Source organism: Schistocerca gregaria, chromosome 3, assembly GCF_023897955.1.
Source record: "Schistocerca gregaria isolate iqSchGreg1 chromosome 3, iqSchGreg1.2, whole genome shotgun sequence".
Lineage (NCBI taxonomy): Eukaryota > Metazoa > Arthropoda > Insecta > Orthoptera > Acrididae > Schistocerca > Schistocerca gregaria.
Window position 1 is genome coordinate 807,597,414 of NC_064922.1, and position 576,716 is coordinate 808,174,129.

Genomic DNA, 576,716 nt, shown 5'->3' on the forward strand with positions numbered 1-576,716 from the left:
TGATGTTCATACAAGTGGTTCTCTTATCTCCAAAGGTCTCTTTAATTTTCCTGTAGGCAGTATCTATCTTACCCCTAGTGAGATAAGCCTCTACATCCTTACATTTGTCCTCTAGCCATCTCTGCTTAGCCATTTTGCACGTCCTGTTGATCTCATTTTTGAGACGTTTGTATTCCTTTTTGCATGCTTCATTTACTGCATTTTTATATTTTCTCCTTTCATCAATTAAATTCAATATTTCTTCTGTTACCCAAGGATTTCTACTACCCCTCGGCATTTTACCTACTTTATCCTCTGCTGCCTTCACTACTTCATCTCTCATAGCTACCCATTCTTCTTCTACTGTATTTTTCCCCCATACCTGTCAATTGTTCCCTCATGCTCTCCCTGAAACTCCGTAAAACCTCTGGTTCTTTCAGTTTATCCAGGTCCCATCTCCTTAAATTCCCACCTTTTTACAGTTTCTTCAGTTTTAATCTACAGTTCATAACCAATAGATTGTGGTCAGACTCCTCATCTGCCCCTAGAAATGTCTTACAATTTAAAACCTGCTTCCTAAATCTCTGTCTTACCATTATATAATCTATCTGATACCTTTTAGTATCTCCAGGGTTCTTCCGTGTATACAACCTTCTTTCATGATTCTTAAACCAAGTGTTAGCTATGATTAAGTTGTGCTCTGTGCAAAATTCTACCAGGCGGCTTTTTCTTTCATTTCTTAGCCCCAATCCATATTCACCTATACGTTTCCTTCTCTCCCTTTTCGTACACTCGAATTCCAGTCACCCATGACTGTTAAATTTTCGTCTCCCTTCACTATCTGAATAATTTCTTTTATTTCATCATACATTTCTTCGTCATCTACAGAGCTAGTTGGCATATAAACTTGTACTACTGTAGTAGATGTGGGCTTCATATCTATCTTGGCCACAACAATGTGTTCACTATGCTGTTTGTAGTAGCTTACCCGCATTCCTATTTTCCTATTCATTATTAAACCTACTCCTGCATTACCCCTATTTGATTTTGTGTTTATAGCCCTGTAGTCACCTGACCAGAAGTCTTGTTCCTCCTGCCACCGAACTTCACTAATTCTCACTATATGTAACTTTAACCTATCCATTTCCGTTTTTAAATTTTCAAACCTAGCTGCCCGATTAAGGGATCTGACATTCCATGCTCCAATCCGTAGAACGCCAGATTTCTTTCTCCTGATAATGACATCCTCTTGAGTATTCCCCGCCCGGAGATCCGAATGGGGGACTATTTTACCTCCGGAATATTTTACCCAAGAGGACGCCATCATCATTTAATCATACAGTGAAGCTGCATGCCCTCGGGAAAAATTATGGCTGTAGCTTCCCCTTGCTTTCAGCCGTTCGCAGTACCAGCACAGCAAGGCCGCTTTGGTTATTGTTACAAGACCAGATCAGTCAATCATGCAGACTGTTGCCCCTACAACTACTGAAAAGGCTGCTGCCCCTCTTCAGGAACCACACGTTTGTCTTGCCTCTCAACAGATACCCCTCCATTGTAGTTGTACCTACGGTACAGCTATCTGTATCCCTGAGGCACACAAGCCTCCCCACGAACAGCATGGTCCATGGTCCATGGTTCATGGGGGGGGGGGGGGGGGGGAGGACCTGAAGAGTATGGAAATTTATTATTATCTGCCAAGCACTTAAATGTGATTTGCAGAGTATCCATGTAGATGTAGATTATTATTTATTTAATGGATTATTCTCCTTTGTTATTATTATTTTAAAAATCTGCTTCCCCTTCCATGGTATTTGTTGTATAGTTTTCTTTCCTTTTTGATTAAAATATCAAGGAAAGAATGGCTCTGTATATGCCCTGATCTCTCTTGTACTTACAATACCTATGAGAGGTGTACAATGGTGGCTCCATAGTGGTCGCATAGTCTCCTTTGAGTATAGGTTCTCAAAATTTACCCAAGAGGGTCCTTGATTTCCTTTACACAACATTGTTGCCAGGAAATAAACTCGCAGGGCTTCCAGTCCCATCTAATAAATCTTTTGGGAACGTTAAAACAATGTAACACAGAGGATGGAATAACAGCATAGAAACGATAGATTGCTGCTCACTACCTAGAGGAGACACTGAGCTGCATATAGGCACATTAAAAATTCTACTGAAATATTAAAATTTCAGACAAAATAAAAAACACACACATTCAAAAAAGCACAACTTATACACACATGAGCCGATTGTGATTTCACCTGCTTCTGGCATGAGCACAATCTGCTCTGGTGTGGGTGGTCAGGATAAGTGGAAGCCTGAGGAGTGGATGGGGAGGCATAGCAGGGTAGGAGGGGTGAAGATGCTGTGCTGCCTTTAGGAGCCTGCAGGGACATAGTGGGAAGAGAATAAATCTGCTAGATGCAGTGTTGGTAGGATGTGCTGGTGGAGGGACAAGGCAGCAAAGTGTGTGTGTAAAGGGGGGGGGGGGGGGGGGGTACAGAGATGGGGAAAAGACTGTTAAGTGAATTGGTGCAATAGAAGGTGTGTTCAGTGTTGTTGGAGTGGGAGGAGGGAAGGGGATAGCTGGGTGGAGGACACGGACTACCAAAGGTCGATGCCTGGGGGGTTATAGGTACGAAGGAGATGTTGTAGGATGAGCTACTACCTACAGTTCAAAAATGTGGGTGTTGATAGGAAGAAAAAAAATGGTGCAGGTTGTGAAGTAGTCGTTGAAGTGAAGCACACTGTGTTGAATAGCATGCTCGGCAACTAGGTGGTCCAGTTGTTTCATGGTCGCAGTTTGTCAATGGCAATTCATGTGGACAACTTGTTAGTTATCATTCCCATGTACAAAGCAACACAATGGTTGCAATGTAGTTTGTATATCACATGGGTACATCCACATCCAGTCTTTGATGGGGTAGGAGATGCCAGGGACAGGACTGGAGTAGACACTAGTGGGGAATGTATGGAACAGGTCTTGCTTCTGGGTCTATTGCAGGGTATCACCACCTATGCCAGTCCTGTCAAGCCATCTCCTGTGAAAGCAGCCATGTGATCTGCAAACTAAGCCGTAACCACTGTGATGTCCGGAATTAAAAAAAAAGGGGGGTGGTAGTTTTTTTTTGTTTTAGTTTTGTTTTGTTGAAAGGAAAGAATAAAAAAAGGGTGAATAAAGGTGAAGGGAAGTGGTTCTATTTTTACTGGAATGAACTTATTGATGGACATCACAAAAATTTATTTTACCTATATATATTTTTTTTACTCATCGAAGAAGACAACACAACACATATAAAAGAAATCATCACACTAATATTATCCACAGAATGATCGTTTCACAAGACACTTTCTAGCTCGACTGACTCTTAAGACTGAACAAGACTCGACTGACTCTACTCTCTCTCTGGACCACAGCCTCTTCACGTCCCTCTGGACCAGAGATTTCAACTGTGATTAGCACGCCGATTATTTAATTAATCGTACAGCTGCTGGGCGCGCACTTGGCGCGTCATTTAAATGGTGTTAAACGCACACCGCGAGAGGCGTGGGCTAGCGGTGTCTTACAGGTATCGCCACACCACTGTGCTGCTTTGCACATGGGCGTGACAACTAGCAAGCTGTCTGTCCAGATGAATGGCCACCATCAAAGTGTGTCCAAGAGATAGCTGGACCACCCAGGTACTGAAAGGCAGCACAGTTTGTTTTCCCATCCCCTACCCATATGCAAATTGTTGTTCACTTCAGATAGTTGCAGTCTGTTCTGCAAAAGCTTAATATTTTAGCAGTCTTTTCATAGTGTTTGTGAATGTTGAGAACATTAGAGGTCCTATTATGTTTTCTTCTGGCACACCCAATGTTTTGTTTCTGTTGACCATTTACTCTCTAGTAAAATTGCATAGGTTGTGTTACTTAAATATTTCTTGGTGTGTGGCAGAGGGCACTTGTGGCATCACTTCATTTCCCACTTTCCTTGTTCCATTCACGAATGGTACATAGGAAGAATGACTGTTGATAAACCTCTGTATTGCCTCCAATTTGTCTGATTTTCTTGTGGCCATTTCACAAGATGTGTATGTGTATTACCTCTTGACAGTGACTAAACATGCTACTCTTCATTGGATCTCCTTAATCTTTCCTGTTGATTCAACCTGATAATGGTGCCAGCCTGAAGAACAGTGCTCAAGAATTTGTCTTACAAGTGTTTTGTAGGCTTACAAAACACTTGTAAGACAAATTCTTGAGCACTGTTCTTCTGAGGTTAATTGCAGCTCTTTAAGATTTTTTCACTGACTCCCAGCTTGGTATCAGCTTCTCCTACAATTAGTTTCATCTGGTCATTCCATTTTTTGTCACTCTTGATGGTTACTCATAGTTTCATGTGTGTTCCAACTTTCACTGATTTATTACCAATAGTGTAATCAGAAAGCAATGAGCATCTTTGTCTCTGTATGGGCACAGCATTATGTTTATTGACTATCAGTGTCAACTGCCAGTCCCTGAAGCAATCATTGATCCTCTGCAGATCTTCCCTCATTGTATATCCTCACCCTCCAAGGGGTAATGGCCCTGTGACACTTTGGATACACCAAAATTTACCTTTACTCGTATTGATTTCATCCCTTTAAGAACAATGTGTTGAGTTTTGTCTGCTAGGTGGTCCTCAGTTTGGTCACAAACATGGTCCCAAACCTGGTAGGCTTTTAGTTTGTTCACTAAACAACACTGTGGAACTTCATCAAATCCTTTCTAGGGATCAATGGACATGGCATCAACTTGTGGTGGGTATCTGTCTATGGTGCTGAATTTTCTGTATGAGCATAGTGAGAAGGTGGGTTTCGCAAGATCTCCGTTCACAGAATCCATGTTGATTTATGTAAAGAGACTTTATAATGTGTGAGTATAAAATATGTTCCATAATTCAACAAGAGATTGATCTCACCAGTATACACCATGAGAGGTGGTGCAGTGGTTAGCACACTGGACTCCCATTCGGGAGGACAACGGTCAAACACATGTCCGGCCATCCTGATTTTGGTTTTGTGTGATTTCCCTACATCACTACAGGCTAATGCCGGGATGGTTCGTTTGAAATGGCACAGCCAATTTCTTCCCAATCCTTCCCTGGTCCAAAGGGGCCAATGGACCTCACTATTTGGTTCCCTCTCCTCGAATGTACCAACCATCACCATTATACATATAAAAATATGTGCATCTTTCCAACCACACATTTTAAAAATATGAGTGATGTATTTTTTCACAATAACTCAATACACTCTGCTCCTCTAACAACTTACAGTAAACAGTTCTGATGATGTACAGTTTGAAGGGAGCAAGTTCTTTCACATAATTTAGTTGAATTTATCAGTTTTTACATTCATGAGATAATTGAAATTGGGAACTGTATTATGATCTTCCTCAGTTAAATAATTTTGGTAGACTGATTTCAGTGTACTGCCCTCCTCTCCATTGGCTTTTGCTTCTAGTTCAGTATTAGCTCGAAACTGTACAGACAATTTTAATCTGCTTACTGATTTTACATAAGACCAAAGTTTCTTTGGGGTCTTAGTCAGACTGGTTAGCAAAATTTTACTTTTAAGTGCATTGAATAATTCTCACATTTCTCTTCTTATGCTCCTTTTGGCTTTATTAATTTTTTGTTTTATAAGTCACTTGAATCTGCGAAGAAGCTCTCTCTGATTTCATAGTGTTTTTCTAACATAGCTATTAGTTAATGGTTGATCTTTTCCAACTGTACTTCATACGTGTCTATTACACAATGATTATGAAATTAACCAATTTGTACTGCATATCTTTGCCGTCAAAGGTCAATATTGACTACACATGCTCTCCAAATTGTTTCCTATCAACCTTGCTTATCTGTAAGGCGTATGACACTACTTGGAGACACAGTATTCTCATGCAGTTGCATCAATGGGGCTTTTCTGGCCAACTCCCCATCTTCTATCTATGGTAAGGAGTCTTGTAGAGTGCTCCTTATTTGTGGACGATTTTGCTGTTTTCTGCTGCTCCTTCAGTATTGCAACAGTGAGTCATTAGTTGCAATTTAACTGCAGAGGTTAGAGGAGTGGGCTGCAAAGATGAGTTTTCAGCTTTCTGCAGATAAGTGTGTGTTCATTTTATTTGTTCTCGTTGTATTTTTAATCTACCTGACTTGCATACGGCTGCCACAACTGAGAGATCTGAAAGCCAGAACCCTCAAGACACTGAACATCTTACAGTGCCTTAGCCACAGGACTTGGGGACCAGCAGGGCACATCTGCTCCAGTTTTCTAGGGTTTCTGTGCATTCATGGCTCAACTATGGGTGCACATTGTGTGGATCGGCAAGGCCTTCTCATTTGAAGATCATTGATGCTGAACACTTAGAGGGGATTAGGCTTGCCACTGGTGCTTCTAGAACCAGTCGCATACCCAGTCTGGGGAACCATCACTCACTATCTGACGGCAGCTCCTCATGTTGCATCAGGCACGCATGTTCCTTGCAGCTCTTGACTTTGCCCATATGTCATACTGTTGCTCGTCCTTCTCTGGAATGCCTTTCCTCCAACTGTCCACAAGCCACAATGCCATTGGGATCTGGTTGCAGTGTTTGATGGAGTCATTCAGTGTGGAGCAAGTACAACCACAAGTCCAGGATTTTAACTATCTGTTGCCCTTGTTACTGCATAGGCCTAGAGTGATTTTAGATTTGTGCAGTACAGGAAAGATTGTACTCCTGCTTCTGTTTTTAATGCGATATTTTCTGACATTCTGTCTCACTACTACATAGCTGTCTTCACAGACAGGTCCAAACAGGTGGCCTCAGTTGGTAGCTTTGTTGTTTTCCTGGATCATGTCCTCAAGGTCCAACTGCCAGAATGCTTTACCATCTTCAACACAGAATTGTATGCGGGCACAGGAGCAGATGAGATGTCCTTCCATCATAAAATTTCTTGTCTGTTCCGATTCTCTGAGTTCCCTTCACTCTATTCAACATTTGTACCCAGCAGATAAAGTAATCCAGAATACCCAGGACGTCCTTCTCCAACTTCAATGGCTGAGAAAGGAGATGTCTTCCTTCTGCGTACCAGGGCACATGGGTATTGCAGGGAATGAAAGGGAAGATCTAGTGGCCAAGGAGTCATGTCATACTCCTTAGTTATTTCAGTGTGCCATCCCCCAGCATACTATAGTCTCGTTGTTGAGATCCCGAGTCTTGTGCCGGAGGGACGAGGAGTGCCTGGAAGTGACAGGCAACAAGTTTCGTCTAGTGAAGCCCACAACGCAGCTATGGCATACCTCCTCCTAGCCACAGTATCAGAATGAGGTCCTTCACACTTGTCTCCACATAGGCCTCAGCTCTTTGATTGATGGCTTCTTGCTTTGGCAAGAGAAGCCTCCAAATGTGTGGTGCTTCTGGTGTACAGATTACTGTGCGCCACATTTTATTGGACTGTACTTTCTGTTCTGACCAGTGGTCCATGGCAGATTTGCCGATGGATCTCCCCCTATTTTAAGCATCTTTCAAATGAGTGTGGTTCAAGTTTTAAAATTCTGTGAATTGTCCAGTATTTTTCCCAAAATTTAAGGAGATTGTTTTAATGTGTTAATAGGCTGACTGGCTAACCCATGTTTCATGTAAGTGGTCAGCCACTTACATTTTCCTGTGCCTTTCTTTTAGCTCCTTTGTCAATTTACTTGTGTTTTAGTCTCATATGTAGCTAGTTTTACAATTTTGTCTTGTTTTAGCGCACGTGAGAGAGAGTGATTGTGCAGTCAATTCAAGTGCGTGAGATTTTATCCACATTTGTTTGTTTTAGTGAGTGTAAGGGCACTGATAACCTCGCCGTTGAGTGCCGTAAACTCCAGAAAAAAACACACACACACACACACACTCAGTGTTACTAAACAAATATATTTTGCTAACTTTATCAACATTCCTTGTAGCATCCTTATGATCACTGATGGCTTCATCTGTATTAACTGATTTTAAAAGTTTGGATCTGTTAGGATTAAGAAATTTAAAACATTGTCCTCATGAGTCTGTTGTCTAACTATTTGCTGGAAGTTAATATTCAGACAAGACATTCAGAACAGCTTAAGTCAATCCCTCTGGTACCAGGTTTAATCACATGACTCTCAGATCTAAAGCTGGAAAAATTAAAAACTCCCCCTGGACAAATCATTCTGCCTCTTGAGGTAAAATCAACCAATTATCAATGTCTGACCCACCTTTGAAGCTTACCTTATCTCAGATTATTTCATGTACAGATTCTGTAATAATTTTGCTATAGATTATCAATCTCTTTACAGCTGTAAATACTCAACAGCTGCGTCATTTTGCCTATGCTTGTGATACATATTGTCTCTGAAATTAGGATTTTTCTACTGTTCGCTAACTGTTAATAAATAATTTAAGGCTGTCCATCCATTGTCTTCCCATGAACGTTTTTGTTTCTTCTTTGAGCGCTACTATGAAATATTTTCCACATGATCTGCTTTTTAAATTACCAGATCCATTTCCATTATATTCAGCTTCTCATTATTGATGATCCTGTGTAAGCTCTCTATCTTCTAAGAGGAATGCTATTACTCAGTGCAATATTTTAGCACTTTATTTAAAATGTAATGGGATTTCAAAAAGTAAATTACACATTGTTATGGCATGACAGGTAACTTTTGGTCAGTGCTGCCATTATATTTCATCATAGTCACCAAGTGTCTGGAAACAATGAAAGGAACAATCTACCAACTGTTCAATTCCTCAATGATAAAAATCTGCTTTGTGGGTCATGGAGTCATTTGAAAACTGCTCTGTGAATGTCCTCATTGTTGGAAAATCTCTTTCATACCAGATGTTCTTTCAGCTCACTGAAAAGATAGTCTTCACATTGTCATCTGTGGTTGATACCACTGGCATTCCTTCCAGCATAACTACATCTGTGCAGAGAGGGTCAAATTATTGACATCATTTTATCATGACTGTATGTAAAACTATATTTTGTCCATACACTGCCAGAATTTCACAGTAAATTTGTGGTCAATTTAGAAGTTTCCTATCCTACATACTTCAGCTTCAAAGTACATTACCAATTGCCGCATCATTTCACTCGCATCTGTTAACTGTACCACAGTGGGAATATATCTGCAGGAAACCACATCATTTACTCTCTCCTGAAAATGTGCTTCTGTTGTTGCCCAGTAGTCTTAGTGTGGGGTGACATACGTAACTTGAACTCCTTCCATACCGTCATAGAATAATTACTGCTTTTCAATGTCCTAAAGATTTTTGTGATTTGAGAGAACAGGGCTGTTGGTACAGTTCACACTTCGTGACTAAGTAAGTGTAATGGATCTGCTTTTGATGGTCCATCATTTTTTCCATGTTTTTCAGCTACTGTTGTAATGTAGTAATGTAGTCATTGAATTTAATGGTTAACCATTTGAATCTGCTGTCATCTGTCCTGCAACTACTGTCACCAGTGAGTTGAACACTACAATTCTTTATCATTGTATTTGCATTGATCTCAAAATTTTGAATTTTCTGTCCATAGTGCAGTTTTTGATCATACAGTGAATAACTTCCAGTATTGCTCATAATGTGCATCCGTGTCTTGATTAGAGATACTTCATATATCTCTCTTCCTGGTACAAGATACTTTAGACCAGATGTTTGTCTCTTTTGGGCCACTGTCATATATTAATGTTTGAGTGACATTTCCACCATTTGACAGTACAAATGTCTTTATTTTATATTATTATCATCATGATTTCAGCCTTAATTCATTATCTGAACTACTCCACAAAACTAAGTCTTTGTTTAGCATTTTTAGCAAAAATCTCAAAAAGTAGAAGACCAATTTGCTTCGGATTTATAAATGATGCTCAAATGATTGGACAGACATAGACTACAATTTTTTTTTAAATCACTGTATTATGAAAGGATAGCTTCTACTCACCATATAGTGGAGATGCGGAGTCGCAGATAGGCACAACAAAAAGACCATACTCTGGCTTCAGCTGCCAGAGGCTGTGGTCATATGTGTGTGTGTGTGTGTGTGTGTGTGTGTGTGTGTGTGTGTGTGTATTTTTATGACAAAGGCCTTGTAGGCCGAAAACTTATTTTTTGACAGTCTTTTTGTTGTGCTTATCTGCAACTCAGCATTTCCTCTATATCCTGAGTAGTAAGTATCCTTTTCATAATATTGTTGCATTCCATCTTGGTTTTTCTGTTGTTTTATTTTTTTAAATAAAAGTTTTGTGTAAGTACATACATACTATTTACAAGGGCAATTTTAGTACCAAAATCACAAAACAGTCTAATAAATATTTGGATGGACGTAGGCTACACATTTCTTTAGTATGTATGGTATATAAGTGTATACATGCTACATGAAGTACTTGACTGATTTACTTCAAATTTTTACACGTTACTCTAATAAACTTTGAGCATAAGACACACGCAAGCACGTGTGCACTCACACTCACACACACACACACACACACACACACACACACACACACACACACACACAGACGCACGCGCACCTGCGCACTCACACTGTATAAGAAAAAAATGTTGGAAAGTTGTTTGTGTGTGTGTGTGTGTGTGTGTGTGTGTGTGTGTGTGTGTGTGTTGTTCAAAAAAGAGTTGAAAACTTTGAGAGGTGGTAGTACTCATTGAAACAAGGAAAGTAATTCCACCAAACATGGGTCTGAAAATGCATACTTTCTGCGATAGACAAGTGTTTACAAGGGGTGTTCCACATAGCATCCATTCATGACAATGCAATCGTCTGCCCTCGGGCACAAGGAATAAGACACCCTTTGAAGTATACCCAGTTGTTTCATACATGTTGAAGACACGACCTGATAGTGTTTGCACATTGTCGATTCCACCAATGGTCTAGGGTATTGAGGTCTGAGGAATGAGCAGGCCAGGGTGTGGAGCCCCTTGACCAATCCAGGGGTGCTGAAATACCTGCATCAGATGTTTGTGCACATTGAGACGAAAGAGTGCTGGTGCACCACCATCATTCATGAACTGCATTTGTATTTGTTGCTGCTATGGCATAACCTGCAACAAGTTATGCAATACATAAATGATGAAGTCCAGATAATGTACCCCAGCTAGTCTGTGTGGCTAACACTTATGGCCCTATTAATCTACCACCAAGAACAGCTGCCCATACATTGATTGAGAATCAGTGTTGCTTTCCAGAGTTGCTTGGGGATTGCAGTTCACAACACCATCTCTTGTTAACTCTACCTCATTGGTAAATAAAATGTTCAATATGACCAGTGGATCTGCGGCGCACTTCTGCAACAGCCATTGACTGAACCACCATCTGCCTCGATTATCCTGTGGCCTTGGAGTCTGAACACTGTTTAGATGATATATATGTACAGCAAATGTTCAATAAGTACTGCCCCCCCCCCCATCCCCCCTCCCCCCCACACACACACAGGTAATAGTAAGTCATGCCTCCTACTGCTGCTAATTGTCGCACACTGGTCTGAGGGGTTTCTTCCACTGAATGTAGCATATGCTCCTCCATGTCAGGCGTGTGGAATGTGCGGGGTCTTCCACTGTCAGGCTTCCGAGGTGCAAGGAGACCTATGTCCCTCAGGTGCAGGAAAAGTCTGCCAAACTGCTTATCACAGGGCACTCTGCACTATGGATATTTTTCAGCGTGGAGAGCATGGGCTTGCAGGCTACATCCATTTGTGCTAACGATAGCAGAATATCATATTCGCTATTTCACTTGTCAAGTAGTAGGCTTCCATTGTGAACAAGTGATGGAAGAGAGACAATGTAAATGTACTACCATTTGTACATACAAACAACACAATAACAGCAAACACGCAAGTGAATCCACATTTGTAAGAAAGTGAAACACCATTATACGCACCCAGGGTCGACAGTACTGTATGATAAAACACACAAATACAATGAAAACTAACGTAGCCTACAACACAACTCGAAACACACAACTGACTGTAGATCACCCAATGATAGGTAGAGTACTGTGAGTAAGACGCCATAATACCCTGCTGACACATTTGCCGGGGCACCAATAGAACGACTTTGCAAACATCTGCCGCTGAGCATCCCACAGCCCTTCGTTTAAACATGTGTTTACCTCGGAAAGTATGCTTTTCCGGACCCGTGTTTATTGGACTTATTGTTCTTGTTGAGTACTACCATGTCTCAAAGTATTTGATACATCCCCCCCCCCCCCCTCCCCAACAGACATAGGTGATATATTTTTAATGTACAGGGATAGGCAAAATAATGTGAAGACTTGTATTTACTTGGGAATGGTTTATTAATAAGGGGTAGGACCCCCATTTACCCGTAATACACATGCGATTCTTCTTGGAATACTGACATATAATGATTGTATAGTCTCCAGTGGTGTGTTATGGCATTCATTGATCAGAACCTCTTCTAACTCCTGTAGTGACAAGGGAGGCAGATATCTGCTCCAGAGTCTGGGCTCCAATATCCCACAAGGGTTCAATAATGTTCAAGTCCAAGGACTGTGGTAGTCAGGGAAGGTGCTGCAATTCAGTTGCATGCTCCTCATACCACGATTGTACTGTCCTGGCTGTGTGAATGGGTGCATTGTGTCCTGAAATATGGCATCATTGATGGGGAACAACATTTGAATCATGGGGTGCACATAATCATTGGCTGTAACATGGTCTTTGAGAGTAATGATGGGACCAGTGGAACACCATGCTATGGCTGCCCACACCATCACACTTCCACCTCCATGCTTAGCTGATGGAATCAATCAATCAGGATTGTAGGCTTCTTATGCCGTTCTCCAGGCTTAAACCCAGCCTGATGTTGGAAATAATGAAAACATTGACTCACTGGACCATGTGACATTTCTCCACTGATCAACCATCCAGAACTTGTGCTCCTGACACTATGTTTTATGCTTTTGGTTGTTGTCACTACTTGTTTCATTATAGCAGCACATCCATGAATATTTGCTTTATGGAGTTCTCAGTGACAGTATCGATAGATACTGGGTCTCAAAGATGGCCATTGAGCTCTGCAATCACTTTAGGCTCTGTAGTGTTGTTTTGTTTTGATACAATTTGTGTTAACATACAATGATCTCTATCATTTAATTTTGATTTGCACTTACTATTATGTTTACATGATGAAGCCTTTCCACGTTTTGTGTAACCGTCATGACTGTTCAAACAGTTGCTCTTGAAACATTCAAGAAGTTGGTTGTCTTGGTTACTGATGTTCCAGCTTATCAGCCCCCACAATCTGGCCTCTTTGGAACTCTTTTAGGTCTTTTTCACTTCAACCTTGGCCTCTGAATGCAGATATGAAGTGTGCAGTACTCGTAAACAACCTGCACTGATGCCTAGTCCATACTGAACACGCACAGTCCAGCATGACGCGTGCCTTCCCTGCGTTGTTGATTGTAAAACACAACCATCCCATTATTACCACTGTTCCAATTATTTTTCCTATCTCATGTGTATAATGTATAAATGGAAAACATTGTTACCAAGAATTTCAAAAAATTTTATCAAAATATCTTGAAAAGTACTTGACCAATTTACTTCAGATATTGACACAGTATTATAATGAACATTTGGATGGACACAGGCTGTATATTTCTAATGTATAGAATATGTAAATATATATTTAATACAGAAAATGGAAACATTATTAGCAAAAATCTCAGAAACTCTTTGATCAATAAACTTCAAACTTTACACAATACACTAATAAACAGACAGATGAAGGCTATATGTTTTTCAAACAATGTTGTATGGGTTTCCTTTTATAACTGAAAGAAAATGCTCTTATGTGCTGTGAAAATGTGCAGTTCTATTTCCTTTCTTGGAATCCATTTCAACTACAATAGCAAGTCACGTAAACCATTATACAAATTGCTTCACATACGTATATTCTTTATACTTACATCTAATTTCAAACAAAAATTGTATTAACGACAATGAACTGTTTTGTTTTCTTCCTTGCCATCAGTCTTACAGAAAACGGGAATGGTGTATTTGTTGCTTAGAATACCAAGACAAGATATGAATCATTTGAATCTTTGTGAACTGACACACTATTGGAAATACTACAATTGAATCTACTGTCCAGACAGATACAGCAGCTGGAGGCATCTGTAGTGTTGAGTTCAACACCGAAAAACAATTTTGTACATATTGATAACTTTCCCACCACCATCTCCTCTCGAGCTTTGTTCCCAAATCCATTCCGCCTCCCACCATCACTCCATGTTTATAGATGCCCAATCATTATATGGATTGTGCATTTAATAGCTTGTATTTTAATCCTTATATCTTTTCCATAACGTTTGGTTACAACACGTAATATATAAATGGTTAACTTTTGTAATTTTATGTACCATGTTTATGTATGACACGCAAACCCACTTCATAATATCATAAGAGAGATGGTTGTGTTTTGTAATTTTTGTAATCATTCTACATGCACTGATTTGTTGGTGTTTCTCAATTAAGCCAATATATGATGCAGAGTACATTTTTTGGATTGATGTTATGTTTATGTGCTGTAAGGATATTGCTTACACCTTGTATTCACAGATAACACATTTCTTCCAAAGATGTATGAGTGCATTTCAATTTTACGTACCTAAGATCTTTGCACAACCATGGAATATGCAACATAGACTTACAACCATGGAGGTAAAAATAAGAGGAGTTTTAATGACGTCACAAGCTTGAAGCCGACCCAAGTGAAGATCCGCCATGTTAGCTACCCCAAAACATTCGCTCCTGGTGGTTCGATTCCATGTTATCGTTTAGTGTTTTGGTAAAAAATGCCGGCTTTTCTTGCATACTGGTGTACTAATCGTTCTGATTGTAGGCAAAAGTTTAAACAAATCACATTTCATTCGTAAGTGGACTTATTTAAGCGCTATTTTCTTATATATATATATATATACTTGAAATTCTGATGCACTGTAAAGTTTTACAGTATGGTTTTATTTCTGCGATTTGACTTTAGATTTCCTATCAGTCCAACGCGAAGAGCTCTCTGGAGGTGAGCAATACACTTGGTTTCATTGTTTGGTTATTCCCAAGTAACTGAAAAGTCCTGACAAGAAATATCCTGGAAATGGGAACTAATGTTTTAAAATACAATAATTTAATATAAAGGTAATGTAACTACATGTAGTTAATGAAATCTTAAGTAAAATGTGTGGAACTCCTGTTACAGTGATTACATTATAAGTACTTAAAGGGTTACATATTTGTCAAAGCAAAGTTTCCTACCTAAGTCCAGGCATAGATCATTACATTAATCAATGTGTAGTCGTCGTCTTACTCTGTAAATTGCTATTATTTGCCACAGTAAATGTCATTTGGCAGGTACAATTTAAAAAAAAAGCAGATGTGTAAACTACAGTGGGCCTGACAATCTTAAATTCAGTTCTTCGTAATTTAACGAATCTTTCACTTCGTTGACATGACAGCTGGCTTGTTTCTATCATCCGTGGGACACCAAAGGACATAAGGTAAGTTTCTTTCAAACTTGAACATTTAAAATTTTCATTTCACTTGAAAATGCAACTAATACAAATCGGTGCCTCTAAACTATCAATCATTGCCTTTGGAGTTCTGGCTTTATCAATTGTTGACACAAACACAATGAAAGTGAATAGAAATTGATTACGAAACCACGCTTTTCATAGAACATGCTTCTCTTCTCGGTTATTCGAAGTGGGTAAACAAAAAGTAATTACAGTACTGATGCCAGAAGAGTCATATTTTCGTGTCGTGTTACTGTATCGAATACGCATTTAAGACCAGAAAAACGTTTGAAGTTGCGTTCCTTATGCTGTGTTGCTCATTAAAACAGTGTAACATTTACTATATAAAGCAAATATCGTGTGCAAGCGACAAAAATAACGAACAAGAAGCAATTGTAAACAGTCGTCTGCTAATGTTTTGAGGGATCTAAGATGGCGGCAGGTCCCGTCCACTGACTTCAAAACAACGTACAGCGTAAGTCTGTAGCGCCATCTCCCCTTATTCTTACCTCCATGCTTACAACCTGCACTGTTCATCTTTGACCACCAGTCAACTAGTAACTTCTATGACATAGGAGGGTAAGCCAATTATTATCCGCAACTTAGTTATATTTTTATTTATTTTGGTAGTACTGTCATTTTATGTTCATGACGACTGCTTTATTCATTTGCTGTTATATCTTTGCAATTTTAAAGTTGCTTGGTTAGTTTCATTATCACTGCCGTGCTAGTAATCATGGCTGCTCCACTGTCTATTTGCACCAAAGAAAAGCAACATTCAGTGATCCGTTTTTTTTTTTTTTAAGGTGTATCAGGGAACAAAATTTATCGAAAACTTACGGTACAGTACTGAAACAGTGTTTTGCCACAATGGAGTGTCTACGAATGGATTGAAAAATTCCAAAATGGTCACTCAGCTGTTACGCCTGGTGAAGGAGCCGGACGTCCATTTACCGCCACAAATGAAAAAACCATTGAGGATTCACGTGAAATGATTCCCTTAGACAGATAATTAACTATTGATGAAGTGTCACATCGTCTGCGACTTGTCGTCATGGTTCTGCCTAAGAAATCATCCACAAGATAGGTCCCAAAACAACTCACACAGTTACATAAACAAACGTGCTTGGGCATCTGCAAAAAGCATTTGGATCGCTGTGATAACGAAGAGGACAACTTCTTAAATAGGATCCTTACTGGTAATGAAACATGGGTCCATCATTACGAGCTGGAGAGTAAATGGCAGAGTTGGGAATGTAAACATCCAAATTCGCCATGCAAGAAAAAGTTCAAGACCTAACCGTGCACAGGAAAACTGATGCTTACGGCTTTTTGGGATGAATGAGGTCCAATATACTGAAACATTATGGGGAAATGGGCACAACAATAAACAGTGTACGTTCCAGTGAGATGCTTACTGCCAGGCAAAGCCTGCAATTTGAAGCAAACGCAAAGGATTGCTGTCAAAAGGTGGTGTGTTGTTGCACACCAATGCCCGTCCGCATACTGCTGCCCCCACTGCTGAAATGCTCTAGAAACTCAAATTTGAAGTACTAGCTCATCCTCCATATAGTCCCGATTTTGCACCTTCTGACTATCACTTGTTTAGTCCACTCAAACAGGCAGTAAGGGGCTGTCGATTTGTCTCTGATGAAGAAAGAAGCGGTGAATTCCTGGCTCACAGCTCAACCGAGAAACTTCTCTTATGAGGGAATCAGGAAGCCTGTACAACGATGGACCAAGAGCGTTGAAATACAGAGTGTCTCTGTCAAAAATTATGTTCTTGTAAGTTTCCTGTTATTGATTACAATAAAATTTTATAACTCCTTTGTGGATAATAATTGACTTACCCTCGTATTTTGAGACCATGTTCACTACTAATGTAATTATTGTATTGATGTTTATTCTGTGGCTTAATTGTTCTGTGGTTGGAAAATAAGTTTGCAAGTTGTCTGCCATATATTTTTGTGATTTTGTACTGACCGTAATCCAAAAAACCGCCTGTGGTTTGGAATCGAGTGCAAAGCAAGTGGAAGTTCTGAAAAATATTGGCACGTGCCGCCACAACTAACTTCTGCCGTCAAATATATGTAGCACTAAACTGGCATGCTTTGCAGGCACAAAGATAATCACTGGCGCCAAAACCTCTGCGTCAGTAAATGAATAAAATAAAAAAAAAGATGGAAGACGAGCTTTTTTCTCCGCTCCGAGTTTCGACTACTGCATTTTCATACATTACCTAACTAAGTAAATACAAATTCCATATTGTTCATCTTCGAATGTAGCAGCATTTCAATTTACTACGAAAATCTGACTGGCAAGTCTGTTTGGGATGTTTGTCAATATGGCCAACTCTACGTTCTGAATTTTTTCCTACCTGTGAGAAGAGATGGTTGCTAATAGGAATTTCTATGAATTGTGAATCACATGCAGTATTCTCTTCACCATAAGAATAATACGAATATAAACATTGTGCCATGTATTCTTTCGCGTTTGCTGCTATCTCATTTACATCCTGTCTGCCTATTAAACTACGAAACTAGTGTGAGACAACAGCAAACGCAGAAGAATATACATATCATGTAATGTTTATATTGGTATTATTCTTATGCCTAATAGTGATACAGTCAGAAATGAAGCACGGCAATCGACTAGATTTTTAAATCTAACATGACTCTAATTTCTGTGCAGAATACAATGCACAAAAGAATGTAGTGGTTAATAAAAAAAAGATAAAGAGAAGAAAATAAAAGGTTGAAAATGGTGAGAAGAAATGGTGAATATAAAGGTGGTTTTAAAATCGTAAATGACTGTGAAAAAGGGAAAGAATGAAAAGTAAATTGGACTTCGTGTTACAGAAAAGCTATCGGACTTCGTGATTCGGAAAGCTATTGTTGGGCTGGTCCTTGTGGCGTTTTTTAGCAAAAGAACAGAGAATAACAAAATGTAACTGACAGGGGAAATGGCGTTGCTTAGAGTTAATTCTTTACCATGTTAACATGTCTTCTTGTTTCGTGCGGCGTCCAGGTCTTCAAAAATCTCCTACTTCATTTCTGCGTGAAAAGTCTGCTCCGAAATCTTGCAATAAGTTTCAATGTCCAGGAATTTCTAATGTATATAAAACCGTCTTGATATTAAATGCAATTTATTTTAGTTGCTTTTCTCCATCCTCCAAATTTCATAACAACTTCCACAATGTCTACACATTAGTCTTAATCAGATCACGTCTGCATTAAGCTTCCGCTCTCGAGAGACAATAAAGAAACGGATAGAAAAACAAAGAAGAGTTACAGTTTGTGTATTTTCTCTGCTGTCGAGCGCTCATAACGCTGCGACGGCACAATTCATGTCTGAGGGAACGAGTGCAGCGCGGCGAAGTTCAAAGTCCCGCTACAAGAGGCGTCTACAAAGATTTACAAACGAAGAAAAATTTTAGCTAAACTCTCACTCATAACATCTTCTATCATATGCAGTCCATTATTTGGTTCTTGTTGATCATTATCAAAGAAAACAGCAGTGTAAGTAACAAGAAATAGCAGTCGCTTGCCGTTGTTTCGCTAATGAGACAATTCCTCTCTTCTTTATTTTATTTTATTTATTTATTTATTTATTTATTTATTTATTTATTTATTTCTTACACCATGGATCCAACTGTGAGAATTTCACATGGATGTAGTGTGTGCCAATTTTTACATTGTCAATGACAAGTACTTGTACACTATGTTTACAGGTAAAGAATATAAAGTTACTTAACCACTACAATGATCCATAACACAATATAATGGAATGAGAATTCTTAGATCTACAGATTACAGGTATAAAACAAAGTAAATTAAACCTGAAAAGGTCATATAACCCAGACTGTTAAATATAAGCAGTTAACACTAAAAGAGTTACATATGTGACAAGAATGTTCAGCTTAATGTTCAATTTATATGATAATACATCTTATTTTAAGGCCGTTTCTCACTGTGTTTCATAAACTCTTCCAAACTGTAAAATGACATGGCTAAAAGAAATTGCCTCAGAAGCTCCTTAAATGTAGATTTGTTGGCAATTTCACATTTGATTTCTGGAGGAAGAGCATTAAATATCTTTATACCAGAGGACTGTACACCCTTCTGCACAATCTTCAAATTTTTACCTTCAGTGTGGAAATCATGTTTCCTCCTTGTGTTATACTGATGGTATTCACTGTTACATTTGTATAAATCAGTGTTTTTACTTATGAAACACATAAGTGAGTATATATATTGAGAAGTAGTTGTAAGAATTCCCAGATTCCGGAATAGGCTTCTGCAGCTGCATCTAGGATCTACACCAGACATCACTCTTACAACACGCTTCTGAGCAATGAATATTTTCTTTGCAAGAGGTTGATTTCCCCAGAAAATAATTCCATATGCCATCAAAGAATGGAAGTAACCATAGTATGCAGCTTTTTTAATGCTTAAGTTTGCACTGTCAGAGATGATTCGCATTGCAAAAACTGAAGAGCTGAGTCTCTTGTAAAGATCTAAAATGTGATGGGACCAGTTTACTCTACAGTCAATCTTCACGCCTAGAAACTTTGTTACTTCCACTCTTTCTATGACCTGTGTGGCGTATTTAACAGTCATTTCTTCCTCAGTTTTGGCAGTTGGGGTGAACTGAATATAATTAGTCTTACTAAGGTTAAGTGAAAGACCATTTGCAGTAAACCATTTCATTAAATCTATAAGAATAGTATTAACAGACTCTTGAACATTTTCACATTTAAGACCATTAACCATTATGTTAGTATCACCTGCAAAGATGGTAAAATTGCACTGAATCATTGAAGAATAAGGTAAATCATTTATAAATAACAGGAACAGTAAAGGACCAAGAATAGAGCCCTGTGGAACTCCACAATTTATGTCTCTCCATTCCGATGAAATCATTCCACCACACAAATTGTCTGACTTATCTAAGACTACTTTCTGTTTCCTCTCTGTCAGGTATGACTGAAGCCAGTTATTTGCTACACCACTTATTCCTAGATGGTCTGCCTTCAGTAACAGTATTTGGTGGTTCACAGTGTCAAAGGCTTTACATAAATCACAAAATAACCCTGTTGTCACCATTTTCTCATTTAGAGATTCCAAAACCTTATCTATAAAAGCATATATTGCTTGTTCAGTTGACAGACCTTTCCGGAAACCAAACTGATGTTTGCTGAGAATATTGAATTTATGTAGGTGTTCTAAAATTCTAGAATACATGAGCTTTTCTAGTACTTTTGAAAACACAGTCAGGAGAGATATTGGTCTGAAATTTTTAATATCAGTTTTCTCCCCTTTCTTAAAGAGAGGCTTCACGATAGCATACTTTAGTCTATCAGGAACAATTCCTTGCTGCAAAGAGGCATTGAAAATATGACACAGTATATTGCTTACAGAAGTACAACACTGCTTTAACAATTTGCTAGAAATATTGTCTACTCCACAGGAGTTCTTGGTTTTCATGGAGGCAATTGTTCTTTCAATTTCTGATACTGTAACAGGTCTAATATGCATTTGGATGATTTTGTTAGGGAAAGCATTTCGCAAAAAGGTCAGGGCATCATTCACAGAACCCTTGCAGCCTATTTGCTCAGACACTGACAGGAAGTGTTTATTAAAGATTTCAGCTATGATCTCAGGATTTTGCACAAGATTCCCTTCATGTTTGATTATGAAGTTTTCTACAGCTCTTTTTTTATTGTTCCCTGTCTCCTTGTTAACTATTTGCCAGACAGTCTTCATTTTACTATTGGAGTTATCAATTTCTTTTACATAATACAGTGCTTTTGATGTCTGAATAACTTTCTTTAGGATTTTACAATACATGTTATAATGGCTGATTAATTCTCTGTCCCTTGACCCTCTGGTTGCAACATAAAGTTCTCTCTTATATTTACATGACACTCGAATACCCTTTGTGATCCATGGCTTCTTTAAGGACGAGGAAATATTGTTCCTAACAAACTTTTTAGGAAAAGCTTATTCAAAGTGGGATAGGAATTCATTTATGAATATGTTGAACTTTGTATCAACATCATCTACTCTGCGAACTGAATTCCAATCTTCATGCTGCAGCTTATGGTTAAAAAATTCCAGGGTCTCTTTGTTCATAAGTCTGATTGCCTTCCAGGATGGGACTGCTTTCTTGACAGGTCTGTAGTCATGTAGAGTGAGGAGCTGTCCATCATGGTCTGATATGCCATTTACTATTGCAGTGACAGTGAAGTTCTGGTATAAATTTACATCTAAAAATATATTGTCTATCAGAGATTGACAGTCAGGTGTGATCCTAGTAGGAAAGTCAACCACTGATGTAAGATTGTAGGAACTCAGCAAATTCTGGAGCTCTACTTTGTTGTTGCATTCCATTGCGAAGTTGACATTAAAGTCCCCAAGCAAGATAATGTCATTATTTTTAGAAAATAAGGTTGATAGTAACAATTCTAACTGAACCATAAAGACTGTGAAATTGGTTCCTGGTGCCCTGTACACTGTAACTACTATTAATTTGGAACTGTTTAATGTCACTTCTATTGCACACACTTCAAACTGCAATATTTCCTTACATCTACAGATCTAAAAGTTAAATTATTCTTAATGAAAATTACTACTCCACCTTTTCTCATGCTATCTCTACAGTAGTAGGTGGCAAGGCTATAACTGTCTATATGTAACATTTCAATTCCTTCTGTAATATGGTGTTCTGAGAGACATAAGATCTGAGCATTGTTCATAAAGTTTTTGTTATTTATGTTAACTTCTAATTGATCTAGTTTGCTTCTTATCCCCCTTATGTTTTGATGAAAAATGGAGAAGTTGTTTGGATTATTACCTATTTTGGTGGTTTCTTCTTTCTCGTGCCTGTGGTTAAAAAATCCTTCAGATGAGGAGGACACACAACTTTACGTTTACCTCCTGTTCTCTGTGACGATGTCGATTTTTCTTCAGTAGATGCTTCCTTCTTTACTGAAGATGATGAAACTGTTGACTTGCTTGTTGATTTACCTTGAGCTGATGCTGTCAATTCCCTTGAAGATGATGAAGCTATTGACTTGCTTGCAGGTGGGGATAACATTGCTGTTGCTGTAGGCTCCAGGGGTTGTACTGCTGTTGCAGCTGGTGTTTCTGCTGGCAGTGATATTTTTGACGAACTGCATGTAGGCAGGTGCACAAGTGGTGTTGCTGTAGGTTCACAGAGTGGAAATGCTGCCTTTTCTTCTTCTGCAGTACATGTAACCATTGAGTTATCTCTGTTTGGTGAAGAAACAGAATCATCTGAGCATCTAGGTACTGAAACTTCTGATCCATTCATTTTCTTCGTTTTTGTTATTGAGCATACTGGCAGAGGGATTACAGCACGACCTTCCACTGTGTTGCAGTTAATAGTATTTAACAATTGTTGTAAGCGGCAGTAGCGCGCACAAAAGCAAGCCATGCCGCGAGCGGCGACAGGTCGTAAACACGCATTATCAGAATGCGACAAACAATGCATGACACAGTACAATAACGCTTTTTCAGCTTAGAGTGATGTAAACACCTATAACAAAGAGAACGGCACTTTTCAGATCAAAGAAAAATAAGCAATCGATTCAAACGAGACGAAGCACGTGGAATAGGAAGGGTCCCTTGTAAATACGGACGGAGCGCCTGACGCATAACAATGGCTACCTGATAAAGCTTAATTGCTATGTTTACGACTCGAACCAAACTACTGTAACTGTATCATCATTCATTCGACCTAAATTGTATCTCATATTACAATGGACCAACTTTGTTTCGATTTGGAGGTGTAAAACTTTTCTCTCCCTATGAATTTCGAGCCCCAATTTTAGATTCGGGAAAATAGTTTCTCCCTTGATTTCGAGTCTCATTTTTCAGGTGCGTATTAGATTCGAGTAAATACGGTATATACACAGTGGGACACCCAGTGTAATGAAGCTTGATGATGACTTTACGTAACAAAGTCTAATTATACCCAACATGTAAGTAGTATTATTTCAATAACTTTTAATCTGACATTGGAATGGCATAATTATGTTAAATTGTGGTCTAGAAATAATTCAAAAGTGAAGATCGCTTAAATACTGTTTACTGGATAACCGGTTTCAACACACTTAAGGTGCCATCATTGGATCTGTGAAGATGACAGGTTTGAGGGAGGGCTTACACGAGTTACACTATGTACATTACTATTAGCACAGTACCACATACCTGAATGTAGCTTCCGTCTCTAATGACCTCGTTGTTGACGGGACGTTAAACACTAACTACCACCAACACCACCACCTGAATGTAGCTTAACATTTATAAACCATTTGGATATAACGATACATGAGGCAGACCAGCTGATATAAAATCATTGTCACAAAAAATAAAAACAACTGCTCTCATGGTCATTCTTTTCCATCAGATATGTAAAACCGAAGTCACAAGACTATTTGGTACATGACCGCTGCTCGACTAACAACGGTCGGCATCACACTGCCCTATTCCGCACCAGTTTACCTGCTGCAATTCTAGTGGTTCACAACTGGCCACTAGATAGCGCTGTCCAAGCAGTGCACACAGTCCCATGGTGTAACCACTCATTACTGCTACAATACAACTTTACTATTATTGTTAATCAAATACCCATGCGAAGAGCACTTTCGCATACACTTACTGTACATACTATACATGCTGTGCATACTATAAAGTATGTCCATTATAGAGTAAAAACATCTGAAGCAAAGGCATTATCCATATTAGCGCCATACAAATTATAATTTACCCTTATTCATATATGGAAGTCAGGAATTTACACATAGTAAGTTGTTTATAACATGACTTAAATACAATGTGTTGAGTGATTAAAAATATATGTTGGACTTTACCTGTCTGGGCACTATGGTCTTAGGTATTGTAAATGCTAAAAAAGTACTAACAAGCTATAAATGGCTCTCACCATCTATACGCTCATTATGAATGTAGTATGGACCGACTATGAAAACCTGCATAGGCACATGAAATTGAGGAAAACCAGGCCAGAAACAAACTGAGGGGGCACAGGAACAGGGGGGGGGGGGGGGGGATAGACATGTGCACCACAACGCACAGCCACTCCACATGTGCTCCCATCGGCATGGAACTCATTCAGCCCATTCAACTCACCGAATGGGGAGTAATGGAAAACATATCACTACAATACCAAGAAAAACCCCATATGTACAGTAAATGCCTGAGAAAGTGCTCTTCGCATGGGTATTTGATTAACAGTAATAGTAAAGTTGTACTGTAGTAGTAATGAGTGGTTATACTGTAGGACTGTGTGTGCACTGCTTGGACAGCGCTATCTAGTGATCGGTTGTGAACCACTAGAATCGCAGCAGGTAAACCACTGTGGAATTGGGCAGTGTGATGCTGACCATTGTTAGTCGAGCAGCAGTCATGTACCAAATAGTTTTATCTTGTGACATCGGTTTTACATATCTCATGGAAAAGAATGACCATGAGAGTAGTTGTTTCTATTTTTTGTGACAATGATTTTATATCAGCTGGTCTGCCTCATGTATCGTTATATCCAAATGGGCTATAAATGTTAAGCTACATTCAGGTATGTGGTACTGTGCTAATAGTAATGTATATAGTGTAACTCATGTAAGCCCTCCCTCAAACCTGTCATCTTCACAGATCCGATGATGGCACCTTTAGTGTGTTGAAACCCTTTAGTGTGTTGAAACCGGTTATCCAGTGAACTGTATTTAAGCGATCTTGGCTTTTGAATTATTTCTACAACAGAGTGATCACCACACTACGCACTATGTGTTCACTGCAAAATTGTGGTCTGTTTCACTTTCTGAGCATTTGTATAAACATTTCTTTCAGTGTTGTACTTAATAATTGCTTGAGGCCAAAATCGTAATAATAATATAAAGAAGTTTATACTGTTAAATGGCAGAAAAATCATCCAAAGATTTCTCTTTTTTTTATTGTAGTTATTAGTGTAAAGGAAAAATGGATTCGTAGGAATTCATAGTGTTGCAAGAAAACTCACCAGATAGTTTAGTCAATAGGCACATAAACAAGACTACATTGTTCCACTACTGCCTGTATTCCACCAATGACTTTATGTTACCATATTAACCCTTTGAGAGGCCCTGGGAGATATACTTACCAGTAACTGTATTTGTTTACTGCATTTATGGGAATATGTCGTACCACTTCTCTACACTCCTGGAATCTAGTGCCATTCTGTGCATCAGCTATATTTTCTGCCTGTTGTGAATTATATGTTTTGGGGTTGTGGGAAAATTCACACTGCCAAATAATGATGTTTTAAAGCGCATTGGGATAAATACTTACCCCACAATAGTTTCTCCATGTGACACAGGAAGTATAATTACCACAAAATTAATACTTCTTTTGTGGACTTTGGAAAATGTACTTATCATCAACTTAGTGGTTCTACAATGTTCATGGGAATACGTCTCACCAATTCTGGTTGTGCCTGACAGCTTGTGGTAGAGAACTGCACCAGATGTATAAAAACTACTGCAACAATCAGTTTTTGTTTCTCATGAGATCACTACTGTTGTCAGTTGCAAAGTTGGAAGACTGCTTCATTTCTGTAGTATATATTATTGTAACATATCAGCTTGTTTCTTTATTGTGTGCTAAATGAAGTTTCTGGGATTTTTTCACATTGTAGTGAAGTAAGTGTCGATCATTGACTAGTGATCGGGAGGATTCCAAAACAGAAACTGATAGACTTGCAGTTGATGAATTATTTTCATACACTTTGCAGGACAGTTATCTGTTTTGTTTCACAGCCTGATAACAACAATAGTGTAAACAGTGTGTGTGCCTGTGCACATTGAAATGATACCATAAATCAAGAAGAGTTATTGGCAGAAGAAGAACTGTCAGATGATACCGCTATTTCCAACTTGCTTCACAGTGATACGCAAGGAAAACCAGTTGGAGGTAGTTCATTGACAAAATGAAACACAGAAAAAACTTCCTTTTTATTAAGTGCTGACATATTAGATGATGTAGTTCAGCAGTCAAATCAGTATCTGGAGCAATCCAAAATCAAAACAGCATTCTGGTCAGACCTGAAGTGATGTGATGAATAACTGGAGAAATTTATCTGTAGACGAGTTACATGCTCGAATTCATATGAATAGCTTGACGGGGATCAGTGTGTTACCAGGAGTATTGCATTATTGTAGTTCTGAACCTGCTCTAGGTCAGCCCTATATATCAAATCCTATGACATGGAAATGTTTCAAAAATATATGTAAACTATTCATATAAATGACAACAGGATGAATCCTCCAAGAAGGCATTCAAATCGTGATAAACTTCGTAAGGTCAGACCACTTATAACCTTTGTGAACAACACAGTTTGTAAGCTATACACTGGCAGTAAGGTATTTACTGCAGATGGAAGAATGATAACTTCAAGGGACAGATACCACACAAGCAGTATATGCCTTTAAAACAAGGGTACAAAGTGTGGCATTTAGCTGATGCGAAGACAGGCTGTGTCACAAAATTTGATATTTACACAGGAAAATAGGATGATAGGTCTACAGAAAATTCTGTTGGAGTATGAGTAGTCATTAGCCTAACACAAAACCTGAATCATAGTGGCAGCATCAGGGGTGGCTTTTGAGGTAGTACCACTGTGCCGTGGCACCACTTGTATAAAAAAGAAAGAAAGAGAAATCTATGCGAATTGCACATAAAACATTTTTTTGGAGTATGTATTTTCTGATTTGAAGAGCCGTGTTTTTCCGCGTGTGCCCTCGCGGTAGTTTTCTGAAGCTTGGAGCCAACTGCAGATTGTCACTGTCTGCCCTCATAAGCACTGACTGAAGAACTCAGCCATCAGTTTCTATATGCTTCTTAAGGTGCAGATGAAGCCACAGCTGATCTGAGTCAGAGCTTTAAGTTTCTTCCGTCAGAGGGCAGTAAAGTGCAGAACATATAGAAGCACGATCTGCCATCTAGTGATCGTGTTAGAATACATTGAGGTGCAAATTTCTTGTAATCAAGTTTTACAATCTTTCTGCATGTTAATGCTAATGCAATCCTAAACACAAATCAATGTATAATTAAATCGAATACAGAAATAATACACTTAAATACTGTTATAAATAGCTATATATAATTTGAATATAATTATGCCCTCAGACTTTGAAACTAAGGGGCATTATTTCAATATTGGTATGTTTCACAACAGCAGAGCTACTGCTACAGAATGAAGAAACTAACATTTTCACCACCTGTTGAGTATATGTTTTCCAAACAACAGTGTAGTGTTTCTGTTTATACTTGTTACGTTCATGTAATACAGTTCTGTACAAACACATTGTAGTTATTTTGAGGTCAAACAATGGAAAATCCAGGATGGAATGTCACAATACCAGAGAAGGAAAGTTGCTACTCACCATGTAGCGGAGATGCTGAGTCGCAATAGGCACAATAAAAAGATTCACACACTTATAGCTTTTGGCCATTAAGGCCTTTGTCAGCAGTAGACACACACACACACACACACACACACACACACACACACACACACACACACACACGCACACGCACACACACTCACTCACATACACATACACATTCTCGCAAACGCAGCTTGTACACACGTCTGCAGTCTCAGAGAGCTGAAGCTACACTGCGAGCAGCAGCACCAGTGCATGATGGGAGTGGCAACAGGGTGGGGGTAAGGAGGAGGCTGGGGTGTTGAGGGGGAGGGATAGTATTGTGGAAGTGGTGGACAGTGAAGTGTTGCAGCTTAGACAGAGGGCAGGAGAGAAGGTGCGGAGGGGGGAGGGGGTTAGTGGAAAGGAGAGAAATAAAAATAAATTAAAAGACTGTGTGTGACAGTGAAATGATGGCTGTGTAGTGCTAGAATGGGAACAGGGAGGGAGCTGGATGGGTAAGGACAGTGACTAACGAAGGTTGAGGCCAGGAGGGTTACGGGAACATAGGATATATTGCAGGGAAAGATCCCACCTGTGGAATTCAGAAAAACTGGTGTTGGTGGGAATGATCCAGATGGCACAAGCTGTGAAGCAGTCATTGAGATGAGGTATATCATGTTTGGCAGCGTGTTCAGCTACAGGGTGTTCCACTTGTTTTTTGGCCACAGTTTGTCGGTGGCCGTTTATGTGGACAGACAGCTTGTCGGTTGCCATGCCTACATAGAATGCTGCACGTGGTTGCAGCTTAGCTCAGTTCACTCCTCCATCCAACTGTGATCCACTCCTACTGCCTACAAACTACCCCCTGTTAACTTTCCAGAATTTCTTATCCTCGAACCTTGCCTCACCATCATTCCCAAAATCCCTCATCATGCATACTAACCTTACATACGCAGAAAGAACCACAGTCCTCAATCTAAAAACTGATCCCGATCTTATAATCCTACCTGCAGACAAAGGCTCCACCACCATTGTTTTGAACCACAAGAATTACGTGGCAGAAGGACTCTGTCAGCTGTCAGATACTTCCACCTACAAACCATGCCACAGTGATCCCATTCCAGCAGGATCTCCAGTCACTAATCAAATCCTTAGGCCCATCCCAGAACCTCTCCTTGGAGTCCATCTCTCCCCTCATCCCTACCACTCCCCATACTGCTACCTTCTACATGTTTCCTAAAGTCCATAAACCCAACCACCCAGGACGCCCCATTGTGGCTGGTTACTGTGCACCCACTGAGAGAATCACTGTTCTCGTAGACCAACACCTTCAATCTATTACCCAGAACCTATCCTCCTATATAAAAGATACCAACCATTTCCTATACCGACTCTCCACAGTTCCTTTCCCTTTACCACACTGTGCCCTGCTTGTCACTATTGATGCCACCTCCCTGTACACTAACATCCCTAATGCCCATGGCCTTACTGACATCGGACAAAACCTTTCCAGACCCCTATGGATTCCAAACCAACAACCTCCTTCCTAGTCTCCATGACCAACTATATCCTCACCCACATTTACTTCTCCTTTGAAGGCATTACCTACAAACAAATCCATGGTACAGCTATGGGCACCCGCATGGGACCACCCTATGCTAACCTATTCATGGGCCATCTAGAGGAATCCTTCCTAAAAACCAAGAATCCTAAACACCTCACCTGGTTCAGATTTCACTGATGACATCTTTGCTATCTGGATTGAAGGTGAGGACACCTTATTCACATTCCTCCAGAACCACAAGAACTTCTCCCCCATTTGCTTCTCCTGGTCCTACTCAACCCAACAAGCCACCTTTCTAGATGTTGACCTCTGCCTCGGAGATGGCTACATGAGTATCACCATCCATATCAAACCTACTAACCACCAGCAATACCTCCACTTCGACAGCTGCCACCCATTTCATACCAAGAAGTCCCTTCCATACAGCCTAGTCACCCGTGGTCATCACATCTGCAGTGATGAGCAGTCCCTCTCTAAATATGCCGAGGGTCTCACTGAAGCCTTCACTGACTGTAATTACCCTCCCATCCTTGTACATAAACAAATCTCCCGTGCCTTATCTTCCCAGTCTCCCACCACCTCCCAAAGCCCCACAGTGTGGCCACAGAGGAGCATTCCCCTTGTAACTCAGTACCATACGAGACTGGAGTAACTGAATTACATTCTCCGCCAGGGGTTCGATTGCCTCTTGTTGTGCCATGAAATGAGAAATGTCCTACCCACTATCCTTCCCACCCCTCCTACCATGGTATTCCGCTGTCCACCGAACCTACACAATATACTCGTCCATCCTTACACAACCCCTGCTCCCAATCCCTTACCTCATGGCTCATACCCCTGTAATAGACCTAGATGTGAGACCTGTCCCATACGTCCTCCTACCACCACCTACTCCAGTCCGGTCACTTAACATCATGTAGCCCATCAAAGGCAGGGCTACCTGTGAAACCATTCTTGTGATTTACAAGCTAAGCTGCAACCACTGTGCAGTATTCTATGTAGGCATGGCAACCGTCAAGCCGTCTGTCCACATGAATGGCCACCGACAAACTGTGGCCAAAAAAACAAGTGGAACACCCTGTTGCTGAACACGCTGCCAGACATGATACCCCTCATCTCAATGACTGCTTCACAGTCTGTGCCATATGGGTCCTTCCCACCAACACCAGCTTTTCTGAATTCTGCAGGTGGGAACTTTCCCTGCAATACATCCTATGTTCCCGTTAGTCACTGTCCTCACCCATCCAGCCCCCTCCCTGTTCCCATTCCAGCACTACACAGCCGTCATTTCACCGTCACACCCAGTCTTTTAATTTATTTTTATTTCTCTCCTTTCTGCTACTTACCCCCTCCCCCTCTGCACCTTATCTTCTACCCTCTGTCTAAACTGAACTGGAACACTTCACCGTGTGCCACTCCCACCATACCATCCCTCCCCCTCCCTGCCCCAGCCTCCTCCTTACCCCCACCCAGTTGCCACTCCCATCATGCACTGGTGCTATTGCTCACAGTGTAGTTTCAGCTCTCTGAGACTGCAGACGTGGGTGTAAGTTGCGTTTGTGTGTGTGTGTGTGTGTGTGTGAGAGAGAGAGAGAGAGAGAGAGAGAGAGAGAGAGAGAGAGAGAGAGAGAGAGAGAGAGAGAGAGGGAGGGAGAGAGAGAGAGACTGCTGACAAAGGCCTTAATGGCCGAAAGCTGTGAGTGTGTGAATCTTTTTATTGTGCCATTCGCAACTCAGCATCTCTGCTATATGGTGAGTAGCAACTTTCCTTCTCTGGTATTGTTATTGTGAGGTCAGGTAACTGACCATATACAGCTGTGTGCAAAGAGTTATCTGTAAGGGAAAATTCACTTGGCTGTGAAAATAGCAAACATGAACAAAATAAATGAATTATTAAAAACACCATTTAGCGACAGGACTCTCAGTGAAATAATTCAGATAAAAAACACTAGGTAGGCCACTCCTGAATCTGAATCTACAGCAGTAAACACAAAATCAGTGCTGTAAGTTCAATCCAAAAATTTGTCAAAAGAATGAATGGATTTGTGGCTATGAAGAAGCCAATGCTGTTTTATGTTTTCCTTGTGTGCTATTTGGGGGGAGATGTTCATTGGTGTAAGACCGGAAAAACTGATATTGGGCATATATGGTCTAAAATGAAAATACATGAAATGTCAAAACGACACTTCAATAATGTGTTTAGTTTTTCATTTCTAGGCAAAACCAACATTCAGCAGAAATTAGATTCACAAGGTAGACAAACAGTTGTCAGTCATAATACACATGTAGAAAAGAATGGATATATATTGAATTTATTTGTAAACTGTATTCAGTTCTGTGGTCCTTTGGAAATGGCTCTCAGGGCCACAATGCTTCTGATGCTGCTCAAAATAAGGGGCTTTTTCATGAGTTAATTCAGTTCAGTGTGGAACTGGATAAAGATCATAAAGTTCATCTCAGTCAAGCATCAGTGTTCAGAATGAACTACTGCAATGCATGTTGGAAGTGTACCATGATGAAGTTTGTAAAGAAATAAAATGCACAAATTATGTTGCAATAATTGTGGATGGAACCATGGATCTGCCTTGTGAATTCCAATTACTTATTGTTTTGTGTTATGCTCTTGAAAGAAAACCTGTTGAAATATTTTGAAACTTTGTTTATCCAGAAAGTCAGAATGCTCAAAGCTAAGAGTATTCTGAAAGAAACTGAACCATTAATTGATGATGACAGAGCAAAACTAATAGCCCAGGGTTACGACAGTGGAAATGTTATGAGTGGCAAGTCGGATGGGGTTCAGAAATTAATTAAAGACAAATACTCAAATGCAAACTACACCCATTGTTATGTGCTCAGTTCAACCTTATTATGTCTGTGGCAGCCTCTGTTAATTGCAAAGTCCGCATATTTTTTGCTCATCTTTAAGGTATTTTTTTCTTTCTTTCTTTCTTTTTTTCCCCCCCAAAGAGATCAAAAGTGCTGCATAGCATTATTCAAAGAAGCTTGCCCTGTGTGTGTGTGCCACAAGATGGAATTACTATTTGTGAGTAGTAAAAGATGTTTTTGAAAATGGGGAAAATCTCATTACTGTTATGGAAGTCATTCAAACAAGTGAAAGCATAAAACTATATTCTACTACTGAAAAAGCTGGTTCATACAAAGACTGCGAGATAACAAATTCATTTTCTGGCAATCTTTCTATAAGATAATGCCTCATGCAGACGTACTTTTTAATCAGCTTCAGAAGAAGATAACTGAACTGACTAAAGCAAAGCAAGACAACCAGAACTTTGAAGCGGTAATGCAAAACATCAGAGATGACATTGACTCTATCCTTTAATGAGCTTAGTTTTGCAAAGACGAAGTGATAGCTGACCAGAAGGCATGGATTCTTGATGGGCACAAGCAAGAGACGGTTTGGAAGTGTGCAGTGCCATCCTTTCTGAAATAAAATTAGGTTTTCAGTTCACTGGACACCTCACTGCAGCCAGCTTATTTAATGTAAATCCGTTTGATAAATACATCAAAAATTTTTTAAAGAAATACCTTGAAATTACAAACATATATACATTTCTGGAAAAAAGAAAATTGAACCATGAGCTTCAAGTCTTCTATGCCAGGCCTCAGATGTGAGCAGTTTCTGGTGCAATTCCGCATCTTTCGCTGATTCTGGAGGATGAACTTTGTGATATATTCGATGCGACTATTAAAGTTTGAAACTGCTAATCATAATGCCTATCTTGACATCAGAAGCTGAGCGGTGCTTTTCAGTGCTCAAGAGAAGTAAAACAGTCCTATGAAACACCATGGAAGACTGAGTGCCTTAGGGATGCTATCCTGTGAGGTCATTCGTGTGTAAAATTGAAGATTTCTATTTGAAAGTGACAGATTTATTTGCCAACAAGAAGTAGCTACAAATGGATTCCCGGTACTGTTCCTGCTAATTATCAGTTATTATTTTGAAGCTATATTTCCAAAGTGATGGAGTTGCTAATTTTGGTGAGTACAACACTTTTAGTTTTAAATGTTGGTAATTTGACTAAATTTGTTTCACAAAATCCAGATTACAAGTTCGAATAATTTATACATGCTCTATTATTCCTAGTACTGGCACTCATGTTGTAGCGGACTCTTTTCTGGCAGTTGGCCGTGTATGTAAAACAAATGAGTAGTTTTGGCTGTCGAGGGTAGGAGAGTAGAGTGTGGGGGCAAGCCATGCCACCTCCTCACAGGGCTGGGAGCCTACATCCATGTTCTGTGCTCCTGGGAAGGCAGAACCGATGTAATAATGGACATATGGCTCACTGATTCCATCTGTTGTTGTGAGAGTCATATTCGAACCCTGTGACAGAACAAGATTTCTCTATGCACTCATTTCAAAATAAGAAAAGAAAACAAGCAGCAAGGACAATTCAAAGCAATGTGGAGCACATAAATCATACGGTACAGGCTAGAGCGCAATGTTAGCTGAGGTTGCCAGTGTCACTAACGTGGTAGTTCAGGCCCGATCTCCACCGGTATCTTAAGCAACTGAACATCAAAACACCCCCTACTTACAACTGCCATGTAAAAGTGACCACACATACCCTGCAAGCAGAAGAATGGTGCAGCTGATACGTGTGCCTGCGCATGCATTTGTCTGTGCAAGAGAGATTTTCGCAGTTAGTGTTACGTTTTATATCTCATGCAGACATGCAAAAAAGATAGCTAAAGCAACCGTTCTCTCTCTCTCTCTCTCTCTCTTTTATATGAAAGCTTGCTGTCATGTTTTCCAGGAATGTATCAAACTCTTACTGTGCATAAGAAGGGCACTGTTGTAATAAGTGTTTATTTCTGTTTCCCTTTACGGTTTGTTTGATATAGAATACCTCAGCGGCCGCCACTCGGCAACATGATAGCATTTGGCAACTTCACTACTGTCAGTCTAATGCAAATCCTGTGGAACAATGGCATCTATTCTATAGAGAGCAAACTGGAAAGGGCTGTCTTCAATTATGAAAGAGAAATGTATCATGAAAGAGAAGAATTTCACTTCCAATGCAAAAGTGGTATTGCAGCTATAAAATGGATGGACAACAACCATGTCTCCATTTTGACAACTTCAGACAACCATAGAGACACCACACTTGTCTCAAGGAAGATTAAGAATGGTGCTACCAACAGTATTAGTTGTCAAACATCTGTAGCAACATATAGTAACGTAATGGGAGACACTTTAATCAGCTGCGAGAACATCATACAATAGTTAGATGTTTTTGTAAGGAATGGCACTGGATCCTCTACTTCCTAGTAGATGTGCCAATTGTAAATGCATTTATGTTGTGCAGAATGAATAAATGACAAGGGGGATATGAAGATCAACTGAATTTTCATTTATGTTCCCTAAATGGATTGAAAGATGGCACACATCTCATACAAAGAAAGACCGTTTACTAACCTTTACAACCAAGAAGAACCCCATGCCACCTCTTGTTCAACTGGCAAAGGTAGATCATCGTGTGCCTGTTTAGGGGAAAATGTACATACAGCACTGGAAACATTCTCTAAAAGCTTGAGATAAAAGCTCCTGCAGAGTGCCTCTGTGTATTGAACCATGCTTCCACCAATTTAGTGGAAAATTTTTAAAAAATGTGAAAATCATTTGTGTGGTAAAGCTCACGTAATAAGCCTCCAGATCCCCAGAGGCTGACAGCTACTCCACTCCTGGATCTTTGCTCCCATTACCCTGCACTAGCTACAAATGTTCACTTCTGGCTGGCTGAGTGGCACACCACTTGGTGCAGCATCACCACCACTGGTGAAAGTTTATGGCACAGGTTGCGCTTGCTGTTTCAATCTGTAGCACCATGGGCTCCTCCCAGAACTATGGGTGGCTATATCTGCCACTGCTCCTGCCTTTACAAATTACTCTTCAGTCACATCTCTGGGATGACTCAACATAGTACTTATGCTTGATGCATTGCTGGAACTTGCTTGGATTACTGCTATTTGGACTCTGTGTATATTGCCTATGTAAGTCTTGTGCTTCACCAATAAAAAAAGTGCTAACTGTTGCATGCTGTCTTTTTATTATGTAATAATCACTACAATTTGAACATTGTTTGGGAAAGAAGTATGACTTGTTTACAGATACTATATTGTTAACATTGATTATAAACTACTTGTAAACATAAAATGTAAATAAATTTGAAATAAAATAAAATGGGAACACAAAATGCTATTTATTTATTTTATCATGTGTAATGGCAACACATAAGTGGGAAATCCCCTTATCATCATAGTTTTAACTGTTCACAAAAGTGCTGTGGGAGCTACTCATAACACTATAAATTTTGACCCTAACTCACAAAAATAATCAAAAAATAAATATAGTCAAATGATTGCAATGCTAATACGATATCAAAAAACTTAACTTTCCTTAGTTGCTACAAAAAATGCCCTTGCAAAAGGGTTAAGAAAGACTTAAGTTTCTGATTAACTGTGTGGAAAATTAATATAAGGAAAAGGACAGACTGCAAACCAGAAAGGTGACACATTGAGTTGCAGACAGGCACAAATAAGAAGACTGTTACAAATTTTCTTCAGGATAGAAAAAACACAGGCACATTTCACACTCACAAACGGACAAGAATACAACTGTGACACCGAGCGATGACTGGGCGCACGAAAGAGGAAGGTATAGCAGGGTAAGAGTGGGGGGAGAGAAGAGCACTGTCTTGGGGAGTGTGCAGAGCTAGGTGGAAGCATGAGAAGTCTGTCAGGTGCAGCATTGCTGTGGTTCAGGCAGGGGGAGAGTGGGAAATGATAAGTGGAGAAGCAGGGGAAAAGGGTAGGGGAAGGAGGGTGGATGCATTGGCAGAGGGCTGCACATAAAGAGGATGACAGAATTTGAGTACGGAGGAGGTGACTGGGGGGGCAGAAACTATTGGGTGGAGGGTGTGGGGACATTAGGTTACCATAGGTTGAGGGCAGGATAATTTCAGGAGTAGAGAATGTGTTGTAAGGATAACTCCCATCTGCATAGTTCAGCAAAGCTGTGGGGTGGAGTGGAGGATTCAGACGACCCAAGTTGTGAAGCAGCAATTGAATTCAATCATGTTTTGTTCAGCTGGATGTTGTGCCACAGGGTGGTGTACCATGCTCTAGGCTACAGTCTGGCAGAGGCTGTTCATCCTGCGGGCAGGTGGTTGGTAGTCATACCAATACAATCAGCTGCACTATAACTGCAGCAGAGCTGGTAAATGACATGGCTGCTTTCACAGGTGGTATGGCTGCTGAAGGGGTAGAATAAGCCTGTGACAAGACTGGAATAGGATGTGCTGGATGGTTGGATTGGGCACGACTTGCAACTGGGTCTTCAACAGGGAAGGAGTTGGCATTGAAAGTGGTATTAGGGATGGACTAGGATGTTGTGGGGGTTGGGTGGGCAATATAACAATCACATTAGGAGGGGTGGGAAGGATCTTGGATAGGATGTCCCTCATTTCATTCTGTCTACATGTTCCCCATAATACACAAATACAACAATCTTTGATGCCCAATTGCAGGTGGTCATTATGTCCCAACTGAGAGAATTTTGGCTCTCATTGACAAACACCTCCATCCAGGTGCCTGAAATCTAGCCTCCCACATCCAAAGATGCCATCCACTTTCTCCACCGATTCTCCACCTTCCTCACCACTTTAGCTCCTGGAACTCTATTTATCACTGTTGATGCCACTTCCCTGTACACTGACATTCAATTGCACATGTGGTCTTGCACTATTGAACACTAGCTTTCCCAATGCCCTTCATACTCCAAGCCCACTAGTGCATTCTTCGTACACTTTAATAACTTTATCCTGACACACATCTATTTCTCTTTTAAATGAAAGGTATACTAAAAAATCTGCGGTACAGCCATGGGCACTCACATAGCAGCCTCCTATGGCAACCTGCTTCTGGGTCATCTAGAGGAAACCTTCCTAGTCTCCCAAACCCATGATCTGGTCCAGGTTCATTGATACTTTCATGATCTGAACATAGGATCAAGACTCCTTATCCTCATTCCCTCCCATTCACTTCAACTGGTGCTCCTCTATGCAACATGGCACCTTCCTGTAATTTGACCTCCTCCTCCTCTCTGATGGCTCCATCCACACCTCTGGCTACATTAAACCCACCAACAGAACCCTGCATTTCGATAGCATCCGTTCCATGCCAAAAAATGCCTCCCATAAAGCTTGGCATATCTGAAGTGATAAGAACTCTTTTGTCTAGTATGGTGAAGATCTCACCAAGGCCTTCGCAGACAAGCATTATCCCTCAGACCTAACCCACAAACAGATCTCCTGTGCAATTTTGCCACACAACTCCAATCCTCCCACCATCCCAAGAACCAGGTGTAAAGGAGTGCTCTCATCAACAGCATGACTTCTGACTGGAACAACTGAACAAATCCTTCATCAAAGCTTTGATTACCTGTCATTATGCCCTGGAATGGCAGACATCCTACACAAGGTCCTTCCCACACATCCTAAAGTGGTGTTCTGTTGTCCACCCAACCTCCACAACATCATAGTTCATCCCCATGCCTATTCCAATCCCAAACCCTAGCCACAGGGATCATATTCCTGTGGAAGATTGAAGTGCAAGACCTGCCCAATCCACCCACATAGCACTTGCTATTCCAGTCCTGTCACAGGCTTTTTGTACCCCATCAGATGTTGTGTTGCCTGTGAAAGCAGCCATGTTGTATACCAATTGCACTGCAATCATTGCACAGCGTTTTATACTGGTATGACTAGGAACCAGCTGTCCACTAGGATGAATGGCCACTTTCAAACTCTGGCCAGCAGCATAGTAGACCACCCAGTGGCACAACGGATATATGAGAGGTTACCCACAAAACTCATTGGTGCGGGCAAAGCTTGTGCAGTGAAATTTTGTTTTCTGCTCAGTAAAAATGCTGCTGAAACTGTTTTCAACAATAAAACTGTTCATCCATTTGATGATGTGGGAAAAACTCAAAGAGTATGATTGGTTGGCTCAATTTAAAAATGGCTGATATGTTGATTGATGACAAACCTCATTCTGGACATCCACAAACTGCCCAAATCAATGAAAATATTGAAAAAATTAGAGAGCTTGTGCTCACAGACTGTGAACAGATAACTGATCTACTGAAACTTTCAGGCAGATTAAAACTGCATGCTGTACCAAGACTCTACCAGCAGTAGAGCACTTACCCATGAAAGGCAAAGGTCCCAAGTTCGAGTCTCGGTCTGGCACACAGTTTTAATCTGCCAGGAAGTTTCATATCTGTGCACACTCTGCTGTAGAGTGAAAATATCATTCTGGAACTGATCTACTGTCAGAGATTATTACATTATCTTGGAGCTCGATTCAGTGAATTTTAATGGTAGATTTGGGAATGAAAAGACTGGTTCTTCCACCACAGCAGTGCACCTGCACACACAGCCAACTCTGTTTGACAGTTTTTGGGTAAAAACGGCATGGTTCTGCTGCCCCACGTACCTTACTCACCTGACTTGGCTTCATGTGACTTTTTCTTGTTTCCACACATGGAAAGGAGCATGAGAGGACACCAATTTGACAACACTGAATAAGTCAAGAAAAAATGATGGAGGAGGTGCCAGCCATTTCTAAAGATGACTGCAAAAAAGTTTCGAACAGTGAAAACACTGCTGAGACACAAGTATTAGATGTAATGAAGAGTATTTTGGAGGGGATAAGATTGTTTTTGGAACAATTTGAAAATACAGAGCTTTTAAAAAATAATTCCAATGTTTTGAGTACACCTTTCTAACATGCTATATGCTTCACAATATGAGCCACCTGGATCTTCCTCTCCATTACCAAGTTTTCTGAACTATGCAGATGGGAGTTATCCCTACAACACCTTCTCTGCCCTCAAAATTATTGTAGCCTCAACCTTCGATAGCCTACTGTCCCAACACCCTCCACAACAGTTTCCATCCCTTCTGTCCTTTCACCTCCTCCCTGTTCATGTCCCCTCACCCTCTTTCTGTGACATTTTCTGCCAAGCCATACTCCTCCCCCCTCTCTTCTCCCCCTTCTATACCCACAGCCTCACGATGCTGTGCCTGGTAGTCTTCTGATCTCTCTATCTAGTGTGTGTGTGTGTGTGTGTGTGTGTGTGTGTGTGTGTGTGTGTGTGTGTGTGTGTGTGTGTGTATGTGTTCTTTCTGAAGAAGGCTTTGACTGAAAATCTGTGTAACAGCCTTTTTCTTTGTGCTTATCTGCAACTCAACATATCTTTACTGTGAATTACAATTTCTCCTTTTCCTAATATTGTTGATATTCCAATCTGGAATTTCTGATGTTTGATTTACTGTGCAGATTTGGTAAAAAGAACTTCCTATTGTCCACCCACTAAATTGTGACTGAATGGTATGACTGAGCCTGTATTTATAATTTTATGAAACTGTATTTATCCTTTCATAACTGAGTCTGATAGGGAGGGGTTGATTTATTACTGGCAGTTGACCAACAGACAAACTATTTACTATTAGGTTGGTTGGTTTTGGGGGAGGGGACCAAACAGCAAGGTCATCAGTCCTGTCGAATTAGGGAAGGATGAGGAAGGAAGTTGACTGTGTTCTTTCAAAGGAACCATCATGGCATTTGCCTGAAGCAATCAGGATGCCCAGATGTGGGGTTGAACCACCATCTTCCTGAATGTGAGTCCAGTGTGCTAACCAATGAGCCACTTCACTACAAGGCTCACATATTTTATGTGGAAGAAAATTGTATTTAAAAATTTCTGAAACTTCCTGGCAGATTAAAACTGTGTGCCCGACCGAGACTCGAACTCGGGACCTTTGCCTTTCGCGGGCAAGTGCTCTACCAACTGAGCTACCGAAGCATGACTCACGACCGGTACTCACAGCTTTACTACTGCCAGTATCCGTCTCCTTCCTTCCAAACTTTACAGAAGCTCTTCTGTGAAACATGCAGAACCAGGGTTCCAGCTTCCTATTAAATTAAAACACACCTGCCTCCATTCTGTAAGCTAAACTGGAACTCATTCAATCCTTTTCATTGATGCTGGTGGGTATAAATCTGGCGTGTTGTCTGAAAAATGAATCGTCATCATGAATATGTAGGAAGTACAGTACTTGGGATAGTAGTTACATATAATAACAACTACTAGGTCATCGCGATTCCATACAAATATATTTTATTGTCTTACAACATACAAAGCATGTTGTCACAAACATCAATCAGAAGCAAACTAACTGCAGGTCCAGAGAGGTTAGTTGAGCTACCTCAGGGAAGGAATCTTGTTTCAGGCAACTCCACAGAGTTATGTCTCCACAAATGCATTTACACACAGCATTTGATGAAAGCTTCCCCTCAGTGACTGAAGCAAGGACAAAGTTTAAGTGATATGCTTATCATGGTCCTATTCCTTCGAGGGTGTTAAGAGTGAATTTTGACCATTGGTACATACTTTACTTTTTTTTGTAAAGTATATAGCCCCAAATGTTCTCTCTCTCTCACTCTACCACCACCTTCTCCTCCCCCTCCCCCTTTCCTTCCCTACAAGAGCATTGGCATTACAATAATAATCTATCTGCAGCCAAAAAAATCTTATGTAATATTAAAACTCTGTGCAATATTAGATTGTAATTATTAATAAATCATGAGTTTTTTCTGCTTAGCATGTGAGTTTTAAATTTTCTGTTCTAAAAATCTAGGCACATATCTATGTTAATGTGTTTTAAGGGTATCATTATTGTAGGCAGTGAATAAGCATTGTTGGAAGCACACAAAGAAAGTAAGGTAGGTAGTAGCATTCACAATGTACAGAAGAGCTACAGCTTTTCATGTTCAGTAATTACAATGGAAAAAAGAATAAATTGTATGAAATGTTAACTGGTCTGTATGATGGAAGAGAGTCTGATCTGTCCAAGATGAGCCACTTTCCTACAATTCCACCTGTGAGTGCAACAGTACCTTCAGCTATACAACTCTGGCAGCAGACGTAGTCATGGAGAGGTGTTAAGCCATTAGACAAAGCGAGCTGGTGCATTAGTAAGACCCTGTCCTTGCATTTGGAAGGAGTGCAGTTCACACTCCTATCCAACCACCCAGATTTATGTTTGCCGTGGCTTCCCTGAATCACTTAAGGCAAATGCTGGGATGGGTCCATTAAAAAGAATGTGTTCCATTTCCATCCCCTATCCAAAATTGTGGTCCGCATCTAATGACCTCATCAACAGAGGAACATGAAATCCTAAACTTCCGTTCTTTTTGCTTACCATTAGGATTTGTAGAATTCTTCTATCACTGAGTATTTTTATGAATTACTCTTTTTTTCGGAATGTTAATGTTGAAAACTGAAAATTGGACAGACTTATACAACAAGGATTATTCCTTGTCATTGTTCTCTTCCATGTCACTTGGGTCCTATTATTAAAGTTTAGCATGTTTTCAGTATCAAAAGCAACAGAAGTTATGAAAAGCAGTGAGTACACATAATTTAAAAATTATTAAACTATTTGCCAAAATAACATATCCTGTACAGCACCAAGCCGGGTTTACTTATTGTGTGTTTCTTGTCACACACAAGTAAAATTCTTCTTTTCTGGTCTTATTCCATATCTTCACAGGAGCAGTATGTTATTCTGAATTTAGCAATGCTTGTGATAAAAGATGACTGGATGCCATCCTCCCACTCCCTCCCCTACCCCCACTGCCCCCCCCCCCCCCCCCCCACACACACACAGAGCAAAATTTGTTCACCCCATCTGTTTTCACCTAGTGTTATCCCATATGAAAGTGTGATAACATGTTTGAAATGTTAGCAAATCACATAACTGAGAAAGGATTTGGGCATCAGCCTGGTATTCACCTAGTTCGATGTGAGAAAGTGCCTAAAAATCAAATTCAGGCTGGCTGACACACCAGCCCTCATTGTCAATCTGCTGGGCAGATTTGATCCAGGCCTGCCATACCTCCCTGAGTCCTAACACAAACAGCTATATGGGTGGGTCTTAATCAATACTACAGTTGTATTTCCTTCTTTCTTTGATTTTTGTTTTATTTTTATTATTATTAACCAATAATGAGGTAATGTGAGGACATGAATATGAAGTGAGTTTTTTTCTATAACAACAAATCAGTGTTGGATTCCTTCATTTGGATCACCACCAAATGAGGGAACTGAAGTAGGTGCAATTTTTGTGCAATTTTTAGTGTGTGTGTATATATATAAATAATAGAGGGAAACATTCCACATGGGAAAAATACACTCCTGGAAATGGAAAAAAGAACACATTGACACCGGTGTGTCAGACCCACCATACTTACTCCGGACACTGCGAGAGGGCTGTACAATCAATGATCACACGCACGGCACAGCGGACACACCAGGAACCGCAGCAGTGTTGGCCATCGAATGGAGCTACCTACGCAGCGTGGACGTGAACCGTATGTGCAGTTGCCGGACTTTGAGCAAGGGCGTATAGTGGGCATGCACGAGGCCGGGTGGACGTACCGCCGAATTGCTCAACACGTGGGGCGTGAGGTCTCCACAGTACATCGATGTTGTCGCCAGTGGTCGGCAAAAGGTGCACGTGCCCGTCGACCTGGGACCGGACCGCAGCGACGCATGGATGCACGCCAAGACCTTAGGATCCTACGCAGTGCCGTAGGGGACCGCATCGCCACTTCCCAGCAAATTAGGGAACTGTTGCTCCTGAGGTATCGGCGAGGACCATTCGCAACCGTCTCCATGAAGCTGGGCTACGGTCCCACACACCGTTAGGCCGTCTTCCGCTCACGCCCCAACATCGTCCAGCCCGCCTCCAGTGGTGTCACGACAGGCATGAATGGAGGGATGAATGGAGACGTGTCGTCTTCAGCGATGAGAGTCGCTTCTGCCTTGGTGCCAATGATGGTCGTATGCGTGTTTGGCGCCGTGCAAGTGAGCACCACAATCAGGACTGCATACGACCGAGGCACACAGGGCCAACACCCGGCATCATAGTGTGGGGAGCGATCTCCTACACTGGCCGTACACCTCTGGTGATCGTCGAGAGGACACTGAATAGTGCACGGTACATCCAAACCGTCATCGAACCCATCGTTCTACCATTCCTAGACCGGCAAGGGAACTTGCTGTTAACAGGACAATGCACGTACGAATGTATCCCATGCCACCCAACGTGCTCTAGAAGGTGTAAGTCAACTACCCTGGCCAGCAAGATCTCCGGATGTGTCCCCCATTGAGCATGTTTGGGACTGGATGAAGCGTCGTCTCACGCGGTCTGCACATCCAGTACGAACGCTGGTCCAACTGAGCCGCCAGGTGGAAATGGCATGGCAAGCCGTTCCACAGGACTTCATCCAGCATCTCTACGATCGTCTCCATGGGAGAATAGCGGCCTGCATTGCTGCGAAAGGTGGATATACATTGTACTAGTGCCGACATTGTGCATGCTCTGTTGCCTGTGTCTATGTGCCTGTGGTTCTGTCAGTGTGATCATGTGATGTATCTGACCCCAGGAATGTGTCAATAAAGTTTCCCCTTCCTGGGACAATGAATTCACGGTGTTCTTATTTCAATTTCCAGGAGTGCATATCTAAAAGCAAAGATGATGTGACTTACCAAACGAAAGCACTGGCAGGTCGATAGACACACAAACAAACACGAACATACACACAAAATTCAAGCTTTCGCAACCAATGGTTGCTTCATCAGGAAAGAGGGAAGGAGAGGGAAAGACGAAAGGATGTGGATTTTAAGGGAGAGGGTAAGGAGTCATTCCAATCCCGGGAGTGGAAAGACTTACCTTAGGGGGAAAAAAGGACAGGTATACACTTGCACACACATCCATCCGCACATACACAGGCACAAGCAGACATTTGTAAAGGCAAAGAGTTTGGCCCAAACTCTTTGCCTTTACAAATGTCTGCTTGTGCCTGTGTATGTGCGGATGGATATGTGTGTGTGTGTGTGTGTGTGTGTGTGTGTGTGTGTGTGTGTGTATACCTGTCCTTTTTTCCCCCCTAGGGTAAGTCTTTCCACTCCCGGGATTGGAATGACTCCTTACCCTCTCCCTTGAAACCCACATCCTTTCGTCTTTCCCTCTCCTTCCCTCTTTCCTGATGAAGCAACCGTTGTTTGGGAAAGCTTGAATTTTGTGTGTATGTTTGTGTGTCTATCGACCTGTGCCAGCGCTTTACCTGAGTGAGTTCACAGAATAATTATAGCAAAAGCTGGTTTATTCACATTCATTAACTGAAGCTTATAAAATCTATATCATCAAACTGCAGACAATAAGGTGTAATTTTGGCTATGTTATTCTTTTATGACTGTCTCTATGCACTCAAGGCACTTTAAATAAATTTATTAGCTTGGTTTCATGCTGACAAGGTTGTCCAAATTATTGTGATGCTTCACAAACATCTTACATTTGTTACCATTATAAATGGTCATCACTGGACATATCTTCTTTATGCCAAACATTTGGTTAAAAATTGTTGTCCAAGTGTATGAACAATAGAAGATCAAACACAGAATTACTTAGCCACTTGTCTCTGACTGTAGAATGGCAATGGGACTTCATCAAATTTTATCTGGTAAATGATCACCCAATATCATTTGATGATGGTTACTCCATCAACCTGCTCTTTCTCAGTCTTACAGCATCATTTTCTGTTTACTCTTAAACTTGGAACTTTTTGATCTGTGCAGATGATGGTTTTCATGCCAATTACTAATGCAACGACACAATCAGCTTGAACGTAAACTGATTTTTCCTAATTTATGGGAAACATAATGTACTTCAGAACTTACACTGTAACACTTTTAGAGAAACACAACAATTTTATATAACAAGAACAATGAAGTCAGATTTCAAATTTGTCCACAGTTTATTATGATTACCTTTTTGCGTGGTTTTCCGGTTCGATACCCAAACTCTTCTACCTGAAATTGAAAGACACACATTTATTTATTTACTGGATACATGTTTCATAGATCCATTCAGTGATTAATTGCCCTGGATGTGGAATGTGCCAAAATTTTACCCATTGAAGATGCTAGTATAGTAATCTTACAAGTCAATAAATGCAGTTGTACAGTAAAAACACAGATACAGCAGTAACAAAAAGCCTTAACAACATTAGAAATGAGACAATAAATAGAGTTGTACAGAAATAACATAAATACAGTACTGACATAAGCAAACCAGCGTAATCATTAAATGATAATGACATACGTACAGTGCAGCCCCAGCAGCTGGAAACAGTAGCTGTGTGTATGAGAGTTGTGTGTGTGTGTGTGTGTGTGTGTGTGTGTGTGTGTGTGTGTGTGTGTGTGAGTTTCCTGTTTGAGAAGAAGGACTTTTTATCCAAAAGCTAAAATGTTTATCAGTCATCAATGTGCTTGTCTGCAACTACATCAAACTACTGTGAGGTGCATGGCAGAGTGTGAGTGCCTCCTCTATGGGGTGAGTAACAGTCTATCCTTTTTATATTGTTGGTAATGTGCAATAGACATGGAATGTGCTTTCTGTGTGTGGATGCAGTTTGGTATTGGTCAGTCATCTACAGGCTGCTGCCTCAGGGTGTGACGACAGTGGTACATTGCATGGGCCATCTTAAGCATCACTTGTTCTGTCCATGGGCTCTGTTGCTGAGGCACCTTCCATAATACTTGACACAGGTGAACTGCACTCACCTTAATGTGAGTGGCAGGTTGTAACTCATTTGCATCACTCAAAGATGAGGGCTGCGTGTTGACTGGCCTCACTCATTCATTGTTCAAGGGGACAAGAGGTCATTTCTTCATCATGGTCGAACAGCACAGGCAAATGGATGGTTTTGCTTGTTGTATGGAGCTTCAGTGTTATGCTATTATTGAGCCCCTTGTGGAAACAGCATCCCTGTCTTGCAAGAAGTCCAATGTGCACTCAGTATGTTTACCAGGGAGCATCATCTGAGATGTAAGGGCAACCCTGCCTTGTGGCTATTGAGGGTTGGGCTGCTGTCATCTGCACATTATGGCTCATGTCTACATTACTGATTCCTAACACTTGGGTTCTGAGGCCATCCTTAGTTCATGCGGGTAGCTAAAGGAAGTGGTGAAAACTATACCGGCCTTGTTCACAGGGTGCAAGCAGACATTGCAACTTTCAGTATTGTACCCAGAAATAGTTGATGTCATTTGGTTCAGAACCAAGTGGAAGATCTGAACCAGAGGCTCTGTAGATTCTGTGATGATTGTGACTGCATGTTTTTGGGCCTGTACTTTGGGTGGGGAACTTCACGATTCCCCTTGATGCAGTAGACAGAAGGAACAACTACTTACATGGCAGAGTACTTGTGGAGAACACGTGGAGGTCTCATAAGCTAGGTGATAGTTTGACATCCTCTGTTGAACACCCCCGGGTCGTTACTGCAAAGTCAGACATTCAGAGTGAAGACGCTTTGAATGTCAAGACCTAATGGCAGACTGCAAAACATTCATAAAAAAAAAAATCATTAAATTTACTACCATCCAGGAAAGTTATTACACTCAAGTTATACATGAAACCGATAGCTTGGTGAACCCAAAATACAAAGCTCCATAATATTTAATTAGGCAAGGAGTGTGCATTGAAAAAACATGCTAGACATAATAAAAGATGTAGTGTTTATTGTGACTGCCAAAAATAATAGATCTGTTGAGGTCAAAATTAAGTCTTTGGTGCCATAATTGCATTGTAAATTTGCATTTTAGTTTTCATAATTATCTCTTTCTTCCTTACTATTGTGTTATTTATCTGACAGTATGCTGAGACTGCTGTTTTAGTTCTATTTAGCACCTCTTGTTCTATTTTCCCATCACTACTTAATACACTGAGTTCTTAGTCCTGTCTGATCTATTTAGCAAGCCATATTACTTTGCTTTTATCTATGCTCACTATCAACCTTCCTCCTCGGTTCTTCATACTGTTCCACCAATACTACATTATTGCATAGAGCAACTTTTGCAGGTTGACTGGTCATAGTCTCCATATTGCAAGCTTTATTGTGTGGGTTTGCCTCTTGCATGTTTTTGTTGCTTTATGTAGAAAGATGTTAAAGAGTAAGTGGATGGGGCTTTCACTTTGCTTGATTCCTTTATTCAATGGGAATTCTCCTGGTCTTTCACCATGACTACGAACCACTCCTACTGGTTTTTGTATTGTTTATTTCATTGGTACACTGTTTACTGTCAGTGCTTCCCCCATGTACTATCTTGGCACAGAGTCAAATGCAGCTTTTAGATCAAGAAACTTGAGATAAAGGTCCCAGTTCTTGGAAAGTGCTCTTCTCCATGATTGTTCTTATAATGTAGATGTGGTTCTGTGTTTGCAATCCCAGCCTAAAAGCAGTCTGCTCCTCCTCCATATCCTCTTCCACCATCCTTATCAGTAACCTCTCCAATATAGGAATGTAGTCTTTATAGACTACTCATGATAGACAGATAGCTCTTTAGTTATCACAGTCATATCTGGTCCCCTTATTATGCAATGATATAAGTTGTTCTTTCATTTCTCTGGGATCCCATTCTCCTCCCACAATCTCTGGAATAGCTTATTAAGTACCTTTACCACTTCTTCTCCAGCATACTTTATTATTTCTGGAGCTATCCAATCAGAGCATTCAGTGTTTTCTATTCTAACTTAGTCAACTGCCATTTTTACCTCTTGTTCTTTTATAGCTCCTTTAGTTTCTTGGTCTTGTATTATTTCATATTGCCTGGCGATAATTCCTTCTTCTTGTATTCCCACAACTTCACACCTCAAACATTGCTGCTTTCTCTGATATTAGCTTACTTCCACTCTTAATGGTCCTTCTTTGCTTCCCATGTTTCCTTCTTGGTACTTTTGTGCTTTGCCAGAAGTTCCTTGTGTTGTTCTCTCAAGATTTCCTTTAACTTCCTTCACTCTCCTTTTACTTCATTCTTTCTTTTGCTACACTCCATCCTGCCTTCTTCCATATGAGATCATTCACCATCCACTTCACTTCCTCATTCTGCCAACTTGTTTTTTTTGTCTTTGTACCTACTTCTGTATTCCCACATTTGTCTTTTCTGACTTTAGTAATACTGATTTTATCATAACCCATATGATATTAATATCCTCAACCTTATTAGTTCTACTTTGCAGACTTGTTGTCACCAGATCTGCATACTGTATCTTTTTCTCTTCCATCTGAAATTCCTTCAGTTTAATCAACTTGAAATTTTTGGGTTTAGGTTTAGCTGGTTTCCTAAATGTTGTGTTTATCACCAGCAGTCTTGATCTGTAGCAAGTTCTGCTCCTCGTATAACCCTCCCATCCATGATATTATTCTGTGTACCTTAGGAATATATGAAGCAATCAATAACACTTTTAGCATTTCTATATTCTGCTTCATAGGTAATTTTGTGCGCTTGTTTGTGGGGGAAAAAGGAGTTACCTAGTAACAGCTGATTTTTCATACAGAATTCTATAAGATGCCTGCCACTGTTGTTTTCGGTCTCTTCCTCACCAAGACTGCCCATGCTTTCTTGTGATACTCTTTTTTCTGACCTGTTCTGCCATTTAAATCTGCTCCTATTAGTACTTCGTGTACACTGGCTCAATCTGTGTGTATTGTCAATTGTAGTTGTGTATTGAATTCTTCATTACCTAGTATACTGTACTCTTTAGCTGATGCACGTACTTGAATGTAGGACAGTTCCGTATATAATTCAAAGTTAAAAACCATTGATCTTGAACTGACTGGTTCCCATCCTCTCACTTTCATTTCAAGTTACTCATTGGTAATAATGCCTACTCCCTCTTTTACTCAACAGTCCATTCCAGCTCCAGAGTATTTTAAAATATAGCCCTTCTGGTATTTTAAAGTATATCCGTTCTGCTTCTTCTCATTCCACTACCTTTCCTCTTCACATCATTTAGTCGAAGAACATGTAGTTTATGGTCCATCACTTCTTTAATCAATTCCATCTCTTTACCAACAACCATCTTTATATGCAATGGTCTATATGTCATCTTCTATTTCCAGGCTGGTCATCATCACACAGATCTGTCTGGTCAAAGGCTACCATTATTTCTCTGAATAACTTACATCACTGCATGGGTGATCAGCCCAGTGTAGAGTTGTTTGTTGGCTCATCTGCCCTGTGGCCCAATTGGCTATCACGCTCCAGGTAGTCAGGGTTTGGGCTAGGCATTTTCCTTCTTCCTCATTTAAGTATGGTTTTCCTGCCAATTCTTGAGACAGTAATTGCAGTGGTTTCCCACTGGGCAATAGGGTTGCCATGTCTTATGCCAAGCACTGATGATTACTGAAGTTAATAAAACCATCAAGAAGGCTAAGAGATGTAAAGAATAGATAAGTAGCTGTTAGCATCCTATTTAGATACTGAGTGGACATCATTTAGTTCCAAAATGATGGACATAGAAAAACTGTGGATAAAGTTTTAATGGATTGTAAACTCTTGGGAGAAGTGTATGCTGAGTAAGCGGATTAAGGGTGCAAAAAACCCACTATAGTTTAATAATAAAATTTGAAAAATGCTGAGGAAACATAGATTGTTCTACTCATAGTCCAGAAGAACGCAGAAATATGTACAGGGAAAAGTTAGTAGAGAAAAAGTTTAATACCCAAAAGCATACAGCTTTCACCATCATACATCAATGAAAGACCTTCGTGAGAAACTGAAAAAAAACTGTATTCCTAAGTAAAATCACTAAGTGCATTACATGTTCTATTTAGGCTCTCTTTGACCAGTATGGTGTGGCAATAGAAGACAGCAAAAGGAAAGACGAAGTTTTTACTCCCATATGGAGAACAAACAAATAGACATCTCTGGTAATGAGAAGCAACTGAAAGAATTGGGAAACAAATAAGTCACCTGGTCTGGATGGAATCCAATCTTGGTTATACAGAGAGTACTGTTTAGTAATGACCCTTTACTTAGTTTGCATTTACCATGAATCTCGTACCCAGCATGAAGTCCCATGAGCCTCCAAAAAAGTACAAGTAACTCCCATACATATGGGGGTGAAAGAAAGCACCTGCAAAATTACAGACAAATATCCTAAGTGTCATATTGCTGAGAAACTGGGTGAATATGGTGAAGATTTGCATATTTCAATCGTTGATTTTAAGAAGGCCTATGATTGTATACATCGCAAGAGCCTGCTCAGCTGTTTAAGGGAGTTTGGCATGGCAGATAAAGTCATCAATCTGATAAAGATGTGTCTGAGCACAGCCTGTGCAAAGGTGAAGATGGGAAATCTCAAAACTGAGGAATTTGAAATTGTGACAGGACTCAGGCAAGGTCATTGAGTGACTATACGAGGATACCAGATGACTTTGACAGAAAGTCTTGTTGGTATGCTACATGACAGCTTGCACTATATGTAGAAAAATGTAAGATAGTGCAGATGAGGAGATATGGAGTGGAATGAGCACAAGTTCAGTGTAGGGAAGGTGAAGGTTGACTTTGGTTCATTTGGGGAATTCTAGGAAATTGTAGCTCATTTATAAAGAAGACTCCTGCAACCCATTCTCGAATGCAGCTCAATTTCTTTGGGATTCCTGCAAGGTCAGATTAAAGGAATAAAACATTGATGTAATTGAGAGGGATACTGCTAGATTTGTTGCGGGTAGGCTGGATCAACACATGAGTATTACAGAATTGCTTTATGAACTCAGATGGGAATCCCTGGAAGAATACTTTCTTTTCATGAAACACTAATGAGAAGTTGTAAAGAATGAGCATTTGTGATCGACTGCAGACCAATTCTACTGCTACCAACATACATCTCGCTTAAGTACTGTGAAGACAAGATAAGAGATTATTAGGGCTTGTATGGTGACATCTAGACGGTCATTTCTTCCTCAATCCATTTGCAAGTGGAACATGAATGGGAACGACTATCAGTAGTACAAGGTACCCTCTGCCATGCACAGTTTTGTGGCTCGTGTAGTATGCATGTAGCTAATAATAGTTTAGAAGAAGCATGAGTTGCTCAAGATGGTAAACTGTCGGGTAAATTTGCATTACAAGCTCATCAACAAAATAAAAAGAATAGTCCAACATACATACATTGTTTTGAAACAATGGAAAGTCCAGATTGGAATATCAACAATATTATGAAAAGGATAGATTGCTATTTGCTGTAAAGATGACACACTGAGTTGCAGACAGGCACACAACGAAGAGACAGTTATGTATAAGCTTTCAGTCAAAGCCTTCTTCAGAAAATAAAAATGAACATACATTCTCACAAGCAAGCATGCGCCCCCCCCCCCCCCCCAATCTCGCTACCCCCCCTCCTCCCCCCACCCCCTACCCCCACTCTATCACTATCTACAGCCAGTCAAGCTAGACTGACAGTCAGCTTTACTGTGATTAATGATGTATCCTTTGCATAGTATATTATTTTTACTTAGATGTGATAATATTTTGAATGTTTGATCTTCGTGAGAAGTGGATTGAACATTACGCTGCCAGTGTACTTTGTACTAATGATAGTCTTTTTATTACTATTTGTTGTATTATTATAATGGATATACTTCATGGTATTGGTTTCATGACTGTGGGTTTTTTATTGTTTCACAAAGGTTATGGTCTTTTGTAATGAAACAGATGAGAAGGAGTAAGTAGTTATAATAATTCCTGAACACTTTACAGCAGTAAGTCCTTCTATTTACTCTAGATTTGATTATAATTACTCTGTTTTTTGAACAAGGAATACCTTTTGTGAATAAGTAGAGTATCCCCAGAAAATAATGCCGTATGAGATGCTGCTGCCTCTGCTTCTGTCTATGGACAATACATTTCCACTGTACATTTAGTCTTGTCAGAGAACAAGGGCACTCTACATTTGTGGTTAAAAACTGAAGGCAGATTGCCAATACAAATCCGGAATAATGAGGGCAGAGGAGAGAACCTTGAGGGACTGCACAATAATAACTCACCAGTCTTATGCACAGTTGGAAGGAGATTTGCTGATGGCCCCTTAATGCTATAGCAAAAGGCATTCCCTAATAGTAGTTTATAATCAACATAGTTAAATGCTTTTGAAAAACCACAAAAGGTACCTACAGGCAAATAGCAATATATCAGAATATTATTGATATCACATTAGTACCACAGATGAGCCTGCATGCGAAAGGAAGTTTGCATCATGTGGGAGAGGAGAAGACATCTGACTAACTGAAAGTGTTTTTTGTGATAAAATTGTGTAAAAAGACAGTTACATTCTATTGCGAGTGTGAACACTAATAATCGGTGTCGTGCGCTTTGGTATTACATGCTGCTACAAATCACAGAATGAACAAAGATAATAAACTACTTCTGTCTGAGGTGTCAGAGGAGATGGATGTACTACAAACATATCAAAAAAGGAATCTTACATTGTTAATGGCAGACGTGTTGAAATTTTCAATTACTGAGATTTTGATGTTAAATTGTATGTAGAAAGAAGAGTAAGTTACAATTGTAAAAGGAAAATTTAGAATATAAACAACTAAGACAATGTTACCAAGTTTATTTAAAGACATAAAAGGTACCTTGGTGTTTCATTTCAGTGATAACTAAGCACAAAATTCTTATACTGGTATGACTCATGTAAACCAAATGGGCAGATGCATATTGGAAACTCAGGGGAGCTGCAGCTTACATGGTCAAATTCATTTTTGAAAGTAAATTTCTGAGAAGAAAAATAATAATTTTTCTACACATAATTCCTTGGGCTCAGATATCCAATGGACATTTGAGCTCTGTTAATGCACACAAACAGATGCCATGAGATTTATGTAAACATTGATCACATTTTTTGAATTCTGTATAAATCATCAGACAAGTCAACCAATCTGTGAAGAATGAGCTCAACCTACAGAGGCCTGATCATATAGTAGAATGGAGACCTAGTGCAGGACCACAGAAAGGAAGAAGTATACACTGAAGTAATGGTGAAACAGAAATTAAATAATAACAAGAAAGAGAAAGGTAAATAAAAAAGAACTGATCTAAAAATGAAATATAAGTTAATGATTTTCGATGTGTTTTGTGCATGTTAGGTATATATAATAACGCAGGTGCACTGTTTTTTGTGCAACCATCTTGTGGATACAAAGAGCAAATTACTGTGCAGTCAGGTACATCATAAACAAATTTCAGTTGCAGTGATCATCAGAAAAGCAGGCACATGCACACGAATTATTCTTCTGTACAATCTGAAATGCTTTAACATTTAAGCACTGAGTAGGAATAGTAGCCCCCCCCCCCCCCCCCCCACCATCAACCATGGACCTTGCCGTTGGTGGGGAGGCTTGCGAGCCTCAGGGATACAGATAGCCATACCGTAGGTACAACCGCAACGGAGGGGTATCTGTTGAGAGGCCAGACAAATGTGTGGTTCCTGAAGAGGGGCAGCAGCCTTTTCAGTAGTTGCAAGGGCAGCAGTCTGGATGATTGACTGATCTGGCCTTGTGACAATAACCAAAACAGCCTTGCTGTGCTGATACTACGAATGGCTGAAAGCAAGGGGAAACTATGGCCATAATTTTTCCCGAGGACATGCAGCTTCACTGTATGATTAAAAGATGATGGCGTCGTCTTGGGTAAAATATTCCGGAGGTAAAATAGTCCCCCATTCGAATCTCCGGGCGGGGACTACTCAAGAGGATGTCGTTATCAGGAGAAAGAAAACTGGCGTTCTACGGATCGGAGCGTGGAATGTCAGATACCTTAATCAGCCAGGTAGGTTAGAAAATTTTAAAAGGGAAATGGATAGCTTAAAGTTAAATGTAGTGGGAAGTAGTGAAGTTCGGTGGTAGGAGGAACAAGACTTCTGGTCAGGTGACTACAGGGATATAAACGCAGAATCAAATAGGGGTAATGCAGGCATACGTTTAATAATGAATAGGAAAATAGGAATGCGGGTAAGCTACTACAAACAGCATAGTGAACACATTATTGTGGCCAAGATAGATACAAAGCCCACACCTACAACAGTAGTACAAGCTTATATGCCAACTAGCTCTGCAGATGACGAAGAAATTGAAGAAATGTATGATGAAATAAAAGAAATTATTCAGATAGTGAAAGGACACGAAAATTTAATAGTCATGGTTGACTGGAATTTGAGTGTAGGAAAAGGGAGAGAAGGAAACGTAGTAGGTGAATATGGATTGGTGCTAAGAAATGAAAGAGGAAGCTGCCTGATGGAATTTTGCACAGAGCACAACTTAATCATAGCTAACACTTGGTTTAAGAATCATGAAATAAGGTTGTATACATGGAAGAACCCTGGAGATACTAAAAGGTATCATATAGATTATATAATCGTAAGACAAAGATTTAGGAACCACGTTTTAAATTGTAAGACATTTCCATGGGCAGATGTGGACTCTGACCACAATCTATTGCTTATGACCTGTAAATTAAAACAGAAGAAACTGCGAAAAGGTGGGAATTTAAGGAGATAGGACCTGAATAAACTGAAGGAACTAGAGGTTGTACAGAGTATCAGGGAGAGCATAAGGGAACAATTGCCAGGAATGGGGGAAAGAAATACAGTAGAAGAAGAATGGGTAGCTTTGAGGGATGAAGTAGTGAAGGCAGCAGAGGATCAAGTAGGTAAAAAGACGAGGGCTAGCACAAATCCTTGTGTGACAGAAGAAATATTGAATTTAATTGATGAAAGGAGAAAATATAAAAATGCAGTAAATGAAGCAGGCAAAAAGGAATACAGACGTCTCAAAAATGAGATCGACAGGAAGTGCAAAATGGCTAAGCAGGGATGGCTAGAGGACAAATGTAAGGACGTAGAGGCTTATCTCACTAGGGGTATGATAGATACTGCCTACAGGAATATTAAAGAGACCTTTGGAGATAAGAGAACCACTTGTATGAACATCAAGAGCTCAGATGGAAAACCAGTTCTAAGCAAAGAAGATAAAGCAGAAAGGTGGAAGGAGTATATAGAGGGTCTATACAAGGGCTATGTACTTGAGGACAATATTATATAAATGGAAGAGGATGTAGATGAAGATGAAATGTGAGATACAATACTGCGTGAAGAGTTTGACAGAGCACTGAAAGACCTGAGTCGAAACAAGGCCCCCGGAGTAGACAACATTCCATTGGAACTACTGACAGCCTTGGGAGAGCCAGTCCTGACAAAACTCTACCATCTGGTGAGCAAGATGTATGAAACAGGCAAAATACCCCCAGACCTCAAGAAGAATAATAATTCCAATCCCAAAGAAAGCAGGTGTTGACAGATGTGAAAATTATCGAACAATCAGTTTAATAAGCCACAGCTCCAAAATACTGACACAAATTCTTTACAGATGAATGGAAAAACCAGTAAAAGCCAACCTCGGGGAAAATCAGTTTGGATTCCGTAGAAACACTGGAACACGTGAGGCAATACTGACCTTACGACTTATCTTAGAAGAAAGATTAAAGAAAGGCAAACCCATATTTAGAGCATTTGTAGACTTTTTGACAATGTTGACTAGAATACTCCCTTTCAAATTCTAAAGGTGGCAGGGATAAAGTACAGCGAGTAAAAGGCTATTTACAATTTGTACAGAAACCAGATGGCAGTTATAAGAGTCGGGGGACATGAAAGGGAAGCAGTGGTTGGGAAGGGAGTAAGACAAGGTTGTAGCCTCTCCCCGATGTTATTCAATCTGTATATTGAGCAAGCAGTAGAGGAAACAAAAGAAAAATTCAGAGTAGGTATTAAAATCCATGGAGAAGAAATAAAAACTTTGAGGTTTGCCGATGATATTGTAATTCTGTCAGAGACAGCAAAGAACTTGGAAGAGCAGTTGAATGGAATGGACAGTGTCTTGAAAGGATGATGTAAGATGAACATCAACAAAAGCAAAATGAGGATAATGGAATGTAGTCGAATTAAGTCTGGTGATGTTGAGGGAATTAGATTAGGAAATGAGACACTTAAAGTAGTAAAGGAGTTTTGCTATTTGGGCAGAAAAATAACTGATGATAGTCAAAGTAGAGAGGATATAAAATGTAGACTGGCAATTGCAAGGAAAGTGTTTCTGAAGAAGAGAAATTTGTTAACATCGAGTATAGATTTAAGTGTCAGGAAGTCATTTCTGAAAGTATTTGTATGGAGTGTAGCCATGTATGGAAGTGAAACATGGACAATAAATAGTTTAGACAAGAAAAGAATAGAAGCTTTCGAAATGTGGTGCTACAGAAGAATGCTGAAGATTAGATGGGTAGATTACATAACTAATGAGGAGGAATTGAATAGAATTGGGGAGAAGAGGAGTATGAGTACACTACGCAGATTCAGAAGGATGTAGGCTGCTGTAGGTACTGGGAGATGAAGTAGCTTGCACAGGATAGAGTAGCATGGAGAGCTGCATCAAACCAGTCTCAGGACTGAAGGCCACAACAACAACAAGGAATAGTATATTTGGAATCTACAGTTTCCACAGAATTGTGTTATAAATCTTGTACTTCTTTCTGTGGATTAGATATTTATGTTTTATGGCTGAAAATTTTACAGTATTATCTAGGTACTAATTATTAGAAAGTGTATTGCTCATTAAATAAACAGATTAGTGAGGGACTCTTGCGGCTTATGGTACTAACTAGACCACAGTATAAAACGACAACAAAAGGTAAGGTAATGTACAGTCAATGGAAGCAACAGGAATAGGTGCTCAGCCATCCACAACTAGTCAAGGAGAGGTAGACCATTTGACCACTATTTTGCAGAAGTTATCACTTCTAATAAGTTGAAGGTATCTCAGCCAAACAAACAGAGATATCAACAAAACAAACAGAGATGCCATCTCAAGTCACAAGTATATGAACTCAAGTTTTTGAAGTAGTGCAAAAACAAGAAGAGATCTCTATGAAGCTAGCTGAACTTGGAAGAATGCAGGAGAGTTTCATGCAGGAAACAGAAGATAAATCAGGAAATTTCAGACATTAAGTCAAACTTAGTGCAAATCACAGAAACCAATGGACTTGTTTCAGGGAAAGAAAAGGCAAATAGAACAGAATTTCAATGAATATAAGCAGTTTCTTTCACGGGAAATATATACTTGGACTAGGACAAAAGAAAGACAAGTTATCCAGTGCATAAATAAAAGCCTATCTGAAGCAGTCATGAACTTGTATGTAAATAATTTACCTGATGAGAGCTTTGTAAAATATGAACTACAAGAAGTCAAAAAGCCAAATTGGTTCAGATTTCTTGGAGTGGAAAGCACAGCTATCAGAATTGATACAGAACCAGAGCAGATAAGTAGAAGAATTGCAGGGGGCTATAAAGGAAAGTGACACTGAATTACAGCTTACTGAGATTCATCGCACAGTTGAGAAATTAGTGAGGAGCGGTCACATCAGCTGATCAGCAACAATCAACATTTTGCACAAGCTATGAGGGTGGTTTGAAAAGTTCTCAGAATCACCATGAGAGGTTAGCACTAGTGCAATGAATTGTTCACGTGATATTCATTGTGCTGTTTTATGTAAACACATGTCACATCAGTGCTCTTGGTAGAAAGCTGTGGTGGTGATGCAGCTCTGTTGTTGTTACTGCATAGTGATTTACAAAGATGGAAAAAATTGAGATTTGAGCAGTGATTAAGTGCTTTGTAAAGAAGGATATGAAAGCAAAGAACATTCATGCCAATTTCCAGAATACACTGGGGGATTCTGCTCCTTCATTTTCAACTGTTTCGAAGTCGACAAATGAATTTAAATTTGGTCAGGAGAGCTTAGATGATGATCCATGCTGTGGTCAGCCAAGAAGTGTCACTACTCCAAAAGTCATTACAATAATGCATTAAATGGTCATGCAGGATTGCCAATTGAAAGTGCATGAAATTGCTCATGCATGCCAGATGTCATGTGCAAGGGTATATCACATTTCAAATGAAGAATTAGAAATGAAAAAAATTGTCTGCAAGATGGGTGCCGCAACTCTTAACGCACGCCTGCGCACATGTGCTGTCGCCATGGCAAAATTACATAAACTAAGTTATGACTTGTTGCCACACCAGGCTTACTCACCTGATATTGCTCTGTCAGACTTCCATCTCTTCCCAAAACGGATTTTTTTTGGGGGGACTGAAGATTGATTTCAAACGAAGAATTGATAGCCGGAGTTGACAACTTTTTTTGCAGACGTGAAGGAAAATCATTTTCGATATTGGATCAAGGCAGTGGAACATTATAGGACCAAGTGATTAATCTACTAGGAGAATACATTGAAAAATAAAAAAAAAGTTTCAGTGATGTAAGTACTTCTCTTCTATTCTCTTCCGAGAACTTTTCAAACCACCCTTAATCACCATCATCCACAAATATTTATTCAGCAAGGTCAATGGAAGAAAAGTCAATGAAACACAAACAGTTCTAACCATTGTTACTGGATGGAAATAAAATAAATTCATTCGTATTTATATCCAGTGCATTACTATGAGAATGGAATGCTAGAGAGGAAATCAGCTATGTTTCCTGATACTTACAAGTGACAGCACTCCGTGGGCAACAGATATCATACATTCATATGAAAATTGTGGTCAATGTGAGCATGCATGCCTCACAAAATGTTGGTCCAAAGAAATACAATAATGTCTTCAGAAAGAAGTGTTCAGTTCAGAACCATTTTCATTTAGGATCAGCGCATTAGGCTTGTACTTTGAGAAATGTCTAAGTAAAGCAAGATGATACATTTCCACATAGGGACATTTTACGAATGTTGAAATCCAATTTACATGTAAGAGAGAAACTGATTAAAGTTCAGAGGAGAATTTAGAAGACTTTCAGTTATTTATTCTATTGATTGTAAGAAGGTGTCAGGAACAGGTCAGTATCTAAGAGTCATTATGTACAGGGAAATGTGTGCAATGATAATAACTGGCAAATGAACCAACAGCTGTTCTTTGTTGTTGTGGTCTACAGTCCAGGGACTGGTTTGATGCAGCTCTCCATGCTACTCTGTCCTGTGCAAGCCTCTTCATCTCCGGATAACTACTGCAACTTCCATCCTTCTGAATCTGCTTGGTGTATTCATCTCTTGGTCTCCCTCTACGATGTTTACCATCCATGCTTCCCTCCAATACTAAATTAGTGATTCCTTGATGGATCAGAACATGTCCTACCAACTGATCTCTTCTTCTAGTCAAGTTGTGCCACAAATCCCTCTTCTCCCCAATTCTATTCAGTACCTCCTTGCTAGTTATGTGATTACCCATCTAATCTTCAACATTCTTCTGTAACACCACATTTCAAAAGCTTCCAATCTCTTCTTGTCTAAACTGTTTATCATCCACATTTCACTTCCATACATGGCTTCACTCCACACAAATACTTCCAGAAAAGGCTTCCTCACACTTAAATCTAATCTTGATTTTAAAAAAATTTCTCTTCTTCAGAAACTGTTCCCTTGCCGTAGCCAGTCTACATTTTATATCCTCTCTACTCCAACCATCATTAGGTATTTGCTCCCCAAATAGCAAAACTTATCTACTACTTTATGTGTCCTGGTTCCTAACCTAATTCCCTCAGCATCATCTGATTTAATTTGACTACATTCCATTATCCTCGTTTTGCTTTTGTTGAAGTTCATCTTAAATCCTCCTTTCGACACTGTCCATTTTGTTCAGCTGCTCTGCCAGGTCCTTTGCTGTCTCAGCAGAATTACAATATCATTGACAGGCCTCAAAGTTTTTATTTCTTCTCCATGGATTTTAATTCCTTCTGCAAATTTTTCTTTTTCTTTCCTTTGCTGCTTGCTCAATATACAGATTGAATAACATCGGGGATATACTACAATCCACAAATTGTAAATAGCCTTTCGCTAACTGTTTTTTACCCTTGCCAACTTTAGAATTTGAAAGAAAATATCAGAGTCCGCATTTTCAAAAGCTTTCTATAAGTCTACAAATGCTAGAAACATAGGTTTGCCTTTTCTTATCCTGTTTCCTAAGATACAGTGTAGGGGCAGTATTGTCTCACTTGTTCCAACATTTCTACAGAATCCAAACTGATTTTCCCCAAGGTTGGCTCCTACCACTTTTTTCATTTGTCTGTAAAGCATTAGTGTTAGCATTTTGCAACCATGGCTTATTAAACTGATAGTTCTGAAATTTTCACACCTGTCAACACCTGCTTTCTTTAAGACTGGAATTATTATATTATTCTTGAAGTTTGAGGGTATTTCGGCTGTCTCATACATCTTGCTCACCAGATGTAAGGGTTTTATCATGGCTGGCTCACCCAAGGCTATCAGTAGTTCTAATGGAATGTTGCCTACTCCCGGAGCCTTGTTTTGACTTAGTTCTTGCAGTGCTGTGTCAAACTTTTCACGCAGTATTCTATCTCCTATTTCATATTCATCTACATCCTCTTCCATACCGTAATATTGCCCTCAAGTACATTACCATTGTATAGACCCTCTATGTACTCCTTTGACCTTTCTACTTTCCCTTCTTTGCTTAGGACTGGTTTTCCATTTGAGCTCTTGATATTCATACAGGTGGTTCTCTATTCTCCAAAGGTCTGTTTAATTATACTGTAGGTTATATTTACTTTACCCCTAGTCATATGTGCTTTTACATCCTTACATTTGTTCTCTAGCCATCCCTGCTTAGGTATATTGCACTCCCTGTCAGTCTCATTTCTCAGGCATTTATATTCCTTTTCACCTGCTTCATTTTCTGCATTTTTATATCTTCTTCTTTCATCAGTTAAATTCAATATATCTTCTGTTACCCAAGGTTTTTTATTAGTTATCGCCTTTTTGCTTTCTTCACTATTTCATCTCTCAAAGCTACCCATTCTTCTTCTTCTTCTGTATTTCTTTTTCCTGTTCTTGTCAACTGTTCCCTAATTCTCTTTCTGAAATTCTCTTAAATATCTGGTTCTTTCAGTTTATCGAGGTCCCATCTATTTGAATTCCTGCCTTTTTGCAGCTTCTTCAGTTTTAATCTACAGTTCATAACCAATAAATTGTGGTCGGAACCCACATCTGCCACTAGTAATGTCTTACAATTTAAAACATGTTTTCTAAATCTCTTTCTTACCGATATACACTCCTGGAAATTGAAATAAGAACACCGTGAATTCATTGTCCCAGGAAGGGGAAACTTTATTGACACATTCCTGGGGTCAGATACATCACATGATCACACTGACAGAACCACAGGCACATAGACACAGGCAACAGAGCATGCACAATGTCGGCACTAGTACAGTGTATATCCACCTTTCGCAGCAATACAGACTGCTATTCTCCCATGGAGATGATCGTAGAGATGCTGGACGTAGTCCTGTGGAACGGCTTGCCATGCCATTTCCACCTGGTGCCTCAGTTGGACCAGGGTTCGTGCTGGACGTGCAGACCGCATGAGACGACGCTTCATCCAGTCCCAAACATGCTCAATGGGGGACAGATCCGGAGCTCTTGCTGGCCAGGGTAGTTGACTTACACCTTCTAGAGCATGTTGGGTGGCACGGGATACATGCGGACGTGCATTGTCCTGTTGGAACAGCAAGTTCTCTTGCCAGTCTAGGAATGGTAGAATGATGGGTTTGATGACGGTTTGGATGTACCGTGCACTATTCAGTGTCCCCTCGACGATCACCAGAGGTGTACGGCCAGTGTAGGAGATCGCTCCCCACACTATGATGCCGGGTGTTGGCCCTGTGTGCCTCGGTCGTATGCAGTCCTGATTGTGGCGCTCACCTGCACGGCGCCAAACACGCATACGATCATCATTGGCACCAAGGCAGAAGCGACTCTCATCGCTGAAGACGACACATCTCCATTCGTCCCTCCATTCACGCCTGTCGCTACACCACTGGAAGCGGGCTGCACGATGTTGGGGCGTGAGCGGAAGACGGCCTAACGGTGTGTGGGACCGTAGCCCAGCTTCATGGAGACGGTTGAGAATGGTCCTTGCCGATACCCCAGGAGCAACAGTGTCCCTAATTTCCTGGGAAGTGGTGGTGCGGTCCCCTACGGCACTGTGTAGGATCCTACGGTCTTGGCGTGCATCCGTGCATCGCTGCAGTCCGGTCCCGGGTCGACGGGCACGTGCACCTTCCGCCGACCACTGGCGACAACATCGATGTACTGTGGAGACCTCACGCCCCACGTGTTGAGCAATTCGGCGGTACGTCCACCCGGCCTCCCACATGCCCACTATACGCCCTCGCTCAAAGTCCATCAACTGCACATACGGTTCACGTCCACGCTGTCGCGGCATGCTACCCGTGTTAAAGACTGCGATGGAGCTCCGTACGCCACGGCAAACTGGCCGACACTGACGGCGGCGGTGCACAAATGCTGCGCAGCTGGCGCCATTCGACGGCCAACACCGCGGTTCCTGGTGTGTCCGCTGTGCCGTGCGTGTGATCATTGCTTGTACAGCCCTCTCGCAGTGTCCGGAGCAAGTATGGTGGGTCTGACACACCGGTGTCAACGTCTTCTTTTCTCCATTTCTGGGAGTGTATAATCTATCTGTCTCCAGGTCTCTTCCACGTATAAGTATTCTTTCATGATTCTTAAACCAAGTGTTCTAACCCCATTCCACATTCAGCTACTACTTTTTCTTTTCTTCCTTTTCCTACAATCAAATTCCAGCCCCCAATGATTATTAAATGTTTATCTCCCATAGCTATCTGAATAATTTCTTCATTCCTATTTTTTATTCATTATTAAACCTATTCCTGAATTACCATTATCTGATTCTGTACTTATAACCCTGTATTTACCTGATGAGAAGACTTCTACATCTGCATCTACTTGGTTCCTCTGCAATTCACATTTAAGTGCTTGGCAGAGGGTTCATCTACCATTCCACTCCAGAACAGCACGCGGGAAAAATGAAGACCTAAACCTTTCTGTTCGAGCTCTGATTTCTCTTATTTTATTTTGATGATCATTCCTACCTATGTATGTAGGGCTCAACAAAATATTTTCGCATTCGGAAGAGAAAGTTGGTGACTGAAATTTCGCCGTGACGAAAAACGCCTTTGCTTTAATGACTTCCATTCCAACTCACATATCACATCTGCCACACTCTCTCCCCAAAACGAGCTGCCCTTTTTTTGCACCCTATCGATGTCCTCCCTCAATCCCACCTGGTAAGGATCCCACACTGCGCAGCAATATTCTAACAGAGGACAAACGATTGTAATGTAAGCTGTCTCTTTTAGTGGACTTGTAGCATCTTCTAAGTGTCCTGCCAATGAAACGCAACCTTTGGCTCACCTTCCCTACAATATTATCATTGTGGTCTTTCCAACAGAAGTTGTTTGTAATTTTAACACCCAGGTACTTAGTTGAATTGACAGCCTTGAAAATATTACTATTTATCGAGTAATCAAATTCCAACAGATTTCTTTTGGAACTCATGCGGATCACCTCACACTTTTCATTATTTAGCATCAACTGCCACCTGCCACACCATATAGCAATCTTTTCTAAATTGCTTTGCAACTGATACTGGTCTTCGGATGACCTTACTAGACGGTAAATTATAGCATCATCTGCGAACAACCTAAGAGAACTGCTCAGATTGTCACCCAGGTCATCTATATAGATCAGGAACAGCAGAGGTCCCAGGATGCCTCCCTGGGGAACACCTGATTTCACTTCAGTTTTACTCGATGATTTGCAGTCTATTACTACGAACTGCGACCTTCCTGACAGGAAATGACGAATCCAGTTGCACAACTCAGACGATACGCTGTAGGCCCGCAGCTTGATTAGAAGTCGCTTGTGAGGAACGGTGTCAAAAGCTTTCCGGAAATCTAGAAATATGGAATCAACTTGAGATCCCCTGTCGATAGTGGCCATTACTTCGTGTGAATAAAGAGCTAGCTGCGTTGCACAAGACTAATGTTTTTTGAAGCCATGTTGATTACGTATCAATAGATTGTTCCCTTTGAGGTGATTCATAATGTTTGAATACAGTATATGCTCCAAAACCCTACTGCAAACCGACGTCAATGATATAGGTCTGTAGTTCGATGGATTACTCCTACTACCCTTCTTAAACACTGGTGCGACCTGCGCAATTTTCCAATCCTCCTGCTACCAAATTTCACTAATTCCCACTACATCTAACTTTAACCCATCCATTTCCCTTTTTTAAGTTTTCTAACCTGTCCGATTAAAGAATGTAACATTCCATGTTCCTATCCGTAGAACACCTGTTTTCTTTCTCCTGATAACAATGTCCTCCTGAGTAGTCCCTGCTCAGAGATCCGAATGGGGGACTATTTTACTTCCGGAATATTTTACCCAAGAGGATGCCATCATCATTTAACAATACAATTAAGCTGCACATCACCGGGAAAAATTACAGCTGTAGTTTCCCCTCACTATCAGCTGTTCGGAGTACTAGTGCAGCAAGACCGTTTTGGTTGATGTTACAAGGCTATATCAGTCAATCATCCATTTGTTGCCCATGCAACTACTTAAGAGGCTGCTGTCCCACTTCAGGAATCACTCATTTGTCTGGCCTCTCAACAGATACCTCTCTGTTGTGGTGGTACCTACAATATGGCTATCTATATCACTGAGGAATGGAATTCTCCCCACAAGTGGCAAGGTCCATGGTTTCCTGGGGGAATGCAACAGAAGTTGATGAAAATTGTGCTACGCACAATCTTATAATTATAACAACTACCAACTTCTCAGAAATATATCAAATGGAGAAAACCATCAGTTTACAATAAATCATAGTTGTCCAAACAGACGCTTCAAATCAAATAATAATTACCAGCAGTGGAATAACATGAATAATCATACTCCACAGCAGTTATTCATGAGAAACGATGAGATTGATTGGAAAGCATGTAATAAGTCAAATAGTCAAGGAGGCAGATAGGAATAATGGGCAGACAACATTAATTCGACTAACTACAGCCGTGCAGAAGTGATCATGGAGAGAAATAGGGGCTATGCTTTGAATGTCAATTTTTTGAGATTCAAGGAAGGGAAACATATGAGAGAGGAATTATGCTTGGACACCAGCAAATCACAGACTGTGCCTGTGTCATAAATAATAGCAGTAGTTGAAGATAAACCAGTAGTAATAAGTTTGGACATTGGAGCATTGGCAAATGTCTTATCAGAAACGTTATTAAAGATGGTTTTGTCGACAAAAGTTTTGCCTATACTGCCAGTTTAGAAGTGCAAAATTTATGAGGCTTTGGCACAGGATCATGGAGTATTCAAGTGCAGACAGAATTAAATATAAAGCTAGGACATGCAGCAATTAAATGCACATTCTTAGTCATAAAGAATTTGCAGGCTGACTATAGTTTTGAAGTAGAATGGATCTGTGAGAAGAGCACAAAATTAGACTTCTCAACAGGGAAGTAATATTCCAGATCAATGGAGCTATAAATTCAATAGATTTAGTAAGAAGAGCCAGTACACACGGCAAATATTGCTGAAGTGGATAGGTATATACAGTGCATGGAACAACATGATTAATCCACAAGTGTCAAGTAAATTCTATAGAATTAATAACTTTGGGTACACAAACACAACAAAAATTGTCTGTATTACAGCACCTAACTCTTAAACAGAAACAACAGTTTAACCATCTTCTGTCAGAATACTCCAGAGTTTTTGAGGAGAGATCAGGAAAAATAAAGGGGTATACATGTCATTTCGATGTTTTTCCCCATGAACAGTTTTTTCATAGTTTCTGTTCAGTCCCTTGGCACCAGCAACTGGAAGTCTGTGAAGAATGTTAAAATGGGATGTATCTGAGATTTCTACAACTCCATATTGTAGCACCCTAAACATGGAGGAAAGGTAAGATTATTTCTTGACGTGAGGGTCATAACTAAAATAAGTGCGGCCATGTGAACATATCAGGAGAATATAGATGAACTAATTCAAAAACTTCACATGTAACAAACATCAATCTCTGAGCCTCATACTGGCAGAGAAAACTGAATGATGAATCATGGAAATACAAAGCATTCATTTATGAAGTGTGGTGTTACCAAGTTAAGGTGGTTCCATTTGGACTAAATGTTAGTGCTGGGATATTTATTTCAGCTTTGGACTTCGTCCTAGGGCTAGAAATTTTATGAAGAGTGCTTGCAATGTTTAAGGATGTAGATATAATGGTAAACTTGCAGAAATCGGATTTTCCTATTGAGAACATCACATTTTTATGACCCCCGATAGATGCAATGTTTATTCTACCAGATAGAGAAGAGAGAAGAGCTGTGAAGAATTTTTTAATCCTGAGAATGCAAAAACAGTTTAAAGGATTTCTAGGGTTGACCTCATTTTTAGGTGGTTTCTACCCAATCAATTAATGAAAGCAGAGCCAGTATTGAATCTATTAAGGATAAATGTAATGTGACAATGGATGTCAGTCTGCTTTTGAAGCAATTAAGGATGCCTTGATGAATGCTAAGATTTTATTTCATCTGGACGCTTCATTGGAATTTAGTTTGGTTGTGTTTCATTTCATTTTTTACTGGTATTTTTAATCATTTGTTGTACAAAGTATACAGTATGATATTGGACAAGTCACTGTGATTTGCAGTACACACTTTTAAATCATACAAGAATATTTACATTGATTTAGGTTTAATATTATCACAACTGAAAATTCAGCTTTCATACATGATATTTAACAAAGTAGTTCAATCATTTTTTATGTAAAACTTTTGATTAATATTTCATTCATTCTTTTTTTAATATTGAGCAATAAGTGTTTATGGACAGCAGTTTTAAATATTTAAGCATTTTTTAATGTTTTAATGTTATTTAGGTAGCTTATTGTATAGTCTGTTTCCTGTTTGCAGTGGGCCATTCTGTTGTAGTGTTGTGTATGCATGCTGAACACATATATCCTGCTTTCTTCTTGTCTTATACAGATGAATTCTACAGTTAGCTGATACAAGATTGTTGCTATTTTCTAAGATTGTCCTAACAAATGTTATTACTTGTAAAATGTATAGACATGTTAGTGGGAGGATATGAGGTTCCTTAAATGAGGGCTTGCATTAGCTTCTTAATTCAGCATTTTCTATGGCTCTTACAATTCTCTTTTGGCATATGAAACAACTTTTGCTAGCAGAAGTGTTTTCCCAAAATGTTATGCCATATCTCAGTGAGGATTCTGCCTGGGCGAAGCATACATTTTTTAATGTCTCTTTCAGTGTGCAACCTTAAAGAAATTTGACTGTACAACAGATGGTGTTCAGTTTATTTGTAATGTATTTTGCATTTTGGACCCATCTTAGATTTTCTTGGATCCATATCCCAAAAATTTTTGCATAGCTTGCATTTTCAAGGTTTCTGGTAAATGACTCTATGTCTGGTGTTAGTGGACATTTATTTTGCATGGCATGAACATGCACTGTAACTGTTTTTTCTGTATTTATTACTAAATTGTTTCAAGATAACCAGTCTGCAATGTGGTGGTACACTGGTAATCTCATGCAGTAATTCTTCTCTGGTATTTCCTTTTATCATCACATTTGTGTCATCTGCAAATTTTATGTAATTATGGGATGGACAGGTCGCTTCCAAATCATTTACAAAGAGTAGAAACAGAATTGGTCTTAGAATGGAGGCTTGTGGGACACAGTACCTTTATCTTGTTTCTTTTTTGATGGCTAGCTCAACTAATTGCTCTCTATTTTGGAGATATGATTTTATCCATTCGTAGCCCAGGCCCCTAATAATTACAGATTCAAGTTTCCTAAACAAGGTGCTGTGATTGAGAACATCAAATGCTTTGGAGAAGTCTAGACATATGGCTGAGATAACCTCTTTTATGTCGATTGCATTTAAGGCTTCACTTAGGAATGCAAAAATAGCAGTCTCAGTAGATTTAGATTTCCAGAATCAATGTTGTGTATTTGAGAAGTAATTATTTTTTTCTATGAAACTGATTATTCTTCTATAATCAATTTTTTTCAGTTATATTGGAAAAACCAGATAGTAGCAAAATAGGCCTATAGTTTGGTACTTCTGTTTTGATCCCTTTCTTGAATATGGGATTTAATTCTGCTGTCTTCAGTTTTTCTAGGAACACCCCTTCTGATAGAGAACAGTTACAGATGTCAACAAGTAGTCTGGCTATGAGGGGAGCATATTTTTACAAGTTGTAATCAGAGATATTATCAATGCCAACAGAGAATTTAGGCTTCATTTCTTTGATTATAACAAGTATTTTCTTTTCGCTGGTGGGGTACAGAAAAATTGATTTATTATTTGTAGTACATCTGGTTCCTGAAGAAGGGCAGCAGCCTTTTCAATAGTTGCAGGGGCAACAGTCTGGATGATTGACTGATCTGACCTTGTAACACTAACCAATACGGCCTTGCTGTGCTGGTACTGCGAATGGCTGAAAGCAAGGGGGGAAATTACAGCCGCAATTTTTCCCGAGGGAATGCAGCTTTACTGTATGATTAAATGATGACGACTTCCTCTTGGGTAAAATATTCCAGAGGTGAAATAGTCACCCATTTGGATATCCGGGCAGGGACTACTCAAGAGGATGTCTTTATCGAGGGGGGGGGGGGGGGGGGGGGAACTGGCGTTCTACGGATCGGAGCGTGGAATGTAAGATCTCTTAATCGGACAGGTAGGTTAGACAATTTAAAAAGTGAAATGGATAGGTTAAAGTTAGATATAGTGTGAATTAGTGAAGTTTGGTGGCAGGAGGAACAAGACTTTTGGTCAGGTGAATACAGGGTTATAAATACAAAATAAAATAGGGGTAATGCAGGAGTAGGTTTAATAATGAATAGAAAAATAGGAGTGTGGGCGAACTACTACAAAAAGCATAGTGAACACATTATTGTGGCCAAGATAGGCATGCAGCCCACGCCTAATACAGTAGTACAAGTTTATATGCCAACTGGCTCTGCAGATGATGAAGAAATTGATGAAATGTATGATGAGATAAAAGAAATTATTCAGATAGTGAAGGGAGACAAAAATTTAATAGTCATGGGTGACTGGAATTCAAGAGTAGGAAAAGGGATAGTAGGAAACATAGTAGGTGAATATGGATTGGGGGTAAGAAATTAAAGAGGAAGCCATCTGGTAGAATTTTGCATTGAGCATAATTTCATAATAGCTAACACTTGGTTCAAGAATCATAAAAGAAGGTTGTATACATGGAACAATCCTGGAGATACTAGAAGGCATCAGATAGATTATATAATGGTAAGACAGAGATTTAGGAATCAGGTTTTAAATTGTAAGACATTTCCAGGGGCAGCTGTGGACTCTGACCACAATCTATTGGTTAGGAACTGTAGATTAAAACTGAAGAAACTGCAAAAAAGTGGGAAATTAAGGAGATAGGACCTGGATAAATTGACTAAATCAGAGGTTTTACATAGTTTCAGGGGGAAATAAATACAGTAGAAGAAGAATGAGTAGGTTTGAGGGAAGAAGTAGTGAAGGCAGCAGAGGATCAAGTAGGTAAAAAGATGAGGGCTATTAGAAGACCTGGGATAACAGAAGAAATATTGAATTTAATTGATGAAAGGAGAAAATATAAAAATGCAGTAAATCAAGCAGACAAAAAGGAATACAGACGTCTCAAAAGTGAGATTGACAGAAAGTGCAAAATGGCTAAGCAGCGATGGCTAGAACACAAATGTAAGGCTGTAGAGGCTTATCCCGCTAGGGGTAAGATAGATACTGCCTACAGGAATATTAAAGAGACCTTTGGAGATAAGAGAACCACTTGTATGAACATCAAGAGCTCAGATGGAAAACCAGTTCTAAGCAAAGAAGATAAAGCAGAAAGTGGAAGGAGTATATAGAGGGTCTAAACAAGGGCGATGTACTTGAGGACAATATTATGGAAATGGAAGAGGATGTAGGTGAAGATGAAATGGGAGATACGATACTGTGTGAAGAGTTTGATAGAGCACCGAAAGACGTGAGTCGAAACAAGGCCCCGGGAGTATACAACATTCCATTATAACTACGGATAGCCTTGGGAGAGCCAGTCCTGACAGATCTCTACCATCTGGTGAGCAAGATGTGTGAGACAGGCAAAATACCCTCAGACTTCAAGAAGAATATAATAATTCCAATCCCAAAGAAAGCAGGTGTTGACAGATGTGAAAATTACCAAACTATCAGTTTAATAAGTCACAGCTGCAAAATACTAACACAAATTCTTTACAGATGAATGGAAAAACTGGTAGAAGCCGACCTCAGGGAAGATCAGTTTGGATTCTGTAGAAATATTGAACACGTCAGGCAATACTGACTCTACAACTTATCTTAGAAGAAAGATTAAGGAAAGGCAAACCTACGTTTCTGGCATTTGTAGACTTATAGAAAGCTTTTGAAAAGCTGACTGGAATATTTTCTTTCAAATTCTAAAGTTGGCAGGGGTAAAAAACAGTTAGCGAAAGGCTATTTACAATTTGTGGGTTGTAGTCTATCCCCGATGTTATTCAAACTGTATATTGAGCAAGCAGTAAAGGAAAGAAAAGAAAAATTTGCAGAAGGAATTAAAATCCATGGAGAAGAAATAAAAACTTTGAGGTCTGTCAATGATATTGTAATTCTGCTGAGACAGCAAAGGGCCTGGCAGAGCAGCTGAACAAAATGGACAGTGTCGAAAGGAGGATTTAAGATGAACTTCAACAAAAGCAAAATGAGGATAATGGAATGTAGTCAAATTAAATCATATGATGCTGAGGGAATTAGATTATGAACCTGGACACTTAAAATAGTAGATAAGTTTTGCTATTTGGGGAACAAATACCTAATGATGATTGGAGTAGAGAGGATATAAAATGTAGACTGGCTACGGCAAGGGAAGAGTTTCTGAAGAAGAGAAATTTTTTTAAAAATCAAGTATAGATTTAAGTGTGAGGAGCCTTTTCTGAAAGTATTTGTGTGGAGTGAAGCCATGTATGGAAGTGAAATGTGGATGATAAACAGTTTAGACAAGAAGAGATTGGAAGCTTTTGAAATGTGGTCTTACAGAAGAATGTTGAAGATTAGATGGGTAATCACATAACTAGCAAGGAGGTACTGAATAGAATTGGGGAGAAGAGGGATTTGTGGCACAACTTGACTAGAAGAAGAGATCAGTTGGTAGGACATGTTCTGATCCATCAAGGAATCACTAATTTAGTATTGGAGGGAAGCATGGAAGAAGCATTGCTGGTGGTGATAAACACTCTCAAAGACTTCCAGAAAACGTTTAAGTAGTGGCAGTAGCTCTGGGACTGGTGTGATGTGTGGATGGGAACTATATCGATGGTGATGGTGACCATTAGTCCAAAAGTAATGTTTTCAACAGATGGCAGCATCAGTCCCAAAAATTTTGGATAGCTTCTCGTATCATATTAGTGTTTCTTCATGTTCTGTTGGAATACAAAAACACCAGTTCCCAAGCTGATTACTCATCCTATGGAACACTACCACATTCACTACTTTATAATACTGTTCATTACTGATTGGTTCCTCTTGTTGTAATTTTCTTCTTTCAGTGGAAATTATAAATCCAAATCTTGTGGGTTTGACGTGCTTCTAAATAGTTCTCAATAGTATTTCCACTACATTTTATCTTTCATTAACAACAACAGATCTGTCATTTGATCTGGTTCTAGGTCTATTGGTGATCTGTGTAAAGCATCCACAAAAGTATTCTCCCTGCCCTTAATATGAATTATGCAAAAGTTGTAGCTTGCAATTCCAATGTTCACATAACCAATCTACAGCTCAGGAGCTTGCATACCCATAGAAAACTTAGAGCTTGCATACCCATAGCAAACTTAGAGCTTGCATACCCATAGAAAACTTAGAGCTTAGTGGTCAATGTAGATGGTTGTCCTTGCTCCATACACTTGTCACACATGAGCATGCACATCAGACAAAGTGCTCGTAAATGCAATAGGACAGAATGTGAGTTTTCCATCAGCTGACCTTATTTGAAATTGGAATGTGCCTATCCAGTAGGTGGTTATTTCTGTAGAAAAATTCCTAAACATGGTGGCAGTTGTATAAGATTTCCAAATATAAAATTTCCTGTTGAAACAATGAAGGAAAAAGATGTAGAGTTATCAGGAGTTGCATCAGTGAACACTAAATTAGCCATTATTTGTTTATCATTGCTCCAACTGGTGATCTAAATACTTTCCTAAAAAGTTTGGAATATGCACTTAACAGACTAGCACAAAGAAACAAGAGTTTTTCTATGTAGTGCTTCTAATATTGACTTTGCAAAGGATGCCAAAGGAAAGAATGAATTACAAAATCTCTGGCAAACTTTTAGCATGAAATCTACCATAGAAACAGCAAATCATATCACAAAGACTTCATCTACTATCACTGGTCAGATATTTGTAAGTGCAGAAATGCACTATAAAAGATAAACACTAAGCACGGGCTTTGGGGATCACACAGCTCAAAAACTCTGAGTAGAGAAACTGAGATGCAGTTTAAGCAATGCTTAACAACCACCAATAGAAATGACATTAATGGAAATATAAATCACTTTCTCCATTACTTGAGTAAAGAAAAATGCAAAGAGATTTATAACAGCAAACACACAGATGGAAAATATAGTAACTTTATTAGCAATTTTTCTATTATTATGAATTGTGCTTCCCTCCAACACAGAGAAATATCTGTAAAAGGAAAAAGAATAAATAAATGGGTAATTTCTGGGGTTCTAGTACCCTCAAATAAAAAATGATTACTACACAGACTGTCCAAACAACTCTCATCACCAAGGGTCAAAACTTATTACAAAAACCTAAAAAACAGCTTCAAAAATGTTGCCAAACAAGCAAAAATAATGGCAAAGATACATACATAAAAAAATTCCACCAGCAAAATGAAAGCCATACTGAATACTGTATGGAAGGAAACTGCAGCAGAGCAGACAGATTTCCATAATATGAACAACCTAATGGAGAAGTACACTGTGATAACAGAACCTACAAAAACTGTAAATAAATTTAATTCCTACTTTACACATATAGCTGAACAGTGTAGTCCCAAAAATCAGTCCAGATGTGCTGTTGTTGCCGTTGTGGTCTTCAGTCCTGAGACTGTTTTCATGTTGCTCTCCATGCTACTCTATCCTGTGCAAGCTTCTTCATCTCCCAGTACCTACTGCAGCCTACATCCTTCTGAATCTGCTTAGAGTATTCATCTCTTGGTCTCCCTCTACGATTTTTACCCCCCACACTGCCCTCCAGTACTAAATTGGTGATCCCTTGATGCCTCAGAACATGTCCTACCAACCGATCCCTTCTTTTAGTCAAGTTGTGCCACAAATTCCTCTTCTCCCCAATCCTATTCAGTACCTCCTCATTAGTTATGTGATCTACCCATCTAATCTTCAGCATTCTTCTGTAGCACCACATTTCAAAAGCTTCTATTCTCTTCTTGTCCAAACTATTTGTCATCCATGTTTCACTTCCATACAAATACTTCCAGAATCGCATTCCTCACACTTAAATCTGTATCGATGTTAACAAATTTCTCTTCTTCAGAAATGCTTTCCTTGCCATTGTGAGTCTACATTTTATATCCTCTCTACTTCGACCATCATCAGTTATTTTGCTCCCCAAATAGCAAAACTCCTTACTAATTTAAGTGTCTCATTTCCTAATCTAATTCCCTCAGCATCGCATGACTTAATTTGGCTACATTCCATTATCCTCTTTTTGCTTCTGTTGATGTTCATCTTATATCCTCCTTTCAAGACACTGTCCATTCCGTTCAACTGCTCTTCCAATTCCTTTGCTGTCTCTGACAGAATTACAATGTCATCAGCGAACCTCAAAGTTTTTATTTCTTCTCCATGGATTTTAATACCTGCTCCGAATTTTTCTTTTGTGTCCTTTACTGCTTGCTGAATATATAGATTGAACATCAGGGAGAGGCTACAACCCTGTCTCACTCCCTTCCCAACCACTGCTTCCCTTTCATGTCCCTCGACTCTTATAACTGCCATCTGGTTTCTGCACAAATTGCAAATAGCCTTTTGTTCTCTGTATTTTACCCCTGCGACCTTCAGAATTTGGAAGAGAGTATTCCAGTCATCATTGTCAAAAGCTTTCTCTAAGTCTACAAATGCTAAAAATGTAGGTTTGCCTTTTCTTAATCTAGCTTCTCAAATAAGTCATAGGGTCAGTATTGCCTCGTGTGTTCTCATATTTCTACGAAATCCAAACTGATGTTCCCCGAGGTCGGTTTCTACCAGTTTTTCTATTTGTCTATAAAGAATACGCGTTAGTATTTTGGAGCCGTGACTGATAGTTCAGTAATTTTCACATCTGTCAATGCCTGCTGTCTTTGGGACTGGAATTATTATATTCTTCTTGAAGTCTGAGGGTGTTTTGCTTTTCTAATACTTTTTGCTCACCAGATGGTAGAGTTCTGTAAGGACTGGCTCTCCCAAGGCTGTCAGTAGTTCTAATGGAATGTTGTCTACTTTTGGGGCCTTGTTTCAACTTAGGTCTTTCAGTGTTCTATCAAACTCTTTACGCAGTATCATATTTCCCATTTCACCTTCATCTACATCCTCTTCCATATCTCAAGTACAACGCCCTTATATAGAACCCCTATATACTCCTTCCACATTTCTGCTTTCCTTCTTTGCTTAGAACTGGTTTTCCATCTGAGTTCTTGATATTCGTACAAGTGGGTCTCTTTTCTCCAAAGGTCTCTTTAATTTTACTGTAGGCAGTATCTATCTTACCCCTAGTGAGATAAGCCTCTACATCCTTACATTTGTCCTCTAGACAAGCCTGCTTAGCCATTTTGCACTTCCTGTCGATCTCGTTTTTGAGACGTTTGTATTCCTTTTTGCCTGCTTCATTTACTGCATTTTTATATTTTCTCCTTTCGCCAATTACGATCAATATTTCTTCTGTCACACACGGATTTGTGCTAGCCCTCCTCTTTTTACCTACTTGATCCTCTGCTGCCTTCACTACTTCATCCCTCAAAGCTACCCATTCTTCTTCTACTGTATTTCTTTCCCCAGTTCCTGTCAATTTTTCCTTTATGCTCTCCCTGAAACTCTGTGCAACCTCTGGTTTAGTCCTTAAATCCCCACATTTTTGCAGTTTCTTCAGTTTTAATCTACAGTTCATAACCAATAGATTGTGGTCAGAGTCCATATCTGCCCCTGGAAATGTCTTAGAATTTAAAACCTGGTTCCTAAATATCTGTCTTATCATTATATAATCTATCTGAAACCTGTAAGTATCTCCAGGGTTCTTCCGTGTATACAACCTTCTTTCATGATTCTTAAACCAAGTGTTAGCTATGAGTAAGTTGTGCTCTGTGCAAAATTCTACCAGGCGGCTTTTTCTTTCATTTCTTAGCCCCAATCCATATTCACCTACTACGTTTCCTTCTCTTCCTTTTCCTACTATCGAATTCCAATCACCCATGATTATTAAATTTTCATCTCCTTTCACTATCTGAATAATTTTTTATCTCATCATACATTTCTTCAATTTCTTCGTCATCTCCAGAGCTAGTTGGCATATAGACTTGACTACTGTCGTAGGCATGGGCTTCATGTCTGTCTTGGCCACAACAATGCGTTCACTGTGCTGTTACTAGTAGCTTACCCACATTCCTATTGTTTTATTCATTATTAAACTCTCCTGCATTGCCCCTATTTGATTTTGTATTTATAACCCTGATTCACTGACCAAAGGTATTGTTCCTCCTGCCACCGAACTTCACTAATTGCCACTATATCCAACTTCAACTTATCCATTTCCCTTTTTAAATTTCCCTGAATTTTCTAACCTACCAGCCCGATTAAGGGATCTGCCATTCCACCCTCCGATCCATAGAACGCCACTTTTTTTTCTCCTGATAACAACGTCCTCCTGAGTAGTCCCCGCCCGGAGATCCAAATGGGGGACTATTTTACCTCTGGAATATTTTAACCAAGAGGAAGCCATTATCATTTAACCATACAGTAAAGCTCCATGCACTCGGGAAAAATTACGGCCGTAGTTTCCCCTTGCTTTCAGCCATTCGCAGTACCAGCACAGCAAGGCCATTTTGGTTAGTGTTACAAGGCCAGATGAGCCAATCATCCAGACTGTTGCCCTTGCAACTACTGAAAAGGCTGCTGCCCCTGTTCAGGAACCATATATTTGTCTGGCCTCTCAACAGATACCCCTCCGGTTTGGTTGCACCTACGGTATGGCTACCTGTATTGCTGAGGAACGCAAACCTCCCCACCAACGGCAAGGTCTAAGTTTCATGGGGGAAGGAATGATTAAATAGGGAATTTGGTGAATGGGTATCAGAACACAATAAAGACATTATTCAAAAGCTGAGACAGAAATACACACTGTTGGTTCAGAGGTACTGTCAGAACCAGGTGCACCTGGTGAATCATTGCGGAATGAACTAGGTCACATTCAAAAACTTTCCCCAAAATAATAATATATCCAACACCAACGTGGGCTGGAATCAGACTGCTTCCGAGCCAAGACCACCAACTGGATGGTCACAAAATCGCAGAAATGAGACAGTGCAAACTGTGGAGTGCGTAGACAAGTGCCCTCCGCAAACTTTGGATGTGTCAAACTAACTGCGCTCTCATCGCACTCCCTGATCGTGACCACAGGATTTATTGGGGGCAACAGTACTGTTCATGTAGTGAACATGCTTTGTTACAATGATGATGCAGATATTTGGGAAGAAATATCAGGTGATCGAATATCTTGTAAAGATGTTTGGGTAGATTAGGTGCAAGCAGCTGTAAATGGGGTTGTCAGAGGTATTCCGTTTACAGTAATAATCGACACTGGTGCGAGTATGAGTGTGATGGCTACTCATTTTCTGAAAAGAATACAGGAAAACACAAAAGTACTGACATTGCCTGTACAGAATTGCGTTGTGTTGGGAGCTATTGGCACCCATACACCAAGGGTAGAAAAGCAAGTACTGGTCTTAATTGAATTCAAGAGCGGAGCTATGGTGTGCATATTCTTAATAGTGAAGGGATTGACCGTGCTTGTTAGGGATGGAGTTACTAAGATGGAGGAATGCGTATATCAGCCTCTAACGTGGAACCTACACCCTGACTATTAATGAGAGAGAGATAAAGTTAAATTTAATTCATACAAAGGCATGTCAAGTCAGTTCTCATACAGACCTGTGTATCCGAGTAGTTAGTGTAAATGTACTGGGGACAGTCATTCACTTACCCCACAACCAATCATATCCAGTGTTGGCATATGCAGATGATGATCTACCCGACGTAAGTAAAGTGCGTGCGCTAAGGCACGAGAATCTGAGTGTCTTAGCAAACAACAAAAGTTTGATCTTATGCATCTGTTAACCACGTATGTATGTGTCTTTTCTAAAAAGCCCAGTATTATCAAAGGATACGTATACCACATGAATGTTGTTCTCCATGATACTTATTGCAACAAGACCTACGCAATCCTGTGGGTCTGCAGGGAGGCCGTTAAACAAGAGTTACTAAAGATTGCTATTCTATGATGATTCATGAGATTTCGGCCTCTAAGTTTCACCTGTATATAGTAATTTTTAAGAAATATAAGCTGAACTCTGCTTGAGAAAGTAATTCTTAGATATCTAAATAGTACACAGATTTTAAATGCAATGATTTCTGTGTTTACTCTAGTGGATTACCATGATGTGTTTTTTTGTATTTGTATCCATGCTTTGTGTATATATTTGTGTACTCTTAGTTATGTTCTGAACACAATCCAGGTTATGAGTTACTGAGTATATGTTTAGCATGTGTCAGGTAAAATTAACATCAGTCGTACTGCCTTGTTGGTGTCCATGGTCGCAAGCCTTGCTATTTTTGCTGACTTTGGTCATAAAGGTTCAGCAGGTATGATGCCCTAACCTTTATTTCTGTTCACATATTTATTGGACCATGAGCCATTTGCTAGAGTTCAACTGAATGACTGATTCCAGATTTGGAAAATACAGCCGATTTTATGTCCATTTTTGTGGCTAAGAAGATACCAAGATAGAAAAACGACTATTTGTATCTGACTAACTTATACTTTTATGTAGCTGAAATCTAAGAAAATACTGTTGTCACGAACGAGAGGCTTATGTGCAAATGTTGTGCAGTTCCGATATACAAATAATGCGAGGACAGTCGTGTGACAAATAAATAATACATAGACACTCAGTGGAGTGAGCACAACTAGCAAACCCTTCGATGAAGCAAACTTTCTCACCGTCGTGTGGGACATATAAACACAGAACATTATGAAGTGAATAACTTAGTGGTGTTTACTCACCTCTATCAGGCTTTGTGAATCCTCTGGACACTGTAATCCTGTGATGCTGCAGGTAGTGCACGGTTCACAAACTACTATCTCCAAAATGAGAAACACGAGTGATGAATTAATTAGTGTGAGAATTCAAAAGTCACCTGCCCACGCGCGGTAACCAAAGGACACAATCTCTGCTATTGTCATGGTGTGTACATTATTGAACCTCAGAACTCTGCTGCAGCAGTTTTGAAAAAAGGTACTGTTAAGCCATAGAAGGATGCTCTAGTAGTGTGTGTGTGCGCCATTAATGTAATATAAAACTATGTTTCACTAACACTACTGCTCTGCAGAGCAACATGATGTATGTGTTTAGAGTTAAATGTTTTGAACAGTATTGTATACAGAGATGGTAGAGAGTGCATTGTACCAACCTACGAACAGCGTAAATAAACTGAGTTCATAGAACAACAGTTCATGACCGAAATGTTAATAAAACCTGAAACCACACCAGAATCTTAGTTCATAAAATATAGTTGGCACCATTGCATAGCCATAGCCATGTGTCTATTAAGCATTGATGCCATGAAAAAAATTTGTTCCATGATCCTTTGGAGTACTGGGCAACAGTTGGCAGAAAATTGGAATACAGCGGTGTGCGCCTGCACACTAACATTGAGGGTCCAGCCGTCCGATGTCAAACCTACCGCTTCCGCGGTGGGGGGGAGGGGGGAGGGGAGGGCAGCCTGCTGTCATTGATCAGAGCCGTCAGCTGATCACTTCCCTCCCCCACAGACACTCCACGCTCCACCACAGCCATGCGGAGGCAAACAAACATCAAGTCTACATTGAGACTGTATAATTTAGCAATTCCATAATGCAACTCCACCAGATGATCATGAGTCTACTTTGAGTTTATATCCATTCATTTTCTCCGACAATACCGATGCCATCCAGCACAACAAGACTTCGAATCTACTTTGATTTATATAAATTCCTTATATCTTGGACATTTTCCACAACTACCATCACAAGAAGACCTCGAGTGTATATTGTTTTATGTAAATTCCATAACTTTGCATGTTTTGGCGAAACCACCAACACTACAAGGACATTGAGTCTACATAGAGCTTAATACATTCACTCTTTCTTTGAACTTAAAAAGTTGACAAATTATCAAGACATTCAGTCTGTTTTGCCTTATACTATTTTATTGTCTGATGAATTCTGTTTTACGAAGCATCTCCAGCTAAATTATTGCACTATGGACAATTCGTTGTAAAGCTACTTTGTGTAAATCATTGCTTGTCTATGGAATTTGACCTTTTAAGAAACAATTGTTATTTGTTTACCTCCGTTATATATCAAGACGCTCGTATGGTTGTGTCATGAGTATATATGTGAATAACCTGTATTTACTGATTTTTTACTTCTTAAAATATTTGATGCATTGCATGAAATATCTGAATACTTAAATTGTCTATCCATTGTTGATTCATATGCAAATGCTTTGTACCTTGGCTTGACCCTAACATTAGTTGAAGACTTGAAGGTATTGGGTAGTTTGTATGCCTTCAAGCCTTCGAGGGGGCCACTGTAGTATTACTTTTTACTTAGTAGTATTTATTTTGCTTTTAAAGTTATTTCTGACATTTATGGAGCCAGAGATTTCATATTAACTTTGTCTTATAATTTCATCTGTGTGTACTTATCCATGTATCTGTTGATGTACAACCTCTGTTTAATTTCGTTAGTCATTTTTATGCCTAATTCTTTTGTCTAGCATGTGCTGGTTTTTGTTCTGTTCTGTTCCTCCTCTGATTAGGTACGGATGCATTGTCATGACTCTCTGTGTGAATCTTTGTTAAAATGTACCTATAGTGCTTATAATATAGTCAAAGTTAACTTTACTATGATTTTCGTTTCTAAATTTGAACCCTCCATGTCACCTTGCTATTAATATTTTATAATTTATGTTTTTCAGACGATCATGGCTGGAAAAGAGGTGCCAACGACCCATTGTTAGTGGACATACATGGCCGAACACTTCTCATGTTCAGTCATTAATTTCAAACTATGTATATTGCTCCATGACGCTGAGATCAGTGAGCTGATCATTTCATTTGCATCCTGCCACAGTTTTCATGCGAGTGACTCAAAGAAAGATTCGCCCTGCCGTCCACTAACAGTGACGCCATTGTGCGACCTACACCAGTCGGTCTCAATCCCCACTTCATTCAAATTATTGATGGTGGTCCAGGTTTTATTTTTTAATTTATACTAGGTGCTTCAGGTCGAACTCAGCATGGAGCGTTGCAGTTTCATCGCACTGCGCTGTCTGTATTGCGGGCGACAATATGCGCACAACTGCCATCGAATGGCACTTTCCTCCTTTATTAATTTGGAGTGCTAATTTACATTTTTGATCCCCCTTTAAGGCTAGGAAACTGTGCTGGACCCAGGACAATATATGGAAATATCCTGGTGTAGTCCTGTTTTGTAATAAAATATGAACTGTAAAGGACACGAAAATGTAAAAGGAAAAGGATAATTAACATACCATAATGGAAATGAACAAGCCATCTGAATCCAAGAATTCAGGCAATTATAGACCAATGATGCCTACTAATCTGTATTCTCGTAACTGTAACTGAACTTCAGTACTAATGCTCATTCAAAAATATGTTGCATGTATTACCTCAAGTCAACTTAAGAGTGGTGCCCAGTCATCCTCGATCCTGTCCATTCCACACCACACCAGCACTTAAGGGGTCTGACAATTCATGAATCCAAAACTGATACCCACACCTATTCTATTCAACATCCAGTCAACAACAAACAACGTGATTACCTTAATGCAGAAGAATTGAAATAAAAAGTTCAAATGTTATGAAAAGGAAGTTGCATCCACCATAGACTTTTACAATGTGATTGATTGTGTATATAATAATGTATTACTGTATATGTATGAGTCTAAAGTGTGCATACTGTTGTTTTTTTTAATTGGCAAGAGTGTCATGACACTGTTTTGTAATCCATAATAATTGTTACAACTGTTTCAAGTCACAAATGAATTATCATAACATGTAAAATAAGGTAAACAAGCCTATTTCACAGGTTTCATGGGGTTTTCCTCTGGAAATTGCTCCAAAATGGGTAGACTTGAAGGTTCAGTGGAAGCAGCTCCTGGAAGCACTAGCAGTTTAGAGAACTAATAAATAGTGCGAGTGTCAATAAATTTCTGACCCTTGCAAAAAAAGACAAACAGAAGATTAATGTCATTATTATTCAATGAGACTAACTATAACTGAAGTAAGATATTCTATGAACAATTATCTAAAGAACATCTAATGAGCAATAATAACTTTACAAATGTTGTCATGTATAACATTTGTGCTGACCATGAAAAGACTTATAGAGAAACTTTTGGAAGGTAGCAAAGTACTTAGGACAGCAAAAACTTCCCTCCCAATGGGGGCCTGGTTGGCTGCTGTAATACATCACAACACTGCATGTGAAAAGGAGTTTGCATTACATGGCAGAGGAAAAGACATGTCAAAACTACTTTTGCCTGAGATATCAGAGGAGACAGAGTTATTATAGATATGCAGAAAAGAAATCTTAAATTGTTAATAACACACATTGTAATTTTCAGTTACTGAGATTTTGATGTTAAATTATATATAAAACAAAGAATAAATTAATTGGATAGATTAAAAATCTACTCACCAAGTGAGGGCAGGACACACACATAAAAGACAGTTGTAATTAGACGAGCTTTCAGAACCAGTGGCTCCTTTTTCAGGCAGAAGAGTCAAAGGGGAAGGAAGAAGGCTGAAGGAATATGGCTGGAAAGGTTTAGGAAAAGGGGTAGATTTTGGGAAAGTCACCCAGAAACTTACTGCACGCGATCCCATGCTGTAAGTCTCCTCTGGCCTGCAGTTCTGGGTGACTTTCCCAAAATCTACCCCTTTTTTTAGATCTCTCCAGTCCTTTTCCTTTACCCCTCCTCCTTCCCCTTCAATCCTTCCACCTGAAGAACAAGCAACTGGCTCAAAATCTTGCCTAATCACAACCCTCTTTAATGTGTGTGCTCTGCTGCCACTTGATGAGTAGACTTTTTTATCCATCCAATTAAATTATTTTGTCAAAAATTGATTGTTTTCCATTGTTATATAAAAAGAAGGGTAACTTACAACTGTAAAAGGAAGATTTAAATTTTAAACAACTAAGACAATATAACGAAATTTATTTAAAGCAATAAAAGTTATGCTGGAGTTTCATTTTAGTGATCATAATGTATGAAATTCATGTATTAGCATAAGTCATATAAACTAAGTGGACAATTTGTATTGGAAACTTGGAAAGAACCTGCACCTTACATGATCAAATTCATCTTTGAAAGTAAATTTCTCAAAAGAGTAATAATTGTTCTACAAATGATTCTACACATCAGAGACTGATTGCTGCTCAGGCAGCTGACTATGTGTGGCGTGCACACAAGGTTTTTTGGGACAGGTGACTCTCCATCCAATCCAGATAACGATTACTGTAGGAAACCCAGAAGTATCATGGCAAGATCTAAAGAAATGCCTCCCATAGATGAGAGTATTGAAATCCCAGTTGTAAACTGTCAAAGCATTCGCAACAATGTACCAGAGTTTGAAGCGCTCATGGTTGGTTGGTTGGGACCAAGCAGCGAGGTCATCGATCCCATCGGATTAGGGAAGGATGGGATGGATAAAATTCCATCAGAATTTCTAAAATAATTGGGGGAAGTGGCAACAAAACGACTATTCAGGTTAGTGTGCAGAACGTATAAGTCACACATACCGTCTGACTTCTGGAAAAATATCATCCACACAATTCCGAAGACTGTAAGAGCTGACACGTTCAAGAATTATTGAACAATCAGCTTAACAGCTTCCAAGTTGCTGACAAGGATAATATACAGAAGAATGGGAAAGAAAATTGTGGATGTGTTATAAGTAGCAGAAATGAGAACAGTGAGTAACTTAACATCGGGTTTGATGGTCACAAAGTAGATGAAGTTAAGGAATGCTACTACCTAAGCAGCAAAATAATCAATGGTAGAAAAAGCAAGGAGGTCATCAAAAGCAGACTAGCACTGCAAAAAGGATATTCCTGGCCAAGTATAGTTTACTAGTATCAAACATATTCCTTAATTTGAGAAAGAAATTTCTTAGAATGTACATTTGGAGTACAGCAGCGAATAATAATATCAAAACATGGCCTGTGGGAGAACTGGAACAGAAGAGAATCAAAGCATTTGAAATATTGTGTTAGAGATGAATGTTGAGACTTAGGTGGACTGATAAGGTGAGGAATGAGGATGTTCTGTGCAGAATTGGAGAGGAAAGGAATATGTGGAAACTGAGGAGGAGAAGGATGATAAGACATCTGTTAAGACATCAGGAATGACTTCCATGGTACTACAGAGAGTTGCAGAGGGCAAAAACTGTAGAGGAAGTCAGAGATATGAATGCATTCAGAAAATAACTGAAGACCTGGATTGCAAGTGCTACTCCGAAAGGAAGAGGCTGGCAAAGGAGAGGACTTCATGGTGGGCTACATCAAACCAGTCAGGAGACTGATGACTCAAAAAAATATCACACATGACAAAAATGAGGTGACTTGGGTGAGAGGTCAGAAGGACGAACTTTGAACTCATTTGCTGATAGACTAAGTTATACAAATTGTACACACTAATGTTAAAACTGTGTTTGACAGGTTCTTTAGCAAATATATTGATGTGTGTTACACTTGTCCACTCCTAAGAAACACTAAGTTTAAATGTAAGCCTAAAACAAAGTTAGCAAACTGGTATACTAAAGAACTTGAAAACATTAGGGAACAAATGTTTTTGTTATGAAATGCATATAAAAAGAACTGTGAGAGTGATATAAACAGGCCGATATAGATTATAGGGAATATCTGAAGTATAAAGAGTTTCATAAAACTAAGCTGTTTAATGAGAGAAAATTAGCACATGAAAGATTTATAGAAACTGCACCAAACAAGTGCAAAGCGACATGGCCGATTATCACTCAAGAATGGTCCCATAACCACACATAGGAAGTTTCACTTGAACCAGACCAATTGAACAAGTTCTTTGTGTCTTCAGTGAAAGAAATTGGAAACAGAATAAACCAGGCCAACACATCTGCAAGTGAACTAATTGGTAAGCAGCTGTCAGTGAAACAGTCATCTCAGTGGAAAATTATCACATCCACTGATGTAATAAAAGCAGTAAAAAAATCCTCCAAACCGAAAACTGTGGATAATTACTGGTTTCCATCTACATTATCAAGAAAACTATTCATTTTATTTGTGAATCTCTAGCCTTAATTTTTAACAAATGTCTTCAGTTCGGAATTTTCCCAGCATCATTACAACTTTCAAAAGTTATATAAATTTTTTTAAAAAAGAGACAAAAATCTCCCCAAAAATTATCAACCAGTCTCCTTAGTTCCTGTAATTTCCAAAATATTTGAAACTCTTATATACAATCAATTAAGTGAAGAAGTTAACCTCCTTTTGAATGAACAGTTTGGTTTAAGTTGAGGGAAAAATACTACTTCAGTAGTTCTAGGCATTGTAAACCAGATAATCACTGAAGCTTCCTGGCAGATTAAAACCGTGTGCCAGACTGAAACTCGAACTCAGGACCTTTGCCTTTCATGGGCAAATGCTCTACCATAAGAGCTACCCAAGCATGACACATGTCCCATCCTCACAGCTTTACTTCTGCCAGTACTTCATCTCCTACCTTCCAAACTTCACAGAAGCTCTCCTGTGAAACTAGTAGAACTAGCACTCCTGGAAGAAAGGATATTGCAGAGATACGGCTTTGCCACAACCTGAGAGATGTTTCCAGAATGAAGTTTTCATGCTGCAACAGAGTGTGCACTGATGTGAAACTTGCTGGAAGATTAAAACAGTGTGCTGGACCAAGACTCCAAATTGGGACCTTCATTTCATGGGCAAGTGCTCTACCACCTGAGCTACCCAAGCACGACTCACAACCCATCCTCACAGCTTTACTTCCACCGGTACCTCATCTCCTACCTTCCAAACTTCACAGTAGCCCTCCTGCTTCTGCCTTTGATTGCATCCCTTATGAAATGTTTATTGAGAAACTTGAATTTTATGGAGTACAAACTATAGTACTAAAAATAATTGCTTCATACTTAAGCCACAGAAAACAATGTTTCAGTGAAAAAAGACACTTTCTAAGGAAAATGACAGAGACAGGGTGATCACATAGATCAGTGCTTGGACCATGCTTTTTCATAATTTCCATCAATGATTTGCCACATCATGTTCCTCAATCTGTGGTCTGTTATGCAGATGACACAATAATAATAACAACTCACCAGGACACATCAGCATTACAACAAATGTCACTGGAATCACTAGTAAAAAGGTTCTCCTCTAACAAACCACTGTGTAATCCTGACAAGACCCAGCATCTTCTGTTAGGAGTATCTGATGATATAGAAACTAGAACCATATAATTTTAGGATTCCATACTGACTCAAATTGAGCTGTGAGCAACACATAGGTCACGTTTGCAAAAGGATATCAACGGTAACCTACCTAGTAAGAATACTACCACAATATGTGGTTCGTTTAAAACTCACCAACACTGCTGAAGCCACTATAAGTCTCCTGAGCTGATAATCCTGTACTAAAATCAGACATATAAAATAAAAGTGATATCTTGAAACCCTTTCCAGAAGCTTGGGGCAAAACATTACTAGTGAGGATATCAACAGAACTGATACAATCAACAATCAATTAATAAATGCTCCCAAAGACCACTTGCTCAAAAGGTTGAAGGCCTTGGGAACCAGAGACAATGGTCATGTGTATGGTGTCTAATTCAGAAAAAGGCCTTTTGGGTGAAAGCATACTTGTTTAGCAGTCTTCTTTTGCTGTGCCTGTCTGTGACTCAACATCTAAGCTATATAGTGAGCAGCACTCTTTTCTTTTGATAATATTACCATTATTCCATCTTGGATTTTCCATTGGAAGATTGAAGTCATCTGTTCATGAGAGGACTAAGTGAGACATAATGTGTTATCCATGATAGTCTTGCAGCACAGCTGTATGCTGACAATATTGTATGCCTTGATTTGTTGCCCTTTGTGGCAAGCTATTTTGGGCTTACGTTTCAGCAGGATAATGCCCACCCATGGGGTTAGAGTTCCCAAATGGGACATAAATCAGTAGATGTGATGTGTCCTAATGCTTACCAAACCCTACCTTGATGAGCTAGGCTGCTGGATCTCTCCCCAATTGAGAAAATTTGGAGCATTATGGGCAGGACCCTCCAACAAGTTTGTGATTTTGACAATCTAACATGCCGATGGGATGGAATTTGCCATGGTATCCCTCAAGAGGGCACACAAAATGTCTGTCAATCAATGCCACACTGAATAACTGCTTGCATAAGGCCCAGAGGACCAACACACTACTGACTTGCTAAATTTGTGAAGCTCTTTATCTTTAAATCATCCAATTTTCCTGAAATTGTAATCATCTGTTTGTCTGTACCTGCACATGACACTACTCATTTCTGTCCCATTTGGATAATCCTTCATGGTGCATCCTTTTTTTGTCTTAGAGATTACATTAATTTGTTAGCGCAGGAATTTGGCCACAGGAACTATTAAAAGAAAAAAGAAAATGAGGATACTAAGTGAAGAAAAAAGAAAATGAAGATCCTAAGTGTTTGAATACTTGTTGCACTTCTAAAATGAACTAATGCTTAAGTTTTATTTTATTTGTTTCATTTTAACATGTAAAACAAATAGTACAACATTTACAATATGCAAAACACATATCTTGCTAACATTTTGATTTGTCTCCCAAACATAATCCAAGGCTGAAATGTCTAGGTGTGAAAAAATGTTTTATAGTTGGTGTACTTGAAGACAGAGCAAATGTAGGTATGTAAGTAAGAAAGTAATTACTGCAAATAAAACTGATCTAATACATAGGTATCACACTTATTGTGAGAAAATCGAAAACTTTTATCCCTAAATCAAACAATGGAAAATCCAGGATGGAATGTAACAATATTATGAAAAGGAAAGTTGTTCTCACCATGTAGCACAGATAATGAGTCGCAGATAGGCACAACAAAAAGACTGTTAGAAATAAAGCTTCCTGCCAACAAGGCCTTCATCAGAAATAGATCACACACACACACACACACACACTCAAACGCAACTCACACACACATGACTGCAGTCTCTGGCAACTGAAGGGGCTTCAGTTACCAGAGACTCCAATCGTGTGTTGTGTGTGTGTGTGTGTGTGTGTGTGTGTGTGTGTGTGTGTTGTCTATGCCTTTTAGTTGCGCCTTTCTGCAACTCAGCATCTCTGCTATATTATGAGTAGCAACTTTCCTCTTCATAATGCTTTTATCCCTAAAGTGCATATTTTTTACAGACAAATGGAAAAACTGGTGGAAGCCGTAATTGGGGACGATCAGTTTGGATTCCATAGAAATGTTGGGACACATGAGGCAATACTGACCCTATGACTTATCTTAGAAGAAAGATTAAGGAAAGGCAAACCTACATTTCTAACATTTGTAGTCTTAGAGAAAGCTTTTGACAATGTTGACTAGAATACTCTCTTACAAATTCTGAAAGTGGCAGGGGTAAAATATAGGGAGCGAAAGGCTATTTACAATTTGTACAGAAACCAGATGGCTGTTATAAGAGTCGAGGGACATGAAAGGGAAGCAGTGGTTGGGAAGGGAGTGAGACAGGGTTGTAGCCTCTCTCTGATGCTATTCAATCTGTATATTGAGCAAGCAGTAAAGGACACAAAAGAAAAATTTGGAGCAGGTATTAAAATCCCTGGAGAAGAAATAAAAACTTTGAGGTTCGCCGATGACATTGTAATTCTGTCAGAGACAGCAAAGGACTCGGAAAAGCAGTTGAACGGAATGGACAGTGTCTTGAAAGGAGGGTATAAGATGAACATCAATGAAAACAAAACGAGGAAAATGGAATGTAGTCGAATTAAGTAGGTTGATGCTGAGGGAATTAGACTAGGAAATGAGACACTTAAAGTAGTAAAGGAGTTTTGCTATTTGGGGAGCAAAATAACCGATGATGGTCGAAGTAGAGAGGATATAAAATGTAGACTGGCAATGGCAAGGAAAGCATTTCTGAAGAAGAGAAGTTTGTTAACATCGAGTATTGATTTAAGTGTCAGGAAGTCATTTCTGAAAGTATTTGTATGGAGTGTGGCCATGTGTGGAAGTGAAACATGGACAATAAATAGTTTAGACAAGAAGAGAACAGAAGCTTTCGAAATGTGGTGCTACGGAAGAATGCTGAAGATTAGATGGGTAGATCACATAACTAATGAGGAGGTATTGAATAGAATTGGGGAGAAGAGAAGTTTGTGGCACAAATTGACTTCAAGAAGGGATTGATTGGTAGGGCATATTCTTAGGCATCAAGGGATCACCAATATAGTATTGGAGGGCAGCGTGGAGGGTAAAAATCGTAGAGGGAGACCAAGAGACGAATACACTAAGCAGATTCAGAAGGATGTAGGCTGCAGTATGTACTGGGAGATGAAGAAGCTTGCACAAGGTAGAGTATCATGGAGAGCTGCATCAAACCAGTCTCAGGACAGAAGACCACACCAAAACCACAAACGTGCATATAAACATACTTTTGACTTCACAATCAGTCACACCTGCACTTGTAACCTACAAGAAGATCTAGTAGTTGACACCAGACTGCCTTCAATTGGAAAACCATGTCCATTGTATTTTGACTTTCAAAACTAATACAGGAATAAATATGATGTTGCACTGCATTTTCTGCAAAATTCACAAAATATTCTCAAGCCTGCAATTTACTTTTTTCTGCCATCAGTACACTATGCACAAATGATGTAGCTCAAACGAAATTACTAAATTTTCCTCATGTTTTTTGGCATTGCCCACCTACCAGATAGCACTTATGCTATTCACTGTGAAGGGAAGGGCACATCATTTATGACTTGGCCTATCACATTAGATATTTCACAAAGGTCCAAGCTTGCTGTCCTAAACTCTCAGAGTGCCACAGAATTGTGACACCAGAAGCATGTTTACATTACTGAGAGTCTACTGAGGCAAGTTTTACTAGAAGTGCAAGTAGCTCTTGTGTGTCTCAGGACATGCACTCTGACTTCCTGTGACTACTGCACAATAGATGTAAATGTGTGAAATGTGTTTTATTCATCTCATAACGAACACAATTTCAGACATATCTATGATGTACAGGATGCATGTCAAGGTTACAATTTGCCTATTTAAAATTTAGTCACACTTACAAAAATACTTTGTGGAGTGTTTACTTACTTGCAATTTGTCAAACTTACAGTATTTACATATACTATAACTATCATAGAGGGGTGTTTGAAAAGTCTATGCAGAAATAAAAACTACTTACGTGTTTGGGGTAAACCTTTTTTATTTTTCGACATTGTCTCCTTTTAGACTCATACACTACATCCAATGGTATTCTAATTTGTTGATCCCTTCCGAATAATAGGAATTGTCCAAGACTGCAAAATAGCTATTAGTTGCTGGAATCACCTCCTCATTTGAATGAAATTTTTGTCCCGCCAGCCACACTGCTTAGGTGTCTGCTGGTGCATTGTCATGATGGAAAAGGACTTTTTTGCAGTCTAATCACCAGCATTTTTCTTGTAGCTTGGTTTTCAAATGGTCCAATAATGATGAATAATATTCACCTGTAATAGTTTTACACTTGTCCAGATAGTTGATGAGGATTATCCCTTGCAAATGCCAAAAGACAGTCACCATAACCTTTCTGGCCTAAGGACTGGTCTTCGCCTTTTTTGGTGCAGATTATCCCTCAGGAACCCATTGTTCAGCTTGTTGTTTGGTATCAGGAGTATAGCAAAGTATCCATGTTTCATGCACAGTGATGAAACAATGCTTAAAGTCTTGTGGATTCTTCCTGAACAGCTGCTAACCATACTTGCAACACTTCACACGATTCCTTTTTTGGTCAAGTGTGAGCAACTGCGGAACCCATCTCGCGGATAGCTTTCTCATGTCCAAATGTTTATGCAAAATATTATGTACCCATTCATTTGAGATCCCGAAAGCACTAGCAATCTCACACACCTTAACTCTTCTGTCATCCATCACCATATCATGGATTTTATCAATGATTTCTGGAGTCTTAACCTCCACAGGGTGTCCAGAACGTTCAGCATCACTTGTGCCCATATGGCCACTCCAAAAATTTTGAAACCATTTATAAACTGCTCTAATCGAAGGTGCAGAGTCACCATAATGTTTATCAAGCTTCTCTTTAGTCTCCTGAGACATTTTGCCTTTCATAAAGTAATGTTTAATCACCTTATAAAATTCTTCTTTGTCCGTTTTGTGACAGTCACTCGACTTCCTTGATTCACACAAATGCCAAACACAAAGAAATAGACCAATATGGCTGAAACTTGGTGTACTTTCTTTCCAAAGATGCTACTAACTAAATATGACCTCGATATGCGCCGGTTGTGCCATCTCTCAGACTTTGGTCAGACTTGTCAAATGCCCCTTTAAATTTTTATTCAGTTTTTAGGGATACAGCTCAAAGTATTACTTTGTCCTTCATGAAATCTTCCATAAAGTAGGAGCATCGTTCAATTAGAAAATCATGTAACCTGCTTTTTAAAATATTTATCTTCATATTCATTATGTCACACCCTTTTATTGTGTTGTGAATTTTAGGAGTCTGAGCACGCAGTTTTAAGTGATGAGAGGTGAGCATAAAATTGACTTTATGTCTTGTGTCATATGAGTGTTCAAAATTATTTTTTAAAAATAGATCAGCTCTGCTACATAGGAAAAGAACCACCTCAAAGATGTATAAAGAGGAGAAAGTTAATATTTTTAGGTCTTTAAATAATGGTCGACATGATGCCCTTAGCTGTGCAGAGCACATTTTGCGAATGATTCTTTTTTGTAACTTTAAAATTCGTGTAACATTTCCCGAGTTTCCCCAAAAAATTATTCCATATCGAATAACCAATTCAAAGTAGCTATAATATGATATTTTCCTGGTGCCCATATCAGTGGCACAGGCTAAAATTTCCATTGCAAATGCAAGGCTGTTTAATTTATTTGCTAGATATTCTATATGAGAATTCCAACTCAAAGTTCTGTCTAAGTTTATTCCCAGAAACCTGACTGAGTCAAGTTCTTCCATTTTTTTGATTGTTGTGAGTGACACAGATTTCTTTGGTTTTTGAATGTTTGGTTTTAAAACTCATCATGCGGGTTTTTGAAATGTTTAGCCTTAAGCCATTTTGACTGAACCATGTTTCCAGGTTACTTAGCATATTCATGACACTTACCTGCTCCTTTCGCTGCCACCTGCACCAAAATACGAGTTTGCAAAGAAGACTATAATGGACTTGCCTGCTTGCCACAAGAATTAAAATCAAGATTCTCTATGAGGAGCACCTGGGGTAGTCCACCCCCTCACAACTCTGGCACCACCTTCATTTACTTGTGAACGAGCATACCATGCCTGACGCCATGCTGTGGGCTGTGGGGTCTGTCAAACTACATACTGATCTACAGATTCATCTGCTGCCACACTCGTTCAAGTCCATCGGCTCCCACCTGACCAGTTATATTTGCTACTGCAGCAACATCAGCTGGTTCATTCCACACCGTTAGTCAGTCCAGCTGCCCCCACATACTGACCTTTGGCCGGCAGAAGCAGGGCTTGCTCCGCCATCACCTCATCTGCTTTTCCTGGCAGCGTCGGCTCACTCTCTCCATTGTCCAAGCACTCCAGGATCACCCATGCACCATATACACCGGTCTATTTACCAGAACAAATCAACAAGGAGAAGCTGCCCCTGCTGTCACAGTCTCTACCTCCTCCTCACCCTGCTCACCCTTTCTGCTGGTACCACAAAGTGTTTGGTGATGCTGTCAAGAAGTGCAGGTTGCCATGCCAACACCCAAATGCCGACCGCATGAACTAAGAGATGCGGGAAACCTAACAGGCGTCCTGTTACATTACACTCTGTTCACTCATCTGCCCAGCTGAGTGGTCATCTCTATGTGACTGCGTTGCGTCAGGTCTAGCTTTTCTGGTTGACACTGTTGCTGATGTGTTGATCATACCTACTTCGATGGCTCCACCCACTTCTTCACAGATAAAGTCACTTCTATGAGCTGTCTACGCAACAACATTATCTACCTCAGGCTCAGTAAAGGTTATGATGACTCCATCTCCTTCTCTATGTTTCCCGTGGATGTTCTATTTTGCTGACATTGATGAACCAATCCTCGGTATGGATTTTTTGTCTCATTATGTACTATCTCTGAATGTCGTACAGGGTTCAGTGCTCCACCATCCTACAAACACTCACATACCGTGCACACACAGCTATGTCCAACACTCTGATTCTTCTGCAACATACGTTATCATATGTGAGTGCTCTGCCCTCATGGGCAACATTGTGACCTGCGTTACTGAGCTACTGTCACAATACAACTTGGCGATGCAACTCCGCCAGAACAATGAGAAGCTGAAACAACACACCACATCCACGTACAGCGGGCTTGTCACAGTTCGTACCTTGCTTCTGCAACTGCAGTCCACAGTGCCACCACCTAAACAAGATTGCTCTGCCGAGACTACCTCAAACTCTTACCAGGTTAGTCCACAAACTTTACTCACGTGTTCCAACCCCCTCGTTGTGCTTGCCTCATCCAGTGCCACGTGTTTCAAACAGTGCAGCTAATGACAGTTGCACGCATGTTGTGACCACGCCCACCTCTCAGACAGCTACTGCGCATGTTGATAAACATTCCCCCTCTCTCACTCACTAGCCACATGACCCAGCGGCCATTGTGGCCCCACGGCGACACCAGTGCTGCTCTCACTAACACTGGTTGTCCAGTACAAGGTTAACAGCAGACAGTTGCCACCCATTCCCTTTCACTTGGTGCTGCACGTGTATTCACCCCCTCCACATAAGCACACGCCGTGCTCCCATAAGACATGTGACTTTCATGCTACCTTTCCCCACTTGTGCTAACGGCTATGCCTCGTCGTGCCCTACTTGTCCGAAGACTCGGCACCAGGACATTAACCAATCTTATGTGCAGTTCTCAGTTTCTTCCATCACTGATGGAACCACACACAAGATAGTTACCTTCTATTAGGCATAAGGTCCAATGCCTCAAGTTGCATGCGGCCCAACAGCGGATTATGAACTTTTGACAGCAGGTGTTCTGCAACCTTCAGACAGCAACTGGTCTTCACCAATCCACCTCATCCCGAAACACAATGGATCTTTTCGAATGTGCAGTGATTATAGATGCTTAAATGTTTGTACCATCATGGACAATACCCAGTGCCGAACATCAATGACTTCACTCATATGTTAGTGGGCACCACAATTTTCAGTGTTATTGACTGCAAACCATCCTACCACCAGATTCCCATGGCGCTGGAAGACATTCCTAAGATGGCTCTTATCCGCCGCTTGGTTTGCTCCAATACGACTTCCTGGCCAAATTAACACAGCACAAACGTGTCAACGTTTCAGTGACTCCATCTTGCGACAGTTCGAGTTTTGCTTTGCTTATCTGGATGACATTCTCATCTTCAGCAGCTCAGTGGAGGAACATGAAAATCATCTGTCTATGGTCCTCCAGACCTTGAACTCCAATGGTGTTGAGGTCAACAAAGACAAGTTTCAGTTGCGCCAGGCGTCAGTCTCCTTCCTAGGTTACACCGTCTCCGCTGACGGAATAAAGCCTCCCAAATTTCGTGTGCAGGCTATCATGTCTCTGCCGCCCCCTGATACTTACAAAGAGCTATGCCCTTTCCTCGGCACCATCAATTACTATTGTCTCCATCAGCCTTCCGCTGCCACTGTTCAGGCACCCCTGACGGACGCGCTATCAGGCAAACAAACTTCCGGTATCAAACCCGCCTCTTGGACTGCTACGATGCTAGAGGCCTTCAAGGCTCTGAAGAGTTCTTTAGCTCACACTGTGACACTTGCCCACTCCGACCCCTCGGCTGAGTTATTCATCGCTACGGACACGAGCGACATTGCCGTGGGGGCAGTGTTGCAACAGCGCAAGGGCAACACAGTTTTTCCCCTTCATTTCTTCTCCAAGAGACTATCTACGCCTCAGAGAAAATATTCAGCATTCAATGCCGAGCTCCTTGCTGTTTACTAGGCAATCAAACATTTCCACCTCGATGTTGAGGGACGTTCGTTTTTCGTTCTCACTGATCACAAACCACTGGCAGAAGCGTTCTGCAACCCACCTGAGGACCCACCCCCTCGATGTTACCACCACTTTGACCTGGTTACTCAATTCACAATGGATGTCCATTACATAAAGGGTACAGATAATGTCACTGCAGATTTCTTCTTGTGGATCAGTGCTGTTTACCACATCACTAATCTTTCCAATTTGGCTTCCCTCCTAGCTTCTGATGAAGATTCTCAGGATCTCCTGCGAGCCCCACAAACATCACTTGTTTTCACAAAGGCTAAATTTCCTGGCGTTTCCGACGAGGTGTGGTGTGATTCTTCGACCACCACCTTACGCCCTTTGCTCCCACCGAGGCTGCGCTGACAGGTTTTCGACGCCCTGCATAATCTAGCCCACCTGGGCGTTCGAGCCACCACACGTCTCGTATCAGAATGTTTTGTTTGGAAGAATATCAAACGGGACTGTCAAACCTGGGCACACAGCTGTGTCACTCGCCAGCGCAACAAGATCAGCCACCACACCTCCCCGCCTCTGGGCAAGTCCGACATTCCCACAGGATGATTCCATCACATACATATTGACCTGATCAGGCCTCTTCCTCCTCCATAGATATATTTTATCAACTATTGACCATTTGCCTCACTGGGTTAAGGCTGTCCCTCTCCCTAACGTTACTGCTGAGATGGTAGCCAAGGCTTTCATTGGCTCGTGGATTGCTCATTTTGGGTGCCTGACCACTATCACCACCGATCAGGTTCGACAGTTCGAATCCTCCCTGTTTCACCATCCTCTGCAGTATCTGTGGTATTAAAAAAATACACACTACCACCTATCACCCACAAAGCAATGGGTTGGTGGAGAGATGGCACTGCACCCTCAAGACGGTCCTTCGATGGTTGGCAGCTCTTCCATGGGTACTACTTGTTCTATGCTCGACCACTGTGTGGCATCGATAGTTCGTATCGACCACAAAACTTAATATGTGTGAACTCTAAGCACTCTGTTGAGCCTCCATCTTAACTTTACTTTAGTCAGTTCTTTGTTATACTTCATTCTGCACGGATGCAGTGTCAAGTGTAAATGTACATGAACTACGACATATATGGGAATTAAGTTTTCTATATCCCAATTACCGATCCTGTTCCCATAAGGGCATTCTTCACAATAATGAGAAAGGCTATGAGGAGGTGTCTGATTGGGTGTTTACTTTAACTGAAGACATTGAAATATCTCAAACACTACTCATCGAATCAAAAAAGTTATAATTCCAATTTGGGAGGGTGACATCCAATGATGCCACACTCAAGCTGCCTCCCCAACTCATACACTGGTGGTGGGGGGCAACTTGGAAATCTTCTTTTACTGCAGATTATAATTCTATGGCAAAATCTATATATATTTTGTCTGAAGCACTGTCTTCATTTTGCCACAGATGGTGCTGTAATTGCAGGAACATAAATGGGTACACAATCACAATTTACAACATGCTGCTCAATGGCCCTTGAATATCCAATGGTACGTGAGACCCCCTCCATGCTGCAAGGGTAGGACAGGCCAGATTCCACAATTATATTGAAAATCCCATTCACAACATTGTATTCCTCTGACATATTGAACAGGGGCTACATGACACGCCACTGTGGCCATATAGAGAACTACGACCTATCATAAGCGGCAGCACACTGTGACAGGAGGTCACATATCATGCAGATGTAGAACAGATAGCAGCTCTAAACATTACAGCATTTGCACCGTGTTTATTGCCTGCCCACCTGTCAGTTGTATAGAGAACTGACATGCAAGTGGATGATAAATGTTGCAACTGCAGAAGAAAAAACTTTTTTAAAATAAAAAAAAGTCTTACACGCAATGTGTAAAACAGGTAATATGGAGCACTGTCATCCTCTTTTTTTTTCAAGTGCATAATGCTCACAATTATAAATTTACACCTGTTTGTCTATGGTTTATACACAGCACCATAGCTAAGGCTAATTTCAGTATACTGAAGCACAGATTAGCAAGAAGTGGATGTTCTCACAAAGTGAACTCACACAAAGTTTTCAACAAACTATCAGTCAATGTTCAGTGTATGCATCTAAAAATATTCTTACTTAAGTGGTACAGCTGACTATGAGATCACCCACTTTACAATATTTAAGAATTCTTTGCAGTGCCTGGTGAGGATATTAGCACTTTACAACTTTATTTTATTACTATGTACTGTGGTTATGTCTTGCTTAATTATCTCCTGTACACTCCACCCAATTGTTATACATGGAATTTATACCATATATAACTTATTGACACAAGCTCTTAGATATTTACCTACAGTTTATTTTATTATTGCTGTGCTTAATATGTATATTTTATTTTACTGATATTGTTGTTGTTGTTGTGGTCTTCAGTCCTGAGATTGGTTTGATGCAGCTCTCCATGCTACTCTATCCTGTGCAAGCTCTTTCATCTCCCAGTATCTACTGCAACCTACATCCTTCTGAATATGCTTAGTGTATTCATATCTTGGTCTCCCTCTATGATTTTTACCCTCCATGTCCTACCAACCGATATATTACTGATATTAGGTTATTTTATTATAATTGTATGTATAATTACATCTTGTATTATACTCCAATGGCGATATCTATTTCATATTTAAATGATCAATGGTGAATAAAAATTCTTGATTATGCACTTATTCTGTATTTTATTAAGCATCATGTTACTTCTGGTACAGAAAGTGATAACCAATAATGAACTTTATGTTATAGGAAAATGAAAGAAAGAGGAGGTGTTGTCCTCTATGCCATAACATCGTGATGTTCAGTGTAATTGATATACACAATTTTTGTCTAAAGCAACAGTATGAAGCATGTGCCATAGAATTCCATTTAAATTATTCTGCTTATTTATTGTGTCAGTGTACAGGGTACCTTAAGAAAATTTTAGTCTATTTTTAAAACAATTAGATTCCCTTCTAGTGTACATGTTTAAAAGTGGTAGAGACATGATAGTTCTTGGGGACTTCTTCTTCTTCTTCGGCATGGATGTGTGTGATGTCCTTAGTTAGTTAGGTTTCAATAGTTCTAAGTTCTACGGGACTGATGAACACTGCAGTTAAGTCCCATAGTGCTCAGAGTCATTTGAACCATCTTCTTCTTCATTCTCTTCCACAGAGTAAGTGATTTGCTGACATACCTTGGTCTTCCAATGTCTCTTTTTTACCATTTGGTCTATTCTTGTGATATTCTTCCTTTTTGCATTCTGTTCAGGTATGAAAGTCAACTTACTTTATTTTTGTTGATTCAATCTTCTGCTTTAAAAATATTCTGTTCTCTCTGCACTGAAATTTTTAAATTTATCCAGTTCTTTGCAGCCTTTCACAGAACTCAGGAATCTCACTTGTAATCCTTGTCTCTTACTAAGATGTGAAGCACTTAACACCCATACCTCTGAGTCATAAAGCCAAACTGGCACAACCACAACTTACTAATAAAATTTCATCCATACTTAATTTCTAATTTTTTTATTTCCCTCGCAATCTACTGTGGAAGTGGCATACACCAATAAACACCTTTCATGTCTATCAAAGGCAACGGCCTTGCCGCAGTGGGTACACCGGTTCCCGTCAGGTCACCGAAATTAAGCGCTGTTGGGTGTGGCCGGCACTTGGATGGGTGACCATCTGGGCCGCCATGAGCTGTTGCCATTTTTCGGGGTGCGCTCAACCTCGTGATGCCAATTGAGGAGCTACTCGACCGAATAGTAGCGGCTTCGGTCAAAGAAAACCATCATAACGACCGGGAGAGCGGTGTGCTGACCACACGCCCCTCCTATCTGCATCCTCATCTGAGGATGATACGGCGATCGGATGGACCCGATGGGCCACTTGTGGCCTGAAGATTTTTTGCATGTCTATGAAAAATTTGTAGTGACTGTTGGTGTGGTACTTTTAGCTGTACAATGGTGTTAGTCCAACAACAAAAACAGCTAGTATAGCTAGTATAAATAATTAATGGAAAATCTCATATAAAGATGTGAAACAAATACTAACAAAGAGATAGAGGGGCTGGCCAGTACTTACCTCAGCTCAGTACAGTCGATAGATACACAAAAAACAACCGAAAATTTACATTCCTAGCTTTCGGAATAAATGTTCCTTCATCAGGGAGGAGAGAGGGGAAACAAAAGGGAAGAAGGGAAAGTGCATTTAGTTACTCACAACCCAGGTTATGAAGCAACAGGGAAAGGAAAACAGGGAGGGTAGCAAGAATGGAGGCATGGTTGTCAGAGAGAAGCCAAAGATATTCTATTGTAAGTACTGTGCCAGCTTCAAACCAAAGAGGATGCATACAGAAGTAAAGAGGTATATAGTATAAAGATGTAGGTTGAAAAAATGCATGAATGGCTAAAGAGGAAAGGGAAAGAGGAGAAGACTGAAGAGTAAATGGGAGTGAGGTTGTTTAACGTAGGTTCAGTCCAGGGGGATGGTGGGATGAAAGGATGTGTTGGACTGCAAGTTCCCATCTCCTCAGTTCAGAGGGACTGGTGTTGGGTGGGAGAAGCCAAATGGCACATACGGTGTAGCAGGTTCCTAGGTCCCTAGAATTATGCTGGAGGGCATGCTCTGCTACTGGGTATTGGACATCTCCTAGGCGGACAGTTCGTCTGTGTCCGTTCATGCGCTCAGCCAGTTTAGTTGTTGTCATACCAATGTAAAAGCCCCGCTACTGGTAAAACATACACAATTCAAGGCAGGGCCACGTGTGAAACTACACATGTCATTTATCAGTTGACATGCCTGCACTGCACAGCCTTTTACATTGGTAGGACAACAACTAAACAGGCTGAGCACATGAACGGACACAGACGAACTGTCCGCCTAGGAGACGTCCAATACCCAGTAGCAGAGCATGCCCTCCAGCATAATTCTAGGTACCTAGGAACCTGCTACACTGTATGTGCCATTTGGCTTCTCCCACCCAACACCAGTCCCTCTGAACTGCGGAGATGGGAACTTGCACTCCAACACATCCTTTCATCCCGCCATCCCCTTGGACTGAACCTACGTTAAACAACCTCACTCTCATTTACTCTTCAGTCTTCTCCTCTTTCCCTTTCCTCTTTAGCCATTCATGCATCTTTTCAACCTACATCTTTATACTATATACCTCTTTACTTCTGTATGCATCCTCTTTGGTTTGAAGCTGGCACAGTACTTACAATAGAATATCTTTGGCTTCCCTCTGACAACCATGCCTCCATCCTTGCTACCCTCCCTGTTTCCCTTTCCCTGTTGCTTCATAACCTGGGTTGTGAGTAACTAAATGCACTTTCCCTTCTGCCCTTTCTTTCCCCTCTCTCCTCCCTGATGGAGGAACATTTATTCCGAAAGCTAGGAATGTAAATTTTCGGTTGTTTTTTGTGTATCTATCGGCTGTACTGAGCTGAGGTAAGTACTGGCCAGCCCCTCTATCTCTTTGTTAGTATAGCTAGTATTATCAATAAAAAGGAACTTGTAGAAGGTGTATTATTGGTTGATTCAATAGGAGAGTATTTCATAAAAACAGAAGATACTCAAACAGGTGGAGATGTAGATTTTGATTCAACTGCAGAAATGTCAACTATACAGACTACAAATGCCCAATAAACAGAAAAGAATGTCTCACATTATAAATGAGTTAGTAAAATGCATATATGATGAACTGAAACTTGCACTAGATTCTTGATGTGGAAATGTAACTGAAATCATCAGTTTAAAAAGGGAATTAGATGAACACAAACAACACTGTCAGCAGCCAACTAATGAAACAGCTAATCTTGTTACTCAACAAAAAACACTGTGAATGTTAAGGTGAAGCAAGACTGTGTAGCAAAACATAACAAAATTTATAAATTGTGACATGTGTTCAGACACAATAAGAGGCTCTCAAAACTAAGTTTAACAGTATACCACTGGCAACTGCAACAACACTGTGGAAGGATTTGTCCATGAAACATTAAAGCATGAAATGAACAGGTTTTTGGAACAAAGACGTTATGATTCTACAGTACCAGCATTACACCAGAGTGTTACCGGTTACTCGAATATGTATAAATCTCAAGAAATGAGTGCAGGAAATGGATGACACCTGGCTACTTTCATAGAGCAGTTTGATAATGCTTTTCCAACCACATATTTTGAAGGACAAAAGAATCAACATATGCACAAACAACTTAAAAGATGGAGCATATATAAGGGAAAGCAAAGCCTTAAAAATATGTAACAATTTCATAGAATTTGAGAAGGCATTTTTGTGTAAATATTGATTTGTTCCCAGCAGAAGATCAGAATTGACTTAATTTGCTGCCAGTATTCAGTTGTTTTCAATATCGCTGAGATAAAAACACAATCCCAGATGATCCGGTAAAAGATCAAGAGTTAATTCAATTGTTAACTAAAAGACTGCCATTCACTGTGTGTGAAAAAGTTGCTGTGATACTGTACCATTATTCTAAAGAGGTATCGTTAAAGCTTGATCACATGGAAATCTCCCCCTGTGGGTCCGGGAGTTAGAATAGGCCTGAGGTTTTCCTGCCTGTCATAATGCATTGTGCATTGAGATCTTTAGCCCACTTTCTCATTGACGCATTGCAGTCCCACTCATTCTCCATCTCTTGGGTGAGGACACTTTCTTGGGTGTGTTTTCCACCATGCACTATGCAGTGTTGCTTTCTGTGCTGATGATGACCACGGACTTCTTAACACCTCATATCCAGCATGGTAGCTGGTCTGTTGTGGTTGGGCTCCCACATTCCCTGTTGGTTGTAGCCCCCTGACAACACAGGGATCGCTCTGCTGATGGCTGCGCCATTAACTCCCCATGTATACCATAGAGTAGATGTCTATCTCTGTGGGGAATTGGGACTCCCGGCAATGGCCATTCTGCCAGGTCGCCCTTGCTGAGGCTGGGTGGCACCCATAGGGAGTGCCCCTGGTCAGAGCCAGTGGCATCAATGCAGATGACACGCCATGAAGCCTAGTACATCATCTATTGCTGATGGTCCACTGCCAGTAGTCTCCAAGCAGACAAAGTCTAACTTCAATGCCCAAGAAATATGACCCCAAATTGTTTCCCTCCCTGGCCACACCATGGGAGGAACACCAGGCTAAAGATGGCAGTGAAGCTATTCGTCTGGGTACCTCATATGTACGAGAGTTGATGAGGAACCTTTCATGTCCATGAAGCCTCAGTTTTTTGTGGAGCATTTGGAGGACAAGTTTGGGGAGGTGGAGGGCTTCTCCAAGATGTACTCTGGGTCAGTCTTGATAAAAACAGCATCCTCTGCCCAGTCGAGCTGTGCGCCAAATTAGAGCGGCTAGGTGTTCATTTGCCGAAAGTTTCTGAAGCAATTAAGGAGTATCGGTGAGCTCTACAGTCGGACCCTTCCCTGGAGTACCTCATAGTCTTTAAATGGCTCTGTACCCGCCAACTTATCACCATTGGGTGCCATACATCACCTTCCCAAGTTTGGGCAAAGATCAAATGTGTGTTTGGGTACCAGACCCCAACAGGTATTCCTGGTGTTAACAGAAATGGCGTGTTATCTACCAACGCCAACACAATTGCCAAGCACTTTGCTAAGCACTATGCTTGAGCCTCTGCTTCAGAAAATTATCCCCAGCCTTTTGCACTCTCACACGGTAGCCGGAAGGGAAAGACCTCTCGTTCACTGCACACTACAGTGAATCATGTAACACCCCATTTACAGAGTGGGAGCTCCTCAGTGCCCTTGCACATTGCCCCAACACAGCCCCTGGGCAAGATCACACCCAGAGTCAGATTATAAAACATCTCTCATCTGACTAGAAGTGACATCTCCTCATAATCTTCAACTGGATCTGGTGCAACAGCGTCTTTCCATCGCAGTGGTAGGAGAGCACCATCATTCCGGTGCATAAACTTGCTAAAAATCCGCTTAATGTGGATAGCTATTGGCCCACCAGCCTCACCAACATTCTTTGTAAGCTGCTGGAATGTATTGTGTCAGCAGTTGGTTGGGTCCTGGAGTCACGTGGCCTACTGGCTCCATATCAGGGCAGCTTCCACCAGTATTGTTCTACCACTGATAATCTTGTGTCCCTCAAGTCTGCCATTCAAACAGCCTTTTCCAGACGCCAACACCTGGTTGCTGTAATTTTCTGATTTACGAAAAGCATATGACACAATCGGGCGATATCATATCCTTGCCACATTATACGAGTGAGGTCTCCGAGGCCTGCTCCTGATTTTTATCCTAAATTTCCTATCGCTTCATATTTTGTGTGTCCAAGTTGGTGTCTCCCATTGTTCCCCCCACATCCAGGAGGATGGGGTCCTGCAGGGCTCTGCATTTAGTGTCTCTCTATTTTTAGTGGTCATTAATGGTCTAGCAACAGCTGTAAGGTCCTCCGTCTCACCTTCTCTGTATGCAGACGACTTCTAAATTTCATACTGCTCCACCAGCACTGGTATTGCTGAGCGGCGCCTACAGGGAGCCATCCTCAAGGTACAGTCATGGGCTCTATCCCATGGTTTCCAGTTTTCAGCCGAAAGGTCATGTGTTATGTACTTCTGTCACTGTCGTTCCGTTCATTCAGAACCAGAACTTTACCTTAATGATAAACAACTCACTGTAGTGGAGACATATCGATTCTTAGGACTCGTTTTCAATGACCAATTGACTTGAGTACTTCACCTTCATCAGCTTACGAGGAAGTGCTGGGAGCACTTCAATGCCGTCCACTGCCTGAGCTACACCAACTGGGGTGCAGATCACTCTACGCTGCTGCAGCTTTACATAGCACTTGTTCAATCGTGCCTTGACTATGGGAGTCTGGTTTATGGTTTGGCGGCACCCTCAGCATTGCATTTACTTGACCCAGTGCACCACTGTGGCATTCACCTAGTGATAGGAGCTTATAAGACGAGTCCGGTGACCAGCATCCTTGTGGAGTCCGTCCACTGCAGGTTAGGTGTGCACAACTGCTGGGCAGGCGGTACTTCATCTCCAGCTTAGGCGGCCCAGCATTCTTGTGGAGGCTGGAGTCCCTCCATTGCAGGTTAGGTGTGCACAACTGCTGGCCAGTTGGTGTTTCATCTCCAGCTTAGGCGGCCCAGGTCAGGGCTTCCAATTGCAGATCATGTCCAATTTCTTCTTTCTGAATTGGAGTCCTTGCCTTTACCACCTATTCTTGAAGTCCATTCATGTATACCTCCATGGTGTACACCTAGACAGCGGCTTCACCTGGACCTTTCATATGACCCTAAGGATTCAGTTAACCCCGTGGCTCTCCACTGCCAATTCCTCTCGATTCTTGACATGTACCGGAGTCACGTAGTGTTTAACACCGACGGCTCGATGGCTGATGGTCATGTCGGCTTTGCGTATGTCCATGGAGGACATATTGAACAGCATTCCTTGCCCAATGGCTGCAGTGTTTTTACTGCCGTGCTGGTGGCTGTATCTCGTGCTCTTGAGCACATCCATTCATGCCCTGGGGAGTCGTTTCTTCTGTGTACTGACTCCTTGAACAGCCTACAAGCTATTGACCAATGCTACCCTTGTCCTCCATTGGTAGCGACCATCCAGGAGTCCATCTATGCCTTGGAATGGTCCAGTTCTTCAGTGGTGTTTGTCTGGATCCCATGTCATGTCGGAATCGCAGGCAATAAACTTGCCAACAAGCTGGCCAAACAGGCTACACGAAAACCACTTATGGAGATTGGCTCATCTGCAACTGACCAGTGTTCAGTACCACACCACAAGGTTTTGTGGCTCTAGGAGATGAAATGGCATAAACAAACTGTGTGCCATTAAGGAGACTATGAATGTGTGGCAGTCCTCCATGCAGGCCTCTCACAGGGACTCTGTGATTCTCTGCTGGATCCACATTGGCAATGCTTGGGTGACACACAACTACCTCCTGCACCATGCTGACCCACCTCAGTGCTGGTGTGGTGCCTGGTGACAGTGGCCCATATCTTGGTGAGCTGCCCTTCTTTGGCTGCCCTGAGACAGACTCTTCGGTTACCAGACTTTTTGCCTTTAATTTTAGCTGACAATGCCGCATCAGCTAATTTAGTTTTACGTTTTATATGTGACTATATGTTTTATCATTCTATATAAGTTTTTGTGCATGTCCTTTGTCCCTTTGTGTTCTCCACACTAATGCTTGCTTTTAGAGTAGATATCTTAATGTGTCACAGAATGGCTGACTTTTCTGTTTTATTCACGTGGTTGGGCAGCCACAATCAGCTGCTCTCTTGTTTTTATACCTTCTACGTATTTATTGCTTCTCTCTGTGGTTTTCTTTTCCTGTTTTGTCCATGGTAGTGTTGGTTGTCCCTCTGTCATTCTTCTGGTTCTTCCTTTCTCCTGTTATTGTGCTGTACATCTCCTTTCTTTTCTTCTTTTCCTATTGTAATTGTTTTACTGGGAACAAGGGACCTATGAGCTTGCAGTTTGGTCTCCCCTCCCCCCCCCCCCCCTTCTGTTAAGCCAAACAACCAAAATGGAAGTCATCAATGATAAGTGCCGAATGCAAAAAGGGAACCTGAATAATGGACACAATCACAATGTAGCAGTGATGACAATACAATAATAATGATCAGCAGTGTAACTGGAACCAAAGGGAAGATGAAAGTTGTAGGCAGATAGATACTCATTCTGTGAATGAACAGCACTAACAATATGAAGAACATTATCAGCCACAGAATGACGAAAAACTCACAATACATCAACTGAAAGATCAAGTGCAATATTACCCACTAAACTGCGTTTAGTTTTGAACAAGACCTAACCGAAATCAATGAAACCACAGAATGGGTCAGAATGAGTTACCAATGCTATCTCTTTGGATAACGACCATTATTGCTGGAGTCTGAAGTAATTATGGACAATACCAGTTCAAATCTGTGGATTAAATTCAGAATGTACTTTTGACAGTGGCAGTCAATTGACCACAGTTTTGCAGAAATTGCATCAGCAATTATGCAGTACTGCAAGCTATCCAATTTTACAGTAAATATGTAATCATGAGTGAAGTTGGAAATAAAAGTAAAATTCCATCTTTATGGGTTGGTTTCTTGATTGGTAGTAATTGGCTTATGGAATATAAGAGTAAAGCAGTAGTTCAATTTTTCAAGATAGATGACAGTGTGTTTCAAAGAATGTGCATTGAAAAAAAAATGTTGACACTCTAAGCAGAAAATAAAACTATTAATGAGTGAAGCCCAAGTCAGTGGGGTTAATTATGTTAACAAGCAGTCACCCAGAACCGCAGGTCAGGGGAGACTTACCGTGCAGTAAATTCCCCTGACTCGTGGTTCTGGATGACTTTCCTGAAATCTACCCCTTTTCCTAGGCCCCTCCAGTCCTTTTCCTTCACTCCCTCTTCCTTCCCCTTCAACCCTTCAGCCTAAAAAGGGAGTCATTGGCTCCAAAATCTTGCCAATTACAACCTTCTTTTATGTGTGTGTTCTGCCACCACAAGGTGAGCAGATTTTTTATCTATCTAGTTAAATGAAATATTAAGCATCATGAGCCATTTACAAGCAGGTCTTAACCTAATCTGTCAGCAAAACATTAAGCTGCGGATTGAGAAATTAAAATAATTCTGGACAATAAATCTTGCACCATTAGATAGCAACTATTGCAATCTAATTTAAAACCAATCTGACTGATCAGTCAGATTGGTTTTAGATGTGTGTGCTGTTAACAAAATTATACTGTTAAAACAAGATCAGATAGAAAACATAGAATATTATTACAAAGAATCACAGATACCAAATATTTAACAAGTTTCAAGCTAACAGGCAGTTTTTGGCAGCTGCAACTTGTCCCAGCTAGCTGAAAATACACTACCTTCTATATAATGCAGATGCTATCTGTCCAGTGAAATGCCTTGTGGTCTGCATGTATCATCCTCAGCTTTTGTGTGCTTGCTCTATAAAGTTTTAGGTGTAAAGTTGTTGCAAAGAGTGATCACTTATGCTGTCAATATTTTGACTGGAAGCAAGATGTGGGTAGAACACTTGGATACTGTGAAAAAGTATTAGAAGCATTTACAAAATCAGAGGTTACTATCAATTTGGAGAAAACTGAGTTTGAGCAGAAACAAATAAAATTCTTGGGACCCATAACGCCAGATGGAATCATGCCAGATATAGAGAAACTGGAAGCTGTTATAGCGTTTACAACGCCAAAATGCTTTTTAGGATTCTGTGGATATTATAATCAATTCCTTGAAGATAACTGTCTTATTGAAGTTATTAAATAAAGCTGCAGTCTGAATATGGATGGAGGAACAACACTGCAATTCCAGTCTTACAAGTCAAAATTACCTCAAGATAAATTATTTCGCCATCTGATGTTATAAGAAAAATCATGGGAACTGACAGCAGCAATTATGCCATAGATATTGAGGTGTACTGATGTATGAAGTAAATGCCCAAATATAACACTGTAAATCTACATTTACAAGCTGCTCATTAAATCTATATGAAACGAAGTGAATAGTTATCAAACATGTAGCTCTAACAATTATCTGGGGATTTCAGGAATTTTGCTTTTACCTACTTGGAAGAAAACTATTATCTTCATGGGAGTTATGTACGTTTGTGTCCAAGTAAATACAATATGAAATCATGTGAGTATTGTATATGTAATAACATGCTTAAAAGAGTTTGTTCAACGTTAAATCATGTGATTTTCAAAAAATGTAGATTTCAGCTGAGCAACATAAAGGATATATGCATAACACAATACCCTACAAACCTGTCCATATGCTTTCAGATGATCTCTTTTGACCATTGCCAAGATCTAATGCAATGGTAATTTTATGCCAATAATGGTAATGCTGGAACTTTTCTCAAGGTACCTTCATCTTTATCCTTTGTGTAAACCTAACAGTCGCATAATACTCAAGAAATTACATTATATTCTGCATGTGATTAAACCAGACTACATTTTCAGTGACAATGTCTCATAGGTTAGATCAAAATTATGGAAGAGTTTCATGAAGAGTCATGGCATAAAGCAAATTTTAATTTGTACTTATCATCCAGCTTCAAATCCAATAGTACAAGTTATGTGAAAACTTGGAAGATTATTTTGTGCATACTGAGGAAAACATAGAAATGGTACACAAAACTTCAAGTCTTTGCTACAGTGCTGCACAGTTTAAATCATGACAGCATCAGTTGCCACCATGCATGTTTGGTGAATCAAAAGTCACATAGTAGTTCTGAACAATATGTGATATACCCACAAAAACTGAAATCTCATGTGGTGGAATCAACGAGTGTTAGATCACATGCACAAGAAAGCTAATGTTGCAAGCAGAGGCATTATAAATTAGTGAAGCCTTTAATATATGAAGTGAATGACTGGATTCTCATCAAACCCATATGAAGTCTTCTAAGGTTAAAGATCAAATCAAGAAATTTAATCATTACTATGTTGTCTGCTCAGAATCAAAAAGACAGCGAATCCTAGTTGTGTTGAACTGGAGGATATCAATTCAGGTAAATTTTATCAATTATAGCACATAGAAAATATTAAAATGTACCACAAAAGGACACTCCAAACTCGCATGTGTTGAGTTTCTCATTTAAATATACAGAGCTATGGAACTGAATTGCTTTTTATTGTATAGGATTCTTGTGTAAAGAACAAGAAAAATTTTGTGTGTGCTTTATTTTTCATCATACAGACATTGACTGGTCCAACGGAGATACTGTAGCACTACAGTTTATATGAATTACATTTTTTTTGTGTGTGAAAGTACTGAAACATATGTTTAGACAAAAAATTCCAAGAAAGAGCAACACATTTACATTACGCAATGACATGTGTTTTCTTGTCTAAATTGCTGTTGCTATCATTTGTCTATTTTGCATGTATCTGAATGAAACATTTGGCCAGAGAAGTGACATAGAAAATACCAAAATTGCTGCACTCAAGATACTTCACAGATTAGCTGTCAAAGCATTGCATCATAAACCAATGAAAATTTTACTTATATTATTGAACTCAGTATGCAGATTGTACAATGATAGTTAAAGCAAACTGCCTGTTCACAAGAAGTTGTTTACAAATGTTCGAGTGTATCAATTAAAACAAGTGCATCAATTAATAGTTTATGTACAGACTATATTAAGTGCTTTATAATGCTCAACTGCCATAATGTTTTCCATTTTTTCTGTTTATTCCTATAGTAACTATTGTAGGCATCAAGTACATCATAGATTTTTCTCTCTTACTTATGTTTGTTGACACTGAAGATTAATTTTGCTGTCTTTATGAGCATTTTGCTTTCTGCTTAAGATGTAAGCTTCATACCTACAAATACCATACAAAGTAAATGAGATGAAATATTTATTTATTTGTTTGGTCATGCAAGTAAGCACTTGCCACAAATATGTGTTGTATTTTTTTTCTGATGCAGAACATTTTCAATTTTATTATCGTTTGAATTTATGCTTGTCCTACATGATATTTCTCATTTGACAAATAGATTTATGAGCACGTTCCTTACAATTTCAACCTGTTTTACAAATATTTCTATGTTATTTACTTATATATATGTTCACTCATTTTGCTTGATATGTTAGGCCGTCTTACGACCTCTGATCATTCAACTAAATGTTGTGCGAGTATTTTCGGTTTGCAAATGACATTTTTATTAAATCAGACTACCTTTCTATGAAGACTATGTTTATTAACAGTTACTAGTAACAAATTTTCATGGACTTTATCCTGTCTATTGTTTTTTTATTAACTTTAATATTATTTGCATTAATATATATTATTCCATTTCTGTAGATTAGTAAACATGCCACCTGGGCTCCAGTGCCCTTATGTTCATTGCTAGTTATTTTACTTTACGCTAACATGATGACTCATTAGTATTTTAAAGTTTTTTGGATTCCTCATTCGCATTATACTCTTACATAAATATAATAAATTTAACTGACTCAATGAATATTATGTATACATTAATTACACTAAGGTAATTGTTATTTTATTCTTTTTTATTTTTATGGCCCTTTATCTCCCACCAAATTGTTCATAACTCCTTTTTTCTTTTATTCTGGGGCTGTGACATAACAGTTTGCAGTGTGGTAGTGCCTGCAAGTAGTATTGTTTAAATCTCACACAGTAGTGGCTGCCAAGTTTGCTTTCATGTCTGGATGCCTGTGCACTCATTATGTGTATCAGTTACATTAAAAATCGTATGACAGAGGCCACAATATTAATGGCATATTTGTGTCATATATTAAAATATGAAAGTTTGGGTTATTGATTGCTACATGTTAATAAATCAGCAGTTTGTGACTTCACACATTTTCCTTATCTTTGTGAACCATGTATGTATGTATGTATGTATGTATGTATGTATGTACGTATGTATTAAAGTGGGGACCTAGAAACAACAGAGATGCTTCGTCCCATCATAGCCCTCAGTGGTTCACAACCCCACAACAGGCCACAGCAGTCCACCCACTGTAGTGATGCAAGGGGTACCAAATTTGTCATGAAAGTCAGTAAATCACTCAACGGACAATATTTTTCAGTACGCTACAGGTATTTCGTTCATTCCAAGCAAGTGTCGATTTGTGCTATCATCATCCAAACACAAGTTGACTGTAATCTGAATCCACTTTAGCAAATTAATAGTTTATCTCAGGTGATAAATTTTATTGATTATGAAATACAAGTTCTTGAAGTTTATTCAGAGTCGGAAATGTTCAATTAGTAACTGCATGCCATAATGTATCTGTTTAATATAAAGGTATTTTGATTTTTGTATGCATTAAAAAAGTGTTAATTTATGTGTGACTTTTACTCTGAGACAGGTTATCACTTAGAACGTAAAAGTGCGTGTGTACAGTTCATTGACCTGTGTGGTGAAATATACTTTTTATTTTTTTATGATTTTCGACTCGGATGGAGACAAATCCAGTTCCAGTAAGACTTTACATGAGATCACATTAATACAAAAGAGTTGTTTAGCCCATTAGGGAAAACTGAAACTTGCACACTCGATTTGGTACACGTAACATGCCAGTGTGTGATCGAGCTGTCCTGTAAATCACATGCAATAGTTACAAATGCACTTGGACTTAATGCACTAAGTTAGAAGTTAATTTTGAGACAAGTACTGATTTTGACAAAAATGAACTGAAAGTTTATTTAAAATATCAAGGTTCAGTTTTAATTGAGACACGTATCACCATGTTGATTATGTTGCCTAGCAACACTTTAATGCAGCCTAATTAATTTATCAGAATGATTTGCAATGCAGTAAGTCCCATTACACACACAAAATGTTACACATGACCGCATGAGAGTATGAGAGTGTCCTTCTTTCCATCAATGCTAGTAAACCAGCAGTTTCAAAAGTTAAATCACCAACTTTTGTGTAACTTCATTGTATCGCTATGGAAATTATTATATCATGTCTCTTTATCAAGAGATCTCAAGAGATCTCAAGAAGCCAGAAAGACACCCCCCCCTCCCCCTGGGAATGTCTCATACCAGACCAGTGTAACCCCAAATGTTTGTGTGGTTGAATAATTATGGTGTACGCGTACATGGAATTGGTGGTTGCACTACAATCGCCAACAGAGTGTAGATGAAGCAGAATAAGGGGAACCAGCCCACATTTGCTGAGGTAGATGTAAAATTGCCTTAAGAACCATTCACAGGCTGCCCAGCTCACTGGACCTCAACACTAATCCGCCGGGCAGATTCATGTTGCGCACAGGCATGCCGTTCCACTCGGGAAGCAACGCGTTAGACTGCGTGGCTAACTGGATGGACTATTGTGAATCATTCCCAACTGTGACTCATAACCATCCTCTAACACAACAAGAAAGTTACTTTCTGACTTGGAATGTATTAACCAAATTAAATGTGTTTATCTGCTGCAACTGTGAGGATAGAATGAGCAAGAAAGTAAGGTCTGGGAACTTACACAGTGATCAGAGACAGCCGTTCTACAAGGATAGAAGGCATACAAACCTCAGCAGCAGAAGATCCACTCTCTACTCCACAAATGAACTCAATGGAGGAATCATCAGCAACAGCAGCAGCTAGTTCACAGAGAATGTACCTGAGACCAAGGAGGTCCATAATACCAAGCAAGAATTTTTTTATGATACTGTAACAGAATATAGAAGGCTTCAAGCAGCATATAAAGAATGTAGTCCAATCCTGTACATATCACTGTCATCACCCCAACAACAGCTCTCTCTTCCTCACAGGGAATTGCTGTCATTGTACATTCTAGGAAATAAATCTCAGTTGTAACAGAAGCAGCACCATGACCTACAGAATCATAATGATAACCTGTGCAGTTTTCATCAAAATGTCATGGAATTAAAGAACAAACTTGACCAACTTTCTATATTAATGATGCTGTTGCAGTAAACAGTACGCAGACATTATGTTTTACAGAACAGCACTTAAGAGAAAGGCTTGAGTCAGTGAAACTGCACAGATATAATATATCAGCATGTTGCAATGGAGACACAATGGAAAAGAGTGAAGTGGTAATTTATGTTAAAGGTAATTTAGTATTTAAGCCTATAGATGTAAATAATTTGTGGGCACAATTGACTACAAAAGATGAATTGTACACTTTAGATTATAGGCAAGTGAATGGTGTGCAAGTTTTTTTTTTTTTTTTTAATCTTTGTTGTCATGCTTTTTGAGCAGATGGTGGGTTCTTTGTTTATGACTGAGCTTAATGTGTTTCTCTTGGTGTGTCAGTTTTGTGTGGCAACTTCATTGAAGAAACCAATCAAGCTACCTTGGTGTAAAATTGTGTCCATGTACTTAATCCAGATTTTTGACTGAATTTTCACCATCCTGACAGTGCCTCACTCACATTCCACTGTGCTTATGTACCAGGAACAAAAAGACAAATCTGTTTCTCCCCTCCCCCCCTCCCTCCCCCCTCCCCATGTGGAATAAGGCCAACCAGGTTAAATGAGAAACATCCCAGTTTTTCTACCACTCTGCGCAAGAGCAATTGGGTTTCATATGCTGTCATGCTCTGATAAAATAACCAAATGCCATATGGACTCAATGCTCTTCATGTTTGTACACCATGGCATTCATTACCTAAATTGCCTTTATTTCTACCTGAACATCCACAAACTTGGTTTTGCTGTAACAGAGATTGTTCTGACTATCCACGACACTGTCGATGGTGCATCAAAGTTTTCCCCTTTGTTATGCAATATTGGTGACTATGTATCTTTCATAAGTGAGATGAACCAATCATCACCTCTGACCACATTCTAATTTTAAAACGCAAAAGTGGCCTTCCTGTAATGTTTGTTCAAATAACTAGAGCAACAAGTACAAGAGTGTATTCTGAGAAGCTAGATGGTAGGACACATTCCCAGTTCTGAAAGCATCTGTGAGAATTAATAGACACTACTCTAATGCCTGACAATGCACTGTGGGGTGCACGGTGAAGCAAATTACCTACTCTAACACAAATTTCCTTGATTTTAGGTGAGGACAAGATGCAAGAGAGCAAGCTGCAAATGGTCGACCAGACTTTTGCATTTCTACATCAGCACTACAAAGGGGCCAACAGTGACTTATAGTTGCAAGAGGAGGTTAGTGTTTAATGTCCAGCTGACAACATAGTCATTAGAAAAGAAGTATAAGCTCAGACTGGAGAAGAATAGAGAAGGAACTCAGCTGTGCCCTTTCAAAGGAACCATACCAGTTTTTGCCTTAAACAATGTAGGGAAATAATGAAAAACCTTAATCAAGATAACCAGACTTGGGTTTGTAACGTCATCCTCCTGAATGTGGGTCCAGTGAGCTAATGACTGTGCTACCTCACTTGGTACTTGGAGTGATAATGGCCGGCCATCATGCACCCTGTCACAGTGACTGGCAGCTAAAGTGGTACAAACACATCCAGAGGAACATAACAGTGCTGCTGAATGTAAAAAAAACATCCATCTCATAGGAATGCTAGCAATCAACTGTGTACGGATGACTGGTCTCTGGCCAAAATTATTCACGGTTTCAACTACTACGAACAGAGGGTATGCTGGTGTTGGTTCCATACACATCTTGGAGAAAACACTAGCAACTGTTCTACACTTCACTCATAACCAAATATTGGTTATGACCTCTAGTCATCACAGGTCATGGCACGATACAAGAACACCTATATCTTAAGTGTGTGAGCCAAACTCATTGACTTAGTTTCCAAGCACAGTGGCAGATTATATATTCTTGTCAAAAATACCTATCAGTATTTTCTAGTCAACTTGGGCTCTGAAATAAGCACCATGCAAAAGACAGCAGCTCAACTACATACACTATGTGATCAAAAGTATCCAGACACCCCCAAAAACATATGTTTTTCATATTAGGTGCATTGTGCTGCCATCTACTGCCAGGTAGTCCATATCAGCGACCTCAGTAGTCATTATACATCATGAGAGAGCAGAATGGGGTGCTCCGCAGAACTCATGGACTTCGAATGTGGTCAGGTGATTGGGTGTCAATTGTGTCATACATCTGTACGCGAGATTTCCACACTCCTAAACATTCCTAGGTCCGCTGTTTCCGATGTGATAGCAAAGTAGAAATGTGAAGGGACACATACAGCACTAAAGTGTACAAGCTGACCTCGTCTGTTGACTGACAGAGACTGCTGACAGGTAAAGAGGGTCATAATGTGTAATAGGCAGCCATCTACCCACATGATCACACAGGAATTACAAGCTGCTTCAGGATCCACTGCAAGTACTATGACAGTTAGGCAGGAGGTGAGAAAACGGATTTCATGGTTGAGTGGCTGCTGATACCCACACATCATACCAGTAAATGCCAAACAACGCCTCGCTGGGTGTAAGGAGCATAAGCATTGGATGACTGAACAGTAGAAAAATGTTGTGTGGGGTGATAAATAATGGTACACAGTGTGGCAATCTGATGGCATGGTGTGGGTATGGAGAATGCCCAGTGACGATCATCTGCCACTGTGTGTAGAGCCAACAGTAAAATTTGGAGGCCATGGTGTTGATGTGGTCATGTTTTTCATGGAGGTGGCTTGAACCCTTGTTGTTTTGTGTGGCACTATCACAGCACAGGCCTACATTAATGTTATAAGCACGTTCTTCCTTCGCACTGTTGAAGAGCAATTCAGGGATGCTGACTGCATCTTTCAACACAACTGAGCACCTGTCCATAATGCATGGCCTGTGGCAGAGTGGTTACATGACAATAACATTCTTGTAATGGACTGGTCTGCACAGAGTACTTAACTGAATACTACAGAACACATTTGGGATGTTTTGGAATGCCAACTTTGTACCAGGCCTCACCAAATGACATCAATACCTCTCCTCAGTGCACCACTCCATGAAGAATGGACTGCCATTCCAGAAGAAACCTTCCAGCACCTGATTGAGCCTATACCTGCGAGAATGGAAGCTGTCATCAAGGCTAAGTGTGGACCCACACCATATTGAATTCCAGCATAGAAAGTGCCACGCCAGGTGTCTAGATACTTTTGATCACATAGTGTACCTTGGATTCTCTATGACAGCTCATAGCAAACAAGATGCAATTACAGTACATGGTACTACCAATTGCACAGTTGATTTGTGTCTATGTACCCTGTTTACTTGGACATTTATTGTGGCTCTTGTCAATGAACCACTAATGGGTATGATCTTTTTACAACACTTCCACCTGTGTAACACTGACATATGGCAAACTGTCCAAGCAATAGCAGAGATTTAGTGCCTGGCACTGTTGGAAGATTGCTTGTACCTATGCCTCCAAACTTGACAGATTCGTACATGTCAACCATGAAAGAGCTGATGTGAAGGTGGTATATTGCAATTAAGTGGATGAAAACCTGGTTCTACATGAAACTGTCGGACAGCAGCAGTGAGTTGGAAAAGGTCAATTATTTGTATATTTTCCAGTACTGAATTATCTCCACCTTCAAACCCAAACTCAAAGAATTTTGCAAGACATAGAAAAACTACAGATATAATGAGCTACTTTAGTGGCTCTTCCAGAGAGGATAGATTTATTTACCTGGACAAGGGGCTAAGAAAGGCATTGTTGGAATTGGACGCTGTGGATACAGGGGCCTGAGAGGGTGTAAAAAGATACACAGGGATGCAGTTCAAGACATTCACAAATATACTGACCAGCTGGAATCCACAGTGACACTTGTTAGCTGGTGCTTCGGTATTCAGTGTCATTGACTCTGAAAATGGATACCTACAGATTCCAATTCCCCAGAGAATATACACAAAACTGCCACTATTATTCTTTTTCATCTGGTTTTCTTCCTCATTCCAACCATGGACTTCAAGTGGTAACTTCAGAATAAATTCATGGTCTGTGACGGTGACATTAGTGAATCACCACTTTATCGAGTGATATCAATGCTATTCCCATCTTCTTACAACACACTGGACTATGGAGAATACTGCCCGCAGAACCAAAACCTCTCCAGGATCCCTTGTCTTTCATAAGGCTCAACATCTGGTGCCCATCAAGTTACATGTGAGTAAAACAGCTATTGAAGCTTTATTAAATTCTGGTATTGTACAATCATTGGACAGTGTGTGGGTTTCTCCCACCCACCAGGTACCTAAAAAGGATGGCACGTACAGAATGAGTGGGGATTATCATGCACTGAACTCTCAAACGGTACCTGAAAGAAATCTGATTCCCAATATTCAAGACTTTGCCCACTCATTAGCTGGAGCTCCAATATTCAGTGTTATTGAATGTGAAAAGGCAACCTACAGATTTCAATGGCCCCAGAGGATATACCTGAAACTGCCATTAATACTCCTTTTCATCTGCATGCTATATGGGTTAAAATGATGGCCAAAAGTGGCAGCTTTTCATCAGTAGGATTCTCCGTAAACTACCTTTCTGGTTCCTGCATTCGAATGACATGCTGATTTTCTCCTCTTCTCCTGAACAACATGAAGAGCACTTCCACCTGAGAGCTAGCTGCAAATTGCTGACCAGATTTTTGTGATCCTGCATCAGCACCATGAAGAGGCCAACAGTGACTGACAGTGGCACTGGCCATCATGCACTCTGTCATAGTGACTAGCAGCTGAAGTGAGACAAATACATCTAGAGGAACAGGACAGTGCCACTGAATGTAAACAACTTCCATCTCACAGAAATGCTAGCAATCAGCTGTGCATGGCAGACTGGTCTCCAGCCAACATGATTCATGGTTTCAACTACCACCAACAGAGGACATGATGGTGTTGGTTCCATACACATCTCGGAGCAAATGCTAGCAACTGTTCTACACCTTACTCATAACCAAATACGAGTTGTGACCTCCTGTCATCACAGGTCATGGCATGATTGAAGAGCACCTACATCCTAAGTGCATGAGCCAAACTAATTGACTTTGTTTCCAAGCACAGATTATATGTTCTTGACAAAAATAAATATCAATATTTTATAGGTGGGTCATGCTCCGGGGTTACTTAAATTGTCCCCAATTCAAAGGCTTGCTGTCAGAAAGCTTAAGGGAGAAAAGGGGGCAACTCTTCCTCAGGAGACATCACAATGTAGTCTGGCTTCTTCCCCCGGAAAGTCAATCACTTGCAACTCCAATGCCAACATGGTATTAGTGATGAACAATTGGAACTCTTGGTCCTCCTGTTGTGCATGTGCCAGTTCTGAAAACTCAATAGGCTTCTCTACACTGCTGATGCATGAGAGACAGTCAGCCACTACATTATTGATCCCAGAAATGTACCTCAAATCTGTACTAAATTGGCTTACGAACTCTTCATGGTTGAACTGCTCGGGAAAGCAGTTGATACTATTCCTTTTGAATGCATAGATAAGTGATTTGTGATCCATGTATAGTGTGAATATCCTCGCTTCTATTTGTGGATGGAAGTGTTTAACTGCTTCATACATGGCCAGGAGTTTGCAGTCGTATGCACTCCAATTATGTTGAGACAGTGAGAATTTGCGGGAGAAATACGTGAGCACTTGCCACAAAACTTCTGACCATTGTTGGACCACACCAAAGGCTGTTTAACTCACATATACCACTAATGCCAAAAGTGTGTCCAGCTTAGGGTGCACAAGCTGAGCTGTTTTTCATGGCCTTGAAAGCAGAGCACATTGTTTCAGTCCACTGCACTAGAGTGCCACCTTGAACCTTGGGGCTAGAAAGAGCTGCATTCAATGGCTCTTGCAGTTCTGCTGCTTGGGTAAGCGTTGGTTGTAATGGTTTAGCATGGCTAAAAAATGGTGTAATTCATTAACTGTTGACAGTTGTGGTGTCTGCAAGATTGCTTCGACCTTCCCAGTTAGTTGTAGGAAGCCTATAGATGAAATAAAGTGGCCACGGAATGGCACCTCACACTGCCCAAAATCTAACTTGGCCATATTCAACACCAAACCAAACTGTTCTAGACGCTTAAATAGTTGTGGAATCTGTTGGTGATGTTGCTTCCTGGTGGCAGAAAACATAAGTATGTCATCCAGGTATGCGAAGCAAAATGGTAGTTTGCTCTCAAAGAGCCCAAATGGAGTGATTGTCACTGTCTTGGGAATGCCACAGATATCTGTGTATATACTTTGACACAGTCCAATATAATGAGTATTGTTGCGCTGTGCAGCGAATAATTAGTGTCATACAACAAATGCATTGCATATCAAGCATGCATCTTCTAGCACTGAGTGCACAATAGTTACTACACAGACACCAAACTCTTTCTTCCTTTGGGACAAGATGTAGTACAGGCAACCACAGGCTACTTAATGGCTGAATTATGGTCTCCTTAAGCACCATGTGGAATTCTGCTTTATCAATGACCAAATGATCAGGTGCCAATCTTCTGGGTCTACAAGACATCAGTGGACTGTCTGTGGTTTCTATATGGTGTACATTACTGTTTGCAACAGGCATATGCGTGTCTGGTGGCCGGGTCGAGATCAGAGATTTTCATAGCAGTGCAGCATACTCCTTGTCACATGCCTGTTTTAGCTTGGCAATAAGCACCAATGTGTTATAGTGAAAACCTGTTGCCATCAGTCCAGTAACGATGTTGACCCAGTTTGGCATTGTCTACATCTTGTAAAATATGGTAATGTGCCAGAGGATCAGCTACTATTACCCGCTCTGTAACACTAATGATGGTAATGTTCCAGAGGATCAGCTACTATTACCAGCTCTGTAACACTGATGATAGTAAAGTCCCATGTAAACCAACAGCACAGTCCCAAATTTAAGTATGTCTGCTTGTACCATATGTAGAGATGGATGAGTCATTTGCAGCAGACAAACAAAATGCAGTCAGCAGTCCAAATCCGGCTTCAACTTGGGCAAACCATAATGTTGGGTTGTTTGGATAGAATGGAAGTAAACAGACTGCTACTATGGACACTGTTGGTGTACCTGTATCATGCGTGTCATTTAAATTCCATAGTAGTCACTCACCCATCTTCATCAGCCCAGATTACACCTGGGTCACCACTTGCAACACAGTCACAGAACTGCCTGAGCCCCTGATTGAGACCCTCTACGCGGCTCTGCACCAAAGGACCACACTCAGTTCTATCGACAAAGCTGCAGATGGTGAGCTCAGTCTTAATCTTGGAAGCAAGACTGGTTGTCTTTACCAATTCCACTAGCTGCCCAAAACAAGAGAGAATCTCCTATGTTCCAAAGCAACACAAGTCATTGGTACCAACATGAGGCACCACCTGCATTTGGCTGCACCCTGTACTCTACATGGCATCCGGAAGGACCCTTTCCACACCCATAACAACTCCCGTTGGTGTGCACACGGAGTGGACACTGGCTTCCTTCCCCTCCTTGGCAGCCATGTTCCTAAGGGGCCCCATTATGCATCTAACGTTGAGGCCCCCAGTTATGATTCACATGTAAACAAGACAAAGATGGGTGCTACCTTTTGGACACATCTTTTTTAGATCTACATAACTTACACACACATGTATTCACACTGCTACATTGTCCAGTCTTACTACATTGTGCTCATACTGTAGCTTGACTGAGGTTAGATGTCATACCTGGTGGAGTGATGAGAGAAGAAAGGAGGTAGGGACTATGGGGGAAGGTTAGGAAGATGGACTGATGGCTGAAAGGAAAAGGCTGCAAGCACACAGTGTAGGAATGTGACACCAATGATCTTGTTCTGCCTGCATGCCAGGAGAGACATATGCAGTGCACTGCACAATGATGTGGAAGAGTGGATTGGAAGGAGGAAATAGAGCTGAAAAAGTGGGAGACTGTCGAGAGGAAGGTATGAGTGCATGACAAGTAATGTTGGGGTCATGGGGCAGACATGGAGATGGGTGTGGGTCATGAGCTAACCAAGACTGAGGTCAGTACAATTATGTGACTCAAGATTGTATTGCAACATAAGAATCTACATAATTCAGAGAAGCTGGTGATGTGGTGAAGGATTCAGATGATACAGGATATGAAGCAGCCAAACTTAGTTGTGTTCAGCAGCATGTTGTGCCACTGAATGGTGAACTCTTCTCTTGGCCACAGTTTGGGAGAGGCCATTCATTTCCTTGGACTCCAGGTTTATGGTCACACCCATATAAAATGTTGTGCAGAAAGTACAGCAGTGTTGGTGTATGATGTAACTGCTTTGACAGGTGGCTCCCCCTCTGCCAGTCTGTGATGGTCTTAAATAAGACTTTCAAAACACAGAGCAAAGAACTGCTCATCAAGGCAAATGCACCAATGTGGGTGACCATATTGACAGGCATTACCCACAAATGTAGTCCACAAACAAATTTCTCATGCCATTTCCACATGTGTTCCTGATTCTCTAATCACTCCTAGGTAAATACTGCAAAAAAACACTCCTTTTATCACCCAGTATCATTCCAAACAGGAACAACATAACCATGTCCTTGGCCAGGACTATGACTACTTATCATGGTGCCTGGAAATGAGGAACAATACATGCACAATCTTTCTCACCCCTTCCAAAGTGGGATTCTGCTGCTCACCTAATCTGTGTAATATCCTAGTACATTATTATGCTACATCTATTCCCAATGTTTTGCCAAATGGATTACATCCTGTGGAAAACTCAAGATGCAAGACCTGCCTGATACAGGCATGTCATACTAGTCTCAGGAAACAAGTCGAGACAACATACAGCACTTCTTATTAAATAAAACAGTAAACCAGTGAAAAACTGTTTTTAATAAACATTTTAAATACAAGAATGCACTTGTACAATCTGAGAAAACATGCAGCATTTCTTATTAAGTAAAACAGTAAACTAGTGAAAAACTGCAAATATCATCTGGGAGGTGGGGGGGGGGGGGCGGGGGGTTGGCAGCTGCTCCCCCCCCCCCCACCCCCCGCCTCTCGCTGGGTATGCCCATACCAACACATCTTACTCCAGTCCAATCAGTGTCTTTTCTTGTACCTATAAGAGGCACAACTACCTGTGACAGCGTCGTATCATACATCATCTATGCAGTAATTCCTGCACAGTATTTTATGTGGGATTGACCACTAACCAGTTGCCCACTTGAATGAAACACTATCACCAAAGTATGGGCAAGAGCTAAGCTAACCATTTTAACAATTCAATTAAAATCATCCAGAACTAATAAATTTGGCATGAAATCATTTCACATCACTATATGCCAGTGACAGAGTTGCCAACATTAAAGATAAATTTGTGGTACTTCATTTGACTGCATGGTGTTGGTACAGGATTTGTTTAAGTAATGTGACACTAATTCCTTCTTCAAGTTAAATTTGTTCAAAAAGGTGAAAACAAACAGTCAGCCTTTCATAAAAGCTTCTCATGGCAACTTCAAATCAAGTACTAACACACATGTGGTCCATGTCACAGATATTTTTACATTTCTTAAGCAATCACTACTTGTTGACTCTTTAGTACAAAGTCAGTAACAGCTGATTTTATTAAATAAAGAAAATCTTATAACAATTTTCATATTCATAACATTCATAATTCCATCTAAAATTATTACCATCGTAAACATTTATAAATCTGACATTGCTGATACAAACATGTGAACTACTTCTTGTATGACATTTCCTACTGAGATCATGCTTTGTTAGTAACCACACATATTCAGTAATCATTCATTAAATGAACACATTATTATATTTATATTATTTTTGTATGAAAAATGATATCTTTGTGTTTATGTAGACATCAGTACTCGCATATTTTTATTTCTAATTATTAACTTCTGCAATTATGAAACATAATTTGAAGGGAAACTGAATACCTCCTATGTGAAAATGTAAACTGTATACTCAAATCAATATCAAAATGCTAAAGTTCCAGAAGGACAAGTCTGGAGAGAAAAGAAATGGATGTATCAGCAGCTCCGCTAAACCTCATGTAAAGCATTAAACCCTAGCTGAGAGAGTTAAATTTCACCACCCGGTAACAGAACATGCTGATGAGCACAACACGCTCAATTTTAATGGCTGCTTCACAACCTGTACTATTTGGCTCCACACTCCACAATACCTGCTTCTCTGAATTAGGTAGATGGGAAATATCCTTGCAATCCATCCTGTTACTGCCCTAGACTTGATCTCCACTAGCCCCTGCCCCTACATTCACCCATCTCCACCCTAACTTCACTCATCCTACACTCACACCCTGGTCTCCATAGCCTCCCTTTTCCTCTGTTCTGTCTCCTTCTCCCAATCCACTCCTCCATGTTACTGAACACTACACATAACTCTGCCTGCCTGCAGCCACAGTGAGCTCACCAGAGCTCGCTGCTGCCTCTCTCTCCTAGTCATCAGCCATCCTTCCTCAACCCACTCTCATTCACAACCTCCTTTCTCCAGTCACCCATTCCACCGGAAATGACCCCTCACCACAACAGAGCCTAAGTGCTGACACAGTGTAGCCACATGGCACATGTGGCCATACAGGTGCATGTGTATGTATGCATATATGTATATGTACTTTGTAGATCTGAAGAAGGATTCATCTGAAAGGTAGCAACATCCTCCATCTTGTTTATGTGCTTATCAATGTCTCAGGACCTCAAATATTTGGTAAACTGTTACTTTACTCCTTAAATTATTTATTAGTTTACTTTACTTATATGAAGTATATACCCCTATGAAGTCGAATTGCAGAGTGTTCCTTAATGGGAAGTAGATGGAAAGGTATACAATGTAGCATTATTGTACCAAAGTGGCGAGTAAAATATGCCACCATAATACTGGGTAAATGACTCAGAAAATCATTCACTAGGAATACTATCTTTATCATGGTATTTATTTATGACGTTCTGGAAATACAGTTATTGTTATTAATACAGGTATGCATCATTGCGAAGAAAAAATTTCAATAAGAAACTTTGTTAACAAAATGTAAATAATTACAATTCCAAATTCTTTTCTTTAGATGAATCAGACAATAGTATATTTGAAACTGAAAAACATAGTATAGAAAAAGATTATATTTAACATTGTTATGGTACTTGATTTTTGTATGTCAAATGAGCCATCTACATCTACATCCACACAGATACTCCACATGCCACCATACAGTGTATGGTGGAAGTACCCTGTCCTCTACCAGTCATTTCCTTTCCTGTTACACTCGCAAATAGAGTGATGGAATAACGACTGTCTATATGCTTTCCCATGAGCCCTAATTTCTCGAATCTTATCTTCATGGTCCTTGCGCCCAGTGTATGTTGGCATGCAATTCAATTGTTTGGCAGTCAGCTTCAAATTCCAGTTCTCTAAATTTTCTCAATAGTGTTTCTTGAAAAGAATATTTCCTTCACTACAAGGATTCCCATTTTTGTTCCTGATGCATCTCCTTAACACTTACATGTTGTACAAACCTACCAGTAACAAATCTATCAGCCCATCTCTGAATTGCTTTGATGTCTTCCTTCAATTCAATGTGATACAGTTTCCATACAGTCATGCAGTACTCTAAAATAGGTTGCACCAACATCCTATACATGGTCTCCTATACAGGTAAACCACTCTTTCCTAAAATTTTTCCAATAAACTGAAGTTGACCATTTGCCTTCCCTACCTTCTCATATGCTCATTCATATCACTTTGCAGTGTTACAGCCAGATATTTAAACAACTTGTAGGTCAAGCAGGACACTAGTAATACTGCAACCAAACAATACAGATTTGTTCTTCCAACTCATCTGCATCAATTTACATTTTTACACATATAAAGCTAGTTGCCATTCATCACACAAACTAGTAATTTTGTTTAAGTCATCTCGTATCTCCCTACAGTCACTGAGCTCCGACACACCATGGCATCATCAGCAAACAACTGCAGACTGCTGCCCACCCTGTCTGCCAGATCATATATGTATATAGAGAACAACAGCAGTCCTATCACACTTCCCTGGGGCACTCCTCATGATACCCTTGTCTCTGATAAACATTCACCATTGAGGACAACATACTGGCTTCTATTACTTAAGAAGTCTTCAAGCGACTGCCATATATGTGAACTTATTCCACATGCTCACTCCTTCATTATAAGCCTGTAATGAGTCACCATACCAAATGCTCTTCAGAAATCTAGAAATATGAAATCTGCCTGTTGCCCTTCTTCCATAATTCACAGAATGTTATGTGAGAAAAGGGCAAGTAGAGTTTCACATGAGCAATGCTTTCTAAAACCATACTGATTCATGGACATAAGCTTCTCAGTCTCAAGGAAATTAATTATATTCAAACTGAGAATACGTTCAAGCATTCTGCAGCAAACCAAAGTGAGGGATATTGATCTGTAATTTTGCAGACTCGTTCTTTTGCCCTTCTTATATACTGGAGTCACCTGCACTTTTTTCCAGTTGCTTAGGACTTTGTGCTGACTGAGAGATTCATGATAAAAGCAAGCCAGGTAAGGGGCAAATGCCGTAGGGCACTCTTTGTAAAGATTTGAAAGCAAATAAATCACCAAGTTCAGATTCCATTTGGACTTGGTGATTTATTTGCTTTCAAATCTTTCAGTTGTTTCTCTAGACCAGCGATGCTTATTACCATGTCCTCCATATGGGAGTCTGTCCAGTGGTCAAATGACATATGTTTGTACAGTTCTCCTGTGTGAATGATTTCTTGAACATGAAATTTAAAACTTTGGCTTTCATTTTGCTATCTACAATTGCCACAGCAGACTGGTCAACAAAGGACTGAATGGAAGCCTTAGACCCACTTAGTGATTTTACATAGGCCATTTGCAGCAGAAAGGTAAAAACCATGTATCTCTTTTTGACACCCAAATTATATTTCCGAGTTTATTATATTTCAGAAATATTCTATGAAGATGAAAACAGCTATTAAATGAATCATTCCCATATGCACTTTTAAAGTAGCAGCGTTAGAGTAACACTCATTACTTTACCTTTAACAGTGTGTTGATTCCTTTCACTACTTTGCCAACAACAACACTATTTCCATCAAGAGCATGCAACTCCCTGAAAGTGATATTAAACTGTGAAGAGTTTTTTGTTGCAGAGATACTTGTCATTGAGAGAACACCTGCAATCAAAATGCCATATACAATTAATATGTTTAGGTGATATCAGTTAGCAAAATCAAGCAAATTATGTGTCTAATAAACTGACCAGCATTTGCTTCTCAGCGAGCAGACTTCATTAATATAATGACACATTTTTCTGAGCAGAAATTCTTAAATGTGTCACTGTTTTGCTTTTGTGCGGGTATCTCAACAGAGAAATGCTTTTGTAACTTCAAAAAGATAGTTCTGACACAACTAAACAAAAGCAAAAAAAAACTGAAACTTTGCCAAAGCCTGTGTTGTGAGGAACTTGAAATTATACATAAATAACAAAACTGCTATGGCAGAAATGCCATTCCTCCTGCACAAATGAAATTTTATCTTTGGGCAAATGTCATGGCTATCAGTAACAAAAAAAGTGTACATTACAGAAAGTATAGAAGATTACACCTCTACTGAAACATAGCTAAGCAGATTTACTCCATTTGCTATACAACTGCCCCTTAAATAACTATTTTTCCACTTGTCTATTGATTGCATGTATACACATAATGCATGTACCATGGAAACACAAAATAGTCAAATTATTATTTGTGTGATATTTTATGTAATCTTATTATCCACCTCACAATGTAAAATCTGCTAATTCAAATGGACCATTTAGTTTTGCTTAAAATCTTGATAATTAGGAGCAATCAGTAACTGAGAATGATTAGTCATGCTAGGTGATCAAGAAAATGTGATGAGCAATTAACTGTTTATTCACAAAAATCCCTAGCTCATTAATAAGCCCTGATTTCACTCTTTCCCATGACTAGTTTATTTTTTCTGAAAGCTCATTAACTAGGAAAATACCCATAATTAAATTGGCAGCCAAAATACTTTCCTTACTTGAGACCCTAAGCTTATTTATTTCCCATATTTGATGCTATACTTTTGTTATGCTAGCTTTTCCTGAATCAGGTAATGCATTTGTTTAGCCAAATAATTCACTAGTTAAGAAATTGTGTAAATTAGAGAAATTATGAACCTGGAAATTTTACAAGGAAATAGGTAAAGCACTGTGTAGGGATACAGTGCATCAGTCAAGTAATGCCTTGAACTTTAATCATTTTCTAATCATCTAACATACAGTTACACAAACAATGGAAAATCCAGAATATTATGAAAAGATAGTTGCTACTCAGCATCTCCACTATATGGTGAGCAGCAACCATCCTTTTAATAATACTGATACTGTAAAACAAGATTATTGTTGAGCTAGATAGGTTGACACTATTGCTAAATCCGACCCTAAGCTGAAATGTAATTATTAAATTCACAAAACATACATATACCTTTCTTTACATATTCTCTCTGGGCAGTGAATCCTCAGTCCATGCTTAGCTGTCCCCTGGGTAATTTCTCCAAGATGGAGTCTTATTAACATCTCGGTATAAAAGTTCATGCCTAGTTATCACAAACTGAACAACTATTTGCCAAAGTATGTATAAAAGTTGATACTAGTAGATATCTTTATGAACTCTTTTTGGTTAGTATTTATGCATGTGAGTGTGTCTGATATTTGTACTTTTACCTTTGCTCTATTAAAATTTTTTATGGCTCACTTGAACAACTGCATAATTGACTATTTTCTTATGGACTGTGATCTGTAGAAAGCTGATGTGTACATAAACTCAAGTGTTGAGGTTGTTTTGGAACTTCTAATGAATATTTTGCCATCCATAATGATCATAGCTTGTATGAGATAGCTTGGTAATTGTGATGTATAATCAGAAGTGCAAGGCAAACTGGTCACTGCTCAAATATCGTTGGAACAAATGAGCAAATAAGTCAACCTTAAATCCACAGTATTTCTTCTGTTATTGGTTAACTAAGTTAAAAATCAAAATAGTTTTCACTAAAAGAGTTTGAGTTTACAATGGTATTGAGGATAAACAGTCTGCATCTGCAATGAGATTAGTAGTATTACACTATCTGCCTACTGTCATCATTGTAAAATTTACAAGCTTAACACCTCATCTAGTTATAGGAGACAGGCAGCACCTTGAAGTAGGGAACTGCCTGTAGGGGTGATATATAGTAGGGTAATTTCAGAATGAACCTTTCACTCTGCAATGAAACTTCCTAACCCATAAAACTTTGTGCCAGACGAGAAATATTGTCGTTCATGGACAATGCTGTTACTAACAGTGCTACACAGACATCTTTTGACAGTAAGAGAGGTATACTAGCAGAGGTAGGACTGTGATGGCAATTTGTGAGTCATGCCTGGATGGCTCAGTCAGTAAGACAACTTACCAAGTAAAGCCAGGTCCTGGATTTCAAGCATGGTCAGACACAGTTTTCATCTGCTACGAAGTTTCAAGAGGGGACTCAGTATGCTCTGAATCTATTAAAGTAGATGTAAAGGCACCCTGAAGAGTAAGGCTCTGGTGAAGCCATACTAGGTGCAGCTGACCTGTTGTGGCCAAAATTTGCTTCAACAACAAAAAGCTCAAGCTGGCAACATGAAATTGGTATGGTGATATTTCACAGCTCTATGTTACACTTGCTACCAGAACCAAACAAAAACAAATTAGCAGGATAAGAACATTCAATATTCTACTGAAGACACATAAAAATGAAGGACTCATCAACTGCACAGAAATGATCTGACTCCTGCGTCCCGTGTTAAGAGAAATAAAATGGAAAAATTATGGGTAAATTGAATGTCAGATTGTACCATAAGATTTACTATTTTGGAAATGGATCCAATGTGAAGAAGAAAATAGGATTTTTATTACATAAAAACATAGATGCTTGCAATCGAATTGAGTTTGTTAGTGAAAGGATAATCAAGTTGCTTATGAGCTTGTGAAGCAACAGGTACAGCATGTTCCAAAGCTATACCAATCAAGATGACCAAAAGAATAAAAGGCAACTTCCTGAATAATGTGGACTGCAAAAAAATCTAGTATTAATGGGCAGTTTTAATGCACAAGTTAGTTCATGATAAACAAGATATGATCACACCCTGAGAAATTAAGAAGCAGAAATGCAGAGGCACAACATCTGTGGATCTGTGCATGTAAAACAGTGTGATGGTAGTCAAAACTTCGTACAAGGAAACAACTCCTATAAAATAATAATTGTAGCTGGAATTCTAAAGTCAGTCAGATACTTTTACATCAATATGTGTTGAAGGCAATGAATGACATAACTTCCAGTGAAAAACTGGATGGAGACTGTAGACTACTAGTACCAAATATTTTACAGGGAGACTTCCCACAGTCTATAATAAAAAAATCTCAGAAGTAAAAACTTGTCAAACTATTGAACCAAGTATAAAGCAAAACTACATAATGTGTTCATATGATATTGTTAAGAGAATAACTATAATCAATAGTTTGACCTGAGTGAACATGGAGGAAGAAGTTATTTAAAATAAAAAAGTGGAAGATCAACTTCCTTAAAATTAATTCAGTGCATAAATTGGATAAATCAAGCACCACTGGTTGTGGAAAATTCTGAACAGAATATGGAAAGGACATGGAATAGCTAATAATTGGAAGCAGGGAGTCATCATTACATTATTTAAAATAGGTGACAGGAAGAAGTGCACTTACTACAGAAATATGACTAGTATTCCATGGACTAAAACTCTCTGAGTCTGTCCTCCAGAAAAAACAAGAAAAGTTAATATATCTACACTGCAACAGGAAAAACTTGTTTTAGACCTCAAAGATCCTTGCCTGTCTACGTTGTTTATCCTCTCTTCTTTGGCCATCATCAGTTATTTTGCTGTCCAAATAGCAAAACTTATCTACTAGTTTAAGTGTCTAGTTTCCTAATCTAATTCCCTTAGCATCACTTTATTTGGCTTTTGTTGATGTTCATCTTATACCCTCCCTTCAAGACTCTTTAGCATCACTTTATTTGGCTTTTATTGATGTTTGTCTTATACCCTCCCTTCAAGACTCTGTCCATTCCATTCAACTGCTCTTCCAAGACCTTTGCTGCCTCTAACAGAATAACAATATCATTGGCAAACCTCAAAGTTTCTATTTCTTCTTCCTGAACTTTAATTCCTACTTCAAATTTTTTGTTGGCTTCTTTTACTGCTTATTCAATGTGCAGATTGAAGAACATCAGGGATAGGTTACAACCCTGTCTCACTCCCTTCTCTGTACAAGTTGTTTCTGTACAAGTTGTAAATAGCCTTTCACTCTCTGTATTTTACCCATGCTACTTTCAGAACTTCAAAGAGAGTATACCAGTCAACATCGTCAAAAGTTTTCTCTAAGTCTACAAATGCTGTAAATGTAAGTTTGCCTTAATCTATATTCTAAGATACGTCATAGTGTCAGTATTGCCTCATGTGTTCCTACATTTCTCTGGAATCCAAACTGATCTTCCCTGAGATTGGCTTCTACCAATTTTTCCATTCTTCTGTAAGGAATTCTTGTTAGTATTGGGCAAACATGACTTCTTAATCTGATAGTTCAGCATTTACACACTTGTGAGCAACTGCTCTCTTTGGAGTTGGAATTACTACATTCTTCTTTAAGTCTGAGGGTATTTCACCTGTCTCATACATCTTGCACACCACATGAAAGAGTTCTGGCATAGTGAGCTTTCCCAAGACTGACAGTAGGTCAGACAGAATATCGTCTACTCCCAGGGCCTTGTTTCAACTTCGAACTTTCAGAATTTCGTCAAATTCTTCTTGTAGTATCATATCTCCCATCTCATCTTCATCTACATCCACTTTCCTTTCTATAATATTGCCTTCAAGTTCATCACCCTTGTATAGACCCTCTATATACTCCTCTCACCTTTCAGCTTTCCCTTCCTTGCTTAGGGCTGGTTTTCCCTCTGAGCTCTTGATATTCATACAGCTGCTTCTCTTTTCCTTAAAGGCCACTTTAATTTTCCTGTAGGTGGTAGCTAAATTTTCCTGTAGGTGGTAGCTAAATTTCCCCTAGTGAAATATGCTTCTAAATCCTTACATTTGTGCTTTAGTCATTCCTGCTTAGCCATTTTGCACTCCTGTCAATCTGATCTTCAAAACATTTGTATTCTCTTTTGCCTGCTTGATTTGCTGCATTTTTACATTTTCTACTTCCATCAATTAAATTCAATATCTCTTGTGTTGTCCAAGGACTTCTACTAGGCTTTGTCTTTTTAACAATTTTATGCTCTGCTGCCTTCACTATTTCATCTCTTAAAGCTACCCATTCATCTTGTAATGTATTCCTTTCTCCTGTTCTAGGCAACCATTGCCTAATACTCCCTCTGAAACTCTCAGCAAACTCTGGTACTTTCAACTTTTCCAGGTCCCATCTCCTTAATTTCCTACCCTTTTCCAATTTCTTTAATTTTAATCTACAGTTCAAAACCAATAAATTGTGGTTAGAGAGCACATAAGCCACTGGAAATTTCTTACTGTTTAAAATATGGATCCTAAATCTCTGTCTCGCCACTATGTAGTCAATCTGAAACCTTCTGGTGTCTTATTTGAATAATTTCTTTTATCCCCTCATGTATTTCTTCAATCTGTTCATCATCTGTGGAGCTCGTAGGCATACCAACTTGTAATACTGTGGTAGGTATGGGCTTTGTGTCTATCTTGGATACAATAATGTGTTCACTCTGCTGTTCATAGTAGCTCACATACATTCCTATTTTATTATATATTATTATACCCAGTCCCATATTACCCTTGTTTGATTTTGTATCTATAACCCTTCATTCAGCAGGCCAGAAGTTGTGATCCTCCTTTTACTAAATTTAATTAATTCCAGCAGTATCTAAATTCAACCTATCCATTTCCATGTTTAAATTTTATAATCTATCTGCCCAACTAGGGATCTAACATTCCACACTCCAACCCATAGAATGCCAGTTTTGTTTCTTCTGATGATGACATCCTTGTCCAGAGATCCATATGGGGTACGATTTTACCTCTAAAATATTTGACCCAAGAGTGTGTCTGTATCATTTAACCATACAGTAGAGATGCATGCCCTTGGGAAAAATTATGGCTGTAGTTTTCCCTTGCTTTCAGTTGTTCACAGTACCATCTTACCAAGGTTGTTTTGGTTGATGTTACAAGGTGGATCAGTCAAGGCTGCTGTCCCTCTTCAGGAACCACATATTTGTCTGGCCTCTCAACAGATACCCCACCCTTGTGGTTGCACCTATGCTACAGCTATCTGTATAACTGAGGCACACAAGCCACCCCATCGGCAGGAAGATCCGTGGTCCATGGGGGGATTATATCTACTTTCATGTAATTAAATACATATCTGTGTGCCTGGAATTGGCAAGGTTCTCATACAAAGAATGTAGATTCAAATTGTAGGAACATTTCAACAATACAAAAGTGTTTAGTAAAGTATGTACAATAAAGATTAAAATAATAAAACACAACCACTGAATTTTACCTTTTCATTTCTTAAATAAAAAGTCCTCAATGAACATATCAATTTCTGTATAGAAGGTGCTAACCATGGCTGATTATACAATGCAATACAATAAAAAGATTATTTAACACATATAGCTAAGGGCGACCACATAGGCACTTCTACACTCTATCACAGCTAGAATAAGAGAGAGAGATTTGGAAGGGGGGGGGGGGGGATGGACAAGGAGAAAGAGAAAAGGGAAAGATGACATGAATTCACTCTGTACTGCTGAGAGGAAAAATAGACGAATATTGAAGCTAGCTGAAATTGGGCAGCGACAAAAGATTGACTTGGTATCTGTTTAGCTGTGGCCTACAAATTATTGTCTTTGGCCACTGCTAGATTCTATATATAGTTTATTCATAATAATGTTTGAGATGAAGCAGACACTACATCAACCCATTTTTTGTTTTCATAGAAACGTTAAAAAAGTTACTTAAACACTAGTAACACAAACTTCGATATTTGTCACGTTTGTTGTTCTATGTTTTTCACGGAGTCAGATCACAACAACACAAATATATCATGGAGTTTGAGAGGCCTCTCAGCTGTAGGTTTGTTACTTACTCATCATGACAAGTTGGGTAAGACATGTGCAACTAATGTAATAAAATCTTCAAGCTAATTGAGCTTTTCAAAGAAAAATATCAAAACATAATGTAATTAATTAATTATTCTAGTAGCACAATCAGTACGGATCTATGAAAATGATTTACAAAATTCTCTATTGGCTACAGAAATAGGATAAATGTTTCCTATAAATATATGCATTACAGAATTGTTTCAAGGTTTCTGTACAACGTTACAAGATTTTTTGAACTTTACACAGTGTTTGGCAACAGTTTCCTCAGCCAAAATTTATACTCATTAGAGTTCATACATCCCCATTGTCTTACAGTATAAGCACTCTAAAATGGATGAATCAGCAAACCAGTTAGATATTGATTTCAAATACTCAGTCCTACACAGCAGGTTGATGGCAAGTTGTCTCCAAAATCACGCGGACTTGGGAAGATGAACATGAAAGTGTTCAAAACAGATTGTACAACAGGCATTAGTAAGGAAAATATACTGCTCTTCCTGGGAGAGAATAGAATTAGTACAATTTTGTAACTGAGGACCTGGTGTGGACAAAGGTATCAAGAGGAACAAAATATACAAGAAGATTTAGTAAAACTCAAGACATTACAACTGCATCCTTGTGATATTTGATCATGAATCTTGTTAAAGGTCTTTAGTTCAAGTTTGCACTGTAATCACTAGAATTAGCACTGCCAGAAGCTGAGTCCAATGTCTTCCAATCTCTACAAAGATATACACACTCTCTCTCTGTTTTGAAATGTTGTCTTTATTCAATTCTTCAGGCTACCAGTGGTGCCATCTGGCACATCATTGCATATTGATAGGTTTGTGGCAGCCCATGAGCTGTGTGTCATGTATTGCTGAGAGATTGGCGATGTCAGGCAGTATGATTATCAAATGGGGCACTGCAGAGTGCTAACAAGCAAGTGTGGGCTGTATGTGGGGCAGGACGCACAGAAATGTGCGTGTAATAAGTGGGGCTACGGCAGTTAGCATTCTGTAAATGACACGGAAGTTTGCAGTGGTTACTGTGGATAAGTCTGTGGAGATTTTGTCAGTGCCTTCAGAGAGGAATGAGACCCATGTAGCATGAGCATGATGGTATGTTGCTTTTGATGGAACATAGCAAATGGAAGCAGCTTCCTGTTCTGTAGTTCAGATAGGCTGAGTCAAGGGGCTATTAAGTGGTAGGCCTACTGAAGTAATTCTGGATTGAAGGAAGTTTCCAGCTCTGAACTGACATTATTCTCTGCTTGTTGTCACTATGTTTTGCAGCAAAGTCGTGGGCAGTATAGTAGGTCCTTCCCTTGTGACCTCATAAGCAATACAGAACTCACATAATGGTACAGAAGTTATTGGTTGTCATTTGCCTATTGGATTGGTGCATATACTGTGTGGGGGTATGAACTCCACAGTACAGTGATGTGGGGATGTGGAATGCTAACCGTGTTATCAGACCTTACATGGATTTTTCTGTGACTTTCTGGGCACCATGAACTGCATCGTATAACATCTCTGTTTCAAATGAACCTTATACAGGGTGGCCCATTGATAGTGACTGGGCCAAATATCGCACAAAATAAGCATCAAATGAAAAAAACTACAAAGAATGAAACTTGTGTAGCTTGAAGGGGGAAACCAGATGGCGCTATGGTTGGCCTGCTAGATGGCGATGCCATAGGTCAAACAGATATCAACTGCGTTTTTTTAAATAGGAACCCCCATTTTTTGTTACATATTCGTGTAGTATGTAAAGAAATATGAGTGTTTTAGTTGGTCCACTTTTTTTCACTTTGTGATAGATGGCACTGTAATAGTCACAAACGTATAAGTACGTGGTATCATGTATCATTCCAATAGTGCAGACAGTATTTGCTTTGTGATACATTACCCATGTTAAAATGGACCACTTACCAATTGCGGAAAAGGTTGATATCATGTTGATGTATGGCTATTGTGATCAAAATGCCCAATGGGTGTGTGCTATGTATGCTGCTCGATGACATCATCCAAGTGTCCAGACTGTTTGCCAGATAGTTACATTATTTAAAAAAACAGGAAGCGTTCAGCCACATGTGAAATGTCAATCATGATCTGCAGCAAATGATGATGCCCAAGTAGGTGTTTTAGCTGCTGTTGAGGGTAATCCGCACATCAGTAGCAGACAAACTGTGCGAGAATCAGGAATCTCAAAAACGTTGGTGTTGAGAATGCCACATCAACATCGATTGCACCCGTACCATATTTCTATGCACCAGGAATTGCATGGCTGCAACTTTGAATGTCATGTACAGTTCTGCCACTGGGCACAAGAGAAATTACGGGACAATGACAGATTTTTTGCATGTGTTCTATTTAGCGACGAAGCATCAGTCACCAACAGTGGTAACATAAACCAGCATAATATGCACTATTGGACAACGGAAAATCCACTATGGCTGTGACAAGTGGAAAATCAGTGACCTTGGTGGGTTAATGTATGGTGCGGCATTATGGGAGGGAGGATAATTGGCCCCCATTTTATCGATGGCAATCTAAATGGCATGCTGATTTTCTATGTAATATTCTACCAATGTTACTACAAGATGTTTCACTGCATGACAGAATGGCGATGTACTTCCAACATGATGGACGTCTGGCACATAGCTCGCATGCGGTTGAAGTGGTACTGAATAGCATATTTCATGACAGGTGGATTGGTCATCGAAGCACCATACTATGGCCATCACGTTCACTGGATCTGACATCCCCAGATTTCTTTCTGTGGGGAAAGCTGAAGCTGAAGCATATTTGCTATCATGATCCACCAACAATGCCTGACTACATGCATCAGCGCATTGCCAATGCATGTGCGAACATTACGGAAGGTGAGCTACCTGCTGCTGAGAGGAATGTTGTTACACGTATTGCCAAATGCATTGGGGTTGACGGACATCATTTTGAGCAGTTATTGCATTAATGTGGTATTTATAGGTAATCATGCTGTAACAGCATGTGTTCTCAGAAATGATAAGTTCACAAAGGTACATGTATCACATTGGAACAACCAAAATAAAATGTTCAAATGTACCTATGTTCTGTATTTTAATTTAAAAAACCTACCTGTTACCAACTGTTGATCTATATGTTTGTGACTATTACAGCACCATCTATCACAAAGCGAAAAAAATGGCCCAACTCAAACATTCATATTTCTTTACATACTACAGGAATATGTAATATAAAATAGGGGTTCCTATTTTAAAAAATGCAGTTGATATCTGTTTGACCTACGGCATGCTGCAGGCCAACCATAGCGTCATCTGGTTTCCCTCTTCCAGCTACACAAGTTTTGTTCTTTGTAGTTTTTTCGTTTGATGCTTATTTCATGAGAAATTTGGCCTGGTCACAATCAATGGACCACCCTGTATAAGTTAACCATCACTTATCTTTGTGGAAAGTAAACAAAAAGGTCCAAACAAGTAATGGTGGTTAGATGAGTGAAAATGTACCACACTGATGACAAAAGGTGCAATTGCGTGAGCCACATCATCCATGTTTCAAAAGTTATTTAAATGATTTTTTGGTATCTTTGTGTCCTAAATTAATGTGCTTTTAAATTTATTAATGAGTGAATTAGATGGGACTATGGGAACAGGATACGAGTAGCAGTATATGGAATAAACTGTCCCCATTTATATCTGCACATACTTATATTTTGACATTGATCATACACGTTCACACAGTACAAGGTACAAGAACAGACTGAATTAACAGCAGTCTGAGACCCAAAGATTATGTTATGTTATTCATGGTCGATATGACCTATCAATGCCACACAGGCCACCCCCCATCCCCCACCCCCACCCCCACCCCTCTTGCTATGCAGTATGGAGTACCACAGGTCGTTGAGCCAGCAAGGACAGACGATGCGGCGGGCAGCATGAGAGCAGGCAGGCACAACGCCAGATGGCGGGATGTATGTGTGGCGGTGTGGGGGTACGTTACAGAGCAGGGTGACTGTGTGAGAGGATGTCTCTGTAGTCAATGAGGTAGCAGCAAAACCTGCACATGGGGTGGAGGTTGACGTATCTGAGAAACCAGCAAAAGGTGACAGGGAGGCGTTGGGTGAACAAATCGGCATGGTGGCCTGAGGAGAAACATTGTCGGACACCATGACTGGATGGAGATTAGAGTTGTTAGGAGAATCAGACTGAGTGAGCAGAGGGGCGTCAGGGACCATGAATGCTGCTTTGCGTCGGTGCAATGAAACAGTTTGCGGACTGTCTTTGATGATGATGTCAAAAGTTGTATCCCCCCGCCGGAGGACTTAAAAGGAGCCAAGATAAGGTGTTTGCAGAGGTTGTTGGACCGAATCATCTCTCAGCATTACATGGGAGCAAGTGCTGAAAGCAGTTGGCACTTAAGTGTCTGGCAGGGAGTACCTGATAGGTGGGTGCAGGCGTGTATGTTTGAAGTGAGTATGCATGCGACTTATGAAATCTGGGGATGGGGGGAGTTCTTTGGGTACCTGAGGCTGAATGAGTTCCCCTGGTAGGACGGGGTTCTCCCCGAAAACGAATTCTGAGATAGTTCCCTGTAAGTTGGGGTTGAAAGTTGAACGGAGGCCGGCAGCACCCAAGGAAATGCTTTGGACCAGAGGCGGTCATGACACCTGAGGGCCGTTTTTAGAGTGCACAGCCACCGTTCTACTATCCCATTGCTTTTTTGGTGATAGGCTGTGGTATGAATTATCTTTATGCCACAGACGTTGCATAAAATGGTGAACAGGGAACACTCAAACTGCCAACCCTGGTCACTGGTGATGGTGGTCAGACAACCGAACCTGAAAATGAGTATGTTGTCCACATATGCGAAGCAAAACTCGAACAGTCGTAAGATGGAGTCAATGAAACGCTGCCATGTTTTCACTGAGTTATTTAGGCCGAATGGCATGAAGTTGTATTCTAACAAACCAAGCAGCGTGATAATAGCTGTTTTAGGGATGTCTTCTGGTGCTATGGGCAACTGGTGGTAAGAATCTTTACAATCAATAACACTGAAGATTGGAGCGCTCAATAACATCTGTGATCGCTGAAAAGAACCACCATGTTTTGGATGAGGTAAAGCAGTGAAGACCAGTTGCTGCCTGATGGTTGCAGGATACCTGCCTCCAAAAATTCATTAATTTGCTTCCGGACCACTTGAAACTTAATAGGGTTAAGGTGTCTAACCTTGTGCCTAATAGGAGGACCAGCAAAGGTAACTATCTTGTGTGCCAGTCCTCCAATGATGGAAGAAACTGGGAACTGCACACCAGACTGGTCATTATCCTGATGCAAAGCTTTTGGATGAGTAGGGAACAATGGGGCATAGCCGTTAGTGCAAGTGGGAAAGGGCAGCCTGAAAGTCACATGTCTAGTTTGTGAGTGCGGCGTGCACTTGTTTGGAGAGGGTGGCTGCACTCACAGTGCGGAGCGGGTCAGAATGCTCGGCAACTCTCTGCTGTCAACCTTTCACTTGGTAATGGGTGTGGGCGAGGATGGCGCTGGCACCGTGCGTGGAACAGTGATGGCTGCTGAGTCATGTGGCTGGTGCGCGAGAGAGGGGGAATGTTCACCAACATGTGGGGTGGCTGCCTGCATGGTGGGCATGGTTGTATCACTCAGGCAACTGTCATTAGAAGCACTGTCTGAAACACATGGCACTGAACGTGGCGAGTGCATCAGGGTTGTGGAGGCTACCAGATGTCAACGCAATTAATGTTTTTGGACTAACCTGTCGAGTGTCCAAGCTCTGCTGAAGCTTGATTAGGTGGAGGAACTGTGGACTGCAGTTTCAGCAGTGAGGTATGAGCCGCGACGAGCTCCTTGTGAAGTGTGTGCCATCCATTCTTTCAGCTCATCATTTTCCGAGCAGAGTTGTGCTGCTCAGTCGTATTCTGATAGTAGGTTAGTGACGAAGGTCACAATGTTGCCCATGAGGGCAGAGCACTCGCATACTAACTCACATGTCATGAGAGAAACAGAGTGGGGAACATAAGTGCAGGAGCACCGTATGTGAGTGGTAGTGGGATGGTGTAGCACTAAGCCCTAAACCACGTTCAGAGAGAGTTTGTAATGGGATAAAAAATCCATACCGAGAATTGGTTCATCAATGTTGGCAATGTAGAAAGTCCACAGAAAATGCAGAGGAGGAGATAGGTGCACTGTAACTTTGGCAGAGCCTGAGGTTTGTATTGTTGATGTGTTGACAGCTCGTAGAAGTGACCTCGTTGGTGAAAAGATGGGGGGGAGCCATCGATGTAGGTATGATAGCCACGTCAGCTCCCATGTCGACTAGGAAAACAAGCCATGACGAGATGTCAGTCATGTAAAAACAACCGCTCGGCCAGGAGCACAAATGGACCGAGTGCAATGTATGAGGACACCTGTGATGTTTCTCACAAGACTTGGCATCTTTTAGGTCCTGCGGTCTGTGTTTTGAGTGCTGGCAAGGTAATCGGCACTTCTTAGCCTTATCGTCGAAAACCTATTGGTACCAGCAGTACAGATGATCTGGATGTGGTGGTGTCGGTGACTGTGGCAGTGGAGGAGGCTTGTCATTGTCGATTGCATGGGTGATTCTGGTGATTCTGGAATGCTCGGACAGTGGAGAGAGCGAGCAGATGCTGCCAGGTGATGCAGAAGGCGCTGGGGCAGAGCAAGTCCTGCCTCTGCCAGCAAACAGCTGGTAAGTGGGAGCAGTTGTGCCAACTAGCGGTGAGTGGTGAGCATACTGGCATGGTATTCACAAGTAGCTGAAGGCAGTGCCAGAGTTGTGATGGGGTTCGGTCCCCCAGGTCTTCCTCGTACAAGATCTTGATTATTAATTCTTTTGGTGAGCAGGCAAGTCATTCTATGATTGTCATCTTCACAAACTCATATTCTGGTGGAGGCGGTGGTGAGAGGAGGAGATCGCAAATTAAGTCTGAATGATCATGGAGGTGAGTGACGAGGCACAGGAATTTAGAGTTGTCATCGGGCACGTGATGCAACTCGAAAAGATGTTTGACAAGTGCAAACCATGACACTGGGTTGTCCTCGTATAAAGGTGGCAGCTTCGGCAGACGATCTGGGGGAGGGGACAAAGGCGGCTTCAGTGTCTCTTGGAAAACTGGGTGGTCCATGACGGGTGAGGCTATACAGCAGGCTGGCACGGTAGGCGTGGGTGTTTTTCTGGTGAAAACATCCATAGCGAAGGCGGGTGGCATTGTCCTTGATGTGTCACAAAAACACAACGCGGCTGACACAATCAGTACTGTGGGAACGAGTGGTTGCACGGTAGGCCTTGGGGGTCCCGTAAACTGGGCCGTAAGCTACAGGCACTGATTTGAATTGACCCACCCCAGAGATAACATGGAAGGCCAGCATGGCTGACACAGGCAGTGCTGTGGGAGAGGCGAGCAGCTGAGTGGCTGGAACCGGGGCCCCCTGCAAGTCAGTGGGGGGCGGCAGTATCAGTGACTTGTATGACCAAAGATTAAGTTCTCCGTGCATGTTGAAAACACGCTCCATGAGGTCACACTATAAGTGACTGGTGGAACTTGTGAGAAGTCACATCAGTGTGGTAAGACACCATTGGAAGGCGAAACAACGAATGATGCCCTTGAACCAACGTGGTTGAAAATTTGAGCAACTGGTTTGGGGGGTGAGCATGGAGAAATGTGCGCACTAAAATGTTCTTGATTAGTTTGCCAATGAGGCAAAACTGGAACCGGTCGTGGTTGATAGTGGCCGTGTGTGTTTTGCAATAATGGCGGTGCTGCACATGGCGTGACAGTAACTTTTGTTGTGACCCGTCGAGAGTCAAAGTACATGCGTGAATGTAGATCACTTTGAGCATTATATAATCAATCGGTAGGTACACAGTTCTGAATATTATGCACTTCACGCTTTACATGTTGGTGAGCACAGTACAGTGACAAGAAACCCAAGTCCATTGTTTGTGTTAGCAGTGTAGCACTCAACCGTTGTAGAGCAACAAAGTTTGAGGTTAACAAGGCTGGAGATCATGAATCACTGTAAACTAATGTAGAACCGGACATTGGCACAGGAATGAAGAGGTCCAGCGATCATTGTTGTGCTTCCAAATCTTCGAACAAAGCAGTAGGTGAGGTGGCCATGGTAGCGTGCACATAACCTGTTGATTTACAACACCCGGCATGAAAGTCACGGAAGACCCAGAAACTTCGGGGTCACCAGTATGGAAACAGGATATGAGTAGCGGTATACGGAAAAAACTATGCCTATTTATATATGCACACATGTATATTTCACCAATGATCACACACATGCACACAGTACAAGGTACAGGAACAGACTTAATTAACATGGCGGCTCCGATGAGCAATATGAGTGCCAAAGATTATGTTATTCATGGTTGATGTGACCTATCGACACCACAGGTGTTTTGAAATTTAGTAATCCTATTGTTGGTTTCAGATTTAGTAATGCTGTTACTGATATTAAGCGAAAATTTTCACGTAAGAGTTCAGGTGGACCTCTGCAGAAAATTGTAATACGGAGATGTGTGTACATAAAATGACTGGGAGTGCATGAAAAGTTTACACTAAAATCTCATTTGGGAGCCATATATATTCTGTGTTGTGGGGTTTGTAATGTAATGGACTACTGAAAAGTGCGATACCAGCCTTATAGTCGCCAAGTGCTCCAATTTCATTTCTATGATTTTTTTTAATATTATTGTATGTAGTATTTAATTTTGCCCAAATCCTTTTTATTATATTATTCTATAATGTGAACTTTATTTGTTTATTTCTGGAGAATATGTTGGCACCAGTGTGAGCCAAAGACATTCGTGTGTGAAAGGTAGACAGTCGGACATTGTTATGGTGACTGTTGGAGTGAATTAGTTGGACTGTTGTGGGGAGAGCGTGGTTCTTCGTGAGGTGGACTGTTGATGGGAGTACGGAAGGAAGTCTGTCGTCTTATATAGAGAGTATCTATAAATAGTATGTGATATGAAGATGGAAATTATTGTGAAAAAGTTAAATTAATAAAAATGAAGAATCAATAGTAAAACAAAAAGCGAGTACCAGTTTTCATTAGCACACAAAGACCCGGACCTAATATTAACAATGTTAGATGGATGGAACGCACCATGGTGAGAATCAAGACAACGAGACCAAATTCAGCATCTAAAGGTAAGGTATTTTAATTAGTTTTAGTATTCTGTGATGTATCATTCTTTTGTCTAAATATTAAGCTTAACATCGTCTGTTGTAGATACAGACCACCCAAGCTGGCGGGGTGTCGTCAATTGATCATCACAATCTCAGGGTTTGAAATAGCATTTAAATGAATTGAAAGTTTGTTGCTTGATATTTGATTTTCACCCCGGACGAAAGAGGGTACATTACAACTGGGGGCTCTCGTCCTTCGATTAAAAATGACCGTGACAGACGAGTTGGAACAAAATGAGCAGGGGGATAAAAAGTCTATCGAAAGTGTTCAAGCAAGTGCTAGTACAGAAATGGCAGGTAAAAAATCGGAAGGAAAGGTTGAAGAATTAGATATGTCCGCTATGTTGCAATTACTGTTAACACAGAATGCTGAACAATTCGATATTTTGAACAAACAGTTTAGTTGTTTGAATAAGCAATGTTCTGAACAATTAATAGTTTCTTGAATAATGTAATTACAGAAAACGTGAAAAGTATGGAAAAGAAAGTGTCTGATTTAGAAGAGAAGCTTTTAAAAGAAAATAGCCAATTGGCTAAGGAATTCTTTAATGAATGTTCAACTATCAGATCGGAAATGAAAGAGACAAAAACCAGTTTGGAGGAGCGAACAGGCGAAATTGAAGATAGGGTAGACAATGTGGAAGATAAACTCAATAAAGTCGAATTAACAATCAAACGGGAAGTGGAAGAAACAGCGAAGTATGTTGAATCATTTTCGAGTGAGAGAAAAATTAAAGATAGGGAAATGATTACCAGAATTGACTTACATACGAAAAATGTCGATGACAAATTGTCATTGTTCGAAAACAAGGTAATAGAAAAAGTGAAAATTATTGAACATAATGTAGATTCTTGTAACAATGTAATTAAAGACAATGAGGATGAGGTAGTTCGACTACAGAAACAATTAAATGAAATTCAGGATAATTTAGCTATGAAATCGGTAGCGACATCATTTAACGGATTTTGGCCAGGTACAAACGTGCGTAATTTTACGGGAGACGGAAAATTACACCCAGTTGATTTCATTATGAACTGTCGTGACAATTTTTCGTTCGAAATGAGTGACACTGCAAAGATCAAATTTGTTAAAAAATTCTTAGATGGAGAAGCATTGTCGTGGGCTAATCTAACTGCCAGTTCTGATTTAACCTACAGTCAATTCGAAAAAAGTTTTTTGAACAAATTTTTCTCAGCGTCTGTTCACGCCAAAATCAAAAGCGATTTTCTTAATGGGGCTAATTATAAAGAATGTGATGGTACAATGAGGGAATTTTCCGAGAAACAGCTAAGAAAGTTGGCGCATTTAGACAGACCTTTTGATGAACTAACGCAAATAGACGGTCTAAAAAGGAGGTTACCAAATAGAGTTCAGTGGGACTTGGTATGTGGGCCAGATGATTCAGTTGAACAATTTTTGAATTATGTGGAGAAATTGGATCGTGCATTAGATAGAATCAAAAGATTTAATGGGCATCATTATGAACAAAATCATGGAGGGTGGAACCAAAATTCTAATAATGGGAATAATGGTAGGCGAAATAATCATAATGGGAATAATCAGCAGGATCGTCAAGGTAATTTTCAGGGAGATTTCAATAGAGGAGAGAATAGCAACTGGCGTCAACATGAGAATAAGGGAGGTAATTATTATGATGGGAACAGAAATAGACAATGGGAAAATCCAGATAGAAGACAAGATGGGAATGGGCAAGGGCGGTTAAACTAAGAGCCGTCCCAATGAGGGCCTGTCAATTTGGGACGAACAGATATAATGCTAGAAATCAGGCTAAGTGGAATCAGAATAGGTATGGGCAAAATGATTACAGAAAAAGACATAGTAATAACACGACAAGAGTACCAGAAATTGGTAAGAGACCATTTGATAAACAGTTTTGGCAGCAAGTCAGTGAGAAGGCTATGAGCACAGATAATTCTAGACACATTAGTAATGAAGATTCAGAGGTTAGTGGGGAGATAATGAATAATTTGTTTAGGCAGGAAGAAAGTGATGTGAGGGGGGATGTAGGTGGTTGTTCCTATGTTAATAATAGTTATGATACCTTCGGAATAAATGCATTAATGTATTCTGATGAAATTGCAGTAAAACAAGATCTGAGTGATGTAAAAACTTCCGTGGGTGAGAATGTCAATCAAGTACTGAATAATAAGGTTGTAGAATTAGAAGAAGTAGAGTGTGTTGTTGATGTGAGAAGTCGTGCTGAAGTAGCTAAGGTTAGGGAAGTTGAGTCAAATGGTGAGATGTTAAATGATGCTGAGGAGGAGGCAGTTGATGATAGTGATGATATGGAATATAGAAGTGAGATAAGAGTATTTGTTGTGATTAAGAATGATGCAGATGTAGTTACGAAGGAGGGGGGTAATAGTGTTAGAGAAAATAATCATTAAGTACAAGAGGATCAGGCTGCAGTCATGTGGGTTAATACATCACCAGTAATTGAGGGGATAGACAGGGATGACATTAATATTGCGAATGAAGAGAAGGTAATTATTAACTTAGAAAACCAGGGACAAGAGTTCATTTGTAGATTGTGGGACACCTTTAATGAGGCTAATAAACATAATATGTTTCGGATACAATTGTTATCCATCTGCGAGAAGGTATATCCTATTTGGTGGGAAAAAGCAAAAAGAGGTACAAAATGTAAAGAACTGCGTATGATCACTGATAATAATAATGTATCTAATTATGTTTGTGTTGAGAATCCTAGTTAGCTTCTGCACAATGTGCAGACTGAAAATAGTTTAGCTTATGTCAAACAAAATGATGATCTGAATTTTAAAAGCGTAGAAGATGACTTGATGCATGAAGATGTTGGTGAGCAGAAGAGTGAAATTGTAGGAAGCCCATACATGCAAATTTGTATTAATGTTTGGACAGGTTATTGTTTGATTGATACTGGAAGCCCGATATCAGGAATCAGTGAAAAATTGAGGGATAGGATAAATAAAAACCATGAATTTGCAGAATTACCAGTAGTTGGGGTTAAAATTAGGGGAGCGACAGGAAGATTCATTAAACAGTAAAATGTCAAAGTCTTTTGTCTTTCAAAGTTGGAGATGTGGTCTTTGATCAGGGTTGTCTTGTCATTCCGGACTTGAGTGAGGACATAATTCTAGGTATGGATTGGATAGTAAAAGTGGATATGGGATTTAATTGGAAAAATAAAACTGTCAAATTTAGGGAACCAACAGATAAAAATAAGTTGTATACAGAGAGCTTCATTGAGAGGAATAGTAATAGTCATAATCAGATCAGGGGGGTGGATTATTTAGATGATGGGAGATGCACTGATCCTTTTGAAAAACAGACTTCTATTGATGACAAAGATTATCAAAGCATAGTAGAAAATAAGATTGCTGAAGCAGAGAGTTTAACTAGGGAACAACAATCTGATCTCATGGAACTTTTATGGGAATATTCTGATGTATTTAGTGACAGACCAGGCAGAGTGAAAGGGTATGAATGTAAACTTGTACTCAAACCGGATGATGCATTTTTCATTAAACCTTATGGGATTCCATTAAGCAGGAGGAAAGCTGTAGAGAGGGAGTTGGAAAAGATGCAGACTTGGGGGGTTATTCAGAGGTGTAATAGTGAATATAATAATCCTGTCATAGCCATTGCCAAGAAGGATAATAGTGTAAGACTTGTCCTAGATTCTAGGTTCCTCAATAAATTACACTCCTGGAAATGGAAAAAAGAACACATTGACACCGGTGTGTCAGACACACCATACTTGCTCCGGACACTGCGAGAGGGCTGTACAAGCTATGATCACACGCACAGCACAGTGGACACACCGTCGAATGGCACTAGCTGCGCAGCATTTGTGCACCGCCGCCGTCAGTGTCAGCCAGTTTGCCGTGGCATATGGAGCTCCATCGCAGTCTTTAACACTGGTAGCATGCCGCGACAGCGTGGACGTGAACCGTATGTGCAGTTGACACTGTTGCTCCTGGGGTATTGGCGAGGACCATTCGCAACCGTCTCCATGAAGCTGGGCTATGGTCCCGCACACCGTTAGGCCGTCTTCCGCTCACGCCCCAACATTGTGCAGCCCGCCTCCAGTGGTGTCGCGACAGGCGTGAATAGAGGGACGAATGGAGACGTGTTGTCTTCAGCGATGAGAGTCGCTTCTGCCTTGGTGCCAATGATGGTTGTATGCGTGTTTGGCGCCGTGCAGGTGAGCGCCACAATCAGGACTGCATATGACCGAGGCACACAGGGCCAACACCCGCACTCATGGTGTGGGGAGCGATCTCTTACACTGGCCGTACACCTCTGGTGATCGTCGAGGGGACACTGAATAGTGCACGGTACATCCAAACCGTCATCGAACCCATCGTTCTACCATTCCTAGACCGGCAAGGAAACTTGCTGTTCCAACAGGACAATGCACGTCCGCATGTATCCCGTGCCACCCAACGTGCTCTAGAAGGTGTAAGTCAACTACCCTGGCCAGCAAGATCTCCGGATCTGTCCCCCATTGAGCATGTTTGGGACTGGATGAAGCGTCGTCTCACGCGGTCTGCACGTCCAGCACGAACGCTGGTCCAACTGAGGCGCCAGGTGGAAATGGCATGGCAAGCCGTTCCACAGGACTACATCCAGCATCTCTGTGATCGTTTCCATGGGAGAATAACAGCCTGCATTGCTGCGAAAGGTGGATATACACTGTACTAGTGCCGACATTGTGCATGCTCTGTTGCCTGTGTCTATGTGCCTGTGGTTCTGTCAGTGTGATCATGTGATGTATCTGACCCCAGGAATGTGTCAATAAAGTTTCCCCTTCCTGGGGCAATGAATTCACGGTGTTCTTATTTCAATTTCCAGGAGTGTATTATGTAGGGAAACTGATCATCCTGAAAACATTGATAAATTACTACACAAGTTTGAACATGTAAAGTTTATGTCTAGCCTCGATCTGACCTCTGGATTTCATCAAATACCATTAGCAAGGGAATCTCAGAAATACACAGCATTCTTATATAATGGAAAATGTTATACCTTTAGTGTAGTACCATTTGGGCTGAATGTATTTGTTGCAGAGTTTATCAGAGCTTTAGAATATGTGTTGGGAAAGGAATTGTTACATAAATTAACTATATATGTAGATGATATTTTGGTATCCAGTAAAAGTTGGAAGAACACATAGGGTTACTTAAGGAAATTTGTGAGGAGTTTAGAAAAGGAGGAATGTCACTGAAGTTATCGAAATGTAAATTTGCAGTGAAACAATTAAAATTTTTGGGGCACATTATATCTGACAATGGAATTATGCCAGATGATGAGAAAATTGAAGCAATTCCAAAGTTCCCACCACCTAGGAATAAGAAACAGCTAAAGTCATTTCTCGGACTGTGTGGAATCTATAGGAAGTATTGTGCTACTCAGGCTCTTAATACACCTTGTGTAGGGAATTTGCTTAAAAAGAATACTATATGGGATTGGAATAAAGATTGTCAGATTGCTTTTGAAGAGATTAAACACCAGTTGGTAAATAGTAAAATCTTATGTAGGCCAGATTGTGGGTTGCCTTTCTGTATTATGACTGACAGTAGTAACTATGGTTTAGGAGCACACCTTTTCCAAGTGAGAAGTCAGAATGGGGCGGAAGAACATAGATCTATTGCTTTTGCCAGCAGGACATTGCAGAAACACGAGAGGCAGAACACCATTACAGAAAAGGAACTATTAGCCGTTCATTGGGCTTTCTCCAAATTTAAGAATTATTTATTGGGTCACGAGGTAATAGTCTTTTCAGATCATAAAGCACTATACTACTTACAAGAATGTAAATTATACCATAGTAGAATCATGAGATGGACACTTTTTCTTCAGCAGTTTAACTACACCGTCAAATATATTAAAGGTGATGAAAATTGCATAGCAGATGCTCTTTCAAGGCATCCTTTGGGAGAATCTATTGGTGACAATGGTGATGAAGGAGGGAATGAATTTAAAATTATGTATTTAAAAGGGATAAATGTGGAGAAAGATGTCGCGAAAATCTGCAGTGATATTAGACGGTTTCAGAATCATGATGAAGAGTGGAAACTGGTGAAAAGTTATATTGGAAAGAAGGGAAAAGAAAAAGTAGGGCAGTATTACAAAGTTCATAGAGGAATATTATTTCGGAGGATGAAGGAAGATAGTGAGGTATGGAAGTTATGTTGGCCATATGAATTTGTCAAATTACTTGTAAAATATACCCATGAAAGTTATGGTCATTGTGGGGCAGCAAAATGTATACAAAAGATTCAAGAAAACATTTACTTTTACAATATGGCGAGGACTGTGAGGAAAATCTTGTCCACTTGTGACTTGTGTCAGAGAGTCAAGGTAACCTATCAAACGAGTAGAGTATTTCCAAAACAGCAGCTTGATGTTGTAGCAATTGACTTGTATGGGCGACTGCCAACCACTAGAGGAGGGTTTATGTATGTTTTTGTAGTGGTGGACTTATTTTCCAAATTTATGCTACTAGCAAAAACATTATTTCATGTTTTATCCATGACTATTTTAAATGTGTAGGTGTACCCAAGGCAGTTCTTAGTGACAACGGATCACAGTTTACATCCAAAAGTTGGGAAACATTTATATATAGAGAGGAGATCAACCACATACTTATTTCAGCTTATCACCCATCCAGCAACCCAGCCGAAAGATAGATGCGTGAAATTGGGAGATTATTTAGGACTTACTGTCATACTGACCACAACACTTGGATACATTACATTAGCAAACTTGAAGATGTGATGAATAGCTTACAGCACAGTTAAACAGGATTCTCTCCACATGAGATTCCTTATGATAAAAAGCCACCAAATCTTATTAGTGAATTGATTGAGTTTCCAGCATGTAACAGCTTGTCAAAAGAAGAAAGAGAGGAGATTGTAAGGAACAACATGAAAAAGCAAGGGGAAATTAGGAAAAGTAGACATGATAAGAGGGGGAAAATGTGTGAGTTTAATGTGGGAGATTTAGTCCTAGTGAAAACAGTAGAAAAGTCAAAATCATTGTGTAGGGAACTTAAGAAATTCTTTGATATTTATATAGGACCATTTATGATATCTGAGAACCCACATCCAAATGGCTATAGGTTGATCTGTCCTGAATATAGAAAACTTTTTGGTCTACGTAACATCACGGAGTTGAAGAATTATAAAAGTCCAGGCTAAGTTTACAGTGTCACAATTTTGAAAACTTGAGACTCTGTCTTGAACTGTATCTGCATTTTGGTTTGTATATATTTATGGTTATTACAATGAATATCTTGTGCTCTTGCCTTGCATGATGAGTGCAAAATTTAAATGTTTCTTTATACTCATGTGATTTGAAAATATAGATTTTTAATCTTAGTATCACTTATATATGCTATACATTGTTTTTCTTGTTGAGGCATAACTCACAAAATATGAGTACTTAAGTATAGTAATTTGTACCATTGCCTGTTGTGAGGCTTATCTACTATTACCTCAAGTATATATGGATTTAATAGGATACCATACAATTTAGAGATGTACATTTTGATTTACTGATACCTAACATAAAAACACAATGATAGGACTGGAGAGAAGTAACAGTAGATGAGATTTTTCAGTGGTAAACTTTTATTTGTGAATCCTTTTTATGTAATATTTAAATTTCTTTATGCCTTGCATTATTACTTAGTCAAAATTCCGAAGGTGTGACGTTTTTTCTGTACCACTGAGACATCTCATTCGAAACTTACCTTGCCACTGACAATGTTGTGTCTGTAATACACAAACACTTAGGTAATTCTGTCAAGATTTGATTCTGAGATCTATGAAATGACTGTGAAAGCAGTCTATATATGATAAAACTGTACACTCTAAATGACATTAGAAATCTGGAATTAATCACTTACTGAAGATATACATTGAAACTGTAGATATCAAAATGCTGACTATTTCACTTACTTATGCACAAAGCTATGAAACTTTGGTTTTGTTGCGTGGTCAGCTCAGTATGGATTAATTAAATGGGGAGTAGACGTCATGTCTTATGACATAGGCAACTACACTAACCACAAATTTACACTTGTGAAGTGACTTATATGCTACGATATGGATATGTGACTGCAAGACGTTATGACCAGAGTAACCTGTCTTTACTACAAACTGTGTGAGTTGAAGTATGAGGATGAAAAACTGCAATTAATCTTGAGTGAACCAGCGTTCATACTCTAATAGTGATGGTGATCCTGTTTTGCCACAGTTGTGTATACTATGTGGTTCTCATGGAGACACATAGACACCATGCGCCTTGGTACTGGTTGGACTTCTGCATACTGTTTAGTCTTGCGTCCTGTGCATATGGCCAAGATTGATTGAAGGCTGAGTATTGGTGGCAGAAGGTGGATGATTCTGCAATATAATTAACTAATCTACATGTTTTATGTGACTAATGAACTGGGTATGGAGAGAGGACTACACACTGTACATAGATGTACACTTTACATGCTTACACATTGCCTATGCCATGAGTAGAGGAAATTTTCATATAGATGTATTCATATTTTCTTTGAATTTTAGGATTAGAAGTGTGTTTGCTCTGACCTGACCAAGCAATTGCTAGCTTCTGTTCTGATCAGTTGAGAAAACAACAACACTTTTATGTGGATGGAGCTCTGTATCTCCGCAGATTTATGTTTTACTGACTAACTCTGAAAGAAATTGATCTTGTATAGACACAGAATATGAGATAAGGGTAGGTTGGATGAGTGTCAACATGGAGTGGATTAGGATTAGAAAGAGGGTACATTACAGGTTGTTATTATTGGAATGAAATGTGGGATAAATTATATGTTTGGAAATAAGTGTTAGAGAATCTGTGTGGTGTTCCTTTCAGATTTAAGTGGATCTGAAGTATCATCAACTTTTGTGTCTTTCTTAATGGTTTATTGCCCATAAACTGTTCCTGCTCTAAAACCTAATTGTATTATGTTTTCTCTGATGGTTTTGTTATGTACGTTTTGGTAACATACCAGTGAAATGTAATATTCATTTTTTAATAAATTTCACTCTGTACTCATTTTCTGAGTTTAATTTGATTAGTCAAAGTTCCACAGCAGAGAGAGTAGCAAGTTGTAACATCCAATAAATCAGTGCACAGTGACAGTATTCTCAGTTTACATGTTAATTATAACTTTATGATGTTACAGAATAACATCAACAAATGTAAGAGACCTTACTTATCTGGGGAAAGAGGGGCTAATGTATGACTTATGGGGACAAGACATCCAGATTCAAGAGAATGACAGTGAGTTACAGCTAAGATTGCACCAAAATATGGAACTACCAGTGACTGTCATCTGGAAAGGTGTAGAACAGGTGGGTTTGGCTGCAACTGCAGTTAACGTTTCTCACAGAAGTTAATCAGGCAAGGAAGTTATTTACCGATTCAAGACCAATGTCTATACAAGTTGGTAAATTACAAGCTAAAGCAGAGCATTATGCAAAGAGAGTGGACAATTTGTTGGAATTACCTGCTGAACAGAGAGAGGCTTTACAAAAGCAAATTGCTGGATTGTGGGAATGGATTAATATCTCAGCATTGGCGGAGGGGCTGAGCACCACTTTGGAAACAAGTAGGCCACAAATATCAGAATATGTGGTGCAACCTATAATAAAACCGGTTATGGTGAGCTAAAGATATTAACCAATCTTGGATCATATGAAATGACCGATTCCCAAGTTGAAGACTCCAAACCCAGAAATCCACTACGATATAGCTATATGAAGAAGTGTAAACACCAACATATATAAACACTTAATGTCATTACAAAGATGCTTATGGACTTCCTAAAAAGATAAGTAGTGATAAACAATTATTTGTATTTGATTTATGAAATGTATGTTCCCAATATGATTTCCACAAATAGATCAATATGTGATAGTATTTTCTTTGCTACATGTTGTTAGAGGTAAATCTTTGTCTTTGTCTGAGTTAGTAGTATGAGTTGGAAGCATGAGTATAAAATACAAGATATGTGTGTTGTGTTAGGATCATGGTTGATGATGAGTAGTATTGTGAAGTGAAATGGCTGAAAGTCCACTAGTGTTCATAAGATATTATTTAACAAAATGAACCCAAGCATCCTGTACACCAGTATAAAAAGTTAAATTTTAGAATGAACTACAAACCTACAACACACAACAAAGAAGAAGAATAAAAGATGACTATTATGAAAACTGTTTATTCAAATTCTACCTTTGCTACCTCTCTCTGCAGTGTGTCACTACCTCAGCATGCCAAGTGCTGTAAAATGTGACCAGCTGCTCATATTATTAACTTACTTCAAAATGAATAAATCAGCTTTGGGCTACAAGAGGATGGTGACTGTCAGAAACCCCAAAGTAGTATGTATGCTAAATTACCTAACCTATTTATAGGTTATGTGGTAACATCATGTGATATAGTAGCAGCCATAAGCCATTTGCTGGATTTGTTAGTAAGATTTAAGATCAAATTGAAGCAATTGGGATATCACCACAGTAAGCATTGAAGATGCAGTTTCCAGCAATATATTCAGGAAGCAGTACAAGGGGGGAGGGGCATACCTTGAAGGAATTAAGAATAACCTCATGCACAGAAACACTAACACCAAGGGTTTTGGAGTTGTTAACCTATTCTACATACAGTTGCAAGCAGAGAGTAATCAGAAGGACCTCCTATTATGCAGACAAAGTAAAGAGAGTGCAAAGGCACTATGTTTACCATGTAGACAGAAGTAAAGCAACTGATTATACAAGGTTTAAGACCTGAAGATTAGCAGAGGGCAGTGTTCAGTACATCTCCAGTAATTTTTAGCAATTTAAATAAAATAATTGACTATGTACAAGCGATGACATATGTGGATGCTCAACAACAGGTCAAAGAGGAATGAAGCAGAAATGGCATGTGTAGGGGTTTATTTTGTGGAAATCAGGGACATGTAGGAATAACTGAAGTTCAACACAATATTGTAATACAAAAAGGAATATGCATTGCTTTAGATGTGACATAATGAGACACTTATGAGATTATAATTCATGGAGGCAAGTAAGGAAGAGGGAAGTAGGGGTATCCAGTGTTGGGGATGTTGCAGCAAGGTCATATGAAACGAGAATGCCTGGTATAGATACAAGATGGAGAGGAGAAATGACACAAGGAGAAGGGGATTGCATTAACAAATCTGAACTTTGGAGCTGTATTTAGAGGATATGTGGTATTATGCACACCGACAAGATCAAATTATCACTCAAATGTTGCAGTGTCAATGAAGAACTGGTATACATATTTTTAGATTCAGGTAGTCCAGTAGCTATAGCTATGGTTAGTGAACAATGGGTTCAAAGCAATAGTAACCATTGTAAACGGCCACCATTAAGTGAGGAAGGAGAAGTATACAGAGCAGCTAATGGTAGTTCAATGAATAAAAAGAGAAAAATATGTGGCTCAAACTTAGTATTGGACCGTACACTTTGGGGGGGGGGGGGAAGGAAATAAAGAAACGCACAATTTTTTTTGTGCAATCTTGGCTTTTGAATGTTTTTAATAATTAAAGCAGATCACCTTTCAACATTCTCACAATGACAAGATTCAATACGGTTGGAAGGTGATGATCAGGATCATGGCTGATTCACACTCCATGTATTATTGGATCAGATATTATAGCTAATGTGGGTTTTATCTCAGATTGGGCCAATTGGGAGGGAGGGAGGGGGGGGGTGAGGGTGAGGGGGGGGGGATTCTGTTTCAAATTTAAGTAAATCAGGAAGTTATTATTTTGTCAGTTACACAGAGTTAATGAGATTATGAAACAGGGTAAGGAGGGGGAAGATGAGGTAGGGAACCCAGAGATTTATTGAGTCACCTGCAAACTTAATTTGCAGATTATTAATTACCAAGTTGGGGAAGACATCATTGATAGAGTACAAGATCAAATTAACAGGCAATGTACTGGTGAATAGTTGTCATCTCCTCTGATGTAAATACTTATGCAATATATTGCTGAGATGTGAAATGTTGGAGAAGGATGTCGTCAGGCCGCCTAATTCACCATATGCAGCCCCAGTATTTCTAGTACCCAAGGCTTATGGACAGTGTCGACCTGTGGTAGAGTACCAGGATCTGAAAAAAAAAGGTTATAATTAGGTCAGTACCTCTGCTGGATATACATTCCAGTTTCATGTGGTTCATGGAAGCCATGATTTTCACATCATTAAATCTTAAACAAGCAATAACCGTATTCTGTAGGCAAATGAATCAAAACTGGTAATGACATTTTCTACCAGTCAGAATATCTATGAATGCAAACTTGTACCGTTTGGGATAGCCACAAGGGTGGCTGCTCCATTACAATCAATGGATAAAATTTTTGGAGACATAAAGTTTAGATATCTGTACCACTACCAAGACGATTTTGTCATTTATAATGCTGCCTCTGAGAGACATGTGGAGCATTTTAAGGACATTTTTACAAGGTGAGGGGAACTGGATTAACTGAGCCCCAAGAAATTGAAGATGGTGTGCAGTAGCAAGCGTTTCTTGGGGCACGCTGTGTCAGCTGACTGGTTAACTACTGGTATTGACCCCCACAGAGAGCAACCCATACCAGAATTCCCAACACCCACAAATGTAAAAGTCAATGTCCCTTTGTCAGAATGGTGATTTTTTTTTTTTTTAATTCATTGTTGATTTCACTCAAAAGGCCACTCTGCTAAATAGTCTAAGGTGCAAGACTTGTAAATTTAAGTGGGGGGAATCACAACAGGCATTCAAAAATATCAAGTAAGCACTGAGTACAGCTCCCACTTTGGCAATACCAGAATTTAATAGCCGATTTATACTTCAGATTGATGCATCCATGCAGGGTGTTGAAGTGGTTTTGCTCCAGGAAAGAGAAGTTCTAATACTATCTAGAGTGTGCCTGCTTTAAACTGTAGATGGATGACAAGGTGATGGTTGGGTGGTGGCCAAACCCCATAAAACAGAAAGTAGAGCGATGGCTGGTAATGATACTTGCATTTTCCTTGATGTAGTAAATATTGTAGGAAGTGACAACATTATTGCCGTTACCTTAAGTAGAATGTTTGATTCACAGAACCTCCAAGAGGAGCTGCAATTAGTTAACTTGATTTTAAATGATGTATCACAGTCATTTAAGAATATTGAGTAATATCAGACACAGGGGCAGAAATTGCAGAAATCATAAATAAGGTCAAGAAGGGAAAAATTTGGAAGTCATACATTATGAAAAAGAGTGTTATGTTGTTATGTTCACAGTGATAAACAGCCTAGCATAGTAGCCCTTAAGCTCTGGTTCCACATATTCTAAAATATATCCATGACTCACCACATGGGGCAGCAGGGAAACACACGGGACTATGTAAAACTTGTAATAAAATCCAGGAAAAACGTATCTAGAAAAATTTGGATACCAAAATAAGAAACCATATTGCAGCCTGCCAGATCTGCAAGCAGAGTTAGCTGGCTCAGAATACAAAATGGGAGTTAACTCACATTCAGGCCAGTGGACAGGATATTCCAAAAGATGTTTATTGACTCCATCAGAGCTCTCCCAAGAACCAAGAAATGGAATAAGTATATCTTAGTTTATATTGAAGCATATTCAAGATTTATGTGATTTATCCTGATGAAAGAGGCGAAGTTGCATGCAGTTATCCATGGCTTGAAGGACATTTTTGCTGTGTTTGGTCCAGTCGGTACATTGGTGACTAATAATTTACATCACATGCTTTTAAAATTTTTTGTAGGGATATGGGGATCAAGTACATTACCACTGCACCTTATTATCCTAATCCTCCAATGCTCAAAGTGTAAATCAGAACCTCACAGCTACACTAATTGCATACCACAACAAAGACAAGAACAGGTGGCATTGCTAATTTTCTTGGCTGATGCTGCCATTTAATACTGCTAAGCGCAAGATACAAGGGAACACTCCCACAAAATTAATGTTCAAATTCGAGATGATGATTCTGTTGTGCAACCTGTGGCCATTAGGTGGTCTGTAATATTGGGTAGGCAGTTGGCTGTACAATGGAAGAATGCCAAACAGAACATCGAGCAAGCAAATGCAGTTGAAACTGCAGTTGGCAGCAGCCAAACCCGCATAAAGTGGATGACAGGGTCTTGCCAAAAAAACTATACCAGAGGAAGCAAAGCAAGTGATAAGACATTGATGAAACTCTTGACCCATTTCAAGGTACTGTTTCAGGTCATTGATCTGTTGGATACTGCCATGTGGTTGAACTTGCTGATGTATGATTATGAACTTTATTCACTTTGTTGTTTTGAAACATATTTGCTGGTGTGTATCTTGTGTGGCTTGGATTCCTGGATCAGTGCCCACATTGTAAGATTAGGCCTTAATATTTTATCATTATTTTCTCCTTTCATGAGTCAACATATCCTTACATACTCTGGTTTATGTGGCTGATTGATTTTCTGCCATGTTCCTACTCATGACTGAGTATATTCTTCTTGTCTGTCCCCATCGCTGTGAGTTTTCAAGATAGCTGACTTGTCATAGACTTAGGTTCTGAATTTTTTCCTTCTCTTTTAATGATTTAGAAGATGTGACTTTATAGATGTAAACTTGCAATTTTTAATTCAAGTAATTTACATTGCCTTTGCATTTACTTATATATTTTAGTGTTGTAATGTTGTAGTGTTGACTTCGCAGCATTTGTCTTGTGACACAATGTTCACCAGATCTCAAAATCCGAATGCCATATCCTCATAAGTGTATAGATTATGACTTGTATAGTCGACATTTTTCTTATGTTTTCTGTAATATGTTATGTATCAGATATTTTTATACTGCTGTATTCTGTCTTTTTGCATGATTTTGTACACTGTTTGGCAAATCTTATAGTAGGTCACAAAGTATTGTAAACACACTGTTTCCATATTTTGTGAGAGAGTATTGTAAAGGGACGTCCTCCCCTAACATTACTTTTCCTCGACAGTAGTAGTTGATGCTATAAATATTTTTCAAATTTTGGACAGATCAATATTATCTTAGCTGTTTTTCTGAAAAATTTCATATAATTTTATATACAACATGTTATATTTGAAGCTAAAATTTATCAAAAGGAATTGCTTTACTTTCGTTATTATAATCAATATGTACTGGCTCTGTATGTACAGTTAAAATAGTTTTTTTGTAGAAACTTTTGAAATTACGAAATACTTGGCACACTTAAAATTTCTGTTATTAATTATGCAATCTAGTACTGTTTATTATGTTTATTTCTGGACCCATTTATAAAATAATAATCTAAACTAACAGAAATTCATTTGTCAAGAAAAATTGTAAACCATTTGGAGTACTGTTATTACTGCACAGTGTAGTAGTAGTAACCATGCCTCTGAAGTGATTGGATGTATTTTTGTATTTTGGATGAACAATGTAATTCTGGCTTTGCTAATGTAAAAATTCAAAAGACAATGTGATATAGTAAAATGTGACACAATAAATCATTTTAAAAACAAAAATTTTGCAAAGACATTCTTCAAAATTATTTAGATCAATTGAACCATGAGAACCTAAAATGTGAGAATTTCAGCTTCAAGAATCAGACCCCTGACATGAAGAACTGGAGCCAACTGTGTGAGAAAAGATAAGTAAAAATTTACTGTAAGTCTTACTCCTCTCAAATCCTCTGAAGGGACTTCACCATCAGGGACAGTAGTAACAACAAGAAAGGGAGGGGTAGATTACTCTCTGGGTGGTCAGTTGCTCAACAGGTGCTTGTCTCTTCACCCATACACATCTCCACAGACATCATATAACTCTGTCATCTGTGGCCTGTGGTGCACCACAGTTGCCTCAGCTCCTGTTTTGGATAGTGCTATTTTGCCATGCACAGTATACGTGAACCCCGGTGCAATATGAATAATTTACAGACATAGCCATTTCAGAAATACTTCCACCCTTGACCCACGAGCCAATGACCATGTCCTGTTGGATGTAACTCCATTTCCACATTAGGACAAGGATGAGTGCACTATTTTCTATGGCACTCTGACATACTTTATATACAATCCACTGTTAGTTCTTCCACTTGCAGTCTGTGTGTGATTGTTGTACATTCATGTTGAACATAGGTGATGGTCACATTGATGTGACTAGACTGTATGTGTATAGATAGACAAAAACACACACACACACACACACACACACACACACACACACACACACACATGCACATGCACACTGTCTGATGTAAACCAAGTAAACATAATGTTACTGAATTAAATGGCACTGAATTCCCTTCCTCAGTCTAATCAAATTGCAGAACCTGCAAGAGTTACAACACTATTCACCTATCTCTTGGAAGAATTGCAACACCTTTCACCTATCTACAGATACAACCTAAGAGAGAAAACAAGGCTAAATGGTTGCTGCATCAGCACAAAATGGGTAATATGCTTAGATGCATGATTTCAACAGTAATCAGAGAGCTGATCCTCTATGAGTGTTGAAAGCATTCTAGTCTACCCAGAAGATGAGCAAGGTAATACAGTGTATCATGACAATCCAGGAAAAATTAATTTCAAAATATTTAGCAACATGTGAATTTAAATCATGTGTACTGAGAAATATGACAGAGAGAACTGAGAAAATATTCTGCAATCACATGAATTAATAATGAACACATGTCCCCAATAAATGAAATTGCTACATCTACAGTGTAACTTGTCAAGAGATTGTATCTTAAGGAATAGATGCTAAGCTGTGGTGTGTTGGATTTAATCTAAACATGAATGAAATACCACACCTAGAATGGTATAAAGATACACATACATGAAACTGAAGTACACATATACAGACATAAACAGAATGAAATTTTGAAAAGAACTATGCACCAACATAAATAAAATGTGCACACATACACTAATCCCAATACATATGTGCAACTTATTCTTTACACAAATGAGGTATTGCATTTTATGTCACACTTCTTATTTTTCAGTTGTGAAGTATCTTCTCATCCTGATGTGGATATAAACCTTTACTTCTACTTGAGTCTGGATAGGCCAACAGGTAGGATACAACATTTTGTATTCTGGCTATTAAAAATGTAAAGTGTAAAGAATTGGCATTTGCAATTCCTTTTACTTAATAAAGAAGCTTATGGCTGCTGTATTAAAATTTGGTTGCCTACTTGTAAGACAAGTGTCAAAGACACTTTATGGTTAAAATATTGCCAGCACTGTTGCGTTTTGTCAGAAAATGTAGTAACTACAGCTTACCAAATTTCTCCTCCTAGGAGACTATTCCAATTAGTAGATATATGTCATAAGTTATTCATAACTTCCTCAAAGCTGAACAGATATAAAATAATATAAAATATGAAAACCATAAACTGTGTCTTTTATAACAATAAGTCCAAATGAACCTATTGAATTCACAGAATACACGAGTAACTGGATTGCTTTAAGGCTGGTGTTTTGAAATTACTACAGGTTTAATACCTGGTTCTTGCAAGAACTGCTTCCTTTCATGGCTTGTAAGTGTACTTCAATTGTCTGATAGAATGTATTTGGGTTTACAGAACTGGGGTATAAAATCATTAAATATACATTTGATGATGTCCATTGTGTCTGTACAAGTAGTGTACATCCTTACAACCTTGAAAAAAACATCATACAGAAGTGCTACATGTTTTACAGCTGGTCTACTTTATGACAAAGGACCACAGACATCAACTGATACAAACTGTAGTGGCTTTGTTGGTAGCATTGAGTGTAACGTGCCTATCATACAGACATTCTACAGCTTGGTCATCTAGTACATGAGATACAAGTGTAAAAGTCTTTGTATTTTCACGTATATCTTTCGAGAGTAACAGTATCCTCCTAGTTTCTTTGCATATTTCACCACAATGTACTGTCCACAAGCATTGTGGGTATGCCAGATAAGGTGTTCTTCAGCTAATATTGGAATGCAAACACAGCATGTATACTGTAGTTTATATATTATACTGGAAATGATGATGATACAATGGTGGCACTGACCTCAGAAAGTTGGAAGTATGTTACAAAATTCATTACAATTAGTTCCTGAGTCAATTTTCAGAATCTGGGTATTTCAGAAATACTCCCTGTATTTTACCCCTGACCCCTTCAGAATTTGAAAGAGAGTATTCCAGTCATCATTGTCAAAAGCTTTATCTAAGTCTAAAAATGCTAGAAATGTAGGTTTGCCTTTCTTTAATCTTTCTTCTAAGGTATGTATGACAGCTTTTTTGGAGTCACAAAGCCAAAGAGTACCCAATGCACAGCATATCAGCCACAGAATTCTGTCTGGTAAGTACCCACATCATCCTCTACTTTTTGAATCATTGTCTTCTGTGTTCATGAAGTTCCTTAAAATGTTCATCCATTCATCATCGATCAGCAATTTTTTTCTAATGACACCTCACTTATCACTTGACATAGCGCTACAGCATTTTCACGTGTACTTTTTCATATAGCACTTGCTTATAGCTTTTGTTGGTCACTCACACTTTTCTTGATTCTTGCACATTAATTTCCCATGAGTACAGTAAATATATCACACACAGTACAATAATTACAATAAAAATAATATATTCAACACCATTAAACATAGGTTTGTGTTCAGTAACAGTCACATAAAAATAATACTATAAATCTACATTTCTATCTTAAACAGGAAAGGACAAGTTTCCCCATCCCAATGGTCATATCTGTGCATCATCTCAACATTCTGTATCCCAGACTCATTTGCATATCTTATATTTAACTACAGAGCATAATCTTTCTACAAAGTTCAGTAACACTACATACCACACATATTAAAAAGAATAGAAAGACTTACTATTCACAAAGTAGAATAAAACTATTTCAAGGTGAAGTTACTTCATATTATCAACCAGGGCTTAGCTGATTGTCAGCACTTCAGTTATGCTGGCTATTCAGTATCTCGCTGCATCCATCTGGAGATTCAGTAGTATGTTTTGTTATTATGTGTTCTTGTGCATTGCCCTATAACGTGTGACATAAATATTTCCTTGTAACTTCTTTCAAACATGTCTGTCAGTACAGTATAAGTTCTCATATGCAAATATATTTTTCTTTTACAACTATTTATTTCTTTTTTATGTACTGATTCATCAAGCATAATGCCCAAAACAGCATTGATTTATGTGTGGGTTTCCTAGTGATAGTAACTGACTGTGCACAGAAAACTCCAACTGATTATGATTGGGCACTTTTGTTATGGCTCATATAATTGCAACAGACACATGAGAAACATAACAGATAATAACAACTCAAACATCTGCATCCTGAGTCCAAAGCACACTCAGACCAAAAAACACCGAGTACAAAGACAATTTACTCTGCACTTGCCAGGCAGCAGTTACCGGCAGTCTATGGTCACCACAGAGCAATTACATAGTCCACCATCCAGTGGGGAGGACAAACTAGTCAACCTGCATGCGTGAAGTGGACTGGCACAGAAGATGTCGGCGTTGAAGTACAGGTGGAGAGGGGGATGCAAATCTTGTGCATCCAATCAGTGCTGAATGTTGCAGCTATGCCAGCTGTGTCTACCCCATTAGGGGTGTGTGCAGAATGGTGATGTGTGACATGAATGTGGACTTGTGCAAAGTGCTCCTACGCGAAGGATGAAGATGGAACCCTCATGGAGCTGTAAGCTCATCACGTGGACACCCAGAGGCGATGACTGAGATTCAAATTTCATTGACAGTGGACGTAAGGGTCTATTAGGGGGGACGGAGGGTGGGGGGTGGGGGGAAGGGTTGGGAAATAATTTAGTTCAGAGGAAGCACTGGGACAGTCTGTGGGGGCATTGGGTGCCAACACTTGTGATGGGGTAACGTCATACGCAACACGTGGTTGGGCCTGAGTTTGTGGATAGTCACATGCAGTGCATAAGTGAAGTGAGGGTAGAATATCATCACACACAACAACTGAGCTACCCGAAGGTGTAGGCTTGAAGCACATATGATCAAGGGGGGGCGCAGGGGAGTGGGTGCTATGTGTAAGATTGGACCCGTCGCATGCTGGAGGAGCATTCAACACGAGAGGTTGTGGTACAGATTTCTCGATATGGAGGCTGGTTTCACACATTGAAGAGAAACTGTCTGCCAACAGCCAATGATGAGAATGTCCATAGTACTGTCCATGTGAGCCAATACTTGGTGCAGACCAGAGTAAGGTGGTTGTAATGCCACTTTGACTGCGTCATGCCACAGGATAACATACTTGCAAGAGTCCAGAGCTGAATGCAGAAAAATTCAATGATGGATGTGTGGTCATGGAGGGGTCACACAAATTGCAGCTAGGTGTGACCGGCCACACTCGACTAGAATGGGGAGGTTGGATAGGTTGACGGTTGCTTCATTGTTGATGAACTCTTTGGGGAGAATTAGGGTCCTACCATACAGGAGCTCTGCAAGTGAAGCCTGGAGATCTGTCTTATAAGCCATGTGGATTCCTAACATAACCCAGGGAAGGATGTCGGACCACTCACCACATGGTATGTGAAGTCTGCTATCAGAGTCCTGTGCAAAGGCTCGATCAGTCCATTGCTCTGTGGGTGGTAAGCCATAGTGCAGAATCTATCCGCCCCACAAAGTGGGCAGCCAAATCGAGCTATCCAGGAGGATAAAAATGCTCATGCTACAGAATCTGCTGTAATGTCCTGCAGAGATATCTCCTCCACCCAAAGTGTAATGCAGTTGATGAAACACAGGATATACCTAAAACTATCAGACGTGGGTAACGGTCCTACGAGGTCCAGAAGCACATGCCACAAGTGCCCTTTCAGGATGTCAAATTTACCTAGAGATTGATGTGTGTGCCTGCTGACTTTGCTGTGCTGGCACTGTATACAAGCATGAGACCAAGTATGAAAATCCCTCTTCACACCTGGCCACACAAAGTGTTCTGTAACAAGGTGTGTGGTAGCCTTAACACCAGAATGTGAAAGGTTATGTAACGAGCAAATACTTGGTGACATAGCACGGACATAACAATAGATGGGCAGTGCCCATGAACGTATCGCACCATAGTGGCCTAACCGAGCCCAGTAGATTGCAGGAAACAATCTGGAGAGAAGTAGTGGTGTCCTGTCAGAAGTTGTGCAGTTCAGTATCATTGTCCTGTAAGCAGGCCAGTTCACTGAAATTAAGGGGGGATGAAATAGCATTGATACATGATAGGTAGTTGGCTACCATATTTTCTGAACATCAGATGTAATGGATGTCTGTTGTGTATTGGCAAATTAAGTCCATCTGCTAAAATCTATGTGGAGGAAGATCAACAGTGGGTTTACAGACAGCATCCATGAGGGGGCAGATCTGTGAAAATTGTTACATTCCTTCCTTTGATGTCTTTGAAGAAATAAGTTACAGCTTTGTACACTGTAAGCAATTTTCTATCAAATTCTGACCATTGTCATTGAGCCACAGGTAGATTTTTGGAAAAAGAAACAAAGCGGCTGAGTCGTGTCACCAATATGCTGTTAGAGTACTGCACCAATTGTGAAATCACTCACATCCACTGTAATAGAGATGTGGGCCTCTGGCAAAGGGTGGGCAAGAGTGACAGCATGTGGTAATGCTGATTAAGATCTTCAAAAGCTCTCACCATATTGTCAGACCACTGTACCTGGTGATTGCCAGAGGTTTGTTTACCAGCCAATGCATCAGTAAAGAGGGGCTTGAAAGGCTGCCACCATCGTAAAAGGTAGAAATTGATGGTTCCTAAGCACCAGCATAATTTGTGAAATGACACTGGGAGAGGTAGATCACAAATGCAGTCAACCCACTCTCGAAGTGGGCACATACCTCTGGAGGAGATGGTGCACCTCAGAAAAGTGACAGCAGTGCATTGAAGTTGTGACTTGTCATTATTTAACTCGACTCCATTGCGTGTCAATACAACACAGATAGAGCTCGTGTTCTCTATCAGAGGGAGAAAAATGAATTTATTATCAAGGTATTCATAACAACATGAACAGTTAAACAGAAGTGAGTCTATAAAACATTGGCAAGTCTAGGCTGCATTTTTGAGACCATAAAGCATGTAACAAAATTTGTAGAGGCCAAAGGTGTGATCAATGCTGTCTTTGGTATGTCACTCTTTTCCATGGGTATCTGTAAATATGTCTTGCAGCAGTCCAAGACACTGAAGATGTGTGCTCTACTAAGTACTTGCATGAAGTCTTGTATATGAGGCATAGGGTAATTGTCTAATGTGGTCTGCACATATTAGACAGATGACAAATTTGCACCCTTCCATTGGCAAGGTGAAGAAGATGTTGAGATTCATCAAACCATGCAACACTCTGCCACTGCACTGAAATCCGGTGCTGATGGTCATGTGCTCATTTTACTCATAGTGGTTGATGTCATGGTATTAATATTGGCACATGGATGGGTCATCAGCAGCAGAGGCCCAACGTTAGTAGTGTTCAGTGCACTGTGTGTTCAGACACACTTGTACTCTGCCCACTACTAATGTCTGATGTTATTCCCACCGCAGATTGCTTCCTGTCCAGTTTTACCAGTCTGCGCAGCTTACAACATCTGACTTCTGTAATGAGGGGTGGCCGCCTGACCTCACAACGTCTGGACATGGTTTCACCTTGGTCTTGCCACACGTTGAAGACACTCACCACAGCACTCCTCAAACACCTGACACGTCATGCACTTACCAAAACACTTGTGCTGAATCTCTAGGCCATCACAATCAGCCCTTAGTCAAACTCAGATATATTCTGCGCCTTCCACATTATACACACAGACAGCATGCTCGCTAATACTACATGCGCTGTACATGCGTCTGACTAGCAGCCATTCCTCACCAGGTGATGATGCTATTGCCTGGCGGGTTTATATTGATAGTAGGTCTGTGGTCACAATGTTCTGGCTGATGAATGTATTTGGTTCTGGATGACCCTGAAAGAAGAATACACCACAGAAACTCTGAATCTTTTCTTCAATGTTTTCTGGCAAAGTCCATGAAGGAACAAGAATTTTATTTATTGATCGAGTATCAAGACTGACACTTCTGTCAGGATTAGAAACTGTTAATGACAAACCAGAATGTGGGCTCCAGGAGGGTTCTAAAATTTTCCAAGATAGAATTTTCTTGATATCCTTAGTACCAGCCAACTGCTTGGCTCAGGGGACACTGAAGGGAGCATGACAACATGTTTACACTCATATCTACATATGGCTCTAGTTCGTTCTTCAAAAACTACTTCAAATTCTTGCAAAACATCCATAAACTCAGTGTTGCGAAGATAATCAGATTCATTAACTCTCTGCACAGTGCCTTGTTGCACATCAAGAGGTTTTGATGTGGTTTATTATCAGTGAGCTCATCAATGTATTATATTTTTACTGTTTGGCAAAAGTGCCCATGGACCACATCACAGTCAATCAGACTGGCAATGATGTCATCGGGACCTACACGCCAATGTAGGTGGACAGTACAGAGGCCAATCCAAGTGTCCCTCTTGCCTAAAAGGTCCATTCCTACAAACATTCGGTTGTCAAACCATCGACTATCAGGAATGAGTGCTCTAATTTCATTTCCTGTATTTCGGTTTGTAACTGGGCCTGCCAAATCACTGGTCTAGATCTAGTACTAACTGCTCCCAAGATCCAGCATGTATTCGCTGGAAATGTTGGTACCTTAGTTTGCTGACAAATTCTTTTAGAGAAACCCGCCAACAAGGAACATAATTGAATGCCCCTGTCCAGGATAACAGTTATGGGTAATGCAGACTGTACTTCAGATTCAATGACCTGGCTGGCTTGTTGGGTGAAACCAGGTCACAGTTAATTTTATGATCTAGTTTTAGGTTCAGGATGAAGCTTCTAGTATTTTTATGTCCTGACTCTCATCAGAGATGATTATGATTTTGGTTACTACATTTCCAGAAAAAAAATAGTATACCGGGAAAAACAGTATTGACTGTGATGCAACATGTCATATGACACCTGGGAAATACTAGATGTAGTGATAATGGTTTCACTGTCATCTGCCAACAAATAGTGTAGTGGCATAGCTACTAGAGCATCATCTGTGGCTGCCCTATAATAGGAAATGGTCACAGCCAGAAGGCTCAGTGTGATACAAACATGTGAAGCAAGCAGGCAACCATATCATGGAGACGTACTCGGATTTCCTACAACCAACTGAGCGAGTTTGAAATGGGTCAAATTGTGGCCTTCCAAGTGGTGGGATGGTCCTCTTGGAGAATTACCACACAAGTTGGACATGCTGTGTCAGTTGTGCAATGTTGATGTATCAGTAGTCATGTGAACATTCTCGCACCCGTAGATGAGGTGCACGTTCACGCAGCACAGATGCCTTCCAGAATCATTGTGTTGTAAGGGCAGCAGTGGCAGATCATACAACTACCACAGCAAAGATAAGAGGGCTTGTGAGCCCAGACATGTCAGGATGAACTGTTGCAAACCGGCTATTAGCAGTGGGACTATGAGCACTCACATCTCTAGCCTGTCTTTCACCCATGTGACAGTATTGACAGGCATGGTCTGACTGGTACCATCAGAGGATGCCTTGAAAGATTTGAATGGTATGCCATGGTCTTCAGTGATGAAAGCATACTCTGCCAGCATGCAAGTGATGGTTGTTTGCATGTATGACTTAGACCTGGTGGGCACTGTCTCATAAAATACATACTGGCTGCACACCATGCTTTATGGTTTGGGGTATCTCAGAATCAACTGTGCTATTGTCCTGTAAATATAATCATTTCGTGTATTCCATATGTGCTGTTGCAAAAATAAATCTTGAGTGGATTGGAAACCTCTAAAAGGAAGTACTAGTTTCTTTCTGGCAGTGTATTTCAATGATCTTGATAACTGAGAGAGTAAAGACCATTACATCTATTTCTCTATGGATTACTCTCCAGTCTAGGAGGACAGCTATCATCTTGCCAGTTGGTAAAAGTGTTACTGGTATGAAACATGTGGTGCAGGCTACAAGAGTATGAATGAGATTGTGTGTTTGAAGAATGCCAGTCACAGCTGCATCAGTTGTCAGCTCTCTGTTACAGTCTTTTGGGTCACTGTTATGTGATCTGTTATTGTAACCAGAATTATCAAATTGCATTTGTTGTGCAACATACATTCTCATGAATTAGGTCAGTATTATCAATGAAAGACAAGATGCTATCAGTACTGTCTTCTGTTACTAACCTGCAATGGAAGTTTATCCTTGAGTATTCTTATGACATTTCTGTCAGGTATTGTCTCATTCCTGTATTTCATTTCTGTGAAGTACTTTTCAAAATACTTCAACTTACCGCATTTCTTGCTATATGTCTCGAGATTGAAAACTCATTCTCTTAGCCTTTATTGGGTGCCTTGTCACCAACACTTGGCAAGAAAGTCTTGTTCAAATTTGACAAGAGTATGGCATTATCCCACAGCTTCTGTGGCTCATAACGCCACTTCTCCCTGGATATGTCAGCTGGCAAAAGATACGCGTTGTTGCTCATTCTAGAGTGTTGGCAGTATGCCATGAAAAACCCTTACAAAAACAACAGGGAGAACTGATTTTGCATCTGGTAGGAATATGTTAAACTGCATACTCCACAGAATGCTCTCCTCTAATACTAAACTATGGGCTGTGTTCCAAGTCCGACACTATTGGTGCAGGCAGACATGTTTTTTGTCTATCTGCTCAATCCAGCTTGTGATATTGTTGCGCAGCACAAGCTGTTAGTGACACTGTATGTATCAACTGATGATGAATCAAGAGATTCATCATTGATGTTATGCACATGTTGCCTAAGTGAAGCAATTTCTTGTACTACTGAGCCATGCCAGGTCCTTATTTCTTTATTTACAGACCACTGAAGTCTGATAATGTATGTTATACATGCTCAGTAAAGTCATCAGATACTTGCCTTAAATCCTGAATTTTATTGTTCACCAACTCACCAATGCACCTTCTGTGTCTCCTCAGAAAGAGGAGAATTTCCACTCTATTTCTTCAAGGATTTTAGCTTCTTTTTGATGAGCTATCCACCACACATTTTACATCAATGCATTGTATGACGCTGTTTGTTGAGCTATGAACTGTTGCTATCCATATGCTAATTATTTAATTATTTTAGTTAGTTCCACGGACCTTATCCTTCTTCAGCTAGTTCCAGGAACCTTATCCTTCTTCCCCATTCACTCCACCTGGTCCTCATTTGCTGAACAAGCCACCTTCCTCAATACTGACAGTTACATCAGTACCTCTGTCCACACTGAACCTACTAACTAATAACAATATCTCCACTTTGACAGCTGTCACCCATGCCACACCAAAATCCCTTCCATACAGCCAAGTCATCAGCTGTCATAGCATCTATAGTGTTAAGCAGTTCCTCTCCAAATATACCAAACCTCCCACTGAGGCCTTTATAGATGGAAATTACCTGCCCTGCCTGGTCCAGAAACATTGCCAGTGTCAGTGCCTTGTCTGCCCAATCACCTACCACTACCCACAGACTGACTGTCCAGCCACAAAGGATCATGCCCCTCATGAGTCAGTACTACCAGGATCGGGGTAACTGAATTACTTTCTCCATCTGAGTTTTGAGTACTTTTTGTTGTGCGTGAAATGAGAAATATCCTCTGCACCCTTTCACAGCAGTATTCAGTGACCCACCCAACCTACACAATAACCTTGTCCACTGCTATTCCATGTTTCTCCCAACCCTTTGCTCCATGGCTCATATCTCAGCAATATGTGTAGAAATGACATGTTCCATACATCCTCCCACTAACACCCATTCCAGTGCTATCATAGGTATCTTCTATCCATCAAAGACAGGACCACCTGTGAAAGCAGCAATGTGATCTACCATCTGTGCTGCATGAAAACTAACAAGCTGGCTGTGTGTATGAATGATCACCACAAAACTGTATTCAAGAGACAGCTGGGCCATTCAGTTTCTGAGCCTGCCTTACAACATGATGTGCTAGACTTCAACAATTATTTCACAGCCTGTGCCATCTAGATTCTTCCCACCAACACTAGATTTCCTGAACTGCACAACTGGCTCCTCCTGCAACATATCCTCCACTCCCATTACCCTCTTGGTCTCAGCCTTTGTCAGTCCTTGTCCTCCATGTGTCTGTCCTCTTTCCTACACTCATTCCATCCTTATATGTGCCTTCTGTCCCACCACTGCACCTTTGTAGTCCATACTCCTCTCTGCTATGTTGCTCCCACCTCCAACCCTTCTTAGCACAGCCTCCCAGTGTTGCATGTACCAGTTCTGCCTCCCCATCCCACACCTATTCTGTGCCTTCACTACTCCACTGTACATTCCAGCAGAGCTCTCTGCTTACATCAGATACAGTCACAATGAACTTTAGCACCCAGAGATGACAGTAGCCATATGTGTGAGTTGTGCTTGTAATAACAATACGGTAAAGATAAATTGCTACTCACGAGGAGGTGATGACTCACACAGACAGACATAATGAAAAATATTGTTAAAATATTAAAACTTATGGTCAAAGTTCTTCTTCTGCAGTACAATACAGACACATATTCACACAAGCACAACCCATACTCACATGACCTTTATCTCAGGACACTACAGCCCGACTGCAGTGTGCATTCTGTTGACATCTTGATGGGTGCCGTCTCATTTCTTCAAAGAATTTTCAGATGGTGGCGCTGTTCCTGCTTTAACTGTCGTGGCTGCTCTACTTCATGAACACATCTGAGCTTTCAATTTGAAATTCTTGTTGAGCTTTCAATTTGAAATTCTTGTTGTGTAGTCTGATCCTCTTTTTTCTCTTCTTCCTCATAACTTTATGTCACTGCTTGTAGTTCGAATCTCAAAGCCCAGCTGTTGTTGATTTATTGTAGGCACATGTCATATATGGGGTTCGAAGAGGGTTGTACTAGAGAAGACCCCTTGGAGGCTGCATGTGAATGTGCTCACAGAATGCTTGTGCTACCATGTACTGACTCACCACTGCTGGTTTGTCAGAGGATCCTTAGTGTTAGATCAGGGAAGAGGTGCAATTGATGGAGAGAATTCATTCTCTAAACCGGTTCATGAACATTTGCAACCAAAAACTGCCATGTAAACTTCTTGTGCAAACTGAGGTTCACAGTGTGTGTGGTGGTCCCAAATAGTTTGATATGAGTGTCATTTGCAGTGAGGGAGAATGTTCTGGTTACTTGCACCAAAGAACACCCATTTAGCAGTAGTGCATTTATTCACCTAAACACATGCAAGGCTCACAGAGAACTGAACATCGCAGAACAGCCCAAAAGACAATGCTCAGAGTCTAAAGACGATGCTTGGAGAGTCCAACGACGAACGCATATTGATGCTGGTGTCGACCTCATCGGCAGGCGCCACATAGCCTCCTCCTCATCCCCCCCCCCCCCCCCCCCACCATGCAGTACGGAGTACTCTTGAGAGGCTGGGGGGGAGGGGTGAATAAGGCATTGGCAGGGGTGGTCCATGGGAGCTGGACCACAGTCAGCTCGACAGCGTCGTCGGGGAGCTGTGTGGGTAGATGTCGTGAAGGAAGGTTCAGCCACTGAACCTGGAAGTCGTTGAAGCGATCCAGGCATCGTACTGAATGTGCTGGTTGTGTGGCAACAGGTAGGCCGGCGGTTTGCGGGATGTCTCCGGTGTTCAGATTGACATCGGGCGGGAGGGGAAAACATCTCACCAGGTGGCAGGGAATAGTGGAGGTTCTGTCATGAGCACTGGATGAAGAGAAACACAAGATGAACAGTGTATAATTGCGCAGTATTATTGAGATGTTGTGGATTATGTCTGGGGGCCAGGCACAAACACCTCGAGTGAGGGCACGTTCAAGATGGGGGGGCGTGAGAAACCTCGACAGGGCGAGGCAGGCGACGGTGGAGAGGTTGAAGGGACCAGTGAAGGGGCTGGCGGTGAGGGCGTGATCATAGGTAAGCTCAAAGTGGGGAGCATGTGGTCACTCGATGGAGTGCATGAGACCAGAGTAGAGGGCGAGGTCGGAGGAGAGCTCGACGATTGGAGCTGGAAGTCACTCAATGGAGTGTGTAAGTCCAATGTGGAGGGAGTGGTCAGAGCATCGTGAGCCACAACAGGGAGTGGCGTGGTCGTGGCCTGAGGAGGGGGTAGAAGAAGGCTCGACATGAGCAGGCTTAAGTCTGTTGAGAGAGATTGTAACAGCTGTATCTTTCATCTGGATGTCATAGCTGTTGGCTGAGTGCCGGCGAACTCAGTATGGGCCGGTATATGGAGGTTGGAGGGGAATGCGGACAGTGTCATCTCAGAGCATGATATACTCGCAATTGTCCAGAGATTTTGGGACGTGAACCTTAGAGTACAAATGGCTGCCAGGCGGAGGGATATGATTGATGAAGTGGCATCTGACGCGGTCTGCGAAGGAAGGTAAGTCAGACTGAGGGAGAGAAGCAGAAGGGCTCACAAGGTCGCCAGGGAGAACAATGTTCTGGCTATATACGAACTCGGCTCTTGTGCCTTTGAGGTCTTCCATATAGATCGCACGAATGCCGAGTAGCACAAGGGGAAGGGCCTCCGTCCACAGAGAGCTGCCTTGAGAGTGCGGTGCCAGCGCACAACTAGCCTGTTACTTTGCGGATGATATGCTGTGGTATAGATGCGCTGGATGCTGCAAATGTTACAAATCCCGTTGAACAGGACCGACTCAAATTGTCTGCCCTGGTCAGACATGATGATAGCTGGACATCTGAAATGCAATACCCCTGACTCAACAAAAGCTCGAGCAACAGTTTCTGCTGTAATATTGGGGAGGGGGACAGCCTCGACCCAGCGAGTTGTTCAGTCGATACACGAGAGAACATAGTGAAAGCCGTTAGAGGGGGAGGGAGGGCCGACAATGTCAATATGAATATGCTGGATACGCCCAGGAGGAATCAAAAAGGGGGGAGGGTGGGGGGAGGTGAAGTGTGCTTGTGTACTTTGCAGCATTGGCACACTACACAGGAGCGTGCTCAAGGCAGTCCTTGCTGACATTTCTACACACAAAGTGCTCCGCTACAAGGCAGGCGGTCGCACGAACAACAGGGTGGACTAAATTATGCAATGCATTGAAGACAGCTCGACAGAGCGTGGTTGGGATGAGGTGTCCTAACATGCCCGTACTGTCGTCGCACCAGATCTCACCAGAAATGCCAGGGAAGGTGGTGCGGATGAAGTGTAGTGAAGAAGTAGAGTCTGAAATCAGGTTTTGTGTTTTCTCATCAGCGGGGTGGAGGTTAGGCAGTTCACAGAGGTCTAACAGTGAATGGATGGCGTTGAATCATGAAAGGAAATCAGCAACTATATTGTCAGCACCCTTTATGTGTCTGACATTGGTGGTGAACTGAGATATGAAGTCCATGTATCTGAAGCGGTGAGGAGGCAGGTCAACTGGTGGGTTTGTAATGGCCGCAGCCAGGGTATGTGGTCTGTTAAAACATAGAAAGGATGTCCCTCAACATCAGTCTTAAAGTGCTTGATTTCTTCATAGACCGCGAGCAACTCCCTGTCAAACACGGAATATTTCCGTTGTGCATTGGTGAGCTTGCAAAAGAAGAACTGCAGAGGCAAAGTTTGTCTGTCGATTGTCTGGCTAAGGACAGCGCTGATGGCAGTATCGCTTGCGTTTGTGGTGATGAAAAGCTGCGCATTGGGATGAGGATGTGTGATGGTGCAAGCCTTGGCAAGAAGATATTTGAGGGCAGTGAAAGAGTCAGTCATAGCAGGGGTACATGGAATGGGCCAAAATCCAGAAGTGTTGGTGCCTGCCAAAGCATCCATCAGTGGAGTCTGAATCTCTGCAACCTGAGGTAGATGTCGACGATAATAATTAACTGTCCCCAGAAAGCGCCGAGCTCTTTGAATGACGAAGGGGGGCGGTGAAATGCCGTCGGCAAAGACCCGAAAACCAAGAAAAGTGACAGTGGGTTGATGTAGCTGCAATTTGTCTTGGTTGGTCTCGATGCCTGCTGCCGCGAGAGTGTTCATAACAGTTTGTACATGTCAAATGTTGTCCTCGATGGAGGAGCTGAACACAAGAATGTCATCAAGATATGCAAAGCAGAATTTTAGGTCGAGTAGCACTTCATTGATGAAGCGTTGCCAGGTCGGGGATGCATTTTTCAGGCCGAAGGGCTTGAATTGAAACTGAAATAATCCGATCGGGGTGGTGTCTTCAGGTACCATGGGGATCTGGTGGTAGGCCCGTTTCCAATCAATGACAGAGAATGTGCTGGCACCTGCGAGGGAACTGATAAAGTTGGCAATGTTGGGTATGGGATAGGTGCCCATGATTGTTCGTGCATTGAATCGACGGTAGTCTCCACACATGTGCCCGGACCCGTCATTCTTAGGTGTCATATGTATGGGCATAGACCAGCTACTGGCTGACGCCGGAGTTTAGCAGTTCAGAAATCTGATTTTTAAGGTTGGAGAATTGCTCAGGACAAAGTCGACATGGTTTACTGAAGATCGGTGGACCTGGTGTGAGGTGAAGCTTGTGAACCGTCCCGTTGGTGACGATGGAAATGTTGCCGGCAGCACGGGAGGCAGTTTGTATACAATGTGTGGCGGGAAGGGCAGGCGAGGTGTATTCATGGTGTTCGGACCCACTTGGCGGATCCGACAGTAGCCAAGGCGGCAAAGTGTCCCAAGAGTCAATGTGACAAGATGGCCCCCGGCCCAAAGCAGTGGCACCTTGGTCAGATGAGCTCGGTAGAGCTCGTGAGCCGTTAGTGTGTCCTTTGTCCAAGGGCATGGCCTGGGGTAGCATGGTTGAGGGGGAAATGCTTGGCGTGAGTGCACTGTTTGTGTTGGCAGTGGCAGTCACACAGCAGTGCACAGGAGCCGAAGTTGCATAGTTTGAGGTGCTGTCCGCGAGGGGCGGGGTAGGAGCTGTCAGTTCGGGAACACCTGATGCTTGTCGCGCATGAGCACTTGTGTCTGGCCGAGTGTCAAACCCTGCCATATTAGGAGGGTGTGGCCCTGCGGAACTGTCAGTAAACGTTATGGCACTCTTGATAGCACAGTTGCGAAGGGTAGTGGGAGGTAAACACTCGGAGGCTCAATTGCCGGGATTGCAAGCAGATTCGGTGCACTTACTGTAGTGTCTGTAATTCATTTACTGCATCAGAGAGCTGGAGCTGTGTTTTGTGGAGCCAGGGGGGGAGCTCGAAGTTTTCCGTGTGTAGGCGAGCAACGTGTTCAAGCTCGACAAGGCACTTGTGCGTGGTTTCTTGTAATGAGACAAGCATGTACAGATGAGATGAGCCCAGACCAATGTGTCATGGGGGGTGGGATTGCTTGATGGAGCAAAGGGGAAGTGAGTCTTGGATGGATGATGAAACACTGTGTTTCACACTAGGTCCGGTGAATGTTTGTGGTGTCACAAGAAGTGCGGAGAGTGAGACGACGTGGGAACTTGAACCCGAGCATTGTAGTTTAGTTGAATTTATGGCTTGCAGTGAGGTATGATGAGGGCAGATGTTCGACAACGCTAAGGATGTAGGCAGCAGTGAAACATCGGCACCTGTGTCCACTACGAAAAGGTATCCCTTCAAAATGTCTTTAATGTAATGTCCGGTCATTCCCAGACAGAATGGAGCACTGGGGGGTGCCAGTCAGGTTGTGTGCAGGAGGCGGCACCTGGACCTACCTGCGATTGGCGTTTTGGAAGTAGCAGGGTGGTCTGCAGTTCCGTGCCACCTCACCAAACCGTGTGTGGAAGTAACAGTATGGGTAGTGCGGTTGCATTTTCTGTGGGAAGTTCGTTGCCAGTAGCAGTGGCCGAGGTTCGGTGGCCACAGCAAGTTTGGTTGCAGGAAAGGACATGACCGTGTGTGGAGCCGGTGATGTCCCAGTTGCTTGTTTAGTGCTCTCCGGAGGGAGCAGAACTGTCGGCAAAGTACGGCCCCAGCCACGTCCGGCCGCAGGGCGATGAGCCTGAGCCTGAGACTTGTCAGGTAGGCAGTGGCTGGCGAAATAGAGCAGTGATGCATCATGTAGCTTGTCAGCAATTGTCATTCTTTGCTCAACAGGACCTTTGAGCCAGAGCAAAGCGAATGTGAGGCTGATAGTGTATCTGACCAGATGACGAGTAGTGCTGTGACAGAGAATAGATCAGCACTGACCAGGGCACATAACCATCTCCAGAGCTGGGAAGGTTTGTCATTGCCTAGTTGCTCGACATGGAGCACTTGCCATATTGCTGCCTCAGTTCAGCGTGCAAGCCAACGTAGAACTGTCTTTTTGGCTAAACTGTACCAGGTTGATGAGTCTGGGGCATTGATCAGGTCAGCAATCAAGTCCTCCTGGTCGTGCAGGTGGGTGATGAGGCACAGAAACCTGGTTGACTCATCGAGTTTGTAATGGTTGAACACTTTGTCCAAAATTTTGAACCAGGTTGTTGCTCTGTCGGGATTAAATGGCGGCAGCATCGGTAAGCATTGTAGAATGTTTGGAAGAACAGGTTGAGTTGAGTTCTTTGGGGCACTGCCTGAATCGAGCTGTTGTTGCTGTAGTATTCCAGGAGAATATGCCTCCAGGGGATGTGGCAACGATGGCTGTTCGGGTGGCAGCGTGAAGGTGACACATTGTGGTTGATCGCGATCCATCACGACGTGAAAGGCCGTCATGTATGGGACACCGTAATGTGTCGATTGGGGCTGCAGAAGCTCAACATGTCGCGGATGTGTTCAGATTGTTGCGTCGTGGAAGACCAATGTGGATGAGGCACCGAGACGTGCCGAGAACTGTAGCACAAGCTCGACTGGAGCCGGTGCAGGGGCGACAGGTGAGAAAAAGTTCATAGTTTGAGAGCGCGTATTAGTCCGCAGAAAGCTCGACATATGACCAGAGCCAGGGCCACCTGCGTTGCAGGGAGGCTGCGGAGGTGTGGGCTGTCCAGAAGCACAGTGTGGGAAATGATGTCGAACATGGGACAGGGTGTGTGAATGTTCACTGTTCATAGTCACTCCACTCAAAACGGTGTACGGATAAGGTGAATGTCGTGGCACAAAACACTGAGGCATAGTAGTGGGACTGAGGTGGGGGTCAGGGGGTCAGGCACAGATAACAAGTAATTGTTCCTGTTGCAGGACAAGGTATTGAAGTAGGAAGGCATGTGCTGATGCTGAACCAAGGCAGGTGCGGGCATGGTCGGATGCTGAGGAGGTTGACTTGTGGACGAAGCAGTTCCGGCCATGTGTCAGGTATCCGCATGGTACTGCATGGATTTCAGCACGGCAAATCGTTGTCCTGGCAGTAGTAGGTTGCCCAACGAAGCATTTGCACTGGTCCCGCACTGCACGGAGATCTGTGAGGTAACTGTACAGTTGATGAGGAAGGGCACATGTGACAGGAACAAAGGCATCTGATAGCCGGAGTCATGCACACTCCTAACCTCACTTATTGTTGCAGGCTCGAAAACGTCTGGCGAAATTGGCAGAATCATCGAGTGAGGGGCATTGTGTTGCAGTCCTGGCGTGTATACCTCGCCCGCAACACAATGCATGACGATCACCAAATTCGGCATTATTCGCTGGGCTGAAGTCATTGTTCAAATGCTGTGGTGATGTAATACACACGAAAATAACTGACACAGAGGTCGCGGACACAGTAAAATGGCAAAAATGGATGATGTTACAACTCGGGGTCACCAGTGAGGGGGAGTGTTCGGGTTGGTTACACCAAACAACACCCATTTAGCAGTAGTTCATTTATTCACCTAAACACATGAAATGCTCACAGAGAACTGAACATGGCAGAACAGCCCAAAGACAATGCTCAGTGTCCAAAGATGATGCTCGGAGTCCAACGACGAATGCATATCGATGCTGGTGTCAACCTCATCGGTGCCACAGCAGCAGGCAGTCTGATGGCAGACATCATATGTTCCATTTGTGGCTGTTTCTTGAGAATGGTTCTCACTTCAGAGCCAGCATCTATAACATGGTATAGATTTTTTGTTTTGTATAACTCATATAGTCTACCATCATCACTTGTAGATGGGACAAAACAGTTTCGTCCACTTACCTGAGCTGTAGCCTACTTCATTGTGCATTGTGATCTGGATCACCTAATGTGGATCACATCTTGTGGCAGAGTGACTGTATGACATGGAGCAGTTGCACACCAACCCACAGAAACATGAGTGAAACCAAAACAGTTGTGCACATGCCTTCTTGCTGCTGCAAGGTATGTTATTGTCTGCCATGAGTATGTCTGCTTGTGTCTGTGTATGTGCGGATGGATATGTGTGTGTGTGTGTGTGTGTGTGTGTGTGTGTGTGTGTGTGTGTGTGTGTGTGTGTGCGCGCGCGAGTGTACACCTGTCCCTTTTTTTCCCCTAAGGGAAGTCTTTCCGCTCCCGGGATTGGAATGACTCCTTACCCTCTCCCTTAAAACCCACATCCTTTCGTCTTTCCCTCTCCTTCCTGAAGAAGCAACCATCGGTTGCAAAAGCTAGTAATTCTGTGTGTGTGTTTGTGTGTTTTGTTCATGTGCCTGTCTGCCGGCGCTTTCTCGCTTGGTAAGTCTTGGAATCTTTGTTTTTAATATATTCCTACATGATCCCCTATTCAGTGCTAACATTGGTGCCTCTTCTGATGTTAAGCCTATTACTTCAAAATCATTCTTAACCAAATCCAGTTACCTTCTCCTTGGTCTGCCCCGACTCCTCCTACCCTCTACTGCTGAACCCATGAATCTCTTGGGTAACCTTGCTTCTCCCATGCGTGTAACATGACCCCACCATGTAAGCCTGTTCGCCCTGACTGCTACATCTATAGAGTTCATTGCCAGTTTTTCTTTGATTTCCTCATTGTGGATACCCTCCTGCCATTGTTCCCATCTACTAGTACCTGCAATCATCCTAGCTACTATCATATCCGTAACCTCAACCTTGTTGATAATGTAACCTGAATCCACCCAGCTTTCGCTCCCATACAACAAAGTTGGTTGAAAGATTGAACGGTGCACAGATAACTTAGTCTTGGTACTGACTTCCTTCTTGCAGAAGAGAGTAGATCATAGCTGAGCGCTCACTGCATTAGCTTTGCTACACCTCGCTTCCAGTTCTTTCACTATGTTGCCATCCTGTGAGAATATGCATCCTAAGTACTTGAAACCATCCACCTGTTCTAACTTTGTTCCTTCTATTTGGCACTCAATCCTTTTATATCTCTTTCCCACTGACATTACTTTCGCTTTGGAGATGATAATCTTCATACCATAGTCCTTACATTTCTGATCTAGCTCTGAAATATTACTTTGCAAACATTCAATCGAATCTGCCATCACAACTAAGTCATTGGCATATGCAAGACTGCTTATTTTGTGTTCACACATCTTAATCTCACCCAGCCAGTCTATTGTTTTCAACATATGACCCATAAATAATATGAACAGCAGTGGAGACAGGTTGCAGCCTTGTCTTACCCCTTAAACTACTCAGAACCATGAACTCAATTTACCGTCAACTCTAACTGGTGCCTGACTATCCATGTAAAGACCTTTAATTGCTTGCAACAATTTGCCTCCTATTCCATAATCTTGTAGAACAGACAATAACTTTCTCCTAGGAACCCGGTCATATGTCTTTCCTAAATCTATAAAGCATAGATACAATTCCCTGTTCCACTCATAACACTTCTCCTTTATTTGCTGTAAGCTAAAGATCTGCTCCTGACTACCTCTAAGAGGTCTAAACCCACACTGATTTTCATCCAATTTGTCCTCAACTAATACTCGCACTTTCCTTTCAACAATGCCTGAGAAGATTTTATCCACAACGCTGATCAAAGAGATACTTCTGTAGTTGTTACAATCTTTTCTGTTTCCATGTTTAAAGATTGGTGTGATTACTGCTTTTGTCCAGTCTGATGGAACCTGTCCCGACTCCCAGGCCATTTCAATTATCCTGTGTAGCCATTTAAGACCTGACATTCCACTGTATTTGTCAGTCATCAGAAATAATTTGTGTTCCTTCAGGTTGAATTCAGGTGAAATCATTGCTGAGTGTTTCAGAGATCATAATTTAATTAATCAGAGCATCCATAATGTGCTGTTTGAGCATAACAGGCAGGTTGATCAATTCATGGAAGTGTCTCCACAACTGAGATGGTGTGCTGCTGCCCAATGTTTCATCATAAATTACTTTTTGTAGCTGTTACTCTAGTGTCTTGGTAATTTTGTGGAGAAACACTGCCTTTGCAGTACTGAATTTGCCTTCATTGATAGTTCCTCCCATTATGTTGCTAATGATGTGGGCGTGATACTCTATATTACTTAGAAGGGTCATGAACACGGAAATATCATTGATGATTCTAGAACTGTACAGAATGAATTCAATGACTGTGAACCATGCTGCTGCATGCCCTGGTTGGTAGGTTGGTAGTTTAGCATGAGAACTCAGTTGCATATGTACTCCATAGAAGTTCTGTTAGAGATGTGCTGGAATGTTCGATCTGAGGTCAACAGCAGGCAAGATTTTATGGATTGTGCACAGTGCAGATGGAAAACAGAGAGTCTTCTCACATGGCCCAGCTGGCTGGGTTCCACACTGGATTATGAATGGAGTTGACTGGATCTTTCCTGAGACAGATCGATTCATAAGATTACATGAGATGTTGTCATGCAGACATGAATTACAGCCCAAATATTGTCCTGTTGATGTGAGGAAAGATTTGTCTTATTACCAAGGAGGTCAAAATGCGTTACATGTTGTCCATGCACATGATCAGCTTTGTTGCTGTCAATAGTAAGACATGATAGAATGTCACTTTTGTGTTCCACACAAATGGGTGGCTGATCGGGGTGGAACAAAACATTACGTGATTCACATTGAAAGTCATAATTCAGTCCAAAATATTCAAAAAGATGGCAAATGGGGAATGACTTCATTGTTGAAGATAACACTATATCATAACGTACACTCGTTATGACAAAATGGATGATGCTGTTAGTTGCAGGGTCACCACTATAGGAATTCTGCTGTGAGTGGCTTGCGGAATGAAGCCATAAGCCAGTGAATGAAGCTGACATGAATTTTATTACTAATAACAGAGCGTACAGGAAGACTGTGTGTACACATAAATATTGAACTGAAGACAGCTAGAGTGTCAAAGATATTTCTCTCTGCATGATGATTAATCTCATGTAAATTTCAAAGAGTTTTATTTATACGCTAATTCGCATAATCAATAGTGAGGCCCCCACACAAACTGTAATACAATTCTCAAGTTCACAAAATATAAATACACCAGTTTATAAATATTTCTTTCCTCTCAAAAATCCTCAGTCTGCCCCCAAAATGCATATGGTAACTTGTTTGTGTCAATCAGTGAATAACATTTATTTCAGTCACATCTTTCTGTGAACATCATGGTCATGTTTGTATTAGTGTCATACATCTGGAAATCTGGCATGTTAACTGGCTGTGTAAACTATACTGATTTTCTGATATTATTCTGTCAGAACTTGATTGTGGAAGTGCACTGCAGATAATCTGCCACTGTCATACTAAACCACAGGATGTCGAAAGTGCCTGCATGTGAACAACAGTTTGGATGAAATCTGAAACTACTCATCCCACTGACATTAGTGGCAATAAATGTGGAAAAAGTCAAATTAATGAAATTTACAATTAAACCAGATTACAGCAATTTGATGAACTTCCATAAATGAGGCACCAAGGGCAAACAAGAAATCACAGTAGATAGGTTTCATTGTCTGGATGACTGACATTGTCTTGCTACATTGGTTCTGCAAATGGCTGAAAGCAAGGGCTGCTGTATTGCTTAATGATGATGGTATTCTTCTGGGGTAAAATGCTCCAGAGGTAAAACATTTCCCATTTGGATCTATGGGCTCACGAGGATCTATGCTCTCACAAGCATGCTGTAATGGGGAGAAACAGAACTATCATTTTGTGGGTCAGAGTACATGAAATACTAACTTCAGACTGGAATATTAATAATAAGGATAGGTTAGCCAACAACTATGACAGCATATTTATTGCAGTAAAGAATTCAGTGATATCTACTGAGGTTATCATGTATTCTGAATGTGAATTAATCTGGATGACGCTTAACATCAAAGGTCATTGAAAAATGGTAATTGGATGCTTTTATAGACTTACATTAGATTAGATTCAATTGCCATTCCATAGACCCAAAAATGAGATGATTCTCATGGATGTGGAACATGTCAAAAAGTATAACATAAAAAACATGAAACGTTTGAATATACTCACTACACTGACCATTTGTTAGGAGATTCTCAAAATGGGTGAGTACATTACATGAAACTGAAACTGCTAATATTTACAGAATTAATACATTGTCAGAATGAAACACTGTTACACACTTTTAATAAATTTATCATACACAAAATACCTAATCTTGTCTGTTGTGATCAAGTGATGTCAAAACTTAAATCTAACAGATATTTTTACTCAAGCTGGTCTAACTGTCCCTGTTAAGATATTCATCTGTAGAGTAGGAGTCGTCTCTCAAAAAGTTTTTCAAACTCTGTTTAAACCACACTTTATCTGAAACCAAGTTTTTAATGGTTGATGACAATTTATTGAAAATGTGTGTTTCAGAATATTGGACCCCTTTTTGGATCAATGTAAGTGATTTAGGTCTTTATGTAGATTGTTCTTATTCCTAATATTGATACTATGTATTGAGCTATTGGTTGGAAATAAAGATATATTACTTTCAACAAATTTAATTAAGACATAAATATACTGAGAAGCAGTGGTTAGAATACAAAGTTCCTTGAACAGGTTTCTACATGATGTTCTTGAATTTACACCACAAATGATTCTTACTGCATGCTTTTGGACACTAAAAGCTTTTGTTCAGTTTGACGAGTTCCCCCAGAATATGACCCCATATGACAGAATGAAAGTAAGAAAAGTATGCAAGTTTTTTTATGTTTATATCTCCTGCACTGACATCATTCTCACTGCAAATACAAACTTGTTTAGCCACTTCACAAATTTTATGGTATGCCCTTTCCAACTGAATCTATTATCAAGTTGTAATCCCAGAAATTTAGCACTGTCAACCAATTCAATCTGCATGTCTCCATATGTTATACACATGCTGGAAGGAAATATCTTACAGGCTCTGGACTGCATATAGAGGATCTTTTCAAAGTTTAATGACAGTGAATTGGCTTTAAACCATTTGATAATGTCAGTTAAAATTTGATTAGCAGCTATTTCTAAATCTTTACTTGACTTGCTACTTATTTCAATGTTTGTATCATCTGCAAACAAAACAAACTTAGCATCTGACAATGTAACAGACAAGAGGTCATTAATGTACACAAGAAAAAGCAGCAGACCCAAGATGGAACTTGAGGAACACCAGCCTGTCTGAGGAGTTGTAATCAAGATTACATCAGACGGCTACTTGCAGAATACCATGAATAAGTTTCCTGATATGTTGTTGTAATAGAGGGCGGCTTTAACTTATATTTAGTACTGCAGATGAACATGTGGAGCCTAAATAGAAATAATTCAAAAGCATTGTCCGGTATCCCTTACACAAGTACGTTCCAAGTAAGGCTCATTGTGGTTTGGTAGACAGTTGTAAAATTATTCTGTAAACAAAGAGAGCTTCATCACAGATTCAAAGTGACTGAAAAACATACACTGATCACCCAGAACATTATGACCATTGACACACTACTGATATATACCCATTCAGGAGATAAGCAGCATTACCTGGAGAAGAGTGGCTGCAAGTCAGACACACACACATACACTCAGTGCATGTAATATCAGTGAGCTTGCTGTTTGTGAGTAGAATGGGGAAGGTACATGAACTATCTGAGCCTGGCTGATGGCAGATTGTGATGGTCTCGAGGCTCAGCATGAGCATTTTGGAAAGTGCACACTTTGGGTGTTCAAGGCGTGCTGTGATGAGTGTCTTTAACACATGGTGAAACCAAGATGAAACCATGTCCAGACATTGAACATCATATACTGGGCAGACTTAAAACAGAATGGGCGACAAACTGTGGCAGAACCAGCATCAGACTTTAATGTTGAGCAGAGTACAAGTGTGTCTGAACACATGGTGCACTAAACACTACTGATGATGGGCCTCACAGTTGATGACTCATGCACGAGTCAGCATTAACAACATGACATTGGCAACTACAAATGAAACAAGCACATAATGATCTGCACTGGATGTTTTTCAGTGGCACAGTGTTGCATGGTCTGCTGAATCCTGATACCTCCTTCATCTTGCCGATCGGAAGGTGCATATCCACTGTCTTCCAGGGGAAAAGCTCCTTGACACCTGTACTGTTTGATGAAGACAAGCTGGTGGCAGTTCCATTATGCTTTGGGAACATTGACGTTGGCTTTCATGGGTCCAGTGGAGCCTGTGGAAGGCACCATGATGGCCATGAAGTATCATACCCTGGTGGCATAACTTGTACACCTCTTGATGATGATCACAATTCCTGATAGCAGTGGCATTTTTCAACAAGGTAATGCACCATATCACAAGGTCAGGTGAGTGATGGGGTGGTTCAAGGACACAGTGGGGAGTTCCAGTTGATGTACGGGCCCCCCAACTCACCAGATGTGAACCCGATCAATCACATCTGGGATGTGACTGAATGTGGCATTAGAGATCATTGTCCTTCTCCCCAGAATTGGCAAGAATTAGGTGACTTGCATTTATAGATGTGGTGTCAACTCCCTCCAGTGATCTACCAAGGCTACATTGCTTCCATGCCATGATGTGTCATCATTACTATCCAAGCCAAAGGCAGACATATTGGCTATTAGGTAGGTGGTGATAATGTTCTGACTGATCGGTGTAAGCTGAAGATAGTGAAAAATGAACATAAGGAGAGCAATGAGAGAAGCATTCAATGACATCAAAAGTAAAATTTTGTCAACCAACCTGACTGAAAATAGTATTTAATGACATCAAAAGTAAAATTTTGTCAACCAACCTGACTGAAAAGAGTAAGCAGTTCGAAATTATCTATTCAGTCACCCAGTGATGTAATGGTGCCGAAATGGAAAATGACTGGGAGAAGGCCAAAATATTGAATTCAATCTTCCAAAATTGCTCCACTGCAAAAAATCACTATACAGTACCTAATTTCAATCATCATACAGGAGTCAAAATGGCAGAGATTGAGATTCCCGACTGTGGAATAAAAAAGCGACTGTAATTACATATTAGTGGAAAAGTGACACGAGTAGGTGAGATACCTGTAAGATTCTACAGAGACTGTGCAAAAGGACTTGCTCCTCTTCTAGCAACAGTTTACTGTAGTTCACTGGAGCAACACAGGGTACCTAGGACAGGAAAAGTGTCATTTTCATTTCCAAGAAGGGGCACAGGACAGTCGCACATAATTATAGGTCCATATCATTGATGTCAGTCTGCTGTAGAATTATGAAACTTGTTTGATGCTAAAAAATTATGACATTTTAGGAGAATGAAAATCTCATCTATAAAAATCAACATGGATTCCACAAACAGGGATCCAATGAAACTCAGCTCATTCTGTTCATCCATGAGATCCATAGAACTTTAGACAATGACACTCAAGTTGATACCCTGTTCCTTGCCTTGAGGAAGTCATTTGATACTAACCTGTGCTGCCATGTAGCGCACAGAATATGAGCTTACCAGGTATTGGACCACGTCTGCGAATGGGTTTAAGACTTCCTTACAGATAGAACACCACACATCACTCTTAATGGAGCAAAATCAACACACGCTGGTAATTCTTGGGTATCCTAAGGAAGTGTGAGAGGATAATTGCTGTTTATAGTGCTTGTAAATGGCTTAGTAGAAAGCATCAGACGCTCTTCAAAACTGTTTATAGATGATGCAGTTGTCTATAAGAAAGTAGCAACGCCACAAGACAGTGCCAATTTGCACAGTGTTGCACAGGGGATTGATGAGTGGTGCATTGTCTGGCAGCTGACCAAGAACATCACTAAATGTATTGTATTGCATCATATACATGAAAAGAAATCCACTGCTGTACAACTACAGTATTGATGATAACTTGCTGGAAACAATATCTACCATAAAATATCTAGGAGTAACTATCCAGAGTATAACAGGACAAATTCGGAAAAATAAATCCACAGGCTCCCAAAATATCATATACCATGGACATTGAGACATTATGTTCTCTGTGACTTTTTTGTTATGTTTTTAACTGAAAACATTTGATAAGGCAAAAACAAGAACCAACAAAAGTACCTAATTGGCAAAGCAATTTTGTATCTAATGCCTACTTTACTTTGTGTGACAATGATGTACTTTAATCAACTGAACGTCCCTGTTCTATATATCACGGGAGATTTACCGCACGGAAGAGAAGGAAAGACTGATTGTTGGGGACTGCATTGGACAAGACTTGAAACTGATTGCATCATGTTTAAGCAGTAATCTCTGTCTTACATATTACTCTGTCTTCCAACTTTAAGCTCTCAGGTTTTCAAATCTCATCCGATGCAGTCCCCAACACTCAGTCTTTCCTTCACATCCCATGCAGTATGTCTCCCCTGACCAGCAGTCCTGGGTGACTATCCTTAAATCTACTCCTTTTCCTAGACATCTCCAGTCCTTTCCCTCCACCACTGTTCCTTACCTTTCACCCCTTCTGCCTGAAGAAGGAGTCTCTGTCTCTGAAAGCTTGCCTAATTACAACCCTCTTAAATGTATATGTTCTGCTGCCGCTCGGTGAGTGATTTTTTACCTATCCAATTTTGTTGTGTTTTAATTTATTACATTTTGTTACTGTTATGACTTTTTCACCTTAAAAGCCCACTACAGACTCCATTGATTGGATCCCTCTTTTTATTTTACATCGTACTATTATCACTGAAGAATATTTGTACACCTACAGTAGCAACATCTGGTAAGCTTGGGACACAAACATTCTGTGGTTACTGTAAGGCAATTTGTTTTGAACAGTAGCACTGCTGACAAGATGATTCTTGTGTGTGGTCTTCAGTCTTGAGACTGGTTTGATACAGCTCTCCATGCTACTCTATCCTGTGCAAGCTTCTTTATCTCGCAGTATCTACTGCCACCTACATCCTTCTGAATCTGTTTAGTGTATTCATCTCTTGGCCTCTTTCTACGATTTTTACCCTCCACGCTGCCCTCCAATACTAAATTGGTGATCCCTTGATGCCTCAGAATATGCCCTACCAACCGATCCCTTCTTCTGGTCAAGTTGTGGCACAAACTTCTCTTCTCTCCAATTCTATTCAATACCTCCTCATTAGTTATGTGGTCTACCCATCTAATCTTCAGCATTCTTCTGTAGCAACACATTTTGAAAGCTTCTATTCTCTTCTTGTATAAACCATTTATTGTCCACGTTTCACTTCCATACACTACACTCCATACAAATACTTTCAGAAAAGACTTCCTGACACTTGAATCTATACTCGATGTTAACAAATTTCTCTTCTTCAGCAACGCTTTCCTTGCCATTGCAGAAAGATGGAAGGAGCATATAGAGGGTCTATACAAGGGGGATGTTCTGGAGGACAATATTATAGAAATGGAAGAGAATGTAGATGAAGATGAAATAGGAGATATGATACTGTGTTGAGAGCTTGACAGAGCACTGAAGTTGAAACAAGGCCTCGAGAGTAGACATCATTCCATTAGAACTACTGAAAGCCTTGGGAGAGCCAGGCCTAAGAAAACTTTATCATTTAGTGAGCAAGATGTATGAGACAGGTCAAATACCCTCAGACTTCAAGAAGAATATAATAATTCCAATCCCAAAGAAAGCAGGTGTTGACATATGTGAAAATTACTGAACTATTGGTTTAATAAGCCACGGCTGCAAAATACTAACATGAATCCTATACAGACGAATGGAAAAACTGGTAGAAGCCAACCTTGGGGAAGATCAGTTTGGATTCCATAGAAATGTTGGAACAGGTGAGGCAATACTGACCCTACGACTTTAGAAAATAGATTAAGGAAACGCAAACCTATATTTCTAGCATTTGTAGACTTAGAGAAAGATTTGGACAGTATATTGACTGGAATACTCTCTTTCAAATTCTGAAGGTGGAAGGGGTAAAATACAGGGAGCGAAAGGCTATTTACAATTTGTACAGAAACCAGATGGCATTTATAAGGGTCGAGGTTCATGAAAGGGAAGCAGTGGTTGGGAAGGGAGTGAGACAGGGTGTAGCCTATCCCTGATGTTATTCAATCTGTATATTGAGCAAGCACTAAAGGAAACAAAAGAAAAATTCGGAGTAGAAATTAAAATCCATGGAGTAGAAATAAAAACTTTGAGGTTCGCCGATGACATTGTAATTCTGTCAGAGACAGCAAAGGACCTGGAAGAGTAGGGGCATGGAATAGACAGTGTCTTAAAAGGAGGATATAAGATGTACATCAACAAAAGCAAAATGAGGATAATGGACTATAGTCGAATTAAATTGGGTGATGCTGTGGGAATTAGATTAGGAAATGAGACACTTAAAGTTGTAAAGTAGTTTTTCTATTTGGGGAGCAAAATAACTGATGATGGTCGAAGTAGAGAGGATATAAAATGTAGACTAGCAACGACAAGGAAAGCGTTCCTGAAGAAGAGAAATTGGTTAACATAGAGTATAGATTTAAGTGTCAGGAAGTCGTTTCTGAAAGTATTTGTATGGAGTGTAGCCATGTAAGTATTTGTATGGAGTGTAGCCATGTATGGAAGTGAAATGTGGATGATAAATAGTTTAGAGAAGAAGAGAATAGAAGCTTTCAAAATGTGTTGCTACAGAAGAATGCTGAAGATTAGATGCATAGATCACATAACTAATGAGGTGGTACTGAATAGAATTAGGGAGAAGAGAAATTTGTGGCGCATCTTGAGTAGAAGAAGGGATTGGTTGGTAGGGCATATTCTGAGGCATCAAGGGATCACCAATTTAGTATTGAAGGGCAGCGTGGAGGGTAAAAATCATAGAGGGAGACCAAGAGATGAATACACTAAACAGATTCAGAAGGATGTAGGTTGCAGTAAGTACTGAGAGATGAAGAAGCTTGCACAGGGTAGAGTAGCATGGAGAGCTGCATCAAACCAGTCTCTGGACTGAAAACCACAACAACGACAGGTTGTTTGTAGTAGCTTACCCAGATTCCTATTTTCCTATTCATTATTAAACCTACTCTTGCATTACCCTTATTTGATTTTGTATTTATATCCCTGTGTTCACATGACCAGAAGTCTTGTTCCTCCTGTCACCGAACGTCACTAATTCCTACTATATCTGACTTTAACCTGTCCAGTTAACTTTTTAAATTTTCTAACCTACCTGCCTGATTAAGGGATCTGACATTCCACACTCCGATCTGTAGAATGCCTGTTTTTTCCTCCCGATAAAAACGTCCTCTGGAGTAGTCCCCGCCCAGATATCTGAATGGGGGGACTATTTTACCTCCGGAATATTTTACCCAAGAGGACACCATCATCATTTAACCATACAGTAAAGCTGCATGCCCTCAGGAAAAATTACAGCTGTAGTTTCCCCTTGCTTTCAACCATTTGCAGTACCGGCACAGCAAGGCCATTTTGGTTAGTGTTACAAGGCCAGATCAGTCAATCATCCAGACTGTTGCCCCTGCAACTACTGAAAACGCAGCTGCCCCTCTTCAGGAACCACATTTTTGTCTGGCCTCTCAACAGATACCCCTCCATTGTGGTTGCACCTACGGTACGGCTATCTGTATTACTAAGGTACGAAAGCCTCCCCACCAACGGCAAGGTCTATGGTTCATGATTCTTGTATATTCTATAATTTATATATGTGTGAGGATGCTGGCATTGTTTTGTGTTTAGCATTTGACAATGCCACTTTGACTCCAGTATATTAGGCACGGTTTTTTTAAATTTTATTTATTTATTTTTTATAAAACTGGTATGTCTTGTGAAATTTAAAGCACACAAGTTTTTATGTGTATGTCAGTAATACTTGTAATCATTGCCTATTTTATTGTTTTAAGCTGTAGATAATCCACTAGTTGTATTTGTGTTTTCCCCAAATTTTCCTTCAGATCTGAAGATGGTCATTGCTGACCAAAACTGGTAGTCCAAGGACCTACAAGTCTGTGACCATTGATGGGAAATAAAAGAAATTTATTCTACATTTGTGGTCACTGGTCCAAATTTGCGACCATGTCACAGTTTGTGAAGCATTTGATACTCCCAATAGAGGTACTCAAAGTACCCTCTGCCACACACCGTCAGGTTGAATGTGGAGTATGGATGTAGATGTAGACTTACTTCTTCTTGTAACCCTTGTCTCTTGGTGCCTTACCTGTTTGCTGATGCTGTTATATAACAGACTAATTACATTTGAATTAAACATGATTTAATGAGGTGTAATGTTATTAACATTTCCTATCCTAACCTTGTTTTTGATTGTATTTTTCAAGACTATAATCAGAAGCGAAAATGACACAGTGATGCTACTGATCAGCAGCCATTCCTGTTGCCTTAAATGCATTCTGCTTGATCAATAAAAGTACTTGTATTTCTTCAGAATCTGGTATTCAAACTCCAATCCATTGAAGAAGTATCGTTCTTATATGCTAATACTTGCAATGAATTACAGACATTACCCTCCACAGTTTTGCATCACTTTATTAGTAGTGAACCAGCAATTAGAGATTGTGCAGATCCAAAAAAAAATCATTCTTGTCATTAAGGTAATTCCATATTCTCTCCTTCCTTGCTAATCATATGCAACAAATAACATTTAATCATTTACACTAGAGGGAGGAGGAATTATAATGGTGAGACCTCCACATGACTTGCAAGTGTCTTACACTGTTTCTTTATGTTTAATGTCCAATACACTAATGGAAAAGTAAAAATTATTATGATGGAAATGAGGGGAACTGCTCCATGGAAGGAAAGTAGGAGGATATTTTCTTTTTTTTTTTAAAAAAAAAAGTAAAAGAAAAAAAGAAGAAAAGTAACAGGAATCGTGATTAAGAAGTGCATCACACCAATATGGACTTCAGAATTATTTTTTATCTTAAAGTGTGTGCAACTCCGGACATTGAGATCTTTGTCCATTACAAATAAAAAACATTAGCCATATGCAAAATAAATTTGACCACACAACAATTTTTTGGTCACAAGATGGCCACTCTACTAATATGTCTAATGTAACGGTAAACACTCATCATGTTGCTATGTGAACATTTCTTAATTGTAGAAATAGATAAAAAATAGTAAATGTTGAGCACTGTTACTACATAAATACTTTTTCAAATCATATTTTATTCAAAATTCCTTTAAATGTTTGTTGCTTAAACTTTGTGCTACTGCCAAAATGCGAAAAAAAACACAAAAATGGCTATGAACAAAGTGAATTCACTGTTGCAGAAGTTGAAACTTTTCGCAATTGAGTACATGATCTAGGATTGTGCTTTGAATGTGATGAAAATGTTTCAATTGATAATCTTATGACAAGGAAAGTTGCTACTCACCATATAGCAGAAATGCAGATAGGCACAACAAAAAGATTTTCATTGTTACATTCCATACTGGATTTTCCATTGTTCAATTGATAGTCTGTTATGTGAAGTTGATACTGAACTAGAGAATCCTATATGTAATGTTAAGTGTTCAGCATGAAAACGCTTGATGTGAACATTCAAATGGACAATACTTTACGTGAAATGAATATACAAACAATTGATCAAACAACTGATCCAATAACTGCAGTATTGATCCAAAATTTTAAAGCAATGGAAGACAATGTAACAGCACAATTACAGAAGAAAACTGCACAACAACACAAAATATCACATTTTTATTAAAAATGAAATTCCTCCAGCTCTACTTAAGATTTTTTATTTACTTCACTACTAGTTTCTGCTTTGCGTTTAATGCCAACTTCAGGCCCGTACACTTTGCTGAAATCAGTTGTGTGTAGCTCAGTCTAGAAGTCTGCGGTGAGATCAACATGTGGTCCACATGGTGTTGATCTCACTGCAGACTTCTAGACTGAGCCACAAACAACTGATTTCAGCAAAGTGTACGGGCCTGAAGATGGCATTGTTGCAATGCCGAAACTAGTAGTGAAGTAAATAAAAAACCTTAAGTACAGTTAGAGGAATTTCATTTTTAATAACAATTATACCAGCTGTGTTCCACCTTCATCCAATTTAAATGTGGATGTATGGAGAGAATATATCACAAGCTTACAAAACAATCCAATACATTACAGAAACAACACATTAATTATGAAAACAATCCAATGATTTACAAAATTGAACCCTAATTTTAATAATTTGTCAGTACAGTATAATACTTTAGCATACAATGTTCCACTGTTAAAGAAGACTTATCATTGTCTCCCAGATGCCATACAGACTCTGTCTCAAGATCACATACAGCTAAAAGGAATCGTGATGAAGTTAGAAAACAAAGTAGCTACTTTTGTGTAATAACACGGTGTTAAAGTACAAAGGTGATTTAATGATTAGTGTAAACACATTCTTGATTACTTTTCAGAATGTATTTTACACAAAGATGTTGAAATTAAGGATACATTAAATTCAGAGTTAGAGTGAGTTGAAAGTGAAACACTCACAGCTGCTACATCTGGGAAAGACAATTTTGGCAAACTGATAAAGTTGAAATTGGCAAAAACAAAAGACACTTGAAGAAAATATTTGTAAGAATGATGTGACCAGGTAACTGCAAAAATTATGACTGTACAACAGGAATTGGTCTGCAGTTAGGGGCATAGTGAAGGGTACCCCACAACCTACTGGTAAAGAATGCAATAGACAAACGGTAATGGGATGAATTATGGTGATTTACTGCCAAACCATATATCACACAAAGTTAGAGTACTGCCTGCATTATCCTTGACGCTGCTAGAAGAAAGCTCAATTAAGCATAGACAATTCCAGTTTTTCTTTTTTTTTTCTGGATAAACTTACACTGCATCCTGTTCTGTTCATAAGTGCTTTCAAGGATATGCTATCCTAATGCTGGACTGAATACTGAAATATGTTTCACCACTGGATACATACAAGGTGTTGGAGCCCTTTGGGTTATGGACATGGCAGAACTTTGTCAAATTACAAATAGTTCGAAACAGCATGTCTATCTAAATATTGGTCAAGATGCCATCAGAATAAACTTAGAAAACAAGTATTCAATTTGGAGCCTCTCCATACTAAACAGGGTAATCTCTGCAGATACTTTGAGAAACACTTAAACAAAACTTATTATTGGGCTAAGGTTATTTCACATGAACACTTGTCAAGGATTTTGAAGGTGAAGTTACCTGTAGATATTCATTAAAGGTTAATCAGTACATGTACCAGATGGGGACTTAGAATTATTTTATGTCAATACTACATTCAATAGACCTGATATGAAAGGACATAACTGTCAATAATGGTAGCAGTAATGGCCACAATAATACACCACCACTAAATCAACTCCATGTGCAGAACAGCAGCTCACCTCAGCCAAATGACGATCACACTGCTCATGTGACATCACCTATAATGCCACTTCGGTTTGCCTTGCAGTGTAATGATTACCCTATGCCAAATCTGAATAATAATAGCAGTAGAAAATACAATAAACAGCATCATCCTGGTTACCAAGGTAACAGGGGTGAACAGTTTTTTTTTGGGAATAATGGCAAGAGTTACTGGACTTCATGTAATGTGAATCAGAACTGAAGAAATGTATGTAATATTCACCTATCAAATAATCTGATATACAATGGTCCATCTCATTACAACTGGCAAAATCAAGGCCCATTGGTAAATATCATTGAAGTGACCAATGTGTCACAGCCAATAAACAATAACAAAGTTCCAACAAAGTAATTACAACCTCATTAAGTTCTCTACTGATGGTCATTTCATATGGTGGGGACAACTGAGGCAATCACATCAACCTGTTAAAGTATAATGAAGGAACTGATATAAAAGATGAATTAACTGTGGATCAAGATAAATATTCTAATAACCTGCAGGTATCAGTCCAGTCTGCAACCAAAGAAATAAGCAAGGTGCCAGCTTACTCGGTGGAAAACTGCTGTATAACTGGAGCTAAATTGCAACAAGTCAAGTGGCAGATACAAGTAGATGTCATGATAGGAAATGGAGTTATGTTATGCCTGTTCCTAATTTTGAAGAAACTTGTTGTTGTTGTTGTTGTTGTTGTGGTCTTCAGTCCAGAGACTGGTTTGATGCAGCTCTCCATGCTACTCTATCCTGTGCAAGCTTCTTCATCTCCCAGTACCTACTGCAACCTACATACTTCCGAATCTGCTTAGTGTATTCATCTCTTGGTCTCCCTCTATGATTTTTACGCTATGCACTGCCCTCTGATAGTAAATTGGAGATCCCTTGATGCCTCAGAACATGTCCTGCCAACCGGTCCCTTCTTCTGGTCAAGTTGTGCCACAAACTTCTCTTCTCCCCAATCCTATTCAATACCTCCACATTAGTTATGTGATCTACCCATCTAATCTTCAGTATTCTTCTGTAGCACCACATTTTGAAAGCTTCTATTCTTTTCTTGTCCAAACTATTTATCATCCATGTTTTACTTCCATACATGGCTAAACTCCATACAAATACTTTCAGAAACGACTTCCTGACACTTAGATCTATACTCAATGTTAACAAATTTCTCTTCTTCTTTCCTTGCCATTGCCAGTCTACATTTTATATCCTCTCTACTTCGACCATCATCAATTATTTTGCTCCCCAAATAGCAAAACTCCTTTACTACTTTAAGTGTCTCATTTCCTAATCTAATTCCTTCAGCATCACCAGACTTAATCCGGCTACATTCCATTAGCCTCGTTTTGCTTTTGTTGATGTTCATGTTATATCCTCCTTTCAAGACATTGTCCATTCCATTCAACTGTTCTTCCAAGTCCTTTGCTGTCTCTGACAGAATTACAATGTCATTGGCGAACCTCAAAGTTTTTATATCTTCTCCATGGATTTTAATACCTACTCTGAATTTTTCTTTTGTTTCCTTCACTGCTTGCTCAATATACAAATTGAATAACATCGGGGAGAGGCTACAACCCTGTCTTACTCCCTTCCCAACCACTGCTTCCCTTTCATGTCCCTCGACTCTTATAACTGCCATCTGGTTTCTGTACAAATTGTAAATAGCCTTCCGCTCTCTGTATTTTACCCCTGCCACCTTTAGAATTTGAAAGAGAGTATTCCAGTCAACATTGTCAAAAGCTTTCTCTAAGTCTACAAATGCTAGGAACGTAGGTTTGCCTTTCCTTAATCTTTCTTCTAAGATAAGTCGTAAGGTCAGTATTGCCTCATGTGTTCCAGTATTTCTAGGGAATCCGAACTGATCTTCCCCGAGGTCGGCTTCTACTAGTTTTTCCATTCGTCTGTAAAGAATTCGTGTTAGTATTTTGCAGCTGTGACTTATTAAACTGATAGTTCCATAATTTTCACATCTGTCAACACCTGCTTTCTTTGGGATTGGAATTATTATATTCTTCTTGAAGTCTGAGGATATTTTGCCTGCCTGAAGAATCTTTGGTGCACAAAAAACAGTGACCCAAGAAAAGTAAACTGAAGAATCTTATAGTTTACTTTTCTTGGGTCACTGTTTTTCGTGCACCAAAGATAAAGATATCACAGATGTCTTAATGCAAAGCCCAGTTGCATATGGCAAATATTACCAGGGTACTAAGGTAAAATTCTTGTAAACAAAGAGTACACCTGTGCATAATTATTCAGGTCTCTATAGTAAGAATAACTATGAAAAAGCTAACATCAGTGATAAAGTAAAGGACTCTATCTATTTCAGTTCAGAACAACAACAAACTGTAAGAAACATAGCTGCAAAGTACTTATAAGTATTTGATGAGGAATCAGGTGTAATGAATATGTATGTGTACCATATGGACATGAAGCCACATGAAAAGTTTTGCCGAAAACCTCTCGATCCAATGGGTGAAATGAAAAGCCGTTGCTGGAGAAATAAAATGAATGCTTTGCTGGAATGTCACTGAACCATGTCACTCCCCATACTGTAGTCCACTGTTAGCGGTAGAGAACCTAATTGCCAAACTTGTTTAGTCCTGGATGCACATGCTATTAACAAAATAATTGTGGCAGTTCGTACAAAGCCTGAAGGTTTAGATGAACTGTTGAAGAAATTCCATGGTGTGACATTGACAGCTAGAATTGATCTTAGACATTGATACTGGCAGGTGTTATTTTCCAATGGATCTAGAAAATATATGACTCTTATTGATGCTTGTAGAGCCTACCAATTTTGGGTACTACCCCTTGGGACTCAGTGTAGGTTCAGAGCGTCCATTGCTGCCCTAGACACAGTTCTGGGACACAGCCTTCCAGATAAGGTGGCTCCGTATGTGGACGTCTTAACTGTTACTGCTATATGGGAGGAACGTCTTGATATTGATAGGAAATTATGTAAATTTTCACAGGCTGGAATGACAGCCACCCTCAAAAAGTCAAAGTTCAGTAGGGAGGAAATTAAATTGTTATGACATATTCTCTCACCCTCAGAAATAACACCTGATCCTTACAAAATAACTCCAATAAAGAATTCCCCAGCTCCTAAGACAAAGCAACATCTAAAAACAATCATTGGTCTATGTTCATTGTTTCATCATTTTGTATCAGATCAATTGCTGTTACATTCACTAAAGAAAAATGCAATGTGGTGTGGGACAAATGAATATCAGTGAGATTTTGATAACATAAAAAATGCCATGGTAACTTCTGAAATCTTGTGTCATCAAAAATGAATTTCAACTTCTGTATTGCCATGATTGCATTTTTTCTGGACTAGGAGTCTGCCTATTTCAAACCTGTAAAGGACAATAAGGCTGAAGCAAACATGATTCATTTTGCAAGAAGAACACTTTCAGAATGCAAGTGTACATATTCAGCTACTGGATTGGCACTTTAGCTGTAATATGGGCATTCAAGAAGTTTAACTATTACACTTAATGACATACATGTCAAGGTGTTTCACAATCACCAGGCACTGATCTTTTTACTAACTTGAAATTACTTCATGCTTGAATTGCAAGATGGACAGCTTTTCCTCAAGAATACAGTTTTGAGATAATGCATCTAAAAGGCAAGGATAATGTAGTAGCAGACACCATGCCATGTCTACCACGAGATCTGACTGATGTTGCCGACTTTCACAGCAAATTATTTATTACCAAATTCTCTAAATGAAAGAGTCACATTATAGGCAATATCACTTACATAAGTGTCTAACGTCACCATGCTATCCTGGATAGTACGAAGTCAAGACACTACTCACAAAAGATTCATCCAAACAACTTATACAATACTACAAAATACAAAACAAAGTATATTTTTTACAGATGGAACACTCAGAATAATAACTGGTACATGTGTACACCTGATGCTTGCAGGAACACTTTAGTTTGGGATTCACATTATGTTTAGGGGCATTACAATTCATCAAAACATGTAAGATAACTGAACCTTTATAGTTATTTCCTAAAATGCAGAGATATGTAGAACAGACGTTAATAACTTGCCAGCTCTGTCAGGGAGCAAAATCCACAAACAAGTGCTTTGACACAGAACTTCACCCTACATTATCAACTCAGACTTAGTAATCTACATCAGTCAATGTTGCTGGGCCAGGTGGTGTTAAATACTTATTAGGTCTTCATAATCTTTTCTTGAAAGATATTGAACTGTAAGTAATAAAGATGAAAACAGCACCTGCCATCATCAGATGAATTCTTAAGGATTGCACACAAACAGTTAGTAAGCCTGTCACATTCCTAACATATAATGCTTCAAACTTTACATGCAAGAAATGGAAAGATTTCCTATATGACAGTAACATCAAACACATTTTGAAAGCAAGATTTCATCTGAAAGATATCCCAGCTAAACACACCTTCAGAAAATTTAATTATTTTGTATGAACATATGCACTGGATGAAATTCACTGAAACATTTGAGTGCATAGTAAACAAATTACTGGTTTATACACCCCATATACTCCCTCGGCTCTCATAATGAGGGGATGCACTGATTTCAATTACTGAATAGGATAAAATTTGAAAGAATGCCTAGAGCAAAAAATTAGGGAGTGCACAAGAACACTCTGCTCTAAAAACCATGCTGAATACAAAAATTCTACTCTATAGAAAATTAATAATAAGATTTTAAAAGGAATCCGCATGTGTAGTAGTGATGATTGCATTCCTCTGAGTTGAGAAATTGTAAAAGGTATAAATCTTTCATTAGTAACTTCCGAAAAAAAAAAAAAAAAATGTAAAGGCCAAATGTCTGCTTGTGTCTGTGTATGTGCGGATGGATATGTGAGTGTATACCTGTCCTTTTTTCCCCCTAAGGTAAATCTTTCTGCTCCTGGGATTGGAATGACTCCTTACCCTCTCCCTTAAAACCCACATCCTTTCGTCTTTCCCTCTCCTTCCCTCTTTCCTGATGACCTGATGAAGCAACCGTTGGTTGTGAAAGCTTGAATTTTGTATGTATGTTTGTGTTTGTTTGTGTGTCTATCAACCTGCCAGCACTTTCGTTTGATAAGTCACATCTTCTTTGTATATATATATATATATATATATATATATATATATATATATATATATATATATATATATATATATATATATATATATATATATATATATATATCCCGATCTAACCAGTTGTGTGTCTGAATAATATTAATATGATGTACCAATTTGTATATGGCAAATGCTGCATAAAACTCTGAACTATTTTGCATAAAATTTGCAAGGAAATGTTTTTCTATGTAAATAGTTAAACCAGGAAGAAAAAAACTGTCTAAGTCGATTGTAAGGGGATGTACTTTGTCCACAGTACCATATGTTCATGCATGGCACTGATGATTGGATTTGCATGTATTTTTGCATATGCATGGGATAATTATTCTGCTCTGTGCAGATTAGCCACATTTGAGAATGAGTAAGAACCTACTGTTCAAACTTTAAGTTACGATGAGTCCATATGGTGGTAAATCTTTGAAAATACATCTGCTCAATCTAAAAATTAACTCACTGAAAAAGAAGGGTTCTTTATACAATGTAAATTTTTTCATAAGTAACAACAAGAAAACGTAATGATAGATGAGGAACTAGTTTACTTCTTGTACATATAATGAAAAGACTTTTAGTTAGAATAAGACTAATGCTATCTGTGGGGACTGATTTCAAGTATATTCGTGTGACATTAATGATAAGATGGTAAAGCAAAAACAAGAGTTGGAACTGTTGTGACTTCTGTTTGTACACTTAAAAAACAAACACTTGCAGCTGGAATAAGGGTGTTGACATACTGAGTACAGTGTAAGTGAAATCCAGTGTCTGGCATGTGTTGCATAGTAGAATTGAACAGTTTTGTTGATGTCAGTACTGTAAAGAAGTCAAAACTTCACTTACCTGTGCTCAAAACTATGAGTTGCTTATTGCCTCTGATAGTTCAGTGAACAGAAGAAGGATGTCCTTACATTGTCTGAAGAGGAATCCTACACAAGAACAGACATGAACATTGTAGCCACTGTAATGTATGCCAACAGCCTTAACTGCACAAGTGCCCAGTGAGAATTCCAATCCCACAAGAGGAATTTGATTGTTGATGCTGTGTTACATAGGTGGCAGCATTAAAACATGTTCAAATGATTTGACTGGAGTTTATATGAAAATAAGTCTAATGAGGATGCATATTGTGCCTATTATGAACTTTGCTGAAATGTGAAACTGACTGAACGCACACAGGGGGCCATTATGAATAAGGAACTAATGAATTCTGCTACAAAATAAAACAAAAAGACTGTTATAGAAAACAAACTCTAAACTGATATCCCCATAGCAGTAATAAAAAAACATGGTTCTTTTAATTCCATTCGTATGTAATATGTATATAACTTGTAACAAAAACTTGCCCTTAGCAAGTAAGTACTTTACCAACTGAGCTACCCAAGCACAACTCACAACCTGTCTTTACAGCTTTACTTCCACCAGTACCTCATCTCCTACCTTCCAAACTTCACAGAAGCTCTCAACTGTGAAACTTGTAGAACTAGCACACCTGGAAGAAAGGATATTGTAGAGACATGACTTAGCCACAGCCTGGGAGCTGTCTCCAGGATGATATTTTCGCTCCGCATTAGACAGTGCACTGATATGAAACTTCCTGGCAGATTAAAACTGTGTGCCAGACCAAGACTCAAACTCAGGACCTTTCCCTTTCATAGGAAAGTTCTCTGCCAACTGATCTACCCAAGCACGAGTCACGAGCTGTCCTCACAGCTTTACTTCTGCCCGTACCGCATCTCCTACCTTCCAAACCTTGATAGCGCACTTGCCCATGAAAGACAAAGGTCCCGAGTTTGAGTCTCAATCTGATACACACTTTAAATCTGCCAGAAAGTTTCATATCAGTGCACACTCCACTGCATAGTGAAAATTTCATTCTGTAATCTGTTTATGATTCTATGTAACTGCTTAGTGACAACAATGCTGAGACTACTTCAAATGACAATCAAACAGGTGTTTATGTGTATCTACTACATAAAACCTCTGCTCAGAGTATGAAAGAAGTCATGGACCTTATGAAAGATGAAAAGAAAAAAATCTTTTACATGTGTCAACATATATGTATATACAAAATGTAATCTATAAAATGTAATGTATATTAAACCACACAATTTATGACTACTGATGAAGTGTGATAGCAATAGACCATGAAAGTAATGAGCTCTTCTACATAAGTGTATGTGCTGAGTGGTGATTAGTTGAACAGCATCATTGAGGCAACTACAACAAACTGTGTCAATGCCATTCAAGAGGGCTGTATGATAGGACAGTAAAAATTGAGAAAAATAAATCCAGAGTGTGCCCCAGTATCAGGTACTATTGAAATTATTGCACTATATTCTGTGCAACTTTTTTGTGTGTTCTTGTGCAAAAACATGCAATATTCCCAACTTACTTCTCCTTGTATCAACTTTTCTCTTGCTGCCTTATCTGTTTGCACAGATAACAGAAAGTGACTCATTTGTATAACTTAGAATATTTATTTTCGATTTAAACATGATGTAATGGGGTGTAGTGTTATTAACATTTCCTGTCCTAACTTTGTTTCTGAATGTATTTTTCAGATCTGTAATTGGGGCGAAAACAACTTTGATGTTACTAATACAGTAGTGCTATTGAGTGTCAATCATAGCTGTGGCCTTAAATACATATGGCATGATCAATAAAAGAACTTGCATTTTTTTTCTGAATTTGGGTTTCAAAGTCTGATCCATTTAAAGTATTGCTCTTCTACACTAATACTACTGTGGTGTCAATAGGTCACATCAACCACGTAAAGCATGATCTTTGAAATCCAACTGCTCTGACGGGCCTTCATGTTAATGTTCCAGTCAGCCTTTGTACCTTGTACAAGGTACACGTGTATCTTTCTTTGTGTTGAAATATATGTATATATAGACATTATGGGAACAGTCTGTTGTGTATACTGTTGCCTGTATTCCCATTTTCCCATATTCGTGACCCCCATGTTTCTACGTCTTCTGCAACTTCAAGGCTGGCTGTGTGGAATCAACAGGTTTAATGTTCAGTGAAATGGCTGCCTCATCCAACATTTTATACGAGGATTTGGAGGGTCAGCAACTACTACCGGGCCACTCCAATCCCCTGCCAACAGTTGTTTCGCTGCTAACGGACAGTGATTAATGATCTTCAATTAATTTAACCTCAAACTTTGCAGCTGTGCAATGGCCCAGTGTTACACTGTTACCTCAAACAATGGACTCATGTTTCATGTTGCCGGACTGTGCATGCCAACATGTGAAAGCTGAAGTGACCGATTTCCAGAATCATGTAACAATCGATCGCTCGTGTAGTGTTCAAAGGGACCCAAAGTCACACACATGCTTTGATCCTCTATGTGCTGCAATGTCAGTTACAGAAGTGCCATGTGCAATGCCACCATTCGTGCAAAACGCACACGCAGTTTACTGCTATCAAGCTATGCCAGTTTTGCCTTCCTCACAATTTAATAATGGACATTTTTATACATCCAGTTCGCCAGGCTCACCCACCAGATCTGTCACCCAGTTTCTCAACCACATGTGTTCAAGCACACCTAACGGTGCTGCACCATCCAGGAACATTGTACCACAACAATGTGATCACCAGCAGGTTTCACCTGTGATTTATGGTCCTGCATTTCCGATGTGCACAGAAAACTCTTGCTGTTGCCATGCCAAGTACCGAACCACCTGACCCCCCTCCTCCTACCTTCATTCCCATGCTACCGACAGTGCCTGCCATGTCACGGCTTCCACAACTCATCAGGGACATTGCAACCAGCCGTTTTTCAGGACATGTTTGCTAGTAACATGCCCACACCAGTAGTGCTGGGTTACAGCAGGACAGCCTATCCTACCACGTGACAGCAGGGCCTTCCAAGATACACCAAAGCCAACCCCCCCCCCCCCCCCCCTTACTCCGACCTGGCCGTCTGACGAAGCTACCTCCTTTATAAAAGGACAACCCCGTTTCATGGTTCGCGCTTGTGGAGCACCTTTCCGAGTTATGTCAGGTGACCAACGACAACTCTAAATTTCTATGTCTTGTCATGCACCTCCATGACCACTCAGATTTAATTTTTGACTTCTTCCTTTTGCCACCACTGACACCAAAATAAGCATTCGCCAAGAAGACAATATTGGACCGACTTGCCTGCTCACCACAGGAATTAATAATCAAGATCCTGTATGAGGAATACCTGGGGGACCACACTCCATCACAACTTTGCCATCACCTTTGGTTACTTGTGAGTAAACACATGATGCTGGATGTTACCCTGTGGGCGGTATGGTCTACCAAGTTACCTACTGACCTGCAGATACACCAGTTACCACAGTCCTTCGAGTCTATAGGCTCTCACCTTTGCATTGCAGATCAGCTGTATACACTACTGTGACAAAAACAACCAGCACACCTCTCACTGCTGTTTGGCACTACGCCGCCTGTTTACCGGCCGTCTGCGGGCAGAGGCAGGGCTTGTTCTGCCTCCACACCTTCTATGCCACCGGGCAGTACTCATTTGCTCTCTTCTCTTTCTGAGCACTCAAGAATTGCACATGCACCAAACGTCCCAGTTTTTCATTCCGGAACAGATCAATGAAGAAAAACCTCCTCCGCTGTCACAATCACCACCACCACGACATCTGGCTCATCCATACTGTTGGTACCACAAGATTTTTGGGGATGAAGCCAAGAAGTGCAGATAACCTTGCCAGCACCCAAACGCTGACTGCAGGTTCTGAAAGATGGCGAGTCCTGTGGGGCACTTCACAGGCGTCCTCAAACATTGCACTCTGTCCACTCGTCCTCTCGGCCGACATTTTGTCGCGGCTTGTTTTTCTAATCAACACAGGCGCTGACATGTCCGTCATACCTACATCATTGGCTCCTTCTGTTTTTTTACCAACGAAGTTGCTTCTATGCACTGTCAGCGCATCAACATTACAAATTGTCGGCTTTGCTAAAGTTATGGTGCATCTATCTCCTTCTCTACATTTCCCATAGACTTTTTACATCACCGACATTGACGAACCAATTCTTGGTATGGATTTCTTGTCCCATTACAAACTGCTGTTGGCTGTGACACATTGGTCACTTCAATGATATTTACCAATGGGCCTTGATTTTGCCAGTTGTAATGAGATGGACCATTGTACATCAGATTATTTGATGGGTGAATATTACATACATTTCTTCAGTTATGATTCACATTACATGAAGTCCAGTAACTCTTGCCATTATTCCCAAAAAAACTGTTCACCCCTGTTACCTTGGTAACCAGGATGATGCTGTTTATTGTATTTTCTACTGCTATTATTATTCAGATTTGGCATAGGGTGATCATTACACTGCAAGGCATACCCAAGTGACATTGGAGGTGATGTCACATGAGCAGTGTGATCGTCATTTGGCTGAGGTGAGCTGCTGTTCTGCACATGGAGTTGATTTAGTGGTGGTGTATTATTGTGGCCATTACTGCTACCATTATTGGCAGTTATGTCCTTTCATATCAGGTCTGTTGAATGTAGTTATTGTTGTTGTGGTCTTCAGTCCTGAGACTGGTTTGATGCAGCTCTCCATGCTACTCTATCCTGTGCAAGCTTCTTCATCTCCCAGTACCTACTGCAACCTACATCCTTCTGAATCTGCTTAGTGTATTCATCTCTTGGTCTCCCTCTACGATTTTTACCCTCCACACTGCCCTCCAATACTAAATTGGTGATCCCTTGATGCCTCAGAACATGTCCTACCAACCGATCCCTTCTTCTGGTCAAGTTGTGCCACAAACTTCTCTTCTCCCCAATCCTATTCAATACTTCCTCATTAGTTATGTGATCTACCCATCTAATCTTCAGCATTCTTCTGTAGCACCACATTTCAAAAGCTTCTATTCTCTTCTTGTCCAAACTATTTATCATCCATGTTTCACTACCATAGATGGCTACACTCCATACAAATACTTTCAGAAATGACTTCCTGACACTTAGATCTATACTCGATGTTAACAAATTTCTCTTCTTCTTTCCTTGCCATTGCCAGTCTACATTTTATATCCTCTCTACTTCGACCATCATCAGTTATTTTGCTCCCCAAATAGCAACACTCCTTTACTACTTTAAGTGTCTCATTTCCTAATCTAATTCTCTCAACATCGCCCGACTTAATTCGACTACATTCCATTATACTCGTTTTGCTTTTGTTGATGTTCATCTTATATCCTCCTTTCAAGACACTGTCCATTCCATTCAACTGCTCTTCCAAGTCCTTTGCTTTCTCTGACAGAATTACAATGTCATTGGCGAACCTCAAAGTTTTTATTTCTTCTCCATGGATTTTAATACCTACTCCGAATTTTTCTTTTGTTTCCTTCACTGCTTGCTCAATATACAGACTGAATAACATCAGGGAGAGACTACAACCCTGTCTTACTCCCTTCCCAACCACTGCTTCGCTTTCATGTCCCTCGACTCTTATAACTGCCATCTGGTTTCTGTACAAATTGTAAATAGCCTTTCGCTCCTTGTATTTTACCCCTGCCACCTTCAGAATTTGAAAGAGAGTATTCCAGTCAACATTGTCAAAAGCTTTGTCTAAGTCTACAAATGCTAGAAACGTAGGTTTGCCATTCCTTAATCTAGCTTCTAAGATAAGTTGTAGGGTCAGTATTGGCTCATGTGTTCCAACATTTCTACGGAATCCAAACTTATCTTCCCCGAGGTCAGCTTCTACCAGTTTTTCCATTCGTCTGTAAGGAATTCGCGTTAGTATTTTGCAACTGTGACTTATTAAACTGATAATTCGGTAATTTTCACATCTGTCAACACCTGCTTTCTTTGGGATTGTAATTATTATATTCTTCTTGAAGTCTAAGGGTATTTCACCTGTCTCATACATCTTGCTCACCAGATGGTAGAGTTTTGTCAGGACTGGCTCTCCCAAGGCCGTCAATAGTTCCAATGGAATGTTGTCTACTCCGGGGGCCTTGTTTCGACTCAGGTTAAACTCTTCATGCAGTATCATATCTCCCATTTCATCTTCATCTACATCCTCTTCCATTTCCATGATATTGTCCTCAAGTACATCACCCTTGTATAGACCCTCCATATACTCCTTCCACCTTTCTGCTTTTCCTTCTTTGCTTAGAACTGGGTTTCCATCTGAGCTCTTGATGTTCACACAAGTGGTTCTCTTATCTCTAAAGGTCTCTTTAATTTTCCTGTAGGCAGTATCTATCTTACCCCTAGTGACATAAGCCTTTACATCCTTACATTTGTCCTCTAGCCATTCCTGCTTAGCTATTTTGCACTTCCGGTCAATCACATTTTTGAGACGTCTGTATTCCTTTTTGTCTGCTTCATTTACTGGATTTTTATATTTTCTCTTTTCATCAATTAAATTCAATATTTCTTCTGTTACCCAAGGATTTCTACTAGCCCTCGTATTTTTACCTACTTGATCCTCTGCTGCCTTCACTACTTCATCCCTCAAAGCTACCCATTCTTCTTCTATTGTATTTCTTTCCCCCGTTCCTGTCAATTGCTCCCTTATGCTCTCCCTGAAACTATGTACAACCTCTGGTTCTTTTAGTTTATCCAGGTCTCATCTCCTTAAATTCCCACCTTTTTGCAGTTTCTTCAGTTTTAATCTACAGGTCATACCCAATATATTGTGATCAGAGACCACATCTGCCCCTGGAAATGTCTTACAATTTAAAACCTGGTTCCTAAATCTCTCTCTTACCATTATATAATCTATCTGAAACCTGTCAGTATCTCCAGTCTTCTTCCATGTACACAGCCTTCTTTTATGATTCTTGAACCAAGTGTTAGCTATGATTAAGTTGTGCTCTGTGCAAAATTCTACCAGGCGGCTTCCTGTTTCATTTCTTTGCCCCAGTCCATATTCACCTACTACGTTTCCTTCTCTCCCTTTTCCTACTACCGAATTCCAGTCACCCATGACTATTAAATTTTCATCTCCCTTCACTATCTGAATTATTTATTTTATTTGATCATACATTTCTTCAATTTCTTCATCATCTGCAGAGCTAGTTGGCATATAAACTTGTACTACTATAGTAGGTGTGGGCTTCGTATCTATCTTGGCCACAATAATGCGTTCACTATGCTGTTTGTAGTAGCTTACCCGCATTCCTATTTTCCTATTCATTATTAAACCTACTCCTGCATTACCCCTATTTGATTTTGTGTTTATAATCCTACAGTCACCTGACCAGAAGTCTTGTTCCTCCTGCCACCAAACTTAACTAAGTCCCACTATATTTAACTTTAACCTATCCATTTCCTTTTTAAATTTTCTAACCTACCTGCCCGATTAAGGGATCTGACATTCCACGCTCCAGTCCGTAGAACGCCAGTTTTCTATTTCCTGATAACGACATCCTCTTGAGTAGTCCCCGCCTGAAGATCTGAATGGGGAACTATTTTACCTCCAGAATATGTTACCCAAGAGGATGCCATCATCATTTAATCATACAGTAAAGCTGCATGCCCTCGGGAAAAATTATGGCCGTAGTTTCCCCTTGCTTTCAGCCGTTCCCAGTACCAGCACAGCAAGGCCGTTTTGGTTATTGTTAAAAGGCCAGATCAGTCAATCATCCAGACTGTTGCCCCTGCAACTACTGAAAAGGCTGCTGCCCCTCTTCAGGAACCACACGTTTGTCTGGCCTCTCAACAGATACCCCTCCGTTGTGGTTGCACCTACGGTACTGCTATCTGTATCGCTGAGGCAGGCAAGCCTCCCCACTAACAGCAAGGTCCATGGTTCATGGGAGGAGGATTGAATGTCAATACTACATACATTGAATGTAGTATTGACATAAAATAATTTGTAATTTGACAAAGTTCTGCCATGTCCATAACCCAAAGGGCTCCAACACCTTGTATGTATCCAGTGGTGAAACATATTTCAGTATTCAGTCCAGCATTGGGATAGCATATCCTTGAAAGCACTTATGAACAGAACAGGATGCAGTGTAAGTTTATCCAGAAAAAAAAAAGAAAAACTGGAATTGTCTGTGCTTAATTGAGCTTTCTTCTAGCAGCATCAAGGATAATGCAGGCAGTACTCTAACGTTGTGTGATATATGGTCTGGCAGTAAATCACCATAATTCATCCCATTACCATTTGTCTATTGCATTCTTTACCAGTAGGTTGTGGGGTACCCTTCACTATGCCCCTAACTGCAGACCAATTCCTGTTGTACAGTCATAATTTTTGCAGTTACCTGGTCACATCATTCTTACAAATATTTTCTTCAAGTGTCTTTTGTTTTTGCCAATTTCAACTTTATCAGTTTGCCAAAATTGTCTTTCCCAGATGTAGCAGCTGTGAGTGTTTCACTTTCAACGCACTCTAACTCTGAATTTAATGTATCCTTAATTTCAACATCTTTGTGTAAAATACATTCTGAAAAGTAATCAAGAATGTGTTTACACTAATCATTAAATCACCTTTGTACTTTAACACCGTGTTATTACACAAAAGTAGCTACTTTGTTTTCTAACTTCTTCATGATTCCTTTTAGCTGTATGTGATCTTGAGACAGAGTCTGTATGGCATCTGGGAGACAATGATAAGTCTTTTTTTACCTGCGTCATTTATGTAATGTCAGAGTACCACACAGTAGTACAACTCCATTGGCAAAGCAATGAGTTGAAACAATGCATTGCTCACACTTTCGGCGAGCTCTCTGTGGCTCATACCTCGCTGCTGCAACTGCAATTCACAGTTCATTCACCTGATTGACCTTCATCAGCAAACACCAGCATGGACATTCATCAGGTTAGTTCAAAAACATTCACTGCGTGTAATGATTCGCGTTCAGTGATCTCTGCACCTGCCACACGCCTGCTACATGCAGTGCCATATGTTTCAGACAGTGCTTCTAATGACAGTTGCGTGCGCAATGCGAACACACCCACCGCACGGGCAGCTGCCCTGCATGTTGGTAAACATTCCCCCTCTCTCGCGCATCAACCACATGATTCGGAGGCCATTACCAATCGCCGCGTGATGCCAATGCCTCTGTTGCCCGTGCCAGTTACTCAAGGTAAAGTTAACAACAGACAGTCGCTGTGCACCCCTATCCACTCCGTTCTGTGCACGAAGCTGACCTCTGCAAACAAGCCCACGCCACACTCGCGTAATAGGCATGTGACTTCATGCTGCCTTTTCCCACTTACGCCAACAGCTACACCTCGTCATGCCCCGCTCATCCCAAAGCTTCACGTAGTACATTACTCAGCCTCACATGCAGTTCTCAGCCTCTTCCGTAACCGACAGAACAACACACAAGATAATTACCACTGCTGGCCCTCCAATTAGGCACAAGGTTAGACGCCTCAACCCCATTAAGTTGTGTGCAGCCCAGTAGCAAATTAACGAACTTCTGGAGGTAGGCATTCTACAGCCATTGGACACAATTGGTCTTCACCAGTTCACCTCGTTACCAAACGTGATGGTTCTTTTCATATGTGCAGTGATTACAGACAATTAAACACTCGTACTGCCATGAACAATTACCCAGTGCCGAATGTAAATGATTTCACCCGTATGTTATCAGTGGGATGGACTGTAAATGTGCCTCTCACCAGATTCCCGTAGTGCCAGAAGACATTCCAAAGACTGCTATCATCAGACTGCTTGCTTTGTTCCAATACAACTTCATGCCATTCAGTTTAAACAATGCGACACAAACATGACAAAGTTTCACTGACTCAATTTAACGACAGTTTGAGTTCTGCTTTGCATACCTGGATTACATCCTCATTTTCAGCAAGTCGACTGAGGACCACAGAGATAATTTATCCCAGGTCCTCCGACCTTGAACTCTAATGGTGTTGAGGTCAACAAAGATAAATTCCAATTTCGCCAGTCTTCTGTGACATTTTTGTGTTACACAGTCTGCGCAGACAAAATACAACCTCCCAAACCCTGCGTGCAGGCTATCATGTCATTGCCATCCCCGGCTATGTACAAAGAACTCCGACATTTCCTGGGTACTATAAATTACTACCGCCAACATCTATCTTCTGCCACAACAGAAGTTGATGTACTGTGCCTGTCTGAACATCATATAACTACACAAATGGAAAATGGAAATATTAATGGGTATAAACTAGCAACTTATTTTTTTAGAGACAATATGGAGAAAGGAGGAGCTGCCATTTATGTTAAGGGGGAACATAGTTTTAAAAACATAGAAACCGCAAAATTCTGTGTAGAACAGCACATTGAAGTATGCGCTTGTGAGCTTAAATTGGACAGTGGTAAATTCATAATTGTGACTGTGTATAGGTCCCCACTTGGAAATTTTCAAATGTTTCTTAAAAACCTAGATCTCTTGCTGCGTTATCTGTCAGAAAAGGGAAAACACATTATCATTTGTGGAGATTTTAACGTAGATTTTCTTAAACACTCAAGCAAGAAGAACGACCTTGAACTATTACTTTGCTCTTACAATCTGACATCAGTCATTGATTTTCCTACTCGTATTGTACAAGACAGTAGCACCCTGATAGATAACATTTTCATAGACCAAGATAAATTAAAAGAAGTAAGCACCTAACCTATTAAGAACGGACTTTCTGATCACGATGCACAGCTACTTTCAATTCATGACTTTGCTCCATACAGTAATGTGAAAAAAAGAAACAATATAATACGCCCAATTAACCATATAACAATTCAACAATTTAAGGAAAGCTTGAAAAGGGTAGACGGGGAGGATGTTTATCGGGAACCTGATGCAAATGTTAAATTTAACTTATTCCATGATAAACTTGTGGGTATATTTGAAAACAGTTTTCCTAAGAAATTAGTGAATCATAATTCAAATAAACTTAATAAAAAACCATGGCTGACTAAAGGGATTAAAATTTCTTGTAGCCGGAAATGGGAACTATACCAAGACACTAACTAGAATAAGTCGAGATGAAGAAAAACTCAACCATTATAAGAAATATTGTAATATATTATGGAAAGTTATAAAAAAATCCAGAAGTATGTGTATCAAGTCTGAGATTAGCACCTCTGAGGACAAAGTTAAAACAATATGGAATATAGTTAAAAGGGAAACAGGGCAACCAAGGTCACAGGACAACAGTATTACTGTTAAGCACAATGAAAAGCTTATAAATGAAAAATCGCAGGTTGAAAATATTTTTAATAATCATTTTATAAATGTAGTGGAAAATATAGGCACCAGCTGCTCACCAGATAGGGCAGAAGTCTATATGAAAGAAGCATTCCCGGTGCAAACAAATGAAATTGAAATCCTACCCACCTCACCGTCTGAAATTAAGAAAATAATAAATTCACTTAAGAATAAAAACTCACATGGAACTGATGGTATCTCCAATAGAATACTAAAATTTTGTCCACACCTGATAAGTCGAGTTCTTAGCCAGATATGTAATAGCTCATTGACTCAGGGAATATTTCCTGACAGATTGAAATATGCCATAGTTAAACCCTTGTATAAAAAAGGCGACAAGACAGACGTCAACAATTATCGTCCTATTTCACTTCTGACATCCTTCTCAAAAGTGTTTGAAAAAGTAATGTACTCAAGAGTAACTTTATACATTAGTGGGAATAACGTTTTAACAAAATGTCAGTTCGGTTTTCAGAAAGGTGTTTCAACAGATAGTGCTATACACGCTTTCACTGATCAAATTTTAAATGCTCTGGATAGTAGAACATCACCAATTGGGATTTTCTGTGATCTCTCTAAGGATTTTGATTGTGTGGATCATGAAATCCTCTTAGATAAGCTGAAGTACTATGGAAATAATGGTTCAGTGCACAGATGGTTCACTTCATATTTAACTGGTAGAATGCAGAAGGTTGAAACAGTAAACCCACATAGTACACAAAGGGCATAAGATTATTCAGACTGGGGATGTATCAAGAATGTGGTACCACAGGGTTCTGTCTTGGGGCCTTTATTGTTTTTAATATATCTTAATGACTTGCCTAATTATATTCATGAAGATGCAAACTTGGTTCTCTTTGCAGATGACACAAGTATTGTAATCAAGCCTAAAAAGCAAGAATCAGCTGAGGAAAACGCAAATAATGTTTTTCAAAGAGTTATTAGGTGGTTTTTCGCAAATGGACTTTTATTGAACTTTGAAAAAACACTGTACATACAGTTCAGTACAGGGAAAGGCATAACACCGGAAATAAATATAGAGTGTGGGGGGAAAATCTTTAGCTAAAGCAGATTGTTCAAAATTTCTGGGTGTCTGTATTGATCAGAATTTAAACTGGAAGACACACATTGACAATCTACTGAAAGGATTGAGCTCAGCTACCTATGCTATTAGTGGCATTGCAAATTTTGGAGACAAGAACATCAGTAAGTTAGCTTACCATGCATATTTTCATCCATTGCTTTCTTACAGAATCATCTTTTGGGGCAATTCATCACTAAGAAAGAAGGTATTTATTGCACAAAAACGTGTTATCAGAATAATGTCTGGGGCTCATCCAAGATCATCTTGTAGACAATTATTTAAAGAATTAGGGATATTGCCAGTAGCTTCACAATATATATACAGCCTAATGAAATTTGTTGTTAGTAACCCAGATCACTTCAGAATTAATAGCACAGTCCACAGCTACAATACTAGGAGACAGGGTGACCTTCACTACCATTCATTGAATTTGACATTGGCACAAAACGGGGTGAATTATACTGCCACAAAGATTTTTGGTCAATTGCCAAACAATATCAAAAGTCTGACAGACAACCAATCGGCATTCAAAAGTAAGTTAAGGGAATTCCTGAATGACAACTCCTTCTACTCCACAGATGAATTTTTACACATAGGCCAAAGAAATACAGTAAGCATTAACAATTGTACCATATATAAGACTAACAATGATTATTTGGGATAAATGAATCTTGTGTACTTTGACACGTTCCACATCATTACGAAAGAATCGTGTTCATGATCCATGGAACAAGTAATATAACTAACTAACTAACCACTGCCGTGCAGGCCCCGCTGACAGACTCGCTGTCTGGCAAACAGACTTTGCGCCTTAACCATATGCTATGCTAGAGGCCTTCAGGGCTCTAAAGACAGCGTTAGCTCATGCTATCATACTGTTCCACCCCAATCCATCTGCTGAGCTGTTCATCACTATGGATGCCAGTGACATCATGGTCAGGGCAGCATTACAACAACACAAACGTGACATGGTTTCATCCCTTCATTTCTTCTCTAAAATACTGTCTACAGAACAGAAGAAATATTCTGCTTTTGATAGAGAACTTCTGGTGGTCATCATGGTTGGGGCAGTATTACAGCACCGCAAAGGTGACATGGTTTCACCCCTTCAGTTCTTCTCTAGAAAACTGTCTACAGCACAGAAGAAATATTCTGCTTTTGATAGAGAACTCCTGGCAGTACATGAAGCCATCAAACATTTTCGCCCTGACACTGAGGGCCATTCTATCTTCATCCTTACTGACCACAAACCACTGGCGGATGCCTCCTGCAACCCTCCTGATGACCCAACCTGCAGCGGTTCCGCCACTTTGATCTGGTCTCTCAATTTACTATGGATGTATGCTAAATCAAAGGCATGGAAAACATCCCCGCTGATTTCTTTTTGCAGATCAATAATGTCTCATGCATCGTCAATTTATCTGACCTTGCCACTCTCCAGGCCTCTGATGAGGAATCTCAAGCTCTTCTCACAAATCCTCAGAAATCGCTTGTGTTTACCAAAGCCAAGTTCCCCAGTGTTTCAGACAAAGCATGGTGCGACCCTTCTACTGGCACTCTGTGGCTGTTGCTCCCTCCCACATTGTGCCAACAAGCCTTCGACGCCTTGCATAATCTCGTCCACCCTGGCGTTCACGTCAACACATGCCTCGTCACCGACCATTTTTTTGGACAAATGTTAAGCAGGACTGTCAAACCTGGGCACACAGCTGCATTTCCTGCCAACTCAACAAAATCGGACGCCACAATTCCCCCCCCCCCCCCCCCCCCCCTCCCCGCTTGGCAAATTTGACATTCTGCAAAGACATTTTCATCATGTACATATTGACCTTATCGGCCCTCTGCCTCCATCACAGGGCCACAGATATATCCTCTCCACAATCGACTGCATGTCTCGCTGGGTGGAAGCTGTTCCTTTACTCAATATCACATCAGAAACCATGGTCTTGGGATTCATCTCATCATGGATCGCTAGGTTCGGTTGCCCGTCAACCATCACCACCAACTAGGGTCAACAGTTCGAGTCTGCACTTTTGACGTTTCTATGTAACCTTTGCAGTATCAAAAAAATTCATACAACAGCCTACCATCTGAAAAGCAACAGTTTAGTGGAACGATGGCACTGCACCCTTAAAACATCACTCAGGTGCCATGACTGCCTCTGGTCTGAGGGGATTCCTTGGCCTACCTGGGGAACTTATCCTGCCTCAAGCACCTGAGGATTTCCCTACCTCCCCAGAGTTTATTAGTAGAATGCACACCCACTTTAGACACGCACAGCTACACCCACCTGTCAGTCACTCCATGCCGGACATTAATGTGCCAACTCAACACATGCTCCCACATTATGCTCAGGGACGATTCGGTTAGACAACCCCTGCAACCACCACACCTGGGCCCCTTTGAAGTACTCTGGAGGGGCGAGACGAAGTTTGAGATTATGTTTAAAGATCGTCTGCGGACTGTTTCGCTACACAGGCTCAAGCCTGCTTTCATGGACTCATACACCCCTCTGCTGTCCCAGTCAGACCATCTGGATAAATTTTCCATTGCTGAGCCTCATAATGAGTTAGCTCATCCCATGGTAGGGTCTTCTCCTTCTGATGATTCGTCACTAGAGTTCCCGGGTTTGCCAAGCATGTCATCGTCAACCCCATGTGCAGGTTTTGATGACGTTTCATCTACTGGAGAGACTTCCTCCCCGACTTTCAACTTGTGCTGCAATGTACCAAATAACCACATCAACAATGTGTTGATTGTTGCTTTTGACGACCATGTGCTTGTGCTCTCTACAGACACTGCAGACTCGACACTCAACGAGGAACTAGATGTCAAGATAGTGGATAGCCTGTCCCTCCCCCAAGAATGCAATCCAGCAAGAGTTTGTGCATTCATCTCTTCGGATGGCTCGATCTGCATTAGGGGCAGGTGTGCTCGCATGCCACACCCCTCCACATACCTCCACTCCCGGGCCAGCTGACGCATCGTCTACCACCACTGGCTGTCTAATTACGATGTGGACCTGCAGCCCGTCACCGCACCTTCGCATGCTGCTCTGACTGAGATGGAGCTTCCAGTCATGCGCATGTCACCTTGCACTACTCACTCCGATGCCGACGTCCACACGACCTCCCCCCAGGCCTCACAGGCCGTACCCCGTACTGCAGGGAGGGTGGGGGGGTGGGGGGAGCAGTGTGGCGTCGATAGGTCACATCGACCACATAAAGCATGATCTTTGAACTGTTACTACTCCTACGAGCCGCCATGTTAATGTTCCAGTCAGCCTTTATACCTTGTATTAGTCATATCCTTCTAATAGATCCAGATGAAAGACATGCCCCATACATCCTCTGATCATCACCTACTCCATCTGGTCACAAGCATCACCTAGCCGATCAAAGGAAGGGCCACCTGTGAAATGAGTCTGTGATCTACAAGTTGTGTTCATACCATTGTGTTGCATTCAATATGGGTGTGACAACCAACAAGCTGTCTGTCTGCATGAAAGGCCACTGAAACTGTGGCCAAGAAACAGCTGGACCACCCAGTTGCTGAGTACGTTGCTGAACACAACATTCTTCATTTAAATGATTGCTTCAGAGCTTCTGCCATCTGGATGCTTCCTACCAGCACCAGCTTCTCTGAAGTGCCCAAGTGGGAACTCTCCCTACAATATATCCTACATTCCTGTAACCCTCCTGGCCTCAACCTTTGTTAGTTATTGTCCTTCATTCACCTATCCCCTTCCTTGTTGCCACTCCAGCACTACACACCTTTTCATTTCACCAACACACCCACAGTCTTTTTGCGTCTTTCCTTTTCTGCTCGCCCAGCCCTCCCCTTTCCTACCACCTGTCTAACAGCCTGACTGCACCCAGTTGCCCTACCCTCATTCTTTTTCGTTCTTGTATCCGCCCACATGAAACATTTTACCATCCTCCACCCCTACCTGTCCATCCCTCCCCTTTCTCACCCCGGCCTCCTCCTCACTCCCACCACCCACAAGATTGCTTCCCCCATCATGTGCAGCTGCTCATAGTCTGGCCTCAGTAGCCAGAGACAGTGTGTGATGTCCTCCTGCTTTATTTCTTCGTTGATAGTCCTCAGTGTTGACATACCACATTGTTATACTGGCTGAAAAATGGGAGGGGGGAGTGAAAGTTCCACCACTGGCCCTGTAAATGATGTAGCCAACAGCTACACAGTTGCGCTTCACAGTTCTTTACTTTCACTATTCACAATTCCCCAATATTACACAATTATATGGCCAATTCACTACTGGTAAATGTTGATCAGCCTCATTAATAGGTAGCAGGCAGACATCAGCATACTGCTACAATAGTTTGCTGTTGAACATCTATGAGCAGTAAAAGCCTAACCACACAGTTCACAGTCCTTGCAAAATAATACGGTATGTGTGGCACTATTTGTCAAACAAACTGAACTGATATTGTCAACCATTGTTTTAACACATGGTCTATTTGTGTTACACTTATTCCACTGTTAAGTTGATGAATTGTTGTTACTTGAAACAGTATGTAATTCCCCTTTGAAAATCAGCCATGGATGGACTGGCTGGGATTCAAAAATCGGGCCTTTATATACCTTCACAATAATAGGCACTGAAACTATACATTGTTTGGTGTTTAAGTTACAGAAATTATGGTTCAAACATAATTCATTCAGTTGACTGAATACATTGAAAAATTCCTGCTTTTTAACAATTTCACATAGGTTAGGCTGAATTATTTGTTTAAATAAAGAAATTAACAGATATAGTTATGCAAACAATGCTTTTGACAAACCTGGTAATTATTTTGGAATTAATTAAGGGCTGGCTATGCTGATGTATTTTCGAACAGAGCAAAATAAATACTTTAAGAATCCGAGTAGTTCTTCTTCCAAATGTTTGTAATTAGTACAGAATTTGTATTTGTTTATAAATCAGCATAGAATATAAGTCATGAAACAATTACTGATTTCACCCTTAACAAAAGGTATTAACTAGGAATCGTCAAAACAAATTAGAAATTAATTACATGCACAAAACTAAGCACAAAATTAGACCTGGTGCTACATTCCTTAAGACTGAGGGCCAACCTTTCTCTTTTATGGAAATGCAGATTATACTCATGCATCTTAATGGTAATTAGGCAAAAATGAAAATAAAATGAATTTAAGGAGGCAGATGGCAAAACAAAAGAGGAAGTAAAGAGATCTCATGTTGCTTCATCACAAGCAGAAATGTGTGTGTGTATGTTTATAATTCAGAAGAAGGACTTCTTTAACAGTGTGCCTATTTGCATGGTGAGTAGCAATCTATCCTCACCCCAGCCTCCTTCTTACCCCCACAACCCAGATTGCTTCACCCATCATGTTCAGCTGTGCATAGTCTGGCCTCAGCAGCCAGAGATAGTGGTAATGTGTGTGAGAGTTGTGTTTATGTGAATGTGTGAGTATATTTCTAATTTGGGAGAAGGCTTTATTTAACAGTCTTTTTGTTGTGCCTATCTGCAGCTCAAACTCTCCTACATGTATGGTGAGTAGCAAATCTATCCTTCTCATAATATTATCATTATTCCATCCTGGATTCTCCACTGTTTGAATGATTAATCTTGAAGTCTCATATCTAGCTGGACTGAAATGATATTCTGAAAACTTATGCCATTTAGGGTAGATCTAAATGATGCAGACTGGACATGAAACATGTTTTAATGGTGGTCCATGCCAATATATGAGGCACTACACCCTAATTGGTGGCCAGTTCCAGTTTTACAATTCACGGTTTATACAGGTAAATAAAATTGCATCTCCTCCTATTTAGCGCATAAAGAAGGAGAATCACCTGATTGTCAAGCAACTTTAGAGGTTTAGTTAAAATTCACATTGGCAGAATATGTACAAGGGACAGTTTCATTAATGTGACTACCACCAATGTTCAATGTCAACATCCAATAACCACTCACAAAGGCCTGGTGGCAATACTAGCAGTGGAGGGCAAATAAAGTGTGTCGAGGGTGGGAGGACACAGCAAATAGTGCAGTCATCATCATAATGTGGAAACAGAGTGATAAATCATTCTGGTGTCCAAAAGGGCATGATAACTGCCTTTTTGGCTAAGGGTGGAAGCATTTCCGAAGTGCCTAAGTTTGTAAACTGTACTCCAGACTGCCATGTCAGAAGAGGACATACCAAAGACAGTGATCTCTACGCCTTTTAGACTCTGAGTTTTTGTATGTGCATTACAGACTAAAAAGCTCCATACATATGTTTTGTTTAATGTACCATTTTCTTATGCCTACATACACAATGACCTTATATTCTCACCATCAGTGGAAGAGCATAAGGCTTACTTACAAAAAGTCCTCAGTCAGCTAGCTGCCCGTGGGGTCGCCATTAATGAAGACATTCATCAGCCACCACCTTGAGACCTCAGGCATCTGCATGACACCAGAGAAGACTGACCAGATATGACTCTTGCCACCTCCTTTCAGCTATCAAGAGTTACGCAGATTTTTGGGCATCATAAATTTCTACTGGAGATACATCCTGCATGCAGGTGAGACTCAACTTCCTCTGAGCAAAGTCCTGCATGGGAAGAATACTGTGGAAAAACACCACCATGAGTGGACATATCCTACGCATTCTGCCTTTAATAAAATCAAGGGTGACAACACTAGCTCATATATCTCCCAATGCCCACCATAGTGTAAAAAAGGGTATGAGTAACCTCACTATTCATGCCATGTTACAGCAGGAGATAGCTGACTTTCCTCAGCCCCTGTGGTTTTTCTCTTGTAAACATTCAGACATCAAGCATAAGTGGTCAACCTTTGTCCCTGAGCTACTCTTCACCTATGAGGCTGTTTGCTACTTTCAAGAAGAGATAGAGGGCAAACCTCTTACTGTTTATATGGATTGCCACCCCCCTGACTAACATGTTATGCATCATGTCTGAGAACCCCACCTCCTGGCATTTTCAATACTTTGGTTGCACTTTACAGTTTACGATTGATGTGTGTTATGTCAAAGGCACTGACAACATTGTCATGGAAAGAGTTGCCTCTCCCTCTGCTCAGCTTGATTACGACCAGATCACTGAGGTTCAAGACTCAGATCAAGACTTGCAAAGCCCCCTGTGTGACCCAGACACAGGCTTCAAACTTCAGCAATGCACTTTCCTTGGCTTCACCAAACCAGTTTGGTGCAATGTGTCCTATGACTGGGTCTGATTAGTCAACCCAAAACCTTGTTGTAAACAAATCTTTGATCTCATCCACAATCACACACACCTTAGGGCACAGCCCTCTGTACATTTAGTGGCAGAAAATTTTGTGTAGCCACACACGTGGAAAGACTGTGCCTCATGGAGCAGAGCTTGCATCCCGTGCCAACAGAGAAAAACAGACCATCATGCTCAGACCCCCTTAGCAAATTTCTGATCCCCAAGGGGAGGTTCCAACATGTGCACATGGACATAATAGGACCACTTCCAGTCTCAGAAGGACAATGTTACATTATTTCACTGATTTCTACAGTTATGCGGTGGGTCAGAGCCACACCTACTGCTGATATATCCACTGAAACTGTTGCCAAAGTTTTTGTCAACATGTGGATCACTCATTTCAGCTGCCTATGTCACTCACTATTGACCAAGGCAGACAATTTGAGTCCTCTCTATTCAATGAACTGTGTCATCTTTGCAGCTGTCACCACTTTCATACATCGCTCACCCACAGTCAAGCGGTCTCACTGAAAGATGGCACCACACATGAAAAGAAGTGCTAATGTGCTGCCCTGAATCATGGACAGAAGCCCTTCCCTGGGTATCGCTCAGCATCCACACTGCCTGTAAGGAAGACCACAATGCATCTTTAGCCAAGACCCTGTACAGTGAGACATTACATCTCCCCACTGACTTCGTTGTAGAAGCTACATGCCCCACCAATTATGACCTGCCAGATCTCATTGCCTGCATCAGAGACCACATACAGAAACAAAACCCTCATATACCTCCCTCCCCTCCCCCAATAACATCATGCAATGCCATGGGTCTTCATCCATAAGGAACTGTCCACCTGCTTGCATATGATGCTACACATTGATGCTGTGAGATCCGCTCTGCACCCGCCATATGCAGTCCCTCATAAAGTAATTATTCACAGCACTAACACATTCAACATCATGACCAGGGGCAAATAATCAATAGTACCTGTTAATAGACTGAAGCTGGCCTGGACAATTGCAGAACGGTCCCTGCAACTGCCATCTAGACCTGCACCTGAACACCTGTCTTCCACCACTTTCACACTGCAACCCAACCTCTCCAACTTTTTCCCTGAGGATATATCTGTGATGTTCCTCAACAAAAACCTAGTCATTTGCACACAGTATGAAGATAAGAGACCCAGGGACAGCACGATTTTGCACCATTACCACCACATCTCATGTACACCAGTTGACATGAACACAGCAGAATTGATGTCCTGACTTACTACCAAGGGATCCCTCACCATATTCACCCTGGTTTGTGCCACAGCTGTCCCAGTCACAGCTAACAATAGAACTACACCATCAGCCATTCCACACTCAACACCAACTGCCGTGGCTGCTACCAATGGCAGCGCACTGGTACTGGTTACTTCTCACTATGGATGTGCCCTTTGGCCCCTGCTCCCCTCAGGGACTATGAGATCTCTGCTATCACTGTAGCCATTGCCCCATCACAGATCAATGCTGTCACCTCACCTCCTTGTTGCTGCCTTGGGCAGTAGAGTAAACAATAGTGTCTCTGACAGGGGAATATGTATTCAATGTCTGACTGGTGTAGACCACAATGTAATTCTGTCCAGCAAATGAAGTGAGGATCATTCTACCACACTCCATGTATCATTTATTATGTATGCACTCCTGCTGGTACTGCATTTCCTACGCAGGTGATTGAAATTTCATAAGTTACTTTACTTTCATGAGTAGTAAAAATACCTCCTCGGCTACTTCTCTGCTGCACATTGTAATAAATTTAATTAGGTGCCACTTTTGAATACTTAGTCTCCCATTAAAACCAACAGCATCATTGTACTCATGAACATAAATATGAACAATCGAGCTATAAGTTTCAATAAAATTTTGTATAAATAACAATTTAGCATATTCCCATATGTGTGGTATATTACATGTGCCTCTGCATTAGATATAGAAGGAGAAAACATATCCAGATAGTTAAGGGCAATGGAAATTTAATTGATGGAAGACAGGAATTCAAAAATATGGAAAGGATGAAAAGGAAAAACATTACAACAATGGGGTGGAGGGGTGGGGGGAATAATGAAAAAGAAATCCATCCAGTATAATGTTGCACCAAGGTAATTGCTAACACTTGGTTTAAATTTTTTTTAAAAAGTGAAAGATAGTTATGTATGTGGAGGTGACCTGGAGAAAATGAAAAGTTTCAAGTGAATTATAAAATAGCAAGTCAGATTTTGAAATCAGATAATATTTCCAGGGGCAGATGTGGTATCTGACCATAATTTATTGCTATGAACTGTAGATTAAAACTAAAGAAACTGCAAAAAAGTTACAAAATTAAGGGGATGGGACTTGGATAACTTGAAAGATCCATAGATTGTAGAGAGTTTCAAAGGAAGTATTAGGCAATGATTGACCACAAAAGAAACAAGGAGCACAACAGAAGATGAATAGCAAAAGCAGCATCAAATAGGCAAATAGACAAACACCCAGTAGAAACCCTTGAATAATGTATGAGTTATTAAATCTACCTGACGAAAGGAGAAAATGTAAAATGCAGCAAATGAAGCAGGAAAAAGGGAATATGGATGTCTAAAAAGTGAGAGTAATAGGAAGTGCAAACCAACAAAGCAAGAATGGCTACGAGAGAAATGGAAGGCTGTAGAAGAATGCATGAATACAGGAATTATAGATGCAGCATACAGGAAAACTGAAGAGACATTTAGAGAAAAGTCTAGCATATGTATGACTGTTAACAAGTTCAAATGGCAAGCTCACATTAAGCAAAGAAGAGAAATCTGAAAGCTGCAAGTTATACTGAGAGGAACTAAATAAAGAAAACAAACCTGAAGACAATATTATAGAAAGGGAAGAGGAAGGAAATGAAGGTAGAAGATAGACTGAAGGCAGGCAAACCAATTTCCATAGCATTTATAGATTCAGAGAAAGCTCTTGACAATGTTGACTATTTTTGAAATTCTGAAGGTAATAGGGAGAAAAAATTACCTACAACTGTAGAAAGCAGATTGTGGCACCCACACTGAGAAATGCATGCCCTGTAGTTACAGCCAGCAGAAGCTAGTTGTGCCTGTAATCTGGCAGCGCACTAGCAGATTTACTGTTAGGCAAAATAGGCAACAGTGCGATGCACATGGGCATGCACAAGCCAAAGCACAGCTCAGTGCAAGCTGAGCAACGGAACAGTGTAGATGTGTCTCCAGGTGCACGATTCTGCGTGCTGTTGGCCATGTGGATCAAGCTTAACGTGAGCTCCCCACAAGATGTATGAGATTATTTAGACAGCACCATCTGTTCACCTGTCTCATTACATCACTACAATGAAGTACAAGGCACCCTGTGGGTTGGTAGACAGTTACTGGTTTTGTCCGCTATTGTGCCCATCATTTTCCCAACAGTTACGTGATCAGACCAGATGCTCAATCACTGAGGAATGTACACCCTCTGGGAACAGTGTTCAAGTACATTTATTCTGCAATGCCCATTACTGTGACCATGCAATCAGAAGAGCACAGACTTTCAACATTAGAAAATGTTTTCAATTAGTTGCTCATTTCTTTACCACAAATAAATGTAACATTGTGCATACATATCCTTTGTCAATTACCGTCACCATGTCTGACACCCTGCCCACAGTTCATGGGTGCAACAGTAAAACAGGCCCACTGCACCACTCACTTGTAAGCGGCGATCCCACATGTTCGACCCCACAATGATCTGCAGGCTATGCATGTGGTGATGAACTCTCATTGGCATGGATGATGTGGAACCATGAGTGGAGTAATGCTGATGTCATGTGCAAACAGTACTTTGTTAGCAAATGAACAATTATGTTCTCACCCACAGTCACACATGAAAAATATTTTAACTTTGAACTTTTTTTTTGTGCGTCTGTCGAGCACTGAATTATTTTTGTTTTCTGCCTTTCCTTGTGTGACTGACTGTGCAAAAGACTATAGAAGGCCTGCTAGAACACAGCAGAGGCTGGAGTGAAAGACAGCTCAGTGAAATTTCTGTGCACGTGCACAAAGCACCCCCCTTCCACACGCACACACACACACACACACACACACACACACACACACACACACACACACACACACACCGGTGAATTGTACTGCGGCAGGTGTGCCGACAAGCTCTGGATGGATGTTGGTCAAGCATTCTCCCTTTTGGCTCCTCAACCCACCTACGTGGTTCGGCCAAGTAGAGTCAGTCTTCCTAAGCAACAACATAACTTGTGACCTCGCCAAATTCGGGCACATCATGAACCAGCTTGACCAGAACTGGACCACCAAAGTTCAGGACATAATTACAACCAGCCAATACAATTCTCATATAAGAAGTTAAAAGAAGAGTTGATCCATCAGATGTCATCATCGCAAGAGCAATTAATGCATTAGTTGCAGTGCGAACTGGAATTTGGTTATAGGAGACATATCAATTCCTGCACCATCTGCAGAGCTTCACACAGTATGACATGGTTTCAGACTTGCTGTTAAATACAATCCAGGTGTGCAGCTTCCTAGAACAGCTACAAGTAGTCATAGCCATGTAAAATGATATACGGCTCGACACTGTTGTCGACTGGGCCAATCAGAAGCATGACACACTAACAACGTACTATGTACCACAGCCATGGCAGTCTTTGACTCCTTTCCCCCACCTCCATGACAGCATGCACCTCCCACACCCACTGACTCAGACACTGATCTGCACCATCTAATTCGTAACCTGACCACACAGGTGGCAACTCTAAGCACACAGATTGACTTGTTGGCACACTTGTGGACAGACGGCAACAGGCATCGTAGCATAAGCAGATCCAGCTACTGGTGATCTGGCTTGCATAACCAGCAACACAGTACTAGCTGTTCCAGCTGTATACTGAAGACATCAGATCAATTGCCAAATCGCTTCTGCTGGTACCACACCCGTTTTGAAAGTGATGCGATGAAGTGCTGGCCACCCTGCTATCACCCAAATACCAACGGGAACCATGCTCAGGTGCACCTAGCTGCATTGTCATATCGAAGCATCTCTTCTTGGCAGAATAGGCCAGTGGCGTCAGATACCTTGCAGACATGGGTTCTGACCTCTCAATTTCATGCAAGCCATGCTGAGGGGCTGCAGGACCACTGAAGCATAATCTCTTATAGCTGTGAATAATTTGACAATCAAAATGATTGGCATATACCAACAAAATTTGGATCTCAGACTATGCCGCAGACTTGCTTGGAACTTCACTGTGGCTGACATCAATGAGCCAATCCTGTGGGCAGATTTCTTCAGGCACTACACGCTGCTTCCCAGTATCATATGCACCCAAATGATACAAGCAACCACAAGTTTGAAGATAGCAGGACAGTAACGGCAGGTCACCAGTTAACTGCTCCAGACTGTACATGGACATCCTTGACAAATTTTGGGCACTCACTTGCCTACCTGGTGTTTGTAGGGATATGAAACATTCAATGGTCCACTACATTATAACTGATGATGCTTGTCCCACTACCAGACAGTGAAGCCCTTCAACAATGCCCATGCCCACTCCAGCCACTGATGCACAGATGCTGCCAGCTGTCACCATGCGTCAGCTTCCCCCCACCTCTCCTGGGCAGCCTGTCCAAACATTCAGGCCCAGCCCACCACATGCACACTGAGCACTCCCATCCTTGTGGACTGCATCACATGCCCCAGCTATTGTATCTGCTTCAAATTCATGTGCTGTGTAATAACAATGTCATGCCTTGTGACACTTGCCACGTGGGGTAGCCGTGCAGTCTAAGGCGCTTTGCCACAGCTCATGTGGCTCCCCCCCCCCCCCCCCCCCCCATCAGAGATTTGAATCCTCCCTTGGGGATGGGTGTGTGTTTTGTCCTTTTGAACTTACCACGAATTTCCTTGTGACACAGCCCATGTGTGGCCCAACCATCATATAGGGTTAGTATCTGCCCCCTGTGCTGGCACTTGCTGTAAAGACCCAGTATCCAGTGGACTGCATCATCAGCTATTCTCCAGTTATCACCTCCCATCTCACCAGCAGCTTGTCCGTAGCAGCTCCTAGACGTGCATTCATGTGCCTTTGCCTCCACTGCACCTGGTGTTGAGGCCAGATCAACTGCCACATTTGGGTTACAATGACACCACACTCACGTGGTTAAGATGCTTTCTGCTGTTCCCCTAGTTCTGCTGTCTTGAGCATAGAGGCCAAATTGAGTGCCACACCAAACTACCATGTTGGACTGTGTTGGCAAACTCAGTGAACTATGAACAGTGCTACTTTGTGAATGCTTTATTTCAGTACCTTCTGTGCAACTCATGAATGCTTTATTTCACTGTCTTCTGTGCAACACACAAACATTTTGCTTCATTATATTAACTGCCAACCAGACTATGCTTGTGTATTGGTGTCTTCTGAGACAAATCACATGTGGCTATGGGCTGTATTCAGCCTGCTCCTGCTGTCACTAGCAAACTGCATGTGGATATGCCCACTGCATGCACTGCCAGCCGATGCACTGATGACATTGGCCACTGCCCAATCACCATGGATTGGTCTGTCACCATGTGCTCCCGCTGACATGACCAGAAGGCACAAAAGTTCCAAATATGCTAGCCACATGGTAGTCACCACTACCTTGTCACAGTTCCCGAGCTCTGCTCTCCAAAGGGGTCTCTGTGTTGCAGTTGTGCAGAGAAATGCATCAGCCATAGTTGCAGCCAGCAAAAGATGGTGGTGCCCAGCATCCACTGGCACACCCACAGATTTACTATCAGGAAAAATCTTGGCAACAGTGCAACATGCACATGTGTGCACAACTCATAGCAGAGACCAGTGTGAGCTGAGCAATGGACCAGTGTAGACCTGTCTCCTGGTGTATGATTCTGCTTGCCACATAAAACGTGGGTTAAGCTTAATGTGAGCTCCCCACATCATGTATGGGATTATTTAGACAGTGCTGTCACTCTTGTTACATTGCAACTGGGAAGTACAAAACAGCCTCTGGGTCAGAAGACAGTTATCAGTTATGCCAGCACACACATACATCATTTTTCCTCTGGGTAATGTGGTCAGACCACATGGTGAATCATTGAGGAATGTACACTGTCCAGGAACAGTTCTGAACATATCTACTGTGCAATGTCCACTACTGCAATCATGCGATTGTGAGAGCGCAGGCTTCCTGCATTAGAAAATATGGTTAATTAGTTCTGTATTTCTTTGCCACAAATAAATGTATCACTGAGCAGACATACTCTTTGTCGATTACCATCGCAGTGTTCTACACCTTGATCACAGTGTGTGGATGTAGCAATAAAATCAGCCCACTGCACCACTAACCTGTAAGTGATAATCCCATACATGCCCGCTTCAAGATTACAGTTGTAAGAATTGAAGGGCATGGAAGGGAATTAGTACTTCAGAAAGAAATGAGACTATGTTGTAGACTCACCTAAATGTTATTCAGTCTGTACATTGAGCAAGCAGTAAAAGAAACTGAGAAGATATTTAGAAAAGGAATTAAATTTCATGTATAAGAAATAAAAACCATGAGGTTTTGACATCATAATTCCATCAGAAATAACAAAGACCTTGTAAAAGCAGTTGAACAGAATGGGTAGTGCCTTGAAAAGAGATTATAAGATGAATATCAGCCATAGTAAAACTTGGATAACAGAAAGTAGCCAAATTAAATCAAGTGATGCTGACAGAATTAGATTTGGAAATGAGGGAAAAAGCAGTAAATACGTTTGTTTGGTATTTATGAAAATAACTGACAGTCATAGAAACAATATAAAATGCAGCATTGCAATAGCAAGACAAACATTTTTCTAAAAGAAAAATTTGCTAACATCGAATATAAATTTAAGCGCTAGGAAATCTTTCCTGAAGGTATTTGAATGGAGTGTAGTCTTGTATTGAAGTGAAACATGGATAATAAGCATTTCAGATCAGAAGAGAATAGCAGATTTTTAAATGTGGTGCTACATATGAATGTTGAAAATTATATGGGTAGATCAAACAACTAATCACAATGTGCTGAATCAAATTGAGGAAAAACAAAATTTGTGTCAAGACTTGATAAAAGGACGAGGTTGGATGATAATACACATCCAAAGGCATCAATGAATCATATATTTTGTAATGGAAGGAAGTGTAGGGTGTAAAAACTGTAGAGGGAGAACTACACTTGAGTGTAGTAAGCAAATTCAAATGTATGTAGGTTGAAATAGTTGTGCAGAGATAAAGAGGGTTGCGAAGAATATCTTGTAGATATTGTTGATAAATAAAGAATGCTCAATGATATTGTTGGAGTAATTACTCACCTAATCCACCATGCTTAAGTATGTAGTTTTCCTTACTGAAAATCTCTCCAAATATTGTCATGCCTCCAGAGCCATTGTACTCAGTGATGTCACCTCCCTGGCACATTAAATGTGGTATTATTCGATGAAAAAAGCTTCCTTTATAGGTAAGTCCATTGTATCCTTTACAAAGACCGAGAAAGTTTGCAGCTGTTTTTGGAACATAATCTCCATAAAGTTCAAAAATAATGCGTCCCAGATGTATGTCATTTTCAATTTGGAGGTCAAAAAAACACCTGGAAGAAAGGAAAAATATACCATAATAAATACTATTTGAAATCCAAGCAATATACGCATCAAATGTATAAAATTTGAACAGTGAATTTTGATACATAATTTATGAGCACACTGGTCAAAAATTAGTCACCCCTGGAAGACCTCATGCTAACACCATGTAACTCTGCCATTTGTCTTGATAATAGTCTCAGTACACCAAGGAATAGGGACCACAGGGCTTTCAGGCATGTAAAATCCAGGTGAAGCCACTCATTGATGATTAGGTCCTGTAGAGCTAGCAAACTGCAGTAATAATTGCTTTGTGTCACCTATTGTTTGAAACAGACTAAGACTATTTCTATGGGATCAAGATTGGGTGATTTAGTTGGCCTCTCAAGGTTTGTCAAACCAGGAATGTATGTATTCAGTACTGTGAACTAGGCTGTTGTTATCTTGTAAGACAGAGGTGTCCACAACATACTCACCATGAAGATATTGTGAATTATCAGTGCACTTGATGTTTGCATAATTTGAAAAGAGCGAAATTGAGACTTGTCTGACCACACTACACACTTCCAGTCTGCTGCTGTGCCATTTCTGTATTGTTTGACCTAGGGAGAACACATGCAGCTTTATGTGCCATGTGAGCAATACCTGACTCCAATTAGCACATTCATGCAGATCAATTGACTAGACACAAGAACATGTGACATACGACCAAAGGCACAGTATTTGAAACACTCACTGTTAGCATCAATTCCATGAATTTGAATTTGGTTATCAATGACAAAGCATGACACTCATCTCCGGTCTTTTTATAAGCACTATTCTTACACTGCCTTTATGTGGCTGTGAATGGTGCACCATTCCTTGCAGACACTTAATATATGAAAAAATCATGCATGATACATGTTAAGTTCATTCAGCAGCATATTTAGATATCTCCTTTCACTATTCCATCACATAATGTTCATCCATCTTACTGCAGTGATTCTGTGCAACCAACTGGAAAATGCATACTGCTTTACTGCCATCACTTATGTCAGACGTTGAGAGTCGAATGACAGCCAGCTACCCATTCACATCATCTGCCACATTCCAAAGTGAGCAGTTTTCTCTTTCAAGGGGTGCTATAATATTTTGCCCAGTGACTTAACAAGAAAACTCCATATGCTACTGTTGGAGGAGTGGCATACGGAGCTCACAGATACCTCAGATGTTCTCAGTTTTACTAGAAATTATGTTTAGTACTAAGTAATGGAGGGTGGGGAAGAAATGGGTCAAACTTGCAATACCTTGCAATACAAGACCTGATGCTTTACGTCCTGGCTGATGGCACCTATCATATTGTAACAGTTTGCTACAAAATCCATACAGGTTATAAAAATGGATTTGTGTGTGTGTGTGTGTGTGGGGGGGGGGGGGGGGGGGGTTACCAAATATGAATTCTTTCTAGGGTACTAATGAAAGCAGAAGTGACAGATATTTTTGTATGGTCACCATGAAAGTGCGGGCATGGAGAGGCTCCACTTAATAGTTACAAAAATGTGGCTTCAGTTTAGAATGGCACTCCTCTTGTGAGGTTACAAGAAATACTGTAATAGTATAACTAATTTGCTGGATGTGGTAATGTTTACTGTGGAAGAACAGTTGGGGTGTAGCAAGCACAAATCAATATATTTATAGAGTCACCTTCTTGGCAAAGAGAGGAGGCAGCACATATAACAGTTTCACATTGAATTACTTAGTTACATAATTGCCTACGTCTCAGTGCATAACTTGGTACATATGTTAATAATGTAAGGTGTGTTTGTATTTCTAAACATTGGATTTGCTGGGTACCCGATCACTGAAATAGGAGTACTCCATAAACATAAGAGCTCTTCAAAATAGTTCAAAACTCAGATTTAAAGCATAGTAGTAGGGATAATATTTTGGACATTAAAGAACATGTTTTATATAAAAATAAATTTGTAAGGATCTTTGAGAACCTCTGCATAATAAGTTATTGTCTTTTATTGTGAATTTCATTCTAAACTGTTGTCAGTGTAAATCATTGTGAACGATCATGATTTAGACAAGCATTTGAATTCATTCACTGCTGCACTTAGGCTGGCTATTTACTCCATATAAGGCATGAATGCAACTGTGCACAACCGAACCCCTTTTGCAGACGAGTCATGATAAAAGGTTGTGTACAAGCCTGAGTGAAGTTGCACTCTCCAGCACTCCAACACTCGGCATTTCCCTCACAGCTCCTGCCTGTAGTAATCCCCACCATTATCGTACTCACCATGCATGCCCTGCCGATTTTGCATCTACTGGTCACGTTACTCTTTGTGCACTCTGTATGCAGTGATGCCAATTTGGATGTTATTCCCATAAATTTAGGCAGATCAGCTGTCTTAAGGGGGAACTTGGAGGGATAAGTGCTTCAGGGGGAAATGAAGGGGGAATATGCTCTGTGTGGAATGTTTAGGGGCTTCCCAAACCTGAATAATGCATATCAGTTAAAAATGATTGAACCCTAGCTAACACTAAAATATTTCATTCTTGATTTTTCATTACCAGTACTCCTTTATGACTGCTTCTATAATTTAAACTGTTATAGAATTGGAGATTACTCCGATTATAATTAGTTAGGAACACCAGAGAGATAGAGAGAGAGAGCGAGTGAGAGAGAGAGAAAGTATTGATCAGATGTGTTAGTAACAGTCGATCAATAAAAAGGAACGGTACAGGGAAGCTTGTGAACTGAAATTTGTAAAAGTTTTAATTGTAAGTAACACACAAATTTTCTTCTTAATGTCACCTGATGCACACTTCAGCCTTGTACATGGATTATGAATTTCATTCTATTGTACATGTTCTCAAGTTACAAAAATGTTCTGATATCCATGAGATGGGCAAGAAGTTTCTAGTAGAACTTTGTAGCGAACTTCAAAAGTGATTGCCAGAAAACATAGCAATTTTGCAAAGGATGGCTATACTTTCCTCTTCCACTACAACTTTCCAGCAGAAACCAGATATCCTTCCAGTTTCCTCCAGCCTTGGAAGTACAAACATAACCAGTAAAATAGATGACATCATCTCAGAATTGAATGCCCTGCCTAATAACCAGTGGTAAATGATTTATAAACCACCAGCTATTACTTAAATCCTGTACTCATTTCGAACCATCCTCCAAAACACAAAAAAAAGTTCAAGATATCCATGTATGACCACAAGCGAACAGAATTAAGTGAAGAAGAAGTAGAAGTTCTTGTTGACTTCAGAGGTTTCTAAAAACTACCGATTTCCCTTATGAGCTATGTAAGTACTTTAAAAAATTATTAAAATTGTTGTTGCATGAATAATGCACAGTTAGAATTTGGTGTGTACTTTTGGAGCTACAACAAATGATAACAAAAATATCTCAGATCTCTCAGAAAGAATGTAACCGTACAGTTCTCTCGAGATGTTCACTGTAGTCAAACATATATAATGTTTTGCTGAAATTTTTGCATTACTGGTGACATTGTTATCATAGTATCATTTCATGCCACACCAACATCACAATGTTTACTTGTGACACATCTTTCAAAAGACAAAACTTGAATTTCCAAAACCATGTCTCACTGCCATGTTTAAACATTAAGGTCTGAAGCACATTTGCTCCACGCTGCCCTCCAATGCTTAATTTGTGATCCCTTGATGTCTCAGAACATGTCCTGCCAACCGGTCCCTTCTTCTGGTCAAGTTGTGCCACAAACTTCTCTTCTCCCCAATCCTATTCAATACCTCCACATTAGTTATGTGATCTACCCATCTAATCTTCAGTATTCTTCTGTAGCACCACATTTTGAAAGCTTCTATTCTTTTCTTGTCCAAACTATTTATCATCCATGTTTTACTTCCATACATGGCTAAACTCCATACAAATACTTTCAGAAACGACTTCCTGACACTTACATCTATACTCGATGTTAACAAATTTCTCTTCTTCAGAAACGCTTTCCTTGCCATTGTCAGTCTACATTTTATATCCTCTCTGCTTTGACCAGCATCAGTTATTTTGCTCCCCAAATTGCAAAACTCATTTACTACTTTAAGTGTCTCATTTCCTAATCTAATTCCCTCAGCATCACCTGACTTAATTAGACTACATTCCATTATCCTCGTTTTGCTTTTGTTGATGTTCATCTTATTTCCTCCTTTCAAGACACTGTCCATTCCGTTCAACTGCCCTTCCAAGTCCTTTGCTGTCTCTGGCAGAATTAGCTGGCTGGGGTGGCCGAGCGGTTCTAGGCGCTACAGTCTGGAACCGCGCGATCGCTACGATCACAGGTTCGATTCCTGCCTCGGTCATGGATGTGTGTGATGTCCTTAGATTAGTTAGGTTTAAGTAGTTCTAAGTACTAAGGGACTGATGACCACAGCAGTTAAGTCCCATAGTGCTCAGAGCCATTTTTTTGACAGAATTACAATGTCATCGGCGTACCTCAAAATTTTTATTTCTTCTCCATGGATTATAATACCTACTCTGAATTTTTCTTTTGTTTCCTTTACTGCTTGCTCAATCTACAGATTGAATAACATTGGGGAGAGGCTACAACCCTGTCTCACACCCTTCCCAACCACTGCTTCCCTTTCATGCCCCTCGACTCCTATAACTGCCATCTGGTTTCTGTACAAATTATAAATAGCCTTTTGCTCCCTGTATTTTACAGCTGACACCTTCAGAATTTGAAAGATAGTATTCTAGTCAACATTGTCAAAAGCTTTCTCTAAGTCTACAAATGCTAGAAATGTAGGTTTGCCTTTCCTTAATCTATCTTCTAAGATAAGTTGCAGGGTCAGTGTTGCCTCATGTGTTCCAATATTTCTATGAAATCCAAACTGATCTTCACTGAGGTCGGCTTCTACTAGTTTTTCCATTCATCTGTAATGAATTCATGTTAGTATTTTGCATCCGTGACTTATTAAACTGATAGTTCGATAATTTTCACATCTGTCAACACCTGCTTTCTTTGGGATTGGAATTATTATATTCTTCTTGAAGTCTGAGGGTATTTTGCCTGTCTCATACATCTTGCTCACCAGATGGTAGAGTTTTGTCAGGACTGATTCTCCCAAAGCTGTCAGTAGTTCTAATGGAATGCTGACTACTCCGGGGGCATTGTTTTGACTCAGGTCTTTCAGTGTTCTGTCAAACTCTTCATGCACTATCATATCTCCCACTTCATCTTCATCTGCACCCTCTTCCATTTCCATAATATTGTCATCAAGTACTTTGCTCTTTTATAGACCCTCTATATACTCCGTCCACCTTTGTGCTTTCCCTTCTTTGCTTAGAACTGGGTTTCCATCTGAGATCTTGATATTCATGCAAATGGTTCTCTTATCTCCAAAGGTCTCTTTTATTTTCCTGTAGGCAGTATCTATCTTACCCCTAGTGAGATAAACCTCTACATCCTTACATTTGTCCTCTAGCCATCCCTGCTTAGCCATTTAGCACTTCCTGTCGATCTCATTTTTGAGAAGTTTGTATTCCTTTTTGCCTGCTTCATTTACTGCATTTTTATATTTTCTACTTTCGTCATTTAAATTCAATATTTTTTCTGTTACCCAAGGATTTCTACTAGTCCTCGTCTTTTTACCTACTTGATCCTCTGCTGCCTTCACTACTTCATCCCTCAAAGCTACCCATTCTTCTTCTACTGTATTTCTTTCCCCAATTACTGTCAACTGTTCCCTTATGCTCTCCCTAAAACTCTGTACAACCTCTGGTTCTTTCAGTTTATCCAGGTCCCATCTCCTTACATTCCCATCTTTTTGCAGTTTTTTCAGTTTCAATCTACAGTTCATAACCAATAGATTGTGGTGAGAGTCCACATCTGCCCCTGGAAATGTCTTACAATTTAAAACCTGGTTCCTAAATCTCTGGCTTACCATTATATAATCTATCTGAAACCTGTCAGTATCTCCAGGCTTCTTCCATGTATACAACCTTCTTTTATGATTCTTGAACCAAGTGTTAGCTGTGATTAAGTTATGCTCTGTGCAAAATTCTACGAGGCGGCTTACCCTTTCATTTCTTTGCCCCAGTCCATATTCACCTACTACATTTCCTTCTCTCCCTTTTCCTACTACTGAATTCCAGTCACCCATGACTATTAAATTTTCGTCTCCCTTCACTATCTGAATTATTTCTTTTATTTGATCATACATTTCATCAATTTCTTTGTTATCTGCAGAGCTAGTTGGCATATAAACTTGTACTACTGTAGTAGGTGTGAGCTTTGTGTCTATCTTGGCCACAATAATGTGTTCACTATGCTGTTTGTAGTAGCTTACCCGCACTCTTATTTTTTTATTCATTATTAAACCTACTCCTGCATTACCCCCATTTGATTTTGTATTTATAACCCTGTATTCGCCTGACCAAAAGTCTTGTCCCTCCTGCCACCGAACGTCATTAATTCTCACTATATCTAACTTTAACCTATCCATTTCCATTTTTAAATTTTCTGACCTATCTGCCTGATTAAGGGATCTGTCATTCCAGTTTTCTATCTCCTGATAACGACGTCCTCTTGAGTAGTCCCCGCCCGGAGATCCAAATGGGGGACTATTTTACCTCTGGAATATTTTACCCGAGAGGACGCCATCATCATTTAACCATACAGTAAAGCTCTGCATGCCCTCGGGAAAAATTACGGCTGGAGTTTGTCCTTGCTTTAAGCCGTTCGCAGTACCAGCACAGCAAGGCCGCTTTCGTTAGTGTTACAAGGCCAGATCAGTCAATCATCCAGACTGTTGCCCCTGCAACTATTGAAAAGGCTGCTGCCCCTCTTCAGGAACCACATGTTTGTCTTCCCTCTCAACAGATACCCCTCCGTTGTGGTTGCACCATGGTACGGCTATCTGTATCGTTGAGGCACACAAGCCTCCTCACCAACGGCAACGTCCATGGTTCATGGGGGAAAGCAGAGAAGATATGTTGAAAAAGAAAATTCAATGTTCATAGCACTTGTAGATATAGAGAAAACTTTTGGCAATGTTATGTGAAATACGCACTTTGAAATCCTTAAGGTAGCGGGGGTAAAACACAGGGAATGAAAGGTTATTTACAGCTTATCAAAAAACATTTGACATTTGTAAAAGTCAATAACTGAGAAGGGAATGAAACAGGGTTGCAATCTATACTCAATACTATTCAATCCACACAGTTAAGTAAACTGAAGAAAAGAACTGAAAAGGAATTAAAGTTCAGGTCTTAAATGGCTACACAAGATAACTGAAATGGCCTGGGAGTCGGCACAGGTTCCATCAGACTGGACAAAAGCGGTAATCACACCAATCTTTAAACATGGAAACAGAAAAGAATGTAACAACTACAGAGGTATCTCTTTAATCAGCGTTGTGGGTAAAATTTTCTCAGGTATTGTTGAAAGGAAAGTGCGGGTATTAGTTGAGGACCAATTGGATGAAAATCAGTGTGGGTTTAGGACTCTTAGAGGTTGTCAGAACCAGATCTTTAGCTTACGACAAATAATGGAGAAGTGTTATGAGTGGAACAGGGAATTGTATCTATGCTTTATAGATCTAGAAAAGGCATATGACTGGGTTCCTAGGAGGAAGTTATTGTCTGTTCTACGAGATTATGGAATAGGAGGCAAACTTTTGCAAGCAATTAAAGGTCTTTACATGGATAGTCAGGCAGCAGTTAGGGTTGACGGTAAATTGAATTCATGGTTCAGAGTAGTTCTAGGTGTTAGACAAGGCTGCAACCTGTCTCCACTGTTGTTCATATTATTTATGGATCATATGTTGAAAACAATAGAGTGGCTGGGTGAGATTAAGATATGTGAACACAAAATAAGCAGTCTTGCATATGCGGATGACTTAGTTGTGATGGCAGATTCGATTGAAAGTTTGCATAGTAATATTTCAGAGCTAGATCAGAAATGTAAGGACTGTGGTATGAAGATTAGCATCTGCAAAATGGAAGTAATGTCAGTGGGAAAGAAATATAAACGGATTGAGTGCCAAATAGGAGGAACAAAGTTAGAACAGGTGGACAGTTTCAAGTACTTAGGATGCATATTCTCACGGGATGGCAACATAGTGAAAGAACTGGAAGCAAGGTGTAGCAAAGCTAATGCAGTGAGTGCTCAGCTACAGTCTACTCTCTTCTGCAAGAAGGAAGTCAGTACCAAGACTAAGTTATCCGTGCACCGTTCAATCTTTCGACCAACTTTGTTGTATGGGAGCGAAATCTGGGTGGATTCAGGTTACCTTATCAACAAGGTTGAGGTTACGGATATGAAAGTAGCTAGGATGATTGCAGGTACTAGTAGATGGGAACAATGGGAGGAGGGTGTCCACAATGAGGAAATCAAAGAAAAACTGGGAATGAACTCTATAGATGTAGCAGTCAGGGCGAACAAGCTTAGATGGTGGGGTCATGTTACACGCATGGGAGAAGCAAGGTTACCCAAGAGACTCATGGGTTCAGCAGTAGAGGGTAGGAGGAGTCGGGGAAGACCAAGGAGAAGGTACCTGGATTCGGTTAAGAATGCTTTTGAAGTAATAGGTTTAACATCAGAAGAGGCACCAATGTTAGCACTGAATAGGGGATCATGGAGGAATTTTATAAGGGGGGCTATGCTCCAGACTGAATGCTGAAAGGGATAATCAGTCTTAAATGATGATGATGAGGAGGAGGAGGAGAAGAAATAAAAACTTGACAATGACATTGTAATTCTGTCATAGACAGCAAAAGACTTGCAAGAGCAGTTGAACACTGTCATGAAGGAAGAATATGAGATGAATGTCGATAAAAGCAAAACAAGGACAATGGAATGCAGTTGAATGAGGTGAAGCTGAGGAATTATATTAGGGAATGAGCAGCTTCTACTTGGGCAGTAAAATAATTGATGATGGCCAAGTAGAGGAACTGTAAAATGTAGACTAGCGAGCATTTCTGAAGAAGAGAAATTTGTTAACATCAAATATAAATTTAAGTGTTAGGAAGTATTGGCTTTTTGTCCCTAATATTGCTCAGTTGGTGGCTCCTTTAAATGATCTGCACTGAAAAGGGGTGCGTTTGGAGTGAGGACCTGCTCAAGAGGCCGTGTTTGAGCACATTACAATAGCTATAGCCAATCCTCCAGTTCTTGGAGGGTCTAATTTTAATAAGAAATTTATTGTTCAAACCGACACATCTAATACAGGAATTTCAGCAGTTCTCCTCCAGGAGTTCGAGGGTCAAATGCAGCCACTAGCATACGCATCTTTTCGCTTAACCAGCACCGAGCTTAAATATTCTATTTACGAATGTGAGGCGCTGGCCATCTTGTTCACGCTGGATAAGTACCCGTTTTATCTTGAACATAGAGTATTTGAGCTAGATACTAACAATCAAGACTTAAACTGGGTGCTAGCCAGGCCGCATAAAACTGGCCATATCACGAGGTGGGCAGTACACATTTTGGCATTTCAGTTCAAGGTTAAGCACATTAGAGGCACTGAGAATGTGCTCGCAGATGTCCTCAGCCATATCTTCAATGAAAAACCATCTAGTGAGGGTGCCCAAGAAGCTTTGGAAGGCAATCTTAGTTGTATTATGTTAGGCAGTATTCCTCATTTGTCTAGTGACATTGCTGAGCACCAGGATCAGGACCCCACTTGGGGACCCGTTAAGAAATGGCTTTTGGCTGGGGAGCATTTGGATGAATACATTATCAGGAAAGACATTTTGTGTAAAAGGGGGGGGGGGGGGGACGTACCAAGGGGATTAAGATCTGTCTACCAGGACCGACCCTAGTATGCCTGGTTGTCCTTTACTTCACAACTCGTTGATTGGCGGGCAGTTAGGAACCTATAAGACCTTGCAGAAGATTAAGGAGCATCTGACATGGCCGTCTACTGACTAAGACATTAGAGAAATGGTTTCTCAGTGTCAGTTGTTTCATGTGGCCAAACCAAATATCGCTCTTCAACAGGAGTTCCTTAGTTCTGAGTGTAAATCTTGCCCCATGGACAGACTATTTATCAATTATGTGGGGCCCTTACCTTGCACCAAAAGAGGTCATTGGTATGTATTAGTCATTATCAATGTGTTTTCGAAGTTTACCTGGCTTCTTCTGAGTCATAATGTGACTCCTGACACCACCATTGCATATTTAACTAACATATTTACTGTTTTCAGACCTCCTAAGCAAATCATTAGTGATAATGTGCCGGCCTTTCTTTTGGCTCCCTTCAAGGCCTTCTGTTTTCAAAGTGGTGTTAACCATGTAACTACCACTCCATATCATCTGCAGGGGTCCTTTGCGTAAAGGGTCAATCATAACCTTAAATCCACACTGATTATCTTTCATCAGAAGTCTCCCAGTACGTGGGATTCTAGTCTGCCTTGGCCTAGCTTTGCCTTCAATACCACCAGCCATGAGGCTTTGAAGGCTACTCTGGTTTCTTTGATGTTTGCTTATCCTGTTAATTCCTCCCTTTTGAACTTATGGGGGATTCAAGATCTAATTCCTGCGGAGATCACCCCTCAGGCCACCAAAGAAAACTGGAATTGTGCGAGGCACAATATTCTCTGGGCTCACAACAGACAAGCTGGTCATTGTAACCATAATTGACGACCCTTCAGGGGCAAGCCAGGAGGTCAGGTATCTCCATAATTTAGATGTGAGGGAGGTGCATGTTGGCAACTCGTTTTCTGGTTCTGTGTACAATTATGCAGATTTTAGACCCAGTTAATCTTGTGCTTAAGGACAACCATACCGGTAAGCAATACCAGGTGTATCTTAATCAAATTAAGTTTGGCTATGCCGCTAGTTGGGTCTCGTAACACCCCCCTCCCCAAGTTTTTCCTTGACAGGTGTCGAGGTTGAGCTGTGCTGTGGCTCGCGTTGGTGCTGTTTGTAGGTTTCTGCCCTCTGTTGCAGGCCAGACGTGTTGTTTAGTTGGCATGGTTGCAGTTGTTTCTCTTCTTCTTGTGCTGACTGGCGCCACTTGGTTTTGCAAGTGTTGCCTGTCCGCTAGGGGCACCAGTATCAGTTATTGGTAAGTAGTAACTGTTGCTCTATCTATGGGATGACGTCATTATTTTTCCAGGTCATGTGAGTGTGCAGTTTGGTTGGGAACTCAGGAGGAGCCAGGTCCTCGCAGTGCGAGAACACGCTGGGACAACTGGTGGCACGCATGGACTGCCTTATGGAAGGGCTGTGGTCACAATGGTGCACAACCTTGTCATAAACCGGATCCAGCAAGCTTTAAGAAGAGTGCATTTCAATCCAAGTAGAGTAGAGTCAGTCTTCCGTGTGGGTCCTGTAGTATGTATGTGATGTTGCGACAGATTATCATCGCACCGTCATATGTAGTTTGGTGGATCTGCATACCGCTGGTTACTGAACTGTGAATTAATAAAGCAGTGAAGATATTTGTTTCATTCTGCCAACCACTGTCAGAGTTGTCACAGTGAGTTCAGAGTTTGTTTGTGTGCCTAATGAATTTGATGTCACTCATTTGGTACTTGGTTTTGGCTCACTTTGCGATTGTTTCCACAATGACGTGTGGTTGCTGATTCTGGTTGGTTAAATTTCGGTTTTGCCTCACATGCAAATCAAGTGGGGTTTAGTCACTATTAGTTTGTCTGGTGTTCTGTACTGTGACTTGTTTGTTCAGATTTTCGGGTTGTGGAATCGGACAGAAATCTGGTTGCGGTTCTTTTCTTGTTCTGGGCACTCTAAACACAGTATTCTGGGGACATAACGCAGACTGCCTGTTCTGGCTTTGGCATATTGTTCCATAATTGCATTTGGTTTATCGGACGTCAGGTAGCTTCAGCAAGATTATCATTGGTCATTCATTAGACTGCCACTAGTCTGAGTTACCATCTTGTGAAGTGAATGCAACTCTTGGCTGCCTGACTCATCGCTTGTGAAAGTTTTGGTTGCTGGACCTTCTCAGAGGTCGATTCCTGGAGCACCGTCTGGATCAGTTGCTTGTTTTTTTTAACTAACTTTTGCTATTGTATTTGCTCTTTTCCAGCATATTCCATTTTTTTTATATTATTGCCATTCCTGGCATGTAAGGCCTTCAGCCATGACTGTGGTCATTTGCTTTAAAATCCTGTTTGGTTTTTGTATTTTAGCAGTAAGCCTTAAAACCTTATTTATTGCCATTCCTGGCGTCTGGTGCCTTCTGTGGTGTTTGTGGTGACTTGCCTTTAATAATTCAATACCTGTAATTTGTAAGTTGCAGCGAGTTTTAAACAATTCTTAATTTGTTGCCATTCCTGTTGTGTAAGGCCTTCTGTCCAGATCACAGTGGCTTGCTTTTAAAACATTATCTGTTGCCTCTGAATTTAATGGGGATTTGCTAAATTGTAACTCACTGAAAATGCTATTATTTACACTTGTTTATTGCTTCATTAATAATGTGTAGTATTTTTTAAATTTATTGTTGAGTCTGGAATTACTGATTTAAAATAAATTGTGTGTAACTGTAAAAGCTAACCAATAGTAACTCATTACGGCCCCATCCACAATCGTAACCAAATCCTGCCTTCCCTTGACCACCAGGTTTCACTAATTTTACTGGGAATGACCATAGGTGGACTTCATGTTCAGTTTAGTGTTTAATGTCTGCCTATTTTCTAGTCTCCTACCTCTGAAACTACTGTTACCATTATGCTGACCTCTGCCCCTATTTCTACTGTCTCATGGCTGGTGACTTTGCTTCCACATGTGCCCCATCTGTTCACATCTATATCACTTAATATTGGCTAAAACCATTGTCTGTCTAGCTTGCTGTCCAGTTAACATGTCAATTTCATGAGATTCTACTGTCAATCTGACAGCTGTGTACAAATCAATAAAAACTCTTGACATTTCTGAAGGCAGCCCTCTTAAAAATATGTCCAGTGCCCTCTGCTCAGCCTCCCATAAAATTACTTCATTCACCATAGCATACTGTACTTCATTCACCATAGCATTCTGCCCCAAACCATGTCTAAAACCATTGATTTTCCTTATTCTGTCCATAAATTCTTATGTTATTCCATATGCCTCTTTGTTTCCACACCCAACTGCTTTGCTTTGTATATAACTTTGTCACAACCCCTTTCTAAATTCCTCAAACATCCTAGCTCTCTTGAGAGCCCCTGTATAAGCTGCATAAGCTTTTGCTTCTCCCATTAATATTAATTCTGCTGCTGTCAAAGGGTCTGCATCAGGCCACCCTTCCATCTCTGCCAATTTCCTAAGACCCTCCACAAATGCTTTCACATCCTCAGTTGATTTACTAGTGAAAGGAGCAACTACAATTGTGGCTGCCTAACCGATATTTTGCTGTGGCAACTGCATTTCTACTGTGTAACTCTGTAGTAACTTATTTCTGACAATATACAATCTACCTCTCCTTCTCATACTCCTTGCCTGATCCAATACTTCATTTACTTCCAATGGTTCAACCATACACAACATCCATACCATTATGTTAGACTTGGTACTGACCCAAAGCGATTTTCTGGTGCCCTTAGGTACACAATTTTGTGAGTTGATCCACAGAGTGATTGTTCATGGTTTAAATGGTTTGTCATACTTGACCCACTCTGTAAAATCATCACACTGCCAAGGGTTTCTCCTAACTGAAACAGTTTCCTGTCAAACTCCACATCATCCTCCACCATGTACTGCTGAAGATCGATTTTGGCACAATGCTGACACAAGAAATCCAACCCCAGAATCACGTCACAGACTTCACTCACATGCGGCATTATCTCTACATATTGTCTGAACTGAACAATTTTCAGGCAAAATTCTGCATCCATATACCTGCACCGGTGAAACATTGCACTTGACAGTTCACCTTTTGTCAAGTTAGGTTGGCTATACTGTAATAGCGATGTTGCAACAGCATCCTCTATACACACAGCAGACGCCACAGTTTTCCATCCCGTCTTGTAAATGCAAGTGATTGAGCAATTACAGACTATATAAAAACTCATTTTTATGATGTAAATATAATAGAAAGAAACTTTCACATGGGAAAAATATATTTGAAACAAAGATTCCAAGACTTACCAAGCGGGAAAGTGCCGGTAGACAGGCACAATAAAATAACACACAAACACACACACAAAATTATGAGCTTTTGCAACCGGCGGTTGCTTCATCAGAAAAGAGGGAAGGAGAAGGAAAGATGAAAGGATGTGGGTTTTAAGGGAGAGGGTAAGGAGCCATTCCAATCCCGGGAGCAGAAAGACTTACCTTAGGGGGAAAAAGGATAGGTATATACTCTCTCTCGCGCGCGCGCGCACACACACACACACACACACACACACACACACACACACACACACACACACACACACACACACACACACATATCCATCCATACATATACAGACACAAGCAGACATATTTAAAGGACAAACTCATTTTTAGTTATACTAGAATGACAGTAAGTAAACAACCATATAATAATGCACATAAAAGCATAAAATGCACACCATTTCGATAACGGAGCAAAGAAATACAGAAAACAAGCATCTGATGACTGATACTTTAAAATCAATACTGGACATAGTTTACAAAATTAAATAATAACCAAGATTGCAATAAATAACCAATATTAGTAATTTTTCACTCATCAATTTACAGTGATAATGGCACAATTCCATACAGTTGACCATTGTCACTGTTGTCCGATTCATCGCCAAAACCGTCTTCATTGTCGTCATCAGCAAGACAAATCATTAACTGTTCATGACCACTGATAATGCCTTCTATTGTCTGTGCTGCTCGTATAAGCTTCTCGACGTTCTCAACTTTTTTCCTCCATGAAGCTGCATCCACAGTGACAAGAGCTTCACGCAACAGCTTTTCCACCTCTGTTATTGTAAAGGACTTATTGCTGTTCCTTACATACATTTTTATATCACTCCATACTAACTGAATAGGGTTGAAAATGGCAGTGATATGGTGGCAGCCTTATTACACTATGACCCTGCTCCTTGGCAATTTTGTCTACTACATATGTAGGTGTGGTAGGCTTATTTTCTTTAACAAGAGAATATAATAGAATCTTGTCATACTCATATCCGTTGCAATACTTTGAGCCTGTAACTACTGCACCATAACTTCTCTCCAATCATTTGTGGTTGGGGCTTTGCTCAGTATCACCGAACGATATAGAGCATTGTCCATTAAAATTTTTGTAGGGACAGAAAATTGTTTTAAAAGGTTCCTGAACCACTCAACAAATTGTGTGTGATCCATATCTTCATGGTAATCACCAGTCTTTTTTATCTAAAAACTAAAAGTGCATCAGGGGCAAAACCACTGGAGGAGCCTGCATGGACCACAGTCAATCTAGCTCCTCTTCCTGTCGGCTGATGTCCGCTACTGCTGGGTGTGTTATCCGTCCAGCATTTACTGACAGCTTCCCCAGCATTAGCCCATGTTTTGTCTAGCCAAATTATGGAATGAATGTCTCTGCCCACAGCTTCGAGCTGTAACAATATGTGTCCTTTCTAACAGTGCTTTGCGTCCATCTAGCATTTTGAAATGGAAAGCCATATTTTTAGCACAATTTTTAGTGATGTTTTACCACCCCTGAAGAGTTCACTTTCTTTAAGAAGACCAATAACTTAGCTACAGTTGGATACTCTTTCCTGCTGTAGTAATCATAAACAGGCCTGCGAATTGCATCAGTCTGGAAAGAATCTAAATCTGTGATAGGACTAGGCTGCTTTTTCTCCTTTCTCAGGGTCATTAAAAATGTATTATTTGATCCAAACAGCTCGGAATCATTACGGCTCACTTCAGTATCTTCCAAGTTTTGTAGTAATACTCCCTTACTTACTACAGTTCTTGCACTAATTCCAAGAGTTTTCGATGTACGTTCCACCACTTTATCAGCAGGAATTGATGGCTGCCCATGAATTCTTATGTAGTTTTTCTCCTGCTCATAAAACTCACGAGTTCTGCATAGTAACTCCAGTGCCTGGCTGTTTAGTGGCATCCCTCAATGCAAAGGATTGCCACTAGGTGAATGAAGTCTTTTCCGTGGCATTTTCCAAGTATGTAAACTCACAATGTAACAAAAGTCACAATGATATAGAACACAGTACAACAAAAACACATGGTAAACAACATACAATTCATGTTGTTTACACATTCACTAAACAAAGCCGGCAACGAGGGAACTTTGACGTCACAGCACTTGAGTAATAGCAGTGCTCACTGCCATGTGATTGGCTGGCGCCCCATGCTGAATGCCTAGCGCCTCTAGTTCTTCACTTGTTATGCTGTGAACTTCATACACAAACATCAAGTGCAATGTTTCAGTGGCCCGGGTATAGATCACAATGGTGTGACATCTCTAACACCCACTCCATACAATCTATAACATGGTGAGTTTCCATTGCTTATCTTCCTCCAGATCTCCACTGGCAGCTGACAAATGTAACCCTGTATCCAATAATATCACACAGTTCTTCTTCTCTACTACTCCTCTTACCATACAATCTACCTCTGTATATGACTATGTAGCAGATAAGTTTACTGGTAAAGCCAGTAGGTGGACCTCAGGTTCCTGCTAACCTTATGTGTGGTTCTTTCCCAGTTCCCTACCATTATCATTACACCGACCACTGGCTTTACTTCCACTATCCTGTGGCTGGCAACATTGCTTCCACACGTGCTCTGTCTGTCCACATCTATAACATATTATACTGACTGAAAACACTGTCTGTCTAGTTTACAATCCAGTTGATATGTGAATTTCACTACATTGTACTGCCAATCTAATCATAATCATAAATCAGCCAGAACCGTTGTCTGTACTCTCCATCAAACTTTCTTATTCTAACCACTAATTCTTCTGCTGTGTCTGCATGCTTCTTTGTTACTGTGCCCAACTGTTTACTAGAATTCCTAGTATTTCTTTTCTTTTCTTTGGGCTAACCATTTTCTAAATTTCTCAAATGTTCCTACTCCCTTGAGAACCTCTGTGTGACCCAAACAAGCTTTTGATTTGCTAGTTAAATTGAATTGTGCTACCATCTATAGTTCTGTGTTAGACGAGCCCTCCAGCTCTGCCATATTCATAAGATCCTCGACAGATGCCTGCACATTCACAGTTGATTTACTGGAGTGAGAAACAACTAAACTTGCAGCTGCAACATCTGTAGTTTGCTGTATCAACTGTTTTTCTACCAGACTATGTAGCTCCATATTAAGTTCTGTCAACTGTGCTAAGCATTTGACAATATACGAACTGCCTCTGGCTCTGACACTCCTTGCACTCTTCACTCTGTCAAAGGCTTGCCACTCTCAACATTCATTTTCAAACACCAATAATTAGTAGTCACACAAAAAATACATTAATTTAATTCTTGTGTCTAATCATTAACCATGATTCTTAGCACTGTCTGGCCATATGCCCATAACACTTATACAGGAAACACACTACTGGCACTGATTCTGTACATGATGCTGGATGACCTGAGTTACAGTGCCTACATCTGACAGCTACTAGACCATTGTGAAACCCCCCCCCCCCCCCTTTCCTTCTAAAGCACACCACATCTACTGGCTCCTTACTTTTAACTAAATTCACCTTACAAAGGGCATGGCATTCAAGCTCCTTTTCCATGACCAAGTCAATTTAACAACAACTATTAAAATTAGTGACCTATTGTACCACAGGCCATAACCAAGTCAATTTAACAACAACTATTAAAATCAGTGACCCATTGTACCATAGGCCATAAGTTCAGAGGTTATGCTGAAAAGGCGAAATCAGTACTCTGAGGCCGGTGAAGCAGAGTGGAGCCAGAGAGATGCAGGGAGATGCTGTGTGTTAGAGAGGTGCAGGGAGATGCCGTGTGGTGCTAGACAGACAGCCAGAAGTTCCAAAGTATCTTTATAATGGCACCCCTCTATGGTTCAATACAGGCAACAGCAGCATGACCGGGGCATCCACTGGCTTTCTGTGTGTGTCATCCAGCAATGCTGACAGAGTGCGACATCAGCCAAATGGCAGCACATGATGCAACTGCCTCTGTCAGCAATTACTCCAATCTCAGTGCCAGCTATGGTTGTGAGTGTGCTTGTGTGACTCATGCCCTCAGCACTGTCCAGCAGGTGGTGGGGAGGTGATGTAACAGCCATGACCCACTGCTGCAAGATGGCCAGCAAACTGCTTCCCATGTCAGGTGCTGGCCTGGTGAGACAGTAGCTCCAGCTCCCATGGTTTCAGGGAGGACTGCCCTGACATGGAGTCGAGCTGTGGTCCATGAACAGCAATCCAGATTGCACCCCAAGCACCCCAGCTCCATGACTGTAGAGATGTGATACTAACACAAGTACTTTAGTACAAAATGGATAGATATTTGTATGCTTTCTGGCTGTGCTTGCATGGGTTTTGCTGCGCCTTGCAACATGTATGCATGTAGCCACTATATAGAGTTTCTGCCTTGTTCCACTTAGATACTTCTGTGTCCACTGCTTCCACACCTCATCTGGCCACCTCACCTTGTAATGTTGCAATGGCTGTCATGTGTTTTGTAAGGCATAACATCTGTGTTTGCCTGTAACTGGTGCTGCTGCAATCTACTTCCTTCTCTGCACATTTCTCACCAAATAGGTTTGGAACACTACAGTAGTAAGATGTATAATCTTACATCAAAAGTTTAACACAATAAGTCAAGTATTAAAGTTAGCAGTTGTGCATCACATGAGGCAGTGTAACTCACAGCATGCATATTACACTGACTAATCAGACTATATTCATCCAATAGTTGAGAATGAGAGCACCAATTGACGTCCAGCAAGCTTCACCATAACTCCAAACATTTTTAGAACTTTTTTTTCTCTGACATCCCCCACAAAAAACGAAAGGAAAGTAGTTTACATGTCACTACATTTTTGCTGTTCATGGAGTAAACATACAGCATTTGGCATGACATTTTAATTTACTGCTTCTTTACTAACTCTATCCACAATGCAGTTTTGTGGACAGCATACAAATATGCCACTTACCTGCAAAATAATAATTCAGAAGATATGATGGCATAAACATTACTGGTTAGTACTGACCAGCCAGTCAGGTGCCAGCCTCTGGTCATGAACCATGAGGAGAGTAGCGTGTTTCTTTTTTTCTGTATGCTTTTATAGTTTAATTCTTAAATTCTTTGCATATTTTTGTATTTAAAAGGTGTAGTTCAAGTTCTAGTAACTGTGTAGTGCCGATTTACACTGTCTGTGGTGCTGTTGATGCTGATTTGAATAGCCAGTAACCACTGTAGATAGCTCAGTTAAGCACCAGCAACCAGTCATGAACCACCAGGAGAGTAATGCTTTACCTTTTTAGTTTTTTGCTGTGTGTTTTTATAGTTGCATTCTTAAATTCCTTTCATGTTTGTGCAGTAGGATGAATAGGTTGTGTGCATGCTGTGTGCACATACAGGAGGAGCTGGCTGTAGTTTGCAAATAGCTGAAAACATTGTTGCCTGTAGTCAGCCATCAGCAGGCTGCTGGTTTGGGGTGTAGCACTAGGAGATAAACTGATAAGTCAGGAGTAGCTTGTTTCACCCACAGGCACTGCTGCTGAAGAAATTCACAGTGTACCCTGTGTGAGGGATCCATGCTCACAGCAAGGGGAGTGGCACATTGTTCACATTAATTAAACTGAAGAGTGAGTATGGGTCACCCAAGGGCCATCACTGATTCATCCTATGAGTGGATAAATGGTCGCTCTTTCAGCAAGGTCTGAGCAGGTATGCAGCAGAGGGGTTTACTAATTACAGGGAGTATTATGGAGTCCTGTAGAGAAATAGCATTGAGGGCTACAAACAAGGTCAATGTGTGCTCATTATGTCTGCTGGGGAGTCCCATCAAAGATGTGGATGCTTGTGGCTGTTGAGGATGCAGGATGGAGTCATCTTCAATTCGTGGTGCATGTCAGCACCAATGACACTTGTTTGTATTCTGACGCCATCCTCAGTTCATGTGTATGGCCGGCAGAAGTAAAGAAGACTGCTGGCCCCACTTGTAGGATAAAATCAGACATCAAAATTTATAGAATCATTATAGCATCATACCCAGAACTGATTGAGGTCCTTTGGTTTCTGGGTTAGTGGAGGGTCTCAGAGGTTCCATCAATTCTGTGACTATCTTGACTGTAGATTTCTGGATCTGCATTGTGGGATGGAGGACTGTAGGGCACCCCTTGATATGTCAGGAGTGCACTACACAAAGAGGGGAAGCAGCTATCCAGGTAACAGAGTACTTGTAGAGTGCATTATTTTTTTAGGAAGCATGATAGTTTGAGGTCTTCTGATGAATACTCACTAGTCAATACACAGCAAATTTAGACTCTTTGAAATCTCAAAATTTTAACAGTAAATTGCTAAAGCAATTGTAACAGAGTTCCCGAATTTACTGCATTCCTGGAAAGCTGTCATGATCATGTTACACTTGGAAATGAGATTTACACACATCAAAAACGGTTTTGCATCACCTCAGGTCCAAGATTTCTGGAACCTGTACAGAAAATTGGAATAGAGATGAACTTGCAATAGAGATCAACATTGCTCTTGAAAACCACACATTCCATGTTGTACCACCACACAGTGAGACCTTCTGAGGTGGTGCTCCAGATTGCTGTACGCACTGGTACCTCTAATACCCAGTAGCACATCCTCTTACAATGATGCATGCCTGTAATTGTCATGGCATACTATTCACAAGTTCATCAAGGAACTGTTGGTCCAACTCCTCAATGGCGATTTGATCCCTCATAATGGTTGGTGGGTCATGTTGTCCATAAACAGCCCTTTTCAATCTATCCCAGGCATGTACAATAGGGTTCATGTCTGGAGAACATGCTGGCCACTCTAGTCAAGCAGTGTCATAATCCTGAAGCAAGTCATTCAGAACATGTGCACGATGGGAGTGTGAATTGTCATCCATGAAGATGAATGTCTCGCCAATATGCTGCTCATATGGTTGCACTATCGGTCGGAGGAAGGCAATCATGTATCATACAGCCATTACAGCACCTTTCATGACCACCAGCAGAGTATGTCATCCTAGAAATAGCGGACCACCTTACAGATGGCCAAAAGCTCTTTATTGAAAGTTGATCACTTCTTCTGAGTTTTGGTCAACTTTTGAGAGAAGAAACATAGCAGTGCCTGTGTTATACTGACAATCTCTTATTGTAATACTGTGCCAATCGTGTGGTCACAGGCATCTGTGGTGATCACAAGATGTGTGTGTGTGATGAGGGTGACAGCCTGTGTGACACTGGATTTAATCCTATCGAAGGAATTTGCATTTCAGGCGTCTATATTAGGTGTCACTTGCTGATGGTGTCCTTGCCATGCAGCAGCTCAGTATAGGGCAAGGGCATGGGGCGTATCCCTGAAGCATCAACAAAATGCTCAACAAAGGTAACATATGATTGCTCTAATTGGTATTTATTGTTATTAATTATGACACCATGTGCCACTAACTTGTCCAATGCAGTGTGGAAATGAATCTCATGTTCATCGGGAGTCTGCAAAAAAATTATCACTTCATCTAAGTAAGCATAGCAGAAGTACATGTTAAATAAGAGGCCATCAATAAACTTCTGCAAGCTCCGGGCCACATTTTTTTAAACCATATGACATACACAAAAGCTTGAAAGACTGAATGGCATGATTTTTATAGTTTTTGGTGTATCATCATCACCAGGCCCTTTTACAGTCAACAACACTCATATGGCACCAGAAAGTTCATGTTAGAAGTCTTATATGTCTGGCACAGGGTTACTGTCTATTCCAGTGTGGGCATTGAGGTCCGATAATCACCACACAATTGCCAGGTATTATCCTTTTTTAGGATGAGCATGACAGGAGAAGCCCAGGCACTGTTGGATGGCTGTACAATACCAGTACACAAGACTTCATCCACAGAAGTTTTTGTCACTTTGAGTTTGAGATAGAAGGTGGGGGCAATGGCAGACCAATGGGCCAAGGGTGATATTGTTGTGATGAACTGTCCCATCACAGACGATACAAATAGTTAATGGCCTGATAGCCAGCAGCCAGATAGGCTGGCATGATGTGGGGGCTGAGGACACAGCAGTAGGTGTTATCATAAAACCATTGTCAATGGACATCCCTGTTATGGAGACACTGTCAGTAACACTGTGTGTTGTCAGGCAAACAAGATTAGGTAATGACACTTGACTGACTTGTTTTGAGGATGAAGTAATGTCTTCATCATTGGGCAGTGGGTGTAGATGTTGCAGAACAGTGAGTTGCTGTTGAGTCATATGAAGCTTGCTAGACGTCTCGGCAATGCTTGAGTGGAGAAGGTCATTGATTGCTTGCATATCATTCATTGCTTGCATATCCGAGTTTTAATGCTGGAGTTCAGAGTGCATGGCAGAACTCATGTGGGGCTCATCCAGAAATGTCTGACATTTCAAGATAAGATCAAGAGTTGTCTCTGACTGCAAAGTGAGAGACAGCAGCATATAGCATGTCACTGACAGCAAGGGAATCGCTGATCTTGCTGATGATCAACCATTGGCCTTCGTGGTGCAAGAGCAGAGCACAGTTCACGTCTGGCAGTAAACGGTAGTGACTGAGGAAGTCAGCTGCTAAGATGGGGTTCACCATAAACATCAGGGAATAGGTGCATGGTTGCCGATATTGAGAGTGATGAAGATGGTGCCAACCATCGGTATCATGGAGTCATGCACAATTGCATGGGCAGAGGTGAAAGTGTAGTGGAAGCAACAGATGGTGGAATCATGCTGATGTTGGCTCCAGTGTTGACTAGAAGGTAAGCGTTCAGTTGTACATCATACGTAAAGAGGCGAGAGCCACCCAGTTGCAGATGAGACCTGCAGACACTGTAACGAAGTGAGGATTTGCTCTGATTTGAAGAGGGCAAGTGACCTGGTGTGTCGGTATCAGGCCATGAGATCAGTTTGGGTATGAGCAAGGCTGTCTCCAATGTACTGCGTGAGAGCCAAAGCAAGTGTGGAACCAGCAGAGGCAGTGTGTGCAGGTGGGCATAGTACCTGGTTGACTTGCACTGTTAAGACTGGCAGGCATGGGTTTGTGACTGAGAGGAGGCAGACAGGATGTAGTCTGCACTATAGGACTTTGTTTATGTCTGTCACCCAGGAGATCGTGCAGCGCAATAGCAAGTGCTGGCTTGGCAAGATTTGGTGAGTCCCAGTACGCATTGGGTAGGTGGTGTCTGCACAATAGGAAGTGTGTAGTAGTGACCAGGAGCACAGGTGGGTCACTGGCTAGGCTCGGCTGGGGTCATGTGTTGTTGGCAGTGTAGGTGAGGATGCTCTCAGCTGTAGCATGGTCATGACGAGAATTAATGAATGAGTGGTGTTGTGCGAGTGCTTACATTCTGTCAGCACGTGTAGTTTGAAATCTAGTAGGGTATCCTCATATGTGAGCATCACCTTTTGAATGCTTTTCAGCAGTTTTAACAGCCAGAAAGTACACATGGCATGATCCAGGAGTAGGCTCATATCAACTTTCAGGTGAAGCTTGCACCACAACATGGAAGGCATACTGTGACTGAGTTAGGGTTCACTTATCATTACATGAAGTTGTTGATCTGGTGAGCGGGATAGGTGTTGAACAGAAGTGCCTTGACAGTCACGTACTTGTGTGTACATCAAGCAGAAAGTCACTAATGAGTCAGTGTGGTTGAGAAGTACTGCAAATTTGTCTTTGTTCTCAGTGACACCTGCAGACTGCAGTATGTACTCACTAAGTGCAAACCACAGCATATGCGAGTCCACATTTAACAGAGGGAGTTGCAGATGAGGACATGTAGAATGGTAAGAGCCATGGTTATGTGAGGCTCGCACCATCATGAGGTGGGTGTTGCTCAGTGCAGTAGATATGGCAGGAGTGGAAGTGCCGCGGAGCAGCGTGTTGGTAAGCGGTGAAGAGATATGCAGTGTGGCAGGTGTGGAAGCATTGGGGAATGGCATGTGGTAAAGCATTGAAGAGAAATGTGGAATGGTAGGTGTGGAAGCGATGGGATGGAGCATGTCGTGATAAGATGGAGGAATGTGTGGCACATTAGATGCGAGCTGAGCATGAAGGTTGGTATGACTGGCAATGAGAGCTCTAAGATGCTGTGACTACATGATATTCTCGCAAGGTAATGAATCTTGTAAGACAGTTGTGCCAAATCCAGGGATTACACATGCATGGAGGAATTGCAGAGAGTGCATGTGGTCCACAGCAGTGGTAGCTGCATGTGAAGTGGGGCGGGTGGCAGAGATGTGACATCAGTCCAGATGACATAGTGCCAGTCACAACATGGATGACAAAGGTGAGTGTTGCATGATGACATAGTCCAGGCTAGGTAGTTTGCTATGAAGTCCAGGAAGATCACTTGAACCCACATTATTTTGTCCAGGAGGTGGTAATTAGTTGTAAGGTTGGAAATGGTTTGAGAATTGTTTAGTAGGGGCCATTGTTGACCAACTTTCATGGCACATTGGTGTGCGACAGTATAGCTTTGCAAAACACTGGGAATATTAATGCATGTAGATTGTCTGGCACTAAAGGAGTGTCCATAGGAAAAAGTGTCATTATTTCCCACGTGGAAGCTCAGAGCACTATTTGTACTAACAAAAAGGGCAGCAGGAAGCCACTGTTCAACTGGAATCACATTCATTGTTGTACAAGAATTGCTAGACAAATAGTCCACCAGCATAATTATGATGCTGTCACTGGTAAGATCACACCAAGAATTCAACACATTTCATTGGCCAGTTTGGTATGAAGTGGGGTGAGTCTAGTATGGTAGATGTGGAATCAATGGAAGCATTGTCACTGGTTGACTACACTTTGCCAAACTGGACACTTCACTCAGGTTTTGGCAAAACTGTACCAGACTGAAGAATGGAAAGTTCGTGGAACTCACAGGTACTGACGAAGAGGTGAGACTGATATCCCTCGGAGCAGGAAATGGTTGAGCTGTAGGTAACTGTGATATTTTAGGACAACAGATAGGCATGGGAGATTTTGCATTTAAAATGTGGTGTGAGTGAAATTTCAAGATCATCACTGTAGGAAGTATAGTACTTGGAGTAGTATTTATATGTAATAAAAATAACAGGTCATACGAGTCATTACAAATATATTTTACTGTCCAACAAGGTACAAAGTATGTTGTCACAAACATCAATCAGAGTGAACTAACAACAGTTCCAGAGAGGTCACCTGAGCTGCCTCAGGGCAGCACTATTGGTCTGGGTGACTCCATAGAGCTACATCCCCACAAATTTAGAGATAAAGCAACAACTGTAACATCCAAAGTTTGGATGCTGTTACATGTTTTGTGAAAGGCACAACAAACTATCAAATTAAATATTTTTGATAACCAGATATGTCCTATGATTCTTGTCAAGTGTTACAATGTTCTTTGCACATCAAAAAAGTCTGCAGAAACACATCAGAAATTGAAAAAATGCAATGTTTATGTCAAGTGCCAGAATGTTATTTTCCAAACACACGCACATCCATCAATTTATGTGTAAAATATGATGGTGGACTGTCAAACTATGTTCCCCAATACTATTTTCATGCATAAATAGTTACAAACCACACAAGACTAAACAATAACATGATAAACAGGCATCTCATGGTTTATGTTGGGCCTAAATGAGGCAATGTAACAAAATTAACCTAAGCAAGCCTATAATGGGAGAACAACATGTTGACTGGAATACTATGCTAGCACCCAAGCACACAAACAAATTTGCAGTCTGAATTACTGCCAGCTACTGGAAGAAAGCAATTAATTTGATTTTTAGGCCTGTCCTTGGTGTAAGATGCAATATGCCCTCAGATTAAGTATTTACACATTTTGCCAGGGTTGTCCCTGTATATAGAGATTGGCAATTCTCACACCTCATGGACTTGTTATATTGCTGGTAAGGCAGACCGTCTATCAGAGAGTATCCAAGAGAAAAGAGGAGTCAGTTATTGTGCAGTGACTGGGAAGTGTGGTTGTTGATGCCCTTGCGCTGGAAGTGCAGCCTGCAGCTGGTTGGGTGGGTGATACTGGAGCTATGGGTTGCCTGTGTGTGTTGTGGCAGCCACCAGTCCAGTGGACCATAAGAAGGAAGAGCATCAATGTAGACAATGTGGAATTAGCCATGCTCTTCCAACACTCCATGTTAATGGTACTGTTATTTGTTGACATTCTGCAAGGAAAGGTAGTGAGTTATAGTGAGTTCACTGGAGAGCATTTGGGCACTGTGAAGTTCTGTCAGTGTTGCTTGTGAGAGGCATTATTTGATAACTAGGTTTGAAAGTCAACTTAACTCATGTTATCTGACTGTTCTATAATCACATCAAGCTGTATACTGTTTGTTATTACCATAACTAGATGAAGAACTGAACCGCTTTGATAATAATATAGTGTCCATGGCTGTCAAATAAGTTTTTGTTGCTTACTAAGACCACTTGTATTTTTCAGAATGCTTTGGGATGTGAAGGGACCAACTTGTCTGAGAAACAGTGAGCTAGTTTATCAGTTGAAAAGATGTGTGGCACAAACCAAAGGGAAAGTGCAGGGACTGACTGACCAAGTATGCCAGCATAGTAAATTACCAGTAACATATAAGGAGCATTCAAAAAGAAATGAGCCAGAGGCATAAGTACAGAAACCAGTCCCTGTATGTTAGAAGTATTGACCGTGGCTGTTGAGACACTTGTCCCGCTATGAGACAAGGCAGCGAATGGCTGTATCATAACATTTCCAGGGCTGCGATGTTAACCAGTTCCACACATACAGCTGACCATTATTGTTGTCTGAGGTGAATCGTTTGCCCCTCAGAGCCTTTTTAAGGGAACCAAAAATGGTGTAATCACAGGGGGAGAGGTCCAGACTGTATGGAGGGTGGCAGAGAATCTCCCATTTGAATTTTGTGTTGGCCATATGAGGCTTTGTATTGTCGTGAAGCAGAATGACCCCAAGGGTGAGACTGCCTAGTAATTTTGATTTGATCACTTGGCAAAGGGTGGTCAAGGTTTGCGAGTAATGCTTGACATTCACTGTTGTACCATGCTGCAGGAAGTGAATCAGAAGGGGGTCATTTTTGGTCCCCTGATAAAGGTTCTAAGGGGCAAATGATTCGTCTTGGACGACGATATCCAGCTGTAAGTGCGGAACTGGTTAACATCTCAGTCCTGGGAATTTTATGAGACAACCATTCCCCAACCTGTGTCACAGTGGAACAAGTGTCTCAACAGCCAGGGTCAACATTTCTAACATACAGGTATTGGTTTATGTAATTATGTCTCTGGCTTGTTTGTTTTTGAACGCCCCTTATATAAAGTGACTGACCCCAATGAGGTAAGCTTGGCAGCAGCTGCTATAGGTGATGCATTGGTAGAGACCATTGACCTCACCCAGGATGGGAGTAGTTTGACACCTAGTCAGATACATAGATTACAGGTAAAATTTGATTGTTATCAGTATAGAATGACTGACTTGGTCAGTGTAGAGAAGCAACAGGCTACAGAGTTATTGGTTTGTGGTAACACTCTTTGAGAGTGTTTTTAGAACAATGACAATACGCTAACTGATCTGTTCACAGAAAGTAATTTGCTGACACATAGTAATAAGCGAGGATGAACGGTTCTGGATACTATGTTTGCTGAGTTACAGAATCATTTACAGGACATGTTGAATCAGTGTGCCAATATGGTGGTACATTCAGTGGATCACATAGTCAAACTCCTCTTTTTTAAGATAGAATTTCAACATAGAACCCATGGCATGCAATTAACTGATTTAGATGCCTTGAAGTTCATGGTTATAATGATAAAAAACTAGCTCAGTAAGGAAATATTGCAGGCCATCCACTTTGTAATAATTTAGAAGTAGAAAAACTAGGCCCATTCCAGCTCAAGCACGACGGGAAGCAATTAACTATCAGTATGATAGGGGGCAAAGCCTTTTGGAACCCTTAATAGATTACGAAGGCTGGGTTAAAGGAGTGTAGCAGCAGCAGGTTTATATTAAATAAAATGACAAGTAGTAAGCCACCTGTTGTATGGTTTGAATTGAAGAAGAGACAAAGAGCTATATTTTGTCAGGTGCCTAGAACATTTCTGCAGTTGGATGAATTAATAAGGCAGGTTCAGCCAAGGGAATTACTTGAACACCACAGGGGAGACAGTGCTGTGGGTAACTTAGTCAGTGAAATTAAGCAGATGGGAAACAGAAGGTTTCAGGGAGGCTCACATCCTGGAAATAATGGGAAATGAGGCTAACCCGGATACAGAAATTTTAAATCTAAGGTGCTGGAACCACAATGAAGCAGGTCACATTAAGAGGGATTGTATGTAGTTATAGCAAATATTGGTCCAAGAGCAGGGTAAACAAATTAGTGCCATTAACCATGGACCTGTTAGGCTTTTACTGTTTGTTTGCATGCATTGAATATTGAACCTGTTTGTGCATTGTTGGATTTAGGTAGTATTATTTCAGCCATTAATTATGAGTGATTGCTGAAGGGCCACAGAATTTGTAAAGTGGAAAGGCTGGTAATGGAAAAGGCACAGAATAAGACTACAAACAACTCTAATTTAATTGTAAAGGGAAGTGTTCTATAGTGGGGGCTTCTCATGGAAAATGAGGTTGATTGTTGTAGAAAATTTAGCAGCAGATTGTATTCTTGGAGCTGATTTTATTGGCAAGGTCGGTCTTATGGTACTGATATTTGTGAATTCTGCAAGGAGCAGTAGTTAGATACAGCGAGTTCACTGGAGAACATTTGGCCAGTGTGAAGTTCTGTCAGCATTGCTTGTGAGATGCTTTATTTGCTAACTAGTTCTGAAAGTCAAGTTAACATGTTATCTGACTGTCCTCTAATGTACATCATGCTGTATGCTGTTTGTTATTATCGTAACTAGAAGAAGATCTGTACCTCTTTGATAATAATATTTGTCATTTCTGTGAATTAATAATAGCCTGTACTAGGTTACTGTTGATTATGCAATTGAGTTTGAAGTTGCCACATACTAAAGATCTACCTCATGTGAGAACCAGTGCAGCATGACAGTTTTCAGTTAACCAGGAAAGCTATATCTGGCATATACCCCACTACTTGAAAGTTTGGTATAGACATGTGTATTACAAAAGTTACTGTGCATCTAAAAGCTCATATGATAATGATGATTCTGAAGTTGGGATTTAATCTGATGATCAGAAAATGTTTTAAGCTTCACCTTAATCTGGTTTTTAACTTCTGTGTATTATGTTATGGTTGTAAAGATATTTAATTATAAGCAGTTTTCTTAGTAAGTTGTCATTAAAGATTACTGGCATGTTTTCTGCTAAGAGTATAAGGGCAATAGTATTCACCATTAGTACCAAGTTTGTTGGTGTAATTGAATAATATTTTGGGGGAGCAATGTTAAGGAACTTACTCAATATTTCCAGATTCATGCCATTATGACATATTAAGATTATAATCTTGAATCTCAAAAAACCATATCTGTTACAGGAAATTAGTTACATCTGTGATATGCCATATTCCATATGGAACCATGGAGAAATGTAACTGTCACTGGCAGCTGTCCTCTGACACTGAGCATGTAGAACTAATTGTCTCACTAAAATATTCCAGTTTAAGATATCTGCAGGGGATATTGTATTGAAGGACAGTTATTTATGTTTGCTCAGCGGATCTGAGTCCCGGAAACTGATTGTGGTACAGAAATTGTCAGTGTTAAAAATGGGAAATAAGGTGTAGCCCCAAGCTCAGTCAACTGCCCCATTCATTATATTTGTGGCGGTTATCAACTGCAAGAGTTGACCACCTCATCTTTGAGAACGAACTTCTTTGAAAACTGTTGATCGCAGTGTGTTCCGAACTCTGGATTCGAGCAGATGTGTTTATACAGACATGATCAAAATAAAGTTAATTCATTATAAATGAGCGAATACTTAATGTTGGGTTCAATATTACCGTACATAACATCCCGACCCCCACACTGGTGACCTGATGCTCACGAACACTGCTTACAATGCCAGACATATGTACTGGAACATCGCCATGGGCAAACAATGCAGCAACCCTTTGTTTGATCTCTATATCCATCGACTTTGCATCATGCCACATCTGGATGCAGTGTATAGGAAGTGTAATTAGTGTGTAAATTCCTGACTCTTGTGTGAATCATGCTTTATGCTAACTTTCGTCACCTTCTCACGCATCAACATTGCAACCGAGGTGCACACGTCATCTGTCGAAACCCCCTCAACGCATCAGTAATTTCACTTCCGGACAGTGCAGTGCTCCTTCGCTGATAAATTTGGACAATTTTGACTTGCTTTTGTGTGATAATTACAGTGACATTAGTCAGTGCAGTGCTTCGACACCCGACAATCGTGCCAAACATTGGACTGCAACGAACGGGGACTATGTTGAAAATCCCAGTTCGCACGAACTCCGAACTAAGGCTAAATTGCATGCCTGCTCGAATTCACAAATGCCCATCATGGCTACCACGTCTTCTGTGCCACGTGCAAATTTGTTCGCCACGGTTTCCGCGCAGCCCGTCTTCCAGAGTTCGAATGTTCATGCCAACTTTTCCACCGCTTCTCCGCGCTTGTCCTTCATTTGCAGCATTCAACTACCAACATTTCTCTCAGACCAACTTCCAATGTTGTTCATGAGCACGGAGTATATATTCTCCTCTTATGGCATTACCAACGAAAGTGAAAAATTCCTCGTACTCCTCAGGCACCTAAAGAACTATCATTATATATTTACGGACATTATATGTGACAATTTGAGTGAAAAGTTCACCAGAGCAAAAGCCGCTTTAATTCAGTGCCTGTCACCAACATCACAGGAACAATTTCATCAAGGACATCTTACCGATCAATGACAATGCACCAATTACACCAACGACAATGCCAGCTGTTTCTCAGTGCAACACTGGACGTGCAACACCTCCCTCTATGCAGCACCCAAGCCACACTGACTCTGCTCAACCACTACCGACAGTGACATCACGACCGCCACCTGCTGGCTCACTGACCTCGACCCAGTCAAAACAAACAGCTGCACAACGTACAATCCCACCACGGCTACCGCACCCACATCTTGTCAACAATCCGCCAACACTACACATGCTTACCGCCTGGTCGTCCACTACTCGATCACGCCTGCAACTTGTTCACCCACCCCAGAAGACGATTTCAGCCGTATCAATGCTTCATACAGCAGTGAATGTGTTCTCACTCCACCGCCACAGAGTACCTAGTTTCACATTAGTAATCACACACACAATCTCTTCTACTCGAACTGTTACATCAACACTGTGCCACCAACCTTGTCTTGTATGCCAGGTTACTCTTTGATAGAGACAGATTCTGATTTTGACCCCATCTTACTCAGTGATACACAGCAGACTGCTTCATGACATACATTTTCGGCTGGCGACAACTACGTGAGCAAATTGCGACATACAACTTGTTTGTACAAGATCAGTTACACGTGTTGCAGCCGACACCGACCGAGCACAATATGCAACGAGATACATTTTCACCTGAACAACTGTGACAGCTACGTGAGCAAATTGCGACATACAACTTGTTGGTACAAGATCAGTTACACATGTTGCAGCCGACACCAACCGAGCACGACATAAAACAAGATGCTCCTGTCATTGTTCCACCTCCGACTGCTGACAATCCTACGCCATTACTACCAGCTACAACTAATACCCTGACGATCATACTACATGGATCTATGTCCCGGATGTCACAACTGTCATCATCATGCCGCCTCAAGTGGAAATTCTACGTTACTTACGTGATACAATCAACTTATTTATGCCACTGCCACCTTTCCTTGGTAGTTCCAGACACTTCAATTCTGTACCACGGCATAACCAGCTGCATTCCAGTGCTGCTTGCTTTGCCACCCTCTTCAGTACCTCCACAATGTATGACCAACACATCTGCTGTTTCTGCTTCAACGAGTGAGCATCTTTCTGCTCTGACACACGACCGTGCAGCAGTTTCGTGCGAGCAGCTTGCAGCCTTACGACTTGACTGCAGCGCTAACAGCGACAGCACACACGCAGCTCCATTTCCATCAAACTGTGCTGCCTCTCCGTCATGGACCAGCAGTTCATCCACCAATTCGACTTCTTCACGTTCACATTACGTCTCATTGCCTTCCTGCTCCGACCATGGATTTGCCGACCACGTCCGCCTTCCACCATCACTCGCCGTCGCCATGCCTCATGCACAGAGCTCATGGCCATGACCCCCAACCTTCAATCATGGCTGTTTCGCACATCAAAACACCGACACTGTCAACTCCACTTGCCATCTACTGCTGTAACACATCCACCATCCACGGACTCTGAGGTGACGCTTCCGTCTACACTGAAGTCATCCACCGCCAAGGTCAGTCAAGTGCAGCTTGCTGTTTTCTCCCCTGCTGCGACATCAAGCGCCTCTGTAACTCCGTCATTACCGTGAGTGCTGCTCATCCGGCATCTCTTATGCAACTTGTTAAGCCACAGCATGCTTGCTCTTTTATGTAATACGGCCAATAACAAACTGTTACCGGGCACATTGCACTTACCACGGTACTTGCTGCCAAATACTTTGGCAATACATCGCATCACATCTTTGACGCACTCCGTACCTTTGATCGATCAAAACCCTGCTGTGCCACTCAGCCTTGGCATGCCGCCACCTTCTGCTTCCACCGTGCCATCAGTAGCATGGCACGATCAACCTGTGGACACCTTCCACGCCTCCTTCCCTCCACTGGTCATGCCTACCAAGACATCGAGAAACGGTCTGATCGTACCTCACACTAGCGCCTGCCATGACACGATCGGTCACGTGCATCTGCGCCATCAGCCGGCCGGGTGCACACACGCCTCACATCATCCTTACCGTGCTCTGCACTACTGGTGGGGGGTCTGTGGTGGTTATCGACTGCAAGAGTTGACTGCCTCATCTTTGAGAATGAACTTCTTTGAAAACTGTTGGTCACAGTGTGTTCCAAACGCTGGATTGAGCGGATGTGTTTGTACTGACATGTACAAAATAAAGTTAATTCATTATAAACAAGTGAATACATAATGTTGGGTTCGATATTGGCATATGTAACATCCCGATCCCCACATATTAAAGGCCCAGTTATACCACTATAACAATTACATTGTTTTATCATGCTTGTTAAATGTTAGGAGGATATCTCCGCATCTAAAATATATAATAGGTGTTGAAATTTCCATCAACTGTAGTTTTGATAAGTTTTTCAGTAATGATGCATCTTAGCAAGCACAACAAGTGGCAAGAAGACAATGCTTCCTGTTCTACACTAGAAAATTAATTGGTGATATTGACTGGTTGTTATTACTTTTTATTACAAATGTTTGAGCCTAGTGGAGGTACTGTGTAATAATAACTTTTGAGAAAGGTTGCAATATTGCTGATATTTGATTTATGGGCATAAGGCTAAACCACTGTGTGGTTTCCTATTGCTAATTTATCTGTACTGCCTAGGTGACAATCACTCTTGTGTTCTCTGATGCAGGTGTTAATGCTTCTTTTTGTAGTTCCATTGTACATTTGGCTTCAAGTGCATGGGATCTTATGTTCTCCTGGTGTGGAAAGAGGTGGGCATAGGTCCTTAGCTGTGTTCAAATATTCGCAGTCCTTTCTTGTTAGTTTAAACGCCATTTCAGTATCACGTTTTCTGAATACTTCGCTTCTGTGATCTGTGGTAGTGATATTCCACTTAAGACCAATTACTAGCTCCGTTGATTTTCAAACATAAGGAACAGCCAAACACTTAGTCGCTCTCCTACAGAAATTTACAGGAAAAGCTGACACTTATTTTAAAGATTCCAGGCATTTTATTGAAAAATTAAAATCCTTCAGGCTGATTCCAAGTGATATGGTCAATTTCGATTTTCTATCACTGTTTACTATGGTTCCTCTTCATGAGGTGATGTCACAGTTGAAAACTGTTTTTGCAAAGGATGTGGTAGTTTTCCTAATGGATTGTCTCAAATCAACTTACTTTCAATAGGACAACAAATTCCGTGAGAAAATGGATGGTGCAGCTACAGGGAACCTACTTGGCATAGTGACAGTGAATTTTTATATGGAAAACTTTGAAGTAGCTGCCCTTCAGATAATGAAGAAGAAATCCTTATGTTGGCTTCAGTACACAGATAATATCTTTGTTATAAGGCTTCGTGGACAAAAAGAAGTCTCTCAATTTTTAAAATTTTTGAATAATATTAATTCTAATATAAAATTCACCATGGAAAAAGAGAAAGACAGTCAGATTTATTTCTGGATGTACAGGTAGTTAGAAAATGTGATGGAACTTTACGACATAAAGTCTACAGAAAGCCTACACAAAAATTGCAATCGCCATGCCAAGCAGTAAAGAGGTGTGATCAGAATGTTAGTTAACCAGGTTCAAAGAATATGTGAACTGCTGTACTTGGAGGATCAGTTCAATCATTTAAAAAGCCATTTCGTCAGAAGGAATGGCTACTCTGACAAGAGATAAAGAGGGTGCTACACCCTGAGAGGTCTAGAGTTTTTAATGAAAAAGAACTAACGACAGGGAATGTCTTCCTTCCATTCGTAAAAACTGTCAAAGATTGCATCAGCATAGTACTCAGAAAAAAGGTACTGATTTGCCATTCAAACCAAGAAGAAAGGTGCATAAATATCTGAACACTGTCAAGAAACTATGCTCACTGCTTGCCACAACTGGAGTCAGCACACTGATCAGTCATAACATTATGATCACTGACCTACTATCGATATAAACCCATTCACAAGATAGCAACAGCACCTGGTGGGGAATAACTGCTAGACATACCCATGCATGGAGCACATAGTATCAGTGAGCGTGCTCTCCATGTGTAGAATGGTGAAGGCATGCTATCTATCTGTGTTTGACTGAGCACAGGTTGTGATGGCCCAGAGACTTGGCACAAGCATTTCAAACAGTGAATGACTTGTTGGGTACTATAGGAGTACTGTGGTGAGTGTCTTCAACAAATGGCAAAACCAGGTCCAGATGTCATGGGGTCGGGCGGCCAGCTCTCATTACAGATGCTGGACATCATAGCCTGGGCGCACTGGTAAAACAGGACAGGCGGTGAATTGAACTGTAGTAGAACTAACATCAGACTTCAATGGGCAAAGTACTTGTGTGTCTAAAACACAGTGCACCAAACCCAGCTGACATCCCATGCAAGTGCCAATATTAACACTGCATCAGTAACTGCTGCATGGTCTGATGTATTCCAATACCATTTTCATCATGCTGATAGGAGGGCATGAATCCATCATCTCCCGGGGGAAAATCTCCTTGACACCTGTACTGCAGAATGGAGAAAAGTTGGCAATGACTCCATTATGCTCTGGAGAATGTTCACAGGAGCATCCATGGGTCCAGTGGAGCTAGTGCAAGGCACCATGATGGCCAAGGAGTATCATAGACTAGCTGCAGACCATGTACATCCCTTCATGGCAATCATGTTTCAGTGAGGCAGGGCATTTCTCTACAAGATAATACACAGTGTCACAAGGTCAGGGCTGTGATGGACTGGTTTAAGGAACACCGTGGTGAGTTCCAGCTGATGTGCTGCCCTGACCCCCCCCCCCCCCCCCCCCCTCAACTTGGCAAACCTGAACCCAATCAAACACATGTGTCAGAGCGCATCGCTCCCCTTCCCAGAGTTTTTGGGTATTAGGTGACTTGTGGGTGCAGATGTGGTGCCAAGGCTTCCATCCCATGATGCAATGCTGCTGTTATCCATGCCAAAGGTGGTCATACCGGCCATTAGGTAGGTGGTCATAATATTCTGGCTGATCAATGTTAACTCCCATACACTTGCAGTTAAGTGAACAAGGGAACTAAAAAAGAAGCATTAACACCTGCCTCAGGAACCACAAGAGCAATTGTCACCTGTGCAAGACAGCTAAATAAGCAGCAACAGATTCCACACTAGGAAACCAAAAAATTTGTTTCTTTAGCACTGTGGTTTTAGCAAGATCTAAATTATTACTACACTAGCATGTACAGAGAGACCGTAGAAATTCAAAAGCACAAAAACAATTTCAGCAGAAGAAAAGAAGGATGTAAACTAGACAAGTTGTGGATAATAGTGCTACATAAACAGCACTGAATCTTCCTCTCTACAAGATCCATAGAATATGTTGGTATGACTCTGTGATCTTAGGCAGTGGTCTGATGACATTACTGGTTGACCATTGTATAGATACATATCAGGGTTGCCCGGAAAGTCACACACCACTTTTTTTTTTACCGAAAAATAATGCTACAAATTCGAAATGTTACGTATGTAGTATTTGAAGTCCCCTGAGTGAGTGCACCAAGTTCCCATCTCTTCTGACAGATAGCGTAGCTGCAGGACAGTTTAAAAATGGTGTCTGTAGATGATGTACATTACAAGCAATATACTGTCATTGAATTTCTCACTGCAGAGAATGAAACTGTGGGGAATATTCACAAATGCTTGTGCAAAGTCTATGGAGCACATGCTCTCGACAGAAGTACAGTTAATCACTGGGCACAGAGAGTGAGATCATCAAAAGGTGGTTCAGTGGAGTTCCATGATTTGCATGTGCTGGGGAGACAATCCATGGCTGTCACATCTGCTATGTTGCAGTGAGCTGATGTTGTCATACACAAGGACAGATGCATTATGACACAGTTGTTGGCACTGCCTCTGTCAATCACACAGTGAAGCACTGGCTCCACCACCAGGACAAGGATTGGCAGCGACAAGGCATACACGCCCTTGTTTCATGTTGGAGGAAGGTCATAGAATGGGATGGAGATTACATGGAAAAATAGGGTGTGCAGATAAATCATCATTACTTTGTGTATGTAATTCTCATTATGTTCAATAAAAAATTGTTGAAGAAAAAAAATGTGGTGCAATACTTTCTGGGCAACCATCATATAAACAGTTTGGCATGCTGAAAGTGTTTTGAATCTCTAACAGCTTTCTGAGTCATTAAAGCCCCTGATGAAGCCTGCAGCACTGGAAGGTGCAATATAACAAAGAGAATTATGCATTGAACCATAGCCTTATGCCCATAAATCAAATATCAGTAACATCACAAATACCAGCCATAAAAGTATACTGTGTAAAGGTTGCAATATTTTCCAATGAACTATGGTGCCAAGGGTCTCTAAAAAGCTTACAGACTGAATTCCCCATAAGCAGATTCTAAATCAAATCAAAATATAATCAAAATACGTGATGTTAAAATACACGGGCCAAATACAAAGGAACTGTTGAAACATCATTTTAAGAAGGAAGGAGGAATTTTGTCAAAATCTTTATTGTGCTGTAAAACTTGAACTGCATATTTGCATAATACGCAAGATAAGCTCAGTTGCCTGAGACTGCAGTTATGTGTTTGAGTTGCATTAGCATGTGTGTGTGTGTGTGTGTGTGTGTGTGTGTGTGTGTGTGTACGTGTGAGTGTTTGTATGTGTTTGTGTGTGTGTCTTTGTGAATGCCTGCGTGCGCACGTGTGTGTGTCTGTTGTTTATTTTTGACAAAGGCCTTACTGGCCAAAAGCTTCATCTGTGACAGTCGTTTTGTTGCACCTATCTGTGACTCAGCATCTCTGAACTCCACTGTATGGTGAGTAGCAACTTTCCTTTCCATAATATTGTTGCATTCCATCCATTGTTCAAAATACTAAATTTTCACATACCATGCAACATGCCTAAAATGGTGGTGGAACAAGACAAAGATATGAAAGGTCTATATCTCAAAAAGAGTACCATCTTTGGCACCAAACTGAAGTTATTTATCTTACTAAGCAACAATTTTGAACAGAACCCCCTGCCCCCCACACCACCACTTTACACAGACAATTACATACACACAATCATGCCCATGTTATTTACCATAATATGCAGTATAATTACAGAGCCCTGATTGCAAATGAAAATTCAAACTCTGTACCAAAATAAAATTGTACTACTTCTCAAAATATGCAAGACTTTGAGGACAAAAGACCCTTGGCACTATTGTCATAATTTAAGAATTCCATTAAGATTTTTTTTAAAAATATGTATGGCTTGCATATTGATCTACTGATGAAATCTTATAGGTTAAACATAACTTGCTAATGACCAAAGTCTGATTTTTGTACCACACTTTGCAAGCAACTAAATTGTGTCTATAACTTATTGAAATAACATAGTTCACTATTGGAACTACTGAAGTAAATTGTAAGTTAGTAGGTAAGCATAATATGACCTAAAGAAGCAAAAATTTGTTCTATAACACTGAAAACACATGTGAGGACCACCACTAATTTAACTTACAACTTAAAGTGCAATTGTTGATGAGCATTACCAACGTAAACAATGTTATTCCCACATCTAAATTCATTAAGAACTTGTCTTTAAAGTTGATGTCAAAGTCAGTCAAGCATTACAGTGACTGATGTGAGGATATTAACTTCATCATACAGTTAAAATCACTGTCAACTTCAGCTGTCACACAGTGGAAGCTACACGATCCTTTAATGAAATAGTTTACTGAACAGTAGTAATATATATTCGTATAATTTCTGGGCAACCTGTTAAAGTTACAGGACAAGCTGTTATAGTTCTGGGGCAAGTTGTTATGTGACACGTTACTGAAGTTGAATGGCAAACTGATACAGTTGTAGGGCAAGTTGGTACCATTGTGGAGCAAGTTTTTACAGTTATGGGGAAGTTGATACAGTTTTGGTGGCAAGTTGATACAGTTTATGTGAGCAGACAATATCAAAAGATTATGAACAGTATTTCCATATCTGATTCATCACAATTATCAGTAAGTTTCATACCTCTAATTTACATAACATAACAAATTTCCTCTCTGTCTCTGTCTCTCTCTCTCTCTCTCTCTCTCTCTCTCTCTACCTCCCCCCCCCCCCCCTCTGTCCCTCCCTCCCTACCTTTGTAACACTTTCTTTAATGAGGAAAAACATTATAACATATTACAGAGGGAGTGAAAGAATTCTGTATGGGCACTTTCCCAGCAATAGGGGCAGCAGAGGAGATAAGACTCCTTGACCAGTGTGGCAGTGGCTGCGAGTTAATGTCTTGAGAGGAGAGCAGTGTGCTCTGAGTGTTAGTCATGTACAGATGCACATTTGGTTGTATCACTGTAAATAATAAAGGGAATTTACATGAAACTATGCTTATTAGTAGTTGGCTGTATCCTTTCCTTGGGTAAAATCTGCATTGGTGACCCACAATGGCAACATGCAGCAAATTTAAACCTTCAGCATTCTGCAAACTGCCTACTGCACATCACCAATGGAACCATTCTGCAGCTAGAGCACACAGGAATTTTGTGGCAAGAAAATGACTTTCATTTGGATGCATTCAGTTTCACATGTTCAATGATTGCCACTTGTGAAACAAGAAAATGACAAGTTTCAGTGCAGTGCTGTCAGTCTTGACAATGATACTTACACTATCAAACAATGGATACCTATGGACTGTCTGCTGGGTGACTTTGTTCACAATTGTAAGCCACCTTGATACCTTCAAGATATAGTGTGAAAGATTGCTGTAAATGCAAATTATGGAATTATCTCTAACGTTGTCCTGCCTATCATGCCACATAAGGATGTGATCAACCCATTAATACCACACCACATAGTCCAACCGGTTGGGCAATTTACTGATATCCCATCTCATTTACAACCATGCCATGTCCAGGAATTGAGAGCTTGTCCATCATGCCTCTCCAGACAGTGACTTGTGCTCTAGCACAGCTATACACTAGTTGCATGTCTGTACACTTTAGTTCACACATTACGTTGCTTCTATTCGATCCAGACAGAAAAACGATGTCGTTCATTATCACTGAATGCAAACTTGCCACCCATGGTATTCCTGACAAAAGCAAAACATTCATTGCATTACTATGGCACCTACACAGAAATGCAGACATTGTCAGTGCCTTCATTCTGGCACCCCAAATAACAACAAATATGATGGTGCAGACTCAGCACTAATCTAAGGACTTTCCAAGATGCCAGAGCATCAATTAAAACAAGTCATATACAACGGACATCAGGATATCTTCACAACTTTGGTGCCAGCTATGTATTCTTATGGACATTAATCTCATTCCTGATCACATGCTTTGGACTCTGTAGGTCATCAAACTTCTGCCTCAAGAGCAACACAGAATGATTTTTCAGAAGTGCAAATCAATTAAGCAGAAGTTCATATGGTTGGATAGGACTGCAACAATGACAAAGTCTCAATGAACCTGACAATGATGCCCTACACAGGGACATAAAGTAGCTAGTCTGCACCAAACAGCAACAAGCAGCAGAGCCTACCTGTCCATACCCACCCACCACCCAGTGTGACATCAACCCTCCCCAGGAGCAGTGACGTCCAGACAGTACAAAAAAACATTCACACGGCTGGTGACAATGCCTCAGGTGCAGATGCAATGTCAAGGCCATAGCTCTGCTGTTTTCATGCATCATTTGGTGATGCAGCACAGAACTGTAATCAAGTGTGTGATCATCCAAATTGGAAGCACAATCCACAATAGGCACACTGGATCATAGTGCATAATTTTGTGACACATCAGCAAAATGTCTTGTATGCTGCCTTCTCATTAGGATGGCAGACTCTACATCCTTGATTACATTTGAGACCAATATTTCCTCATTTTTACATGTATTTGGAAGTAAGTACTTCACCTTCTGAATGCTTACCACTGATGATGGACATACCTATCATTCAACTCTGAGCGGTGAATGTTTCCAATATTTCTGTCTGATGATTCTCAGCATGCAACTCAGATCTCGAATTTGAGGAGACATTTAAATCAAATTTTGTCATTGCGGTCATTAAGGAGCTTGTACTCATGGCTGATTATCTCTGCCACTTTCATCTCCCTCTGGATTTAACAGGTGACACACTCCAATATCAGGAGAGCAGACGGTCCATCCCCAGTGTCACTGGTTCCATGCCTTCACTGCCACAGCAGGCTTCCACATACCTCTTCTCAAAAAGGAGTCAACATGGCGATACATACGAACAATGGCAACAATACCTGAAAGACTGCATAACATTATTGTCTTAACTCTTGACACGAGATTAGAGACCTTGCACCTACATAGTATCATATGACAAAAAATTCACACAGTTATAGACGAACTTTCTATTACATGTTCCGACTTGGATAATGTTATTGTAGAATAGTCTCAGCATTCTGAGTTCACTAACTTCAACAAGGGAATACTTGCAGACCATAATCTGGCAGAGACAACTATGATGGCAATATACACAGCAACACCTGCACACATGCAACTCAGGTTAGTGTGGTGCCCTCTGTTCATGTTCCTTCCACATCAACTGGGGAAGAGCATGAAATACATCTCAAACAATACTCTTAAGGATCTGGTGTCATCATCACTGATGATGACAAATGTCACCTTTGCTCAAAATAACCAATTTCTGAAATAACTGATTCTCAGTTTTTTATTGCTACTACATCCAACAATAAATGTAGACTTCAAACAAAGTTGAAAAATTCTAATGAAGGTAAAGGAATAGCAGATTGTGATCTATATGGGGTTGAGGTTGTGGGAGAAATCTGCCTCATTGTCTCCAGCAAAGATGGCAATGGTGAAGGATATGGGTGCAGTGGTGGTAGAGCGAAAGATCACTGGTTCATGACTTCCCTGCATCATCACTTGTGGATGGTATCAATTTTCCACCCTGAGGAAACTACAAAATTAAGAGTTTAATTATCATCCCAAGTTTATAGTGCTCAATAATTGCTCATTTGTTAAAAAAAGTTTGATTTTAAAACAAAATATTTTAACACTGATGCTATGACTAATTTCTCATCATCATCATCTTCGTTTCACTCTATCCAACAACTGGTTCATTTGGGGTATCAATGGTACCTCGCCACTTTACTCTGTCTTACCACCATTCTTCTTCCACAATTTGGTTCCATAGCAGGTCTCTCCTCCTTAAACTCATCTTTATTGCATCAATCCATCTTGTTCTCAGTCTTCCTCTTGGCCTCTTGCCCTCAATCTTGAATTCCATCATTCTTCTTGGTATTCTTCACTCTCCCATCCTCTTCACATGCCCAAACCATTTTAATCTATTCTTTTCAATTTTCTCAGTCAACTTCTCTGCTCCAATTTCCTTATAAAATCTTCATTTTCCACTCTGTCTCTCCTTGTCATCCCTATCATCTTCTCAGAAACTACATTTCACAGGATTGTATCCTGCACTCCTCTCTTCTAGTCATAGTCCAAGTCTCTGAGCTGCAAATTAGTATGGGTGTGAACCAAGTCTTGTATAGCACCATCTTGCACCTCATTGGCACTTCCCTTCCCCACACCAAGCTCCTCACACACTAGTACAGTGTACTATTCTGTTGTATTCTTTTGCTAATTTCTGTTTCCAAACGAGCATTCCCCATTTATACACTTCCCAAATATTTAAAGTTGTCCACCATTTCAATATCCCATCCCTTAATATGAATTTGTCCCTTGCCCTCTCTATCCCCTCTTGTTACCACCATGGTCTTGCTTTTCTCCACACTAAATTTCATTCCATATTTCTCGACGTTATCACTTAGGATGTTTATTTGTTTTTGTACCTCCTTACTGCTTATTCTCCACACAACAATATCATCAGCAAATAGTAATAGCTTCATCCCCCTTCCTCTATGGGCTTCTTTCATCTCTTTGACTATTTCATCCATCACCATTATAAATAGTAGTGGTGATATCACACTTCCTTGTCTTAAACCATTCAGTTCTTACAACTGGTGTCTGTATGCAACTACAGCTTTTTTCATACATTGCCTGGATGACTTCAAGTGTTTGTTTTCCAGCTCCCTTTCTCTTCAAGGGTGTCCAAACCTTTTCCCTGGGAATACTGTCATATACTTTCACTAGGTTGAGAAATGTCATCACCAGATCTTTCCCATACTCCCAATGTCTTTCCATCAACTGTCTCACACTAAAGATTGGGTCCACTGTTGATCTACCATGACGAAAGCCATACTGCTCCTCTTCTAACTGCCCTTCCATGTTTTCTCTCACTCTTCTTTCCAGTATCCTTTCCATTATTTTTGCAACTTGGGATATGAGTGTGATCCCTCGAAAGTTGCCACATACTTTCCTGTCACCCTTCTTGAAAACTGGGATTATTATTCACTTTCCCCATTCTTCAGGTACACATTTTTGGGTCCAAATGCAACTTATTAGTCTATACAGCCACGGTAGCCCAAGTGGTCCAGCTGCCTTTACCATCTCCACAGTAATTTCATCAATCCCAGGTGCCTTTCCTGTTCTCATTTTTCTCAGAGCTAGTTCCACTTCTAACATTGTTATATCCTCTTCTTCTTCCAAACCACTGCCCCCCTGCCATACTTCTATTCCCTTTCCATTGCCATTCTTCGCATTTAGTAGTTTATCAAAGTACTCTTTCCATCTTTTCCTTATCTCCTCTGGTTGCATTAATAGCTCTCAGCTTTACCATTTCACTAGCTTTGTGTATGTTTTTTCTTCCATCATACTCTTTGTAATTCCATATAGCATCCTCTTATCACTAATAACATCTTTTTCCAACTCTCGGGTGAATTTCTCCTAGCTTTTCCTCTATTCTTCTGCTACCATTTTCTTACACTTGTTTATACTATCCTGATATTTCCTTTTACTTTCAGCTGTTTGGTCTCTGTTCCATTCATGCCAGGCTTTCTTCTTTTCTTTTACTGCCTCCTTCACCCTCTTGTTCCACCATGGTGTCTCCTTTTCCTTTGCCATTCTGGACACTCTGCCTCAGGTCTTCTCAGCAGAGGTTAGAAACGCTTCTTTGAACTTACCCCATTCCTCTCCCACAATGCCAAACTCAGTGTTAGGGATTTTATGCTTCAGTAACTCCTTAAAGTTTTCTTGTACCATGCCATCCTTTAGTTTCCACACCTTTAATTTCTATGCCAGTTTTTCCCAGTTGTTTAATAAAAAAATGAAAAATACTGTAATCACTGAGATGAAACAAATACAAAAGAAACAGATATTCAAAATCAAAATATGGGTATTGGTTTCAGGCAGTTGGTTTTTTTCCATACCTGCTGTACAGTTACAAGAGACCACAGAGCTCCCTGCTCTCATAAAATGAGTTAAACAACACATAGCATGGCTCAGAATATCACCACCACAGGGGCATAGCCCACCAAAATTTCTGCGCATATAGCACTGGCCAATTGTGACTACATCATGTTAAGAGATGATGTACACTGCAACTGCCTTATTCTGTCCCATATAAAGCCATCACTTGGAGTACCAATACTGTTAATATATTACCATATTTGCCCATGGGAAGCACACCACTGTGCCTGTCAACTGCCTTAAACCTGCATGGTTCCTGTGCGCTGCTGCTCACACTGATGACGTGGAAGCTACATACACCAATACCACCATGTACATCACTTCAGAACATGATAGTGCATTACTGACTCTGAAAAGTGACAAGAACTTCATGGTACAACTTGATGTCAGTGGTTCCTGTAGGATGGCATCCTGGTCAGGCTGCTAGATTAACTCATGCTGGGCACTGTTTTATGTAGCGGCCACATTGTCACGATGGAAAATGGCAAAAATTTGAAGAATTGAGCGCTCCATGACTGCCATTGTGGGTAGATTGTAGTACAGGCCAGTATTTATGACTACCATAAATTACAATTTCAGCATGTACATCTACATAATCTTTATCCGTCAACATAAATACATGCAACTGGCTCAGACTAAGACTAAGACTGCACTGCTAACTCACTCTCTCTGTCTCTGTCTCTCTCTCTCTCTCTCTCTCTCTCTCTCTCTCTCACTCTCTCTCAGCACAGTACAAAGATCATTCTCTTCTCATGGTGAAGGGTCTCTGGAGACAGCCTCTAGATCGTACTCCCACAGGTGAAACATTACTGAAAAACTTGTAAAAACATCTTGTAATGACAGTTCATTGTATGAACCACAGATAATACAGCACCAGGTTGAAATGATGACATCATTTATATATTCTAGATATTTAGATACCCTTGTAAACTTTTACAAGCAAAGACAGCTTACTTGTTTGTGTGCTCGTGTACTTCACATTGTATTGTAGCCAACACATATTTTCTGTAGTTTTAAGGCTTGATTAGGTTTGTTTTGCTACTTTGCCTTAATTTGGCCCAACTTGAAATGTTGCTGTCTGCTTAGCATATTATTTTTCTAGCTACATGTGATTAGGCATGAAAATAACATTGAGGCACTTACCTTAATAGCCAAACCCGACGTTTTAGACATCATTTTGACAGACGTTTGTGCAAGTGTGGAAAATAGCATTTTGACAATTGACACATATTTTGCATATATTATGTTGCTAAAGTATTTGCAGACATATTAGGTGTGGAAAAAACATCATGACACTTGACATGCACCGCAGAACTATTTAAACGTGGAATATATTTAATCTGATGTAAATAACATTATCATAATTGACATCGACATTACATTTTTTGTAATAGTGATGTAGTTCTGGAGACATTTTAGGCTTGGAAAGAACATTGTGACACTTGAAAGGGATCAAAGAATAATTTAGATATGAAAAATAATTATTTTGAGGCTCTGCTGTGTCTTACATCATCTAAGGTAGAAACCACCAGAGACAGAGCACCTCGTGTTCCTGCTCTTAATAAGTCAAGTACATCGTTTTTTTAATATATATTTGTACAAGCTTCCACCAGGAGTGACTTATTAACAGATACCTGTGTAGTTACTAGATTATTTTTGTAATTTCTTGCATGTTTGAGTGCTTACTAGGCACAAGCTTTTATTTTAATAACAGCATAGTGTACAGTACCCCCACTGTTATCAATCCTTGTATCATATAGGCTCTTGTTTCTTTTGGTTAGTGTAGCTTAGTGCCATTTAGACCATTAGGGAGGGAGCACGTTGAATTCTGCTGCTAATAAGCTGAGTATACCATTTGTTTGTTGCATATTTTTATGAGCTCCAAACAGGATTTACTGCAGTAATGGATAAGAACTGTGATTGCTGTGCACAAATGTGAGTTTAGTTGGTGACCCTTTGCTCACAGCTCCAGGCTGTGTTGGCTTCCGTCATACAGCTTGAGGCTGCTGTCAAGGGGCATCACTTTGGGGGTCGGACGTGGGGATGCAAGGGACGTTGAGCACATCCCATATGTCCCTCGATTGGTCCACTGCTGTGGCCGCCCTGGGTACTGCCTGCACTGTGGTTGAACCCTCACCTGTGGTCAAGTGGGAGATCATTCCAAAGTTTTACATAAGCTCAAAATATAGCATGTACTTCAATGCCAGATGCTTTTAATAATTTCCATAATGAAACTCTGTCTCGAAGCCTGACAGAAAACCCAAATAAACCACACCAGTGGCAAGACGCAATCAACACCTCCACTACATGATAACAACAGTGAAGTCACTGATGACAGTGCTACTAAAGCAGAGTTATTAAACGTAGTTTTCCAAAACTCCTTCACCAAAGAAGTTGAAGTAAATATTCCTGGATTCCAATCAAGAACAACTACCAAGATGAGAAACATAGAAGTTGATATCCTCGGTGTCACAAAGCAGCTTAAATCACTTAATAAAGGCAAGGCTCCTGGTCCAGATTGTATACCAGTCAGGTTCCTCTCAGAGTATGCTGATACAATAGCTCCATATTTAGCAATTATATACAACTGCTCACTCACAGAAAGATCAGTACCTAAAGACTGGAAAATTGCTCAAGTTAGACCAATACCCAAAAAGGGAAGTAGGAGTAATACATTGAATTACAGGCCCATATCACTAATGTTGATTTGCAGTAGGGTTTTGGAATATATACTGTATTCGAACATTATGAAGTACCTTGAAAAAACCAATTTATTGGCACTTAAGTCAGCACAGATGCAGAAAATATTGTTCTTGCACAACACAACTAGCTCTTTGTACTCATGAAGTAATGAGTGCTATCAACGGGGGATGTCAAATTGATTCCATATTTTTAGCTTTCCAGAAGTCTTTTGACACCGTTCCTCACAAGCGTCTTCTAACCAAACTGTGTACCTATCGAATATTGCCTCAGTTGTGCTTCTGGATTCATGATTTCCTGTCAGAAAGGTCACAGTTCATAGTAATAGATGGAAAGTCATAAAGTAAAACAGAAGTAATATCCGGCATTCCCCAAGGAAGCATTATAGGCCCTCTATTGTTCCTGACCTATATTAACAATATAGGAGACAATCTTAGTAGCTGTCTTAGACTGTTTGTAGATGATGCTGTCATTTACCATCTTACAAAGTCATCAGATGACCAAAATAAATTGCAAAATGATTTAGATAAGATACCTGTATGGTGCAAAAAGTGGAAATTGACCATGAATAAAGAAAAGTGTGAAGTTATTCACATGAGTACTAAAAGAAATCCACTAAATTTTGATTATGTGATAAGTCACACAAATCTGAAGGCTGGAAATTCAACTGAATACTTAGGGATTACAATTGCAGGTAACCTAAATTGGACTGATCACATAGATAATGTTGTGAATAGAGCAAAACCAAAGACTGCGATTCATTGGCAAAACATATAGATGTAGATGAAGATGTAGATAGAAATTGAACTTTGCACAGCTACTTGTGCTGCTTGGCCTGTAAATAAATAGTACACACATTGTGTTTGGTTGTACATGCATTTTTGTTTGCATGTGTGTGTGTGACAGATAGAGATATCTGTTGATGTACTGTGGATGTGGGAATACAATCTTTATGTAATTTTTTAGATAAATACTTTTGTAGCTGGTGACTGATAATACTTCTGCTTAATTTGATTTCACTTACTGATTGTTGGTGTGGAGTAGAATAGTACTGTGGCAGACCAACTACTAAATAAAGAGTTGACGAGATTTTTTTGAGTGCAGGGCTTTCAAATTTGAATCTAATATTTGTTCCTAGGTACATGAGCATGTTGTACCTTGGAACATGTTTGCATTTGGTAATAACCTTAATTTTCCAGTGCAATATTTGTAATTACCGAAAAGGACTCCAGCATATAAAATGTGAATGCCATCATTTAAAAATGGAATAAGAAACTATATTAAGCTTCTATTATATCTTCATCTACATACACACTCTGAAAGCCACCGCATAGTGCACGGTGGAGGGTACCATGTACTATTAGTCATTTCCTTTCCTGCTCTAATCGCTAATGGGGCAAGGAAGAAACACTTGTTTACATCTGGCACAAGGCCTAATTTCTGTGATCTAATCTTCGTGGCCCTTATGCAGAATGTACTTTTGTGCAATAGAATCATTCTGGAGTCGGCTTTAAATGCTCGTTCTCTTAATTTTCTCAATAGTGTTCCTCAAAAAGAATGTCGTCTTCTCTACAGGGATTATTGTTTGAGTTTCCAAAGCATCTCCATAAAACTTACATGTTTTAGGAATATACCAGTAAAAAACCTAGCAGCACACCTCTGAATTGATTCTCCATGTTCCTTGTGTGGATCCCAGACACTCAAGCAGCACTCAAGAATAGTCTGTAGCAATGTCCTATATGCAGTCTCTTTCACAAATGAACCATGCTTTCCTAACATTCTCCCGATAAACTATAGACAACCATTTGCTTTCCCATAGTCCTTATATGCTCATTCCATTTCATATTTAAATGACTGTGTTCAGCAGCACAGTGGTATTGCTGTATTTGAACACTTTGGGTTTGTTTTTCCTACTCATCTACATTAACTCACACACTCAACAAGTTTTTGATGAAGGCTAGCCATAGAGGGCTATGTACTGGGTTCTAGTATTTAAGAAGTTTTCGAGCCACTCACATATATGGGGATCCATTCCATATGCTCTATCTTTCGTTAAAAATTTGCAGTGGGGAATCATGTCAAAAATATGGAATCAGACTGCTGCCCTTCCTCCACAATTCAGAGTAATCATGTGAGAAAATGGTAATATTAATTTTGATCCATTGATGCTTTCTAAAACCATCCCGATTTGTAGGCAGAAGCTTTTCCTTTTCAAGGAAATTTATAATATTCAAACTGAGAATTTGTTCCAGAATTCTGTAACAAACCAATGTTAGTGATGTTAATGTATAGTTTTGCACATCGGTTCTTTTAACCTCCTTATATACAGAACTCATGCTTTCTTCCAGCCGCATGAGACTCTGTGCTGGACTAGAGATTCACAATAAATGCAAGCTAAGTAGAGTGCCCTTTTTAAAACAGAACTGGGATTACTTCCAGACTTGGCGACTTCTTTGTTATCAGCTCTTTCAGTTATTTCTCTACATCAGAGATGTCTAATACTATGTTGTCCATTTGGGAGCCTGTGTAATGATCAAATGATGACATGTTTGTATGACTCTCCAAAATGAACAATTTCTTAAACTTTCCTTTTGTTATCTTCTGCTGCCACACCAGAGTGGTCAATGATGACTGGATAGGAGCCTTAGACCCACTTAGTGATTTTGTATAAGACGAGAATTTTCTTGACTTCTCAGCCATATCTTTCATTAAGGTTGATGATTGTTAGTTGTTGTATGCATTTCTCATAGATCTTTCTATAAAGGTATGAATCTCTACTAACCTTTGACTATCATCATCTGCTTATTCTCTTTTGAGCCAATAGTGCAACAGTCTTTGCTTTTTCAGTATTTTTCAAATTTCATTGTTACACAACTGTCTTTTCTGTCCTTAATCCACATACTAGGCACATACTTCTCCAAAGCACGATTTATAATCCACTGTAACTTAGACCATAATTCTTCTACATCCATCATACTGTAACTAAATGATACCAATTCATTGTCTAAGTGAGATGCTGACAACTGCTTGTCCACTCTTTGTAGCCTTCTCTGCTGATTTACTAACTTTAGTAACTATAGTCACTATCATGACCTCATGATCACTAATCCCCATTTGTATACTGACACCGTTGATAACATCAGATATGTTTGTAGTTACAAGGTCTAAAACATTTGCATTCTGGTGGGGGGAGGGGGTGGGGGGGTTGAACTCGCTGCTCGAGACAGCTTTGCAAAATGTGTTCAAAGGAACTTCGCAAGACTTTCTGTTATAGCCCCTTGCAGTGAATCGATGGACATCACAGTCTATACGCAATAGGATGAACTTGCCTCCAACTTGTATTGCATATTCTGGGTATTGCATATTTCTTTGAATGACTCTAAAACTGTTGCAGTGGAATCAGGTGGTTGGTAAAAGCATCCAAAAATTAACTTGAATCCTCCTGGGTCTTTTATACATGAGCAGATAACTTCAATTCACATTCAAATTTGACCTCAATAGAGACTTCTCTTTTTTGTCAATGGCAATGAACACTCCCCCTTCTATGGCTTGTAGTCTGTTTTTGTGATAAAAGTTACATGACTTGCTAAATATCTCAGATAAAATTTGGACAGTGTCTTTGCTCTGAATGTGGTCTGGCAAGTGCTCATCAGAGTACCCCAAACTGCCTGCTAGCCTAGCGTAGCAAGAGTGAAGAGTACCAAACTATAGTTTAGCAAGGCATGGTTGAAAAGTACTGACACAAATAATTTACAGAAGAATGGAAAAATCTGTATAGGCTGACCTCGGGGATGACCAGTTTGGATTCCAGAGAAATTCTGGAGAACGAGAGGCAATACTCCTGCTATGACATATCTTTGAAGGTTAGTATTTGTAGGTTAGAGAACACTTTTGACCCTGTCAACTACAATCCTCTCTTTTAAGTTCTGAAGATAGCATAAGTTGAATACAGTGAGTGAAAGGTTATATACAACTTGTAAAGAAACCAGACAGCATTTGCAAGAGTCAAAGAACAGGAAAGGGAAGCAGTGGTTGAGAAGGGAATAAGACATGACTGTAGACTTTCTCTGATGTTATTCAACTTGCACATTGAGCAAGCAATAAAGGATAAAAAATTGGTGAAGGAACTAAAGTTCTAGGAGAAGAGATAAAAACTAGAGGTTTTTCATTGATGTTGTAGTTCTGTCACAGCCAGCGAAGGACTTGGAACTGCAGTTGAGTGGAAGGTACAATATCTTGAAAGGAGGATATATGATGAACATTAACAACAGCAAAATGAGAGTAATAGAATGTAGTCAGTTTAAATCAGACAATGCTGAGGGTAGTAATTTAGAAAATGAGACAGCGAAAGTAGTTGATGAGTTGTGCTATTTGGGTAGTGAAATAAAGGATGACGGCCAAAGTAGGGAGAATATATAATATGTAATCTGGCTATGACAAGCAGTGTTTTTCTGAAGAAGAGAAATATGTTAACACTGAATATACTGGGTGATCAAAAAGTCAGTATAAATTTGAAAACTGAATAAATCACGGAATAATGTAGATAGAGAAGTACAAATTGACACACATGCTCAGAATGACATGGGGTTTTATCGGGAAAAAAAAGTTCAAAAGATGTCTGACAGATGGTGCTTCATCTGATCAGAATAGCAATAATTAGTATAACAAAGCAAGACAAAGCAAAGCTGATGTTATTCACAGGAAATGCTCAATATGTCCACCATCATTCCTCAACAATAGCTGTACTCGAGGAATGATGTTGTGAACTGCACTGTAAAGCATGTCCGGAGTTATGGTGAGGCATTGGCATCAGATGTTGTCTTTCAGCATCCCTAGAGATGTCGGTCGATCATGATACACTTGCAACTTCAGGAAATCCCAAAGCCAATAACTTCACGGACTGAGGTCTGGGGACCTGGGAGGCCAAGCATGACGGAAGTGGCGATTGAGCACACGACCATCACCAAACGACACATGCAAGAGATCTTTCATGCATCTAGCAATATGGGGTGGAGCACCTGGTTCTAATAAAACTCATGTCATTCCAAGCATGTGTGTCAATTTTTAGCTCTCTATCTACATTATTCCGTGGTTTATTAAGTTTTCAAATTTATACTGACTTTTTGATCACCCGGTATATTTAAGTGTTAGGGAGTCTTTGCTGAAGAGAATTCTCTGGTGTGAAGCTTTGTATGGAAGTGAAGTGTTAACCATAAACAGGTAAGACAAGAGTAGAATGGAAGCTTTTGAAACGTGGTGCTACAGAAGAACGCTGTATCATAGATGGTTAGATCATGTAACTAATGAGGAGGAATGAAAACTAATTGCAAAGAAAATGGATTTGTGGCATAACTTTCTGAGACATCAAGGAATTGTCAATTTAGTGTTGGAGGATGTGTGGGGGTAATAATTGCAGAAGGAGACCATGAGATGAATACAACAAGCAGATTCACAAAGATATAGGTTGCAGTAATTATTTGGAGATGAAGAGGCTTGCACAGGATAGAGCAGCAGCTGCATCAAAGCAGTCTTTAGACTCAAGGACACAACAACAACAAAGGTTCCTGCAGCTGATGGTGTTAATAATTAGATCTGTATTATTTTGGCATGGGGAAGTGTGATCCAATTTTCATTCTACAGCTAGCTGAAAATTTTGTTTTCAGTCAGTCAATAAATAGGGGACAGAAAATGTTTAGTGTCACAATTGAATGGACCAAGTGACTTTCAAGCTTATAATGGAGCATTCATTTCTTAACAGTGTAGAGTATAGTCTGTAACAAACAATAATTTCTACTTCATAACCATACAAAAAAGTTTAATTGAGTAATTACAGAGTGTCAGTTGAGATAATGTGTTTAACACTGAACCATGAATTATAAAGTACAATCATAAGAGTTACATCACATGTAGAGATTAGAGGTGAACTTGATCAATATTATTCAGAAGTTGAATATTTTTTTGTGGAAGTATACATTTCTTACTTTGCCATGTAATTTATACTTGGTAACATTTTACATATGGACTAGTAATAGAGTATCAACAGAATGTCCAAAACCTTTGAACATCTGAGGATAATACAGGGTGCATCAACAAGAATCATCCGATTTGCCATATTTATATTTCTGAAACTAATAATCATATACAGTGGATTTTGTTTTTTGATGCATGGGACACTCAAAAAGATTTTTTTCATACATTTTCATTGATGTTCAATATGCCCCCCTTTATATGCATGGCATATCTCAATGCAGTATTCAAATTTTTCCCACACTGCAGCAAATATGCCTTGAGCTTCCACAGCTGCTGTTATGTGATGTCTCAGTTTGTTCTTGGCAACAGAGGTACATAAACAGAGTCTTTTATAAACTCCCACAAGAGATAATAGCAGCACGAAGTGTCCATGGGGTCTGAGGCGCCATGTCATGGATTGCGTGGCCCCTCCTACCAGAGGTTCGCGTCCTCCCTCGGGCATGGGTGTGTTGCTGTCCTTAGCATAAGTTAGTGTAATTTAGTGTAAGTAGTGCATAAGTCTAGGGGCCAATGACCTCAGCAGTTTGGTCCCTTAGGAATTTATGCACATTTGACCACACATCTGAACAAGAATTAATCACATAAAGTCAGGTCTGGTGACCTTGGAGGCCAGTAATGTAAGGCTGCATCATTTGGTCCAGTATGACTGATCCATCATTCAGTAATCTTTTGATTTAAAAGTTCCAGCATTTCCGGATGCCAGCGTGGTGGTGCCCCATTCTGATGGTAAATGAAGTCATTCGAATTGGTCTCCAACTCTGGGAAAACAAAGTTCCCAAGCATATTGAGATATGTGCTTCCTGTGACAGTGTTCTTGGCAAAGAAAAAGGGACCATACATCTTTTCCCATAAAATTGCACAAAACATTAAATTTTATAGAGTCCCTCTCATGTTGTATGACATCATGTGGTTGTTCTGTACCACATATTCTCACATTATTGTGGTTTACCCATTCTTTTAAATGGAATGTGCCTTGTCACTAAACACTAAGCATGGAAGAAAATTATTATCCTCCATCTTGCTAAGAACAAAATTATAGAACTCTGCACGTTGTTGTTTGTCACCTTCACAAAGAGCCTGCAGTAGCAGAATTTTGCATGGTTTCATGTCTAAACGTTAACGCAACACATGCCAGATGAACATCAAGGGCGTGTTGAGCTGCATGGTGAATGGGTTTCTGCAAACTCTTTGTGCAACTTTGGCAGATGCGTTTGACATCTGTGTCAGACACTTGGGGACAGCTCATTGATTTGCCATTACACAAACAAAGTGTTTCTTGGAATTGGTCAGGCTTTTGTCTAATGTTCTGGGCTGCAGGAGGATCCACACCATACCTAGTACAAAAGTCACGCTGAACAGTTATTACTGTCCTGCACTACACAAAACGTAGAATGCAAGATACTTTCTGTTGTCCTAACACCATTTTTACTAGCACTGAAGTGGGCACACACTGCTGCTACTTAGTGGGAACAAAGTAAAACTCGAGAGTTTGCTGTCTCCAACAGTTTGTTGTTCATGCACGCATCTTAAATAACATACAGTTATGATTTTTTGAGATCAGATGATTCTTTTTGATACACTCTATACATTGACAGAGGCATTAATAAAAACAATAAACTTTTAACTGTTTCTTGTTGTTTTCTTTTTTTGTATCAGGTCTGACTTTCTTCAAAAAACTTTACAAAATAAAAAATGGTAGCGAGTTTTAATGTCTTGACAGAATAAGGGATAACCTGGTTGAGAAAGGATAATATCGAGAAAATAGTGGGCAGTTGCTTTGCTTACCTGGGCCTCAGCTGGAAGTGTACTAATGGCTCTGGAATAGGTTTTTGAGGTGCACCTGTCATCCGACTTTCAGGGCCACCAATGAAGAGTATATCTTTCTCCTTTATCTTTGTCCACTCTACCGGACGTTTACACATGTGTTCCATTATTTCCTGTTTTCTCTTCCATTCTGTTTGTTGATCTTCACGCCTGTAGTATGCTACCTGTGTGTACACACAGTGGCGTGTAACATAGTAGTAAGAATTTAAACTCAAAACTTCAGGAAATCCACTGGTAAAATAGTATTCTACTTGCCGTTGTTCTGATTCTTCCAAAATAATAATCATTTTCTTTTGTTTTTGCCTCCTCATCCTTTCCACGTTTCCGTGCATGTTCCATTGTTTGTCTCTCTGCATATTGCTGAATCATAAAAGAGTTAAGTTCAACATTTTATGAAGATCTCTATAAACCAGACACATAAAAAAGTCCCAATCAAAACATTCAAGTTAACAGATAGCAGAAGGTCTCTTTACGGAGATGTACCTTTTTCTTTTTGACTGTTACTCAAAGATGTAAATGCCAAAGTGAAAAAATTAAAGCATATACAGTAAATGACTGAAGTAGTTAATCAGCAAGAAACATAAAATTATTAACCAGATAAAAAATACACATATTCCTGTTAACAGTAAACTGGTTTTTTTTCAATACTACTAATCTTTACACAAATATTCTCTTAATAGAAATAAGAAATTAATGCTGGTCAAAAGCCGTGCATTCATGTAACTATTACAGCACACTTTTTCATATAACTGGTTTTGCATTCAAGATGATACATACTCCCAGCCAGATGGTCTAGCATTAGAGAAGTGCATGCCAGTACCCTTGGCCAACATGTTCATTAATAATTAATCAAATTTTTGAGAAGTTTAAATGGACAGGAGACAAAGTTGTTTATTACAAAGGTTCCATAGATGACACATTAGTCCTGTTAAATGATACAGAAAAAGACAGAGCCAACATGCATTCAAAGCTAAATAGTATGCATGATAAAATAAAATTCACTGCTGAAATCTAAATAAATAACTGCATTAAATGCTTAGATTTAAAACAAAGAAAAAGGTCAGTGCAAAAAGTTTGGAATTTTTTGCTCACCAGCCACTGCAGACACATTAACCAGTATCAAAATACATACAGAAGAAATGGGTGAGCTGATTATTCTCTCCACCCCTAAATCTACCTGAAAACACCCACAACTTTTGCCTCATAATCACTTTAAGTCGAGTGAAAATCTGCTAGTAAATTGGTTTCCTTTCTCGTCTCAGGATACAGTATACACTCATTCAAAATGTGCCAAACTGAAAGTTCTACACCACAGATGTCATTATCAGATGGAATCTTGATGTCTGAGAGGAAAGGCTCTGTCATATTCATGTACAGGGTCGGCTTTAGGATTACTAATCCACAAGTGTAGCATTTTAGGCCTATTTATGAATTAACAGCCAACAGTGCAGCATTTGAAATTTATTATTACTATACTATATAACATTTTGCTATACAATTTGCAATGTAATGTATTGATGATATTAAACAAAGCAAAAAGAACTGAAAGCATTATGGTATTAAACACAAATTAATAACGCTATGAACACTTATATTTTTAAAAATGGGAATAAATCCAATTTTAAAAACAACATATCTAAGGAAACGTGCATGTTTGCAAATGCAAAATAACAAAAGCAGTTTAACAACAAAATAAATTTTACTCACATTTAGTGCAAATACTTTATTTTCTCAAACAATTATCCTTAAAATGAAAGTTTTGTATAATTTTATAGGCTTATTGGTTTGTGCCTACATTTCATACTAATGAAGCTACTGAGTAAATCAATCTAAATTACTTTATAAATTTCTTTATTCTATGTTTCTGGTTATTGTCATCATCAGATCAAAGGAATGAAACAGGCCTTTGGTATATAATATGAAGCTACAAAAGATTAAAACTTAAAAGTGAAAAAATATTTTTTAAGTTCTCTCACCAGAACATAGAACTTGCAAAACAATGTTCAGTGTCAGTATTAAAATGCTATCAACTAACAATCTGGTTCACAAAACTATACAAAGCTGTAAATTGTGGCTCCCAGGTGGGGCTATTGGGGAAGTCATAGTCTTTAAATTTTATTAATTTTATTTTTCTTTCTTTTTTTATCCACTTCACTTGTATAAAAATACATACAGTCCTTAAACTACAAACATTCAAAGTGAGGTAACAAAAAACATGATACAGGCGACTATAGTTGCATACAATTTAGATTTTCAGATGTGACAATCCATGTGCAGTTCATCTAAACTCTACAACCAGTATTCATTGAATTCACAATATGATAATGTCTATAAAACAGCTACTTTCTTTTCCTAGCTGTTATTGCATCCCCCTCGTGTCATATTGGTGGGGGACAGCTCGTGAACAATAAATTTACAATAGAGATAAAGACATGACAACAAGATGTAAGAATGCAAAATTAAAAGCATTTTTAAAATGTTTGAGACAATGGTTGAATGATGCTAGTTACAGAAAATACTTTATTGTTGTTCTTCGTTTGTTGAAAACTAAAATAAAAAACCTAACAAGCAAAGCTAAAAGGAAAAAATAAACAGATATTTGAAGCACCTTGAAATGGGCAATGATGTACATTAAAAAGGAGCACTGTACTTTCACTAAGAAGTTGAAGGACCTGCACTGGGTAAAATAGTTATGTGGCGATTAAACATAGGATATTCTAAGGGGGGAGGGGGGGATGTAATGATATGAGATCTATCTGTGGGTGGATAGAGGGAAGACAGAAAGGGAGAGGAGTTTGGTAGGTGGACTGGGATGGGTAAAGATTGAGAGAGAAGTAAGGAGAAGGAGAGGAGGAGCCCTGACATGGAGTGGGAAAGGAAATAATGGGGTGATTGGAACTCAGCTTTTAAAAGACAGTGGTGATAGAGGTGAAAGATGTGAGTGAGGACTGATGGAAATTTGATGATAAGGCATATGGGGGAACGTAAATGGCTGCAGAAGGCACAGTGGAGTGCATGAAGTTCAAGGATTTAGAGAGGCTGTTAGAACTTGGTTGAAGTGGATGTCTGGGCAACATTTGCATGGGAAAGGATACGTTAGATTAAGATTTTGTACATGTGAAGGATGTGAGAGGGGGCAAACCCCATGTTTTGCCAGTTATTTGTTTCAGTGGTTTTTGTCTATAGCGGGCCTTCTGTTGAATGGTTAGTAGATGGGAGATACAAGTTAGCTGGTAATCAATTATTGTTAGTCAGAGGTATTATAATGTGTTACAGGGTGGTGCATGAAATGTGTTACCATTTTGTTTCTGTATATAAACTTTATTGTCAATACAATCTGAAAGGAGCATATACTACAATGAAGAGCCGTCCATGGAGATTTGTTCTAACTCAGCACATGCTCAATATGTCCACCATTTCATTTCCTAACTTTCTTCAAACAAAGTTAGTGATTACCTTACAGCACAGTCTTCTGTAATTTCACTGCAAGCTTGAAGAATAAGTCTTCTGAGCTGGATGTTTTGGGAAAATTTTTTCCTTTAGGAACCCCCAAAGAAAAAAGTCACATGGATTGAGGTCTGAACTATTGGGGGCCCAATTTTGTCCATCACTGAAGTGACCTGGAAACCTGAGTGAAATGATCCACATGTTGAAATGCTCATGTAAAAACTCCAACACAGTGTTTGCAGTATGTGGCCTTGCTCCATCTTGCATGATCCACTGTGCGTTGAAAGGCAAGGCACTAGCAAGAAGCTGTGGAATGAAACTATTGCGAAGCATGCTCAAATAACACTCGCTGTTCACAGTTTCTTCAAAGAAAAAGGGTCCAATAAGTCGGTGAGTGGAAATTTCTGCCCACGCTGTAATCTCTGGAGCATAATGTCTTCATTCATGAAGCACTTGTGGGTTTTCAGTGCCCCCAAAGCATACATTTTGTCTGTACACTGATGCCACCACTGAAATTCTGCAGGGGACTTGCTGTGGATGTTAAAGTCAGCAGCAATAATATAGCTCAAAAAGGTATGGCTTATGAAGGTGAGGAAGGCGCAGGAAATGGGGTGATTAGATCATATGTAAAAGGTGGTACATGTCATGGTTGAAGTTTTTGAGAAGAGGACAAGTATAAGGTGTTCAATGGCAGTGTTGCGTGAGTGTTGTGGCTGAACAGCAATGAAAATGCGCCTTGTCTGAAAACCAAACATTGTTGAGAGTTTCATCCCTATCCTCCGCCCACTGAGCAAACAGTAGTCCCTGCTGCTTGTAGTGAGCTTCTGTGCACAGGTCATCTTGTATGGATACATATGGAGGTCACTTTTAAGAATGCATTGAACAGAGCATCTGGATATGCCCAGTTGTACTGCTGCCTTTCTATACAATTTCCTGGGACTTCTCTTTACAGCAACTCATGCCGCTTCAGTATTCTCTGGCAAACAAACAGGCTTAGGCCGAGGTCACTTCACTTCCAATACTGTTCCTTCTTGTACAAATTTACTGTACAACCTGTGGATGGTCTTCTTGTTAGGGACCCATAATGTGTTAAACTGTTGTCAAAAATGCCTCTGAGTCACAACATGGCTTTTCGTTTCATGAAAAAGTAACACAATTGCCGATTGTTGCTGTGTTGTCAGTCTTACATTGTCAGCCATTGCTGCTTACTAGTCTTCTAGCAGCAGTATCGTGAATTACACGTCATTTTGTAACTTATTTGTTTTTCCAAGCTCTGCTGGTACTGCTGTAGAGATCCCAGTGGGATGTCTAATGTGCGTCATAAATTATGAAAGAAAAAATTGGTAACACATTTCGTGCACCACCCTGTATTTAACTGGATAGGATGCCTGTAAATAGTAAGGTAGAAGTCATGGTAATAGAAGCTATGAGTGGTTTCTCCTATACTTGTTGCCCAAGTTTTGGAAGGTTTGAAGGTGATGGGTCATTGATTGAACAAGGTGGTGAACTGATTGAGGTGGTTTACTGGAGTGTAAGGTAGAGGGATGGGAAAGCAGTGTCATCAGCATACTGAAGGAGTTGGACTGCTGGACGTGGTTGGGATATATCTGCAGTGAAGAGGTGATAAAGTGGATGAGAGAAGATGGAACCTTGGGGCACACTTGCAGTACAATGAAAGGCATAGGAATTGGTATTGTTAATAGTAACAAAGGATGGACAATTAGATAGGAAGAATACATTAAGGTAGACATAGTCAACTGAAAACCTGTGAGTTTGGAGTTTGAAAAGGATATTGGAATGCTGAAAGCAAAGGGAAACTTCGGACGTAATTTTTCCCGAGGGCATGCAGCTTTACTGTATGGTTAAATGATGATAGTGTCCTCTTGGGTAAAATATTCCGCAGGTAAAATAGTCCCCCATTCGGATCTCCATGCGAAGACTACTCAGGAGGACGTCGTTATCAGGAGAAAGAAAACTGGTGTTCTACGGGTTGGAGCGTGGAATGTCAGATCCCTTAATTCGGCAGTTAGGTCAGAAAATTTAAAAAGCGAAATGGATAGCTTAAAGTTAGATATAGTGGGAATTAGTGAAGTTCAGTGGCAGGAGGAACAAGACTTTTGGTCAGGCGAATACAGGGTTATAAATACCAAATCAAATAGAGGTAATGCAGGAGTAGGTTTAATAATGAATAAAAAAATAGGAGTGCGGGTAAGCTACTACAAACAGCATAGTGAACACATTATTGTGGCCAGATAGACACGAAGCCCACACCTACCACAGTAATACAAGTTTATATGCCAACTAGCTCTGCAGATGACGAAGAAATTGAAGAAATGTATGATGAAATAAAAGAAATTATTCAGATAGTGAAGGGAGACAAAAATTTAATAGTCATGGGTGACTGGAATTTGGTATAAGGAAAAGGGAGAGAAGGAAACATAGTGGGTGAATATGGATTGGGGGGAAGGAATGAAAGAGGAAACCACCTGGTAGAATTTTGCACAGAGTACAACTTAATCATAGCTAACACTTGGTTCAAGAATCATAAAAAAAGATTGTATACATGGAAGAGCCCTGGAGATACTAAAAGGTATCAGATAGATTATATAATGGTAAGACAGAGATTTAGGAACCAGGTTTTAAATTGTAAGACATTTCCAGGGGCAGATGTGGACTCTGACCACAATCTATTGGTTATGAACTGTAGATTAAAACTGAAGAAACTGCAAAAAGGTGAGAATTTAAGGAGATGGGACCTAGATAAACTGACTAAACCAGAGGTTGTACAGAGTTACAAGGAGAGCATAAGGGAACAACTGACAGGAATGGGGGAAAGAAATGTAGTAGAAGACGATTGGGTAGCTTTGAGGGATGAAGTAGTGAAGGCAGCAGAGAATAAAGTAACTAAAAAGATGAGGGCTGCTAGAAATCCCTGGGTAACAGAAGAAATATTGAACTTAATTGATGAAAGGAGAAAATATAAAAATGCAGTAAATGAAGCAGGCAAAAAGGAATACAAACTTCTCAAAAATGAGATCGACAGGAAGTGCAAAATGGCTAAGCAGGGATGGCTAATGGACAAATATAAGGATGTAGAGGCTTGTCTCACCAGGGGTAAGATAGATGCTGCCTACAGGAAAATTAAAGAGACCTTTGGAGAAAAGAGAACCACTTGTATGAATATCAAGATCTCAGATGGAAACCCAGTTCTAAGCAAAGAAGGGAAAGCACAAAGGTGGACGGAGTATATAGAGGGTCTATAAAAGGGCAAAGTACTTGATGACAATATTATGGAAGTGGAAGAGGATGTAGATGAAGATGAAATGGGAGATATGATACTGTGTGAAGAGTTTGACAGAGCACTGAAAGATCTGAGTCAAAACAATGCCCCCAGAGTATACAGCATTCCATTAGAACTACTGACAGCTTTGGGAGAATCAGCCCTGATAAAACTCTACCATCTGGTGAGCAAGATATATGAGACAGGCGAAATACCCTCAGACTTCAAGAAAAATATAATAATTCCAATCCCAAAGAAATCAGGTGTTGACAGATATGGAAATTACTCAACTATCAGTTTAATAAGTCACGACTGCAAAATACTAATGCGAATTCTTTACAGATGAATGGAAAAACTAATAGAAGCCGACCTCAGGGAAGATCAGTTTGGATTCCATAGAAGTACTGGAGCATGTGAGGCAATACTGACCCTATGACTTATCTTAGAAGCTAGATTAAGGAAAGGCATACCTACGTTTCTAGCATTTGTAGACCTAGAGAAAGTGTTTACTGGCACACTCTCTTTCAAATTCTGAAGGTGACAGGGGTAAAATACAGGGAGCGAAAGGCTATTTACAATTTGTACAGAAACCAGATGATAGTTATAAGAGTCGAGAGAAATGAAAGGGAATCAGTGGTTGGGAAGGGAGTGAGACAGGGTTGTAGCCTCTACTGAATGTTATTCAATCTGTATATTGAGCAAGCAGTAAATGAAAGAAAAGAAAAATTCAGAGTAGGTATTAAAATCCATGGAGAAGAAATAAAAACTTTGAGGTTCACCGATGACAATGTAATTCTGTCAGAGACAGCAAAGGACTTGGAAGAGCAGTTGAACGGAATGGATAGTATCTTGAAAGGAGGATATAAGATGAAAATCAACAAAAGCAAAACGAGGATAATGGAATGTAATCAAATTAAGTTGGGTGATGCTGAGGGAATTAGATTAGGAAATGAGACACTTAAAGTAGTAAAGGAGTTTTGATATTTGGGGAGCAAAATAACTGATGATGGTCGAAGTAGAGAGGACATAAAATGTAGACTGGCAATGGCAAGGAAAGCATTTCTGAAGAAGAGAAATTTTTTAACATCGAGTATAGATTTAAGTGTCAGGAAGTCGTTTCTGAAAGTATCTCTATGGAGTGTAGCCATGTATGGAAGTGAAACATGGACGATAAATAGTTTGGACAAGAAGAGAATAGAAACTTTTGAAATGTGGTGCTACAGAAGAATGCTGAAGATTAGATGGGTAGATCACATAACTAATGATAAGGTATTGAATAGAACTGGGGAGATAAGGAGCTTGAGGCACAACTTGACTGGAAGAAGGGATCAGTTGGTAGGACATGTTCTGAGACATTGAGGGATCACCAATTTAGTATTGGAGGGCAGCGTGGAGGGTAAAAATCGTAGAGGGAGACCAAGAGATGAATACACTAAGCAGATTCAGAAGAATGTAGGTTGCAGTAGTTACTGGGAGATGAAGACGCATGCACAGGATAGAGTAGCATGGAGAGCTGCATCAAACCAGTCTCAGGACCGAAGACCACAATAACAACAACAACATGCGAATGCTTTAATTTTCCCTGAGGGCATGCAGCTTTACTGTACGGTTAAATGAAGATGGTGTTCTCTTGGGTAAAATGTTCCAGAGATAAAGTAGTCCCCAAGACAGACCTCTGGGTGGGGACTACTCAGGAGGACATTGTTATCAGGAGGAACAAAACTGGCATTCTACAAACTGGATCGTGGAATGTCAGATCCCTTAATTGGGCATGTAAGTCAGAAGATTTAAAAAGGGAAATAGATAGGTTAAAGTTACACACAGTAGGAATTAGTGAAGTTCTGTGATAGGAGGGACAGGACTTCTGGTCAAATACAGGGTTATAAATACAAAATCAAAGGAGTAATGCAGGAGTTGGTTTAATAATGAATAAAAAATAGCAACACAGATAAGCTTCTATGAACAGCACAGTGAATGCATTATTGTAGCCAAGATAGGCATGAAGTCCATGCCTACCGAAGAAGTAAGTTTATATGCCAACTAGGTCCACAAATTATGAAGAGAGAGATGAAATGTATCATGAGATAAAAGAAATTATTCAGACATTTAAGGCAAATGAAAATTTACATCATGAGGGACCGGAATTCGAAAGTAGAAAAGGAAGAGAAGGAAAATTATTAGGTGAATATGGACCGGGGATAAGGATCGAAAGAGGAAGCCACCTGGTAGAATTCTGCACAGAGTATAACTTAATCATAGCTAATACTTGGTTTACGAATCATGAAAGAAGGCTGTATATATGGGAGAGACCTGGAGACACTGGAAGGTTTCATATTGATTATATAATGGTAGGACAGAAATTGTGAAACTGAGTTTTAAATTGTAAGGCATTTCGAGAGGCAGATTTGGATTCTGATCTCAATTTATAGGTTATGAACTGTAGGTTAAAACTGAAGAAACTTCAAAAAGCTAGGAACTGAAAGAACCAGATTCTGTAGAGAGTTTCAGAGGGAGTGTTAGGGAATAATGGACAAGAACATAGGAAAGGACTACAGTAGAAGAAAAATGTGTAGCTTTGAGAGAAGAAATAGCGAAGGCAGCAGAAGATCAAGTAGGTAAAAATACAAGGCTAGTAGAAATCCTTGGGTAACACAAGGGATACTGAATTTAATTGGTGAGAAAATATAAAAATCCAGTAAATGAAGCAGGCAAAAAGGAATACACACATCTTAAAAATGAGATCAACAGGAAATGCAAAATGGCTAAGTAGGAATGGCTTGAGGACAAATGTAAGGATGTAAAATCATATATCACTAGGAGACGTTTGGAGAAAAGAGAACCACCTGTATGAACATCAAGAGCTGGGATGGAAAAACAGTCCTAAGCAAAGAAGGAAAAGCTGAAAGGTGGAAAGAGTATGTAGAGGGTCTATGCCACAGAAATAAACTTGAGGGCAATATTATGGAAATGGAAGAGGAGGTAGATGGAAGATAAAATGGGAGATATCGTACTGCATGAAGAATTTGACAGAATACTGAAAGACCTAAGTTGAAACAAGACCCCGGGAGCCGACAACATTTCCTTAGAACTACTGATAGCCTTGGGAGACCCAGCCATGACAAAATTCTTCCATATGGTGAGCAAGATGTATGAGATAAGTGGAATACCTTCAGTCTTCAAGAAGAATCTAATAATTTATATTCCAAAGAAAATTAGTGCTGACAGGTGTGAGAATTACTGAACTATCAGTTTAATAAGTCACAGTTGCAAAATACTAATGCAAATTGTGTGCAGATAAATGAAAAAGCTAGAAGAAGCTGACATCAGGGAAGATCAGTTTGGATTCTGTAGAAAAGTAGGAACACACCTGGCAATACTGATTCTATGGCTTATCTTAGAAGAGAATTTAAGGAAAGACAAATCTACATTATAGTATTTGTATACTTAGAGAAAGCTTTTGACAATGGAATAGTCTCTTCCAAATTTGAAGGTGGCACGGATAAAATACAGGGAGCGAAAGGCTATTTACAAGTTGTACAGAAACCAGATAGCCGTTATAAGAGTCTAGCAGCATGAAAGGGAAGAAGTTGCTCAGAAGGAAGTGAGACAGGGTTATAGGCTATCCCCAAAGTTATTCAATCTGTTTATTGAGCAAGCAGTAAAGGAAACAAAAGAAAAATTTGGAGTAGGAATTAAAAACCATGGAGAAGAAGTAAAAATGTTGGCGTTTGCTGATAACATTGTAGTTCTGTCAGAGACACCAAAGGACTTGGAAGAGCAGTTGAGTGGAATGAACAGTGTCTTGAAGCAAAACGAGGATATTTAAATGCAGTAGAATTAAATAAGTTGATGCTGAGGGAATCAGATTAGGAAATGAGACACTTAAAGTAGTAGATGAGTTTTGCTATTTCGGCAGCAGTATAACTGATATGGTTGAAGTAGAGAGATATAAAATGTAGACTGGCAGTGACAAGGAAAGCGTTTCTGAAGAAGATAAATTTGTTAACATCAAGTAGAGATTTAAGTCTGTCCTGTAAGTATCTGTTTGTACTGTAACCATGTATGGAAATGAAAAATGGTTGAAAAATAGTTTACACATGAAGAGAATAGAATCTTTTGAAATGTGGTGCTACAGAAGAATGCAGAGGATTAGATGGGTAGATCATGTGACTTATGAGGAGGTACTGAATAGAACTGGAGAGGAGGAATTTGTGGCACAGCTTGACTAGAAGAAGGGATCAGTTGGTGGGACACATTCTGCGGCATGAAGAGATCATCAATTTAGTATTAAAGGGAAGTGCGGAGGATAAAACTTGTAGAGGGAGACCAAGAGATGAATACACTAAGCAGATTCAGAGGGATGTAGGTCACAGTATTTATTTGGAGATGAAGAGGTTTGCACTGGATAGAGTAACATGAAGAGCTGCATCAAATCAGTCTTTGGACTGAGGACCACAACAACAAAAATGTTTATAGGCTTTCTCTCTATCAAGGGAGACAAAAATAAAGGACTTTTGGGTGTTGGGCTTATGAGAGATGTCATACTGGTTTACAAGAATGAGGTTATGTTCATCCAGGTGCTGTTTAATGCATCAGGAGAGGATGGATTCAGAAACCTTACTAAACACTGAGGTGAGACTGATGTGACAGTAAGAGGACATATCATCAGTGGGGTTTATGCAGTTAAGGAAAAGTACTATTTTTGAAGTTTTCCACAGTTCAGGATAATAACCTGGGGAGAGGACAGTGTTCTAAAGGGTGTCAAAGGTGAAAAGGAGCACTGTATTCATTTAGGTGTCAATAGGTATTGCAATCATGACTATATGAAGTGTTGCATTTTTGGTGAAGGCTTTTTTATTTTGTGGGTATATTTAATTCTGTCTGTGGTATATTTTTCATTAAGTGGAAGCTGGGAGCCAATGATGGGACAGTGGTATTTGTTTATTCGCAGAATGTGGGGAATAATGAGTAATCAAAATGAGGGTCATATGGAATGGAGAAGATGTCAAACACATAGAATACAAAATACTTGGTTTTGCTCATGTTGTTAGGTAGAGGATGGTTGTTATGGAGGAACATATAGTGCAGGACAAGATTACTGCCAGTGAGTTGATAGTCGATGGAATGCTTTCCAGTATTTGGAACAGTTAATGGTGAGTGTAGTGTTGCATCTGGTGCATGAATGGTGAGTGTAGTGTTGCATCTGGTGCATGTCATGTCAATCCCAGGTGTTATTTTTATATTTAATAAATTGATTATGTGTCTCCATACTTGCCAGTGGTGTAGGGGTGTATCCTGGTCATGAGTCCATAGGAAGGAGCGGTATGAAAGATGGGATTCTTTGAGGAGAAGTACGGATTGTTGGGTGGAGGGGGAAGCTGGGACGATGAGGATATACAGTCTTGGTAGGGATGTGGGCAGAAACTGTGTTTGACATTGTCTGCTGCCAGAAGAATGTGACATGAGGAATGTCACCAGGCTGCTGGAAGTTTTGTATGTGGCTTCCAAAGTGGATATTTATGGTCTTGGGTAACCCTTAGATGGATATTGAGATTGGGTGCATGAGGAAGAGTTTGTCTATAGAGGATGATGAATAGAATGGGTAGGTGGTCACTTCCAACTGGATCAGTGACTGCTACAGTGAGGAGTCTCTGGTTGTTGGGAGAAGCTAAGAGTATATATGGAGTGGTGTTACTTTCAGGATAGGTTTTCTGGAGGTTGAGGACAGTGTCCTGTTGGAGGGAGTCTGTACACTGATGCCACCACTGAAATTCTGCAGGGGACTTGCTGTGGATGTTAAAGTCAGCAGCAATAACATAGCTTGAAAAGGTGCTGTTGATGGTGAGGAAGGTGCAGGAAATGGGGTGATTAGATCATATGTAGAAGGCGGTGCATGTCATGGTTGAGGTTTTGGAGAAGAGGACAAAAATAAGGTGTTCAATGGCAGTGTTGCATAAGGGTTGTGGCTGAACAGCAATGTTCTTTTGGTGGCCAACTTCAACCCCACCTCCCGTCAGAAGAAGGGAATTACCTATGCGACTGAGGATACAGGTAGAGATTTGGATGATGTGAGGGGTTTGGGCGAAGGTCTCATTTAATAGAACGTCATGGATTTTGTATTGGACAAGGTATGCATAAATAGAGGTTTATTTGTTGGGAGGGAATGAATGTCATGGAATAGGATGTTGTAGTACTGCTGCCCCATGACAACTGATAGGAGTGGATGAGTGAGTGAAGTCTAGAGCAGGTGTAAACAATGGTGCCAGGACAGGTGACGACAAAGTGGACCTGCTTGGTTACTGAGATGAAAGACAAAGTGGGCACAAAGGGAGATTTTTTGGAGGGTGTGTGGACATTAGAATGGATGGATGTTCTGGTGGACAATCGTCATGAATTTTATGAAATCTTCGGTAGTGGCATATACATGGAGGGAACTGTTGGGATGAAAAGGTTTGTCAATGGAGCAGATCAGACCTGTATGTTCAGACTTGGTAGTTCTGTCTGTGTTTTGCACTTTGGACTGTAGGTGGGGTGAGAGTCACTGTAGGTATTACAGGTAGGAGGGGAAGTTACATTACAGCATTGTTTGAGGAAATGAGAGGCTTTACAGTGTGGATGGGTGGGTGAGTCTTTGCAGCCAGCTGTGTGGTTATAATTGAAGCAAAGATATTTTTGGCAGTGTTAAAACTGAGGAAGTAATTTAGCATATTCATGTTTGTGGCCACAAGCTAGGAGACACAAGATAATGCGGAGGATTTTGCAGAGGAGGTCAGTTAGGTAGTTGGGATTCTGGGACTCTAGTAAGACTGAGTCTTTGCTTGGGATGATATTCTGGATGTGGAGATTAGGGAGGTAATTTTTAGTGTCTACTGTGAGGGATTTAAGTTTGAAGAATTCTGGGTCTGAATTGGAGAGGATGGAGGCATGGATGGTGGGGGAATATGTTTCAAGGGTGAGGAGTTTTGTTCATGTATACACTGTGTCAGGTTGAGTTTGTGGTTTTTCTGGGTGCGGTGCTACAAAAACTGTTGGTCTTTTAGCATTTCTTAAGGTAGTTAGAGGAAAGGATTGTCATGGGATGCAAGGTGTCTGGATATGGTATTGTTGAGGCTTACCTATGAGATGTGCAGGTCCTTCAGGATGATTTGAGTCAGTTGGTGTGGTGTGACTTGTGATAGGAATGCTCATGAGATCAGGCATTGCTACTGTTGCTCGGAGGTTTGTTACTGTGAATGTGTGTGGCAGTGGTAAATGTAGTGGCAGGTGAGTCCTGGCTGAAAGAGAATTCATGTGGAGATGTGGGATGGAAGAGAGATGAGGGTTGCAGTTGTGGTGGGAAAGAACATTGTAGGTAGGGGAGGATAAACATAGAGTGGTGGGTGATAAGACATGCTTTATGTCATGACAGTGGGAGCAGGAGATTAGGAGTTATATATGATAGATATGGTGGGACAATCCTTGTTAGCAGATGGTCATGAGTGGGATTAAGAGGTGTTGGCGGCTACTGAAGCAGTGCCAAGGATGACAACAATGGGCTGTGGTGGAGTAGTGAATGATGGGGAAGTGCTCAGCAACAAAATGTCTTTGAGGTGACAGAGATTATAGCAGAAATGTCAGGGACAGTGAGGTACCAACAACAGCAGTAGACAAAGGTGGCTGTGTGTCTGTGTGGTGTTCCAGGACAGTATGTGCCTGGCTCACACCCCGCTTGCAACTAGGAAAGCGTCACCCAGCTCTTTGCTCGTCGGTGGATAGGACGTGAAGGCGGTATCAGTTGGTCTGCACATTCGTCTTACTTGATGGCATCACACTTCTTTCTCTGGGGTAACCTGAAAGATGATTTCTATGCAACGACAATGACAAGAACCCACAAGGTGAGATTAGGTAGCCCATTGCAGATGATGAGAAACATGTAAGGGAGTATACAGCACATGATGATTAACAAACACAGAAGAACTGTTGCAGACAAAACAAAGAAGACACACAAATTGTCTCGAAATTTGGTAGAAAATCCGAAGAAATTCTGGTCGTATGTAAAGTACACAAGCGGCAAGACGCAGTCAATACCTTCGCTGCGCAGTGCCGATGGTACTGTTATCGACGACTGTGCCGCTAAAGCGGAGTTATTGAACGCAGTTTTCCGAAATTCCTTCACCAGGGAAGACGAATGGAATATTCCAGAATTCGAAACACGAACATCTGCTAGCATGAGTTTCTTAGAAGTAGATACCTTAGGGGTTGCGAAGCAACTCAAATCGCTTGATACGGGCAAGTCTTCAGGTCCAGATTGTATACCGATTAGGTTCCTTTCAGATTACGCTGATACTATAGCTCCCTACTTAGCACTCATATACAACCGCTCGCTCACCGATAGATCTGTACCTACAGATTGGAAAATTGCGCAGGTCGCACCAGTGTTCAAGAAGGGTAGTAGGAGTAATCCATTTAACTACAGACCTATATCATTGACGTCGGTTTGCAGTAGGGTTTTGGAGCATATACTGTATTCAAACATTATGAATCACCTCGAAGGGAACGATCTATTGACACGTAATCAGCATGGCTTCAGAAAACATCGCTCTTGTGCAACGCAGCTAGCTCTTTATTTGCACGAAGTAATGGCTGCTATCGACAGGGGATCTCAAGTTGATTCCGTATTTCTAGATTTCCGGAAAGCTTTTGACACCGTTCCTCACAAGCGACTTCTAATCAAGCTGCGGAGCTATGGGGTATCGTCTCAGTTGTGCGACTGGATTCGTGATTTCCTGTCAGGAAGGTCGCAGTTCGTAGTAATAGACGGCAAATCATCGAGTAAAACTGAAGTGATATCAGGTGTTCCCCAGGGAAGCGTCCTGGGACCTCTACTGTTCCTGATCTATATAAATGACCTGGGTGACAATCTGAGCAGTTCTCTTAGGTTGTTCGCAGATGATGCTGTAATTTACCGTCTAGTAAGGTCATCCGAAGACCAGTATCAGCTGCAAAGCGATTTAGAAAAGATTGCTGTATGGTGTGTCAGGTGGCAGTTGACGCTAAATAACGAAAAGTGTGAGATGATCCACATGAGTTCCAAAAGAAATCCGTTGGAATTCGATTACTCGATAAATAGTACAATTCTCAAGGCTGTCAATTCAACTAAGTACCTGGGTGTTAAAATTATGAACAACTTCAGTTGGAAGGACCACATAGATAATATTGTCGGGAAGGCGAGCGTTTCATTGGCAGGACACTTAGAAGATGCAACAAGTCCACTAAAGAGACAGCTTACACTACACTCGTTCGTCCTCTGTTAGAATATTGCTGCGCGGTGTGGGATCCTTACCAGGTGGGATTGACGGAGGACATCGAGAGGGTGCAAAGAAGGGCAGCTCGTTTTGTATTATCGCGTTATAGGGGAGAGAGTGTGGCAGATATGATACACGAGTTGGGATGGAAGTCATTACAGCATAGACGTTTTTCGTCGCGGCGAGAGCTTTTTACGAAATTTCAATCACCAACTTTCTCTTCCGAATGCGAAAATATTTTGTTGAGCCCAACCTACATAGGTAGGAATGATCATCAAAATAAAATAAGAGAAATCAGAGCTCGAACAGAAAGGTTTAGGTGTTCGTTTTTCCCGCTCGCTGTTCGGGAGTGGAATACTAGAGAGATAGTATGATTGTGGTTCGATGAACCCTCTGCCAAGCACTTAAATGTGAATTGCAGAGTAGTCATGTAGATGTAGATGTAGATACCACTTGTGAAGCATAGGTGAATGGATCCTACCAATCTACACACCACAGGATGATTTCAATTTTGTTTAAAAATGCCTCAAAGTCATAACAATTCTTAACACTGAACTATTTTTGTAAAGTATAAGCTACTCTGATGTTCTTATTGCACCCTCTATTTATTTTGGAGAAGACATGTTGTTCACTGTAGGTCTAATTGGATGGCCATACTTATGTAACTAGATCTGTGAATGTAATTCCAGTAAAGACAGATTCATGATTTTCAGTCTATTTATGACCCTATCATCCTCAAATAAGAAGTTAGATGATTCAATCCTCTTTATTTTAATTCAGTCTAAACATTTAGCAAAGACCTCTCAGTCTTTATATTCCTTTAAACTTAATTGAAAAATCTGATGAAGGCAATAGCTGAAATGTCCTAAAAAGAAGTTTATGAAGCAATCTGTACGTCTTTATTCACAAAAAAAACTTCAGGAGCCATTGTTTTGAAAGTCTCAGCAATTTTGTTAACTGAAATGTCATACTCTTGTCTGGGTGCCAAAGGAGTGCAGGGTTTGATAGGTGAATGCTGGGTAACTCACCCTGACCACTGAAAAATTCAGCTGAATAAGCCTCTTAAGACTTTAATGATCATAAAAAGCCCTACAGCACAATATTAGGCTAAAGACAATTTGATTTTAAATTTCTGTGTATAGGCCTGTAAACTGCAGGTTACTTTGCATAAATATGGCCATGTGCAAAGGTGTGTTAACAAGACTTCATCAAGTCTACTAGGCTGGAAGAAATGCATCATGATTTTACAGTTGCTTATATTGGCCATAGTTTGTTATTGATAACTTTAAGCCACTCTTAGTTCCACAGACACGTTATGGACCCTGTCAACAATGACATCATGTCATGAAAAGGGCTAGCACAATGAATCACACTGTATAGGCCACTGTAAGGTACATGCCTTTTTGACTGCAGTATCTGTGGATTTATTTATTTATTTATTTAGTCCTTCAAATCCTATATGTATAGAATATATACAAGGATATTGGACGTGGTTAGGTATTTACAAGATAAAATACAGTTTGTATTGCAATCCTAAGGACTAGATATTGAAGTAATTTAGCAAAGATTCATACATAAAACAAACATTACAGGCAACATACAAAGTAGAATATTAATAATGCACCTTTATTTTTGTTGTTTGGCTTTTATATATTCTGTCAGACTGTAAAAGCAATGAGCAATTAAATATGCCTTTACTTGAGCCTTAAAATGACATAGTTTACCTATTGATTTAATATGGTTAGGTAGATTATTGAAAATCTTTATCCCAGTATGTAGTGTGCCTTTTTGGCACAATGATGTTCTCACCTGTTTCTATGAAGGTCAGATTTTTGCCTTGTATTGTGTGCATGTATATCTTCATTTTTTAATAAGATATCTGGCTGTCTATTGATATATTGCTTGATGAAAACTAATGTTTCGTAGATAAAAATGCAAGGAAGAGGAAGAACTGCCAGTTTTCTGAATACGGATCTGCATGATTTCGTATTGTTTACCCCTTCAATAATTCTGAGTATTCTCTTTTGCATCCTGAAAAGGTTAATATTTGTTGTTGTATTTCCCCAGAAGATTATGCCATATTTAATTACAGAATGCACGTAAGAGTAGTATGCATTTAACAGGCTGGCTTTGCTGCAACGGGTTTTTAAGACCCGTATCATGTAACAGGTTTTGCTTAATTTTCTTTGCAAATATTCAATGTGTACCTCCCATTTTGTGTTGTTCTGGAGCCAGAATCCCAGAAATTTAGTGCTGTCAACACTTTGAAGAACTCTGTTTCTAAGTTCTATTTCTATGTTTGAGTGGTGTCTTCCTTTTACATTATAGAAGTTCAGTGCTACTGTCTTTTCTTTGTTTATAATTAGCTTGTTGTAGCTGAACCACTGTTCTACACTGTTCATTGTTTGTATAGCAGAGTCTTTAAGTTTTTCTTCTCTTTTACCAATAATAAGGAAGCTTGTATCGTCTGCAAATTGGAGGGTAGTTTGGCAATACTTGTTGTACATAAGATCATTGACATAGAGGAGAAACAGAATGGGTCCTAATACTGATCCTTGAGGGACGCCATATTTCACATTTTCTTATCCTGAATAGTAGTAGCTGATTTTGTTATGGTCAGTATATTGTACTTCAACCACCTGTTTGCGACCATATAGGTATGTCTTGAGCCACTCATTGGATACACCTCTAATTCCTAATTGGTCAAGCTTCTGCAGTGGGGCATTATGGTCACTGACGCCAAAAGCTTTAGATAAATCAAGACATATGCCTGTCACAAATTCACTTGCATCTAGTTTAGTATAGATTTCATTAAGAAATTCAAATATTGCACTTTAAGTTGAATAGCTTTTCCTAAAGCCATGTTGTGAAGGAGAGAGAAGTTTATTTTTATTTAGGAAATCAGACAATCTCTTATAAAAAACTTTTTCTAAAATTTTTGAAAATACAGGCAGTAGGGCTATTGGTCTATAATTTGAGATACATTCTGGATTTCCTTTTTTGAACAGTGGTTTCAGTTTTGCTGTTTTGGAGCGTGAAGGGAAGGTTCCTGATGCCAGTGAGCTGTTGCACAAGTGTGTCAAGGGTTCAGCTAAGACAAGACAGCATTTTTTTATAGTTGCATCTGGTATTCCATCAATTCCACATCAATATTCTATTTTCAAGGTTTTTATATCTGATAAAATTTCTTCATTATTTCTACATCTACATCTACATCCATACTCTGCAAGCCAACTGACGGTGTGTGGCGGAGGGTACCCTGAGTACCTCTATCGGTTCTCCCATCTATTCTAGTCTTGTATTGTTCGTGGAAAGAAGGATTGTCGGTATGCTTCTGTGTGGGCTCTAATCTCTCTCATTTTGTCCTCATGGTCTCTTCGCGAGATATACGTAGAAGGAAGCAATATACTGCTGGACTCTTCGGTGGAGGTATGTTCTCGAAACTTTAACAAAAGCCCGTATCGAGCTACTGAGCGTCTCTCCTGCAGAGTCTTCCACTGGAGTTTATCTATCATCTCCGTAACGCTTTCGCGATTACTAAATGATCCTGTAACGAAGCGCGCTGCTCTCCGTTGGATCTTCTCTATGTCTTCTATCAACCCTATCTGGTACGGATCCCACACTGCTGAGCAGTGTTCAAGCAGTGGGCGAACAAGCGTACTGTAACCTACTTCCTGTGTTTTCGGATTGCATTTGCTTAGGATTCTTCCAATGAATCTTAGTCTGGCATCTGCTTTACCGACGATCAACTTTATATGATCATTCCATTTTAAATCACTCCTAATGCGTACTCCCAGATCATTTATGGAATTAAGTGCTTTCAGTTGCTGACCTGCTATTTTGTAGCTAAATGATATGGGATCTATCTTTCTATGTATTCATAGCACATTACACTTTTGTGCATTGAGATTGAATTGCCATTCCCTGCACCATGTGTCAATTTGCTGCAGATCCTCCTGCATTTCAGTACAATTTTCCATTGTTACAACCTCTCGATACACCACAGCATCATCTGCAAAAAGCCTCAGTGAACTTCTGATGTCACCCACAAGGACATTTATGTATACTGTGAATAGCAACGGTCCTATGACACTCCCCTGCGGCACACCTGAAAACACTCTTACTTCGGAAGACTTTTCTCCATTGAGAATGACATGCTGCGTTCTGTTATCTAGGAGCTCTTCAACCCAATCACACAATTGGTCTGATAGTCAATATACTCTTACCTTGTTCATTAAACGATTGTGGGGAGCTGTATCGAACGCCTTGCGGAAGTCAAGAAACACGGCATCTACCTGTGAACCCGTGTCTATGGCCCTCCGAGTCTCATGGACGAATAGCACGAGCTAGGTTTCACACGACCGTCTTTTTCGAAATCCATGCTGAGTCCTACAGAGTAGATTTCTAGTCTCCAGAAAAGTCATTATACTCGAACATAATGCGTGTTTCAAAATTCTACAACTGATCGACGTTAGAGATATAGGTCTATAGTTCTGCACATCTGTTTGACGTCCCTTCTTGAAAACGGGGATTACCTGTGCCCTTTTCCAATCCTTTGGAACGCTACGCTCTTCTAGAGACCTACGATACACCGTGCAAGAAGGGGGGCAAGTTCCCTCGAGTACCCTGTGTAAAATCGAACTGGTATCCCATCAGGTCCAGCGGCCTTTCCTCTTTTGAGCGATTTTAATTGTTTCTCTATCCCTTTGTGGGCGAAAGGAACAAAGATGCAGACACATTTCTCACACTATTGCGGAGGTGATATTTTGTTGTGTTCTTCCAGTCCACTCACCAACTGTTCACTTATGTTTGCAAAATATTTGTTGAAGGTCCCTGCAATATCTGTTGGGCAAGAAATCAGTTGTCCTTCATAACATAAGTTCATATTTTTATATTGTTTAGTTTCACTTGTTGTTTGATTTTTTATAACTTCCCATATAGCTTTAGATTTGTTTTTTGAATTTTCAATGTATTTGTCATTTGTCATTGTTTTAGCTTTGCTTACAACATTTTTGAGGATCCTCTTGTAATTCTTCAGGTACAAATGAAATTCAGGAGGCATGTTCTGTGTCTTTGCTATATTGTGTAATCTTCTTTTCTCTGCACAAGAGATTCTAATACCTGTTGTAATCCATTTGTTCCTTTTGAAGCTAGGTTGCCTTTTTTTTTTTAATGGAATTGCAGCTTCAAAGTATGACATGAAGATTTCCATGATTTTTTTCAAACTTTTGTTAGTATTTCACAAGTATACACTTCATACCAAGTTTCTTCACTTAGTCTCTGTACAAAAAGGTTTATTTGTATGTTAGTGAATTTCCTTGCTTCTTTTACAAGTTCCTCTTTCTCAGTTGTTTCACTTGGGGTGTGCAAAGAGATTCCCAAGTGCCCCAATAACACGAAGTATGGCACTTCTTCCTCCTACCTTTGTAAATGGAGAAGTGCATCCTGGATATTTTGAACTGTTTTATCTACTGGGTACAGATGTTGGCTTGTCTACAGAGCGCTTTGGGAATCGAGCATATGTGGAAATTAAGCCCCTGATCACAGTCATCCTGGCTCTGAGTATAAGCTCAGCTTGAAGTTTGTGCTGTAAGCAACTGAGGTCAATCTCACAACTCCTTGGTGTACTGAATGTGATATTCTGCAGTACAGTGGTTGTAATTATCCACAGATCTTGTAACCATAATCTATCCAAGAGCATAAGAAACTTCCATAAAACTGAAGCCATCTGAATTTGTCTGCACCCCATCCTTCTTCTTCCTATTCAAACACTTCGTGACTTCAAGTGCCTCAAGAGCTCTTATTTTTAACTCCCTTGGATGCAAACGTCATAACAGTTTCTTGTCAATATAACTGCAACACAATGAAGGTATCCTGCAAAATATGTCAAACTGGCATGAACTATGCTACATATTGGGGCTGGAAATCATTAGTGTTTCAGCACAAGTGCATAAAGCAGGTAGGAACAACGTCATACTGTATATAGGATCTTTTATCCAGAAATCGAAACTGAATGTTTTGTTTCTTGTTTTTTGGGGGGGGGGGGGGGTGAGGGGTGGGGGGAGGAAATCATGCTTTGTGTCGTGTTAGAAGGAGAAACGACAGCGGGAAGATTATAAACTATCAAGACGGTCGTTTATCATTGCATAATATTACTGCTCGCGTCAGCGACATCCTACGACTGTCAGGAGAAGAAGGAATCGACGGGTTGAGGAAGACCATACTCAACGCTATGCAGGATCGCAACGGCTCTATGCGATCGGTGCTCAAGAGGACAGACGAGTTGTTCGTTCCACAGTGCAGGATCATACAGCCTTGCTGTGTGCTTTGCGTCAGGAAGTAGATCTCCTGTTCTCTGTCTTTGAGATCTCCATGTCATTACCTTTCAAGAATGCGAGACAATTTCGCAAATGGCATTGATACAGAGGCAATTTGACTGTTCTCTTGGCCAGAACTTTCTTCAGATCTCTCACCCTCTCAGCCGAGAGCTGGAGACAGACTGTCGCACTACCGCTCGCCAGCCTCTATGATGACAGAGCTGCAGCAGCATGGACTGTCCCGTATCTGTATGCAAACTCAGTTTGACTCAATGCCCAGTCGGGATAGAGTCGTTGCTGCTGCCAGAGGCGGCAGTTCTGTGTACTAAATTTAGCACATTATATACAACGGCGTATTAACCTGGGGCGGCAGGGGGTCTTTCCCAAGGATTCAAGCACGAAAAAGCGAAGGATGTTCCAGAAATAATTTACAATGGTCGGTGAGTAAGCATTCCCTACCACTACAACAAAGCAAGTAGAGGTTCAGTCAACAAAGGTGTCGACAATCATTATGTAATAACATAAGTTAAACTCGTACAGAAAGCTACATACATATAACATCGTATCGAGAACTAATGTGGAATAATTCTTCTAAGTTGCAAGAAAATTATATGTGGACGCATGCGTTTGTGTTTGTGTAGTACTGTATTGCAAGAGTCCAACCATAACCCATTGCAGCTTGTCCTGAAATTAGGCATCATGACAGTGTATAAATCATCCTTTTATTCCACAGCAAATCCGCTGCTGTTGCAGGATCGAGACGGATGTTCCGAAACATCACTATGTTCCGAAACATTACTATATAGCAAGTTGTTACGAATTTCGTTGTTCATGATATGCACTATATTCACATTTCAGTATTCAAATTTTAATCAATTTAACTAATTACAAATTAGTCAAATATACATTTATGTCTCATAGTATTACATAACACATTTATGATTTGATACATGCTGTTTTGTTTAGGGCACATTTCTCATAGCCAAGCATTGCACTCAGTCATGGCTGTGATAGCTAACATAATGTCTTTCATGGTAAAAATAGCCCTCAGATTACTAAGGCATTACAGATAATTTTATCCTGAAACCTAGTAAGCACTGATTTGTTATCCAGGCTCATTACTGCAATTCGCTATACGTGGCTCATAGACGCGGTATTACTGTTGCGGACTGTTGATGGAAAAAACTTTTCTCGCTCCGCAACGCAAAAGAACCGAAGTGGAAACCCGAATTTTCAGTCATGTGGATCACTGTTTTATGTAAAAGAGGTAAAGCTACACCCGTTACTGAAAATAGTTGGTTCGGAAAAGTTTTACTATTTGCACACAAAAATTAAGGAAATACTGTTTTTGGATGGCGTGGGGTTTTCCATTTTGCTATGCAAAGTTTCTCACGTGATTTCAAGAAAATTTTGATATATTATAGCCGAACATTCGTGCTTGGCAGTGAAGTGGCTACCTTTTAGTTATTAGTCATAGGTTTAACTAAGTTTGTCAATGAAGTACCATAACTCAGTGAGCGTAATTTGAGGAATTTGCAGCGAAGAATGACCTCACTGACTGTTTCACGTTTTGTGCACTTTAGGTCATCTATTCCAGCATACCAACTGAAGCTAACGTTCCGAAGTAATTTTTTATAGTGGCAAAAAAGCTGTATCTTTCCAGCGGCGAGTAAATGGATTGTATATGTTGGTGATACGCCGCACATGATAGGTTCCTGCACGCCATGCAGAGCTCAGCGTAACAAGTCACTACACATAAAAAAATTCAAGATACTGAAACAAGGCTTTCAGAAAATAACAATACGCAAAGATATGAGTAGTTCTCTGTACAATAAAAAACTGAGAATTTTTATCGAACATAGCGTGGAAGTATATTTATTCATTCGTAAGCTTATGAAAGGGAAGATACAATGTTATAATGCAAGTCAACGTTTACAATAAAACTTGTCGCAAAAAGAGCAGCAAGTAAAAATTTACAGTTTTAATGCGATTGCAGTTTCATTCTTGCCTGTTATACAGCCATTGAGAAAAGCTTTCGCACACAGAAAAACGAGATTTGAGTACTTTGTACTTCATACCTACATATTATCTTTAAAGATGAAAATATTTTATTTACCATGTTAGTTTCCTTCTAATAAATTATCAGTCGCAATCGATTTGGTACGAATTGTGCCAGTCTGTTTGTTATGTCTGTGTTAATGTTTTTCCATTTACACTGCAGTATTCCTGTAAGATTGGTGTAAGGTCTGATTTGCACACAATTTTTTAATTCACTGTATACGTGGTCAATAATGTTTACAGTCATTCCTTGCACTTGCGACACATACAATTAGTGAGTTACAGCGTCATTTTTAAATTTCAGTATCTAACTTTTTGTTCCCTTTTTATATGTACATCGATGTGTAAATGGCTGATATTTGTGTACGATTAACACTATTTTGTTATTTTAAGTGTGGCGCTGCACAATGCCACAAAAATCTACATTTTGAAAGTGGTGGTAGCACTAAAAAATATCAGATAGCTTGTGTTAGCATTACCTATTACAGTGGCCAGTCTCAGTCTGATAGCAGTAATACTATAATCCATTCATCATTAGAATAAACCTGATGTAAACAAACACAAACGCGATGATTGTTCAGAAGCCGTAGCACACGTACACTGGTATTGTTATGCTCTGGAAGTAGGTCCTACTTATATATTAGATATATTATAAGTTCCGTTAAATGAAACTTTAAGATATTCAAATATATTAACAGCCATCAAAGTTTTTCTTAACCACGCTTTAGCTACGTAGTTTTTAATTCAAAAATCGTGTAGTCACAGCCTCTGCAGAGTTGCGCTCCGATTGTCGAGCTGTTAATACGCAGTATGATAATTGCTGAGGCTGTTTTCTGTTCTGTAGTGAAACACTCGCGTGGAATACGGTTAAAAAGTGCCAAGAAATGCGATGTTCTTAAGGTTTTTTTATAAATTTACGGAAATAATCGACTTTTAAGTTTTCTCAATGTTGTATATAATGCAAATGATACAGAAACACAGATTGAACGTGTAGCGCAGTGGGTATTGGAGTGTGTGCGTTGGTTCAGACCTTCCAAGTGTTTTCTTTTTCCTCGTTCAGTTTTAAACACCTACGCGATGGTTCAGATCTCCCCAGTATCCTTTCTTTCTCGTTCAGTTTAAAATACCTACATATTGTAATTATAAAACTCATTATCATTTTTATGAATAATGCACGTCTTGTTGTTTCTAATTACATATTGGACGCGAAATCCCTATTTTCAATTCAAGTAAAAGTTCTTAATTACCGATGTTTTATGAAAGACTTGATAAAAGTCGTTTAAATTAATAAAATTTAATTTTTTTAAGGCAAAAAAAGGAAAACCAAATCCTCTTTATTTGGACTATGCCCATTGTTTTATACCACAGAGATAGATAAGTATCATAGAAAGATGAAAAACAATCATTTTCACAGCATCAAGTACATCATACAAATACTGCATTTGCTACTATACCATTACAATATGAACCAAACAGAACTGATTTGGAGCCAAGCTGCGGAATTTGGTCCAGAAAGCAACGAGACTGTTCTAGCTGTCAGACGTGCTGAAACTAACGCACGCAGCTTTTCACACGTCACTGACGAATGCTGGCGGGATGTAGAACGACCTATAAAAGACGAAGAGAAAATGCTGCACCTGATTGGCTTTGTGGATTCTGTTGTTGATAGGCCCGTTATCAACGTAGCACGTGACACTTCCAGAACTAAAATGTATTTCTCGGATTCGGATAAGGAAGGAGCTAAGAGAAGTTAAGAGATTACCAGACAACTGACTAAGTAATACCTTCAGTGGCTTCAATATTTAATTATACGGTGAAATCCTTCAATACCCCCTTACGTTACACACAGCGTATGCAGAAAAATTGCCTTGAGGTTAAGTCAGGAATTTTCATCATTCTTGAATCTAATTACAGTAGTACGTTATCTTAAAGCGATAACGTGTTGCAGTTTTCGTCTAGTCGTCTCAGGAGCGTATTGTGGGAGATTTGCAACGTATTATTTCATTGTGCTCAAAAATTAAATAACATTCGAAGCTGTATTGCTCCTCTGTTCGTCTCTTTTTACGTGTGAACTGCAGCTGGCCACGTTAAGCAGGCTAGCTGTACCAGCGACTGGCCAGTGTTGTCCAAGTTTCATACGTTGGTAAAGCTGTTGTTCCGTATTATCGCTAAGTCGATGTGCGTGTAACGCACAGCACAAAATGTACCCTTATTATCGTACTTGACAGTTCTTGAGACAGCTTGGCTGCAGTCCCACGTGAAACGGAAATCCAATGAGGTTCCAGAAAACCCGGAAGAATACATAGCGCGACGTTTACATCAGGTTTGTTCTTATGATGAACGGATTATAGTCGAGGTTACTTATAAGAAAGCACAAACATTGATACTGTTAAAGTAAATATTTTATGGTCAACAATGAGTGTTTCTTCCTATGCTTGTGTTTTATACTTCGTGCTCACCAGTAAGATGCTTTGCTTGTTGAAAGCTACGTGTGCTAGATACACCATGTTGCACGTTTATATCCCTAACGATTGCAGGTAGAGGCATGGACATAAAAGTAGTGGCTTAGGAATGTCAAAGCACGCAGATACCTCATACTCACATGAAAACACAATGGGATCTACCTCAAGTATACCTGATCTTGAAACAAAATTTCACCCATCAGAGTAGCAAAAGTCTCCACGAAGGAATGGAAAATCTCGTAAATTGGAACGGTGTGTGGCTTACCCGTGGCTACATTACGAAGGGAAGAGTGTCAGTGTTTTCTGCTACGACTGCATTCGGTCCACCCACTTAGTGAACAATAGAAGACCACAGAAAGAGACGGTAACTGGAAAAAAGCTACGAAAGGTTCAAGATACACGAGAAGAGTCATTTTCATCGAGAGTCTCTCGCAATTATCCAGCAATGTGAAAATAGCACAGTTGTGTTTGTCAAGTCCTGCAGCATCTGCTGATTGATCAGGAGAAATCTAGAATCGCTTTACTAGTAATTATTAGTTCACTCATGTTACTGGGTCAAAGAGGAAATGCACTAAGAGGTCCTGAAACTGTCTCTGGGTACCTCATGACACTTCTCAATGAGAGGAAGAGTGACGTCCCAGAACTGAAGATATGGCGCCAGTGATACAAAACGAAGCACTGGAATTATGGCTCACATGATCTAAGAAAAAATTGTGTAGCAAATAACAAAATGTCGATTTTACAGAATTATGGCAGGTTCAACGATTGACGTGGCTGGCCAGGAGCAGTTCACTTTTTGTGTCGACCATCAGACTCTCGAAATCAATGAACTTTTGCTGGGTTTATTTAGTCCGCCGGACACCGAGGAACAAACGTTGGCAACTACCATTAAAGGCATCCTTCTAAGACCGTCGCTAGAAATTGTTTTTCTACGCGCCCACTGTTTCGATGGTGCAGGTAATGCCTTCTTCATTTTCAAACAAATTATGTTTTTCTTTTTTCATTAAGAACGGCTGACAGCAAAAGGAAACTACAGCCGTAATGTTTTCTCGAGGGCATGCAGAGCTTTACTGTATGGTTAAATGATGATGGCATCCTCTTGGGTAAAATGATCGGCAGGTAAAATAGTCCCCCATGTGGATCTCTGGGTGGGGACTACTCAAGAGGATGTCGTTATCAGGAGAAAAAAAACTGGTGTTCTACGGATCGGCGCGTGAAATGTCAGATCCCTTAATCGGGCAGGCGGGTTAGAAAATTTAGAAAGGGAATTGGTAGGTTAAAGCTAGATATAGTGGGAATTAGTGAAGTTCGGCGGCAGGAGGAACAAGACATCTGGTCAGGTGACTACAGGGTTATAAACACAAAATCAAATAGGGGTAATGCAGGAGTAGGTTTAATAATGAATAGGAAAATAGGAATGCATAGTGAACGCATTATTGTGGCAAAGATAGATACGAAGCCCACGGCTACCACAATAGTACAAGTTTATATGCCAACCAGCTCTGCACATGACGAAGAAATTGAAGAAATGTATGGTGAAATAATGGAATTGTTCAGGTAGTGAAGGGAGACGAAAATTTAATAGTCATGGGTGACTGGAATTCGAGAGTAGGAATAGGGAGAGAAGGAAACTTAGTAGGTGAACATGGATTGGGGGTAAGACATGAAAGAGAAAGCCGCCTGGTAGAATTTTGCACAGAGTACAACTTAATCATAGCTAACACTCGGTTCAAGAATCATAAAAGATGGTTGCATACATGGAAGAAGCCCGGAGATACTGACAGGTTTCAGATAGATTATGTAATGGAAAGACAGAGCTTTAGGAACCAGGTTTTAAATTGTAAGACATTTCCAGGGGCAGATGTGAACTCTTACCACAATCTATTGGTTATGAGCTGAAGATTAAAACTGAAGAAACTGCAAAAAGGTGGGAATTTAAGGAGATGGGACCTGGATAAACTAACTAAACCAGAGGTTGTACAGAGTTTCAGGGAGAGCATAAGGCAACAATTGACAGGAATGGGGGAAAGAAATACAGTAGAAGGAGAATGAGTAGCTTTGAGGGATGAAGTAGTGAAGGCAGCAGAGGATCAATTAGGTAAAAAGGCAAAGGCTAGTAGAAATCCTTGGGTAACTGAAGAAATATGGAATTAAATTTGTGAAAGGCGAAAATATAAAAACGCAATAAATAAAGCAGGCAAACAGGAATACAATCGTCTCAAAAATGAGATCGATAGGAAGTCCAAAATGGCGAAACAGGGATGGCTACAGGAAAAATGTAACGATGTAGAGGCTTATCTCACTAGGGGTAAGACAGATACTGCCTACAGGAAAAATAAAGAGACATTTGGACAAAAAAGAACCACTTGTATGAATATCAAGAGCTCAGATGGAAACTCAGTTCTAAGCAAAGAAGGGAAAGCAGAAAGGTGGAAGAAATATATAGAGGGTCTACACAAGGGCGATTTACTTGAGGACAATATTATGGAAATGGTAGAGGATGTATATGAAGATGAAATGGGAGATATGATACTTTGTGAAGAGTTTGACAGACCTAAGTCGACACAAGGCCCCGGAAGTAGACTACATTCCATTAGAACTACTGATAGTCTTGGGAGAGCCAGTCCTGACAAAACTCAACCATCTGGTGAGCAAGATGTATGAGACAGGTGAAATACCTTCAGACTTCAAGAAGAATATAATAATTCCAATCCCAAAGAAAGCAGGTGTAGACAGATGCTAAAATTACCGAACTATCAGTTTAATAAGTCACAGCTGCAAAATAAGACTTAGAGAAAGCTTTTGACGATGTTGACTGGAATACTCTCTTTAAAATTCTAAGGGTGCAGGGGTAAAATACATGGAGCGAAAGGCTATTTAGAATTTGTACAGAAACCAGATGGCAGTTATAAGAGTCGAGGGACATGAAAGGGAAGCAGTGGTTGGGAAGGGAGTGAGAAAGTGTTGTAGGTTCTCTTCGATGTTATTCTGTATGTATATTGAGCAAGCAGTAAAGGAAACTAAAGAAAAATTCGGAGTAGGTATTAAAATCCATGGAGAAGAAATAAAAACTTTGAGGTTTGCCGATGACATTGTAATTCTGTAGAGAGAATAAAAATGTAGATTGGCAATGGCAAGGAAAGCGTTTCTGAAGAAGAGAAATTTGTTAACATCGAGTATAGATTTAAGTGTCAGGAAGTCGTTTCTGAAAGTATTTGTATGGAGTGTAGCCATGTACGGAAGTGAAACATGGATGATAAATAGATTGGACAAGAAGAAAATAGAAGCTTTCGAAATGTGGTGCTACAGAAGAATACTGAAGATTAGATGGGTAGATCACATAACTAATGAGGCAGTATTGAATAGAATTGGGGAGAAGTTTGTGGCACAACTGGACTAGAAGAAGGGATCGGTTGGCAGAACGTGTGCTGAGGCATCAAGGGATCACCAATTTAGTATTGGAGGGCAGCGTGGAGGGTAAAAATCGTAGAGGGAGACCAAGAGATGAATACACTAAACATACTCAGAAGGATGTAGGTTGCAGTAGGTACTGGGAGATGAAGAAGCTTGCACACGATAGAGTAGCATGGAGTGCTGCATCAAACCAGTATCAGGACTGAAGACCACAACAACAACATTAAAATGTGATGCACTGTGTTTGTAAAATAGTAATAATAACAAAATGTGTCTCTGTGGCCAATTGACATTGGAGTCTATAGTAAATATGAACTCCTTTTCGTAAGTGGTCTCAAAGAAAAAGTAGGACCAATGTCTTCCCAAATAAATGATGTCTTTTTAAAAATTAAAACAACGAAAATGTTTTTAAGAGCACGATCAATAAAATTGGGTCCATGTTTGTATTAATGAGATGTTTCTCTCTGTAGAACAACAGAGCGCTGATTACGTAACACACCTTCCTACACTATCGGTAAGCATGTAGTCTTAACGGTTTTGCTGAAAGACGAAATCGGTTTGTGGGTTTGCTTGCCCACCTCTAAAGAAATAGTTGGTACGCCACTGATTCTATACCCCGAAATTACCTGTAAGTTTAATTATGTATTCTTCCTACAGTGTGCTGTAGATGCACAACAAGAAAAAAATAGTTATTTTTTATTCTGCCTGTTGTTGCATTTGTAATGGCCAGGTGTTTAAGATTCTCGGGAAACTCGACGAGGCACTTAAAATATAAACATTGTGTTTCAGCCTTTGCTCAGGTGAGTTAAAATGAGATTAGCATGATAAAAATCAATACCAACAGTTTGTAGGAGTGTATGTTAATGGCAGAATTATACCACCCACGTTGAGGACCAGAGTCTATTACACCTTATCGATACTACCTTTATTTTTTATATGTAATTTCTGCTAGCAGTCACATTTTTAATTTTTGTTTAATGTTTAATCTAACATAATACAAGGCGTTTCGAAAATGTACTATCTTTTACTCGATGTGATAGATGGCATATCCATTTTGGTGTATTTTAGCTGTCTTATGTTATACTTGCTGTATGTCATTTCAAAGCAACAGCACATTGAAAATACACTCCTGGAAATGGAAAAAAGAACACATTGACACCGGTGTGTCAGACCCACCATACTTGCTCCGGACACTGCGAGAGGGCTGTACAAGCAATGATCACACGCACGGCACAGCGGACACACCAGGAACCGTGGTGTTGGCCGTCGAATGGCGCTAGCTGCGCAGCATTTGTGCACCGCCGCCGTCAGTGTCAGCCAGTTTGCCGTGGCATACGGAGCTCCATTGCAGTCTTTAACACTGGTAGCATGCCGCGACAGCGTGAACGTGAACCGTATGTGCAGTTGACGGACTTTGAGCGAGGGCGTATAGTGGGCATGCTGGAGGCCGGGTGGACGTACCGCCGAATTGCTCAACACGTGTGGCGTGAGGTCTCCACAGTACATCGATGTTGTCGCCAGTGGTCGGCGGAAGGTGCACGTGCCCGTCGACCTGGGACCAGACCGCAGCGACGCACGGATGCACGCCAAGTCCATAGGATCCTACGCAGTGCCGTAGGGGACCGCACCGCCACTTCCCAGCAAATTAGGGACACTGTTGCTCCTGGGGTATCGGCAAGGACCATTCGCAACCGTCTCCATGAAGCTGGGCTACGGTCCTGCACACCGTTAGGCCGTCTTCCGCTCACGCCCCAACATCGTGCAGCCCGCCTCCAGTGGTGTCGCGATAGGCGTGAATGGAGGGACGAATGGAGACGTGTCGTCTTCAGCGATGAGAGTCGCTTCTGCCTTGGTGCCAATGATGGTCGTATGCGTGTTTGGCGCCATGCAGGTGAGCGCCACAATCAGGACTGCATACGACCGAGGCACACAGGGCCAACACCCGGCATCATGGTGTGGGGAGCAATCTCCTACACTGGCCGTACACCTCTGGTGATCGTCGAGGGGACACTGACTAGTGCACGGTACATCCAAACCGTCATCGAACCCATCGTTCTACCATTCCTAGACCGGCAAGGGAACTTGCTGTTCCAACAGGACAATGCACGTCCGCATGTAACCCATGCCACCAAACGTGCTCTAGAAGGTGTAAGTCAACTACCCTGGCCAGCAAGATCTCCGGATCTGTCCCCCATTGAGCATGTTTAGGGCTGGATGAAGCGTCGTCTCACGCGGTCTGCACGTCCAGCACGAACGCTGGTGCAACTGAGGCGCCAGGTGGAAATGGCATGGCAAGCCGTTCCACAGGACTACATCCAGCATCTCTACGATCGTCTCCATGGGAGAATAGCAGCCTGCATTGCTGCGAAAGGTGGATATACACTGTACTAGTGCCGACATTGTGCATGCTCTGTTGCCTGTGTCTATGTGCCTGTGGTTCTGTCAGTGTGATCATGTGATGTATCTGACCCCAGGAATGTGTCAATAAACTTTCCCCTTCCTGGGACAATGAATTCACGGTGTTCTTATTTCAATTTCCAGGAGTGTATATCACAAACACATCACCCTTATAATTAAATGTCAGACACAAACACATCACGTCACCCTCGTACTTAAATGTCGGTTAATGACACATCAGTGATATATGTCTTCAAGACCTAGTATGACAGTGAACACTGAATGCAAAATCTCCATTGTCTCCCGTGTAGTGTAGTAGATAAGGACGTGGATTACAGAGTCGAATGAAGCTGGTTTGTTGCTTGTCATGTGCTGTTTTTTTCATCTTATGTTTTTTAACACTTACTGCGGCTTTCTTATGAATATAATACAAGTATGTTCTGCAATATTAGATGTGATTTACAATTCTCTCTGACCAGAGGATGAAATAAATATTTGTCTGTGAATAGGGTGTCCATAAGTAAAGTGACAGTGTCAAAACGCTATAGAAAGGGAACCAGTGCCCAGATTAACGTCAAAACTGAACTGCATATTACTGACTCAGGGGAGACACCATGGGGAAAAATTAGCAAAAATTTTACCAACTGATGAGGCTGTAAGATGAGGTTGGCTACAAACGACAGATGAATCGCAATATAACGACTATGGTTTGATGGTTTGAGTTGCACGTTACATCATACGTACTATTTAATGTGCATGACTACACAAATTCGGCAGTCAACAGTTGTGACACAGTTAGTTAAGCCCACCCGCCAGGGCAAGATCGTACCTCATCGGATGGTGAAAGTCGGATTTCATCGGTTTCTAAGTATAGTGAGACGAGCGCAAGACATGTTTAACATGCTGTCCACCGTTTTCTGCCACAAGCTGAAATCGAGGAAGAGTACGTTTCATAACAGATTGGGGTGTCTCGGAGGTCATGTTCAGAATGCATTGCACAGTGCGTGCCTTCAGTTCCGCTACGTTCGTAATTGGAGCACTGAACACAACATCTTTCAGGTAACGCCACAGCCAGAATCCACACGGATTAAGATCAGGTGATCTGGATGGCCAAGCTGTAGGGAAATGGCGGCTGATAATTCTAGCATTTCCGAAATGCCACTGTAGCAGCCGCTTCAATGGCTATGCCGTGTGCGGAGTAGCGCAATCTTGCTTAAAACTGATCCTACCCACACATCCAAACTGTTGAAGGGTTGGAATGACGTTGGTGGGCAAAAGACTTTCACAGCGTTTACCAGTAGTGGTATAGATAATAGGATCCGTTGTCCATATTTTGTAATCCAAAGTTTTGACATGTCCTTGGAGAGGGAAATGGACTTCTTCTGTCCATGGAATGTTTCATGGCCATTCATTTTCCACTCCCAAGCGAGCAAGAAATTCCAGAGTGAACATTTGTCTTGCCGACAGGTCAGCAGGAATAAACTCCTCAACATGGGCGACTTTGTACGGATAGAAATGCAGGATGTTTCGTAAGATTTTACGCATCTTGCTCGGAGGCATCTCCAACGTTTGGACAATCCCCCATGCACAGCTTGTTTGCACACCAACGCTGGACCCCTTCTGCAATGTTTTGGCTGCATCTTTGACGGACGTCAGATTAACTGCTTTCCTCCCTCTGCCACATTGCGCCTTAAATGGATCTGTCTTTGCGATTTTGTAATTGTTTTTTCCGGACCCTTAGCAGACTTCGGACCAATGTCTTTTTTCGTAGCCTTGAATGCCCGGAACTTCTGCAGGGGTACTGGCGCACAGCAACTTTTCTTGTAAAAGAGTTTTACCAGCAGTGTGCGATCCTTTATGGAGACACTCGTCTTGGACGCCTCAGACGCAAACTGAGGAACAGCCTTGTGCCGCACGTCTGTTAGTGTTCATAGAAGTGTTCTGATGCTTACAGCACCATCTGTTGGTCAAATTTTCATTTATCCTTGTTTGTTCCATGACGTTTTCCCGTGTGTCGATAATATAATGTTTAAATTTGACGTCATTCTGAGGAGTAGTTCTCTTTCTACAGCGTTTTGAAACAGGAACTTTAACTACGGACACCCTGTGCTTCTGAATATGTGGCGATTTCCGATTTGAGTATAGGCAGGAACCTAATGGGACTTCTTATATTGCTATGCATGAAGCGAATACCAATAAATCCATATTCTTCCTTGTCAAGAGACAGACATTTCACGTGTTAAAACCAATGCCACTTCTGGTTGGTATAATTCTGCAGCTAGCAACAGTACTTTTTCTGACAGAAATTAAAACTTGTTCTTGGAGACCATTATTCCGGTCACCTAAATATCAGTCGCAGCTAATAAGTCGACAAGGGAAATGGAGCAGAAAATGGAGAAGCTGTTCACGAATAAGTTTAGTTGACTCCTTACTGAGGGCGATATACTATTTATTGCGAAAGAGAAGGCTCCTCTGAGGGATATGTAATCTTGAGGAAATCTATTTGATGTTATATCACTGATTCTGCAACTACACTGAAACGCCAAAGAAACTGGTATAGGCACGTGTATTAAAATACAGAGATATGTAAACAGGCGGAATACGGTGCTGCGGTTGGCAACTCATACATAAAACAACAAGCATCTGGCGCAGTTGTCAGATCGTTTACTGCTGCTAAAATGGCAGGTTATCAAGTTTTAAGTGAGTTTGAAGGTGATGTTATAGTCAGCGCACGAGCGATGGGACACAGCATCTCCGAGGTAGGGATGAAGTGGGGAATTTCCTGTGCAACCATTTCGCGAGTGTACCATGAATATCAGGAATGTGTTAAAACATCAAATCTCAGACATCGCTGCCTCTGGAAAAAGATCCTGCAAGAACAGGACAACGGCTACTGAAGAGAATCATTCAACGTGACAGAAGTGCAAATTGCTGCAGATTTCAACGCAGGGCCATCAACAACTATGAACCATTAAACGAAACATCATAGATATGGGCTTTTGGAGCCGAAGGCCCACTCATGTACCTTTGACGACTGCGCTACACAAAGCTTTAAGAGACGTAATGCCTGGGCCCGTTAACACCGACATTGGACTGTTGATGTCTGTGATGACTGGAGAAACGTTACCTAGTTGGATAGGCATGTGGTTAGAAATGACAAGTAGCAACTAAAAAGCGCAGTTAACAGTGTCATCTTTTGGCCAAAGTTTGTACTACGCTCTTTCTCTGCAATTAGCTATCGCGTCCAACTGTGATTTCTGTAACAAGTCGCGACTAAAAGTCGCAAGTAGAACTAAAAAGCGCAGTTAACAGTGCCATCTGTTGGCCAAAGTTCGTACTACCAAGACCACCTACAATATATCAGACCACAACACAGAAACGAAGATGGCGGCAGTCTTAGGCCAAGTATTTCTGTGGTACAAGGTTTATTTGGACCCATTTTGCATAGCAACTGCCTTAAACAGACAGAATGAGGTAATATTAACACATTTCTTTTTCTCAAGTGATGCTGGGCACCAGGAAATGAAAAACAAATGGTTGCTGCCCATATCAAAAGCTCAGTAGAATATATACCTTGCTTTGTTATTACAAGTTGTAATTGCTCCAAAACAAATTCTATTTTAGGGGCTATTTCATCATCAAAATCGCTACTAGCTTCCAGTGCTTGTTTGAGAACATTTACAAAAATTATAATCTTGCCAATGGTACCAATACGTGACACCAGTTAGGTGACTCACCAGATTTCGTCCATTTGTCACATTTCAAGTTCTCTCGCTCCATTTCAAGGTTTCTGTAGGCAAACACATTTTTGTGAAACACTTTTACTTTCAAGGAACTTTATATTCTGAAGCACACTGAAGCGAATGGCACATCACTGACTGAATCATCCTTTAATTTAATAAAAGACACGTAGTCATCCTTTACTAAAAGTGCAAATGAATGAACATTCCGTTTCTGCACTTTGCCTTTAAAATGCTGAAAGTCAGGTATATTGTCATTTTCGCACCAATTACTGAAAGTAAATTCATCATATTCCAGTAGCTGTTGAAGACGATCTTCAGGATTCTTCCTTTCCTTAGGAACTGGTACGGAATCGCATTTTTTGTTAGTTTTGGTAGTTTTCATGGCACACGTATGGGTTCACTATTTTCCACAGGAAAAATGTGCTTCCTAACCACAAACTTAGGATCAAAATGCTTAATGCATACCACAGTTCTATCGTTCACTTCAAAATTATCTCTCTGAATTAGCTTAAACCATTTGTTCCTCAGTGGAAAACTTAAATGTTGAAGTATCGTATGTTTTGCCGTAATTGGATTTACATCCTGGTACACAACAGCTACGACCCATCGCCACAACAGTTTACACTTTAAATTATGATGAACCTACTGGTGAATCTAGAAATAAATAGTAGCGTAGCACTTGTGACGACTTTCACAGCATATAGCATAAATAATAGATAGTAATAAATGCTTTAGCTAATAATCTCTTGGACGTCTCACACACACACACGTTACGGAAGCACAAGCTCGCTGGTTTGTTTCCCCCACGATTGCCGCCATATTGTCCACTATCAATATATGCCTTAATGCCTGATTTATTGTAGGTGGTCTTGGTACTACGCTCTTTCTCTGCGATTCGCTATCGAGCCCAACTGCAATTTCTGTGACAAGTCACGACTAAAAGTCGCAAGTAGCAACTAAAAAGCTTAGTTAAAATTCTGTGCCTAGTGCCATCTGTTGACCGACTTTCGTACTTCGTTATAAGGTTCTTGTGCCTCAAGAGATTGATGTACTGTGCGTGCATATTATATGACAACATGCACATTCAGCACCAGTTATAATTGGTCAAACACGGCTGTGGCTCTGAATGTCTTGTATCGATAGGAAGCAACATTGCCTTTTTCTCCTGAAAATATCGTTTAGAGAGAAGTAACCTAAAAAATGAATTCGATTCTGCTTCAGATATGACAGTTGTGGTTAATATTCCACATGCCCACAGGGCTTTGTAATGTTAACGCAGCAGATTTCAAAATGGCTCTGAGTACTATGGGACTTAACATCTGAGGTCATCAGTCCCCTAGAACTTAGAACTACTTAAGCCTAACCACCCTACAGACAACACACACATCCATGCCTGTGGCAGAATTTGAACCTGCGACCGTAGCAGTCGCGCGGTTCCGGACTGAAGCGCCTAGAACCGCTCGTCCACCGCGGCCGGCTAACGCAGCAGAACTCAGACATTTGTGTAAGTGTAATGAAATGAAAACAATATTATTGAGTCATATGAATGCCTCACTTTTGTTCCGACACAGTTCACGACTCTGGAGAAACATTTTACACCTAATGTTCTACATGGCAACTGCAGACACAAGAACTTCTTGCTGACACTACAACCACCTTCACAAGTAAGCTTTCCTGTGTTACCTTAAAGTACTGCACTTAAACTATTCCTGATGTAACTGGAATATCCGTACTTCCCACTTTCATATCAACAGCCTCAAAATGCATACGCTCGACCTTGACTTTGTTACAGATCAGCGGGGCATGGCAGGAGGGGAGGGGCATGTCATTCTCCAACAAATCTTTACTAAAAATTAAATGGTGGAAAATTTAGGGTATAGGACGGCTTAACATGGGGAAAATGAGATTTTTATTATTCACTTGCTGTATTTAACATTTATTTATCATTCCTTTAAAATCGCATAATAACTTCACAGTTCAATCACTCATTCTGTACACTTATTTCATAATTATGGCACTTTTAAACTGGAAATCCTCCAAGAGTTGTATTGAATCTTCACGGTTCTCTCTCAATATCCTTGATGTGGACAGATATGTACAGCAATCAGAAATCAGAGTCGGAAATGCGTCTGCAAAATCACAAGGATTATTAAACATTTTTGCTGTCACTAATTACAAGCAATGTAATTGGCAGTGTAGTATTGCTAATTTTTCCTGTAATGCAGGCCACTCACTGGAGGATGTTTCACATTCGCAAGAACACTTTCACTTACGCAATTTAGTTCATCGAAACACTTAGAAACTAACCTCTTGTCTGACGAAGGCAGGCTACAGACGCAAAGGCAATTTCTCCACATCTGTTGACAATGATATTTTGAATTATCGCTATACTGAGTGACTGAAATGTAGTTCCATTACCTGTGAACATAACAATTCTTAGAATTCGTTTTATAAACACAAACTATTATGGTACTATGTGGCTACTTACATATTAATTACACTATTAATATTTTCACAATTGTTTCTTCAATACAAATTTAAAATCAACGGAAGAACAAATGTAAAACATACTTACTAATGACAGTTTTGTTGAGATGCAATTTTCTGTGTGGACAAGTGTAACTTTTTCATACGGTGATAAATCGCAGGAGTCGCAGAAACCGCAGGAGTCAGTGACAGAAATCGCAGAAGTAACTGTAGTCGCAGATATCGCAGAAGTAGCAGAAATAGCAGTCAACGACCTATATAAACAACATAGACTGGCTATGGCACTGCCATCTTTGAAGCAACTTGAAAACTGAGCCGCCATGTCTTGTAGCGTCAAGGTGCAGCCTACACGTCGTCTGCTAATACCGAATGTTGTCATTGTTTATGACGCATGGCGTAAAAAAAAAAGGCCAATCTGCACTGACAATCTGATTTCTCTACTGTAAAGCATATAGTGATGAAGGCTAAAAGAAATGAAACACACTTCTGACATAGATCAATTGAAAAGTTTATTACGAAATGTTGCAGTTCATTTCGCTGCAATGCCATATAGATTAGGTCAAAAACAATTTTAAATAGTTCAGTAGGTCCAAAAACGATCAATTGGCAGCGCTGAACCTTTCATTGTCCCTTAAACAATATAAGTCTGTATATATATTTGCCGAACATGTTTCCCTCTTTCTTCCATTGGCCTGGTTTTTGCGCAAATGGTGTAACCTACAATTAAAATACTATTTTAACAGCATCCTGACTAGAAAAGAGTAATGTGACTCTTCTCCAAATTCAGCTGGCACCATTAGATGGTCAAAATCGAGTAAATAAATTCGGCCTGTCACCCAACATTCTGAACAATTCCACACACACCTACAGAAGGAAGTTCTTCTTCCATATTAAGGTTTGACAATCCCTGGAAACTCTTTCTGCCGCTGTTAACAATTTGAATGCAACCTTTGAAGCAGTATAAAAACTATTTTTGATACATTTTATTGCAATGAAACCTGTTTTTCCTCAGTTTCGTCCAATTTATGGAGGTACTACTGCAGTAAATTAAGTTTCCCATCGATTTTAACAATTTGAATACATACTTTGAAGCAGTTTAAAAACTATTTTTGATACATTTTATTGCAATGAGACCTGTTTTCCATCAGTTTCCTCCAATTTACGGAGGTACTGCTGCAGTAAATTAAGTTTCATACTTGCTGTTAAACCATTAAGAAAACAATATCCAACAGGAATTTTCCAACTCTTATTAATCCCAGTGACCATAAACACTAGTACCTCTTTTGCTATTTGGCTATCATCACTTTCCTCACATCCTTGCCCTAAGTCAACACAACCCCATTAAGTCTTTTTTAAGAGCCACCTCATCGAACATAAGTGCGGCAAAAATATGTTCTGAACTACGTTGAACCTCATCTGCTATTTTTTTAAGCTTTCTTCTGTGAATCTAGAACTGCCCACCTGCGGAATGTTCGAGGATGGGGTAATTTAACAAACTTCCTCAAATAATTATAAGCTTTGGAGGAGTAAAAATTGAGTGTAAGGGCAAACTGTCTTATTTCTTTAGGATATTCAGGAATTGAACATTTGTTTTGCATTGCAAAAAGTTGCTTCAAAATATCACTATTTTTGTCAGATACTATCACTTCAGAAGCACAGTCTTGAAGTCTCTTATTTAGGCCAACAACCACTGTTTTATATGTCACAATTTGTTTCTTCTTTCTCGAAACACTTTGCCTTGCATGTTTCGCTTGGTTCCTCAGCTTTTCGGTCGTTTTATGTAGTGCCTCATAATTCTGTTTCAATTTTTTGGGGCTAGGCAAACAATAAGAATGATCTGTATGATCATTCTGATTCACTCTTTCACCTACAAAAATGAAGTACTATCATTAAGCTTTATTTTTCTTTAAACATACATTGATTAATAGTAAAATTCACACATAACCCAATAGCAAATAAATAACAGCAAATTATTTTACCTGGTTCATTTGGTAAGGAAGCTGATTCTTCACTGACTTGGTTGTCTCTGTTGTGGTTGTTTCCTGCAGATGGTCAGGAAACGTAAATATTATCGGTACTGCGTGTGCCAGAAGTCGCCTTTTCTCGTTTGTACTATACATGTAACTATCTTTTAAGTGAAAGATTGAGTTGGACGCCACTTATCTCGCCTCATATTGGCTACCCATCGGCTTAACAGCTCTTTCTTTTTCAGAGGAAATCTAAAAATAAAGAGACGTGTATACAGTAGCTTATTTACATTTTGTATACAGCTTAAACACGAAAATGATGCACAAGACGCTAAGTACAACACGCACTTAGATACTCACCTGAAATATGATATTCCAGTTGTTTTATCACGTCTATTAGCGTAATTGTACACTGCACATACACTGGGCGTGATTCGCGATCGCTCAATAAGATTTCTAAAACAAATTATAACCGGAAAACAGTGATTTTCTAACGCCAGTACTATACACCACATGTAAATATACTGACATGTAGACGTTTCAAAAATTGGCGGCCGGTGTTGCTTTTTGCTGCCGCTGGGAGCGCTGTTACCTCACAGATAGCCACACTATGTAGTTTATATACCTCCTTGATAGCAGTGGTAGAGTGCGGAGGGATTCGTTAACTGCGATTCTTAACTGTGACAAATCACAGTTAAGAATAACAGATACTGAAAAGTAGCATTCACAGAAATCACCGATATCGGAAATCGCAGTTAACCCATCACTATACGAGTGACAGATCAGCGGCCCGGAGGTTGCTGTTTAGTCGGCGAATGGCGCGAAGCGCATTTCTTCTGAATTATAGTGCCTCGCACTCCTACTGAATTTGGTGAGCGTTGGCATTCAGTTTGGAATTTGAACTGTCATTCGACTTGGCTGGAACAGTAAATCGCACGTCTGTGATCGGCTCCGGTCGCGTTAGTGTCATTCTGTAAATTAAACTGTTTTCGGTTAGTAAGTCTCGCGAGCATTTTTCCTATTTCTTCTGGGCCACATCACACTGGATTTAGCGCCGAAGAGCATTGACTGTATTGTCACGACATTGTACCCTGGCAGAGTTCTTGAAATTTCCATGTTGTGTGTGGCTAATCGGATGCCTTTTTGTCGTAGACTTTCCGCACTGTACAAATCGTGTTGAACTATGTGCACGGTATTCTGGAGAAGTGGTGTCAGCTTCAGGACACTTCGTAATTGTGGATACATGGTCACAGGTTCCACTGGCCGAATTGTGCATGTTAGTGGGGTTAATTAATTTCTGTGAATACAAAGCTACGTTTAACTGTATTATTCCAAATCGGCTCATGTTCAGGAGGCAGGGTGAACATAGTGTTCGTTAAGGCGGGTAGTGATGTTTTGTCGTTTGCAGTGTTTGTTCTTAGTTTGGAACTGTAGTAAAGGGAGCCATGTACCAATGTATATGATACTGATGAAAGGTTGATTCGTGTGCGGCATTAGCGCATGTTATGCTTCTGTAAATTGTAATTACATTATGTTATAGGTTTATTCGGAAACTATCCAAACGCTGGTTTTCTGACAGCCAGGTTGGAAGAGCTGGTGTTAAGTTATTCACATGTCAGTATTTCTACGCCTAGTTACGGCGCATTAATTTGAAAGTGATCCTGAGCTTGAGCTTTATTGTTTAAAAAATACCTTGGATAATTTTAATTCCTTAAGGTTATTAGTTTTAATGTTTAAGGAAAAGGAAATTTAGTGTAATTTAGAATTTTTGTAATTACAATTAAATTTTTTGAATGATTTTAAGTATTGAAAAGGTTATTGGTCTTGATATTTTTAAAAAAAGGAAATTTTTGAAATTTAGAACTTTAGTCAACACTAAAAAAAAATTGCATGATTTTAATGTTATAAAGATTATTTGTTTTAAAGTACAAGAAAATGAAAGTTCTAATTTTCTGTATACCTGTAGACGACTGTGTAAATTAAAAAACCAATTAATATTCTACTACTGTGCTAATCCGCTTATCACGTCAGAACCGTTGTGTCCTAGCTTCACCAGCACCAAAGGTTACCTTTTCCTTTCGAAACTTTAAGAGGAGAACCCAAAAACAATAACGAGATATTCGCAGGAAAATGAACAGCTAGACACAAAATATTAGAACCTGAAAATATTGGAGACAATTAAACCTCCACTCCCGAAATGGTAGGTTCATATACACCGAACACGAAATACATTTGAAATTGTCGCCACATTCAGAGAATAGGTAACAACACCCTCACGGACGACTACGTAATTTACTCTGATGAAGAAACTGGTTAGTCGAAAATAAGGAACTTTACAAGCACAGAATATTAAAAAGACATCACAGCAAATAGTGTATCAATTGGAAGAGTGGTAACAACTGCAGCTGGGTGGTTGTGTGTGTGTGTGTGTGTGTGTGTGTGTGTGTGTGTGTGTGTGTGTGTGTATGTGTGTAAAGGGAGGGGTGGATTGTAGTTTAAGGGCGCTTGAAAAGCTTGCTGGAATAGTTAGTAGAGAATGTCGTTGAAACTTCTAAAATTTTTGAACAGCGTAAAATAGAAACAATAAAAATCTATACTCTCTCACTCTTGAATTTTTTTCACCTTCACGTATACAGAGTAGCTAACGCTTGTAAGATATGTAACGTAATCTCCATAATCGTGACAAAGCACAGGAGAGAACGTTAATTTTACAAACAACGTAGGAATTAACTTGCTGCGTTGAGAATGCAGCTATATATGATTGTAGGAAGTGGCTCAGAAAAAGTTCGGTAGGAACTACGTCTATTCATACACGACACGGTGAAATTAACGTATACTTTTTTCTCAACAAAACTAGTGCAGAGCGCACCAGGGCATCCCGTATTGGCTTCTCGCGCAGACTGTTCGCGAAACGGCGTGATGCCATTAGGGACAGCGTGACGTCATTTGGAAGAGGTCGTGTTCGTGGGCCTCGAATAGGGTGAGGGCCACGTTCTCGAGAATAGAGGATGCGAGAAACTGGAAGCGAGAACACTACACGTGCATTTTTAATACAAGCGAAGTTCTTTCCAAACGCCATGGATCCAGCGAGCAGAGTATATGGGTTTTCTGTGATATCCCGCTTTTGGTTTAATTGCAAACAATGTTTAGTTATGGAGTAACTCTGTCCTAAGTCACAGTCTTGAACAAGAAGCTTTCTGAAAATCTGTTAGCAACACAGAGCAAGTATTTAAGATTCATACATCTCATTACGAAGGGTCACTAAGAAATAACAGGACGAGCTCGGCAGAATGTACTAATGGCAGTACAAATGTAAACAGACTGTTATGTCTAAGCTACTAAATACCTGCTAAACAAAGAACAAGAAAGAAATGATATGAAATGAGCGTAGGCATTGTGAGCCAGGAGGCCCTATCCGGGGAAGTTCGGCCCCCGAGGGCAAGTCTTCTTTCAGTCGACGCCACATTGGGCGACTTGCGTGCAGGTGATGAGGATGAAACGATGATGAGAACAACACAACACCCAGTCCACGAGCGGAGAAAATCTCCAATCCGATCAGGAATCGACCCATGCCGGCTGCACGGGAGGCAAGCACGTTACCACTCCGCTAAGCAGGCGGACAGGAAAGAAATTTAACTGAATTGTCAACGACACCTTTGATGTTTTAAACTTACGGCTTTAATTTTAAAATACGGAATAACACACAAAAACGCTTCTTCGAGGTTCTGTTCCAACAGGCGTTGCGAAAAAAAGTGGTGACTGTTGCCACTCCAGGAAGATCTCATAATTCAGGTAAACTCTCTCTCTCTCTCTCTCTCTCTGGACTTAACAGTGACATAAAGAATATGGGAGCTTCGTACATCTTGACTTCCAGGCTAAACCAAGACTGTTTGGTGAATGTTTTTATCTAAAATTCGTGGCCTGGCTGTATTTTACTACAACCCAACACCTTGTCGGCAAATATATACACTATGTGATGAAAAGTATCCGGACACCTGGCTGAAAATGACTTACAAGCTCATGGCTCCCTCCATCGATAATGCTGGAATTCAATATGGGGTTGGGCCACCCTTAGCCTTGATGACAGCTTCCACTCTTGCAGGCATCCGTTTGATCAGGGGCTGGAAGGTTTCTTGGGGAATGGCAGGCAATTCTTCACGGAGTGCTGCACTGAGGAGAGGGATCGTTGTCGGTATCTACATCTACATCCATACTCCGCAAGCCACCTGACGGTGTGTGGCGGAGAGTACCCTGAGTACCTCTATGTGTTCTCCCTTCTATTCCAGTCTCGTATTGTTCGTGGAAAGAAGGAAAGAAGGAAAGTAGACCTGGCTCGAAGTCGGCGCTGCAAAACATCCCAGAGGTGTACTATAGGATTCAGGTCAGGACTCTGTGCAGGCCAGTCCATTACAGGGATGTTCTTGTCGTGGAACCACTCAGCCACACGCCGTGCGTTATGGACAGGTACTCGATCGTGTTGAAAGATGCAGTCGCCATCCCCGAATTGCTCTTCAACAGTGGGAAGGAAGAAGGTGCTCAGAACATCAATGTAAGCCTGTGCTGTGATAGTGCCACTCAATATAACTAGGGGTTCTAGCCCCCTCCACGAAAAACACGACCACACCATGACTCCACCGCCTCCGAATTGTAGTGTTGGCATAACCCCCGCTGGCAGATGACGTTCATCAGGCATTCGCCATACTCACACTCTACCATCTGATCGCCACATTGTGTACCGTGATTCGTCACTCCACACAAAGTTTTTCCACTGTTCAATCGTCTAATGTTTACGCTCCTTACACCAAGCGAGGCGTCGTTGAGCACTTACCAGCGTGATGTGTGGCTTATGAGTAGCCCCTCGACCATGAAATCCAAGTTTTCTCACCTCCCGCATAATTGTCATAGTACTTGTAGTGGATCCTGATGCAGTTTGGAATTCCTGTGTGATGGTCTGGATAGATGTCTGGTATTACACATTACGACCGTCTTCAACTTTCGGCGGTCCCTGTCAGTCAACAGACGAGCTCGGCCTGTACACTTTCGTGCTGTACGTGTCCTTTCACGTTTCCACTTCACTATCACACCGGAAACAGTGGACCTAGGGATGTTTAAGTGTGAAAATCTCGCGCACAGAGTACGACCCAAGTAACACCCAATCACCTGACCACGTTTGAAGTCCTTGAGTTCCGCGGAGCGCCCCATTCTGCTCTCTCACAATGTCTAATGACTACTGAGGTCGCTGATATGGGGCACCTGCAGTAGGTGGCAACACAATGCACCTAATATGAAAAACGTATGTTTTGGGGGGGGGGGGGTGTCCGGATACTTTTGATCACATAATGTACGTTATGGAGAGTGCTAGTGAAGTGCTGTCATATGTTTATCTAACAGGAGAAACTGAGCACGACTTCATGAAGTTCATCACGTGTGAATTGTGTATTAATATTACTAGAAATATGACAGCTGATTTGGACGGCACTAATTTCAGCGAACGAGAACCAGATCTGTTGCAGTTTCCTAGTCATGGACCAGCAACCTCTTCTGACTGCGAATTCCAAGATGTACTGAAATATCTCTTGGGCTACAAAGCATTTAAATGCAAGCACACTGACAGTTCCTTGGGTTCAGTCTCAGAGAACCTCCTTCCGGATTAAGATTATATCACCACTAATGCCTGGATCCCCGTAATCTCTGGAGGTAATCTCCTTCAACTGACTGGATCAATAAATTAAAGGAGTCTGGAGTGATATTTTGCAGTTTTCGTGGTCGACGTTTAGCTAACGTTAATTTCCACAGTAAAAATGGTTCGAATGGCTCTAAGCACTGTGAGACTTAACATCTGAGGTCATCAGTCCCCTAGACTTAGAACTACATAAACCTAACGACATCACACACATCCATGCCCAAGGCAGGATTCAAACCTGCGACCGTAACAGCAACGCGGTTCCTGCCTGAAGCGCGTAGAACCGCTCGGTTACAGCGGCCGGGATTTTTCCACAATAACCCCGTTTCTCGAAATGCATTACCAAGTGGTTCATCTCTACGTAACGACAAGAACCTTTATCAAAGTAAGGCATCTGAACAGATAAGCTAAAACGGAAAACATAAGAAGGCTTGCCGCAAAGAAAAATCTTTAATGGATTGCATCATCATCTTCATGAGTTACAGTGAGGGTTCATGAACGCTCTAGCACTTAAGGATTTAGAAGGATTAAGTCTTTGAGAGTGGCTGTTACTGTAATATAAATGTGTTTATTTCTTCTAATTTTAGATTGAAGCGATGCCTAATAATGTGCGTCAGCGCTTAACAACATGTAATTCATTGGACTGGTTTTAAATTTTCGCGGCACAACAGTATTCCCGATGACTTGCTTTAGCCAATAACAGCGTGACCCTCCAGTATGATCTGCCTGATTGTTTTGTGGTTGCCTAGACTGTTTTTTCTCTCACTCCAAACCGTTCCGGCCAGACACATTCGGATCTCGCGTAGAGGTCGATATCCCAACACACGTGGCAACTAGCCCCACTTCTACGCGATCACTTTCGCCAATCTGTCTTGCCTTGCCCGGTACGCTCTCGGTTTAATGTTTGAGTCATTGTGGCGTATCCAGTATTCGAAGGGAAGTTGCTTTGCTCTTAAACTGTTCCTTAGTGTCACATGCTGTTTAATTGTAAGGAAAAATTATCAAAAATGTCGTAAGTCTATTTTTATTACAGCTACATTCTGAAAAATGTTGGGTGAAAACAAAACTACAAAACAATGTTTTGCATAAGGCGGAATTCCTCTCCGTCGTCCGGTGTGGCCGAGCGGTTCTAGGCGCTTCAGTCTCGAACCGCGCGACGCTACGGTCGCAAGTTCGAATCCTGCCTCGGGCATGGACGTGTGTGATGTCCTTAGGTTAGTTAGGTTTAAGTAGTTCTAAGTTCTAGGGGACTGAGGACCTCCGATATTAAGTCCCATAGCCATTAAACCATTTTTGAATCCCTCTTCTGCTACGGTCGCAGGTTCGAATCCTGCCTCGGGCATGGATGTGTGTGATGTCCTTAGGTTAGTTAGGTTTAAGTAGTTCTAAGTTCTAGGGGACTAATGACCACAGCAGTTGAGTCCCATAGTGCTCAGAGCCATTTGAATCATTTGAACCAATCCCTCTCCAATTTTGAATCACAGTGCTGCTGTTCTCAATCAACCGATGACTCCTCATAATTCAAGTGACAGATACAACAAATCATCTTGTTGTGGCGTTCTCTGATCGTGGTCTACATATTTAGAAGGAACAGGGGTCGTTAGAACTGTAAAAACGGTTAACACAGTAGCACGCTTAAATGTTGCTGTAATAAGAGATAAAAGCTCAAAATGATAGCTCAAAATATTACGACTGCGTTATCGGTTAGACACAATGATAATACCTGGACGAGGCAGCTTCTCTGATAACACATGAGAAACCACTCCGTTTAGAATTTATGGAACGGCTTAGACATATTACAGAACTTTAGGAAGTGTGCCATATTCATCTCATCGCATATTAAAATAGAAGGGAGATACAGCTCTGCCCGCTTGCCTCAATATACGGTATTACAGTCATTTAAAATTACCGCCCCTTACCATGAAATATCTTCGCCCTAAACTAACGATCCACACGTTATGGTTCTGTGTTTAAGAAAGAACTCGTCTCTTCTTAGTGGGTTAATAATTGATTTTATGTGCTACAGCGTGTTGCTTGTCACTATCAGTAATTCTTATTAAACCCATCAATGCATGGGTGACCATGTATTTGTACAAAAAAGGAAACTTAGACACGACCGTACTACAGTTAGGAAAGCGTATTGAAATACAAGATACTGTATCAAAAGAGACAGACATTTAAAAAATGTCATCATGTTTATTTTGTGTTATTGGAACTCGACAGTCCCGTCAATGCTTGGTGCTGGCGCAAGATTTTGATCTCTCGCTTATCTCCCTCGTCGACAATAACAACACAAATATCACACCACAGCACAAATACACAAGCCATTCAGCCACAGATACATTGCATCTAAGACAGAATAGTAAATACTTCGTGAAGGAAAGATACCAACGTGCACGCAGAGAGAAAACGTTTTCGATTAGTTAGCTATGTAAAACTCTCGTGGTCTTCCACATAATTAATATTTTACTTTTGTTGTAAAATATTTATCTAGGTAGTGTAATAAAGCAAAGGAAAAAGGCAGTTTCCGTGAGTAAAGCTCGATGATTGCCTTAGAACTTTGGTAGTTAAATGATACTAAGCAAAAAGAAAGAAAATTAGGGGGTAACCAACTACATCTAGATTTTAAGGAAAGAAAGAAGCTCGCCAAAGAAAGAAAGCGAGGTAGCTTCTTGGACTTCTAGAACAGTTTAAATGAAGCTGATAATATTACAATTTTGACATTTTAATCTGTTCTAACCATTCCTCATCAGAGAAACTGTGAAAGATCTGAGCAGTTCTTACCCAGACTTCCCTGTTGTCGTCATCCACCACCTTTTCAGCTGTTAGTATCTGCAAAAAGAAGAGGAAAAATATGCATAATAGGAAATGGAAAAAGGTGCAGTTGAAATGTGAAAATAATTTATTCCATAATAGTCTTATTGTCAAATATCTCTCTGAACCTACAGGTTCAACGCTCAATACATGCGATAAAGCAAATAAACTTTAGATCACTACATATTACTTACATGTTTAATGTGGGCCCAATATCTTTTTTCGAGAGTCCACTTCTTCTCAGCGGATATACCCATTGGAGGCATAAAAAGCATGTTGAACTCGTCGCCTGTTTGCCGTCTCATGTTTGTAAATTTATCGCCATGTAAAAAATAAATTCTGTGCGATCGTTAGATGCAGTAAACGACAAAGATGCAGTTAGTTTAACACTTCAGCGGCCTTTCATTTTAAAATTTAGATGAACAAACAGAATTTCTCTCGATAACATTTTTTATAAGTGATGTACTGATTTGTCCTAAGGAAAGCTGTACCACATTTGATGTAGCAGTGGACTACGTGATGCATAAGACCGTGGTATTGACAACAACAACGACCGCTACGTATTTTCCTCTGTCTCTTGTTTTAATTTGGGGCAAAGCTATCTCTTTGGGCAGGACAGAAGCTTAGAGTAAGAATATCTATGGCGTGAGCATTAAGATGCGTGGGACCACACGTAGAATATAATATTTGTCGCTACCGTCCATTGTCTCCAAAGACAAGTGACAATGGTACGGCGTTAGGTTTCTCTGAGTGCTTTCCAGATGTTCAGTGTCTGTACATTCTTAAAAGTTTCAGTTCGAAAGTACTGTGTATTTTGTGTACGCGTTTAACAAGCATCTAATGAGCATCCAATATTGAGAACGAACTTGGATTAAAGCTCTGAATAGATAAATGTAAAGGCTTTTCGCTTGTTTGCGATTGTCACACCTCATGCGTCGCTATTTTTTGGCTATATGAAAATAAGTGCTATTTTTAGGATTTTATTGCACTTGATGGGATTCCAGCGTCTATTTCAATAAATTATGCCGTGGCAACATTACCATTTGGTTTCCTACAGTTCCGAAGTGAAAGTATCACGAATACAACGAATTTAGAGTTGTGAAATAGGCAAATTAGCGATTATCACAAATGAAATAATGAAGAGATGAAGTTATCCAGGTTTTCTATCTGGTGCTATATGTTTAATCTTCGTTCATTCTTACAGAAAATCATGAACGACACATGGACTGAAATTCAGGGTAGCAAAGCAAAAGTAGAAATGCTGAACTCCATTTCCAAATATTCCTTTACAGTGGAAACCCAGGAGTATTCTCCCAGTCATGTTTTGGTACCTCCTGAACCCACACTGAAAGCGACTAAGGGGTTGCCGGGATTCTAACATCCAGACAAGGTGGCGGTTGACCATCCGCTCCAAGGTCTTTCCCATGCAACTTGTCAGGGCACAGGGCAACACTACTGTAGCTACTTGGGCTCGTGCGGCCTTTCCCAGGTTTCGTCCCACCTTCGATAACCTTGCCCTCCTGTAGCGGCTATACAACAAGCTTTCCTACTCCGTCATCACCTTCTAGTGGTATTTTTTGACATCGAGAAGGCCTACGATACCACTTGGAGGCGTCTCATACTGGAGCAGCTTCACCAATGCGGTTTTCGTGGTTGTCTTCCTCTTTTTATTCAGTCTTTCCTCTCGCCACGATATTTTAGATACCGCATTGGTGACGTTCTGTCTGACCGCTTTGAGCAGGAGAACGGTGTCCCTCAGGGTAGCGTTTTAAGTGTGACTGTCTTTGCCATAGCTATTAATAACATTACCTCTATCGTGAAAAGTCCTGTCCAGTGTTCCTTGCTTGTGGATGATTTCTCTTTGTTTTGCTCTTCTTCAAGCCTTGCAGCGACAACGCGTCAGTTGCAACTTTTTCTTAGGCGTTTGGATGATTGGACGCAGAAGAGTTGTTTTAAGTTTTCCACCGAGAAGTCCGTATGTGTTCTTTTTCACCGTTCTCGTTCGATTTGAACCTTTTCTGCGTTGAGGATGAGGGACAATGTCCTTACTTTTAAAGACACGGTGAGATTTCTGGGGCTAATTTTTGACTCGAAGCTTACGTGGTTACCTCATCTTAAAGACCTGAAACGACGGTCGTATTTTAAAATGTCTTAGCCACAGTACATGGGGAGCCGACAGGACTTGTCTGCTCCAGTTTTACAGGGCATTTGTGCGATCTCGGCTCGATTATGGGTGCACGGTGTATGGGTTTGCGAGGCCTTCTTACTTAAATATGTTGGACGTTGTGCACCATGAAGGGCTTAGGTTGGCCACTAGGGAGTTCAGAAGTAGCTCCATTCCAAGCCTCTGTGCAGAGGCTGGTGAACCGGTACTTCATATGCGGTGGCGGCTACTTACGCTGCGCCAGGCGTATAAAACTTTGTCCACACCATACACACCTGCATGCCATACCGTTGCTCAGCTTCCTCTGGCACGGCTATTTCATAACCGGCAACGCGCGACGCGGTCCTATGGGATTCGCGCACAGGATTTCCTCTCTGCGATGGATATGGCTGGTCTTCATATTTTCCGTCGCGGTTGGAGCAGATTTCCACCTTGGTTCCTCTGAAGACTTATTTTAGAACTGACTAATTTTAAGAAAGATAGTACAGCAGATTTTACATTCCAATCACTGTTTTTTAACATTTTAGATCTGCATCACGATTTTACCGTCGTTTACACTGATGGCTCCAAACAAGAGAACTTCCTTGGCTGTTCTATAGTGTTCCCAGATCATGTTACCCGGATTCGCGTCCCTGATGAATATACCGTTTTCGCAGCGGAGCTCCACGCGATCCTGAAGGCACTGGAGCAGATGAATCGTGTTCGGGGCAATAGATTTCTCCTCTGCTCCGATTCTCTTAGTTCCTTACAATCTGTACCCAACTGAGGAGCTGGTCCAACTGATATACGATCAACTATACTTGCTCCAACGGCGGGGTAAGGAGGTGTCCTCCTGCTGGGTGCCTGATCAAGTGGGTATATGGGGCAATGAACAGGCCGACCGTGCTGCCAAGGAGGCCTGCAGAGAGCAGGATGTGGTCCAGAGTCCTATTCCCTTGCAGTGTGTCATTTCTGCTCTCCACAAGAAGTGCATGGAGTTGTGGGAGAAAGAATGGCTGGCGGTGACGGCCAATAAATTGCGGTTGGTGAAGTCAACAACTCGGCCATATCGTTCCTCAAATGGTTCTAATGGCTCTGAGCACTATGGGACTTAACATCTATGGTCATCAGTCCCCTAGAACTTAGAACTACTTAAGCCTAACTAACCTAAGGACAACACACAAAACCCAGCTATCACGAGGCAGAGAAAATTCCTGACCTCGCCGGGAATCGAACCCGGGCGCGGGAAGCGAGAACGCTAACGCACGACCACGACATGTGGGCTAGCGTTCCTCCTGCCGGTTGCTCAGGCGGGAGGAAGTGACCCTCACGCGTCTTCGGATTGGGCACTGTCCTCTCACACATAGCTCTCTATTACGGTGGGAGGATCCCCCGTTTTGTGATGCTTGTGGTGTGCACATCTCTGTCCGGCACATTTTAATAGACTGTGTTTTATACCGTGATGCAAGGGCAGAAGCACAAATTGCTGGGGATCTGCCCTGTGTTTTAGCTAATGATGAGACGCGTGTGTCTAGGGTTTTAAAGTTTGTGATGTGTCTGGACTCTGGCCTAAACTTTTAGGCTGGAGATTTTAGTGTATTGCAAAGTGGCTGGCTCCTGCCGTTTTTCCTTGTGGTCAACCAGCCACTTCCATCTGCTACATTGTTTTAGCTCCGTCTACCACTTTCTTCTTGTGTTGTCCATGTTTTACTGCTGACGGCATGCTTCGTCCCACGTTTCGGTCTGGGTAGGCACATATTTTTCCAACGTTATTACCTGTTTTTTACGTTCTGTTTTACCTTACTGTTCTGAGTGTTTTCTTGACACCCGTCTCAATCTGTTACTGAGCGGGCGCTCAAGACCTTGCCGTCGTGCGCCCATACAACCCTCTCCATCCATCCATCCATCTGTTCTGGTACCATTGAAGAAATGAGTGAAATAGATATTAGAGGTAGTGGTGTTGAGAGGCAGGTGTAATCGTTAAAACTGAACAAAGCTCCAAAGATCGAAGGAATACCTATTAAATTCCATATCGAATTTGTACCTGAGTTAGCTCCCATTTTAACTATAGCCTACCGTAAATCTCTCGAACAAAAATACGTGGGCAGTAGTTGGAAGAGAGCATGGGTCACACTCGTCTCCGAGAAGGGTTGCAGAAGTGATCTACAAACAAAACTACTGTCCAATATTATTGACACAGATTTGTTATGGAATCTTAGAAAATGTACTGAGCTGAAACGCAATGACGTATCTCGAACAGAATGCCACCACCCTCAATGTTAATCAGCATGTATTCCCAAAACATTGATCACGTGAAACCAATCTCGCACTTTTCTCACATGACGTCCCCATAGCCATGGGTCAAGACAATCAGAGAGATGCAGTGTTCCTCGAATTCCGAAAATTGCCAGACCTACGATTATTATCAAAATTACAATCGTTTGTGGTATCAAGCGAAATTTGTGACTGGACTGAGGATTTTTTGGTAGAGTGGATGAAACAAGTTATCTTGGATGGAGAGTCATTGACGGATCCAGTAGAAGTAAATCTGGTTGTGACCCAGGGGAAGTTTGTTGGAATCCTTGCTTTTCATGTTGTACGTTAATGAACTTGCAGTCAATCTCAGATTTTTCGCAGACGTTGTACTTATCTGTAATGAAGTACTATCTAAAAAGAAAGTACGTAAATATTCAGTCAGATGTAGATGAGATTTCAAAGCGGTGCAAATATGGCAACTTACTTTACATGCTCTGGAATATAAAATTGTGCACTTCACAAAACGAAAGTGTGAAGTATAATATCAATGAGTCACAGATGCAATCGATCAACTCATACAAATACACGCATGTAACGAAATGAAATGAAATGAAATGAAATAATCGTGTGGCATTATTGGCTGGGAGACCCCATCTGGAACTGTTCGATCGCCCAGTGTGAGTCTTCTTATTTGGCGGCACTTCTGCGACTTGCGAGTCGATGATGAGATGAAGATGACAGCAAACCACCCAGGCCCTTAGCGGATGAAATCTTCGACACATTCGGGAATCGAACTCTGGCCCCCTGCGTGGCAGTCAGCTGGACTGTTCACTTTTTTTCCAAATTTGCCTGATAGGTCATGTTTAGCAAAGTGAATAAGTTATGTTTTCCACGAACAATGTACTGGGAAGCATGTCAACGCTGCGAGATTTCGATCGGGTATTGTGCATGATACAAAATTTTTAATGTTTTGCTTGTTTCTATGGTAAAAAAAAATAGTTCAAATGGCTCTGAGCACTATGGGACTTAACATCTATGGTCATCAGTCCCCTAGAACTTAGAACTACTTAAACCTAACTAACCTAAGGACATCACACAACACCCAGCCATCACGAGGCAGAGAAAATCGCTGAACCCGCCGGGAATCGAATCCTGGAACCCGGGCGTGGGAAGCGAGAACGCTACCGCACGACCACGAGATGCCGGCGTTTATATGGCAAGATTAACCACACTGATTGCGAGGACGTACACGAATAGACTATCACTTAATATTAGGCAATAATATACATTAGGTGCATTTTTGTACTATACATTACGATGAGAATAACTGTAAATACATTATACATACTTGTTTGATTACTAGCTGCGTCAAACGGTATTATCTGCGGTTAAACAGTTATTTATAAAGAAATGTTAGTGCCGAAACTCACTATCCACACGCCTGCGTAATGACAAACGTTCTCTCTTTGCAAATGAAGATCGAAAAAACAGAGGGAGAGAAAGAAAGAGAGGGAGGCAGAGAGAGGGAGAGAGAGAGAGAGAGAGAGAGAGAGAGAGAGAGAGAGAGAGAGAGCGAGAGAGACGATGGGAGAAGCTGGTAGAATACATGTCGTTCACAACTGACTCATTTTCTTAAGGAGCAAACTGATCTCTACGCTAAACTTAATACATACATTTGACAGTTAACCTTTATGGACGAATTCTTAACCACTTTACCCATACCAAGGGCACAGTGATTTTTTTCGGAAAAAAGTGGCTTATGTGTTAATTCAGATCATAAGCTGGATCCATTCCAAAAGTTCTCCAGGTACGCCCAGTCGCACAAGCGGAAAGTAGTAAATCGATGAAGAAAGAAAATAAGCAATTTCTAGCTCGCTGCAGGTCGAATTTTATAATACTTTTACGTGTAACGATGCCATCTGCCCTCAAGTTAGCCCATACGCTCGCATATCATAATCAAATCCAGCCTCACTAAAAGCCTACCACGTCTACATGTAAAAGCATGACGTCTCTCTGTCGTACAGAATTTAAATGAACGGCCGTTGTGAGTTTTCAAACTTCCCAGAAGTTATAAGATACGTCAGATGCTCAGCGGCTAAAATGCAACGGACTTGTGTGGAAATATGGATTAAATACTTTGAATATTATGTTAGCATTATATTCGTTACGTTGAATTGTATTATATACTGTATATTAAACAATAAAAGCATATTCACAAGTAGGATACAGTTCAAAAATCAAAGAGTGAACAGTTTTTCTAAGTGTAATTATTGTCCCACGTTTCGGGGCATTTCTTTAATTCAATAAACATCTTATACTACACACTTTTAAAAGTAACGTACGTGTTAATTCAGGGTTCAAGCTAATTCCATCCCAGATTACTTACAAATCCGTCCATGTGTTTCAGCGTGAAGGAATAACAAACGTACATAAATTACACTTCTCGGTTGTCTTACTTAGAAAAAGGCAAAGAAAAGTATTTCAGTTACCAGAATATTATCAGATACACCGAAAATAATATTGACTGAAAGGGAAAGCCACAACCACGAATCGACCGCTGATTAGCGGTTTGGTACTCTAACGCCTCGACAGCTTGTTATCAAATCGACTTGGTTCTTTCATGAACATTCAGACGACCATGTCAAAATCATCAAGTGATATAAGCTGCAAATTGAGAAACAAATAATTATTATTAGCAAAGAAGACAAAAACATTCTGTATGATCAGGAAATTAACTCACAACCTATTGTCTGCTTTTTTTGGAGATTTGTATAAGGAAGAAAAGTGAACAAACCAAGGTTTCCCGTGGTTGTGCACCAGAAACAGAGAGGAATCAAGGACCGCAAGGAAACTATATACTTATATGGAAATGGTGTCTGTTCTTTCGGAAATGACCTTAGGCCGTCTAGAACGAAATTAGAATTATATATTAATACCTTCAGCTGCTGACGGGCGTTGATATTTAACAATGGGGACAGGTGAAAATGTGTGTCCCAATCGGGACTCGAACCCGTGCACGAGACAGTGCACGAGATAGTTCCTGCAGTCGCACTACCCTCTATGCCCTCGCTTGCTCAGATGAATAGAGCGTCTTCCATGTAAGCAGGAGATCCCAGGTTCGAGTACCGGTTGGGGCACACATTTTCAACTGTCCCCGTGGATATATATCAACTCCCGTCAGCAGCTGAAGGTATTAATATATAATTCTAACAAGGGAACTTAGTCAACACAAGACAAGAAAAAACGTATTTGTAAAAAGTGCTCGATGACAAGACAACCGCAGCCACTTCCAATGCGCAGTCTTCAGACACTGGTGAAAGACACGGGGATCAGAGTCATTCACGCCTTCAGTAACATTACAGAGCCACCACCAGCTTGCACAGTGCCTTGTTGACAACTTGGGTCCATGGCTTCGTCGGGTGTACGCCACACTCGAACCCTACCATCAGCTCTTACCAGCTGCAATCGGTACTCATCTGACGGGGCCACAGTTTACCAGTCGCCTAGGATCCAGCCGATATGTTCTCGGCTAACGGATACACACTTATATCTGCTGTTATTTCAGGCAGTGTTGCTTGTCTGTTAGCACTAACGACTCTGCGGTGACAGCGCTACTACCGGTCGTTAAGTGAAGCCCATGTAATGCCTGAAATTTCGTATTCTAGGCACACTCTTGACACTATGGACCTCAGGATATTGAATTCACTGACGATTTCCAAAATGGATGTGCCATGCTTCTAGATACAACAACTGTTTCGCATTCAGAATCTGTCAATTCCCATCGTGTGGCCATAATCACGTCGTAAAACCTTTTCACGTGAATCACCTGTGTTCAGATGATAGTTCCGCCAATGCACTGACCTTTTATATCCCGTGGTACGAGATAATACCGCCATCTGTATATGTGGATATTGCTAGCCAATGATTTTTGTCACCTCAGTGTACAGAGCAAGTGAAAATCGTTCGAAATGTGTACACAGTCACCCGACTCAGTGGCAGTATCTTCCACACTGCCAAATGTACGTAGATCTTGTCTTATTAATATGCTGCTGAACATTAGGACAGCAGTATCACGAAGGCGGCATACGACGAGTGTCAAACGGGCTAGATATGTAGCACATGGGAAGTTGGTAGGAGTAGTGTCCTCTATATACTTTATGCAAGGAAAGATTATAAGAAACGACCAACAGTATGCATCACAATTCGAGAGCAACAGTGTCATGTGCTATCGAGATTGCGTTTCATCCATCTGCGATATGACTACTCACAATGGCGAGATGTCACGACTGTCATGCGAATATGGAATCAATGGATTCAGGAACTCCATACTCAACGCTATACACCTTCTTAAAGACTCCATGCAACTAGCGTCCGATAGGCTCCATGCAGAGCCTTACAGCCCCATCATGTACTTTCAGTCAGGAAACGGAATTTTTTGCAGCAAGCAGATATACCTAGAATGACAGTACGGATGGCGCCTGGAGTACCACGCACCGTCAGCTCATTGAGCATTATTGTAGATGCCTTTGACGCGGTACCAGAGAGTGGTGAGCCCTCAGTGGTGCGACTAGATGCCTACACTGGACGCAGGAATTGCACCACATCACCATTTCAGATGAGGCCCAGTTCTGTATACAGGGTGGCCCATTGATAGTGACTTGGCCAAATATCTCACGAAATTAGCATCAAACGAAAGCACTACAAAGAACGAAGCTCGTCTAGCTTCAAGGGGGAAACCAGATGGCGCTATGGTTGGTCCGCTAGATGGCGCTGCCATAGGTCAAACGGATATCAACTGCGATTTTTTAAAAATAGGAACCCCACTTTTTATTACATATTCTTATAGTACGTAAAGGAATATGAATGTTTTAATTGGACCACTTTTTTCGCTTTGTGATAGATGGCACTGTAATAGTCACAAACGTATAAGTACGTGGTATCACGTAACATTCCGCCAGTGCGGACGGTATTTGCTTCGTGATACATTGTTATTGTTGTAGTCTTCTGTCCTGAGACTGGTTTGATGCAGCTCTCCATGCTACTCTATCCTGTGCAAGCTTCTTCATCTCCCAGTACTTACTGCAACCTACATCCTTCTGAATCTGCTTAGTGTATTCATCTCTTGGTCTCCCTCTACGATTTTTACCCTCCACGCTGACCTACAATGCTAAATTTGTGATCCCTTCAGGTCTCAGAACATGTCCTACCAACCGGTCCCTTCTTCTTGTCAAGTTGTGCCACAAACTCCTCTTCTACCCAATTCTATTCAATACCTCCTCATTAGTTACGTGATCTACCCATCTAATCTTCAGCATTCTTCTGTAGCACCACATTTCGAAAGCTTCTATTCTCTTCTTGTCTAAACTCTTTATCGTCCATGTTTCACTTCCATACAAGGCTACACTCCATACAAATACTTTCAGAAACGACTTCCTGACACTTAGATCTATACTCGATGTTAACAGATTTCTCTTCTTCAGAAACGCTTTCCTTGCCATTGATAGTCTGCATTTTATATCCTCTCGACTTCGACCATCATCAGTAATTTTGCTCCCCAAATAGCAAAACTCCTTTATTACTTTAAGTGTCTCGTTTTCTTATCTAATTCCCTCAGCATCACCGGACTTAATTCGACTACATTCCATTGTCCTCGATTTGCTTTTGTTGATGTTCATCTTATATCCTCCTTTCAAGACACCATATCTAACTTTAACCTATCCATTTCCCTTTTTAAATTTTCTAACCTACCTGCCCGATTAAGGGATCAGACATTCCACGCTCCGATCCGTAGAACGCCAGTTTTCTTTCTCCTGATATCGATGTCCTCTTGAGTAGTCCCCGCCCGGAGATCCGAATGGGGGACTATTGTACCTCCGGAATATTTTACCCAAGAGGACGCCATCATCATTAAACCATACAGTAAAGCTGCGTGCCTTCGGGAAAAATTACGGCTGTAGTTTCCCCTTGCTTTCAGCCGTTCGCAGTACCAGCACAGCAAGGCCGTTTTGATTAGTGTTACAAGGCCAGATCAGTCAATCTTCCAGACTGTTGCCCCTACAACTACTGAAAAGGATGCTCCCCCTCTTCAGAAACCACACGTTTGTGTGGCCTCTCAACAGATACCACTCCGTTGTGGTTGCACCTACAGTACGGCTATCTGTATCACTGAGGCATGCAAGCCTCCCCACCAACGGCAAGGTCCATGGTTCATGGAGGGGGGGGGGGGGAGGAGGTGCGTGGAGGGGGGGGGGGGGGCGTGATATATTACCCATGTTAAAATGGACCGTTTACCAACTGCGGAAAAGGTCGATATCGTGTTGATGTATGGTTATTGTGATCAAAATGCCCAATGGGCGTTTTAATGTGTATGCTGCTCGGTATCTTGGACGACATCATCCAAGTGTCCGGACCGTTCGCCGGAATACATACGTTATTTAAGGAAACAGGAAGTGTTCTGCCACGTGTGAAACGTGAACCACGACCTGCAACAAATGATGATGCCCAAGTAGGCGTTTTAGCCGCTGTCGCGGCTAATCCGCACATCAGTAGCAGATAAATTGCGCGAGAATCGGGAATCTCTAAAACGTCGGTTTTGAGAATGCTACGTCAACATCGATTGCACCTGTACCATATTTCTGTGCACCAGAAATTGCATGGCGACGACTTTGAAAGTAGTGTACAGTTCTGCCACTGGGCACAAGAGAAACTACGGGACGATGACAAATTTTTTGCACGCGTCCTATTTAGCGACGAAGCGTTATTCACCAACAGCGGTAACGTAAACCGGCTTAATATGCACTATTGGGCAACGGAAAATCCACGATGGCTGCGACAAGTGGAACATCAGCGACCTTGATGGGTTAATGTATGGTGCGGCATTATGGGAGAAAGGATAATTGGACCCCATTTTATCGATGACAAACTAAATGGTGCAATATTTGCTGATTTCCTACGTAATGTTCTACCAATGTTACTACAAGATGTTTCGTTGCATGACAGAATGGCGATGTACTTCCAACATGATAGATGTCCGGCACATAGCTCGCTTGCGGTTGAAGTGGTACTGAATAGCATATTTCATGACAGATGTGTTGGTCGTCGAAGGACCATACCATGGCCCGCAAGTTCACCGCATCTGACGTCCCCGGATTTCTTTCTGTGGGGAAAGTTGAAGGATATTTGCTATCGTGATCCACCAACAACACCTGACAACATGCGTCAGCGCATTGTCAATGCGTGTGCGAACATTACAGAAGGCGAACTACTCGCTGTTGAGAGGAATGTCGTTACACGTATTGCCAAATGCATTGAGGTTGACGGACACCATTTTATAGCATTTATTGCATTAATGTGGTATTTACAGGTAATCACGCTGTAACAGCATGCGTTCTCAGAAATGATAAGTTCACAAATGTGCATGTATCATATTGAAACAACCGAAATAAAATGTTCAAACGAACCTACGTTGTGTATTTTAATTTAAAAAACCTACCTGTTACCAACTGTTCGTCTAAAACTGTGAGCCATATGTTTGTGACTATTACAGAGCCATCTATTACAAAGCGAAAAAAGTGGTCCAACTAAAACATTCACATTTCTTTACGTACTACACGAATATGTAATAAAAATGGGAGTTCCTATCTAAAAAAACCTTAGTTGATATCCGTCTGACCTACGGCAGCCCCATCTAGCGGACCAACAATAGCGCCATCTGGTTTCCCTCTTCAAGCTAGACAAGTTTCGTTCTTTGTAGTTTTTTCGTTTGACGCTTATTTTGTGAGTTATTTGGCCCGGTCACTATCAATGGACCACCATGTATAGTATTACCATCGACGTATCAGTGTGTGGAGACTCGAAAGACAATGAACGTTTCGATCTTGTGTTCGTCGTCGCCATAGAGGCCCAGTAACTGACGTGGTGGTGTCGGGTGCTGTTGGATACAGAACACGATCATCTCTATTTCGCATAGACGGTAATTTCGACAACATCCGTGACCCGTCTGGCTTGTTAAGGCAGGTGGCTGTATCCTATCTTCCAGGTCCACGTGGAATGATATTTCAACAAGGTAGCACAACTTCACATGTTGCCCTTGCAGTCCCGACCTACCTCGATGCAGGAGTAGCCAGCACGTTCTCCATGTCGTGACCAGAAGAAACTACTTTCATCTGGCCATAAATGTTGCTCTTGGAGAAGACTCGTCAAACTGAAATATATGAAACATTAGTTCATTTTATTACGTAAATGAATTACGAGGACTCTCCGGAAAGTAACAAATGTTTCGGTTCACGGCGGCTGTGGGACGGGCTACAGCCACCACCTTAGGTGCCTTAACTTTCCTACACTCAGTATAAATCCCGCTGTGGTAGCATATGGCTTGTGTCTCTGCTACTTTGCTGTCTGTAACGTGTTAAAACGTGCACTGCTATGGAAAATCCCTCCACTTGTTAGATGCGTTCTGTCGTTAGTTTTTTTTTTTACAAAAAACTGCGCACAATTGAAATTTATTGCAACCTTTGTGATGTGCACGGAGAAGGAATAATGAGCGACAGCCGAGTGAGGCAATGGTGCATTGATTTTAAAAGTGGCCGTACGAATCTTCACTATGAGTACCGCAGTGGTAGGCCTAGCCTTGTGACTGACGAAAAGGTGATGAAAAATGAATGACAAAAATCGGAAATCGTCGTTTCACGATCACGGAACTTTCGCAACGTTTTCCCCAAATTTCACGGGGTTTGGTGCATGAAGTTGTGGCGGAGTAGCTTGGTTACTACAAATTTTATGGTACGTGGTTTCCCAAAATCAAACGAAGGGCTATAAAAAACAGAACCTGACTCTAGCACTGATCTTCCTCGAAGATTATGGGAAAAATGGTGGCAAAGTTATCGATAGTATCGTAACAGGGGACAACACTTGGATGAAGCATGTCGTTAGTGAAACAAAAAGGCGGTCGATGGAATGGGGACACACAAATTCTCCCAAGAAACGAAGGAAGTGTTTGCAACGCCTTTCTGCAACAATAATGATAGTTACTTTGTTTAGGGACTCTTGCGAATCGCGTTGATTTCCTTGAACGTTGCGCAACAGTTAATTCATAAGAATATTGTGAAACACTTACAAAAGTTAAGGCGGGCGATACAAGCGTCGGGAAAAACTTAGCGGAACTTTTTAACGACAATGTCCACACACGGCCAATGGTACTCGAGAGCTCCTATGGGATTTTCGATGGGAGGTGTTTGATCACCCACTGTACTGCCCAGATTTGGCACCAAGCGAATACTCCCTTTTCCCAGACAGGGCCCGCCACACAAGGCTTTGATACTGACGCCGAACTGCATGCCGATATAAACCAGTGGTTGCATTCCAAGGCGGCAGATTTTTTAAAGACGGTATTGAAAAGCCTGTGCCACAGTACAAGTGCCGCAATTTGAACGGTGGTTATGTGGAAAATTAGCTTAGGAGTGTACCTGTAAAATATATACACAACAATTTTTTTTATACTGTTAATTTTTTTTCAAATCGTCCCCCAGGATTGCTTGATAATTTACAACTGTCACTGACTACGAAAATACCACTTGATGCACTTTTTAACAAACTGCTCTCTTGCAGTATAAAATGCAACATTTATGAAAGTACATTTCATCAGAAACTTTAACAGCTATCCTCCGTGATAATGTTGCTGTTGTAGCTGAGGTCTCGAACTGGGGCTGAGCTCTTGTTTGCTTGACACCATATTACCTCAGTGTGGGGGCGCTACTGTTTCTAAGAGGGAGGCGTGGTCTTCTGGAGTACTGGAGCGAGCCCTCGCTATTGTCTGTGGTATCGATTAGCGTTGCCGACTTTGGTGTGGCACCGCGATTTCTAGACGATACCACACTCCAGATGTCTCACCGACTGAAAACATCCGGCCACAGGTTGCCTAGACACTGGCACGTCATCCTTCGCCAACCACTACGACTAATGAACTCTGGAATACATCAGAAGCAGCTTGAAATGACTAACCTACATCCCTCATAGTGTCAGGAAGTCGTTTCTGGAAGTATTTGTATGGAGTGTAGCCATGTATGGAAGTGAAACACGCACGATAAATAGTTTGGACAAGAAGAGAATAGAAGCTTTCGAAATGTGGTGCTACAGAAGAATGCTGAAGATTAGATGGGTAGATCACATAACTAATGAGGAGGTATTGAATAGAATTGGGGAGAAGAGGAGTTTGTGGCACAACTTGACAAGAAGACATGTTCTGAGGCATCAAGGGATCACAAATTTAGCATTGGAGGGCAGCGAGGAGGGTAAAAATCGTAGAGGGAAACCAAGAGATGAATATACTTAGCAGATTCTGAAGGATGTATGTTGCAAAGAGTACTGGGAGATGAAGAATCTTGCACAGGATAGAGTAGCATGGAGAGCTGCATCAAAACAATCTCAGGTCTGAAGACCATCACAACAACAACATATCCCTCATCCCATCTCAGTTCGGCTCCATCCCCTCTGGGTTACAGGAACTGTTACTGTCAGAGGTGAATTTCGCTCACTCAAATCATCTACAACTATAATATTGTATTCTTCCAACTATATAGTATTAGCACAACAAGTGAAATCTCTCTTTTTACTACCCCTCTTGGTGTTATAGCCTTAATGATAAGCAGTGGGTCTAGCTCAGTGGTCGTCAGACTGTAGTTCGCGGGCCGCATGCGGCCTGGATTGTGTGTTTCTCCGACCCCCCGTTCTCAGCCACGTTTTACAGTATTATGCATCCAGAAACTAACAGTAGAATTCAAAAAGTCAACTAACCGCAAGAGCTTGTTAAGAGTGTAGTTTTTCTTCTCAGTAACAAACAAGAATGCCTATAGAGGTAATAAGATGTGCTTAATTTTAATTGACGTTGGTGGTTTCCACAGTAAGCTAAGTAATAATGACCTCTTAGCACGTGGGTCAGAGGGGTAAGTAGCGCATCCATTACGGGGTAGAGGGGGAATATTTTATTATCCGTCTCTCAGTACTGACAACTCAAGGCGACAGCAGAGATGGTCTTCAGATCCTATACATACGTCATTCGAAACATTTAATAAATATTTGTGATTGTGTATCGTGCTGAATAATGCCTTTAAAAACAACTACAGTTACTGTTATTAACCAGTTACTCAACCGCTCTCACGAGCAACACAACAACACTTCGTCTAGCATTTGAAGCGTTAGGCAATTAGAGTGGCTTTATTTGGCAGCAATCTGAAACAGAGAACATTCCACACGAAGTGTTCCTATTAGTGTCGACTAATAACGTTCAGCACTTTGGCACCTGCGGCCAGCTTATCACGCCCTTACTAAAGGAAGTCTATTGGGGGTTCGAGACATATTCTTTGTGTAGGTTACCAATTAATAAAAAGGTGGGCCCATATGTGGCCCGGTGTGCCGCACCACAATGTCAGTATTGCCTCTAGAGCAGAAAAAAATTGACAACTGATCTAACCATATTAACCAGAAATGGTTCAAATGGCTCTGAGTACTATGGGACTTAACACCTGGGGTCATCAGTCCCCCAGAACTTAGAAATACTTAAAACTAACTAACCTAAGGACATCACACATATCCATGCCCGAGGCAGGATTCGAACCTGCGACCGTAGCAGTCGCGCTGCTCCGGACTAAAGCGCCTAGAACCGCTCGGCGATCGCGGCCGGCTCCCATATTAACCCCTTATTAAATTGCCTAGATATTTTTCAATACGTGAAGTGTCTCTAATTGATATCGTAACTGCAATTTGACCTCTGTGACATCTACCTTAGAAAAGTAACATTTCCTCCTCTGAAATAACTGCAACAATTATTCACCATTACTTTCACTAAGCCGGCCGGAGTGGCGTGCGGTTCTAGGCGCCATAGTCTGGGACCGCGGGACCGCTACGGTCGCAGGTTCCAATCCTGCCTCGGGCATGGATGTGTGTGTTGTCCTTAGGTTGGTTAGGTTTAAGTAGTTCTAAGTTCTAGGTGACTGATGGCCTCAGAAGCTGAGTCCCCTAGTGCTCAGAGCCGTTTGAACCATTTTTTTGAACTTTCACTAATAAAAATTAATTTCTAAAAACAGGGCAGAAAAGTGTAATATTAAAGTTTTTGTTTTAGTGTGGCATCTAAATAAACAGAGTTGTACTCAGATCATGTGAAGATTCCAGGTTGATGTTGGTGGTGAACACAGTTCGCTTTAGAATGCTCACCCCATAAATACTATCTCTTTCTGAGAGGTTCAGTGTTTTCTACACCACCTTGGATGTAAAACTCCTGGCCTCTGAATATTTCGCTTGCATCGTATACCATAATATGGTCTACTTATAAATAGTTACGCAAAATTTATCACTGTTTAAGGATTATTTATGAACACTCTATAGCCAGGTTTTTTAAAATGAGTGTTATTGGTATTTTGTATCAAACAACACAGCCATTAATAATTGCTTAGGTTACTGACTGTAATTAAGTTTAAAGTGAAGTTTGGTGGCATTTTGTGTCTGTTGTCTTGTAAAAATCGAGGATCTTAACCCAACACACTAAGAGAACTGAAGTTCGACTTTAAGATTAGACACACATCACTGTGTAGCACTTTGTGCCAAACCAAGGCTTTGTACTAACCTCGCCTAGTAGCGATAGATCGCAGCGTACGCAGTAATTGATTGTAAGGTCGCATAATCTGTCTGTAGAAGGCACGCGCGCGCGCCCGTGTGTGTGTGCAAATTGGATAACCAAACATCAAACACTGGGATATTTTGTGATCTCTCAAAGGCTTTTGATAGTGTGAATCATGTAATTCTTCTAGATAAGTTTAAGTGTTGTGGTATGAGTGGGACAGTCCACAAATTGTTTAATTCATACTTAACCAGAAGAATGTAGAAGGTTGAAACTAACAGTACAGATAGTCTGCAAAAACCAACAGAGTCCTCTAACTGGGAGGGTATCAAGAATGGTGTCCCACAGGGCTCAGTCTTGGGTCCTTTATTGTTCTTAATATACAAGGTGGTCCATTGATCGTGACCAGGCCAAATACCTCACGAAATAAGCGTCAAACGAAAAAACTACAAAGAACAAAAATGGTCTAGCTTGAAGGGGGGAACCAGATGGCTCTATGGTTGGACTGCTAGATGGCGCTACCGTACGTCAAACGGATATCAACTACATTTTTTTAAAAAGGGAACCCCCATTTTTTATTACATATTCATGTAGTATGTAAAGAAATATGAATGTTTTAGTTGGACCACTTTTTTCACTTTGTGATAGATGGCGCTGTAATATTCACAAAAATATGGCTCACAATTTTAGATGAACAGTTGGTAACAGGTAGGTTTTTTAAAACTTAAAATACAGAACGTAGGTACGTTTGAACATTTTATTTCGATTGTTCCAATGTGATACGTGTACCTTTGTGAACTTATCATTTCTGAGAACGCATGCTGTTACAACGTGATTACCTGTAAATACCACAGTAACGCAATAAATGCTCAAAATGATGTCCATCAATCTCAATGCATTTGGCAGTATGTGTAACAACATTCCTCTCAACACCGAGTAGTTCGCCTTCCGTAATGTTCGCACATGCATTGACAATGCACTGATGCATGTTGTCAGGCACTGTCGGTGGATCACGATAGCAAATATCCTTCACGTTCCCCAAAGAAGGAAATCCAGGGACGTCAGATCCGGTGAACGCGTGGGGCATGGTATGGTGCTTCGACGATCAATTGCACACGACGTCCAAAGTAGTCGCCATGCATTTCCTGGTGCATAGAAATACCGTACGGGTGCAATAGATGTTGATGTAGCCCGATTCTCGCGCAGTTTGTCTGATACTCATGAGGGGATTAGCCGTGACAGCAGCTAAAACACCTACTTAGACGTCATCATTTGTTGCAGGTCGTGGTTGACGTTTCAAAAGTGGCTGAACACTTCCTGTTTCCTTAAATAACGTAACTATCCGGCGAACGGTTCGGTCACTTGGATAACGTCGTCCAAGGTACCGAGCAGGATACATAGCACACTCCCATTGAACATTTTGATCGCAATAGCCATACATCAACACGATAGCGACCTTTACCGGAGTTGGTAAATGGTCCATTTTAACACAGGTAATGTTTCACGAAGCAAATACCGTCTGCACTGGCGGAAAGTTACGTGATACCACGTACTTATAAGTTTGTGATTATTATAATGCCATCTATCACAAAGCGGAAAAAGTAGTCCAACTAAAACATTAATATTTCCTTAAGTACTACACGAATATGTAATAAAAATCAGGGTTCCTATCAAAAAAAAAAAAAAACGCAGTTGATATCTGTTTAACGTATTGCAGCGCCATCTAGCGGGCCAACCATAGCACCATGTGGTTTCCCCCTTCAAGCTAGACGAGTTTCGTTCTTTGTAGTTTTTTCGTTTGATGCTTATTTCGTGAGATATTTGTCCCAGTCAGTATCAATGGACCACCCTGTATAGTAACGACTTGCCACTTTATATGCATGAAGATGCAAAGCTAGTTCTTTTTGCTGATGATACAAGTATAGTAATCACACCCAACAAGAAAGAATCAGCTGAGGAAATTGCAAATAATGTCTTTCAGAAAAAAATATTAAGTGGTTTTCTGCAAATGGACTGGCACTAAGTTTTGCGAAAACACAATTTAAAAATTTCCAAACAGTAAATAGTATAACACCATTGATAAATACAGACTATGAAAAGAAGTCTGGTGCTAAGACAGAATACACAAAATTTCTGGGTGTGTGCATTGATGAGAAATTGAATTGGAAGAAGCACATTGATGATCTGCTGAAATGATTTATGCTATTAGGGTTATAGCAAATTTTTGTGATAAATGTATCACTAAATTACCCTAATGTGTCCATTTTCATTTACTGCTTTCATATGACATCATATATATATATATATATATATATATATATATATATATATATATATATATATATATATATATACACTTCTGGAAATTGAAACAAGAACACCGTGAATTCATTGTCCCAGGACGGGGAAACTTTATTGACACATTCCTGGGGTCAGATACATCACATGATCACACTGACAGAACCACAGGCACATAGACACAGGCAACAGAGCATGCACAATGTCGGCACTAGTACAGTGTATATCCACCTTTCGCAGCAATGCAGGCTGCTATTCTCCCATGGAGACGATCGTAGAGATGCTGGATGTAGTCCTGTGGAACGGCTTGCCATGCCATTTCCACCTGGCGCCTCAGTTGGACCAGCGTTCGTGCTGGACGTGCAGACCGCGTGAGACGACGCTTCATCCAGTCCCAAACATGCTCAATGGGGGACAGATCCGGAGATCTTGCTGGCCAGGGTAGTTGACTTGCACCTTCTACAGCACGTTGGGTGGCACGGGATACATGCGGACGTGCATTGTCCTGTTGGAACAGCAAGTTCCCTTGCCGGTCTAGGAATGGTAGAACGATGGGTTCGATGACGGTTTGGATGTACCGTGCACTATTCAGTGTCCCCTCGACGATCACCAGAGGTGTACGGCCAGTGTAGGAGATCGCTCTCCACACCATGATGCCCGGTGTTGGCCCTGTGTGCCTCGGTCGTATGCAGTCCTGATTGTGGCGCTCACCTGCACGGCGCCAAACACGCATACGACCATCATTGGCACCAAGGCAGAAGCGACTCTCATCGCTGAAGACGACACGTCTCCATTCGTCCCTCCATTCACGCCTGTCGCGACACCACTGGAGGCGGGCTGAACGATGTTGGGGCGTGAGCGGAAGACGGCCTAACGGTGTGCGGGACCGTAGCCCAGCTTCATGGAGACGGTTGCGAATGGTCCTCGCCGATACCCCAGGAGCAACAGTGTCCCTAATTTGCTGGGAAGTGGCGGTGTGGTCCGCTACGGCACTGCGTAGGATCCTACGGTCTTGGCGTGCATCCGTGCGTCGCTGCGGTCCGGTCCCAGGTCGACGGGCACGTGCACCTTCCGCCGACCACTGGCGACAACATCGATGTACTGTGGAGACCTCACGCCCCACGTGTTGAGCAATTCGGAGGTACGTCCACCCGGCCTCCCGCATCTCCACTATACGCCCTCGCTCAAAGTCCGTCAACTGCACATACGGTTCACGTCCACGCTGTCGCGGCATGCTACCAGTGTTAAAGACTGCGATGGAGCTCCGTATGCCACGACAAACTGGCTGACACTGACGGCGGCGGTGCGCAAATGCTGCGCAGCTAGCGCCATTCGACGGCCAACACAGCGGTTCCTGGTGTGTCCGCTGTGCCGTGTGTGTGATCATTGCTTGTAAAGCCCTCTCGCAGTGTCCGCAGCAAGTATGGTGGGTCTGACACACCGGTGTCAATGTGTTCTTTTTTCCATTTCCAGGAGTGTATATATATATTTCCTTTATTGTTATTTTAATAATTACACAAACAGGTAGGCATGCTACGCCGCTCTTCAGCCATAGTGTTGACAATGAGAGAACACACGTTGGAGAAATAGAATGAACATAGTGACGGGTTAAAAAATAGTGGTCACAGATACACAAAAAAACACAGAGCCGTTCACACTCGACGATACCGACACCGAAAACACGTGGACACGGCACACAGAACACTGACGAATCCGATGGCACAAGTGAATGTAGAAGCGTGACGGCGGACACTAAAAACACAAAACGACGTCACACACACACGAGACACAGATGGCGATGATCTCCGGCGCGCGAAAGTCCACGTAGCGTGTGCGAGTCCGGGGACTTGCCAAGAGGGGAAGAAAGGGGAGGGGGGGAGAAGGGAGAACAAAGATGCCAATGGCTGAGGAGATGGGAGGAGGGGTAGAGGGACAGGGGAGGGGAAGCCTGGGGGAGGGGTGGGGAGAAAGGGAGGAGGGAGGGAGGATGCCCAAAGGAACAGACAGAGGAAGAGGGAGGGAGGATCAAAGTTGATAGGAGGGGTAGATGGAGGGGAGGAGGACATCATCAGGGAGGGAGAGCTGCCAGAAGCCATCTTGGGAGAGGGTAAGGAGGGTGGAGAGATGGAGACCGGGTGGGACGTGGGAATACAGGTGCGGCAGGGGGGCGGGGTTGGGAGAGGATGGGCGAGACAAGCGGGTGAGGAGGCTCGAGTTTGCGGGAGGTGTACAGGATCCGTATCCTTTCAAGGAAAAGGAGGAGGTGACATCATATTTTGGGACAAATCTTTTTAAGAGAGAAACTATTCATTGCACAAAATCGTGTAATCAGAATAATAGATGGAGCCCACCCAAGTCATTGTTTCCATATGTATCTAAGATGGTGGCGAAGACGTCATCCAAGATGGCGCCTTGTAGACTTGGCAACATGTATGACATCATCCTAGATGGCGGCCATGACGTCATTCAAGATGGCGGGTTTTGGCAGGAAGTTTGAATTTTGGTGGGAAGATAGGTCAGTTGGGCTACCTTCACTAACCTAACTCACTCCCCCAGAAAACTGCGATGGTTCAGATTCCATCAGGATAATGCAACCTCTACTAACATAGTAAAAATGGTGGGAAAGAAAGTGCAGTTGGGGTACCTCAACTAACCACCTCGTCCTAGGGACTGACACGAAGTTTGAATTTTGGAAGTAAAGAAAGGTCACTTGGGCTATCTCTACTAACCTAAGAAAATGGCGGAAAAGAAAGGGCACTTGGGCTACCTCCACTAACTTAAGTCATCCAACCGCCACCTCTTCCTATGGATTGGCTGGGGGAGGACTCGACCTGTGCTGCACACAAGTCTTTGTTTTGCATGCACCAATCTTTATTTAAACAATTTGATGCAGTAAAGCAATCCAGTGTGTTCAGAACGAGGTCTGGACTCCAAATGACTTAGTACACAGTACCACCACCAGAGGGCACTCTCATCTGTGACGTAATCTAAGATGGCTCCACAATGTCAGGTAATGATGCAAGTACTATTATCCAAGATGGCGGTAAACAATGTGCTCGCCACTATATTCAGGTCTAATGCACAGTACCGCCACCAGAGAGCACTGTCGTCCGTTCCGTGAGATAACCCAAGATGATTGTCTGGAGGGGAAAATGACTCAGCCTGCGCCAGGCTGATGGAAAGAGGAAGGATGTACTTTATTCATTTTGGAACAATTTATTTAGGGGTGTATTTGAGATAGTATATTCATCACACTGATACAAAACATATGCTCTGAGATGCTTGGGGTCGCGCCACACAGCCCACAGACCTGTAAACTATTCCTAAATAACGCTCTGCAGACAGGCAAACAACTCCTAAATTACTGAAATAATTTCAGTAGAGGCATGCAAACTTCTCCTAAATAATGTAATACACTGATGTGCAGACACGAAATCAACTCTTAAATTGTCCAAATAACGCATAGCACAGCCTACTGACGTGCTCGCAAAATAATGCAACAGACACGCAAACAACGTAAGCAGGCACCGCCCGCTGCCCCCTGCCCACCGGATCGCACTAGAGGCCACCGCACATTCTCCCAGAAGTCAGGATTCACCAGTACCCCTGGCGAAGTGACGCAAAGCTACCAGTTCATGTCCCGCAAATATGAGGTGGTGACATCCCTTACATACTTGGTACCTGTGAAATTCCTCTCGAAATACGTGTTCACCTAGGCACTGTTGCTGCCGCGCCGGGATGGGGGCGAAGACGTAATTGCAGAGCGCAGATGCTCGAAGGGTGTGCAGGTATCGACATCGCTGCAAGCCAGCGCTGGACCCAAGGCAGAGTGAGCCATCACTCTTACTCCACTGCCGACGGCTTGTGAAAGTTCTTCGAGTGTTATACTGACATTACATGTCTATCTAAACAAGCACCAAGTCATCCTCTGGACCACTCATGTGTGTGTTCAATGTTGCTGGCGCGATGATGGATAGCTGTGACGCAGGTCCCGTGGGAGCACCTTCCACCATTGTTTTCTGCACACAAGACTTTCAGTGGTAAAATTATTTAGCACAGAACGCTAAATTGCAATGACAGTTAAACCCGAAAAACCTGTCTACAGATCATCAAATACATACAACACTCAAAAGAATATTGGAAGCCAGGAACATATTTACCAGCGTAACTACAATTAAATATGGCACCAATCAATGTACAGGTAATTTGTCCTCTTGACGGCTGTTGTTCTGGAACGAATCTCAGTATCAATAGCACACATAATTTTTCACATAAAAAATCTCTGTCATACCCTCATGGTTGTTGTTGTGCTGAATCAATACATCCCTCACGACAGGACTCACACTCAACTTCTCAAAGTAATCCACAGAAACTTTAGACTGCCATATACACGGATTTTGCACAAACAGTGCAGTTATCTTTTATATCTGTACAGCGCCCGAAAAAATTATGGTGTGCCTACACTCACACTGGCTACATGTCTCGATTCTTCTCAGTCGTAGGAAATTATCTGATAAAGTCTTACAATCAGTGCTTCTGGAAGGGGCTGCATCTTGCCAAGATTCTCTCAAACAAGTGTTATGAAGGACAGACATCCAGAACTATGAGTGATAATGAATACCGTACCCGCGGACATAATGTTTGGAAAGATATGGGTTGGTGTATTGCAATCCTCATCACTATCGATAGAATAACACGAAAAATGCGAATTCGTTCTTTCTCGCGGTCCTAATGTGGCACCCCGTCAATCACGTGTTGCCCTTCCTGATTTCAACATACACAAACGTTCTCACCGCTATGTAGAGACTCTTATATCCCAGCACAGAGGATGTCTTGTGAATGCATGGTGGATTATGACTGGCTCTTATCGAATTTACTCGACGAATTACTGAAGCAGCCGGTGAGGAAGCACCATCCGCCTTTTTTTTTCTTTCTGCATATGAGACTTTCAGCCGTAAAAAAACTACTTTCCACTGACCGCCATATTGCACCTACAACTAAACCCTGCAAAGTGACCTCAACAACTAAACCCTGCAAAGTGACCTACAAATCGTCAGATATGGTAAGACTGAAAGACTCTAACTCAATCACACTGCTCTACCACTGAGGACAGGACCTTGAAAGTTAGAGAGCGAAACAGATCTCCAACCCAGCAATATATCATCGCGTACCATGTTGATGTAGTAAACATACAATTCGAATCCTGCACCATACTAAATCAGTCTTTTTACATCATTCGTACATTTACCGCGAAGAAAGACAGCACCGCATACAATCCTTGCGGCACTAGATGTTTCCCTGCGAGGTCGGCGGTCATCTACCCCTGACGGGTGACCAGAGCACCCTCAGCAGACCGAAGTCACTATCAAATCTGTTCTATAAATTCGGGTTCGTTCCCACTCAGCACAAACGAGTTACTGTTTCTGGTCTGGACCTGCTTGCTTGCTTGCTTTTCTACACCCATCTCCAGACTCTGGGATTACAAGAACACATGTATTTTTGCATGGTTTGCCATATATTACACTATTTTGCATTACTTCTCGATGTCAAGCACACAACAGTATCCTGCCGATCACTCGCGCAACATAATTCCGAAGATATAGACTGGAAATTATTTCTCTAGAAACCCAAAACTTAAGCTAGGTGGGGCGTACTGTAAACCACTGACTGACTAGAAACTTGTCACGCCTGTGAAGACATTTACGTGGAAAGTCGAAAAATATAGAATAATCAGATATTTCCACTCACGAATACCGATGTCAGTGATGTAGGAGATCCCAAATCATCCCTATAAGTTACAAGGTCAGCTAAGGCGTTTCTCATGTCAAGAGAACCGGCAAATGTGTCTTCAACACACTAGATGCACGCACCACAATCGATCTTCTCTCAACTAAATAAAGGCGCGAAATGTGCAGAGGCTGTCAACCAAATAATTTACATAGGAGGGAATAATGGTCCAGTGCAAACACATCTCCATATTCAATCTTCTCAAATTTCCACGTGATTACGAAAGCTATCCAACACATACTATGTATTACTACGTTATTCGGTCGTCTACAGGACAATACAGTTAAGTCATCTACATTCCTACACTCCAACAGCCCTCGCCATTTGGACAGCTCCTACAGTTAAGAGGAAACGTTAATCATTCTGGTACAGGTCACTGGGCTGCATGCTCAGCACGCACAGGTAGAATCATCATCCTAAGAAATCAGTAACATATATATTTCAGTCCAGTACTTACGACTAAATGTTACGATCGCAGTCTCACTTGAGTGACATTCGACAATGAGCGAAGTATCGGAAATACACCCTGTTGACGGCCGTGGCTCTGGAAAGATAAATATGAATACCATTCCTATCATCGCTTGTTTAAGTTGGAGAAAGAGTTTTGGTGGAAGGACAACATTTTCTGATGACTGGTAGCACCGAAACAGTGAACGCGTATGTGACTGCAATATGAGGAATCAGTCGAAATGGAATGCAGAGCCATCAGCTATTTGGTTAATGTGACAGATGAATTTAAATGTAGTTTGGAAACCCACACTAACGCCGTAAAACCCTTCCAGTTTCTTTATGTTGAAACTGTCTTTTATTTAAGAGGTCCACACAATGGCTCAGGTCGAAAAAAATCAATTTTCGGTTTTCATCATATTTCGATGGATTAAGGTTTTATTCAAGTACTCTGAACAGGATTTTATGAAAAAAAATATTTCGAGCATTTAAAGAGAATTTTCTTACCATGTGTGTTTATGTGCCATACCCACTTTTCTGTCTTTCCGTATTTGCGTATTTGACGATCTGTAGGTCATTTTGCAGGGTTTAGTTGTTGGTGCAACATGACCATCAGCGTAAAATAGTCCTTTTTTTTGGCTGAAAGTCTCGCATCCGTAAAAAAAAAAGGTGGATGGCGCTTCCACACCGGCGGCTTCAGTAATTCGGCGGGTAGATTCGATAACAGCCAGTCATAATACTCCATTCAATCACAAGACATCCTTTGTGCTGGGATATAGGAGTCTCTACATAGCGGTAAGAACGTTTGTGTATGTTGAAAGCAGGAAGAGTGACATGTGATGGACGGGGTGCCACATTAGAACCATGAGGAAGAACGAATTCGCAGTTTTCTTGTTGTTCTATCGATAGTGGTGATGTTTACAGTACACCAACCTGCATCGGTGATGTCTTTCCAAGCATTATGTCCGCGGGTACGGTATTCATTATCACTCATAGTGCTGGATGCCTGTCCTTCATAACACTTTTTTGAGAGAATCTTGGCAAGATGCAGCACCTTCCAGAAGCGCTGATTGTAAGACTTTGTTAGATAATTCCCTACGACTGAGAAGAATCGAGACATGTAGCCAGTGTAAGTGTAGGCATGCCATAATTTTTTCGGGCGCTCTACAGATATAAAAGATAACTGCACTGTTTTTGCAAAATCTGTATATATGGCAGTGTAAAGTTACTGTGGCTTATGTTGAGAAGATGAGTGTGTGTCCTGTCGTGAGGGACATATAGATTCAGCACATCGATAACTGCGAGGGTATGAGAGAGATTTTTTTATGTGGAAGATTATGTGTGCTATAGATACTGAGATTCGTTCCAGAACCACAGCCGTCAAGAGGAGAAATTACCTGTACATCGATTGGTGTCAGACTGTAGCAGCAATCATAATATTTAATTGTAATTACGCTAGTAAATGAGTTCCTGGCTTCCAATATTCTTCTGAGTCTTGTGTATATTTGATGATCTGTAGACAATTTTTGCAGGTGTAACTATCACTGCAATTTAGTGATCTGTGCAAAATAATTTTACCGCTGAATGTCTCGTCTGTAGAAAACAATGGCAAACGGTGCTCCCACTGGACCCACACTGCAGTTACGTATCATCACGCCAGCAACAGTAAACCCACACATGTACGGTCCACAGGATAACTTTGCGGTTATTTATAGAGACATGTGATGTCAGTATAACACTCGAAGAACTTTCACATGCCGTTGGCAGCGGAGTGAGAGTGACATTCACGTCGGCTTGCATCCAGCACTGGCCCACGGTGGGTCAATGTGCACACGCCCTTGGAGTGTCTGCGCTCTACAACTAGGTCTTCTCCCCGTCTGGTTGCGTCAGCAACAGTGCCTAGGTGAACACCTATTCCTAGAGGAATTTCTCAGGTATCAATTATGAAAGGGATGTCGCTGCCACATGCTTGCGTAACCCGAAGGTGCAACTGTGCATCACTTCGTGGGGTGTGCCGGTGCATCCTGGCTTCTGGGAGAGTGTGTGGTAGCCTCCTGTGCGATCCAGTGGACAGGGTGCCTGTATACATTGTTTGTGTGTTTGTTGCTTTCGCTGGCCGGTGTGGCCTAGCGGTTCTAGGCGCTTCAGTTAGGAACTGCGCGACTGCTACGGTCGCAGGTTCGAATCCTGCCTCGGGCATGGATGTGTGTGATGTCCTTAGGTTAGTTGGGTTTAAGTAGTTCTTAGTTCTAGGGGACTGATGACCTCATATGTTAAATCCCATTGTGCTCAGGCGCATATGAACCATTTCTGTTGCATTATTTTGCATGCAGGTCTGTGGGCTGTAATATGCGTTTTCTGGACAGTTTATGAGTTGGTTTCATGTCTGCATGTCAGTGTACTGAATTATTTAGGAGAAGTTTGCATGTCTGTGCTGAAATTATTTTGGTAATTTAGGAGTTGTTTGCGTGTCTGCAGAGCATTATTTAGGGGTAGTTTACAGGTCTGTGGGCTGTGTGGCGTGACCCCAAGCATATGTCTTGTATCAGTGTGATGAATGTACTATCTCAAATCCACCCCTAAATAAATTGTTCCAAAATGAATAAAGTACATCCTTCCTCTTTCCATCAGCCTGGCGCAGGCTGAGTCATTTTCCCCTCCAGACAGTCATCTTGGGTTATGTCACGGAACGGACGACAGTGCTCTCTGGTGGCGGTACTGTGCATTAGACCTGAATATAGTGGCGAGCACATTGTTTACCGCCATCTTGGATAATAGTACTTGCATCATTAACTGACATTGTGGCGCCATCTTAGATTACGTCACAGATGAGAGTGCCCTCTGGTGGTGGTAGTGTGTACTAAGTCATTTGGAGTCCAGACCTCGTGCTGAACACACTGGATTGCTTTACTGCATCAAATTGTTTAAATAAAGACTGGTGCATGCAAAACAAAGACTTGTGTGCAGCACAGGTCGAGTCCTCCCCCAGCCAATCCATAGGAAGAGGTGGCGGTTGGATGACTTAAGTTAGTGGAGGTAGCCCAAGTGCCCTTTCTTTTCCGCCATTTTCTTAGGTTAGTAGAGATAGCCCAAGTGACCTTTCTTTACTGCCAAAATTCAAACTTCGTGTCAGTCCCTAGGACGAGGTGGTTAGTTGAGGTACCCCAACTGCACTTTCTTTCCCACCATTTTTACTATGTTAGTAGAGGTTGCATTATCCTGATGGAATCTGAACCATCGCAGTTTTCTGGGGGAGTGAGTTAGGTTAGTGAAGGTAGCCCGACTGACCTATCTTCCCACCAAAATTCAAACTTCCTGCCAAAACCCGCCATCTTGAATGACGTCATGGCCGCCATCTTGGATGATGTCATACATGTTGCCAAGTCTACAAGGCGCCATCTTGGATAACGTCTTCACCGCCATCTTAGATACATCTGGAAACAATGCAGAGTGGGACAGGAAAGGCTTTGTCCCATTACTCCCAGTACACGTCAGAACCCCAGGCAATTAACTTGCTGACAGGCTGGCCGAACAGGGTACACGGGATCCGGTTCTGGAGATTAGCATCCCTGTAACTGACCTACATTCATTATTATGCTGCAATGTTTTTCAGCTTTGGGAGATGGAATGGCGCAACCTCGGTACACACAACAAACTATGTGCCGTAAAGGAGAATGCAAATGTGTGGAAGACCTCCATGCTGGTCTCTCGCAGGCACTCTGTGATTCTCTACCAGCTCCGCATTGGTCAAACTTGGGTGATCCAAGACTGTCTCATATGCTATGAAGGCCCACCCCTGTGTCGTTGTGGCACCTGGTTGACAGTGCCCCATATTCTGTTGTGCTGTCCTATTCTGGCTGCTCTGCAATGTACTCCTTGGTTACCAGACTTGTTAACTGTAGCTGACAATGCCCTTATTGGCTGATTTAGTTCTACGTTTTATAGATGAGAGAGGGTTTTATCATTCTATCTGACTTTAACACGTGTCCTTTGGTCCTCTGCGTTCCCTACCCTAATGCTTTTAGGCTGGATGTGTTAATGTGTTGCAGAGTGGCTGGCTTATCCTTTTTACTCTCGTGATCAGTCAGACATGGTCATCTGCTCTCTTGTTTGATTCCATTCTACCTGTTTCATGCGTTTCTCTGTGGTCCTATTTTGTCCATTGTAGTGTTTGTTGCCCTTCTGTCATTCTTGTGGTTTTTCTTTTCTCCTGATTTTGTGCTGTAATTCTCTTTTGTTTTATTCTTTCCTCTGTGGAATTGTTTGTGGGAACAAAGGCCCGATGACTAAGCAGTTTGATCCCTTCCCCTCCCCCCCCCCTTTAAACCATCTAACGATCCAGTCATTTCGACCTGCCTGAACAGCTGCAAACATTAGCAAACTGCTTCTGTGATTCAGGGAGCCACGTGGCCCTGAATCCGCCAGGTAGATTAAAGGTTAGGGCTGTTGCGCTGGCCAGCCTGGATGTGGTTTTTAGGCGGTTTGGTTTCCCATATCCAACTATGTGGATACTACGCTGGTACACACATTCTGCCTCAGTTACATGATACGGAAGTATTTAGATAACGCTTGACAGGCAGCTTGGATACACAAATTCTGTCCTGCTGGAAAGGGCATCCTGCCACCCGCCACATTCTAGTACTAACATTGTCATTTCGGAAAATTAACATGCCGACCCCATGCCGGTACAGGATAAAGGCTAGGAAAAAATACGTTATAATCATTGTGAGTAGATGATTCTTCCCATTGGTTTAATCGTTGTAGGCTGAATGGCAGTTTCACATAATGACGGCATTTTATAGACAATACTGTCAGCATTTTGTGTTCCTTTTTATATGTTCTGGTAACAACAGCTTCTCCATGTTAGCAGAGAATTAAACATCTCGGCTCTCATTAAGTCACTTCATTTCTTAGCGAGTTTTTAAGTTTATAATTGTTAAAAGAACAAACATGTGTTATCAACTCTTAATGTTTACTGTACAACTACTGCTGCTCTGGAATATAAAAAAAAGACAGACAAAATTGCATGTGATGAATGATCTTCTCAGTTTGCAGTATGCTTAACATAGAAAAACAAAAGTAATTACAACAGTTACTGAAGAGATAGGCTGCCCAAATAATTCTCCCTGGTCTTAATTTATGGCGTTCATGTTGCAGCTGATGAATCTTAACATAGCTGTGTTTCAACAAGGACCGTTATTACCGTGAACGACTACGTTTTATTCACTGCTTTCTGAAGTTTCGACAGACTGATCAGTTTCTCCACTGTCGATAACTTCTGCTTGAGCATCAGCTTCACCGAGCGAGGTGGCGCTGTGCTTAGTACACTGGACTTGCATTCGGGAGGACGACGGTTCAAACCCTCGTTCTGAAGGTTTCCCGTCATTTCTGTAAATCGCTCCAGTCAAATGCCGGGATAGTTCATCTGAAAGGGTATGGCCAATTTCCTTCCGCATCCTTGAATGAATCTGAGCTTCTTCTTCGTCTCTGATGACATCGATGTCGACGAGGCGTTAAACCTTAATATTCCTTCTTCCTTTAGCATCAGCTTGCGGCGGATGTCTTGCATTGCGAAAGGCACCTATTTCACTTTCACGACTGAGTTCTTCTAACAATGCTTCCCGTATAGCATCTACCGTTAGTAAAATGTCATTCCTCCATGCCACCTGTACATAAATGTACTTCACACTCACTCAGCCATATAAAATTTGCACAATGTATACTCGAGCGGCACAGTGATCCTTCAAAAATATTACTCTCAAATTAATTAAACAACAATGTCTCATAACTGCGAAAGCTCGTCCTTTTCCGAGTATCACTCAACGCTGAATTCACGTTGGAGATAGCGATCTGTGCATGTGCAATGGCGCAAGCGCAGTAACTCGACCTTTAGAATGACCCCAGTGTACATTTCTGGGATTAACACGCTGTGAGAAATAAATATTGCATGTGTTGTTTGAATCATCACTCTCCTGACTGGTTTGATGCAGCTTGCGACAAATTCCTCTGCTGTGACACTCTTTTCATCTCAAACACTTCTAACATCTACGTCCTCAACTTATTTGCTGGGTACATTTCAGAGTGTCTTCCTCTACGCTCTTTACCTTCTGGAGCTCTCTCTAGTACCATGGAAACAATTCCCTATGTCTTAAAAGAATTCCTGTCATTGTGTTCCTTCTTCTTGTCAGTGTTTTCCATATATTCCTACCATCGCCGTTTCTAGGGCGAACCTCCTCATTCCTTACCTTATCAGTTCATATAATTTTCAAAACTGATCTGTAGCACCAAATCTCAAGTGTTTCTATTCTCTTCTGTTCCGGTTTTCCCACAGTCAGTATTTCACTACCATACAATGATGTCCTTCAAACGCACATTCTTAGAAATTTCTTCCTCAAATTAAGACCTATATGTGATACTAGTAAATTTCTCTTTGTCAGGTCTTGCCAGTCTAATTTGCTTTTTATGTCCTGCTTGCTCCGTTCATAATGGGTTATTTTTCTGCCTAGGTAGCAGAATTCCTCAACTTCATCTACTTCCTTATACTATATCTGATGTTAAGTTTCTCGCTGTTCTCTTTCCTGACACTTCTCATTACTTTCGTCTTTCTTCCATTTACTTTCCGTCCATATTCTGTATTCATTAGACTGTTCATTCCGTTCAACACATATTCTTCACTTTCGCTGACGACACCAAAGTCATCAGTGAATCTTATCACTGATACCCTTTCATCTTGAATTTTAATCCCATCTTTCCTTTATTTCCGTCAATGCTTCCTCGAGGGTGGATTGAACAGTAGGGACGGAAGACGACATCCGTGCCTTACACCCTTTTTAATTCGAGCACATCATTCTTGGTCTTCTAGTTTTATTGTTCCCTCTTGGTCCTTGTACATATTGTACATTACTCGTCTTTCCCGATAGCTTGCTTCTATTTTCCTTAGAATTTCGAACATCTTGCACCAGTTTACACTGTCGAACGTTTTTTCCGGGTCGACAAATCCTGTGAACGTGTCTTGATTTTTCTTTAGTCTTGCTTCCATTATCAACGCCTACGTCAGAACTGTCTCTCTAGTGCCTTTACCTTTCCTAAAGCCAAGGTGATCGTCATTTAACACATGTTCAAGTTTCTTTTCCATTCTTCTGTATATTATTCCTGTCAGCAGCTTGGATGCAAGAGCTGTTAAGCTGATCGTGAGAGAATTTTCGCACTTGTCGACTCTTGCTATCTTCAGCACTGAGTGGATGATGTTTTCTTAGAAAATCTGATGGTATGTCGCCAGTCTCATACATTCTACACACCAAAGTGAAAAGTCATTTTGTTGCCAGTTCCCCCGATGGTTTAAGAAATTCCGATGGAATGTTATCTGTCCATTCTGACTTATTTGATCTTAAGTCGCCCATAGCTCTTTTAAATTCTTATTCTAATACCGGATCCCATATTTCTTCCCTGTTGTCTTCTCTCTCTTCTTCTATAAAGTAATCTGGCGAGTATGCCACTCATAGAGGTCCTCAATGTACTCCGTCTATCTATCCGTTCTCTCCTCTAAATCTAACGCTGAATTCCAATTGCACTGTTGATGTTTCCGCCCTTGCTTTTAATTTCCCCAAAAGTTGATAACCATCAATTCTCTGGAATATAATAAATTATCTGAGTCACCTATAAAATATGGTTCTTGTAGCAGATGCATCTTAAAACTAATCAAGTAATTTATACCAAAATGGCAGTTTTAGAATTTTACCCCCTCCTCCTCTCTGGAAAAATATCTGCAAACACTCGTGGTCCAGTATTAATTAATAAAGCATTCAGCGATGATTAACGATGAAGATATTCCTAGACCAATGGGATCACATGCTATTCTGACTTCCGGTAGAGTTAGGAGAAAAATGCAGTGTGACATTGGACACGAAGTTAGATGTTCACTGAATGCTTTAGATGTCATTTGCCTTCATTTCGATGAGCTGTATTACAACTACATTTATGTGGATAGATAGTGATTACTACAAATAAGAAACGCATTTGAACACGAGCGTCAGTACAACACATCAACAATAATAACGTTCACTGGTGCCAGCCCATCGCCAAAATATAATTACACGTGTACTATTTCAAATTTCGGTGCTGGCTTGTCCCAGCAAGTTCAAAAAAGTTTGTCTGGGAGTAGCCGGAACGCCATTCCGGCAGCAATTCAGCCCTGTTATCGCTATAAACCGCAAATAGGTATCTTCTCTCCATTAAAACTCACATTCTTGGGATATATATCTCTTCTGCCATCTCCATGTACTCTTCGTAGTCCACATGCGGCACGGCACGTTAGTTTTTACCGCCCTGCCAATGTCCAGCAATGTTCATTTGTCTAGCTAAAAGCTGTAGTAGACAATACTAGAGCACTACTGTCTATTTCAGGTGGCAACATACATAAAATTGTCTGGTAAACGGGATGTGGCTAGTACTGAAATAAAAGCTTTAACTTGGCAATGTAAATTTTCAGGTGTATTTTTACGATAAAGATCACAGTTAATACTGCTATGTCTGTACAAAGTGGCTACAGAATGTAAAGTTCCCACGCACACCACAATCACACACGTAGCCAGTTTATGGTATTTACACCTGTTACCGAAGTTAATAGAGTACACCGGACCGTTTAGTTATGAAAATGCTCGCTCAGATGTTGTGCACTCTGCTCTACACGTAATAACTGTTCCAGTCTTAGATCGCACAACACGCCACACGGTTTTAACTAAGAGTCAAAAGCAATAATTTTGATATTCCGTCCGAAACTTCACACGACTTTCACTATACCGTTCACTTAAATGCACTTTTTACTACTTCGCGAACTCGTAATTAGCATTTTTCCGCGTTTTTACAGTACTTTCGCCGGAGCTGCTTTCAATGAGACGTTACTAGTTCGAACCCTCAGCTCCGACTTACTTAGATCACACCAAAGGCTTTGTTCCCAGCATAGATTGGCGCGAGCCTGCATTTTTCTGATTGGCTGATATCACAAACAGCAAATCAAGTTGCAGTATTATCCCGCGCTAACCCGCGCTTTACTTCAATGACCAATCATAGTAAAACATTTCTTTTTGTGGCAATTGCTAAATAAATAAATTTAGAAAAGAATCAAATATAAAATTACTCCTTCCGAAATTACCGATTAATTTGTGTTCCACTCACGATTTAATAGTACCATAAACTGACTGCACATTTAATTATAGTAAATCCCTGTATAGTTTAACTGGTACTTCGTGAATAAACAAAACAATTTTCATTTACTTCTGTTCTTCTGCACTCATACAACACTCACACTGCTAATCACTACACATATAAAACAATTACAATTATGCAAATACATTAAATATTAATCAAACATAATTTTACAACATTGTTGTGACTAGTACTACTAGCACTGTTCGTCAACTGCTGACCTCTGCCGCCTACTAGCACAACTACGTGCAGCTCTGTAACTCAGGTCCATGTCAGCTGGTGACATCTGTCGATGACTCATGCCTATAACGATATTGTCCTAACAAGTGACAGGAGCGATGTGAAGGTGCTACGCCTCACAGGTAATCCATAGAATTCAATATTTAACATTCAGAACCCGAAGAATTCTTCTTCCTCTGTGACTTTACTCCTCCTATTGCTTAGGTGTAAATTTTGGTCGTATTTTCTCCTTACGTTAGTAATGTAGTGGCGTATTCCATGATGGTGTTCTCCACCAATTATGGAGTAAACAAATTTACTTCGAAAGTGAGTGAGGGGTAATTTGCTCCTTTATTTTAGTGCTGTCGACATGAAGTCGCCGATCTCCTTCTCTCTTAGTAGCTCACTACTTTAGTTTCTCTTACTCGTGATTGGTGCTTACCACCCTTAGTCATTCAGGCGTAGTTAGCGCTGGTAAGAAGCTTTCGCTTTAATCAGACGTTTAACAATCGCGATCAACAGGAGAAATTTATCTAGATCTCAGTACAACTATGGGGATTACCTTTAGCCACAACGTGGTTTGCATGTAGACATAAAATTATGTTAATATCGTACAGAAACAAACTTGAAGTTTTTGGCTCATATTTCTCTAAAGTTTTCACAGCCGGACTTCGAGACTCACTGAACGTCCATCTCCTAGATCTGGTATGATCAAGGCGGAAAAAGACTTGAAGTACGAACTACTGTCAATAGCTTGCAGCCCAGCAACTAATTCCGAAGAATTTCATATTATGTAAGTACCGATTCATCTATTAGGTCAGAAAGGCCAGGCTAATTCGTATGAGCTGTTGTCCATTCTCTGAAACTGCGATGATAGTGATGTAGAACAGCACATGTCGATATGAAGAGCTCAATATGCTAAGGGAAACAAAAATTGGTTATTAGTTTGTAAATACGTTTACGAGCTCTGTATCATGTCATACAAAAAACTGCACATCGCAAAGCGTGTTATTGTTAGTGCCTGTGAAGATGGCAGATGACTATTTTCCTTCCACATTTTGTGGTAGAGGAAATGGACCAGTTGTTGAACAGTTGGTTGGTAGCACTGTGTCTCCTTGCGTGCTATGCTGTGTAAAGATAGTAACGCTTTGCAATTGAACGTAACAGAAAGGTGAGGGGTCAGAGGAATTCTGTCCCCAACTACGTCATTCCATACTGCTTCAACTGCATGTTACAGATGAGACATCGTAAGAAGATACCTGGGCAGGTCGCAGCGTTGTCGCCAGCTTTCAAATGTGAACCGTTAATGGCTGCAGCGAAGACAGTAGCCGTCTACAGAGCTGTGACAACACTGAGTCGTTGCCGTAGAGTCGTTTACAAAATAGCGTTACGTCAGTGGTTGAGGTAGGTCACTGAAGTTGCCACGTCCAGCCCACTGCAACTGTCAGGGATCGATTTATGTCGACTCAGATTTAGAGTTCACCAGTCGAGTGGTTGACGAAAGGTAGCCTGCCAGTCTTTCGGCAACACATGACCTTATTTTGCCAGGTGGTCTAGTGGTGAAGCAAATGTCTGGAAACTCAAACGTCGATGTATCGAATTCCGCTCTCACGGCGGAATTCCCAGTCGGCCTTTAACATGTACATGCAGCTGATCTCACAAAACCTTATAGTTTCCATCGCTTTTGATTTGCAGTGCTATGTATGCATAATGGAGGGAAGTGTTAGTAAATGAAGTAGTACGATTACCAATCACTTCAATATATCCATTCAAAAGAACAATTTTATATTTTGGTGAAAAGTATTTACATAAAATGATAATATATAAAAATGAGCTGCTATCAAAAAATATACGTATTCAATGGGATATTTTGCTGATACTGTCTTGGCACTCTGTAAAACGATGTTCAGGGTAAATGTATTTCTGGTTTTCCTTTTCCGCATTTGCAGTCCACAAACTGTCCTCGTGAGCTCGCAGTTGATTCCACTTCAGAGGTCTTCACACCACAAAGTTACGTTTTTTGGCGAAGATTGCTGAAGATGGTCTTGCAGAAGCGCAAAAGAAACCTACCTCAAGATTTCTCATCTTCTCAGTTATACTTTTTTGTTTGTGTTGAAAATGATAGTAGAAGTTGTTACATCTGTGTTCATAATGCTATAAAATACAACCTTGGCCGTCTTACTGTGTCTAGCTACATTATATGTTGCACTCACCCCGTCTGTCACGTCAAACCCCACATTTAGTAAGGTTATAGAAGGTGATAACTTCTGTTTTTTTTTTATAATTACCTGTATTTTCTTAAATATTTCCGTCGTGTGGCTTGATAGACAGAAGTAACACCACTCTAAGAGACTCAGGTGTAGTTTTCCTGATAGCCAAATATAGGTGATTTGTCTTGTCAGTTTTTAATATTAGTAGATCCCAAGGGGACTTAACTCTTATTCTTCGTCAGAGTACCAACAATGGTAGTCTTTTGTGTCATCAATGCATTTGCAAGCTTGTAACTTGTAAAATAAATGTCGTAAATTATGTTGCACCCTGAGTTCATGATAGGTCGGCAAAGTCTCTGAACAAGTCTAGTTTGCCTCTTGGCCTGGTGTATGGGCCTTCAGGCTGTCACACAACATACGCCTCTGTGATGAATGTGTACAACACTCTGGCATCCACTGCTGCAAAAATCTTTATTCCATACTTGTTTGGCTTACTTGGCATATACTTGATGACTCTACATCTTACACGGACTACTTCTAGTATTTGATCAACTGACACGGTTTTCAGTAATTAGGTTGGAAGCCTGTCTTATCGCTACCATGTGATAGTAGTGGGGTAAGGGCGGCACTATCGCAATATTGATATCAAATTGATATCAGATTGATATGCAAATTAATTAAATTGATCAATTAATTACCGCCAACCACTAGCACACCTGGATGCTGTCATGTGTTTTTCTCAACATGCACGTGGGTCCCAGCCCAGACCTTTCACCACCCTCACCCTCTCCTCATACACTTACCATATTGTAGGGAATTTCGAATTTTGATGGCAGTTCGAATTTTGGCAGGAATTTAGAATTTAGTTGGGAATTTCTTTGCCCCAGGCCTGTGCTGACGTCCCTCCCCCCCCCCCCCCCCCCCCCCTCCCCCACACACACACGGATCCAGGAATTGGCGGAATTAAAAATGGCGGTGTCCTTTCCAGGACTTGAACCCTTTTCCTGTTGAGCAGAAAACCCAAGTGCACACTCCTAACACAATTATACCACAGGAGGCACGTGGGAGTGGCATGAAATTAAAAATGGTCGTACCCTTTCTGGGACTTGAACCATAGCAATTCTGGATGGAAAGCCCAAGTGAACCCCTACCCCCGACCGGCCTCCCCCCACCCCCCAACACATGGAAACTGTCTAGATGCAGGTTATGAAGGTTAGTTTGTAAGTAGGCTGTTTAGGTTTTTTTAATGGTAACACCACTTAGCGCTCTGTATGAAAATCACTGGCTGTGCTGTGTGCAGTCTGTGGCTAGTTTGCATTGTTGTCTGCCATTGTAGTGTTGGCCAGTTGGCTGTTAACGACGCGTAGCATTGCACAGTTGGAGGTGAGCCACCAGCAGTGGTGGATGTGGGGAAGTCAGACGGCGGAATTTTTGAAATTTGTAAGACTGGATGTCATGAACTGCTATATACATTATGACTTTTGAACACTATTAAGGTAAATACATTGTTTGTTCTCTATTAAAATCTTTCATTTGCTAACTATGCCTATCAGTAGTTAGTGACTTTCGTAGTTTGAATATTTTATTTAGCTGGCAGTAGTGGCGCTCGCTGTATTGCAGTAGCTTGAGTAACGAAGATTTTTGTGAGGTAAGTGGTTTGTGAAAGGTATAGTTTAATGTTAGTCAGGTCCAGTCTTTTGTAGGGATTATTGAAAGTCAGATTCCGTTGCGCTAAAAATATTGTGTGTCACTTTAGCGAATGTTTGAGTACGTTCAGATTTGCTCAGCTGTTTGAAAAGCAATTAATGCAAATGGTTTATCAGCACAGAAATTAATTAATTTTTCTAAGGGAATGTTTCAAATGTCGACCCTTAGCCGAGGATACCTCACTGGAATCTTCTGATTTTGTTCTTGTAGTTTGTGTAATTAGTGTAGCTATTGTTTATTGGTAGCGTGTAATCATAGAGAGAATTTCCTTTGTAGTTGTAGTTTTCATTCTTGTACAGTAAAACAGTTGTGGACTGAATGTAGATTTGCACCAAGTATTTCGCAGCTGCGCTTGCAATTAACGAGCTATTATTTTAAATTCTATGTTAATGTGTTTTCTTATTTTGCTCTTCAAATTGGGCTTTTCTGTGTTGTCATCTGAAATATTGTGACAATAATGACGTGTGAAAAACGTAATACTAGGCTCCAAAGTAAACTGAGAAATGACAGTGAAGACGAAAGTAGTGTGTTTGCGCCAGCGTGTAAAGAATTAACTAATGTTCAGAGTAGTAATTTTGTAATTGTGCATAGGGAAATGGAGTGGGCTGCAAATAGTGGTGTAGGCAGTGAAACAATTAGTGAACAGGGAAGCATTATCGATCGATCGGTCGGCAACAGCTTGCCTCAGGAATCCGAAATGACAGGACACAAACTGGCAAATACTATAGATTCAGGTTTTGCGTCCTCGCCGTTTTCTCAAATAAGTCAAGACACATTTTCTGCTTTTCAAAATGCGAATATTGCCGGTTCAAATGCATTGCAGAATAGCACTGAGGAACATGTTTTAGACACCAGTGCATTGTTATTACAATTAATGCAACAAATGGGACAAAAGCTTCAAAAGTTAGACACAATGGGACAAAAGCTTCAAAAGTTAGACACAATGGAACAACACCAGAGACAAACACAGGAACAGTTAGACACAATGGAATAAAATCAGAGACAAACACAGCAAAAGCTTCAAAAGTTAGACACCACACTTGAACAAACACGTGAAGATTTAACTACTGAGCTACATAACATTGAATCGAAATGTCAAAAAGTCTGTAATGACGTAAAAACACAAATTTGTGAGCATTTTCAACCTATTTTTTCGCGGCATGAAAATGCATTACAGAATCACGAAGCACCCATAAAAGAACTGCAAATCATTGTTCATGAAAATCATGAGACCTTATGAGCTAAACTTGACTCAGTTGCATCTACTGATTCGTTTACGCTACTTGCAAAAACTCAGGAAAACTTAAAGGACACAGTAGATACGATTTCGACACAAATGGACACTCTGAAACTTGGTTAAAAAAAAAACACACTGAGGAAATAAGTACACTATCGGAGAAAGTAGCCGAACTTTCGGTTCAGATCACTAACTTATCTGCAAAGGTAGATGATGATCTGAATGACCAAGACTTGTAGCCATCACTGACACAGAAGAGCATGAACAAATTAAGAAATTCAAACAAAATCAGAATCAAATTAATACGCAATACAAAAGAGAAATCCGGGAAGTAAAAGATCAGTTTGCACAAGTAATACAAAAATTACGTATTTCAGAGGACACTCGCGCTCCAACACGGGAAGAGGAACTTAGAAATACGGAAAAGCCACAAAATAATAACACAGGGCATTTCGGAAATTATGAAAGAAATTGGCAATGTGCACCGAATTCTGAGATGGAACCGCCGACACGACGTAACAATGACCGACATGCGACTCGCCGACATGATGATTTTGTCTATAAGTTGTTTATTACTACACGTAAATTCAAAACATTTAAGAATTCCGGCAACGACATTCATCCACAAGCGTGGCTTCATCAATTCTCTCATTGTTTTCCTACCAACTGGTCATTAGAACACAGATTAGAATTTATGTGTGGATATTTAGAGATTGAACCAGCTGTAAGAACGCGATCGGTCATTCACGATTGCCACAGCGAAGGAGAATTTTATCATGCCTTCCTCTCACCATATTGGTCTCAAGCTAAACAAGACCGAGTAAAACATAGCATCATAATGATGAAACAGTTAGAACAATCTGAATTCTCCAGTCATGTGAAACATTTTGAAGAGATGTTGCCCAAGAATCAGTACTTGTCAAACCCATACAGCCCCTCAGAACTCATCCGTATTTGCTTAATCAAATTACTTGAACATTTACGACATATTATTTTGGCAGGACTTGCGAAGACGACATTGAAGCTTTTCAGGGACTCTTACAAGAATTAGAAATTGACACTGACAATCGCGGAACGCGAAAACAGGAACACAACAATTACAGGTCACATCCGTCGCAATTCCACGATGAAATAAATAATAACTGGACACGACAAGGCTATTCTCACAACACAAATCGTGACCAAAACAGACACCACCCATATGACAACCACTGGCAGAGTAATAGTTACAGAGAAAGATCGCGTTTCCGTAGTAATGAATATAACAGAGACAATCATAGAAACAGACAATACGGCAACCAGAACTATTATTATCACGGGAGACAGAATGACGTCAGACACAACGGTCTACCGTGCAGTGATAATTCAGGAAGAAATTCTCCACCACTTAACCGACAAGAAAGAAACTACAGGAACTACCGACATGCCGACAGACGACATAATCGTAACGACAGACTTGAATTGCATCAGAACTGGCGAGATTCAAACACAGCAGGGCACTCTCGACAAGGAGAATTTGTAGAAGTTAGGTCTCCTAATCCTAATAACGACGCGTGCCAACAAAGAAACAGACAATGACTCGCACCCACAGGCAGCCACGTGCGCCGGCTGGGCTTGAGAAGAATAACATAAGCTAACCTTGAGAAAAATTCCAGTGTTCCTTACCGCCGTAACCACATGATTATTGCGTTGAAACTGAAACTCTGCGTACTAGGTAGAGTAAAGGATTGCACCACATTTCACATGTAAAACCGTTTATTGAAAAATAATCTGCTTTATAACTTAGTATTTGCCATAAAATTTTTCACTTCACGTTACTAGTGTGCTTTGTCAGACTTAGAAACTGTTAACATGCAACAATGTTTTGAAGTTCACTATCCAGTCTAGAACCTAGGGAATAAATTTAGACAGTATTTACGAGTGCATTGTTATAGTGATCAGACGACACAGTGTTATAGTGTGTGTACATTGTTGCTTGTTAGTTGCACGATTACGTAACGACTATAAGGCTGACATGCTTACAACATGTACCAGTACTGCTAATGAGATTTTAATGCAACATTTTGGTTTACTTGAAAATACATTCTAGATTTAAAGTACTTTTTGAGAGATACCAGATGACACAGTGGTTAGTTTATTTGACAGCTACACGATTATATCACGACGCTACTAATATGTGACACAATTTACATTGTTGCTTTTGTGGTGTATCTGTTTTATATCTGCACAGTTTTTCTTTGTTATTCTGTAAAGTAAAACATGTTTTAGTAATAACTTTTGTGGTATAGCTACAATGAGATAGCCTTTTCTGTAGCACAACAATACCTTACATTATAGAAGTTTCTTGATCACAGTAAGGTACGTAATAACTACGATATCTATAGGCAAAGCATTTCACTTTCGTTTATGATGTGGTAAGTACATTGACTTCAGCAGAACTTTGCTTACAGACGACGATAACTACGACACTTCCACAGAATTATCTTACAACAAAACGCACAGTTTAGCGCTACAGTACACGTATTTGATTGATTAATCTTGTACTTAAACATTTATTTTTAAAGATTTTTGAATTACAAAGAAAGTTTTCCATGATACATTTCATCTGTAACACCTGAGGGTATAATTACATTAATGCTCAGGGGGTTACACGCTTACTTTGTGTACCATGTGTTTGGCAAGCACAAGGAGCCCTAGCTAATATGGTATCTGTTTGTACAACTTTACACATCGGTACCATATTTCTCTAACACATAAATTACACAGCTATCTGATCATTTAACTGGGAGAGACAAACATTTTTTATTACATCAGTGACACATGTTTACATAATTACACAGTTGGATAACTTCACACTTATGAAATTGTATTTTGTCTGCACTGTGTGAACTGTTCATATATTTTCGGAATTATTGTTATACTATGAGAGCTTTGAATGATGTATTTGGTATGAGATCATGATTTTTAAAGTATGTTTGAGGTAGATGACACTATTGAAATGAGCAGAGAATTTTTTTAGGTTTTGAAATTGTTGGAGGAAGCTACAACGTTTTTGAGAATTGACTGAGATGTTATGATGTTATTACAACGACGATGTGTATTATGCTGTTGAGGTATGTTTATGATCAATAAGATGATGCTACCGTATATGAGGAATTTGATTATGCTACGTATTTCGTATGATGAAATATTGAAGAAGTGTCGATGAATATGTATATGTATAATAACGTAAGGAATAATGAGTAGTGGTTAGGGACTCTGATTTGTGGAAAAGGATGTTGGAAACCAAGAATCGTACTTTCAGAATTATGAAATGTATGTATATGCGTAAATGTGTCACAACGCCGACGAAAATTTTTTGGACACTGTTATATTTATAGGATTTTGTTTCTACACATTTGTAACGCAAATTCTCGACCTGTGAAATTTTTTATATGAGACTGTCACTGTAGTGCAAACTGGTGTCGTAAATATTTCGGTGAGAAAGTTAAGTGACCACCTTCACGTAATGCGTCGTGGGCACCCAGCTGCGTGAAAGTCACCTAGAAAAAAAAAAACCATTAGTGTGTGCCTTTCAGAGGCACAGGTGCAAAAAAAAGATGTCATTATCCTCGCTGTTGATATTTATTTGTAGAAAGCGTGGCAAATACGACACACTCGAACTTGAAAACATATGACTACACTTTGGAGCTCTTATTTATGATATTTACTAACATGCCTAATGAAATGATGAGAAACATTTTTAAATCTATTGTCTTTCTAGCTGAGAGATTGCTCAATTTGTTTAATATCTAGTTTCTAGCTGCCCTGCAGCATTGGTTAAAATAAAATTTTATAGATGTACTAATATAAATATTTTATGCCTACAGACCCTGTAAAGAATAACTTTATGATCTACTTAAAAAAAACGAAGGAGCACAAAAAGACATTTCCCTTCACGGGAATTGCATACAGAACTTTCTTTTCAAGTACTTGGTAATTTCTTTTGTAGAATAAATTGTGATGCATCACTCTAGTGTTAAGCCATCTTTAGTGCAATATTTTTTCTGCTTGAGCTTTGTCATGTCTAGATATTAGTTATTGCATTTGCTGCTGCTGTTTTCAGGCATAGTGCTACTAAATTTCACTTTGTATTACTCTGTTAAGCTGGTTTTACTACTGATTTATTTTTCTTGTTTGCTGAACATTGCCTTATATTAGTTGTAATGTTGCATTGGCTTTGCTAATTTATGCTGCTTGCTTTGCCAATTTGCATTTGTTTTGCGCTGCTGCATTACCTCGTCCCTTAGTTTAGCATCTGAACTCAGTAGATTTAAGTTAGCTTAAGAGGGAATGGACTATATAAGAGAATGAGTTGCAATGCATTGGAAGAAATGCATTGAGAAGCTATACGAAAAAAAGTACAGAAAGAAGGTATAGGTAGGATTTTCTTGGAAATAAATGATGAGGTAAGATAATGGAAAATAAATAGTGAGGTAAGAAATATGTGAACATATAAATACAAAAAGCATGCTTGGATAGGATTTTTTTGGTGGAAACAAATGTTCAAATAAGACGAAAGATCTATGGAATGAAGTTTTGGGTTGGACTACAGTACCAAATGCTACATTGAACACAAACCCTGTCCTTTTCTCCTGTGTTATTCTGCTATGTGTTTATGCACCCTTGTGTATTTGTCTTTTTCCTGTCTTTAGGTGTTTAGCTAATAAGATTTATGTTGTAGAATTTTTGAAATACTATGTTATTTTCTTTGTAAAGATGTTTAGACATTATTTAATCTGTTCTGTTTTAATGCTCATGTGTGAAATTAATGTTTTGAAAACTATTTTTATTATTTTATGTATTTACTTATGTCATAATTCCTGTAACACTGATGTATATATTTGTTTCTATTCTTTTGTGAAGCCCCTATTACTACAAATGTTATCTGTATTGTTATGTTCTTTAATTATGTATTTTGTACCTTTGTTATTTTATTCTTATGTTGTAAAATTGTAATTGACACCAGTTCATCAAATTAAGTAACTTGTAAGTTACATTTCACTGCACACGTTTCTGTTGCTCATAGTATATGGACAATATGTGAGAAGTAGGGACTGATAGTGTTTGCATAATTCAGCAAGGGACTGGATAACAGCATTGCTGGTTCTAAGGACATTTCAAACAAATTTTTTTTGTGAGTGGACAAGTGGTGGTTTATGGATTTGCTATATTCTCCGCAAGACTACTCGATTGTGATTGTGCACCTGCACAGTCACAGCAGATGGCTGCTGGCTGTCTCTACAAGGACTGTAGCGGGTCTGCACCTTTGATGACCCACCAATACCATTATTTCTACAAGGACTACAGTGGGTCTACACCTTTGATGACTCACCAATACCATTATTTCGACAAGGACTGCAGTAGATCTGCTCTGTGATGACCTACTTACCAATATTCTTCAAAACTTCGACTGACTCTGCTGTGGGTTTGCTCTGTTGCAGCCCATTACCTGTTTGCATGTCAAGAGTCAGCTCTGTCTTTCCATTGGAAGGACAACACTACTTCTTCAAGACTGCATGGAAATCCACTACTTCCATATGCATTCTCTTTTACTGCTCAGACTTTGAGAAAAACACCGCAATTTTACTGTGATGAACGATCAGGACTGTCTTTATGGACTCTGAAAATTTTAGCTTTTGACCAACATTGTGTCGATAAGAGAGTGCATTTGATTTCTTTGTTATTGTAATTATGAAAATTTTTTTAAATCTGTATTGGCCACTGCCTAAAAAAATTTGTAAAATTTTTTGTGGGGAGCATGGGGGCTATGTAAGTAGGCTGTTTAGGTTTTTTAATGGTACCACCACTTATCGCTCTGTATGAAAATCACTGGCTGTGCTGTGTGTAGTCTGTGGCTAGTTTGCATTGTTGTCTGCCATTGTAGTGTTGGCCAATTGGCTGTTAACAGCGCGTAGCATTGCACAGTTGGAGGTGAACCACCAGCAGTGGTGGATGTGGGGAAGTGAGATGGCGGGGTTTTGAAGTTTGTAGAACTGGATGTCATGAACTGCTATATACATTATGACTTTTGAACACTATTAAGGTAAATACATTGTTTGTTCTGTATCAAAATCTTTCATTTGCTAACTATGCCTATCAGTAGTTTGTGCCTTCAGTAGTTTGAATCTTTTATTTAGCTGGCAGTAGTGGCGCTCGCTGTATTGCAGTAGCTTGAGTAACGAAGATTTTTGTGAGGTAAGTGATTTGTGAAAGGTATAGTTTAATGTTAGTCAGGGCCATTCTTTCGTAGGGATTATTGAAAGTCAGATTCCGTTGCGCTAAAAATAATTGTGTGTCACTTTAGTGAATGTTTGAGTACATTCAGTTTTGCTCAGGTGTTTGAAAAGCAAATAATGTAAGAGGTTTATCAGCACAGTAATTAATTAATTTTTCTAAGGGGACGTTTCCAGGTTACTGTACCTTATTTATATCGGTTGGGAAATTGAAGTAAAAATCGGTCCTAATTATGTAATTAATCATAAAGATAGTTCCCGATTACACAACTATATGCACAGCACTGCACAAAGACCGCCTAAAATCGCAACACAGCCCAAAAGCCTTACGCAGTGGCTGGGCGGTTAGGGGCACCATGCCATGGATTGCACTGCCCCTCCCTAGGGACGTTCGAGTCCCCCCTCGGGCATTCAGATGGTTTAAATGGCTCTGAGCACTATGCGACTTAACTTCTGAGGTTATCAGTCGCCTAGAACTTGAAACTAATTAAACATAACTAACCTAAGGACATCACACACTTCCATGCCCGAGGCAGGATTCGAACCTGCGACCGTAGCGGTCGCTCGGCTCCAGACTGTAGCGCCCAGAACCGCATGGCCACTCCGGCTGGCCCCACGGGCATTGTTGTGTGTTGTTCTTAGCATAAATTACTTTAAGTAGTGTGTAAATCTATGGACCGATGCCCTCAGCAGTTTGGTCCCTTAGGAAATCACACACATTTGAGCCGAATGCCATACAACTTGTGTTATCCTGCAGTGCAAAAGTTTTACAATACCACTAAAAATTAGTGGTAGACACACTCAAACTCTGACTTTCACCTACAAACTGGGATGTCACAGGCTATTTTTATGTCTGGAGCCGCGCGACCTCTACGGTCGCAGGTTCGAATCCTGCCTTGGGCATGGATGTGTGTGTTGTCATTAGGTTAGTTAGGTTTAAGTAGTTCTAAGTTCTAGAGGACTGATGACCTCAGCAGTTAAGTCCCATAGTGCTCAGAGCCATTTGAACTATTTACAATTTTTTGGAGGGAAATATATTCAATTGACGAGATGATGGTGTTGGTCAGAGGGGAACTTAATAAGTGCATTACATGTAAGCATACAGCACAGGGCTGTATCTATAGCTGTTTGACGCCAGAGTTCGCTACAGTCTCCTGCGTGGCAGTCACCTTGCAGTCCAGGTAATCAAAGCCAATACACACAACAACAATTGATGGAAACTGGATCACTATTATAGGTAAACATCGAAACTGTCGTGAAAAAACCAGCACACGTAATCATCGGGTCATAATGACACATATGTACTCGAGATTGGGAAGCAATCATTGTAATAACACAACTATCGCAAAAAAAACCAGAAGATTGCCGAGGTACACCAGCTGGAGCTATGTTCTCCTCGATGGCCGTTCACGAACAAACCAACTTGGAGGTAGTCTTAACCTCCACCCCTTTCCTCAGCTCATAGAGGCCTGCTCTATCTTGTCACTGGTGGTCCACAAAGATATCCTTCCGGCGCATTGATATACTGTCTCCAGTCTGTGGAAATCAATCACAGATAGTCATGAGACAAGAACAAGATGCTTTATGCAGTCTCTTAAGCGTATTTATCAGAAAGACTGGATCACCCCCCCTCCCCCCTCCACCCGGAACAACAACTAAATTCTGAAGAACTCTCCAGATCGCTTTTTCAAACGTCTGCTGCTTGGAAAACAGGGCCCAAAAGCGACTGCAGACTCCAGAGCACCGTCCCAGCAATCTGCTTGCAGGGTCTTCAGTACAATATGTCCTTGACAAACGTGTGGCTTGGCAGTCAGCGTTATCGACGCCGACAAAAGCTACACATATAACAGACTGCTATGTCATCACCCCTCAAAACTATTCTGAGATAAATCAGGGGTATCAGGATCGCGGGTTGTTTGTCTAAAAGGATAGCTGCAACCTCCTACAGAACCTGCTCACCATGTCTCTAGTAGCCCACTTAGCAAGCGTACTTCAGGGAATCAGTGTAACAATTGTATATAACATCAATGTGCGTCTTATAATAAAGAAAACACAGTCACAATGATAATAAATGTTCTCTTTCCACGAAAATAGGCCCAGTCTATTTTATTTTAGTTTATGACCAAAATCGGCATAGTTTTTACATTCGACTGCTGTATGCAATTCGTATCTCATTATTTCAGGACATCGAACGAAGTGCACTGCAGCCAGTCACAAATGATCAGCCTGTACACCACCTATGCACGTCCATTAACGAAACACTGAGAAAAAAAACTGCCACTATTTTGCTGTGGAAACTATCCATCACCACAGAATGTCATCGTTATTTCGAAACCATCGTAGGAGTAAAGAAAAAGCAAAAATTTAAACTCCAAAGGAAAAAAAAACAACCATTTCAAACAATTTCTTTCAGCTTGTTACATGATCTGAGAGCATCTCTCGAATTCAAATCTTTGTCTGTAAATAAACTGTCTTGCGCGTGTGTATTAAACATTTCAGATGCGTGAAATAACCTTAGAGAATACAACCATTCACGCCATGGGCTGACATATCGAAAAAAACACCATTATTTTATACTCGACATCAACATGCTATAATTCAAGAGGAAACTGCTGTTTTGTACTCTATGGCTAGTGCCATTTTACCAGTGCGATGGTATATCACACTGAGGTTTACGAAACAGATAGTGAGAGCCTATCTTGTAATGCAACCTCCTAGAAGATTTTAACACGTCTCTCTCTCTCTCTCTCTCTCTCTCTCTCTCTCTCTCTGTGTGTGTGTGTGTGTGTGTGTGTGTGTGTGTGTGTGTTCCATTACATCGAAACCAATTACCATCTGCGTGCTTGTATTTGAAATTTTTGCTCCATAACTCCCATCTACCCACATGTCTGGAAAGTTTCTAATCATAGAGTAGATTCTCACGTTCTAGTTTTGTAAGAAATTTGATAATCATAGCATGTCTCATGCGTTCTACTAGTGTTAAGGGGCAAATAAACACTATCATTTGCCGGTTCTTCAACGAGCTATCATGCAAGATCTACTTTATAATTAAGGGATAATGAAGTACGAAATAACACAGGACTGGCGGTAACACTTGTTTTTTAAATATACGATCATGATGACAATAATAAAAACAGTCATCAATCCACAATAATAGATACAGTCGATTTCTATAAGTTTTATGAGAAAAATCAGTGTAGTTTCGGAGGAACTATCTGCATCTAAACTTTAACCAATTATACCACTCCTTGTAATAGAACCTCCTAATTGATTTTACCATGTCTCTCTCTTCCGATTTATCGAAAGAACAAATGTTGTCAGCATGTTGACATCAAACATGTTACGTATAAATGTGTGGCGACGTCATTTATCCACTACGTCAAAGACAGCGGGTGAAAGGTGCAGCTGATAGATATTTATCTTTGCCGTAGTTGGCTTTGTTACGAGTTGTTTATTCTTGTTAGTTTTTGATCTGTGCTTAAAAAATAAAATGTTTTCTCATCTCATGAAAAAGCTGTTACTTCATAAAATATAAAGTCTCCCATAGTGGTGACCCCGAAAAATCGTAGCAGGAGCATAAAGAAAATATATAAACCGACGAGAATAAGGAATTCAGAGACAAAAGCATGGGGCAGTGAAATAAAGATTGAAGACTACAGTCTGTTCGACCAAGGATCGCGGTCCACGCCCTTTGATTCGCCACAAAATGGAACGACAGATGTTAATGCAGAAGCTGGGAGTACCTACGTGCGACACGGAAATGTTAAGCTTTCCGTGTTCTGGCCGACGCGCCCCCAGCTTTAGTTTACACAGGCTGAATGCATCTTTCGGCAGCGTGAGGTGTCTAACAACATTGACAAATTTAATATAGTGGTTTCACATCTAAATAGAGCAAGTAGAAGAAACCTTGTCGCAACAAAATTACTTTGTGCTAAAGGAAGCTCTCATACAGCATTATACGTTGTCACCAGATTTGCGACTACAAAAAATTTTCGCATACGAAGATTTGGGCGACAAGACTGCGTCACAAGTACTCAAAGCCTTACGTACATTATCCAGCCCGGAACTCCTACCTGAAGAGTCTTTACGTTTAATATGGCTTCGTAAACTTCCTGCCAACATCCGTGCCGTCATTGCAGCAGAAACAGACTTACCATTGCAAGTCTTAGCAAAAAAGGCAAACACCATCGCAAACACCTTAACCGAAGTTTCTGCGTGTTCCGAATCCAACTACAGCCAGGATGTAGGCCCAAGAACGTGTAGTGTGATGGAATCTAACGCCAGTGTGCCAGGAACATGCAATAATACTTCCCAACTGCAGTGCTCATCGACCGTACCCACCATACAGCAACTGGCAGCACAAGTGGCAAAACTCAACGTGCAAGTAACTTCACACCACCAGCAGCTACGAAGTCGCAGTTGGAAAAGACGAAGAAATGCTATCCAACAGGATCTGACAGATCAATGGTGCTGGTACCACAGACGCTTCGGTAACACTGCCCGTCAATGTATTCAACCCTGCAGTTACCCAAACTTAAAAGGCGGGCGTTAAAGGGCGCTAACGTTCGTCAACAACAACATAGGCGCCCGAGTCATAGCGTGATTCAAAGAGGTGAAAACGACACGGTATCTGCAGTCAACCAATCACACGGATTGTTCGTGTTGGACCTCTCTTCAGGTGAGAAGTTTCTGATTGACACAGGTTCAGAAATCAGTGTTTATCCAAGAAAGAGAGGTGATATACTCACAACGCAACATGTGCTGACTCCGGCAAACAATTCCAGAATATCTACCTACGGTGAGAAACAGTTGGCATTACATCTGAATTCTAACTTCCATCCAAAATGGACTTTCGTGGTTGCTGATGTGCCGAATCCTATAATTGGAGCGGACTTTTTACGGAACTACCGACTTATGCCCGACCTGGTTAACCGTCGTTTGGTGACAGTTCCCACAAAAGGGATATTGCCTACTGCGTCTTCCGCGTCGGTTCAAGTGCAGTGCTATGTGCCCGTGTCTTTCAGCACGAAGATTTCCGGCTCCTCTACCGCGTCATCCGCGTCGGGATATTGTGATACGATTTCGTACCCGCAACTAAGCGGGGCGCACACGTGTGCGTCACGCAAGAAGACACCCGACAGTCGTAACGATTCGTATACTGTAGGGAATATCAGAGCACTGTTGGAGGAATCACTTTTTCGTAAACGGCTTCAAGACTTTCCAGCACTTACCGAACCCGTCAACGCAACCAGAAAATGCAGACACAATACTCAACAACACATCAGCACGACACAAGGTCAACCCGTTGCCTCCAGAGAAGCTGCTCGCGGCGCGATCTGAGTTCGACAGATTTCTAAAAACAGGTATTGTAAGTAGGTCTGATAGTTCATGGGCATCTCCAATTCACATGGTCCATAAAAAAGACAATTCATGGAGAGTATGTGGAGACTACAGGGCGCTCAATGCCCGCACAATTCCCGACCGCTACCCAGTACCCAATGTGACCGATTTTAACACTACGATTAGCAATGCCAAAATATTTAGTGTGATTGATTGCGCCAAAGCATTTTCCCAGATTCTCATGGCTCCATCTGACATTAAAAAAACAGCAGTTATCACACCATTTGGTTTGTTTGAGTACAATTTTATGCCATTTGGCCTCAGAAACGCTGCCCAAACATGGCAAAGATTCATGCATGAGGTGCTTCGAGAATTACCATTCGTATTTTGTTATATGGACGACATTTTAGTATTCTCTGGTTCTGTATATCAGCATGTCGAACACCTGCCGCAGCTTTTCCGCCTTCTGACAGAGTATGGCATAATTATTAACGAAACAAAGTGCACTTTTGGAAAACGCGAGGTTAAGTTCCTAGGATGTTTGGTTTCAGCAGCAGGCCTGTCACCTTTGCCTGAGCGGGTTGAAGCAGTACAACAGATGCCCCTTCCCACAACTTACAAAGGACTTCGCAGATTTTTAGGCATGCTCAACTATTACAGACGTCACTTACCTAAAGTAGCTGCCGCCCAAGAGCCACTCACAACGTTACTTGCAGGTAAAAATACAACAGGAAATCGTAAAATCCCATGGAGTCCAGACGCTGAAGCAGCTTTCCATGACTTAAAGAACTGCCTTTCTCGAGCAACACTACTGGGACATCCAAGATTGAGCGCTCCTTTAGCGCTCATGGTTGATGCGAGCCAAACATCAGTGGGTGCAGCGCTACAGCAAGAAGTTGATGGCAGATGGCAGCCGCTCGCATTTTTCTCTAAAAATCTGACTGGACAGCAGCAAAAATGGAGTGCTATTGACCGTGAGTTGCTTGCTATTTACTTAGCCATAAAGCATTTTCGCACGTCTGTCGAAGGGAGGCACTTTGCAATTTTTACCGATCACAAGCCGTTAGTAGCTATATTTCAACGAGACACAGAGCTCAATTCACCACGTCAGTGCAGGCAAGTCGAGTACATTGCACAGTTCACGACTGACGTGCGTCACATTTCAGGAAAAGACAACCTGGTCGCAGATTGCCTGTCTAGGAATTGTGCCAGTTTAAATTCAGTTCGTTGGACCGAGTTAGCGTCTAAACAACGAGAAGATCCTTTCTTGCGCCGTCTAATAGAGGAACAGAGAACTGCGCTGCAGCTCAGATGTGTGTCTGTCCCAAATGTTCCAGACGGAATTTGGTGAGATGTAGCAAAAGGAAAGGAGCGACCTTACATACCAGAACAATATCGTCGCGAGATTTATAAGGCACTACATAACCTATCGCATGCAGGAGTACGAGCTACAGCCAAGTTAGTTTCCTCCAAAGTAGTGTGGCCTGGAATACAAAAAGATTGTCGTGCGTGGGCAAGTGCATGCCTAACATGCCAGCGTAATAAAATCAGCAGACATGTCTTTGCACCTATTGCTGACTTCCCGACGCCATCTTCAAGATTTTCACATATACATGTGGACACTGTGGGCCCGCTATCATGCTCTTCAGAACAACTCTATTTGCTCCCAATCATTGATCGTTTTACCAGGTGGCCAGAAGTAGTTGTAATACAAGACATTTCTGCGGAGTCGGTTGCAAAAGCACTGTTGCAATTATGGTTCTCCAGGTTTGGCGTTCCGCAAAACATAACAACAGATCGCGGAAGGCAGTTTGAAAGCCAACTTTTCAATGAACTTTTACTACTGTGCGGGTGCAACCATCTACGCACCACAAGCTATCATCCATCTAGTAATGGAATGGTGGAATGATTACACCACACGCTCAAAGCTGCATTAATGTGTAGTTCCACTTCATGGCCTGAAGCACTACCGCTGGTCCTACTCGGATTGAGAACGGCCGTGAAGGAGGACTTACAATGCTCTTCCGCAGAATTGGTTTATGGCGAGCAATTGAGGGTTCCTGGAGAATTTATCGTTCCAGCATCTACACAGCCGTTCGCCCCTGAGCTATGCACGCAATTCGCGAGACAACTCAGCGTTAGAATGAGAAACATCAAACCCACTAACCTTGTAAGACATGGAGACCGGAGAGTGTTTTTACATAAAGACCTGCAAGCAACGTCCCACGTGTGGCTTAGGGATGATACGGTGCGCCCGCCGTTTGTTTCGCCTTACTCTGGATCATACAGGGTAATCACAAGAGGAAGCCACAGCTTCAAAATCGATAAGGATGGTAAAGAAGAGACAGTCTCAATTGAGCGGCTTAAACCTGCTTACACCGAAGAGGGTACACTCCTTCCTCAGTCTGCAAAATCACCCCCAAACGTGGAGGCCAAAGAAACAGCAGATAGTCTCGCCGAGCCCTCGGTTTCAGAAGAGGACAATGAAGCAGCAAGTGCAGAACAGGAGCAGCCATTACCTGCACCAGATGTTTTCACGAGAGCTGGTAGAAAAATCAAGTGCAAGTTTCCCCACATACTTGGTGCACCCGGTTTCAAAACGAGGGGGGCTGATGTGGCGACGTCATTTATCCACTGCGCCAAAGACAGCGGGTGAAAGCTGCAGCTGATAGATATTTATCTTTGCCGTAGTCGGTTTGGTTACTAGTTGTTTATTCTTGTTAGTTTTTGATCTGTGCTTAAAAAATAAAATGTTTTCTGACCTCATGAAAAAGCTGTTACTTCATAAAATATGAAGGCTCCCATAAATGTATCATTCTGTTGGAGCATATGACAATTGCTCAAAATCACTTGCACACATCTATGTAGAGTTTTATCTACTGTACTGGAGGAAGAGCATATTCAACAGACAATCAGTCACAAGAGAAAGTTCCTCTACTGTTCCTCCATAAGTACTTCAATACATTGTCTTTTCGGCTGTAACACGTCCAAGCAGTGTATGACTACAGTTTTGTACACCACCCCAACAATTTTTTACGTGACTTTTAGGTCTGTGTCAGGTGCTAAAGTGATATTAACACGTTTCAAACATTTGGCACTCACAGAAAGCTGCACATCGCTTGGTGTAAACTAAGCAGCAACCATAACACACACGATGGTAGAAGTAAAACACAGAGGCGATGATGCTCATTGACAAAAATGTGGAAGACATCACAAGATAAGGAAACTGGAAGAGTTTGCGGCATTGTAGAACGTTTCCAACAGCTATCCGAAGGTAATGAAATACACTTAATCTCATTTTCCATAGTGACGGGGTAGCGGATGTCTCATTGTTCTGCTTCGAAGAGCTTGTTTCCTCGTTTTGCTGCCGTGTACATGATTACTGTTCCAGTGTTGATCATCACCGAAAGCTGCTCTTCACTACACATCTTCCCTACAGGTTGTAGAAGTAAAAAGAAATAACAGTTTCAAGTAGCAGATACCCAGTTTTCCGCCAAGGCTTCGTCCATCTCAACCAAGTGGTATCAGTCAATCATTAAGCGGTAATGAACAGTGTACCAATGGACAGGTGGGATAGGAAAGATACTGTTGATGTGGGACAATGTATGGTAATACACACTGTGGTTGATAGCATGATCAATTTTAGCAGTTTTACTACTTGTTCCATAATTTCAATGCCAGCCAGTGCCACAGAAGAATGCTTCCCACTTCTGCATCATTACTAAGTGACCCCTCCACTATTTTCCAAGTGCCATATACTAGATTGTGAATGCAGATAGATGGCTGTGTAGAACACCCATTTGACCATACACACTAAAGCATTCCAGATAGCACCCGACACTAATGCAATTCAGTTATCTACATATTTTCAGCACATCTATCATAGTGCAGAATTTACATTGCGACTGGCCATGTCTCGCTGTGTGGATGGGCATCACAGAATATTGTCACATTCGTAGGATAAAGTCGGAGATTGACAGTTCCCTCCCACATTGTCGTCGACCAGTCCTCCCTGCAGCACCAATATTACCCATGGCAGCCATCCAAAAGACGTCTCCAGATGCTTGCATGTTGAGGAGGGTACTGCTTCTTATCACTGCATAGTCGACATGAAAGCGCTGCAGTGATATAACAGATGGTTAAGAACAAATGTGTGGTTCATACATGATGGAGCTCCAGATAGATGGAGTTTGAAACATTTCACGTAAATCGACTGCACTATCAATTCTGATGCATTATTCCACTGTCTGAAGTCAGTACCTGAGAGGCACTGGCATGAGAGAAATAGAGCATGAACACACAATCTGATGGTTACAAAGTTCTGCGCCTAAAAAATGTTATATTGTTAGTGCCATACAGTTTCAAAAGCATTAGTTTTGCGGTATACAATGCTCTTAATACTCTATTGCAGGATGTATTTGTCAACGTCAGACATACAACCACCCAGCAAGCTTCCTACCCCAATCACTACGGTGACAGACTTTAAAATGGTAAACCTACTTCCTTCTACAGTATTCTTCTGTCCTAGGATGGCATCATCAGTGTATTTCCACCACCTGAGCTGCCTATAAGTCACCTAGAACAATGTTCAGAGGCTGCTGTTATGTCTCTTAGGAAATTAATGGATTGTATATGTCTTTTTAAGTCGGAAACTAGGTACCCTCAGTCACACTTCCTACATCAGCTGTGCATATCATTGGAAGTAGTAGTATCAGTCTTGACAGATGCAGCTGTGTCTCACTAGGAAATAGAGCGAAGAAAAAAATGATATGAATATTTTCAATAGCTGATACACTCAGGTACGCCAATACCCTGCTGCACGAAAATGCACACAACGAAGCAGCAACTTCTTACGAGCGATCAGTAGCCAAAAAACATGTAACACTCTTAGTGCTGTTCAGAGTAGCATTTATAACCGCTCTGGTCGCATTCCTATTGCACAAAGAATTATTCCTGGTCAGATGTTATGTAGTTTTCCTCATGTATAGGATAATATAGCAGTTTCGTTCTAACACCACATCTCTTGAGTACGCCCCCCTCCTCACACTATTTAAAGTGATACATGTGACATTGGTCCAGTCTCCTGCAGACACTAGGGGGAATGGCTCGTGTCTGAAACACATTGATTCTTCTCCTTGATAATTGAAGAATAACTTTGTTTGTGAGAACTGGACATAATTCAGTAATATATTTATTCGACTGCATGTGTGAGAACACAGTTATGGATTGGGATACATATGTTTTGCCTGCTTCAATATGGCGCCTCTCTGTAATACCTATGTCGCCTTTGTTGGAGTATGTGTTACGAAAACCCACTTATTTTACAGGGGGAGGGAGAGCGTTAAAAGTGAATGCAGCCAGAGCATAGATTTTAAGCTTCTCTGAGTGTCTGGGTATCGTCAACCCACCTCAGTTCCACTCATTTCGTGGTAATTTTTTCTATAATTTTATGTATTCTCAGTCAGTTGAAGCAATTTTGCAAGCTTTTTTGCGATATTTTGTCGTATTTCCATTTACATACTTACCATCAATTTGTCGTAATTATAGCAGGTTTTCCTCGACTTTACCGTTTTTATGTCATTTTCTCATACTTTTTAAAATGTTTTTCCGCATCTATATGGTTATAATGCTTTCATACCCTTGCATTCTTTGATTTTATGCGAGGATATTTGCGTGTCCTATACACAAGCCTACTAAAAATCCTAAGAATTCTCCTCTTCCCGATGATCTTCATGCATGCGTTTTGTATAGGAAGGTCATGAGAAATATAGTAATACTTGCCTCATTCCAAGATGAGACTCAGCGAGTTTTGCTGATTGGAAACTCGTAGTCTGGAAACCAATCCCTGTACTGCTGTGGCACATCAGAGTGCTTGTCTGTTGACTCATTTAGTGACACACTTGATGGAAACTCAAAGTCTGACACAGTTCTACACGTTCATCTGACTTCCACTCTACCGTGCTGGGATCTGCAACAGGCAGTTGACATGTGTACAGAGTTGATTTCTACAGTTGCTCTGATATTTATTTTTTCCCCCAGAAGTAACCGCTCTTATTGCTTAGCAGATGGGCTTCGCTGCTTTTGTTTGCGCTTTGCAACTCTGATACGTCCCCATAACCACGTAAGGAAATCTACAAACAGTAGATTTCGGATGTATTTTTTATCCTAGTAATAAGGTATTCAGTAGTTGACAGTGCATCGACTGCACTTAGCATCCTGGACCGCGAGAGTTTCCCCTCCCTGTACCTACAGAGTGTGCACCCCCGGAAATGTAATTTATAGACGAACATTACCAGTCATAAAGTCTCGATTTCAATTGCTTGTATGTTATTTTCGATTATGCTACAGTCCCACAAATAGCGAAAAACTTTTCGCGAAACGATTCTGTAGGGGATGTAATCAAATTTAAATTCATCTTGCTAATGAGGATAACATCTATGAAGCATGTTATATTTCCGATATTTCGTAACAATCTTGTCTAGATTCACCAGTAATAACAACAAACCACGGCATCTTGCTGTGCCTATCACGCCTCCTTTTATATTCTTAAAGATCCGCAATGGCAGCACATTATCATCACAATTCCGCTGTTTTGTGTGTTACACGTCCGTCGGACGGAGGGAGACAGTCCTTCGTATTATTCGTATTTATGGTTCACAACAGCACATTAGTCGGACGATATACCACTATACCCGGCTGCAGTTTTATCATTTTAAAGCTTGTCTCCATAGTCATTTTCGTTGGAAATTTGTGGAGTGGTTTTATGTCTGATGCTGGACAAATATATCCTGCATTAGAGAATTAAGAGCGTTGCATCCCCCACAACTAATACTTTGGAAACTGTATGTCATTAAAAACATAGCATTTTTTAGGTGCAGAACTGTGTAACCATCGAAGTTGTGTTTATGCTTTAGAATCATTTATCTCATGTTGGTACCTTCCTGGTACTGACTCTCGACAGTGGACTAATGCTTCACAATTGATAGCATGGTTGATTTACGTGAAATGTTTCAAATTCCATCTGTCTGGAGCTCCTTAATGTATAAACCACACATTTCTTCTTCACTGTCTGTTATATCACTGCAACACTCTCATGTCAACTAGACAATGATAAGATGCACTACCCTACTTGACACGCACATGTTTGGAGAGATCTTGTGCTTTTGGATGGGAGCCGTGGGTAAGATCGGTGTTGCAGGGAGGATTGGTCAAGGAAAAAGTGAGTGGGATCAGTCAATCTCCGACTTTATCCTACAAATGCTAGAATATTCTGTGATGCGCTGCCACAGAGGGAAGATGGCCAGTTGTACTCATAAATTCTTCACAGTGATAGATGAGCTGGAAATATGTAGATAATCGGCATAGAACGCTGTCTGGTATGCTTTGGTGTATACGGCCATATGGATGTTCTGCACAATCCTCTAGCTGCATTCGCAATCTAGTGTACTTTAGGTGCAAAGTAGTGGAAGAGTGATTTAGTGATGATACAGAAATTGTAGAGCATTCTTCTGTGTCATTGGTTGACATTGAAATTACAGAACAACTGATAATATCGCTAAAATCCTTAGCGCTATCAATAGCAGTGTGTATCACTGTACAGCGCCCCATATGAACAGTGTCTTTCCCATCCCATCCATCCACTGGTGTGCTGTTGATTACTGCTTAATGATTGACTGACACCACTTGGTTAGGATGGAGGGAGCTTTGGAGGGAGAGTGGGAATCTGTTACTTGTCACTATGGAGCATGCGATTAAATGTAGAGGTCATCACCTTCAGAGAATTGTTCCGAAGCGTTGCTCAATGCTGCAGATGCATCCTATTTCGATATGCTGTGGTCCTCTCCAAATGTTTTTTTTAATTTTTTTTTCGACAGGAAGATAACAGTACCTCTTTTTATTTCTACTACCTCGAATGAGCTGTGAACAGCACCTGATGGTGATGGTCAACACTGGAACAGTTATCTTGTACATGACTGCAAAATGAAGAAACAACGCTCTACGAAGCTGAACGCCAAGACATCTGCTAACCCTATTAGTTGTATAGGTCATTATCTTTGGATGGCTGTTGGAAATGCTTTATGATGCTGCAAACTCTTCCAGATTCCATATTTTATGATGTCTTCCACATTTTTGTCAATGAGAACATCGCCTCCGTGTTTTATTTCCACCAACCTGCGTGTTGTGGAAGCTGCATAGTTTACATCATGTGTAGTTTAGTTTTCTGTGAGTGCCAAAGGTTCGAAACGTGTTAACGTCGGTTTAGCACCTGACACAGACCTCAAAGTCGTGTAAAAAAGTGTTGGAGTGGTGTACAAAACTGTAGCCATACACTGGTTGGACTTGTTACAGCCGAAAAGACAATATATTAAACTGCTCATGGAGGAACAGTAGAGGAGCTCTTTCTTGTGACTGATTGTCTGTTGAATATGCTCTTCCTCCAGTACAGTCGTTAAATTCTTATGCAGATTTATGCAGGTGACATTGAGCAATGGCCACATGCTCCAGTGAAGTGATACATGTAAATGTAATATTCTTGATGACAACATGCTAATGGTATTGGTTTCTTTGATATATTGGAAGAGAGAGATGCGGTAAAATCTTATACGAGGTTCTATTACAGGAAATGGTATGACTGGTTATAATCTGGATGCAGATAGTTCTCCCAAAACTACACTGATTTATCTCATAAAGCTTATAGAAATCGGCTGTATCTATTTTTGTGGATTCATGATCATTTTCATTATTATCGTGACGACTGCGTGTTTAAATAACAGGTGTTACCACTAGTCCTGTGTTATTTCACACTTCATAACCTGTAATTATAAAGCAGACACTACTTGAATTATAGGTCACTGTGGAAATTAGAAATGATAGTGTTCCACCCCCACCCCCCTTTCCAACATAATAGTAGATTGTGAAACACACATAGCTTAAAAAACTAGAACGTGAGAATCTGCTGTATGATTAGAAATTTTCCATACATGTCGGTAGATGGGAGTTATGAAGCAAAAATGTCAAATGGAAGCACACATGGTAACTGTTTCGATGCAATGGAAGAGAGAGAGAGAGAGAGAGAGAGAGAGAGAGACAGTAAAATCTTATGGGAGGTTGTATTACAGGACAGGCTCTTTCAATATGTTTCATAAATAGCATCACAGTGGTAAAATGGGACTTGCCATAGAACACAAAACAGCAATTTCCTCTTGAATTATAGCATGTTGTTGACGAACATAAAAGTGATTGTTTTTTTTCGTAATGTTATTTCACGTGTTTTAAATGTTTCTAATACGCAAGTGCAAGGCAGTTTATTTACAGACAACGATCTGAACTCGAGAGACTCTATCAGATCATGTAATTTGTCCACCAAGCTGGAAGAAATTGCTTAACATAGATTTTTTTTCCTTTGGAGTTAAAATTCTAGCTTTTTCTGTGACGGTTTCGATATAACGATAACATTTTGTGGTGATCGGTAGCTTTCGAAGCAAAATGTAGAAGTTTTATGCATGATGGACGTGTATAGGGGGTGTACAGCATTTGTAATCGCTTGTAGTGCACTTTGTTGGATGTCGCAAAATAATGAGATGCGAGTTGTATACTACGCTAATTTTGCTCATAAACTAAAAGAAAAGGGACTGCGTCTATTTTCGTGGAAAGAGGGCATTTATTATCATCGTGAATGTGTTTTCCTTTTCAATAGATGTTTGATTATAACAGACGCATTGCTGATAAATACAAATATTCCACAGAATTATTTTCACAGCATGCAATTGCTGGTTGGTGTGCTAGGAGTATGGTGGCCAAGTTGTGTAGGAGGTTGCAGCTGTCCTTTTAGACAAACAACACGTGGTCAGGGTACCTCTCATTTAGCTCTGTTTTGTGTTGAGGGATGCCGGCGTAGTGGTCTATTGTGTAGCTTTTGTTGGCGTCGGTATCGCTGACCGCTCAGCCACGTGTCCAGCAGAGAAACGTTGTACTGAAGACTCTGCAAACAGGTTGGTGGGAGGCTGGTCTGGGCTCTGCAGTTGCTTGAGGGCCCTGTTTTCCAAGCAGCAAACGTTTGAAAAAGCGATTTGGAAAGTTCTTCAGAATTTTATTGTTATTCCGGGGGGGGGGGGGGGGTCCAGTCTTTCTGAGAAATACGTTAATGAGATTGCATAAAGCATCTTGTTCTTATGTCTATCTGTGATTAATTTACACAGACTGGAGACAGTATACCAATGCCACCAGAAGGATCTCTCAATGGACCACCAGTAGCAAGATAGAACAGGCCCCTATGAGGTGAGGAAGGGGGTGGTGAGTAAGGCTACCACCAAGTTGGTTTGTTCGTGAACGTCCATCGAGGAGAACACAGCTTCAACTGGTGTCCCGCTGCAATCTTCTGAGGTCTGTTTTTGAGGTAGTTGTGCTATTACAATGATTTCCTCCCAATCTGAAGTACATGTGTTGCATTATTCGATGTTTACCTAGAAGCGTGATGCATTTCCCATTAGCTGTAGTTATATGTATTGGCTTTGATTACCTGGACTGCAAGGTGATTGCCAAGCAGGGGTCTATTGCGAACTCTGGCGTCAAACAGCGATAAATACAGCCCTATGCTGTATGCTTACATGTACTGCACTTATTAAGCTCCTCTCTGTCCAACACCAACATCTCGTCCATTGAATATATTTCCCGCCAAAAAAAATAAAGATAGTAACTTACACCGCAGCCTTTTCCCAGCTAGCTTCTAAAAAATGGTTCAAATGGCTCTGAGAACTATGGGGCTTAACATCTGTGGTCATCAGTCCCCTAGAACTTAGAACTACTTAAACCTAACTAACCTAAGGACATCACACACGTCCATGCCCGAGTCAGTATTCGAACCTGCGGACTGAGCGCCTAGAACCGCGAGACCACCGCGGCCGGCAGCTAGCTTCTAGGAAAAGGGTAGAGTTTGAGTGTGTCTGCCACTAATTTTGAGTGGTGCTGTGAAATTTTTTCTCAACAGGATAACACAAGTTGTGCGACATCGTCGAAATAAATGAAGTACACTAACCAAACCTTTGTCTCCAGCATCTTTACAGTCTTCATATGTTGGGTTGGTGCACTTGGACTTTCCATCCAGAAGGTCCAGGGTTTGAGTCTCAGAAAGAGCACAGTCATTTTTAATTTCCCGCCAGTATCCGGGTATGGGATGGAGTGGGATGTCAGCAGAACCCTGGGACAAAGAAAATCCCACAAAAATTCGAAAGTCGCACATAATCCGACATTTGCGCCAATAGCTAGGTGGGGGAGGAAAAAGGGGAGAGGGGGGGAGGGGTCTGGGATCCAAGTGCAGACTGACAGAAACATATGTCATCTAGGGGTGGAGGTTTGCGTTTTTGAAGGTAATTAATTTATCAGTTTAATTAATTTGCATATCAATTTGATGTAAATTTGGCTTCAGAATTGCTCTCACGCCCCCCTGACCCTACTGCTTGTGAGCTGTTTTTTCTTTCACGTCTTGTGTATTTATTGTAAAATATGACTCACCAAAAGCAAAAAAGAAATCTATTTATGTACATGGTGAAATGAAATATTTCAATTCCTGTGCCATATGTTCGCCACAAATCTTGTCGACTTAGTCATTGTGCATGTGTTGCACCAGTCTAGTACAATAACCCCATAAATGCCTTTATTTTACTTTTATTAGTTTAGAGAATTTACAGCATTTTTCGCACCCAGTAAATATGCTACAGTGTTATGCGAGCGTCTGAGCGTGTCCTTTGGCAGAGCACGTGACAGATACGGCTCCCTCTTCACCAACAAACAAGTCACTATCTCCACAATCACTGTCTTTTGTTTCGTCATCCGATGCTTCTTGTTCGGTGTCAGAATCATTTTTACATTCTGGAACTTGCATTTCTTCAAAATCGAATTCTCTGTTTTCAGAATTAGCAGTTTCATGATCAGTCATTACTTCTTCAGTCTGCTGCCTAATTCTCTCTCTTCTGCCTCATAAGAAAATGCGATGAAGGATCAGTGGCGGATACAGAAAAACCTCAAGGAAGGGGCGCTGAAGATACCTTGAGCTACCTTTACTTTTACCGTAATAAAAAATAATCAAGTCACATGCAAAGTTTAAGAAAAAGCCGTATTTATAACGGTACCTATCGAAGTTTCTCTGTACAAGAAATCAGTGGAATATTCGCAACTTTGCTCGTACTAATGCCAGATAGAGTAACACATCGAGATCACTAGAATGGCCTCGACTTTTGTCGTAGGTATGAGTTAGCTATCTATGCGCCAGACAGAAACGTATTAAGTACGATGGTGCGGACGTGCGTACTACATACGAAAGTAGAACTACTCGATAACTCGATTCAGTCGAGTCGACTGATGAAAGAAACGAACGAATAGCGTGCAGACTGACTGACAAGGGAGACAGGGGAATGAGGGGCGCCCCCCCCCCCCCCATACGTACCTGCCACTGTGATGGATTTAAAATATTTACAAGACACTGATATAATGTGCAAGAAGAAGTCTGTTCTAGTACCAAAGTATGAATATAAGAACACGCGTGTATTTGAAAGCAATGTTGTGTCAAAATTTCGAAGCAACCAATGAAGAACTTTCAGAGATTTAAGATTCAGAATAAATTTATATTTTTATTTGTGTAGAGTCATCAGGAATTGTAAAAAAAGTTTGAGCGATGCATTTGAGGGAAAGCAGTCCAAAAAGTTTAGACTGGCCACTTGAAATGTAATAATAAAGAATGTCCATCTACTACATTCCAGTAATGGGGAGGGTATTGCAGATGAACTCTACCATAGTGTAGTTATTGTAGTAATGAAAGTACTACAGTGTCACAATCAGCAGTTAGTGCACTTGTAGGTATTATTCTGGTTACCATAATTTTAGATACAGGTTCTGCTGTTAGCATGGTCTACAGTGATCTGTTCAAAAAGAGCGTGTGAAAATGTTAAAGTGACCAATTTGCCCATCAGGAACTGCAAGTTCCTAGGAGCCAGATCTTGATATATGAAAATACAGTCCCACCTACCTATAAATCTGAAAAATGTAGAGACTGAATGCATGTTTCTATTAGTCAATAGTTAAGTAGTGAACTGTATACTACGTACCGAATTCCTACAGGAATGAGGCGCAAATATCGACCTTTCTTCTGGGAAATGTCTTTCTAGTTGATGGTGTTGATGTATCTGTGGATTTGCCAAAATTTGGCATTGACCACAGTAAATTTTGCCAGGGCGTAAAAGTGAAGTTGATCAGAAGCGAGGGTGATAGTATAAACATGCAGTATCCTGACTTACATATGATTCTTTGTCCAATGAACACACTATGTATAAAGTGATTGTCAAATATTTTGTTACATATTCATATATTTTTCAGTAAAAACGCGATGTGATCCGAAGTTGTGAATACTTCGTGGATGTCATCCCATGCAGTATTTTGCTGTCACAATTATTACTCCATTCCCTGGAAAAAAGGCCAGCAGTAACTAAAGAAACTAGTAAGACACTAGACTTGAACTTCATAAGACGCTCGGAGGGCCTGCCTGCTACTTGCAGTAGCCAAACTGGGAGTAAATGCTAGACTTGCATTAGATGACAGAGCTAGTAACAGAATCATTGTGCCTGTCGAGACTAGATCAAAAAACCTCAGTATTGTATCAAAGATATATAATATATCCTGAAAAATCAAACTTTACATGAAACTGAAGGATTCACTTTTAATTTTCCAGCTTCCTCTCAAGACAAGACCAAATGTTGGAGTGGGATAAGAAAATATTAATCTAGGGTGAAGAAATTTCTCCATCTCATTTCTTCATAAGCTACCATAGCCTGTGTTTGATATTTACAATGCATGGTTCCCTGTAAAGTGAAAGTACTTGTAAAAGGAACAAACGTAAATGATGGCCAAAAGGAAATATCACACTTCAGTTTTGGTGCTTGCTAAGAAAGTTATTAATTATTGTAAACCTATTTTCTCTGTTTATATCTTGTCTCAACATGTATCAATGCCTTTCTGTATGATTATGATGTGTCAAATAACTATGATCCAAAGATATCCCCATCCTTATCCTTTCAGTAAAAGATCAAGAGCATAGAAAAAGAAAAATTCAATGTCAATAAAGAAATTTTAGAATAAAACTAACAAAGACAAAAACTATAGTTTTTATGGTAGAAAATAGAGCAATGAAGATAAGAATTCGAAAATAATGCTATGAATTTCACAGCAAGTTCTTATTTATTGCTTTAAATTCCGTTCCTTTCTTGTACCATCCCAAGCTGGTCACATCTGCTCTTTTCATTGCATAATTCCATAGACAAGGCCGGTTTTCAATAAAATGGACGAAAAAGATCATCTATGAACAGCCCTCCTGTGTGAACGACATGTTGCCTGTACATACCACAGAAAGAAATGTATTGATCAAGACGTCTTTCCAGCTTGAAAGTACACATGCAAGAGGGTGCTTCAGCTTATATTGGTAACGCACAAAAAAGAGGAACATGGGGCAGCTCCGCTTAGCGCATGGGCATAGTATCTAGTGTGGGGAATCTTAAAATGCTGTGGGCACATATCAAAATGTATCACTTATTTAATTGGGACTCGAAAGAGATATGCCTCTCCTGCCAGCATTAAAAATAATTTCAATACGTTAGCTGCAATTTGTACACAGCAATGTGTGACCTAAAACAAACCAATTGTAAAGTGGCCAGTGACTAGACTCTTTACCTTAAACTTTTCAAAATATGCCAGGTGGTTTACTTATTTTCGAAGCACCACAGTAACTATGGGCAACAGCGAAGCGAAATCCAGTTCATTATCAGGCTATGCTAAGCAACTACAAGCTGCAAAAAGAAAAAAAAAAAACAATTTGTTTTACCGTATAATTTCGTTTGAATAGAATGAGGAAGGCTGCATGTTGGACACCACAAGCGATTGAGAAACCATGATGTTTAATTTTTTATGCAAAAAATAATAGGTTTACTGAGAAACTAGAGGCACTGATGCTAACCACCAGACCACAAACCACAGACAAATAACGAGAGAGGAGTTACTGAAACTGCAAGGGGGAAAAGTAATCTATGTCACAATTTGGCTCAAAGAGGGGATCAGTTGACAGGACTCATCCTGAGGCACCAAGTAATTGCCAGTTTGGTAAGGGAAGGAAGTGTTGGGGGATAAAATTGTGGAGAGAGACGAAACCTTGAAAAAAGTAAGCAGGATCTAATCGATTAAGGCAGCAGTAGTTATGCAGAGATGAAGAGGCTTGCAGGGGATAGACAAACATGGAGACCTGCATCAAAACAGTCTCTGGACTGAAGACCACAAAGAACAAGAAATAGTTTATTACTCAACACTGAGCACTGGCGAAATGTCATTTATTTTGAATTGAAGGTCAGTTGCAATTTATCAGTCAAATAACATTGAAATTAATCATATCAAAACAGTAGCATTCACACTTTTCCTGCAGTGAACCTTGATTCAGTTGCTAGAGACAGTACCAGTTTAAATAGTGATAACTGAAATATTATGTGAAGAGTATATTTGCACCAAGCTGTGAGCCACATGAGATTATTTATTTATCTACAAGCATTGTAATATAAATGTTGCTATCAGATGTAGGGAGTGGATCACAAAGAAAAGTAAAAGCTGACTTGGGAGAAACTATTCAGTAACAGAAGGGAAAATGCAGTAATCATGGGTCCACAAATAAGCTGTTTTAGAGATAACTGTGAATGTGTAGTTATAAACCGCCACTGTCTTTAGCACGTTATACTGTCCTAGTTAACACAAAAGTATTTTTAATGCAAGCCCTAAATTAAGTGACCATATAACTGGGCTCAAATTTCATCCATGACCTACCTTTGAGCAACATTGAGAAATGTTTTACATGAATGATATGGGACAGGCACATTTTGCTGCTTAATTGACATATGATGCACATATAAGGTCACCTGACCTCAATCCTCTGTACTTTTCTGTCCAGGGTCATCTCATAAATGAAGTGTGCACCACTCTCGCCGATATGGTAGAAGATTTAGAACAGTGACTTGTAGAGTTTTGTCAAGCTTTATGACATATCCTGTGATGTTTGAATGATTTGTCATATTTATTCCAAATGTAAATTGTAACGTGTGCCATCCTTGAGTAGTATTGAATTTCTTGTTAGTGTAGGCCTTGGGTGAAATTTGAACACATATAAGTGAAGACTAAAAAGAAAAGCTTACATTTCAACTACATTTACATTAACTAGCACAATATTTGATACTGTTACAGCTGCCTGCTACCAGTGCTGCCAGGTGACTACTTCTGATGACAGTGATATGTGTGCAGGAAGCCCCAGGTTGTACTCTCCGTTGCTACAGGAAGTGCAGACTAAAGAATGGCTTTCACAACAGGAACATTCCGTATTAGTTAATTTTCATATAGCATTGCGATGACAGTGGCCCAGAAGCTGGATGAAGCTGAAAGGCAGTGAATGACATATTCTGAGAATGCTGCAGCAGCACAACAGCAGCTGGCAATGATGGAAATCTAGCTGATGCAAGTCAAGCATCAGCTCTGCAACATAGTGAGTTTGCAATATAGTGAGGTTTGGCAGCTGGGACAGTGATTAACCCACATTATGTGAAAGCCTTCATTCTCTTGTTGCTGTAGAACATGTTATCAGAAAATTAAGTGTGATTCTTGAGTTTCTCCCGGCGTATTTGATAATCAAAATATCCACGGGTGTACTGCCGGTCTATAGTGTCCGACGGGCACAATATTTCGGCGATCAAACATGTCGCCATCATCAGGTGAACTGACGGACTGAGCTCCTGTGAACGTGCCGGCACGGAGATCCGTACGCTATGGCTGCTCAGGGGGAACTGGGTTCGGTCGCGGCGGCGGCCGATTTAAATACCCTCCGCCCGCGGCGCGCTCCCTCCGCCGTCCGCGCCCCCCGCCACGGTCTCGCGGTGGAACAGATTGCGACGGCGTCTGAGATGACGTCGGTGTGATGGCTCTGTCCGCCGTGGTCGTCACAATTATGCGTTTGCTCGATTTACTCTTGATTAACCCAATCGCTGGTTTCCTAACCTTGCTAAGATTATAGCCACAGTCACGGTTTATGAGGTTGTCATTTGTGCGAATTTCGATGGCCTCTCTAACAACGCTGTCCCAGTATCTCGACGTCTGTACCAGAATCCTCGTGCGGTCATACTGCATAGCGTGATTTTCCGACAAACAATGTTCAGCGACCGCCGACTTGCTCGGATAAATCAGTCGAGTGTGCCTCTGGTGTTCACGGCATCGATCCACGACAGTATGCATCGTCTGACCAATATACGACTTGCCACATTGACACGGAATCTGGTACACGCCGGCCTTCCTCAAACCGAGGTCATCTTTGGCGCTCCCCACCAGTGCACGAGTTCTATTCGGAGGACAAAACACAGTTCCGACCCGGTGTTTCTTCAGAATGCGGGCGATTTTTCCCGAGAGTGCGCCTGTGTATGGAATAAATGCAGTGCCTACCTCCTCCCTCGTGACTTCATCCATCTCAACAGGTTGTGCTGCTGTGGTTTGGCGGAGAGCACGTTGGATCTGCCACTCTGAGTACCTATTTTTTCGAAACACAGTTCTCAGATGTTCCAATTCCTGGGGTAGACTCTCTGTGTCAGAGATAGTGCGCGCCATATGTACTAGAGTTTGAAGTACCCCATTACCCCATTCCTCTGTGAAGGGTGGTGGCAGCTGTCTGCGTGCAAATACAGATCAGTGTGTGTTGTCTTTCGATACACCCCATGACCTAGGGTGCCGTCAGCCCTTCTCCTGACCAAGACGTCAAGGAAAGGTAATTTACCCTCCGTTTCAGTCTCCATAGTGAATTTGATGTTGGGGTGTATGGAGTTTAGATGTGTAAGGAAGTCAAGGAGTTTATCCATACCATGTAGCCAGATGACGAACGTGTCATCCACGTAACGGAAAAAGCAAGTAGGTTTCCATTCGGATGACGACAGGGCTTCCTCCTCGAAGTTCTCCATGTACAAATTCGCTACCACCGGTGAGAGTGGGCTACCCATGGCGACTCCCTCCGTTTGTTCGTAGTATTCTCCATTAAAAAGAAAATACGTGGAAGTCAAGACATGCCTAAAAAGTTCAGTGGTATTCTCGTCAAACCTCTGACCAATCAAATCTAGCGACTCTCGCAGGGGTACCCTCGTAAACAAGGAAACGACGTCAAAACTCACCATGATATCTGACTCATCCAACCTGAAGCTATCAAGGCGTTTAACAAAATCCACAGAATTACGGATGTGATGAGGGCATTTACCCACATAAGGACTTAATATTCCCGTCAGGTATTTGGCCAATAAATATGTAGGTGCCCTGATGTTGCTGACAATGTTGCGTAATGGTACGTGAGAGAGTGCAATTCACCCGCCGGAGCCTTGAGTTTATCTCACAGGAATTACTCAAATTACATTTGCAACTGGCTACTAAGTTCACTTCTTTTTCCTGGGATTGTATTGATGGTGTCACCTGGGTGTCAGCTGATTCCGCCCATAAGAAGGCTACGGGACGTCAAACAACTAAATTCTCATGTCTCCTTGACAAACCATCTATGCAGGTTCCGTGCAAGACTGTCATCAATATAAGTGGCATGGAGTTGAGTGATGATGCGGTCTCGGTCTTCCAGAAAGGTCTCAACTTAGCTCCCACCCCCAAGTTCACTCCGGTCGCAGAAATTGTTAGTGCTGTTGAACAGGTTGCAGCTCGACTTCCGCCAGAATCAGCCGAGGAAATACGTCGTGAAACTTGTCGTGCGTTGACGAAATCCAAGCCGATGAAGTCAAATATCAGCAGTAAAGAGAGGGCGGCCATTCGTGAGCTGAGGGAACGCTCTGAAATTGTTGTCTTACCGGCTGACGAAGGCAATGCTACAGTTGTTGTCTCCCATAAGGACTACACTGATAAGATGCAGAGCCTGCTAAATGACGATTCCTACCGGAAGATCAGCGTTGACCCTACAAAGAAGGTGGAGAACAAGACGAGGGTTCTTCTCAAGGACGCAGATTTACCGGAGGGTGACGCTAAGAAATTGTTACCCCCAAGGTCCGGTACTGCCTAGACTATATGGACTCCCGAAGGTTCACAAAGAGGGGGTACCATTACGCCCCATTGTCAGCAACATCAGGGCACCTACATATTTGTTGGCCAAATACCTGCCGGGAATATTAAGTCCTTATGTGGGTAAATGCCCTCATCACATCCGTAATTCCGTGGATTTTGTTGAACGCTTTGATAGCTTCAGGTTGGATGAGTCAGATATTATGGTGAGTTTTGACGTCGTTTCCTTGTTTACGAGGGTACCCCTGCGAGAGTCGCTAGATTTGATTGGTCAGAGGTTTGACGAGAATACCACTGAACTTTTTAGGCATGTCTTGACTTCCACGTATTTTCTTTTTAATGGAGAATACTACGAACAAACGGAGGGAGTCGCCATGGGTAGCCCACTCTCACCGGTGGTAGCGAATTTGTACATGGAGAACTTCGAGGAGGAAGCCCTGTCGTCATCCGAATGGAAACCTACTTGCTTTTTCCGTTACGTGGACGACACGTTCGTCATCTGGCTACATGGTATGGATAAACTCCTTGACTTCCTTACACATCTAAACTCCATACACCCCAACATCAAATTCACTATGGAGACTGAAACGGAGGGTAAATTACCTTTCCTTGACGTCTTGGTCAGGAGAAGGGCTGACGGCACCCTAGGTCATGGGGTGTATCGAAAGACAACACACACTGATCTGTATTTTCACGCAGACAGCTGCCACCACCCTTCACAGAGGAATGGGGTAATGGGGTACTTCAAACTCTAGTACATATGGCGCGCACTATCTCTGACACAGAGAGTCTACCCCAGGAATTGGAACATCTGAGAACTGTGTTTCGAAAAAATGGGTAATCAGAGTGGCAGATCCAACGTGCTCTCCGCCCAACCACTGCAGCACAACCTGTTGAGATGGATGAAGTCACGAGGGAGGAGGTAGGCACTGCATTTATTCCATACACAGGCGCACTCTCGGGAAAAATCGCCCGCATTCTGAAGAAACACCGGGTCGGAACTGTGTTTTGTCCTCCGAATAGAACTCGTGCACTGGTGGGGAGCGCCAAAGATGACCTCGGTTTGAGGAAGGCCGGCGAGTACCAGATTCCGTGTCAATGTGGCGAGTCGTATATTGGTCAGACGATGCGTACTGTCGAGGATCGATGCCGTGAACGCCAGAGGCACACTCGACTGATGTATCCGAGCAAGTCGGCGGTCGCTGAACATTGTTTGTCGGAAAATCACGCTATGCAGTATGACCGCACGAGGATTCTGATACAGACGTCGAGATACTGGGACAGCGTTGTTAGAGAGGCCATCGAAATTCGCACCAATGACGACCTCATAAACCGTGACTGTGGCTATAATCTTAGCAAGGCTTGGGAACCAGCGATTGGTTTAATCAAGAGTAAATCGAGCAAACGCATAGTTGTGACGACCACTGCGGACAGAGCCATCACACCGACGTCATCTCAGACGCCGTCGCAATCTGTTCCACCGCGAGACCGTGGTGGGGGGCGCGGACGGCGGAGGGAGCGCGCCGCGGGCGGAGGGTATTTAAATCGGCCGCCGCCGCGACCGAACCCAGTTCCCCCTGAGCAGCCATAGCGTACGGATCTCCGTGCCGGCACGTTCACAGGAGCTCAGTCCGTCAGTTCACCTGATGATGGCGACATGTTTGATCGCCGAAATATTGTGCCCGTTGGACACTATAGACCGGCAGTACACCCGTGGATATTTTGATTAGAAAATTAAGTAATTAAAAATTTTTCTTTATTGAAGTTTGTTGATTTTGAGAACATTCAAATCTTTAAAATCATCTTTTAAAAAATTAAGAGTTTGCAATAGACCTAATTTTTCTGTTTCCAAAAATATGTACCTTTACTGGAATTGTCTGCTACTTAACGAAATATTTTCAGAAGAAAATTTTTTCAACCTGATTATTATTAATGGGTTTTCTTAATCCCAGAAATAAATAAGCATGGCTATAATTCCACTATGTATAATAAAACATATGATTTCTGCTGCTGGAAGAGAACCCAGATTATTGTTAGAGAATATGTCTAAGCTATATATGTATTAACAAATATTTCTGTATTTTGTTTAATTATTGAATGTGTAATTAAACTGTACTTAGACAGTTTGCATAAACAATTGTGCATATGTCTTTAAAGAGCCACTATACACGAAGCAAAAGTCAGTTGCCACTGAGCTAGAATCATCTGCAGTCAGGCTAGTTAGTGTGTGACTAAAGTTCTGTGATAGCAACATTTACAGCCATTTGAGTATATTTGCAACTTATGATTTATTGAGTATATACAATGTTTTATTTTCTCTCTCTCTCTTTCTTCTCAGTGATCACAGGCCCTGTAGACAACACACTGCGTCAACTACCTGCTTCCACCGCCTTGTATCTCTCGCAGCCTCTCTCCACCCTGCGGAAATTTCTAATGCTGCGATGTCCTTCTCTATGTCATCTTTCAACCTTGTGCGACGTCGGCCCAATGGTCTTGTTGCCTGGAGAGTTCTTTCAAATGCTTTCTTTGTGATTCGGTTGTTTACCATTCTGGCCACATGTCCAGCCCATTGCAGTCTCCTACTTTTTAATTTCTGTATGACAGTGGGTTGATTCATTAACTGATAAATTTCATTGTTCTTTCGAATTCTCCATAAGCCATTCTCCAACACAGGTCCCCAGATTTTTCTCATTACTTTTCTTTCAAAAACATTCAGTTTTTCTCTTTCATTCTTTGTAAGCGTCCAGCTTTCTGAACCGTACTGTACTATGGGACAGGTAATAGTGTTGTATATCTTCATCTTTGTGGTGTTTGACAAAGCTTTACTTTTGAGTGGGTTGATTAGTGAGTACAGATATCTTCACCCTGAGGCTATTCTTTCATTTATATCCATTGTTATGATATTTTTACTGTTGAAATGAGATCCAAGGTATTTAAACTGGAGAACTTTTCTAAATTTAGAATGTTGGTCAATTTCAAAGAAAGGATTTGGGTTTATGACTCGACCTATTTCCATATATTCGGTTTTCTCTTGGTTAATCAAAAGCCCGATTTTGCTGGCACTGTGACTGAGAGATCTGTAAATGTCTTTCAGTTCTTCTTCAGTTTCACACAGCAACACTGTATCATCTGCATAAGCCAGGAGTTTTAATTCACTGTGTTCGAATCGGAGACCATTGTATAGATGTAAATTACTCTCCTGAACCACTTTCTCTAATTCAAGGTTGAATAGGACACATGAAAGAGCGTCTCCCTGTCGTAAGCCTGTTTTAATTGTAGAGGTGGAGGATATGGATCCTCTGAACTTCACTGCAGCCTGAGAGCCATCCATGCACAGTTGTGTCATCCTAATGATTTTACTAGGTATACTAAAGTCTGGTAGTGCATTGTAGAGGCTACTTCTGTGGATGTTGTCGTAGGCTCACTGGAAGTCAATGAAGAGACAGTGGATGTTTTTGTTAAATTCCCAGTATTTTTCAAAGATCTGTCGTGTTGTTGTTGTGGTCTTCAGTCCTGAAACTGGTTTGATGCAGCTCTCCATGCTACTCTATCCTGTGCAAGCTTCTTCATCTCCCAGTACCTACTGCAACCTACATCCTTCTGAATCTGCTTAGTGTAGTCATCTCTTGGTCTCCCTCTACGACTTTTACCCTCCACACTGCCCTCCAATACTAAATTGGTGATCCCTTGATGCCTCAGAACATGTCCTACCAACCGATCCCTTCTTCTGGTCAAGTTGTGCCACAAACTTCTCTTCTCCCCAATCCGATTCAATACTTCCTCATTAGTTATTTGATCTACCCATCTAATCTTCAGCATTCTTCTGTAGCACCACATTTCGAAAGCTTCTATTCTCTTCTTGTAGAGGCTATTTATCGTCCATGATTCACTTCCATACATCGATACTCTCCATACAAATACTTTCAGAAATGACTTCCTGACACTTAAATCTATACTCGATGTTAACAAACTTCTCTTCTTCAGAAACGCTTTCCTTGCCATTGCCAGTCTACATTTTATATCCTCTCTACTTCGACCATCATCAGTTATTTTGCTCCACAAATAGCAAAACTGCTTTACTAATTTAAGTGTCTCACTTCCTAATCTAATTCTCTCAGCATCACCCGACTGTATTCGACTACATTCCATTATCCTCGTTTTGCTTTTGTTGATGGTCCTCTTATATCCTCCTTTCAAGACACTATCCATTCCGTTCAACTGCTCTTCCAAGTCCTTTGCTGTCTCTGACAGAATTACGATGTCATCGGCGAACCTCAAAGTTTTTATTTCTTCTCCATGGACTTTAATACGTACTCCGAATTTTTCTTTTGTTTCCTTCACTGCTTGCTCAATATACAGATTGAATAACATCGGGGATAGACTACAGCCCTGTCTCACTCCCTTCCCAACCACTGCTTCCCTTTCATGTCCCTCGACTCTTATAACTGCCATTTGGTTTCTGTACAAATTGTAAATAGCCTTTCGCTCCCTGTATTTTACCCCTGCCACCTTCAGAATTTGAAAGAGAGTATTCCAGTCAACATTGTCAAAAGCTTTCTCTAAGTCTACAATTGCTAGAAACGTAGGTTTGCCTTTCCTTAATCTAGCTTCTAAGATAAGTCGTAGGGTCAGTATTGCCTCACGTGTTCCAACATTTCTACGGAATACAAACTGATCTTCCCCGAGTTCGGCATCTACTACTTTTTCCATTCGTCTGTAAAGAACTCGTGTTAGTATTTTGCAGCTGTGACTTATTAAACTGATAGTTTGGTAATTTTCACATCTGTCAACACCTGCTTTCTTTGGGATTGGAATTATTATATTCTTCTTGAAGTGTGAGGGTATTTCGCCTGTCTCATACATCTTGCTCACCAGATGGTAGAGTTTTGTCAGGACTGGCTCCCCCAAGGCCGTCAGTAGTTCCAATGGAATGTTGTCTACTCCAGGGGCCTTGTTTCGACTCAGGTCTTTAAGTCCTGTGTCAAACTCTTCACGCAGTATCGTATCTCCCATTTTATCTTCATCTACATCCTCTTCCATTTCCATAATATTGTCTTCAAGTACATCGCCCTTGTATAGACCCTCTATATACTCCTTCCACCTTCCTGCTTTCCCTTCTTTGGTTAGAACTGGGTTTCCATCTGAGCTCTTAATTTTCATACAAGTGGTTCTCTTTTCTCCAAAGGTCTCTTTAATTTTCCTGTAGGCAGTATCTATCTTACGCCTAGTGTGATAAGCCTCTACATCCTTACATTTGTCCTCTAGCCATCCCTGCTTAGCCATTTTGCACTTCCTGTCGATGTCATTTTTGAGACGTTTGTATTCCTTTTTGCCTGTTTCATTTACTGCATTTTTATATTTTCTCCTTTCATCAATTAAATTCAATATTTCTTCTGTTACCCATGGATTTCTACTAGCCCACGTCTTTTTACCTATTTGGTCCTCTGCTGCCTTCACTACTTCATGCCTCAAAGGTACCCATTCTTCTTCTATTGTATTTCTTTCCCCCATTCCTGTCAATTGCTCCCTTATGCTCTCCTTGAAACTCCGTACAACCTCTGGTTCTTTTAGTTTATCCAGGTTCTATCTCTTTAAATTCCCACCTTTTTGCAGTTTCTTCAGTTTTAATCTACAGGTCATAACCAACAGATTGTGGTCAGAGTCCACATCTGCCCCTGGAAATGTCTTACAATTTAAAATCTGGTTCCTAAATCTCTGTCGTACCATTATATAATCTATCTGAAACCTGTCAGTATCTCCAGGCTTCTTCCATGTATACAGCCTTCTTTTATGATTCTTGAACCAAGTTTTATCTATGATTAAGTTGTGCTCTGTGCAAAATTCTACCACACGGCTTCCTCTTTCATTTCTTTGCCCCATTCCATATTCACCAACTATGTTTCCTTCTCTCCCTTTTCCTACTACCGAATTCCAGTCACCCATGACTATTAAATTTTCGTCACCCTTCACTATCTGAGTAATTTCTTTTATTTGATCATACATTTCATCAATTTCTTCGTCATGTGCAGAGCTAGTTGGTATATAAACTTGTAAACAAATTATCAGTTGTGGAGCGGTTTGTTCGAAATCCAGCCTGGTAATCTTGAATAATGTTTTCTGCATGAGGTTTAAGTTTTTCCAGAATGGTTATTGACAGGATTTTGTATGTTATGTTCAGCAAACTGTTTCCTCTGTAATTTCCACATTCCATTCTGTTTCATTTCTTGTGTATGGGACAAGTTATTGCAGTTTTCCAATCTTCAAGCAGAGTTTCAGTTTTCCAGATCATTGTGATAAGGTTGTAAATTTCTTTGTGTAGTTTGCTTCCGCCCTCTTTTAACATCTCTGCTGATATCTGGTCCTCATCTGCTGCCTTGTTGTTTTTGAGCTGTTGAGTGGAGTGGATCACTTCCTGTTCTTTGATTCTACATTCGTCATTATTAATGCTGCCGCTCTCAGACATTGCGTAATTGAAGGCTATGTGCGGATCAGTGCAATTTAACAGTTCTGAGAAATACTCTTTACATCTTTCTAGGATACCATCCATCTCCATTAGCATATTTTGGTTTTTATCGTTTATGAATAGGTTTTCACTTTGGTAACCTTTCTTACTTTTCTTTGTATACTGAAACAACTCCTTTGAGTTTCCATTCCTTCTTTCCACTTCTATAGATTCCAGGACTCCAGTTAGACACTTCCTTCTCTCTGTTCATAGAACTCTTGCTGTTTCTCTTCTAACCGCATTGAACGTCTCTCTCCTGTCCTATATGCAACCATAACATCCTGGCTTCTTTCCTCCTTTCTACTGCTCTCTGACACTTTTCGTTGAACCATTTCCGTTTCTTCGTTTTCTTTTTCTTGACCAGTGTTTTTTCTTGCATCTGTTACTACAGTCTTCATTCTTTCCCAAGACTTCAACACTATTTTCCTCCTCAGCTTCTTGTAATGCTGTAAATCGGTTATTTATTTGAATCACATAGGCTTCTTTAACAGACAGTTCTTTCAGTCATTCGATGTCTAAATTAGGTTTTTGTGTGGCTTTTGGTTGTTGATTCCAAATCATCTTCATTTTCATCTTTCCTACCACTAGGAAATGATCTGAGCCAATTTCAGTTCCTCTATACATTCTGACATCTCTTATAAATTAAGTAAAACGTTGATCTGTCATAACATGGTCCATCTGATTTACTATTTTGCCATCTGCAGAGCGCCATGTATCTTTGTGTATATCTTTGTGAGGGAACATCATCGAGCAAATTCTCATATTCTTTGACAGTGCAAAGTTGTTCATTTTTAATCCATTTTCGATTGTGGTCGAGTGCTTGCTGTTTTCCTATTGTGGGGATGAACATATCCTCTTTACCTATTTTTCCATTGAACTCCCCTAAGATAATTCTCATATTTCTTGTTGGAACACTTTCGACTACTCTCTCTAATTATTCATAGTACTCATCTTTCTCATCCTCAGTTGAAACTTCAGTCAGTGCATGGACATTTAGAATGTTATATCGTCCCACTGGTGTCTGATTGTTATGTAAGACATTCTTTTGTTAATGGGATGAAATTCCTTAACCTGTTTAACAATCCTGTTCTTAACAGCATAAAAAATGAAACAATTATCCTCCGTGTGTGTGTCCCTACTCCAGGCCACCTAACTTCCTGTAGAGCTACAATATCTGTCTTATATATGTTTTTAGTTCAGATATCAAAGTCGCTGCTGCAGCAGTGTTTTATTTTGCATTTGTTACTTTATGGCAAACTTGTTAATTTAAGTGGTTTACAGGTCTGTTATCACAAGTATGAAGAATACCACATAAAATCTAATTACCACTGATATGAAAATGGGTTAGGAATTTACATCTTAAAAAATAATCCTTTCCATGTGAATGTATAACATGAATGTAAAATGACATGTTACACACCATTGTGATAAAAAATGATCTATGAAACATAAAAGAGGGCAAAGTGAGTCCTAAGATAAATTATAAAATTAGCAATGCTAAACTGAATAACGAAAAGTGATAGGTTACCATTCATTAACTGAGTCTAATTATATCTATATTAACAATCCATAAAACAACAGATTATGTAATGGTTACTGGTGTTATATGTAATGTATTTTCTATTATATTATTTAATAATTTTTTCATATGGATTCTGGCTGGCTATTGATGGTATGTATCAATCAATGCCAAATATTATGTGGCTGCTGAAAGATTAAGAAAGATATATCACTGGCAACCAACAACGTGCAATGGAGTTGTAGTGTTAAGAGTTCCCAATATTTGTGGTGTATCATTGTGAGTCACAATGCAGTGTAGTAATGGAAAAATATTATTCTGATAATTTCAAACAATGGAAAATCAAGGATGGAATATAACAATTGTGACATAGTGTGGCCTCAGTTGTCTGAGACGCAGTCATGTGTCTGTGAGTTGCGTTTGCATGTGTGCTTATGCGTGGGTTTTTTCGTCGAAATTAGGCAAAGGTCTTACTGGTGAAAAGCTATATTTGTGACAGTCTTTATGTTGTGCCAATCTGCAACTCAGCTTCTGTGCTATATTCTGATAATTTTATTGAGTACATAGAGTATGAGAGAACGAAGCTACAAAATGAAGATGCAAATGCATGGGATCTAAATATTGAGTGTCAAGTGTTTTAATGCTACCTCATCATGCACAGCGTATTGTGCCTTACTATGAAATTTGTTGTGGTGCTGGATGACAAACAAACAAATAAAAATACGCTTTTGTAATATAATCTTCATCAACCAACTCGTTAAGGAATAGCCACTGATTTTATGAAAATAATAAGGTCAACCTTTGGCTATGTAGGTGTGTGTACACATTCAGATAGGAAGTTACTAACAATTGCAACAAATTATTTGTATAGAGTTAACTTTGTACATGAGAACAGGCCACCCTTAATAAAAAAAACTTTAGATAAGTCATAAAGGTATTGCAATTGTTTGTATTATGTTTAAGAACCACTTACCTATTACACATTTATATCTGGTCATCATGAGATAAATCTTTAGTATGCCAAATCTTTGGTAAGGATCTGTTGCCAAAGTCTATGAACAACAGAACACAGACTTAACCACCTGGTAATCTATATAAGACCATAATTTGCCTCTAAAATGGCACTGTCACTTCATTAAATTTCAACTGATAAATGATGACTCAACAGAATTACTGATGGTAGTCGTACAACGTGTTTTTTTTTTTTTTACATTCATACAGCATCAACACCCATTTGAATCTGACTCATAGCTGTTTGGGGTATAAGGATGATGATGATGTGCATGTAGTAATGTGGTAGTTTGTGTGGAAATACTGTTGTGAAAAAACACTAAATTTAAATGTCAATTGGTTAATGTCCTATGAAATTATTACTAGTTTCACAGTTTTTGTAATTTATGGCAAACATTGTGTATTCTACTACTTAAACTGTAACCACATTCAGGCAAAAAAAAAAACAAATTTATTTGACAGAGAAACAGTAAACTGAACCATCAAATTTGTCCACATTTTGCTATGACCACCTTCTTGCGTGGTTTTCCGGTTCGATATCCAAACTCTTCTATCTGAAATAAAAGACAATTGCATTTATGTATTTGTGTACATGTTCCCTAGATCCATACAGCAATTATTTGTAATGTACTGGGCCATTTCAAAATTTTATTTGTATGTAGTAGATATCAGTACCTATAATATATGTCTGCAATTGAGTTTCACATACTATGCTATTACAATACCTTACAAGCGAATCAGTAAATAACACTGCACAGTAAAAACAAAGATACAGTAACAAAACAAACATTATATAACACTAAACAACCAGACAATAAATATAACTGTGCAGAAGTAAGATCGATATAGTAATGGGATACGTAAACCAACATTATCCTTAAATGATAATGGCCTTATGTACACAGTGTTTATGACAGGTCAAAAGTCTGAGCAGCTTAGTTGAAGAGGCTTTAATCATACAAAAATTGGAAAAAATGACAGTTTTGTAAGTGGTGGGCATGGCAAGACACTCTGAGGAACATCAGTAAATACTTTCCCTGAGAGCAACCTACAATATATCACTTGGAGCCCACTCATGATAGAAAATACATCAAGTGGCAACAAAACAGATCTGGCCTGTTTAAGGATGTCCATAATGAATGTGGTATTAGCGACCATGGGACAGTTGTAGTGACTATGATTACTGAAGTAAAGGGGCTGGATGTGATATGACATAAAAGAGCATAAAACACTTACCTCTGACCACAAGCATGTAGAACTGTGGCTCAAGTTTAAAAGAACAGTCGACTGTGTCCTGACACATGTGTATCTAGTAGAATAGTTCATTATGGGAGGGACATTCCACAGTACACAGTTGCTGTAAACAAATTTCTGAGGAAACAGTGGTTACTGCATAACAGATGTAAAACAAAGGATAGTGCTATAGATAGAGAGATTCTGAATGACGTGTGTTTGACTGTCATGTGGGCAATGTGTGAAACCTTCAGTGAATAGCAGAGCAGAATCTTATTGAAAGATTGATCAGGAAATCTAAAAATATTCTTGTCATATGTGAAAACTTCCAGTGGCTCCAAAGTTAGTACCTGGACACACAAGAAATAATTAATTCCATTTTCATTTATTTCTTTAATGAGGAAGATCAGGAAGTTTAGGCCGCACACTACAGCAAAGGTGAGTGATACAGATATTAGTGTCAGTGTCATTGAAAAACAACTAAAATTCCAAAAATTATACAAGGCTCAAAGAGCTGATGTAATCCCTTTCTGGTTCCATACTGTATTAGAAGCTAAGTTAGCTCCCTTTCTAACGACAAATACCACACATTCCCTGAATTACTGGAAAAAGCACACAAGTATAGTGATGGATCCTACATCATTCCAATTTAAGTGATAAAAATGTCAACTGATCCATTGTAATGAAGCTTTAAAACTTAAAATTGACGCTATTGACCTCTTATAATGGTAGTCAATGAACAATTCCTATACAGCTTCAACATTAAACTATAACCGACTACAGTACCTTTAACAGTGTGTTGATCCCTTTCAGTACTTTACCAATGACAACACTACTTCCATCAAGAGCATGCAACTCCCTGAAAGTGATGTTAAACAGTGAGGAAATTTTCGTTGGACTCACACCCGTCATTGAGAGAACACCTGCAATAAAAACCATTTGTATCATTGTTTATGTAGCTCTGTATGAGAAGGGAAATGATGTGAAAAACTATAAGGCTATGGAATGGTTCAATAATGCTTATCTCCAAGAGACAAAATTCCCAACTGCCTTTGACAAACATGAAAGAACTGTTAGTTTGTTCATCAAGATGGAGATGGATATATTCAAGAAGGTTAGAAAGAACGGCAGGTAGCTAAGACCCCAGAAACCTGTGCATACCCTCAACAAGTCCATAGTTACAGGTCAGGGGCTATGTATCAGCATCCCTCTCACCCTGGCGTCCGGAGTACCAATACCGCTTTTCTAACCTTCCTCAACGTTTGCCTTTTTCCTCCCCAATGGCGTAATGAGCAGTTCAGAATACTAGGATATATATTTCTACTTTTAAATGTGACGATAGCTGTTACTTAGAGTATCAGATATTGCAGGAAGGGGCTGTTGTCCAGATTATCTCCTCCCTGTTATTATATAACTTATACCTACAACAAAAACGTGATTTGAATTAAAAAAATATATTTCTTTCATAACTAAGATCTTATTTCTGATATTGGAAATTGATGGTTTCTTTAGTGGGACTAGTGTATTTGAACACTGAAGGCCATATTGTCAGTAGTAGAGCAATACTTAAGTCTCGAGTGGGTGTGCCTGTATATGAAGTGCAGCATCCACATGTAATGTTGTTGTGTACCATCCCACTGTCGTTTTAAAACTGTGAGCTCATACCTAATCCTTCATTATTGCTTCAGCTAACACAGTGCTACGTTCGCCATCATACATCCAAGTGAGCAGCAGTAATGTAAACAGTGAACCAGGTAAGAAATATTTACGATCCATGGAAGAAACTAATCCAGATACCGAGCTAGCAGCACAATCCCTCAATGTGGCAGTTATCTATGACGTAATTAGCAATCAAATAAGCGTTCTGCTGTGCTGTTTAATGCTTTGAGTGGGACGTTACTGTGGGATAACACTTGTATGTGGCGACAGAGTTATATAATGAAAGCTTAGTTTTTATTATTATTTGATAAAACTGTCATTTAGCTCATGTAATGGAAGTTTCTTTTATTGTCGTTTAATTCAACTAAGATTAAACTGTGACTTTGACCATACATGTTTACCTTGGTAACATAAAGATAGCTATTCTTCAAATGTGGATGAAGTGCGCCATGTGCTCGCTTGTGTTATAGACAACAGCCCGCCAGCTCAAGGGTTAAGATGTAATAAATCTCCATAAAATGAATTTATTCAGATGCTACCCACTGGCATGCTACTTGCAGATGATAGTAGTGTGTTATCAATTGTATCAAGCAATTGTTGCATACTCAAATATTTTCCTTATTTTTATCAAACAGTGGGAAATCTAGGACAGAATGTAACAATACCAGAGAAGGAAAGTTACTACTCACCATATAGTGGAGATGCTGAGTTGCGATAGGCAACTTACACGTGCGTTTGTGTGTGTGTGTGTGTGTGTGTGTGTGTGTGTGTGTGTGTGTGTGTGTGTGTGTTTGTCTACTGATGACAAGGGCCTTAATGGCCAAAGGCTATGATTGTGTGAGTCTTTTTATTGTGCCTATCGTGACTCAGCATCTCCGCTATATGGTGAGTAGCAACTTTCCTTCTCTGATATTGACTCCTATTTTTATAACGCTTTAAATACATATATTTACACGACGAGTCACATATTCCTGAATATGTTACAATATTGTGTGAACTGTATTCTGCTTAAGTTTATTTTTAGTTGGTTATAATGAATGTGTTGATTTTGAGAATGTAATTATTTTTACTATAAATATTCTTAATTAGAAAATATGGCTAACTGAATTTAATACTACAGTTCATAATTTATAAAAGTTAGTGAGATGATACACAAATTCAGGTATATGGACCTGCACCACTTGAAAGGCAAATATCCTAAGTTTCTAGTGATATACTTTGACTTACATGAAACTAATTAACTTATGAGATAATTGACATTGAAAATTCAAACATTCAGAACTCTTCATTTCCCATGTCACTAATCTATAAATTTAAACTTCTTTCCTGGCTCTGGTCAGTAAATACGTGGATTTTTTCAATGTTGGGGTGCTAAACTCACTGGTAAAATCCACTAAGTCAATTGTTTGCTATATATTCACATTTTATAGATATGTAGCAAAATCGAAAACAGTACAGATGAACACTGACATTTAAAACAAACAAGAAATACATATTCAGTGCTTTAGAACTCCATGCTATTTAATATGTATATATGGGAATGACGCTAAAAGGAGGTTAAACTAATTCACAATATATTTTCATCCTTAATATGTTTGGTATTCGAAAAATCTGGCAATGTTGCTTTTGTTTTCTGTTTCAGCACTCTCCCTAACAAGATCGCAGCAGTAGTCGCCCATGATAGAATTTAAGTGTCCTTTCCAGTCTTGGTGGAAGGGCTCACCCTGCTCATTGCTTATAGCTCCCAAATTTCCTGAAAAAAATCAAGGTGGGAACGTAAAAAGTGAATGTTAAGCGACATTTTACACTCCAGTTTCCTGTAGCAATCTAACAGAGCATTCACAATAAAAACGTAGTTATAATCTCATCTGTTGTCCAAAAAATATACTTCACTATTGCACTGAAAGTGGAACAAGCAGATAATTCGATATTTGTGAGTTTGATATTGAAAGTTGGATCTTTCTTCAATTTTGTTATATGTAGTACAACAAATATACCTTCTTTCAACTGAATGATGAAACTTTTCTTTCAGGTGACTGAAGGCCCAAACTCCTTTATCTACGGTTTGTGCAAAGTTCATCATCATGTCACATTTGAGACAAAGAAAAGGGAAAATAATTTTGTCAGGGTCATCTAGTGGAATGTTACTCACGTTTTTTCTTTCCATATAAATTTGATTTCCTTACAGGCCATTTATTGAGTTTATCATGGTTCTTGGTGTCATGGCAATCCCACAGGCACACAAAACAGCAATATTTCGCGAAACATACTGTAAACCTGTTGCCTGAAAGTTACAGATGGGCTTGGAAACTGTTCTTAAGCGAACACACTGAGTACTTTATTTCATGTCTGGTTTTCCTTGAATGTTAACAGTATTTGCGAGGCAGAAGTAACAGGCTCAGAGATGGTATTTCAGCTCACAGCACATCTTCAGAACAGTGAATGGCATGGTTCAGCATTTTCCTTTCAACCATTCAGTTGAGGTAGAAGTACAGGTTATGCTCGTAATATGAGGTGCAAAATTGTTATTCAGTGTATGCATGTTGTAGTTTATGTGATTTAATACAACTTGCATTAAGCCTTATGAAAAAGCCGGTGTCTGGTTATATGAGGTGCGACAATAAAGTAATGAGACTGATTTTCTTTGCAAAATGTGGCAACCCTGCAGGCTTGTGTAGGCAAGTTGCTTCTAGTCTAAGCGGCACATCGATACAACTACTCAGTCGTGACTTGTACTGTAATAAGTTAACACATACTTGTGTCTCTCGTCACGGAAATGGAACTGCATAATACTGCGCAATGGTATGCCATTTATTTTTGTGTTAAATTGGGTGAAAACGCGACAACAACTTATAGTAAGTTTCAAAAGGCTTTTAGAGATGAGACTATGTCAAGAGCTCAAGTTTTTTGATGGCATAAAATGCTTAGTGAAGGCAGAACGAATGTTGAAGATGAAGACTGCAGTGGACGACCATCAACCTCACAGACAGATGTCAACTTGGACAGGGTGTATCGTCTCGTAAGATCTGATCGAAGATTCTCCATGAAAATGATTGCAGAAGAACTGAACATCGATCGAGATGCAGTTTGTCTAATAACAACTGAAGATATTGGTAGGAGAAAGATTTGTGCAAAAGTGGTCCCCATAAATCTCACACCACAACAGCGAGAAACACAGAAAAATGTGGCATGTGATTTGTTAGAGCAAACGGGTATCAATCCAGAATTGTTTAGCCGTGTTATCACATTTGATGAAAACTGGCTTTTTCAGTATGATCCAGAGACAAAACGTCAAAGTTCGCAATGGTGCTCAGAGGGATCACGTAGACAAAAAAAAAGGTTGCATGTCGAAGTCAAAAATGAATGCATGCTTGTGTGCTTCTTTGATTCCAAGGGAATTGTTCATAAAGAGTGGGTGCCTCCTGGACAAACAGTTAACCAATATTACTACAAAACATCTTTTGTCCCACCTGTCACAACTTAAAGCATCACTTCATTCTTCATCAGGTAGTCTCTGGAAGGATGCATTCTCCTTGTTACCAAGTGTTTAATCAGAGCACAATGAAGTTTTGCGGAAAAAAGATCTAGCAAATAATTGATGCTGACAAGTAATGTTATTATTTCTTTATGAGTCTGATACAGTATGCTTCTGAAGGCACACAGCCACGTGAATTTAAATAGAAAATAAGTATTTACTTCAAAAAACATTATACACTCCTGGAAATGGAAAAAAGAACACATTGACACCGGTGTGTCAGACCCACCATACTTGCTCCGGACACTGCGAGAGGGCTGTACAAGCAATGATCACACTCACGGCACAGCGGACACACCAGGAACCGCGGTGTTGGCCGTCGAATGGCGCTAGCTGCGCAGCATTTGTGCACCACCACCGTCAGTGTCAGCCAGTTTGCCGTGGCATACGGAGCTCCATCGCAGTCTTTAACACTGATAGCATGCCGCGACGGCGTGGACGTGAACCGTATGTGCAGTTGACAGACTTTGAGCGAGGGCGTATAGTGGGCATGCGGGAGGCCGGGTGGACGTATTGCCGAATTGCTCAACACGTGGGGCGTGAGGTCTCCACAGTACATCGATGTTGTCGCCAGTGGTCGGCGGAAGGTGCACGTGCCAGTCGACCTGGGACCGGACCACAGCGACGCACGGATGCACGCCAAGACCGTAGGATCCTATGCAGTGCCGTAGGGGACTCCACCGCCACTTCCCAGCAAATTAGGGACACTGTTGCTCCTTGGGTATCGGTGAGGACCATTCGCAACCGTCTCCATGAAGCTGGGCTACGGTCCCGCACACCGTTAGGCCGTCTTTCGCTCACGCCCCAACATCGTACAGCCCGCCTCCAGTGGTGTCGCGACAGGCGTGAATGGAGGGACGAATGGAGACGTGTCGTCTTCAGCGATGAGAGTCGTTTCTGCCTTGGTGCCAATGATGGTCGTATGCGTGTTTGGCGCCGTGCAGGTGAGCGCCACAATCAGGACTGCATACGACCGAGGCACACAGGGCCAACACCCGGCATCATGGTGTGGGGAGCGATCTCCTACACTGGCCGTACACCTCTGGTGATCGTCGAGGGGACACTGAATAGTGCACGGTACATCCAAACCGTCATCGAACCCATCGTTCTACCATTCCTAGACCGGCAAGGGAACTTGCTGTTCCAACAGGACAATGCACGTCCGCATGTAACCCGTGCCACCCAACGTGCTCTAGAAGGTGTAAGTCAACTACCCTGGCCAGCAAGATCTCCGGATCTGTCCCCCATTGGGCATGTTTGGGACTGGATGAAGCGTCGTCTCACGCGGTCTGCACATCCAACACGAACGCTGGTCCAACTGAGGTGCCAGGTGGAAATTACATGGCAAGCCGTTCTACAGGACTACATCCAGCATCTCTACGATCGTCTCCATGGGAGAATAGCAGCCTGCATTGCTGCGAAAGGTGGATATACACTGTACTAGTGCCGACATTGTGCATGCTCTGTTGCCTGTGTCTATGTGCCTGTGGTTCTGTCAGTGTGATCATGTGATGTATCTGACCCCAGGAATGTGTCAATAAAGTTTCCCCTTCCTGGGACAATGAATTCATGGTGTTCTTATTTCAATTTCCAGGAGTGGACATTCGGTGTGTAATAGTGATAATAGTTCACAAAGTAGTAGAATGGGATGAAACTTAATGAAAACGGCAGTTCCAACCATTTAGATATATAGGATATGACAGGGCGAAGTTGAAGGGAAGTCATACACATTTAAAAGCACACATTGTGCTGACGAAATTCATTCACCTGAAGTGCAATTAACATGAAATAGCAGTAATATATCATGATATTTAATCATCAACTGAAAAACATGTCAAAACCCATTTAAACAAGTGTGTAAACTAGTATTTACAAAATTTGTACATATCAAGCTGTTAGAGATTATTATTCAAGAAGATATGTTAGCAACAATAGTAAAACTGTATTTACAAAATTATAAACAGGAATAATTGGAACATTATTGTACAAAGATATTTTATGTATTTGGACTTAATGATCATTATATTTTGGCATGTTAACTAATTAATTAATATTATAGGAAATCATAGAATCAAATTCTGTAGCCCGTATAGCAAACCTATCAAATTTTAACTGCAAACTGTTTGGAACAATTTACATGGTAAATTCATTATTGTTAAAAGGTAGAAGAAAAAGCCATGAACTAGATTTCCCACCTTATCCGGAGCCATTGGTCTCTTGATGCTGCATTCTTCTGAACTCTACTGGTATCAAACGTAAATAGTATTTTAGGCTCCTACCACTCTGTAGTAGGGTAGAAAATCGGCTACTGCATTTGTTACTTGTCATTTCGCCATTATATATATGGAATTCTCTTTTACTTTATGCTACATTTTTCGTTATTTCTCCTAGTTATTGCCAGGTAAGGCTAAAAGCTATATGTGTTCTTGTATAGTAAGGTTTAAGTTTAATGTTTATAGAGAAACCGTTTCATTAAGTGTTGGTTAGCAATTTATTTGGTTAGCAAATAGTAGACTATAGTCATCTAAAGTAGACCATCTTTATCTGAATGAACCAGACCCCTTACTTTTTCATGTTTAAAGTTTGCCTGTTTTAGTACAAACTCGTAATCTCTTGTAATTCTAATGTAGATGCAGAAAGGCTATTGAGGGAAGGATGTCAAAGAATGTGGAGTCTTTGTAAAATAAATAAAGCCATAAGTGCAGCTCATAAAAAGAAGATGGGTAGGAAGAAGGCCAGTTAACAGTTTAGTGGTCCAAAAACAACACTTATGAATTTGCTCAAGATGAGGAAGCACTAAAAACAAAAAAAAGGAGACCAACGATTTTGGGTAAAATTACTGAAGAAGAGCTCTTTTAGTACTGTCTTAGTTTGGGCTTACTTATAATGACATCGAAAAATGGCCATACAACATTGAAGAGAAATAACACGAAATTGGTCACAAAAAGTGGTTAGTCTTTTTCTTAAATGCTGCAACACCAAACTGTCAGAAAGAAAGCCTACAGGAACAGCATACAGCTGGGTTCAGCAAAGAATTCTGTAACCTTCTAAAGATGTTATATTATGCCTACTTTGAAACTTGATTTTATTTTCTCTGATTTAATGTATTTTTCAATTTCCTTTAGTGTTGTTTTGAAGGTTTTGATGGGGGTTCCAACTTTTTTGGGATACACTGAATGTACGAGTTTTGAAAACAATTTTTTCATAATAAGTTTAAATTATATTTTCTATGAGTAAAATCTGCTTAACATTATAAAGTAAGTACTACATTCTCTTAAAACACAATGGTTTTCTGTTTTTTTTAATAAATCAAAAACAAAATGAGAATGAAGTAATTAATAACGATTTAGTTTTGAATGATGAAAAGGAACAGTAGGGGTGGCCATGGCAGGTCATTACATCATTTTTAGGCATAAACCTGTCTCAGTTTGGGGTGCAATAAGAGTTTTCATTGTTTTACTGTTTTGGCTCCATTATTAGATTTGGTTAAATTGACATGCAGCAGAAGAGCTCAGGCTTTCAATATAGGTGGAGGTGAAGAAGAGTTACACACTTCAGTGAAGGTCAATGATAATCAGGAAATTAAGTAGCTGAACTGCAGTCAAAAAAACTGGTTACATTTTGGTATGCTGGACTGATCTGGGATATGCCAAAGGTATCAGGACTGTCTTATTAATTATTTCTAAGTTTCAGGTACCAATGCAAAACAAAAACGAAATTCCAAATTAAAGAACTCAAAATTGAAGATAGGAATGGCACTGAAAACAATGTAGACAGAAAGTGAAATAAACAGATGGGTAAGGAAATTGATGAACCAGATAAATGTAAATAACTGTGTGGGACATCGTCATCATCAAAAACGCATAAATACCTAGAATTGGATTTTTCTTTATACTATACTGCAAGACAGTGTTGTAGGCTATGCGAAGAACTTTTTGCTAGGATCAAACAGTGTTTCAACAATAAGTAAAAGTCGTAAATCAGGGTGAAGTAATCAATAACCATTTAGTTTCAAATGACAATATAGAACTTGAAGATAGTTATAGAGCAGCAGAAATAGTTTTAAACAATAATAATGAACAATTTTATAATGTGTAAAACTGACAGGCAGTAGAAAGAAATAAGAGAAATAGCTTTAATCTGAGTGAATTTGGTGGTAATCAGAATGGGAAATGAAATCAAAACAACGATAACGTATAGAATTATGGAAGAAGACAGGGAGGAAATTGTGGAATTAATAATAATTAGGGAAGTCAAATATTTCATTTATCCCCCTTGCATGGCTTGGTAGAGACTCTCACATAATTTTGGATGCAATCTTCAGTGGGGGGGGGGGGGATCTTGCACCATAAGACTGCTTATTATGAATATATCATATCAACATGACAATATGACACCCCACGATACACATTGTAAACATTACTAATAGACTACTTTCAGTGTCATTTGTGAATATACATATTTGCTACATTAATGTTTATAACAATCTGTGCTTAAGAAACTTGAAATTGAGCAAGTAATGTAACTGGGGAATTAATCAATGATGATGTCACATGGTTTTTGTTAGAACATAAATGTTACTGATATTTAATCCTGTAACATTTAAAATGGAAATAGCATGTGGTCATTGAAAGCATATTCAATAAATATTGTCAGTTATTGTTAGCATGGACAATGGGAAGCTGAAAATAGGCTGTTTAATCACTCTAGATATGAAAATAGGGCGAATGATCCCGCAAATTAGGGGTATCCCACTGGGACCTTGCCACTTTGGGGTGAAGAGAAACAGAAGAAATCATGTTAACTATTGCAAGAGGAATTGTATGAGAAGAACTTTTAAAAAGCAAAACAACAACATGAGTAGATATGAAATGGATTATATTTTGATAGGACTGGGAGGCTATGAATATTCGAGGGTGATTCAAATGAAATCCTAAAAGTACTATAACATTTTTAATATTAAGAAGGAACAAAAAGCTTACAAGTCATTTTTCAACATAGTCTCCCTGATGTTGAATGCATGTATTCCACTGTTTCAGAACTGCATAGATACCATGATGAAAGGATTCTTTTGGTCGTATGTGTAGCCAGTTGTGCACCATAGTTTCCTCCTCTTCATAACTTCTGAAATGCCTGTCTCCCATTAAGTAACCAACCAGATGAGAGTCACTAGGAGCGAGGTCTGGTGAATAAGTAGAATGTACCAGATATTCAAATTCATTTTCCTGAATAGTCTCAACTGCATTATGGATCATATTTGTGTGGGCATTGTTACGTTGCAACAGTGCTCCTGCAGTTAAAAGTCCTCATCATTAATTTCTGATTGCAGGGGAAAGTTGATTTTTCGGCATGTCTGAATAAGAAGCTCTGGTTACTATCGTTCCCCTATCCATGTAATGCTCGAAAATTACTCCATTTGCATCACAGAAGAGAATGAGTATGGCTTTTCCAGCAGGTGATTGAGTGTGGAATTTTTTTGGTTATGCTGATAAGCTGTGGCACCATTACTTGCTTGACCTTTTCGTTTCCGGTTGATGATAGTGGGCCCAAATCTCATCGTCTGTAGCAGTTTTTCCCAGAAATGCCTCACTTTCGACGAGGAAACAATGCAAACGCTCTTTGCAGGCATCGATGTGATTGTCTTTTAGTTTGGCAGTCAACTGACGTGCCACCCATCTTGCAGACACCTTTTTGAAGTGCAATTCATTGTGGGCAATATTCTGCACTCAACTCATACTAATATTAAAACTTATGGCTATTTCGTTCAAAGTTACACGTCTATTCTCCTTTACAAGCCCCTCCACTAACGCAATGTTCTCGTCCATCAGTACACGCTGAGCCTGCCCTGGTCTGGGGGCATTCTCCACAGAAGTTACACCTTTTAAAGTTCCTACGCCGTTTGTACACTTGCTGCAACGACAAACACGAATCACCATACGGCGCTGTCATCCTGTGATGAATTTCGGTTGGTTTGACGCCTTCACTACACAAATAATGCAACACATATCGCTGCTCCATTGCGGTGCATGTTGACATCGAGGTGGCCATCCAGTTGTGGACGCTACTGCCTTCTCCTGCGTAGTAGCATCGCTCTGATACCTGTCGGTCAATTTCTGAACCTCAAGCGACACTGCTGCCATCTACATCATCAGTCACAACCTATCGAACTTTTATAGAACTTTTAAGATTTTATTTGAATGGCCCTCGTAGGTATGTGTGAATAAATCAGAGCCAGAAAATATATCCAGATGCAGAATCTTTAATAAATCTTTACAGTGTATCAAGCAATGAAACTTTAGCTGGAGAGGAGAAAAATGATGCTGATTTTAATGAATTTGGATTAAGAAAGTTGATGAATGGGGTTGTAGCAGATGTAGATGGAGAATTGCCTTTTTCTAATGTTGATACTAATGGACTTGACAATCACGTGCCGAGTGGTTCAGAAATTAAATTAGACATAGGTAAAAAGAAGAATATAGCATGTGTCTAAGATGATTATGATGATATTAGTAAGATGTAACTATTACTATTATCCATTGCACAATGATTGACACCTGACTTTGAGCTCATATTCTGGTTACGTCACATGACGAACATCGATGAATTGTACCTAGCCGGAATCGTTGAAATGTCTACTTTTATTTAGTGTAAGGATATTACATTTCCGTTGAAATGAGGGAAACATTTGCGGTAATATTCACGAGAGGGCGTGCTTTTCGAACAGTTTTTGGCGCATCTCAATATTCAGGAATCACTGAAGCCACGACGTATCAAAGACAAAAATTTCCTTTGCACAGTTTAAAGACACAACGTTTTTATATTTGCAGTTGGATTTTCGTTATTTTATGATTAGACCGTTCGTCGTTATACTTTCAAACGCAAGAGACTGTGGTTGAGCTTTCTGTTGTAGCCACTGCGGTGGAGAAAGTATGGGTGTAAGGCTTGAACTTTCGTTGCTTACATTGCATGCCATTACTTATGGATACTTCTCGTGTTTGTCACTTAAGACTTTGTAAGCAATTGCATTAGTAGCTACAGTGCTGTAAATGCGATGCTCTGGTGGAGCATAGTTCTCATACGCACGTGCTCCCATTGTTGTAATGCGCGATATGTGCTGCTCACCGGCAATAATAGGAACTTTGGAATTGCATTTGAAAACAGAACTGCCGCATTCAATTGTTCAGTTGTTGCTAGTAGGGAGCAGTAATGTAGTAAATTGCAAGTGAACGCTCGATATTCAAGGAGCTCTCAATAAATGAACAATGAAATGTGTTTTACACTTTAACAGCAAATGAAATAAATTACCTCAAATAAATTTTGATGGGAAGAGTGATTCATGTAATAAAACATACCTTAATCACTTTTACTACTCGGTGAGGTCTTGCTGAAGCTACTGCTGCATTTGTCTGCTTGGATCACAAACGGTTCTATTGTTGAGCCAAGAGAGCGGACTCTTCATGCGTAACTGTTCTCAAGTTTGTGTACGTGATACAATGAATTCCTCCAGACATTCCGGGTATCCCTTTACAAGGCGGAGTGGCACAACTGTAAAGCATCGTTAATCTCAAAATTCTTCTTCCCCTTCGCTATCTTATCTTGACAAATGTCCATGTACGTCCAATGGCGGTGAATTCGCAGTGAACCACATGCAGCCACAGAAGTTTAATTTCTTTTTCCACTGAGCGCACCCTTTGCAGAAGGTACTCTTGTGCCCTGAAGTGCGGTCGCGCATCTTCTAGTAGGCCAGCTTCAGTAAACTCTTCAAATGACGTGACATCAGACGGAAGCTCTTCATTATTTCTTTCCATTTGTTCACATCCAGTGTTTTACAAGTGTCTTATTTCCCACAAGAACTCGTCTCTTCTTCCTGCTACGGGTTTTTTTGTTGACCTTCCTGTATCTGAAGCCTAACTTCTTAATAGCACGCCAAAGGGCTGTTTCACTCATATCAGGGAAGTCTTCAACTTTCCCAGTATAACTGCTACTATTCGAAGCTGTTTTTCTAGATAAATGTGGATTTTCCTTCTTATGACTCCCTGTGTAAACCCGCTCAATGCAAACTTCTGTCATCTGCTGGAACTCTAAAAGACATGAAATATGCTCTCGAAATTCACTTCGCTGTACCTTCAGTGCCGACTGAGATGTCGCACAGTACGGAGGGGGTGTCAGCGCGCGCGCGAGAAGCGAGCGAGCACGTGTCGGCCGGCCGCGGTCCGTTGGGGCTTGCCCCGGCGGCCGCCCCGCCATCAGCCGATGCACTTATGACGACCAGACCCGCAGTGGGGGGAAGTAATAGTACCCTTACTGCGGAGCAGACTCAGGATGCCGCTATGGATCTTGGATATGACATCGACGCGGACAACGCCGTGGACGAGCGTATTGCGCGTCATCGCGAAGAGGAGCGGGACAGAAGATCTCGTGGACGCCCTTCTGAGAAGCTGTTTGCCAGGGACGAACCACGCACCGACGGATTCACGCAGCCTCCTGCTAAGAAACAAGCGAGGCCTAAGCCACTCATTGTTGCCCGTGAGCTCGAAGTCTCGAACCGTTATCAACCGTTGCAAGGAAAGGGTGCAACACTAAATGAGGCTATCGCTTCCCTGGCGGGTTGCCAGCACGACCGCGCTGAACAGCAGCGTCTTCAAGAGTTGGAACAACGCCACGAAGACATCGCTGATGAACAAATCGCAGCAGCCCAACCGCAGCCTACTGCAGCATCCAAAAAAGTGCCGCCGATCGTCCTACAATTTAAGCAGGACTACAAGAAACTGAGAAACTGGCTCAGAGAAAACTGCAAACAGTCCTTTGCAGTAAAGCAGATCGGCAAAGACCTCCTAAAGCTCAACTTGTCATCCACGGAGGATTACATTATGGTTATGGATACACTAGGGAAACAAGGTATCCCGAATCATACCTTCCAGACGGATAGGCCGCCAACCATCAAGGCTCTTATAAAGGGTATACCTAAAAGGCTATCTCACGACGATGTAAAAGAAGAACTTGAGGAAATGGGGTATATTGCCACCAAGGTTGACTACCACCATATGCCTGGAACAAACCACAAACCAACTCACAGGCCACCGGGTCGTCATCTTGCAGGACAATCCACAACATCGTGAGATCTTCAATGTTACAAGATTTTACCACCTCTCAGTGACAATTGAGAAATTACGTAAAACACGGGGCACCATCCAGTGCTTCCGTTGTCAGGGCTTCGGTCATGTCGCTCGTTTATGCACAATGCCACCAGTGTGCGTGAAATGTGGGGGTGCACATGACAGCCGCACATGCACGCTCGAAGAAGGAAAATCACCTACTTGTGGGCTCTGTGGGGGCCCTCACACGGCCAACTTCCGGTCCTGCCCCAAGCACAAGGAGGACAGCCGGAAACGACGAGGACTCCCGCCGCTTCGGGCTGCGTCCGCGGTACCGAATCGACGTCCACCACCACCGCCACCTCCAGCAGACGGACGCACCTGGCCTTCGTTAGGCGCCCGTAACACGGCCCAGGCGCGAATCACAATGGCCTACGCTGCAGCAACCTCGCAACAGTCGGAAGCTGCCCCTTCTGTACCGGCAGCACACCCTGCCGGCCAACCGAGACAACCTGCATCCCAGAGACCTCGACAGCAGCCCCACACGGCTCCGCAGAACGACGCCGACCTCATCAAATTACTCACCACCATCGTCACCACCCTAGCTGACGTCACAAAGCAGCTGACGCAGCTGCCCACAACCATCGCCGCTGCAGTCGACTCGGCGGTCACAAGAGCCGTCAGGGCAGCCATCGAAGCTACTGCCACACCACACCATGGCTAGAGCACCTCGACTGAACGAGCTACGCATTGTTGCTTACAATGCCAACAACCTCACACAAGACGTCGCTGAACTACAACAGTTCCTCTACGACCAAAACATCGACATCTTCCTCGTCAACGAGATATTTCTGAAGACAGGCATTCGCAGCAACATCGCAAACTATCGCTGCTATAGGACGGACCGACAGACACATGGAGGGGGCACTGCCATTTTCATTCGAAACACCATCATGAAGTTCAATCACCAGTCACCCATCACATCGAGACGACAGCAGTACTCATCGAGACACAGACGGGACCTGTCACCTTCATTGCTGTTTATCGCAGCCCGCGGCGGATACTCAGCCTTGAAGATGCGCGCTCGCTTCTGCATGTTCCGGGGAAGCTGTTCATCGCTGGCGACCTGAACTGTAAGCATGCTGCCTGGAACTCGACTGTCACCAACTGGAGCGGCCGGATTCTACTTCAGGCACTAGAAGAAGCCAATGCCCATGCGTGTGGCCCTGAAGAACCCACCTGCTACCCATCGAGAGGCACGCCTGATGTCATCGACATTGCCATTACAAAGGGGATACCTCAGTTTATGGACGCTGAAGTGATTCATGCACTTAACTCCGACCATCTTCCCGTTCTCTTCTGCCTCAGAGTGGCGGCGGACCATCTGCCATCGACGAGGACGAAGTCATCAATGAAGCATCATTCGACCGATTCACCGACATCATCACTGACGCACTTCATGAAGCTACACCACCACCACAGACACCTCATCATCATGTGACGGTCAGCCTACCTCAGGACATCCTCGACTCCATCAGGACAAGAAACCGACTCTGCCGCGAGTGGCGTCTTACACGCAATGCAGCCCTCAAACGCCGCATTAACCAGCTTCGGCGAGAAATTCGAGCTGGTATTGTAGCACATCGCAACCAGCGGTGGACAGACAGACTTCGCAGCTTCACACCTGATCCTCTTGGATGGCAAACCGTCAGTTATTTCACTAATCGGAAGACTAGAACGCCACCTCTGACGACTGACAATCGGACTGCCTATCGCCCGGAAGAGAAAGCCGACATGCTGGCGAACATCTTCGAGACCAACTTTCAACCACTACAAGACCGAGTCGACCTGCAACGCACTGCCGCCATCGAAAGAGATGTTGTCACCATTCTACAGCAAGATGTAGAAGAAGAAGAGCCCATCACTCCAGTCACCCCTGAAGAAGTTCAAGTTGGCATCCGGGCGCTACCAAATAACAAAGCACCTGGGTCAGACGACATCACTGGCAGAGTCCTGAACCAGCTTCCATGGTCCGCGATCGTCTATCTCGCAACCTTATTTAACTGGATTCTCACGTCAGCCACCTTTCCTGCTGCTTGGAAACACTCAATCATCATTGCAGTGCCAAAACCAGGGAAGAACAGAAAACACCCCACGAGTTACAGACCGATCAGCCTACTTCCTCATGTAAGCAAGCTGTTTGAACGCCTTCTTCTTCAACGCCTTCACCGTCTGATTACGCAGCTTGACCTCCTGCCTCCGGAGCAATTTGGATTTCGAAGTGGACATTCTACGACTCATCAGATTCTTCGAGCAGTAGAATACATTAAAGACTCATTCAACAGACGCGAATACTGTGGCTGTCCTGCTCGACGTTACTAAGGCCTTCGACAGTGTTTGGCACAGTGGCCTTCTCTGGAAACTACACACCTTTGGACTCCCCAGAGCGTTTGTGAGACTAGCCGCCTCCTACCTCAAGGATCGTACGTTTGTGGTGCGACTCGACAATACCATCTCTCGAGCTCGGAACATCAATGCAGGAGTTCCTCAGGGATCGGTCCTTGGACCGGTTCTTTACGTTTTATACACATCGGACATGCCTACGGTGCCCAGAGTAGAGAAGGCAGTCTACGCTGATGACACAATGCTGTATACCAGCAGCCGATGGCGGGAAGTGCTCGTGCCACGACTACAGAGTGCACTCAACCGATTAGAAGACTGGGCTGCTCGGTGGAGAATAGGCTTCAACCCAACTAAGACGCAAACCATCATATTCACGTGGAAGAGGACCATGCCACAAAGACAGCTGAGACTCTATGGAACACAACTCCCTTGAATGTCTTCTGTGAAATACCTCGGCGTTATCATGGATAAGAAGCTCACCTGGCATCAACACATCGTCGACCTACGTAAGAAAATTCACCAACGACTAGGAGCTTTGTATCCTATACTCAATGAAAAATCGGAACTTTCAATTTCAAAAGGCCTCCTAATATACAGAATGTATCTTCGCCCCCTATTCGACTACGCATGTGAAGTCTGGGGAATCGCCGCGAAAACCCACATTCAACGCCTGCAGTCACTTCAAAACAAAATCCTAAGACGAGTTTACCACGTACACAGCCAGTTTCCGCATCAGTACCTACACGACGTTGCCGACGAACTAGACGTCCTACAACGACACAAGACGATTGCACGACGGTTCTACGAGAAGACGCAGACGTCCATCAATCACCTCATCAGAGACCTGGGAGCACCACCTCGCCCCCGAGAACGACATCGACGACCAGTTGCAATGCTAGATAGATGAGGCACTGCAACCTCAGGAAAATAACGCAATGAAGTAGGAGAAAACAAAATAAATTAAGATCCTAAAACCGACCACGCCCTTCCGCACACCACACAAAAATAAAGACAACAAATTTCCACCCAAACCTTAAGATGAAGGCAATGCCCACCGGTAAATCCTTCGTAAATAGCTGTCATCAGCCTTCAGAAGTGGAAGTAGCTGTACCTTCACTAAGATCGAGGCGCTCAGAAGTTCTCATTATTGGCTGTGACACGCAACTGTTTGTGCTCTTTCTTTTTCGGCCTCAGAGTAATCACGTGCACTTATCATCACAAATTTTTCACAGTTCTGTAAATGAAGCTTAATTCTCACAAGCACAAGGGGACTAATCATGTTACGAAGACTGTCTCACACGAGGAAACAACAATGAATGGGAGCACGATTGTATCCTATCTGAAGCAAAGCCCCGGCGTAAGCAATGCAACAACGAACAATGAAGTGGAAATACTGTTCAGAGAGCCGGCAACATATAGCATACGAAAGCACGCAAGGCGCACAAGAAAATAAATTAAGGGTCTGATATTAGAGCGTTATGTAGATCTATGTGCATAAAACATAACAACTGCGATTTTCGTCTTGTTAATACGTTTCACCAATAGGTGAAAACATGGTTTACAGTTTTGTGTCTTGTGTGATCAGGAGAACCTTTCTTGGCTTGTCTGACCGTCAGTATTTGCTAGTTTATTTAGCGTTATCTGGGGTACACCACATGGAGGCGAACTACCTCTGGGTCCAACGTAGGCCTAAGCTCACCATGAAAACTAAAGAACGGACTGCCACAAGGATTCGTACTTGTATTCCTCCTTTCCAGCCTATCATCGCATACATGACAGAGAGGAGATGTAAAAAGTACGGCTACGCTGATGACTGGGTAGATGAACAAGGTGTAGCTCACTTAAAGAATCAGAGGAGGCCCTTACAGCCGACCTGGAGAAGTTGGGAAGGTACTTCCGAAAATGGCGCCTCCAACCAAATGCCACCAAAACAGAGGTTACTTGCTTTCATCTAAACAACAAATTTGCCGAAAGGGAGCTTGGAATACAGTTTAAGAATACATTGCTTAGTCTCAATAAAACACCAAAATATCTGGTTATGACACTCGCTAGAACTCTCATATTTAATGAGCGTACCACAAAAATAGTGGAGAAATTGAAATCGAGAAACAATATTATACTCTGTGGAACAACATGGGGAGCATCAGCCTTTGTCCTACGCTCATCTGCTCTGAGCCTTGTCTCCTGAACTGTGCCAGTTTGGCTCAACAGTCCTCATACTCATAAAATTGACGCTCAAGTCAAGAACACAATGAGAATTATTGCAGGAGTCATGATATCTACTCCTACGAAATGGCTTCCAATACTGAGCCGTATAACGCCATCAGGTTTGCGTTGTGTAAACGCACTCACGAGAGAGTTCAAGTAGATCTTAAGCAACAATAACCTACCAATACATGAGGACCTTAAATACGCCACTCATAACCACCCTCGATCCTGAAAGCCCTCTATAAGCCACAGAGACAAAATTCAGCTTGACTGAAGCCTGACATCAACAATGGACCACGAAGAGAAGTAACGAAATTCCTTGCATTACCCCAAAGCTTTGGGTTTTGAGTAACCACTTAAAACCCGATCAACTCTGAACAGAATAGGGGCAAAAATTCGACGTCCTACAGCGAATGTGGTGAAATCCAAACCATAAAACACATCATAGAAGAATCCCCTCGAACAGCTTATGAAGGGAAACTTGAAGATTTCCTGATGGCGACTCCAGAAGCAATAACCTATATAAATATGTTAGATATTTAGTTATAATTAATTATTTCAATTTTAAGTAATTGTATTGTCATTTAAGTCTTACTGCCATACATTAAATAAATAAATAAATAACCAGTAGTTGAACAGCGGCAATCTACATCCACCATTATTAGGACAAAACGACTGATCGCAGCGTAACAAAAATTCGCTAGCAAATAGAAAAAGGTTGCACCTTTAAATTGTGCATAGGAAATTATTTCTTCTGATTCTACTACTTCCCAAAGTTTACATGTGCCAAAACCATCTCGAAAAAGCGCGCTTTCTCGTATATATTACCGCATATATCGCCCCCATTTCAACTACACGTAATATTCGTACACAAAATAATAGTCGATATTAGCAAAACTCCAGCGAGATAAACACATTAATGTTCAGCATGTAATGTAAGCAGGGTATGGGATAAAAAATCAGGTGTCAATCACTATGAAATGATTTAGCAGTAATTAGGAAAGCGAAGATGTTGTAGAAGAAATTCAAGAGAAAATAGGATGTGAAATAGATTTACATGAAGAATTGGGTGGGATGATATATGTAGAAGTTAAAGATGAAGTATTAGAGGAAGGTAGTTATGGGGACGGTAATGATTATTTTCAGGTAGGCCACAACTCTGATAGGGAGGTACATGAGAGCGAAATTTTACCATTCGATACTGGTAGAGTGGCGAATTATGATGAGGATAAAAAGTAATGCGAAAAAATGCATAAATAATGAATTTTTAAAAGTAGTTTGGGATAATTATGGTAATGAAAGGAGTAAATGTAGAATAATAGGTACACTGTAAAAGTGTCCAGAATGGTGGGAAGAGGTGAGGAATAATTTATAGAACTTAGAAGTACAGTACCATGTAAATTATGTATTGGGAGAGATATTGGGTAAGAAGCTGAAGACAGAGATGATAGTGATATACAGAGTGGTCCTTGTATTTATGTGAGTAAATAATACTGACTATGAAATACCAAAGTTATTGCTGGTAGTACTTTTACTACTACTGCTGCTTCCACTAACAATGATAAGACTAATAACAAAAGAGTAGAAATACACATAAAGAGAGGTGAAATAAAAGATACGAGGTTCGATGGTATTGAGAAGGGTATTTTGTAAGAAGCAGAAAATAGAGATGTTAGTGACTGTACAGGTTAGTCCATGTATTTATGTGAGTAAATAATACTGATGATGAAATAATAAACTTAATGTGGGTAGTACTTCTATTACAGCTGCAGCTGCTACTAATAATGATAATAGCAATGAAATATTACTAGCAATAATAATAACAACATATTTATACTGAAAATGATATGTGGGGAGGTAACAGTTTGATTGATACAGGGAGTCCAGTTTATCTTGTGTCTCAAAAAGTAACAAGTAGAATTAATCACTGTCCACATTTTGTTGATATAGCTGTGATAGACATATAGCTGTGTTATAGATTAAGATAAGAGGAGCTGTAGGGGGATTTAGTATACTGTGAACAAGCAAATATTACTGTCATCTGAATCAGTAACATACCATTATCCAGGGATGTCTTGTGATATCTGATCTGAGTAAGGAAATTATTTTGTGTATGGGCTAGATTGTAAAAGCTGAAATAGGATTTTGTTGTACAAAGAAAGAATTAATTTTTAATAAGTCAAGAAGTGGTATTTCTTCTTAAGCCAAATTGATCATTATACATAGGATGAACATCAGTAATCAAATGAAAGGGCTAAAGTATATAGACTATGGAGGATAGATTGAAGATGAGGGGCATAGTTTAAATATTTAAAATGTTATCATAATTTATTTGAAAGTGAAGTAGAAGGTGCAGAGAAGTTTGAGACTCAGAAAGAGACTTAATGAAATTTTTAGGGAGTAGTGTAATAAGCAAACTGGGAAGGGTGATGAATTACTATTGCAAACCCAAGTTGAGATCACATGGACTACTTTTCATTAATGTTGTTGTTGTTGTGGTCTTCAGTCGTGAGACTGGTTTGATGCAGCTCTCCATGCTACTCTATCCTGTGCAAGCTTCTTCATCTCCCAGTGCCTACTGCAACCTACATCCTTCTGAATCTGTTTACTGTATTCATCTCTTGGTCTCCCACTACGATTTTTACCCTCGACACTGCCTTCCAATGCTAAATTGGTGATCCCTTGATCCCTACGAACATGTCCTACCAGTCGATCAGTTCTTCTAGTCAAGTTGTGCCACAAGCTTCTCTTCTCCCCAATCCTATTCAATACTTCCTCATTAGTTATGTGCTCTACCCATCTAATCTTCAGCATTCTTCTGTAGCACCAAATTTCGAAAGCTTCTATTCTCTTCTTATGCAAACTATTTATCGTCCATGTTTCACTTCCATACATGGCTATACTTTCAGAAATGACTTCCTGACAATTAACTATATACTCGATGTTAACAAATTTCTCTTCTTCAGAAACGCTTTCCTCGCCATTGCCAGTCCACATTTTATATCGTCTCTACTTCGACCGTCATCAGTTATTTTGCTCCCCAAATAGCAAAACTCCTTTTCTACTTTATGTATCTCATTTCCTAATCTAATTTCCTCAGCATCACCCAACTTAGTTCGATTCCATTCCATTATCCTTGTTTTGCTTTTGTTGATGTTCATCTTATACCCTCCTTTCAAGACACTGTCTCTTTATTTAATCAAAAACTTGCTGGCTTTCCTTATTCCATTGTAAGGAATTAGACTTTCAATGCAGTATTTTTAACTAATCGTTCAAGGAGAAAAGTAACATGGTAATGGAATAAGGAAAGCCAGCAAGTTTTTGATGAAATAAAGAGATAGTTATATAACAGAAAGATTTTGCACAGACCAGATTTGATGTTACCATATCGCCTAGTGAATGGTGGTAGTGATAGCAAAGTGGGGGTTAACTTATTTCCAGAAAAAGTAGTGAATGGGGAGATAGCATCATCATTTGATAGCATTTACAAGCATGACTTTAAGAAAATATAAGAAAAGCTACACTGCAATGGGAAAGGAGTTAGTGGTATAGAGAGCATCCACTAAGCTTAGAAACTATTTCCTGCGACATAAACTACAGTATATTCTGATCAGAAGGTTTTAAGTTACTTGAAGGAGTACAAGCTGTATCACAGCAGACTTACCGGGTGGGCTCTTTCCTTGGAGCAATTTGATTATTCACCTACATGTATAAAATGAAAGGATAATGTAACTGTTGATATACTGCCTAGATTACCAATTTGGGGGAGGGGGGAGGGGAGCACCTGTGTAGAGAATATGAATCGAGAAGAAAGGAATTTCAGGATTATGTACTTGAAGGGAATTAAATCAGAAAAAGTAACTAGCAAAATTTGTAATGAGATAAGGAGAAACCAAAGCTATGACGAAAACTGGGAACTTGTAAAATCTCTTACAGGAAAGAAAGGTTATGAAAATGTGGAACAATATTATCAAGTTTATAAGGGAGCGTTATTTAGGAGAAATAGTTCAGACAGTGATGGATGGAAGTTGTTGTGGCTAGAACAGCATATAGATAGTCTGACAAAGTAGGTACATGAAAGTTTTGAATGCCATGGAACCTTAAAATCTATTCAAAATATTCAGGAAATTTTATATTTTTATAACTTAACCAGAAGAATCAAAAGTGGTTCAACGACTTGTGATAGATACCAGTGTGTAAAAGTCATTAATCAAACCAGTATAGGATACATGCAGAACATTATTCAGAAGAAGGAAATGGCACTGCTAGGAATCGATCTGTCTGGGCAAATAGCAAAAGCAAAGGGAGATACAATTACATGTCAATTATGGTAGTTTTATTATCAAAATTCATTAAGTTATATCCTATAAAGAAAGCAACCAGTAAAAGAGTAATACAGAAAATTCAAAAGGATTACTTTCAAAAGGTTGGACTCCCAGAATCCATTTTAGCTGTTAATGGAGCTCAGTTTGCTTCTAAACCGTAGAAAAGTTTTATAAAGGAAGAAACTACAAAGCATATATTAATATCAACATATAACTTACCAAGCAAACCCACTGAAAGATACTTGAGGGTGTGGGAACTCCTTGACAATATAGAAGACAGTTGGCAGTCAGCTTATAACGCTATTCCCTAATAACTGAATCTTTAGTTCTGTCATTGGAAAAGCTACATAAAACGCTAACGTGGCGTGAAACACGTTAATGTTACCCTCTGAGAGGAGTTTTAGAATTCGACTGTGCGTGTGTCTAATGGAAAAGAGTATCGGACTATAATTTAGAATTTTGTGCAGTTGACAATAAAACGAAATGGACTTTCAAATTGGGAGTTATCAGGAGTTAAAATTATAAGTGAATGAAAAAAATGAACGGTCGCCAGGCAAATTAGACACATTAGTTTAGAAATATATATTTGAGAAAATTGGATTTGAGTTATTTAAGTTACTTTTGTTGAGACTTCCCTTTGAATAGCGAACAGGATACAAACTGACACAGTGGACTCTGTAATGTGTGTAGTAGCAGTCACCAATAACACACACACCAGGAAATTATGGGGACCAAAATTGCACTAAGCTCATACTAATGATAGCCACAATCAATAACATTACTTATCTAAATACTGAAACATCACTGCATGAAGTGCAGCACTAATTTTGGACATGAGGGGCTTCTATCTTGACTGACATGAATAACACAAATAAAGATGAATAACATCTTAAATACACTGTTTAAGCTCTTATGCATATAACAGTTTTTCTCAGTAACAGTAATAGTTTATTTTTTTCTTAATAGGGAGACAATGTGCTGGGTCCCATAAACTGATATAGTTTCACTAACCAAGGATCTTTGATTGTTGCAAAAGTAAAAACTATAACTTCCTGGCTGATTAAAACTGTGTGCCAAACCGAGATTCTAACTCAGGACCTTTGCAGGCAAGTGCTCTACCAACTGAGCTATCCAAGCACGACTCACAAACTGTCCTCATACCTTTAATTCCACCAGTACCTCGTCTCCTACCTTCCAAACTTCATAGAAGCTCTCCTGCATACCTAGCAGAACTAGCACTCCTGGAAGAAAGGATATTGCGAAGACATGGCTTACCCACAGGAAGAGGGATGCTTCCAGAATGAGATTTTCACTCTGCAGTGGAGTGTGCGCTGATATGAAACTTCCTGGCAGATTAAAACTGTGTGCCGGCCCGAGACTCGAACTCGGAACTTTTGCTTTTCGCGGGCAAGTGCTCTACCAAAATCTCATTCTGCAAACATCCTCCAGGCTGTGGCTAAGCCATGTCTCCACAATATCGTTTCTCCCAGGAGCGCTAGTTCTGCAAGGTATGCAGGAGAGCTTCTGTGAAGTTTGGAAGGTAGGAGACGAGGTACTGGTGGAATTAAAGCTGTGAGGACGGGTCGTCAGTCGTGCTTGGGTAGTTCAGCTGGTAGAGCACTTGCCTGCGAAAGGCAAAGGTTCCGAGTTCGAGTCTCAGTCCGGCACACAATTTTAATCGGCCAGAAAGTTTCATATCAGTGCACACTCCGTTGCAAAGTGAAAATCTCATTCTGGAAAGTCAAAACTATCTCTAAAAGCTAATCCTTCACTTAAATTACTTTCCAAGGTAATAAAATGCAACACTGAGCTTAATTAACTTCAAAAGTAACCATTCATGTTGGGTATCTATCTTTGAAAATGTGCATAACTTCACTTCTAACAGTACTACTGCAAATCGGTTCATTAAATATTTATACATACTTGTACTTTAATCACCTCTGAAGCAGGTATTCGTGGCAATAGTATTTTCACAATCTTTCACTGTAACCCTACAAAACAATATTTTATAATGAACTAAGGATACTTTAGCAAAGGCTATCCAACTTCTCTTTTATGGTTTTTAGCCGTTAAATAATTAAGGTTTTCACTTTCCTATTGACTGATCTTTAAATTTTTGTACTTAAACTTCCTACTTTAACAATTTCACTTGCAGTAGTTCATAAACAAAGCATCGTAATTTTACTCTTACTTTAACTGTTGCTACTCCTTTTACTTTAGACAAGAAATCACCTTTAAACACATGAATGCCAGAATTGTTCATTTAAATCAGGATACCGGGTTTTAATAGCAGTTAGGTGAGGACCCTGCGTAGGTTAGTGATCAGGATTGAAGTTATGGTTTCGAACACGAATTGACGTTTTATGTGATTATTATTGAAACAACATACAAATTAACTGGTCCATGCCAATCTACATTACGTAACTGAACGTATGAAGTGCATGAAGCAGTGGCGAAGATTAGTGGCAGGCGAGCAGGCGAGCAGGCGAAATGGCGGCCAGCTGTACTCACCACTCTTCATGTGCGAATGCTCTACAAAATCTTCTCTTGGCGTTGGATTTTTAACATATTGGAGCCATTGCAATATTCCGTAAATACTAAATAATAGCCATATCCACATCGGAGGCAAATCCCTTCTAATGCAGCTTCCAGTTGCCTCTCTTAGCCTTTTGGCGGTGTACCGTGCTAAGGCCTGCAACACACTGCGTACCGTTCACACAAAGGAGCCACTTAGTTCGACTGCCAAACCCACCTTTTACATCGCACCGTGCCACTTTCGTTGCGGAGGGACTTCCCTACAGCATTTACATGACACAAATACAAGTGCCCTAAGCATGACCCAGCTTTTAACAAACATACTTCTTTCATAAGCATATTCATGTTACAATAATTCAAAATTTCAACATATTATTTGCTTTTTTATATATGCATTACAAAACTCTAATTTTCTTACCATACATCATGGAGTTCAAACAAAACAGAATGCACACTTCATAAATTGCAGATACACAGTTACTACTTAAAATATACCTGCTCCTAATCGATTCATGTGTTACAAGCTGAGACCATGCATGAGTGATCTCTGGCAGACAGTTCTGCTAATGGCTTCAACTAGCACAGATGTTGGCTTTGTTATAATAAAGAGAGCGCTTATTCAGATATGTGGTGAAGTTTGAACACTGCACACCCCACCTATAGTAGAGCACTACATTGGTGACCTAGGAAAATTGTGTTCACTTTCTTTTCGGGCCATCTATCGTTACTTTGCATCTAGAATGCTATAGTGGTGCTCCTATCGTGCTGCGTATTTCACGAATCTGGACAACAGTCCTTCTGCTATGATACTTGGTGTTGTGGACAACACCCCTCACACAAGTCAAGTTATGGAAAGGGTTGGTGCCACTCTTTACAACAGGGCTCCAACAGTAAACAATGGAGTACACAGTGGAGTGTGTCGGACAACCTATTCTGTGATTTAGCAATAGATTCCACTCTGCTCATGAACGGGGCTGCTTTCAAGCCACGCCAGTCTGAGTCTACCACTTCTCCTGCCCTCCCAGAAGAACAGTTACACCACATCTTCTACAATGAAGAGCTTAAGAATACGATTCAGAAGCAACTAAGGCGTCGGCTATACATGCAAATAGATTTGCAGCTCACGCTTACAACATTGTGGTTGTTGTTGTCTTCAGTCCTGAGACTGGTTTGATGCAGCTCTCCATGCTACTCTATCCTGTGCAAGCTTCTTCATCTCCCAGTACCTACTGCAACCTACAGCCTTCTGAATCTGTTTACTGTATTCATCTCTTGGTCTCCCTCTACGATTTTTACCCTCGACGCTGCCTTCCAATGCTAAATTGGTGATCCCTTGATCCCTCCGAACATGTCCTACCAATCGATCAGTTCTTCTAGTCAAGTTGTGCCACAAACTTCTCTTCTCCCCAATCCTATTCAATACTTCCTCATTAGTTATGTGCTCTACCCATCTAATCTTCAGCATTCTTCTGTAGCACCAAATTTCGAAAGCTTCTATTCTCTTCTTATGCAAACTATTACATGACAGAATTTTTAGAATGGAACCGATAGTAGAACATGACCGCTAAATTTGAACTTTAAGAGGCCTTGTATTGATTGGTATTTCTATCAAAGTCCTGGAACTTGTTACAGCTTTAATATTTAATGGATGTAAGCAAGTGCTGTAATCAGAACTTTCTGTGATTCGTATAAATGATACTTAATCTGTTACAAAGAAGGAAGTTTTTGTACCAAATTTAGTTTTTAGTAAATTACTTGAAAACTATTGGAGGTAGCTTGATGGGGTCACATAGTTATTATTTTTATATCAAATTTTCGTACAAAACCGATTTTGTCGAAAATATTACTCCGATCAAGTTAAGATTTGTAACAGTTGATTTTGATATATATCTGCACATTATGAACAATTTTTGACTTCCTAGCGTATTTAGCGCCAGGTGTTTTTCACTTAAAACGATGGACTTAGGAAAACATATTCTTATGACCACTCTGAGATTTAACAATTTAAACATTAATATACAGAGGCATGTGTTCACAAAGTTTGGAAAAGCTACTTTAATGTTTAATTTCATTCTTAGATTATGGCGCAATACTTTGTATGCTACGCACAGACGCATTACGATGACAGTAGCAGTGAACTCGGTCGCCTCTATGTTTCTCAAATGATAGCGCTTGTTTCGCCACAACACCCCATATTTATTTTTGTGAAATTTATCTTTGAACAAAATTAAATATTAGAAACAAGGCATATTACTATAGCTGAGCTCTTTTAAATGAAACTGATTTTATAAAAATTCCTTAATACTACTCACAAAATTAACCATATTCATAGAAAAAACTGACATAATGGATTTCTTTACAAATCATATACATAAATTACATAGAAACACGAAATAAAATGTACAACATGAAGACATATGTTCCTTAGGTACTGTAATAGGGCAGCAGAAGAGAATAAACCTTAAAAAGGAAATAAAGTTTCATCCAGCTGGACCGCACAGTGCACTGAACTGTGTATCTGACAAAGAATGGCAGACTCCCTACAGAAATTAGTATATCTACATCTACATGGATACTCTGCAAATCACATTTCAGTGCCTGGCAGTGAGTTCTTCGAACCACCTTCACAGTAATTCTCTACTATTCCAATCTCTTACAGCGCGCGGAAGAAACGAACACCTCTATCTTTCCGTGCGAGCTCTGACTTCCCTTATTTTATGACGATGATCGTTCCTCCATATGTAGGTCGGCGTCAATAAAATATTTTCGCTTTCGGAGGAGAAAATTGGTGACTGAAATTTCGTGAGAAAATTCTGCCGCAACGAAAAATGCCCTAGTTTTAATTATGTTCACCCCAAATCCCGTATCATTTCAGTGACACTCTCTCCCCTATTTCGCGACAATAATAAACGTGCTGCTCTTCTTTGAACTTTCTCGACGTACTCCGTCAATCATATCTGGCAAGGATCCCACACCGAGCAGCAGTATTCTGTAAGAGGACAAACAAGCGTAGTGTAGGCAGTCTCTTTAATTACATTTTCAAGTGTCCTGTCAGTAAAAGGCCATATTTGGTTAGCCTTCCCTACAACATTTTCTATGTGTTTCTTCCAATTTAAGTTGTTCGTAATTGTAATTTCTAGGTATTTAGTTGAATTTACGGCCTTTAGATTTGACTGATTTATCGTGTAACCGAAATTCAATGGATTCCTTTTGGCACTTATGTGGATGACCTCACACTTTTCGTTTGGCAATTCTTGCGCCATATAGATATGTTTTCTAAATAGTTTTTAATTCTTTTAAACTTCTGATGACTTTACTAGTCGATAAACGACAGCATTATCTGCAAACAATCTAAGGCTGCTGCTCAGATTGTCTCCTAAATAGATAAGGAACAGTAAAGGGACTCTAATACTACCCTGGGGAAGGCCAGAACTCACATCTGCTTTAATCGATGACTTTCTGGAAATTACTGCGAACTATGACCTCTCTGACAGGAAATCACGAATCCAGTCATATAATTGAGACGATATTCTATAAGCAAGTAATTTCACTACAAGCCGTTAGTGTGGTACAGTGTCAAACGCCTTCTGGAAATATAAAAATACAGAATCAATTTGAAATCCCTTGTCAGTAGCATTCAACAATTTATGTGACTAAAGAGTTAGTGGTGTTTTACAGGAAGGATGTTTTCTAAATTCTTGTTGACTGTGTGTCAATACTCCGTTCTCTTGCAGGTAATTCTTAAAGCAGATCGACGACGTTAATGATATGTGTCTGCAATTCAGTGGATTACTCCTGCTGCATTTCTTGAATACTCGTGTGACCTGTGCAACTTTCCAGTCTTTGAGTACGGATCTTTCGTCGAGCGAACGGTTGTTTATGATTGTTAAGTATGGAGCTACTCTGAAAGGAACCTAACTGTTATACAGACTGGATCGGAAGTCTTGCTTTTGTTAAGTGATTTAAATTGCTTCACTACTCCGAGGATATCCTACTTTCCTCATGTTGGCAGCTGCTTTTGATTAGAATTCTGGAATATTTGCTTCGTCGTCTTTTGCGAAAGAAGTTCGGAAGTCTGTGTTTAGTATCCTGCTTTGGCAGCACTGTCCTCTATAGTGTTTCCATTGCTATTGCCCAGAGAAGGCATTGATTGTGTCTTGCCGCTAGCATACTTCCCATACGACCAGGATGTCTTTGGATTTACTCCCAGGTTTGGAGACTAAGTTTCGTTGGGGAAACTATTATAAGCATCTCGTATAGAAATCCGCACTAAATTTCGAGTTTCTATAAAAGATCGCGATTTTGCGTCCCTTTAAATTTGGCATGTTTTCTTCGATATTTCTGAAATAGTGTTCTGACACGTTTTGTGTGCCAAGGAGGATCAGCTCCGTCGTTTGTTAATTATTTGGTATAAATCTCTCAGTTGCTGCCGATACTATTTCCTTGTATTCAAGCCACATCTGGTCTACACTTACATTGGTAAAGAGTGAGATTGTCTCTCAGGAAGGCGTCAAGTGCATTTTCATCCGCTTTTTTCAATAGGTTCATTTTTCGTTTATTTCTGGAGGATATGGGGGTTACAATACTCAGTCTCGGAACGACAACCCTGTATTAACTAATCCCTGTATCCGTTTTGATGCATGTTATTAGCTCAGGATTATTTATTGCTAAGAGGTCAAGTATGTTTTCACAATTGTATACTATTCGCGTGGGCTCATGAACTAACCGCCCGAAATTGTTTCCAGAATATTGAATGCAAGCATACAGACGTGTAAGCATTGTGGCGTACAGATGATGTTTTAGCCATTCCTGTTGCACTTGTTCGGTCAATACAGGGACCGTTAATGCTGTTTGTGAACGACACTGCAGATGTTCCATATGTGCTCGACTGGAGACAGATCTGGCAGTCGAGCAGCCCAACGATCGTGTCAACACACTGCAGAACATGTTGGGTTACAACAGCGGTATGCGGGCGAGCGTTATCCTATCGGAAAATACGCTTCTAATACTTTTAAGGAACGGCAGCACAACAGATCAAACCACCAAATTGACGTATAAATTTTCAGTCACGGTGCGTGGATAACCTAGAGAGTGCTTCTGCTGTCATACGAAATTACATCCCAGACCATAGATCCAGGTGTAGATCCAGTCTGTCTAGCACTAAGACAAGTTGGTTGGAGGCCTTCAACTGTCTCCTAACCAATAAACAGCCATCACTGGCACCGAGGTAGAACCACCTTCTATTATAAATGAAACAAACCTACATCGTGCCCTCCAATGAGATCTTGCTTGACACTGCTGAAGCAAATGCGGTGGCTTGTGGTTAGCGTAATGCACACACAGTCTGTCTAACTCGGTGCTGTCCATGAAGTAGCCTACAAAATAGCAGGTCAGCAACTGGAAGCAGTTAATTCCATAAATTATCTGGGAGTACGCATTAGGAGTGATTTAAAATGGAATGATCATATAAAGTTGATCGTCGGTAAAGCAGATGCCAGACTGAGATTCATTGGAAGAATCCTAAGGAAATGCAATCCGACAACAAAGGAAGTAGGTTACAGTACACTTGTTCGCCCAATGCTTGAATACTGCTCAGCAGTGTGGGATCCGCACCAGGTAGGGTTGATAGAAGAGATAGAGAAGATCCAACGGAGAGCAGCGCGCTTCGTTACAGGATCATTTAGTAATTGCGAAAGCGTTACGGAGATGATAGATAAACTCCAGTGGAAGACTCTGCAGGAGAGACGCTCAGTAGCTCGGTACGGGCTTTTGTTAAAGTTTCGAGAACATACCTTCACCGAAGAGTCAAGCAGTATATTGCTCCCTCCTACGTATATCTCGCGAAGAGACCATGAGGATAAAATCAGAGAGATTAGAGCCCACACAGAAGCATACCGACAATCCTTCTTTCCACGTACAATACGAGACTGGAATAGAAGGGAGAACCGATAGAGGTACTCAGGGTACCCTCCGCCACACACCGTCAGGTGGCTTGCGGAGTACGGATGTAGATGTAGATGTAGATACATGATTTATTGTTTATTCTAACTAGTACTAATTTTATTAATTATTTTATTTTGTATAAGTTGGCAGACATCTGCCATATACATCCCTACTGCTGGAACAAAGCGAACCTGTTATATAATATATAATATATATTAGGAACCTGATTTGTGAATGACTTGTACAGTATGAAACATATATGATTTAGCTGTATACTTGCACTTTTTGAAAATATTGTTATCTACATTAATGGCAGAGTCGTGTTATAATTTTGTGTGAGAGAGGGGGGACGGGGAAAGGGGTTGGGAGGGGGGGGGGTACATATTCCAGCAGAATGGGACAATACATTAAGAGTAGAGCGATACCTGCCCTTGGGATAATACATCGTGAACAGACTGATGCCAGATCTAGCAGAAACAGCAGAACTTGTTGCATTAGTGAAGTATATTCAGTTTTCCAGTCTTTGTTCCAATGATATTCAAGTTAAACAGACAGGTGGGGATGTAACTGGTGAACCTACTATCTGCACCAATACTGTACTATAAAGATCTTTGTAGTTGCCACATAATATAAACAAACACAATTATCGATATATTTAAAATACTGGTATAAAAATAATAAATACCTCAAATAATGTGTGTTGAAATCCTAGGAACAATTACATTTACATAATATTGAAGTTATAAACATTTTTATGTGTAACATTGTTCAGAGAGCAACGAACCATAATAACACAAATTAGCAAATGTAATACTGTTAATTGGTATCACACAAAAAAGTTAAAAGAAACAAATTTGGATTTACAAATCAGCTGTCTAAAATTGTAAACCTAGTTGTGAAACATTTTCGATTAATGATGTAAATGTTTGACACTTATTATTGTTAAATTATAAAAGAGGTATGGTGCTATCCACGTAAGTATCAGCGTTGTAACAGATTCTCTCGTATTAATACTGTGTTACATGATGCTAAAATTTTATAACAGATATTTTAAAATTAAATCATGTCATAGTTAGCACGTCACAAATCTCCCGATATTGCAAGAAAGTGAACCAGAGACAACATCTTTAATGGGAGAGCTGTAGTATCAAATGAGTTACACCACCCTTTATGCTGACAATGGATACCAAGTTAAGTATTGAGCTGTTCCATTCAACTTGCGAACATTTCAGGTGGTCAAGGTGAAAGAAATTTCACAATCATGTGTATGAAAGGAACTAAGAGTGAAAAATAAATCTGGAATATACGTATGTAGTGAAATAAGGACAAATTAAAGTCATGACCGAAACTGGACACTTTGTACTGATTAATTAATAACTTCAAGAATAACAATTATAATGGAAATTTGCTGACGCCACACAAGAGGTGCAACAATAGTGAGTTTGCTCGGGAGCGTGTGTCTCATCTTGGTTGGTTCTGAGCACTACGGGACTTAACTTCTGAGGTCATCAGTCCCCTAGAACGTAGAACTACTTAAACCTAACTAGCCTAAGGACATCACACACATCCATGCCCGAGGCAGGATTCGAACCTGCAACCGCAGCGGGCGCGCGGTTCCAGACTGTAGCGCCTAGAAACGCTCGGCCTCCCCGGCCGTCTGTGTCTCATCTAATTTAAGCATAGCGACCGACACTCCAGACAGGCAGGCTTGTGATTTTTCGTACACACGAAAATATCTGAAACATGTAATTCGGATTACTAGATGAGAGTTCTTCGATCCTTCAAGTTATTTACCTCCCCATCTTCTTCGAAGACAATGTTGCAGCGTCAAGCTTACTCTGCTTAAATTTCTTGTTTCTCCGAAGTGTTATATACTTGTAACGCAGATAGATAGACCAGGTGAAATAAGCAACTAGTAAACGAACTTGATTTCGTGCTATAAGAATTAAGATACTTCACATTATTACTGAACTGAACAATAATCCATGTCCTCTCTCTATCGTGAAAAGGAAAAGACAGACAGAACAAGATCGAAGATATATCCAACAAGAGTTTTTACAAACATAAGAAAATCAATGTTCTTCATCTTTTCTCGCTAGCTCCACAGGCTTCATTGCTGTGGGCATATCGCGTTTTAATCTTTCCCGTAATGGATAAAATAGACAGAAAAAAATAAAACATCTACCCATATAGGTAAACCAGTATATGCTCCAACACAGCTGTCCCCCGACTATATACTGGCGTGGTCCACGATTACTGGACGACAGTGTACAGCAGTGGTACCCTTTCTACATACAATCATAACATATTAAAATTTATTTTCAGAGTTAACTAACACTGTATCTTTGGCACGAACGGGGTTTAAAATGCCTCTATTGATGGTCAATCTTATTTTAATGTATACCCTAGATGCGCAAGCTCTGTCTTATTTTACATTTTTATTTACGTATTCTGAAAGTTTAATTTGCCAAGTTCATTCATCAAAAAGTTTATGTTCATGTCCGCGGCTCAATTATTGCGAAGTAACCGCTACACGGCTCTTGCAGCGCCACGCACACATACATTAAGCAATATTCGTTGCGCACACACCTCGGTAAATCTGCTGGTGCAATATGGCTAGGCGGTACAGTTTGTTTTCACAGTTTTTAGATAACGACGGATTTCATGTCGTCAAAATGTCCATAGAGCTGCTCCGTAGGATAGTGTGTATAGGCGAGTATGTGACTGAGAGTTTCCGATGCTTCAACGGAATAGCCCGCCATTTCCGATTGTGGTACTGGAACCACGTCGTGGAACCAGATATTTCAGTGTCCAAGGCTAGCCCGTACATTCAGCATAACGTCGAGATTTCACCAAATTTCAGGTACATCCATAAACGTTTTCACCTTATGGTCCCTTGTAGAAAAGTCTACATCGTCCCTCCCCGCCACACGAACCGAAAACTTTTGGCCCACGTAAGCACCCGCACCTTCACTCACTGTTACACAACTAAATGTAACCTTTTTTCAGCATATTCCAAGCGCTGGCTTATTAAATAGTTCCTCGTGACGTCTGTTTTGTCAATAGATATATAGTTACACGTTTTTGTATCCCGCCTGGATAGGTGGTGCGTGGGTCTACTCCCGTGAACTGTTTCTGTAATATAGGCCGAGAGTGAAGGAAGCGAGTAGGAGCAGGAGAGGTGATGCACTTCGGTACTGCATGTAACTTTAGCACTTTTAATAGAGTCAAAACACAAGTAAAATCAAATGATTACATAACTTGGCTAGGATGAGCATTTAGGTGTGAAGCCGTAGTCCACGTCTAATCCTGAGAAGTTGGGATGACTGTTCTGCATAATCTCAAAACTAATAAATATTTGTTGCTGTCCAAACTTTAACTGAAAGTAACTAATACAAAGTCTCAATATCAAGCTAGCCCACTCGGTAGTAGAAGCGATATTTCCAGGCCGTCTGCTCTTGATAAAATGGGAAATGAAGACGGCACTCGCTGAGTTCCACAGCGTCGGCCAGGGGGCGCTCTGGTCGGCGTAGTTAGTCTTCTCTCGTAGTGCCAACTTACGAGAGCGTGCACCTACGTAACTATCGACGCCACACGCGTAACATACAAAACAAGAATTACAGTTCAACATCATTTAATTTAACCTAAGGTTACTAGCCTATATCTACGTGTTGCTGACAAGTCGGGTACATATGTGGTACAATTTATACATATTCACATCTTGATTCATAATATAACATTTACACTGAAGAGACAAAGGAACTGATACACCTGTCTGATATCGTCCAGGGCCCCCGCTAGAATGCAGAAGTACCGCAATACGACGTGGCATGGACTCAATTAATGTTTGAAGTAGTACTGGAAAAACTGACACCATGAATCTTGGAGGGCTGCCCATAAATCCGTAAGACTACGAGAGGGTGGAGATCTCTTCTAAACAGCACGTTGCAAGACTTGGGGCGTTTGGTGGCGAGCGGAAGTGTTTAAACTGAGAAGAGTGTTACTGCAGCCACTCTGCAACTATTCTGGACGTGTGGAGTGTCTCATTGTCCTCCTGGAATTGCCCAAGTCCGTCGGAATGCACAATAGACACTAATGGATAAAGGTGATCAGACAATATGCTTACGTACGTGTCACCTGTCAGAGTCGTATCTAGACATATTAGGGGTCTCATATCACTCCAACTGCACACGCCGCACACCATTACAGAGCCTCCAAAAGCTTGAACAGCACTCTACTGACATGCAGGGTCCATGGATTCATGAGGTTGTCTCCATACCCTACACGTCCACCGAGTCGATCTGAAATGAGACTCGTCCGACCAGGCAACATGTTTCCAGCCATAAGCAGTCCAGTATCGCAGTTGACAGGCGCAGGCGAGGCGTAAAAATTTGTGTCGTGCAGTCGTCAAGGGTACACGAATGGGTCTTCGACTCCGAAAGCCCATGTCGATGATGTTTCGTTGAATGGTTCGAGCGCTGACACATTGAAATCTGCAGCAATTTGCTGAAGGATTGCACTCCTGTCTCGTTGAACGATTCTCTTCAGTCTTCGTTGGTCCTGTTTTTGCAGGATCTTTTTCCGAATGTAGGGATGTCGGAGATGTGATGTTTTAACGGATTCCTGAAATTCACGGTACACTCGTAAAATAGTCGTACGGGAAAATCCCCACTTCATCGCTACCTCGGAGATTCTGAGCGTTGACTATAACACCATGATCAAACTCACTTAAATCTTGATAACTTGCTATTGTAGCAGCAGTAACCGATCTAATAACTGCGCCAGACACTTGTCTTGTATAGGTGTTGCCGACTGCAGCGCCGTATTCTGCCTGTTTACTTATTTCTGTATTTCAATACGTACGCCTATATCAGTTTCTTTGGCGCTTTAGTGTATAACGTGTGCAGAAAACAACCTTTCAATACAACGAAATGTCCTTTAAGATTTTATTTTCGCCATTAGGACGCATATAGCAAGCTCTAATGAAATTTTAAATACACCATACCTGACTTCTTCTCTGACCATTCTAAGGCTGCTTGTCTCTGCCAGTCTTCGGCGGATACACGGTTTGCCGTACTGTGCAGTCCCAGCTGGATGAAACTTTATTTATCTTTCACGTTTCATTCCCTTCTTCTGTTCTGTCTACACTAGTTTCTGTAGGGAGTCTGCCACTCTCTGGCAGATACACAGGTCAGCGTACTGTACGGGCCCAGCTGGATGAAACTTCATTTCCCTTTCAAGTTTCATTCTCTCCTTCTGTCCTTTCTATACGAAAGGACAGGTCAGACACAGTTGGCGGTGGCGTGTTTGTTGCTGTCAGAAGTAGTTTATCTTGTTGCGAAATTAAAGTAGATAGCCCCTGTGAGTTAGTATGGGCAGAGGTCATTCTTGGAAACCGGAATAAAATAATAATTGGATCCTTTTAACGACCTCCCTATTAAGATGATACAATCGCTGAAATTTTAAAAGAAAACTTGAATTCAATTTGAAAAACGTACCTGATTCATAAATTACAGTTGGTGGTGACTTTAATTTATCCTCGATATTTGCAAGTCTCATCTCGCGCTTACGTTAACCTGTGCTCTTGTGATGTTAATCACTTCAATTTGTTACTTAATGTATTCTTGAAATTTTATTACTCTACATAAATAGTATACAGTAATAAAAATTCCGCAAATAGATCCTAAATTTATGTTTATGCAATTTCCATAGAACCAGACAACAATCAGATTCAAAGTATGTGCTGGGACAGAATGATTTCGCGCGTGTTGGAGATGTAATTTCTATAAGTTCGTTTCACTCAACTGAAACAGCTCGAAACAAATAAAATATGGGAAAAGGTGTAAGTAGGCTTTTTAGGTTTTTTTATTGGTAACGCCACGTAGCGCTCTGAAAATCACTGGCTGTGCCGTGTGCAGTCTGTGGCTGGTTTGCATTGTTGTCGGCCATTGTAGTGTTGGGCAGCGGCAGCTGGATGCTAACAGCGCGTAGCGTTGCGCAGTTGGAGGTGAGCCGCCAGCAGTGGTGGACGTGGGGAGAGAGATGGCGGAGTTTTGAAATTTGTAAGAATTGGTGTCACGAGCTCATATATATATATATTATGACTATTAAGGTAAATACATTGTTTGTTCTGTATTAAAATCTTTCATTTGCTAACTATGCTTATCAGTAGTTAGTGCCTTCAGTAGTTTGAATCTTTTATTTAGCTGACAGTAGTGGCGCTCTCTGTATTGCAGTAGCTTGAGTAACGAAGATTTTTGTGAGGTAAGTGATTTGTGAAACGTATAGGTTACTGTTAGTCAGGGCCATTCTTTCGTAGGGATTTTTGGAAGTCAGATTGCGTTGCGCTAAAAACTATTGTGTGTCAGTTTAAGCACAGTCGTGTAATAATTTTTCTAAGGGGGCGTTTCATATGGCGACCCTTAGCCGAGGATACCTCACTGGAATCTTCTGATTTTTTTTCTTGTAGTTTGTGTAATTAATGTAGATTTTGTTTATTGCTAGCGCGTAATTGTAGAGAGAATCTCCTTTGTAGTTGTAGTGTTTCATTGTTGTACAGTACAACAGTTGTGGCATGCATGTAGAGTTGCACCAAGTATTTCACAACTGCGCTTGCAATTGACTAGATATTATTTTCTGTGCTACATTAATGTGTTCTCTTATTTTTGCTCTTCAAATTGTGCTTTTCTGTGTTGTCGTGTGAAATATTGTGACAATAATGGCGTGTGAAAAACGTAATACTAGGCTCCAAAGTAAAATGAGAAATGACAGTGAAGACGAAAGCAGTGTGTTAGCGCCACCGAGTAATGAATTAACTAATGTTCAAAGTAGTAATTTGGTAATTGTACATAGGGAAATGGAGCGGGCTGCAAACAATGGTTTAGACAGTGAAACAAGTAGTGAACAGGGAACAATTATCGATCGATCAGTCGGCAACAGCTCGCCTCAGGATTCCGAAATGACAGGACACATTCTTGCAAATACTGTAGATTCAGGTCTTGCGGCCTCACCGTTTTCTCACATAAGTCAAGACACATTTTCTGTTTTTCAAACTGCGAATATTGCCGGTTCAAATGCATTGCCGAATAGCAATAAGGAACATGTTTCAGACACCAGTGCATTGTTATTACAATTAATGGAACAAATGGGACAAAAGCTTCAAAAGTTAGACACAATGGAACAAAATCAAAGACAAACACAGCAAAAGCTTCAAAAGTTAGACACAATGGAACAAAATCTTCAAAAATTAGACGCAATGGAACAAAAGCTTCAAAAGTTAGACTCAGTGGAACATACGCTTGAACAAACACGTGAAGATTTAACTACTGAATTACATAAAATCGATTCGAAATGTCAAAAAGTCTGTAATGACGTAAAAACACAAATTTGTGAGCATTTCCAACCTATTTTTTCGCGCCATGAATATGCATTACAGAATCACGAAGCAGCCGCATAAGAACTGCAGACTATTGTTCACGAAAATCATGAGACCTTGCAAGCTAAAATTGACTCAGTTGCATCTACCGATTCGGTTATGCAACTTGCAAAAACTCAAGCGAACTTAAAGGACACAGTAGATACTCTGAAAATTGGTTCAGAAAGACACATGGAGGACATTAGTTCATTATCAGAGAAAGTAGTTGAACTTTCGGATCAGCTAAATAATTTATCTACGAATGTAGATGATAATCTGAATGACACAAAACCGGTAGTCTTTAATGACACAGAAGAGTTCGAACAAATTAGGAAATTCAAACAAAATCAGAATCAAATTAATACGCAACACCAAAGAGAAATTCGGGAAGTACAAGATCAGCTGACACAGGTAATACAAGAATTACGTATTTCAGAGGACACTCGCAATCCAATACGGGAAGAGGGACATAGAAATGCGGAAAAGCCACAAAATAATAACACTGAGCATTTCGGAAATTGTGAAAGAAATTGGCAAGGTGCACCGAATTTTGAGATGGAACCGCCGACACGACGTAACAATGAACGATATGCGACCCGCCGACACGATGAATTTGACTATAAGCTGATCATTACTACATGTAAATTAAAAACATTTAAGAATACTGGCAACGAAATTCATCCACAAGCGTGGCGTCATCAGTTCTCTCATTGTTTTCCTCCCAACTGGTCATTAGAGCACAGATTAGAATTTATGTGTGGCTACTTGGAGAATGAACCAGCTGTAAAAATGCGATCGGTCATTCACAATTGCCACAGTGAAGGACAATTTTACCATGCCTTCCTCTGAGCATATTGGTCTCAAGCCACATAAGACCGAGTAAAAAATGGCATCATAATGATGAAAAATTTCGAACAATCTGAATTTTCAAGTCTTGTGAAATATTTTGAAGACATGTTACATAAGAATCAGTATCTTTCAAACCCATACAGCCCGTCAGAACTCATCCGCATTTGCTTAATCAAATTGCCTGAACATTTACGGCATATTATTTTGGCAGGGCGTTGCAAAGACGACACTGAAGCTTTTCAGGGACTCTTATAAGAGTTAGAGATTGGCACTGACAATCGCCGAACGCGAAAACAGGAACACAACAATTACAGGTCACATCAGTCGCAATTCCGCGATGAAAGAAATAATAACTGGACACGACAAGGCTATTCTCACAACACAAATCGTGACCAAAACAGACACCACCCGCATGACAACTGTTGGCAGAGTAGTAATTATTACAAGGAAAGATCACCTCTCTGCGGTAATGAATATCACAGAGACACTCAGAGAAACAGACAATACGGGAACCAAAATAATTATTATCAAGGGAGATGGAATAACTTCAGACGCAACAGTTCAGCGCGCCGTTACGATTCCGGGAGAAATTCTCCACCACATGACCGACAAACAAGAAACTATGTAAACTACCGACAAAACGACAGAGCTGAATTCCATCAGAAGTGGCGAGCTTCAAACAGGTCAGGGCCTTCTCGTCAAGGTCACTTTGTAGAAGTTAGGTCTCCTAATCCCAATAACGGCGCGCACCAACAAAGAGACAGACAATGACTCGCGCCGCAGGCAGCCACGTGCGCCGGCTGGCTCAGAGAAAAATAACATAGGCGCTAACCTTGAGAAAAATTCCAGTATTCTTTACCGACGTATACCGCATGATAATTGCATTCAAGTTCAAACACTGAGTACTATAAAGGGTAAAAGGTTTACACCACATTTCACATGTAAAACCGCTTTTTGAGATATAATCTGATTTTTAACTTAGTCTTTGCTATAAAAATTTTCACTTCACGCTACTAGTACAATTTGTCACACTGAGAGACTGTTAACATGCAACAATGTTTTAAAGTTAAATATCCAGTCAAGAAACTGGGCAAATTATTTAGACAAGTATTACAAATGCATTGTTATAGTGAACTGACGACGCAGTGTTATTGTGTGTGTACCTTCTTGCTTGTTAGTGGCACGATTACGTAACGACCATAAGGCTCACATAGTTAAAACATTTACCAGTACTGCTAATGAAATTTTAATGCAACATTTTGGTTTAGTTGAAAAGACATTCTTTATTTGAAGTACTTTCTGCGAGATTAAAGATGACTTAGCATTTGGTTTCTTTGATAGCTACACGATTATATCACGACGCTACTAATGTGTGACACAATTTACATTGTGCTTTTGCGGTGTATTTGTTTTATATCTGCACAGTTTTTCTGAAGTCTTCTAGAAAGGAAAACATGTTTTAGTAGTAACTTTTGTAGTATAGCTACAATGAGACAGTCTTTTCTGTAGCACAACAATACGTTACAGTACAGTACTTACTTCATCACAGCAATAAGTGTAGTAACTACGATATCTATATGCAAAGCATTTCACTTTTGTTTATCGTGAGGTAAGTACATTGACTTCTGCAGAACTTAGCTTTCGGAGGACGATAACTACGACACTTCCACAGAGATTATCTTACAACAAGACGCACAGTTTAGCGCTACAGTAAAAGTATTTGAGTGATTAATTTTGTACTTAAAACATTTATTTTTAACGATATTTGAAGTACAATAATACAAAGGTTTTCCGTGATACATTTCATTCAATTGCTGTAATCTGTAACACCTGAGGATATAATTACATTGATCCTCAGGGGGATACACGCTTACTTTGTGTACCATGTGTATGGCAAGCACAAGGAGCCCTAGCTAATATGGTATTTGCTTATACAACTTTAAACATCGGTACCATATTTCTCTAACACATTAATTACAGAGCTATCTGATCATTTAACTGGGAGAGACAAACATTTATTTTACTACATCAGTGGCAGATGTTTACGTAATTACACAGTTGGATAACTTCACACATACGAAATTGTATTTTGTCTGTACTTTGTGAACTGTTCATATTTTTTCAGAACCATTGTGATACTATGAGAGCTTTGAATGATTTATTTGGTATGGGATCATGATTTTTAAAGTACGTTAGAGGTAGATGACAATATTGAAATGAGCAGAGAATTTTTTAGGTTTTGACATTATTGCAGAAAGCTACGGTGTTTTAGAGATTTGACTGAGGTGTTATGATGTTATTTTTACGACGACGATGTGTATTATGCTGTTGAGGTATGTTTATGATCAATAAGATGATGCTACCATATATGAGGAATTTGATTATGCTACATATTTCTTATGATGAAATATGGAAGAAGTGTCAACGAATATGTATATGTATAATAAGGTAAGGAATAATGAGTAGTGGTTAGGGACTCTGATTTGTGAATAAGGTTGTTGGAAACCAAGAATCGTACTTTAAGAGTTATGAAATGTATGTAAATGTGTGAATGTATTACAATGGTGACGGAACTCTTTTGGAAACTTATATTTATAGGATTTTATTTTCTATACATTTGTAACGCCAATTCTCAACCTGTGAAAATATTTTGATATGAGACTGTCATTGTAGCAGAAATTGCTGTCATAAATATTTCAGTAAGAAAGGTAAGTGACCTTGACGTAATGCGTTTTGGGCGCCCAGCTGAGAGGTAGTCGTCTGACAAAAGAAAGCCATTTCGTAAAAAAAAAAGAAAAAGAAACAGAGAGAGAGAGAGGCCATTATCCTCGCTATTGACATTCATTCCTTTGTAGAAAGCATCGTAAATACGACACACTCAAACTTGAAAACATATGATTATACTGTGAACCTCTTAATTTATGATATTTACTGAAATGAAATGATGAGAAACGTTTCATGTCTATTGGCTTGCTAGTTGGAAGATTGTTTACTGCATTATGAAATGCCTTATGGCTAGCCAATGACATTTCACGCCTTGCTTTGCCTATTTTGTTTAATATCTAATTTCTAGCTGCACTGCAGCATTGGTTAAAATAAAATTTTATAGATGCACTAATATAAATATTTTCTGTCTACAGATCCAGTATATAATAATAATGTGATATACTTCCAAAAAAAAAAAAATGTGGGAGCACAAAAAGACATTTCCCTTCACAGGAACTGCATACATAATTTTCTTTTCAATACTTGGTAATTTATTTCATTGAATAAGTAGTGGTGCACCATTTTAACTACATAGACATTAAGATGTGAATATACATTTCCCTTATCTGCGTTGTTGTCTTCAGTGTACTATTTTTTCTGCTTGTGGGTTTGTCATGTTTAGATATAAGTTATTACATTTATTGCTGCTTGCTTTGCTTACCTGCACCTTTTTTCATTGCTGTTTGTATTAATTGTTTTGTGCTGCTGCATTACCTCGTCCCTTAGTTAAGCATTTGAGCTCAGTAGATTTAAGTTACCTTAAGAGGGGTAGCCTGTATAAGAGAATGAGTTGCGATGGATTTGAAGAAATGCACTGAGAGGTTATATGAGAAAAGTACAGAAAGCAGGTATAGATAGGACTTTTTGGAAATAATGAAGAATGAAGGGAGATCTCCGAGAAGTGAAGAAAGTTTGTTTGCAAAATACTGCCGTAAAACAAACCCTGCCCTTTCCTTGTGTTATCCCACTATGTGTTTGTGTACCCTTGTGTATTTATGTTCTTCCTGTCTTTATATGTTTATCTGATAAGACTTATGTTGCAGAATTTTTCTAATACTAAGCTACATTCACTATGATGAGGAATACTGTTATTCTCAAATATAATTTGTATTAATAACATGTTATTTACTTTGTAAAGATGTTTATACATTATTTATTCTGTTTTGTTCTAATGCTCATGTGTGAAGTTGATGTTTCAAAAGTTATTCTGATCTTTTATGTATGTACTTATGTCGTAATTTTTGTAACACTGATGTATTTGCTATTTCGATTCTTTTGTAAAGCCTGTACTACTACAAATGTTATCTGTATTGTTATGTTCTTTAATGATATATTTTGACCTTTGTTATTGTATTCTTATGTTATAAAATTGTAATTGACACCAGTTCATCAAATTAAGTAACTTGTAAATTACATTTCACTGTACACGTTTCTGTTGGTCATAGTATATGGACAATATGTGAGAAGTAGGACTGAAGGTGTTTGCACGTGTGTTAATAATTCAGTAAGGGACTGGATAACAGCATTGCTGCTTGTAAGGACATTTCAAAAACAATTTTTGTGATTGCACAAGTGGTGGTTATGGACTTGCTATACTATCCACAAGACTCTTCAATGGTGATTGTGCGCCTGCACAGTCGCAACAGATGGCTGCTGGCTATCTCTACAAGGACTACAGTGGGTCTACACCTTTGATGACCCACCAATGACATTATTTCTACAAGGACTGCAGTGGGTCTGCACCTCTGGTGGCCCACCAATACCGTAATCTCTACCAGGACTACAATGGGTCTACTCTGTGACGACCTACCTACCAATATTCTTTAAAACTTCGACTGACTCTGCTGTGGGTTTGCTCTGTTGTGGCCCATTACCTGTCAGCATGTCAAGAGTCAGCACTGTCTTTCCGTTGAAAGGACAACACTACTTCTTCAAGACTGCATGGAAATCCACTACTTCCGTGTGCATTTTCTTTTACTACTCACACTTTGAGAAAAACACTGCAATTTTACTTTGATGAATGATCGGGACTGTCTTTATGGACAGTGAGAAAATTTTAGCTTTTGACCAACATTGTATCAATAAGTATGTGCATTTGATATCTTTGTTATTGTAATGATGAAAAATTTTATCAAATCATTATTGGCCCCTGCCCAAAACAATTTGTAAAATTTTTTGTGGGGAGCATGGGGGCTATGTAAGTAGGCTGTTTAGGTTTTTTTATTGGTAACGCCACGTAGCGCTCTGAAAATCACTGGCTGTGCCGTGTGCAGTCTGTGGCTGGTTTGCATTGTTGTCTGCCATTGTAGTGTTGGGCAGCGGCAGCTGGATGCTAACAGCGTGTAGGTTGCGCAGTTGGAGGTAAGCCGTGAGCAGTGGTGGACGTGGGGAGAGAGATGGCGGAGTTTTGAAATTTGTAAGAATTGGTGTCACGAACTGATATATATATTATGACTATTAAGGAAAATACATTGTTTGTTCTGTATTAAAATCTTTCATTTGCTAACTATGCCTATCAGTAGTTAGTGCCTTCAGTAGTTTGAATCTTTTATTTAGCTGACAGTAGTGGCGCTCGCTGTATTGCAGTAGCTTGAGTAACGAAGATTTTTGTGAGGTAAGTGATTTGTGAAACGTATAGGTTAATGTTAGTCAGGGCCATTCTTTCGTAGGGATTTTTGGAAGTCAGATTGCGTTGCGCTAAAAACTATTGTGTGTCAGTTTAAGCACAGTCTTGTATAATTTTTCTAAGGGGACGTTTCAAAGGAATGTGTAAAAATTTGTAGCTTTCTATATGTAATGTATGTACACTCCTGGAAATGGAAAAAAGAACACATTAACACCGGTGTGTCAGACCCACCATACTTGCTCCAGACATTGCGAGAGGGCTGTACAAGCAATGATCAGACGCACGGCACAGCGGACACACCAGAAACCGCGGTGTTGGCCGTCGAATGGCGCTAGCTGCGCAGCATTTGTGCACCGCCGCCGTCAGTGTCAGCCAGTTTGCCGTGGCATACGGAGCTCCATCGCAGTCTTTAACACTGGTAGCATGCCGCGACAGCGTGGACGTGAACCGTATGTGCAGTTGACGGACTTTGAGCGAGGGCGTATAGTGGGCATGCGGGAGGCTGGGTGGACGTACCGCCGAATTGCTCAACACGTGGGGCGTGAGGTCTCCACAGTACATCGATGTTGTCGCCAGTGGTCAGCGGAAGGTGCACGTGCCTGTCGACCTGGGACCGGACCGCAGCGACGCACGGATGCACGCCAAGACCGTAGGATCCTACGCAGTGCCGTAGGGGTCGCACCGCCACTTCCCAGAAAATTAGGGACACTGTTGCTCCTGGGCTATCAGCGAGGACCATTCGCAACCGTCTCCATGAAGCTGGGCTACGGTCCCACACACTGTTAGCCCGTCTTCCGCTCACGCCCCAACATCGTGCAGCCCGCCTCCAGTGGTGTCGCGACAGGCGTGAATGGAGGGACGAATGGAGACGTGTCGTCGTCAGCGATGAGAGTCGCTTCTGCCTTGGTGCCAATGATGGTCGTATGCGTGTTTGGCGCCGTGCAGATGAGCACCACAATCAGGACTGCATACGACCGAGGCACACAGGGCCAACACCCGGCATCATGGTGTGGGGAGCAATCTCCTACACTGGCCGTACACCTCTGGTGATCGTCGAGGGGACACTGAATAGTGCACGGTACATCCAAACCGTCATCAAACCCATCGTTCTACCATTCCTAGACCGGCAAGGGAACTTGCTGTTCCAACAGGACAATGCACGTCAGCATGTATCCCGTGCTACCCAACGTGCTCTAGAAGGTGTAAGTCAACTACCCTGGCCAGCAAGATCTCCAGATCTGTCCCCCATTGAGCATGTTTGGGACTGGATGAAGCGTCATCTCACGCGGTCTGCACGTCCAGCACGAACGCTGGTCCAACTGAGGCGCCAGGTGGAAATGGCATGGCAAGCCGTTCCACAGGACTACATCCAGCATCTCTACGATAGTCTCCATGGGAGAATAGCAGCCTGCATTGCTGTGAAAGGTGGATATACACTGTACTAGTGCCGACATTGTGTATGCTCTGTTGCCTGTGTCTATGTGCCTGTGGTTCTGTCATTGTGATCATGTGATGTATCTGACCCCTAGGAATGTGTCAATAAAGGTTCCCCTTCCTGGGACAATGAATTCACGGTGTTCTTATTTCAATTTCCAGGAGATTATATATAAACGACCTTGTGGGTAACATCGTAGGTTCACTGAGGCTTTTTGCGGATGATGCTGTAGTATATAGAGAGGTTGTAACAATGGAAAATTGTACTGAAATCCAGGAGGATCTGCAACGAATTGCCGCATGGTGCAGGGAATGGCAATTGAATCTCAATGTAGACAAGTGTAATGTGCTGCGAATACATAGAAAGAAAGATCGTTTATCATTTAGCTACAACATAACTGGTCAGCAATTGGAAGCAGTTAATCCTATAAATTATCTGGGAGTAGGCTTTAGGAATGACCATATAAAATCAATCGTCGGTAAAGCAGATGCCAGACTGAGATTCATTGGAAGAATCCCAAGGAAATGCAGCCCCTAAAACATAGGAAGCAGGTTACAGTACACTTGTTCGCCCCCTGCTTGAATACTGCTCACCGCTGTGGGATCCGTACCAGATAGGGTCGATAGAAGAGATAGAGAAGATCCAACGGAGAGCAGCGCGCTTCGTTACAGGATCATTTAGCAATCGCGGAAGTGCTACGGAGATGATAAATAAACTCCAGTGGAAGACTGCAACAGAGACGCTCAGTAGCTTTGTACGGGCTTTTGTTGAAGTTTCGAGAACATACTTTCACCGAGGAGTCAAGCTGTATTTTGCTCCCTCCTAAGTATATCTCACGAAGAGATCATGAGGATGAAATCAGAGAGATTAGAGCCCACACATAGGCATACCGACAGTCTTTCTTTCCACGAACAATACGAGACTGGAATAGAAGGGAGAACTGGTAGAGGTACTCAAAGTACCCTTCGCTACACACCGTGAGGTGGCCTGCGGAGTATGGATGCAGTGGGTTTCAGTCTGTTGCTGGGTACATGACTAGAAGTGGTACGTTTCATAACAGATGTGTTTCTGTCTTTTATAAATAGCTATCAATTCCTGATAGTGTCATTCGTAGTTTCAATCGGGTGCAGGGGTTACATCAGGTGAGAGGACAACGTGGAGCCACCAGCGGCAGTCACGAGTCCAGGTCTCCATCACAGTACCAGCTTCATGCAGAACGTCCTCATTGTGGTCTTAGTACCACAGTGCAGTGGACCTTCCCAGCTCACTACAGCAACAACCATACTACTGTCATAACGGGTAGCAGATCACAGGCAGTGCACTGCATCCGTATTGCGAAAGCACTGTGGTCACGCCGTCGCACTGCACACAACGGCCGCCTGGGAGGGGTCATTCATCACAGAATTGGCTTTTAACGGAAAGCTCCTGTTCATCTTCATGTGCTGCTGACGCCTGGTGTTTATGGTTTGCACAATATAGTAGTGTTCTAGGCACCGAGCACAGTATCAGCAAAGCTGGACGCTCACGTGTTGCAGCCAACTGACAAGTCGCTGTCTGGCTGGTCGCTTACTGCTATCCTTTCGACCATGCTCCCTTTTCCCGTGGAGAGGGCCCATGATTCATGCAGTGTTAATGTTAACAGTGAAAAATAAAACACTGCTTTTAATAGTTACTTCTCCAGGTATTTAGCGGCCTGCAGCCCTGTCTCAATCCTACACTGTCTGTCATCCTGACAATGTAGCCACCCCTCGACCCCTGGGTCGGCTATAATTTGGTTTGATGGATGGCAGCTTGCTCTAAATGTAGAAAAACGTAAGTTAATGCAGAAGTATACGAGATTCAACCACATAAAGTGAGAATGCAGTATCGGTGGTGTGATGACTGATACATCCACGTGGATCAAATATCTATGCATAATGATGGAAAATAAGAGGAAATGCAATTAGCATGTAAGGCTGACAGCAGAGAAGGAGAATCGTAGATTTCGGTTTACTGGGAGAATTTTAGGAAAGTGTAGCTCCTATGTGAAGAAGATCGCATATAGAACAGAAGTGCAACTTTTTCATGAGTACTGCCCAGGTGTGTTCTATCACCACCAGGTCGGATTAAACGAAGGCGTTGAAGGAATTCAGGGCTGTGGGACTATAATTTTTTTCGCTGCCTTTGATGAGTTCGTGAGTACTATGGAGACGCTACGTGAACTCGAAAAGAAATCCCTGGAGGGAAGACGACGGCGTTTTCATAAACGACTGTTGTGGAATTTTAAAGAAAAGGTATTTGAGGATGACTGGATTGCGTTTCTACAGATGCTATTTTTCCCTTGTTCCATTTTCGAGTGGAGCAGGAAAAGGAGTAATGGTACAAGTTATCCTTCGCTGTGCACCATATGGTGGCTTTCAGGTTACGTACCCATATCAAAAAAAGTTTTGCATCACATCGGTTCCGAGCGTTCTGGAACCTGTACAGAAAATTAGAATAGAGATCAACATAAACATCATTTCCGCCCTTTCTATTGACCATGAAAACCACACATTTCATGTTGTACCACCATACAGAGAGACCTTCAGAGGTGGTGGTCCAGATTGCTGTACACGCCGGTACCTCTGGTAGCTGATTGCACATTCTCTTGCATTGATGCGTGCCTTTATTCAGCATGGCATACTATCCACAAGTTCATCAAGGCACTGTCGTTCCAGATTGTCTCACACTTCAATGGCGGTTAGGCGCAGATCCCTCAGAGTGGTTGGTGGGTCAGGTCATCCATAAACAGGGCTTTTCAATGTATCCCAGACATGTTCGATAGGGTTCGAATCTGGAGAACATGCTGGCCACTCTAGTCGAGCGATGTCGTTATCGTGAAGGAAGCATTCACAAGATGTGCACGATGGGGGCGCAAATCCTCGTCCATGAAGACAAATTCCTCGCCTATATGCCGTTACGGCGCCTTCCATGACCACCAGCGGCGTAGGTTGGCCCCACACAGTGCCACCCCAAAACATCAGGGAACTCTCACCTTGCAGCACTTGCTGAGCAGTGTGTCTAAGGCGTTCAGCATGACCAGGTAGCCTCCAAACACGTCTCCGACGATTTTTTGGTTGAATGCATATGCAACACTCATCGGTAAGGAGAACGTGATGCCAGTCCTGAGCGGTCCATTCGCCTTGTTTGGCCCATTTGTATTGCGTTGCTTGGTGTCGTGGCTCCAAAGATGGACTTCGTCATGGACGTCGGGAGTGAAGTTGCGCATCATGCAGCCTATTGCGTACAGTTTGAGTCGTAACACGACGTCTTGTGGCTGCACGAAAAGCACTACTCAGCATGGTGGCGTTACAGTCAAGGTTCCTCTGAGCCATAATCCGTAGGTAGCGGTCATCCACTAGGCGGCCTGAGCGAGGCATGTCACCGACGGTTTCTGACTCTCTGTATCTCCTCCATGTCGAAACAACATCGCTTTGGTTCACTCCGAGACACCTGGACACTTCCCTTGTTAAGAACCCATCCTGGCACAATATAACAATGCGGACGCGATCGAACAGCGGTATTGACCGTGTAGGCGTGGTTGAACTACAGACAACAGGAGCTGTGTACCTCCTTGTTGGTGGAATGACTGGAACTGATTGGCTGTCGGATCTTCTCTGTCTAATAAGGGGTGCTCATGAATGGTTGTTTCCGTCTTTAGGCGGGTTTAGTGACATCTTTGTTCAGTCAAAGGCACTGTGTCTGTGATACAACATCCACAGTCAACCTCTGTCTTCAGGAGTTCTGGGAACTGGGGTGATGCAAAACCTTTTTTTGATGTGTGTATATAGATGTAGACGCAAATTCAGATGTACATTGATAAAACTTTACTCCAGCAAAAATTGTTGTATGTGAAATGTATTGGCAGTTGTGAATATAAACAATTATAAGTTGTATAACGGAATATTGACAGTAAAATTTTGTGTCAGACTGGGACTCGAACCCGGAGTTCCGGCGTCAGGCGAGCGGTCACCTTAACAACTTTGGCTATACGTGAACAACCCATGCCCAGATCCAAACTTCTATACGTCGTCGTTCCTGCATCACAACCCTTACTCATGCACACATTACGTAATCCTCGTACAGATGAGGATATTTTAAAGTCATTGCCTGGGATGGGCGGATAAATGCAACACTGCTGTGCCTGTGTTGTTAAGCAGAATGATGCAATGTTCCTTCAGTGATGCATACATGTCCGAACATTGCATTGTTCTTTTTAACAACGTGGGAACATAATATCGTAAAAAAATGTTGTGATGATTACTGTCTCATATTTTATGCATCAGATTTATCATACTTGTAGACTGTATTTGTGTTTTTCCTTTTTAATGTTGCAACATAAAATGTGTTTAAAAAGTGTATTCATCGAATTGCCAAATGTTGAATATCTTGTATACGTTACTTATAAACAGAGAATGTTTAATAAACATCCATGATACTTCATGAGTAATCACTTACCTATTCCACCATGCTTTAGTGAGTAGTTTTCCTTACTGAATACCTCTCCAAATATTGTCATGCCTCCAGACCCATTGAACTCAGTGATATCACCTCCTTGGCACATTAAACCAGGTATTATTCTATGAAAACAGCTTCCTTTATAAGTAAGGCCATCGCATCCTTTACACATGCTGAGAAAATTTGCAGCTGCTTTTGGAACATAATCTCCATACAGCTCGAAAATAATGCGTCCCAGACGTATATCATTGTCAATTTGCAAGTCGAAAAAGCACCTGAAGTAAAAAGTACCTTAATTTGCAACATCACTTGAAATATAAGCAATATATACATCAAATATATACAATCCACTTTTATTTTTATTTTTTATTGATTAGTTTGTCCATTTTGACCATAGGTGGAATTCTGATTTTACAAGGTAGTGATCTGTATTTATATTTTTGCCTCTATATACTTGAGTGTCTATTATCGTCGGAGATTACTAGTGAAGACATATGCAACAATAGTCTAATATGAAAAACGCTATAAAACAGATAATAAGTAAAGTGCTAGGTGCAAAACATAGGACCAATCGAAAAAGAGGTTTTAAAATGTGGAACAAAGACACAAAACGCTATAGACGGCAAACAGAAGGCATATAATGGGTACTTAAAGAAAAATCATTAGAAGGTGAAGAGCAATATCATCAGAAAAGAAATGGAGCAAAAGTGATAGTAAGACCAGAACACAGTACAGTTTGGGATGCATCGATAAGTGGAGCCAAACACGATATCCATGGAAGGCATGAAGTAGCATACAAATTAAAGAACCACCTCAACAAAGAAGAAAGAGATACCATCAGTCTAAATGTAACACAACCATTTCACTAGATTACACATTATAAAGGTCTACAGTACAATCCAGAAATCTAAGAAGCAGATAAAAAAAAAAACAACTGCAAGGAATAGGCCACATTAAGCTGATGGAACTGAAGACAGTTAAGAAAATGAAAAGCTGAAAATCACCAGAAGTAGGTGGAATAAATACCGAACTGATTAACCATGGAATAAGTATTTTATTATTTAAGAATGCTGGGTAACATGTGAGATACCAGAAGAATGAAAAATACCAAAAGCCATTTCAATATATCACAAAGGAGAAAGAAGTAATACATCTAACTACACTGACGTAAGTATTCTGAATACTCTTACAAAACCTACATCAAAATAATAAATGAAAAACTGCAAAGTATCTCAGATGTAATTTTAATGGACGAACAAGTAGGTTTCTGAAAGATAAGATCATGCATAGATAATGTGTTTGCACTGAAACAGATAATTCAAAGGAGACGAAAATTTAATCTGGAGACTCAACTAGCAGATGTAATTTTAATGGACGAACAAGTAGGTTTCTGAAAGATAAGATCATGCATAGATAATGTGTTTGCACTGAAACAGATAATTCAAAGGAGACGAAAATTTAATCTGGAGACTCAACTAGCATTTGGCAGAATTCACAGAGACAGGCTCTGGGTAATAATGGAAAAAAGAAAATCCCTAAACGTCTGATCCAGGTCGTAAAAAGCCAATATATCAGCACCAGAATTAGAACTGACGTGAGTAAACAGATAACACCAGAAATACAAACAAATAAAGGATTAAAATAAGGGTGTAGCTTGCCATCAACATTGTACTCTTCACTCCTGAGATCAAAAAAACTCACAGGAGATTTTTCCTTTCATATTTTCCAACAAACTAGTACACAAGCATGACAAAAAAGCAAAATAAATATTTTTTTTTATTATTCACTAGGGCATAATGGAGGTGCACATGTGTGGGAAACATATCTGCTTTTGCTTTGTATTTTCCCTCCCTTTTCTTCAACAAAACCTTTTTTCAGCAAAAGATTTATTTCATTTGAAACAATTAACTATGTATGCTAATGTACTTGGAAAAATGTATTTTAATATTAACATTTTTGAAAAATATGGTTTTTAATAGAGACATCTGTTGATGCTCTGTAAAAATTCCATTAATGATATGGTTTTTAACACAGATATCTGTTGATGCTCTGTAGCAGTTCCATGAATGAAAGAAAATAAAAATCATACAATTTCTGGCAAGTAATAATCTGCTGCTGACACTAAACAAATCTTTACTTTTTACGATAGGCGTCAAAACAACTGTTTTTAACAACACATAATCATAGTTCACATTCGCCCACATGACTCTTGTCTTGGAAGTTCAGCCAGATTTCCTGTATTTTTAGGCATTCTTGACTATAAAAAATTTTGGTAGATGGCCAACATTGTTACACCTAACCTCCGCAACTGGATATGAGAGAGCTCTCCTTGGCATTTTATTTACATTTTCTGCATCATCTACATCTTCACTGTCAGAGGAATTCACTGTGTAGGAGCGTCCTCTTCTCCTAGCCACTGACACAAAAGATTTTTAATTAATCACAGCTTTGCCAACATGTATTTTGTAATCCATTATTGACAACCTTTGTTGTTTGGTTATTTAGTTGTTCAAACTCTGTCTGTGGTACATCACCCAAGAATTGACAATCACAAGATTTACAAAATTAGTGAACATTCTTACAGGCCATTTTCCTGTGTGAATGTAGCATCTGTAATATGACAAAAATCTGTCACAAAGATCAACACCTCTCATTTTTCATTACATATTTCCATTTTCATTGGTTGTGCTAATTCTTTTTCTCTCTTCTATTGGCCACCTCTTATGTGTTGTAGGAGGGCGCTTCCAATGCATGATGAAAGCAGCAGCACACTTTGATTATCTTTCCACTGATTAAGACAAATTTTGTTATCTTCCCTAACCCATTCTTCCCATTCGCCCCATTGAAGTAGTCTGCTATTTTTCAGTTTATTCAAAACTGAACCCACCCTGTTCTTCATGACTGTGCCTATCTGATAAATGTTTCTCTCTAGTAACATGTCTACAGATTTTGTGCTTGTGAAAAATTTGTCAGTGTGTGCACAACGCTGCTTGTCTCTAGGAACACTTTCTGACATCGTCTTAATAACTACTGCACCACGACCATATTCTTTCTGATCTTCGGTTGACAAACACAAGACCATCAGGTGAAGCAAAATGAAGCATTTTAAACCTAATGGATTAGGAAAAATTGCGAAAAATTTGTGTGTGTGCATAACAGTGCTTGTCTCTAGGAGCACTTTCTGTCATCGTCTTAACAACTGCTGCACCAAGACCATATTCTTTCTGGTCTTCGGTTGACAAACATAAGACCATCAGGTGCAGCAAAATGAAGCATTAAACTCAAGTAGTAATATCTAGCAACATGGCCACTTGAGTAGAAGGCGTTGAGACGTAAAAGGGCCTAAATCACACCACTGTTCATCTCACATCTGAGTGAATATCAGCGAAAACAGTGATACAGCCTTTCGTGAATTTTCATATAGGCAATGTGAGCCTACAGCACAGGTAAACCTGACTCAGCTACTAGGTGTATTTTTTGATGTCGAGAAGGCCTACGATACTACGTGGAGGCGTCTCATCCTGGAGCAGCTTCACGAATGGGGTTTTATTCAGTCCTTCCTCTCGCCACGATATTTTAGATACTGAGTCGTTGACGTTCTGTCTATATCGCTTTGAGCAGGAGAACGGTGTCCCTCAAGGTAGCGTGACTGTCTTTGCCATAGTTATTAATAGCACTACGTCCATAGTGAACAGTCCGATCCAGTGTTCTTTGTTTGTGGATGATTTCTCTGTGTTTTGTTCTTCTTCAAGCCTCGCAACGACAACGCGTCAATTGCAACTTACTCTTAGACGTTAGGATGAATGAGCGCAGATGAGTGGTTTTAAGTTTTCCACCGAGAAGTCCGCGCTCGCGTGTGTGTGTGTGTGTTTTTTTTCTCGTTCAAAATTTAACCTTTCCTGAGTTGAGGATGAGGGACACAGTCCTTACTTTTAAAGACACAGTGAGACTTCTGGGGCTCATTTTTGACTCTAAGCGTACGTGGTTACCACTTCTTCGGGACCTGAAACAGCGGTCACTTAAGGCTTCAAGTATTTTAAAATGTCTTAGCCACAGTACATGGGGAGTAGACAGGACTTGCCTGCTCCAGTTTTATACGGCATTTGTGCGATCTCGGCTCGATTATGGGTGCACGTGTATGATTCTGCAAGACATTCTTATTTAAAGATGTTGGACGTATACACTATGAAGGGATTCGGCTGGCCACTGGGGCATTCAGAGCAAGCCCCATACCAAGCCTCTGTGCCGAAGCTGATGAACCGCCACTTCATATGAGATGCCGGCTACTTACGGTGGGCCAGGCGTATAAAACGTTGTCCACACCATACACACCTGCATACCACACCATCGCTCAGCTTCCTCTGGCACGGCTTTTTCATAACCGGCAACGGGCAATGATGATTGACTGATCTGGCCTTGTAACAATAACCAAAACGGCCTTGCTGTGCTGGTACTGCGAACGGCTGAAAGCAAGGGGAAACTACAGCCGTAATTTTTCCAGAGGGCATGCAGCTTAACTAATGGTTAAATGATGATGGTGTCCTCTTGGGTAAAATATTCCGGAGGTAAAATAGTCCCCCATTCGGATCTCCGGGCGGGGACTAGTCAAGAGGACGTCGTTATCAGGAGAAAGAAAACGCGTTCTACGGATAGGAGCGGGGAATGTCAGATCACTTAATTGGGCAGGTAGGTTAGAAAATTTAAAAAATGGAAATGGATAGGTTAAAGTTGGATATAGTGGGAATTAGCGAAGTTTGGTGGCAGGAGGAACAAGACTTTTGGTCAGGTGAATACAGGGTTAAAAATACATAGTCAAATAGGGGTAATGCAGGAGTACGTTTAATAATGCATAAAAAAATAGGAGTGCTGATAAGCTACTGCAAACAGCATAATGAACGCATTATTGTGGCAAAGATAGTATGAAGCTCACGCCTACTACAGTAGTACCAGTTTATATGCCAACTAGCTCTGCAGATGACGAAGAAATTGAAGAAATGTATGGATGAGATAAAAGAAATTATTCAGATAGTGAAGGGAGATTTAATAGCCAAGGGGTACTGGAATTCGATAGTAGGAAAAGGAAGAGAAGGAAACGTAGTAGGTGAATATGGACTGGGGCTAAGAAATGAAAGAGGAAGCCACTTGGTACAATTTTGCACAGAGCATAACTTAATCATAGCTAACACTTGGTTCGAAAATCATAAAAGAAGGTTGTATACATGGAAGAAACATGGAGATACTGAGAGGTTTCAGATAGTTTATATAATGGTAAGACAGAGATTTAGGAACCAGGTTTTAAATTGTAAGACATGTCCGGGGGCAGATGTGGACTCTGACCACAATCTATTGACTATGAACTGTAGATTAAAACTGAAGAAACTGCAGGAAGGTGGGAATTTAAGGAGATGGGACCTGGATAAACTGAAAGAACCAGAGGTTGTAGAGATCTTCAGGGAGAGCATTACGGAACGATTGACAAGAGTGGGAGAAAGAAATACATTAGAAGAAGAATGTGTAGATTTGAGAGACGAAATAGTGAAGGTAGCAAAGGATCAAGTAGGTAAAAAGACGAGGGCTAGTAGAAATCCTTGGGTAGTAGAAGATATATTGAATTTAATTGATGAAAGGAGAAAATATAAAAACGCAGTGAATGAAGCAGGCAAAAAGGAATACAAGCGTCTAAGAAATGAGATCGACAGGAAGTGCAAAATGGCTAAGCAGGGATGGCTAGAGGACAAATGTAAGGATGGAGAGGCTTATCTCACTAGGGGTAAGATAGATACTGCCTGCAGGAAAATAAAGAGACCTTTGGGGATAAGAGAACCACTTGCATGAACATAAAGAGCTCAGATGGAAACCCAGTCCTAAGCAAAGAAGGGAAAGCAGAAAGGTGGAAGGAGTATATAGAGGGTCTATACAAGGGTGATATACTTGAGGACAATATTATGGAAATGGAAGAGGATGTAGATGAAGATGAAATGGGAGATATGAAACTGCGTGAAGAGTTTGACAGAGCACTGAAAGACCTGAGTCGAAACAAGGCCCCGGAGTAGACAACATTCCATTGGAACTACTGACGGCCTTTGGAGAGCCAGTCCTGACAAAACTCTATCTGGTGAGCAAGATGTATGAAACAGGCGAAATACCCTCAGACTTCAAGAAGAATATAATAATTCCAATCCCAAAGAAAGCAGGCGTTAACAAATGTGGCTAAGCCATGTCTCCGCAATATCCTTTCTTTCAGGAGTGCTAGTTGTGCAACGTTCGCAGGAGAGCTTCTGTAAAGTTTGTAAGGTAGGAGACGAGGTACTGGCAGAAGTAAAGCTGTGAGTAACGGGCGTGAGTCGCGCTTCGGTAGCTCAGTTGGTAGAGCACTTGCCCGCGAAAGGCAAAGGTCGCGAGTTCGAGTCTCGGTTGGTCACACAGTTTTAATCTGCCAGGAAGTTTCATATCAGCGCACACTCCGCTGCAGAGTGAAAATCTCATTCTGGAAGTGTAACTAGGGTTTCAAAGTTTTGCGATGTGTCTTGACCTGTGTAAACAAATAACTAATACGCTACCATTTCTCAGATAGACATTTGTTAGAAACAGAATAGCAAGCAGTAAAGAAAAACTCCCTCAAAGAAATGTTGCTGACAGCTAGGATAATTTGTGCTTGCCATGCCCCTACATGCAAAAGAGCTGTGTATTCCTGGATACTACGAATTTTTTTTTTACCACAACCGTTGATCTAAAATGTTGACCGATTACGATTTATCACTTCGTCAGTCTTCCACTGATCATCGCTTTTGACGCTTCCTTCTTTGCTTGAGCATCTCTTAATTCTTTCAACTTAGTCTGCAATCCTGCAGGCTCTTCCCTATTTAGTTAAGGTACTTACTTTGACCCCTTTCTCTCCTAATTCCAACTCTTTGTCAAACAAATTTCCCACGGACCATCGTCATCTTCCACATGAAATAATGCATTTGTTACTTTTTCTAAATCCATAAACAATCCTGCAAACACTTCTTCGTGAATCGATTGCATCCTTCATAATCATGATCTCCTGGCTCCAGCTTTTTGCTTTTCACAGTCTCCCACAATTGCCTTCTACGTTGTCATTCATATACAAGGATTGGTCATCTTGGATAGCACAACCGCATTTTCCATGAGTTACTGTTGCGGTGATCGTAGCTGTGGTTGTTTCGGGGGCCTGGGGATCGAACCTCCACATTCTTGACCGGAAGGGCATGCCTCTCCAGGTTACTCATTCCCTGGCGGAGCCGATAGCTGTTATTTCTCTCATAGTTGTTTCAATTACTGCGGTTTTGGTAGTATGGTTGAAAATCATTTCTATCTTATGGGCGGAATCTGTTATTCTGGTGTTTGTTCTGATATCATTGGAGACCAAAATTTTCCCGTTCTTTCTCCCGTTGCCTTCTCTGGCAAATTCCATATCCTGCAATGGCCATTTGACTGGGTGGTTTTTTAGAGTAGAGGGTCTCGGAAAAACACAAGAAGGGCTTCCGTCACAAAGAGTGCAGGCTGAGCACAGGAAGATCGTAGATACAGGAACCATTGGTATAACAGTAGTAAAATGTCGTAGCTGTGTTGGGAAAGTACCAGAGCTCCAAGCGCTAATAGAAAGCACTGATGCTCAACTCGTTAGGCTATAGGCACTGAAAGCTCGCTAAAGTCGGATATAACCACAACCGAAATTTTTGCGAAGAACCTAACGGTGTTCCGAAAGGATAGGCTAAACACGATTGGCGATGGCGTCTTTGTTGCTGTCATAAGTAGTTTAACTTGTCGCGAAATTGAAATAGATACTTGCCATGAGATAGTATGGGCAGGGGTCATGTTGGCAACCAGAATAAAATAATAATTGGATCATTTTACCGACCTCCTAATTCAGATGATACAGTTGCTGAAAGGTTCAAAGAAAACTTGAGTTTGATTTCAAGCACGTACCCGACTCATACGATAATAGTTGGTGGTGATTTTAATTTACCCTCGATATGTTGGCGAAAATACATGTAAAATTCCGGAGGTACGCATAAAATATCATGCGTAATTGTGCTACACGCATTCTCTAAAAATTATTTCGAGCAGTTAGTTCATGAGCCCATGAAAATAGTAAACGGTTGTGAAAACACACTTGACCTCTTAGCAACGAATAATCCTGAGTTAATAACGAGCATCAAAACCGATTCAGGGGTTAGTGAACACAGGGTTGTCGTACCAAGATTGAATACTGTAATCCCCAAATCCTTGAAAAATAGGCGAAAAATATACCTATTCGAAAAAACAGATAAAAATTTACTTGACGTCTTGCTGAGAGACAATCTCCACTAATTTCAAATTAATAATATAAGTGTAGTCCAGAAATGGCTTAAATTCAAAGAAATAGTATCGGCAGAAATTGAGAGATTTATACCACATAAATTAACAGACGACGGAGCTGATCCTCCTTGGTACACAAAACGGGTTAGAACACTGTTGCAGAAACAACGAAACAAACATGCCAAATTTAAACAGAAGCAAAATCCCCAAGATTGGCGATCTTCTACAGAAGCTCGAAATTTAGCGCTGAATTCAATGCGAGATGCTTATAACAGTTTCCACAACGAAACTTTGTCTCGAAACCTGGCAGAAAATCCAAAGAGATTCTGGTCGTATGTGAAGTATGTTAGAGGCAAGAAACAATCAATACCTTCTCTGCCGATAGCAATGGAGATACTATCAAAGACAGTGCTGCCAAAGCAGAATTGCTAAACACAGACTACCGTAAATCTTTCACAATAGAAGACGAAGTAAATATGCCCGAATTCGAATCAAGAACAGTTGCCAACGCGAGAAACGTAGAACTAAATATCCTCGAAGTAGTGAAGAAACTTAAAGCACTTAATAAAAGCAAGTCTTCTGGTCCAGACTGTATACCAATTAGGTTACTTTCGCAGTTTGCTGATGCATTAGCTCCATACTTAACAATCATATACAACCGTTCGCTCAACGAAAGATCCGTACCCAAAGACTGGAAAGTTGCACAGGTCACACCAGTATTCAAGAAAGGTAGTAGAAGTAATCCACTAAATTACAGGCCCATATCGTTAACGTCGATATGCAGCAGGATTTTGGAACATATATTGTGTTTGAACATTATGAATTACCTCGAAGAAAACGGTCTATTGACACACAGTCAACTTGGGTTTTGAAAACATCGTTCCTGTGAAAGACAACTAGTTCTTCGTGCACATGAAGTGGTGAGTGCTATTGACAAGGGATTTCAGATCGATTAAGTATTTCTGGATTTCCGAAAGGCTTTTGACACAGTACCACACAAGCGTCTCAGTTATGTGACTGGATTTGTGATTTCCTGTCAGACAGGTCACAGTTCGTAGTAATTGACGGAAAGTCATCGAGTAAAAGAGAAGCGATTTCTGACGTTTCCCAAGGTAGTGTTGTAGGCCCTTTGCTGTTCCTTATCTATATAAACGATTTGGGAGACAATCTGAGCAGCCGTCTTCGGTTGTTTGCTGATGACGCTGTCGTTTATCGACTGATAAAGTCACCAGAAGATCAAAACAAACTGCAAAACGATTTAGAAAAAATATCTGAATGGTGCATAAAGTGATAGGTGACCCTAAATAACGAAAACTGTGAGGTCATCCACATGAGTGCTAAAAGGAACTCATTAAACTTCGGTTACACTATTAATTAGCCAAATCTAAAAGCTGTAAATTTAACTAAATACCTAGGTATTACAATTACGAACAACTTAAATTGGAAGGAACACATAGAAAATGTTGTGGCGAAGGCTAACCAAAGACTGCGTTTTATTGTCAGGACACTTAGAAAATGTAACAGACCTACTAAGGAGACTGCCTACACTACACTTGTCCGTCCTCTTTTAGAATACTGCTGCGCGGTGTGGGATCCTTACCAGTACATCCAAAAAGTTCAAAGATAGGCTGCACGTTTTGTATTATCACGAAATATGTGAGAGTGTCACAGAAACGATACAGGATTTGGGCTGGACATCATTGACAGAAAGGCGTTTTTCGTTGTGACGGAATGTTCTCACGAAATTCCAATCACCAGCTTTCTCCTCCGAATGCGAAAATATTTTGTTGACACCGACCTAAATAGGGAGGAGCGATCACAACGATAAAATAAGAGAAATCAGAGCTCATACGGAAAGGTATGTGTTCATTCTTTCCGCGCGCTGTACGAGATTGGGATAATAGAGAATTGTGAAGGTGGTTCGATGAACCCTATGCCAGGCACTTAAATGTGATTTGCAGAATATCCATCTACATGTAGATGTAGACATATTGTTTGGACCCTAGACGACTGGAAAACCGTAGCCTGTTCAGATCTGTCGCGATTTCAGCTGGTAAGAGGTGATGGTAGGGTTCGAGTGTGGCGCATACCACACGAAGCCATGGACCCAGGTTTTCAACAAGTTGCTCTACAAGGTGGCGTTGGCTCCATAATGGTGTGGATTGTGTTCACATGGAATGGACTAGGTCCTTTAGTCCAGATGAACTAATCATTGACTGGAAATGGTTATGTTCGGCTACCTAGAGACCATTTGCGCCCATTCATGGGCTTATGTTCCCAAAAAACGATGACAACGCGCTATATCATCGGTCCAAAATAGTTCGTGATTGGTTTGAAGAACATTCTGGACAATTCGAGCGAATAATTAGGTAACCCAAACAACCCGTCTTGAATTGCCATCGAACATTTATGGGACGTAATCGAGAGATCAGTTCGCACACAGAATCATGCGCCGGTAACATTTTTTCAATTACGGACGACCGCAGAAGTAGAATGGCACAATATTTGTGTAGGGAACTTCCAAAGACTTGTTGAGTCCATTCCACTTCCAGTTGCTCCACTACGCCGAACAAAAGGAAGTTCGACGCGATATTAGGAACTATTCCATGACTTTTGTCACCTCAGTCTACATCAGGGTGGTAGAAATTGGTACACATGTGAAATGAATCAGCCAGGATACTGACCAACGCTTTTCAAGCAAGCACCTCTAACGTCTTGTAAAGAGACACACATTTACTGCGAATATCCATTCGAACGACAGTACAGGTCATGAAACTTTCTCAGGGCTGGCAAAGTATATACAAGAGGCACAGCAGAGAGTAAGGTAGTGACTGCCATTAAAGAACCATGTCCTTATAAGGCTATGCCAGTAAGGATAACAATAAGTACCAGGTACAAGGGAGGAGGCAGTAGTACACACTGGAGTTCCATTAAATGACCTTTCCGTATGAGTTTGGCGAGAGGGGGGAGGGGAGGCGGAGGGGCCGGAGTGACAGGTCACGCTCTAGAATCACCGTTGGTCAGTAATTGAATTTTTGCAATATTACAAGGATATTTTGAAGGTATTTTGGGCGTATCTGGGATAATGGTTTCATCCACCAAATGAACGACACTGGTTTCCTTTACAGACTTGTGCGCATCATCATACAATCGTACCACAATGATAGAAATTTCAAAACGACCATTCAGAGCAAACAGTCAACTCTACATGGAATACAGGAGGGACTACTTCAAGAAAGGATCCTAGGGCCCTATTGTTTAACCTTATATTAATGGTCTTCCAACTAGCTATACCATAGTTATAACCCGACAACATCCATCTATGTGGATACCATAACCATCCTAGCATGGGACTGGAAACCATCAAACATTAACTGAGGCAGACGAACGGCACTCCAGAGTATCGAACCTTAGTTGGAGAAATCGCATGGATGGGGGTCAAATGAAAATTTTAAAAGTGTAATTAAAAATCTGCATTTCCCACCATTGTTCTGCAAACTGGTAATATTGTTACCAAAGGAGTAAGGAATGCCTTACAAGCGGCAGCACACTACAGCCAAGCGAAAGGCGGCCAGAATACCATTTCAAAATGGCTGCCCCACTTGTGACATACATCAAGGAAGAACAGCGTTTTGTCATAAGTTTTCTGGACAATGAAGATACGAAACTACTGAAGTACATTGGCGAATGAAGATCCAGTACGATGATGCATAATGCTAGTACGAATGTACAGGGTGTACATAAAGTCCGGGAACACTTTCAATTATTTATTACACAAGAGCCAATCATTGTACAGATGTCATATATATGTCATTTTGAGGAGAAACCCTGAAAGTTTATTTTTTTCATGTATACTGCCATAGCATAGTTTGGTAATTTGGCGATAGTCAAAGCTAGTCGCAAACATGGTGAGTTCGGGTACGGAGCGAGCATTCTGTGTGTTGGAATTCGACAAAAACAAGTGTGATACAGCTGCTCAACGGATGTTTAGGACTAAGTACGGTAAGAAGCCATCAACAAGGAAGGCCGTTTACCTCTGGCACAACAAATTCGTTGCGACGGGTTGCTTGTGCCCGGCAAAGAGAAGCGGACGCCCCAGTGTGAGTGAAATGCGTGTGGAGCGCGTACGAGAACACTGTCACCGGATATTCCTGCTTGGACATGTTTCAGCAATGGCCGATGCCTCAAATGCAATAGGACTCTTCGTTCATCTTTCAGCAGGATGGGGCTCCACCCCATTTTCATCGTGAAGTTCGTGGGTACCTGAACACGGAGCTGACGCATCGATGGACCGGCTGTGCTACAGAAGGGGACAGCTGTTTCATGAAATGGCCTTCCCGATCATCAGGTCTCACTCTGTGGGGACACACTAAAGATCTGGTGATGTAGCAGAGCTCCAGGAGAGAATATGGGAAGCGACTGCCACAGGCAACGATGCCATGCTGGGACGGGTATGTCAAGAATTTGATTACCGTATTGACGACTGCCGGGTTGCTCATGGTTCGCATATCAAATGTTTGTAAAAAAAAAAAAAAAGAAAAAAAAACTTTCAGGGTTTTCCTTTACAATGCAATATTTATCACATCTGTAAAATAAATAACTGAAAGTTTTCCCAGACTTTATGTACACTCTATACTTGTGGGTCAGGCATACCGGGTTGTGACATCACTGTCTGCTGCAGAAGTAGAAGCCATTATGACGGAAAAGTCGCTGCCTGATGGTGGATGAAATAGCAGCAAATCTGAAATTAGTCGTGGCTCTGTACATCACATCGTTCGTGAAGCATTTAAGTTTCGCAAAGTGTCTGCAATACGGGTGCCACTACAGCTCACTGCAGAGCTGACAGAGCAAAACACTGACGTCTGTGAAGCAGAAAATGGCTTCTTCGTGAGGTTTGTTACAGAAAACGAAACCTGGATAAACTGCCACCAACCAAAAACAATAAGATCAAGCAAGCAAGGAATGGCGCCATTCCTCATCACCAAAATTCATCTGCAGGGAAGGTTATGCTGACCTTTAGATATAAACACGGCACTGTTTTAGAACACTACCGGACTAGGGGAAACGGCATCACCAGTGCGTCATATTTCAGTATGTTAAAAGCCTTCAGCATGCAATAAGATCGAAGCAACGTGGACGCCTGACTATAAGTTTCATTTTTCAACATAACAATGCTCGATCTCATACGCCCGTGCAACTCTTACAACCATAAATGACCTGCACTTTCATACTCTGCCACATGCACTATACTTATAAGACCTCACACCGATTGCTTGTTTGGATCACTCAAAGAGCACATAGGAGGAAAGAAATTTAGTGCCGATGAAGATGTGCAACAGAAAACAATTTTTTTTTTTCAGAGGAATCCGTGCACTTCCTAATCATTGGAGGACGTATGATGAACACTTGTTTGTTTGCGTGGTCATGACACATTTCTGTTTCACTTTTTTTCGTTAAAAAAATTTAAGGTTTTCGTTTGACTCTGCCTCGTACTTTTTCGCGAAGGTCGAACAGTTCGGACATTGGTTGGATCAGCAGCTCACATGAGGGGGGGAGGGGGCACAAATAATACGCTGTAAAGACAGGGTACACGAGGCTCAGACAACTCTATCCAATGCTCAACAGAAAAATCACACTGAGTAGATATTTGTGTAGAGTGTATCCATGTTGGGAAGTGAACGTGGACGACAACCAGTTTAGACAAGAAGGAATTAGAAGATTTTGAAATGTGGTGCTACAGAAAAATGCTGAAGATTATATGGGTACATTGCAAAACTAATGAAGAGGTACTGAACAGAACTGCGGAGATGAGAAATTTGTGGCACAACTTGACTGAAATAAGGGATTGGTTGACAGAACGCAGGTTGAATTATTTATTCTAATATGAAGAGGCTTACACAGGATAGAGTTACAAGGAGAGCTCCATCAGGCTGAAGATAGCTACATAAACAACAACCACCCAGATATGCTCCATCCCGTTCATATCAAGAAAATTTGGTAGCCAACACACCAATCTGACTTCACTACCATGCTCCTCTAAGCTCCATAGCGCTATTTTGGCCATATGACATGGACTGTTATCCTACTGGCTTTAACGTAACTACGTCACATCTACATGTACTTAGTGTGTTGTGACTAATCTGTTATAATTTTGTTAACGATTATTTCGATATGAAGATGAGGAAAAAGATGTTGGCCGGCCGCGGTGGTCTCGCGGTTCTAGGCGCGCAGTCCGGAACCGTGCGACTGCTACGGTCGCAGGTTCGAATCCTGCCTCGGGCATGGACGTGCGTGATGTCCTTAGGTTAGTTAGGTTTAAGTAGTTCTAAGTTCTAGGGGACTAATGACCACAGCAGTTGAGTCCCATAGTGCTCAGAGCCATTTGAACCATTTGAAAAAGATGTTGCAGAATGCTTGTAAACGTACGTCGTGATTAGCAATTCAACATTTCCTTCATTATTATTTATTTAAGCGTTTAAATCAAACATTTCTGTAAAGCCTGAGGTCTTCCTGAGCGAATAACAGTTCAATATGTGGAACTGAGTGATAGTAGCGAAATAGGAATGCCCTTATTCCGAAAAGCTGGCAAGTTTTTCCCTTGCGTGTTTTCGCTTCTGGAACGCCTTTTCTGCAAGAAATGTGCACAGTATCCAGATAAAAAGAACAGCATCACTATAAATGGTGACAGGTGGCATTGTCGTGCTTTGTTGCTGGAACACCTTTTCTATTGAACTAGGAGGATGACAGCTGGAAGTGCGTGAAGTACCCAGCGCGCATTTGTTCAGTGTAATCACGCAATGGTGCGCTCTTCAGGTTTTGAATGTTTTGCGATAACACTGGTGAAGTCTATGGTGGAAGGCGATAATTAATTATGTCGCGTCAGTAACTCAACTCTGGTAAATTGTAGCCTTGGATACAACACATCTTCTGGCAAAAATGTGATGTTGCAAAAAATACGCAATGGTACATCAAACATGGTTTTCTGAGGTAGACGTAATGGTGTATATGGTCTGTTTAACTACTGAAAAACGTGAAGGACCTATGGCAACAATTCTGTGCCAATTTCTCAACTGTTCTGCTTCAGACAAGGCGAGCTACTGCTACTTTATTTCGTAATTGGCTTTGTAAAAGACTACTGATAAAATTAGCTGAGGTGACAGTGGATCAATAAAGAAACAGTTTAACTTCAAAATGTCAACTTTTGGCTTCAGATACCTTTCATTTACTTTGCTTAAATCCTACCTTAAAGTCAATTATTAAGTGGAAAGGTAACTGCATTATGTTTATGTGGTTCAATTACACAAGAATGAGGAAACACACAACTGTGGTGGATTGCATTGTTGCATTACTTGATTAAATTCCTCTGCTTCTTTTATTAAGACTAGTCCAAATTTAATTGAAAAGAATGATTAACTTCATTTTTATTTGAGAAGTTGTATAAAGATTTTAACAGTATAACACTAGTGTCTGTCACTGCTGTACCATAACCTTAAAGCAGGTTGTGAAATAAAACAATATTATTAAAGCAATTATGGTATAACGCAACACAGCAGTGTTACCCTCTGGGAGGAATTTTGTTGTGTCGACAGTGTTGTACCTAACGGAGTTGGCTTATCGGAAATGAAAGTCAGAATTACGGAAATATTTGAACAGTAACAAACAAAATTTTGCCGCTCTGTTCTGTTTAACGGGCAAAGAAAACGGTCGCCAGCCTAACTAGGCAAGAGAATGATTAACATTCTCTTTCAAGAAAATAGTTATTAGTAACTTTAATGGATAAACACAACCTATACTTTGTCACACGCGAGTGCAGTGAACTCTTGACACATACATATGTTTTAAGATTGAAGCTAACAACTGGAGAAGCACAAACTATTTGCAAATTTATAACAGATACCGAAACACACTATTACTTTAAGGGATTACACAAACTGGACGGTCTTTATAACGTTATTATTACCATTCACTGCAGAATCATTAATTGGATATTGGTTAAGTCTCTCTCAGTTAAATACTTTCCTATTTAAAATGAAAGTTAATTGGAATCCAATAACAGGTTGCTTCTCACTATCATTTCAATAAAGAAATTATGGTTTTCATAATTAATGGTCTTTCCGTTACTTGTTACCGAGCATTAACACAATAGACAGACTGTGGATCTTGGTATACTATTCATTTGCACTTCTAATACACAAGAGAGACAAACACTTAGCAAACATGAGTATATAACGTTTCATACTGCAGTTTTCCACTCTGACCACATTGAGAGACAATATTAACATATATGTAAGATACTGACTCACCTTCTGTGATTTACAATAGGCAGTAATGAGATCATTTACGAGGCAAAACTTTATAAGCCTCAGTTTTACGAACTCTTAATTTGAAGTTGGCAACAATACATTAATAAGCAGTTTTATTAGGAAAATTACTTTCATTAACTTTCTTTTTTTTATTATGTTCAAGAGGCATTAATTAGCAAAAACACTGGTCTTTAATGTTCTTTCAGTAGGGACACTCGGAAATCACTTTAGTTCAAACGGAGAGGAACCTGAGAGGTGTTATGATCAGGAGAAAAATCAAGGTAGGTACATAAATGCAGTTACAAATTACCTTATATTTGAGCACACTAACACATCCATTAAGCTGATCCTTCACTGTACATTGCTATAGTGCTCCACTACAGTGATTGCGCAATGTGGTGGCGATTGCATGTCGGTACGTGGAATTACAGGTAGAATTGCTGGACTCAGTCATTCCTTGGTGGCGATGATAGATACAAATTCCAGAATAGTTCCAGCTATTTATCCATCCATCCAAGGCATTGGACAGTAGCAGAAAAAAACCTCTCTCGGAACCAGCACAGTATGCAACATTTACATGGCAGTGCACAATTTGGTAGCTCGTCCCCGACTGGTGGCTCGCCCCCGACTGGCTCTTGTTCCACCTTTTCTACCTATGCCAACCACAATTTGCGCGCGTTGCACAGTTCCGTTCCTGAGGGAAACCACTACTCCTTTTACATACAAACTAACTAAGAACCCTACGTGAGGATCAGCAGTTTACATAACAGTAACCAAATACATTAAATAAAACAGAACATTTGCACATATTGACATTTCTACCAAAAATTATTCACACAAAAATTACAATCATATACAGTAAGATTTGTTCCCTCCAAATGGGACAAAGAATTTAAATGACAGCTGCACTACATTGCATAGAATCATATTATGACATCAAAGTTTGTACAGAGAAAGGAGTATACAATTATGTGTTATCTATTCAATCAAACACATTTACAGAAGCTTAACGATGTAATATTAAATGAAACAAAAGCAAAACAATTCAGTACAGCATTAGAGCTATGGTGTTACAACAGTAAGTTATTGACGTTCTTGTAAGTTTCATTGTGATACAGAAAGCTAAAACTTACATTTATTAAAAGATAAACTCACTGATTTATTGAAAGGTAAACTGATTGATTCTTTAAAAAGTTTAATGAACAGATATTTTCAAAATTCTTGCCGTGAGGACTGGCGACAGGAAATGAAAAGTAGAAGTATTAATTTGCAGAACGAAATTTCTCAAGGTGAGTTAATATTGGTTCCAGACGGATACAAGCACTATGCTTTAAAGTGAAACATTAAGTATCAGCAAGGTCATTAAAGGGAAGGATAGGAAGTGAGGTGTTTAACCTTATTCCCCGACACAACGACTCCAAGTTTTCCACTTAACGCTACGGGAAAAGTACAATGCCCAAAAGCTCCTCTTAACAGGTTTACATGGGATTTATATTGGGTTGGCACATAAGTTTGTAGAGTTGCTCTATAAGTTCAGTAAATACAACAGAAACACGTAACAGAGACTTTATTGTCCAATAGCATGTTCACCTTCACTATTTACAGCAATGTGCCAACACCGGGGTAAATTTTAAATTCTGTGGTTACTGAAACCAAGTGGCTGTGAGGTGAAGAGGTCGTCGAGCTTCGTTTGGCGACCATTTTCATCCAGAAAGTAAGTTCCTTGAAGGGAGAGGGCGGAAAATGTGAAAGCCTGAAGGCGTAATATCAGGTGAATAAGGTGGGTGCAGAATGACTTCCCAATCCAACTTCATCTCGTGAATAGCGTTTTCATCAGTTCAGCAGAATGAGGAGTAGCAACAATTCACTCAGACTGCTTGGTCGTTGTTCTGCAACTGCGTCCTCAAAACTTCTCAGTTGTTGACTATAAACGCCAGTAGTGACGGTTACACCTCGGGGAAGCAATTCGTATTACGCATCAAATGGTTCAAATGGCTCTGAGCACTATGAGACTTAACATCTATGGTCATCAGTCCCCTAGAACTTAGAACTTAGAACCTAACTAACCTAAGGACATCACACAACACCCAGCCATCACGAGGCAGAGAAAATCCCTGACCCCGCCGGGAATCGAACCCGGGAACCCGGGTGTGGGAAGCGAGAACGCTACGCACGACCACGAGATGCGGAGAGCAGCTGCTTCGCTAGGGCTGTCATTGCTTTCCTTTCCTTTTGCTAGCATAAGACACCATTTCCCGTCACCAGTAACGATACAGGAAACGAACTGCCGGTGTTGTTCACGAGTCAATTGATGACGAGCAAGGAGAGATGCGCATATGGCCACCAGCTGACTTTTGTGATTTTGCGACTCGAGCACATGGTACCATGCATCCGATTTTTTAACCTTCCTCATTACATGCGAATGTCGCACGATAGTGGAATGATAGCAGTTCATCACATTTGCCAGTTTTCGAGTCCACTGAAGTGGATCGTTGTGCATTAATGCGTTGAAACGATCTTCGTCAAACACTGAAAGTAATCCTAACCGTGGAGAGCAGCTAATCTCAAAATAACCCTGCATAAAACGAGAAAACTATTTTCTTCCCTACCCCCTCCAATGGCATTATCCCCATACACAGGGCAAATTTATCTGCCTGCCTGCGGTGCCGTCACACCTTTACTGAACTCAAAAACAGAAGAATCTGCTTGAAACGTTTCAGTTTCTCCACTTGGCACTCTTCTACGGTCCACAGCACCACTCACTATCTGCGAATGACCGAATAACGTTATGTAAACTCAAATAGCAACAATGAACTACAATTAAAAATTGTTAATCGATAAATAAACTCATTGAAACCAGACTACTAACTTGCAAATCAGAAACGCTACGAATTTACGCACCAGCGTAATATTTGTGAGGGAGTATTCTTCAAGTGGAAATTTATTGTTCTTTGTGAGCACATGTCCAGACGCTACGTAGCGATTCAAGGGTGTGGTAAGGTCAAACATTGTTGCAGCCGCGAGTGATAGTGTACTGGGAGTATCACCTCAATTTTGATATCAACCTGATTTGCAAGTTAATTAAATTGATCAATTAATTACCCTCACCGGCGCCCACCCCTGCCACCAGATGATGTCAGCCTGGACACGGAACTCCGCATCCTCCCCACCCCTGCCCCTCCTCTTCCCCCACCTACCCTATTGGCGATGATTCGAATTTTGGCGAAAATTACGAATTCTGGCGCGAATTTCTTTGTCCCTGGGGCTATGCTGCCGTCCCATACCACCCCCACCCGGGCATTAAAAATCGCGATGGCCTTTCTGGGACTCGAACACTGGTCCTGCTGGATGCAAAGCGCATATGCAACCCCCAACACCCGGAAACTGCCCAGATGCAGGAAAGGACGGTTAGGTTAGTTTACTTTATTTATTTTGCATGGGAAACTGGAGTAAAGATCGGGCCTAATTACGTAATTAGTCATAAAGATCGGGCCTAATTACGCAACTATATGCGTAGTGCTACACAAGAACTGCCCAAAATCACAACACAGCTCAAAAATTGACGACGCCACACGACTGCTGTTATCCTTCTAGGAAAAAAATCTAGAACACAAAATAGCAGAATTTCGATGATGATGTGCCATCATCGTGAATCTTTAAGAGTATAAGAAGAATTGTAGCAGGCGCAACAGGATGCCTTGGGTTGTTGCCATTGCTGGAGAATCTAGAACACAAAATAGCAGAATTGGGATGATGATGTGCCATCATCGTGAATCTTTAAGAGTATAAGAAGAATTGTAGCAGGCGCAGCAGGATGCCTTGGTTTGTTGCCATTGCTGGAGAATCTATACAATATTGTTACCAAATATCGGTACTATAACTTGCATCGAAGATGCTATACTCTTTAACAGGATGAATTTAAATGTGCTTACATCCCCTATAGAATCGTTTTGCATAGAGCGTTTCGCTCTTTGCGGGTCTGTAGTACTGTCCGAAGTAACGTATAAGCAGTTGAAATCGAGACTGCGCCATTGGCAATACACATGTATAGTTGTGCGTGTGTAGAGCTATCAGCGGTGGACGGTTGTGGTTTTAATGCATAACTTGCTAATTGTTTGCCTATAAGTTACGTTGCTTGGAATATGCACTCTGTAGGTATGTGGAAGGGAAACTCTCTCGCGTTCCAGGATGCTACGTGCTGTCGACACACTGTCAACTAACATATAACTTATTATTAAGATAAAAAAATGCCCGAAATCTACAGTTTGTCCAGACAAGGCCGTGGGGGCGTATCGGTGGTGTAAACACAAGTAGCCAACCTCATCTGGCAAGCAATAAGAGCATATACTTATGGGGAAAAAATATCAGAGCAGCAGCAGCAGAAATCAAGCCAGTACACATGTCAACTCCCTGTTGCAAATCCTTACATGGTACAGTGGAAGTCAGCTGAAGGTGTAGAACTATGCCAGACTTTGAGTTTCCATCAAGCGCACCGCTAGATGAGTCGCCGACAAGATCTTTGATGTGCCTTAACAATACACGGATTTGTGTGCGGACTACGAGTTTCCAATCTGCACCACTCGTTAGTCTCATATAGGTAGGAGACGAGTATTACTATACTTTTCAAGATATTTCTTATCCATGTAGATCACCGGGGAGAGGGAAGTTCATAGGATTTTCTAGTAGGCAGGTATATAGGACACGCAAATATCCTCCTATAAAATCAATAAGGCATGGATATGCTGGCAATATGACCGTATACATACGGAAAAATATTAAAAAAAATATGAAAAAATCACATAAAATCGGAAAAATCGATGAAAACCTGGTATTGATGGGAAATACGTAAAATTAAGGGCAATACGGCGAAATATGTAAATCGCGAAAAAAACTCGCAAAATTACGTAAATTGACTGAGTATACTTAAAAGCAGAGAAAAAGTACCATGAAATGCGGAGAACTGACGTGGATTTGGGGTACCTAGGCACTTAAGACCGAGAAAAGGTTAAAAATTATGCTCAGGCTGCATTCAGTTTGAATCCTCCGCCTCGCCCTGTAAACTACGTGGGTTTTCGTGACACTTACTCCAACAAAGGCAACATAAGCATTACCTAGAGGCGCTATATTAAAGCATGCAAAACATATGTATCCCAATCCATAACTGTGTTCTCACACATGCAGTCGAATATAGATATTACCGAATTACAGACGGTTTTCAAAAACAGTGTTATTCCTTAACTATTAAAGAGAAGAATCAATGCGTTTATCAGAATTAAACCATTCCTTAGGGTGTTCTGTAGGAGAGTGGATCTATGTCACATGTATCACCTTAAATAGTGTGAGAAATGTGGCGCTAGAACAAAATTGCTGTGCTATCCAGCACATGAGCAGGACTTCTTTGCGCAGGAGGAATGCAACCAGAGCTATGGTGATGCTACTGTAAGCAGCAATAAGACTGTTACATTTCCTTTGGCTATTGATCGTGCTGCTTCTTCATGTGCATTTTCGTGCAAAAATGTGTGGGTGGTACCTCAACGTATCAGCTATCGAAAATATTCATGTCACTTTTCCTTCGCTTTGTTTCCTAGTGGAACATAACGGCACCCATCAAAACCGATACTGCTACTGAATAGAAGCCTAACTGACGCGGGAAATGTTATTGAGGGTATGTACATTTCCGACTTAAAAATATGAATAAAATCCATTAAATTCCTAAGAGACAGTACAGCACTCTCTGGACTTCTTTTTAGTTCGTTTAGAAGCAGCTGGAGCGGTGGATATACACTGAAGATGCCATCCTAGGACACCAGAATAGTGTAGAAGGAACTAGTTCTATCAATTTAAAGTAGGTCAACGTAACGATTTGGGTAGGGAACTTGCATGCCGTTTGTATGTCTGATGTTGGACAAATAAATCTTGAATTTAAGTATTAAGAGCGTTGCAGTGCGCACGATTAATACTTAAGAATGCGTATGGCATCAACAATATAGCATTTGTAGGTGCAGAACTTTGTAACCATAGAAGTGTGTGTTTACGCTCTACGATCATTTCTCTCAGACTGGTACCTTCCTGGTACTGACTCCAGATAGTGGAATAATGCTTCAGAAATGATAACACGGTTGATTTACGTGAAACGTTTCAAACTCCATCCGTCTGGAGTTCCATCATTTATAAACCACGAGAATTTCTTCTTAACCTTTGTAGTGTTTCGGGATATTTGTAAACACCCAACACCCCACTGGAAAGCCATCGACAAGAGATGCTCTTGAGTAAATTGATTAAGGATAAATGTAGTGGAAAAGGAAAACCGTGTGTTTTTCATTCTTGTATGCAGTGAATGTGGAGCAGTGGTGGAGCCGGCGAGAAGGGGACCAGTAAAAATTGTATTACCAACACTGGTCGTCCGGGAGTCATTTGTGCCATGGCGCACCAAGTGCCTGAAACCGAGAGCCATGGAGTAAATGGCGCACCAACAAGGGCGCAATAAACAATTGATGAGCGGTAGTGATTTACCTGTTTCTTTTTTTTATCTCTGAGATGCTACAGTACGCATGTACGGACGTTTTGAATATACTCAAGAGAGTGGTATTACCATAGCAATTGTTAGTTGTGTTGTTAAAAGTAATAGTGGAAATGTTGACCAAAATACACCCCCGTTTGTGGGTGAGTGCGGCTATTTATTTAGTAGCGCAGTAGAAACAATATGCTCTGAGAAGAGAGGATAAAGGTAATATTACTTTCATCTGGTGATGTATTGGGATAGGCAAAATATTGCCCTGTTATATTGGCCAGGGAGGCAACTTCCGGCTACTGCTGGTATAACACCCACCACAAATTTTAAAAAATAAACAACAGCAGGAAAAGAAGGAAAAATACACCCCATATGGCGACCCTGGTAAACGCGAAAGGAGAATACGCCAGCAAGTAAGAGCAAAAAATTGATCTGAGTCAGAATTACGACTCCAATGAATAAAAGATAAAGAAGTTGCACCTGGCAACCAGCGATTAACAACAGTGCTTTATAACGCACGTAACAAGAAGTCAAAAATAATTAAGAGCTTTTTTTAACGAATTGTGTAAGAAAGAATCGTAAACACATAATGAATGGTAAATATAATTTACTGTCGGAATCTGAAACAGAAAGAAAGAAGAATACAGTGGCAGCAGAAAGTGCACCCGTATTACAAGTAATGAGTGCACGGAATTAGTTCAGAAACTAACCAAATTGTTTCGACTGGATAACGCATACGGCGGACGTCGATCCGGCGGGAGTTACCAACGCAGAGCGACGAGCATTTGCGCGAGTAGGGGGAGATGTGCTGACCAGTCAGCGGCAGCGCGCAGCACGAGAGCAGGCTTCGACTTCGGCTGTTCTACAACCAGCACATTGTTCACAGTTCCGCGGAAGGGTGAGCCGTGAACATTTAAAAAGTAGGAACACTTCTGTGAGTATAGGGTTTAATATTAATATTGTCGATTGGTAATAAATAGTATATGCTGATCACAAGAAAGATGTAAATGCAAAATGAAGAGTTAAGATAGATACCAGAAGGTATAGTTAAAGAACAAGCAGAGAAGGATAAGGAAGGATGGAAAGCGGAACAAGTAGAACTAATTAGGTCCATTAAGGAACAAATTACTGAATCAACAGATGACATACTTAGCCATAAAATACAAGAGGTTAAAGCTAACTTAGAATCTAACTTTAACGCACAAATTAATGAACAAAACACTAAAATAATGGAAATAAATTCTAGAGTAAATGAATTACGAGAATCGGTGCCAGTAGAGGTACAACAAGTAGCTAAACAAGTGTTAACAGATGATTTACAAGAAAGTGTAAACAGAATGACAACCCGACAGTGGAAGCGCTATGTAGATAATGTAAATTCCCGATTCCAAGCGGTACGAGCTAGTATTTCAGACGCAAATAAGCGTGGCACGTACATACAAAAAAAGCTTTAATAGGGACACCTGATGCTATAAACAATTTGGAAAAATGTTTACACTTATTCGTAGAACAAGAAGTAAAAGACAAAACAGAAATAAATAATGACAGTCACTTCTGGGGAAGCTACAATTAATAATAAACAAGAACTTGACAGAATATGGAAAGTAACAGACGATAAAAAAGAAATTAGAAAATAGTAAACCTGAAACTATGACAGGAGTAGCTAAAGATGTAATACAGGATTTATGTATAGGAAATAGTAAACCCAGGATATTTTTACGAGTGTTTGCCACATCTTTACCCAAAAGGTGGGATGACTTAAAGAAAATAGATTTCAGATTTGGATATTTAATGGGAGACGCGTCGGAATGGGGAAATGCTCATGCAGAATTTGTGTCTTGGAAAGATTTTGAGGAAAGCTTTAGGAGGAAGTACTGATCTTCAAGTACTCAGGAAAAATTAATCTTAAAGTTAGATGAAATGCACTTAGTGAAAGTACTCATTAGACGTTTACCATACCACGCTCGAGAAGGAATATTGTATAGAGGGTGGAAAACAGTGAACAAGTTATTAATGTTTATTGAAGGTTTATCACAATGAATACTGAAAGAAATGAAAATTATTCAGTGAATGAGCGAAATATGGGGAATAGGAATAACAAATCCTTTTCTAATTCCTTACCGCGGACGAAGGAATGCAATTATTGTAGACTAAGAAGTAATGAAACTGTTCACAGCAGGGGTAACGGTCTAAATCACAATAACCCGAGAGGATAAGAAATCAGACTGATAACATAAAAGAAGTTTTGCTATTTGGAAAGCAAAATACCTGACGATGGTCGAAATAGAGAGGATATAAAATGTACACTAGCAATGGCAAGGAAAGTGTTTCTGAAGAAGAGAAATTTGTTGACATCGAGTATAGATTCAAGTGTCAAGAAGTCGTTTATGAAAGTATTTGTATGGAGTGTAGCAATGTATGGAAGTGAAACATGGACGATAAATAGTTTGGACAAGAAGAGAATAGAAGCTTTCCAAATGTGGTACTACAGAAGAATGCTGAAGATTAGATAGGTAGATCACATAACTAATGAGGCAGTATTGAATAAGATTGGGGAGAAGTTTGTGGCACAACTTGACTAGAAGAAGGGATCGGTTGGTAGAACATGTGCTGAGGCATCAAGGGATCACCAATTTAGTATTGGAGGGCAGCGTGGAGGGTAAAAATCATAGAGGGAGACCAAGATATGAATACACTAAACAGATTCAGAAGGATGTAGGTTGCAGTAGGTACTGGGAGATGAAGAAGCTTGCACAGGACAGAGTAGCATGGAGAGCTGCATCAAACCAGTCTCAGGAATGAAGACCACAACAACAACAACAACACAAACTCGCAGGTGTTTGCACCTCAAAACCAACAAATAAATATGCAAGGAAATAATGACACTGAAGCAAATCAGCATATTATTGAAGTAAGTTCCAACCAGTATCGGGTCATAGTGACGGAAAACGAGAACAATCCTGGGACAAGGGCCAGTCTCCATGATGTCACAAAACAATACTCGGTCCATATATAAATGAAATAATCTCTTACAATAAAATATCACCTATTAACGATTGGTTATTAGCGGAAGAGCAAATTTTAGAAAAAGCGCAACGCAAACCAATTGTAATCGGAAAATAGGAAATAAAGGACTGGAAATTTACATTGATTCAGGAAGCGAAGTATCAATAATTTCGGAGAAATGGCTATTAAGTGGAAGAATAAAGGAATTTCCTAAGTTACTTGTTACGAGAGTACATATTGTAGATATTGCAGTTGCTAAGAGCAATGTTGTGAAACAGGAAACAAGGATGCTTTTGGAATAGATCAACTGGTGTTTGAAGAAACCAAGTTAATGGTCCCTAAAATAAATACGCAAATATTACTAGGAGCAGATTGGTTAATGAAATATGCAGTGATAATGGACTTTCAGAGTGGTTCTTTTAAGTGCAATCTAGAAAACTATAATAAAGAGATCTTGTTCAAGACAGATAGCTGTCAAGGACTAAATGGGAGTAATAATTTACGGTTAATAGTGAATATGAGTTCTACAGATAAGAAGTATGTAAGTAATCTACAACAAACTGCAAATAAAACTGATTTGTATGCTAAGGCTTACGAATCGGAACTGTTAGTTCTTACTCAAAAGGAAGAGCTATGGAATATTACGCAGATATTAAGATGTATTTGCAGACAGACCAGGGAACATACGAGATTATGTGTGTAGTTTTAAGATAAAAAACAAGCAACCTTTTTTCTGTAGGACTTACCCTGTATCTATCAGCATAAAACAGGAAGTACGGGAAGAAACAGATGAAACGTTAGATAATAATGTTACAAAAGGAAGTACAAGCGTATACAAGAATCCACTGTTAGTTGTCAGAGGTGCGCGCCTAGAACTAGATGAAGAACCTTGAATCGTCACACTGAACCGGAGAGAGATAGTTCCATATGCATAGACGAACTACTTCCAAAAGCAAATTATTTTAGTTCAGTGTTTCATGATATTTGTAAACATCCCAACACACCACTGGAAAGCCGTCGAAAAAAGATACTCGTGAGTAAACTGAATAAGGATAAATGTAGTGGGAAAGGGAAACTGTGTGTTTTCCTTTCTTGTATGCAGTGAATGTGGAGCTGTGGTGGAGCCTGCGAGAGAAGGGCACCAGTAAAAATGCTATTACAAACACTGGTCGTCCGGGAGTCATTTGTGCCATGGAGCAATAAGTGCCTGAAACCGAGAGCCATGGAGTAAATGAGGCATCAACAAGGGTGTAATGAACAGTTGAAGAGCGGTAGTGGTTTACCTGTTTTCTCTCTCTCTCTCTCTCTCTCTCTAAGATCCTACAGTAAGGACGTTTTGAATGTACTCAAGAGAGTGGTATTACCGTAGCAATTGTTAGTTATGTTGTTAAAAGTAATAGTGAAAATGTTGGGCAAAATATACTCCTGTTTGTGAGAAGTGTGACTATTTATTAAGTAGCGCAGTAGAGAGATCGACAGAGGGGTGGCACCGAAGGATAAGGACCACCAAAAACTACTCTGAGAAGATAGGATAAAGGTAATATTCCTTTCATCTGGCGATGTATTGGGAACTGCAAAATATTCCCATATTATATCGGCCAGGGACACAACTTCCCGCTAGGGCTGGTATAAGACCCACCACAAATCTTAGAAAATAAACAACAGCATAAAAGAAGGAAAAATACAAAAAAAATGGTTCAAATGGCTCTGAGCACTATGGGACTTAGCATCTATGGTCATCAGTCCTCTAGAACTTAGAACTACTTAAACCTAACTAACCTAGGGACACCACACAACACCCAGCCATCACAAGGCAGAGAAAATCACTGACACCGCCGGAAATCGGTGGGGAACTCCGTCGTCGGATCTATCCGAAACAATTGAACTCTGTTGTCGGATCTGACAGTGCTAGAGAGCAGGCGGTGAGGCTTCGACACCTGCGTTTTGTGATGAGGTCAGGCCGAACGCCTTAGAGACATTCTCCAGGTAGTGCAGCAAGGTGGAAGTTCCCGGGGCATTCGTCTCCATGGACGATTATTCGCGCCCACATCGTGCACATATTGTGGACGACTCTTCAGGATAACGACATCGCTCGACTAGGGTGGCCAGCATGTTCTCCAGACATGAACCCTATCGAACATTCCTGGGATAGACTGAAAATGGCTGTTTATGGATGGCGTGAGGCACTAACCACTCTGAGGGATCTACGCCGAATCGCAGTTGAGGAGAGGGACAATCTGGACCAACGGTGCCTTGATGAACTTGTGGATAGTATTCCACGACAAATACAGGCAGTTATCAATGCAAGAGGACGTGCTACTGGGTATTAGAGGTACCAATGTGTACCACCACCTCTGAACGTCTCGCTGTATGGTGGTATAACATGCTATGTGTGGTTTCCGTGAGCAATATAAAGGACAGAAGTGATGTTTATGTTGATCTTTATTCTAATTTTCTGTGTAGGTTCCGGAACTCTCGGAACCGAGGTGATGCCAAACGTGAGTGTATAAAATGAAATATGAGGTTTTACGATATCAAAAAGCACGTATCTGTTCGATATTATACCAAGAACAAATTAAGCTGGTCATGTGTCTATCAGTGTATGTTTGTAGGTAAATTATTTATATAATGAATCCAAAATACATTATGTTGCGTACAAATGAAAACCGGTTACTGATATCTTAGAACCGCTGAACAAAACACTCAGATGTACCTCCATCTGTATGTTAAAACAGACTCCCAAAATGAGTTGCACGACACACGTACCCGAGAGGCACATTGCTGCCTAAACGACCTTACCCGATCGGCGTCCACCGGCAAAAGACCACGAAAACAACCCTGCGACTCAGCTCAGCCATTCACGTGACCAACCATATTTGGTCGCAGACAACCACTTATGTTTAACATTTAAATTATTTATCACAAATATTCAAATGTTCATTCATAATTGTTACGAAGCGCACTTTCTGTTTTTTAGATCCTTACGTCATCGGACTCCACACACATTAGTCAGAAGTCTTACTATATTTATTCTCGCCGTTTCCAGACTGTATTATTCAACGTTTTAAATAGTAATTTCCAACTTTTCATTCGATAAATATACTGTCAAGTTATACATGGACGAAAGAAAATCTCAACACCATCAAATAATTACTATAGAGTAATGAAATTTCGGTAATACATTTGTCTAGGTAACATGTTACATGGATTAAAATTACAAGATCACAGGTTAATGTAAGCGCAAGATAAGACATGAAAATGTGAAATGCTTAATAAACGGTGTAACTGTCAGATTGTTGAATGCAAGCAAACATCTGTTGTATAGGTCCCGGATCTCAGTTTGTGGTTTGGAGTTCCTTGCCTGTTGCATTCGGTCGGTCAATACAGGAACGTTTAAAGCTGTTTATGGATGATACTGGAGTTGTCGTCGGATGATGTCTCATGAGTGCTCGACTGGAGATCTGGTGATCGAACAGGCGAAGGCAACATGTTGACACTCTGTAGAGCACGCTGGTTTACAACAGCGGTATGTGAGCGAGCGTTATCCTGTTGGAAAACATCTCTCCGGCAGCACAATGAGTCGAATCACCAGACTTATGTACAAATTTGCAGTCACTGTGCGTGGGATAACCTAGACAGTGCTCCTGTTGTCACACGAAATTACACCCCAGATTACAACTCCAGTGGCTCTAGCACGCAGGTAAGTTGCTGCAGGCCCTCACTGACGTCCTCCTATCCAACACACAGCCGTTGTTGGCACCGAGGCAGAACAAGCTTTCATCATAAACACAACAGACCTCCACCATGTCCTCCAATGAACTCTCACTTGACACTATGAAGTCGCAAATGGCAGTGATTGTCAGTGGAACGCACGATACAAAGTGTTTTGCTGGAGGCTGTCCTTGGAGTAAGCGATTTGTAACAGTTGGTTGTGTCACTGTGGTGACAACTGTTGCTCATATTGCTACTGCAGATACAGCTCGAGACGTCAGAGCCATACACCGAACACGATGTTATTCCCACTCGCTAGTGCCACATGGCCATCCAGAGCTCGGTTTTCTTGCGACCGTACATTCCCACCGGTGTTAGCAATCGTGTACATTGGCTACGTTCCTGCCAAGTTTTTGTACGACATCGATAATGGCGTCTTTGTCACCTTAAAGGAATTTTTGACTAACATTAACCCCTCACGTCCATTCTGAAAGGCAACTGGCGCTCACGACCGTTACGGCACGTATTTAAAGCAAAGGTGATTTTCTTCTTCATTACGGCACTATTAGCGCCAGCCTTACGCGAATGGTGAGAAATCTTAATAGACATTATCATTTAGATGCAGAAACATGGCTATCAACTTTCGTTTATGTCGCACAACTCGTACTTGATGTTCCGATTTCTTTCCGTCAGGGCATACGGATTAATGCAAAACCTGAATTGTTGCTTTGTGCATGACATGTCCCGGAATTTATTTTGCCAAACCAGTTTTCTTTCCTCTACTCGGAAAATTCCCCACATTACGCGCGTTCAGCAGACGATCAGTACCACAAGTGTAATATCTGTGTTATTGTGAGACACTATTGTCCGTTATCTTACAAGCTTCAACATTTTAGACCGCCGAATGTTCGTGGCTTTAATATGTGATTTAAATTTCGACTTGACAATCAGTCTGTTCGTAAGCAAAAGGCCTCTTAACTGACGGACAAATTTACAAAGAAATTTTTTTCGTGTAATTTAATTCCAGATTTACAGTTTTCGAACTTTTTCCTTTGGTTATAGTGTGAAACTTTCCTTTTTACCAAATTTCATGATTTTAGGCAAACAGGAAGTACTCTATAGGTGTCTGATGAGTGAGTTTTCAAGTATTAAAACATGTGACATAAACTGCGGCTGATTGCATTGACTTACAAGCTTTAATGCTTTACACCTCCAAGGGACCATAGACCTCAGTATGTGACATAAATTTGAACTCGGTACGTCTACCCGTTCCTAAGATTACGGTTTTTTGACAGCAGGACAGACAGACAGACAGACAGACAGAGATACGGAAGACAAAGTGATCCTATACGCGTTCCATTTGCCGAATGAAGTACGGAACCCTAAAATTAAACTGTTGAGAGGGACTGGGGAGTTTATGCATTGGCAGTACTTGGGATTATTTAAAAAAAAAAGAAGATGTATATCAATAACACAGGTGCAACTATTTTCCTCACCTGGGCCTCAGTTTGAAGTCCACTACTGGTTTTGGAACAGATCTGCGTGGTGCACCTGCCGCTTCACATTCAGGGCCACCAATGAGGAGTATATCTCTCTCCTTCTTCAACGTCCACAGTACCGGACGTTTACATAAGTGCTTCATAAACACTTGTTCTCGCTTCCATTCGTTAGTTTGGTCTTCACGCCTGTGGTGCGCTGTCTGTTTGTGAGTGTGGAAGCTTGTGAAATAATATAATAATTTAAACTACTCAAAACGGCAAGAAATTCGTAAATAAGATGGTTTTATACTTGCCGAATCTTTGATCTTTTTAAAATAATAACGATTTTCTTTTGATTTTCTCTTCTCGTCCTTTTTGCGTTTTCGATGATGTTCCTCTATTTGCTTTTCTGCAAAACGCTAAATCAGAAAATAATTTTAACACAACATTTTAAGAATAACTGAGCAAAAATAAGCTACAATGTATAACAGATGTTCAAAAAGAAACGAGCCGGAAACATAATTACAGAAACCAGTACCTGTATATTAGAAGTATTGACCCTGGCTGTTGTGTCCTACTGTGACACAAGGCGGTGAATGGCTGTCTCATAAAATTCTCGGGAGAGCCATTCACCGCCTTGTGTCAATACTTCTAACATACAGGTACTGGTTTCTGCAGGTATACCTTCCGCTCGTTTCTTTTGAACGCCACTTATAGTAAAGATAAGATAAAAATCTCATGGTAAACTATTCAAGGAAAATAAGAAAAGTCAGTCAAAAGTTACGTACCAACAGACAGTACAACGGGTCTTTCGCCGGGGCTATGAAGGTCCTCTTTTTCCTACTGATTTCCACGAAAATGTTGTAAATGTCAGCGTGAAAAATATTCAAGAATGTGCAGTAAATGATTGAAGTAATTATGCTCCGCTAATGATTTTTGGCAACTTGGTGAGATTACCCTGGAAACTACACTGGTGTCCACAATTAAAGCGACAAACCACTATCTCCACGTCCTGAGTCTAATTCACGACATAACCATACAAACTGTCAACACATGTCCATTCGATTGTGTTCTTAACGGAAGACGGCCTTCTGTTCAACGGACAGCCACGCCAACGATGGCGTCAGACCACATATCAAACGAGATAGTATTTTCCAGGTAGTCCCACATGCAAAATCACTGGTACACAATCACAGTGCAGTATGGGCCAGAGAAGTCTACCAGACTCTCCGCGATGGAGGACCATGGGAAGAATGGTAGCAAGACTGTCACAAACTGATGTGGCCTGATGGCTTAATGTGAATCTTTCTGTTGTTTTCCAGATGTGGCGACAGCTTTTAGAGATCGAAAATATCCAGAAGACCAGAGCGGGGCCGACCACGTGTTACATCAGAAAGAGAGAACCGTTATTTGGCTGTAAGGGCACGACGTTACCGCCTCAGTGCTGCACGGCAGCCGGTATCTGACCTCGCAGCATCCACTGGAAGTGTTGAAGTGAGGCAAACGGTGTACAGAAGGCTTCAGCAGAGTGGCCTCTATTGACGGAGACCTGCTGACCTGTCTTCACAGATAGGAAGTCTAGAATGGATCTGTCAACATGCCACCTGGACAATCGAACAGTGGGCCAATGTTCTTTTCACAGATGAGTCCCGATTTGGTCTGGGCAATGATTCTTGACGGATTCTGATCTGGAGGGAACAAGGAACACGATTTTGGGACCCATCCATTGTTGAAAGAGATCGATATCAAGGATTAGGGAGCTGTCTTGATGTGACGCCATTACCGCGTGAATGCGTGTGAGATCGCTCTCTAAGTTTTTACATATTTTTAGACTTCAGATACATATTTTAGCGGATTTGTGATGATATTTACTATATAAGTGACTTATTAGTGGTTTATTCACCTTTGCCTTTCTTGTCTTGTGACCTGATATTTGTGAGTGTTGAGTTTAGAGCAACTTAACCTCTTACCTGTGTGTACATTCCGCGCTGACCAGTTGCAGCTGTAGCGGCGCATCGAAAGCTAAGTACTAATTAATTGTTTGTGTATAGTGGTTTATTTAGGTATTTTAGTAGTCTTCAGCCGTTGTTCTTGGTGTTTTCTGGTTAAATAATTTCAGAAGAACTTTTTGGGAACTGTTTTCAGTTTCGTTACTGTGTCATTAGACGTTTGATTTTCTTTCTGTGTTAGTCTTTTGTTATATTCTCATTTGTTGTTGATTAATACTGTTAATAATAGTAGTTACTTCCCTTGTAGAGTAAGTTTGTGATTATTGTAGTCAGTTTTTTAACATATTCTTATTGTAGTAGCGGAACTTAGATAAAGTAGTTTTCTTGATTCAGTAACTAAAATTTTACTATGAGTGAGAAGTGTGGGCTTTGCCGTAGGCTCGTGAGTAGTGAATTGCGGTGTGAGACTTGTTCGAAGTATTTTCACTGGGGCGGATGCAGTAGTGAAGCCAGTGGGCATTCTGGTGAGATCCTCTCCTGGAACTGCAGGTTATGTAGCAGGAGTAAGTTGATAGAGGAGCAGGAGCGTAAGATCGGTGCCCTTCAGGTGCAGTTGAAAAACGCGCAGGAGGAGCTAGACAGGATGAGGAGGAAGAAGGGGGTGGGGAATGGGAGCTGGCTGTTGGCAAGAGATCTCCTAGGATGAGGAGATTTTCAGATAGTTTTAGTATTGGCGTTTGCAATAGATATGACCAACAATCAGAGTCTAGTGGAGAGAAAACTCTAGTAGCTGTAGGTGTAGGAAGTATGCAGCAGACCTCAGCAATTACGGTGGCTAGAACAGTTGCAAAGTCGAAGAGAAAGTAGACGGTTCTGCTGTTAGGTGGTTCTCACGGCAGAGGTGTAGGCCTGCAGTTACAGGAAGTGTTGGGGAGTGAGTACCAGGTCACCAGCATTGTGAAGCCTAATGCAGGATTGGCTCTGGTGGCAGTTAGCATAGGGGGGCTATGTAGGGATTTTACTAAAGAGTATCAGGTAGTAATTGTGGGTGGGTCTGGTAATAGTACTGATGGGGGTGGGGAGTATGACATAGATGGTGACCTGGAAAAGATAGCCACTCAGACTGGCAACACGAATGTGCATGTCGTAGGACTGTTTCAGCGTCACAATCGGCCTCATCTTAATACAGAATACAGCCGTCAGGCGTAATAACATGAGACTTGGGGATGCGCTGATGACAGAAAGCATGGGTCACATTTCAGTGGTGTCGGTGGAGTCTATCAGCTGGACGGGTTTCACTAGATATGGCCTGCACCTCAACAGGTATGGGAAGGGGTGGTTGGCAAAGCTTATAGGTGACAGCATAGGTGGGGGTGGTGGGATCACTCAAGGGAAAATTCCTGTAGTAGTGGGTGTTAGAGCTGCACCTTTTTTAGATTGCAGTCAGCTGATAGGTATTCCTGATTAAGGGAAGTCTCTCTAACAAAGGAACCACTTTCGACAAAGCTTAGGTATCCGAGTAATGAGGGAATTAGTATTTCATCAAACTATACAAGGTATTAGAGATAAAGTTAGTGAACTGCTTATAGATGTTGACTCTGAAATTATTGGTATATCTGAACACTTCTTAAATAAGGAGATAATTCAGAGGCTTCCTTTATCAGGATACAGGTTGGCTGGCAGCTTTTCTAGGAGCTCTTTGCGGTGTGGGGGAGTAGCCATGTATGTGAAAAACGGCATCCCATTTGAGTCAATTGATGTTTCAAAGTACTGCACTGAAAAGGTGTTTGAATCTTGTGTAGTTGTGGTTAAATAAAGTGGAGATAAACTTCTAACTGTTGTTATTTATAGGTCTCCAGACTCCGATTTCACAATAGTTTGGCTAAAGCTAGAGGAGGTTCTTGGTTCACTTTATAGGAAATACAGAAAGTTAGTTATATGTGGTGACTTCAATATTAATTTTATAAGTGATTGTGCTAGGAAAAGGATGCTGGTAGATCTCCTTAATTCATATAATCTTATGCAAACCGTATTCTTTCCAACGAGAGTGCATGGGAACAGTAGAACAACCATAGACAACATCTTTGTTCATTCCTCATTACCAGAAGGGCATTCTGTTAGCAAAAAGGTGAATGGCCTTTCAGTTCATGAAGCACAAATTTTAACTCTAATAGATTTTTGTGCTGCAACACATGTTAAATATAGTTATCAACTCTTTAGGAAAGCTGATCCAGTTGCTGTAGAGACCTCTGTAAACATTATCAAGGAACAAGAGTGGCAAGATGTTTATAGTGCTGATACAGTAGACGATAAATATAATGCTTTCCTCAAGACTTTTCTCGTGTTCTTTGAAAGTTGGTTTCCGTTAGAACCATCACAACAGGGTACTAGCACATACAGGCAGCCTGGGTGGCTGACTAGAGGGATAAGAATATCTTGTAGAACAAAGTGGCAATTATATCAAAACGTTAGAAACAGTCAAAGTCTAAATGCAGCAGCCCATTACAAACAGTATTTAAGGTGTTTAAAAATGTTATTAGGAAGGCAAAAAGTATGTGGTATGCAAATAGAATAGATAAGTCTCAGGATAAAAATAAAACCATATGGTCAGTCGCAAAGGAAGTGGCTGGTCTGCAGAGACAGGTCGAGGATATAGAATCAGTGCATAGTGGGAATATCCGTGTTACTGATAAGTCGCTCATATGTACAGTATTTAATAATCACTTTCTGAATATAGCAGGTGAACTAAATAGAAACCTAGTGCCAACAGGGAATCATATAGCGCTCTTAGAAAAAAGTGTTCCGAGACTGTTACTTAAATTCTCCTCCATGATACTGACAAGAGGGAGATTGAGTTAATAATTAAATCACTAAAGACCAAGAACTCTCATGGATATGACGGGGTATCTAGCAGAATAATGAAGTATTGTTCTACGTATGTTAGCCCAGTACTTAATCATATCTGTAACTTTTCCTTTAGGAGCGGTCAGTTTCCTGACCGATTAAAGTACTCGGTAGTGAAGCCACTTTATAAAAAGGGAGACAGGGATAATGTTGACAATTTTAAACCTATTTATATGCCATCGGTGTTTGCTAAAGTTATGAAAAAGGTTGTATATACAAGTTTACTGGAACATTTAAATTCACATAAGTTGCTGTCAAATGTACAGTTTGGTGTTAGAAATGGTTTAACAACTGAAAATGCTATATTCTCTGTTCTCTGTGAGGTTTTGGACGGATTAAATAAATGGTTGCGAACGCTAGGTATTTTCTTTGATTTAACGAAGGCTTTTGACTGTGTTGACCACTAAATATTCCTGCAGAAGTTGGATCATTATGGAGTACAGGGAGTAGCTTAAAATTGGTTCGCCTCTTACTTTAAGTCAGAAAGCAGAAGGTAATTCTCCGCATTACTGAGAGTGGCAGTGATGTTCAGTCGCAATGGGGCACTGTTAACTGGGGCGTTCTCCAAGGGTCGGTTCTGGGGCCACTGCTGTTTCTTATTTATATAAATGATATTCCTTCTAGTATTATAGGTGCTTCGAAAATATTTCCGTTTCCTGATGACATCTGCTTGGTAGTGAAGGATCTTGTTTGTAACATTGAAACAGTATCAAATAATGTAGTTCATAAAATAAGTTCGTCGCTTGTGGAAAATAATTTGATGCTAAATCACAGTAAGACTCAGTTTTTACACTTTCTAACTCACAATTCAACAAGAACCGATACTTTGATTAGACAGAATGGGCATATTATAAGCGAGACGGAACAGTTCAAGTTCCCAGGCGTTCGGATAGATGGTAAGCTGTTGTGGAAAGCCCACGTTCAGGATCTTGTTCAGAAACTAAATGCTGCTTTATTTACAATTTGAACAATATCTGGAATAAGTGACAGTTCAACACGAAAAGTAGTCTACTTAGCATATTTTCATACGCTTATGTCGTATGGTAGTATTTTTTGGGGTAATTCTTCTGGTTCAAAAAGGGTATTTTTGGCTCAAAAACGGGCTGTTCGAGCTACCTGTATATGTGGTGTACGTTCGAGAACCTCTTGTCGACCTCTATTCAATAGGTTGGGAATTCTGACATTGCCCTCACAGTATATATTTTCTTTCATGTCGTTTGTTGTTTGCAATATTAGCTTATTCCCAAGAGTTAGCAACTTTCACTCAGTTACAAATCTGCATGCGGAATGAACTTCCCTGACTCGTGTGCAGAAAGGAGTGCAGTATTCAGCTGCATCCATTTTCAATAAGCTACCACAAGAACTCAAAAATCTAAGCAGTAGCCCAAACACTATTAAGTCGAAAGTGAAGCGTTTCCTCATGGCTCACTCCTTCTATTCTGTTGAGGAGGTCCTGGAAGAACTGGACCATGACCATGACCATGGAGACTCCTCCTTAATTTGGTCCCACGGAACAATAAATAAACAAATAAATAAAGATTATACCGAATCGTGTGGGCAGGGTTCATGTTGACCACTTGAACACCTCTACATTTAACTGTACCGTTAAATCAGCAAGATTTAACTGCTGTCAGGTATCATGATGAGATCTTGGGACCTCGTGTGAGGTTGTTGCGCGGTGTTGTGGGCCAGGATTTCGTATTGATGGACGATAATGCTCTAACTCATAGAGCACAGCTGGTTGATGTTTTCCTGGAAACGGAAGATACTACACGCATGGCGTGGCGTGCTAGCTCTCCTGACTTGAATTCCATACAGCATGTCTGGGATGCACTAGGGAGATGAGTTGCACCACATCAGCATCCACCAACCACTCTCCAAGACTTGCCAGCAGAGCCTCAGGAAGAATGGACGTTATTGCCTCAACGTGAGATTGATGACATCATTCACAGCATCCCCCGTTTTTTATATGGCCTGTATTGATGCCAGAGGTGGTCACACTCTATACTGAGAGCATTAACCAGTTGTCAGAACGTGTGTTTGTAAATCAGTTAATTTGAAAAAAAAAAACAACTAAAAACAGTTCTGTCTACCGTTATGCATACTGCAGTTGTTCTCGTTCTGTATTCCTTATATTGCTTCTGCTTTACAGTCACCTGATTATACTGTTCTGTGGCAAAATAAACGAAACGTTCCAAAATTTCGTTTGTTGCTTTAATTTCGGACACCAGTGTCTAAGAGAGTAGAAAACATATCTTGCCGTGGGCCGAGGTGGCCGAGCGGTTCTAGGCGCTACAGTCAGCAACCGCGCGACCGCTACGGTCGCAGGTTCGAATCCTGCCTTGGGCATGGATGTGTGTGATGTCCTTAGGTTAGTTAGGTTTAAGATTTCTAAGTTCTAGGGGACTGATGACCTTAGAAGTTAAGTCCCATAGTGCTCAGAACCATTTGAACCATTTGAACATAACTTGACTAACAAAAACGAGGTGAAATCTTCTGCTAACTCGCAACCAATAACAATATCTTTTTTTTTTTGGACACTTCTGATGTACATTCTAATAATACAAATAACAGCATACCCAGCACACCTTGCCTTTCGAAAGTGGTCTTACAGTAGAACCGTCATTCATTTATCTTCTACTTAAAGACTTTTATTGTATACCAGTAGCACAACCATTGTTAAGTAAAGTCCAAGTGAAGAGGCCTCGGAAGGTCTAACGATACCGACCGACCACTGTGTCATACTCAGCCGTTAGGCACCACTGAATGCGGATGTGGAGGGCATGTGGTCAGTACACCGCTCTCCCAGTCGTTATCAGCTTTCGTGATCAGAGTCGCTACTTGTGAGTCAAGTAACTCCTCAACTGGCCTCACAAGGGCTCAGTGCACCTCGCTTGCCCATCCCTACCCCGTGGCGACGCCATACGTTTGTTCATAATAGCCGCCATTTAAGAGAAAGAATGTTGATGTGGGGACAAATTCCAAGGGGTTGGTCATTGTCAGGTTGAATTTCTAACCAACTAATTTGAGAGACTCAAATGAATGAGATTTATACAATTCCTAATGTGATGCTGATATTTACCGATGGAGAGGCTTTATACTGCATTTAGAAGTTCAGCCACCGGGTACAAAGTGTATCATAAAGTGTACCTCGACGAAATATAGTAACGTAATTAATTGTTTGTTTGTTTGCAGGAATACCTGCAGTTAGCGCTGCCATAATCCAAGGACGAAAATCAAGGATAAAATTTGGTGATTATAAAGATGTGGTTGTTGCATGACATTTGAATCTTCATCATTACTTCACAGTGGTAATTATGAATATGTGGCTGAAACCTGGAATCACACAACGTCCTTTCACCTTTCTGCACGTCAGCCAAATCTTAGTAATTACCATAATTCAAACAGTAATTCTGTCAGCAAAGAATCTGCAATTAACAAGGAAAATTAATCCAAGCATTAATGGTGCCTATAAAGGAGTGGTCAATGAAGAAGAAAATTAATTGCAATTGACATTAAATAACTTTTTAATTAAAGCACTGAACACAAATTATTGACATGTACACAATCATGCTGCTACAATTGATATACAACTTTCACTTTATGCTTTAAACCAGTCATATTTCTCTAAGCCCTGGACAGAAAAAAAACTCGCTCCGATTCTAAATCAGTCTATGAAAATCTTTGCAATTTGTGTTTTTCATGTTATACTGGATTTGGAGCATTCTATTGACTGATGTTAAAGCTAGCATGTTTCTTTCTTCTGTCCATTGTGCATTCACTAGGGAAAACACTCTCTCCACATTGGCATTTTGCCCTGGAATGGAGAAATAGTACTGCACAATAGCAAGCAGTTTTGAATACTGCTCTTTAGAAATACAATCCTCAAAAAATGTAACCTACTTTTTAAGAGGCATGATCACCAAATTCTGGTTATCTTCCTGTGTAAGAAAACATTTCAGTTTCACTGTATGGTCAAATAGCAAACTCTCATCCACTTTGCAAGTTGAGTTTTCTTGCATCCACTCCAGTGTACATTCAACTTTTTCCCAATCAGGTAAAGCCTTCAACAGTATCCACTCAAAATGTTCAAGTTCGGATAAAGGCTTGCTCCATTTTATCAGATAATCTGTAACTGTCTGATAAAATGCCACGTTTCTTCCACGTATAATACTTGGAAACGCATCAATATATTCTTCTCGAAAATGTACTTTTCGTTTCGACATTTTAAATTTCAAATTCTGTGCAATAACAACACCAGAAGTGCACTTCGCACAGCTGAATGTTAACTTCACACGACCAAAGAATATCAGATACCAACAGCAGAGGCGTTGTAAACCAACAGCGGAAAACTGACACAGTCGCAAAAAATCGATTATTGCACTGCTTCCACAGTCTGTTCTGAAAATAGCCGAGCGATTCTGAAGTGACACGGAATATCAGCACAGGTTTCAACGGCTATCGTCAAGTTTGTAGGAGTTATTACACACTTGATCGGTGACCAGTGGCAATTTTGGGTAAAAAGATTTTTTTTACTTACTAGCCACTTTTTTCGCTGACATTTTCCTCTTCGTCCAGGACACCCGTCTTCGAGCATAAAATAGCGGACTGTCCGCGAAATCCGCGACGTATGGCAACCCTACTTGCAGTCCAAGTACTCCAAGTACATGTTGAATCCCTGCGCTTCAGTTTGTAGCATATCACTAAAGGAACAACAACGGAATGGCGCATCCCCTCTCCACCTTACAAAACTTTGCGACACTCTTGGTATTCAGTGCGTACCAGGACTACAGACACGTAGCTGAAAATAAACTGTAGTTTTATTTTCGGAGGCTGCTAAAGCAGCGAAATAGCCAGATCAGCAATAGACCAAAATGCAAAACACGCGCTAAGCCATGCCTGTTCACCGATCTGCTCGTGCAGGCTGGTGCGCGCTCATGATAAGGGTGGTGGTCATCACTGAAACAACCGGCTTTCGCTTATATCGCTTGTTTTCAATGCCATGTTAACTTGATTGTAACAACTACTCAAAATAGGCGATTTTTTGATTTTATTCCTATTATATCCTGTAATAAATGTAGATCAGTTTCAAGTTACATAGAATCAAAGATTAAAGAAAACTTAGTCCGCCCACAGTTTCCTGCTTTTTTCGAAAAGTGCTAAGCGGTTGACTATTAAAAAGGAATTACCAGTGTTCTTCTATTGATTCTAATTTTTATTTATTTATTATTTGCAAACTACGTTCAAAAATCGTGTTGTAATAACCGATTATACCACTATTTGGACTTACAAGTAGTCAGCGCCAGAGGGTGAAAACCAGGGTTGAAAAACTCTATTTTTCGTGTTGATTTGTTCGTCTGCAAGGGCTACAAGCAAATAAAGGCATATTATGTAGACATAGGCAGCATATCAACTGCTTGCTATTTTTATTGTAACTATTAATGAGCAGTTAATTTGTAAGTTTTCTCTTTATATTACCTTTGAAGGTTAATCACCGTTTTTAATCTTTTACAGCAAATGGAATATTGCATTTCCCTCATACAGTACTTCATAAAATACTTCCAAACTATGGATGGTGCCAATTTGTAATACTACTGATTTCCGACGACGACAGGTAGAAACTACCGTATAGACCAGTGTACCATAAAGTAGGCCTCGCTACATGGTAACAGGTGATTACTGTCTCAGCAATGCTGTACCAGTTCCAATAACACATGTTTGTTGTTCCTTTCTGGCGGCACTGGTATTACAATAGTACTGATCGCTTTTCCCATTCTCTGTAATAACGCAATATTTCAAAGCAATGCAAATATTACGAATAAAAACTACTCATTCTTTAAAAGGATTTATTTAAAAACGAATAGTCGTAACAGCTGACATGGCTAATTGATATTTCGGTTTTTTACCCGGCTATTAGTGCAAAATAAAAAATCGCTCTAATAACCAAGGCCAAACAAATACCAAAATACCAAAAGTTCGGTTGTTGATTCTTCCACTCAGTTTTTTATTACAGAGGCCAACCAGCTCTCTGTCCGAACACGCTGAGCTACCGTGCCGGCGCCAACTGAGCTACCCAAACACTACTCACGCCCCGTCCTCACAGCTTTACTTTTGCCAGTACCTCGTCTCCTACCTTCCAAACTTTACAGACGCTCCCCTGCGAAATCTGCAGAACTAGCAGTCCTGAATGAAAGGATACTGCGGAGACATGGCTTAGCCACAGCCTGGGGCATATTTGCGAGTTTTTTTGTTGAGCCTATCTGCGACTCAGCAATTTCGCTATATGGTGAGTGGAAACATATTACTTGTTAAGTTGACGAAGTTTTCGGATGTAGTGTAAATTGACATCACAGTGTATATCTGGACTATTTTATTCACGCGTCAAACGTAGAAACACTGCATGTCAGTGTTTACTACTTATTTTGGTTTTCACTAAGGCATCAACGTCTGGTACCACTTTCTGAGCACTGCTAATTCTAAGATAAGCTTTTATAACGGATTCTGTCAGTGAGTTTCTGTGGGCAGATTTCGGTCTCTTCATTCCGGAATAAGTTGCTTGCAAAATGTGTAGGTCCAAATATCGACATAATCTTCGACATAATCTTCGAATATTTCCGCCATTTAACTGCACAATCTTCTTTATTTTATATTGCCATATATATTATCGACTTAATAGTAGCTGCAAACTTGTGATTAGCGGAATTATATGCTGACGAAAATTTTTATGCGATTCCACAGATTTATTTTATTATGAAACTTGTTAGTGAGCTGCCTGTCACATTGCAGGTCTCTTAGTTCTAACTGTAGCTAGGCGTCCTGTACTGATAAGTAATGAATTGATACTGGTGTGGATGACCTTCGATCTGAAGTTCCCAGCGCGCCCAAAATGTTGTTTTTATTCGATTTTAAAACGATTAACTGCGTCATTAAGAATCTGCACTTGAGTTTAAAACTACGGCGAACTTAACGTATCGTCATTCCTCTGAACACAGCTCATAGTTTCCATTTCCCCTGCGCAACATAATGTTTTCTCACCGCCACATTCTACCATGAGTGCTCACTACTCACGCTGCGAAAGAGCGTGAGGATACGTACTCGCCAGGCCAGCGTTAAACGAGTATAAATTACATCTGTCCAGGGTCTTAGGTACTGTTGATCATAAAGTTCTATTAACCCTAGTAGTGTATATCTCTGAAACTGTGACTCTAACTGTACACCAGGATCATAGTGACCCTCAGTTATTTCTGGTGAAACTGTCGGAATATAGAATATTTCATAATTAAACTGGAAACTCATATACAAAATGCATTTTATTTCACCACTGTCATGTACGTTTTCAATCAATATTAGAATTAATGTATCCCAAATTCTAGACCAAGTAAAAGCTGCCATGGAAGATTTTCAATGATGAAACTCGAAAGGGGTACGGATCTAAAGACTTTATTTGCAGTTTAATCAGATGAGGATTCTGTTCATTCAATGAAGTGCACACATTACACAAATATTTCCAGGTGATCTCAATTATTTATAAATCCATTAATTCATTACTATTACTTCCACATTCTTGGAGTAGGTCTACAATGTTATCAGCAACTGGCGTGCCTCTTCTATTAGAGAGGGCTGTGTTCCAAGAATGACCATTCCTACCGTATACGACTCTATTTCCTTCACCACTGTCTGAAGATCCGGCAGGCTGATCAGTTTCGCCATTGCCCATAACTGCTGCAGGAACATCAGTTTCGGAATTGCTTTCTCCACGAAAGTCAAGTGTCTCACTTTCATGACTGAGTTCTTCTAACAGAGTACAGTGTCCTCCGTTAGCGAAATATCATTCCTACATGACACTTTCACTTAGATGTACTTCACACTTAAGAGAGAAAACAGTTACACAACGTGTGCTCCAGAGTCACAGTTATCCTTCAGAAATACTACTGTAAAATTAATTAAACAACAATGTCTCACAACAAAGTCCGTTCTCTGCTAGGTCTTACTCAGTTCTGAATTTACATTGGTGGCGGCGGGCTGTGTATTTGCAGTGGTGCATGCACAGTGAAAAAAAAGAAAAGGTCAATTTGAGCCTGGTGTAGACTTCTAGGGTTAAGACAGCTGGAATCACTAGAAATTTGATGCAAGGCCGATTACTAGCTATAAATGTCAATTGAAAAGAAGATACAGAGAATAAAAAACGCACAAGCTTCAAATAAAGCGAAATGTTTAGTGAGACATTTATCAGATGCATTATATATCAATACAGGGATGTCCTCCACTATTACCTGACAACTACCATTGTTCTTGGTGTATATCAATGGCTTCCCAAAAATGTTGCAAATAGGAACACATTCCGTTTGCTGAAGAGACCAACGTCGCCCTCACAGATAATACACTCCTGGAAATTGAAAAAAGAACACCGTGAATTCATTGTCCCAGGAAGGGGAAACTTTATTGACACATTCCTGGGGTCAGATACATCACATGATCACACTGACAGAACCACAGGCACATAGACACAGGCAACAGAGCATGCACAATGTCGGCACTAGTACAGTGTATATCCACCTTTCGCAGCAATGCAGGCTGCTATTCTCCCATGGAGACGATCGTAGAGATGCTGGATGTAGTCCTGTAGAACGGCTTGCCATGTAATTTCCACCTGGCACCTCAGTTGGACCAGCGTTCGTGTTGGACGTGCAGACCGCGTGAGACGACGCTTCATCCAGTCCCAAACATGCCCAATGGGGGACAGATCCGGAGATCTTGCTGGCCAGGGTAGTTGACTTACACCTTCTAGTGCACGTTGGGTGGCACGAGATACATGCGGACGTGCATTGTCCTGTTGGAACAGCAAGTTCCCTTGCCGGTCTAGGAATGGTAGAACGATGGGTTCGATGACGGTTTGGATGTACCGTGCAATATTCAGTGTCCCCTCGAGGATCACCAGTGTAGGAGATCGCTCCCCACACCATGATGCCGGGTGTTGGCCTTGTGTGCCTCGGTCGTATGCAGTCCTGATTGTGGCGGTCACCTGCACGGCGCCAAACACGCATACGACCATCATTGGCACCAAGGCAGAAGCGACTCCCATCGCTGAAGACGACACGTCTCCATTCGTCCCTCCATTCACGCCTGTCGCGACACCACTGGAGGCGGGCTGCACGATGTTGGGGCGTGAGCGGAAGACGGCCTACCGATGTGCGGGACCGTAGCCCAGCTTCATGGAGACGGTTGCGAATGGTCCTCGCCGATACCCCAGGAGCAACAGTGTCCCTAATTTGCTGGGAAGTGGCGGTGCGGTCCCCTACGGCACTGCGTAGGATCCTACGGTCTTGGCGTGCATCCGTGCGTCGCTGCGGTCCAGTCCCAGGTCGACGGGCACGTGCACCTTCCGCCGACCACTGGCGACAACATCGATGTACTGTGGAGACCTCACGCACCACGTGTTGAGCAATTCGGCGGTACGTCCACCCGGCCTCCCGCATGCCCACTATACGCCCTCGCTCAAAGTCCGTCAACTGCACATACAGTTCACGTCCACGCTGTCGCGGCATACTACCAGTGTTAAAGACTGCGATGGAGCTGCGTATGCCACGGCAAACTGGCTGACACTGACGGCGGCGGTGCACAAATGCTGCGCAGCTAGCGCCATTCGACGGCCAACACCGTGGTTCCTGGTGTGTCCGCTGTGCCGTGCGTGTGATCATTGCTTGTACAGCCCTCTCGCATTGTCCGGAGCAAGTATGGTGGGTCTGACACACCGGTGTCAATGTGTTCTTTTTTCCATTTCCAGGAGTGTACATCAAAACTTCTAATACAGAAAGCGAATGTAACACTGAATGTCGTTAACAATTAGTCGACAGGCAAGAAACTAACGCTAGACGTAAAGATAACAAACAGCATAAATTTCTGCTTAAATTAGATAAAGTAACGTTTTAACATTAAATGTAGATGATAATTACAAATATCGTATAACACAAGATTTTAGGAATGAACAGAGGAAGATAAGAGCAAAGACAATCAAATTAGTATATTACGCTTCTAGTAGCCTATCAATACTCGGTAACGGCATATCATTCACATACCACGCAACCTTGTCTGTAGAATCATTGTTTTATTATCCAGTACACCAAACATGGACACAATTTTCAAACAACACAAAAGGTCCACAATAAAGCTGGCTCACTGTAAAGATCTATTTAAACATCTGGGGATTCTAAGAGCGTCATGTGAGTACCTGTTACGCACATTAAGAGGAAAATCAGTAATTACTCCATTAAGATAGCATTGACAGTAATTAAAAAGAACGAGACTTAATTTAGTTCAGATATTTATAAAAATCTGTTACAGCATACCTCTTAGATAGTATATACTAAAACTCCAGAATTATTCAGAGAATACACAGAAGGAAATCGTAAAGTTCTTCGTAAATTGATAATAAACACCTTTGTCATCGCACAGCATACAATTAAAATAAATTTCGTCTTATTTTTGTAATTTCTAAGCCTTTATACACGCGTTTTTCAAATTGTTTTATCTTGTTGCTACAAATGTTGCTGATATATTTTTGCATCTTCAGCTGTCTTCAATATTTAGTTTATTGTTGACAGTCGAAAACGTTATATATGCTTTCGACTGCTCTGCGATTTTTTGGTTTCGGATAAGATTAATAAAGGAATTTACACTAAATTTCGATTGAAAAATGGAATGAAGTGCAGTACCGCAACTGAAATGTTGACTGTGGCTTTTGGGAAATATGCTATGAGTAAGACAAGAGTTCAGCAGTGGTGTAAGTGTTTCAGAGAGTGTCGGGAAGACGTTGAAGCCGACGACTCCAGTGGCACATCAATTACTGACGAAAATGTGTCAGAAGTAAAGAAAATTGTTCCGGATTCGCTGAATCACTATCAGAGAGGTTGATGACGTCAGCATATCCTTTGTCTCATGCCAAGTAATTTTTTTGGATGTTTTCAGGATAAAACATGTAGAGGCAAAGTTTGTTTCGAAAATGTTGAATTTCGACCAAAAACGGTATCTCGTAGATATCGCTCAAGAATTGCTGAATGAAGTCGACAGCAATGCAGAAATTCTCAAGCAGGTTATAAGAGGTGACGAAACATGAATATACGGGTATGACATCGAAACCGAGGCCCCATTGTCTCGCTGTAAACTGCCTGAATAGCCAAGACCGAAAAAAATTCGACAAGTTAGATCACGTGTGAAGGTTCTTCTCACTGTTTTCTTCGATGAAAATGGGATAGTGAATAATGAATTCCTGCCTTATGGTCGTGAGGTCAATGAGGAATACTACCTGGAAACGTATGCTACGTTTGCGTGCAGCAGTCCGAAGAACAGAATTTGAGCAAAACCAATCGTGGAAATTGCATTACGATAATGCTCTCGCTCACACCGAATTGCTTGTTTGTGACTGAAAAAAAACGAAAAAAAATCGTTATGCCTCCTTGGCCAGCGTATTCATTCCCGAGGCTGAAGAGAACTATGAAAGGATGTCGTTTTGCCACCAATGATGAGATAGAAACAGAACCGCTGAACGAGCTGAACACCATAACGAAAAGCGAATTCCGGAAGTGCTTCCAAGATTGGAAAAAGTGTTGCCACAGGTGTATTATATCTTAGGGGGATTACTTTGAAGGGGACAAAACCGGTGTTAAGGAATAAACACGGATTCTTTAAGAAAAACAAAAATTCCCTCTACTTTTTCGTCGCAACTCATATGTATAAAAGGAATGCCGCAACGGGCCCCTCTATGGAATCATGACTTAGTATTTGTGCAATTTATTTAAACCAACTATTTTTCGACACAAAACCTTTACTCAGGAAAACATCAACCTACCAGAATCAAGTTTCTGGAAAAGTTTCATCCATTCATTTGATATAAACACCGCAATTACAAGAGAGTTAAGTGACGAATAACAAGCTACTGAATAAACGTTTCCGATCATTTCATAAATACTCCATATACACCTTTTGGAGAACGTAAATAAAAAATCTTTTAGTTTTCCGTAGCGACTGTGTTGGATAACACGACAGACTAAAACAAGTAATGCACAGCGGCGGCTCGTAGATATACATTCTGGGTGTTCACAAACTTTTAAATTCAGATAAATTTGAGCGTGTGAAATTAACAGCATCTGCTGTATAACAGTTATGCTCATCAAGGTATTTATACAACTTTAGCCGCTGTCACTAATAACAATAATAGTAGTTCACATAACTTGTCTAAAAAAAGGAAGAATCGTTTTTGTGAAGCTTTGTTGTTTTGTACATAATTAAGTACAGTTTATGGCAAGAACGAAATAATGTTTACACTTCTACATTTTCGTGTTAAGTGGAAATTTTCGTGCTTTTTAATTTTTTCAGACAAATGTACAAGATATCGCGACCCTGATGCCAAACGTCACCGAGTTCTAATGGAGCAATATGTAGCACACCGCGGTGCCGTGTATTTTAGATTGTCGCATCTACATTACGTTTAACAGCCTTCAAAGAAAAATTACCAATAAATCCGCAAGCTATCACAAGTTATGGTGTTCACGTGCTGTTGTACTATGTGTGTGAATTGCTAAGGGGTGTTGTACTCTTACGCAGCAGCCGCTACTGGTAATGTGCAGAACGTTCCATAATAAGCCTTCACTAAAACTCCAAATACAGGGAGTCCAATCGATGAGCATAAAGGTTCGAACAGGAAAAGCTAACGTGACGGCTGGTGAGTGTTACGAGAGTCTGTGCTGACAGGTTAACATGAAAACATAAAACTACTGCAAATGGTGAAAAATCAACTACAGGCTGAAGCTGGATTCGGCGTTACATCATAAACCTCTCTTTTGGAGCTTACTCCAAGGAAAAGCGTAGAAACTACAGAAGCAAGAAAGAAATACAGAAACAAAAATATGTAAAGAAACAAGAACGCCGTAGTCGGTTACTGTTCTAACAATGAAAGAAACTTTCACTGCCAATATTTGACCGGCAAGGAGATAAATGATACTTGAGCAAAGTTCTTAACCGCTAGAGTATATATCAATGTTCTGAGTTAATTTCCGAAACTTTCCGCAGTATCCCATGTTGTGGACGCCTAGAATAGTGGAATGCTGTAGATGGTGATCAGTGATTGTAGAATGTGGACGTTGAACTACGTGGCTCGGCCTAAGTCTAGATCAGCGACGGCGCAAGTCATAGCGTTGTTTCTGTGCTGTTCATAACTTGGCAAGGCGTCAGTTTCGCGTAGCTAATGAGGTACTTTGTGCTGATACGGAGTTTGACCCTCTCATGTCGCTCTCTACATACAAAAACACTAAAAATACGAAACACCTTGTTTTTAAATCATTCAGTTCGTACAAAAATTTTAAGGCGGAATGCTAATAGTCTGCTAAGGAAAGGTGTTAACGTGCAGTCACGGTGAAAGCGTTTCCTATTAGTCCTCCAGGATAACGTCAGGTCGTCTTCCATGTAATAATAGCGCAAATCAACAGTTTAATCAAGGAGAGGACGAAGGTATGACAGCTCCACAAGTAATCTCTAACTTCAGTGGAAAACTATGAGTCATGAAAAGAGGAAGGAATATTAGGCTCTGGAATACCGTCAAAACGGGATAATTAGGGACAGAATACAAGCTTACTTAAAAAGGCAAGCGACGTAATTTGCTAGCATAATGCAACAGTTTAAGTGACTATGTGACACTAGTAACAATAAAATACACATCGCGTCTATTTTCAAATATTTTATAACATTTAAACTTCTTCCCATTCTCAAGAAAAACAAGGAAAGATATGAGCATTTCTTACCCAGACCTCCTCATTATTGTTATCCAGTATCTTTTTGGCCCTCATGATCTGCAAAAAGAACAGAAAATAGAACATTCATTATATGGAATGGAAGTCGTTGCAAAAGAAACAGGAAATAATGTAAATCATGAGCTTAACAAGGCGGCACATCAGTGACGGTTTGAAAGTAGTTCCAACATATACAAAAATGAAGCTACCATAGCCATTGTTTAATGTTGCCAATTTGTCTTCCATTTGGCTAATATCGAAGTTTAGAGCTTAAATTACCCCTTCCGTCGTTTTAATGTTAAGCAGCACTCTGCAGCTTTGCAGTCAAAACAGATGAGTGAACAAGTAAACTGTTGAGTGTAGTGTCACTATTACTTACACTTTCTATATGGGCCCAGTATGATCTTGCGAGACTCCATTTCTTCTCGGCGGATAATGTCCTCGGCTGTATGTAATGAATTTTGAATTCTCTGCTTGAACTCTGTCTCATGTTTGTAAAATTATTGCTATGTACAAAGTAATTTGTTTACTGTCATTTGTTTCAGTAAAAGGCAAAGATGAATTAACAACTCCAACACTTCACCTATACGTGGATTTAAAATTAAGAAACACGAAAAGGATAACTCTTGGCAGCTCTTTTTTTGATGGTATATTGATATTTCCTGTGGAGGAATGTATCATGTTTGTGATGGCGTGTCTGTGTTTTAATTTTCTGCAAGGCATATGCCCCATAGAGTATAAACATCTTTGGAGTGAGTATAGCCATAGTGTACCATAACAGCTGCGACACTCCTCGTTTTTGTTACCCACAAAGATAACAGCACCCAAAGCGGCCAGCAAGCAATGCTTCTGGATACTATATCGGATGAGTGTGATTACCAATGTTTATACTGATTTGTAAGATAGTTTTTACAATAGGGAGTGTATATTATACGATAAAGATCGCCAATAACCACAAAATAACACCATATTTGTCATTCTTTAGTTTCCTAATGGCCCTGGGAAGCACGAAACGATACATCGCAGTACAGTTTGTTTATGATTCTCATGTAAAGTACGCATATTTACTGAAACAATTTTCCCTTTAATAACAAAAAATTGCTGGCAAGCTCCAGCAGACCCGACCATTTGCGGAAAGACGTCGTACATCTACAAAACAAAGTGGAGATACGTTCGCTACACTTTCTGGCAGATCAGGGAATATGCAACGTAGGATACCTATATAGGATATTATACCAACATTATTTAACGTGCCAAATAAGCCACCACACCCGTATCTCAAGGGAAAACCGCACAGAAGTGGTAATAAATCATCAGAAGCAATACAACTGGTCCCCAACACACAAGAAATCAGATGTACAATTCTTGCTAAATCTGAGCCACAGACTGAAAGAATCTTCAAGACATTCGTTTTTCGTGTATTAGTCGAGAGAAGTATAAGAATGGGAGAATCTTTGTCCTTACAAAAATTTTTAAGAGGCGAGGAAAGTGCAGAAAACAACAGAACAATATGCTTGTCAGGCATGAAATAAGTGTTTTTGATCTCTTGCTTTCAGCGGAGAAAGATGTAAATAAACACATATCTGAAACTATTACTTAATGAATATGTTGTAACTTTTGTCATTGAATCAGTATGATTCAGTTGTTTTTACACGTATTTTAGGATAATTCATGTCTCTTCGTAATTTACTAACGCATGAAATGCAGAAATATAACAACTATTTCATTAATTAAGTAGAAAATAGAATCGAACATTATCCTTACCACTCACGTGACTGCCTGCTTTCTCACCGCTTGGAGTGTTGGTATCACTACAGCTGACAAACGGTAACAACATTTGCATCAGAGACTGTCGTGACTGTATGTATTGGACTGCGGTATAGCCTGCCACGCTTGTTCTCAACATCTAGCTCCAATTTTTACATGACTTCGGTACAGTAAGCTCTATTTATTTGCAGTTATACGTTACATAACGATCCAACTTCATGGATTATAAGTAATTCCACTATTTTGAAGCATTCGTACACTTTTAAATTCATTAGTGAGTTCCTCTTACTGATACCAATTTAAAGAGAAATTTGTAAAAGGAGAAACACTGAATATTTTTAGGAAAGTGAACTGAAGCGCCAAAGAAACTGGTATAGGCATGCCTACTGAAAAACAGAGATATGTAAACAGGCAGAATAGGGCACTGCGGTCGGGAACACCTATATAAGACAAGTCTCTGGCGCAGTTGTTGGATCGGTTACTGCTACCATAGTGTGTTAACTGTAAGAAGGCTGAGTTGTGAGGGGAGTGCGGGGAGAGGAGGAAGCAATCATTGGCTGGCGAGAGGAGACGAGCCGTTGGGGGGGGGGGGGGGAGGGGGGGACAAGGCACGCCTACCAGTTTCAGTGCCGGCACTACAAATTGTGCGTCATGCTTACACGACAGCAGATGAAAGGCTTGGAAGTAAAACTCGCTTTAAATGTTGTTTGTAAACGAAACTGAAATCGTCGTGTACGTTAAAATATTCCCATTCGCAGCATTCAATCTCACGCAATATAATTTTGCGAGCATCGCTATGTAATACTAGTTTCCTTCTAACCGTAGGCCTACCGGTGGGGGTTGTTGGTGACTCCCGAGATGGGCCAGCAACTGCCTCTTCACTCATTTTGATAATGTTTTGCACACTGCACAATAAAAACACGCAGAACATTACAGCGCAAAACAATAATGAAGCAGGCGACAATGGCTACCTTGTACAACACAGTCAGCTACGTAATGTTGGCAGCAGTCGATACTGCGTGCCTACCGAAGCCTCCCGACGTTTATCGACTTCTACCGATTCAGGACTAGGGAGAGGTATGCCGTCTAAAAGTTTACACACTGTACAATGTCAGGTTGTCAAGATTTAAGTGAGTTTGAACGTAGCGTTCTAGTCGCTGCACGAGCGATGGGACACAGCAACTCCGAGGTGGCGATGAAGTGATGATTTTCCCGTACGACCATTTCACGAGTGTACCGTGAATATCAGGAATCCGGTAAAACACCAGATCTTCCCACATCGCTGCGACCGGAGAAAGATCCTACAAGAACGGGACCATCGACGACTGAAGAGGATTGTTCAACGTGACACAAGTGCAACCCTTCCGCAAATTGCTAAACAATAGGTTCAAAATGGCTTTAAGCACTATGAGACTTAACATCTAAGGACTTCAGTCCCCTAGAACTTAAACATAACTAACCTAAGGACATCACACACATCCAATTCCGAGGCAGAATTCGAACCTGCGACCGTAGCGGTCACGCGGTTCCAGACTGAAGCGCCTCGTACCGCTCGGGCACAACGGCCGGCAAATTGCTGCAGATTTCAGTGCTGGGCCATCAACAAGTCTCAGCGTGCGAACCATTCAACGGAACATCATCGTAATGGGCTTTCGTAGCCGAAGGCCCACTCGTGTACCCTTGATGACTGCACGACACAAAGCTTTACGTCTCACCTTGGCCCGTCGGCATGTTGCCTGGTCAGACCAGTCTCGTTTCAAATTGTATCCAGCGGAAGGACTGGTACGGGTATGGAGATAACCTCATGAATCCATGGACCCTGCATGTCGCAAGGGGACTGTTCAAGCTGGTGGAGGCTCTGTAATGGTGTGGGACTTGTGCAGTTTGAGTGATATGTGACCCCTGATACGTCTAGATACGACTCTGACAGGTGCTACATACGTAAGAATCCTATCTGGTCTCCTGCAGTCATTCATATCCATTGTGTATTCTGAAGGCCTTGCGCAATTCCAGCACAATAATGCGACACCCTACACGTCCAAAAGTGCTACAGAGTGGCTTCAGGAACACTCTTCTGAGTTTAAACACTTCCGCTGCCCACCAAACTCTCCAGACATGAACATTGTTCAGCATATCTGGGATGCCTTGCAAAGTATTGTTCAGAACAGATCTCCACCCCCTCGTACTCTTTATTTATGGGGAGCCCTGCATGATTCATGGTGTCAATTCCCTCCAGCACTACTTCAGAAATCGTTCGAGTCCATGCCGCTTTGTGTTGCGGCACTTCTGCGTGCAAGCGGGAGCCTTACACGATATTAGGTAAAAGTACCAGTTTCTTTGGCTCTTAGTGTATAACAATGGTATAATTATAGCTACTAATACTAATGATAGAAGTCTTATTTACTGAAAAATATCGAGGTACAGTGTAACGAAGGTGCAAGATCACAGGGCTAATTTGTGTGACGGTCTTTGCGAGCCAAGAGACAGATGAGTTTAAAATGCGTGGATATGGTGTCAGCCAGTCCATTGAATGTTTCACATTGAAACGTCCCCTTAGAAAAATTATACAAGACTGTGCTTAAACTGACACACAATATTTTTTTAGCGCAACGCAATCTGACGTTCAGTAATCCCTACAAGAGAATGTCCCTGACTAACATTAACCTATATTTTTCACAAATCACTTACCTCACAAAAATCTTCGTTACTCGAACTACTACAATACAGCGAGCGCCACTATTGCCAGCTAACTAAAAGATTCAAACTACGGAAGTCACTAACTACTGATAGGCACAGTTAGCAAATGAAAGATTTTAATAGAGAACAAACAATGTATTTACCTTAATAGTCATAATATATATATCAGTTCATGACACCAATTCTTACAAATTTCAAAACTCCGCCATCTCTCTCCCCACGTCCACCACTGCTGGCGGCTCACCTCCAACTGCGCAACGCTACGCGCTGTTAACATCCAGCTCCCCAACACTACAATGGCGAGTATTACAACAATGCCAACCAGCCACTGACTGCACACAGCACAGTCAGTGATTTTTCATACAGAGCGCTATGTGGCGTTACCAATAAAAAAAAGCTAAACAGCCTACTTACAACATTTAGGACAAAGTTAATCTTCAGATAATGTTATACACGGCTGTATTAGTTAGTTTTATAGAAAGTTTCAAACTGTTACATCTATTGTAAGGTACTCGCAACCGGAAACTACAATACACGAGAATCATTATGTGCTGTTAATATTTTAGACTTAACGAGCATTAAACATCCCATATGGTTCCAGAATAAAAGAATAATTTAATTTCTAAAAACTTTTGAAAGCGTGCGTAAAATATTGTACAGAAGCATGATTTGATTGGCAGAACTTTGAATGTGTGTAGGTAGAGAATGATCCTCCCACGAAAACTACAGTGACTCTACACATTGAAAGTGAATCGTAATAATGAGATCAGAACAACACACAACCCACATTCTGTGTAGCCATTTTAGAAGCTCAGGCGGAGTTTTCCTTTGGTTATTATCTTCGCGGTTTGGTTAATATCGGTACGTATAAACTGTTCCTATTTAAGGTGCCATGTAACTCCTTCATGTCAGTCACTAGTCAATTTTCCTTTCTTTGCTGTTATATCGGTACCGATAATCAATATGGCACTGACTGTAAGTTGTTCTGAGTAATTATGTAACTTGTAATAACGAGGAAAAGTATTCAACTTTTGAAATTTTCGGTTTTTGGAACATAATTGCGGAAGGAAGCAATAGAGCTATAAACATAGTAACTAGATCCAACGCGCAGCATCTGTCTTTCCTGGAGCATCCGCGCGGAACAGAAGAAATGATGCCAAACGTCTCCCTCTCTGTCTCTCTCTGTCTCTCTCTCTCCCTCTTAGTCTCTTACTCTCTCTTACGCAACAACAACAACATACACACACACGCACACACAACATACATGTGGAGTCACATTAGTTTTCATGGTGGGTTCACCCTCTACATCACGTCTGGGCAACCGGCGGTCTGCGTGCCATATCCGGCTCGCTATTGGTTTCAATTCAGCACGCGGAAGAAATTCTTAGGAAGGAGAGCGACGGAGTGCACAATTTTACAACGAAAGTTTTAAAGGCAACTACTGCAACACTTCCGTAAGTAAAGAAACAATGTTCCTGACTCGTAAATAAATGTAAACATCTGAAGATAGGGTGAACATAATATGAATTTATTTCCAAAAACGCTTGTTTTGAGTCACAGTATGCGGGTGTAGCGTGTCGGGAAAGTGGTGCCATACACATGGGTGCGTTACTCCGTGAACATTAACGCCATGGACGCTTCATGGGTGCGGTGATGTTGCGTCGTGTGTCGAGGTGGCCCGCGAGCTGAAGACCCTCGGGTTACCAAAAGTTGTCCATGCCTAACCTATACCCTGCCATCAATCTTGCGCCTGTAAAGTGGATGAAATTATTCTATTTTTGTTTCCAGGTACCATACCAGACACTTAATTCTCGTTCATTCTTAGAGGAACCATTTTCCAAATCTATAACTGTACTCATAATATACAGAGTAACTCACCTAACACTGGCGCCGCAAATATTTCGAACATAGTAAAAGACTATCTACACGAGGGATTCATAGAAATGAACTGTAGGCAAGGGCACATATTTGCAGCCAATACATAGATTTTCAGACGTTGACGAAAGTGCAGCTTTTCACAACAGTTACAAATTTTTGAATGGGATAGAGGCTATTGACAACAAAATCGTAAAAATAGCGTAAATTAGAATGCCGATGGTGTTTGTTGCAGAAAGCTAGTGCGTTTAGTTGACGAGTTATTGTATTCTGAACATCCTAAACAGCAATCATTGAATGGCAGAGATTGTACTGACGCTATAGTCTTCATTTTGAGCAGATACTTAACTGAGCACAGGCTTTGATGGTAAATTGGTACTTCACGTGTCAGACCCCACAGAACTATTGCGTTCACATGTGTTTGTATTTAGTATGTCGTAGACAATGTCGCAGTTAACAACACGACATCTCCGGAGACTTTTTAACACTGAGTAGGGCTGCACAAACGTAAAAATGTGAAATTCACATTCGTATGATCTACAACATGGAACGAACAGCTGTCAGTGTTCCAACTACCGTGTCTCTTACACTACTTTATTTGCTCATGAGACCCAGAAAATATTAGATACAGGCTCTCAGGTAGATGCCATTTTCCTAGACTTCCGGAAGGCGTTCGATACAGTTCCGCACTTTCGCCTGATAAACAAAGTAAGAGCCTACGGAATATCAGACCAGCTGTGTGGCTGGATTGAAGAGTTTTTAGCAAACAGAACACAGCATGTTGTTCTCAATGGAGAGGCGTCTATAGACCTTAAAGTAACATCTGGCATGCCACAGGGGAGTGTTATGGGACCATTGCTCTTCACAATACATATAAATGACCTAGTAGATAGTGTCGGAAGTTCCGTGCCGCTTTTCGCGGATGATGCTGTAGTATAGAGAGAAGTTTGCAGCATTAGAAAATTGCAGCGAAATGCAGGAAGATCTGCAGCGGATAGGCACTTGGTGCAGGGAGTGGCAACTGACACTTAACATAGACAAATGTAATGTATTGCAAATACATAGAAAGAAGGATCCTTTATTGTATGATTATATGATAGCGGAACAAACACTGGTAGCAGTTACTTCTATAAAATATCTGGGAGTATGCATGCCGAACGATTTGAAGTGGAATGATCACATAAAATTAATCGTTGGTAAGGCGGGTACCAGGTAGATTCATTGGGAGAGTCCTTAGAAAATGTAGTCCATCAACAAAAGAGGTGGCTTACAAAAAACTCGATCCACCTATTCTTGAGTATTGCTCATCAGTGTGGGATCCGTACCAGGTCGGGTTGACAGAGGAGATAGAGAAGATCCAGAGAAGAGTGGCGCGTTTTGTCACATGGTTATGTGATAAGCGTGATAGCGTTACGGAGATGTTTAGCAAACTTAAGTGGCAGACTCTGCAAGAGAGGCGCTCTACATCGCGGAATAGCTTGTTGTCCAGGTTTCGAGAGGGTGCGTTTCTGGATGAGGTATCGAATATATTGCTTCCCCTTACTTATACCTCCAGAGGAGGTCACGAATGTAAAATTAGAGAGATTCGAGCGCGCACGGAGGCTTTCTGGCAGTCGTTCTCCCCGCGAACCATATGCGACTGGAACAGGAAAGGGAGGTAATGACGGTGGCACGTAAAGTGCCCTCCGCCACACACCGTTGGGTGGGTTGCGGAGTATAAATGTAGATGTACTTGCACTAGAGACCTGCAACAAACACAACTGACGTTCTAATTTAGTGTACTTTGATTGTGGTACTGTTAATAGGCATTGTTTCATTGAAATATTTGTACCTTTTTAAAACAAATAAACATTTGAAGTTCACAACACTCTATGTACAAGCAGCATAGGCGGGCTGCTGCCTACCTTTCCAATCTGTGAGATCCGCATGTCAATGGCGCCTTCCATTATCGAAATATCTGCGGCGTAAGTTTTATACTGTGATGACGGTAATTAACCAAAACTGGTATTGATAATAAAAGACATATAAGCACTTGCATATGATGCATTTCATAAAATACGTAACAGCTGTTGGCAGTTACTTTTAAAAAATGCTCAAAGTTAATATCGAAGGAGTCTAACAGATGAACACTGAAAATAATGCTCACTGTCTTTACATGATTAAAAGATAATTGATAGTAGGTGGGAAATGAAAGTTTTAGGACAAATTAGGTGATGCACTAATTACCCAGATAAACTTTCACATCTGTCTCAGCTAATTACCCCGGCCTACTTTCATTTTTAGGCATTTTTTAGGCCTCCAACCACACACCACCATCTCCCTGGCCTTCCCCATTTTCACAATGAGCCTACAGTCCTGAGACAACTCACAACCACAGTTTCGGAGCCAGAAGGTTCAGGGCTTCAGTCCCATCACGTTTAATATAACACTTACGTTGTCTTTGTTGGAGATTTTGTTAACAATCTCCATATAGTTCACAGGTAAATATATGAAACCATAGGCAGATAGAACATAGGTTATCATCTATTCCCAGTCTTGATTGTCTGCAAGATTTACTTGAACATGAGTTAACTTTTGTGTATTCCTATTGCCTCAGTAGAAAATTTGCAGAACACTGCTAAATGCAACACAACGATTGTTCTGTAAGCTATCTGATAGCTTACACCTCACAGAAGTGATTGACACAAAGTACAGTGGAGAACATTGTAAGTACTGTTTTTTGGCGTTTAATACACTTAGACAATCTTCCATAGGGTCAGAAACACCATCTATTGTGTAGTTATAAGTCTTAGCTTCTAGCCTGTTAATATGATGTTCTTTACCCAAGAAGTACGTTAAAGTTTCTCATAGACGCACACAATGACACTCTATAAAATCGATAAGATGGTTTCTGATACTTATGTTCACGTCTGGACAAGTGGTTTGATATACAAATTCGTTTTTTATCTTTACTTTACTATAATATTGGAACTCACCCATGTTAAGCAGTCTGTTTCAACTTTCTCAGCGTTGTTCACGGTCGCAGTGCTGCTGCCTTGATAGCCTTTGTGCACGCAGAGGCCACTGTTTGATGTTAGATCGTCACAAATACCAGTTAAAAGAAAGACATCAAAATCTTACATTACACCCAAATCCTTAAGGTAATAGTCGTTCATACACAGCAGCTGCACCATAAAAGGCAGCTCATCCATTAGTACAGTCATTTCGTGGCCAGACAATTCCACTTTACATGGCATAACCGCAGGAGTTTTTATGCTTCCTCAAAATCGATTCCAATGCTTTCTTGATTATTTTTTCTATATGCCTCTTGCTGTGACACTTTAATTACATGCAGAATTCACCTTGGCACTATGTCTAGCAGGAATGTACTCGGAGAATTTACCATATAGAAAACTGTTCAGGACACCACCTTTCCTTCTTTAACATTACAGACCATCTATTCTCTAAATTGTCCTTGGAAGTACACTTGACAGATTTTAATCACTATAAGATTTCACAAAATGGGTGTAAACGCATTCAGATTATTCTCTCAAAGAAGTGTGCCATTTTTGGTGTAGTTTATGTTGCCAATGTCAGTAACAAGATTGTCCAGGTATAGGTATGCCGAGTTGTTGTAGCTCCCTTGACAGAACTGCTAAGGCTGCATACATTTAGGAAATTTTGTAATTTTGTAGATTTAATAAAAATGAAATGTTTTGAAAAATAAATATTTAGTAAACGAGCTGTATATGTCAAACGATACAGGTAACTGTATCCTAGGTGGAATCACAACGGAGGAGGGTCTGTGAAGAGGCCAGACTAACCTTTGCTTCCTGAAGAGCGGGAGCGCCATTTTCAGTAGTTGCTGGATAATTGAATGATTTGGCATTATAACATCAGCCAACAAGGCGTTGCTGTGCTGGTATTGCGAAATACTAAAAGCAAGGAGAAACTACAGACGTGACTTTTTTCTCCGAAGGGCTTGCTGGTGTACTAAATGGTTAAATGAAGATGTCATTCTCTCGAGAGAGATATTCTAGAGGTAAGGTAGTCCCCCATTCGGAGTTCTGGATAGGGCCTACTTAAGAGGATATACGCAAAACAAAACTGGTCTTCCACTGGTTGGAGCGTCGTCTCTTAGATATCTCAGTCTGTTAGGCTGGTGAGAATGTAAAAAGGGAAATGGGTAAGTTGAAACTAGATATAGTGGGAGTTTCCGAAGTGCAGTAGCAGGAAGAATATGATTTTCGTTTAGATAAGTACAAGATTATCAACATAAGATCCGATAGAGATAATGCAGGAGTAGATCTAATAATTAATAAGACAATAGGAAGCTACAATGAACAGGATTATGAATGCTTTATAGTGGCCAAGATAGACACAAAGCCAACAGCCAAAAACGATAATAGTAGCTACTCAGACGACGAAGAGATTGACAGAATGCATTATGAGATAAAGGAAATTGTTTGGGTTACCATGATAGGTGACTAGAATTCGGTAATAGGAAGAGGTGGAAGAATACTAGTAGAAAATAAGCTCTGGAAAAGTAATGAAAGAGGATGCCGCCTGGTAGAATTTTGCGCAGAGCATAATTGAATCATCGCCAATACGTGATACACTATGTGATCAAAAGTATCCGGACACCTGACTCAAAATGACTTTCAAGTTCGTGGCGCCCTCTATCGGCAACGCTGGAATTCAATATGGTGTTGTGCCACCCTTAGCCTTGATGACAGCTTCCACTCTCGCAGGCTAACGTTCAATCAGATGTTGGAAGATTTCATGGGGAATGGCAGCCCACTCTTCATGGAGTGCTGCACTGAGGAGAGGTATCGATGTCGGGCGGTGAGGCCTGGCACGAAGTAGGCGTTCCAAAACATCCCAAGGTGTGCTACAGGATTCAGGTCAGAACTCAATGCAGGTCAGTCCATTACAGGGCTGTTACTATCGTGTAACCAATCCGCCACAGGCCATGCATTATGAACAGGTGCTCGATCGTGTTGAAAGGTTCAATCGCCATTCCAAATTGCTCGTCAACAGTGGGAAGCAAGAAGGTGCTTAAAACCTCAGTGCAGGCCTGTGATGCGATAGTCCTCCTCCGGATTTTACTGTTGGCACTACACGCGCTGGCAGATAACATTCACAGGGCATTCGCCATACCCACACCCTGCTATCGGGTCCCCATATTGTGCACCGTAATTTATCAGTCCACACAACGTTTTTCCGCTGTTTAATCGTACAATGTTTACGTTCCTTACACCAAGCGAGGCGTCGTTTGGCACTTTACGGCGTGATGTGTGGCTTATGAGCAGCCGCTCGACAACGAATTCAAAGTTTTCTCACCTTTCGCCTAACTGTCTTAGTTCTTGCAGTGAATCCTGATGCAGTTGGGAATTTCTGTGCGATGGTCTGGCTAGATTTTCGCCTGTTACACATTACGAGCCTCTTCAACTGTCGGCCGTCTCTGTCAGTCAACAGACGAGGTCGGCCTGTACGCTTTTGTGCTGTACGTGTCCCTTGACGTTTCCACTTAACTATCACATCGGAAACAGTGGACCTAGGGATGTTTAGGAGTGTGGAAATCTCGTTTACAGGTGTATGACACTGACATCCGATTGCCTGACCACGTTCGAGGTCCGTGAATCCCGTGGAGCTCCCCATTCTGATGTCTCACGATGGTGCCTACTGAGGTCGCTGATATGGGAGTATCTGGCAGTAGGTGGCTGCACAATGCACCTAACATGAAAAAGTATGGTTTTGGGGATGTCCGGATACTTTTGATCACATAGTGCGTAAGAAACATGTAAGATGGACGGAGGACGGTCTACATTTACATCTACATCTGTACTCTGCAAACCACGGTGAGGCGCATGGCAGAGGGTACGTCCCACTATACCAGTTATCAGGATTTCTTCCCTTTCCATTCGCGTATGGAGCTCTGGAAGAATGACTACTTGAATGTTTCCATGCTGCAGTAATTATTCTAATCTTATCCTAAAGATCCCTATGTGAGCGATACGTAGGAGTTGTAGTATATTCTTAGAGTCATCGTTTGAAACCGGTTTTTAAAATATTTTAATAGACTTTCTCGGGATAGATTACGTCTATCTTCAAGAGTCTGCCAGTTTAGTTCTTTCAGTATCTCTGGGACACTCTCCCACGGACTAAACCAACCTGTGACCATTCGTGCCTATGTATACGTTCAGTATCTCCTGTTAGTCGTATTTGGTATGACTGCGACAAACTTAATCAATATTCTAGAACCGGTCCCACGAGTGATTTGTGAGCAATCTCCTTTCCAGATTGATTTCACTTCCTCAGTATTCTACCAATAAACCGGTCTACTACATGCTTAACCCGTGGCTGAGCCTATGTCATCATTCAATTTCAAATCCCTACAAAGTGTTACAACCAGGTACCTGTATGAGTTGGCCGATTTCAACAGTGACTCATTGGTATTTTAGGCATAAAATTACACGTTCTTTCGTTTTGTGAAGTGCAAAATCTTACATTTCAGAACATTTAAAGGAAGTTGCCAATTTTTACACCACTTTGAAACCTTATCGTGATCTGACTAAATATGTATGCAGCTTTTTTCAGATAGTGCTTCATTATACGAGGGTTGGAACTTCAATAGTGGCAACTAAACTCCTGGAAATGGAAAAAAGAACACATTGACACCGGTGTGTCAGACCCACCATACTTGCTCCGGACACTGCGAGAGGGCTGTACAAGCAATGATCACACGCACGGCACAGCGGACACACCAGGAACCGCGGTGTTGGCCGTCGAATGGCGCTAGCTGCACAGCATTTGTGCACCACCGCCGTCAGTGTGAGCCAGTTTGCCGTGGCATACGGAGCTCCATCGCAGTCTTTAACACTGGTAGCATGCCGCGACAGCGTGGACGTGAACCGTATGTGCAGTTGACTGACTTTGAGCGAGGGCGTATAGTGGGCATGCGGGAGGCCGGGTGGACGTACCGCCGAATTGCTCAACACGTGGGGCGTGAGGTCTCCACAATACATCGATGTTGTCGCCAGTGGTCGGCGGAAGGTGCACGTGCCCGTCGACCTGGGACCGGACCGCAGCGACGCACGGATGCACGCCAAGACCGTAGGATCCTACGCAGTGCCGTAGGGGACCGCACCGCCACTTCCCAGCAAATTAGGGACACTGTTGCTCCTGGGGTATCGGCGAGGACCATTCGCAACCGTCTCCATGAAGCTGGGCTACGGTCCCGCACACCGTTAGGCCGTCTTCCGCTCACGCCCCAACATCGTGCAGCACCGCCTCCAGTGGTGTCGCGACAGGCGTGAATGGAGGGACGAATGGAGACGTGTCATCTTCAGCGATGAGAGTCGCTTCTGCCTTGGTGCCAATGATGGTCGTATGCGTGTTTGGCGCCGTGCAGGTGAACGCCACAATCAGGACTGCATACGACCGAGGCACACAGGGCCAACACCCGGCATCATGGTGTGGGGAGCGATCTCCTACACTGGCCGTACACCTCTGGTGATCGTCGAGGGGACAATGAATAGTGCACGGTACATCCAAACCGTCATCGAACCCATCGTTCTACCATTCCTAGCCCGGCAAGGGAAATTGCTGTTCCAACATGACAATGCACGTCCGCATGTATCCCGTGCCACCCAACGTGCTCTAGAAGGTGTAAGTCAACTACCCTGGCCAGCAAGATCTCCGGATCTGTCCCCCATTGAGCATGTTTGGCACTGGATGAAGCGTCGTCTCACGCGGTCTGCACGTCCAGCACGAACGCTTGTCCAACTGAGGCGCCAGGTGGAAATGGCATGGCAAGCCGTTCCACAGGACTACATCCAGCATCTCTACGATCGTCTCCATGGGAGAATAGCAGCCTGCATTGCTGCGAAAGATGGATATACACTGTACTAGTGCCGACATTGTGCATGCTCTGTTGCCTGTGTCTATGTCCCTGTGGTTCTGTCAGTGTGATCATGTGATGTATCTGACCCCAGGAATGTGTCAATAAAGTTTCCCCTTCCTGGGACAATGAATTCACGGTGTTCTTATTTCAATTTCCAGGAGTGTATTTATTCACAATCGATACAGAAGAGTTACATGTTTGCACCTGTTACTGTCCTTCAATGTAGTCACCAGCGTTTTCCAGAACCCGTTGCCAGTGATGTGGAAGGTGTAGTATACCGTTAGCAAAGCCTGCTCTGTTGATGTCGCCACTATCATTGATCACAGACCGAGCGCTGCCATACGGCAGGTCTAGTCTAGAGAGACTCACTAGCACTCGCCCCAGTTGTACAGCCGACTTTGCTAGCGATGGTTCACTGTCTAGATATGCTCTCATTTGCCGAGACGACAGTTTAGCATAGCCTTCATCTACGTCATTTGCTACGACCTAGCAAGGTGCCATATTTAGTTACTATTGAGATTGATGTTGTGAATCATGTACCTTCAAGAGTGACATTCATCATTAATGGATTAAAGTTAAGTATGAAACTAATTACGTCCGCTTTCTGAATTCTCGTTCCTTGTCATGTTCCAGACCTCACGTATACTAACGGACTACTAGCAAATGTGGTGTCTGTCGGTGACACCACATAACGCATATATGTTTGCTCCTATAAGAAATTTTTCTGGCACAGCCCTGTGCAATGCTGGCCGATAGATTTGTCATGTATAAGAAGAAATAACTGATTTTTCTTTACAATAATCAGGATGACCATGGATTGGAGAAATTAGTAAAAACTTTAAATTGAGTTGAATAATTGTCAAAAGTTAATTTTTATGAGAAAGATTATTATTAACAGATTTCTTTTTAAAAGCATTTACATGGGACTTGATATAACAATACTACATATGCGCGAGGCTGCTTTTACCTTATACCACAACGCTCAGGCACTGCCATCGCTCCACACGACCGGCCCAGCCAACACGATACACCAGACTGCTAGCTACTACTTACTCCTACTGCCATACAGTTCCTACTGCAGTCAACACTACTGATCTCTGGTCTGAGATTTTCTTATAGCTTACATATCGAAGGCAGCGCGTGAGCAATCCATCGAAATTACATCTCCTCAAGTGCGCTAGCAACAAATTCCTTAGTCATGGACCTCTTACAGTATGTTCTCTAAAACGAATCTGGAAATTCCTTTCTGTCTGACCGATATAAAAACTGTCAGAGTCTTGGCAGCTGATCTTATAAACACCAGACCCCATATATTTATTGCTGTCGTTGTCAACTTTGTGTCGTTGCTTGTAACTAATTGGGTTTCAAACGAAAGGTACAGCATCCCTAGGTCCACTGTTTCCTATGTGATAGTGAAGTGGAAACGTCAAGGGACACATACAGCACAAACTCGTACGGGCCGACATCGTCTTTTGACTGACAAAGACCGCCGACAATTGAAAAGCCTCGTAGTATGTAAGAGGCAAACATCTGTCCAGACCATCACACAGGAATTCCCAACTGCACCAGGATCCACTGCAAGTAGGCGAGAGGTGAGAAAACTTGAAATTCATGATCGAGCCTTGCTTGGTGTAGCGTAAACATCGAATGATTGAACAGTGGAAAAACGTGTTGAGTGACGAATCACGGTGCACAATGTGGCGATCCGATGGCAGGGTGTGGGTGTGGCGAATGCCCTGTGTACGTCATCTGCCAGCGTGTGTAGTGCCAACAGTAAAATCCGTAGGCGCTGGTGTTAAGGTGTGGTCGCGTTTTTCGTGGAGGGGGCTTGCACCACTTCTTTTGCGTGGCACTATCACAGCACAGGCCTACATTGGTGTTTTAAGCAGCTTCTTCTTTCCCACTGTTGAAGAGCAATTCGGGGATGGAGATTACATATTTCAACAGATAGAGTACCTGTTCATAATGCATGGCCTGTGGCGGAGTGGTTACACGAGAATAACGTCCCTGTAATGGACTGGCCTGCGCTGAGTTCTGACCTGGATCCTATAGAACACAGGTGGGATGTTTTGGAACGCCGACTTCGTGCCAGGCTCACTGACCTCTGTGCAGCACTCCATGAAGAATGGGCTGCCATTCCCCAAGAAACATTCCAGCACCTGACTGAACGTATGCCTGCAAGAGAGGAAGCTGTCTTCAAGGCTAAGGGTAGGCGAACACCATATTGAATTCCAACATTATCGATGGAGGACGCCACGCACTTGTAAATCATTTTCAGCCAGGTGTCCGGATACTTAAGATCACATAGTGTATTGGCCAGTCCTTTCGGTGTACAATCATATTTTCCTCAATAATCTCACTGCTGTCAATTTCATGTTTCGACCAGATTTCAGTACCTAGTATTATGTGAACTCCACTGCTTTTCATGAGCACTTCAAACTCTGGCACCTTGTTGCGAATGCTTCGGCAGTTTGCCATTAAGATTTTAGTATTCTCATCAGTGAGAGGCATTTATTTTGATCTTGAACTGGTACTTCTGGGTTTCCTACAGCCGTCGTTATCTGCACTGAATGGAGAGTATCCCAATCTAAAAAACAGTCAGCTATCCGAGTAGCAGCCTGTGATGTGTAGTATACATCTGACCCATTTAAGGGGACACTACAGTTCTCAACCCTATGGCATAAGTCCAGGAAGTCGCAGCCTAGCTTGTCACAGAAACTTCGATGTCTCTCCTTCAGTCCTTCCACTCGATCAGAAACAAAGGGCCACAATCAGTTCTAGGAACAGCGCCGCCAATTGTGAGGTAACACAGTCAGCTAACAAACGACAGAGACTTTTTGTGTGTGATATAATCATGAATGAATGATTTTCGGATTTTTCCAACGGGAAAATCATGAATGTTTTGATGAGTGAGTTTGTGAGTATCGAAATATTAGACAGAAATGGGCTTATATTTTGATTGCATTGACTTGGAAGCTTCAGTTTTTTACATCACCAAGGGATCATAGATCTTAATAAATGACGTAAATTTTAACTTGATGCATCTAATCGTTCCTGAATAGTCAGTCAGATACACAGACAGACAGATGAACAAGAAAGTGTTCCTATAAGGGTTCTGTTTTTACCGATCGAGATACGGAACCCTAATTAAGTTTTTATTGTAATTTTACTCTCCATTTTCTTGCATTGAACGAAGAAAGCTTGGTTATGTCACTGAAGTGAGATAAATTTAGCAGCTGCTTCGTATTCTGTCGACCGAATAGCTGAATTTGACAGTCTGCTTCACCTATTTTCCGCCCTATTTAGTTTTTTATCACATAAATATCCTCAAAGCTAGTATTTAGATGTCGTAGCCCATACTTGTAAGGAAAAAGCTTTAAAATATCCAGGTGGGAAGGTCCGTCAGTGCTCTTTCTAATGAATTTGAAAGCCGCGATTTCATTAACCAGCTCAGCTTTATGGATTTGTCTCCTATATTTGAAACCAAAATCCGCTGCGTATGTTTCAAAATAAAATTGAGCTCTCATTTAAGACGTCGCTAAAAGGTAGTTAATGTATGATGAAATAGTATATTACACATGAGATCTGTTTCTCATGTCACTTACTGTTCTACCAAATGATCTGAAGTACGCTACCTTAAGCAGTTTCATTCCAGTCAGCAGAAATCTACAAAAATCGGAAGCATTCGGTGACATTACATAATATAGTCAAACCTCGAATAACGAATTTCATGGGTCCATGAAAATTAAATTGTTGTACTAGGGTTCTTATTATATTATTATCGCGATTCGGAGCAAGGAGCCATGTTTTCGTGGCTGAGAAGTACATGACCGTAGTACTTTTCCGATGAAAAATAACCTTAAAAGACAAATAATGAAACACATTTTGTTCACCTCATTTATTAATACTGTACCTGTAAAACATCTTACTTTTGTGTGCAGAAAAATCCAGTTACTTTCCTTTGTTTCTTTTTGCTTAAAGGTTCTCTTGTGATTATTGTCTTTATTTCCTCCAACGCAATCAGTTGCTGCGTTGAAACACTGGGAATTGAAGATGCTACTTGCTGAATGGTTTCCAACTGACCTATTAGCTCCGTCAGAGGAGAGGGATTCACACTTATCACATCACTGTCATCATCATCATAATCTTTAACTCCTCGATGATAGATTCGTCGGTATATGCTTCAAACACCAACTTCTTATCATCCACTGACAAGTATTCAACTTCTAAAGCATCTATGGTCTTACCAGTAACTGAATAAATCTCCAGATCACTTTGAGTATCATCCTGCGTATTTTCATCCACCACAACATTCTCACCAACATATTCACTTTCGGAAATTCTTGAATTTTTCCAGCAGTTCACAATCACATTCGGCTGTACACTGTTCCAGGAACTAGCAATCATGTCACAAGCCTGCTTCACATTGAAACTGTAGGGATTGCTCACCTTTCTTTCAATGCTTTCGAGCACGTGTTGAACTAAACGTGAACGGTATTTTGTCTTGTTGTTGTTGTTGTCTTCAGTCCTGAGACTGGTTTGATGCAGCTCTCCATGCTACTCTATCCTGTGCAAGCTGCTTCATCTCCCAGTACCTACTGCAACCTACATCCTTCTGAATCTGCTTAGTGTACTCATCTCTCGGTCTCCCTCTACGATTTTTACCCTCCACGCTGCCCTCCAATGCTAAATTTGTGATCCCTTGATGCCTCAAAACATGTCCTACCAACCGATCCCTTCTTCTTGTCAAGTTGTGCCACAAACTCCTCTTCTCCCCAATCCTATTCAATACCTCCTCATTAGTTACGTGATCTATCCACCTTATCTTCAGTATTCTTCTGTAGCACCACATTTCGAAAGCTTCTATTCTCTTCTTGTCCAAACTAGTTATCGTCCATGTTTCACTTCCATACATGGCTACACTCCAAACAAATACTTTCAGAAACGACTTGCTGATACATAAATCTATATTCGATGTTAACAAATTTCTCTTCTTCAGAAACGCTTTCCTTGCCATTGCCAGTCTACATTTTATATCCTCTCTACTTTGACCATCATCAGTTATTTTACTTCCTAAATAGCAAAACTCCTTTACTACTTTAAGTGTATCATTTCCTAATCTAATTCCCTCAGCATCACCCGATTTAATTTGACTACATTCCATTATCCTCGTTTTGCTTTTGTTAATGTTCATCTTATATCCTCCTTTCAAGACACTGTCCATTCCGTTCAACTGCTCTTCCAAGTCCTTATCCGTCTCTGACAGAATTACAATGTCATCGGCGAACCTCAAAGTTTTTACTTCGTCTCCATGAATTTTAATACCTACTCCAAATTTTTCTTTTGTTTCCTTTACTGCTTGCTCAATATACAGATTGAATAACATCGGGGAGAGGCTACAACCCTGTCTCACTCCTTTCCCAACCACTGCTTCCCTTTCATGCCCCTCGACTCTTATTACTGCCATCTGGTTTCTGTACAAAATATAAATAGCCTTTCGCTCCCTGTATTTTACCCCTGTCACCTTTAGAATTTGAAAAAGAGTATTCCAGTCAACATTGTCAAAAGCTTTCTCTAAGTCTACAAATGCTAGAAACGTAGGTTTGCCTTTTCTTAATCTTTCTTCTAAGATAAGTCGTAAGGTCAGTATTGCCTCACGTGTTCCAACATTTCGACGGAATCCAAACTGATCCTCCCCGAGGTCTGCATCTACCAGGTTTCCATTCGTCTGTAAAGAATTCGCGTTAGTATTTTGCAGCCGTGGCTTATTAAACTGATAGTTCGGTAATTTTCACATCTGTCAGCACCTGCTTTCTTTGGGATTGGAATTATTATATTCTACTTGAAGTCTGAGGGTATTTCGCCTGTCTCGTACATCTTGCTCACCAGCTGGTAGAGTTTTGTCATGACTGGCTCTCCCAAGGCCGTCAGTAGTTCTAATGGAATGTTGTATACTTCCGGGGCCTTGTTTCGACTCAGGTCTTTCAGTGCTCTGTCAAACTCTTCACGCAGTATCGTATCTCCCATTTCGTCTTCATCTACATCCTCTTCTATTTCCATAATATTGTCTTCAAGTACATCGCCCTTGTATAAACCTTCTATATACTCCTTCCACCTTTCTGCCTTCCCTTCTTTGCTTAGAACTGGGCTGCCATCTGAGCTCTTGATATTCATACACGTGGTTCTCTTCTCTCCAAAGGTCTCTTTAATTTTCCTGTAGGCAGTATCTATCTTACCCCTAGTGAGATAAGCTTCTACATCCTTACATTTGTCCTCTAGCCATCCCTGTTTAGCCATTTTGCACTTCCTGTCGATCTCATTTTTGAGACGTTTGTATTCCTTTTTGCCTGCTTCATTTACTAAATTTTTATATTTTCTCCTTTCATCAATTAAATTCAATATTTCTTCTGTTACCCAAGGATTTCTAGCAGCCCTCGTCTTTGTACCTACTTCATCCTCTGCTGCCTTCACTACTACATCCCTCAGAGCTACCCATTCTTCTTCTACTGTATTTCTTTCCCCTATTCCTGTCAATTGTTCCCTTAAGGGAACATACATTTTGTCTTAAAGTTCTTAGTTATCCCCTATCTAGTGGACGAAAAATCGAAGTACAGTTCGGGGGAAGTTGCATAGTTCAACGTTCTTCGACGCTGACATGTTATTACGCGCACTACAATTATCCACCAGGAATGAATTTTTTTTATTTTTCATTGACATCTCTTTATCAAGGGAAAGCAGCCACTCACTAAAAAGAACAGACGTCATCTATGCTTTTCGATTTGCCTTGTAAAAAAAGAAATCACATTTACAATACGACTGTACCAAAACATCACAGCTGAAGCTATACGGTACTGAATTAACTTATAAATTAAAGGTAGGTAAAATAAAATGTATGTACCCTCTTATCTGGTAATCTTCTTAGATTTTTGAAGCACCGTGGGTTTTCTGATCGCCCGATCACCGGTGGTTTCAATTTATGTGTCCCTGACGCGTTGCTGCAGAGAATAACAGCTAGGCGTACTTTAGACTGTTTCCCTCCTGTACACTTTTCTCCTCTAGAATGCCATCGTCTTCTAGGGCATCAGATGATAAAACAATCCCGTCTCATCTGCGTTGTACAAGTTTTCAAGACTGTCTTTTTCTGACAGTTTTTCTTCCAAAATTCTGCATCACCTAAAGGTGCTGATTTTTCTTTTCCTGAAGACACTTTAAAAATGATCCCATGCCTGCCCCAAAATCTTTTCAACCATCCCTTACTTTCCTTGAAATTAGAATCGCCAAGCAACTTAGCGAAATATAAGGCGTTTTGACATATCAACAGACCATTAATTGGTGAATTCTGCTCACGGATCTCATTAAACCAGCGCATTGTAGCACTGTCCACATCGTCAAAAGCAGCTGTCTTCAGTTTTTTTCTTAAAGGGATAAATTTTCCACCTACAAAACTTTCTTCAATTGCTTTTTGTTTTTTAAGGAATGTAGCTAACGTTGATTGTGAAAGTCCATATTTCTTCGCCACGTCTACTTGTTTCATTGCGTTATCAATGTTTCTGAAAACTTCCAGTTTTGTCTCCAACCTTGTTTCGAGTTCCAGCCATTGTCCAAACCTTAGCGAAGTCGGAAGCGTTTACATCAACTAAAAACATTCCTAGGTTGTAGAAATCACAGAGATAAGCTGCCTATAAGCCCAATAAAGCAATTCTGTCTGCTACTGAAGCTCAACAATGGACAAACTAAAAACTCGTTCAAACGAAGTAGCTCTTTGACGTTTGCCGCTCAGCACAGCTCGCCCAGAAAAAATACAGTACTGGAGTATATAGCGAAGCTTCCGGAAATAAAGCGCCGGAAGTCTAATAGCTAAATAAACAATACCTACCGCTATAGTGAGCTTCTTAGAAGTAGGAAATAATAAATATCTCGAAATTTTATCTTCGTTATGACAGGGTGTTGCTAAATTTACTTCATCGTTGTAATGAGGGGTAATTAACATAGTACATACAGGAAATCAGACGGGGCCATACAAAATTATCGTTTACCCGGGTTTATCGTTGTATTGGTAATCGGTATACGGAGGTTTGACTTTGCTTCCGTACCCAGTCGCCAGCCTTTGAGATCACCGGCCCGAAGTTGCAACAAATTGTCCATTGTTGACCATGAGCTAGCTGCGTAGCCGGCAACTGTTTGAAACAGGAGCACTGTTCAGGGCCAGCTTGAGAACATTATTCAACACAGGCGACTTATCATTTGGTTCCTCTCCTCTGCCGCCTTTTCCCCTGTAACTTTCATCTACATCAGCTTTCGCTACTAACTGTGATACGCACTATACACAAATCTTACACTTGAGGGCCTGTAGCGCTTCTCTCAGTTTGGCGCCCCGAGAGGCCGCTACTTGCCTAATGTCCTATAGAGGGGTGATTCTTATTAACATTTAGAAACCCGCAGAGAGACGTAGGTGACGCTGAGACATATAACTTAATATAAGAAAATGGGACTGCATATATCGGGAAATGCCCTAAAAATGAATGACGAATGTTGAACATGTGACGACACCCGATGACGTACGTCGCCGTACGTGCACTGGTTGGACTGATCGATCCTACCCTCGCCAGTAGTGAGTGGACAGTGCTACACGTAGCTCCGCTAGGCTTCTATTACTTCTTTGTTGCATAAAATGTAAATTTCATGTGACTAGGTCCTCCCGTCGGGTAGACCGTTCGCCGGGTGCAAGTCTTCCGATTTGACAACACTTCGGCGACTTGCGCTTCGACGGGGATGAAATGATGATGATCAGGACAACACAACACCTAATCCCTGAGCGGCCAGGCCCTTAGGATTGACATTATGTTGCGCTGAGCACTCAGCAATCGGGGGCGGACCTTTGTTGCATTATCTGATGTGATAGTGCAATGCTCGCGGTAGTGGTAATACAAGACTAATGCGAGCATTACCTTATCACATCAGATAATGTAAGAACGAAAGAGAATAGCCTAGCGGAGATATGTGTAATACTGTTCACTACCGGCGAGGGTAGGATCGACAGACCCAACCAATGCACGTACGGCGATTTATGTCATCTGCTGACGTCACTTGGTTAACCTTTATCGCCGGCCGGAGTGGCCGTGCGGTTCTAGGCGCTACAGTCTGGAACCGCGCGACCGCTACGGTCGCAGGTTCGAATCCTGTCTCGGGCATGGGTGTGTGTGATGTCCTTAGGTTAGTGAGGTTTAAGTAGTTGTAAGTTCTAGGGGAATGATGACCTCAGAAGTTAAGTTCCATAGTGCTCAGAGCCATTTGAACCATTTAACCTTCATCATTTACTTTTAGGGTATTTTCCAACATTTGGGGCCTCATTTGTCTTACACTGAATCACTTGTCTCGGCATCATCCACGTCGCCTCAGGGATTTTCAGTCGTTAATAAGATTTACCCTGTATACTTGCAGAAAACTTAACAGCTGTGGCTCCGCTGGTGATCCTTTCATTTTGGCGCCCCAAGCGGCAGCTTGTACCACATGGGCCTTAAACTGTCCGACACACAACCCATGTGACGCCTGTTCCATGGTAGTCATTTATTTATGATGCTGTATGGAAGAAGTGGCAATGTGAAAACTGAAGGTATCTACATTCTGGCGCCCAGAGAAAGGCTTCTTCTTGCAGGAAGGGTAGCTGAACTCACGGTGCTCACAGTTGAATTTTAAATAGTCTTCTTTACTTTTTGTCGTTGGTTAGTTTCTGCATCCCCCTTTTGTGTATGCGCCTTTGGCGAGGGCCAATATCGGTATGGCTTTGTATCCAATACGGCCCTGTGTCCAGGTTCTCCAGCAATAACACAAAGCAAAACGTGTATTGTTTGTTCTCATCTTTTTCCCTAACAGCTGAGATAACCTCAATACTTTGGAGGACATCGGGGCATTTCTCATTACTGCAAAATACAGATCAGTTATGGCTATAGAGGCTAGTTATATATTTTAACGATCGAAAATGGTGACATGTATATGTGCGTGTTAGCTTCAAGGACTACTGTCTCTACAGATCCACCAGTATTAGGGCTCCCGACCCTATCCTGGAACTAATACGGGTGGCTCCACCTCTGGATCCAATCCCCAACGTATAAATCAGCGCAATATTGCTAAATGTGAATTGCAAATGATTCTAACAAACGTGTGTAGCCAGCATGTATTCCCCCAGTTGCTATGTTAATATTCCAGATGCAATAAATTTTAATTGTTTTGTTTTGTTATATTTAAGTGTAGGCAAAGTAGTAATAGAATTGTACGTTTCCAGAGTATGCATAAAATGAAGTCCTGTTCCCTCGAGTTGTTTTATTGCTAATGCTAGGTTATTAGAGTGGGATTTGTTGTGCCCAAGGTGGGCTCTTTCTGACATGCTATAATTCGATCTTGAATGCTGTAGTGATCTTTCCCAGAAATAGCGAGCTGTGAATGACATGTGTCTTTGGAATAGATCACTTCGTAGACCATTTCCCAATACCAGTGAGCTGAGACTCACATGTATCTGGAATACATCACTTCGCAAACCACTTGTTTACAGATGATAAGGAACTTGTGGTACTGACCTAAATATCTTAGCAATATTACTCTACAGGGGACATACCGCTGACGGCTGGTGGTTTTTTCAACCCTGTAGAGGCCTTTCTATCTGTATTAAATGCTGACAAACAATGGTGCTGAGTTTGCATACTTCTGCTGACACTATGACATGTGTGACAGCTCCATAAGTCTCCTACGTTTTGGCACTAAAGTCTTGGTTCATTAATATTAATCAGGCGTTAGTCAGTTTTTTCGAAGTTAATGTTTAAAACGTTTAGATCACGATGGAAACGTAGTCAACATATTAAAAGTAGACCTCTCCAGATATTATCTCTTTTTTGATGTAGAATGTTACTGTGTATCTGTAGCAGAAGTGTTTCACTTTAACATCTATTTAACTAAAACATGAGATCTGCAATTTCCACTGCCACAACTTTTGATATACGTAATTATAGGTATATAATACATGGTATACCATGTATCACTAACTCTGCTGCAGGGTCTGTGATTAGCTATCTCTTTTTAAAATGAATACTGTGTCTTCTATGTCACCACCGTTTCCACGCATTTGTGATCACAAGAGCTACCACCAGTCAGTTAGTATTGTCTGATGTGGAATACACATGTATGAACGTGCACTCACACAACTGGTAAATTGTTTTAAATCAAGTTGAACCCAGTGTTGATGCTGCTCACTCTGCATGACTGTTTCAGTATCATATACAGTGATGGATTGCGAATCAAATAAAACATGTATAGCAGCTTCAATTCGATTACAAACATTGCATTGCATGTAGGTCACCAAATTACAGTCTTACTCGTACCTCTAAAACATGTTATTATAGATGAAATTTAATCTTGCCTATTTATTACAATATACGTATGTGGATCCATCTCCCACATAAAAACATAGGTTGACTACTAGATTGAATTCTTGCATAGTAAAGCAATACCTGCTGCAGAGCTCCATGTACACTCCTGGAAATGGAAAAAAGAACACATTGACACCGGTGTGTCAGACCCACCATACTTGCTCCGGACACTGCGAGAGGGCTGTACAAGCAATGATCACACACACGGCACAGCGGACACACCAGGAACCGCGGTGTTGGCCGTCGAATGGCGCAAGCTGCGCAGCATTTGTGCACCGCCGCCGTCAGTGTCAGCCAGTTTGCCGTGGCATACGGAGCTCCATCGCAGTCTTTAACACTGGTAGCATGCCGCGACAGCGTGGACGTGAACCGTATGTGCAGTTGACGGACTTTGAGCGAGGGCGTATAGTGGGCATGTGGGAGGCCGGGTGGACGTACCGCCGAATTGCTCAACACGTGGGGCGTGAGGTCTCCACAGTACATCGATGTTGTCGCCAGTGGTCGGCGGAAGGTGCACGTGCCCGTCGACCTGGGACCGGACCGCAGTGACGCACGGATGCACGCCAAGACCGTAGGATCCTACGCAGTGCTGTAGGGGACCGCACCGCCACTTCCCAGCAAATTAGGGACACTGTTGCTCCTGGGGTATCGGCGAGGACCATTCGCAACCGTCTCCATGAAGCTGGGCTACGGTCCCGCACACCGTTAAGCCGTCTTCCACTCAGGCCTCCTCCAATGGTGTCGCGACAGGCGTGAATGGAGGGATGAATGGAGACGTGTCGTCTTCAGCGATGAGAGTCGCTTCTGCCTTGGTGCCAATGATGGTCGTATGCGTGTTTGGCGCCGTGCAGGTGAGCGCCACAATCAGGACTGCATACGACCGAGGCACACAGGGCCAACACCCGGCATCATGGTGTGGGGAGCGATCTCCTACACTGGCCGTACACCTCTGGTGATCGTCGAGGGGACACTGAACAGTGCACGGTTCATCCAAACTGTCATCGAACCCATCGTTCTACCATTCCTAGACCGGCAAGGGAACTTGCTGTTCCAACAGGACAATGCATGTCCGCATGTATCCCGTGCCACCCATCGTGCTCTAGAAGGTGTAAGTCAACTACCCTGGCCAGCAAGATCTCCGGATCTGTCCGCCATTGAGCATGTTTGGGACTGGATGAAGCGTCGTCTCACGCGGTCTGCACGTCCAGCACGAACACTGGTCCAACTGAGGCGCCAGGTGGAAGTGGCATGGGAAGCCGTTCCACAGGACTACATCGAGCATCTCCACGATCGTCTCCATGTGAGAATAGCAGCTTGCATTGCTGCGAAAGGTGGATATACACTGTACTAGTGCCGACATTGTGCATGCTCTGTTGCCTGTGTCTATGTGCCTGTGGTTCTGTCAGTGCGATCATGTGATGTATCTGACCCCAGGAATGTGTCAATAAAGTTTCCCCTTCCTTGGACAATGAATTCACAGTGTTCTTATTTCAATTTCCCGGCGTGTATTTGGGGTGTTTATGATGCTTGTGATTTAACTTGCCATGTACTGTCATCATTTATCACCTCCAAATGCGCAGAGCACATGTTGGAGATGTATATGTAGGGTCAATCATCTGCCACAGGAAGTGCTATCATCTTGATTTTTGGAGCATATAAGAAGTTTAAACCATTAGTACGCACTTTGCTTCATATAATAAGAAAACACATCTTTCATTTTTCAAAGTAATTGTATGGAATTTTATCTATTGTTCCATATGTATTGTTCCCTGTGGACAGATGGTATTCGACAGTAGACGTTTATGTAAACTTCTCAAAGACCTGTGGAAAATTTTCTCTCCTGTGCTACATGAATGCCATAGTAGTCATGTGAGGACGTAGTCTCATGCAAAAATAATAAAACGTTTTTAAAATGTTATTGCTCTCCATACATTTTATGTAGAGGTACCGTGTAAAGATTTTACAACTGTATTGAACTAGGAGGGACACCTAGGGACAGCACCCAGCAATGCTCTAAATTTAGGAACTATACCAGGAAGTGATGTCATGACTACACGAACAGATGTTCACAATCTCATGAATTTAGACTATATAAGAAGTTTGAAAGGCTTTGGCCATGGGTTGACTTTGCACAATTGGCTAAATTTGACAGTGGTAGCGATGCAGTGGTGTGTTAGAATTGGTGTGGAAATTTTTTAAACATTGAGCGTTCTGAAACTCGCCACAAATAATGAATTATATGAAATGTAAACATTGTTGTTGTTGTTGTTGTGGTCTTCAGTCCTGAGACTGGTTTGATGCAGCTCTCTATGCTACCCTATCCTGTGCAAGTTTCTTTATCTCACAGTACCTACTGCAACCTACATCCTTCTGAATCTGCTTAGTGTATTCATCTCTTGGTCTCCCTCTAGGATTTTTACCCTCCACGCTGCCCTCCAATGCTTAATCTGTGATCCCTTGATGCCTCAGAACATGTCCTACCAACCGGTCCCTTCTTCTCGTCAAGCTGTGCCACAATCTCCTCTTCTCCCCAATTCTATTCAATACCTCCTCATTAGTTATGTGATCTACCCAACTAATCAACAGCATTCTTCTGTAGCACCACATTTCGAAAGCTTCTATTCTCCTCCTGTCCGAACTATTTATCGTCCATGTTTCACTTCCATACATGGCTATACTTCTTAATCTTTCTTCTAAGATAAGTCGTTAGGTCAATATTGAATCACGTATTCCAATATTTCTACGGAATCCAAATTGATCTTCCACGATGTCGGCTTCTTCCTGTTTTTCCATTCGTCTGTAAAGAATTCGCGTTAGTATTTTGCAGCTGTGACTTATTAAACTGATAGTTCTGTAATTTTCACATCTGTCAACACCTGCTTTCTTTGGGATTGGAATTATTATATTCTTCTTCATGTCTGAGGGTACTTCACCTGTCTCATACATCTTCCTCACCAAATGGTAGAGTTTTGTCAGTACTGGCTCTCCCAAGGCCGTCAGTAGTTCTAATGGAATGTTGTCTACTTCCGGGGCCTTGTTTCGGCTCAGGTCTTTCAGTGCTCTGTCAAACTCTTCACGCAGTATCGTATCCCCCATTTCATCTTCAGCTACATTCTCTTCCATTTCTGTAATATTGTCCTCAAGTACATCGCCCTTGTATAGCTCCTCTATATATTCCTTCGATCTTTCTGATTTCCCTTCTTTGGTTAGAACTGGGTTTCCATCTGAGCTCTTGATATTCATTCAAGTGGTTCTCTTTTCTCCAAATTTTTCTGTAGGCAGTATCTATCTTACCCCTAGTGAGATAAGTCTCTACATCCTTACATTTGTCCTCTAGCCATCACTGCTTAGCCATTTTGCACTTCCTGTCGATTTCATTTTTGAGACGTCTGTATTCCTTTTTGCCTGCTTCATTTATTGCATTTTTATATTTTCTCCTTTCATCAGTTAAATTCAATATTTCTTCTGTTACCTAAGGATTTCTACCAGCCCTCGTCTTTTTACCTACTTGAACCACTGCTGCCTTCACTATTTCATTCCTCAAAACTACCCATTCTTCTTCTACTGTATTTCTTTCCCCCATTCCTGTCAATTGTTTCCTTATGCTCTCCCTGAAACTCTGTGCAACCTCCGGTTCTTTCAGTTTTCCAGGTCCCATCTCCTTAAATTTCCACGTTTTTGCAGTTTCTTCCATTTTAATCAGCAGTTGATAACCAATAGATTGTGGTCAGAGTCCACATCTGCCCCTGGAAATGTCGTACAATTTAAAACCTGGTTACCTAAATCTCTGTCTTACCATTATATAGCCTATCGGATACCTTTTATTATCTCCAGGATTCTTCCATGTATACAACCTTCTTTTATATAAACATTACAGTAATTGAAACCAGAATCTTTCAGTAACAATGCTAGAGGCCTAGTGACGTCTGGATGTGAATGTGGTTGCTTGGGTGGCAGAGGCGGTAGGAGTGAGCAAAGGTGATGATGTCCACATTTCTTTAAATTTTAGCTGTGTTGAAAAATGATGGAATTTAGAAAATTAAACTTGATGAGACTCCAACCCCAAACCTTCTTGATACAAAACTGTTGGTATTGTGCTATCAAATGGTTCAGATGGCTGTGAGCACTATGGGACTCAACTGCTGTGGTCATCAGTCCCCTAGAACTTAGAACTACTTAAATCTAACTAACCCAAGGACATCACACACATCCATGCCCGAGGCAGGATTCGAACCTGCGTCTGTAGCAGTGGCACGGTTCTGGACTGCGCGCCTAGAACCACGAGACCACCGCGGCCAGCTGTGCTATCCTAGGACCCATACATTGAATGTGAAACTGGGTGGGCCACAGTGATGTTTCAGGTGGGGATCGGGCTAGGACAACTGCCTAAAAATGAAAGTAGACCTGGGTAATGAGCTAGTACAACAGACCATATTTGGTAAAGTAGGTTCAGGTAATTGGTGTGTATGACCTGTTTTGTCCTAGAACTCTTACTTTCCTCCACTTTGAATTAGCTCCAAACCATGTATTTCATAACTTAATACACTCTTCATTTTGTACTTTCAGTTTTCCAAATTTTTTTCATCATCTGGATAAAATATGAATTTTCATAGCTTATTAATGGACATATCATTTAATAACTTTGTAAATAGTAGTGGCCCAAACACAGATATGTGTGGAAGCTAGAATATCATTGAGGAAACCATGACTATTAATTTTTGTAGTTTACTATTTGTGCTCTGTTACTGAGGCAGGATTCAATGAGAGAGAGTTTCAGGCACCAGATGGTTTTTTGAGTAACATTTCATGGTTTACTGAACTAAATGTTTTTCTGGAATCAACTTCACAGAAGCTCTCATGCGAGAGGAGAGCTTCTGTGAAGTTTGGAATGTAGGAGACGAGGTACTGGCGGAATTAAAGCTGTGAGGACGGGACGTGAGTCGTGCTTGGGTAGCTCAGTCGGTAGAGCACTTGCCCGCGAAAGGCAAAGGTCCCGAGTTCGAGTCTCTGTCCGGCACACAGTTTTAATCTGTCTGTAAGTTTCACATCATGATAGTTTACAACTAACAATCCTATTTTCTGCAAACGAGTTGTGAACCATTTATATGTGGGTTACTGCCTGCTGTCTCCATATTTTACTTTTTCTAATCATAATAAAATATCATGTATGATGTAAGAAATTTATTGTGACTGGCTGTTGCCTATTTTTTGTGCATTCATAGAATTCACAAAAAGTTTCAATTTTACTTTTTTTTACATGCGTAGTCCGTGTCGTGAGAAATACTCTCATTGCAGAAACGTGTTTACAACGAGTACTTTGATGCGATTGCCATATGAGACTTGGTAGTGGCTCAACTACATGTTCATCTCGTATATTTTGCAGTTTTCACTTGGTGTACCATTCATATAGGGTACTGTGTATAGTCTTAGCTGAGTATTAATTGATTTTTCACTTACATCAGTTTGTGACCCAGTAAATCCAGTTTTTGTTCCATTAACATGTCGTTCCAGCTAATATCATGGCATGACCATTTTTCACTTAGTTGAATGATTTGCTCTTTACATTGGTTGTCACATAAACATGCACATGGCAGTCGGATTAAAACAGTACAATTATCGTTAGATGTTGAGATTTTTTTCAGTATATTGGCACTATTCCTGCAATGATTCCCTGATAATGATAAATTTTATTCATTGTAACGCTTTTTGTAATACACTTATTTTCTGATTGTTTTGAACTAAGTGCTAACTAGGTTCGCTGCTATTACCTCTAGAAAGATTTAATTTGTGGAAGTTTCCTGAAACTATTAGCACTGTACTTTTTTTCCAAGGTTTTTGCAGTTCTACGCCCAAGTTTCAGTCGTTGAATAAGAGTCCATTTGTCATTTTCAGAATGCATTAGAGGCATGCTTAATGAGCCTTTCCTTGTATTCCACGTACTCTTCGCTCTTTCGATTGGAGTAACTTCTCACATTTATATTTTAAGGCTACAACATCAACAATTAACATTTACATCATTTCAGTTTCATCTTGTGTGTGGGGATGTTTTCTGGATAAATTTTCGTCATTCAATGTAGAACACATCCAGATTTTGTACACAGAATTCGCACTCACGCAACTGAAATGAAACACTATTCTACATTGTAAACATAGAACATCTTTAGTAGGTCGACTCTCGCAATAACACTGTTTTGAAGCAATCTCTTTTTTTCCAGTCTCTCTCGCACGCGTATGCTCAAGGAACGATGTTGGTGTATATCTTTGGATCTCGTTACCATGCTTATCTTCACCGTCTCACATCTGTCGTTTACTTCTGCTATTAAGTCAAGCGAGATGCATTTTTCTGGTATAAACTTTGACGTTTTCAATATTTGAACACTTCCTAGCTATTGCAAATTGCAAAATTATGCAGAACAACCCACATTCGGCCCCATCGTCCTTAGAGGTGCCAGTATGGCAGCAGAAAATGAGACTGAATGAAGGAATAAATGAATGACAGTAAAGAAGGAATTAATACTAACAATTTGTACATATTAACAAAAATCCCAAAACTTCAAAAATGATTACACAGTACGTGGGTTGTTCTCGTCTCATTATTACGATTCATTTCCAGTGTGTTGAATTCTTCTCTCTCACTCACTTTCTCTCTCTCTCTCTCTCTCTCTCTCTCTCACACACACACACACACACACACACACCCACACACACACACAAAGTCACTGTTAGTTTGATAGGAGGATCTTTCTACACCTCCTCTCCTTTAAACTACTGCGTCTCAAATTATTCTTTTGCAAGTAGTTTTAGGTAAATTTTCAAAAATGTATAGCAATTCCAAATTTTTTTCTGGAATTGTACCAGACGTTTGGTTCTCGTTCAGTCTTAGCGAACCCTAAGCATTAATGTCACAATCACATAATAACTCTTCACATGTTAGATACTACTAATGTGGCTTTCCTGTGATGAGTACAATAAATGTAATGCTTTGAAAATCTGCATGACACTGACTCAGACAGTCGTGTGGAAGTATTATCTGGAGTTTTTAAAATTGCTTTAAATATGTATACATTCATAGCATGAAACACTGTCCTTACCTTTTGTGTTATTCCGCTATGTGCTTATGAGTACCCTTATGTGTCTGTGTTCTTCCTGTCTTTATGCGTTTACCTGATAAGCGTTATGTTGTAGAATTTTTCTAATACTAAGCTGCATTTACTATGATGTGGAGTACTGTTTTCCTCAAATATAACCTGTTCTTCACTTTGAAAAAATGTTTAAATATGACTTATTCTGTTATGTTTTTTATGCTCATGTATCAGTTTCATGTTCTAATTAATATTCTCATTTTTTCATTTATTTACTTATGTCGCAATTCCTGTAAATCTCATGTATATGTTAATTTCTATTCTTTTGTAACGCCTGGTTACTAATGATGTTATCATTATATTTCTGAATGATGTTTTCTTGTACCTTTGCAACTGTATTCTCATGTTATAAGATTGTAATGATACCAGTTCTTCAAATTATGTAAATAGTTGAGTTTCATTTCACTGCACACATTTCTGTTGGTCATAGTATGTGCATAATATATGAGAAGTTAAAAAAAGGGACTGTTAGTGCTCGCATGTGTATTGATATTTCAGCAAGGGACTTGTTAACAGCATTACTGGTTCAAGGACAATTCAAATACTTTTTTTTTGTTAGTGCACAAGTGGTGGTTCATGGACTTGTGGTATTTCTCTTCCAAAGTAATAATTTCTCACTGTATTTTATAGGTCACAAATACTTTACTCCTTTAACACACCTGTGATCAGTGTGTATGGGTGCCCAGTTACCAGATAGCATTTAGCGTTTAGCGTTAAGCATTTAGTGTCCAACATTCACTGTTTTACCATTTTGTGTGTGAGTGACACAAAAAAATGATTACTGATCACAGGCATGTTAAAGGAGTATAATATTTGTGACGTATAAAATACAGTGAGAAATTATTACTTTGGAAGAGAGAGATCCCATATTTCTAAGAAGTATAGTATTTTTTATGTATTCAATACAGAGAGAAATGATAAATTTGAATGAGAGTGGTGTTTAAAAAGTATAACATTTGACGTTTAAGACACAGAGAGAGCAAGCTTTACAAGGAGTACAGAATTTGACATATGAAATGCAGAGAGAAGTGTGTGTGCACAATTTTATGTATATAATGCGTATATTTAACTCTGCAATATTACCCCATAGGTATGGTTATTGGTGTTGTAAGCTTTACGAGGTGATTTAAAGGATTTCCGCAGTCGAGCAAATATTAGTGTACTAGTTGAATGTAACACGTTCTGTGCAGAATCGTGTTATGAGGAGAGCTTCATGATACATATGTAAAAACAGATCCTAGTTTTCGTAAGGACACTCAAATGAATAAAGACACTTCTTATCAATAACAAATGGCACGTTCTACTTAAAAGAGCACTTTCGTAACAAACACATTACTCCAAGAAAAGTCGATGTTGATCAAAACTTGTTTAAAGCAATAATTAACTATTTAAAAACTGCAGGTATTTTTGATAAGACTAACTGTAATGTAATTAGTTAGGCCTATATCAGTACAAACGACATGATCCTTTCCATGCATCTTCCGTCTGCTGTACTAAATTTACAGATAAATACGACGCATGTATTTATCATTATGCCAAAACTCTAAAGTTATCATAGTTGTATTACTTTATTCCCATTTCTTACAACTACCTTATCAGTAAAAAAACCAACTGTCTACACATCCTTTGCGCTCGCCGCCATATTGCTGGCCTAAATCACTGGCTTCAGTGACATCAATGATACAGTTTGCGGTATTAGCAGTCTAGCAATGTATGTCTGTGTTTTTATGCGCCATAATAATAATATTGTTACAGTCTAACATACAAATTGCGACACTCACTACCGTGTAAGTTCCCACTGTCTGACATATGGGATTAAACTAGCACCACTAGCGGTAAGAAAGGTTGTTGAAAAATTAATGTTTTTTTTGTTATTATTTTTCTACTTCATTAGCAAAGTAGTTATATTTTTGAGTTCCAAGCATGTGTAAATAATCAACAGACATGAATCATAGTGAAACAGATGTAAAAACAGCTATGTATTACTGATTTAATGATATAGGCTGTAACTTGTTCATGAAGAAATGATTCTGAGCCAGTGTATAACTGCAACTTATTTCGCTGGAAGCAAGACAGTATACAATTAGTGCACAAAAGCTTTTTTCTGTACTTCCCTTGACACATGAAAATTTTGCGTGGAGTCTAATGATTAGAACATTCTTGAACTTCACACAACGTCCTAATACAGAGATATTTTTGCAGATGTAATTCCTTTTGGCGAATTTGGTTGATGATTGTTGCCGTTTGTGGCACAGTTGTAGGAACAATTGTGGTATTGGTTTCTGCTCTGCTGAGGAAAATTTTTTGTTAGTTTAGACGTTTTATTATCACATTCCAGTGGTTTTCTCTTCAGCTATGGTCGTGATGGCTTATGTGGTACATTAAACAATGCAGATATAGCATTCCATAGAAGATTTCTACGTTCTACATTCACTTATTTGACTGGAAGTGTAGCAAACAAGCTTCACTTTGTTGTGTGTGTTTACGACGTATTTCTGCAAAAATTCGGGTCTTCTGCTGTTTGCTAGTCATATTTTATTCTTAAAAGAAAATCACATTCTTCAGTAAATATCTGTAGATTACAAGAGAATTGTAAATAAACTGTCCTGCAATGGACCGTATCATATCTTCTAGGGTCCCTATGAAACAGAAAAAAAACAAATATGGTCTCAATTTTTAGTAATTATCGATTTGATGACACTGTCTACATGATGTGAAAACTATGTTACAAATCAATATTATATACCATAATATCCGCACTGGTCTGATATAGTATTTAGCAGCATAGCTTTCTGTTCGCTTGAAGCGCTACTGTCGCATTGTATGAGCTGCAGTGTCGTTACTGTATGTGTTATTAATGTTTGTGTGATTAAATACAGAGGTAAGTAAATATCTTTCATTTTAAGCTCTATTTGTTTGCAGTTTACATAGAGACCAAAATTTGAGTTTTATAAGTATTTCTGCCTGATTTACAGGTTCGTTTATTTATAATTACCATAGTGACTTACAATTACCATACTGTTACAATGTAACAAAAAATCATGAAAGAAGAAAGTTACTTTTCATAGGCAACTGCAACATAGGTATAATTTTAGTTATTCATACAAATAAGAGAAAATATGTTCGTTGAAAAAATTCTAGGTACAGTGATGGGCGTTCATGGAAATTTATCTGGGAAAGAGGAGGAAGGCTCTAGAATTGCGATTTTTTATATAAATGAGTTGGTTAATTTCGAGGAGCTATTGTATTGTCTCACTGCGACCAATCATATATTGCTACAATTGGCTAGAGATTTAGCAGGATGAGAGGAAATCACTTTTAGGAATGACTGAGTATGGTGTAATTAATGAAAACTCTGTACTCCTTATTCCGGATGGGAGGGGGCGAGTTTCCCCTCTTGCTTGCCCTTACAGACGTCCATGGACACAGTATAAGAAAGATATAATACCGTACAGCTAATTTTTGCGGATGTATAACCACGTCTTTATGCGCTAACAGACAGTGAAACTTCCCCTTTGAATGTAAAGAATGACGGTGCCGGTCAAAACTTGTACGTTATTTGATTTTCAATCTCGAGAGTGAAACTGAACTTACTGAGACTGTTTTCTCTGTACTTATTCTCATCATTTCTAAACTGACAGACAATATTTTAGCTTAACGCAATCTGACTTTTAATTCCCTACAAAAGAATAGACCTGACTAACAATAACCTATACCCTTCAAGAATCACATACCTCACAAAAATTGCGTTACTCGCACTACTGCAATACAGCAAACGCCAATACTGCGAGCTAAATAAAAGATTCTAACTACTGAAGGTACTAACTACTGATAGGCATATACTTACAAATGAAAGATTTTGATAGAGAACAAACAATGTATTTACCTTAATAATGTTCAAAAGTCGTTATATATATATATATATATATATATATATATATATATATATATATATATATATATTCTTGACATCCAGTTTAACAGATTTCCTTTTTATGATGGACACACGTCCAGATCGTCGCTAATATTAACATCTCAAAACTCTGCCATCTCTCTCCCCACACCCACCACTGCTGACCGCTAACCTTCAACTGCGCAATGCTACGTGCTGTTCACATCCAACTGCCCAACTCTACACTAGCGAAAAACTTCCAATAATGAGTCCACCCAGCCAGAGACTGCACACAGCGCAGTCAGCGTTTTTAATAGAGAGCGATAGGTGGGGTTACCAACATGAAAACCTAAACAGCCTACTTACATAGTCCCCATGCTGCCCACAAAAAATTTTACAAATCGTTTTGGGCAGTGACCAATACTGATTTGATAAAATTTTTCATATCAACAATAACAAAGAGATCAAATGCATATACTCATTGAGACACTGTTGGTCAAAAGTAAAAACTGTCCCCACAGTCCATAAAGACAGTTCTGATCATGCATCACAGTAGTAATTACAGTTTTATGCACAAAGTCTGAGCAGTAAAAGAAAATACACTCGGAAGTAGTGGATTTGCATGCAGTCTTGAGGAAATAGTGTTGTCCTTCCAATGGAAAGACAGTGCTGACTCTTGACATGCAGACAGGTAATGGACCACAACAGAGCAAACCCACAGCAGAATCAGTCGAAGTTTTGAAGAATATTGGTAGACAGGCCATCAGTAGATTTTTTGAAGAATATTGGTAGGTAGGTCATCACAGAGCAGACCCACTGTGTTTCTTGTAGAGATAATGGTATTAGAGGGCCACCACAGGTGCAGACCCACTGTAGTCCTTGTAGAGGTGGCCAGCAGCCATCCGTTGTGACTGTGCGGGTGCACAATCACCATCGAGTCGTCTTGCTGATATAAGGTAATCCCTAAATGCTAAACAGTAAGTGTTACAGAAGATGACAAGGGCAAAGTCATATATTAGTGACGTACAAATACTTATCTCTGATGTTATATTTAAATATATCTAAGACCAAAGATATTCATTATATACCTAAAATGGAACACATGCATATCCTTTTCATATGTCAAATATTGTAACATATCTCATACAAAATAATCATTTCTCTCTTCCTCTTTGTCTATATCTACATCTAGTTCTATACTCTGCAAACAACCGCGAACTGCATAGCAGAGGATACGTCCAATTGTACCAGTTATTAGGGTTTCTTCCTGTTCCATTCACGTATGGAGCGCGAGAAGAAGATTGTTTAAATGCGTCTGTGGTGTAACAATTTTTCTAATCTTGTCCTCACGATACCTATGTGAGAGACGCGTAGGAGGTAGTAATATATTCCTAGAGTTATCATTTAAAGCCGTTTCTTGAAACTTTGTTAATAGACTTTCTCAGAGTCGTTAACGTCTATCTTCATGAGTCTTCCACTTCAATTCCTTTAGTGTCTCTGTGACATTCTCCCATGGATCAAACAAATCTGTGACCACTCTTGCTGTCCTTGTCTGTATACATTCAGTATCTCCTGTATCCCCTATTAGTCCTATTTGGCACACGTGCCACACACTTGAGCAGTATTCCAACAATAGTAGTCACACGAGTGGTTCGTAAACAATCTCCTTTTTCGACTGATTGCACATCCCCAGTATTCTACCAATAAACCAAAATCTACCGCCTGCTTTTCCCACAACTGAGCCTATATAATCATTCTATTTCGTATTCATCCAGAGTGTTACACCCACGTCTTTTTATGAGTTGGCTGATTCCGACAGTGACTCATGGATATTATAGCCATAGGATATGACGTTTATTCGTTTTCTGAAAGGTACAGTTTTATATTTCTGAGCATTTAAAGTAAGCTGCTAATCTTTGCGCCACATTGAAATTTGATCAAGGTCTGACTGAATGTTTGTGCAGCTTGTTTCAGGCAGTACTTCATCATATATAAGTGCATCATCTGCAAAAAGTTTGTGTTTACTATTAATATTATCTGCAAGATAATTTATATGCAACATGAACAACAAGGGTCGTTACAAACTTCTCTGGGGCACACCTGAATTTACTCTCCATCCAAGATAATATGCTGCATCCTCCCTACCAAAAAGTCCTTGATCCAGTAACATATTTCCTTTGATCCACCATATGATAGTAGTTTTAACAATTAGCATAGTGTGGTACTGAGTCAAATGCTTTTCGGAAATCAAGAAATACTGCTTCTACCTGACTGCCTTGATCGAAAGCTTTCAGTATGTCATGTGAGAAAAGTGCGAGTTGAGTTTCACAAGATCGATTTTCTAGGAATTCATGCTGGTTGCCATCGATGGTGTCATTCTGTTCAAGATACCTAATTATGTATGAGTTAAGAATATGTTCTAAGATTCTACAACAAATCGATGCCAGGGACACTGGACGGTAATCTTGTGGATAATTTCTACTACCCTTCTTATACACGGATGTGACCTGTGCTTTCGTCCTAAAACTGGGCACTGTTTTTTGTTCGAGGAAACTGCTGCAGATTATAGTTAGAAGAGGAGCTAACTCAGCCGCAAATTCAGTATAGTAACTGATAGGGATTGCATCAGGCCCTGGAGCTTTGTTCCGTTTTAACGAGCTCAGCTCTTTCTCAACAAAACTGACGCAAATACTTATTTCAATCACCTTCTCAGTGGTACGCGAATGAAATTGGGGAAATTCTTCTGGGTTTTCCTTTATAAAGAAACATATCAAAACGGAGTTAAGCATTTCAGCTTTTGCTTTGCTACCCTTAATTTCAGCTCCTGTCTCATTCGCTAGGGATGGAGAAGAAATTGTTAGTTGTAATACACGGGATTTCGTACTTTCGATGTTACCTGTACGGTAGGTTTAAGGTTGTGACGGATCATTCAGCTCTGAAATGGTTATTACGTCTGAAAGACCCAGCGAGTAGGCTAGTGAGATGGGCGCTGAAACTCAGTGAGTTCGATTATGAGGTGATACACAAGCCAGGTGTGAAACATGCAATGCTGACGCATTGAGCAGGAAAGCGGCAGTATTACAAGTAACAGAGGTGACTGAAGATGAGTGGAAAAGGGCACAAGCCGTGGATAGTGATTGCCAGTTGTTCCGAAAGCAACCGCAGTCCCTAGTACAGGACGAGTTACTTTACAGGTCGACGAAATGCGGCCCACGCGTCGTCGTACCAGCAGCGTTAAGATCTGAAGTTTTGCAACAGGCTCATGACCATTTTCTTTCAGGACATGGCGGGAGAAGAGCTACGGATAGGCGGATATCGGAGAAGTTTTGGTGGAGGACACGACTTCAAGATGTGGACGAGTGCGTTAGGAATTGTGTGCCATGCACACAGTGTGCGGACTTGAGCCATCAAAAGAGTCAGCTTCAAAGATTACCAGAGGCAGACAGACCTTTACAACAAACCGCAATTGATGTATTAGGCCTATTTAATAGGAGTGCAGCAGGGAATAAGTATGTGTTAACAGTGATTGACCACTTTTCTAGGTATTTAGTCATGGTCGCATTACCAGATCAGAAAGCAAGTACGATGTCAAATGCTTCAGTTAGTAATTGGTTACTCAGGTATGCGATACCTCAGTCCTTAATCTCGGATCAAGGTACTTATTTCACGACTGATCTGATGAAGCAGCTGTGTAAGTTACTGAAGGTAAAGAAACTATGGACTAGTCCATTCCATCTGCAAGCAAACGGACGAACGGAGAGAGTGCATCGCATGAGCGCTAATATGTTGAGTCACTATGTGTGCTCCCTGCCGCCGTTGGATAAGCAGCTGCAGCAGCAAGTCGTATAACCCTAGCTTACTTGTTTGTTATATAGTTTAATTAATTTCTTTGCGTGTTTTTGGGTACTTGCATGGTTTAATTCATATATTTCGGGCGTATTATAGTATTTGACAGTTGTAGCATCGCGCTTTAGTGTTTACTTCGTAGATTCTTATTTAAATTGCGTGTGAGTTTCGTATAGGAGGTGCAATTTCGAGTTTTAGTTACTGTAATCGTAAATTCAGCAGATTTTAGCGCAGTCGTTAGGCATTTGTACAGGTTAGTTGATACATTCTTTGCGTGTTTCGCTTGCGTTATCTAGACACGGACTCGTGTTTCGGTAACTGTTGTTAAACATCGATTAGAATGGACAGGGACTGCGATTGCTGTGTTCGGATGAGGGCTGACTTGGCATCCCTTCGCTCACAGCTGCAATCGGCGCTGACTTCGGTCTCGCAGCTTGAGGCTGTTGCCAATGGGCACCACTGTGGGGAGCCGGACTCGGGTATCACGGGGATGTCAACCTCGTCCCGTCTGTCCCCAGATCGGTCTGCCGCTGTAGTTGCCCCGGTTGCTGCCCGCAGTGGGGCTGAGCCCTCGCCTGTGGTTGATTGGGAGGTCGTTCCAAGGCGTGGCAGGCAGCGAAAGGCGTCCCCGGAGGCTGATCAGAAAGCCTCCCCGGTGCGTCTGACAAACCGGTTTCAGGCACTGTCTCTGGCTGAGCCAGATGCAGCTGCCTGCCCTGTTTCAGAGGATCATTCTCAGCCTTCAAGGTCCGGGCAATCGCAGAGGGTGGGCTTACTGGTAGTTGGGAGCTCCAATGTTAGGCGCGTAATGGGGCCCCTTAGGGATACGGCGGCTAAGGAGGGGAAGAAATCCAGTGTACACTCCGTGTGCATTCCGGGAGGAGTCATTCCTGATGTGGAAAGGGTCCTTCCGGATGCTATGAAGAGGACAGGGTGCAGCCAGCTGCAGGTGGTGGCACATGTTGGCACTAATGACGTGTGTCGCTTTGGATCTGAGGAAATTCTCTCTGGATTCCAGCGGCTATCTGATTTGGTGAAGGCTGCCGGTCTTGCTTACGAGATGAAGGCAGAGCTCACCATCTGCAGCATCGTTGACAGAACCGACTGCGGACCTTTGGTGCAGAGCCGGGTGGAGGGTCTGAATCAGAGACTCAGACGGTTTTGCGACCGTATTGGCTGCAGATTCCTTGACTTGCGCCATAGGGTGGTGGGGTTTCGGGTTCCGCTGAATAGGTCAGGAGTTCACTACACTCAGCTGGCGGCTACACGGGTAGCGGAGGCTGTGTGGCGTGGACTGGGCGGTTTTTTAGGTTAGAAGGCCTCGGGAAAGTGCGGGATGGGCTGCAATGTCAAAGGGTGCTTGGCAATTACAGGACGTGGTGCTTGGATCAAGGAACAGTCGGAATTATAGTTGTAAATTGTTGTAGTTGCGCTGGAAAAGTCCCTGAGCTTCAAGCGCTAATAGAAAGCACAGAAGCTGATATCGTTATAGGTACAGAAAGCTGGCTAAAGCCTGAAATAAGTTCTGCAGAAATTTTTACGAAGTCTCAGACGGTGTTCAGGAAAGATAGATTAGGCAGAATTGGTGGTGGAGTGTTTGTGTCTGTCAGTAGTGGTTTATCTTGTAGTGAAGTCGAAGTAGATACTCCGTGCGAATTGGTATTGGTGGAGGTTATACTTAACAGCCGAATTAAGTTAATAATTGGCTCCTTCTACCGACCCCCAGACTCCGATGATACAGTTGCGGAACAGTTCAGAGAAAGTTTGAGTCTCGTAACAAATAAATACCCCACTCATACGGTTATAGTTGGTGGGGACTTCAACCTACCCTCGGTATGTTGGCAAAAATACTTGTTCAAAACCGGTGGTAGGCAGAAAACGTCTTCCGAGATTGTCCTAAATGCTTTCTCCGAAAATTATTTCGAGCAGTTAGTCCACGAACCCACGCGAATTGTAAATGGTTGCGAAAACACACTTGACCTCTTAGCCACAAACAATCCAGAGCTGATAGAGAGCATCATGACTGATACAGGGATTAGTAATCACAAGGTCATTGTAGCTAGGCTCAATACCATTTCTTCCAAATCCATCAGAAACAAACCCAAAATAATTTTATTTAAAAAAGCGGATAAAGTGCCACTAGAAGCCTTCCTAAAAGACAATTTCCATTCCTTCCGAACTGATTATGCGAATGTAGACGAGATGTGGCTCAAATTCAAAGATATAGTAGCAACAGCAATTGAGATATTCATACCTCATAAATTGGTAAGAGATGGAACGGATGCCCCGTGGTACACAAAAAAGGTCCGAACGCTGTTGCAGAGGCAATGGAAAAAGCATGCGAAATTCAGAAGAACGCGAAATCCCGAAGATGGGCTAAAATTTACAGACGCGCGAAATTTGGCACGTACTTCGATGCGAGATGCCTTTAATACGTTCCACAACGAAACATTGTCTCGAAATTTGGTAGAAAATCCGAAGAAATTCTGGTCGTATGTAAAGTACACAAGCGGCAAGACGCAGTCAATATCTTCGCTGCGCAGTGCTGATGGTACTGTTATCGACGACTGTGCCGCTAAAGCGGAGTTATTGAACGCAGTTTTCCGAAATTCCTTCACCAGGGAAGACGAATGGAATATTCCAGAATTTGAAACACGAACAGCTGCTAGCATGAGTTTCTTAGAAGTAGATACCTTAGGGGTTGCGAAGCAACTCAAATCGCTTGATACGGGCAAGTCTTCAGGTCCAGATTGTATACCGATTAGGTTCCTTTCAGATTACGCTGATACTATAGCTCCCTACTTAGCACTCATATACAACAGCTCGCTCACGGATAGATCTGTACCTACAGATTGGAAAATTGCGCAGGTCGCACCAGTGTTCAAGAAGGGTAGTAGGAGTAATCCATTTAACTACAGACCTATATCATTGACGTCGGTTTGCAGTAGGGTTTTGGAGCATATACTGTATTCAAACATTATGAATCACCTCGAAGGGAACGATCTATTGACACGTAATCAGCATGGCTTCAGAAAACATCGCTCTTGTGCAACGCAGCTAGCTCTTTATTCGCACGAAGTAATGGCCGCTATCGACAGGGGATCTCAAGTTGATTCCGTATTTCTAGATTTCCGGAAAGCTTTTGACACCGTTCCTCATAAGCGACTTCTAATCAAGTTGCGGAGCTATGGGGTATCGTCTCAGTTGTGCGACTGGATTCGTGATTTCCTGTCAGGAAGGTCGCAGTTCGTAGTAATAGACGGCAAATCATCGAGTAAAACTGAAGTGATATCATGTGTTCCCCAGGGAAGCGTCCTGGGACCTCTACTGTTCCTGATCTATATAAATGACCTGGGTGACAATCTGAGCAGTTCTCTTAGACTGTTCGCAGATGATGCTGTAATTTACCGTCTAGTAAGGTCATCCGAAGACCAGTATCAGCTGCAAAGCGATTTAGAAAAGATTGCTGTATGGTGTGTCAGGTGGCAGTTGACGCTAAATAACGAAAAGTGTGAGATGATCCACATGAGTTCCAAAAGAAATCCGTTGGAATTCGATTACTCGATAAATAGTACAATTCTCAAGGCTGTCAATTCAACTAAGTACCTGGGTGTTAAAATTACGAACAACTTCAGTTGGAAGGACCACATAGATAATATTGTCGGGAAGGCGAGCCAAAGGTTGCGTTTCATTGGCAGGACACTTAGAAGATGCAACAAGTCCACTAAAGAGACAGCTTACACTACACTCGTTCGTCCTCTGTTAGAATATTGCTACGCGGTGTGGGATCCTTACCAGGTGGGATTGACGGAGGACATCGAAAGGGTGCAAAAACGGGCAGCTCGTTTTGTATTATCACGTTATTGGGAAGAGAGTGTGGCAGATATGATACACGAGTTGGGATGGAAGTCATTACAGCATAGACGTTTTTCGTCGCGGCGAGACCTTTTTACGAAATTTCAGTCACCAACTTTCTCTTCCGAATGCGAAAATATTTTGTTGAGCCCAACCTACATAGGTAGGAATGATCATCAAAATAAAATAAGAGAAATCAGAGCTCTAACAGAAAGGTTTAGGTGTTCGTTTTTCCCGCTCGCTGTTCGGGAGTGGAATAGTAGAGAGATAGTATGATTGTGGTTCGATGAACCCTCTGCCAAGCACTTAAATGTGAATTGCAGAGTAGTCATGTAGATGTAGATGTATGTAAATAGTCAACACACCGACTGGGATGTGTACTTGCAATTCGTAACCAGTGCATATAATAGAAAGGTACATACGTCGACAGGATCGTCGCTGTAAGAAGTGGTTTATGGGCTGAAGATGCCATCACCTTTTGACATGCTTTGTCCAAGGCTGGGAGCGGAGAGCGAGCATGTAAGGTAATTTGCGAAAACCATTAAGGAAGTATGGCAGAGAGTTACATGAGCTAACACGAAAGCGTTGGAACGACAAGACCGGATGGGAGTTACAATGAGGAAGTTGCCACAGTACAGAGTAGGCCAATGGGTGCTACTAGCTAATCCTTATGTTCCAAAAGGGAGAACCAAGAAGTTCACAAACAAGTTCCAGGTACCGCACCAGGTAGTGGAAATGACATCACCTGTCAATGTAAAATTACAAGTGCCTACCAAGACAATGGTGGTTCACGTTAGTAGAGTTAAGCCGTTCCAGGAGGTAGTAGATCGGTGTATATGTACTTCTCCTTCTGACAGAAAGCGAAAAGAAGCACCAGAAGCAACAGTAAACTGGGTATTAAGTATAATTTGCGTTCGAGGGATGTGTAGTTAGCAGTAATTATGATGTGTGTATTATTTTTGTGCACGGACTAGGGCTACTTTATTGGTAAAAGTGGATAGTATGGGGCGTAGTCCTCTGGCAGCTGGCACAAGCTGGCCAGGTACAGGATGTGCCGTTGCGAAGTGGGGTGTTATTCGGGAAACAACCGGATGTCGTCCTCACGAGTCACGGGTGGACGCTCCGGCAGGCAATCAATATCCCGTAGGTAAGGAACGAGATGCGGCAGCTACAGGAGGTGGTATCGAGTGTGGAAACGGTTGCCTCTAAGAACGGAATATTACGAGACGTGCAAGAACAGTATGAGGCTTTGGATAGGTCATGTCAGGAAATAAGTGAACAACTGCGCCAAGTCACGAGCATGATTCCAGGGAGGAGAAAGAGAGTAAAGAGGGGTTGGGTGAATGCAGGTGGGAAGTTGATGAAAACAATTTTTGGAACAGCGGATAAAGAAGATATTAAGGGTTTGAACAATTCTGTAACAGTTATTAGCGACAGGGAGGAAAGCATAGGGAAGTTAGTGGATATACACACAACAGAGATATGGGGATTAGGTACAGAAATGTTGAATGTGACACCCATGGTGCGTGGGATGGCTACACGGTTACGAGTATATATAGAACGAACACAGAAATTATTGAATATGGATCTGGAACAGGTACAAGCGCTATTGGATGTAGTGGAAAGGAAGCTGGGAATTGGCTAAATTACTGCCGGAACTGGTTGACAGTATTGGTGATGCACGTGTGAGGGTAGATGAATTGCAAGAGACAGTACATCATGCATTGCACGAGCAGGTGAGTGTGACATTGATGTCACCAGAAAAATTCAGACGGAGTCTGAAGCAGGCAGAGGGAGAGTTTCCATAGGGGGTAGAGCACGTAGTGCCGATAATTGAAGAGAGTATGTCGCTTTTTTATCGTATGTCTAGGATTAAGGTAACAACGGATCTAGTTAAGATGTATATAGAGATTAGATGTCCAGTAACTAGTGTGGGGAGACTTATCTCATTTACACAGTGCATTCTTATCCGGTCAGATGGGAGCGCATGGGGAAGGGCATACAGTTCAGGACACAGGAGGTTTTATTAATTTCTAAGGAGGGTGATACTCATGTAACTGTGTCTAGTTTAGAGTAGAATAGATGTATAACGGAGTCAGTTTCCATTTGTTTATAACGGGTTGTTTTCACGGGCAAGGGGTCGCGTGAGATCCAGTTATTTAGGGCAGAAGCAGAAGCTTTGGAGTGTCGGAGAATAATAGTGAAGCCTACGCCACATTTTCAGCAAGTTAGGAGGCGTTGGTTGTATTCAGTATTCGCTACGGAGAGGATATCAGCCAAGTGTTATGACAATGGGAATTGGACAGCAACCACGGAGATGGAATTACGTGACAGTTGTTTGCTAATCAATGGGACAAATTGTGAAATAGTAGGGGACCGTTTCAGGTTACCAGAGACAGTCACAGGAGTCACCAAGGTTACAAATACTCATCTGATGTTGTAGTGGCCAGATGCATCATGCAGCATCGTTCCAGGAGAAAATTTGACGTATATTAACACCTTGGATGATAGAGTATTGCTCGGAAAAGGTCAAATTTCAATGCAGCAATTATTAAGGGATGTGGAGGAGTACTATACCAGGCGGAAACGTAGTATAGTGACCATTGGTATTTCAACCAGTACTATCACCATGTTGATTGTATTTATCAGTGTGGTATATGTCTTATTAAAACGGAGGATTCAGCATGTTAATGCAAGACCGCTCCATGAGATTCCTGTAGGATGGATTACCAGTAGGGCATGAGTCAGTGCAACCTTTATGTATATAGGGAAGAAGTAGAATATAGAATAGAAATAATGTATAGGGTAAATTCGCGGATGAATTTAATTTTTAGGAGGAGGCAGTGTTGCGGCGCAGTGGAGAATGGCAAAACAGAGGCACCCTGGCGACTGACGTGGTGTGAAGTAGGCAGCCTTGCTGACAGCAGCAATCTACCAACAGACTGACGCAACGTTGCACACAGACCGAGCGCCTAGCGAAGCCTGGAGAGTGCTGAGAAAGGAGAAGTGAGGCCAGCACGCTAAGTTACGCTGCAATATACCATGGGAGTAATAAGAAAAAGCTACCACCAAAGGTAAAAAACTTCCTCCTGACGGATATAAATAGTGGAGTGCAGGCAGCAACAGACAGAAGCCATTAGGAAGCAGTTCGGATCTGAGGATGGACGTGGCCTGTGTCCGAATGTTCAATCTTCGTAGGTCACAATTCCGGCAGACTGTTCCAGCTCAGAGGAGTCATCATCCGTTCGCCGCCAGATGTCAACTTCAGCTCTGGAGGTCGGCCCGAGTTCGGTCGGCACCATGGCTGACTAACAACAGCGAGAACTTCCAGCAGGACGGCCGCAGCGCTGTCTTGGTCACTGGCGCTGCCGGAGACTGACGCCCGGACTTCACGGCAACCCGGCCCCACGGCGCGTGGTCCGTCCATGACGAGACCTCGCGAACATCGTGACTGATGGCTTCCCAGCCGCCGGTGCAGCAGACGTTGGCAGCTGACCTCACGGCGATGCGGCTCCGTGGGCGTGCCGTACTGGAGCGCCGAGCGGCGACGAGTTCATCTCAACCACAGGCCATCCTGGCTTCAGTGGAGCACTGGTGGCTTGAGACTCCCGAGTGCGATCAGCAGCGCCCGTTGCGCGCATTGTCGGAGAATCTACACAGCAGCAACCATGCGGAGGGATCTGCAGGGCTGGGAAGTGACGACGAGGGAGAAATTGTAAAGAAAGTTCAATAAATAATTGTAAAACTCACGCCGTCTCAGTTTTTAACGCAGCCACTATGTCTGCTGCTAACAAGTGGTGCAGAAGTCGTAACACTTCTGTAGCAGCCGAAGAAAATGTGATTAACATCTACATCATCGCCGCATTCACATGAAGAAGTTGCGATCATGTTGAGTGGTAGAGATGACGTCGGTATCTTCTGTGATTGAATCGTTGCACTGTCACTACAAAATGTTTGCTGTAACTGCAATTTTGGTACCAGGAATGCAATGGGAGATTAGATACCACACTGGCACAGTTACTTTTGTAAGACCATTCGAGATTTTCATTCCGTTGCGCCCTAATTATAGCCCTTGTGACATGAAGAAGGTCATTGGGTGGCACTTTATCATTTTTCACTGAACTATTGCGCGTAGCTTCCTTGGACATAGTATGTAGTTTTTCATTTTTCTTTATTCCGCTGTGCACTGTCACCCATAATATGATGGTCGTTTTGGTTTGGCTGCAAAGCTCCTGAACTGCTTCAACAGTGAAATATCCTAAATAATTCCGGGTATTGTTGATATGACATCATAGCAATTAAACAACATCAATGCTGTGCGAGGATCTGATATAATTAGAATTGTTTCTTCTTGTAGTTCTATTGCTTATTTAAGTCCTTCCAATATTGCTATAAGTTATGCAGTGAATGCTGATGCATCTTTTGGGAGCTTAAGTTTGCTCCCTAGATTAGTCTTTCCATCCACGAATGCACTTACAGCCCCATCTTTTGTTTAGACCCATCTGTGTAGATCTGCCTCGATGATTATTGACTTTTAGTGTACCTTGCATGAACGGAAGATGCATTTTTATACTCAGCTCCACAAAGGTGTTAGCGTAGGGGGTGCTGAAGCAGCTTAAATTTTGCGAAGTGGCGACATGTTAGAAAAGTTAAATTCTGCTAATGGTGGTAGTTTCTTCTTAACCCAATACCTGCCTGCATAGAGTTTCATAGTGAGGTCTAGTTAGTAAACAGTCATTTAAGAAATGGAAATGTTCTAAGAGGAAATTTATGTTGAATACAAAGGGCTCCAGAAAATGTAGATACACTTTGATGGTCAATATTACTGGAACAAATGACATACCGTTACAATTCTTGCACGGGGAGAAGGTTATTTTATGTGTTCAAAGCGACCCCTATTACCAAACAAACAACGTCGATGCCGCTAAACTGTTGATTGAACTACTGCTGTCAGTGTTGCCTGTATGGTAGCTGCACAAGCCACCTCGGTGGTTTCTCGTAGCTCATTCAGTGTAGCTGGCTTCTGTTGATAGCCTTCATTTTTCAAGGCCCCCCCATATGTCAAGAGGTGTAAAGCCTGGAGACCGTGGAGGGTACTCAACGCTCCTCTTCGATCTACCCATTGTCCAGGTAGATTTTCATCTCAGTAGGCTCTGACATCTCTATTGTAGTGAAGCAGAGCGTCATCTTGTGGTAGGTAAAATCTTTCATCTCTAAATACCTCTCAGATGGCTGGCAATATCGATGTTTGCAGTATATGAAGATACACCTCACCAGTTACGGCACCTTTAAAAAGAAGAGTAGGCCAATCAAACTGCGCGATGACAAATCACACCAATTAACAACCGGTAGATTAATGTTTTTGTACACGTGAACGTGAGGATTTTCAAGGGCCCAGTACACGCAGTTGTGAAAGTTCGCAGATCCGTTCAGTTTGAATTGCGCCTCATCAGACAAGATAACCATCCCTGCAAACTGTTCATCTTCGTAAAAGGGCCGTGCTGAGTGGACGCATGGTTTGAAGCGTCATGTCACGGATTTCGCGGCCCCTTGCGCCGGAGGTTCGAGTCCTCCCTCGGGCATGGGTGTGTGTGTTTTCCTCAGCGTAAGTTAGTTTGAGTTAGATTAAGTGGTGTGCGAGTCTAGGGATGGATGACCTCATCAGTTTGGTCCAATAGGCAAGTACCACAAATTTCAAAACGTGCTTGGGTTGTCAGGTTTCATCTTCCTTTTAAAAATTTTCGGGTAATATGGGCAGAAAGGCTTTTTGTACAGCGAAGGTTAACTAGAAATATTAGGCTGAAGCTGTTTACACCTTGTCTAATTGAATAGAACTAGCGATTGTGCTGACTAAATCAAAAACTGTAACAACTGTTGTCCAGGAACCATATTTAACTGGTCTAGCAAATCTGGTTCGGACCTTAATATGTAGACACTACAGCGACAAACTGTTTCCGAAATTGGGTTTCGTCTTTCGGAAGATGTGTCGCATGTAAACGTCGTTCATATTTCCTGTGTAGTCCTCTGAGATTTCATTTCGTTCTGCCGACAAATCGTTTTAGTAGGAGTCTATTTTAATGCTCCAATACATACTTTGATAGCTTTTTACTTATACTTACGTAGTTTCTCTGCGCTACTTTGTGTTGCTAAACCGCACCCCTAGTACCTATAACGTCCTATTAGAGTGCAAGATATTGTATGTTAATGCAGGTTCTTAGATCTCCTCTCCAATAAACGCTTGTCACTGTGCGAAAGATATCAATAGCACTGTCTCATTTTTGAGTTACATAGTTAATGTGATATAACTATGTTTTCTTGTGATCGATGTACGTCTCTAAGTATTTGACCACCATTTTGATTGGAAATATAGAGATACCTAATCCTATGTTTGTTACATCGTTAATTCTATGTCTAGTGTGTGTGGACACAACTGATTTATGACGCAATATGTAGAGGCAGTTCTCATTCAGCCATTCATTAAACAATATCAGAGCATTATCCATCTGCTCCTTACACTCATTAAAAGTATTGCTGCGAGTATAGGTACATAAATAATCTGTGTACTGCAGTATTTGTACACATGGGTGAAACATTTAATGTAAGTCTGAAGTAAATAGACTGAACAGCAATGGCGACAGCATCGAGCCTTGTGATAAACCTTTGCTTGTTTTCATTGGCCCCATGGTTTCATTGTTTCTTGTAATACTTAGCTTTTTATTAGTCAACAATTGGTGTAATTTGTGAATGAACGACTGTAGGATGTCATGATACTTCAACTTATTTGCCATTAGCTGTACAAGAGAACTGTCCATACTCGTTTCTGACGTCCGTATACATTGCTAGCAAACATTGTCACTGAACTTACATTTCGTATCAGTGACTAATGATACCAGCACTCCAGTTGTGCTTTTACCCTTTCTAAAATCTGTTTGTCCAAGGGGAAGTGTTCTTCGATTCTCAGTCCAGCATTCTGATTTGTGTGTAATGAGCCGTTCTGTTCTTACACAAATATGGTAGAACAGCGATAGGTCGGTATGACAAAGCGCATTCTGGGGTCTTCCCCAGGGAAAGTTAGTTTTGTGCAATATTCTGATCACAAGTTACAGCCAGGTGCAGGCCGGATAGCAGTGAGTTGCGCATACCAACAGTTGCGAAGTAGAATAGAGGCCACAGTGCCGTCAAATTACTGAAAGAGTATACGTGGCAATTTTGCATGTCGCATATCACAGGCAGAAGGGGCCCACAGGTCAACGTAGTGTGTTATGAGTACATGACACGAAGCAGCACATATAGCAAAACAGAGTCGCACAGCCACGTATAAATAGGTCTGGGTATCTAACGAGATTCATCCAAATGTGGCAGCTCTCCTAGATGGCAGGGCATGTCACACCATTGGCTACACGCAGCAGCAGATGGGGCTCCGGCATTGCAGACCATGATGGGTAGCTGGTCCGACCCACTGAGGCCTAGAGAGGCCTGTAGCCAGCCAGTGGCGGGCCACTCCACAGCTCGCTAATGCAGGCAGTTGTCCGGCTTCCAACAAACGCCGGAGGCATCCCGAGGTGAGGGCCACAGATTCGGACGCCGGATTACAGGCGCTTGTTGTCGCCACCCTCTCAGCCACGCCAGCGAGAAGGATGCAGCTGGGCGCCTGCGGCTCACACGGAGCAGCACTGAGTCGCCAGGGACGCAGGCCGCTGAGCCAACTGACGGCACCCTGACAACGCCGCAACTCCACTGGCATACAAGGTTCGTCACAGCACTGCATTGCACGGGCCGCTGGGGTGTTTCCTCAGCATTGCGGGGCCCTGTGACACAGACTGAGGGGAACACGGCACTGTAATTGGAAACAATAAATCACTTCGAAAGCTCCGATCATTCTTAATACGGTGCCTTCTACCTCTTCCCGCTACATTTGGATATCCTGATACATTCAGTGGCAGAGCAGCCACTACATACTGGTACGAACTGAACATTCTTCATTTCTGGGATATCTATTTGATGGGTCCATGTTCTATTTAAGATGTTCAGTGATGAATTCGTCCATTCTTCAGCATGTGTTGGAGCACTGAATAATAAATGTTTTCTGGTTTTTGGGCCTTGCTCTACTCAAGTAATTTTCAACAGGGAGAAACTGCCACTTAGTAAGTGCTGTCTACCGTGTGCTCGTTTTCTTTCCCATTCTACTGTGTCTGGAGTCAGGTTACACAAAAACTTTTCTGATACGTTTTTAATAATGCCTGTACTTTTTCCATTGCTACATTAATTTGTCTTATCCTCTTCATCTTATTCCAAACGATATTCATGGAGGATTCTGTAGCTAGGCTATTACATATATTGTGTTGCATGTTTGTGATATGGGGACAAGCGTTATCATGAAGCAGCACCACCCATTATTGTACATTCCACAATGGTGATTTCTGAAAGACATTTGACCCCACAGACATTCTTCGTTCTTCGTCGAGTGTCTACTGGTGTTTGTCCTTCAGTAGCCAAGAAAACAATAACGAGAAGTTGGTTCTGTTTGGACGCATTTTGGTAATAATGTCGTCATATTAACAATTCATCATTTACTGTACGCATGTCGGCAAGAGGTGAATGCCACACCAATTCCTTGCCTACATGGTACTTATATACCTACATTGGAGTCGCGTTACGTTGCATATAGGCTGCAGCAGTGTCCTCAACCAGAAACTTTTTGATCGCCACTTGTTCGTATTAGGCTGGCGTAGTCAAATGGTTCAAATGGCTCTGAGAACTATGGGACTTAACATCTGAGGTCATCAGTCCCCTAGAACTTAGAACTACTTAAACCTAACTAACCTAAGGACATCATACATATCCATGCCTGAGGCAGGATTCGAACCTGCAACCGTAGCAGTCGCTCGGACTCGGACTGAAGCGCCTAGAACCGCTCGGTCACAGCGGCCGGCTGGCGTAGTCAGCTCTCACATTCCCAGTTTCTTTAGTGTTCCACCTTTCCCATCATCAATTCCCTATATTTTGCCCGCTTTGCTTTTCTTACATACTATGTATACTGTGGGTAAGGGTTGGTGCAGATTGGAGTCACTCTATGCTAGACTGGTACCCAGGATTTTTTATACGTGCCTTATTGCACAGATCCGTGAACATCCTTTGCGCTATGTCCCTCTGAACGGGATTAGCGCTGCAACTGTTCCCTCCTGAAATATGGAGACAACCGCTACCTGCTTTCGAAGTAGCCGCGGCTGAGGCAGGAGCGCGGGCCGGTTGAATCAGGCGAGAAATGTCAGAGTCGCGCTGTTCCTAATTAAATGCAGCAGGTTGTGTGTGTGTGTGTGTGTGTGTGTGTGTGTGTGTGTGTGTGTGTGTGTGTGTGTGTGTATGTGTGACAGTGGCGGAAACGCATCGTAGCTCTGTAGCTTTACTGATTGCACAGCTGCCACATTTGCTTAAGTTTTACCCCCATACGTCTCTATAGCCTGTCTGTAAGTTAAGTCTTTGACTGCCATAATCTGTTTAATATACTTTTGTAAAAATGCATGGTGTCTCTTGTTAATTGGCCTCGATGGGCAATGAATCCACAGCTTTTAGTGTAGAAGCATATTTGCGTTCGACCTCCAACTGGAATCTAAAATTAGCAAGCATGGAGGACATAGAAAGGTATTGCGGACATGTGGCCCTAAGTGGGAGACTGTGGGTAGGTGGTGCTAGGTGCGAATGTGAGTCAGCCGTGTAGCGCCGCGATAGTCCGGCACTGGCTATAATCACTGTGTCTGGGTGGCTCAGTGACAGTCGGACTTTGGCTGTGGTGAGGCGCGCATGCTTTGTTTGCTTCTCGCCTGTTGTGCTGCTTGCGAGCGAGTGCGCGTTTGTTTACTTCCGCATAGCGACTTGTCGCAGAGTCCGTCTTCATGAACCGACACGGCGTTTTCTTACCGCCAAGCCACAATTAAATTAACTTTTCCATTAGATCACGAACGACGGAAGGTGTGTGAAGTTGAAAGTTATATACGGGATGAAATGCGTCTCCTGTCACAAGACGTTCTCAGAATACATTTTTTGGATCCTCAGTACTACTGTGTACATAAAGCTGGAGAATGACAAGCTCTGCGCCGACGTTGTGTGGCACCACGCTAACGATCTCAAGTTTCGACACTGTGACGGAACTATACGGACTGTCGCGGTTGATCACGCTGGTTTTGGCCTCTGAATGTTGCGGGTTTTCTAAAATGGTTCAAATGGCTCTGAGCACTATGGGACTTAACATCGATGGTCATCAGTCCCATAGAACTTAGAGCTACTTAAACCCAACTAACCTAAGGACAGCACACAACACCCAGTCATCACGAGGCAGAGAAAATCCCTGACCCTGCCGGGAATCGAACCCAGGAACCCGGGCGTGGGAAGAGAGAACGCTACCGCACGACCACGAGCTGCGGACGCGGGTTTTCTAACTCCCGTTTCCAGTACCGTCGGACGCTAAGGTGGTCGCTCTTAAACCTTACAGCAACGTCGTCAGTCACGTGACTGAAACGTGGAAGACATACGAAATGTACCGAGCCCTCAGTAGTGTCGGTCAGATAAAAACTGAACTACGGAAACACGTGCCTTCCTACTTGGATACTGCCGGATGCAGGGCTGTCGTCATGTACGATGGCCAGCCGGGAATCTGTTCAGGTTGTGGCCAGGGAGGCCGTGTCCGTTCTGAAAGTCTCCGATGTAGACTGGCTCCTCCTGGGCGCCCACTGTGTTCCGCTCTCTTACGCGTCTGCGGCGGTGCTGATTGCTACACCGCTTCTAAATCAGTCGGTACCGGTGTGCTCTTGACGGAAGCAATACAAGTGAACAACGACTGTCAGCAGGCACAAGCTGTCTGTACCGAACCCAGGGTTGCTGCTAATGAAGCTCTACCTACCTCTGCCTTTCTGTTCCATGTGGCCACATGTCGGTCGATAGCCGCCCGCCATCCGACACGGAACAGCATGTTAGGAAGCGACGTTCACCGAGTAAACGGGAGAGACAACTCCGTACACGTTGTGATAACTGTGTCCACCGGAAGTCTACACAGGATGACGACCCTGCCGCTGATGGTGCGCTGTCCTCTGAAGCCCTGACACCTGACGATGCGATGTCCTTCCTTGCCTCCATCTCCAGTCAGCGTCCACCTCCAGACACCGAACTTCCCGCGCCTGCATCTGATGCGATTGCCTCCCTTTCTGCGTATCACGCTACCTACGCTACCTGTGAGTGCACCTCTGATAACGTTCCACTGAACCAGCCCCGTGACATGGGCGGACGACGTCGATGCTCATGATGGACATTCTGGAGGTGTACAGAACGATGGGGTCGGCTTCCTCCCCGTCACAGTGAAGTGCCCTTCCCTGGGGGCCTAACAGGGACTTCCCTGTGCTTCCCCAGTGTTTGAGTCGCCTGTCCTCCTGGCGAAGGCGGCTTTCTAGACTTATAGCCTCGGTCCATCTCAACACTATTCGCGTAGACCACAAACTAGCTTTTCTCCATGACATGCTGTATGCCACGGAATTTGACGCACACAATACGTAAATGTATATTTCGCGTCACGTGTCCCCCACGTGGTACAGACACTTCGTATTCCGCCATCCATGGCCCGCAGCATGATAGCGGCATGGGGTTCGTTTGTTTGCCACGGCCTGATGTTCAAGATAAGGTACGAAACCCTCACCCTGATGCGGTGCAGGGGCGGCTTAGCTCTGTATCTTGTTCCTGACAGAGAGGTAGCCCCTTCCATTGGCTCTCACATGACGTTGCGGAGCCGTAATCCTACGTACCTTACCAGCCTATTGCTGGAGGCCCTTGTGTCACACTCTCACTCCGCACCTATCCAGCTTTCGGAAGTCCCACTGCCCTTTCTTTTACTTACGCCACATTTTCCTTGAACTGAGCTACGTCCGTACTGTGATACTGACATCCACGAAGGCGATCTGTGGTTTCCTTTAGCAGCGAATGTGGTCGAGGATAAGCTTCCCCACATCGACTGGCGATCGGCGTGCACTCTTTATCTTGACAATGACGTCCAGTCTGCATGATACCTTACTGTCAATGGGAAGCAAGTATGCAGGTCATTCCTTCACAGGAATGTTGTGTGTTGACTGTGATGTTATGGACACACACAGACGAGTACAGCCTGGTGTAACTCAAATCGCTTGATACGGGCAAGTCTTCAGGTCCAGATTGTATACCGATTAGGTTCCTTTCAGATTACGCTGATACTATAGCTCCCTACTTAGCACTCATATACAACCGCTCGCTCACCGATAGATCTGTACCTACAGATTGGAAAATTGCGCAGGTCGCACCAGTGTTCAAGAAGGGTAGTAGGAGTAATCCATTTAACTACAGACCTATATCATTGACGTCGGTTTGCAGTAGGGTTTTGGAGCATATACTGTATTCAAACATTGTGAATCACCTCGAAGGGAACGATCTATTGACACGTAATCAGCATGGCTTCAGAAAACATCGCTCTTGTACAACGCAGCTAGCTCTATATTCGCACGAAGTAATGGCCGCTATCGACAGGGGATCTCAAGTTGATTCCGTATTTCTAGATTTCCGGAAAGCTTTTGACACCGTTCCTCACAAGCGACTTCTAATCAAGCTGCGGAGCTATGGGGTATCGTCTCAGTTGTGCGACTGGATTCGTGATTTCCTGTCAGGAAGGTCGCAGTTCGTAGTAATAGACGGCAAATCATCGAGTAAAACTGAAGTGATATCAGGTGTTCCCCAGGGAAGCGTCCTGGGACCTCTACTGTTCCTGATCTATATAAATGACCTGGGTGACAATCTGAGCAGTTCTCTTAGATTGTTCGCAGATGATGCTGTAATTTACCGTCTAGTAAGGTCATCCGAAGACCAGTATCAGCTGCAAAGCGATTCAGAAAAGATTGCTGTATGGTGTGTCAGGTGGCAGTTGACGCTAAATAACGAAAAGTGTGAGATGATCCACATGAGTTCCAAAAGAAATCCGTTGGAATTCGATTACTCGATAAATAGTACAATTCTCAAGGCTGTCAATTCAACTAAGTACCTGGGTGTTAAAATTACGAACAACTTCAGTTGGAAGGACCACATAGATAATATTGTCGGGAAGGCGAGCCAAAGGTTGCGTTTCATTGGCAGGACACTTAGAAGATGCAACAAGTCCACTAAAGAGACAGCTTACACTACACTCGTTCGTCCTCTGTTAGAATATTGCTGCGCGGTGTGGGATCCTTACCAGGTGGGATTGACGGAGGACATCGAGAGGGTGCAAAGAAGGGCAGCTCGTTTTGTATTATCGCGTTATAGGGGAGAGAGTGTGGCAGATATGATACACGAGTTGGGATGGAAGTCATTACAGCATAGACGTTTTTCGTCGCGACGAGACCTTTTTACGAAATTTCAGTCACCAACTTTCTCTTCCGAATGCGAAAATATTTTGTTGAGCCCAACCTACATAGGTAGGAATGATCATCAAAATAAAATAAGAGAAATCAGAGCTCTAACAGAAAGGTTTAGGTGTTCGTTTTTCCCGCTCGCTGTTCGGGAGTGGAATAGTAGAGAGATAGTATGATTGTGGTTCGATGAACCCTCTGCCAAGCACTTAAATGTGAATTGCAGAGTAGTCATGTAGATGTAGATGTAGATGTAGATGCAGATCGGAGAGAGGTGTCTGGTTCTTGGCGCGACATACGTCCCTAATTACCCGAACGACTCCTCATCAGATACCTACTCAACTGATCCTCTTTCTGAACGCGAGATACTTTTCGCAAGCGAAGACGAACTCTGTGAAGTGGACCTGTGGACACGCAGCACACTAATTGTTTGCTGATGGCGACGAAAACATCCTTGACTTTTGGCAGTTCCTTAATAAACGCCATTGCGGTGTTGCAGCATTCCAAAATACAGACAATTTTTCTCCAATTTCCTCTGCACTGTCTTCCTTAACTCATCCCAGAGCTGGGATTTTCATGTCATGAAGAGTTGATCCTCGTCTCTTCCACTCTTAGAACCGATATATTCACTGGCCTTCACAATGTTCTTCTCGGAAAAACTATACGTTCATAGTCTCAATTAGTCTGATGTCTTGCTGCGCCCTCCTCCTGTCGTGACTCCGGTTTCCTGATATTCTAGGTGGTATTAATGACAAAATAAATAATGAAATAAATAAATAAAATGAAAAAGAACGAAAATGAAAATAAATAAATAAACATGTTCATTGTTCCTCTAGTCAGCCGAAGTGGCCGAGCAATTCTAGGCGCTACAGTCTGGAACCGCGCGACCGCTACGGTCACAGGTTCGAATCCTGCCACGGGCATGGATGTGTGTGATGTCCTTAGGTTAGTTAGGTTTAAGTAGTTCTAAGTTCTAGGCGACTGATGAGCTCAGCAGTTGAGTCCCATAGTGCTCAGAACCATTTGAACCATTGTTTCTCTACTCCACGTTCCTACGTTTTCCTTTGTTGTTGGAGGGTGGGAACGGGACATGGTGGCCAGGTCATTGGTTGAGATCTCTGCCCACTTTGCCCCCCCCCCCTCCCGCAACTGCCTTGTAAGTGGAAGATCTTGGGTTCAAATCCCGCTCCAGCACACATTTTCGCTCGTCGCCGCTGATTCCGCATACGTCCTGATGTAGCTGATTTTAGTTCCTTCCCTTTCCTTTCCTTTCACCCTCCCTTCACCATCAATTCACATAACATATCTTTGTGTAGCTTATTGATGTCAGGGACGGTCGCTCGCGGCGTGATCCCTAGTCCAACGCACACAAATTGCAGGCCCAATTTCTCACAATCCACAAGGGCATGTGGACCTGCACAGTACGCACATTTCTGCTGGCTTCGGCCTTGTTTCCTGACGTAGCCACAGCGCAAACATTTGTGACAGGACAGCGCATGACCGGGCTGTACAGAGCAACGAACTCAGCGAAAGTACACACAATCCAGTAACCTCTGAGATTTAAAAGGAATTACAACACTGGCACTGGTCTGTCTGTGACAGACTAATTCTCATTTAACTTGTTATAGAACCTCCTGAGGGCCACTAATTTCACCTCACTTAGTACGACACTTATTATTTCTTTCTCTGACAGGTCTGTCAAGACATTTTTAATAATTCCTAGTCTGGTACTCACAAATCTCGGAATATCAGCCTCCACATTATTCACCGAAAAAATTGGGCTCTGTACTAGGTCATTCGCAGCTAAGGCAGAGAAGTCTTCAATTCTGATTTTATTACACCTGGCACGAGCTATATCTGTGACGCTACCGCTAGTTCCGACTTTCAACAGATGCAACACCGTGCCGACAGACATAGGATTCAACCTTGCCGTTTTCATATCCTCGCTTTCTACAAAGACGCCATAAGGTCCCGACTCATACGATTCGCACAAATTCTCTGGCCGCGCTTACAGCTGTTGCCGAGGACGTACTGTTGCCGTTGGGATGGTACCGGAGATAGAGGTGGTACGTTCCCCAGTGTGTTTCCTGCTTTTTTAATGCTTGCTTGGTCTGTCCTTCCGCCGCCTTCAGAGTTTTCTTTGTATTTTTGTCTGCCTCAGGTGTCATGTTGTGTCGTTTCTGTGCATTCTTTTGGAGCGACATGTCGTCTTCGTTTACCACTACTCAAACAACTGCAGATGTTGTCACTGGTATTCGCAGACCCGCAAATTCTTTATGTGGTTGATTAATGTCATTTCTACTGATTAAACTGCTTCCGAAATAGAGTTTTCTCCCGGTGCTGTCTGTGCGAAATGTATCGTCGCTTAAACAGAAGTATCGCAGTCGCCTTCTCTGTAATCGCCGCTACCCATAGGGGCTCACTTCCGAATTCCTGTCCTACTGAACTAAGTTTCGGCGGCTCAAGGTTCCTTGTGACATAATCATTCGCTTCAAGGTCTGCACTCGACAGCTGTCTGAGGAGAACTATTTAACCGCAAACTAAATTCGTATGGTGATGTATTACAAACGTGTCATTCTTTTGTTTAAAATTCCATTCTTATTGCAACGGCCGCGCATGGTAGCCGCGCGGTCTTGGGCGCCTTGTGACGGTCCGCGCGGGTTCCCCCATCGGAGGTTCGAGTCCTCCCTCCAGCATGGGTGTGTGTTCCTCCGCCGGGGAGGGGAGGGGGGGGGGAGGCGCGAACCGTGATAGGAGGACAGCTAAGACAGCGCGGCGGCAACCACTCGCAGCTTCTTAGTAAATCCGTGGCGTCCCGTAATACGTTTATTCGTATTTCTGACGTATCATTCCACTCATATCATATTATGCGTTTACAGATATTGACAGCGGCAGATCAAGGTACTCAAACTGTCATGAAGTTCGATGTACATCTTACGTCAGTCAGAATAAAACAATTTGTATTTTGGTATTACTTTAGATTAGACGTTCAGCAAATGGCTCATATTGAAAGGTATGTAGGTTACAGTACGCTTGTTCGCCCACTGCTTGAATACTGCTCAGCAGTGTGGGATCCGCACGAGATAGGGTTGATAGAAGAGATAGAGAAGATCCAACGGAGAGCAGCGCGCTTCGTTACAGGATCATTTAGTAATCGCGAAAGCGTTACGGAGATGATAGATAAACTCCAGTGGAAGACTCTGCAGGAGAGACGCTCAGTAGCCCGGTACGGGCTTTTGTTAAAGTTTCGAGAACATACCTTCACCGAAGAGTCAAGCAGTATATTGCTCCCTCCTACGTATATCTCGCGAAGAGACCGTGAGGATAAAATCAGAGAGATTAGAGCCCACACAGAAGCATACCGACAATCCTTCTTTCCACGTACAATACGAGACTGGAATAGAAGGGAGAACCGATAGAGGTACTCATGGTACCCTCCGCCACACACCGTCAGGTGGCTTGAGGAGTATGGATGTAGATGTAGATGTAGATATGTGTGTGAACTCTTGTAGAAATTTTTCTTGTTTTGGATATCTGAAATCGCGATCCTAAACTTTGAATTACTTTGAAATGCGAGCAGCCTCGACAGAGACGCGTAAGAACTGATCTTTGCGAAGATGAACGCCAGATTAATCTGTTGGTCGGGAGAAGAGGAGAGAAGACAGTCAGCTGAACTTTGGTGTCAGATGTGAATGGTCGAGTTTTGGGTTAGTAGCACCAAGGGACAAACTATGGACACTTTTGGAATTATGCAATGAAGAGCCGAAGAAACTGGTGCACCTGCCTAATATCGTGTAGAGCCCCCGCGACCATGCGGAAGTGCCGCAGCACAACGTGGCATGGAATCGACTAATATCTGAAGTAGTGCTGGAGGGAACATGAATACTGGAGGGCTGTCCAAAAATCCGTAAGCACGTTGCAAGGCATCCCAGGTATCTTCAATAATGTCCATGTCTGGGGAGTTTGTTGGCCAGCAGAAGTGTTTAAACTCGGAAGAGCGTTCCTGGAGCCACTCTGTAGCAATTCTGGACGTTCGCGGTGTCATATTGTCCTGCTGCAAATGCCCAAGTCCGTCGGAATGCACAATGGACATGAATGGATGCAGGTGATCAGTGATTCGTTACTGACAGGTTTGTCATCACGCGAGTGTTACGGAAATGCTTCAGGAACCCAGCTCTAGAGGAAAAGAGGCATTCTTTTCGTGAATCGCTACTGAGGAAATTTAGAGAACCAGCATTTGAGGCTGACTGAAGTACAATTTAACTGCCACTAACTTACATTTCGCGGAAAGACCACAAAGATAAGATAAGAGAGATTAGGGCTCGTACAGAGCCATATAGGCAGTCATTTTTCCCTCTTTCTGTTTGGGAGTGGAACAGGGAGAGAAGATGCTAGTTGTCGTACGAGGTACCCTCCGCCACGCACCGTATGGTGGATGGCGGAGTATGTATGTAGATGTAGATGTGGATGTAGACAGGATGCGTAGGTACGCGTCACATGTCGGAATCGTATCTAAACGTATCAGACGTTCCGTATCACCCCATCTGCATACGCCCCACACCATTATAGAACCTCCATCAGCTTGAACAGTCCCCTACCGACATGCAGGGCCAATTTGAAACGAGACTCATCCGACCAGGCAACATCTTCCCAGTCATCAATAGTCCAATGTCAGTGTTGACGAGCCTAGGCGAGGCGTAATGCGCTGTGTAGTGCAGTCATCAAGGGTACGCGAGTGAGCCTTCGGCTAAGAAAGTGCATATCGATGACGTTTCGTTGAATGGTTCGCACACTAACACTTGTTGATGGACCAGCACTGAAATCTGCAACAGTATGAAAAAGAGTTGCATATCTATCATGTTGAACAATTCTCTTCAATCGTCATTGGCTCAATTCTTGCAGGATCTTTTTCCGGTTGCAGTGATGTCGGAGATTGGTTTCCTGATGTTCACTGTACACTCGTTTAATGGTCGTACGGGAGGGTCACTGGAGTCCCATTGCTTGTGCGCCAACTATAACACTAAGTTCAAACTCACATCTTGAGAACCTGCCAGTTACCGATCTAACAACTGCGCCAGACGCTTGTTGTCTTACATAGGCGTTGCCGACGTCACCACTGTACTCTGCCTGTTTACATATATCTGTATTTGAATATGCATGTCTATACCAGTTACTTTGGCGCTTCAGTGTATTATGAATCAGTAGAAGAGTTATTCCAGAGAGAAAAGAACCAATTTTTACATTGTTATGATAGTAAAAGAAAACTGTGAAGAATGGATTACAGATAAGATTAAGTTTGGTTTATTTGCGGCAGCGGTTTAATAATGCAGCATTCTTGGTTCGTCAGATATACAGACCAGGGATCTCTTTGCTTTTCATTTTTTTGGTCAGGATTTATCGATAATAGTGAGAGAAATGGATTTAGGAACTAGATTTTGGAGTTTTGTTTAAGGAGAAATTTCACATGTTAAATTCAATTTTTGTAACTCTTGGATTAATGTGACGT

At 40.9% G+C, this 576,716-nt stretch overlaps 2 protein-coding genes and 1 pseudogene across 5 annotated transcripts; 1 reads left to right on the top strand and 2 right to left on the bottom strand.

The window, feature by feature from the left end:
* Positions 1-44,787: 44,787 nt before the first annotated feature.
* LOC126354375 (peptidyl-prolyl cis-trans isomerase A-like) lies at positions 44,788-331,693 on the bottom strand. 3 transcript variants are annotated; one of them, XM_050003969.1, is made up of 8 exons: positions 331,299-331,693; positions 331,075-331,122; positions 282,003-282,111; positions 281,713-281,911; positions 226,661-226,935; positions 125,641-125,777; positions 45,470-45,511; positions 44,788-45,342 (listed from the first exon to the last, which is right to left on the bottom strand). In XM_050003969.1, the coding sequence occupies exons 1-8, from the start codon at positions 331,407-331,409 to the stop codon at positions 45,232-45,234; spliced, it is 1,032 nt and encodes a 343-aa protein (XP_049859926.1). In that variant the 5' UTR covers positions 331,410-331,693; the 3' UTR covers positions 44,788-45,231. The 3 variants fall into 3 exon arrangements, with proteins under 3 accessions (XP_049859926.1, XP_049859927.1, XP_049859928.1); XM_050003970.1 differs by having other exon boundaries at positions 45,285-45,511; positions 281,713-281,915; positions 282,007-282,111; positions 331,299-331,603; XM_050003971.1 differs by lacking the exons at positions 44,788-45,342; positions 45,470-45,511 and adding an exon at positions 109,325-109,538.
* On the top strand, positions 98,766-98,883 carry LOC126357291 (5S ribosomal RNA; annotated as a pseudogene).
* A 79,672-nt stretch (positions 331,694-411,365) lies between the features above and the next one.
* Positions 411,366-513,996, bottom strand: LOC126354376 (peptidyl-prolyl cis-trans isomerase A-like). Of its 2 annotated transcripts, none has more exons than XM_050003972.1 (7): positions 513,817-513,996; positions 513,450-513,497; positions 495,114-495,222; positions 494,822-495,020; positions 463,473-463,747; positions 412,990-413,126; positions 411,366-411,524 (listed from the first exon to the last, which is right to left on the bottom strand). In XM_050003972.1, the coding sequence occupies exons 1-7, from the start codon at positions 513,925-513,927 to the stop codon at positions 411,453-411,455; spliced, it is 951 nt and encodes a 316-aa protein (XP_049859929.1). In that variant the 5' UTR covers positions 513,928-513,996; the 3' UTR covers positions 411,366-411,452. The 2 variants fall into 2 exon arrangements, with proteins under 2 accessions (XP_049859929.1, XP_049859931.1); XM_050003974.1 differs by having other exon boundaries at positions 494,822-495,024; positions 495,118-495,222; positions 513,817-513,955.
* Between the last annotated feature and the right edge of the window lie 62,720 nt (positions 513,997-576,716).

Coding starts and splice junctions, on each gene's coding strand:
- LOC126354375 (XM_050003969.1), bottom strand. CDS start 331,409: ATGAGACGGCAAACAGGCGACGAGTTCAACATGCTTTTTATGCCTCCA. Junction 282,112..331,074: donor ACGACAACAGGGAAGTCTGG/GTAAGAACTGCT, acceptor TTTATGATTCAG/CAATATGCAGAGAGACAAAC. Junction 125,778..226,660: donor ACTTAAGCATGGTGGATTAG/GTGAGTAATTAC, acceptor TTTTGATTGCAG/GTGTTCTCTCAATGACAAGT.
- LOC126354376 (XM_050003972.1), bottom strand. CDS start 513,927: ATGAGACAGAGTTCAAGCAGAGAATTCAAAATTCATTACATACAGCCG. Junction 495,223..513,449: donor ACAATAATGAGGAGGTCTGG/GTAAGAAATGCT, acceptor TTTCTGATTTAG/CGTTTTGCAGAAAAGCAAAT. Junction 413,127..463,472: donor ACTAAAGCATGGTGGAATAG/GTAAGTGATTAC, acceptor TTTTTATTGCAG/GTGTTCTCTCAATGACGGGT.